Source organism: Leptodactylus fuscus, chromosome 1 (assembly GCF_031893055.1).
Source record: "Leptodactylus fuscus isolate aLepFus1 chromosome 1, aLepFus1.hap2, whole genome shotgun sequence".
NCBI lineage: Eukaryota > Metazoa > Chordata > Amphibia > Anura > Leptodactylidae > Leptodactylus > Leptodactylus fuscus.
The window spans coordinates 182,350,796-182,927,511 of NC_134265.1; the positions used below are offsets into that span (position 1 = coordinate 182,350,796).

At 42.4% G+C, this 576,716-nt stretch overlaps 6 protein-coding genes and 2 non-coding genes across 9 annotated transcripts; 4 read left to right on the forward strand and 4 right to left on the reverse strand.

The window, feature by feature from the left end:
* The first annotated feature begins 159,337 nt into the window (after positions 1–159,337).
* On the forward strand, positions 159,338–218,106 carry LOC142211209 (stimulated by retinoic acid gene 6 protein-like). The gene is made up of 18 exons (XM_075280361.1): positions 159,338–159,424; positions 166,294–166,369; positions 168,063–168,163; positions 169,796–169,926; positions 170,852–170,972; positions 172,602–172,647; positions 175,212–175,340; positions 175,510–175,577; positions 178,405–178,513; positions 181,888–182,038; positions 182,932–183,007; positions 191,134–191,215; positions 192,478–192,526; positions 203,129–203,246; positions 203,822–203,941; positions 209,997–210,160; positions 212,917–213,063; positions 217,880–218,106. The coding sequence occupies exons 2-18, from the start codon at positions 166,295–166,297 to the stop codon at positions 218,104–218,106; spliced, it is 1,914 nt and encodes a 637-aa protein (XP_075136462.1). The 5' UTR covers positions 159,338–159,424; position 166,294.
* Positions 160,657–438,738, forward strand: NCBP1 (nuclear cap binding protein subunit 1). Of its 2 annotated transcripts, XM_075280359.1 has the most exons (23): positions 412,356–412,497; positions 413,943–414,031; positions 414,948–415,048; positions 416,964–417,120; positions 417,934–418,041; positions 420,703–420,824; positions 422,549–422,618; positions 422,733–422,948; positions 423,317–423,414; positions 424,518–424,581; positions 424,698–424,808; positions 425,459–425,523; positions 425,797–425,859; positions 426,680–426,754; positions 427,102–427,205; positions 432,182–432,304; positions 432,426–432,528; positions 432,705–432,798; positions 433,429–433,532; positions 434,289–434,403; positions 437,725–437,847; positions 437,937–438,050; positions 438,149–438,738. In XM_075280359.1, the coding sequence occupies exons 1-23, from the start codon at positions 412,464–412,466 to the stop codon at positions 438,260–438,262; spliced, it is 2,367 nt and encodes a 788-aa protein (XP_075136460.1). In that variant the 5' UTR covers positions 412,356–412,463; the 3' UTR covers positions 438,263–438,738. The 2 variants fall into 2 exon arrangements, with proteins under 2 accessions (XP_075136461.1, XP_075136460.1); XM_075280360.1 differs by lacking the exons at positions 412,356–412,497; positions 413,943–414,031; positions 414,948–415,048; positions 416,964–417,120; positions 417,934–418,041 and adding an exon at positions 160,657–160,660.
* TDRD7 (tudor domain containing 7) lies at positions 231,031–285,160 on the forward strand. The gene is made up of 17 exons (XM_075280358.1): positions 231,031–231,242; positions 244,940–245,157; positions 247,528–247,669; positions 249,604–249,814; positions 252,439–252,524; positions 254,177–254,385; positions 259,744–260,318; positions 264,419–264,605; positions 266,152–266,263; positions 266,419–266,621; positions 271,747–271,881; positions 272,408–272,494; positions 272,895–273,029; positions 273,618–273,728; positions 275,807–276,288; positions 278,191–278,351; positions 284,910–285,160. Exons 2-17 carry the CDS (start codon positions 244,945–244,947, stop codon positions 285,128–285,130), a joined length of 3,270 nt encoding a protein of 1,089 aa, XP_075136459.1. The 5' UTR covers positions 231,031–231,242; positions 244,940–244,944; the 3' UTR covers positions 285,131–285,160.
* On the forward strand, positions 312,410–373,651 carry TMOD1 (tropomodulin 1). The gene is made up of 10 exons (XM_075280373.1): positions 312,410–312,520; positions 332,978–333,136; positions 335,646–335,802; positions 344,792–344,911; positions 352,001–352,090; positions 355,253–355,383; positions 359,827–359,934; positions 366,332–366,475; positions 369,377–369,521; positions 373,246–373,651. The coding sequence occupies exons 2-10, from the start codon at positions 333,017–333,019 to the stop codon at positions 373,308–373,310; spliced, it is 1,080 nt and encodes a 359-aa protein (XP_075136474.1). The 5' UTR covers positions 312,410–312,520; positions 332,978–333,016; the 3' UTR covers positions 373,311–373,651.
* On the reverse strand, positions 388,439–405,974 carry TSTD2 (thiosulfate sulfurtransferase like domain containing 2). The gene is made up of 9 exons (XM_075280363.1): positions 405,627–405,974; positions 403,543–403,862; positions 402,533–402,641; positions 400,180–400,302; positions 398,660–398,765; positions 397,456–397,571; positions 396,404–396,562; positions 392,673–392,811; positions 388,439–389,410 (listed from the first exon to the last, which is right to left on the reverse strand). Exons 1-9 carry the CDS (start codon positions 405,807–405,809, stop codon positions 389,184–389,186), a joined length of 1,482 nt encoding a protein of 493 aa, XP_075136464.1. The 5' UTR covers positions 405,810–405,974; the 3' UTR covers positions 388,439–389,183.
* Positions 438,739–449,432: 10,694 nt separating the features above from the next.
* On the reverse strand, positions 449,433–475,059 carry XPA (XPA, DNA damage recognition and repair factor). Its single transcript, XM_075263905.1, has 7 exons — positions 474,996–475,059; positions 455,158–455,367; positions 453,280–453,390; positions 451,531–451,636; positions 450,720–450,885; positions 449,964–450,081; positions 449,433–449,616 (listed from the first exon to the last, which is right to left on the reverse strand). The coding sequence occupies exons 2-7, from the start codon at positions 455,303–455,305 to the stop codon at positions 449,468–449,470; spliced, it is 798 nt and encodes a 265-aa protein (XP_075120006.1). The 5' UTR covers positions 455,306–455,367; positions 474,996–475,059; the 3' UTR covers positions 449,433–449,467.
* Positions 475,060–563,385: 88,326 nt separating this feature from the next.
* On the reverse strand, positions 563,386–563,458 carry TRNAK-CUU (transfer RNA lysine (anticodon CUU)). The gene has a single exon. It is a non-coding gene; the product is annotated as a tRNA-Lys (tRNA).
* A 3-nt stretch (positions 563,459–563,461) lies between these two features.
* On the reverse strand, positions 563,462–563,542 carry TRNAS-CGA (transfer RNA serine (anticodon CGA)). The gene has a single exon. It is a non-coding gene; the product is annotated as a tRNA-Ser (tRNA).
* Positions 563,543–576,716: the final 13,174 nt, after the last annotated feature.

A 576,716-nucleotide genomic window follows, 5' to 3' on the forward strand; every position in this document is an offset into this window, starting at 1 on the left:
TTGAGTTCTATCTTGCAAGAGGGTCCTTCCTAGGGGTTTACATACTAGATCTCCATTATTGGGCTGCTGGTAAAGTGTTAAGGAATCGTTGATGACATTATTTTCCTTTTGTCCTAACAGCCGCACAAGTTTCCTCCAAGGGATGACTTTATCTCCTTTATAATTTACAGTGTGGGGAGGTCTCTTTTACCCTTTTATAGGTTGGGTTAATGTCTAATTAATTCTTTAAATTTAATATTACAACGGTCCTACCAGCACAAAGGGGCAGAAGTACCCAATATTATGTAGTTGTTAGGACTATGGGAAAATAAATTAACAATGTGATCAACAAAAATACACTTACAAGCAAAAGGGTAACAAAGTTTTGACCTTTAGACTTTCAGGCTCCATATGTCACCATCCACTACAGCTTCGAACATGAGACTACCATCATGTTATAGACAATCATCTTGGCTATCTCATGCACAAATAGGTAGGAGAAGAATAGCCTCAAAGGAATCCTATCATTCAGATGGAATTTTTGTGACTAACACATCGGAATAGCCTTAAGAATGGCTATTCGTCTCCTACCTTTAGATGTCTTCTCTGCGCCACCGTTCCGTAGAAATTCCGGTTTTCGCTGGTATGCAAATGAGTTCTCTCGCAGCACTGGGGGTGGGCCCCAGCATTCAAACAGCACAGGGGGCGTCCCCAATGCTTTGAAAAATCTCTCCAGCAATGCCTCCAACTTCTTCAGGAACGTCCTCTTGTAGGCCTGAAGCGGAGCCTACTGTGCATGCCTGCCACCACAAAAAAAATTACCACTTACACAGTAAGTAAGCAGCCATTTTCTTGTGGCCTGTGGGCATGCTATCTCTTTACCTTCTTCTTCACAAAATGTCTCCTCACTGCGCATTCTCTTATATATGCCAAGGCATTATCAGTGAGAGATGGTGACCTCTGCTTTCACACAGCCCTTCATGTTTGGCTGAAATAGATTAGTGGAAAGCCTACATTGATCTGAATCTCTCACATGGCAATAGCCAATTTTGTTGGTTCATCTGAAATAAATGATAAAGGTTTCAGTATATTGGAAAATGAACTTTCAGTGAATTTTTGGTTGAATATGGTTCATTGTGAACCAGCTGATCCATCTCTAGCTACATTATTAAATTGTTTGAGCCAATTCTCTGAATTGTCCCTATTGTTGGATAAAATGAGCTATTCCCCTCCCCCCCCCCCCCAATCTCCAATTTACTCCATACGTATGCTCTTCTCAGCATGTGTTTTCAAGGGCGAGATGGCAATAAGCCTCTACCAGACTCATTTGGCTACATCATACCTCCTATAGGAAAAAAATATCAGGCATTGTAGAATCAACATCTGTGATCCTTCTTTTACCCAACAGTATACCCCCAACACAGATAGGTGGCCAATCAGTTTGACAACACAGTGTTGGTATACATCTTAACTCCGCTTCCCACAGTCACTGCACGACATAGACATCTGTATTGTTTGACTGTTACACTCCACATGTGCTTTGTCCATCTTGTAGTGACTGTGTAAGTTCCCCTCTGTTCTGACATGCTATGAATCAAACACTATGGATGTCAGTAATATTCATGTAGAAGTCTGTTTCACTGTATGGTATGGAGGGACATGTGAAAATAAAGGAGACTGAGACATATGTTTCTTCTCATTGTCTACACTTGAGACCCCTTGCTATCACTGTTATGTAGAGACTATATCAGTGCTCCGAGTTTCTGAATATATCATTTATTACTTCATACTGTAAATATAGTATGTGGGATGAAAAACTAGTGCATTATCATTTTTATTACATATTTCACTCGGGAAGAGAGTTTGCATGTGAAAGATGAATCCCTAGAATGTCATGCCTCCCAGTGCTGGAATATTCCGCAGGTCATACTTACCAATCAGTTCCTCTGCACAGAGATAACACTTCTGAAGGACACTTTATTGAAGTCAATAGTCTTTCATCTTGAAAATGCTGATTGAGAAAAAGCCTTTTCCGTTCTTAAAGGTGAAGGCTTATCTTGTATATGCATTATTCAGTTATTTCCATTGGATGAGTTGCTACATTTGATGCAACATGAAAATTTATTTTGCATTTCTAATCAGCAAGGTTGGGTAATAGGATGTAGGTCCTGCTACGTAACACCATCCAACTGATCCAACTGATGTATAGGCATAGGTTTAACTACGCTGTAGCAGCTGCTATAGGATCTACTGGATTTTTACTCTAGTAATTGTTTCAAATAAGAAATCAACAAAGCAGTTTGTAATTCATTATTAATTAAACCAAAACTTTTCTGATTCACCTTGGACGAACCTGTAAAATGACTTGTGCCATGTGTTAGAAGAGTATAAATGAAGAGGCTCATATGGTCTGGATTACCTAGGGGGCTTCTGGGATCATGACTAGAGATGAGTGAACAGTGAAATATTCAATATTCGTTTCAAGTAGAGCCTCAATATTCGACTACTCGATTGAATATCGAATCCCATTATAGTCTATGGGAAAAAATGCTAGTTTCAGAGGAAACCACTATTCGACTAAAGGAGAGTCACCAACTCCATGAGTAGCAGGAGGAGAGTGTTTAGGAGGAGCGCTGTGCAGTTAAAGCACACGGACCCCATTGTAGTCTATGGGGTCCGTGCGCTTTAACTGCACAGCGCTTTCAGTTGCACTAATAAAAGGTAAGCTCCCACGTAACTGCAAGTTGCCAGCTCTCCCGACTAGCAAAGACGAGCCTGCGGCAAATCAACGCTGGTTCTGCAGCAGGCTTGTCCTTGCTAGTCAGGAGAGCTGGCAGCTTGCTGTTACGAGGGAGCTTACTTTTTCTCATAGGAATGAATTGACCAGTGTACAGCATTCGGCCAGTCAATGCTGGTTCTGCCGGAGGCTCGTCTGTGAGGAGGCGGAGTCTAAAATCGGACCACATTGGAGACTGCTGTGGTCTGATCTTAGACTCCACCTCCTCACAGACGAGCCTCCGGCAGAACTAGAGTTATTGGCTGTACACTGGCCAATCAACACTGGTCAATTCATTCCTGTGCGAAAAAGTCAGCTCCCTCGTAACAGCAAGCTGCCAGCTCTCCCACTAGCAAGGACGAGCCTGCTGCAGATATTCTGAATCAAATATTTACTGCGAATATCTAGTAGTATTCGATCAAGTACGAATATTTCGAATATCGTAGTATTCGATCGAATACCTACTTGATCGATACTACTCACTCACCTCTAATCATCACCTGCTCAGGTACTGCAGCCAGTACTGTCGGCACAAGGACAGTGAAAAATAAAACACAACAGACAACTCTGGAGAATAGATTATTTAGATTCATTTAATTTTTTTTATTTTTTTTTTTAAATGTGGATTGTGAGCCCCACATAGAGCTCACAATGTACATTTTTTCCCTATCAGTATGTCTTTGGAATATGGGATGGAAATCCATGCAAACACGGGGAGAACATACAAACTCCTTTGCAGATGGTTTTTTGCCCTTGGCAGGATTTGAACACCAGGACTCCAGCACTGCAAGGCTCCAGTGCTAACCACTGAGCCACTGTGTGGCCCCCAGGTTCATTTAATTTAGACAGATAAATAGAGGCAAAGAGATCGTAGGAGTGGAGGGAAAAGCTCTGCATCGATCTGTGAATGTCAACTATCTTAGATACATTATTCAGGTCGTCCTTTGAGTGCTAAATTTAATTTTGTCAAGCATTTTTTTTTTTTTTTTGCAATACACTTAAAAAACAAGAAAAAAAACAGACCTGCCATCACTACTCCAGTTTAGTGTATGACTGTCTACTGTCGTGCATTAGTCTTACTGGCCAGGCCTTTGATTTCTGGTATTTCTCATTTTGTTAAGCATATTTTTACAATTGAGTTTTTAGCCATTTGTTAATTTTCATTTTTTATTCTCCACCTTCCAAAAGCCATGATTTTTACATTTTTCTTTTCACAGAGCCATATGGGGGCTTAATTTTTGTGTAACAAATTATACATCTCAATGGTACCATGTATTATTTCATACTGCAATGCTGGAAAAAAAAATCAGAAAAGGGTAAAAATAGAGAAAAACTGTGTTTGTGTGACTTTCTCGAAGGCTTCATTTTAACAGCTTTAACTGTGCAACCAAAATGATGTCACCTGTATTCTGTGGGTTGGTATGATTATGGTAATAGCAAAGTTATATAGTCTTGTAAAGTTTTAACCTCTTTAAAAAGTCCAAATAGTTATAGTATGATGACAAGCTTGAGAGTCTTCAACAGACTTCAAACTTTCATACTAAGGGATTGCTGGCCCCAGATGTCACTCTAGGACCCCACAATGGCAGCACTCATACGCCTCCAGGAAAATGATGCCCTAGTCAACCTTGACCACGGCTTTAGGTGGGTTAAAGCCAATGATCAGTGCTGTATAATGCCGGCCGCTCAACTCCTGAACAATTGCCATACTTAAATACCCAACATCCACCATAATAGTGTGGTGGATGTCAGGAAAGGGTTAAAAGCTGTTCCACTGTAGTCTATAACTGTACACTGTCTTACATTACGAAAAACATAGCACAGCTTGTGAATGTGACTAATACAAAAAAAATTTATCACTAGAGAGACGATATCCTGCACATAAAATCAAGCCTTGCATGTGTACAAGCACCAAACTCTAAATATACAGTGTTGGCCAAATGTATTGGCACCCCTGCAATTCTATCAGATAATCATTTTCTTCCAGAAAATGATTGCAATCACAAATTCTTTGGTATTATTATCTTCATTTAATTTGTCTTCAATGGAAAACCACAAAAAGAATTGTCAAAAAGCCAAATTGGATATAATTACACACCAAACATAAAAAAGGGGGTGGACAAAAGTATTGGCTCTGTTTGAAAAATCATGTGATGCTTCTCTAATTTGTGTAATTAACAGCACCTGTTACTTACCTGAGGCACCTAACAGGTGGTGGCAATAACTAAATCATACTTGCAGCCAGTTGAAATGGATTAAAGTTGACTCAACCTCTGTCCTGTGTCCTTGTGTGTACCACATTGAGCATGGAGAAAAGAAAGAAGACCAAAGAACTCTCTGAGGACTTGAGAAGCAAAATTGTGAGGAAGCATGAGCAATCTCAAGGCTACAAGTCCATCTCCAAAGACCTGAATGTTCCTGTGTCTACCATGCGTAGTGTCATCAAACAGTTTAAAGCCCATGGCACTGTGGCTAACCTCCCTAGATGTGGATGGAAAAGAAAAATTGACAAGAAATTTCAATGCAAGATTGTGCAGATGGTGGATAAAGAACCTCGACTAACATCCAAACAAGTTCAAGCTGCCCTGCAGTCCGAGGGTACAACAGTGTCAACCCGTACTATCCGTCGGCGTCTGAATGAAAAGGGACTGTATGGTAGGATACCCAGGAAGACCCCACTTCTTACCCAGAGACATAAAAAAGCCAGGCTGGAATTTGCCAAAACTTACCTGAGAAAGCCAAAAACGTTTTGTAAGAATGTTCTCTGGTCAGATGAGACAAAACTAGAGCTTTTTTGGGAAAAGACATCAACATAGAGTTTACAGGAAAAAAAGAGGCCTTCAAAGAAAAGAACACGGTCCCTACAGTCAAACATGGCGGAGGTTCCCTGATGTTTTGAGGTTGCTTTGCTGCCTCTGGCACTGGACTGCTTGACCGTGTGCATGGCATTATGAAGTCTGAAGACTACCAACAAATTTTGCAGCATAATATAGGGCCCAGTGTGAGAAAGCTGGGTCTCCCTCAGAGGTCATGGGTCTTCCAGCAGAACAATGACCCAAACACTTCAAAAAGCACTAGAAAATGGTTTGAGAGAAAGCACTGGAGACTTCTAAAGTGGCCAGCAATGAGTCCAGCCCAGAATCCCATAGAACACCTGTGGAGAGATCTCTTGATGGCAATTTGGAGAAGGCACCCTTCACATCTCAGGGACCTGGAGCAGTTTGCCAAAGAAGAATGGCCTAAAATTCCAGCAGAGCATTGCAAGAAACTCATTGATGGTTACCGGAAGCGGTTGTTCACAGTTATTTTGTCTAAAGGTTGTGCTACTAAGTATTAGGCTGTACTTTTGCCAATACTTTTGTCCGGCCCATTTTTGGAGTTTTGTGTAAAATGATCAATGACTTGACTTTTTTTTCATTCTCTTTTGCGTTTTTTCATTGCAAGCAAAATAAATGAAGATATTAATACCAAAGAGTTTGTGCTTGCAATCATTTTCTGGAAGAACATGAGTATTATCTGACAGAATTGCAGGGGTGCCAATACTTTTGGCCAACACTGTATATCCAACCAAAAAAAGGAAGAGCCATGTACAAAACCAAAAATTCTTAAAATCTACATTTTTATTGAACGAAAAATTCAACCTACTATGTAAAAGACTAAGATGAGGCATGTAGTGCAAAAAAAGTGATGTGAGACACTACAGACAGAGAAAAGATACAATATTATGGGGACATAATAATAAATACATTGTCTACCAGTAAGTATTTGGACACCCATACAAATGAAGATATCTTCGGTCATGATGTATGTCACGCCTTGTACTGTTAAATAGGAAACAGCATTGGCATTAGTGCAGTGGCATTAGTTGCATGGACTTTGGCTATGGGTGGGCTGTATTATAGAAATTATTATCAATCTTCAATAGTGGATATTATATTTTTTCATATATAAGTGACATGATTTCCTTCAGTCTTACATAAACCTGTTTTAGAGATTCTTTGATATTTCTGCTTTGTGGTTACATTTTATAAAAAATTAGGTATACTGGCCAGACTATGACGAGTAACCTTAACCAGGTTCTGCAAATCCGAACTTGTGATTTGAGGTATGCAAAAAAGGTACATGGGGAAATACTGAGATATATACATAGGCTTATTAACGCATCCAGCTGGCTAATAAAATCCTACATATACACCATATTCCAAATTATTATTCAAATTGTGTCTAAGTGCCATAAAGATGATAGTTTTTGTTTTTCAATGAAACTTATGGCTGGTATTGTGTCTCAGGACTTTTAGACCTAAGTTAAAAGTGGAGCATTGGATCATATAGGTAATCATGACCACAACATAATAAGTTTTCATGTACACTTTAAAAAGATGTTTAGTAGAGGGGGCACAAAAACACTAAAATTCAGGAAGGCCAAGCCAGCTGAGAGAAAAGCTTAGCAGTATAATTTGGGACAATGTTCTCAAAGTGAAGGCAACTGAAAGCAATTGGGACATTTTCAAAAACATCCAAAATAGTGAAAAACACAAACTTTCTGTGGCTAACTAAACTGTAAGGAGTGCAATGAGGGATAAAAAGAAAGCATTTAACCATATTTAAATATGGCAATCCTCAGCTACTGACCTAATACAGTGGAGTTAAAGGGGTTGTCCGAGATAAATGGAAAGTCCTATACTAATCTAAACACCCTCCCCCTCACTGCCACAAGATGTGATAATGGTGCATACATTGTGCAAGTTCTAAGAGTGTTTTGATGTCTATCTTGAATGCAAAAATATGGGTTATGGGTTTTACATTTTGGTAAAGACAAGTTGATCCAGGGATTTATACTGATTGCCTGATTTGGAGCCGGAAAGGAATGTTTTCTCCTTATATGGGGCAATTGGCATTGGCTTCATGGGATTTTTGGCCTTCCTCTGGATCAACGCTATATCATTAGAGGTTGGACTTGATGGTCCTGTGTCTTATCCAACCTCATCTCCTATGTAACCATGTTTGACAGCTCTTAAGAAACAGTCGTTAATGCTCATTTGTTGTAAAGAATTATTTAAGATGCCTTTCCTTTCACTATAATAACTGAATACTGACACCATAATAACTGAATACCTCAACAGTGTTCTATCCATGTAGGTTTCGTAACCAGTCATCCACCGCCTGATACGATGACCTTCGGCAAATAGAACAAATATCTAACAGCATTGTGTAATGTGTAAAAGATTCCAGCTCTAGAAATTCCACAGTCAGCTTGTCACTTCCCGCAATACACTCTCATCCATATTATAGGAAGGAAAACAGGAAGAATTGTTATAAACACTGCTAGAAGTTTTACTTTCTCTAGTTTCACTAAACACAGTGAATTTATAATATGTGCAGGAGAGGGAGCAACGTTTATGTACTGAATGGACTGTTCAAATGACAGCAGTGAAACACTGAGCCATATAAAGTGAACGTTAATACTTAGGATAGGTCATCTATATCAGTCTGGTGCATACTTCTGAACTTTCTAAGGACAGAAAGAGGGATAGAATCTGTATTGCGCTGTTCATTCTGTGGCAAATTTAGCCCACCCACTTACACTTCACCCTAACATGATTTGCCCTCACAGTATAATGCCCCCCTTCTGTCTGCCCTACAGTATACTGTCCCCTTCCAGCTACCTCCACAGTTTACTGTCCCCCTCCAGTTTCCCCACAGTTTAATGTTCCCTTCCAGTTGCCCACACACTATTAAGTCCTCCTCCAGTTGCCCCAGTTTGTCATCCTCCAGCTGCCCCAGTTTAATTTTCCCACACCAGTTGTCCCTTCAGTATAATGTACTCCTCCAACTGCCTCCTTAGTGTAATGTCCCCCTTCAGCTACCCCCAAAATTTAATGTCCACCCTCCAGCTCCTCCAGTTTAATGTCCATCTCCAACTACCTCCATAGTATAATGTCCCCCTCCAGTTGCCTCCAGTTTAATTTCCAAGTTTAATCCCCCACTCCAACTGCCCGCACAGTTTAGTGTCCCCCCTCCAGTTGTACACATAGTATAAGTCCCCCTCCAGTTGCCCCCAGTTCAATTTCTACCTCCAGCTGTTCCTAGTTTAATTTTCCCCCTCCAGGTGTTCCCTTGGTTTAATGCCCCCCAGCTACCTCCACAATTTAATGCCCCCCTCCAACTACCATCACAATATAATGTCCCTCCTCCAGTTGCCCCCACAGTTTAATGTCCCCTTGCAGTTGCCCCACAATATTAAATCCCTCTGCTTGTTGCAAAAAAACATAAACGTCCTAATACTCACTTTGTCCTGTTTCCCTGTTGTACTGTCTTCTGTCTCTGGTTCCGATGGCTTCAGGGAGCTGCAGGTGCAGAGGCGTCACTACATTGTGTCTGCTACTCCTGGATCAGAGACAAGAGCCGAATGGTGAAGCAGAGCCAGCTCCTTGCTTTACCATTGTATTCAATAATGGAAATGCAGATGAGTTGAAACCAGGACTTACCTCTTGCCAAACACCCGGAATTTGGAACTGTCTCGTTGAAACCAGGAGTTTTGGCAGGTATGATCTGGTGACTGTCTGACACTCTGTACCCTCACCATTCTCTGTGCAGTGACCAAGCCAAGTCATTGCAGCACAACTCACCTTTAAAGGGGTTCTCCATGGAGGTTTTTGGTACTTATTTCCCCTTGGTTCTATTGTGGACAAACTATTGGTTTCGACAATGTGTCATGTAATTGGAACCAGCATCCAGCCCCAGCCCAGACCTGCAGGGATAAGACCTTTTTCAGAGGTATGGATGTAGTGATAGTGTCCAGAGACATAAAAGACATCCCATGTGCGGCAGGGATGTTCAATGTGGGTGCTGTGGTGAAAACTGATCTTTATTTTGCATGTTATTTTATGTCAAGTCAGCATTTTTTTTTAAGAACGTAGACCACCCCTTTAAGTCTAAGTAAACTTTTATGTATTTATTCATAAATATACAGTGCAGGTGAAAGGAACAGACTTTGCAATATAGTTTACTTCTTCTTTATTACTTCTGTCTTCATGTCTTATATGCTAGATGTTGGTCTGTTCTCTGTACACAAGCAGATTCCTTTACAATACAGTTTATAGAGAGAGGGAGAAGGAGAAAGACAGAGCTATGTCTACAGCATTAAATGAGTAATTTCTATGAGGAGTAAACTGGATAGTAATTCCTGATAACCCAGCTCTGGAAGGAAATGGTCTCTCTAGATTCTGCAGATGTCTGATTATTTAGTAAAACTCATCTCTTCCTTTCCCAACCCTCTCCATAGACATCTATTATACATATTTGATAAGCGGCAGAAGGAGGGAAATAAGTGAAGAAACCAAATTTATCTTTAATAAATTATAGTATTGAATGTTATATTCACGTGCAGTATGTTCAATTTCAAAGAGTCATCAATACTTCCCAGAAAACTAAATCCTGATTTAAGTCAGTTTTTACGTATCTGTCCAAATTGTTTAAAGATGAAATACAGACACATTGATTTGGATGTAATTATTCATATGTCTGTTTTTATTTCTAGACTGTGAGGCCATAAAAATGCAGATATGTTCTATTTTGGTTGGTTTTATCGACCATGGAAGCCCATTAAAGGACTGTAAGTCAGTAATAAAAATGGACAGCACATAGATGTCATCCATGCTTTGCCTGTTTTCGCTGATCAGACTCAATACAAAAAATGGTTGATGGGCATCTGACCACCCCAGTAAAGCTATACGTTTGAGTACTGCCAGTATAAAATAGCACAAATACATGAAAAAAGGATATGTGAATACGGCCTAAGATAAGGCTTGGATGATTTTCCTATGGTCAATATTTGGTCAGTATTTCTAAGCCAAAACCAGAAGTGAAACCTACAGAGAAAAAGTGATTTGGACACTAATACTGGCTTTGGCTTACAAATACTGATTCAAAATACTGACCTAATACTGAGCAAGTGAAAGTGGCCAAAGAATTAAATCACTAATATCACCTTACTCCATTGCTATTTCTAGCAATTCTAGGAATTAAACACCTTTCCAATTGCCGCCATGTATAATGGAGACATGACAGCTATGTTGGATCAATTTCCAAACTGATACTGATCAATCCTGATGGAGATTAATTTAATTGGGGTTTGTAACAATACAGCTGTTCTAAGGCAGGTTTTTGTCGAAAAATGAGAATGTATTATGATGGAGTTGGTGTCTTTTATCCTCACTTTATTGTTAACATCTAGGTGAGGTCTGGTTCACATCTGCATCTGTAAGCTTTTCACGGAGTCCGCATGGGAACCCCCCCGAACGGATTACTGACGCAGATGTGAACCAGGCCTATAATGTTGAGTTGCTGTAGTGGGAAGAGAAGAGAAAGATCCATGTACTGGGGTATACAAGGGAGTTATAATTGTATAAGGGAAAGAAAGAACATGCAGCTTTGCATCGGTTTGTAATGCAGATTTTTTTCTTACCACAGTCACCTTCCCAAAAGCGCCATACAGGGGTGAACCTACCCCTTTCGCCGCCCAAGGCGAACTACAGAAAGCCCCCCCCCCCCCCGAGGAGGGGGCGGAGCATAGGGGCGTGGTGGAGTGAAGGGGGCATGACGGCGCGAAGAGGGCGGGGCTTAGTGCCGTTCGCAGGCAGAGAGCAGGCGCGGAGAAGACCTGCTCTCGGCGTGAGTGTGAGAGGAGGCTGCTGGAGCAGCGCTGCTTCAGTGGCCTCCCCAAACCACCGCTCGGTGCTAAGCCAGTCCAGGAAAGCTTGTCCTGGACTGGCTTAGATAATCAAAAATGCCGCCCTCCCTGGGGTCCTGACATAGCGCCGCCTGAAGCGCTCGCTTCAGGCCGCCTCATGGGAGCTGCAGCGCTGGTGCCATATGATACATAATTATTGTAGTCTAAAGTCGGTTGCACATGACGATGTGCTAACCGGCTGCCATGTATGAAAGGCAGGAACTCCCCCCCCCCCCCCCTTGCTCTTCTGTGGACCCTTTCATTCAATGAATAGGAGCAGATGAAGCAGGACCGCAAAATCGGACAGGTATAGGCCCAGATTGTCGGCCCGCACATGTGACCGTATCATTCACGGTCATGTGTACAGGTCCATAGAAATTAATTGGAAAGTGTGCTATCTTGGAAAAACTCTGATAGTACACTGACCAGTCATACGGTTGTCTGCAAGGGGGCTTCCTAATAAGTCTTCATAGGTGGCAATGAGAAGCGCTTTAGGCTGTGTTCACACTACTTTTGTCTTTTCTGTTGTTTTGATCTTTCAGGGGATCAACACACAGAAAAAATGTGTCCTGAATGCTTTCACACCACATTAAAAGGCAGTGTTAAAGCATGCAGACTTATGCAAAGTGATCAAATCAGTTTTAGAATTCCCTGTCTACATTAAAAGACGCGATGCAAAACCAGCGTAAGCCCCCTTGCAGACAACCGTTTGCTAGATTTATGTGCTGTCCAGATTTTTCCCCAAGAGCACACTGACACATTAATTTCTATGGGTCCATACACATGACAGAGTTTCCATAGGTATAATTGACATGCTGTGATTTCCAAAAATGTGACAGTTTTGGAAATTGCTGCGTTTCTGCTGCGGGTGTTTTTCTAGTGAATCCCGCAGCGCTTCAGCCTTTCAACACCTCTATTTTTTTATAATGTGTGGATGAGATCAATCAAAATCTCATTCAATTTGCTGGTAATGAAAAAAGTGGGCCTTAGCCTTACAAAGTATATTGTTTAAATTTTTTTGCCATCTCTTATTCTTCATTTGACTGCATTTCTTCAGGCATCCTTTTCATTTATTGACGGTCATATTTTTCTTTGTAGCACAATGACAAAATATATGCAAGAGTGACCGCGCTTCTCCAAGTCCCAGGTAGGTATTTAGGAAACAATAGCCATCATATATGCACCCCTGTGCATTTGGAGGACTGAGCAAAGGTGGCAGCGTCTACCGGTACACTACACAAGGTCGACTGAACATACACAGGTAAGTGTTGATCCAACACAGGTCCAGTTCCGCGCTCACGCAGTAGGTTGACGTAGATTCAACAAACCGTTTTATTGTAACAAGATAACGCATTTCAGGGCAATGGAGTTAGACAAAACACTCCACCCCTTCATCAGATCTTATTTCTTTCCGCCAAGTGGCAAGCAGTGTGTTATTTTTCTTTATAAATAAATAAATGGAAATCTAATGGGAGGTACCCATGTCTTTTGTTATTTTTAATATTGAAGTCAGTGAAGATGGATACAAAAGAAATGTGTTATATTTTTATCTGTTATGAGGGAAACTTTTCTTTCCATTTTACCGATCCTCTAACAACTCTTGCTCTCAGTTTGGAATACAAAAAGTGAAAATAAAGACCTGCAAAAATATGTTTTTTTCTGCAGTGTTTTTCACAAATGCCCATAGAGTTTCCCTCTGCGTACTTTCTGCCTCTATCATACCTATACGGAAAAGTTTACCATAGGTATAATGGACATGCTGAGGTTTTCAAAAATGCAGCTTTTTTCTGCAATGTGTGGATAGGATTTACCAGAATCTCATTTTTGGTACTGTAAAATGTAGTGTTTTTTTGCCGCAGCATGACATTATGACTAAGGAACAGACAGTTCCGAAACGCGTAGGCGTTTTTAATCTTCATTTTTTTCACTTCTTTTTGATATTTCTATATGTTTTATTTATATATGGAATAAAAGTTATTTTTTATATAAACATCGGAGAGTTGCCAACCCGTTTCTATGCTACAATTGGATGACATTATGGTGCTGGGCAGTAGGTCTTTCATTCTGATAGCTAGGAAACTTCTGGCAGACCGCTTAAAGTTTATTTCGCTATATACCTTGAAAACATTGATAATACTGAAAAGTTTGAGTACTCAGTTACTAGAGGACGGCGTTCATAAGTTTTATTAACTGACTGCTAAAAGAAAGTGAAACATCACTCACTTTTTGGTGTGAAATAATCTTCATCTACCTGATAAATAGATGTGACAGGTATTGGTTAAACAGCTTCTTTTTTGTTTGCTGTTTATCTGAACCCCATCACATCTGCCGGTATATTGATAACTCAGGATATGACAGCACTAGGTGCTGAATAAATCTCCAGAAGCCTTATTCACACATCCGAATTTCATGCGCATGTTGTCTGCATTTTTCATGGATAGCATACATACATATTAATGTCAATGTGTTCACTCAGACACCTGTCCTATATTTAATGCCCATAGGTCAGAAAAAGCAGTGGAAACACATTCTTCTTTTTATTCACTTGTGCTGGTGCATCACAACACTGAAAGACTATGACTAGCACAAACTTCACATGTCCATGGATTGCGGACATGTGAATAAGGTTTAACAGTACATCTCAACACCAATTTGCTGATCAGCGGGTAGTATCCCTGAAGACAGGGACAGACATACTATATGTGCAACCTGTGCTGTAGCACAAGGCTTCAATGGGTTAGAGGACTTACTGCCACCTTAAGGCTAAGACCCCACATTGCAAACACGCAGTTGTTATTTTTTTCAGATTTTTTTGGTGTTTTTTGAGCCAAAGCTAGGAGTTTATTGAGCACAAGGTAGAAGTAAAAGAACTTCCTATATACTGCCCATTGCTTTTGCAGCCATTCTTGGCTTTGGATCAAAAAACGCAGCAAAATCTGCAACAAAAAAAGCTGCATTTCTGCAACAAGGTGCCTCAGTCTAAAAGCAGAGAGAGAGAGGCTGAGTCAATAAATATCATGGTTTCCAAATACTGATGAATTAATAGAAAAACATAAGGTAGTGCATGTTGTTCTAATGCAAGGAGCCTATATCCTGTTCACATAGACCCACTGCTGTCTCTGTTTGAATAATCTTATATAAATAGCATGGCTATCTTAAGCATGTTATTTTGGTCTTATTAGAGAAGTCAATCTTATTTTTTTCATCCATGAAATATTAGTTATCCACAGAATATCCTATTTTATATTCTAATTGCATTAACCTTAACTTAATTAACTATTATAAAATAAGTAACTTGCATCAGTACATGAACTGAACCAATATTCATTCACCAGATAAAACTCCCATAACAAGAAGGCAAACTCCTTCAACAGCCAAAACTTATTGGCCCAGAATACCATTTGGTCAAAGTTATCGGCTGAAATATAAGTGCACCCTTTTGATATTTTCCCCTACTATGGTGTTTACATTATGGGATAGAGGACTCGAACCTAGGGGGTCTGATTGCCAGTACAATTTACTGCAATACTTATGTATTACATTATACTGGGAAATCCTTTTATTTCTGTATTAGAAGTTTAGCAATGGGAGCCTTTCATTGACTTGGAAACAGATTGTTGCCCCTTCTGATTGTGGACATTGCTGCCAGGATTCTGCTGTGTATTATAACAGAGACGTGGCGGCCATGGTTCTAAATTTAACCTCTGCCGTACTATTACGGTGGATATGGGGAAGGTGTAAAGCCATTTTCTTTGAACAACAGGTCCTGTTAGAGTATTGAACTGGTTGTCCACTTACAGCGTTTCTGCAGGTTAAATTGACAGGCTGCGATTTCCAAAATTGCAACGGTTTTGGAAGCCCCAGCATTTCTGCTGCACGTATTTTTCTGCAATGTGTCCCATCCACTTTGCAGGGACTGTACAATGCCGTGGTTTTGGCCATGGCGTTTACGCCATGAGGGGCCCTAGCCTTAGGAGGTTAACATATAAACCAGTACTACTGAATCGTACAAACATAAGGGGAGATCTGTAACAACTACAAACAAAAAGCTATAGTCTATAACAACCAATCCATATTTTCTGTACAGACAACCAAGTGATTTTTTTTATCTGGATTTGTTTTAACAAAATCTTTAAATTCTGCTGTTTCCATGGAGAAGAGTTTTTATCCCCATCATGTATCACACAGCCTCAGCATCACTCATAAATGTCTGCTTTTTTCTTGACCTTTCAGTCTGAACATCAGCTTTTTGTCTGCTTGATAACTTCATTTATGTTTTACCAAAACAATGCCAAACACATATTCTCCAATTAGAGAGCTGAGCGCAATGATCCAGAGCTCGGGATGATGGAGAATAATGGGCTAGTTAGGATTATGGCTGCTTATTAGTAGAGATGAGCGAACACTAAAATGTTCGAGGTTCGAAATTCGATTCGAACAGCCGCTCACTGTTCGAGTGTTCGAATGGGTTTCGAACCCCATTATAGTCTATGGGGAACATAAACTCGTTAAGGGGGAAACCCAAATTCGTGTCTGGAGGGTCACCAAGTCCACTATGACACCCCAGGAAATGATACCAACACCCTGGAATGACACTGGGACAGCAGGGGAAGCATGTCTGGGGGCATAAAAGTCACTTTATTTCATGGAAATCCCTGTCAGTTTGCGATTTTCGCAAGCTAACTTTTCCCCATAGAAATGCATTGGCCAGTGCTGATTGGCCAGAGTACGGAACTCGACCAATCAGCGCTGGCTCTGCTGGAGGAGGCGGAGTCTAAGATCGCTCCACACCAGTCTCCATTCAGGTCCGACCTTAGACTCCGCCTCCTCCGGCAGAGCCAGCGCTGATTGGCCGAAGGCTGGCCAATGCATTCCTATGCGAATGCAGAGACTTAGCAGTGCTGAGTCAGTTTTGCTCAACTACACATCTGATGCACACTCGGCACTGCTACATCAGATGTAGCAATCTGATGTAGCAGAGCCGAGGGTGCACTAGAACCCCTGTGCAAACTCAGTTCACGCTAATAGAATGCATTGGCCAGCGCTGATTGGCCAATGCATTCTATTAGCCCGATGAAGTAGAGCTGAATGTGTGTGTTAAGCACACACATTCAGCACTGCTTCATCACGCCAATACAATGCATTAGCCAGTGCTGATTGGCCAGAGTACGGAATTCGGCCAATCAGCGCTGGCTCTGCTGGAGGAGGCGGAGTCTAAGGTCGGACCTGAATGGAGACTGGTGTGGAGCGATCTTAGACTCCGCCTCCTCCAGCAGAGCCAGCGCTGATTGGCCGAATTCCGTACTCTGGCCAATCAGCGCTGGCCAATGCATTCTATTAGCCCGATGAAGTAGAGCTGAATGTGTGTGCTAAGCACACACATTCAGCACTGCTTCATCACGCCAATACAATGCATTAGCCAGTGCTGATTGGCCAGAGTACGGAATTCGGCCAATCAGCGCTGGCCAATGCATTCTATTAGCCCGATGAAGCAGAGCTGAATGTGTGTGCTAAGCACACACATTCAGCACTGCTTCATCACGCCAATACAATGCATTAGCCAGTGCTGATTGGCCAGAGTACGGAATTCGGCCAATCAGCGCTGGCTCTGCTGGAGGAGGCGGAGTCTAAGGTCGGACCTGAATGGAGACTGGTGTGGAGCGATCTTAGACTCCGCCTCCTCCAGCAGAGCCAGCGCTGATTGGCCGAATTCCGTACTCTGGCCAATCAGCGCTGGCCAATGCATTCTATTAGCCCGATGAAGCAGAGTGTGCACAAGGGTTCAAGCGCACCCTCGGCTCTGATGTAGCAGAGCCGAGGGTGCACAAGGGTTCAAGTGCACCCTCGGCTCTCCTACATCAGAGCCGAGGGTGCGCTTGAACCCTTGTGCAGCCTCAGCTCTGCTACATCAGAGCCGAGGGTGCGCTTGAACCCTTGTGCACACTCTGCTTCATCAAGCTAATAGAATGCATTGGCCAGCACTGATTGGCCAGAGTACGGAATTCGGCCAATCAGCGCTGGCCAATGCATCCCTATGGGAAAAAGTTTATCTCACAAAAATCACAATTACACATCCGATAGAGCCCCAAAAAGTTATTTTTAATAACATTCCCCCCTAAATAAAGGTTATCCCTAGCTATCCCTGCCTGTACAGCTATCCCTGTCTCATAGTCACAAAGTTCACATTCTCATATGACCCGGATTTGAAATCCACTATTCGTCTAAAATGGAGGTCACCTGATTTCGGCAGCCAATGACTTTTTCCAATTTTTTTCAATGCCCCCAGTGTCGTAGTTCCTGTCCCACCTCCCCTGCGCTGTTATTGGTGCAAAAAAGGCGCCAGGGAAGGTGGGAGGGGAATCGAATTTTGGCGCACTTTACCACGCGGTGTTCAATTCGATTCGAACATGGCGAACACCCTGATATCCGATCGAACATGTGTTCGATAGAACACTGTTCGCTCATTTCTACTTATTAGCACATATACTGAATACAGGATTTCCTTACTGTGATGCCCTTGTCTTACAATGCTACTGGTACAGTTCATGAGTATTGACAGGTGATCTGGCTTCTGGTGAAACTGACTCCTATCTTTGTGTATCTGTGATAGAGAAGCTATTGCTAAAGGGGAGTAGATGCCACTTCAGCATGTACTGGCATCATATAAATAACAGGAAACTGATATACAATTATCAGAACTACCACTAGACATTTCCCTGTTCACATAAGGCTTTTTTTCTTCTTTTTTTTTTTTTTTTTTTTACAATTTATCAGGCTAGGCAGATCTTAGCAATAACAAATCTGGTCTCAACTCGGACTCTAACTCTTACCTACTTGGCTCTGACAATAGCACAAGGTCAGAATGAATGTCTCCATTCATTGACATCAAGCAATGATAAGTCCAAATAGTAAGATAATTCATAACATTTCATTATGCCAAGAATAGGCTTTTTTTGGCATATGAATGCACACGACGAGGTCAAAAGTGGCCAAAAAGGACAGTCCACATCCAGAAATCTGAAGTATGAAGCAGCCCTACCTTCAATGACGAAACATGAAGCTTCTGGGTCCCTGACTATAAAGTGTATTGGAAGAGAGCCTATGGGGCTCCTTAAGACTCCAAGGCCTCTGCACCCCCTCGATTTACACCTCTGCCTATGTTCAGTTTTAGACTCATCTATCATAAATTTGGTTAGCTCATTTTCCTGCTCAGTTTTCCTACATTTACCGTCAGTTTCCAGCTCTAATATGTAAAGGCATTTGACAATGCTTAAAAAAGAACTACATATGTAAACTCGTGTCATGCAGTCTGCACAATAAAAACATTTAAAAAAGAAAAAAGGTAGACCAACATACACCAATATTTGTAGAATTTTGTGTGATATTGCAAATCATCCTACATGGACTTAGTATTTGTTCTGGATGAATGCTACTAGTCTAATGTAGACCTTTGGGACTGACTTCAGTTTGGTGGATCAGTAGATTGTTTGCCTGCACTCGTCCATGTGAGGGTACTGGTACCTTTGTCCTTTGTTGTACAATCAATGTATGGCCAAGTCTGTTTCTGTTGGCGCACCCTTTTCCTTCAACCTCAACCATCCAGAGAACCATGATGTTTATAGCTTCCTGCTCTACCTGTATCAGAACTGGATCTACTGGGCCATCAGAATCAGGAACAACAGACTGCATCCCACTCATGCAAATAGTTTTCTCTCTATTCCCATGCTACTCCCGATACATCGCTGCTTTGGTCTCCCGTTGATCTCTGCTTCCTGATTTGCCTCAATATACAAGAAAATACCCAATCACTGTTGCCAGTGTGTGTCAAGAGAGACAAGGAAACAGAGATGGGAAGGGTTCAAAGGCTGCAGTAAAATGGGAGAAGGACATTTTTATGTTTGTTTACCATTGTTTAGCTGATTTAACCACTTCAGTACCGGGCCAATTTGTGGTCCAGGACCAGACACATTTTAGGTTTATTATGTATGTGCGGTTTTGAGGTCTGTAAAATTTTTCTCATATGTCTTAGTCAACTAATTTTTGCGTCTTTTTTTCGGGGACACATAGGGCTTTATTTTTATGTTATTTTTATTTTCAAATGTGTTTTAATTTTTTTATATCCAGGAAAATATAAACAAAATAGGAGGGAAATTGTGTCTGGTTTTCAATTTATAATTTTTTTTTTAATTTAATAACACAAAGTGTCACTGAAAAACTTTATAAAATAGTTTTTCCTCTCCGTTACGGTAATTTTTATTTTGTATGGTGTCGTCGGGGGTGGGGCTATAACCTTTAATAACGGCGTTTTATTAGCGTATTATTTCTTTTTTATTATTATTTTATTTACATTTTTTAAAAACTTTTTTATTATATTTTTATTTTATTTTTTTTCCAGATTGTGTCCCCATAAGGTGATAAGAGACCTTTGGGGACATCTGATCACTTTTTTTTGTACTTGAGGCTGATTTCTCCTATAACTGAGGCTGATACATTTAACCTCAGTTACAGGAGGAATACAGACTCCTGCACACTGTATACACAGTATGCAGAGCTGATCTGAGTCCTGTAGGACCCAGCAGCTCTGGCAGGACACTGAGCCCGGTGGATCACATGTCTGCTGGGTCAGAGGGCAGCTGATTTATGGCTGCATCCATAGCTGTGTATACAGCGCTCATTGAGCACTGTATACACAGCAATCGAGAAGGCAGGGGAGGTAATAAATCTGCCCTGTCTTCTCTCTTGGAGCTCCGGCTGAAGTTACAGCCGGCTCCTATTGAAAGCAGCTACACGGTCTCCGTGCAGCTGCTGTGTTCTGATGGACGTACAGGTACGTCCTGGCAGAACTAGACAACCACTTCCCGGACGTTTATAGTCTATGGGCGGTCCGGAAGTGGTTAAGGCCAGGGGCCCCACATTGCGAAAACACACCACTTCGGCCTCCATGGAAACACTGCGGCAAAAATAGCCGTGTTTTACATTACCTGAAAAGTGGAAGGAATTCTGGCTAATCCCATCCCCACATTGCAGAAAAAATCCACATCGCAAAAGCTGCATTTTCAAAAATGCCTGTGTTTTTGAAATTTGCAACATGTCAATGATACCTGCAGAAATTCTGATGTTTTCCATGTAGGTATAATATAGAAAGTCTGCAGAGAAAAACTCTTCCAAATCCTAATCCGTTTCTGATGCATTTTTTTTCCAAAGAGTTTTTTTTCTGCGATTCGGATTATGGAGACACTTTCTTTTCACTAGACAACACACATTATAGTGAAAAATAAACTCTGTGTGACATATTGTGTACAAAAACAACAGTGGCATGCTGTATAATATGTTGGAGTAATATAATAAAGCATGATGATACATCATAGGAAGCCAGGACGATGTGTACAGTGTGTAGCTTACCCAATATAATGCATTACACTATATGATAAATTGATGTTTTGGATGTTCACAGCCTAGATGTCATGAGAGAAATATAGTAAGCATCTGCTGGCGGAATTAGTCAACAGCTGGGTATTCCACCGTAGAGTAAAAAAACATGCACACGTGTGCTACAATGTAACCTGCACCTGATATCAATAGTGTCTTATGATGATAAATTGCAGACTGCCCTAGACAACTATATCATGCCTAATGAGAGGCACAAACACAATCCACACCACTGCGAAAATCAATCTTATTGTTAAGGCAGCGGCTGCAAGGGCAGAATGCATCGAGCTTATTAATCAGCATTGATTGCTGGCAGAGTCGCCACCAATGTAATTAACACTCCTGCTAGAAGAAATCACTTTCACAGCATGGATGTGTCACTCATAAGCTGCTGCTGATGCATTACCAATACAATCCCTGCTCCGCTCCTTGTAATTAGGTTGATCGGCACAAACGAGGCTTTCGTCCAATCGCTGACATCCGCAGGGAATAACCACAGCTCGGTGTACACTGGTTGAGGCTGGCAGGGCAGACAAGAGCAGTGACTGGGAGATACACTTGGTATATAGGCTGATGTGGCAGTAAATCTGTGGTTTATTCCCTACACTGTCATCTGCTCTTGGTTTCACAACTAGGCAACATCCTCATACTGGCTGGAATATTGATCTACAGCAGAGCAAACAAAAACTACTACAGATTTGGACAGGAGAAAGGATATACTGTTTGTAATATTGTCACTGACATTTTGTAAAGGTCGTCCGTGCGTTAAATGCAGGATACAGGGTAAATGTATTAGGCCTTTTATCAGCGGCATATATATAATAACTTCCTCTATTATCTGCCTCTATTAATATGCACTCGGTAGGTTAAATGGTTTTAATGGCTTCACCATTAGACTTATTGTTCTAGTATAACCTTAGCAAGGCTCTTAAATATTCCTAGTTACATAGAGGGTGGAAGAAAGACCTAACGCCATACTTATAGACTCATGTTAATCCAAAGGAATGCAAATCCTTGATTATGTAGATGATCTGTTTTAGTCCTAACAGCACCACAAGCTTCCCCATATTGTGCTCTTGAAGGAGGAAAGGGAATCGTTGATTATGTATGTAATCTGTTTTCTCTTAGTCCTAACAGCAGCACAATATGGGAAAGCTTGTGCTGCTGTAGGACGAAAGGGAAAACTGTGTTAGGCTAAGGCCCAACGTTGTGGAAACGCAACTTTTTTGTTGTAGATTTTGCTGCATTTTTTTAAAACGAACCCAGGAGTGGATTGAGAAGAATTTAGAGGAATAAGTACTTGCTATATATTTACCATTTTTTATGTAGCCACTCTTGGATTTGGCTTAAAAAACTGCTGCAAAAACCTACAACAAAAAAGGTGCATTTCTGCAACGTGGGGCCTCAGCCTCAATGTCAGGGACCAAATTCACCATAAACTTGAACAAAATCTTTCTGGACAGATTAATGGACGGACATTCTGCATTGATATCTCTAACCCTGTATACTGTGACTTACAAGGTAGATATATGACTTAATTTTACAGTACAGAGAGTGAAGTAATGCTGCTTAAATTTTTGACTAAATTGTATTTCCTTTAACCACCAGTGGAAAGCTTATTTGTAAAGTTTACACAACTTGCATGGTACATAATACAGAGATTATATCAAATAGTAGGTTTTTGGTTTTAAAACTTGCAAAACTGTAATATAAATATTAAGTTACAGATGTACCATATATACTCGAGTATAAGCCGACCCGAATATAAGCCGAGGCCCTTAATTTTATCACAAAAAAACAGGGAAAACTTATTGACTCACGTATAAGCCTAGGGGGGGAAATGCAGCAGCTACCGGAAAATTTCAAAAATTAAAATGGTCGGAGTTTTTGGGTGCAGTAGTTGCTGGGTGCTTGGAAAGGGGAGGGGGTGTTTTGTTTGTCTGTCTTCCCCTTCCCTGAGCTTGAGGACTGGGTTTTTTCCCCCCATTTGGAATTCAGCCTGGCTGAATATAGGGTATCTGCTGTGCTCCTATTAACCCCTTCCCGACAGAATAGGAGCACTGCAGATACCCTATATTTAGCCAGGCTGAATTCCAAATGGGGGGAAAAAAAACCAGTCTCAGGGAAGGGGCAGTTAGACAACTTTCTTTTCCAGCTACGGCATTTACTGTACAGGAAAAATATTTTTATAGATTTGGACACAGGGCTACCTAATATGTGTTTCACAATATTAGTTTTATATGTGTTCCAGGGAAAGGGGGGGTGATTTGAATTTTTTATACTTTATTTATTTATTTTTACTTTTTTCTTTTAATTTTTTTTTTTTTTTTTTTTTTTTTGCATTTATTAGATCTCCTAGGGGTCTTGAACCCCAGGCGGTCTGATCACTAATGCAATGCATTACAATGCTAATGAATTGCAATATATTGAAAAAATCATAATTTCTTTTGTAGGCTGCATAGAGCAGCTTGCAAAAGAAAAGCACTGCAGCCGGGGAGCCTTTACAGAGACGCTGAGGGGAATCCCCGGCAGGAGCACTGAGGGGCGGACCTGAAGGAGAACCTGGGCCACCGGCAAAAGCACTGAGGGGAATCCGCCCCCCTGTCTGTATGCCGGGTCTGTAACTATGTTATTATTGTAATGACTCGATAATATAAGCCAAGGCAGACTTTTTCAGCACAAAAACTGTGCTGAAAAACTCGGCTTATACTCGAATATATACGGTATTGGAACTAAATAGTATCATTTTGTTTAGTTAAAAGAAACATTTTTTTCTACCGTTTTCTTTCTTATTGCATATTTTTGCATATTGCATGTCTCCCCGCCCTGTACCCACCCACACTCTCCTAAGCCAAAAGCCCTACCTACCTAGTGCTTTAAACACTAACCTGGGAGGCGGGGCAGCGAGGCAAGAAGAAGGAGGGCACCGGAGCAGCCATCTCTAGAGGTAAGTAGCTGCTAGAGATGTTTAGTTTAGCCTCCCATTCGAATGAATGGAGGCAGCCGGCGCACAGGGGGTTAAGGCTGTGTGCTGGCTGCTTCCATTCATTCCTATGGAACCACAGCAGAGCCTTCACACTGAGTATACAGCGTATACTCAGTGTGAAGGCTAAGCAAAGCATTGTGGGAAAAGATCACCGATCTCGATCCCACATAAAAAGATCATGTTCAGAATTCCGATGGCGATCGTGAAATTTTCTTGATCGCCGATCGGAATCTGATCTTTTCCGAACACTATCGCTCAACCCTACTCAGGAACCTTACTGTGGGAAAAGGTGCCCCACATAGACTGGCTGGGTACAGAGTCAACAGTGTATGCACTGAACATTAAAAACTGGACAGTACATATGTTCTATGGGAGTGTTGATCAAGAAGAACAGGAGAGAAAACCTATATGTAGGAATGGTGGCGATGTACGGGAGCACAGTGGGGAAATGTTATGTATATATAAATGTGTAATCCTTCCTGTGCCGATAATGCAAAAGGTAAATTCTACAGAAGACGGTCAGCTTGTTATTAAGCTCACTAGCCAGTGTGAAAATAATAAGATTTGAGGATTTGTGCAGTTCTGCATGGTTTATTTACACTCAGACTTCTTCAATAGTTGCTTATACACGTCCAGAGGATTGGGTGGATTATGGCACAGTATATATCTATTTATTCTCTGCTTCTACTATATATATGTGTGTGTGATATATATACAGTCCTATGAAAAAGTTTGGGCACCCCTATTAATCTTAATCATTTTTAGTTCTAAATATTTTGGTGTTTGCAACAGCCATTTCAGTTTGATATATCTAATAACTGATGGACACAGTAATATTTCAGGATTGAAATGAGGTTTATTGTACTAACAGAAAATGCGCAATATGCATTAAACCAAAATTTGACCGGTGCAAAAGTATGGGCACCCTTATCATTTTATTGATTTGAATACTCCTAACTACTTTTTACTGACTTACTGAAGCACAAAATTGGTTTTGTAACCTCAGTGAGCTTTGAACTTCATAGCCAGGTGTATCCAATCATGAGAAAAGGTATTTAAGGTGGCCAATTGCAAGTTGTTCTACTATTTGAATCTCCTCTGAAGAGTGGCATCATGGGCTACTCAAAACAACTCTCAAATGATCTGAAAACAAAGATTGTTCAACATAGTTTTTCAGCGGAAGGATACAAAAAGCTGTCTCAGAGATTTAACCTGTCAGTTTCCACTGTGAGGAACATAGTAAGGAAATGGAAGACCACAGGGACAGTTCTTGTTAAGCCCAGAAGTGGCAGGCCAAGAAAAATATCAGAAAGGCAGAGAAGAAGAATGGTGAGAACAGTCAAGGACAATCCACAGACCACCTCCAAAGAGCTGCAGCATCATCTTGCTGCAGATGGTGTCACTGTGCATCGGTCAACTATACAGCGCACCTTGCACAAATAGAAGCTGTATGGGAGAGTGATGAGAAAGAAGCCGTTTCTGCACGTACGCCACAAATAGAGTTGCCTGAGGTATGAAAAAGCACATTTGGACAAGGCAGCTTCATTTTGGAAACAAAAATTGAGTTGTTTGGTTATAAAAAAAGGCGTTATGCATGGCGTCCAAAAAGAAACAGCATTCCAAGAAAAACACATGCTACCCACTGTAAAATTTGGTGGAGGTTCCATCATGCTTTGGGGCTGTGTGGCCAATGCCGGCATCGGGAATCTTGTTAAAGTTGAGGGTCGCATGGATTCCACTCAGTATCAGCAGATTCTTGAGAATAATGTTCAAGAATCAGTGACGAAGTTGAAGTTACGCCGGGGATGGATATTTCAGCAAGACAATGATCCAAAACACCGCTCCAAATCCTCAGGCATTCATGCAGAGGAACAATTACAATGTTCTGGAATGGCCATCCCAGTCCCCAGACCTGAATATCATTGAACATCTATGGGATGATTTGAAGCGGGCTGTCCATGCTCGGCGACCATCTAACTTAACTGAACTTGAATTGTTTGTCCAAAATACCTTTATCCAGGATCCAGGAACTGATTAAAAGCTACAGGAAGCGACTAGAGGCTGTTATCTTTGCAAAAGGAGGATGTACTAAATATTAATGTCACTTTTCTGTTGAGGTGCCCATACTTTTGCACCGGTCAAATTTTGGTTTAATGCATATTGCGCATTTTCTGTTAGTACAATAAACCTCATTTCAATCCTGAAATATTACTGTGTCCATCAGTTATTAGATATATCAAACTGAAATGGCTGCTGCAAACACCAAAATATTTAGAACTAAAAATGATTAAGATTAATAGGGGTGCCCAAACTTTTTCATAGGACTGTATATATATACACTCACCGGCCACTTTATTAGGTACACCTGTCCAACTACTCGTTAACACTTAATTTCTAATCAGCCAATCACATGGCAGCAACTCAGTGCATTTAGGCATGTAGACATGGTCAAGACAATCTCCTGCAGTTCAAACCGAGCATCAGTATGGGGAAGAAAGGTGATTTGAGTGCCTTTGAACGTGGCATGGTTGTTGGTGCCAGAAGGGCTGGTCTGAGTATTTCAGAAACTGCTGATCTACTGGGATTTTCACGCACAACCATCTCTAGGGTTTACAGAGAATGGTCCGAAAAAGAAAAAACATCCAGTGAGCGGTAGTTCTGTGGGCGGAAATGCGTTGTTGATGCCAGAGGTCAGAGGAGAATGGCCAGACTGGTTCGAGCTGATAGAAAGGCAACAGTGACTCAAATAGCCACCCGTTACAACCAAGGTAGCCAGAAGAGCATCTCTGAATGCACAGTACGTCGAACTTTGAGGCAGATGGGCTACAGCAGCAGAAGACCACACCGGGTGCCACTCCTTTCAGCTAAGAACAGGAAACTGAGGCTACAATTTGCACAAGCTCATCGAAATTGGACAATTGAAGATTGGAAAAACGTTGCCTGGTCTGATGAGTCTCGATTTCTGCTGCGACATTCGGATGGTAGGGTCAGAATTTGGCGTCGACAACATGAAAGCATGGATCCATCCTGCCTTGTATCAACGGTTCAGGCTGGTGGTGGTGGTGTCATGGTGTGGGGAATATTTTCTTGGCACTCTTTGGGCCCCTTGGTACCAATTGAGCATCATTGCAACGCCAAAGCCTACCTGAGTATTGTTGCTGACCATGTCCATCCCTTTATGACCACAATGTACCCAACATCTGATGGCTACTTTCAGCAGGATAATGCAATGCCATGTCATAAAGCTGGAATCATCTCAGACTGGTTTCTTGAACATGACAATGAGTTCACTGTACTCCAATGGCCTCCACAGTCACCAGATCTCAATCCAATAGAGCATCTTTGGGATATGGTGGAACGGGAGATTCGCATCATGGATGTGCAGCCGACAAATCTGCGGCAACTGTGTGATGCCATCATGTCAATATGGACCAAAATCTCTGAGGAATGCTTCCAGCACCTTGTTGAATCTATGCCACAAAGAATTGAGGCAGTTCTGAAGGCAAAAGGGGGTCCAACCCGTTACTAGCATGGTGTACCTAATAAAGTGGCCGGTGAGTGTATATATATATATATATATATATATATATATATATATATATATATATATATATATATATTTATTTATTTATTTTGTGGGGATTCACTTAGGAAGATGCTTGTAGAAGTGCAGGAAACACAGACACTGGATTGCACACCTGTTCAGGCTTTATTCACTTGTAGTGCATATACTTCCTTTGCAAAGCACAAATAACAAAAAAACAAACACCTTCTCATCTGAGAACTGACTTAAACATAGGAACACTTTTCCCTGACTATAGAGGAGACTGGCTACCAGTCTCCCACCTTGGCAACAACAACGAGTGGCACAGTACCTGCTCTATTGGACAGGTCTTTTTCCCCATGGATAAATTACACTATTCCATCCCTTTCAAATAGAGTCATACTCTGCGTATAGCAACATATTGCAACTGAATGCCACTTTTAACATAGCCAGGCAGTCTACCCTCCAGGAGTGTTGAACCTAGTGAACCTCCTTCCCCCTTCCCCCCTTTTATCTCCATTCCTATAGCTTTCTCTTTACATCTATGTTCTTGCTACAATAGTCCCTAGTACACAGTTGTAAGTATTTATACTTCTATACTGGACTTTCCCATAACTGATCGACCCCAACAGAGAAAGACTCCAGCAATATAGGGTCATTGCTGTCATGTACAATTTCTCTTTGTTATTTTTTTCAAAAAATCATATTCTTGAAAATTGTTCTCCGATATAGTTCTGCAAGTTGTATTTTTAATTATTTTCTTTGTACACTGAAAAATTGATCTAAAAAATTATACAGTACAATACAGCAATGAAAAAACGCATCGTTCCAACTCCATAGATAGCTGCCAATTCGCTGGAGTTCCCTTCGATTCCTTTGCAGAAACACACTGGGGCAGATTTACCAATGCTGTCTAAGTTTTAAAACTTAGAGTAGACAGTCTTAGACTGAATGAGATTTATCAAACTATTTGATACTGTTTAATAGATCTAAGCATATTTTAACATTACAGGATTTGTTTGTTGAGTTGGGGTCCATTCACAAGGAGTAAACGCGCGGTCATTTTGGCAAAATACACGTGTAAAAAATACACGTGTAAAAATAAGACTCCCATTGACTTCAATGACATTTTTTTACACGTGTAAAAAAACACGTAAAAAAACCACATCAAAATACACGTGTAAAATGTCATTGAAGTCAATGGGAGTCTTATTTTTACACGTGTATTTTGCCAAAATGTGCATGCGTTTACTCCGTGTGAATGGACCCTCAAGTTAAAAAATTCACCAAAATTCTGGGCTTTTCACTCCAAAACTTCATTTATTCCCTTTTTCAGATAAACTACATGCCTACACGAAGTCGCGGATGAATCACGTATTGGGATGCATCATCCTGTTAGGTTGGATAGTATTGTTATTGTTTGCACTCCTGTATTATATGACGGCATTGGTTCTGATTATTAGTAAGGTTAGTCTGCAACTTATTTTGTTGACGTCATACTAATATGAAGTTATTGAAAGTAGGGGGTTGTCAACTGTAGCTAACTGCCCAGAATATGTGTTGTTTACTACAGCTCATCCACTCAGGAATTGTTTATACTCGGGTGTTCCTGTGTTTTGTGACTTATACACTGACAAGCAAAACTTTTGACTTTCATAATTCATAGCTCACCATCCACTACAGCTACGAACATGAGACTACCATCATTTTATAACTCCTCCTGATGAAGCCAGAGTCGTCGAAACGCGCGTCGGGGTGCGTTATCTGTACAACAAGGATATAGAGGTAATATATACACAATGCTTTATGGTCCATATATTCTTATAAATAGTTTTTTTTGGGTGCAAGATTATGCCTTTATCTTCCTTAAATGTAACACTTTGACTGCTAGAACACATGCTAATATTCAAACAATTGTTATTCAACAAAAACTCTTGCTTCATGCATTAGATTTATGCAGTCAGTAAATAACATGTGCATAGCTAAATCATCCCCCTGTATTATTTATACCTATGTATATAGGACCAATGTGAGAAATAACTAACTTACCATATACCTTGTATGACTTTTATTTAGATGTACTATTTTTCTCCCTTCTGAATTTTCTTTTGTATGTTATAATGCTTTTTAATGTAATTTAATAAATATACAATTATTACTCACATTCATGTGGTAGTTTGCCTCCTTTTGGCATCTAGTGTACTTGTTGTATTGGATCTACCCTATTTTGCCCTATATTTATGTATTGCTACATCATTTTATAGACAATCATCTTGGCTATCTCATATATAAATATGATTTGTAACTATTTATCATATGATTAGTTATATAGATTCTTGTCATGTAACTGCATTGTTACTGTTTTGCTCCTAACAATCTAATTTGTTATCATTTTGTTAGTATTTTGTAAATCCATCTTTTGCATTCAACATTGCCTGAATCCTTCTGGGCATGTTCTAGATCAGACTCACACATGTCTTGACCAAAATTTGATCCCAGGTCTCTTCTACACGTTCCCAATGCTGGTGCATACTGGCCGTCTTACTTGGGTTAAAATACAGCTTTTTCTTGAACTCTACCAACAAGTTTTCAATTAGGTTGAGGTCTGGGGACTGTGGGGGCCAATCCAGTACCTCTACTTTATTTTCATGACACCATTTCCTCGCTAAACTCAACTTATGCTTTGAGTCATTGCCATACTGGAACACTATGTCATCCTTTTCATGCATATAGTACTCGAGTGTACAAAGTAACTTTTCATGAAGGATACTCACATATAGTTCACCTTTGAGCTCACCATCAATCCTGATCAAGTATCCAACGCCTTTGGGGGTGAAACAACACCATATCATCAGGCTTCCTCCACCATACTTGACAGTTTCTTCAATTTCTAGATCTGTTTTCCCTTGTTTTTTGCAGACCCATTTGCACCCATCAGAGCCCAGTCTATTGACTTTTGCCTCACTGCTCCAAATCTCCTGTTTCTAATCTTCTAATCACTTTTCTTACTTTTTTGAAAACTCGAGCCAATGCTTTTTATGATATTGAAGTTGAGGCTTCTTCATCTTTTTTCAGGCAACCATTCAAGACTTGTGTAAGGTGCTTGCATGGATGTCTGTGATCTCCCTATTACAAAATATACAAGCCACCTCTGCTGCCATGTTTGTCACACCAGAACTGATAGACCTTGTTATAAGCTGACTTGTTGCCTTTGATATTTTGCCTGGATATCAACCTCTTGGCTTTTGAATGTATGGACGGACTTCATAGTATTGTTCTAACTGTCCTGGCACTCACATGATGCAGCTTAGCAATTTTCTTGGCTGAGACACTGATATATCAATGAGCTGGATGAGGTTGTTTCTCTTTTCTTAACCCTCACTTTGAACCAGTGACCTTTTGCTTGGAATCTGAGAGCAGGTTGTAATTTGTAGTATATTAGAAGAAAATATTTTTTTTCCAACACCAGGAGCAAAACAGTACCAATACAGTTACATGACAAGAATCTGGATAACTAAGGGGCTACACAGTGGCTCAGTGGTTAGCACTGCAGCTTTGCAGCGCTGGAGTCCTGGTGTTCAAATCCCACCAAGGGCATAAAACCATCTGCAAGGAGTTTGTATGTTCTCCCCGTGTTTCCATGGATTTCCATCCCATATTCCAAAGACATACTGATAGGGAAAAATGTACATTGAGAGCTCTATATGGGGCTCACAATCTACATTAAAAAAACTAATCATATGTTAGGATAACTAAGTCAAATTTATGTAAGAGATAGCCAAGATGATTGTTTATAAAATGATGGTAGTCTCATGTTCTAAGCTGTAGTGGGTTGTGAGCTATGGAGCCTGAAACTCATAAGTTCTATACATTGTTACTCTTTTACTTCTCCGTGTGTATGTGTATACATATATATATATAATTTTGTGATTTCTCAATAGAGTATTTATTTTATTATTCCTGTGTGTTGTTCGATCATCGGTGTTGGCCAAGTTTTATCTACAATAACAGATGCCATCGCCATCTTTTGAAAAAACATGTGCGCATTATGACAGTGTGACAAAGGATAAAACATCTGTACTTTTTGACCAAAGACTCCTGAAAATCAATTCTGACATTTCACATTAAATAAAATTGGAATATCTTTTTCTGGAACTGAGATGTATTGGATTTTAAGTACATAAAAAGAAGATCCTGAAACATGATATGCCTGCTGCATTTTTCACATTGTGAAATTTGATGATTTATTTTTGCACCATCTGTTATCCTTCTGTTATATTTTAACTTCCTGGTGATATCTTTACAGATCGTAATTCATTTCACTTTCTGGCAGTCAAGAATTGTAAACACAGGTCCTGAAATATCAAGTCAGCAAACAGCAACGTAAAAGATTGCTGAAATACAAAGGCAGTCTTCTAGAAATTGCTTGCAGACACTCTCTGAGCCGGAGTAAAAGAGATAAAGTACTTTCACACAACATTTCTGTATTCTTAGCAACAAAAGGGAAATTTACACAAATTCTCTTGTTTCTTTCATATGATATATTTTAAAGGACTGTTAAAGAATTATAACTTAGGTAGACCCCAAAACAGATACTAGAATGAAGGTCTCAAGTTCTCATAATTGAGAGGTGAATAAGACTATTAAGGGTCTGAAGAAATCCCAGAGTATAATAATGGTTCCTATGCGGAGAACCCCAACATCTTTGGAAAATTTGTAACAAACCTGGCTTGTTATGAACTGGTTCACTGATCCCTTATGAATATATTTTTTTCATTTTTATTAGCATAGGGGTCACTCTGGGACATTGTGCTGTATGGGGGCCACTATGGGATATTATACTCTGTGCATGGCACATTATGAAATATTATACTGTGTGGAGGGCTGCTATGGGGCTTTATACTGTATGGGGGGCCACCACGTGACATTATACCTTGTGGAGGCAACACTATTTGACATCATACTATATGGGGGCACTATTGGACATTATCCTGTGTGGAGGCACTAAGGAGACTATTCCAATATCTAGGCAACAGTACTAGGGAAATGTGAGGAACCTAAGACATTTGTGTGGCAAACTCTACAGAAAGGACTTGTGACTGGAAGAAACATCTTGGTGGTCAGCAGTGCATGGAGAAGATGAGGAAAGAGAGAGAATGAGAATGTCTACAATCCAAGAGAATACCACTGGATGTAATAGTTATGCATTTTCTCTTTGATCCCTGTGACTGGATATGATTATACAGTCACAGGGATCTTTAGCATGAATGGAGGAAGGAGGGCCAAACTTTCTGAACGGCCTGGAACCCACGTAGCTCTTAATCCGCCCCTGATTTATACAGTGTAATGCAGATATAGTATACTTATAGAAGACCTGTAAGCTATCCTGATATATCTTATTTGTCACATACTTTCATTTCCCAAATAACCATTCAGTTGAGCACAGTGTTTTCAAAGAAATATGTTTTGTCCTGTTCCTCTATTATTCCTCCTGGGAATCTATGAATACATTTTTTACTGGATGGTCTTTTTCCTTGTCAAAGAGTTGTGTCCCTACATACAATACTATACAATCAGTGTTGACAATGCTAGAGTGTGTAGGGAGACTGTTTACACTACAAGGAAAAAGTAATGCCTGTTTTCAATTTATTCACACATTTCCAAGAGGAATAAGTAACGGCACAATAAAACATTTACTAAAAACAGACAAGTAAAGAGAATGTCTGCAATCTCAACAAAAGAAGTGATTTCCTGTGCACCACTGGGTGAAGTGCCAGGCACAGATGAAAGCTTTTAAAATGGGATAGTTCTGTGTGTGTGAGCAGGGCCGCCATCAGGAATTTTGGGGCCCCATACAGCCTAAGTGTCTGCCCCCCCCCCCCCCGCCATTTTAAAACTACCTTATCTTGCGACATACCAATTCTGTATTACATTTCCCTTTATTTAGCAGCATTACAAGGCTTAATCAGATTCTATTTGCAGGTAATATCTGCTACGTGTGGAAGCACCTATAGAGAGCCAACACCATTTATAAGAGCCCTCTTAATAAATCCTAAGGGCTTTTTCACATTGCGTTTTTGGCCTCCTTTGCCGGGATATGTTGGTAACCAGTCAGAATCAGCTGTCAACTTATCCCTGCACGAAGAACTGGCCATTAAAAAAAAGGGGGGGCCTGCAGTTCTCCGTGCAGGGATAAGTGGGGAGCTGATTGTGACTGGTTACCAATGTATCCCAGCAAGGGAGGCCAAAAACGCAATGTGAACACTCCTTTAAAGTGAAAGTCCCACCCCCAAACAGGCTGCTATGCTAGTAGCATAGCAGCCTACATCATTATTAATACAAAGCACACATTCCTTTGGAGGTATTGTGTGCTTTGTAGTTCTCCAGCTAAAAACTTATATATTGCCCAAGTTACCTCTCCGCAATGCTGCACACCCGATGCCCCAACAATCCCCTCCCACCGTCCACCTTCTAACATCTTTCCATTGCCCCCTGTACCCATACCTCCCAACTTTTGAAGAACCAAAAGAGGGACAAAATGCAGCAAGTTTGGCCCCACCCACTGTTATGTTGACTCCGCCCATTCTCATTAATTTTTCATGTGCCCGCACACAGTATAATCCTCCTACAGTCACCCGTAAATTATATGTCCCCCCCTCTATCTCTCCCCCAGCTTCATATACACCCTTCATCTGCCCCCAGTTTCATGTCTCCCCCAGCTTCATATACACCCTTCATCTGCCCCCAGTTTCATGTCTCCCCCTCCATCTCTGCCCCCAGATTTATGTCCCCTCCATCTCTTCCCCCAGATTCATGTCCCTCCATCTCTGCCCCCATATTCATGTCCCCTCCATCACTGCCCCCAGATTCATGTCCCCTCCATCTCTGCCCCCAGATTCATGTCCCCTCCATCACTGCCCCCAGATTCATGTCCCCTCCATCACTGCCCCCAGATTCATGTCCCCTCCATCACTGCCCCCAGATTCATGTCCCCTCCATCTCTGCCCCCAGATTAATGTCCCCTCCATCTCTGCCCCCAGATTCATGTCCCCTCCATCTCTGCCCCCAGATTCATGTCCCCTCCTTCATCTGCCCCCAGTTTCACATTCCACCTCAGTGTACACGACCTTACACTTACCTTCTCCTCCGCTCCCTCGCCGCTCTCTGCGCGCCTCTCTCTCACTGGCGCACAGTTGTAGACGCGATGTGACGTCATCACATCGCGTCTACACAGCCAGTAGCAGGGGCGGTGGCGAAGCAAAGAGATGACCTGTGTCAGCTCCTTGCTTCAGCCGCCTATGTCTTCAACTCAGATCTGCGTCCTCTAGACGCAGATCTGAGTTGAAATAGGACATAAAATGACTGCTGCGGGCGCCAGGGGGCTGGCACATGGTGGAGGGCCAAAACCGCCCCCCCCCCCCATTTTTCAATTTGGCCAGGGCCCTGACGCCAGTAGCAGTAGTACTGGCCTATCGGCGGCCCTGTGTGTGAGCCTTGACTCTGTTGCAGGACCACTTGTGTTTGGTGCAGTGAGGAAACAGACATGTAGCTGTAGCTTTGAATTAAACTTTATTCCAATAGGGAGTGTGCAAAAGAGTGCAAATGGTGGTTAAAATCACAAAGGACTACAAGACTTAAGTGCTGCATAGTCTTTTAAAAGAGGCACAGAGCTTAGTAGTCATTAATAGCAATAAAACAGTCTTTCTTAGGGTCCGTTCGCACAGAGTCTTTTGGCGCTTAAAACCACGTAGAAAAATACCTCCCATTGACTTCAGTGAGTTCCTTTTCCTGCTGTCTGTGAATATCCTAACTGTAGCCAAACAAGCAGCCAGATACAAGTACATAAAAGGCTTTTATTACATTTTAAACTGTGAGATTTGCAGAATCCTCAGTCTTTTGCATATAGCAACAGTTTGCAGACATGTCTGTGCATGCTGTGAGGAGAATCAATCCTACCCCTTTCCATTCACTGTGCAAAGAGAGAAAAGAAGGGCCTCCTACATTCACTGTGATAAGCAAGACAGAACAGAATGTTTCTATGGACAGACTTCCTTAATAACATAAGACTGCACAACAAATTAGTTAGAAGGGAGACACACACCTGTATGTGATTAGAGAAATAGTGCCTAGTGATTCATTCTGCATTACAAGTGAAACTGAAGCTCACATTCCAAGCCTAATACAGCAACAGTGTCAACACAGACTATGAGAAAGCATTTCTGTGACAATGGCCTATGAGCTAGATGTCCAGCTACAGGTGTCACATTGACCTCACACCCTTCCCAAAGACTATCATAGTACAATTCAAGAAGTCAATGCCTGAAATGGAGGTCTAGCCTTTTCAATGATGGCATTAACAGTTTCAAAAAAGTATGAGACTGTACTATACTATGTTGTTTTGTTTTCTGGACATCTACTAGCAGGAGAGCACTGATATCAGAGGACAATAGCATAAGGCAGTCACATCAGCTGGAGATTACTTGTAGAAAAATAGAAAAAGATAAAGCGGCACTACTAGAAAGAAATTTTCTGTTCCTAAAGAAGTTCTGAAGCAACTGCAATACATGGAATATATAATGGGTAACCACGTTGTTGAATAAAAAAAAGCTAATCATGCTTCCTAGGTGGTGCTCTCTGTGTATAAAGTCAATACGAAAATAGCAAAAAAATAGAGCAAAAAACAGGGCACTCACCAGACAACGGGTCTAAAACCAGCAGACTTTATTTCATCGCTTTAAAAAATTCCAGTGCATGGGAAAAGAGTAGATGGAAAGACATATAATTCAAGCGACGATCGTTTCATGCGGTATGCATTTCATCAGGCTTGCTTCCTTTTGTAGCCATTCTTGGTTTTGGCTCAAAAAAACCTCAGCCAAATCTGCAACAGAAAAAGCTGCATTTCCGCAATGTGGGGCCTCGGCCTGAGGGTATGTTCACACAGTGGCTCTTGAAAAGGATTTTAAGGTTAAGGCCCCACAGAACAATACTAAAGTGCTGTGGGAAAACCGCGGCTTGAACGCATTGCGGTTCTTCCCACAGCACTTTGAACAGAAAGTTCACGGAGTTTTCCTCCACTGACTTTCTGTTACCATCATATCTATGGGAAAGCCGCCAGCGTTTCCGTAGATATAACTGACATGCTGCAAAAACCACACCGGTTTTCACCTATTGAGCTAGAATTTCATTGGGTCAGAGTTATCTGCTGGAATACAGGTGCACTCTAGATCTTGATTTTACTCCTCCTGTCACTTGGAATAGTGGCACTGGCAAAGGTGGAGCAATGCCTGAGTAAGGTGAACTGGGAGCGGGGAGAGGTCACCTGGTTACGCACATAACTGGCAATTGTAGTGGTCTACCTAAATTCTGCAATAAACTGGGTATATAGACTATCCTGATAATATTCTTCATCCATATTGTTTTTATAGTGATGGTCTAATACCAATGCCATCCAGTACGCATTCCTTTGCTTGATGCTACTAATATGTATACAATTTGCCATGTTTTCCAGAATGTGCACTGACTCAGGAGCCTGCCATAGTTGGTGTTCTTGGCCACCATGGTCATTGTCATCATCATCTTCTTGGAAGAAGTAAGGGTCAGCCTCCTCCCCTAGCTGTGCCTGTGAGATATCAAGGAAAAGTATTCCTCCTCCTTCTCTTCCAATGTAGGAGTCCTTGTTCTTTCAGAATGTCCCTGATCAAGATCCTCATCCTCCTATATCAACCCAGGACGATAATATTGTCTAAGAGGTGGAAACTGTTCCTCCTCTTTTATCTCTGGTTGCATGAGTGTATGGGTTTCTTGCAAGATATACAATAATGGGATCACATCGTTGATGATGCAGTTGTGCCTGCAAATTTGATGACCTCTTCAAAGGGCTTGAGAAGCCATCACACTTTCCTCATGAGCTTCCAATAATATATCTCGAAGTGACACATTGTTCCTGTGGTCAGCTGCATGCAGTAATTATTGATCACCTTCTGTTGCTCACACAGACACTCCATGTTTAAGGTGGAGTTCCACCACCCAAAACATATCTCCTCCACCTCATTACTGACATTGCAGCCTTAGCAAATCCCATCCACACATTGCAGAAAAATACGCACAGCAGAAGTGCTGTGGTTTTGGCAATCACAGCATGTCAATTATACCTACGGAAACTTTAGCAGTTTCTCTATAGGTATAAGTGAAGCTTTTTCACTACGGTCTCCTATGTGGGATTATAACCTAATAGATTTTAATTGAATAATTTGTTGGTGAATGTCCTACACTCAGAGTCATAAACAGGAAAAATGTGGAGGTGATTCTCATTGATAAGGCTCTAGTATTTACAGTTAAAACCTAGACCTCAGATGAAGAAGGTAGAACATTTCAGTTTACATTCCACACCTCTGCAGCAGAACTGAACATATATAATGTTTTTTTTAGGACTAAAGGATGTAGCTGGTGGTTTTTCAGAGGCTTCAGACTACTAGACTCACCATCTCAACATATCTTAAACAAGGTAGTGGAGTTGTAAGTCTCCACTCCCACTCTGCTCCCACTCCAAAAAGCATTGGACATCGGTCAACTGATCATTTCTGGTCATATTTCTATGGTAGTAGTTGCGCACACCGTAATGATTTTGTGTATCGATTTCCAACTTTTATTGATCAAGGCGAGGTTTCTTTGAGTTTTTAAGGTACTAGTGGATGGAATTTGATCATGAAAATAAATCTTATAAGGATTACTCAGCATTGTATTGAGAGACAGCCAAAGAGTTCCTATGAGGTAAACTGATATCCCACGTGGTTCATATTAAAAAAACACATGCACAATATTAGAAAAGTATCATGGACCTTTGGCAGGCATACCTGACTCATTCCTCCCCACAAAGCTTGAAAGATTGCAGTGTCCTATATTCAGTTTGAGTTATGTTTAGATTGTAAAGAATGGTTTCCCACAGACACTGAATTGTTTAGCCATGGAAATAAATTAGGAGGACTAGTAGCCAATCTTCTTAGACAAGCCCGAGTCCACTCAAACATGCTTTGTCTGGATGACATTCGGGGCAATGTCCAATCTGAACAATGTCAAAATCTGTACACTAAACAGAGTATCACCCCCCCCTTCCCGATGACTCATTTTTAGAACAAGGAGACACTGTAAATGCAGACATAACACCAGAAGAACAAAAAGATTGGCACAATTAAATACAACCAGGCGCTCTAATAACGTAAATCAAAAATGAAACCACCCCCCAAAAAATGTGTGGACATTCAGACAATATATGGAAGTAAGAGTACTAGATCAACGATTGTCATAAACCATTACAACCCCAGGTTTCCCTAAATTTCACCCTATAAGGGTAAAGCTCCTTGTAGTGAATCTGCAAAAAAAAAACAAACAAAAAAAATGCTGCAGAAAAGACTGTGGCAGAAACAAATTGTGTTTTTTTCCTTCAGTTTCTTTTTTTTACAAGTCTGCAAAGTTTTCCTCGGCTTCAGGTTTTCTAAGGCCGGATTCACACGTGAGTTTTTTGGACCGGAATTTGACACGGAGGACGCCTCAGATTCTGGTCCAAAAAGCAGCAGTCGCGGTGTTCTGCTCCAGATTAGGCCCAAATGAATGGGCCTAGTCGGGAGGGAGGTGTCGCGAGGCAGGCGTCCGCAGCTGAATCCGCCTGAGGAAAGGATAGCTCACTTCTATCTTCCGCGAGCGGGAACAAACCACTTGCAGAAAAAGGAAATGACCAGCTCCCATTTATTTCAATGGGAGGCGGTTTTTTGACATGGATTCTTCGTCAAAATCCAGCCCAAAAAACCCTGTGTGAACCCGACCTTAGGGATACTCAGGCGGGGTGTAGACAGCAACAACTACTTCTTGGTCCAACAGACATCCATAGGGATATACAGCCACAAATGCTCTTCCAGAGTCCCTCCTAGTCCCTCAGGACAGGGGATCTTCACTAACGTGAAGTGACAATGGCAGTTTTTCAGTATTTTTTGGTAAAAATACTCAACAAGGAGAATAGATTTATCAACAAAGGGGTGACTTGGCCAGTGAGTATAAGGTTAAGTTCACACAGAGTTTTTTGGACCAGAACCTGAGGCGGAGGCAGAAATCTGCCTCCAAACCCTGAACCAAAAAACTCCTTAAATTCAAAGTATACAAAACGCTTTTGAGTCTTTTCCACTAGCGTTTTTTCCACTAGCGGCAAAAAAGTAGCAAGATGTCTGTTCTTTTTTTAAGCCGGGGGCGTTTTCAGGCTCGCGGCTTCAATGCAAGTCAATGAGAGCCAGTTTTTCCAGCTTGCGGTTTTTGGGCAGAAACCTGAAGCGGAACCTGAAGCCGTTTTTGCAAAAACCTGATCAAGAAACGCTAGGCGTTTTTTAATAATATTCATGGCCACATCTCAAAAGGGAGGGTATGGGGTGGATCGGGGTGGTAACTAGAGATGAGCGAACACTGTTCGGATCAGCCGATCCGAATAGCACGCACCCATAGAAATGAATGGAAGCACCTGTGATGCTGACTTTGCCGGCAGCCGGCCGGCGTCACAGGTGCTTCCATTCATTTCTATGGGAGCGTGCTGTTCGGATCGGCTGATCCGAACAGTGTCCGCTCATCTCTAGTGGTAACTAGCATCCTGCAGCCATTTTTCAAATCAGCATCCTTTCTAGAACAAACCTGTATGTTTGTTGGGTTGGAAAGAGCAGCAGCCATTTGCAAACTAGGTAAGTATTGCCTCAATATATAGAATTTACACTTAAAGGGGTTGGCCACTTTCAGACTAATATTGACAAACAAATGTACAATAAAAAGATATACAATTTTCCAATATACTTTCTGTATCAATTCCTCACAGTTTTCTAGATCTCTGCTTGCTGTCATTCATTCTGTTACTTCTAGAGGATAAAAGTCTGACCATGGTCATGTGATTTACAGTCCATGGTCATGTGATGAGGACACAGGTACACAGCTGATTACCAGGCAGATGTCTGATTACTGTGCTGTGACTGTAACGAGCAAATGTAAATGTAAATCACATGACCATGGTCAGACTTTTATCCACTAGAAGTAACAGAATGAATGATAGCAAACAGAGATCTAGAAAACTGTGAGGAATTATTACAGAAAGTATATTGGAAAATTGTGTATCTTTTTATTGTTCATTTGTTTGTCAATATTGGTCTGAAAGTGGCCAACCCCTTAAAACAAAAAGCTTTTCATCAACTTTAATATGTTTTTTTAACTGTTCTAAAATCTTTTCTTTTGTGTTTTGTGTTTTAAACAGCTCCACTCTCCATATGTCAAACAGCAGCACAACGGATGGGGTATTCCTGCCCCTGCGTGCAGTTTAGGACAGGTGGACTTTTTAATTAGTCAATCAATCCTCCCCTATAAGAGGTCTATTTGGGGGAAAATCCCAGTAGGAAGTCCACCTCTGACACGGACTCTTGGCGTGTAAAGCCGTTGGGGAATCATGGGTCCAGGATCCATAGTCCTGGGTAAAGGACTATGTGGAGGAGTCGATGTGAGTAATTAAAGAATCCATTTCTCAACTCGCCAAAAGACCGCGGTTAGAACCATTTTTCCGCCGCTTGCCTCTGGAGGAGGATTTCAGGTGCTGGATGAGAATTCTTCAGATGAAGAATCTAGGACATAGGGGGACCTAATTTCTCCCTAGATAAGATGTCCAAACTCCTCATGCTAGTCAATGCTCCGGTCCATGATGATGAACTGGGAGGTTCTATACCTCCTCAAAGGGAGCCCAGGTCTTTTCATGTAGACCCCACCTTAGAAAGATCTATGAAGGCTGAGCGGAGTCATCCTGGGATGTCCTTACTCAGATCAAAGAGTCAGGACCTATTTCCTGTAATGAGCTTCAACTTGGTTTGTGGGCCACCCCCCAGAGTGGAAATGGCCATCGCCAAGTTATCAAAGCGCACTATGACCCTCAGAGGATGGGTTAAATTTTCAAGACGCCATGGACAGGCGTACAGGGGGCATATTACATCATCTGTATACGGCTGCCTCCGCTCAAGCCTCTGGGCACTGCCGCCAATAGGTGGCCCATTTTCTTCGGTCCAACTTGGCGATTCTGGAGAAAAAATATTGATTCTGGGATTTCCCGGGATGATTTGTTGTCTTTTTATCCTCTATTTCCTGGGCAGCTGATTTGTTTGGATATGTCATCTCTGTACCAGGTAAGAATTGCCTCAAAGGCCATGGTGTTGTCCATGACGGTTAGGCGTCCCCAGTGGTTTAATCCTTGGAGAGCCAATAATACATCCATATGTAATTGTTTCAGAGGCGCCCAGGAGGCTAGGGTAGAGGCTCCAGTCGCTGCTGCACCCATGAGGCTGATAATAATGAAGCATCCTTCTGATCCCCTCCTCTTCCTCACGCCCCCCCCCCCCATGGCGGTGGGAGGCCGTTCAATTGGGCAACAAAATAACTTTGTTTACCTTCCGCCTGACACCTTTGTAAGGACTTGTGTCCTCTCCAGCCTCAAGCAAAGGTGCTCTAGAGCCGATGCCTCTGGTTGGAGCAACAGACCGGCGTTTGCTCTCCAGTGTTCCTGGTACCAAAGGCATCAGGAGGCTGGAGAATGGTGATCGACTTAAGATTTCTCAATCGCTACATCCTCAAGGTCCATTTCCGGATGGAAACTATCAAGTCTGTACTTTCCTTCCTGCAGGCCGGCGACAGTTTTGTCACTTTGGATTTAAGGGATGCTCATCTCCACGTCCCAATTTTTTCCGCCTCACAGAAAATTCTTGAGGATAGCGATGATGTTAAACGGTACCCTGTGTCATCTGCAATTCACAGCTCTTCCGTTCAAAGTATCCTCTGCCCCCCACACCTTCACAAAGGTTGTGGCTTCGGTCAGCTCTACAGCTCCAAGGTATCTTCATTGTACCGTATCTAGATGATTGGCTGATAAAGGCCCAGTCAGCAGAGGTTCTCGCTGCCCACTTAAGGACCACTGTTGCCTTCCTAGAAGAATTAGGCTGGATAGTAAGCTGGCAGAAATCTGTGGTCGTCCCTTCTACCCGAGTCCAATTTCTGGAATTCATACTGGATTCCCGCAAGATGTCTGTTGACATCCGCACAAACGAGAAAAACTTCTCTGGAAATCTGTTTGAATACAAAATATTAAAAGGACCATAGTGTTTTAATCACAATTTTAAAAAATATTGTCCAGTTGCCCCTCCAGTCCATGTCCATAATGGACCATCAAAACAATATTTTTAAATGTAGCATAGTGGTCCCGTCACACACTATTTTAATCACTCGTATAGGCCTCAACAAATTTTTGACAATGTAGCACAGTGTCCCTTCATCTACATTAGTGTTCCCTTTAAAAATATGATACTACATTAAACCCTTGAATAAACTACATACATAGTGAACATTTCATTGAATTTCAAAACACACAAAATTACTTACAGTCGCAATTCATAATACAATTGTCCAAAATGCCCCCTTTGCAATCTGAGCATATTTATGGGGTGTACCCAATATCGGCGGCGACTAGAGATGAGCGAGTACTGTTCGGATCAGCCGATCTGAACAGCACGCTCCATAGAAATGAATGGATGCACCTGGTACTTCCGCTTTGACGGCGGCCGGCCGCTTAACCCCCTGCGTGCCTGCTACGTCCATTCATTTCTATGCGAGCGTGCTGTTCGGATCGGCTGATCTGAACAGTACTCGCTCATCTCTAGCGGCGACGCCTAGCCCGACGCTGTTGGCGTTGTTCAGCCTCCTCCTGCTAAAAAGAAAGAAGATGTTTTTTAAAAAGTTAGCTCAGCACTTCAGGAATTGATTTCAAACATGTATGTTTTAAAAAGGAACTTACCTGTTGTTGCAGTGTGGGTTGTGTGGCCACAATACCCAGCACCGAAAACCAAGATTGCCATGTGGCGACGCCTTACAGGGATGTGTCTTGGTGGATTGTGTGAAGTGGACGGTGCTTCAGGATACATTTTGATGTTGTTTTGCAGGTTGTGGATGCAGCTTTTTTGGTGATTGATGCAGGTATCTGCAAACAAAACTCTCCCCCCACACTAAATGGCTCCAGAATAAATAATGGGCTGTGGTCCTTGGCCCTGCCCAGTGAGCTTTACAGTCCAAAAAGGGGCTTGTTTGACAACTCCCCTTTAAAACGCCTCAGGAAACGCTTTTGAGGAAACTCCTGAAAAAATGCCTCAAAAAACGCTTCAGGAAATGCTTCAAATGGCAAAAAACGCCTCAGGAAACTCCTCACGTGTTTTCCGGTCCGGTTTTGACAATGGGAAAACCCTGACCCAAAAACTCTGTGTGAACTTAGCCTTAGAGCAGAATCCACTGCATCACAATCAAGTTGGATTTTTAGAGTGATAATAGCAGTTTTTTTTCTGTATTTTTAAATAAAAAAACAGTATCTCAAAAATACTTAACAAGAAGTGACAATGGCGGTTTTTCTTTTTTTTTTTTTATCAGATACTTTTTAATAAAAATTTTGTTATATATTAAGTACATTAAAATACATGTAGACAATTCTAAAAATACAGAACCCTGTAAAAGATATCAAAAATATACAGAGACAAAAATATAAAGTGATACATATAACACCCCATTCCTTCCCTTGACACCATAGGGTAGTCTCGTATACATAACATATTTGTATATATTCCTTTCATCGGGTAGTATTCAGTAGTTTAATCATGATGAAAGCTAAGTTGCTATACCCCAGAACTGAGGTAGATCGTGCCTAGTACGGTACTTATTAGATTAGCCCGACCTCAGTCATGTTTCATAAATGTTAAATTATCCAACTCTAATAAAGCAGAGCAGTAGGATATAGTAAGGGTACTGTAACACTGTTAATGTCATAGTACCCCAGACATGTGAGGCAGTACATCCCTCAGAAACAGAAGCACATCAAATGGAGACCTTTGGAGTTGTGCCGATGGCCAGCCAGGCGCATCTCTCCAGGGGCCCAACATTTTTTTTTTTTTTTTTTTAATAAACTTCCTTTTCTAGTCTAATTAACGCATATATTTAGATTTCGTGAATACTATTGTCTGGATACAATGCCTAGCAATTGGCTTCCTAGCCTGATTGACTTGACCAGCATATAATATATACAATACAATAATCTAAAACACTCTGTGTTCAGTCACAGACACAAATGGCAGATTTGACACTGTGTTAAAATAAACTATACTGTCAAAAAAACTTTAACAAAATAATATCTGGCACTCAAAGGGTGACCTGGCCAGTGTATATGACAGTAGGACAATGGGCACTACAGACAGTACAATGCACAGCTTCCCCCTATGATTTTTCTGCCTCTCTGTCTAAAATTGATTCAATCTAACTCCAGAGTCCTTGTCTCCTATATTTCAGTAGTACTATTCTTATGTAGGTTGGTGTTTTTTCAGTATTATTGGGTTAGAATTGCAATTCTTCTCACTAGAGTGATGTTTCACCAAATAGCTCTTTTTTTTTCTTGTGCAGTATTCGATATGTTGATATGATGTCTGCAATGAATCTCTCCAACCAACACTCATGACTGGCTGAGCAGCTGTCTGGTGATGCTAGAAGTCTGTCTAGGTCACAGACACCTTGTAATCCTCCTCCTCTGATCTTCAATCTTGTATTTAACTTGGTATATAACCTTTCATTGAAACTTTTAGAAATTTCAGGCCTGGTTCAATCATGTATAATTTCTTGTTCTCTGTGAGATATCGTCTCGAACGCAGTGGCACTCCATTTGATATCTTTTAAGAAGCTGCTACACACACTACCTGTTTCATCTCTTATGCAAGGTGGCATATCACCTCTTTTTATATGTTCTGCCCCATACAACATGGGTAGTGGGAAACAACTGACCGTTCACCACTATGATAATCTGAACCATCATCTCACACCACTACTACCTTAATGGTATCTTGGAACAAAACAAGACAGTGCCATACAAAAGGCACATACTATTAAAGAACCGCTACAGTAAAACAAACCTATTGTCTAGAAGGTAGACAGAAATGTAGGACCAGAGGTCCGTTGTGGAGGAACCGCACTCTCTGGTGTACAGAAGAGCGTGGTAGACCAAGATCCAAACTCACATAATTTATTGGATAACATACAGCACAGCAAACAGCACAACACGTTTCGGGCCTTACAATGGCCCTTTCTCAAGTGCAAAAAGAAAGCAGGTGCTCCGCTTTATGACTACTGTTTCGAGTAGTCGTGGAGGGAGATAGATCAGGGCGGACCTTTTAAGCTCATACGACGTATCGCTTTGCTTTCACGCTGGTTGCTAAGGAGAGAGCGCGGCTAGAGAAACAGAGCACCTGCTTTCTTTTTGCACTTGAGAAAGGGCCATTGTAAGGCCCGAAACACATTGTTCTATTTGCTGTGTTGTATGTTATCCAATAAATTATTTAAGTTTGGATCTTGGTCTACCACCCTCTTCTGCACACCAGAGAGCGCGGTTCCTCCACAACGGACCTCTGGTCCTACCTTTCTGTCTACTGCTTCCCAGGTCCTCCGATGACAGATTGAACTGCTGCCACTCTCACCTTAACACGCTCTCCAAGTGTTGTGACTGTTTACAACCTCATAAGGTGAGAGGCCATCTGGTTTATGTCAACATTTGTCTATTTTTTAATCTACTTACCACTCCTCATACTGCACTTAGTGCGCTCGGTGTCCCCTCTTTGTTTTTATTGTCTATAAGGCACAGTTACATACATTAACAGGTTCCCAACACGTGATGTACATGTATGGCAAGTGTTTAGTCTTAGGGACTGAGTGGCCACCATAGTGAGCAGTTCTTTGTTATTTTATATAACAGGTATCCACCAGCAGTGTTAGAGATCAGAGTTAACTGTGATCATGTACAATCAATCTCTCAGAAGCCATAGTCCAATGCAGCCATGGCATCGAAGAGTTATTTTGAGTGAGGGTCTCTATTCAACTTCTGAATGCCCTTACCCTTTAGCAAGACCATGGTAGCCATTTGGTTGCCATTACAGCCAGAAGTCTTGACAATCTGGGCTGATTAGTAACTCAATTTTATCGTAGACCGCAGTGCTATAATATTGCAGTCTATGGTATAAATAATCCAAGGAGGGGGCTGAAAATAATATTTAAAAAAACATATTTAAAAAACACAGGAATGAAAGATTACCCCATTCCTATTTAACAATTAAAAATAAACAAAAGAACTCAAACATATTAGGTATCGCTACATTTCGAAATGAGCAAACTATCAAATTCTAAATATATTTAGCCCTTGCAGTGAATTCTATGCTTCTATTGCTGCTTCACCTCCAAAAAAATGGAATCAAATGTTTCCAAAGTTTCATACAAATCCAAAAATGGGAAAGATGTCAATAAAATCTTTAATATAAAAACTTCATAGGTTTTATTGGTATTGCTGTAATTGTACTCACCAACAGAATAAAGGTAAAGTTTTATTTTATCTACACAGAGAACACCATAATACAAAAACCACATGAAAATGTGTCTATTGTGATTTTTGGTTTCCCATTTCCGCCCCATAATTTCCACCTTCTCAGTACATTACATGGAATATTATATGATGCCATTATGAAGTACAATTTGTCCTGCCTAAAACAAACCATCATATAGCAATGTGAATAAAAAGTTCTATCTATCTATCTATCTAACTACAAAGAAAAATAGTTGCAGCAGCACCAGCAAATCTGGGGATTATCCCACAAATTGCACGGCAGAAACCCCTCTCCAGGCAATAGGCAATAGGAAAAACAATCTGGTCTGTCAGCAACTTGTATGGATGGAAAATGTCCTTTTATTGGAAAAAGCAGTATACCACGTATCAGTCCACACTGGGACGTACTTGAGAAAGGTCCCAGTGTGGACTGATGCGTGGTGTACTGCTTTTTCCAATAAAAGGACATTTTCCATCCATACAAGTTGCTGACAGACCGGATTGTTTTATCTATCTAACTATCTATCTATTCTGTCCATCTTTGTATCTAGCAATCTATCGTTCTATCAGTGTATGATATAAGAAATCCTACAAATATTATAAATGTGAAAGTTTGGATGTTTTGATGTTTGTGTGTTTGTTCCTCGATCAAACAAAAAAGGCTGAACGGATTTGGATGAAATTTGGAACATAGATAGTTTGTAACCTCAATTAAAACATAGGCTACTTTTTATCCCCGTAAATGACATGGCTTCACGATTGTTATGCATTTATGTTCATATACTATATTAAACTGCATTTGCCAGCAGACTGATAAAGCCAGGTCTGTTATCTCTCTATGTAAACACTCAGCTAACCCTCAGTCCATTGTGTACACACATTTGCATATTATCTGATATATCAAATATATAAAATTTTAAAACAACAAGAGCTATGTAGGTAGCCAGAAGTCACAGACTTCTCCTCAAGTGGAGCTGAAGGGGATCAACAACTCACTCATTATATGGCATCACAGCGAGCTGCTGATATGGCAGAACAATCAATGGCATGGAAGGAACAAGTTCAGTGGCAGCCCAGCTTGACAGCTGCCGAAACGCCAGAGCAGGTGGATCATCGACGCCAACAACACGCTCGTTATATGGGGTCCCAGTGAGCTGCTGAGATGCCGGAACAATCACAGGCACAGCGTGAGGAACAAGTTGAGCAATAGGACAGCTTGAAAGCTGCCAAAACGCCAGAGCAGGCAAACCATCGACGGCAGCAATTTGCTGAATATAGGCGGAAGCTAGTATGATATAAGGCAAATCTGGTTACACCTTACTCTTTGAGATCTTCTAAGTTTCTTGAATATCTGTTGCAAAAAAAATTTGGATGTATCCTTGCATATTGAATGAAGTCAAGATTTCAGAGTTTCCCCCTACGCCCAACAGCAGCACAACTGGGGTATTCCTGCCCCTATGAGCTGTTAGGACAGGTGGAATTTTTAATTACCTAACAGCTTTTGACCTCTATAAGAGGCCGGAAGACCTGCTCCTCCCTTGTGTTTTTTTCTGTCCTGTGGGACAGGACAGGTGGTCAGGGGGGAGCAGATGTTCTGACCTCCTATAGGGGTCCACTACTCTCCCCCACCGGTACCTGACAGCAGAAGATCTTTTTCTGGACATCCTCTTTTTTCAGCAGAGGTCCCCTTCTCCCGGCGGGGACCCTGCCGGCTCGTGCACGCTCCTGTCCGGCTGGCGCGCCGGGTCGGGGCTTTCCCCTAGGAACGCTAGACCTAGGAACCTTTCTCAGGTTCCTCCGGTCCGCCGTCTAACAGGGTCCGCCGCACATGTGCAGTGACGGGAAGAGAACAACCCCTAGACACGAGCATTGCACGGTAGTTCGGGAGGGGGGTCCCCCGGTCCTGGGGACCATACCTGGGTCAGATCCCCCTCCCCCTGTCTTTTCCCCTCCCCTTTTTTTCATGAGATTCTGGCTCCGTTGTAGCCCCTACCCCTTGAGCGGGGCTCCGGGCAAAACCCCGCCCCCTGGCCTATTTAAGTCCCCTTAGAGCTTCAGTTAGTGCTTGTCGCTCCGGTTGCAAGCACATCAGTTGGTGAAGCTCCCTGGTCAATTTCTGTGCTGGAGAACTGTCTTCATTGACTAAGGTTTGGTGGACATGGCCGGGGGGGGGGGAGGTTGGAGAGCTGCATCTCTGAGTGCAGTAAGTAGTTAGTGTATCCTTTTTCTTCCTCCTCAGCATGTCTTCTTCCTCCACTGTTCCGCCTAGAAGGAAGGCTACTTCCAAAAGGAAGCATCTGGCGTGCGCTTCTTGTAGAGTGCCGCTGCCTGATGACTCCCAATATCGCTTCTGTCAGGGGTGCAGGGCCCCCTCTGTTGAAACAACTCCCATGCGAGAGATGGTGTCCTGGGTGAAGGGGTACGTCCAGGACTCCATGAAAAGAATGGAAGCCGTCTCCCTGGCCAAGAGGCCACGGCTGGATTGCGAATTGTCCCTGCCGCCTCTGGAAAAGCTGCGCCTCAGGGATGTGGAGTCATCTTCTAGTACGGAGGAGGAGAAGGAGATTTTTCCCCTGGACAAAATGTCCAGAGTATTCAAGACCCTAAGAATCAGAGACCGGGAAGGCGGGGAAGGCTCTAGCCGTAGGTCTCGTACCTTCAGGCCCTCTTCGGAGATGCTCCGCCTGATGGAGGGCGAATGGAGGCACCCGGAGAGATCCTTTGCGCCATCCACACGCTTCAAGGCACTTTTTCCCGTCTCTGAGAGTCAACTAAAGGCGTGGGGTCCCCCGCCAAAGGTGGACGTCGCCGTGGCCAAGTTATCAAGGCGCTCCATCCTTCCATCAGAGGACGGCTCGGGCCTCAGGGACCCCATGGATCGCCGAGTCGAAGGATCTTTGAGGCGTGTATATTCGTCCGCCTCTGCCCAGGCCTCTTTGGGCATGGTCGCGAATGAGGTAGCAACTGGCTTACGCGCAGAACTGTCATCCCTGGCCAAGGACATCGATTCCGGCATGGATCGTGATGATCTCCTCGCGGCAGTGTCCGACATCACGCTGTTGGTGGATCACCTGACAGAAGCTACCCATTTTCAGACCCGTCTGGCGGCTAGATCCATGGCACTGGCTACTGTGGCTCGCCGACCCCTATGGCTGAAGCCCTGGAAGGCTGACCTTACTTCCAAAAATAGCCTCTGTGGTCTCCCCTTTGAGCCCGGACGGCTGTTCGGAAGGGAGCTCGACCACATCATGGAAGGCTGGGCCGACTCTAAGAGCAAGAACCTGCCACAGCCCCTTGAAGGTCGGAGTACCTCCTTTCGAGGAAGAGGCACTCGAAGAGGCACCAGAGGCCAGCGGCGATCCGGGAAAGGAAGAGGTCGGGGCTCATCTCGTGGCCGTAAGAATGCCCCCTTCTAATTCCCTCTCAGTACACCCCCCCCTTCCTACTCCCCCCCCCCCCTCCCCTGGGGTGGGCGGTCGTCTTTCCCACTATGTGGAGGCCTGGCGGCAGAATATTCGGGACCCCTGGGTCATCCAGATGATCCAGGAAGGTTATAAAATTAATTTTGTTTCCCAGCCGCCAGAGAAGATGGTAAGAACCCGCCCTCTTCAGGGCTCCAAACAACTTCATCTGGAGAGATTGATTCAGGAGTACGTGGACAAGGCCGCGCTAGAGATGGTTCCTCGCGCAGAACAAGGCACAGGCGTCTACTCTCCAGTCTTCTTGGTCCCCAAGCCATCAGGCGAGTGGCGTATGATCATCGATCTCAGGTATCTGAATCACTTCATCCGCAGGCTGCGGTTTCGCATGGAAACCATAAGGTCAGTACTACCTTTCATGCACCCTGGAGATCACTTCGTTACTCTGGACCTGAAGGACGCCTACCTCCACGTACCCATCTTTCTGGCACACCGAAAGTTCCTAAGGAGTGCCATAGACATACAGGGGAAAGAGGCGCACTTCCAGTTCGCAGCCCTCCCGTTCGGCATATCCTCCGCCCCCCACACCTTCACAAAGGTCATAGCTCCGGTCGCTGCCGCCCTGCGCCTTCAAGGCATATTCATAGTCCCGTACCTGGACGACTGGCTTCTGAAGGCTCATTCAAAGGAGGTTCTTACCACGCAGGTGCAGACCGTCGTAGCTCTACTAGACAAGCTGGGGTGGCTGGTAAACTGGCAGAAGTCAGTGATGGTGCCATCAACACGAGTTCAGTTCCTGGGACTTATTCTAGACTCTCTCAACATGACGGTCTCTCTACCCTCTCCTCGCAAAAGGAAAATTGCTCGGGCGGCACATCATTTGTCTTCCACACGGAAGGTCACCATCAGGACGGCGATGAAGGTCCTCGGATTGATGTCCGCTGCCCTAGATGCAGTTCCTTGGGCCCTATGGCATATGCGCCCTCTACAGAACGAGATCTTGAGAGTCTGGAATCACAGTCCTTCAGGTTTACAGAAGCCAATCCAGTTAACCATCAGCACCCGGCAAACCTTGCCCTGGTGGACCCATCTGCGAGATGGGAAGTCCTCGGTCCAGCCCGTCTGGACCCTGTTGACTACAGATGCCTCCCTCACAGGCTGGGGAGCTCATCTGGGGGAGACCCCGGTTCAAGGTACATGGAATCAGCGGGAGAGGACGCACTCATCCAACTGGCGCGAGCTTACCGCAGTTCATCGAGCCCTTCTGTCATTTGCACCACTTCTACGAGGGAAAGCGGTCAAAGTAAGATCAGACAATCTGACGACAGTCCACTATATCAACAAGCAGGGAGGAACCAGGTCCCCCTCGCTCATGCAAGTCACCAACCTGATCTTCTCCTGGGCAGAACGAAACCTCTCCCAGCTGGCCGCGGTACATATCCAGGGCCGCCTGAACATCCTAGCGGATCAACTCAGCAGAGGCCGGCCGACCGCAGGCGAATGGTCCCTGAACCAGGACATCTTCCACTACCTGACCAGGAGGTGGGGTCTCCCCGAGGTGGATCTGATGGCCACACAACACAATGCCAAAGTAGAAAGGTTTTCCCTGTACCGGGAAGACAACCCTTTGGCTGTGGATGCCCTGTCAATACCATGGAGGTTCGAACTGGCATACGTGTTCCCTCCCATCCCGATGATACCGAAGGTATTGGCGAAACTCAGGCAGGACCAGACTTCGGCAATAGTGATCATGCCGTTCTGGCCAAAAAGGGCATGGTTCACCGACCTTATCCTTATGAGTCGGGGGAACTACTGGAGGCTTCCACCAGTCAGGAACCTGGTGTCACTGAACAGTCGGCCGTGCCTGGGCCTAGACAAATTCAACCTCACTGCCTGGAGGCTAACCGCGCCATACGCGTAGACAGAGGATTGTCCCAGGGAGTGCTAAGTACCTTAGCCCATTCAAGAGCAGAGGCAACCAATCAGAGCTACCAAAGGATCGCCCGGATATTCCGAGATTGGTGTACAGGCAGCCACCGCGATCCAGACAGAGATGCAGTCCTAGAGTTCTTACAGAACGGCTTGGAGAGAGGACTAGCACCTGCCACCCTCAAGGTTCAAGTGTCAGCTCTATCTGCTCTCCTGGAGACACGGTTATCACAAGATCCTCTTGTCAAACAGTTCCTTAGGGGGGCTGCCAGGCTCCGCCCCCAAGTACGGCCCCCTGTCCCCAGGTGGGACCTGGCCGCGGTTCTACAAGGGCTATGTGCGCCCCCCTTCGAACCATTATCTGAAGTGGACTGGAAGTACCTGTTATTTAAAGTGACCTTTCTGTTGGCAATAACCTCCGCCAAGAGGGTTGGCGAATTGCAGGCTCTAGCAGCCTCCGAACCTTTCATAACTTTCTTTCCTGACAGAGTACAGCTAAGGTTCATCCCAGGATTCTTGCCGAAGGTACCCACACTTCAGAACACCAATCAAGTGATCACCCTACCGGGGTTCTTTCCCTCCCTTGCCACTGAGCAGGAGGAGAAGCTACACACACTGGATCTGGTAAGAGCACTACGTATCTACCTGGATCGTACAGCACCGTTCCGAAGATCAGAGAATCTTCTGGTTAATGTGTTTGGCCACAATAGAGGCGCTAAAGCATCAAAGGTAACCCTGTCTAGATGGATCAGAGAAGCTATCAGCTGTTCCCTACGGGCTCAGAATCTTCCTGTTCCAGATTTCCTACGAGCCCATGCCACCCGATCAGTGGCGACATCATGGGCAGAGACACGGTTCCTCTCTCTAGAGCAGATATGTGCTGCAGCCTCTTGGAGCTCACAGCTGACTTTTGCCAAACACTACAGATTGGACTGGCGTACGGCCGATGCTACAGCATTTGGGCACTCCGTCTTGGCATCAGCCTGCCAGGAGGTCCCGCCCTAGGGGAGATAATACTTGCTAAATCCCCAGTTGTGCTGCTGTTGGGCGTAGGGGGAAAGAAAGATTATGAATGATAATCTGTTTTCCCTTAGCCCAAACAGCAGCACAAGGCTCCCTCCCTAAGAGGTGCTATTGTACAGATTTTGTGTATGTGTGTGTAGCTCTTGGCATAGATTGCTCTGTATATCATACTTGTTACTAACACAAGGGAGGAGCAGGTCTTCCGGCCTCTTATAGAGGTCAAAAGCTGTTAGGTAATTAAAAATTCCACCTGTCCTAACAGCTCATAGGGGCAGGAATACCCCAGTTGTGCTGCTGTTTGGGCTAAGGGAAAACAGATTATCATTCAGAATCTTTCTTTCTTTCCCTTAAATGATTAGATAATTTTTTTTTTGCTGTGTATTCATCATGACCTTCCTAACACTGTCTTTCGTGTATATGACACTAGTAATTAGAAGGGTATGATGAAGATTCACTGTTTGTGTTATGCATAGCCATAGACTGAAGTTCCATAAACCACATAACAGAGTATCCAATTTATACATTAATTTCATCTGACATGAGTAATTTAGTGAAAGGAAAGGATTTGACATGGTATTTGAAATTGGAGTTGCTTGGAGCGATTGCTGCAGTATGTTTGCACCCATATTCCAAAGGAAATGCCAATTATGTTATAGACGCTATTGCTAAATGAATGGATAAATATATAAGCAACCTGACTGGCTGCTCCTAATGAGATGGCTCACAGCTAAACTCTGCATATTCTGTGACTAATAAAGCTCAGACTTCTGCACTAATAGCATTTACCTTGAAGAATTTTAAGGCTTATAAATCTCTTCAGGCTGTTGTGTCTGCAAACTTCATGTGTATTTCTCCACCGAGCAAATGGTGTGTTGGCTAAGAACTTATATAAGAGGATTTCCACAACAAAAGAAGAAATTACCTTGTTCATTAATTTCGTACATGAATGTGAGTACATAAAGTATCCATTTATCTAAAAACTCCATATTAAATCTGTTGTAATAAGAAGTTGTCCTAGAAGAACACATTTACCACCGCCATACTGTCTTTATTACGTCTTCAGTTACCATGCTATGTCAGCGATTGTTGACCATAATCCAATTCGATACAGTAGCTTTCTGAAGTGGCTATAGCTGTTTTAGGCCTGGTTCACATCTGCATTTGGAATTCCGTTCAAGGAGTCCGCTTGGGGACCCCCAAAAAGAATACCGAACACATTGACAAGCAGTGAGCTTATGAAAGCAAATGGACTCCATAGACTATAATGGGGTCCATGTGTTTTCCGCGTGGTGTCCGTATGAGTCATGCGGAGAGGAAACTAGTTCATGAAGTACTTTTCTCTCTGCATGACTCGTGCGGACACTGTGTGGAAAACACACATCTATGGGGTCCATGTGCTTCCATAAGCTCACCGCTTGCAGTTGTGTTCGGTATTCCATTCGGGAGGTCCCCAAGTGGACTCCCCGAATGGAATACTGAACGCAGATGTGAACCAGACGTTACGGAAAAAAAAAAATGGAAAGGAAATTGCTCTTATGCCAATCTGGACACTTACTAGATGTTATCATTTTAAGGAATTTTCCAATACTTCACATTAATGGCATATAAAATATAAAAAACAAAAAAAAATTTGCAAGTCTTCAGTAGGTGATACCTTTTTTAATGGCTAACTGTAACATCTCTGCCTGTTCGGGCCTCTGCGCCACCCTCTGCTCGCATGCTGCGGCGCCGGAGGCGTGTGCAGTTTGACAATTTGCTTAAGGTTTTTAGTTGCACTGTGTGAACACGGCTCTGTCCTTATTGGATTTGCACCACACCCGTCTTCTGCCTAGGTTACCTCTGTTTATTAAGTGGTTAATCTGTATTGCCCTTGCTTTCTGGTATCGCTTGCTGTTATTTACTTGTATTCTTCCTTGACCTCTGGCTTCCTACTGACTATTCTCTTGACTCCGATTTGGCACTGCATCGCTCTCTTGTTACCGAACCCTGGCTAGCTTACCTCCCTTTGTTGTTGTGCGTCTTGTCTGCGTTTTGTGTTTCACGTATTCAGGGAGGGTTTGTCCTCGTGGTTGTCGCCTATCACCTAGGATAGGGTCGGGCAATAGGAAGGGAAAGTGGGGGGCTTCAGTTTAGGGTTCACTGTCCCTTGTGCCCCTCCCTTCAGGGTTCACCAGCAGCTTCTGGGGAATTATCATCTGCTATTCCCTAACACTAACTCATAATGATGACAGAATATGACGTTTCGAAGCTTCCTCTGAGCTTCTTCTTCAGATATAACTAAAAACACTTTCTAGAGGCTGCATATTTATGTACAACAGGACACATAGGGATAGGATTACAGGAGGGAGGGGGGAAGAGGCTTATTACTATATACTTATAACAACAAACAATCAATTGCCAGATCCCCAGTTCTTATCTTAATGGCTGTCTTAATGATGTGTATAAAAAGACATAAACCCACGTGAGATGTTCATCCCATTGTCCAACGTCTGGAATAGGGTCATGGCCTTGTACTCATAAATCAGTCGCTGTTTCCTTGATTTAAAGTTCCCTTTTAAGATCAAGATTTTCATGTCATTGATGATGTTGTGGTCTTCCTGGCAAAAATGATTTGGCACGGGAAGATCAGTTCTCTGTTGTTTGATTGTATGGCGATGTGAATTAATTCTCATTCTGAGTTTCTGACCAGTCTCTCCAACATACAGATTTTCAGTGGAACATTTGGTGCAAATGATCAAATACACCACATTAGGTGTGTTACAGGTGAACACACCTGGGATTTTATATTCCCTGTTAGAGTTTGGGATCTCTATCTTGTCAGTGGTCAGTATGTGCGGGCAGGTCTTGCACCTCTTCTGTCCACATGGGAATGTTCCTTTGTTAGTTGGAGGTGACAGTGAGCTGCTAATAATCATATTCCTGAGGTTTGGTGGCTGTCTGTAGCATAGGAGAGGGGGGTCAGAAAATATGGATTTTAGACGGTTGTCTTTTTGCAGTAGTGGATGTAATTTGCATGTGATTCCTCTCAGCGTCTCCAGGTGGGGGTTGTATGTGACAACCAGGGGCACGCGATTGTTCTCCTGTTTGGTATTGTATTTTAATAACTCCGATCTTGGTATCCTGGTGGCTCTGGTGATTTGGTTATCAACTGTTCTTGGATGGTAACCCTGCCTCAAGAATGTGTTTTTGAGGCCCCCAAGGTGTTCGTCCCTATCTGCAGGGTTTGAACATATGCGATGGTATCTGATGGCCTGGCTGTATACAATGGAGTTCTTTATGTGTTTAGGATGAAAACTATCCCATCTTAGGTACGTAGGGCGGTCAATTGGTTTCCGATACAGCGATGTCTCAATTTTGTTGTCCTGTATCTTGATGACTGCATCCAGGAAGTTTATTTCGGAGAAGGAGTGATTGAGCGTCAGGTTGATGGTGGGATGGAACTGGTTGAACTGTTCATGGAAGGTTTTCAGCTGTTCCTCAGACCCGGTCCAAATGATTAGGATATCATCAATGAAGCGATAGTAGGCCCGAGGCCTAATGGTGCAGGTGGATAGGAAGTCACTCTCAAGCTTGGCCATGAAGAGATTAGTGTACTGTGGCACCATTTTGCTCCCCATTGCAGTGCCAGTCCGTTGTAAATAGATGCAGTCACCAAAGGAGAAGTAATTGTGAGTGAGGATGAATTTTGTCAGTTTCACCACCGATTCAGCGTTCATACCTCGCTTTTCCATGAAAAACTGGCAGGCATTTATACCATCCTGGTGTGGGATGTTGGAGTACAGGGATTCTACATCCATGGTGGCCAGGATGGTTCCATCTGGAAGGGGACCTATAGTGGATAGTTTGTTTAATAGGTCTGTAGTATCCTGTAGGTAGCTGGCTGTATCCTTCACTAAAGGTTTGAGGATACCCTCCACCCATCCAGAGATTTGTTCAGTGAGAGTCCCAACACATGAGATGATCGGTCTCCCTGGGTTCCCAGGTTTGTGCAGTTTTGGAAGCATATAAAAAGTCCCTGTCCTAGGGCTTGCTGGTATGAGGCTGCTTAGGCTTATTGCTCCATCAGATAGGCCGGAGATAACCTTTTTTAGTTTTTTGGAGTACTCCACTGTGGGGTCTGAATCCAACTTGGAGTAGTAGTGTGTGTCATTCAGCTGTCTGTGTGCCTCCTGTATGTAGTCTGATGTGTTCAGCATGACTATAGCGCCACCCTTGTCCGCTGGTTTAATGATGATGTCGTTATTATTTCTCAGAGATTTTATGGCCCTTCTTTCCTGGGCAGTGATGTTAGATGGCAGTGCTTTATTTGTATCCAGTATAGTTGATTTGACCATGTGTCTGAAACAGTCTATGTAATTATCCAAATCAAAATTTCGTCCAGTTGGAGGTGTCCAATCAGATGTCTCCTTTTTTGCTAAGATTGGAATCTCTGAAGGGGTAGGTCGAGTCTCCTCTGTGTCATCTGTGTCATGAAAATATTCTCTCAGGCGCAGTCTCCTGAAAAAATCCTCCATTAATGGCATATGAAATCAGTGGAAGTACAACTGCCAGCAACCCCACTGATCAACTGGACTGACTGGACTCAAACAACCTGTAAACCTTAACAACTAGCTTCCCATACCTGAATAACGACAACACACTTGTTTTAAACTCAATTTAGTGGACGGGGTCGGCCACAGCTTTATTGATAACCAACAGGTAGAAAACTCTTTAAACGGAATTTCTTAACCGTAACACCACTGGTGGGCGTGGCGTGGTATGCCGGCCGCGAGACTCCCCGCGGGCATGTCACCTCCACTCCCTTTTCTGTATTCAAAAACCGCCACGGAGGAGACCAAACTTTAGACTGGGCTCCGACCCCCCCCCCCCCCAACAAGAAAAGGGCCTGCTCGACCCCGTCCTGAAGACCCGATAAGAAAATATCAAGACCTATCTCATTGAGGTGAACCCCATCAGGTCGCATTAAACGACGGTTGTCACCTTCTAGTTGCCTATGTCGGACAACCACCCCACCCTTAGCCCTGACAAAACGCGCTAGACGAGCATTAACGGATCTGCGCGCTTTCTCAACAGCCGCGGCATCCCTGGCGCCTTGCCAGGTAACCCGCGGAACAATTTCGGACCAGACAATTATGACCTCCGCAAAGTAACCAGTCATACGTTCCATATCTGCCTTCATAAGCGTAATTAACTCGGCAACACCCAAGAAGCACAAATCATTACCCCCCGCGTGGATCACTAAAATAACAGGAGGGGGAGCAAACTGTCCAACTGCGATAACTTCAGGAAGAACCTGGCACCACTTCAGGCCTCGAATGCCTCTCCAATCGACCTCGATGTCACGAAAGCCCAAGGACTTACCCCCGAGTCTATTCTGAGCTCTCTGAGCCGCCCAAAAAATATAACTGTGGCCAAGGAAACAGACAAATGGCCTCCGGTCACCTGCAAAAGAAACAAGATCACAATAGTTCAGGACGTACATAACTAGCATAACATGACGAACGCCATCTCCCAATCCGCTGCACCGACTCAACCGGCAAACCCGCTCTGGACGCCTCCGTCGCTGCCCCAATCCTGAATGAGTGAGTGCCATACTCACTCGGATCAAGCCCAAGGCTGAGAAGAACCCGACGGAAAATGGACCGAAACTGAAAAACAGTCAGGGGATCCCCAGATTCATGCACCAAAAAGGGGGCACCAGGGGAACGAACCTGAAGAAACAAACCCACCAGATGAACCACACACACCGCCCCCGAGACCGGCCGCAACAGGATCCATGAACCCCTACCCTGCTGATCCGTCTTGGAACGCCGGATACGAATCCGAACAATCCCGTTAGACAAGATCACATCTTCCAACAAAAGGCCACCGTGTTTAAGCTTTGTCGGAGGGACTAACTCCCCTACTCTAAGAGCGCCAAAAAATGCCAACGAGAAACCAGCCGAAAAAAGGGAAACCTCATACGAAGAGGAGCAGACCGACGCGAGGGACGAAACAATGCAGCATAACAGGTCATAAGACACTGGACGCCTGGTATCATGGGATACCACCTCCCTGCGCCACCCTTTAAGGGCCTGACGAAAAAGGAAGGAACTAAATAAGTTACCCCAACCCCGTAGCTGAAAGAAAAAATTTAAGCCCGAAAAACGCCGAGACACAACCGCGGCGGAAAACCCCTTATCACGCAACTGCAACAAATACCGGAAAACCACATCCCACCTATCACTCTCGCAATTGAGCACATCTTTGTCACCAATCAACTCACACCACTCCATCCACGCCTTACCATAACCAGCCCAAGTTGTCGGGGCTACCGACTGCTGAATCATAGACATCACCTGGTCATCGGCAGATCCCAGAGGTACAAGGGGCATGAGAGGCCCTCCAACGACGCTCCTGGAAGCAAACTCCTGAAAACCTGCCATTGAAAACGGGATAAGGCGTCAGCAACATTATTACGGCAGCCCGGTATATGGCGAGCCTTGAACCATATATTTAACTCCAGGCAGAGGAGAACCAAGTGACGGAGGAGAGATAAAACCGGGGGGGGGGGAAGACGATGACAGGTGGTTAATTGCATTAACCACGCTCTCGTTATCTGACCAGAAGACCACCCGGCAATTCCTCAATTGCCCACCCCATAGGACCACTGAAACGACTATGGGGAATAACTCTAAAAGAGTGAGGTTCTGACAAAACCCAGAACGCCGCCAGGCATCGGGCCAAGCAGAAGCACACCACTCCGTGCCAAAGATGGCACCAAAACCAAGGGACCCAGAGGCGTCTGTAAAAAGGGACAAATCCGCATTTGTAGCCTCCACGGACTGAACACAAGTATGTCCATTGTAGCTGTCCAAGAAGCTCAACCATACGGCTATGTCCGCCTTCAGTGGGCGAGTCAACCGGATCCTATGAGAAGGGGAAAGCACACCCCTAGTGGCAAGAGACAATCTGCGGGAGAAAACCCTGCCCATTGGCATAACGCGGCAAGCAAAAACCAGCAGGCCCAGTAGGGACTGCATCTGCCGCAACGTTACTTTGCTAACTGACAGGAAACCCCGAAGCAAGGAAGACAAACGCTCCAATTTATCCCGGGGGAGACGGAACACCATGTGGACCGAATCCAATTCGATACCGAGGAAGGAAAGCACCGTAGTTGGCCCTTCCGTCTTCTCCCGGGATAACGGAACACCAAAACGACACATCAGGGACCGAAAGGAATCCAACAGGAATTGACAGAGGGAATCCCCGGCGGGGGCCACAAAAAGGAAGTCGTCCAGGTAATGTATAATCGACCTGGATCGCGTCTCATACCTGACCACCCATTCCAAGAAAGAGCTAAATAGCTCAAAAAACTGGCAGGAAATGGAACATCCCATAGGCAAACAGGAGTCGAAGTAATACATGCCATCCAGGGAACAACCCAAAAGATGGTAACATTCCTGATGAACAGGAAGAAGGCGGAATGCCGACTCTATATCAGACTTTGCCATGAGAGCCCCAGGACCCGCCACTCGCAACAACGCTACCGCCCGGTCAAAGGAAACGTAAGAAACAGAAACATCCGACCGGGGATACCGTCATTAACCGAGGAACCCTTGGGATGGGATAGGTGGTGTATCAACCTAAACTTACCGGCTTCCTTCTTGGGGACAACACCAAACGGAGACACCCTGAGATTAGGAAAAGGAGGGGATGAAAAAGGACCAACTATTCTACCCAATTCTACCTCCTTCGAGATTTTCTCCCTAAGCACATCTGGGCGGTCCCTAGCAGATTTCAAATTATCGAAAAAATACGGGTAATCGGAATGAACAAAAGGAATAAAGAAACCGAAGGTGAACCCTTCCGACAAAGTCCTGGCAGCCTCACGGTTGGGGTAGAGGTCTAGCCACGGCCGCATCGCGACCGCACTCACCGGGGTCTTTCCCCTCAGCGGGACTTGCTGGCTTACCAGGCTTCGCCGGACGGGTGCATCGGACTGCGGAATGATTACCGCCGCAGTAGGAACATTCATGTTTATATTTGCACAGGCCGAAGAACCTGCAATGGCCCTCGTTAAAGAGCCAGCAGGCCCCCGATCTGCGCACGGCCGCCGATCCTGAAGGGGGAGCTGTGCCGGCGGCCCCTGAGGGAAAGGGCTGTTTCTGTGACATCATCAAGCGGAGCCACAGTTCGGTAGCTTTAACGCCCCAACCGATAGACGGCTGAAGTGCAAGGCGGCGGCGAAACTCCTCGTCATACCGCCACCAAGCATTCCCGCCATGGGATTTAAAGGCATTATAGACAGAGTCCATATACAGAAATAATTCCGAACAACGCTCCGGATGACGCTCGCCCATGACATGGCCCAACACAAAAAACGCCTGTAACCAGTTGTTCATCGTCTTGGCCACTTTGGGCTTGCGTTCAATAGGGCGATCCGAAAGAGTCCTCCTCTCCCTATCCACCGTGTGCTGATCAGTAGAGACGAGCGACCAGATATCCACGTACTGGTTATCCCAAATCTTCTGTTTGATCTCTTCATCTAAGTGTGCACCCAAAGGGGGGACACCACAGAAGAAGGATTCCTTATGCACACTGGCGGAAGGGGGAGGAGAAGCCCTAGGAGCATTAGCAGCCGAGGAAGCCAGAAAAGCCTTAAGGGCAGGGAGCAAGGCCGCTAAATCCTGACCCGTACCCCATGCCCCATTTAATATTCAGCAGCTCTGCAGTTCCAACCTTCTCGGTTTTTCTGCTGGCAATAGAATGCGGTTCTCTCTCCTCTGGCAATTACCTTGGAACTTCCTGGAACCATAGGGCTGGTTACCCTTGGTAGCCTGGGGAAGTGTGTGCAATGCTACACGTACTTGAGCCATAGTTTTCTCCTACTTGTATAAATCTGGTCTCAATATTTTGGAAATATATTACATAAGCATACAAGACAAATGTACATGTGATATAGAAAAAAATGAGAATATTACAAGGTTTGAGTCTACAAATTATGCTTGTAATTTTAAGATTATATTATATTGTAACTTTAATTCAGCCTTTGGCCACATATCATTTCATAGTATTTATTGTATTTTTTTATTGTTGCATTTTGGCTGATATCCTTAGTAAAATGCTTACAGAACATTATAATTTCAAAATTAGACCAGAATATTTAAGGTTTAATGAATCATTTCTGCTGTACCTGCAAATATGTAAATGTAATATAGTTTGTATAAGGCGAACAACCCTATCCTTTCCATGCTTCACTTATTTTCTATTTATTCACTTTTCCCTAAGCTGCTACAGCACTCAATATCCTAGTCTACAGATTTACAGAGTTGTATAAAACCAAGATAAAAGAAAATCCTACTAAAGCCAAAGACTTCCTACTGTAGGCATCCTGTATATATTTATTAAATGTTATATCAGTGATATATTCTATACTGTGCTATATTCAGAATGTATTCTAATATGAAATTGTTTTCAATAAAGAGGGATACCTCTATTGCCCATGCTCTCTAGTGTACATGCAGTGACCCAGAGCGGCCACTGATAGTGAGTTAGGGCCCTTGTGCGCCTGTGGCCAGTAGCTTACTCCTGGGCACTGCTCCCCAGCACCTCTGTGGCACCCCTGTCAGTATTTAGGCAGATGTATCTCTCTTTTATATAGGTCCTGATGTACTTTGCATTATAAATGTATTGTTATGTACTGTCACTTTAAGTTTCCTGTGTCTGCTAAACATGTGAGTTGTGAGCACCAATCCCTATCCAGTCCTCTCCCTGGGAGGAGCTTCCTTCCTCTCAGGTCCGCAGTCTAGACCTAGAGTCTAGGTAAGGTAGACATCCTTGCCAGCAGCTCTTAGCTCCTGTGTAGGCCTCAAGCCTGAGGTCTAGGCCTACTTGTTTTCTCTGAAGTTGCAGTGAGACTGCAGGTCTCAGCCGAGACCCCTGACAAGCTGAAATCCGGGTCTGGAAGATATAGCCCGCCGGTACAGCTGGGCTGAAGTGCCTGCACCCCTGAAATCAACTCCTGCACCTTCTACCTCTCCGGACAGAGCCCCGCGAACTGCGGAAACTCTTCAAGGTCTCCTATCTCCCTAAAGTATTGTGCATACTGTTTGCCAGGAGGGGCAACTACTTCAAGGACCCTCCTGCCTTGCTAGTGGCCTGTCATCGGTCCCCGAGCCACTGCACCCCGACATCACCAAACGTGAGTCTTTATCCGTAATGAGCCAAGTTACGAAGCCGCAGTTCTCGTTGTCTCCCACAAGGGCTGGCCTGTCCTATCATCTACCCTCCTACTGTATTTGAACACCTTCACATTGCTAATACCAACCGTCCTCCCAACTACTTCTAAGTTACATGAGGATTGGTGATCGGTGCCTCACTTAACTCTTCAGTGCCTGTACTGGACTTTGTCACATTGCACTGTGAACCTGCTGCTGCAAAGCACTGTAAGACTGTCGGTTTCTTCAGTAAAGTTAACCTGTTCACCCTAACCCTGTGTGGTCGACTGTTATCCTGCACATCGCACCTGGGTGAATGGAAGAGTGGAAGGGTTGTGGATAATCAGGGATACACCGGGACACCACTCTGCCCAAACGTGACAACACTACATTGCCCCTGGTTACCACATACATAAGACTAGAATATGTCTATTGAGAGTAATCTTAACTGTAGTTGGAGGAGTTAGCAGGCACATTACATATACCTGTGTCCATGTTCCCAACAGTCTAAGGACTGAGCTGTTTGCACTGATTTTAACCTCAAGGACTTGTATTTTTATTTGTATACCTGCTCCCATGATGTCTTTCTCCATCATGAGAAAGCATTTTCATCAGCAACCAAATTTTAACATTTTGACTATTAGAAAGTGGGAAATTAGAATTACAAGCAGAGCAGGATAATAAGTAGGGTTAGTGCCCAGAGTCTTCACCATCTTGGAGAATTTGGAGGCCCCCAGAGCTTGCAGTACTTGCCATAGCTAGTTCTTGGGATTCTTCCCTCCCAGGCCCTGAAAGTCCCTGTTTTTACGGGTAATGTAACACTGCTTACCTCTGGAACCTCATCTCTCAGGAAAAAGGCCTCCACCAACCTTATATTAGCCATGATTAGAATTACTACAGTATTATTCAAAATGTATTTGAATAGTGTATGAAAGGGGTCTTGCCACAGAAAACATTTAGCATCTTTCCAAAGGATAAGTAATAATAATAATATGTGATCAATGTGGGCTTCAACACAGAGACCCCCACTGATCATTAGAACGCTGATTTTGAGCCCCCATTTCATCCTGCATGACAACAGTGAGGAAGATTTTCAATTCGGTGGTTATGCATGTGTCCTGCAGCTACATTCAATAGGGAATACTTATAGCTATTAAAACTACTAATCCCATTCTGAGTTTTAGACATATTTATGATTCTGTCATATAAATCTTCACAAATTTGGTGCATTTTCCGAACAGTGCTCCTTATAAGGTGCACAACTGTGTTATTGCATATCTTCCACAATATCCCTGTTCACTCTAAATGAAAGCCATATTTTGCAGGTCTGTAACTGTCCACAATTGTGGATCTGCAAAGTATTAAGGTTAAATTGCCATGATGGCATTTTGCGATAAATTAGTGGCCCCTACACAGTATTATATGCTGTACAGTAGCCCCCACACAGTATTATATGGCCACAGTGGCCCCCATACAATAGTATATACCCACAGTAATCCCCACATAGTGTTATATGCTCACAGTAGTCCCCACACAGTATTATATGCTCAGAGTGGCCCACACACAATATTATATGCTCTGCAGTGGCTCCTACACAGTATTATATTCTCCCAAGACCCCCTCCTCTTAGAGCTAGTGCTATAATTATACTCTGCGGTCTCCTCAGACCCCAGAGTATAATAATCAGAGGCCCAGGGGAAGTGATTCAAAATATCAAACACTTATACTCACCTTACCTCAACTCTCCTGGGAATCCTCACTTCTCTTCTTCCTTCCATCGCCAGGCCCCCTCTCCATTAGAAGTATGTATAGCCGTCGGAGAACCAGGCTTTCCTTGACCATTATCATGGTGGTTCGGGGCCCTCAGCCATTCCCAGCTGGCCACGGGACCTGTACCCTACGCTACTGCCAAGTGGGGCCCCTCATGAGCTTGGATCCCCAGCACTTGCCCGGGTACGCTGGGTGCTGACACCGGCACTGTGTGCAACTACCCCAATACTTGGGTCTGTATCTTTATTTCTCTTCTCCTGCATCAAGAACAAGAGGGCTAGTACTGAGTTTGCATTAGAAAATGGTGAAAATAACTGTAGTTGAATATTTCCCTTCACATGGTATGCTTAGCTAAATGACTTCTCTATCAACATCACTTAAGCTTCTCACAAGCCATACTTAACACTTGTTTATCATGAAGAACAAAATTTGGGGCTGTATATAACCCAGAAAGCAGCTTGATAAAAAGGGATATGTGTATAATAGGTCATCACTGATGTGAAACTGTATTGCAGCCTTTCAGCTCAGTAAAAACTTAAAATATCTATAAATCATTGTGTGCTACTACTTAGCATTTTAGATGTGCCTTCTGAGCCTTCATTATCAATCCTTCCTTCCGGAAAAAAATAGCCTGGAAATTGCTATGAAGAATTTAAACCTATGGGATAAAGTGCTGCCATAAAATAGATCATTTGTCCATGTATCAGAGGGCTAACGTCTCTGGAGTTTGGAAGAGGATTTATCTATTCCTACAAACTTGTGTATCTGACACCCTTTCCATGTATTATCGACTATTGTGTATTTCTTACATTCTGTGGTTTAAGGGGATATCGTCACTCCTTAGGGAGAGACCACCATTTAGGTGTGTGGAGTCTTATTAAGCCAAGTGGAGCACAAAATGGCTTACAGTGTTGGCCAAAAGTATTAGCACCCCTGCAATTCTGTCAGATAATACTCAGTTTCTTCCAGAAAATGATTGCAAGCACAAACTCTTTCCTATTAATATCTTCATTTATTTTGCTTGCAATGAAAAAAACACAAAAGAGAATGAAAAAAAAGTCAAATCATTAATCATTTTACACAAAACTCCAAAAATGGGCCGGACAAAAGTATTGGCACCCTCAGCCTAATACTTGGTAGCACAACCTTTAGACAAAATATCTGCGAACAACCGCTTCTGGTAACCATCAATGAGTTTCTTACAATGCTCTGCTGGAATTTTAGACCATTTTTCTTTGGCAAACTGCTCCAGGTCCCTGAGATTTGAAGGTTGCCTTCTCCAAACTGCCATCAAGAGATCTCTCCACAGGTGTTCTATGGGATTCAGGTCTGGACTCATTGCTGGCCACTTTACAAGTCTCCAGTGCTTTCTCTCAAACCATTTTCTAGTGCTTTTTGAAGTGTGTTTTGGGTCATTGTCCTGCTGGAAGACCCATGACCTCTGAGGGAGACCCAGCTTTCTCACACTGGGCCCTACATTATTTTTGTTGGTAGTTGGTAGTAAAATTTGTTGGTAGTCTTCAGACTTCATAATGTCATGCACACGGCCAAGCAGTCCAGTGCCAGAGGCAGCAAAGCAACCCCAAAACATCATTGAACCTCCGCCATGTTTGACTGTAGGGACCGTGTTCTTTTCTTTGAAGGCCTCTTTTTCTTTCCTGTAAACTCTATGTTGATGCCTTTTCCCAAAAAGCTCTACTTTTGTCTCATCTGACCAGAGAACATTCTTCCAAAACATTTTTGGCTTTCTCAGGTAAGTTTTGGCAAACTCCAGCCTGGCTTTTTTGTCTCTAGGTAAGAAGTGGGGTCCTACCATACATTCCCTTTTTATTCAGACATCGACGGATAGTACAGGTTGACACTGTTGTACCCTCGGACTGCAGGGCAGCTTGAACTTGTTTGGATGTTAGTCGAGGTTCTTTATCCACCATCCGCACAATCTTTAATCTTTTTGATTACACTGCGCACGGTAGACACAGGAACATTCATGTCTTTTTGAGATGGACTTGTAGCCTTGAGATTGCTCATGCTTCCTCACAATTTTGCTTCTCAAGTCCTCAGACAGTTCTTTGGTCTTCTTTCTTTTCTCCATGCTCAATGTGGTACACACAAGGACACAGGACAGAGGATGAGTCAACTTTAATCCATTTCAACTGGCTGCAAGTGTGATTTAGTTATTGCCACCACCTGTTAGATGCCTCAGGTAAGTAACAGGTGCTCTTAATTACACAAATTAGAGAAGCATCACATGATATTTCAAACAGTGCCAATACTTTTGTCCACCCCTTTTTATGTTTGGTGTGGAATTATATCCAATTTGGCTTTTTGACAATTCTTTTTGTGGTTTTCCATTGAAGGCAAATTAAATGAAGATAATAATACCAAAGAATTTGTGATTGCAATCATTTTCTGGAAGAAAATTAGTATTATCTGACAGAATTGCAGGGGTGCCAAAACTTTTGGCCAACACTGTAATAAGACTCCACACACCTAAATAGTGGTCTCTCCCTAAGGAGTGATGATATCCCCTTAACCCTGTCTAGAAGCCTCTCACCTCTGCCAAGTTAGTCTTCTCTGCATCGGGCAGAAGAGATTCAATCAGATCGAAACAGCTGTCCTTGGCTGAGAGACTGTATTTGGTAAAATCCCACATCATTGCGTTGCAGCAAAGGCCTCTGGGAAGGTCGGGCATGATGTTAAAGGGAGCGCCCTCTATTGGGCTGCATGACTGAGGCACTGTCTTCCTAATTACATCATGGAAGACAGATTTGCATATCCTCAGGCAGCGCCCTCTTTTGGACTGCATGAATGAAGCACTGTCTTCCTAATTACATCATGGAAAACAGATTTGCATATTCTTCCCATATTCTGTGGTTTATCATACAAAATATGTCATAAATGCATCAGCAATCCCTCACTATTGCCATTCCAAAACTGCCTGAGTCTCTGCTGCTTTCAATCCCCAACTCAACACACTGCAGCAGTGACTTGCAACCAAATAGTGATAGGCAAACGGATTTGTTCCAAGTCAGTTTTGATGCGAATATTGTGCAGCTCAATATGTGGCGTCTTTTTGTCTTTATTGTTATGTTTTTGTGACTTTGTGCATTTTTTTTTTTCATGTGATTTTTGTTGCTTTCAGTAAATATGTTTTTTGATATTTTTGCTATGGATCATTAAAAGTTAAGTTTTATAAATTTCTTTGGATTCTTTTTTCAGTTGCTGGAACTTCTTTTGTTTTTTTCATGTCAGCAGTTTACTAATATATTCTCTCTACAAGTTGTCTTGTTGAATCTCATTGTGAAGTGTAACCCTTGGTAGCGTGAAAAAGGGTGATGTTATGCTGCAGCGCCCACCACCACATCCCATTTAAAGAGGACCTTTCATGTAATCAGAGATGGGTGGTATTACATACCACTAGAAAGCTAATAGTGCACTGCATTCAGTCGGCTTTCTAGCAGCATATAATACCGCACATGTCTGGGGACATGAAAGGTTCTCTTCAAATGCACTTCACCTGCATCAGTTTTCTGGTTGTCCAGGACCATTGTCCAACCTGCAGAGGTGCGGTGTATGTCATTGTAAGGTGCCAGGGGTCGGTTGTTCTCCATATGGGGAATGGAGGAATCTCTGATAGTAGTGAAGTGTTGAGGTGCTATGAGGGGAACATTATACTGTAAAAGCAGCTATTTGTGGATTATACTATGAGGTCAGGGGGGAATTTGGCAGTAGGTGGATGACGTGACAGTATTTAGACCTGGTATTGCGATCAGCAGGTGATGTAACAGTATTTAGTCCTGGTATAGCAGTAAGTAAATGATGTGACAGTATGTAGTCCTGGTATAGCAGTCAGCGGGTGACGTGACAGTATTTAGTCCTAATATAGCGTTTAGCGGGTGACATGACAGTAGTTAGTCCTGGTATAGCGTTCAGCAGGTGACATGACAGTATTTAGTCCTGGTATAGCAGTCAGTGGCTGACAAGACAGTATTTAGTCCTGGTATAGCAGTCAGCAGGTGACGTGACAGTATTTAGGGCCCCTTCACACGGAGTAAACGCGCGTGTATTTTGGCAAAATACACGTGTAAAAAATACACGTGTAAAAATCAGTCTCTCATTGACTTCAATGGCATTTCTTTTTACATGTGTAAAAAAAAACACATCAAAATACACGTGTAAAATGTCATTGAAGTCAATGGGAGTCTTATTTTTACATGTGTATTTTTACACGTGTATTTTACCAAAATACACGCGCATTTACTCCGTGTGAAAGGGGCCCTAAGTCCTAGTATAATGTTCAGCGGGTGACATGACAGTATTTAGTCCTGGTATAGCGGTCAGTGGCTGACATGACAGTATTTAGTCCTGGTGTAGCAGTCAGTAGGTGGTGTGACAGTATTTAGTTCTGGTATAGCTGTCAGTGGCTGACATGACAGTATTTAGTCCTGGTATAGAGGTCAGCAGGTGACGTGGCAGTATTTAATAGTAAAGGACAACCAATAGGATGGACCCAAGGGTACAGCCAAAAAATAGACAACTGCGCTGAACCGATAGCAAGACAACTCTATTTTTTGGCTGTACCCTCGGGTCCATCCTATTGGTTGTCTTTTACTATTGTATTTTCCCCCTTAGTGGGGTACTTAGAATAACTGCTGCTCCACAGAACCAATTTCCCCTAGTGGTAAAGACCACCTCAGACTTGATCAGCTCAGTGCATCCTACTATTCTTGAGTGGCAGTATTTAGTCCTGGTATAGCAATCAGCAGGGGACGTGACAGTCTTTGGTCCCGGGTATAGTGGTCAGTGACTGACATGACAGTGTTTAATCCTGGTATAGTGGTCAGCAGATGACATGACAGTAGTTATCACCATAACAGGACCAATCCAATCCACAAGAATATAGAAAAGACAAATGGATCCGCGCTTACCAAACGTAGTCTTGTCACAATTCTTTATTTAAAGCCTTTTACACAACTCGTTTCGAAACCTATAGCTGGTTTCTTCATCAGGTGTACATAGGAACAGCATAACAAATGTATCATGCATAGTGTATATATATAGATAAGTTCAGCGTAAGTAAAATACGACCCTGATGACATCATCACAGTTTCAAAAAGTATAAAAATCGATCAAATACAAAGAAAAATGTTTCTTTGGCATCATGTGCAATAAAATAATACAAATAGTTTGTCAAATGCATACAAGATTTTACATAACGTTCAGCAATCTCAGTATACCAACATAAGCGTCCATGAAATTCAAACTGCGCATGTGTCTGAGAAAAGCCGTCAGGAAACACGGCCTCATTCCATTAGTGGAACGCAAATGTGCTCAAACTACATATAAAAAATACTATTCTTACAGCGAGCCTTCCAATGCTGCAGTGAGCGCTCGGTCTCTGGGTGCTCCGCGCATGCGTGCACGGCACGACTCATAGATGGTTTACCCAGAATGCAGAGTCCGCTGGCATTACTAGTACGCATGTAACTGTAACTATGACAGTAGTTAGTCCTGATATAGTGGTCAGCATAGCGGTCAGTGGGTGATGTGACAGTATTTAGACCTGGTATAACGGTCAGCAGCTGACATGACAGTATTGGTACAGAGGTCAGCAGGTGACGTGACAGTATGTAATCCTGGTATAGCAGTCCTATTTGATAACTCTGCATGTATATAAATATTTTTTAGTGTGTGGAAGGGCATATGCCTTGTTGTTTGTGCATCTGATCTATAAAAATAAGGCTCACAAGTTTGACTAGGCAAAGAATATTTACAAACCACCCCTTAAAAGACATTAAAAACACCCCTGTAAGTACCAGTGATAGGTACTGAATTAACAGAATGGGACTATGTTGTAGTTACAATAATTCAGCATTTGGGGCCCCACTTTTAATTTTTCCCAGGGCCCCATTTTGTCTAAAACTGACCCTGGCTGCAGTCAGTATACAACTTACCTAAAAAAGACTCTGCAGACCAGTGTTCACACCAGAGGAAAAGGGCTGGAGTTTGAAGGGGGAGGGGGGCCAATGCATAGAGCCCCCGGCTCCAAAACGGACCTTTGGTCTGATGATCCGGATCAGGGGAGCCCTAGTTACAAGTATATTGGCGTGCAATGTACACCAATAGGGAGCTGTAGTTCCTGCTCTGACACAAATCACTGCACAGAAGCCTCTGGAGCAGGTCCTGCGCACAGGGTGCAATAAAGTGACATCATTATGCCCCATGTGCAGGACCTGCTGCGGAGATCACAAGCAGGGAGAGGCTTCAGTATCAGGACTCAGTGGGGGAGTGTGGTAAAATGAGTAAGTAAGTTTTATTATCTTTTGAGAAGTTAAAGGGCTTTATTACTGATAAGGGAGTCACATTGTTGGGAACCTAATGCAACAATAAACTCTGTAAGCCCTGGGCAACTAGAATCCCCAAGCACTGAGGCAAAAACAGTCCTGAGTGTGCTACGCTCTCCTAACCAGAGCGGAACCATGCACCGGAGTTCTTTGCCAGAGCTCCTGATGGTGGAGTTGGACTTGCAAAATGTTCAAGGCTCAGATCTGCAACTGCCCAGAGAGTGACGCCCACCCAGCGATCCCCAAGTAGGAGGACCCAGAAAAAACACAGACACTAACTTCAGTGGATGAAGTTCAGGAGAGCAGGTCGGCTTGGAGAAGCAGGAAGGCAATCCAGGGAAGTCAAGCAGATTCCAGAGGAAACCAAAACGTGGTCAAACAAGCCGAGTCGGTAACTGGAGGTCACGTGGTACCAAACGTAAAGGCAGAAGCCTAGTCAGGTGAGCTGGGTCATATACAGGAGGTTTGCGGAGTAGCCAAATCAGTATCCAGAAAAGGGAGATCAGGAGAAAGCCAAAGCGTCATACGCAGGAGATCAGGAAGATGCCAAATCAGGATCACGGAGAAGAGGTCTGTAAAGCAAGCCGGGTTATACACATGCACAGAATCCAGGTAACAGGGACAGGAGGTAGGAGACAGGAGACAGACAGGGAACACATCGCTAGGGGAGCTGATGCCACAGTGAAACGAATAACCAGTGGCGGGCCAGGGCCAGAATGAGGCCTAAATAGCCTCTGGCCCACTGCTGACCCCTCTGACCATGGAAGTGCTGTTTCCTGTGCCGGGGAGGAAATCTGGAACCTCTGAAACTCAAGCATAGGCCTCTGGCTCACCCCGCTCACCCTTCCGGCGTAGCACAGCTGAGGTCCTGGCCCATTCTAACACACATGTTTATTAACAGGGATTAGCTTTAAAAAGTCTATGGTAATTTATAAGGGGAGGGGGCTATTTATAAGGAGGACTTATTGCTAATAACCCTAGGGGTGCTACAGTGTTGGCCAAAAGTATTGCAAGCACAAATTCTTTGGTATTATTATCTTCATTTAATTTGCCTTCAATGGAAAACCACAAAAAGAATTGTCAAAAAGCCAAATTGGATATAATTCCACACCAAACATAACAAGGGGGTGGACAAAAGTATTGGCACTGTTTGAAAAATCATGTGATGCCTCTCTAATTTGTGTAATTGACAGCACCTGTTACTTACCTGAGGCACCTAACAGGTGCTGGCAATAACTAAATCACACTTGCAGCCAGTTGAAATGGCTTTAGATTGACTCAACCTCTGTCCTGTGTCCTTGTGTGTACCACATTGAGCATGGAGAAAAGAAAGAAGACCAAAGAACTGTCTGAGGACTTGAGAAGCAAAATTGTGAGGAAGCATGAGCAATCTCAAGGCTACAAGTCCATCTCCAAAGACCTGAATTTTCCTGTGTCTACCGTTCGCAGTGTCATCAAGAAGTGCCCATGACACTGTGGCTAACCTCCCTAGATGTGGACGGAAAAGAAAAATTGACGAGAGATTTCAACGCAAGATTGTGCTGATGGTAGATAAAGAACCTCGACTAACATCCAAACAAGTTCAAGCTGCCCTGCAGTCCGAGGGTACAACAGTGTCAACCTGTACTATCTGTCGGCGTCTGAATAAAAAGGGACTGTATGGTAGGATACCCAGGAAGACCCCACTTCTTACCCAGAGACATAAAAAAGCAAGGCTGGAGTTTGCCATAACTTACCTGAGAAAGCCAAAAACATTTTGGAAGAATGTTCTCTGGTCAGATGAGACAAAAGCAGAGCTTTTTGGGAAAAGGTATCAACCTAGAGTTTACAGGAGAAAAAAAAAGAGGCCTTCAAAGAAAAAAACACGGTCCCTACAGTCAAACATGGCAGAGGTTCCCTAGTGTTTTGGGGTTGCTTTGCTGCCTCTGGCACTGGACTGCTTGACCGTGTGCATGGCATTATGAAGTCTGAAGACTACCAACAAATTTTGCAGCATAATGTAGGGCCCAGTGTGAGAAAGCTGGGTCTCCCTCAGAGGTCATGGGTCTTCCAGCAGGACAATGACCCAAAACACACTTCAAAAAGCACTAGAAAATGGTTTGAGAGAAAGCACTGGAGACTTCTAAAGTGGCCAGCAGTGAGTCCAGAGCTGAATCCCATAGAACACCTGTGGAGAGATCTCAGATGGCAGTTTGGAGAAGGCCCCCTTCAAATCTCAGGGACTTGGAGCAGTTTGCCAAAGAAGAATGGCCTAAAATTCCAGCAGAGCATTGTAAGAAACTCATTGATGGTTATCGGAAGCGGATGTTCGCAGTTATTTTGTGTAAAGGTTGTGCTACCAAGTATTAGGTTGAGGGTGCCAATACTTTTGTCCGGCCCATTTTTGGAGTTTTGTGTAAAATGATCGATGATTTGACTTTTTTTTTCATCTTCTTTTGTGTTTTTTCATTGCAAACAAAATAAATGAAGATATTAATACCAAAGAGTTTGTGCTTGCAATCATTTTCTGGAAGAAAACGAGTATTATCTGACAGAATTGCAGGGGTGCCAATACTTTTGGCCAACACTGTACATTAGTAGCTGTGGCTGAGCAGCCATTCTACAGCTATTCCTCTCACATCTCTCATGTACATGAACACTTAACAATCATACATGTGTATAACTGGCAGCAACTTATAGATGTAGCAACCTGGAAACTAAAGATGGGACCGGACTGCAAACGGAGCTATGAGGGGAGGGACCGCATGACGTGGAACAGATAGACAGCAGCCATTGGGTAGTTTTAAATTAATACAGTGTGGCTGTGCTATAGTTAGGTTGAGAGGGAGGATTATAAAGGGAAAAGCCCGGAAGAAGTTGACAATTGCCCTGAGGCGGACATCCCATCCGGAAGCTCTGTGAGGTATCACTTGATACGTCAGCTACGGGAGGCATTTTCCTCTCACGGAGTGGAATGGCTGCAGCAACAAGTTTCCGCTGTGCTACAGGGGCCGGGAGAAGGTTCCACTCTACCTTCTCCTGCATCATCCAGACAGCTGCAGCAGACCAGGCCTCCAGAGCGCCTGAGCCTAGAGGAGGCCCCTTCTAGGATCCAGCGCCGACGCAGGAGCCCCTCACGGGACCCTCCTACCCTGGTTGCTGAGAGGACCGCTGATGCTCAGTGTCCCAGGGAAGGGAGGAATCCAGACTTGTAGCGGGATTCTAGGCGGAGGTGGCAATCTGCGCCTCCACCATTACCAGCACACAGCGAGGGATCAGGAGCAGGAGCGGTACCTCTCCCCCCAACAGACATTAATTACCAGGGGACTGCTCAGCAGGAATAGAGGTCATCTATGTGACGGGCATCAGGCTATTTGTGTTCCCCATCTGATGGCGTTGTGCTCCCAGAGGCCGGGCTTTAGGTGCATGTGGAAGCACACTCCCCTGCTCCATCGGCCTCCTCCTCATTGGGAGGGGGAGGGTCGGACCTTCCAGCTGCAAGTCTTCAGCCGGCAGTGCAGATTCCAGGAGTTCTGTCGGATGATCAGAGGCCTGGACCGGCAAGGCATGCAGGAGGACCGACTGTTGGGCCCACAGCACCCAGACAGTCTGGTGAGTTATACACTAATTTTTCTTTTCAGGTTCCCTTGTTACTGGCACTAGGTGTAGGGGGTTAGCCAGGGGAAGCTAGCAGGAAAATGTTTGACTTTTTTAGGGGTGTCAGGGACTGGAGAGGCTGGTGGGTATCAAAGGGGAACAAGTTTTTAGTGAGTCTATGCTTTGGGTTTAAAGCAAGGGTTTGGAGGACGTATCCAAGGTTTTTGTAGTAAAGCAAGCCATGAAAGGTTGGGGGGAACAATTTGGGGTCAAGGCCTTTTAGAGAGCTAATTAGAGACATAAAATTTGATATGCTATGATTGTGGGCCATTGAACCTAACTTAGTTTCCGTTTGGTCCGATATTGTTTATTATCATGCGTGAAAGGGGGATAAGTGTGTTGATAGTATTAACCGTGCCAGAGTAAAAGTGAATAGGGCAGTGGCACGCTTCTTTAAAAGGAATGGATATGTGGCCATTCACCACAAGGATTTGGAGTCAGGAGAGGGAGGTTTCTGGCGTAGAGATGGAGTACATCTGAATGCAGTGAGAACAGATCTTTGGTGTCTGGGACTGCAGGATGGAATCGAGGTGGCTTTAAAGGTGTGAAGGGACACAAGGACTTAAGGAGGTCAAATCTTTGTGTCGGTGGCGGGGGGTGGTGTCCTCGGTGTTGGGAAAATACATGGTGGTATGGTTGGTGGGGGGAAGTGGATATACAATTGGGCAAATTTTTCTTTTAAATTTTTCTGTTAAAACTTTTATGTGTATGTGTATAATGTGGGGGCTATTTCCTTTTCTTCTCTTTTGCATTTATTTGGGTACCTTATGTATACACAAATTATGGATGCAATTTAAAGTACCCCCTCCCTCTTGAAAGATGATCCATCTAGTATGGGTTTACATATTATTTGAATAAAGTGTATGCCCCTGATTGTATCTATGTAGGGACTTTGCATCTGTAAAACTGATCTGTTAAAGGGATGGTTAAAATGTGATGTCAATGGCCCCTTGTAATGCCTTTTCTAATGTTGAGACATCATGCTATAGGTGTTTATGGATAGGTCTTGTAGGTATGTGTAATCCAATCTTTTCGGACCCCCGAGTATAATAATTGTCGGACCGGGAGAGGTAAGAAACATAAAAAACATGTTACTTACCTCTCCATGATCCTGCCAGGTCTCCTTTCTGACGTCTCTGACGTCACATGAACCCGGCCTGCGTCCCGGGTCATGTGACGTCCGACGTCATTGAACAAGGACAGCAGCGGAGAAGGCAGCGGAGAAGACCGCGTAGGAGCCGGGGGACAGGTAAGAAACAGTAGTTTTTTATGTTTTTATTCCCTCAGGTCTCCGATTATTATACTCTGGGGTCTACAGTATATTATAATAATTATAATAATTAATAATAATTATAATAATTGTTTATGGGTGTCCACAGTGGGACATAATACTGGGTGCAGGAGCCACTATGGGGGATAATACTGTGTGCAGGGGCCACTATGGGGGATAATACTGTGAGCAGGGGCTGCTATGGGGGATAATACTGTTTGCAGGGGCCACTAAGGGACATAATACTGTGTGCAGGGGCCACTATGAGGGATAATACTGTGGTAAGGGGCCACTATGGGGTATAATAGAACGCGAGAGAAATGCGTAGGAGGGGGTTGGTCGAGGTCTTCGGCGTCGGTCGGGGAAGGGGGGAACATGTCAAAAGCTTGCCATTGGGCCCCGCCTTTCCTAGTTACGTCACTGCTCTATGTGTTCTGCAAAAACACTTCAAGGATCTTTTTGCATATCCTTTCAGAGCAGCACAAGTCGTGGAGCAACAGGTGCGGAGACCTGGCTGTCAGGGATAGTCGGACTCTGCAAAGAGAAGGAAAGGACAGTTTGTCGCTGAATATACAAAACTAAATAATGCAGCTTCCTTTTGTCCCAGCAGTCATCTGATCTGGCTGCCAAAGCTGCCCAGTCTTAGAAAACACAGATCTGCTATATGGTAAGTGCTAAGAGGCTGTATTCCTCTTGTAACTGCAGCTAATGCATTTTCTTTGTTGAATGGCCTGGAGGCAATTGAAGAAATTCTGAAGAATGGCCTGGAGACACTTTGATCACTCTAGGCCAATATCCTGCTCATGGAGCCGGGTGCAAGGTTTATTTATTGATTTATTTGCTTACTTGTATAGCACCAACATAGTTTGCAGCGCTTTACAGACATTGTCAATCACTATGATATACAGGGATCACAATCTATATTCCTTATCAGGATGTCCTTTGAGGACTCCTTTGCTGCCCTGTGTTGCAAAAAAGTGTTTAACAACCCCCTACTGCTGGGCAACAGTTCTGCAAACACATATCATGTGGCTAACATTAGACATTTTGGCTCACCTGGGATTCACCCAGTTTTCAGATCCCTTCACATGATGAATGGGTCTCTTTCACCCAGCTGCTGGCTCATTCGTATTCATCGGACAGTGACATCACCTCAATGTGGCGAATATTAAAGAAGAGGTTGCTGGTTGCTGGTATTAAAGTTTAAGTTTGTCCTTTAGGTTTTTGAACCCATGACACATAGCATGTACAATATTTAATCTAGTGAATGAGCCACAACTCTATCAGCTCTAATATGAGGTTTTTTTTCTTGCAGTAGTATTGTAATGTGCCTACATAATGTATTAGTATATAGAGAAATCTCGATATGCCATTTCCTTGAATACTTACAAATAGATTTTCTAAGCATGCAATGTACTGGAATATAGAGATATTTCTCTACATACAATATATATGCAGGAAAAGAGAGCCTTGCATGAGAAAAAAAAATACTTTTATTATTAAAGGGATTCTACCATTAAAAAACTTTTTTCTGTGGATAACACGTTGGAATAACCTTTAGAAAGGCTATTCGTCTCTTTAGATGGGATCTCCGCCGCACCGTTTCATAGTAATACCGTTTTTTACTGATATGTAAATTAGTTCTCTGGCAGCGATGGGGGCGGGCCCCAGCGCTGAAAATGCGATGAGGGCGTCCCCACCGCTGCCCGATAACAGGATCCTGCGCCGCCTCTATCTTCAGCTGGATCCTCCCCTTCTTTCTTCAGCAGCGTCACCTCTGTCGACTTTTACACTAGTGTACTAGTGTACTGACATAGGGTCAGTATATACATAGGTGTAAAGTGAAAACAATATTGCAGTATATTTTTTTTACAATGAGAGTCTATTAGTGATGCTGCACACTGTATGTCTATATTTTGCAATCTTCCTTGTATATTTGGCTTGGTTAAATTTATACGTGTTCTCAATGGGGAGAGAAAAGTAAGCAATTGCCAGAGACCTCTGATTTTGGCTTATCTCCTTGAGAACACAAGTATTAGACATGTATAATTCAACAAGCATGAATGTTCTTTAATTAAGCCTGTTGTAAGAGAGTCGGATGGCATGCATACACAAAGATAGTTGGCTAGTTTTATTCCATGTGTCTGGCTGTGTTAACACTGGATCCACTATTGGCAATAACTGGTAACAGCTCCGTTCCTCCGCTCTCCTTTTCTTCTTGCACAGTAACTCCTGCACTTATTACTATGTCAAGGTACCTGCAGTAATGCTAATCTCTAGATCTGCCACCATGAGCATGTACAAAATTGTAATAAAAAAAAAGTATTGTAAAAGCATATAGAGTTTAATATGCTAAAATGGATCATAATAAACATGATACATAGACTTGTATATTAGATATATTCTATATTGCTACTTGTCATTTGTGTATACTCATATATAAAAGACAAGAGCCATGTTTAAAAGTAATATTCTCCTTTTATGTGTGAGATCTGGAAGAGCTTATAGAACAGGTTTACAGTCTGAATTTGCACTAATGGATTTTCTATAACAGTAATAGCTCTGTCAAGAAAGGACTATTGACCAAGGGAACAAAAGGAGGGGGTATTAGCTTTATCACAGCAGTCTGGTTATGGAATCAGCCATTGAGATCTTGTAGCTGACAGTTATTGAATGTGTACTGCCAGCTTTGCCCTGCAGAATAGATGCATGCAGTAAGTATTACCTGGAGGGCATCGGTCCTTTTGACTGACAGGGACACTATCTTAACCACTCTTAAAGGCATTTTATTGAATGTTTTTTCAAGCAAATATATTAAAAGCATTGATTCTAACTAGAAATAGCAACACAATCTCCTGCAGGAGGGTGGAGGTTATGGTTCACAGTTTGTTACATGTGAAATGCAAAGCTACTTTAAGGCTAAGGCCCCACTTAGTGGCCGCAGCGAAAAAGCAATAGTGGAACAGACCCCCAAGTATAATAATAGTGGTAGTGGGATCGCGGCTTGGCCCGGGCCTACTCACTGCCGGCCTCCGCGGCCTATAGTAGAAGGGGAAGCAAGGGCGGCAGTGAGCAGGCCCGGAGAGATTGGTAAATAGACTGCTACCTGCTGGAGATACTCCAGCAGGTAGCGGTCTATTATAAATAATAAAAAAAAAGTTATTATACTTACCGACATGAGCGCTGCTCCTGTTGCTGCCGCTGCTGCCGCCTTTCTCCTGGCAGATGTCTACGTATCAGCGTATGTGGCATGATGACGCCGCCTACGCTGATACGTAGACCTCTGAACCAGCGCAAGGAGAGCGGGAGCTCTCCTTGCGCTGGTTCAAAGAAAAAAAAAGTTAAAAAAAAAATAAAAAATCGCCCGGGCTGCCGCCCCCTCCGTCCATCTCACCTCGCCTCATTAGAGGTGCGGCACTGTCCTGCATGCGTTCTTCAGTCTGATTTATGGTTCAGATTTTGTGGATTCTGAAGGGGTTGGGTGAACTTTGACAATTATTTTTCTAGATTTGAAAAACAATTTTATGATTACTGTACAGTACTGTGACCCACCACAGGGGTCGCAGGAATTGTGGTTTTAACCGCAGGCTTTGTTATTTTGTAATCTGCATACATGACTCTTCTGATGAGGGTGCAGCGAAATGCGTAGAGAGAGATAAAGTGACGGTCATATATTAGTTACAAACTGACAGGCAGTGGCAGCATCTACTGATCTAATGAATGTTTGCTTTGAGGGGGGAAGGGAGGTTACTGATAAGGACATGTTAACTCTTGTTGCACTAGCCGACCCATTGGTGCTATTAGACAGTTAACCCCTAACAATACTATTAGACAGTTAACCCCTAACAATGCTCCCATATTTACTCTAGCAACATTGTGAATGAATGCATGGTCATTGAATTTGCTACTTGCGCCACACTGGCCTGTCATGCCTGAGGTTGTTTATCAGGGGAATGGAATGTATGCCCCAATTGCTAGGACATTAGCCTAGGTGCTGCATATGTAGCGGAGGGCATCAATAGCAATTTGATTAGGGCTTTTTCCACCCTTTTGCATTTTTCCAAGTGGATTGGGTTCTACATTACTAGTTCACTTTAATTCTTTTTTTTTTTCTAAAGGGGATTTGGGTCTGTTTTTAATTAAGTTATTAAAAGTTATGTTTTAGCTTCTATTGCAATTAGTGGGGTATCTCCAACTGTATTTTGATAATAAACATAGAACTGAAGAAACCAATCATCCAGATAATAATATGTTATGTTTTGGTGGAATTTAAAGGACACCCAAGGCATTTGGCTCTGAGTCTCTGTTTTGTTATATCTATCTTCATACAGTCCTAAAATGAGGGTGTGGAGTAAGTACAGTGCTGAAGACTGAATCCTCTACAATAAATGTAGACATGAACCTCAGTAATTATTTTGCATTTGGAATCTTAAGAAAGCTTGCATCTTCCTCCGGTTTCAAATGACTGTGAAATGAAGTCTGCTGCCTCTCTGTATTTTAAGGAGCAAGAAAAAAAGCTTCGATCTTTGGTTCACAGACTGTAAGAAGTGTGTTGAACTCAAGGGAGATTATATTTAGAAGCAGTGAGAAATTCTCTTCTCACTTTTTAGATAGATTTTCTATCGAGTTCCCTTTATCATTATCTAAGTTGGCTTGTAAATCAGTAAAATATTGCGGCAGCATAAAGGCTGATATAACTGATGCCGAAAGACTTCGCATCAGTTTTAAAAGGATTATCCAATAGATTCAAAGTCAATCTCATCTTTTGGGCAATGAAACATAAAACAGAAGAATTTAGCTTTTTTCCTATTGACAATATACTTTTCAATATACAATCCTCACAACAAATACATTAGCATTCAGGTACATTTAGAGAAATAGAGACACAGATGCCCTTGGAATTGGTTATTACAATTCACAATGCCATGTGTTAGAATCAGATATACTTGGTCTCACTTAGGTTCTATTACAGGTTGAGACATACATATACGTTGATTCACAGGATGGTGCTTATGGTGGTTGCCAAGGGACTGGTGTGCATTGCAACTTGTTCACGCCACAATGTTATCTTTCTCTTCTGGAATCACCTGTGATGTGTCACCTCCATGACTAGTCGGCGTTATTGCCATTACTGCAATGATCCAGATGTGTTCCACTATGGTTCTCCTTTATTTAACCCTTGCAGTTGTAATTCTTTATCTCCTAACTAAGCTATACATAGTGAAACACATGTCGAGGTATGTGTGCACCTCCTGACTACCCTGAGGTATGTAATGTTTCTGTATGTTTGTGTTTAGTTATAAGATTAAAGGGGTTGTCCCATCACAAGGATCCTATCTATACTGCTAGTTTATGTGGATGTAAGACTTTTCCTAAATGCACTGCTTTATCAAAACTGCTTTGTTTGGCCGCTATCTTAATTTATTCACTTCATTGTTTACACTGGCCCTTGGGATTATCTGCTCATTTGTCAAGTGATGTAGCTTCCTGCTCTCAGAGGGGAAGGGAGGGGCTGGGAGCAGCTCTGAGCAGTTTTTGTCTTTTAAGTAGCGGAGCTTCTCAGAAAGGGGTGGTGAGAGCTCAGGGATTTCTGAGCTCTTATCAGTTGGTTTAATTGAATTTGGCTGATAAGGGCTGAGATAGGGAGTCCCTTACCTCTGTATGTAATGCAAACTGACTTAAATCCAGCTCTGCTACATCAGCTTCACACTGTGGTATTTCATTTACAACCAATCCCGTGCAAGTGAAACCCCGCCCACCTATATGCCGAGAGAAGCAGGAAGTGAAGAGAGCACAACAGCCTGCAGGTTAGTGAACAAGCGTCATGGGAATATCCCTTTAATGATTGATTCCATGGTTATTTGTACAGATAGTGATGGGGGTTATTTTGGGTGTATTCTATAGGAGTTATTTGCTCAGTTTATTTATTTTATACACTATATATTCATTGAAGTATTTTTTGTTGTGAATCGTTAATTGCCAGCATGAATAAATAGATATGAATTGTGGAATCAATTGCTATGGACTAGTTATTATGTATTTATTAGGGATGAGCGAGTAGTATTCGATCGAGTAGGTATTCGAACGAATACTACGGTATTCGAAATACTCGTACTCTATCGAATACTACTCCTATTCGCAGTAAAGATTCAATTCAGAACCAGAGTTGATTGGCTGAATGCTATACTGTGTATAGCATTCGGCCATTCAATGCTGGTTCTGCAGCAGGCTCTTCTTTGCTAGTCGGGAGAGCTGGCAGCTTGCGGTTATACGGGAGCTGACTTTTTCTCATAGGAATGCATTGACCAGCTTTGATTGGCTGAATGCTATACAGTGCACAGCATTCGGCCAATCATCGCTGGTTCTGCCGGAGGCTCGTCTGTGAGGAGGCGGAGTCCAAGATTGGACCACAATGGAGACTGCTGTGGTCCGATCTTAGACTCCGCTTTGTCATAGACGAGCCTCCGGCAGAACCAGCATTGATTGGCCGAATGCTGTACACTGTACAGCATTCAGCCAATCAATGCTGGTCAATGCATTCCTATGAGAAAAAGTCAGCTCCCGCATAACCGCAAGCTGCCAGCTTCCCGACTAGCAAAGAAGAGCCTGCTAGAGAACCAGCGTTGATTGGCTGAATGCTATACAGTGTACAGCATTCGGCCAATCGATACTGGTCCTGCAGGACGAGTAAGGGCCAGTTCACATTAGTGCTTGCCTCCTGTCCGGAAGGAGTCTGCAGGAGGAACCCCTGAATGGAATATCAGCGCAACTGCAAGCGCTGGATAGTTAAGCACACAGACCCCATAGCATATAATGGGCTCTGGGTGCTTGCCGCTCACTGCCCGCATGAATCATTCATGCGGGCAGTGCGCTGCAAGCACACGGAGCCCATTATATGCTATGGGGTCCGTGTGCTTAAAGGGATTCTACCACTAAATATGTATTTTTTGTGCTATAGACGTAGGAATAGCCTTTAGAAAGGTTATTCGTCTCTTACCTTTAGACGTGGTCTCCGCACCGCCCTTCCTTAGAAATAACGTTTTTTACCGGTATGCAAATGAGTTCTCTCACAGCAATGGAGGTGAGCCCCAGCGCTCAAACGGCTATGGGGGTGTCCCCACTGCTGCCAGAGAACTCTCTCCAGCGACGCCTCCATCTTCAGCTGCATCCTCCCCTTCTCTCGTAGTCTTCCGTGTGGGTCAGCTCCAACGCCTATGCAGTTGGCTCTGCCAGTGAGACACTAGTAGATCCGACTGCGCCACCGAAAATGGCCACCGGTCGGCATGCGCAGTCGGCTCTACTAGTGTCTTACTGGCAGAGCTAACTGCGCAGGCGTCGAAGCTGACCCACACGGAAGACGACGAGAGAAGGGGAGGATGCAGCTGAAGATGGAGGCTCGCCCCCATTGCTGCGAGAGCTCATTTGCATACCAATAAAAACCGGTATTTCTAAGGAACAGTGGCGCAGAGACCACGTCTAAATGTAAGAGACGAATAGCCTTTCTAAAGGCTATTCCAACGTCTAAAGCACAAAAAATACATATTTAGTGGTAGAATCCCTTTCACTGTCCAGCGCTTGCAGTTGCGCTGATATTCCGCTCGGGGGGGGGGGGGGGTGTCCTCCTGCAGACTCCTTCCAGACGGGAGGCAAGCGCTAATGTGAACCGGCCCATAGTCTATGGGGTCCGTGTGCTTTAACTGCACTTCGCTCCTCCTAAACACTCTCCTCCTGCTACTCGTGGACTTGGTCACTCTACTTAGTCGAATAGTGATTTCCCCTGAAACGAGCATTTTTTCCCATAGACTATAATGGGATTCAATATTCGATCAAGTAGTCAAATATTGTGGCTCTACTCGAAATGAATATCGAATCTCGAATATTTCACTACTCGCTCATCTCTAGTATTTATTATTGTAATCATTGCAGTATTTATTCATTTAATTCATTATTTTTTTATATATTTATATGCTGTGGACACTTCTAGTAGCATTCTGTGCTAGGGTTTCTTTCCATCTTACCCAGGCAGGTCTTTCCCCTTTTTTAATCAAATTTTTGTATTGCGCTATATAGTTTATATATTGATAAATATTTGGATATTTTTAATTAGACTTTTTTTTTGCATTTTTTGTTTTGGTTATTTTTTAGTATATTTTAGCACTCTTTTAGACAGCCATAAGTCTATGTTGTGGCTTCAAAAACCCCTGTAGTAAAAAGAAATAGAACTTGGATTACCATTGAGTTATATGGTAAACTAATTAGTTAATTAGAATCACAAGTGGGTTGGAATTTTGCACTAAGAATGCTAAAAGGTGCCTGAATTATTGGTGTCTGAATGAAGTCCTAGACTGGGAATGACAAGAGAAAATTGTCTAGTAATTTTCCTTTCTTTGAATCCGAGGCAGCATAACAGATGGTTATTGTTTCATCCTCCATCTACTAGTACAGAAGAACGCCAGTAATTAGCAGTAATTAATGTTGACCAAGGAGGAGGTATGCCAGCATACATGCACCCTTGAGACAAGAAACTACTCATGCAATAAGCAGCAATAAATGTATTTGGTCGAGGGGAAACGTGAGCTACCTTGGTTTCAAGGAAAGGAAAAAACTGGTAAGACATTTTATCTTTCCCTATCCTCAGCAGCATAATACATAGGACTAAAAAGCAATGACAAGAAGGATTACCAGTGCAATGCTTAAGGTACTTGTCTGCTGAATTCGGAGTCCAGGTTGTAGCTCTAAAAATTTGATGGAAGCAAACATTCTTGTCTGCCCAGAAGTTAGATATAAATATGGTAAAGTGGGCTCTTAGGAAAGATGGGAATGGAATAATTTACAGAGATTTGTATCTTTAATCCATATCACCAACATTAATTTGCTAACCTTTAGGCTGAGGCCCCACATTGCAGAAACACAGTATTTTTGTTGCAGATTTTGCTGCGTTTTTTTGAGCCAAAGCCAGGAGTGGATTGAGCGGAAGGTAGAAGTATAAGTACTTCCAATATATTTCCCATTCCTCTCGTAGATGTTCTTGACTTTGGCTCAAAAAATGCAGCAAAATCTGCAATAAATAAAGCTGTATATTTTCAAAGAGGGGCCTAAGCCTTAAGCTTTTTCTCCTGCCTTACAACTGGATGAACAGAACATCTGAGTTTCTAAAATCACTAGTGCTGTCAAGGTAAATTGAGGCAGTGCTTTTCAAATCCAAGTTTTGAAGTTTTTCTTGCTCTTCTTCTCGAGGGTGTGGAAAAAGGATGTTAAGGCTTCTTGCAGGATAAGGCTTGCAGCTCAGCCACCCTTTCTGATGAGATTATGGCAACCGGCAAGACCGTTTTCCTGCCAGATGTTTGAGGGCAGATACTTGGAGAAGCTCAAAGGGAGGTTCTGACAGGCATCTAAGAACTAGAGAGAAGACCCAAGCTGGGAGAAGAGAGTGAACAGATGGTGTGAGATTCCTGAAAGCTCTGAAAAATCTATAAATAAAAGGCTGATTGGAGAAGGATCCATCAGAGAGAGCATTAATGGTTAAAAAAATGAGTTCTTGGCCAAGGCATCTGTGATGAGGACTAGATAAGGTAAAGGCTATAGGGAGCTCCCTGCAATATTGTCCAGGTTGAGCTACCATGTGAGGTCTCTCTTCGTCAGAGGCCATTGATTGAATGGTGAATCCAGAGAAGAAGGGTGTCTATTCTAACTGGAGAGTATGTTTGACTTAAGGGTTCTGAAATAAAACTTGGCCTCAAGGGCTGAGGAGAAGATGTTTGCATAAGTTGGGGCCACATTGGACCCCATAGCGTTCCCCATCCAAAAATAAAATAATTTCTTCTGAGAACTATCTCCAGAATAATGAGGATGAACTTCACCCTCTCTGGATCGTGTTCAGCGGTATTACTTCCCTGCATACCTCAACAGATCATGATGTAAGATTGGAGGCAGTATCTTTGGACCTGGCCAGCGCCGGGTTGTGTTCGGTGCCAGTACAGGTAAATAGATGATATTTCTTTACTTATACAGTATATTTCTTATATATATAAGTATATATTTATATATACTTATATATTTACTTATATATTTCTTTACTTTGATTGAAACAAAGGAAAAATTAGTAGCTTTTTTGAGGAAATGAATGGGGTAGTACCAAATATTGGTTTTACAATGACTCGCAAAGGGACCTAGTCACTCTCATTTTTATGGAAAGTGCTAGTCTAAAATCAGACATTTTTGTAAAGCTAACAGACTGTAACAATCTTTTACAATTCCAGAGTAATCACCCCAGAAATATAAATGAGTCCCTCCAATGGAGTCAACTTTTGCAGGTAAGGTTAATTGTTAGCGATGAAAATAAATTGGATTTCAGAATTGGGGAAATGTGTGAAAAATTTCAAAAATAGGGATACCCAAAACACATTCTGAACAAATATATAAAACATAAACAGAGAACGGGTAGAACTAGCCTTTTTTTACCCAACGAGAGAAAACAGGACTTGAATATCCTGTTTGTCTTCACTTATTCTCACTTAAATGGCATGATTAGAAACATATTGTTTTTGCGGCCGCAAAATAACGCGGCGTATACGATCCAGGCTCCCATTGAAATCAATGGGAGCGTATACGGCGCTCAAAGTCTCATACGCCGTATACGTGCCACATCACACGGCACGTTACTCCGTGTGAATGCACACTTAATGTCTTACAGGAGAGATCATAATTTAAAAGATATGTTGGTGAAAGCAGACATTGGGCCATTTAAGAGATCGAGATAACTTTTATTGGGACTGTTGACACGGGACAATTTTCCCTGCCTCAACTGCTCCAATTTTACAAATATCATTAGAGATGAGAGTTTTGTACACCCACGGACAGGTGCGGAATATAACATAAAGGAACATTTGACATGTTCTTTGGACTTTATTATGCCCATGTAATTTGATTTATGTGGGTGAAACAACTTTGGAAATTAGGACTCGTTTCAATTTACATAAGGGTTCAATCCGAAAGAAAAGGATTAAATTAACAGTGTCCCAGATACTTCATAAAGTAAATGATCCTAAATTTAGAGTGTTGGATTGTATCCCACAGAGATACAGGGGTGGTGATCGAAATCCTGAATTAAAACGAAGATAGTTAGTAAACATGGATCTATACTTTGGATACCCTACAGCTGTTTGGTTTAAACGTGAGCTTTAAAGTGCAGGCTCATATGTAGAAGTTCTGAGAATGTGAGTTTCCCTAACCATTTAGTTAGATAATATGTGTTTTTTAGGTTTATTTGAAAGTTGTAATAATTTTTGTATTTTTGTATTACAGACATTGGTTGGATATATTGTGAGGTTGGAGATGTTTACAGTCAGTCCGGATACTATAGCATTATGATGATTAAATTATTGATGCACTAATATATAAAAAATCTCTTTGTTGTATGTAACTCCTACTTTCAATAAATATATTTTCGCTGGTATAATGACTGTGATTGAATTAGTGATGAGAATGGATAGACAGTATTATCTCTTAGTTTATAACGTGTGGGACGGGTGATAGTAAAAATCGTCCACTTTCCTTAGAATTGAAATTTTAAAAGGATATTATTATATTTTTGAATAGAGAATTGTATTATTATAGAGGTACTATATTACTCCCTATGAGATAAATATCATATATTGGTCCCTGGTAAATGAATATATTAAATAAATAATTGTCTCTATAAAATATTTGATGTGATCTTTATTGGTCCCTTACAAATAATTTAATAAAGAATAATAAATAAAAATCCTTTGAAAAAAGTTAATGGAGAACTGTTGGTTGGGGCTAAATATGTGGAACCCTTATTATTAATATTGGACGAATCTGGAAGAGTATGGTAGTAGTTTTATCATATAAGGGGGCGTGCTCAGTATGGCTTCGGTTCGCGCATGTGCAATGGGACATGAGCAGTAACACATTGCGATTGCACACTTGCGCCAAAGCTGGTTACACACACCGATACAATGTGTATTAAATAGACTGACTGTGGAAGGTGCTCTTAACAAAGGTGATGTTTTATTATATGTATCCAAAAAGAGAAGAAGACATGGCCCGCACATCCCAATCTTATACATTGATCTAGTGCTTCTCAGCAAATTCTACAATATTGAATATGAGGTTCTTAGTATACATATTGATCAAGGTGCATAATCCCACTAGCCACTTCACGGCGAGTGGGTCCCTCCTCTACTGGATGCGACGCTGCACAGCGACCACTACAACCGCAACATGGCGCCCACAGGGGGAGCCACCAAGTGGTCTGGGAACACTCCTGCCACAAGACCAAGCCCCCAGGCTCTGGGCCGCACCGCCCCACGGGCACAGCACCATAGGAGCAGCAGACACCATACAGCACCGCACCAACACAAACACTATATCACGATCCCATTTCAATAAAGCAATAGGAAATCCACAAGTAAAAAGTCACATAATACATCTTTATTAAACATCAGCTATATCACTGTATGGTACCATGAATCAGTCATAGATTTGGGCAGCTACTTGTAAGGATCCAGTGAGGGAGACTGTCTCTTGTTGCTCTGACACCCACTCTGTCATATCGCGAGATCCAGAGATAATATGCTCTAGTCCAGCCATCTTTGATTTTTTTTTCTGCACAGGGTAGGGTTAGATATAGAAACACCTGCTCCCCAGCCTAATCATTTCCCCTCAAACGAAGAATTGGTGAAACACGGATTGGGGTGCAGTACTATGGTTTCTATAATATGTTTATTTACTTATGATGTACTTTGATTAATTTTGTATATCCACATGTATCTTATTTTTCTATAATCCCTTTATATATCCTTCATAATATTCATGTATTTTAAATGTAATAGATGTTTAAAGCTGTAATATGTGACTTTTTACTTGTGGATTTCCTGCTACTTTACTGGGGTTCTTCCATTATAATTCAGAAAACTGGCATCAGCTATAATGAATCTGATGGAATAAGTCCTGGTCCACTCCAGCCCACCCACCCACATTTACTCATTGGTGAGGTACAGAAAGCGTGTTGTGATGCATGTATGGCTCAAATGCGTCAAATCTGTGCCACAATATCATCCCTCCATAAAACTGGCGAAGAGGGATTGACAAATCTGCCCCGGTGTAAATCTAAATCGTCTGTCAAACAATAGGACAAGTCCATTTTCTCAAGTCACTTAATAGACTCAAGTTTATGGGGGATCTTTGAAAACGGTTGTTGCACGGGTGCGAATTGGCAGTGAAAAACAGACCATTTTATCTGTTTTTCATTGGCGATTTACATCACGGTCCAGTCAATAAGCCCTAGGCTGTAGACACTCACACTGACTGCTTATTATTATCATATTATTATAATTGGAGAGAGATGCTTAGTTTAACCCATAGATGGCCTAGTTGAAAAAGGCACAATTCTATCACGTTTACTTGAATTACAAAGTCTCTTAGAGATATTTAATAATATATGTTCTTCTTTACTACTTGTCTTATTTGTCAGAAGTAAAGCCTGCATTGAAATGCTAATTTTGTTATTATTTTATTACTGTGCTTCTTAATGTTGTTTGCACTCCTACTGTTCAATTCTTGTCAGATGTTAGATTGAATTTTCCTGCAAAGAGTAAATACATTGTAAACATACAGATCAGAGGCTGATATCCTTGAAAATTATATTATTGCAGTATAAGACATGTGGTAGTTATTGCATTGCTTCTAATGGGTATATCTTTATTTTGGATTACGTCTGTAAGCCTTATGCCCACAGCCAAGTTAAAGCCTTCATTTAATAGGGTGTCCATAAACATCTTTGGGACCCTATTGAACCTTTATATACAGGGTCATAGCTATTGGAGTGTAGCGATAGTAGTTCCGGGCCCTAGATATTAAGGGGGCCAAAAAAATCCCTCAGCCAAAAAACACATACTACTAGTTTAAATGGCATAAGCGATGTATGGGCCTTATTAAAGATTTTGCTTTGGGGCACAGGAACTTCAGGTTACGCCTCTGCCCACAATTTCATTTGGAGAGGGTTTTTTTTTTTTTTCAATCATGGTCACAAGGAGCCACACTACAGCTGTATTCTTCTCTGGAAGCATTGCTTCTGATAGAAGAGAGCTCCATATTAAGGGATGTGTGGAGGCACATTATAGGCCCAAATGAAATGCATACAATTCTGTCTAGGTTTTAGTCTTACAATATGCCAGATTTATCAAAGTGTCTATTGTTACACTGTATATTCTAACAATTCACCACTTATACCACTTATTAGTTGGCTTAAAAATTCTTGGTGGCTTTTGGTGCACAGAGGCGTAACTTATACCATGTTCCCCTACGGTGAAATCTCGGCTCTTTCCCATTACTACACCCCTTTTTTTACGCTAGTTGGAAAATTGTCTAGAATGCTTGATAAATGTGGCGCACAGCATGTTATACAGTTTATGGTGCAATATAGGCCAGAATTCGGAGCCTTTTGCTTAATAAATCTCTCCATGTGTGTCTGTGTACAACTGCTGGTTTTTGTCTGTAATAATATGGTCCCTCTGCAGACTAAGGTTTTGGCATTGTTAGACATACAGTACATATAGCATTAATAGCGTGAATAAAAGGTTTTTTACTCCTAACTGCGTATTCAATGCTTTTTCTAATGGAAACACATAAACGAGTTTAGTATAATTTGGTAGGACTAGTCACAAATTTCATTATTTTACTTCCAGTTTTATGCAGATATGTGATACAGGTTGCTGGAACCGTCTACCAGGGATCAAGTCAGAGAATGTGAGCTAACTGTAAATAAATGCAATTGTTCCATTATAGATGCATTTACCAGGAAGCATGAAGAACTCCTGACTGGAAATTAGCAAGCACCAGTCACTTTGCATACATGAATTGGTAACCTTCCTTAAAGAGGACCTTTCACCACTTTTGGGCACATGCAGTGTTATATACTGCCAGAAAGCCGACAGTGCGCTGAGTTCAGCGCACTGTCGGCTTTCCCGATCCGTGCCCGGTGTAAAGAGCTTACGGTGCCGGTACCGTAGTGCTCTATGGTCAGAAGGGCGTTTCTGACCATTAGCCAGAGACGTCCTTTTGCCTCGCGGCGCCAATCGCGCTGTGCTGTGGAGCGGGGAGGAACCCTCCCTCCCTCTGCTCACACAGCTCGTCCATAGACGAGCATTATCAGGAGCGGGAGGGGGGAGTTCGTCCTCGCTCCACAGCACAGCGCGATTTGCGCCGCGAGGCAGAAGGACATCTCTGGCTAATGGTCAGAAACGCCCTTCTGACCATAGAGCACTACGGTACCGGCACCGTAAGCTCTGTACACCGGGCACAGATCGGGAAAGCCGACAGTGCGCTGAACTCAGCGCACTGTCGGCTTTCTGGCAGTATATAACACTGCATGTGCCCAAAAGTGGTGAAAGGTCCTCTTTAAAGTGTTAAAATATGGACTATTACAAGATTCCAGCCTTTCTGTCTTTGAAAAGCCAAAGGCACAGTAGGAAATGAAGGTTGACTAGGGGAACCATATCAAAGGAGAAGGAGCTAAGATGGCAGAGACATGGCACATTAACTAGAACAAATATACACAAGTGCCATTAGTTTATTCTTCAGTAGCAGCTTAGTAGAGATGAGCAAGTAGTAGTCGATCAAGTAGGTATTTGATCGAATACTACGGTATTCGAAATAGTTGTACTCGATCGAATACCATGCCGTAAACGCAGTAAAAATTCGATTCCCCTCCCACCTTCCCTGGTGCTTTTTTTTACACCAATAACTATGCAGGGGAGGTGGGACAGGAACTAGAACAACGTAGGCATAAAAAAAACGTATACAGTACAGATGAGCGAGCAGTGAAATATTCGAAAATTCGATTCGAGCAGATCTCAATATTCAACTACTCAATCGAATACTACTTGCTCATCTCTACAGCTTAGGCTAAACTATATAGGCAAAAAAATACATTAAACCAGAGTGCTTCTTTGAGGGTTACCAATTACCTACAGGAATAGAAGACTACTACTACACACACGATAAAGACATGGATACCTTTTCAGAAATAGTTAGCCCTAAATAACCAAATTTAATTTAACCTATTCAATAAATATGATCAATGTACAGATATTTTATACAAAATATAAATAGTACAATAAATACCATTAATGCAAATTACTGACTTGTTATAATTCACACTTCTTTATCTCTAAAGGAAACAGCATTGACAGATCGAAATATTGTTCACGTAACAGACGTCTGATCCTTTGCTATATTAACCAGTGGAGCTAAAGTATTCACTTATTCATTTAGCTTAAAGCAAGGATGAAAGAACACCTGACCTATATTTGAAGATTTTCCTTGCAATATATGCATTCATCCTAGTATTGCAGATTAGGAAATAATCCAAATATTTACCTAGATTCCCATTCCTTTCTGCAATTACTGTTTGCTCAGAACATAAAGAATGTCATTAAACTTCTTTAATATGAGTGGCTAGAAAACATAATCCCCATGCTAACAGAGGAGAGCTGTACAAATAGGATGTGTATGACATAGCTTCCAAGCTTTCTAACACATCAGTTGAAACCTCCTGGTTTATTTCATGACATAGTAATGATACAATACTGTAACCTGTGACCGGAAAGTAACACATCAATAACTGGACATCTGAAAGCAAACTGAATTCTAGTAATTTTCTATTGTGACCCAACCAGTGGACATCCAGGGGGTGGGTATTGAAATAGTCACTACCTATAAGTTCCTAGGTACACTCCTCAATAATAAGCTGGACTGGGCTGATCACCTGGATACGCTGCACAGAAAGAGTCAGAGCAAGCTCTACCTGCTCATGAGGCTGAGGGCCTTTGGAGTTCAGGGGCCACTTCTTAGGGCCTTCTTCAAATCTGTGGTAGCATCAGCTATCTTCTTCAGAGTGGCCTGCTGGGGTAGTAGCATACCTGTCAGGGATAGAAACACACTACACAGGCTGAGTAGGAAGGCCAGCACTGTCCTGTGGAGCCCCCTGGACTCAGTACAGGTGGTGGGTGACAGAAAGGTACTGTCCGTGGTGAGCTTCATGCTGGAGAACAACTTCCATCCCATGTAGGAGACCGTGACAGCACTGGGCAGTACTGTAAGTGACCAACTGCTTCACCCCAAGTGTAAGAAGGAGCGCTATCTGAGGTCCTTCATCCCAACCACGGTCAGGCTGTATAATCAAAATCAGGCAAAGTGGAGATCATCACTCCGCACAGAGAATTAAATCCTGAGGCTTTCTTTTCTTCTTAGTCGCTATGACCTCTAATATCTTTTTCTATCTGCTATGCGCTTGTATGTGTTCTTTCTTGAAATATATTACTGTATTATCCATGCTGTTGTAACACACTGAATTTCCCCATGGTGGAACTATTAAAGTCCTATCTATCCTGCTGTCCTAGCAATGCTCATGATCTACTTAGGTTCCTTTTACAACTTATCTGCAGATTTTCCCTGCAATGCAAAAATATCCTCAAATGTTATTCCCTCCACAATGAGTCAGTGAATTTATTGAAGGGCTCTTCCCCTATTTTTCCTCAGTATCAGAGCTGAAACACAAAACTGTACTGTGCATTCTGCCTTGAAACAGCCCTTTTTTATGGCCGTCTTATGGCCTGAGAAATGACATGCTCTTTTTTTCATGGGCACATGGACCCAATAGAAATCCATGGATCCATTTTTAACTGATGATAAACGGATTGATGTTTAGTTCATTTTTAGAGATGAGCGAACAGTGTTCTATCGAACACATGTTCGATCGGATATCAGGGTGTTCGCCATGTTCGAATCGAATCGGTGGTAAAGTGGTAAAGTGCGCCAAAATTCGATTCCCCTCCCACCTTCCCTGGCGCCTTTTTTGCACCAATAACAGCGCAGGGGAGGTGGGACAGGAACTACGACACCGGGGGCATTGAAAAAAATTGGAAAAAGTCATTGGCTGTCGAAATCAGGTGACCTCCATTTTAGACGAATAGTGGATTTCAAATCCGGGTCATATGAGAATGTGAACTTTGTGACTATGAGACAGGGATAGCTGTACAGGCAGGGATAGTTAGGGATAACCTTTATTTAGGGGGGAATGTTATTAAAAATAACTTTTTGGGGCTCTATCGGGTGTGTAATTGTGATTTTTGTGAGATAAACTTTTTCCCATAGGGATGCATTGGCCAGCGCTGATTGGCCAGAGTACGGAACTCGACCAATCAGCGCTGGCTCTGCTGGAGGAGGCGGAGACTAAGATCGCTCCACACCAGTCTCCATTCAGGTCCGACCTTAGACTCCGCCTCCTCCAGCAGAGCCAGCGCTGATTGGCCGAATTCCGTACTCTGGCCAATCAGCACTGGCTAATGCATTGTATTGGCGTGATGAAGCAGTGCTGAATGTGTGTGCTTAGCACACACATTCAGCTCTACTTCATCGGGCTAATAGAATACATTGGCCAATCAGCGCTGGCCAATGCATTCTATTAGCTTGATGAAGCAGAGTGTGCTACATCAGAGCCGAGGGTGCGCTTGAACCCTTGTGCAGCCTCGGCTCTGCTACATCAGAGCCGAGGGTGCGCTTGAACCCTTGTGCAGCCTCGGCTCTGCTACATCAGAGCCGAGGGTGCGCTTGAACCCTTGTGCACCCTCGGCTCTGCTACATCAGAGCCGAGGGTGCGCTTGAACCCTTGTGCACACTCTGCTTCATCAAGCTAATAGAATGCATTGGCCAGCGCTGATTGAAGCAGAGCTGAATCTGTGTGCTTAGCTCAACTACTCCACCGGTGTAGTTGAGCTAAACATACACATTCAGCACTGCTTCATCACGCCAATAGAATGCATTGGCCAGCACTGATTGGCCAGAGTACGGAATTCGGCCAATCAGCGCTGGCTCTGCTGGAGGAGGCGGAGTCTAAGGTCGGACCTGAATGGAGACTGGTGTGGAGCGATCTTAGACTCCGCCTCCTCCAGCAGAGCCAGCGCTGATTGGTCGAGTTCCGTACTCTGGCCAATCAGTGCTGGCCAATGCATTCTATTAGCCCGATGAAGTAGAGCTGAATGTGTGTGCTTAGCACACACATTCAGCTCTACTTCATCGGGCTAATAGAATGCATTGGCCAATCAGCGCTGGCCAATGCATTCTATTAGCGTGAACTGAGTTTGCACAGGGGTTCTAGTGCACTCTCGGCTCTGCTACATCAGATTGCTACATCTGATGTAGCAGTGCCGAGTGTGCATCAGATGTGTAGTTGAGCAAAACTGACTCAGCACTGCTAAGTCTCTGCATTCGCATAGGAATGCATTGGCCAGCCTTCGGCCAATCAGCGCTGGCTCTGCCGGAGGAGGCGGAGTCTAAGGTCGGACCTGAATGGAGACTGGTGTGGAGCGATCTTAGACTCCGCCTCCTCCAGCAGAGCCAGCGCTGATTGGTCGAGTTCCGTACTCTGGCCAATCAGCACTGGCCAATGCATTTCTATGGGGAAAAGTTAGCTTGCGAAAATCGCAAACTGACAGGGATTTCCATGAAATAAAGTGACTTTTATGCCCCCAGACATGCTTCCCCTGCTGTCCCAGTGTCATTCCAGGGTGTTGGTATCATTTCCTGGGGTGTCATAGTGGACTTGGTGACCCTCCAGACACGAATTTGAGTTTCCCCCTTAACGAGTTTATGTTCCCCATAGACTATAATGGGGTTCGAAACCCATTCGAACACTTGAACAGTGAGCAGCTGTTCGAATCGAATTTCGAACCTCGAACATTTTAGTGTTTGCTCATCTCTATTCATTTTAGATCTGTTAGAAACAGGTCAACAGGTTGGGTTGAAAAAGAAAGACCAATGAAATGAATCCGTTATTTTCACTGACAAATTAAAAAAACGGATGCACAACTGAAGACACTTGGTCATCAAAAACAGAACTTAACGGATGCAAAATGGATGCCAAAAACAGACATTATTGTCTATTTTTAGTAGATGTTTGTTCCATCAATAACTTCACTGCTGTGTGCAAGAGTTCTACAGGGCTGACAATTATAATATGTTTGTGTCTGTATCTTTTGTCATTGTTTTGGTAGTAACCGAATGTTTGTATAGGATACCACGTTTATTTTCAAAGTCAAAGGGGTTTTCCAGGGTTTTTTTTTTTTTTTTAAGAAAGTCTTTTAGTGCTATTAATGGGTTAATAAGTGCACCCAAATACCTTTAGCAGTGTTTCTATGGGAGCACCTGGCATCCTCCGTATTTGTTTACATGGTGTAGATTCCTGTTCTTTTATCCTACAACTACCATGATGCAATGCATGAGCTAACTCACACTATCTCCCTCTCACTAACTCCCCCCCCCCCTCACTCCCTCACACCCCCTCCCTATCTCCTTAGCTATTCCACCCACTACTAGCCCTTTACAACTAACTAACTCAGTATGATGGGTTGGGGGTTAGTATTGGTGACATTCTGTTTCCGAAAACAGGGAAATGGAACATCACTGGAAAATCAGAAAATGTGCCTGGGGCGGTAACATGACTGCCCTGGCAAGCTGGGCACAGGTGCTCATTTCTTTCTTTATAGTCCATCGGAAAAAATTGTGTAGCACGGTATTAGCCAGAAAAATCAATCGTACGATATTTGATACTTTTGTGTTAAAAAGACAGAAGTATTGTATGTATAATACCTTTATTGACTAACCAGAAAAATTACATTTGCAAGCTTTCAAAGCACAGAGGCTCCTTCTTCATGCTTCTCTAAATGAATGTCATTTGTAAAGACCTGAAGAAGGAGCCTCTGTGCTTTTACCTATCTGCATAGACCTGTGGATTAGTGTCCCAAATCACCCTATTACAGGGGTGAGCAATTCATTTCCCATGGGGCCACATGAGAAATTGTAACGGTTCTAGAGGGCCATGCGCACTGTGGCAAATTTAGCTCCACCCACTTCTCCGCTGACTCCGCCCATTTTCAATCATCTTTCCATGTGCCCCCACAAAGTATAATCCTCCTACAGTCACCCTAACAATACACATCCCCACATTATAAGGTTTCCCTCCAAATGTCCCACAGTATTAAGTCCCTTTCCTGGTGCCCCAGTATAAACTAGCAGAAACTAGGGGGGACATTAAACTGGGCAGCTGGAGGGGGACATTAAACTGTGGGAATAGTTGGAGGGGGACATTATACAGTGGGGATAGTTGGAGGGGGATATTAAACTGGGGGCAACTAGAGGCAGACAGGTCCCCCTCCAGCTACCCTCCCATGGTTTAATATACTCCTCTAGCTACCCCAGTCACCCTCCATCTGCCCCCTAGTTTAATGTCCCCCCTCCATGTGTATTCAGTTTAACTGCCCCCCTACAACTGCCCCTAGTTCCCCCATCTTGCTCACACATGCTGTCTCTTCTCTCTTCTTTATCATCCAGCAGCCTCCATTGCCAGCAGTTTTCAGAGAGCACACAGTCCCATGTGGCTCTGCCCACTGAGTCATAGCCTATCCTAGTGATAGGCTGTGATGACATCATCACAAGTCCTTGAACAAACTTCCAAAGCTATGCAGGCCGGACAGAAGCAGTCAGAGGGCTAGATGTGGCCCGCGGGCCATACATTGCCCAGGTCTGCCCTATTATAATGCACTCCACATTCGTATTAAAAATAATAAAGTTTTATACTTACCTAGAGATGAGTCCGATGAGTCTCACATCTGGGGCTCCTGGCGCCTGTGTTGTTTCCAGTAAGTGCTGGAGGTAAAGGGCATGCTCACTGATGCTGAGTGGTACTCCTCTGGCTTCAATAAAGAACTGTGCCAGTGTAGGGAATATAGGCATTAGGTGAGTCTAAAGCTTCTTTATTTTTATTGCAGGCACGGATGTCTTTATAATAGGGAGATTTTGGACACTAAACACCTATTCCACAAGGATTCCCTTTAAATCTTTTCTATTTAGCCAATAAAGATTTCATACCTACAAAGTTTTTTCACACAAAAGTATCAAATATTACATGTATGCTAGTCGTGCCAGTCGGTCACTGTTAGTATTATATCTACCTGTATATTTTGTGTATTGTATGTAAACCCCCAAATGTAAAGCACCATGGAATTAATGGTGCTATATAAATAAACAATAATACCGTAATAATAATAGTCCATGGAAGGCTGAGAGCCTTCCTCATCGCCTCTCCCGTTCAGCCCACAGGAAAATGGCCAACATACATGTGCAGTTGGCGCTTTTGGAACCAGAGAAGAAGAGAACGCGAGAGAAGAAGGTGGAGGTGGTGAAGAAGACAGGCCATCACTGGAGAGTTTCTAAGCAGCACAGACAACGCCCCCAGTGCTGCGAAAAAACTCATGTACATAAAGAAGAAAGAAGTTATTTCTCAGGAATGGCGGCATGGATCAGAACAATAAAGGGAAGAGAAGAATCGTTTTTCTTAAGGCTATACCTATGTGTATTTATTGTAATAAGAGTTTCTAGTGATAGAATCCCTTTAAAAGTATCACAGAGTCATTGGGCCCAGGCTATTGTCCCCCTGCTAGCTACATTTCTAAGGGATTCCCAAGCTAAACTTTAGCATTAGGACCCATGAACCTTTAGATATACCTGTGAACACAATATGCCAATGATCCCAATTATATATAATGGGGGTCCTTTTTTAAGTCAAAATTACTTAGAACTATAGGAAAGAGTAAAATGCAGATGTGAAAAGTATAACACTGAAAACATACCATGGTAGAATCCCACCTAATTTACACTTTTGGATAAGTTCTACTCTTCCACATAAACACCATGCATAAATATATTTATTGATGTATATGTTTATTTATATACAGACCGCATAGCTTTGTTTCACCTATTACAAAGCCTGTTTTTATCATTGTACACTGACAACTATACATTAGCACAGATGTCAGGAAATACATTACAGTTATGGCTATACCATCCTATCTATCCTTCAAACATACAGAATAAAACCCAGAGACCAGTACAAAGAAATTATTCTTGTGACAAAGCACAGAGCTTGTCTGGCGTTTTATGCGATTGCTCAAGACGAAAGATATGGGATGTATAAACTAATTCACAAAAGAAGCAAATGACAGCCTAATCCAAAAGAAAGAGGATTTAAGTATTGTAAGTGCAATCCATCTTTCCTAGAGATAGCAGAGAACTCAAAACTGACATTTGCAAATGAACTCCATGATTCTAGGCTTTCAGTTTCTTAAATCTAAAATACTTTTACTGTATTTTTTATCGTTTTACTCCGCTGTGCTTCATTTTTTGTTCTTATTCAAATGAATGCTTTTTAAAATGATTTATTACATTATCTTTTCAACTGTAAATTCACAACTCATCCAAGTAGCTACATTCTGATGTACTGTGAAATAAGCAGGATAGTCCGTGAATTGGTAAACTATAGTCATGCACGATAGCATTCTGTATTTTCTGCTTCACTATTTATAGGTCAATGGTAAAAGTGACCTAATAACCAATCAGTATTAAGATATTGCTGCCAGTAACCAACCAATAGAAAGTTAATAGCAGTGGTTTATCTTATTAGCAGCAGAGGCCAAACTGCTATGTCTTTGGTGCTAGAGTAGAATAAGGGCTCCAACTAAACTGCCCCTTTGCCTGCCATCACACTGATATTTTATGATACAGATTGTGTTGTACCCAAATAGGTATTGTGTGCACTATATAAGCTAACTTAGGCTGAGGCCCACGTTGTAGAAATGCAGCTTTTTTTGTTGCAGATTTTGCTGCGTTTTCTTTAGCCAAAGCCAGGAATGGGTTGAGCAGAAGGGAGAAGTATAAAAGCTTCCTATATAGTTCCCATTCCTTTTGTAGCCATTCCTGGCTTTGGCTCAAAAAACGCAATAAAACCTGCAACAAAAAAAGCTGCGTTTCAGCAATGTGGGGCCTCAGCCTTAAAGGGTTTTTCCGGGCAGAAAATCTTTTTTTTTTTTTTTTTTTTTAAGTCTGTTAGTGCTAGTAATGGGTTAATAATATTCCCATATACCTTTATTAGTGTTTGGAGTGATTTCTGGGTGTCTCTGGTTGCCACTGCAATCTCTGCATTTGTTTACATAGCTTCTACACTAGTTCCCGCTCACTCAGCCCCCCTCCTCTCTCACTCCATTACACACTGATTACTAGCACCTCCCACCCTCTTCCGTCTCCCTAGCCTAGCGATCCCGCCCATTACTAGCCCCTCCCACCCTCCTCTGTCTCGCTAGCCTAGCAATCCCGTCCATTACTAGCCCCTCTCCTTCTCCCCCATCTGCCTAGCTAACCCATTCCCCTCACTACCAGCAGACAGAAAGAAGCCGTTCCTGGACACAGAAAGGCTTGGTAAATATTGATGGGGATAGGGGGAGAGTAATGGTTAGATTCCATTTCGGAAGTAGTGAAACGGAACGTCATCAGATTATCAGAAAGTGTCCCTGGGTCAGTCACATAACTGCTCCAGGGATATGGATTGGGATATGCTCCAGGTATTTTTTTAATTGAAGCAAACTAGAAGAGGGAGGGGGTTTAGTTTAGGGGTTATTTCTTAGTTTATCCTGGACAACCCCTTAAAGGGTGGATTCCATCTTAATTCAATATGCAAGAAACTTCCAAGCCACACCAAATACATTTTTCAATGCTTTATCGTAGCGCACTAGAGCGCATAACAGCTCAAGAATAGAGATGAGCGAGTAGTGAAATATTCGATATTCGATATTCGTTTCGAGTAGAGCCTTAATATTCGACTACTTGATCGAATATCGAATCCCATTATAGTCTTTGGGAAAAAATGCTCATTTCAGGGGAAACCACTATTCGACTAAAGGAGAGTCACCAAGTCCACGAATAGCAGGAGGAGAGTGTTTAGGAGGAGCGTTGTGCAGTTAAAGGACACAGACCACATTATAGTTTATGGGGTCCGTGCGCTTTAACTGCACAGCGCTTGCAGTTGCACTGATATTCCGTTCGGGGGGTCCTCCTGCGGACTCCTTCCGGATGGGAGGGAAGCGCTAATGTGAACCTGCCCTTACTCGTCCTGCAGAACTAGCATTGATTGGCCGAATGCTATGCACTGTGTAGCATTCGGCAAATCAAGGCTCGTCTTTGCTAGTCGGGAGAGCTGGCAGCTTGCATTTATTTGGAAGCTGACTTTTTCTCATAGGAATGAATTGACCAGCATTGCAATACATGTATGCAATGAAGGCTTGAAAAAGCGCTCAGGTGAGCCTGAAACGGCTGTTGCCTTTTTCACGCCATATCTGTTGTCTTTTCCCTCCCTGATGGTTGTTTTTTACGCAATATTTTCCCTAATAAAGGATGCTTTTTAGAAGATGTTCTTCTATGGGTGAGTGCCCTTCCTTCTTTTTCTTCTACTTTGTTCATTGACCAGCATTGTTTGGCCAGTGTACAGCATTCAGCCAATCAACGTTGGTTCTGCCGGAGACTCATCTGTGAGGAGGCGGAGTCTAAGATCGGACCACAATGGAGACTGCTGTGGTCTGATCTTAGACTGCACCTCCTCACAGACGAGCCTCCGGCAGAACCAGCGTTGATTGGCCGAATGCTGTACACTGGCAAATCAACGCTGGTCAATGCATTCCTATGAGAAAAAGTCTGCGCCATTGTAACAGCAAGCTGCCAGCTCTCCCAACTAGTAAGGATAGCTAGTAGTATTCAATCGAGTACGAATATTTTGAATACTGTAGTATTCGATCGAATACTACTCGCTCATCTCTAGTTATGTGCTCATGTACTCTACAAGAATACATTGAACCATATATGTGGTGGTGTGGGATTGTTTAAATATAGGTTCATGTGACAGTGACTAACATGCAAAGATGTTCTCTTATGTATTATGTACCACTATCTCTGTCCAATGCACTATATTGCATTAAGTATTTAATAAAACAAATTTAAAAATATGTATGTGGTGGTGCCTTGGATGCTTCTTGCATAATACAGATACTGTGAAACCATGATACAAATGAATACAGTGACCACTGAGTGTAATGCTAACTGGATATGTCCATATGCACTTCGCCTCCAAAAAGCCAAATTGATACCATGATACCCATTTGTAGCTATCCTTTACAGAATTGTGTGATTTCTATGTGCACTGTTGATCAATAGATAAAGATATTACCCTCTGGCACACATCATTCCTGGATCAATGTAAGGAAAATGTGTTTTCCCAAGGTCACAAAAAATTAACCTATCTTTTTGTCTGACCAGATCTTTCTATCTTCTCAAGACTAGCCCTTAAAAATGTAACATTAATTAATGTAACTGTAACTGTAAATGTAACATTAATTAAAACATAAGGTGCCAACATAATGTCATCTATATACATGGAAATAGTAGTAGTAAAATAATTCTGATGCCTGACAATGAGCTAACTGATAGCCTTACCATTACCGATCCCATAGGAAATCACTTGTGCTATACTCAGATGAGCAATGATTTTATATCACTAACCAAAATCCTTTCACGTTTTGGATATTTTTTTCCACTGCTGAGTATAACATCTATCTGGGAGACCATTGCAGGCTCGTACCTCATATTGTCCCAGTTTCAGCTAAGGATTCCCAATTGACAAACTGTTGGTGAGAAAGGGAGGTAATCCCAGTGAAGAATGTCATCTCTATTCTAGACATGAGAGCAGAGCTTTCATACTAGTCTACAAGTCATTGATTTGTCTGTCTTTGGCCATAGTGATGCTAAAACAGAGATATAACAATTATAATATTCTTTTAGAAATGAACCATTTTAATTATTATTTAGCCTTGAAGTTCGAAGTCTCTGTGTCTCAGAAGAGATATTTGCACACTGTGTTTTTCATGCTAGTGACACAATAAAACACGGTTCTCACGGTCATATTTAGAGATGATTATAGGTGGTGGGAATTCCCATATTTCTAAAGCTAAATATAGTCCTTGACGGATGTAATTAAATACATGTAGTACCACTTATGTCCACAAGCTTGGACATGTTCTATTCAGATTGCATATTATTCTACAATGTACAGTAGTTATAGATGTATTTTTGTATTGTTTGGAAGCATTGTGGTAGAATACCATATACTGCATTATTATGTATATACTTTGTGATAGAAGTAGAGTTGTAACTTGTAATGTTACTAAATATCTGGGACTCTAAATCATCTCCATTAATTTTTTTAAATTTTTTTATGTTTTTATTTCAAGCATTGCACCCTTTTAGTCTTCTGTGGAAACATGCTTCACATATCAAATGTAAGTGTGAAATGCATCATGCAGCTATGTATAATGGCTATATTTCTAGAACACAGTAAGGCTGGGTTCACACTAACGCCGCTGTCCGCCCTGGGGTTTCCATCAGCTTTAAAACCCATTCATTTGAATGGGGACAAAAACAGAAAACTGCACCGAGCTGTATATGTTGACGTAATGTAAGGTAAGTGGATACAGGTATTAAATGAAAGCCTCTGACCTTACCAGGTTGTGATGACCACAACAACTATAGAGCCTGTGAACCACTTTGTAGGGGGGTTCCTCCCTAGGTGTTGGAGCTGCAGGACCTGTGCCACCCTAGGTGTCAATGGAATGCCAGTAGGACCAGAAGATATAGATCACCGCGCTTCACCTTATGTTATAGCAAAATTCTTTATTGATGTCCAATAAAACACAATGCGTTTCGGGCTATCTGCCCTTTCTCAAGTGTATGAACTTTCAAGCGTCGAGCTGGATGCTTCAAGGATTTGATTGGGTTTTTAAAGGTGACCGCCAGTGTCCGTATGTGACCTCTCCACCTGGGAACTGTTTTTTTTTTTGTACGGACGCAAAGTCCTACATGCAGTCAGTCTCTCTTATTTTTTCATTTTTATTACTTAAAGAAGAAATATCCTCACATTTCATTTCAAATCAGCGACGCCTTCACCAATTTCAGATGAGCATGTAATATGGATCCGTAATTGTAAATGTCTGTATTACAAATTATATAGCATCTTTATTACGGATTCATAATACTGACTGGTTCTATGGAAAATTTTGAATAAGGCATCATTCACACTTACATATTTTGGTAAGTAATTTGCATGGATCAAAATTAAGAGTGGAAAATAAACAGAAAAATTAGAATGAAAATCTCTTTAGATATTCTGTGATTTGGACACATTCCTTATTTTGATGCAAATACTGACTAAGAATATAACACGTGAAAGTGGCCTTACATAAACCAGCCCATTTCAGATTAGAATTTACACATAGAGAACATGAACATATGGAGGTCTCTATATTTCGAAAACTCTTCATAGACTTCAAAGGCTGTTTTAAATTAGCAAAATAAATTATAGTAGCTCATGCTGTGTTCTTAAAATACTCATATATTTTATGTGCTCATGTGAACAACTGCATAGATTAAAGGGGTATTTTGGTAACAATGAATTACCCTTATCCAAAGAATAGGAGGTAATTTTCTGATTGGCGGGGGCGTACTGCTGGGACCCTCAGTGATCACAAGAAGGTGGGTGTACACATCCCATTTTGAAGCAGCAGGTTGAGTAGTCCAACCATCACTCAATTCATTTCAATGGGAAACACCAGAGATAGCCTATAACTATGCTATTTTCAGCTTTGTATAAATTCTATTATTATGAGTTATAACAGTGCATGGAAGATTGCATATTGTTATCTGATCTCATAAATAACTCACTTAGGGTCCATTTACACTGAGTAAACGCGCGCTCATTTTGGCACAATACACGTGTAAAGAATGCACATGTAAAAATAAGACTCCCATTGACTTCAATGACATTTTTTACACGTGTAAAAAACGCACCAGAAAACGCGACACTTTTTTTATGCGTTTTTACACGTGTATTGTGCCAAAATGAGCGCGCGTTTACTCAGTGTGAATGGACCCTAACAGCTAAAGAAAATCTGAATTTACTTGTATACTTGCTCCAGCACTCTCCTTGCCTCCTCTGTTCTAATGAGTAGTTGCTTCTTGAATATTTTAGATAGGGCCACAAACATTGTGACAACATGCTGTTAAGGTTAAGGGATACAAAATATAGTGCAAAGAGTAAAAAAAAAAAAAAAAAAAAAAAAAAAAAAGGATTGTTTAGGGACATTTCTGGAAATGCTCAGAGCAGGCAACGTTCTTATTGTTCTCATATAGCTCCACTACTATTCTGGACCTGGAGATCTGTTCTAAGTGGACAGCCCTTGTTTTCTCCACAAAATGAGCAAAGGGTCACTTATCCCCAGGGTTGCCAAGCTTTTATCTTGACCACTTTGCAAAAAATTACAGACAACCAACATTTTGCAGACAAAGTTGAAAGAATGATAAAGATGATAAATTGTATGTGGTTGTCTCTTATATACTAATACTATATAAGTTTATGAATAACATTTAGGCCAGAGCCCCACTTAGCGTAAATGTTGTGATTTTGCTATGGCAGAAATGCCGTAGGTTTTTGGGGTTTTTTTACAGCCGTTGCTAAGTGGATGGGATTCTAGTAAATCCAATCCAAACGTAGAAAAGTATCTGCAGCAGACATGCTGTGATTTCCAAAACCATTTTTGGAAATCGCAGCATGTCAATTACACCTACGGAAACGCTGGTGGTTTCTGTATAAGTATAACTGAAGCAGAAAGTCCACACAGGAAAAATCTACAGACTTTCTGTGAAAAACTCTTTGGGGAGAAGCTGCAATGGTTACCAGTGGGGTTTTACCTGCAGCACTTATTAGCTGCGGTTCGCTACATGGAGTCTCAGCTAGTCCGGAGGAGGGAGTGTCTTCAGGCTGAATTGTCATGTGAAACGGCCTGAAGAATGAGCATCTCGCTTCTTTTTACAGGAGCCGGAACAAGCCAGCTCCCGGAAAAAACTCCTGAGCGGCTCCCATTGATTTCAATGGGAGCCGTCTTTTTGGTCAGGATTTTGAGGTGAATACGGCCTCAAAATCCTAACCAAAAAAATCTGTGTGAACTTACCCTGATTGTGCACCATCATTGAATTTACAGATGGTTGGCAACCCTGCTTGTTTCACTGACATAATACACACATGTTGTGCATATTGATTCAGAGTTCAGCAGAATGATCAGTTAGCAGATAGCTATAAATGAGTATAGTCAGCTTTTAGGATCATCTTACTATATTTTACAGCAATACATTGAGAAATCTACTCCAATATTCACATTATCAACTTCTGTGAATGATTTTGTTATCTTTTAATAATACATCAACATTGATATATGAAGACTGTAACCAAAATCATATTACAGGGGTTATCCAGTTTTTAATATTGATGGTCTATGCATAGCATAGGTCATCAATATTAAATCTATGGGGTTCTGGCACCCGGGACCCCTGCAGGTCACCAGTACCAAGACTGCACAGTTTGCGATATTGTTTACATACTGCTAGACACACTGCTCAATCAATGCACAAACTGAAATCTATGTAGAATTGCTGCAGTACTGGTGACCTGCATAAACAATACCGCAAACAGTGATGCTCGATACCGGTGACCTGCAGGAGTCCAACACCCAAGGATAGGCCATCAATGTTAGAAACTGGATAACTCCTTTAATCTTCTATGAAAAGTATAAACTGTCAAGTCATTTATAATGTACATGATATATTAGAGTCCCAGAATTCTCTTGCGAAGGAAGAATGCTTTTCTGCAATTTCCTTTTAAGTCTCTTTTACATGGTGTCAGGGTCTAGAGTTGCTAGTAGAGATGAGCGAACAGTGTTCTATCGAACTCATGTTCGATCGGATATTAGGCTGTTCGGCATGTTCGAATCGAATCGAACACCGCGTGGTAAAGTGCGCCATTACTCGATTCCCCTCCCACCTTCCCTGGCGCCTTTTTTGCTCCAATAACAGCGCAGGGTAGATGGGACAGGAACTACGACACCGGTGACGTTGAGAAAAGTAGGCAAAACCCATTGGCTGCCGAAAACATGTGACCTCTAATTTAAAAGAACAGCGCCGCCCAGGTTCGCGTCATTCTGAGCTTGCAATTCACCGAGGACGGAGGTTTCCGTCCAGCTAGCTAGGGCTTAGATTCTGGGTAGGCAGGGACAGGCTAGGATAGGAAGGAGAAGACAACCAACAGCTCTTGTAAGAGCTAAATTCCAGGGAGAAGCTTGTCAGTGTAACGTGGCACTGACGGGCTCAATCGCCGCAACCCAGCTTTCCCAGGATCCTGAATGGAATACACTGTCAGTGTATTCCCGTATACCCGATATATACCCCGATACCCATTCCAACGGTGTGCCCCCCCACCTTCACCCCAGAAATACCCTGCAAGTCCCCTAGCAATAGAATTGGGGCTATATACACCCACAATTTTTACTACTGGTATACAGTGCCATTGTCTGACTGGGAATTCAAAGAATATATTGGGAATACAAATACCCTCATTTCTTGCTACTGCCATATAGTGCCAGTTTCTGACTGGTAATTCAAAGAATATATTGTGGTTACGTGCACCCACAATTTTTACTACTGGTATACAGTGCCATTGTCTGACTGGGAATTCAAAGAATATATTGGGAATACAAATACCCTCATTTCTTGCTACTGCCATATAGTGCCAGTGTCTGACTGGGAATTCAAAGAATATATTGGGGTTACGTGCACCCACAATTTTTACTACTGGTATACAGTGCCATTGTCTGACTGGGAATTCAAAGAATATATTGGGGTTATAAATACCCTCATTTCTTGCTACTGCCATATAGTGCCAGTTTCTGACTGGTAATTCAAAGAATATATTGTGGTTACGTGCACCCACAATTTTTACTACTGGTATACAGTGCCATTGTCTGACTGGGAATTCAAAGAATATATTGGGAATACAAATACCCTCATTTCTTGCTACTGCCATATAGTGCCAGTGTCTGACTGGGAATTCAAAGAATATATTGGGGTTACGTGCACCCACAATTTTTACTACTGGTATACAGTGCCATTGTCTGACTGGGAATTCAAAGAATATATTGGGAATACAAATACCCTCATTTCTTGCTACTGCCATATAGTGCCAGTGTCTGACTGGGAATTCAAAGAATATATTGGGGTTACGTGCACCCACAATTTTTACTACTGGTATACAGTGCCATTGTCTGACTGGGAATTCAAAGAATATATTGGGGTTATAAATACCCTCATTTCTTGCTACTGCCATATAGTGCCAGTTTCTGACTGGTAATTCAAAGAATATATTGTGGTTACGTGCACCCACAATTTTTACTACTGGTATACAGTGCCATTGTCTGACTGGGAATTCAAAGAATATATTGGGAATACAAATACCCTCATTTCTTGCTACTGCCATATAGTGCCAGTTTCTGACTGGTAATTCAAAGAATATATTGGGGTTACGTGCACCCACAATTTTTACTACTGGTATACAGTGCCATTGTCTGACTGGGAATTCAAAGAATATATTGGGAATACAAATACCCTCATTTCTTGCTACTGCCATATAGTGCCAGTGTCTGACTGGGAATTCAAAGAATATATTGGGGTTACGTGCACCCACAATTTTTACTACTGGTATACAGTGCCATTGTCTGACTGGGAATTCAAAGAATATATTGGGGTTATAAATACCCTCATTTCTTGCTACTGCCATATAGTGCCAGTTTCTGACTGGTAATTCAAAGAATATATTGTGGTTACGTGCACCCACAATTTTTACTACTGGTATACAGTGCCATTGTCTGACTGGGAATTCAAAGAATATATTGGGAATACAAATACCCTCATTTCTTGCTACTGCCATATAGTGCCAGTTTCTGACTGGTAATTCAAAGAATATATTGTGGTTACGTGCACCCACAATTTTTACTACTGGTATACAGTGCCATTGTCTGACTGGGAATTCAAAGAATATATTGGGAATACAAATACCCTCATTTCTTGCTACTGCCATATAGTGCCAGTTTCTGACTGGTAATTCAAAGAATATATTGGGGTTACGTGCACCCACAATTTTTACTACTGGTATACAGTGCCATTGTCTGACTGGGAATTCAAAGAATATATTGGGAATACAAATACCCTCATTTCTTGCTACTGCCATATAGTGCCAGTGTCTGACTGGGAATTCAAAGAATATATTGGGGTTACGTGCACCCACAATTTTTACTACTGGTATACAGTGCCATTGTCTGACTGGGAATTCAAAGAATATATTGGGAATACAAATACCCTCATTTCTTGCTACTGCCATATAGTGCCAGTGTCTGACTGGGAATTCAAAGAATATATTGGGGTTACGTGCACCCACAATTTTTACTACTGGTATACAGTGCCATTGTCTGACTGGGAATTCAAAGAATATATTGGGAATACAAATACCCTCATTTCTTGCTACTGCCATATAGTGCCAGTTTCTGACTAGTAATTCAAAGAATATATTGGGGTTACGTGCACCCACAATTTTTACTACTGGTATACAGTGCCATTGTCTGACTGGGAATTCAAAGAATATATTGGGAATACAAATACCCTCATTTCTTGCTACTGCCATATAGTGCCAGTGTCTGACTGGGAATTCAAAGAATATATTGGGGTTACGTGCACCCACAATTTTTACTACTGGTATACAGTGCCAATTTCTAACTAGGAATTCAAAATGCGCAAGGCTCCCGGAAAGGGACGTGGACGAGGCCGTGGGCGAGGTCGGGGGAATGGTTCTGGGGAGCAAGGTAGCAGTGAAGCCACAGGGCGTCCCGTGCCTACTCCTGTGGGGCAGCAAGCATTGCGCCACTCCACAGTGCCAGGGTTGCTTGCCACATTAACTAAACTGCAGGGTACAAACCTTAGTAGGCCCGAGAACCAGGAACAGGTCTTGCAATGGCTGTCAGAGAACGCTTACAGCACATTGTCCAGCAGCCAGTCAGACTCTGCCTCCTCTCCTCCTATTACCCAACAGTCTTGTCTTCCTTCCTCCCAAAATTCCGAAGCTTTACAGAACAATAACCCAAACTGTCCCTGCTCCCCAGAGCTGTTCTCCGCTCCTTTCATTGTCCCTCAACCTGCCTCTCCACGTCACGATTCCACGAACCTAACAGAGGAGCATCTGTGTCCAGATGCTCAAACACTAGAGTCTCCTCCATCTCCGTTCGATTTGGTGGTGGATGACCAGCAACCCACCCTCATCGACGATGATGTGACGCAGTTGCCGTCAGGGCATCCAGTTGACCGGCGCATTGTGCGGGAGGAGGAGATGAGACAGGAGTTGGAAGAGGAAGTGGTGGATGATGAGGACACTGACCCGACCTGGACAGGGGGGATGTCAAGCGGGGAAAGTAGTGTGGATGTTGAGGCAGGTGCAGCACCAAAAAGGGTAGCTAGAGGCAGAGGCAGAGGTCAGCAGCTTAGGCGAAGCCAGGCCACACCCGGAATCTCCCAAGATGTTCCAGTTCGTACCCAGCCCCGAAAAACTCCCACCTCGAGGGCACGTTTCTCGAAGGTGTGGAGTTTTTTCAAGGAATGCGCCGAGGACAGATATAGTGTTGTCTGCACAATTTGCCTCTCGAAATTGATTAGGGGCTGTGAGAAGAGCAACCTGTCCACCACTTCAATGCGCCGTCATTTGGAATCCAAGCACTGGAATCAGTGGCAGGCAGCAACGGCAGGACAAAGGCCGCCTGCCGTTCACGCCACTGCCACTGCCTCTGCCACTGCCTCTGCCTCTGCCACTGCCACTGCTGACTGTGCTGGCGATGCACTCCAGAGGACGAGCCAGGACACCACTTCATCTGCCTCCGCCACTTTGTTGACTTCTACCTCATCCTCCCCTGGTCCTGTCTTATCTCCTTCTCCTGCACCATCAAAGGCACCATCAGGCGTTTCTTTACAACAACCCACCATCTCTCAGACATTGGAGCGGCGGCAGAAATACACTGCTAACCACCCACACGCGCAAGCCTTGAACGCCAACATCGCTAAACTGCTGGCCCAGGAGATGTTGGCGTTCCGGCTTGTTGAAACTCCCGCCTTCCTGGACCTGATGGCAACTGCGGCACCTCGCTATGCCGTCCCTAGCCGTCACTACTTCTCCCGGTGTGCCGTCCCCGCCTTGCACCAGCACGTGTCACTCAACATCAGGCGGGCCCTTAGTTCCGCGCTTTGCACAAAGGTCCACTTGACCACCGACGCGTGGACAAGTGCATGCGGACAGGGACGCTACATTTCACTGACGGCACACTGGGTGAATGTAGTTGAGGCTGGGACTGCTTCCCAAACTGGCCCGGTGTACCTCGTCTCCCCGCCTAACATTCCTGGCAGGGACACGAGAAGAACACCCCCCTCCTCCTCCTCCTCTACCGCCTCCTCCTCCGCCACCGCCTCCTCCTCCGCCACCGCCTCCTCCTCCGCTGTTAGATTGACCCCAGCTACGAGTTGGAAACGTTGCAGCACTGGCGTTGGTAGACGTCAGCAGGCTGTACTGAAGCTGATCAGCTTGGGGGACAGACAGCACACTGCCTCCGAGGTGAGGGATGCCCTCCTCGATGAGACGGCAATATGGTTTGAGCCGCTGCACCTGGGCCCAGGCATGGTCGTTTGTGATAACGGCCGGAACCTGGTAGCAGCTCTGGAGCTTGCCGGACTCCAACATGTTCCATGCCTGGCCCACGTCTTCAACCTAGTGGTGCAACGTTTCCTAAAGAGCTACCCCAATGTTCCAGAGCTACTGGTGAAAGTGCGGCGCATGTGCGCCCACTTTCGCAAGTCGACAGTAGCCGCTGCTAGCTTAAAATCTCTCCAGCAACGCCTGCATGTGCCACAACACCGGCTTTTGTGCGACGTCCCCACACGCTGGAACTCAACGTTTCAGATGTTGAATAGAGTGGTTGAGCAGCAGAGACCTTTGATGGAATACCAGCTACAAAACCCTAGGGTGCCACAAAGTCAGCTGCCTCAGTTTCACATCCATGAGTGGCCATGGATGAGAGACCTTTGTGACATCCTACGGGTCTTTGAGGAGTCCACAAGGAGGGTGAGCTCTGAGGATGCGATGGTGAGCCTTACAATCCCGCTCTTGTGTGTTCTGAGAGAATCCCTGATTGACATCAGGGATAACTCAGATCACACAGAGGAGTTAGGGATAGCATCCGATCCGTCACAGCTGGAGAGTAGGTCCACACATCTGTCCGCTTCACTGCGTTTAATGGAGGAGGAGGAGGAGGAGGAGGAGGAGGAGGAAGAAGAGTTGTCCGATGATGTGATGGTGATACAGGAGGCTTCCGGGCAACTTCGAATCGTCCCATTGTTGCAGCGCGGATGGGTAGACATGGAGGATGAGGAGGAAATGGAGATTGAACTTTCCGGTGGGGCCAGAGGAGTCATGCCAACTAACACTGTGGCAGACATGGCTGAGTTCATGTTGGGGTGCTTTACAACCGACAAGCGTATTGTCAAAATCATGGAGGACAACCAGTACTGGATCTTTGCTATCCTTGACCCCCGGTATAAAAACAACATCTCGTCTTTTATTCCGGTAGAGGGGAGGGCCAATCGCATCAATGCTTGCCACAGGCAATTGGTGCAGAATATGATGGAGATGTTTCCAGCATGTGACGTTGGCGGCAGGGAGGGCAGTTCCTCCAGTAGGCAACCAAGTTCTCACCGGTCCACACAAACGAGGGGCACACTGTCTAAGGTCTGGGACACCTTGATGGCACCCCCTCGCCAAAGTGCCGCCACGGAGGGTCCTAGTGTCACCAGGCGTGAGAAGTATAGGCGCATGTTGCGGGAATACCTTTCCGACCACAGCCCTGTCCTCTCCGACCCCTCTGCGCCCTACACGTATTGGGTGTCGAAGTTGGACCTGTGGCTTGAACTTGCCCTATATGCCTTGGAGGTGCTGTCCTGTCCTGCCGCCAGCGTCCTATCTGAGAGGGTGTTCAGTGCAGCCGGTGGCATCATCACTGACAAGCGCACCCGTCTGTCAGCTGAGAGTGCCGACCGGCTCACTTTGATAAAAATGAACCACCACTGGGTAGAGCCGTCATTTTTGTGCCCACCTGTGTAAAGCACCCCAACATGAAACTCCATGTCTGTACTCAACCTCTCCAATTCCTCCGCATCCTCATACTCATCCACCATAAGCGTTGCACAATTCTGCTAATACTAGGCTCCCTCCACCCTGATTTCCCCCAACTCTGCTGGTTAGAGGCTCCCTCCACCCTGATTTCCACCAACTCTGCTGGTTAGAGGCTCCCTCCACCATGAATTTGCCCAAACTGGGCTGTTTAGAGGCTCCCTCCACCATGAATTGGTCCAAACTGGGGTTTTTAGAGGCTCCCTCCACCATGAATTGGTCCAAACTGGGCTGTTTAGCGGCTCCCTCCACCATTAATTGGTCCAAACTGGGCTGGTTAGAGGCTCCCTCCACCATGAATTTGCCCAAACTGGGCTGTTTAGAGGCTCCCTCCACCATGAATTTGCCCAAACTGGGCTGGTTAGAGGCTCCCTCCACCATGAATTGGTCCAAACTGGGGTTTTTAGAGGCTCCCTCCACCATGAATTGGTCCAAACTGGGCTGTTTAGCGGCTCCCTCCACCATTAATTGGTCCAAACTGGGCTGTTTAGAGGCTCCCTCCATCATGAATTGGCCCAAACTGGGCTGTTTAGAGGCTCCCTCCACCATGAATTTGCCCAAACTGGGCTGGTTAGAGGCTCCCTCCACCATGAATTGGTCCAAACTGGGTTTTTTAGAGGCTCCCTCCACCATGAATTTGCCCAAACTGGGCTGGTTAGAGGCTCCCTCCACCATGAATTGGTCCAAACTGGGTTTTTTAGAGGCTCCCTCCACCATGAATTTGCCCACACTGGGCTGGTTAGAGGCTCCCTCCACCATGAATTGGTCCAAACTGGGGTTTTTAGAGGCTCCCTCCACCATGAATTTGCCCAAACTGGGGTGTTTAGAGGCTCCCTCCACCATGAATTTGCCCAAACTCTGCTGGTTAGAGGCTCAATCCACCCTGATTTTCAAAACAAATGTTGGTGCCAACCTCAACTTACTACAAGGGCCAAATTCACTGCTGGTGACAAGCTCTCCTCACTGCAAGTGCCAAATACACATGTTTCAAGGTGTTTTCCTACTGTCAGAGAGGTGGTATTGAGTGTGTAAAGTGTGTAGTTGTTAGGCTGTGATGTTGGGGTAATAGAGGGTCTTTGGTGTGTTAGATGCCCCCAGACATGCTTCCCCTGCTGTCCCAGTGTCATTCCAGAGGTGTTGGCATCATTTCCTGGGGTGTCATAGTGGACTTGGTGACCCTCCAGACACGGATTTGGGTTTCCCCCTTAACGAGTATCTGTTCCCCATAGACTATAATGGGGTTCGAAACCCATTCGAACACACGAACATTGAGCGGCTGTTCGAATCGAATTTCGAACCTCGAACATTTTAGTGTTCGCTCATCTCTAGTTGCTAGGTGGGGTGGCATAGATACACAAGTCCAGTTTCTTTAGTCCAAAACAAAGGTAGAGTTTTATTTTCACTCACAAAACGTAGTGCAGCAACAAAGGAAACAATACAAAAAATAAATCCCTGCCCGGCTAGGCTCTAACTAAACATAGAATAGGTTACCTCACCTAGAATAACAGAAATCCAAAAGCCAGTAGAATCATTCAGGACACAGCTCCAAAAATATGACCTCTCTGTCAGCTCTCCAGCCAAGCTTTGCCAAAGTGTTGCTGCTGGAGCAACTTCTTAAGCTCCCTTGATGAGCAGACTCTCTGCAGCTGAGTCGCTGCCGCAACATCCCCAAAGTGTGGACTGGAGGGGGGTGGAATGACAGGTCCCACTACCAACCTACCTGCCATTCCTAAAAATCCAGCCCAATACTGAGAATTTACCAAAATGCTCAGCAGACGAAAGTTGTCTGCTGTGAAAAAATATTCCTTCTGGAGTTTTCTCATTTCACCCACCTGAGTAGTCTGGGTGGGATGTACACCCCCTCCATTACCTGACCAGCCATCAGCTTACAATGGGCATAACTCAGCCCACAATATGCACCTATTGACTATGAGCAGCGAGTTGATCTGAGTTCTTTGGATTGCCTTTAAACAGGTTAATGATCTGTCATGACTGGCGGTACTAACAATCTTTCACAATTAATGACTGTTGCTTCACCCATTTACATTGTTGGCAGCACCTTCCCTGTTTACATGGGGAAATACACTGTCAACAATTGCTTATATTTATGTAGCAAATTTGCAAAATTCCATTGTCTGTTGATCTTTGCACTGACACTGGCAGTGTACAACAGTGTGCAGGGGACAGATGAGCATGTTTTTTTTTTTTTTATTTTAATCCTCATGCCTGCCACATCAGTTGCTCCTCTGCAGATCAGCTTTTCCAGGACAGAGCAGCTACAGGTAATGGTAACAATTCTAGGAGCCATGCTGTTCACTTGCCATCCAGGGTGTATCAGTAGGATTAGGTAGTACGTTGTTGCACATGGTATAATGAGTGAGCAGCATGGCTCCCAACATGTTATTACCTTTAGCTGCTCTCTCTCGGTATGCTGGTCTGCAGGGGTCCTGATGGTGGGCCCCTAGAAACAATTCCATAGGTGGGCCCTAGACATCCCAATCCGACATTGTGTGCATATGTGAGTGAGGCTTCTGCTGAGCCTGGTAAATCAGTGGTGTTGTCATTATGGGTGTATGGATAGTGTTGGGGTCTGATTTATGCTAAGTTTGCAGCCTAATTGAAGGGTGAGTACAAAATTGAGTGAGTGGAGTGAACTAGCCCCTGACAACTGGACCCACGCTACGAGTTATATGTAACGGACGGTCCATATGTGACAAGGGTAAACATTGATGGCCCTGCCCAGTATACAACTAGCACCAGATAGTGTGCCTCCATCTTTATGGTTCTAGCTAAGAAAAGCATATAAAGTGAAAATGAAATCTTACAGCACTAGTGCTAATGCATTGTATCACTCCTGATAAAATGATGGTACAAGTTCCAGCTTTTCCCAGAAACCAGTGCATCTCCTGAATCACACAATAAGCTGACTATAAATCACTAAAGCATTGTAAAGCTTCAAGCTCTGTTAATCATTTGAATAACATTGTAGATTTTGCAGACAGCCCATGAAAGATTAAATATTACATTTCTGGTTTGCATACTGATAAAGTTCCTCGACATGAGTAATTAGCTATTAAACAGAATGACACATTTCTCCAGCCTGATGAAAATAAGTAAATGGCTTCTACATCATTGTGGAATATTGCTTTCACTCTTACTTTTCTGATGCTTATGGCTCTTCAGATTTATTTATAATTTCACACTTCATTAATTAGACTAATTGGCAGAATCCTAAAATGATATGTTTTATGGTAAAACTAAAAAAGCCTGTATCAAGCTCATTGCAGAAACAGAATCATCTTCAATTAAACTTTGTTGCAGAGCTGATCTAAATCAAACAAATATGCAATGTAATGTAAGAATGGTCACAAATAAGAAGTCTGATACAGTCCAACACTCATTTAAGTAAGCTGTGGTACGAGTATAGAGACAAAGGCTCCCAGCAGTAAAGGAAAAATCCAAGATGCTTATAATGTTCACCCTCCTTGGATTGCCAATGAACTATGCATAAGAATTCCAAAAACAACAAAACCATGCAATTTAATAACCTTCACTTACTGCAGTCAAACCAATAGAAGTCTGATCTTACTGGTGCCAATACTTTTCTGTTGCCTCACTCACAATACTGTATGTGGCTAAAGTCCCACATTGCGGAAAAGCTGCTTTTTTGTTGCAGATTTGAAAGGAATAAATTTAGAAGACAGGAGAAGTATAAGGGCTTCCTATGTATTTACCATTTCTGTTCAAGTCACTCTTGGCTTAAAAATCCTAGCAAAATCAACAACAAAAAACAGCCTTACCACAATGTGGAGCCTCAGTCTTTCAGAGATTTATCACAACTAGTGCAGCCCTCGGACAAATAAAAGCTGAATCTTGACTGCTAAGGAAAATGGCTCCACTTTTTCTTTTCCCCAACATTGATGCATTGTATCACCCCATAGTTCTCAACATGCTGTTTACAAATGCAGATTATTGAGAAATCATACTTTGTTGCTGCAACGGTTTGGTCAGCTCGTGATACATGGGGATGGTGGACTTCATAATCTTGATACATGTTCAGAAGTATAAACTAGAATAGAATAGAAACACAATCATACTGTAACCAGAGCATAAAGATTATATTTGCTGGTTCTTTAGAAGCTGTGCACACCAGAGCAAAGGCTTACACAGCACATGAGCACATAACTGTTAGAGTGAGGCTCCAGACACAAAGCTGTCAAGGAGACAGAAGCCATAAGTATAGCAGGGTGCTTAAGGAATGGAACCTCTAGCTAATGCTCACACAATATTAACCCTCCTACAAATTCGGACGTATATTGTTGAGGGCATAATCTAAGTGTAGTACAGTTCATCCCTGGCAAGACACATCTTGGGAAACTGTAACTTTGAAGAGGACCATTCATCACTTGGGGCACATGCAGTTTTATATACTGCTAGAAAGTCGACAGATAGACATGATCTTTGTCTTGTTTTAAAAGTTCTGGCTCTGGAGATAGTGGCTTAAAGAGGACCTTTCATAATTTGGGGCACATGCGGTTTTACACCGCTGAATTCAGTGCACTGTCTGCTTTCACAATCTGTGCCCCAGGTGAAGATCTATCGGTGCCAGTACCGTAGCTATTCACTGTCAGAAGGGCGTGTCTGACAGTCAGTCAGGGACGCCCTTCTTCACAGCAGCACCTATAGTGCTGTACTGTGAGAGCGGGGAGAAATGTCCCCCCAGTACTTGTCTATGGACGAGCACTATCAGGATGGCGGAGGCGTTCTGACAGTGAAAAGCTATGATACCGGCACCAATAGCTCTTCACCTGGGGCACAGATCGTGAAAGCAGACAGTGCACCGAATTCAGCGCACTGTTGGCTTTCTAGCGGTATATAAAACCGCATGTGCCCCAAGTGATGAAAGGCCCTCTTTAAGCCACTATTTCCAGAGCCAGAACCTTTAAAACAAGACCAAGATCATGTCTATAGCCCTCATAGATTTAGTGATATCACTGGTTAAAGCAAAGCTGCATATAATTTTATTTACTCGCAGCTACACCAGTATACAGGAGAACACGTGCAGCTGACAGTACAAGGAGAGAAGAATTTTATTTTTATTCCCCTGCCACCGTCACTTCAGTTGATCCCAGTCAAAAGGTGCCATAGACTATTATTCATGATATCACCTCCCCCCATTATTAATTAGAAGCATATTTGCTATTTAGCCCCAGATCCCAAGTGATTTTACAGAAAAAGTAAAAATAGACTTTTTTTCTCCATGGTTAATGAAAAAATATAAAAAACACATAATTGCTCATCTGTAACAACACCCACAATACAATTCAAATGATTCAAACTTATTGAAAAATCTTATGTACCCACAAAATCCAAGGTCATGGTAATGCTACATTGAAATAAAATGTAAAAACTTATGAATGCGGGAATGCTATGAGGGATAAAATGTTACTAGCTTCTTTCCAAATCAGACAATGTGATTTTCAGATTTGTTTTCTCATTTTGTCTCTCATAGTTGAGGTATATCTATGATGTCAATTACAGGCGCCTCTCATCTTTTTAAGTGGGAGAACTTGTACAATTGGTGGCTGACTAAATATTTTTTCCCCCACTGTATTAGTGACAATTGGGGGTAGTTTAGCATCAAAGGTAGAGGTTTCCTGGATTTAACAGAGGTGTTGGTGGTGCTGGGTGCTAAATAAATAGCATAGCAGGTAATGGCAATCCAAAAGAAATGGCTTTATTCAGCTTGTAACAAAAACAACAAAACCCAGCCACCACCCCCCCCCCCCCTCTCACTTCTTGTACCCTCACTTCCTTCTGAGGTAAAGATTTACCAGAGTTTCTCCTCAGCAATCTGAGTCACACTGAGCTCATACTTGGAATCCAGTCCTCTTGGGACAGACCACCTTTCTGTCTCCCACTGGTCCACGGACCACTGAGGCGCAATTCCACTGATTCTAGTGTAGTTGGAATTTTTTTCTCTAGCCATGATGATTCCTAAGCAATAATTTCTGTTAGTTTCAGCCCAATTACACTCTCGGCCATCAGATGGGTGGTCCCTGTGTTTCTGCTCAAGCCTAAGGCCGCCCACCCAAGAGTGCCCAACTGTCTGAATGAATGGAGCAGCAACTATTGAAGGGTGCAAACATTGGAGATGGTGGAGATGAAAGGTCCTCTTTAAGAACGTTATCTCTCATGAAGGATAAGGAGTTAAATGGATAGAACTGTAGTGCTTTTGTACAGCTCATGCACATCTATGATAATGACGTCTACTAAGTGCATGACTACAATAAATGGTGAATGGCCACTCTGTCACATTAGGGAATACCAGTGTTTATTCTCTATACTGTGACATTAGTGAGGGAGATTTACTAAGCTAACTGTTGATGTGATTTAAGAGCTAAGGAGAGTGGCTTTCATAAAGGGGTACATTGTATGCCAAAACTGACACAAAATTCTGGTGGTAACAAAGTCAACTAATAGGTGATATAAAACTTAGACTAGACAGTCTAAAGATGCACACATTTATCATCTAGCATTAGCCATCTGACTCACTTTTAGACTAACTATCTAAATCTAAGACATGATTACTAGAGATGAGCGAGTAGTACTCGATCGAGTAGGTGTTCGATTGAATACTACGGCATTCGAAATATTTGTACTTGATCGAGTACCACTCGCTGTTCGAATGTAAAAGTTCGATGCAGAACCAGCATTGATTGGCCGAATGCTATACAGTCGGCCAATCAATGCTGGTTCTTCTCCTACCTTTAGAAGTCTTCTCTGTGCAGTTTCCCCGCGGCGTCTTCCGGCTCTTCATTCACTCTGCCAGGCATCGGGCCTGGGCAGAGCCGACTGCGCATGTCCGCTTGTAGTGCGGGTATGTGCAGTCGGCTCTGCCCAGGCCCGATGCCTGGCAGAGTGAATGAAGAGCCAGAAGACACCGCGGGTACACTGCAAGGAGAAGACTGCACGGAGGATCCAGCCCGACCCTCACTCGTGGACTTGGTAAGTATAATTTGATCGAACGTTGCCTACCCCTGAAAGGAGCATTTTCCCCCATAGACTATAATAGGGTTCGATATTCGATTCGAGTAGTCAAATATTGAGGGGCTACTCAAAACAAATATCGAATCTCAAACATTTTACTGTTCGCTCATCTCTAATGATTACTAAATCTCTCCACATTGTGTATTATTCTCGTACTGTGACATAACAACTTGCAGTTTGAAGGAAGTCTACCACCACTAAAATCACTTGTAAATCACTTTTGCTCTTTGGCAGAGGTTAGTGTCATAGTGTACATACCTTTTTTGTGTCATTTTGTTGCTGAGATATCAGTGTTTAAACAAATGAGCTGCTGGGTGAACCCAAGGTGTGTCCCTACCTGCCAGATCACCTGCCTGTGTCGGTGGCGTGTGATGTAACTACAGGCAAAAACAGATGTCCTGACAGACTTGACATCCCCTTGGATGTGCCTTGGCAGATGAACAGATGAAGATGAAGCCCTCAAAAAGTGAGCCGTAGCCAAAAAGTGTTGTAGGAAAAACACAGTGGAAATGCATTAAGGTTTTTCCCGCAGCACCTCTTCACAGAAAGTCCGCATAGATTTCCTCTGCAAACTTTCTTCTTCTATTACACCTATACGGAAAACGTCAGTGTACCCATAGGTACAACTGACATGCTGCAATTTACAAAAACACAAGCAATTTTGAAATTGTAGCATTTCCACTGCAATTTTTTTTCTGCAATGTGTGCATGGGATTAGCCAAAATTACATCCACTTTGCAGGTACTGTAAATTGTTGCATTTACACTACATGGAGCCCCAGTCTAAAAGTCAGAACTTCTCTATTTATATTCTGTATAATCCTAGGTCTGTTTCTGAGAGACAGGGAGCAGATTCTCATCTACTGACTGTAAGCAGTGTATGGTGGCTAGTCTGTACACACTAGCTCTGGGAGAACTGCAAACTACAGATGGAGCCTGCAGAGAAAAGCTCCTAAAAGTGCAGGAAATCAGTCATATAATGGCTAGAAACAGTGTTACTCATTATATGCACGCACACATAGCGGATGTGACAGGTATGCTTTGAATCTTTCTAACTGTGGGTCGATCTTAGTTATTATTCCAACCAGTACCTGACAACTAACACCTGTGTATGTAATGGTAACATACATTTCCTGGTGTGGGGAATGGGTGCGGAGAAAAATGGCTCTTGGAGATCAAAATTATTTCAATGTAGAAAGCATTTTATTTCTGACTGTTCTCCTTTAATAGATTAGAAGAATAGCCTCATACATTATATTATTTCTGGCTACATACAGAGCTTTCAATCTCTCACATATCAAGACTTCCCTCAATGACTGCTAGAAATAGTGGTGTTCTGCAATTTGCTACTTGAACAACTTGCACAAAGAGTGATTTCCTGCATCAGCCTCATGTCAGATCTGCTCTGATAAGCTGTCTAAAATACATGACATCAAAAGACCTCATCTTTAACCAAATCTCAAGGGCATGTGGAAGATTTTCTGCCTAGTCAGTATATTGAAAGTCACCTAACTCAAACTTTTACTTATTTAGTTAATAGTCAAAGCTATGTATTTGCAATACAAATAATAGAAGTATTGCAGCTGTATTTAAAGAAGAATGCATTCTGTATCCACAACTAGTGTTTGCTGATCAGATAAATGTAAATATTTTGGCTGTTTTGACTACATTAGACCAGGTCCATCTAAAGAAGCTTCAGTAGACCAAATGAAATTTTAGAATATATTCACAGTGCTGAATTTTCTGCTGATTTTGGGGCAGATTCCATCCCAAAATAGGTGGTAGATTGTTTTCTATGGAAAGAAATAGCACAGCAGGATGCTGAAAAAATAAGGTTCCTGTTTGATCTTGCCATACATTCCACCTCTGATTCAGTTGCAAAGTCTGTGGCTTGAGATTCCCCAATACCCTTCCTTCCTTCTGAAATACCCTTCCACCTCCATGCTGCAGGGAGCATCGAGGTGGAAAATGAAGACAATTCAAGGTGGATATCTGCGGGAAATTCCTCTTTATTTTCCACTGTATGAACATACCCTTACTGTGCATAAATGGGCCAATGATCTTTTGGTAAAATGATCATTCTGGATCACAGTGTAAGGGTAAGGACACGTTCAGATTTTGTATACTAGACCATTGATCAGTGAGATTCTATAAAACAGGAGTCTAAAAGAATTTGCATCCTGCTCAATGTTACCACAGATTTCACAGCTGATCCAGCCATAGAAACCTCATCACAAGACACTCTACTGATATATGAGCTTACTCAGCAAGAAAAAGGGAAGCTGGAGAGCCAGAACATGGAGAGGAATCCCTCTTCACTTTCTGCCTAAGTGTCAGCGATTCCACAACAAACAAGAATTTGTTCATTTGTAGCATACATTTATATGTAAACAGGAAAGTGCTGCTGGCAATATTGGAAACGCTAGTCTATAGAAAGGGAAATGAACCGTCACCTGACATATTGTTCATACAAAACCATCCCAATGATTGCAAGGAAAGGATATGAGTACTGTTTCACTTGCTATAGCATAGTGTGTACGTTGCAGGCATTTCTTCTGTTCAAGTCAGAGGACCCTACAATGTAGCTCAGTGGATCCGTGGTTAGCACAGTTGCCTTGTAGCACCAGGGTTCATACCTTAGGGTACTTTTATATAGTGAAATATCTGTCCATATTTTAGCCAATCAGCCTAATATCAATCTGAATTAATTATATAAACAGCTACAGTGGGGCAAAAAAGTATTTAGTCAGTCACCAATAGTGCAAGTTCCACCACTTAAAAAGATGAGAGGCGTCTGTAATTTACATCATCGGTAGACCTCAACTATGAGAGACAAAATGAGAAAACAAATCCAGAAAATCACATTGTCTGATTTTGTAAGATTTTTTTTTCAAATTATGGTGGAAAATAAGTATTTGGTCACCTACAAACAATCAAGATTTCTGGCTCTCACAGACCTGTAACTTCTTCTTTAAGAGTCTCCTCTTTCCTCCACTCATTACCTGTAGTAATGGCACCTGTTTAAACTTGTTATCAGTATAAAAAGACACCTGTGCACACCCTCAAACAGTCAGACTCCAAACTCCACTATGGTGAAGACCAAAGAGCTGTCAAAGGACACCAGAAACAAAATTGTAGCCCTGCACCAGGCTGGGAAGACTGAATCTGCAATAGGCAACCAGCTTGGATTGAAGAAATCAACTGTTGGAGCAATAATTAGAAAATGGAAGACATACAAGACCACTGATAATCTCCCTCGATCTGGGGCTCCACGCAAAATCTCACCCCGTGGGGTCAAAATGATCACAAGAACAGTGAGCAAAAATCCCAGAACCACGCGGAGGGACCTAGTGAATGAACTGCAGAGAGCTGGGACCAATGTAACAAAGCCTACCATCAGTAACACACTACGCCGCCAGGGACTCAGATCCTTCAGTGCCAGACGTGTCCCACTGCTTAAGCCAGTACATGTCCGGGCCCATCTGAAGTTTGCTAGAGAGCATTTGGATGATCCAGAAGAGTATTGGGAGAAAGTCCTATGGTCTGATGAAACCAAACTGGAACTGTTTGGTAGAAACACAACTTTTCGTGTTTGGAGGAAAAAGAATTCTGAGTTGCATCCATCAAACACCATACCTACTGTAAAGCATGGGGGTGGAAACATCATGGTTTGGGGCTGTTTCTCTGCAAAGGGGCCAGGACGACTGATCCGGGTACATGAAAGAATGAATGGGGCCATGTATCGTGAGATTTTGAGTGCAAACCTCCTTCCATCAGCAAGGGCATTGAAGATGAAACGTGGCTGGGTCTTTCAACATGACAATGATCCAAAGCACACCGCCAGGGCAACTAAGGAGTGGCTTTGTAAGAAGCATTTCAAGGTCCTGGAGTGACCTAGCCAGTCTCCAGATCTCAACCCTATAGAAAACCTTTGGAGGGAGTTGAAAGTCCGTGTTGCCAAGCGACAGCCCCAAAACATCACTGCTCTAGAGGAGATCTGCATGGAGGAATGGGCCAACATACCAACAACAGTGTGTGCCAGCCTTGTGAAGACTTACAGAAAGCGTTTGACCTCTGTCATTGCCAACAAAGGATATATAACAAAGTATTGAGACGAAATTTTGTTACTGACCAAATACTTATTTTCCACCATAATTTGCAAATAAATTCTTACAAAATTAGACAATGTGATTTTCTGGATTTGTTTTCTCATTTTGTCTCTCATAGTTGAGGTCTACCTATGATGTAAATTACAGACGGAACTTGCACTATTGGTGACTGACTAAATACTTTTTTGCCCCACTGTAAATTGAACTGATGTGTAGAAATGTAAAAAATAATATTCCATTCATTTTAAAATGACCATAAGAGCTAAGAAAAAATAGGTTCTGAACTGTAAAACTTCTCATAGATTCTGGATCATAACATTAGAGTCTTTGAGGGGATATGTACTAACTGTCTCTTTTTATGGGATTGTACAGTGAAGAAACAACTTAACAAACCAGTGGCGGTACAATTTTCAAATTATTAGTTAAGGTATATGGAAGGTCAGGTACATGTAAATAACTAAATCCGATTTGCAAAGACCACAGAAAGACTTTCTTAGGCCAAGGGCTCACGTTGTATAGACACTACAGCTATTGCAAAGTGCAATAGCAGTGTAGTGGTTGAGATTTAAAGGCAAACTGGAAAACCCAGAGAAGGCCAAGACTGGGCTGTAATAAAATTAAAGAAGCAATCTTCCATCCTAGCATTAGGTCTCCTATTTCATTCCATGCAAGCAATGGCTGGGCCGGAAGTGGAGCAGCTCAGGTAATTGTTATAACCAATCTCTGGCCTCAGTGATCACATGCTGGGTACTGCTGATGTCACTGCTAATATATCACTGGGACCCAACCGCAGTTGGTTGCAGCAGTCACCTAAGCCACTTCTCTACCGCCCACTGCAAGCACAAAATAGAATTGGGGATCACATGCCAGAACAGAGAATTTGAGGTAGGTGACTGTGACTTTTTATTTTATTTTAGCCTATCCCTGACTCCCATATTCCATGCTTGGAAAAGCCCTTTAAATAAATCCCATCCACACACTGGAAAAAAAAAAAAAAATACAAAGGGCAAAGTGTCTTCACCTGTGGTTTTTTACTTTTCCAATGGAAATCATGGCTGGAAACTACTGTGAAAAACAGCGGTTTTCAGCTTGTTTTTGCTGAGGAAGGCACTGCCAAAGGACTTTCAACTGCCCCGACACCTGTGGCCTTAGCTTTAGGGTTCATTCACATGGGCACAGAGCTGGCGGATTATGGCGCGGAATCCACCTCATAATCCGCCCCCTTGCAATGGTGGTCTATGGAGAACGATAGCGTTCTTTAAAAAAAGAATCGAGCTGCCCTTTCTTCAGGCGGATTCCGCGGTTGGATCAGCCGCAGCATCCGCCTCGCGGCGGCATTCTCTCGATTAGGCCGGAAAGCCGCGACGGGATGCTGTGGACTGCACCGGCATCCCATTGTGGCTGCCTCGACGGAATATGCACACGTGGATTTGCGTGTGAACTAAGCCTTAGTGTGTATTTGCACTACATTTTTCATATACTATCATTCTAGATACCCTATTGAATACAATAGCATTACTAGGGTGGATGCTATTCGTTGAGAAGCAGTATATATATTAGCCACCATGTAGATGAATTGTGCCAATTTATGGCATTAGTTGTTAAAGTGCAGGGGTTTATCTACTAACAATGTAAGTAATGGCTAAAGTACATTAGTACCTAGTACAGAGAATATTAAATTGGTAATCATGAGCTAAAACAATTGTATTTTAGGTCAATATTGGGCATCCTCTGAAACATAAGATGGTAGAAGTGAGAGTATATTGGGTAACCCTGTTATAAGCCAAGTATGGTCTGTGAAAAATTTGCACAGGTAAGTCTGCCAGAGCAATCTGATTTAAAAGTGCAGCAATTGCGCCACCTGGAAACAGACTTTTGTACAGTTACATTTCCTCCAATGGTAATAGTCTCAGGAACCACAACTCCCAGCATAATTGCTTTGCTCTTCTTTGAGCTTCACATAGAAGTAAATGGAACATACTTCAAGTTCTAATTTCACAGAATTAGGAGTGCTGAAGATTCCTGATTGTGTAGGGTTTATGGACCAAGTAAGAAGTGAGCAAACCTCAGGAGTTGATATAACTGTAGCCAGAACCACTGATGCTTGTCAATAAGTTCTCAGTATGTTAACATCTTTGTCCATAACAATAAATGACAACAGTAAGCTCTGCCAATAGGAATGGACAGGACGCATGACAAGACATTGCCAGAACAACTGTATGTTGTGTATGTTGCTCTTGAGAAAGAACATGCCCACTTCAGCACAAAGTATCGCCCATGGAATTGGACAAAACCGATGAAGAGATATTGCCAAACCAGCTGTGTCAAATGGGTTTCCATTAACTCATCAGAGGAAATAATTCTAAGGACCCCAGTCCATCTATACAGATCATGTCATGTCCTTTAAATGGCACATACACTTTTAATTCAGTAATTATTTTGCTTACTTATATAGTGCCAATATCTTCAGCAGTTGTTGTCAACACTGTCCTGAGTAGGGCTCAAACTCTAAATTCCCTATATGTTTGTCTTTAGAATATGCAATTAAACTGGAGTACCCAGAGGAAACCAATGCAAAAACTGTGAGAACATACAAACTCCTGCAGATATTGTCCCTGGCCAGATTCGAACCTATGATTACAACACTGCAAGGTTAAATCTGGACAGGATCCACAACTTGTGAACATGGCCTTACCTTACAGCCTAGTATTATATAGGTGGGTTTGATAGGATTCTGATACTAATGATCACTTATGTGAAGAGGCTGTGTTGATTCACACAATTATTTTGTCTTTGATAAGACATTTTATAGTCAAATTTCGGGGACAGAAATGGGTGCATGTTGTGGCCCCTTCTTTGCCAACCTCTACCCCTCAAGTGATTTTTACCAGTACATTTTGGGTGTTTATCAATTAATAGATGACATTTTGCTCTTCTGGACTGGCCCAAAGGACAAGTGCATAGCCTTTTTGGAAGAACTTAATCAGAATAACCTGAATTTTCATTTGACTTACTTCATTTCAGATGAAACTGTTGATTTTTTTGGACGTCAAAGTGACCAAGGATAGCGATAGAATAAATACATAGCTATATCGGACAGAAACAGCTGTTAATAGCTTTATGCGTTTCAGCAGTTTTTATGCAGCACATACCAGAGGAGGTATCCCAGTTGGCCAATTCTACCAAGTTAGGCACAACTGTTCGGACCTGGGTGGATTCAGACTATGCATTAGATTTGCAAAGATTTAAGGAGCAGGGTTATCCATGCAAATTACTCTCCCAAGCCTTTCAAAAATTCCAGAATGTGGACAGACAACAGCTTGATTAAGAACAGAGGACCAACAACTCTGCTGGGTAACAGGATATAACAACCAATTGAGAACCAATGTCAATGAACATTAGTGTGTTTTGATGGCTGATGCCAGGATTAAAGCCATCTTACCTGAAGAACCTTTCCTCACAGAAAGAAGAGCCCAAAATTTGAGGGAAAAACTCACTGGCAGTCATTTCACCAGACCTGCACAATTGTTGAATTGATGTGTCCATTTGAGAAGCTCATATCTCTGTGGTGAGTGTAATATATGTTATCATATGAAACCTACCTCTCACTTTATCAATCCAATCAATGGGGAAGAGTTCCCACTATCTCAATACATCAACTGCAAATTGGAAATGTGGACTATGGCATTGTCTGTCTTTGCCAGAAAATGTACATCGGACAGGAACTATGGAAACAGATCCAAAAACATATATATCTACATTTAGTTTAGCTAAATGGGACCAGGAACAAGACTGAGCTTTGACTTGTGTTGCAGCACATTTCCTGGAAAAACATTCAGGTAACCATAGGGGCATGTGAGTGATGGGTCTAGACTTCCTGAAGAATAACATCAGGGCAGGGAATTTGGGACCACCTTTACAGCAGTTGAAATCAAGATGGATTTATAATTCGAACATCTTGATTCCTTTTCGGAATAATAAAGACCTTCTCTTTATTGTTTTTTTTAACAGATAATATGTCATCCAATTGATTGACCCATTGCACATTCCTTGACAATATTGAACATTGACAACATGGAAACTTGATAATATGGAAGGGTAAGTTCTTTCAAATAATAATATATTTTTTGTTTCCTCACTTTTGGGTATTTTGGAATTTCACGTTTCATATACATTTAATTATTTTTAACACTATTTTGCACTTTTTTTATTTCGCACATCCTTTTTTTTTAATTTGGTTCTCTCTTCACTTCACTTTCCACATGTCCACACTCCTTAGTATTAATTTTATACTATGGGCTTTGTTGATATTTTACATGATCAGATTTACTATAAGATTTGTTCATATATCATATCACATTTATATTTACATATATTCATGTTATTTTACATTTATGTGCCCTTCCATTTCTAATGGTATTAGATTGAGTGTGTTAATTTGAGTTATTATTAATCTTTTTTTTCAGAATTGAATATTGTTATTATCATTTCGATCACCTAATATCCCACAAATATCTGTATTTGAGAAATAATGGAGTACTATTCTATATCCAGCACTCAAGAAAATTGTAAGAAAACTAAAACTTAACTTTTAATAAGCATCGCAAAAATTGAAAAAAATGAAACTTCAAGAAAAAATGTGATTGTCTACAGACAAAAAGACAGACACTACATGTCAAACCCGCTAATAGGTTTAGTGGGTTTGACATGTAGTGTCTGTTTTTTGTATAATCTTATACCTAGAGAACATAGGTGCCGAAGCTCTTCACGTTGTTGATGTCAAGCAGCAGAAGGGCGACCCAGAATTCATAGAGATCAGTAACCTGACCCTCATAAACTTTGTTCTGAAGATTATTGGGCCGACTCTAGCGGTTTGTATTCATAATTATTTATAGATGTATGATCTGTGTATGCATTAGAGTCTAGAACTGTTTTAATCTTTTTGTGTCCTCTATTCTTATCTTATTTTTTGGGAATTACTATACCTGTTGCTTTTTCATGTGTTCGATTTTGGACACTTCAAGTAACTGATCAGTTATTTGTTTTGCATATTACCTCATTCATGATCTGCATCCAAATTTTTTATACATGGTGGCCATGTTAATATATATTTTTGCCTAGATTAATTTATTATTACATGGATTTATTTTTTCTATTATTTGGTATTTCTATGTAATTTATGAGATTTAGAAACATTTTATATGCATATATAATTGATGATATTCATAAGTAATAATTCACAATTTCTGTGAATTTGATATTTATACACATTTGTTTAATGTAATTGGTATTTGTTACGTTCGTGTCTATGCCCAGACCCAGAATTTGGACTGCAGACTGCTGTTCCCAAGCTAGCCTTGGCCCCGACAACTCCTGACTCTCTAACATGAAGGCCTAGCCGACAAATAGGGCGAGAGCTACAAGAGAGCTAGGGACTGGGGATACTAAGGTGGTCACCCCTACAGAAACCAAGGTGCAGCTGCAGACAAAACAAACAGGATGGGAAGTGCTGGACAACAGACACGCAGCACAACACAATACGCAACAAGAGAATGAGGAGAGGGACAGTGGAGAGGTGAGGAAAGGGTTAACACAGGACTGGGGTAAAACAAACTGGAACCCAAACCTCACAAATAACCAAATAGTGCCAGGAAAACAGAACTGAAGGACAGGGTAGAGTGGAAGTGTGGAGGGGAAAAACCAAACTCACACACAAGGCAACACTCACACCACTTCCTAGTCTGTTGTAATTCCACAAAACACTCCCAGAGCCACGAATTCCAGTTGGTAACAACGAAAACCGGCAACAAGTGAAGCCAGCCCTCCTCCTAATAAAGACCCCAGAATCGTCCCATAGGATAATGGTAACAAGCAACACCTGAGGTTCGATTCAAAAAACCTCAAGTAAATTCTGAAGGTGGATACTAGATGTCCCAACGGCAAGGAAACCACCAAAAGACCCCAGACCACCGGATCAAAACCCCGACCAAACCCCACCAGAGAAACACACAATTTTTATACAGTATTCGTGACAGTGACAGTATTCTATTGGAGTTCATTCTGGACTTATTTAGGGGATTTTTTTGGGATAGATTATGATTAGAGATGAGCGAACACTAAAATGTTCGAGGTTCGAAATTCGATTCGAACAGCCGCTCAATGTTCGTGTGTTCGAACGGGTTTCGAACCCCATTATAGTCTATGGGGAACAGATACTCGTTAAGGGGGAAACCCAAATCCGTGTCTGGAGGGTCACCAAGTCCACTATGACACCCCAGGAAATGATGCCAACACCTCTGGAATGACACTGGGACAGCAGGGGAAGCATGTCTGGGGGCATCTAACACACCAAAGACCCTCTATTACCCCAACATCACAGCCTAACAACTACACACTTTACACACTCAATACCACCTCTCTGACAGTAGGAAAACACCTTGAAACATGTGTATTTGGCACTTGCAGTGAGGAGAGCTTGTCACCAGCAGTGAATTTGGCCCTTGTAGTAAGTTGAGGTTGGCACCAACATTTGTTTTGAAAATCAGGGTGGATTGAGCCTCTAACCAGCAGAGTTTGGGCAAATTCATGGTGGAGGGAGCCTCTAAACACCCCAGTTTGGGCAAATTCATGGTGGAGGGAGCCTCTAAAAACCCCAGTTTGGACCAATTCATGGTGGAGGGAGCCTCTAACCAGCCCAGTTTGGGCAAATTCATGGTGGAGGGAGCCTCTAAAAAACCCAGTTTGGACCAATTCATGGTGGAGGGAGCCTCTAACCAGCCCAGTTTGGGCAAATTCATGGTGGAGGGAGCCTCTAACCAGCCCAGTTTGGACCAATTAATGGTGGAGGGAGCCTCTAACCAGCCCAGTTTGGACCAATTAATGGTGGAGGGAGCCTCTAACCAGCCCAGTTTGAACCAATTCATGGTGGAGGGAGCCTCTAAACAGCCCAGTTTGGGCAAATTCATGGTGGAGGGAGCCTCTAAAAAACCCAGTTTGGACCAATTCATGGTGGAGGGAGCCTCTAACCAGCCCAGTTTGGACCAATTAATGGTGGAGGGAGCCTCTAACCAGCCCAGTTTGGACCAATTCATGGTGGAGGGAGCCTCTAAACAGCCAAGTTTTGGGAAATTCATGGTGGAGGGAGCCTCTAACCAGCCCAGTTTGGACCAATTCATGGTGGAGGGAGCCTCTAAACAGCCAAGTTTTGGGAAATTCATGGTGGAGGGAGCCTCTAACCAGCCCAGTTTGGACCAATTCATGGTGGAGGGAGCCTCTAAAAAACCCAGTTTGGACCAATTCATGGTGGAGGGAGCCTCTAAACAGCCCAGTTTGGGCAAATTCATGGTGGAGGGAGCCTCTAACCAGCCCAGTTTGGACCAATTAATGGTGGAGGGAGCCTCTAAACAGCCCAGTTTGGGCAAATTCATGGTGGAGGGAGCCTCTAACCAGCCCAGTTTGGACCAATTCATGGTGGAGGGAGCCTCTAACCAGCCCAGTTTGGGCAAATTCATGGTGGAGGGAGCCTCTAAAAAACCCAGTTTGGACCAATTCATGGTGGAGGGAGCCTCTAACCAGCCCAGTTTGGGCAAATTCATGGTGGAGGGAGCCTCTAACCAGCCCAGTTTGGACCAATTAATGGTGGAGGGAGCCTCTAACCAGCCCAGTTTGGACCAATTCATGGTGGAGGGAGCCTCTAACCAGCCCAGTTTGGACCAATTAATGGTGGAGGGAGCCTCTAAACAGCCAAGTTTTGGGAAATTCATGGTGGAGGGAGCCTCTAACCAGCCCAGTTTGGACCAATTCATGGTGGAGGGAGCCTCTAAACAGCCCAGTTTGGGCAAATTCATGGTGGAGGGAGCCTCTAAAAAACCCAGTTTGGACCAATTCATGGTGGAGGGAGCCTCTAATTAGCCCAGTTTGGACCAATTAATTGTGGAGGGAGCCTCTAACCAGCCCAGTTTGGACCAATTAATGGTGGAGGGAGCCTCTAAACAGCCCAGTTTGGGCAAATTCATGGTGGAGGGAGCCTCTAACCAGCCCAGTTTGGACCAATTAATGGTGGAGGGAGCCTCTAACCAGCCCAGTTTGGACCAATTAATGGTGGAGGGAGCCTCTAACCACCCCAGTTTGGACCAATTCATGGTGGAGGGAGCCTCTAACCAGCCCAGTTTGGACCAATTCATGGTGGAGGGAGCCTCTAAAAAACCCAGTTTGGACCAATTCATGGTGGAGGGAGCCTCTAAACAGCCCAGTTTGGGCAAATTCATGGTGGAGGGAGCCTCTAAAAAACCCAGTTTGGACCAATTCATGGTGGAGGGAGCCTCTAACCAGCCCAGTTTGGACCAATTAATGGTGGAGGGAGCCTCTAAACAGCCAAGTTTGGACCAATTCATGGTGGAGGGAGCCTCTAAAAACCCCAGTTTGGACCAATTCATGGTGGAGGGAGCCTCTAACCAGCCCAGTTTGGACCAATTAATGGTGGAGGGAGCCTCTAACCAGCCCAGTTTGGACCAATTAATGGTGGAGGGAGCCTCTAACCACCCCAGTTTGGACCAATTCATGGTGGAGGGAGCCTCTAAACAGCCAAGTTTGGACCAATTCATGGTGAAGGGAGCCTCTAAAAACCCGTTTGGACCAATTCATGGTGGAGGGAGCCTCTAACCAGCCCAGTTTGGGCAAATTCATGGTGGAGGGAGCCTCTAAACAGCCCAGTTTGGGCAAATTCATGGTGGAGGGAGCCTCTAACCAGCCCAGTTTGGACCAATTAATGGTGGAGGGAGCCTCTAACCAGCCCAGTTTGGACCAATTAATGGTGGAGGGAGCCTCTAACCACCCCAGTTTGGACCAATTCATGGTGGAGGGAGCCTCTAAACAGCCAAGTTTGGACCAATTCATGGTGGAGGGAGCCTCTAAAAACCCCAGTTTGGACCAATTCATGGTGGAGGGAGCCTCTAACCAGCCCAGTTTGGACCAATTAATGGTGGAGGGAGCCTCTAAACAGCCAAGTTTTGGGAAATTCATGGTGGAGGGAGCCTCTAACCAGCCCAGTTTGGACCAATTCATGGTGGAGGGAGCCTCTAAAAAACCCAGTTTGGACCAATTCATGGTGGAGGGAGCCTCTAACCAGCCCAGTTTGGACCAATTCATGGTGGAGGGAGCCTCTAAACAGCCCAGTTTGGGCAAATTCATGGTGGAGGGAGCCTCTAAAAAACCCAGTTTGGACCAATTCATGGTGGAGGGAGCCTCTAATTAGCCCAGTTTGGACCAATTAATGGTGGAGGGAGCCTCTAACCACCCCAGTTTGGACCAATTCATGGTGGAGGGAGCCTCTAAACAGCCAAGTTTGGACCAATTCATGGTGAAGGGAGCCTCTAAAAACCCGTTTGGACCAATTCATGGTGGAGGGAGCCTCTAACCAGCCCAGTTTGGGCAAATTCATGGTGGAGGGAGCCTCTAAACAGCCCAGTTTGGGCAAATTCATGGTGGAGGGAGCCTCTAACCAGCCCAGTTTGGACCAATTAATGGTGGAGGGAGCCTCTAACCAGCCCAGTTTGGACCAATTAATGGTGGAGGGAGCCTCTAACCACCCCAGTTTGGACCAATTCATGGTGGAGGGAGCCTCTAAACAGCCAAGTTTGGACCAATTCATGGTGGAGGGAGCCTCTAAAAACCCCAGTTTGGACCAATTCATGGTGGAGGGAGCCTCTAACCAGCCCAGTTTGGACCAATTAATGGTGGAGGGAGCCTCTAAACAGCCAAGTTTTGGGAAATTCATGGTGGAGGGAGCCTCTAACCAGCCCAGTTTGGACCAATTCATGGTGGAGGGAGCCTCTAAAAAACCCAGTTTGGACCAATTCATGGTGGAGGGAGCCTCTAACCAGCCCAGTTTGGACCAATTCATGGTGGAGGGAGCCTCTAAACAGCCCAGTTTGGGCAAATTCATGGTGGAGGGAGCCTCTAAAAAACCCAGTTTGGACCAATTCATGGTGGAGGGAGCCTCTAATTAGCCCAGTTTGGGCAAATTCATGGTGGAGGGAGCCTCTAACCAGCCCAGTTTGGACCAATTAATGGTGGAGGGAGCCTCTAACCAGCCCAGTTTGGACCAATTAATGGTGGAGGGAGCCTCTAACCACCCCAGTTTGGACCAATTCATGGTGGAGGGAGCCTCTAACCAGCCCAGTTTGGACCAATTCATGGTGGAGGGAGCCTCTAACCAGCCCAGTTTGGACCAATTAATGGTGGAGGGAGCCTCTAACCACCCCAGTTTGGACCAATTCATGGTGGAGGGAGCCTCTAAAAAACCCAGTTTGGACCAATTCATGGTGGAGGGAGCCTCTAAACAGCCCAGTTTGGGCAAATTCATGGTGGAGGGAGCCTCTAAACAGCCCAGTTTGGGCAAATTCATGGTGGAGGGAGCCTCTAACCAGCCCAGTTTGGACCAATTAATGGTGGAGGGAGCCTCTAACCAGCCCAGTTTGGACCAATTCATGGTGGAGGGAGCCTCTAAACAGCCCAGTTTGGGCAAATTCATGGTGGAAGGAGCCTCTAACCAGCAGAGTTGTGGGAAAGCAGGGTGGAGGGAGCCTCTAACCAGCAGAGTTGGTGGAAATCAGGGTGGAGGGAGCCTCTAACCAGCAGAGTTGGGGGAAATCATGTTGGAGGGAGCCTAGTATTAGCAGAATTGTGCAACGCTTATGGTGGATGAGTATGAGGATGCGGAGGAATTGGAGAGGTTGAGTACAGACATGGAGTTTCATGTTGGGGTGCTTTACACAGGTGGGCACAAAAATGAAGGCTCTATCCAGTGGTGGTTCATTTTTATCAAAGTGAGCCGGTCGGCACTCTCAGCTGACAGACGGGTGCGCTTGTCAGTGATGATGCCACCGGCTGCACTGAACACCCTCTCAGATAGGACGCTGGCGGCAGGACAGGACAGCACCTCCAAGGCATATAGGGCAAGTTCAAGCCACAGGTCCAACTTCGACACCCAATACGTGTAGGGCGCAGAGGGGTCGGAGAGGACAGGGCTGTGGTCGGAAAGGTATTCCCGCAACATGCGCCTATACTTCTCACGCCTGGTGACACTAGGACCCTCCGTGGCGGCACTTTGGCGAGGGGGTGCCATCAAGGTGTCCCAGACCTTAGACAGTGTGCCCCTCGTTTGTGTGGACCGGTGAGAACTTGGTTGCCTACTGGAGGAACTGCCCTCCCTGCCGCCACTGTCACATGCTGGAAACATCTCCATCATATTCTGCACCAATTGCCTGTGGCAAGCATTGATGCGATTGGCCCTCCCCTCTACCGGAATAAAAGACGAGATGTTGTTTTTATACCGGGGGTCAAGGATAGCAAAGATCCAGTACTGGTTGTCCTCCATGATTTTGACAATACGCTTGTCGGTTGTAAAGCACCCCAACATGAACTCAGCCATGTCTGCCACAGTGTTAGTTGGCATGACTCCTCTGGCCCCACCGGAAAGTTCAATCTCCATTTCCTCCTCATCCTCCATGTCTACCCATCCGCGCTGCAACAATGGGACGATTCGAAGTTGCCCGGAAGCCTCCTGTATCACCATCACATCATCGGACAACTCTTCTTCCTCCTCCTCCTCCTCCTCCTCCTCCTCCATTAAACGCAGTGAAGCGGACAGATGTGTGGACCTACTCTCCAGCTGTGACGGATCGGATGCTATCCCTAACTCCTCTGTGTGATCTGAGTTATCCCTGATGTCAATCAGGGATTCTCTCAGAACACACAAGAGCGGGATTGTAAGGCTCACCATCGCATCCTCAGAGCTCACCCTCCTTGTGGACTCCTCAAAGACCCGTAGGATGTCACAAAGGTCTCTCATCCATGGCCACTCATGGATGTGAAACTGAGGCAGCTGACTTTGTGGCACCCTAGGGTTTTGTAGCTGGTATTCCATCAAAGGTCTCTGCTGCTCAACCACTCTATTCAACATCTGAAACGTTGAGTTCCAGCGTGTGGGGACGTCGCACAAAAGCCGGTGTTGTGGCACATGCAGGCGTTGCTGGAGAGATTTTAAGCTAGCAGCGGCTACTGTCGACTTGCGAAAGTGGGCGCACATGCGCCGCACTTTCACCAGTAGCTCTGGAACATTGGGGTAGCTCTTTAGGAAACGTTGCACCACTAGGTTGAAGACGTGGGCCAGGCATGGAACATGTTGGAGTCCGGCAAGCTCCAGAGCTGCTACCAGGTTCCGGCCGTTATCACAAACGACCATGCCTGGGCCCAGGTGCAGCGGCTCAAACCATATTGCCGTCTCATCGAGGAGGGCATCCCTCACCTCGGAGGCAGTGTGCTGTCTGTCCCCCAAGCTGATCAGCTTCAGCACAGCCTGCTGACGTCTACCAACGCCAGTGCTGCAACGTTTCCAACTCGTAGCTGGGGTCAATCTAACAGCGGAGGAGGAGGCGGTGGCGGAGGAGGAGGCGGAGGAGGAGGCGGTAGAGGAGGAGGAGGAGGGGGGTGTTCTTCTCGTGTCCCTGCCAGGAATGTTAGGCGGGGAGACGAGGTACACCGGGCCAGTTTGGGAAGCAGTCCCAGCCTCAACTACATTTACCCAGTGTGCCGTCAGTGAAATGTAGCGTCCCTGTCCGCATGCACTTGTCCACGCGTCGGTGGTCAAGTGGACCTTTGTGCAAAGCGCGGAACTAAGGGCCCGCCTGATGTTGAGTGACACGTGCTGGTGCAAGGCGGGGACGGCACACCGGGAGAAGTAGTGACGGCTAGGGACGGCATAGCGAGGTGCCGCAGTTGCCATCAGGTCCAGGAAGGCGGGAGTTTCAACAAGCCGGAACGCCAACATCTCCTGGGCCAGCAGTTTAGCGATGTTGGCGTTCAAGGCTTGCGCGTGTGGGTGGTTAGCAGTGTATTTCTGCCGCCGCTCCAATGTCTGAGAGATGGTGGGTTGTTGTAAAGAAACGCCTGATGGTGCCTTTGATGGTGCAGGAGAAGGAGATAAGACAGGACCAGGGGAGGATGAGGTAGAAGTCAACAAAGTGGCGGAGGCAGATGAAGTGGTGTCCTGGCTCGTCCTCTGGAGTGCATCGCCAGCACAGTCAGCAGTGGCAGTGGCAGAGGCAGAGGCAGAGGCAGTGGCAGTGGCGTGAACGGCAGGCGGCCTTTGTCCTGCCGTTGCTGCCTGCCACTGATTCCAGTGCTTGGATTCCAAATGACGGCGCATTGAAGTGGTGGACAGGTTGCTCTTCTCAGAGCCCCTAATCAATTTCGAGAGGCAAATTGTGCAGACAACACTATATCTGTCCTCGGCGCATTCCTTGAAAAAACTCCACACCTTCGAGAAACGTGCCCTCGAGGTGGGAGTTTTTCGGGGCTGGGTACGAACTGGAACATCTTGGGAGATTCCGGGTGTGGCCTGGCTTCGCCTAAGCTGCTGACCTCTGCCTCTGCCTCTAGCTACCCTTTTTGGTGCTGCACCTGCCTCAACATCCACACTACTTTCCCCGCTTGACATCCCCCCTGTCCAGGTCGGGTCAGTGTCCTCATCATCCACCACTTCCTCTTCCAACTCCTGTCTCATCTCCTCCTCCCGCACAATGCGCCAGTCAACTGGATGCCCTGACGGCAACTGCGTCACATCATCGTCGATGAGGGTGGGTTGCTGGTCATCCACCACCAAATCGAACGGAGATGGAGGAGACTCTAGTGTTTGAGCATCTGGACACAGATGCTCCTCTGTTAGGTTCGTGGAATCGTGACGTGGAGAGGCAGGTTGAGGGACAATGAAAGGAGCGGAGAACAGCTCTGGGGAGCAGGGACAGTTTGGGTTATTGTTCTGTAAAGCTTCGGAATTTTGGGAGGAAGGAAGACAAGACTGTTGGGTAATAGGAGGAGAGGAGGCAGAGTCTGACTGGCTGCTGGACAATGTGCTGTAAGCGTTCTCTGACAGCCATTGCAAGACCTGTTCCTGGTTCTCGGGCCTACTAAGGTTTGTACCCTGCAGTTTAGTTAATGTGGCAAGCAACCCTGGCACTGTGGAGTGGCGCAATGCTTGCTGCCCCACAGGAGTAGGCACGGGACGCCCTGTGGCTTCACTGCTACCTTGCTCCCCAGAACCATTCCCCCGACCTCGCCCACGGCCTCGTCCACGTCCCTTTCCGGGAGCCTTGCGCATTTTGAATTCCTAGTTAGAAATTGGCACTGTATACCAGTAGTAAAAATTGTGGGTGCACGTAACCCCAATATATTCTTTGAATTCCCAGTCAGACACTGGCACTATATGGCAGTAGCAAGAAATGAGGGTATTTGTATTCCCAATATACTCTTTGAATTCCCAGTCAGACAATGGCACTGTATACCAGTAGTAAAAATTGTGGGTGCACGTAACCCCAATATATTCTTTGAATTCCCAGTCAGACACTGGCACTATATGGCAGTAGCAAGAAATGAGGGTATTTGTATTCCCAATATACTCTTTGAATTCCCAGTCAGACAATGGCACTGTATACCAGTAGTAAAAATTGTGGGTGCACGTAACCCCAATATATTCTTTGAATTACCAGTCAGAAACTGGCACTATATGGCAGTAGCAAGAAATGAGGGTATTTATAACCCCAATATATTCTTTGAATTCCCAGTCAGACAATGGCACTGTATACCAGTAGTAAAAATTGTGGGTGCACGTAACCCCAATATATTCTTTGAATTCCCAGTCAGAAACTGGCACTATATGGCAGTAGCAAGAAATGAGGGTATTTGTATTCCCAATATACTCTTTGAATTCCCAGTCAGACAATGGCACTGTATACCAGTAGTAAAAATTGTGGGTGCACGTAACCCCAATATATTCTTTGAATTACCAGTCAGAAACTGGCACTATATGGCAGTAGCAAGAAATGAGGGTATTTATAACCCCAATATATTCTTTGAATTCCCAGTCAGACAATGGCACTGTATACCAGTAGTAAAAATTGTGGGTGCACGTAACCCCAATATATTCTTTGAATTCCCAGTCAGAAACTGGCACTATATGGCAGTAGCAAGAAATGAGGGTATTTGTATTCCCAATATATTCTTTGAATTCCCAGTCAGACAATGGCACTGTATACCAGTAGTAAAAATTGTGGGTGCACGTAACCCCAATATATTCTTTGAATTACCAGTCAGAAACTGGCACTATATGGCAGTAGCAAGAAATGAGGGTATTTATAACCCCAATATATTCTTTGAATTCCCAGTCAGACAATGGCACTGTATACCAGTAGTAAAAATTGTGGGTGCACGTAACCCCAATATATTCTTTGAATTCCCAGTCAGACACTGGCACTATATGGCAGTAGCAAGAAATGAGGGTATTTGTATTCCCAATATACTCTTTGAATTCCCAGTCAGACAATGGCACTGTATACCAGTAGTAAAAATTGTGGGTGCACGTAACCCCAATATATTCTTTGAATTACCAGTCAGAAACTGGCACTATATGGCAGTAGCAAGAAATGAGGGTATTTATAACCCCAATATATTCTTTGAATTCCCAGTCAGACAATGGCACTGTATACCAGTAGTAAAAATTGTGGGTGCACGTAACCCCAATATATTCTTTGAATTACCAGTCAGAAACTGGCACTATATGGCAGTAGCAAGAAATGAGGGTATTTGTATTCCCAATATACTCTTTGAATTCCCAGTCAGACAATGGCACTGTATACCAGTAGTAAAAATTGTGGGTGCACGTAACCCCAATATATTCTTTGAATTACCAGTCAGAAACTGGCACTATATGGCAGTAGCAAGAAATGAGGGTATTTATAACCCCAATATATTCTTTGAATTCCCAGTCAGACAATGGCACTGTATACCAGTAGTAAAAATTGTGGGTGCACGTAACCCCAATATATTCTTTGAATTCCCAGTCAGAAACTGGCACTATATGGCAGTAGCAAGAAATGAGGGTATTTGTATTCCCAATATACTCTTTGAATTCCCAGTCAGACAATGGCACTGTATACCAGTAGTAAAAATTGTGGGTGCACGTAACCCCAATATATTCTTTGAATTACCAGTCAGAAACTGGCACTATATGGCAGTAGCAAGAAATGAGGGTATTTATAACCCCAATATATTCTTTGAATTCCCAGTCAGACAATGGCACTGTATACCAGTAGTAAAAATTGTGGGTGCACGTAACCCCAATATATTCTTTGAATTCCCAGTCAGACACTGGCACTATATGGCAGTAGCAAGAAATGAGGGTATTTGTATTCCCAATATACTCTTTGAATTCCCAGTCAGACAATGGCACTGTATACCAGTAGTAAAAATTGTGGGTGCACGTAACCCCAATATATTCTTTGAATTACCAGTCAGAAACTGGCACTATATGGCAGTAGCAAGAAATGAGGGTATTTATAACCCCAATATATTCTTTGAATTCCCAGTCAGACAATGGCACTGTATACCAGTAGTAAAAATTGTGGGTGCACGTAACCCCAATATATTCTTTGAATTACCAGTCAGAAACTGGCACTATATGGCAGTAGCAAGAAATGAGGGTATTTGTATTCCCAATATACTCTTTGAATTCCCAGTCAGACAATGGCACTGTATACCAGTAGTAAAAATTGTGGGTGCACGTAACCCCAATATATTCTTTGAATTACCAGTCAGAAACTGGCACTATATGGCAGTAGCAAGAAATGAGGGTATTTATAACCCCAATATATTCTTTGAATTCCCAGTCAGACAATGGCACTGTATACCAGTAGTAAAAATTGTGGGTGCACGTAACCCCAATATATTCTTTGAATTCCCAGTCAGAAACTGGCACTATATGGCAGTAGCAAGAAATGAGGGTATTTGTATTCCCAATATACTCTTTGAATTCCCAGTCAGACAATGGCACTGTATACCAGTAGTAAAAATTGTGGGTGCACGTAACCCCAATATATTCTTTGAATTACCAGTCAGAAACTGGCACTATATGGCAGTAGCAAGAAATGAGGGTATTTATAACCCCAATATATTCTTTGAATTCCCAGTCAGACAATGGCACTGTATACCAGTAGTAAAAATTGTGGGTGCACGTAACCCCAATATATTCTTTGAATTCCCAGTCAGAAACTGGCACTATATGGCAGTAGCAAGAAATGAGGGTATTTGTATTCCCAATATATTCTTTGAATTCCCAGTCAGACAATGGCACTGTATACCAGTAGTAAAAATTGTGGGTGCACGTAACCCCAATATATTCTTTGAATTACCAGTCAGAAACTGGCACTATATGGCAGTAGCAAGAAATGAGGGTATTTATAACCCCAATATATTCTTTGAATTCCCAGTCAGACAATGGCACTGTATACCAGTAGTAAAAATTGTGGGTGCACGTAACCCCAATATATTCTTTGAATTCCCAGTCAGAAACTGGCACTATATGGCAGTAGCAAGAAATGAGGGTATTTGTATTCCCAATATACTCTTTGAATTCCCAGTCAGACAATGGCACTGTATACCAGTAGTAAAAATTGTGGGTGCACGTAACCCCAATATATTCTTTGAATTACCAGTCAGAAACTGGCACTATATGGCAGTAGCAAGAAATGAGGGTATTTGTATTCCCAATATATTCTTTGAATTCCCAGTCAGACAATGGCACTGTATACCAGTAGTAAAAATTGTGGGTGTATATAGCCCCAATTCTATTGCTAGGGGACTTGCAGGGTATTTCTGGGGTGAAGGTGGGGGGGCACACCGTTGGAACGGGTATCGGGGTATATATCGGGTATACGGGAATACACTGACAGTGTATTCCATTCAGGATCCTGGGAAAGCTGGGTTGCGGCGATTGAGCCCGTCAGTGCCACGTTACACTGACAAGCTTCTCCCTGGAATTTAGCTCTTACAAGAGCTGTTGGTTGTCTTCTCCTTCCTATCCTAGCCTGTCCCTGCCTACCCAGAATCTAAGCCCTAGCTAGCTGGACGGAAACCTCCGTCCTCGGTGAATTGCAAGCTCAGAATGACGCGAAGCTGGGCGGCGCTGTTCTTTTAAATTAGAGGTCACATGTTTTCGGCAGCCAATGGGTTTTGCCTACTTTTTTCAACGTCACCGGTGTCGTAGTTCCTGTCCCACCTACCCTGCGCTGTTATTGGAGCAAAAAAGGCGCCAGGGAAGGTGGGAGGGGAATCGAGTAATGGCGCACTTTACCACGCGGTGTTCGATTCGATTCGAACATGCCGAACAGCCTAATATCCGATCGAACATGAGTTCGATAGAACACTGTTCGCTCATCTCTAATTATGATATTAAGGTTCTCTGTATTTTGACGCTGCAAAGAATGAATCTAATATTGTGGGCCTACTCTTAATTTGTTTTTTAATTGTTGTTATTCGTATTTTGTCCTTACCTTTGCTGAATACATTTACTATTTTTGTATAATTGAGGATGTGCGTTTTTTTTGCAGTTGCTTTTTCTTCTTTTGGTTTACAGGAGGATGCATTGTTCAGACAAGCACTGCTGCCTCTTTACTACTTACCAAGCACAGTACCATACGTTGTATCCAGAGGAAACCCACACAAACATAGGGACAGCATACAACCTCCTTGCAGATGTTGCTCTTGGTCAGATTCAAACCCAGGACTCAAGCACTGCAAGGCAACTGTGCTAATCACTGGGCAATACCTCCCAATCGTACCAGTGTCTGGGTGCTTTCCCACTGTCCTGATCGGCGGGAGGAATGTCCCAGTTTCAACTGATCTGCATCCAGAGGACACAGATGTGTTTAACACAATGGTGAAGCAGGGAGTTGTCTGCTCCCTGCTTCAACATTCTGCCCCTTTCTCTGCTTCGGGAGTAATAGGCATGATGTAGTGAAATAATTTACATTGCCCCTGCAACTCCCTGAAGCCTCTGGGACCATAAACAACAGACAGAATAGCAGGGAAATGAAACAAGTTGAATATTTTTTTTGGGGGGGGGGTTGTTTGTTTGGTACCAGGATAGGGACATAATTGTTGGGAAACATGAAGGTTGAAGATGGGGGAAACTGGAGGAGTACATTAAACTGTGGAACAGCTGGAGATGATCATTAAACTGTGGGGTTAGATGGAGCAGGACATTAATCTGTTGGGCAGCTGGAGGGTGATATTAAACTGTAGGGGGACATTAAACTTTTAATGCAGCTGGAGGGGGACATTATACTGTGGGTACAACAGAAGATGTACACTGTACACTGTGGGAGCAATTAGAGAGGAACATTAGAGAGGAACATTATAATGTTGGGGTATATCATGTTAGGGTGACTGTAGGGGCATTAAAATGTGTGGGAGCATAAAGAGAAATGGATGAGAATGCGTGGAATCAGTGGAAGTGGGTGGAGTTAAAATTGTCACATTCTATCCCTCTTTCTGTCCTTTGAAAGTTGGGAGACATGGTTATTGTCTCCTAATTTGTACCTATTACCAGGAGATCAATATTTGTCAAAGTTTGTAAAAAGTTTGCCTTAGATTTACATGAGTACGTATGGTGGGAAGAAAATAGTAATGTATCCATATAGTACATATAAATCATAAAGCTTTTCCAATTACTTTAGTCCAGATCTCATATTTGTGTTGTGCACTGTGCTATATTAAGCTGCCTAAGACCACACAAAGAGAAATATAGCTCCTAATTGAAAAAAGTGCAGTGGAAACAAAGCAAAAAAAACCATGCAACAAATACACTTAGGGTGCATTCACACTACGTATACGGCAGCTTATTCTGAAAGTAAAACACGTTCAGAATAAGCGGTGTATAGAGCAGCTCCATTCATTTCTATGGGAGCCAGCATACGAGCGCTCCCCATAGAAATGAATGGGCTGCTTTTTTCACTACGAGCAGTAGTGAATAAAAGTTCTAAATCACCTCCTGTCCCTAGAATATATATATAAAAGTAGAAAATCATATATCATAAACCACCGGTTTTTTTTTCAATACAAGGTGATCTAAGCAATAGATATTCCCCAAAATGGTATAACTAAAAAGTACTTCTGGCCCCGCAAAAAAAAACACTCTATGCGTCCCCGTACAGCTGCAGGGTCACCTGTCAATGTGGCCTTGCAGCTGTTGCAAAACTACAACTCCCATATATTAAATATTTTACCATTTTTTGCTTCAAAATTTTTTTTCCCTATTTTCCTCCTCTAAAACCTGTGCGTCTTATAGTCCGAAAAATACGGTAAATAAAATACCATTCACTGGCTTCTTTCACTTTGCTGGGACTGTACAACACATTATTTTTTGCAATGTGCCTCCATGCTGAGATATAAGCTTTTTCCTGATGTGCTAATGAACTATTTGGTGCAACAGGGGCATTACCATTGCTCTCATGGCACCATAATTGGTAGTGCCAGGCATAGAGGGACAGGGTCCTGGAAAGCTTAGGTCTTAGGTGCAATGAGACCAACAGTGGTACCCTGTGTACAAAAGATATCTGATCAGGGATACTTTAATTATAGTGCAAAAAGTGCAGCTGCAGTGGGCCCCATTCTGTCCACATCGCATGATCAGGGTTGAGAGTCTGCAAAAATCATGGTGATTTATAATACTTTTTATTTATTAGTGTGCACTGCAAACACACCATATCTCAGTAGGATGAGGGAGAAGAAGCCAAAAAAAGATGGTAGAGACGTAACTTGGACAAACACAAGCAGGAAACTCACAGTAAGGCTGCATTCACACTGAGTAACGCTGGCGTTTTTTGTGCTTATTTTTGCACATAGTGCCGCGTTAACGCCGCGTATACGCCGTTCAACGCGACCGCAAAATAGTGCAGCATATACGCGGCGTTAACGCGGCATTAACGCGGCGCTATTTGCAAAAATAAGCACAAAAAACGCCAGCGTTACTCAGTGTGAATGCAGCCTAAAAGAAGTGAACAGGAGCTAAAATTTTCAATGCTGCCAAGGACTCATGAGAGAGATATATAATATATGCATGGCCTGGCCGATTGCCCAGTTACCACAGAGCAGATACAAGGCACGCTTGGTTGAAAGCAGGACTTTATGTCTTATGGTGTCCCCTACATCCATGGCGGTGCTGTAATGTGTTGGTACCTGATGGTCTCTGTGTAAGCTGAAGCTACCTTTGTAAAGTAAATGATGTCTCCTTTGCCCTGTAAGCCACTGAGTGACAGCTCTATGGTCTTTTCCCATGAGCTGTAAGTAGAGTGTCCTCCATCTCTATATTTGCCAATAAAGGTTTCATACGATATCTTACACAGACACCCCCTCCCCTTGCTACCTGCCCTCTGTTTTCACAGTCTGAGTTAACTCTTTACAAGCCTTTGCTAGATTACATGTAGTCCATGGTTTTGTGTACAGTAGTAGTGGTCCAGTGCTGTGTAGCGTAGCATTCTGCCAGTTTACGGCCCTTTTATATGAACATAACCAGGCTAAGAAACATGACTGTGTCCAAGTCCAACTGCAGCTCATGCTATTGGAACAACCGCAGCTCTGCTAAACACTATTCACTATATGCTTTGGGTTCTATACACACAAGTCACAATGGGGCCAAGAAATATGGCCGACACAAGGCCTAATTACATTTATATGAAAGGCTCCTAACGTTATTGTAAGACAATTGATGTGCCAAACAGCTTTCACAACTATTTTCCATCCATGGAACACCCATTTTCACAAATCCCTTTTAGTCTATTTGGACATGAAAACAGGCAGAAATCAGTCATGTGAACGCCACATTCACATTAATCGATTTTAATACAGTCGTGTGGTGGCTGCTAAACATCAGCTATCACTAGTCCATGAATATCGTACACTGAATAGAGGCTGTTGCAGGGGTATAGGAGCCAGTACTGCAGACTCCATCAATAATTCTAAAGAAAATGACAGAACATACTGTTTCTTATTTCCATTTCTCATCACTTATAACAGAGCAACACAATGTAAATACTGGTGCACAAGTGAGCATGGCCTTAAAAACAACTTGAAACAGAATGTGTATGGGACTTCAGGCTCCATTTAGACTACAGTTGACTTTCTATTGCTCTGATCCTGTGAATAATTCACTTCACTTCATTAAGTTTGTCTTTGCTCTTTTTGTGAAGTGGTCATAGTGTTTTTATCTTTAATAGAGATGAGCGAGTAGTGAAATATTCGAGATTCGAGATTCGTTGCGAGTAGAGCCTCAATATTCGACTACTCGATCGAATATCGAATCCCATTACAGTCTATGGGAAAAAAATGGTCATTTCAGAGGAAACCGCTATTCGACTAAAGGAGAGTCACCAAGACCACGAATAGCAGGAGGAGAGTGTTTAGGAGGAGCGCTGTACAGTTAAAGCGCATGGACCCCATAGACTATAACCAGTCTGTGTGCTTTAACTGCACAGTGGTTGCGCTGATATTCCGTTCGGGGGGGTCCTCCTGCGGACTCCTTCCGGACGGGAGGCAAGCGCTAATGTGAACTTACTCGTCCTGCAAAACCAGCATTGATTGGCCGAATGCTATACAGTGTACAGCATTCGGCCAATCAACCCTGGTTCTGGAGGAGGCTCGTCTGTGAGGAGGTGGAGTCTAAGATTGGACCACAATGGAGACTGCTGTGGTCCGATCTTAGACTCCGCCTCCTCACAGACAAGCCTGCGGTAGAACCAGCGTTGATTGGCCGAATGCTGTACACTGTATAGCATTCGGTGAATCAACACTGGTCAATGCATCCCTATGAGAAAACGTCAGCTCCTGCATAACGCAAGCTGCCATCTCTCCCGACTAGCAAGGACGAGCCTGCTGCAGAACCAGCAATGATTTGCCGAACGCTATACACTGTATAGCATTCGGCCAATCAATACTGGTTCTGAATCGAATCTTTACTGCAAATAGGAGTAGTATTCGATCGAGTATGAATATTTTGAATACCGTAGTATTCTATCGAATACCTACCCGATCGAATACTACTCGCTCATCTCTAATCTTTAAATATTAATTGGCTGCCTCGGTCATGAGCCGACAACCTTACATCACTTTCGCGGCTAGCTAAAACAAAGCGCTGCCAGGATAACGGGTGTAAGATGGCGATTTTCTCACATGCTTCTACTGCCTCATTCCTTTAAAGGGATTGTCTGGGATAAATTGATATTTCTAATCTAAGCTAAACAAGATCACTCTGGCTCGCAGGTGTGGGCAGCAGACAGACATGAAGAAGAGGGGAATAGAAGAAGGGATAGTAGTGAGCAGGCTAGCTAGGGAAAAAGGGAGGGGGTGTGAATGAGAAAGAGAGTGGGAGGGATTGAGAGTGGGAGGTCGCATAAACCAGCTCTGAGTGAAGCACATGGCATCATGGTAGTTGTACGAAAACACAGAACAGGAAGATGCCTGTGTAAACAAATGCAGAAGATGTCAGGAGATCACAGGGAAACACAGAAATCACTCAAAACACTGCTAAAAGTATTTGGGTGCACTTATTAACCTATTAATAGCACTAACAGACCTTTTTATAAAAATGGGGGGGTGCCCGGAAAACCCCTTAAACTACTGTTTCACAAGGTTCTGCGGCAGCAGAGCTGTCTTAAATGAGATGCAGTAAGGGCCCCTTCACACGGAGTATACGCTGGCTGATTCTGAACATGTAAACGTTCCAAATCAGCAGCATTTAAAACAGATCCCATTGCTTTCTATGGGAGCCAGCATACGTGCACTCCCCATAGAGATGAATTGAAAAAAGCAGCCCATTCATTTCTATGGGGAGCGCACGTATGTCTGCTCCCATAGAAAGCAATGGGCTCTGTTTTAAACGCCGCTGATTCGGAACGTTTACACATTCAGAATCAGCCAGCGTATACTCCGTGTGAAGGGGCCCTAACAGTTGTGGTGTATATTATCAGGTTCTTCGGGTGTGCTTTAAGAGGTTCTCCACTAGGTGGGGCAGCTGAGGTTTGCATTATGAGGTTCTGCACTTATACTCACCTCTCCTTGCTCCCCTGCTGCTCTGTAGAGTCGCTGCACAATGGATATTGCAGAAGCACACATGGGCACAGTAGTGCAGCAGATAGCATCTGGAGATGAGTTGAAACCAGGATATACCACCCGCCAGCTAGGACAGTGGGATAAGTCCCAGAATCCAGGTCTGTCCAGCTAAATAATTTGGCAGGTATGTGTATGTCTTTGTCTTTGGTGTTGAAATTTTGATGTTGAGGATTGTATGATGCCTTTTTCCAAATTATTGCAGAATGAAGGCTGTATAAAAATATATACAATCTTACCTGATAAAAATATATATGTGTTGTTAATTAAATAAGAGGATGAACTAATAAATAAAGTATGAATTTGTGTGATATGCCTAACTGATATTATTTATTTTGTATGAAACAGAAAAATTTAGCAGCAGTAATTTTATATATATATATATATAAAAATATTATATATATATATATATATATATATATATATATATATATATATATATACAAACTTTTAGAAATATATACTATTTCACTTCTTCGTGTGTTTTCAGAAAGGCAAAAAAGCTAAAAAAAAAAGAATATAAAAAGATTTCCCTACTTCAATTTATACCTAGGGCATTTACATTTTGTCATCTCCTTTGGGCAAATTATATTATCTCTCTGTATAAAGGCAAAATAAAAATTCTGATAGTTCAGTGCTAAGGCTTTGTATCTCATTTTTCCTTGAAGGTAATACATGTAGGTTATATAATTCATATAACTTCAAGTTTCTACTGCCATCATGTGGTCACAAACTATAATGTATGATATTATTTGGCTGAAATCTATACTGTGCTATGATAGCAAAATGCCAATAAAGCACACTTATTCATTAATGTTTAGTTTAAAACCTGCCCTATAGCATATTAGCCAGTAGATATAAAAGACAAAGATTGAAAGTCTTCAGTAGTTGGAGCAGTTCAGTAGTTGCAAAGATGATGATAAATAGAAAGCTTTGGAGACTACTTAGGCCTGTTCATCAGGCATGGGATAACACAATATCTGAAGAATCACATATCTATACACAATAGATATAAACAATAGATATGTGATACACATATGTATACACATAGTAACAATGTGGTCAATTTAAAAAAGTGATATAAAACAGAGTTATTAATATAAGGAGTAAAAAAGTACAGAAGTAAATATTTGAGCATTTCTTAGATATAGAGTATGAATGTCCCTCAATTGAGATCGGGTCCATGGTTGTAATACCCTCACCAGTTCTCAGGGCACATTCTTTAAAAGGGTAATCCGCTTTCTAGTACTTGTGGTCTATCCTTCTCTTTGTATGACAATGTTAGTTCATTCTAGGTTTCTGCCTTGTTTCACACTAGTGCCCGGAGTCTGTTCTGAGCTTAAAGCTGTCAGACCGGGTCCGGCCGTGTGCGCCAGTGAGCGATTTATGCTCTCCGCCACGAATCCGTTTTTGTTTTTTGTTTTTTAACAGTACTCTGTGTCCGATTTAAAAAAAAAAAACAGTTTCGTGGCGGAGAGCATAAAACGCTCACCAGCGCTCACGGCCGGACATCTTTCAAACCCTGGGTATGAAAGAGTCCTGCAGGTTTTCGTCTCCTGCCTCTGTTATGTGCAAGAAACGGAAACCTGCATGAATGGAGACCGGGCACAGATGTGAACGAGCCCTTAGGCTTGGTTCACACATCAGTATGTCATCCGTCCGTTTGAATTCAGTTTGAAACTAAAAACGGACTGATGCACATACTGATTGTATACTGACACCTTTTTATGCTGACAGCAAACGCTGTCCATCCCCTAGAGGACAGATAAGGGGATTAAAAGTAGAAAATTGTAAACAGAGTACGGACAGATAAGGACATTTATTATATGAGATAAGGACATTTATTATATGTCCTTATCTCTACTCTGTTTACAATTTCTACTTTTAATCCCCTTCTCTGTCCTCTAGGGAATGGACAGCGTTTGCTATCAGCATAAAAAGGTGTAAGGGCTCATTCACATCTGCCCGATCTCCGTTCTGCAGGTTTCCGTTTCCTGCACAAAACAGAGGCAGGAGATGGAAACCTGCAGGAGTCTTCCTCACCCATTCATTTGAATGGGTTTGAAAGATGTCCGGCCGTGAGCGCTGGTGAGCGTTTTATGCTCTCCGCCACAAAACCAGTTTTTTTCAATCGGACACAGAGTCGGACATGCAGTACTCTGTGTCCGATTTTAAAAAAAACGGTTTCGCAGCGGAGAGCATAAAACGCTCACCGCCGCTCACAGCCGGACCCGGTCTGACAGGTTTCCGTCTTCTGCAGGAAGAAGACGGAAACCACAGAACAGAGACCTGAATGCTAGTGTGAACCTAGCGTCAGTATACAATCAGTATGTTCATCAGTCCGTTTTTAGTCTCAAACTGAATTCAAACGGAAGAATGGCATACTGGTGTGTGAACCAAGCATTACATATAGAATACTATTAGGACATACAAATTTTGTACATATAATAGGTAGATTTGGGATATACTGGTGAAGATACATATAATTTTGTAGTTCTGCAGTCTTAGATATGTAGAATTTTGTAGTCCTGCAGTTGGGGATCTTTATCTTGTCTGCTGTCATTAGATATGGGTAGGTTTTATATTTTCCCTGGTTTCTACAACCAGAAAAAATGGTCCATATCACAGGTGTCAAACAGTATACCCATGGCTTTGTGTTTTGTGGCCCACAGCCCAGGACCGCTTCTGCAATAATAGCCTTAGGCAGCGCCTCATTGCATGAAGTGGTCGCATTCAGGTAGCAGCTGATCAATTGCCCATCCATCCACACTACTGTCCAGGCTGGCCTCTGCTGCCTCTAGGTAGTGCTCAGGGCCGCCGATAGGCCAGTACTACTGCTACTGGCGCCAGGGGCCCGGCCAAATTTAAAAATGGGGGGGGGGCCCGGGCCCCCTGGCGCCGGCAGCAGTCATTGTATGTCCTGTTTGTTTCAACTCAGATCTGCGTCCAGAGGACGCAGATCTGAGTTGAACACATACGTGGCTGAAGCAAGGAGCTGACCTGTGTCAGCTCCTCGCTTCGCCACTGCGTGCCTCTCTCGCTGACACATATGCGGCTTAAGCGAGGAGCTGACACAGGTCAGCTCCTCGCTTCAGCCGCATATGTGTCAGCGAGAGAGGCGCTGTGTCAGCTCCTCACTTCGCCGCTGCCGCCGGCTACCCGGCAGTGTAGACGCAATGTGATGACGTCACATCGCGTCTACAACTGTGCGCCAGTAAGAGAGAGAGGCGCGCAGAGAGCAGCGGGGGAACGAGGAAAAGGTACGTGTAATGTGGATTATGTGGAACGTGAAACTGGGGGCAGATGAAGGAGAGAACGGCATGACACTGGGGGCAGAGATGGAGGGACATGAATCTGGGGGCAGAGATGGAGAGGACGGCATGACACTGGGGGGCAGAGATAGAGGGACATGAATCTGAGGGCAGAGATGGAGGGGACATGAATCTGGGGGCAGAGATGGAGAGGACATGAATCTGGGGGCAGAGATGGAGGGACATGAATCTGAGGGCAGAGATGGAGGGGACATGAATCTGGGGGCAGAGATGGAGGGGACATGAATCTGGGGGCAGAGATGGAGGGGACATGAATCTGGGGGCAGAGATGGGGGGCATGAATCTGGGGGCAGAGATGTGGAGACATGAATCTGGGGGCAGAGATGGAGAGGACATGAATCTGGGGGCAGAGATGGAGAGGACATGAATCTGGGGGCAGAGATGGGGGGCATGAATCTGGGGGCAGAGATGTGGAGACATGAATCTGGGGGCAGAGATGGAGAGGACATGAATCTGGGGGCAGAGATGGAGGGACATGAATCTGGGGGCAGAGATGGAGGGACATGAATCTGGGGGCAAAGATGGAGGGGACATGAATCTGGGGGCAGAGATGTGGGGACATGAATCTGGGTGCAGAAATGGAGGGGACATGAATCTGGGGGCAGAGATGGAGGGGACATGAATCTGGGGCAGAGATGGGGGGACATGAATCTGGGGGCAGAGATGGGGGACATGAAACTGGGGGCAGAAATGGAGGGGACATGGATCTGGGGGCAGAGATGGAGGGACATGAATCTGGGGGCGGAGATGGAGGGACATGAATCTGGGGGCAGAGATGGAGGGACATGAATCTGGGGGCAGAGATGGAGGGGACATGAATCTGGGCGCAGAAATGGAGGGGACATGGATCTGGGGGCAGAGATGGAGGGGACATGAATCTGGGGGCAGAGATGGGGGGACATGAATCTGGGGGCAGAGATGGAGAAGACATGAATCTGGGGGCAGATGAAGGGTGTATATGAAGCTGGGGGAGAGACGGAGGGGGGACATATAATTTACGGGTGACTGTAGGAGGATTATATAGTGTGCGGGCACATGAAAAATTAATGAGTGGGCGGGGTCAACATAACAGTGGGTGGGGCTAAATTTCCCGCGGCGCGCAAAGCTTGGTTCTTCAAAAGTTGGGAGGTATGGGTACAGGGGGCAATGGAAAGATGTTAGAGGGTGGACGGGGGGATTGTTGGGACATTGGGTGTGCGGCACTGCGGAGAGGGAACTGGGGCAATAATATATAATATATAAGTTTTTAGCTGGAGAATAATAATGATGTAGGCTATGTTACTAGCATAGCAGCCTGTTTGGGGGTGGGACTTTCACTTTAAAGGAGTATTCAAGTTGCGTTTTTGGCCTCCCTTGCCGGGATACGTTGGTAACCAGTCACAATTAGCTCCCCACTTATCCCTGCACGGAGAACTGCAGGCCCCCCTTTTTTTTAATGGCCAGTTCTTCGTGCAGGGATAAGTTGACAGCTGATTCTGACTGGTTACCAACGTATCCCGGCAAGAGAGGCCAAAAACGCAATGTGAAAAAGCCCTGAGGATTTATTAGGAGGGCTCTTATAGATGGTGTTGGCTCTCTATAGGCGCTGCCACATGTAGCAGATTATACCTGCAAATAGAATCTGATTAAGCCTTGTAATGCTGCTAAATAAAGGGAAATGTAATACATAATTGGTATGACGCAAAATAAGGTTGTTTTAAAATGGCGGGGGGGGGGGGGGGCAGACACTTAGGCTGTATGGGGCCCCAAAATTCCTGATGGCGGCCCTGGTAGTGCTACATGTTGTGTCATAATGTTAAAGAATTCCAGGATGTTACTTTATGTCCTGGTGCTCTTCAGCATCTGGTACAGTACGCCCTGCTGTTGGCAACAGAGGCCAGCCTGGACAGGAGCATGGATGTGTAAGTAAATTATTGGCCGCTAGTCATGTGCTGTGTGGGGGCAAAAAAGGGGGGTCATATACTGTGTGGGGGCAAAAAAGGGGGTCATATACTGTGTGGGGTCCAAAAAAATGAGGGCCATATTTTGTGTGGAGACTGAAAAGGGGGCCATATACTTTGTGGGGGCCATATACCATATTGGAGCAAAAATAAAGGGTCATATACTGTATGGTGGTCATATACTGTGTGTGTGGGGGGCGGGGGGGAAATAGGGCCATATAATGTGTTGGGGGCTAGTAAGCCACATCACTTTGTTCTATCTTCAGCCTTAAGGTTCCCAGTATGCTATAGCTGGGGAGTGCTGTGGACCTTTCAACCACAGACAAAGCAAATAGCTATAGAGTTCACAGCAACTGGGCCCCTACACCAGATGGCCTCATAGGCTAGGCCCCAGAGTATAATAATCGGAGGGGGTTGGGGGATACCAACGTAAAAAAACACTGTCACTTACCTATCCCTGGCCCGCTGCACTCCTCGGTGATGTCTGCCATCTTCGATGACATCCAGGACATCACATGACCTGGGACGCAGGCCCCGATCACGTGACATCAGGGACGTCACACAACTAGGCCTGAAGCCTGTCTGGAGTCCGGAGAGGTAAGTAACACAGTTTTTTATACTCATTTACCTCTCCTGGGCCTCCAATCATTATACACGGGGGTTTGCAAAGACCACCGAGTCTAATAATAGTGTTTGTGGGGCCCGCAGCATCACTTACTGATCCTTGCCCCAGGCCAGGATCAACTCTCCAGGTTGAACTCATTTTGAAAGGGCTGTTGTTCAACCCTTTAACATTCAGTGAAGATACATGTAGTACCATGGTAATAAATAAGAGAGGCTTAATGTATCAAATATATATCTCCGATGCCAACATAGTAGGGGTGGAGAACCTATACTGCAAATATCGCACATTGCAAAATATACAGTATGTCTAAGCATTGAACATAAAAATAAAACTTACAAACAAAATACAAGTTAGAGATTAGAACTAAAGCAACATTGTGGCAAAATGCATCGAATATTCATGTGGGGGAGGGGCATAAAAAAGGAAGTTAACACCAATGTAATTGCAATGTATCTACATTTATAACATGTAAACAACTTGCCAATAATATTGAAGGAAAAGGTCATTCCTGAGCTTACCTAACATAGAGAGTTGGGGAACCAACTTTATGCCAGTCCTTTGGGACTTGAGGAGATCGGGCAGACTTTCCCGAAGACATGGCCTTGTATTCTGGTGGTAAGCATCATCTTTGGAGTAGAGAGAGCCCCATTACTATGGAGGACACATAGCAGAATGTGCCATTCCGGAAGATCAAAAATTTAGTTAGTAATCCTAATAGATAGCGGATATCATTGTCTCTCAAGACCTTGGTGATGGTGGTAAGTCCTCTTCTCACCTGATAAATCCAGGTAAAGAGAGATGGAGGAACATGGCACGAGCAGGGAACCACATTTCACACAAGCCTCAGAAAGGAGAGTGTCCTTCATATGATAAAAATGGATGTGGACCAGTTTATCCCTGAAGACATCTTCAGGAGCAGATTGAGCCTTAGGGATTCTGTCAGCTCTATCTATGGTTAAGTCCAATTCCGGCAGACTTGGGAGGATTTTATTAAACATGCGTTTGATATAAACAGACAGTTTAATTGAAGCCATATCTTGATGATTTTAACGTTATTGCATCTTTACCTGTCTTCATCTTTTGTAGCTTTAATTTTTTTAAGCGCAGGACCATAATTAGCAAAAGAAGAGGCAGATGAGCAATTGGGGTCTCTCTTAAGTCCCTCTTTGTATTTAGTTGAAGCAGTGTCATGTGAGATATCTGCTTCGTCTAAGGTTATACTGTCCAGTGAAAGGCCAGGAGAACCAGATGGTGAGATCTCTTGAGAACATGTGTGTTTATTTTTTAAGAAGGACTCTTCGAGTGGAAGTATTTTCTTCTTAGTCATAAAGCATCAAGTATGGATACCTATATATGACCAAAATCGCAAATCATTAGAACAAAACTGGCTATGGCAGAAAAGGCATGTATACAATGTATTAGAATATATTATGGTATACCTCAAATCTAGAGCTTACAAGGGAAAGGAAACCAGTATTTACCCCTCCCCAATGTACTCTACACAGCTTACCTATTCACTTTTCACCATCCTCTGTGCATTCATGTCTGGGATACTACAGTCATGGCCAAAAGTTTTGAGAATGACACAAATCTTATATTTTAACATGATCTGCTGCCCTCTGGTTTTTATGTGTGTTTGTCAGATGTTTTTATCACATACAGAAATATAATTGCAATCATATTATGAGTAACCAAAGCTTATATTGACAGTTAGAATGAGTTAATGCAGTGTTGACCCTTCTTCTTCAGGACCTCTGCAATTCTCCCTGGCATGCTCTCAATCAACTTCTGGACCAAATCCTGACTGATAGCAGTCCATTCTTGCACAATCAATGCTTGCATTTTGTCAGAATTTGCAGGTTTTTGTTTGTCCATCCGTCTCTTGATGATTGACCACAAGTTCTCAATGGGATTAAGATCTGGGGAGTTTCCAGGCCATGGACCCAAAATCTCTATGTTTTGTTCCCTGAGCCATTTAGTTATCACCTTTGCTTTATGGCAAAGGTATTACTTGAAACATATTACTTGAAACCATTGGCCTGCTTAATAATGTGGAACATCCATCTAAGGCTGAGGTGCCATATTGCAGAAATGCAGTTTTTGTTGTTGCAGATTTTGCTGCATTTTTTTAACAAAAACCTACAAAAATAAGGGGACATATATAGGGAGTGTTTATACTTCTAACTTCTGATCAATCCACTTCTAGCTTTGGCTTAAAAAATGCAGCAAAATCTGCAACAAAAAAAAAGAAGAATTGTCGCAATTAGGGCCTCAGCCTTAAGAAGCATTTCCTTTAATTGGGCTCACCTGGTAAACTAATTATCACAAGTCTTTGAGATTGATTTCAGTGATCCAAAGATCCCTGAGACACAACACCAGCCATGAATTATATTGAAAAACATAAAATTGCTGTTTTGTGATATTGTATTACAAAGTGATGTCCTATGTTTGTCTTTGAGTAGCTTCTCATTGTTATGGAAATTGCAACCCTGAAGGATTTTGTGATATTGCACTGAAAATGGTTACTTGAGAAATTGGAATCATTCAGGCTTACTTAAGGGTGGACACATCTGTATCTTGTATTGACAGGCACCAGAAGGAAAGGCATTAATGGGACATTGGTCTCCATGCAAATGACTCCTTTGGAACAAAAAAATATATTTTGCAGACCAATTATAAATTTGCCAGGTAAGGTACCAAGTTAAACCTTATTTTAACTTTATGAAAGCCAGGGTTGTGTTAAATTGAAATATATTCCTACTTTAAACGCAAAAGAACATGTGCAGACTACATGTATTAGATTTCTATAGACTTCTTCCTAAAAAGCAGGACTTAGGGGCTGTTCACACTACCTTTGTTAAAAATCCATCGCAAAACACGAACTGATCCTTCAAAAATCCATTAAAAATCCCGTTAATCTCAAAGGGATTTGTTTCGACTTTTGTTAGCATCCGTTTTCGTATAAACTGCCACAGGTCCCATATTTTGGGTGTGCAGTACTTTTGGCTCTATTGAAAATAAAAGACGACAGATGATATGTGTCCGCTATTTTGTTTACATTAGTGTCTATGATTGGCGGATGTATGATGAATTGTAAATGACGGTTGTCCGTTATTCCATCTGTTACTTCTGGACGTTTTTTCTTTACATGTTCAGAAAGCAGATAAAAAGGACTGCATAATAATGGACATTAATGGACGTTAATGGATATATTTTCTTACATTTTTACAATATTTTTTTAATAGGTCCATTTAATGATACATTAATATTTGGTAGTGTCCCTATCATAATCGATTTTCAATGGTAGTGGGAGCCTAGACTGTTTTTAAATATCTCAGATACTTGAAAGGGGTACAGCTTTAGTACCTATAACTGCAGATATCAAGAATACGGTGAGAGAGCAATGTAAACCTCTGATCGGTTGTTATGGAAACCTGAAGTAAAGCTGTGCATATGTTACCTTGAGTAACAGGGTCACCCTACTGTGTTGATCCAGAGGAAGGCAAAAAAAAAACATGAGGCTTATGTCCATATCAGGGGAAAAATTCCTTCACGACTCCAATCTAGAAATCAGTATAAAATCCTGGATCAACTTTTCCTATACAAAATCTAGAACCCATAATCTGTAATATTATTCTGTTGGAGAAAGGCATTATACCCTTTCTGTAATACTGTACTGTGTCCTTGTAAGGACAGACCAGAGAGGTTTATCATGATCTGACAGCCAAAGAAAACAGAACAAGCAGCTGCAGGGAATTCTGTTTACTCATAGAGGAGGTGATTCGGGTAAGGGGGTTGCCACACATTGTAGTTGATATGTCTATAGCCATATTTAGTCATCAAGCCATTGGTTCTTTCACTTTTGTATAAGTGGAGCTTGGGACATATGAATTCCAAATCCCTGAGCACCCTCTAGTGGCAGCTGCAGTAAGGCAAAATTGTATCATTTTGTACAGTTGTGCGAAGGGAATGACGAAAGCTCTGTATCCGAAAAATAAATTAAATATAATTAAATTAGGGTTACATAGGGATGCCCTAGACCACCACTATGAAACCCTTTACCATATGGAATAAGATAACAATACAAGGACCTATATCTAGTTATGTTTCATGTATATTAATTGTGCGAAGGGAATGACGAAAGCTCTGTATCCGAAAAATAAATTAAATATAATTAAATTAGAGTTACATAGGGATGCCCTAGACCACCACTATGAAACCCTTTACCATATGGAATAAGATAACAATACAAGGACCTATATCTAGTTATGTTTCATGTATATTATAAAATGTGTTAAAAGCTTAATCTTCCAAGATATCCAGAAACAATAAAAATTAACCCATAACCATGCTAGAAAACCATGCACACTGTATATGAATAATAGCCTCTTCATTACCTCAGACCACCAAAATATTAGGTATTGAAAGGGATATGTCCCTTTAAGTTTTCCAATGACTTCAGCATTACACACACACAAAGTATGAGGAAGAGGCTTTATTGATATGAGTTAGTAAATATTTGACAGTATGTTTACTTAATCATCACAATGTCACTAAGAGCGGCCAGGAAGAATTCAGCCCTCAGTGTTATTAACTTTTGGAGACACAGATACCTTGCTCCATTGAGTACTTCGGACTTCAAAAAGATAGTTACCTCACCATGTGTAGTTTGGTTAATCTTTTGGAATAAGGGCTGTTTTGTACAAAATCTATTGACATACATCTTTATCTGTGGCCTATTTTTTATTACCAAGAACAGTTTTTGCCTCGCTAGACTATCACCGTTCATATAAGGTAAGTTTTATTGTAAATCATAAATGTATCTATTTTATAGTTTGTATATAACGTTGCTATATTACATGGCAGTCTGTGAATGGTGGTTACTGCACTAGCACCTCCAACAGCCAACCATTAAGGCTAAGAGATGGCGGTAAGAAAGAGCAGGCACAAGGCATAACAGGGATCAGTAGTCGGTAGCTAGTATGACAAAACCAAAGTGAAGGCCATTCAGACCTCCACAGGCTCCAGGTACTAGGTGTGACCGTAGACTCAGCACCCTTTATAGTAACACTGCTGTGTGTAGGAATGAAGAGTGGAAAGAGCAAGAAAACCTAGAAAATATTTAAGCCTAGAGGCAGGCACAGCTGCAAGGTATGTGATAAAAATTCTGGGTTTAAATATCCTCTAGGTAACATTATATGGAAACATCACTTCCCAGGGCAATACAAAGCAGCCTGCAGGACTCTATTATAGTCTGGCCATAGAAAGGACATATTTATTCCTGATTTTCTGGTAGCTAAAGGGACATACAAGGAGAGATATCTGCAACATTTAGAATAACATTTTCCATGCAATGTCTAGTGTTGCATACATATTTTATAAGCTGTATCTATATATTTATCTATATATTTCTCATCTGATAGCTAATTTAAGGCACCATGCCATCTGAAAACTACCTATTTTATAAAACAAGTTTTGTATATTAAACATATTTTTTAGGATTTGGGATCTAGTAAACATACCTGCATAAAGTATATCTACTTTCCCATAGACCTAAACAAGTGGTCTCCACTCTATTGCTACCTATTCCCATGAGACTGCTGTAAAGCACATCAATATATGCTGTGAAAAGAGAAGCTCAGAAAAGATGGCAGCCACAATACTCATGGGCAGAAAATGGAATAAAAATCTATATTCAGAAAATAAAAACAGTTTAGAAAAAATGTATATAAAAATCTGATTTTAATAAATAAATTAGCAAAAATGGTGATTCATTCCATTTAAACTTTATTACTATAATAGTCTATTACACAGTCCATTAACTAGGCCAACGATGTTCCATATAGTTACCACTAGCTATTGATCAGATGATAAACATGCAAGCATAAAAAGTCCAAGATGTAACCCAGCATGTAAAAAAGATGGAGATTATTGTCAGCACATCACCCTGTGTAAACAGAGATATTCTACTGATAATCAATAGAAATGAATGGGGAGGAACAATGGCACTAGTGATTGTTCATACCTCAGGTTCCTTTGCCATTTTCCATTAATCTATGCTCATCTGCCTGCATAACAGACTAACAAAAGATTTAGTACCGAAGCATGTTAGATGTGCAGTTAGAAATCATGGGGTCCCATAGCAAAAATCCCAATTGGGACTGCTCTTTAAAAACAAGTATGGTAAAGTACCTCAGTAGCTGTAGAAATAATGTTTATTTTTTATATTTTTAAGTAAGCGCGATTTGAGAACTTTAAAATAACTCTCAACAACAATTCACTCCCATGGGAGCACTGAGCAGCCTTATGTGGGCAGATTTAGACTCGCAACACATTGTGATTGGGTCACACCTGTGACCTATAGTGTTAGCACTGCTGGGGTCAGGATAGTGTTCTGCTCAATAACAGGGCAATGAAGAGCTGTATGTCCAATGGCCTCTCTGTGATGTATATAAAGCTAGTGTCTTTTTATCCTATCTTTTATCCTACCTTCTAAGATGATTTGACTCTGGAGCTTTTTATTCATTGCTGCCTGTTATGGAGAACTTTGTGGCCAGGCCGCAGAATAGGGCATTGGACTGTTGGACACCACTACTGGTGCCTGGCTGGAACACTGCTTCAGTCCCCTTGTGATGACTCCTGCCTGGAGGTATCTCAGATGTTACTAGTTATATGCTTATCAGTAATAGACAGTGGAGGATCCATTGCTGTTACAGTCCACATCCAGTAAGAGGAAGACAACATGTCATTTCTAGTGGGCACCCCAGAAGTTGGCAAGAACATCAAAGTAATGATTCCTTTCCCATCATGCTCCCTCCCAGCTTAGTGAAGTGGTAGAGACTTGTTAAAAGTAAATGTTTTCTTGCGATATTACCCCACTGGATTGCCACTGTCAAGAAGAATATTTGGAGAAAATAGTTAATTGTTTTCTTCTTTTTGCTTCCAAGGATTGTGTCACTAAACTGGATAAAACACGATAATAGGTCTGAGGAAGATAAAAATAGCTAAAAAAAATATTACACAAATAACCAGCATGTGGGCAGCACAGTAGCTCAGTGGTTAGCACTGCAGCCTTGCAGCGCTGGAGTCCTGGGTTCAAATCCCACCAAGGACAACATCTGCAAGGAGTTTGTATGTTCTCCCCGTGTTTGCGTGGGTTTACTCCGGTTTCCTCCAACACTCCATAGACATACTGACAGGGAATGTAGATTGTGAGCCCTATATGGGACAGAGACTGTCATTGTCTGTAAAGCGCTGCGGAATATGATGGCGCTATATAAGTAAGCATAATAAATAAATAAATAAAATAAATGAATAATAAACCATCACAAAAGTTAATAAATGATGGTTTATTAGTTTATCATATAAAACCCAAGTTGATACAATTAAAATTAATAATTCTTAAAATTGCTATGAAGGGAGTCTTCAACCAAAGAACAGTTGTAAGATTGGAAAAAGTGTCAATGGCTCAAATGTTATCCAAACTACCACATGATGAAGCTTCTCCTGAAGTTTCTTTTTATTCATCTTTTTTTTTTCTTTTTTTTTTTTGGGGGGGGGGGTTAACCAAGCATTGGTGCCCTTGTTTCATTTGATTGTGGGACAGAAGTTAATAGCTTTCTTTGGATAGAATTGCTGGATTTTGTATATCTTCCTTTTGCCCTTCTATTATACTACCATGCCACCCATTTGAGGCACTTAGCTTCTTGGTCTACACTTTGAGCCTGCTATAGTTGGACAGAGGTGAAGAAGCTGTGGTTGGCATCTATACATTAAATATTCTTATCTGGAGCCCCTAGAGAGTAATTCAACCCAAACAACTTTTAGGCCTTATGGCATTCTCTAAAGACATATGGTTGACGGGGTAGAGTGAGGTATCAGTTGGCTGGGTGACTTGGCAGGTCCCCTGACAGTTACATTCTCCCATTTAATACACTTCACATTCTACCTTCCACAACAGATCCTACAGTTTAGCTCTTCCATATTAGGTACATCTCCCCTAACAACCCCTACAGCTTTTGAACATCTTTGATTGATGAACCGGGTATTCCAGGATTCATCTATTAAAGCTAGTAAGACGTATCTCTTAAGCTCTCGATGCTCACAATATTGAGAGAACCATATTAAAGGGGTTGTTCCATAACAAGGATCCTATCTATACTGCTAGTTTATGTGGATTTAAGACTTTTTCTAAATACATTGCTTTATCAAAACTGGTTTGTTTGGCCGCTATCTTAATTTATTCACTTAATTGTTTACACTGGTTTCTATGACCACGGGCCCCGGACCATGGGCTTATCTGCTCAATCCCCTGATGACATAGCTGCCTGCTTTCAGGGGGGAGGAGGGGGGCTGAGTGCTGGGAGCAGCTCTGAGCTGTGTATGTCTCTGCCACAGACAAGCAACGGAGCTCCTCAGATAGGGGAGGGGGGAGGTGAGAGCTCCGGGATTTCTGAGCTCTCCTGCTTAAACCTCTCTTATCTCCTGCTTCAACCACTTATCAGTCGGTTTAATTGAATTTGGCTGATAAGGGCTGAGATAGTGAGTCCAGTACCTGTCAGGATACGGAGTCGCCGCGGTCTCCTTGCTGCGCGGCGTCTCCCTGGGAGACGTGTTAGGAGTTCTATTGGGTGTGCTTAGGTCATTAAGGGTTAATCTTTTCCTTGCCTTCAGTCTCCATGTCATTAGCCATCAGGTGTGTTCTCTGCTGCTATTTAAACTCCACCCAGGCATGGATCCTTGCCAGCCATTCACTTTGTGTTTCCTGGTCCCCCTGCTCAGTCTGATTCCCTGTCTGTTTGTATTCCATATGTTTCTTGGTTTTTAGACCTGGCTTGTATTTTTGACTATCCCTTGTCTCTTGATTTGGTACCTTTTATTATATCTCCTGGCTTGACCTCTTGCTCGTCTGACCTCGCCTTCTCTTCTGTATCTTGCTGGGACTTGTGGTCCTCCCTGGTTCCATGTTGTTTAGTCTTTTGTTTTGCATTGCATTTACACTGTGCTTTCTGTTTAGGTGTGACCCCGTTACTCCAGTCCCTAGGACTTTCAGGGCCTCCTCTCCCCTTATCCTAGCCGCCGGATAGAAGGTTAGGAGGCGTGGTAGGCGCACTTCAATTAGGAAGTGCATTGGTCTGCCTCATCTCAGATATTACAGCATAGTTATAGCTGCAGGGCCTGCGACCCCTTTTGTCATTAGTTGCACAGTGTTGCTTTCCCAGCTGTGTCACTTTGCACTGCCTGACCCTGACTCCAATCCTTACAGTACCTCTGTATGTATTACAAACTATTCAAATCCAGCTCTGCTACATCAGCCTCTACATCAGATTCATACTGTGGTAATTAATTTACAACCAATCCCTCATTACTGACTGCAAACATAGCAGATATCAGAGCAAGTGAAACCCCGCCCACCAATGTCCCTAATGCATTGGTATTTATTTTTTCTTTCTCTTTTTCTTGTTATTGATTTCTTTTTGTGAAAATACTTAATAAAAATAAAGATAAAAAGGTGCGCAAGCAGCAGGGAGGATTACTAATCCCTGCTGCCATTATAGTAAGGTATCAGGTTTTACAGGACAGCAGTCAGGAAATGAGTATTTCCCCAACCACTGTCATAATAAGAAGGGGCCAGGAGGCAGGGCTTCAGAATGGGATCTACCTGTTGAGTATCTCTGCTCTAAAGACTCTGATAATCTTCTGGAACACGGTTAGAGATCTGCAGTGTAAGGCAGTCCTCCTTTGGTTTTTGAAATACTCTCTTAACCCTGATCCTAATGTGATAATTTTCCATGCATGTGGTGATACTGTAAAAGTGGTTAGCATTGAGCTGGCATTTCATTTGAAGTGCATTATGCAGATGGTTAAGCTAGGTTCATATTTACGCAGAAGTCTCCTTTGGACTTTTCTCTCTGCTGGAGACCAAATGGACCTCGTTATAGTCTATGGGTCTTTGGGTAACTGCTATTTTAGCTGTTCAGCTCTCCCTCATTCGGGTTTCCCAGCAGGACCCAAACGACAGAGAGCGATGTGCAGATGTGAACCTAACCATAGGTGTTTGTTTCCAGAAACTCTCTTTTAGAAATGAATGTGCATTTATTATAGTTATCTTATTGTAATATTAAGTAGGATAAGATCAGAGTTTGTGTTAATACTGTAGGTTCATAATTAAATTTATGCTATTAGTGTGAGTTTTTCTTTTCGTCAAATGGACCTGGAGGATGGTATGCCGTCCGCTGTTTTTCAGATGGCATCCATCTTTCACATATAAGTTCAGGCATATTTAATTTGATTGAGCTAGTTGTTGGTGGGGATGAAACCAAGATACCTTTTTACTCAGTATGGCCCTATGGGGTAAATTGCTTCCTCTGGGCAAACAGACTAGCAGATCTTGAAATTTAATCTAAGTATATTACTAGATCATTATATTTATTAAGATGTTTTATGGTTTGAAGTTATGGTTAACAAAATATGTTCTTTAATAAAGATGCTTGTGGCTACACTTTGTCCATTTAAGATTCATGCACACACACATGTTCATTTATTTTATTTTTATTGTGAGTGATTTTTACATGTGTCATGGGAGAGGATACCGTGACTTATTGATGGAGAAATCCATGTGGGAACATTATTCACCCATAAATGTATTAAGTAGATGTTTGACATGATTTTAACCCAGTAACAGGATGTGAGACATATGTGTCCAATGGCCTCATGATGTATATAAAAATCAATGTTCCAAAACAATCTTTCTATTGTACCTGCTAAGAAGACCTCGCCCTCACCTTTCTCCCCACACACACTAACACAAATTTCCTTTGGAATTGTAAGTTTTTTATTATGGCTTCTTTAAGTCACTCACCAATGGTAAGTTTGTGACTAGGTCATTTTATGTATTGTATTATTTACAAATGCTAATTTTATTCATTTGATTTAATATGTTCTTTAATAAAAAATGGCCATGGCTAAATTTTATCTACATAGGATTCCTGTGTTGTTAAGAGTTTATATATCTTACGTTGATTGTGAGTTTTAGAGGATGTTTGCTTTACAATCCCAGCATTAGAAAACATGTCTGCTTTCTTGTTTTCAGGAAGTAACCTCACTTCAAAGAGTTACTAGAAATCTGTCTATAGTGGCTTAGCTCTATATTTGCAAGAGTCGAAAGGGATGGATGTGAATGAAATCAAATTGAGTAAAAGCTTGGATATGTTCACAATTATTCTAAGACCTCTAGATGTTCAAACAGTAAAGATCAGGTGGGGCATGTTCCATGTTGGAAGACTAGGTTTCTGCATTTGATATAATGAGAGGTAGGGTGATAGAGGCAACTTGCATCTGATTATATGAGCACCATATTGGAAAAGGATTAGTAGAGCACTGGGTATCCAGAAAGGGAGGAGTATATAAGAGTTCTGTTATGATTGACCCGTATTAAGGTGAATGGAGTTTTTAAACCAGTCCTGTATAGTTCTCAGATGGAAGGAATATTAATTACAACATTGAACCTGTGAAAGCCTATTCTAGGTTTTTCACTCCACCACTGAAATGATCTAGAGAGGCCTACTATCATCTTTTCATCCTTCAGTGTGAGTGTTCCATAGCAATATTTCATTAATTCTTTAGTAGTGAAGTTCATTTCTTGTATACCATTTCTTTCGTAGAATGATCCATGACAATAGTACCTGTGATAGTCTACTAGACCCGTATTTATTTCTACATTATTCACTCATTCCTTCGGTAAGTAGTAAGTTACAAAAAGAAGCTAAATTGTGAAATAAGAATCATTTTACTTGATTGTGCAGGACAGGTTTTTCCATAGAGAATAGCAGTAGTGACCAGTTTTTTACATTCATAACCCTAGAGGCAAAAGGATCTCCTGCATTTTATTAAGATGATGTCAAAATTTCTTTAGTTTCTCTTTTTACTAATTTCTGAAAAACCCTTTAGGATATGGTCCCACGTAGTGAGCCACAGCCAAAAGGTAAGGTGGTAAAAACCACAGCAAAAACGCATTGTGGTTTTTCCTGCAACGCTTTTCACAGAAATCCGCAAAACATTGGAAACCCCTTCAGATGGCACACTTGGTCATGGGCATGTGGCCTAATGTACATGACCGAGAAAGGCACTCAAGATCATACTCAGATAACATCCAAGTGCATTCTCTGCTACATTTATTTCCATGGGGTGAGGGGGGTTCATCCTATTCCAGTTCAATTTCACAGAGTAGGTTAGGACCTGTTCTATATTTATCAAAACAGAGTATTGGGCCCCCCTTTAAAATGGCTCATTTAGTTCTATGCAGGAGGCCTTAATCATCTGTTTTTCACTGAAAGCACACTAAATGTGTGAAAATAGGCGAATCTATGTACTAGCTTTCAGTTGTTTGACTGAACCATATGGAGACCATACAGTACAGTGAATCTTTTGGGATCTTTCACATGGTCCGTTGCTACTAGTACTGGGTTCATAGACTGGCTGCTGGATCACTCCTCTTGTGTTGAGCCTCTTGTGGCTCTGTGTTGTGATGGGGGTAGTTAATATGCAGGGCCACAACCAGTGGAGTAGTAACCCAAAGGTCACTATGTAGTGGCTACACCTTGATAAAAATGTATACTAAAACCTCATGTTCAATTTTGTATTTTGCATAGATCTTTGTATAATTTTGAATGTACTGTTTTTTATCTAAAATGTTGGTGTACTTGCATGTTCTGTCTTCTTTTTTTTTTTATTTGTTTTGCTTTAGTACTAGCACCCCTCACCTTCAGCCCAGGTGTCTTTACTGAGCAGAAGACTGCACATTGTTTTTTGTTGCAAATCTTAATACAATTTTTAGTAATAGTTGATTTAGCCTAAGGGAATATATGTGGTTTCTTTACATTTCTATAACTTTAAGGCTGAGGCCCCACGTTGCAGAAATGCAGCTTTTTTTGTTGCAGATTTTGTTGCGGTTTTTTGAGCCAAAGCTAGAAGTGCATTGAGCAGAAGGGAGAAGTATAAGAACTTCCTATATATTTCTCATTCCTTTTGTAGTCACTAGGTTTGACAAAAAAACGCAGCAAAATCTGCAATAAAAGAAGCTACGTTTCTGCAATGTGGGGCCTTCAGCCTAAAAGTCACTTCTGGCTTTGGCACAAAAAACACATATAAATGTTGCACCTCCTATAGCTATGTCCCTAATGGTGATCAGTCAACACACTCATTGCAGCTTCAGCCTTTAGACTTATTCAAACACTAGTTGACTATTCAGGTTCACTCCAAAGAATGTTACTGAAAAATAGCACATAAAAGACACCACAAAGTATCACTCACATGAATATGCACATAAATTATTAATGATTACACCAATGATTCAGGATACCAAAGTACTGATTTCATACCATAAAGTAGCCGGACAAAAGTTGTAATTCATGGTATTTGATTTCTTTTTAAGGTTTTTATAATTCTAGGTCTTTCTTTTCTTGAGAGACGTATCAATAGGACAAAATTTGATGATAAAATTGAGCTTCTTAATAGGCGATTTGGATTTATCATGTAAGTATCTCTTTGCTATTTTTCATATGTAATTTCTTATATTTGAATTAAAGAAAATAACTAATAAATTCTGACAACTTATTTTATATGTATACTGAGGATCAGAACAGAATGGAAATAAAATTTTCCTTGATTGATAGATACAAAACCAAAACTATGCAGGTTAATCTGTCGTAATTGACTTCTATTTTGAAATAAAAATTTGAACTCGTCAGTCAGAAAGTTTAAGGACCCATGTAGTGGGCCTCAGCCAAAAAGCTGCAGAGCAAACCAAGGCAAAAACGCATCTGTAAGGGAATTGTTAGAGGAGTAATTCCCAGTAGCTGCTGGTGAACACTGCAGGAGGGGCACAACAAGACAGTGAGCCCTAAGCTGACCCACCGCTGCCCCTTCCTGCCCTAGGTGGCAGAGAATAACTGTACGACAAGCCCTTCCTAGATATGTTAGATGACACAGAACGCAGACAAGACATACAACACAGAAGAGGAGTCAGCAAGCCAAGGGTCAAAAGCCAGAGAGACAAAGCATGCCAAAATTGTAATCCAAAGAGTAGTCACAAGGGAAGCCAGGGGACAGAGGTCAGTAATACAATAGTAGCAGAAAGAGGAGCTTAGCAGCAACAAAGTCTAAGGACAGAGTCACAATAGCCAGGAAGTCTGTGTGGACTGATGGCCTGTATATAGGATGCCCAGGACCTGCTCTAGACTTTATTGGTAGACAGGCTGTCAATCACAAAGGCAAGGCTAAGATTAACTATTTGATGAACAAAGGGAAACAAGGTGCAGGTGTTGAGTATGGTAGAAATTCAATTACAGAGGATAGATAATAGAGTAGTGTTCACACAGTGCAATGAAAAACTCTAAGCAAAGAATCAAACTGAACACGCTTCCTGCGCCCCAGCGTGCGCATAGAGGGTGGCACAGATACCCGAACAGGCAGAGACGTTACAACATTGTGGTTTATCCCATAGCGCTTTTCAAAGGAAAAAGAAAGTTTGTTCATATATTTTTGTTTACATTATATATTCTTGGAATATAAAGGTGGGTTTTTTTTCAACTTTTTATTATTTATTTATTTTTGCGAGTTTATTATGTGTTTTTGTGTTTTTTTCACTTTTTCTCAGTCCTACAGGGGGACTTCAAGCTGGGATCTCAGGTTCCCTGTGCAATGTCCTGTAATACAAATTATTGCAGAACATCACTTATTAATTACTGTAGGAATTACAAAAGGAAGACAGGAGGCTGTGGCCCAGCCTCCTGGCTGCCATGACAAGCCCTTGGAACCCGCGAGGGGAGATAGGGAGCGATCTTGTCCCTGGAACCCCTGGATGTCATGATTGCTTTTGATCATGTAATTCAGGTAGTTAATCCACTGGAGTCGGAGTATTTTATATTGTGTAACAGAACTACTGTAATGCCGAAGATTCAGCTTCTGTGTTTTACAGCACCGTACTATTACTGAGCTGAGTGTTAACTATACACTCAACATAACGTAATAGTATGGCATAGAGCAGGAAGGGGTAAAAACATAGCATGTGACACTGTCAGGGAACTTACAAGTCTATTTATCTCTATATTGCAAAACAGCCAAAGTAAATATTATAAATGTAACCTACTGCTTTTCTGTTAACAGCCCTTTAGATCTCATAGGAACCTTTAACAACAGATGGACATTTGGCTTTGCATTTGGAGCAATAGCTAATAAAGTCATGTCACTTTTTAATGAAGAGTATTTGCCACCTGGAGTACCATCATGGGCAAGAGGTACATATGTATAATTATTACATATAGATAGATAGATAGATAGATAGATAGATAGATAGATGATAGATAGATAGATAGATAGATAGATAGATAGATAGATAGATAGATAGATAGAATTACTTCCAAAGCTTTTTAAGTTTGAAAGCAAACTAACCCCTCATTCACATCTGCGTTGGTATTCCATTTGGGGGAGTCCCATGCAGACTCCCCCAAACGGAATACCAAACGCAATTGCAAGCTCTGTGCAGTAAAAGCACTCAGATCCCCATAGACTATAATGGAGTTCGTGTGCTTGCCGCGCGAATCTCCGCACTTCACATGCGAACAGGAAAGTAGATTGTAAACTACCTTCCTGTTTCTATGTTCCCTGCGGAGATCTGGTGGCAAGCACTTGGACCCCATTGTAGTCTAAAGGGTTGGTGTGCTTTTACTGCACAGCACTTGCAATTGCGTTTGATATTCCGTTCAGGGGTTGGTCTCCATGCGGACTCCCCCGAACAGAATACCAACGCAGATGTGAACCAACCCTGAGACTCCTATATGAAGTTATATGCTATTTATAGTTTGCACTAGATAAAATGACATTTGTTTGTCCTTGGTTAATAAAATTGCTTAGCTGGGGCCAGAAAGGGCGATCTCCCCTTGTATACACATAAAAGCCAATGAAGCAATATGAGCAGCAACATACACAAGATAGAACTAACAGGATTAGGTAATTTGTATACAGAACCACACATACCAAAAAAAAATACATAACTGGGGTTCTCTCATCATCACACCCACCAATACAATTGGATAGTAATTGAATACAATACTCTACAAATTTTGGGGGACACTGCATTAATATTAATTTGTCTGACATACCAGAATGAAGAAGTGATTTTTATACTTTACACGTGCATTTTGCTTTGTAATCCTTTTCTAGCACTTGGACTTTTAGTTGGAGCAATTGAAGTTGGCCTGTCCTATTATCCTATATTTGCCTGTCTCACTACAGAGAAACATTTAATAGGATCTGTGACAGGATTTTTATACACGATGACTTGGTGAGCATCACTATAAGCTATTTATATAATTCTCTCGCTTATGTAGCGCCAACATATTCTGCAACGTTTTACAGACATTGGGGAGATTTATTAAGCAAAATGCACCATAATTCTGGTGTAATTTGCACCAAAAAAATTGCATGCTGTGCGCCACATTTATCAAGTATTAATACATTTTAGAAACGTTTACCTGTGTGAAAAAAAGCAGAGGCATAACCTAACTTGAAACACCTTTTAGGCTAAGGCCCCAAGGCCAGAAACGCAGCACTAAAACCCTGCGGGAACAACCATTGCGGTTCTTCCCGCAGCGCTTTGAACAGAAAGTTCTCTAAGTTTTCCTCCGCGGACTTTCTGTTACAATTATATCTACGGGAAAGCCACCGGTGTTTCCGTAGATATAATTGACATGCTGCGATTTTCAAAAACATAACAGTTTTGGAAATCGCAGCGTGTCCACGCTGCGATTTTTTCCGCAAAGTGGGCATGGAATTTGCATGAATCCCATCCACTTTGCAAGTGCTGTAAGAAGGTGCGATTTTTCCCGCGGTATTTCTGCTGCAGGCAAATTGCAGCGTTTTCAGCCCGTGGGGCACTGGTCTTAGGCCCCATGTTGCAGAAACACAGCTTTTTTTGTTGCAGATTTTGTTGCATTTTTTGAGACAAAGCCAAGAGCGGCTATAAAAGGACTGGGAAAAATATAGGAGGCTCTTATACTTTTACCTTCTGGTCAATCCACTCCTGGCTTTGGCTCAAAAAAACGCACAAAATCTGCAACAAAAAAAGCTGTGTCTCCACAAAGTGGGGCTTTAGCCTCAAGCTACTGATAAGTGATGTCTAACACACTAGTGGTGGCTAGGAAGTCTAAGAGTATGTTCACGCTGAGTTTTTTGCAGGAGGATTTTGACACGGAATCCGCCTCAAAATCCGCCTGCAAAAACACCTCCCATTCATTTCATTGGGAGTCACTCACAGTTTCAGCTAGTGGGAAAAAAAACGCAACTTGCTCTATCTTCACACGGATTCCGCGGCTGAGTCAGCTCGAGACACCCTACTGTTTAGGCCGATTCATCCGGGCCTGCATCAGCATCTCGTATTGGCTAGCCACGCGACAAAGCCACACGGCGGAAAAGTTTTCCGCCATGTGAACTAACCCTTACAAACAGTATCCGACTTTGATAAATCTAGCACAGTTTAGGACTGTCTGGTCTGAAGTTGCACTATTTAAAACTTAGACACTATTAGTAAATCAGGCCCAGTGTCATCACTCCCTGTCACAGGTAGAGTTCACAATCTAAATCAGCACACCATTGTAGTGTGGAAACACAGGGAGAACATACCAACTCCATGCAGATGATGTCCTTGTTTGGATTGGATCCCCATGCTAGTATTTACTTGTCCAGAGTATTCCGAATAACTGACAGTTGTACTTAAAACTTAAACTGTAAAATAGCAATAGAACACTGGTTTACCCTTCTTTTATATTATATTATCTTTTGTATTCTTACAACATTGAGCTTTTTAGTATAACACAACTAGTATGAAAAGTGACTTGGTTTGCTTTCCTATATAATTGTTAATTATTGATTTTTGTTGTGATTTTATACATATGTATATATACATATATTCCAGGTTTATAGTAACAATTATTGACATCACATCCTGCCCCCATGGAAATGTAAGTCTTGCAAAAACTATTAACAATACAGTCCTTCAGTTACAGGCTAAGGCCCCACATTGCGGAATGCAGCTAAAAAACACTGCGGGAAAAAAACTTAGAGGAAACACTTCATGTTTTTTTTTCATTGAGCTGCATTTGTCATTTCGGTTATTTCTTCTCTTATTACATGTATAGGAAAAAGCAAGCATTTCCGCAGTTAAAATTGACATGGTGCGTTTTTGAAAACACAGCTTTTCCATGGTATTTTTTTTTTTTCCCCACAGTGTGTAGATGGGATTAGCCAGAATCTCATTCACTTTACTGGTACTGTAAAATGCAGCATTTTTTCTGCTGTATTTCTACAATGTGGAGCCTTAAACATAAGGAAACGCATCCATATTAAGAATTGATTAAAGAATGGCTGCATGCTCACAAATGTCTACAAGTAAACTGAAAATAATAACATGTATATTGGCATCTACAATGAAGATGCCTTTACACTTCACTTTTTTTTTTGTTGTCCAGCTGTGATTTTGTGAAAAACAGAGTTAAAATAGGTTTAAAACATAAAGGAAGTTATGAGCATCTCAGTGATTACTCACCACTCGCATTTCAATGCTTTAATTCCAAGACTGAGCGCATGCTATGTATGGACCCAGGGGAAGGTAGGGGCCCCACCCCACCCGGGATAAATAACCAATACCCACACCTTAGAAATAAAGGCACAGACACATTAGCTTTGGGTAAAGTGGGGGTCGGCCACAGCTTTATTAAATTAGACATGTCAGCAGAAACCTGTTGCCCCATGTTAGAAATAAGGGGCGCGCCACAAGGAATGCCCAGGCACCGCTAGCGGTGTGCATGTCTGATGTATCCAGTGGGTGACGCGCCTTCTCCTGCTCATAACCGGATCGAGGGAAGGGGAGGGGACAAGGTCCTGCCGATCATGCCAGCTGTGACACCTATGGAACCAAAAATAAATAAATAAATAAACACAAAAAAAACAACAAAAAAATATATGCATAACCACAATAAACAGAAGAAAAACAGAAAACATGAACCGAAAAACAAATGAAAAGAAAACCAAAATTAAACGCCCCAGAGGGAGGAAGTTAGGAGCGGGGAGGGTGGGTGGGCGACGAAACCTTCTTCGACGCTAGCGGGGATCCAAAAGGAAGTCCCCGCCCAGCGTTGAAGGTTAAAAGGCCCGGCGTGGCTCCGCCCCCCGGCCGCGTCACACGGCGATGTCAGACGCCGGGAGGGGAGCGGAGGGGGGGGGGGGGAGGGACGCAGGGCGCGCAATCGTGCACAGTCAGGGTCCGGGTCGCTTAGGCAACGGCCCGGACCTAACACATGCCGCATCCTCACTGCTCCCTACCTGTCTAAATTCACAGAAATATCACACCAGCTACTCAATGGTTGCAGCAGTTGTATATTTACATCAAGGTTGATCTCTAACCTTCAGAAGAAGGCTCCGATTGAAGAAGTTTGCCTGCAAACATTGGATTTCAGCTATATAAATAAGAACTATGATCCAGTGAAGGCAGTCCCCAAGAAACTGGATGGACAGTATAGTAGTCACTATAAATGAATAAGAGCAAAGAGTGAATAGAAGTGATTAGATAAGTTCTGCCCTACTTATCATTTAGGACAGGCAATACTCCTTATTGCACTCATTGTGGGAGTTTTTTATTTATTTCTGGGTGCAAGACATCATGAAATCTATTACCAAAGGATTTTGCATCTCAATGTAGGGCCCAGTGTTAGAAAGCTGAGTTTGCGTCCTAGGTCATGGGTCGATCAGCAGGACAATGACTTCAAACCTACTTCAAAAGCACCCAGAAATGTATGAGCAGGAGCAGTTTGCAAAAGAAGAGTGGTCCAATATTCGAGTTAAGAAGTGTAAGAAGCTTGTTATAGGAAGTGATTGATTTCGGTTATCTTTTCCAAAGGATTTGCAAACAAATATGAAGCCTGGCCCATTTTTGGAGATTTGCATGAAATTATATCATTTTTACTTTTTCTCTCTCTCTTTTTGTGCTTTTGCGATACACACAAAGGAAATAAAAATGTGTATAATAAAGCATGTGTAACTGCAATAATTTGTTCCAAAAGTGTTTGGTGGGTAGATAGCAGATTACTAGACAGAAAGGGATCTGTGCGATACAGATAATTCCATTTATAAGTGATAGGCCCTCCTCTATAATATTAACATTAGGTTGAGCAGTGGGGTCCTAGTGTCAGAGGGTGGTGACAAGCGTAAAAAGACGTCACCATGTACAAAATGATAAATGACAAACATTTGATTACCACTAAGCAATTTGCCATTTTTTTTGCCCATATGATCAAAACACATGGCCATGGAAGATTACAGTCCTATGAAAAAGTTTGGGCACCCCTATTAATCTTAATCATTTTTAGTTCTAAATATTTTGGTGTTTATAACAGCCATTTCAGTTTGATATATCTAATAACTGATGGACACAGTAATATTTCAGGATTGAAATGAGGTTTATTGTACTAACAGAAAACATTTATGACATAATAATTGTGATTGAGCTTTCATTTATACCATTTTACAGACGCTTGGTTATTATGAAAAGGTTATTTTTGAATGGCCGTCACTGTTCTGTTTAGTCTTCTTGATGGGGCGTTTTGTTCATATATTTATCAAATACACCAGAATTTACATGGGAGCTGATATTCGAAATGTAAGTACAAACTTCTTTTCAATACCATTAATTCTTCAATGTCACAGATTATTTGACAATAAATAATTATTTTCTCTTAATAATTATACTTGTTGATCAATTTTCTCATGTGTAAAATACATTTTACCAATGAGTATATGTTGATTCTTACTTGAATATGTGTCATTAGGATGAAAAATGTTTCCTACCAATACATCAAGCTGAGCATATCAAAAGACTATTTCGAAAACCCGTACTGTAAGTTTTATTTCTTTTAAAATATATATTATATATGAATGTCATAGATAGTTTATATATATACAGTCCTATGAAAAAATTTGGGCATCCCTATTAATCTTAATCATTTTTAGTTCTAAATATTTTGGTGTTTGCAACAGCCATTTCAGTTTGATATATCTAATAACTGATGGACACAGTAATATTTCAGGATTGAAATGAGGTTTATTGTACTAACAGAAAATGTGCAATATGCATCAAACCAAAATTTGACTGGTGCAAAAGTATGGGCACCTCAACAGAAAAGTGACATTAATATTTAGTAGATCCTCCTTTTGCAAAGATAACAGCCTCTAGTCGCTTCCTGTAGCTTTTAATCAGTTCCTGGATCCTGGATGAAGGTATTTTGGACCATTCCTCTTTACAAAACAATTCAAGTTCAGTTAAGTTCGATGTTCGCGGAGCATGGACAGCCCGCTTCAAATCATCCCACAGATGTTCAATGATATTCAGGTCTGAGGACTGGGATGGCCATTCCAGAACATTGTAATTGTTTCTCTGCATGAATGCCTGAGTCGATTTGGAGCGGTGTTTTGGATCATTGTCTTGCTGAAATATCCATCCCCGGCGTAACTTCAACTTCGTCACTGATTCTTGAACATTATTCTCAAGAATCTGCTGATACTGAGTGGAATCCATGCGACCCTCAACTTTAACAAGATTCCTGGTGCCGGCATTGGCCACACAGCCCCAAAGCATGATGGAACCTCCACCAAATTTTACAGTGGGTAGCAAGTGTTTTTCGTGTAATGCTGTTTTTTTTGGATGCCATGCATAACGCCTTTTTGTATGACCAAACAACTCAATCTTTGTTTCATCAGTCCACAGGACCTTCTTCCAAAATGAAGTTGGCTTGTCCAAATGTGCATTTGCATACCTCAGGTGACTCTGTTTGTGGCGTGCTTGCAGAAACAGCTTCTTTCTCATCACTCTCCCATACAGCTTCTCCTTATGCAAAGTGCGCTGTATTGCTGACTGATGCACAGTGACACCATCTGCAGCAAGATGATGCTGCAGCTCTTTGGAGGTGGTCTGTGGATTGTCCTTGACTGTTCTCACCATTCTTCTTCTCTGCCTTTCTGATATTTTTCTTGGCCTGCCACTTCTGGGCTTAACAAGAACTGTCCCTGTGGTCTTCCATTTCCTTACTATGTTCCTCACAGTGGAAACTGACAGATTAAATCTCTGAGACAACTTTTTGTATCCTTCCCCTGAATAACTATGTTGAACAATCTTTGTTTTCAGATCATTTGAGAGTTGTTTTGAGTAGCCCATGATGCCACTCTTCAGAGGAGATTCAAATAGGAGAACAACTTTCAATTGGCCACCTTAAATATCTTTTCTCATGATTGGATACACCTGGCTATGAAATTCAAAGCTCAGTGAGGTTACAAAACCAATTTTGTGCTTCAGTAAGTCAGTAAAAAGTAGTTAGGAGTATTCAAATCAATAAAATGATAAGGGTGCCCATACTTTTGCACTAGTCAAATTTTGGTTTAATGCATATTGCACATTTTCTGTTAGTACAATAAACCTCATTTCAATCCTGAAATATTACTGTGTCCTTCAGTTATTAGATATATCAAACTGAAATGGCTGTTGCAAACACCAAAATTTTTAGAACTAAAAATGATTAAGATTAATAGGGGTGCCCAAACTTTTTCATAGGACTGTATATATATATATATATATATATATATATATATATATATATATATATATATTAGCAGTGGTGCAACTAGAAATGGCTGTGCCTCTAGGTGAACATTTGACATGGAGCACCCCCCCTGACCCCAACCAACACCCCCCACTGCACAAAGCGCATTCCTGCACACACTATTATGCCCCATAGTGGCCCCTGAACACACTATTATGCGCCATAGGGGCCCTTGCACGCACTATTATGCCCCATAGTGGCCCCTGCACACAGTATTATGCCACATAGTGGACTCTGCACACAGTATTATGCCTCATAGTGGCCCTTTAACACAGTATTATGCCCCACAGTGGCCCCTGCACACAGTTTTATGCCCCTTAATAATACCAAATGACTGCAGCATCTGTGATGTGATCCCTCTATTGTAAATCTTACAAGAAACCCTTCATGTAATGAGGGATGGAAAAGGAAGAACAATTCCTACCTCTTAGTTAAAGTCAATGCCCTGTGTTGATGGAGAAGGATTAAGATTCAGGTCAGGGTCATTATGGTAGAGGAACTGGGACTCCTAGATTGGAATAGTAGGAAGACTCTCCCTTGGAAGAAGATGGGGTACTTGATATATCACAGGCACAGCCAGAGGAGGAGGCTAACTCTTATCTGTTTCAAGAAGAAGATGATGATGACGACAACCATTCTGGCCAAGAACACCAAACATGGCAGGCCTTGTATCCGCACACACACTGGCAAGCTGTATGCACCATAGCGTACACAGCAACAAGCATATCATTAGCATCATGTACAGGGATGAGTACTGGATTTGTATGAAATTTGTTTTGCTATACAAATTTAATGCATTTAACTGTAAGGGTGCATGCACACTGAGTAACGCCGGGCGTGTATGAGAGCCGTACACGCCGGCGTTACAGCAGGGCTGCCGAACACTTCCCATTCACTTCAATGGGAGCGCTCGTAAACGCCGCTGTTACGAGCGCTCCCATTGAAGTGAATGGGAAGTGTTCGGCAGCCCTGCTGTAACGCCGGCGTGTACGGCTCTCATACACGCCCGGCGTTACGTAGTGTGCATGCACACTAACATTGTTTTTATTTTAGATTATTTCTTTATTTCAGAGAGCAAAAAAGCTGGTTCCAAAGGAAGATATATACATGGGATCCGTGCTTTAAATTCCCCAGTAGGATGATTGGTACTACTGTCTTGTCACTGTTCTGCTTGTATATTGTAAGTCACAGAGTAATGTTAGACTTCGCTACCTCTTATATGTTCACATGTATACTGTATACATCTGTTATCATATAATTAAAGGAAGTGAAACATAAGACAGCTCCATTGCTCCAAACTGCCAAGTTCTACATTGCTCTATAATGCCCTGCTTCTCTCCTCTACCTTTTGAGTGATAGGCTAGGGAGCAGTGCTAAAATCTCACCTAGCCTTTTCCTCTCATAGTCACGCTGCCATATTTGAAGATGAGGAGCCTAGCAGTTTAGAGCAGGAGACCTCAGAGATCGCTACTCTGCATATTATAGAATAAATGAATATGTCAGCAATGGATACACTAATATTCATGCGGAAGAAGATGCTCCTTGAGATGAGTCTGATCTATCCAATGGTGTTGCTGGTTTCACCCTGGTAACAGACTTCCTTTAAGGCTCGAGCTACATTGCGATTTTGGCTGCAACTCCTTTTGTTCTACCAAAGATCACCATGTCACCAGTGGCGTAACTACCGAGGTAGCAGCAGTAGTGGCTGCCACAGGGCCTAGGACATTAAGCAACAGCCCAGCAACAGCCCGAAACAGCTGCTTTTTTTTTTTTTGTTTTGTGGTTTTTTTTTTAATAGACCATTACCAGCTGGACTAACTCCAGCTGGTAAGGGGCACCACTTACCGTATATACTCGAGTATAAGCTGAGTTTTACAGCACAGTTTTCATGCTGAAAAAGCCCCCCTCGGCTTATACTCGAGTCAAGCGCAGTGCAACAGGGGGGAATTGTTATATACACTCCAGAAACTCTGTATTGTTTGTACGGTGTAGATTTCCTTCAGGTTGGAGTCCCATTTTGCTGCAGTTGTTCCAGGGATAGACCTGTCCATAGGATAGGGAATAAATACTAGATTGATGTTGATGGGGGTTGGAGTTTGGGGTGCAGTAGGTGCTGGGGAAGGGGGGTGGCATTTTCGTTGTCTGTCTGCCCCTTCTCTGAGCTTGAAGACTGGGGTTTTTTCCCCCCACTGGAAAAACCCCAGTCCTGAAGCTCAGGGAATGGGCAGACAGACAACCAAAACACCCCTTCCCCAGCATCTACTGCACTCAAAAACCTCGGCCATTTTAATTTTTGAAATTTTCCAGTAGCTGCTGCATTTCACCCCCTCGGCTTATACTCAAGTCAATAAGTTTTCCCAGTTTTTTGTGGTAAAATTAAGGGCCTCAGCTTATATTCGGGTCGGCTTATACTCGAGTATATACAGTACTTACCTCTCTGGGATCTGGGCAGGCTTCAGGCCTACTAGTGTGACATCCCTGATGTCACATGACCAGGGCCTGCGCTCATATGCATCATGACGCAGGCTTGGGTCATGTGTCGTCCCATACGTCATTGAAGATGGCCGACATCAGCGTGTAGTGTAGTGTAGTGGAGCCAGGGATAGGTAAGTAACAGTGTTTTTTATGTTTGTACCCCCCTTGCGTCTCTGATTATTATACTCTGGGGTCTGAAAAGACCCCAGAGTATAATAATTGTTCATGGGTATCCACAGTGGGACATAATACTGTGTGCAGGGGACACTATGGGGGATAATACTGTGTGCAGGGGCCACTATGGGGCATAATCATGCGAGAAGGGGGGATGTCAGTAAGTTGGTGTTGGTCAGGGGGGTCCCCATGTAAAAGTTTGCCAGATACGCCACTGCATGTCTTTCTTTTCTGTTTCCCTTTTTTTTTCCCTCTTCCCTACTCTGCCTTAAAACCTACCAGTCCATCTCCCTCTTCCCATCCCCCATCCCCCTCTATGTTTAGCACTCTGAGAGAGTTCTGTAGTTATTTTATTGTGTTGTCCAAGGATGTTTTCCCATTATCTGTCCACACCGTGAGACAACTTGACTAACAAAATGAAGGAATAAGAAGGTTCTGGGAGAGGAATGTTTTTCCATTCTTGTCTGATTTAGGATTTTAGCTGGTCAACAGTCCTGGGTCTTTTTTACTGGGTCTTTTGTTTCATAATGTTTCAGATATTTTCTATTGGTAAAAGTTCTGGACTACAGGCAGCTCAGTTCAGCACCTGGACTCTTCTTCTGGGAAGCCGTGCTGTTGTAATGGATGTAGTATGTGGTTTGGTATTGTGCTAGGATTCTCAATCTGTGTTATCCTACTTATGGCCATCAAACTTTCGAGCACAGGACTGCTAACAGCTGTAAGATAGCTATGCCTATGAGTGACATATTTGCTGGATCTACGGCCTGAGATACTGAGCCAACCAGAGTGCTGCCACATTGTCCCTTCCTGAGTAGTGGCAAGCTATTTAAAGGGTTTGTCCCATCTCAAGGATCTTATCTATACTGGTAGCTTATGTAAATTGAAGCCTTTTCCTAAATATATTGCTTTAGAAATCTGCTTTCTTTGCCTGCTATGTCACATTATTCCTCCCATTGTTTACACAGCGTTGCTATAACTATGGACCTGGGAGATAGGACAAGTGACGTCGCTTACTCAGTGCCGACAGGACAATCCGTTCAGATAATTGCAGTTTGCTGATAAAGCCCAGTCTGTTATTTCTCTATGTAAACACACAGATAACACTGAGTCCATTCTGTGCAAGCATCTGTATATTATCTGATCTGCAGAAGTGAGGGAGTCAGCAGCAGCAGCCTCCCTGCTCTCACCTCCCCCTCTGTGTACACATAGTGATGAATTGGGGTAATTCAGACCCACTTCCCTGGACAACGGGACAGCAAATGCAGGACTGTCCTGCTGTCTAAAGGGGGCCCCTGCTACTATAGGGCCTGGTGCAAGTACACCATTGGCCCTATGGTTAAAGCGGCCCTGCATATGGGATAGAGTTTAGGTGTGTTATTCTAATGATTTGCAAATACATAACTAGAGATGAGCGAGTAATATTCGATCGAATACCTCCCCTGCATAGTTATTGGTGTAAAAAAGCATCAGGCAAGGTGGGAGGGGCATTGAATTTTTACTGCGTTTACCACGTGGTATTCGACCGATTACACCAATGCAGGGGAGGTATTCGATCGAATACTACTCGCTCATCTCTAAACATAACCTTTTACAATTATTATTATTATAATTATTATTGGCTGTAAGGCTGCATTCATACTGAGTAACGCTGGCGTTTTTTGTGCTTATTTTTGCACATAGCGCCGCGTTAACGCCGCGTATACGCCGCGTTTGCGCCGCGCTATTTTGCGGTCGCGTTGAACGGCGCAAACGCAGCGTATACGCGGCGTATACGCCGCGTTAATGTGGCGCTATGTGCAAAGATAAGCACAAAAAACGCCAGCGTTACTCAGTGTGAATGCAGCCTTATTCAGTTTTGTTTTTTTTTTGTTTTGTTTTTTTTTGCTGTGTCCCTTTCTTCCACAGTTTGTTTCTTTGGAATACAGTATCTACAGAAAAATTGCAAATTTGCTATACAAATGGGAAGAACAGATGGAGCAAGTAGCACCAGAAATGCCCTGGGAATATTACAACCAGTCTGTTGTTGCTATGAGAGAGTTCAATGAAGCATTAATAGGTAGGCAAAACTTTTTGTTTAACAAAATTAAAATCTTAAAATTTAGAAAAAGGAATGCAAGGTAATATAACATTCACTGCAATTGAGGATTGCGATAAGAGATTCAGATGACAAGAAAGAGATAGTGGAAATATTAGATCCTCACTGAAGATGTCTTCTGACATGCTTCAGTGACATAAACAACTGAAAAAAGGCCAATAAAGCAACAACGTATGGGACAAAAGCACCATGCATGATTAATACAGAAAAACTCTCACAATTGTGTATAAAATAATTATAAATTTATTCATGTTTAATTAAAAAAAACATATACAAAATACCTCTGAAACCAATATTAATGCTGTGCAGAGTCTTTAATAGGAGGAAAACCAAACCTTTGTGGAATTGCAGCCCATTGGTGACATTTTCAACCTCTGCCATCTTCACAGGATGATTTGCATATCCATAGAAAGATGATTATCTCTGCATTGCTTCATCGGTTTGTGGCAATAAAAATATGTTTCTACTCCTATAAAGGACCCTTCATTGCATTATAATTAGTTTGGGAGGCATTTGGCAACTGACAAATTCCCTTTAATCTTTTTTGTTGCAGATTTGGTTGTGTTTTTTTGAGTCAAAGTCAGGAGTTGGTTGAGCAGAAGGTAGAGGTATAACAGATTCCTATCTATTTTTCATTCCTTTTGTAGCCACTCCTAGGATTGGCTTTAAAAAAACGCAGCAAAATCTGCAGCAATAGAAGCTGCATTTCCGCAATGTGTGGCCTCAACCCCGCTCTCCTTCAGTGTACAACATTGTCGAGATGTAGGAAGGTGGTTAAAAGGGTGAACACATTTGCACATCTGAAAATATGCAATGTATTACAATAATTAGAATGATATGCTTGCTTTTTTCAGGTGTTTGGTTTTTCACTACTTTCCTAGCATGTGCAGTCACAGTCTCTTACATTTTCCACATATTAGTCTGCTACAGGTAAGATATTACTACATCAGTGTACATTCTAAAAATGAATCCAGTGATCATTTTTTATTGGTAAATGTTAAAAGCTAAACCGTTACATCTTATTCCTTTTACTTCATCAGGAATTTTCTCAAATTCCCCTAGGGTATAAAGCCTCATATGGGTGCCCATTTACTTAGGCTCTATTGACACAACAGTGAAATAATGTCATCACATGGCTGTCTTTAAATTGGTTGTCCCATGAAAAGCATCCTATCTATACTGCTAGTTTGTGTGGATTTCAGACTTTTCCTAAATACATTGCTTTTATCAAAACTGCTTTGTTTGGCCGCTATCTTAATTTATTCACTTCATTGTTGACACTGTGTTTCTTTGGCCACTGGGCTTATCTGCTCATTTCCCAAGTGAAGTGTGGCTGCCTGCTCTCAGGGGGGGAGGGAGGGGCTGACAAGCAATGGAGCTCCTCAGATAGGGGAGGAGGGAGGTGAGAGCACAGGGATTACTGTGTTGTCTATCTTCAGCTTTTCCACTTATCAGCTGGTTTAATTGAATTTGGCTGATAAGGGCTGAGATAAGGAGTCCTTTACCTCTGTACATAATGCAAGCTGACTCAAATCCAGCTCTGCTACATCACTTTCCACATCAGCTTTATACTGTGGTAATGCATTTACAACCAATCCCTCATTACAGACTGCAAACATAGCAAATAGCAGAGTAAGTGAAACCCCGCCCACCAATGTGCCAAGAAATCCAGGAAGTGAAGAGAGCACAGAGTCTGCAGGCTTAAGAACAAGAGTTATGGGAATACCCCATTAAATCTATAGAAGTCTATTTTATTTTTATTTTTTTATGATTAGTGTAAATGACCCCTCAAACACAATCCTTTTTCTGACTGTCTTTCACAGACCCGTCATAGTCTATTAGTGATCTGTAAAAAGCAGTGGCGGATCCAGGCTTTGCGGGGCCCTGGGCAATTGACTTTGGAGGGGCCCTACCTACTGGGGGGTATGGAATACTCCCCAGGATTTTTTGAAAAAATTAGCCCAAAAATGCGTTCTATATTGAATTCGAGCCACTTTAGGCTCAGGAGGGCTCTACAAAAAAAAAATTAAAAAATACCGGATTGTGGTTTTAAGTATTTCACATTGATTCACTCTTTGCTTGCTTATGGGGCTGGTTAAGGGGTCGCGCTTCTAACCGACCTGTGTTTTTCGGTTAGGTCCGGACCGCAGGGCCCTGCTGGCTCACCCGGCCAATGCTTTGTGGGCTTCTTTAAGTATTTCACACTGACGCAATAATTTCGGAGTGAGAAATTTCAATATAACAGATTTCTATGTCTCTTTTACTCTTTGCTTGCTTATGGGCTGGTTGAGCTTAAGGGCCTCGCGCTTCTAACCGACTGACCTGACCTGCGTTTTGTTAGGTCCAGGCTGCGGGGCCCCGCTGGGTGCGGGGCCCCGGGCGGTTGCCCGGCTCGCCCGACCCTGGATCCACCCCTGGTAAAAAGAGATGCCACACAGATGAAAAATGGACCATTTCACCTGTTTTTCATGGTCAGTTTTCATAACAGTCTTTTGAATAAAGCCTGAGTGGACTGGAGCTGAGAATTTTCCGTATGTATAATTGACATGCTGTGATTTTTCAAATCGCAGCATTTACACTGCTGATTACTTTCTGCAATGTTTGGATGGGATTAGCCAGAATCCCAGCACTTTTTCTTGAACAATTGTGCCAGTTTCTAAATTGCAGTACACAGTGCACTTTAATATACAGTACATTTCAGTTCTATGGTAATAGCCTGGTAGGTACTGCCTTAGCCTTGTAGTATGAAACTTCCAAAAACATATTTTGGTGTGGATGCCACTAATATTGAACTGTAATATTTTTAGTAGGTACCAAGACCTTATTAAAGCATAATTAATTAATTTATTTAGGGGCAGAAAAAAGGAGTTCTCCTTGCATAAGCCATAAGCATAGATCTGTGTAGAAACCTTTGTAAGGCTAAGGCCTCGTACACATCTGCATCGGTAATCCGTTCGGGGAGTCCGCATGGGGACCCCCGAACGGAATACCGAACGCATTTGCAAGCGGTGTGCAGTAAAAGCACACAGATCCCCACAGACTATAATGGGGTCCATGTGCTTGCCACCAGATCTCTGCAGAGAACATCTAGACACAATCTACTTACATGTCCGCATGATTTGTGTGGGCAGCCCGCCGCAAGCACACGGACCCCATTATAGTCTATGGGGTCCATGTGCTTTCACTGCACACTGCTTGCAAATGCGTTTAGTACTCCGTTTGGGGGTCTCCACATGGACTCCCCAAATGGATTACCAGACACAGATGTGAACCAAGCATAAGGCCCCAAGTTACCGAAATGCAGCTTTTTTTGTTACACCTTACTGCATTTTTTGAACCAAAGCCAGGAGTGGATTAGTCAGTAGGTAGAAGTATAAGTACTTGATATATCTTTCCCTTTCATCTTCTAGCCGTTCAGGCCTTTGGCTCAAAAAAAAAAACCACAGCAAAATCTGCAACAAAAAACATAGGGCCTTAGCCTATGGCTACATTCACACCTGCACCAGAGTCTCCATTGAAGACTCCGTCACTCGAGGCAGCGTGTTCAGACACTGACCTGGGAAAACCCTTTCATTCAAATTGTCAGTTTTCCAATTTTAAACATGCTGGGAAAATGAAAATAGAGTTTGTTGCAACATTTGCGGAAAAATAGAGCCATGAAAGTAGCCAGAAGTCGACAAAGTTCTCCTCAAGCGGAGCTGAAGAGGATTGAGCAAGCTAGGCATCAAGCGGCTCTTAGAGCTGATGAAATGCCGGAGCAGACTGATTATCGACGCCAACAAGACTCTCATTATATGGCGTCTCAGTGAACTGCTGAGATGATGGAACAATGAAAGGCACGGCGCGAGAAACAAGTTCAGCGTCAGGCCAGCTTGAGAGCTGCCAAAATGCCAGAGCAGATGGATCTTCGATGCCGACAACAGTCTCATTATATGGCATCCCAGCGAGCTGCCAAGATGCCAAAGCATTCACAGGCATGGCGCCAGGTACATGTTAGGTGGCAGGCCAGCTTCAGAGTGGCCGAAATGCCACAGCAGGCAGATCATCAACACTAACAACACATTCATTATATGGCATCCCAATGAGCTGCTGAGATGCCAGAACAATCACAGGCACGGCGCACCAACTGTCACACATAGCTATACTCCAGGTTTCCATAACAACCCCTCCATTTTTATACACTACACCCATAGCAGGGCCGTGTGAGTATGCAGAAATGCAGCAGAGGTGGGTATGCTGTGCCTATGCAGAGATGTAGCAGAGCTGGGTATGCAGAGATGGATTTCTAGTTTAATGCCTTGTGAGTGTGTAAATTTAATTTACATATAATGAATATATTATTATTAAAAACACATTATTAAAAAAATAATGAAATGTTTAAAGATCACCTTCAATTTGTGTAAATACTTAAAGGGTTAAAAACTCCACAAATGCTGTTTTGAATTATTTGAGGGGTGCAGTCTTGAGAATGGGGTGATTTATGGGCGGTTTCAAATATATAGACCTTTAAAATCTTGCACCAAAGATTTGCCACATTGCGCCTTGTTTTCTAGCACAGGGTTAGAAACCCGCACATTCAATATCTTGGCTTTTTTTCCCATGACATATTTCATCGATCCTGACTCTCAAGTAAAATCACATTAACTAAATATTCTACAAAAGAAGACACAAACACTTTAATCGGGTGATAAATTGAAAAAAGGAACTTTATTGAAAATGACATTACAATTATTTCAATCAGTGTCTCAAATTTATAATCAGGCCAATTGCTATGAAATAGACACTGAAAATGGCGTACCCCCGACTCACAAAGAGTCACCCTCCAGCACTCAGGAGAGGAAAACCCCCTGTGGAGGAAACCTCTAGGGAACCATGGCTGGAGGATTGCCCTTCCCTTGGGCTTAGAAGGTTATCGCCAACATGTAACAATGAGACCTCTCCAGGCCTCGCACAGCTTGTACCGGATGTGAGGAAGATCTGGCTGCAACATCTGTCACCCCATTGATCGCTAGGGTTAATCTGGGAATAGGAGTATAAGGCTGATCTGGCTGGCTAGGCGGATATGGCTGATCTGGCTGGCTAGGCGAATATGGCTGATCTGGATGCCTAGGCAGATGTCCCCTTTTCCCCTCATAGATTGTGGAGTGATGAAGCTCCAGGTCTCCACACATCGAGTCTGCTGCTGCTGCATATGGCTGTATGCCCTTCTGTTCTGGAACTTTCCCTAATAGGTTCTTTATGTCATAGGCATGTGTTTATGACATCAGCACAATTGCCATAGTTACTGCAGATGGTTACTGCCCATCAGTGTTCCTAAGCATTAACCCTTTAATGACTGGCATTTTGCTTTCCTACTGAATCTTCTAATCTGTACTTACCACTGGGCAGGTCCTCTACAAAAAGAAGCGATTAAGTGTATGTAGAGATTTGAGGTGTAATATACACATTAATGCCATGAAGGCTTATTAAGTATAGAAATGCATTGTCTGAGAATTAGTATGTAGTATGCCATTATCAGATATGCTGAGAGGGCATACGTAACACATGTGTCTATACTGTCAGGAGAAGCCGGCATGTGAGTCCATTTCGTGCATCTGATATGGAGGGACGACACCCTAAATTCAATATTACTTCCCAAATCTTGAGCTAAACTCACAAGTGCTTTAATATATATATATATATATATATATATATATATATATATATATAATTTTATTTATTTTTTAAGGACCATTTAAAACATTGAGGCAGGTGTGGCAACAATGCTGCCAATTAAAATGTTTTGAAAAATACAAATATTTTTGTCAATTAACAAATTGTAATGAGCGAACATCAGAGAAATCTATATGAAATCAATATTTGGTGTGATCACTCTTTGAAGGAGGAATCCTGAAATGGCTACCACACAACCCTGATCTCAACACCATCTAGTTTGTCTAGGATTATATGAAGAGATAGGAGGACACAGCCTCTGTGTTGATACAGGGGCAACCTACTTTCCCTTGGCTTTGGGATATAGAAAGCTGTTCGCCCCAAGACTCCCTGCTTCTGTGAACTATTTCTGTACTGCAGCCACGGGTTACCAGTCTTGTATATTAGACAGATTTGGGTTGCAGGACCACTTCAAATCTGCTATACTTGCTTTATATTCAGCACCATCTGCAAGGCTGTTACCCCCTTCCTGACATCCGCTGTACTAGTATGGTGGATGCCAGGTGTTTAAAGAGGACCTTTCATCATATTGGCACAGGCAGTTCTATATACTGCTGGAAAGTTGACAGTGCGCTGAATTCAGCGCATTATCGGCTTTCCCGATCTGTGCCCTTGGTAAAGCGCTATCGGTCCCGGTACCGTAGCACTTTAAAGTCAGAAAGGCGTTTCTGACAGTCTGTCAGGAACGGCCTTCTCCACAGCAGCGCCTATCACGCTGTACTGTGTGAGCGGGGAGGAATGCCTCCTCCCCTCCTGATAATACTCGTCTATGGACGAGCACTGTGAGCATAGGGAGGGGGTGTTCCTCTTCGCTCACACTGTACAGCGCGATAGGCACTGCTGTGGAGAAGGACGTTCCTGACAGACTGTAAAGCGCAACGGTACCGGGATCGATAGCGCTTTACCTGGGGCACAGATCGGGAAAACAGACAGTGCGTTGAATTCAGCGCACTGTCAGCTTTCCAGCAGTATATAGAACTGCCTGTGCCCAAATCGGTGAAAGGTCCTCTTTAACTATGCAGCAGACACCATGTGCTAATGCTAGTGCTAATGCGGGCACTGATCGTGGGCATTAACCCCTCTGACCTCAGGCACCATTTTACCGGCAGTGCCTGGGATGCTGCCATTTTCCCGGTGATTGCAGGCACCAGGAGCAAGCTCCGGGGCCTGTGTCCCGTATCTATGAGAACCAGGAGCCTTGTGAAGGCTCTCCGGCTTGTCATTCTATACTTTCTATTGCAGGCTATTCTATGTAGCAGTGGTTTGCAACCTGTAGGTCGAGACCTGGATTCTGGGTCGTGTCCTGCAGTCCCGGTCGGCAGAAGGTATGTCTCAGATTCAACTCATCTGTGTCTGTAAAGGACAACTAGAGTGGGACATGTGGCACCAATTCAAACATAAAAGTTTTGCTTGGGACCTGAGACCTGGTGCTTGGCACGAAAGTTCACCTTGGAACCCCACTCCAAACCCCTAGATTGCTAAGAAGTTATCGCCTGTGCTTATCAGTTTAGAAAACCTGATATCCATGGCTGAAATGAGCCCCACTTTCCCACAATAGTGGTTGAAACAAAGGATCAAGTCTAGGCATTGCTTAATACTGGTTATGGTGGAAATAGACTATAAAAAGGGGGTGAAGAGCAGACTTCATTCCAGAGAGTGGCCAGAGAGTTGATGCTGCTTGTTGAGAAAACTGTGCTTCCATGTAACTTCTGACTAGAAGAATTGCTTTAAGGGATATATGGGAAATTTGAGCAGTGGAAACTCTTCGATCTTCAAAACTGTCATGGTTTTGGAAATCGCATCATGTCAATTATACCCACGGAAATACAGGCAGTTTCCCTATAGTTATAATTGAAGCAGAAAGTCCACAGAGTAATCCTCTGTGAACTTTCTGTGCAAGTCACTATGGCCACATGGGGCCTTAGCCTTAAGGGGTATTCCCATCTCAAGGATCCTATCTATACTGATAGTGTTACAATTGCCAAAGGTAATTTCCAATAATAGCTGCTGGAGGAAGGGAAGACAGAGACAGTGAGCCCTAAACCTAGGCCCAACCCATGTCTCTACCTATTTTCCACATCTGTCCTAATGACAGGGACAACTGGACGACAAACCCTACTCTAGATAAGTGATAAACAGAACAGGACAAAACAACCGAAAACAGAAGAGGAGTCGGCCAGACAAAGGTCAAACCAGAGAGACAAAACAGTACCACATTGCAATCCAAAAGAGTAGTCACAAAACCCAAATTGCAGAAGTCAGAAAATACAATATAAAAGCAAGGTCAAAGGCTTAGCAAGGTCAGAGACACAATAGCCAGCAAGCATGTGTGGGCTGATGGACAATTTAAGGAAGTCCAGAACCTCGTCCCAGGCTTGATTGGCAGATAAGCTATCAATCACAAACGCACAAAGATTAACCCTAACAGTGCCAAAACAGAGTCACAAGAGTCTGGGAGCAGGTAATCATGCACCGTACAGTGAAGCCAGAGGATGACCCAGGAGTTCGAACGGGTGAGGACATAACAGCTAGCTTATGTAAATTGAAAAGTTTTCCTAAATACATTGCTGTAGCAATTCTGCTTTGTTTTCTTGCAATGTGAAATTATTCCTCCAATTGTTTACACATGATTTTCAATATACAATGTACAGCAATGTGCTCAGTATACAGTAAAGTGATTAGAGTGTTAGTCTGAACACCTCAACTACTTCAAACAGCTTATCAGCAGGGTGCGGGTTGTCGAACTCCAACTAGCTGATATTGACAAAGTATATGACATGAATATAATAATCTGGAAAACTCCTTTAGACTAAGGCCTCATGTAGTGAGCCACAGTGAAATAGATGGAAAAGACCACAGTGGAAGCGCATCATGGCTTTTCTCATATTGCTTTTCACAGAAAGTTCTTAAAATTTTCTTTTGTTTCCTTTCTGTTCCTATTATGCCTATACAGAAACTGCCAGCATGTCTGTAGGTATATTTGTCATGCTGCAATTTACAAAAACGCCAGTGTTTTTGAAATCGCAGCATTTCCACTATGGATATTTTTCTGCAATGTGTGGATGGGATTCTGTCTAATATCCTTCACTTTGCAGATACGTGGGGCCTCAGTCTAAGGTGGTCATCAAGTCCAAATGGATTTGGCCAGTCTAAAAAGCATTCATTGAGATTATGCGGTAAAACAAACAATGGGTTTTGGTGAATATTAAACAATATCACATGTAACAGCAATCAACTAAAATGTTTTTATATAAGGCAATAAAAGGTTAATTCTATTTTCATGAAGTGTTTTAAAGAAAACCATTGGTTAGGTTAGTAACCTTTTGCATCGCTTTTAACTGTAGAAAGCACATGAAGAGACTGTGGGTTGGAGAGAGAGGTTTTCTTCCCGTAAAATTCCAAAACCCTTCATCCAAACAAAGCGTGGTAAGTTGTTTATAAAGCACTAGATAATTCAGTGTCTTAAGAGTTCTTAAAGTGGCCATACACCTGAGACAGAGTCAGCTGAATGCTTGTTGGACCAATGGCTATTCCTGTGATAAAAACCTAATACCATGCCCACTTGGCTTTGCTAAGCAAGCATGTGTTTCAATGAGAGGGAATAGGCTACTGCCAGAGAAATGTGTCAGTCACATATTCTCCTATCTTCCTGAAAACCGTATGCATGGTCAGTGTGCTATTCGGGGTTTTCCCATTCATTTCTATGGGCCCATACACATGACTGTGAATTACACGGTCCTGCGTATGGGCCGACAATTCAGGCCACAAAATATGGAACAGGTCCTATTCATGTTCGATTTTGCAGCCCTGCTTCCGTGGTTCCTATTCATTGAATGAAAGGTGCCATGGAAGCATGGGAAGCACATGGATGACATCCATGTGACCTCCATGCACCGCCCTTTGCCATTCAGTCACGGCAAATGGTTAGCACTTGGTCGTTGGCAGCCGGCTTTAAGGCCATTTTACAGGTAATAATTGGGACTGAGTGTTCCTAGGAGCATTTATTACTGATCATTGCTGGGTTAAAACCGGATGATGTGCTGCCAATAATCTGGTAAACTACCACCTATTATGCTGCATAAAAGATGCGACCACCTGGAAAGCGACAATTTGCTCAGTTGTAAATTGTACATTTAAACCAGGCAATTATTGCAAACAGAAGTTTCTAGGAATACTTGTCTCTGACAATTCCCCTGACAATGGGCCTTAAACAGGTTGCACCCTACTGTATGCTAACTAGCTGCTGTGAGTGAATGGCACGGTTGGTGCATGGTGGACATACAGATGCCATCCATGTGCTGCCCGTGCTCCAGCCGTGCTTCCTCTGCCTTTTTCATTCAATAAATAGGAGCCGGCAAAGCAGAGCTGCAAAATCATACAGGAATAGGACCTGTTCCATATTTTGCTGCCCCAACTGTTGGCCTGTACATGGTACCATGTAATGTGTACGGGCCCATAGAAATAAATGGTTCAGTGTGCTATCTGGGAAAAAACCCAGCACATTCACCTTTCATACAGTTGTCTGCAAGAAGGCTTAAACAAAACAATACTTTATACTGCGATGCACCTTGATGTATAGAGACAATGTAAGCATAGCATGATTTTCAGACAGCAATATTCAGATGTGTATACTGAAATATGTAATTTTGTTTGCAATTAATATTCATCTCTTTCATTATCATTTCTAGGCTGCCATAGCAAGATATTCCGGTTGGCAAGTTGCATATATTTTATGGGGTATGTCAATCATTATGGCTTTGTGTAAAAAACCTTATCTACAGTTCTATGAAAAAGTTTGGGCACCCCATCAAACTTAACTGAACTTGAATTGTTTTGTAAAGAGGAATGGTCCAAAGTACCTTCATCCAGGATCCAGGAACTGATTAAAAGCTACAGGAAGTGACTAGAGGCAAAAGGAGGATCTACTAAATATTAATGTCACTTTTCTGTTGAGGTGCCCATACTTTTGCACCTGTCAAATTTTGGTTTAATGCATATTGCACATTTTCTATTAGTACAGTAAACCTCATTTCAATCCTGAAATATTACTGTGTCCATCAGTTATTAGATATATCAAACTGAAATGGCTGCTGCAAACACCAAAATATTTACAACTAAAAATGATTAAGATTAGAGATGAGCGAACAGTGTTCTATCGAACTCATGTTCGATCGGATATTAGGCTGTTCGGCATGTTCGAATCGAATCGAACACCGCGTGGTAAAGTGCGCCATTACTCGATTCCCCTCCCACCTTCCCTGGCGCCTTTTTTGCTCCAATAACAGCACAGGGTAGGTGGGACAGGAACTACGACACCGGTGACGTTGAAAAAAGTAGGCAAAACCCATTGGCTGCCGAAAACATGTGACCTCTAATTTAAAAGAACAGCGCCGCCCAGCTTCGCGTCATTCTGAGCTTGCAATTCACCGAGGACGGAGGTTTCCGTCCAGCTAGCTAGGGCTTAGATTCTGGGTAGGCAGGGACAGGCTAGGATAGGAAGGAGAAGACAACCAACAGCTCTTATAAGAGCTAAATTCCAGGGAGAAGCTTGTCAGTGTAACGTGGCACTGACGGGCTCAATCGCCGCAACCCAGCTTTCCCAGGATCCTGAATGGAATACACTGTCAGTGTATTCCCGTATACCCGATATATACCCCGATACCCGTTCCAACGGTGTGCCCCCCCACCTTCACCCCAGAAATACCCTGCAAGTCCCCTAGCAATAGAATTGGGGCTATATACACCCACAATTTTTACTACTGGTATACAGTGCCATTGTCTGACTGGGAATTCAAAGAATATATTGGGGTTATAAATACCCTCATTTCTTGCTACTGCCATATAGTGCCAGTTTCTGACTGGTAATTCAAAGAATATATTGGGGTTACGTGCACCCACAATTTTTACTACTGGTATACAGTGCCATTGTCTGACTGGGAATTCAAAGAATATATTGGGGTTATAAATACCCTCATTTCTTGCTACTGCCATATAGTGCCAGTTTCTGACTGGTAATTCAAAGAATATATTGGGGTTACGTGCACCCACAATTTTTACTACTGGTATACAGTGCCATTGTCTGACTGGGAATTCAAAGAGTATATTGGGAATACAAATACCCTCATTTCTTGCTACTGCCATATAGTGCCAGTTTCTGACTGGGAATTCAAAGAATATATTGTGGTTACGTGCACCCACAATTTTTACTACTGGTATACAGTGCCATTGTCTGACTGGGAATTCAAAGAATATATTGGGGTTATAAATACCCTCATTTCTTGCTACTGCCATATAGTGCCAGTTTCTGACTGGTAATTCAAAGAATATATTGGGGTTACGTGCACCCACAATTTTTACTACTGGTATACAGTGCCATTGTCTGACTGGGAATTCAAAGAGTATATTGGGAATACAAATACCCTCATTTCTTGCTACTGCCATATAGTGCCAGTTTCTGACTGGTAATTCAAAGAATATATTGGGGTTACGTGCACCCACAATTTTTACTACTGGTATACAGTGCCATTGTCTGACTGGGAATTCAAAGAGTATATTGGGAATACAAATACCCTCATTTCTTGCTACTGCCATATAGTGCCAGTTTCTGACTGGTAATTCAAAGAATATATTGGGGTTACGTGCACCCACAATTTTTACTACTGGTATACAGTGCCATTGTCTGACTGGGAATTCAAAGAGTATATTGGGAATACAAATACCCTCATTTCTTGCTACTGCCATATAGTGCCAGTTTCTGACTGGTAATTCAAAGAATATATTGGGGTTACGTGCACCCACAATTTTTACTACTGGTATACAGTGCCATTGTCTGACTGGGAATTCAAAGAGTATATTGGGAATACAAATACCCTCATTTCTTGCTACTGCCATATAGTGCCAGTTTCTGACTGGTAATTCAAAGAATATATTGGGGTTACGTGCACCCACAATTTTTACTACTGGTATACAGTGCCATTGTCTGACTGGGAATTCAAAGAATATATTGGGGTTATAAATACCCTCATTTCTTGCTACTGCCATATAGTGCCATTTTCTGACTGGTAATTCAAAGAATATATTGGGGTTACGTGCACCCACAATTTTTACTACTGGTATACAGTGCCATTGTCTGACTGGGAATTCAAAGAATATATTGGGGTTATAAATACCCTCATTTCTTGCTACTGCCATATAGTGCCAGTTTCTGACTGGTAATTCAAAGAATATATTGGGGTTACGTGCACCCACAATTTTTACTACTGGTATACAGTGCCATTGTCTGACTGGGAATTCAAAGAGTATATTGGGAATACAAATACCCTCATTTCTTGCTACTGCCATATAGTGCCAGTTTCTGACTGGTAATTCAAAGAATATATTGGGGTTACGTGCACCCACAATTTTTACTACTGGTATACAGTGCCATTGTCTGACTGGGAATTCAAAGAGTATATTGGGAATACAAATACCCTCATTTCTTGCTACTGCCATATAGTGCCAGTTTCTGACTGGTAATTCAAAGAATATATTGGGGTTACGTGCACCCACAATTTTTACTACTGGTATACAGTGCCATTGTCTGACTGGGAATTCAAAGAATATATTGGGGTTATAAATACCCTCATTTCTTGCTACTGCCATATAGTGCCAGTTTCTGACTGGTAATTCAAAGAATATATTGGGGTTACGTGCACCCACAATTTTTACTACTGGTATACAGTGCCATTGTCTGACTGGGAATTCAAAGAATATATTGGGGTTATAAATACCCTCATTTCTTGCTACTGCCATATAGTGCCAGTTTCTGACTGGTAATTCAAAGAATATATTGGGGTTACGTGCACCCACAATTTTTACTACTGGTATACAGTGCCATTGTCTGACTGGGAATTCAAAGAGTATATTGGGAATACAAATACCCTCATTTCTTGCTACTGCCATATAGTGCCAGTTTCTGACTGGGAATTCAAAGAATATATTGTGGTTACGTGCACCCACAATTTTTACTACTGGTATACAGTGCCATTGTCTGACTGGGAATTCAAAGAATATATTGGGGTTATAAATACCCTCATTTCTTGCTACTGCCATATAGTGCCAGTTTCTGACTGGTAATTCAAAGAATATATTGGGGTTACGTGCACCCACAATTTTTACTACTGGTATACAGTGCCAATTTCTAACTAGGAATTCAAAATGCGCAAGGCTCCCGGAAAGGGACGTGGACGAGGCCGTGGGCGAGGTCGGGGGAATGGTTCTGGGGAGCAAGGTAGCAGTGAAGCCACAGGGCGTCCCGTGCCTACTCCTGTGGGACAGCAAGCATTGCGCCACTCCACAGTGCCAGGGTTGCTTGCCACATTAACTAAACTGCAGGGTACAAACCTTAGTAGGCCCGAGAACCAGGAACAGGTCTTGCAATGGCTGTCAGAGAACGCTTACAGCACATTGTCCAGCAGCCAGTCAGACTCTGCCTCCTCTCCTCCTATTACCCAACAGTCTTGTCTTCCTTCCTCCCAAAATTCCGAAGCTTTACAGAACAATAACCCAAACTGTCCCTGCTCCCCAGAGCTGTTCTCCGCTCCTTTCATTGTCCCTCAACCTGCCTCTCCACGTCACGATTCCACGAACCTAACAGAGGAGCATCTGTGTCCAGATGCTCAAACACTAGAGTCTCCTCCATCTCCGTTCGATTTGGTGGTGGATGACCAGCAACCCACCCTCATCGACGATGATGTGACGCAGTTGCCGTCAGGGCATCCAGTTGACCGGCGCATTGTGCGGGAGGAGGAGATGAGACAGGAGTTGGAAGAGGAAGTGGTGGATGATGAGGACACTGACCCGACCTGGACAGGGGGGATGTCAAGCGGGGAAAGTAGTGTGGATGTTGAGGCAGGTGCAGCACCAAAAAGGGTAGCTAGAGGCAGAGGCAGAGGTCAGCAGCTTAGGCGAAGCCAGGCCACACCCGGAATCTCCCAAGATGTTCCAGTTCGTACCCAGCCCCGAAAAACTCCCACCTCGAGGGCACGTTTCTCGAAGGTGTGGAGTTTTTTCAAGGAATGCGCCGAGGACAGATATAGTGTTGTCTGCACAATTTGCCTCTCGAAATTGATTAGGGGCTCTGAGAAGAGCAACCTGTCCACCACTTCAATGCGCCGTCATTTGGAATCCAAGCACTGGAATCAGTGGCAGGCAGCAACGGCAGGACAAAGGCCGCCTGCCGTTCACGCCACTGCCACTGCCTCTGCCACTGCCTCTGCCTCTGCCACTGCCACTGCTGACTGTGCTGGCGATGCACTCCAGAGGACGAGCCAGGACACCACTTCATCTGCCTCCGCCACTTTGTTGACTTCTACCTCATCCTCCCCTGGTCCTGTCTTATCTCCTTCTCCTGCACCATCAAAGGCACCATCAGGCGTTTCTTTACAACAACCCACCATCTCTCAGACATTGGAGCGGCGGCAGAAATACACTGCTAACCACCCACACGCGCAAGCCTTGAACGCCAACATCGCTAAACTGCTGGCCCAGGAGATGTTGGCGTTCCGGCTTGTTGAAACTCCCGCCTTCCTGGACCTGATGGCAACTGCGGCACCTCGCTATGCCGTCCCTAGCCGTCACTACTTCTCCCGGTGTGCCGTCCCCGCCTTGCACCAGCACGTGTCACTCAACATCAGGCGGGCCCTTAGTTCCGCGCTTTGCACAAAGGTCCACTTGACCACCGACGCGTGGACAAGTGCATGCGGACAGGGACGCTACATTTCACTGACGGCACACTGGGTGAATGTAGTTGAGGCTGGGACTGCTTCCCAAACTGGCCCGGTGTACCTCGTCTCCCCGCCTAACATTCCTGGCAGGGACACGAGAAGAACACCCCCCTCCTCCTCCTCCTCTACCGCCTCCTCCTCCGCCACCGCCTCCTCCTCCGCCACCGCCTCCTCCTCCGCTGTTAGATTGACCCCAGCTACGAGTTGGAAACGTTGCAGCACTGGCGTTGGTAGACGTCAGCAGGCTGTGCTGAAGCTGATCAGCTTGGGGGACAGACAGCACACTGCCTCCGAGGTGAGGGATGCCCTCCTCGATGAGACGGCAATATGGTTTGAGCCGCTGCACCTGGGCCCAGGCATGGTCGTTTGTGATAACGGCCGGAACCTGGTAGCAGCTCTGGAGCTTGCCGGACTCCAACATGTTCCATGCCTGGCCCACGTCTTCAACCTAGTGGTGCAACGTTTCCTAAAGAGCTACCCCAATGTTCCAGAGCTACTGGTGAAAGTGCGGCGCATGTGCGCCCACTTTCGCAAGTCGACAGTAGCCGCTGCTAGCTTAAAATCTCTCCAGCAACGCCTGCATGTGCCACAACACCGGCTTTTGTGCGACGTCCCCACACGCTGGAACTCAACGTTTCAGATGTTGAATAGAGTGGTTGAGCAGCAGAGACCTTTGATGGAATACCAGCTACAAAACCCTAGGGTGCCACAAAGTCAGCTGCCTCAGTTTCACATCCATGAGTGGCCATGGATGAGAGACCTTTGTGACATCCTACGGGTCTTTGAGGAGTCCACAAGGAGGGTGAGCTCTGAGGATGCGATGGTGAGCCTTACAATCCCGCTCTTGTGTGTTCTGAGAGAATCCCTGATTGACATCAGGGATAACTCAGATCACACAGAGGAGTTAGGGATAGCATCCGATCCGTCACAGCTGGAGAGTAGGTCCACACATCTGTCCGCTTCACTGCGTTTAATGGAGGAGGAGGAGGAGGAGGAGGAGGAAGAAGAGTTGTCCGATGATGTGATGGTGATACAGGAGGCTTCCGGGCAACTTCGAATCGTCCCATTGTTGCAGCGCGGATGGGTAGACATGGAGGATGAGGAGGAAATGGAGATTGAACTTTCCGGTGGGGCCAGAGGAGTCATGCCAACTAACACTGTGGCAGACATGGCTGAGTTCATGTTGGGGTGCTTTACAACCGACAAGCGTATTGTCAAAATCATGGAGGACAACCAGTACTGGATCTTTGCTATCCTTGACCCCCGGTATAAAAACAACATCTCGTCTTTTATTCCGGTAGAGGGGAGGGCCAATCGCATCAATGCTTGCCACAGGCAATTGGTGCAGAATATGATGGAGATGTTTCCAGCATGTGACGTTGGCGGCAGGGAGGGCAGTTCCTCCAGTAGGCAACCAAGTTCTCACCGGTCCACACAAACGAGGGGCACACTGTCTAAGGTCTGGGACACCTTGATGGCACCCCCTCGCCAAAGTGCCGCCACGGAGGGTCCTAGTGTCACCAGGCGTGAGAAGTATAGGCGCATGTTGCGGGAATACCTTTCCGACCACAGCCCTGTCCTCTCCGACCCCTCTGCGCCCTACACGTATTGGGTGTCGAAGTTGGACCTGTGGCTTGAACTTGCCCTATATGCCTTGGAGGTGCTGTCCTGTCCTGCCGCCAGCGTCCTATCTGAGAGGGTGTTCAGTGCAGCCGGTGGCATCATCACTGACAAGCGCACCCGTCTGTCAGCTGAGAGTGCCGACCGGCTCACTTTGATAAAAATGAACCACCACTGGATAGAGCCTTCATTTTTGTGCCCACCTGTGTAAAGCACCCCAACATGAAACTCCATGTCTGTACTCAACCTCTCCAATTCCTCCGCATCCTCATACTCATCCACCATAAGCGTTGCACAATTCTGCTAATACTAGGCTCCCTCCAACATGATTTCCCCCAACTCTGCTGGTTAGAGGCTCCCTCCACCCTGATTTCCACCAACTCTGCTGGTTAGAGGCTCCCTCCACCCTGCCTTCCCACAACTCTGCTGGTTAGAGGCTCCCTCCACCATGAATTTGCCCAAACTGGGCTGTTTAGAGGCTCCCTCCACCATGAATTGGTCCAAACTGGGCTGGTTAGAGGCTCCCTCCACCATGAATTTCCCAAAACTTGGCTGTTTAGAGGCTCCCTCCACCATTAATTGGTCCAAACTGGGCTGGTTAGAGGCTCCCTCCACCATGAATTTGCCCAAACTGGGCTGTTTAGAGGCTCCCTCCACCATGAATTTGCCCAAACTGGGCTGTTTAGAGGCTCCCTCCACCATGAATTGGTCCAAACTGGGTTTTTTAGAGGCTCCCTCCACCATGAATTGGTCCAAACTGGGCTGTTTAGAGGCTCCCTCCACCATGAATTTGCCCAAACTGGGCTGTTTAGCGGCTCCCTCCACCATTAATTGGTCCAAACTGGGCTGGTTAGAGGCTCCCTCCACCATGAATTTGCCCAAACTGGGCTGGTTAGAGGCTCCCTCCACCATGAATTGGTCCAAACTGGGGTTTTTAGAGGCTCCCTCCACCATGAATTGGTCCAAACTTGGCTGTTTAGAGGCTCCCTCCACCATGAATTGGTCCAAACTGGGGTGGTTAGAGGCTCCCTCCACCATTAATTGGTCCAAACTGGGCTGGTTAGAGGCTCCCTCCACCATTAATTGGTCCAAACTGGGCTGGTTAGAGGCTCCCTCCACCATGAATTTGCCCAAACTGGGCTGGTTAGAGGCTCCCTCCACCATGAATTGGTCCAAACTGGGGTTTTTAGAGGCTCCCTCCACCATGAATTGGTCCAAACTTGGCTGTTTAGAGGCTCCCTCCACCATGAATTGGTCCAAACTGGGGTGGTTAGAGGCTCCCTCCACCATTAATTGGTCCAAACTGGGCTGGTTAGAGGCTCCCTCCACCATTAATTGGTCCAAACTGGGCTGGTTAGAGGCTCCCTCCACCATGAATTTGCCCAAACTGGGCTGTTTAGAGGCTCCCTCCACCATGAATTTGCCCAAACTGGGCTGGTTAGAGGCTCCCTCCACCATGAATTGGTCCAAACTGGGGTTTTTAGAGGCTCCCTCCACCATGAATTGGTCCAAACTTGGCTGTTTAGAGGCTCCCTCCACCATTAATTGGTCCAAACTGGGCTGGTTAGAGGCTCCCTCCACCATGAATTGGTCCAAACTGGGTTTTTTAGAGGCTCCCTCCACCATGAATTTGCCCAAACTGGGCTATTTAGAGGCTCCCTCCACCATGAATTGGTCCAAACTGGGCTGGTTAGAGGCTCCCTCCACCATGAATTTCCCAAAACTTGGCTGTTTAGAGGCTCCCTCCACCATTAATTGGTCCAAACTGGGCTGGTTAGAGGCTCCCTCCACCATGAATTTGCCCAAACTGGCCTGTTTAGAGGCTCCCTCCACCATGAATTTGCCCAAACTGGGCTGTTTAGAGGCTCCCTCCACCATGAATTGGTCCAAACTGGGTTTTTTAGAGGCTCCCTCCACCATGAATTGGTCCAAACTGGGCTGTTTAGAGGCTCCCTCCACCATGAATTTGCCCAAACTGGGCTGTTTAGCGGCTCCCTCCACCATTAATTGGTCCAAACTGGGCTGGTTAGAGGCTCCCTCCACCATGAATTTGCCCAAACTGGGCTGGTTAGAGGCTCCCTCCACCATGAATTGGTCCAAACTGGGGTTTTTAGAGGCTCCCTCCACCATGAATTGGTCCAAACTTGGCTGTTTAGAGGCTCCCTCCACCATGAATTGGTCCAAACTGGGGTGGTTAGAGGCTCCCTCCACCATTAATTGGTCCAAACTGGGCTGGTTAGAGGCTCCCTCCACCATTAATTGGTCCAAACTGGGCTGGTTAGAGGCTCCCTCCACCATTAATTGGTCCAAACTGGGCTGGTTAGAGGCTCCCTCCACCATTAATTGGTCCAAACTGGGCTGGTTAGAGGCTCCCTCCACCATGAATTGGTCCAAACTGGGCTGTTTAGAGGCTCCCTCCACCATGAATTTGCCCAAACTGGGCTGGTTAGAGGCTCCCTCCACCATGAATTGGTCCAAACTGGGGTTTTTAGAGGCTCCCTCCACCATGAATTGGTCCAAACTTGGCTGTTTAGAGGCTCCCTCCACCATGAATTGGTCCAAACTGGGGTGGTTAGAGGCTCCCTCCACCATTAATTGGTCCAAACTGGGCTGGTTAGAGGCTCCCTCCACCATTAATTGGTCCAAACTGGGCTGGTTAGAGGCTCCCTCCACCATGAATTGGTCCAAACTGGGGTTTTTAGAGGCTCCCTCCACCATGAATTGGTCCAAACTTGGCTGTTTAGCGGCTCCCTCCACCATTAATTGGTCCAAACTGGGCTGGTTAGAGGCTCCCTCCACCATGAATTTGCCCAAACTGGGCTGGTTAGAGGCTCCCTCCACCATGAATTGGTCCAAACTGGGGTTTTTAGAGGCTCCCTCCACCATGAATTGGTCCAAACTGGGCTGGTTAGAGGCTCCCTTCACCATTAATTGGTCCAAACTGGGCTGGTTAGAGGCTCCCTCCACCATGAATTGGTCCAAACTGGGGTTTTTAGAGGCTCCCTCCACCATGAATTGGTCCAAACTTGGCTGTTTAGAGGCTCCCTCCACCATGAATTGGTCCAAACTGGGGTGGTTAGAGGCTCCCTCCACCATTAATTGGTCCAAACTGGGCTGGTTAGAGGCTCCCTCCACCATTAATTGGTCCAAACTGGGCTGGTTAGAGGCTCCCTCCACCATGAATTTGCCCAAACTGGGCTGGTTAGAGGCTCCCTCCACCATGAATTGGTCCAAACTGGGTTTTTTAGAGGCTCCCTCCACCATGAATTTGCCCAAACTGGGCTGGTTAGAGGCTCCCTCCACCATGAATTGGTCCAAACTGGGGTTTTTAGAGGCTCCCTCCACCATGAATTTGCCCAAACTGGGGTGTTTAGAGGCTCCCTCCACCATGAATTTGCCCAAACTCTGCTGGTTAGAGGCTCAATCCACCCTGATTTTCAAAACAAATGTTGGTGCCAACCTCAACTTACTACAAGGGCCAAATTCACTGCTGGTGACAAGCTCTCCTCACTGCAAGTGCCAAATACACATGTTTCAAGGTGTTTTCCTACTGTCAGAGAGGTGGTATTGAGTGTGTAAAGTGTGTAGTTGTTAGGCTGTGATGTTGGGGTAATAGAGGGTCTTTGGTGTGTTAGATGCCCCCAGACATGCTTCCCCTGCTGTCCCAGTGTCATTCCAGAGGTGTTGGCATCATTTCCTGGGGTGTCATAGTGGACTTGGTGACCCTCCAGACACGGATTTGGGTTTCCCCCTTAACGAGTATCTGTTCCCCATAGACTATAATGGGGTTCGAAACCCGTTCGAACACACGAACATTGAGCGGCTGTTCGAATCGAATTTCGAACCTCGAACATTTTAGTGTTCGCTCATCTCTAATTAAGATTAATAGAGGTGCCCAAACTTTTTCATAGGACTGTATGTGTACATTTACTGAGGTTCTCTTTTTGTATTGCAGGTTACCTGATAATGCATGTAGTACAGTGCTTATTTGGCCTGGTTCTTGTGTATGCTTTTGTGTTTCCAATAATACATGGACAAGCTTTAGAATTGCTGAAAGGCTTAGGAATTTCCATGTAAGTCTGGTTTATAATTTTTACTTCTGATTAGTATTATAGTATCATGTGACATTTAATTTACCTGTATATACTTATATTTATAAATGTCAAGTTTAAATTATTTCTACAATCTTTAGACATAAATGATTTGCCACATAATCTACCAACAAATTAAGTCTAGGTTCACATCCATGCTTGTGTTTCCATTGAAGACTCTGCCGCAGAAACTGCCAAAACTCAGTGGAGAGAAAGGTCCTGTGTGTATAAAAATGGCAGACACTCTGCGGACTACAGTCTATGTGGTGCCCACGTGTAACCACTGTTTTAGCGGGCTCTCTGTTGTTTGGATTCCCTAGTGACCTATGCACAGATATGAACCTAGCCTAAAGTAGCCTTTACTAATTCATAAGAAATACATAAGGAATGAAATACCCCCTGTACATTGCATGGTAGCATACTAAAAAAATACAGTACGTTTTAAATCATGAAAAATTCTTTGTAGCACACAAACAGTGATGATAAACAGATTCTGAACAAGCTGCATTTTTTTTTTGTTTCGTTAATATTTTATTCTTTTTATCTTTTCTTTTAAGACTCACACTTGCAATTGCTATTTCTCTGATGATATTGCAAGTCCTGTTAGCAAGTAAGTTTTTTCTGCAAAAGAAAATAGCTCCTGAGGATAAGCAGAAACCATTAGCTCTAAATAACAGGTAAAACTTATTTTTTTTTTTGTTCTCTTGTTTCAACATTTTTTAAAGGGATCCTATCATTCGATGCCCTTTTTTTCTCGATAACACGTAGGACTAGCCTTAAGAAAGGCTATTCTTCTCCTACCTTTAGATGTCTTCTCTGCGCCACCGTTCGGTAGAAATCCCGATTTTCTTCGGTATGCAAATGAGTTCTGTCACAGCACGGGGGGCAGGCCCCAGCGTTCAAACAGCACTGGGGGCGTCCCCAATGCTGCGAGAGAACTCTCCAGTGCCGCCTCCATCTTCTTCAGGAATGCCCTCTCCCTGTGTCTTCTTCTGTCCTGGGTTTCAATCTTCTAGACCTCGGGCAGAGCTGACTGCGTATGCTAGCGGCCACAAGAAAATGGCCACTTACACAGTAAGCTGGTGTAGCCGCTTACACAGTAAGCTGGTGTAAGCAGCCATTTTCTTGTGGCCGCTTACACAGTAAGCTGGTGTAAGCAGCCATTTTCTTGTGGCCTGGGCATGCGCAGTCAGCTCGGGTAGAGGCCTAGAACATTGAAACCAAGACAGAAGAAGACACAGGGAGAGGGAGTTCCTGAAGAAGATGGAGGTGGCACTGGAGAGTTCTCTCACAGCATTGGGGACGTCCCCAATGCTGTTTGAGCGCTGGGGACCGCCTCCAGTGCTGCGAGAGAACTCATTTGCATACCAAAGAAAACTGGGATATCTACCGAACGGCAGCACGGAGAAGACATCTAAAGGTAGGAGAAGAATAGCCTTTCTTAAGGCTATTCCTACATGTTTTCAAGAAATAAAGGCTATCCAATAATAGGAGCCCCACGTTGCGGAAACGTAGCTTTTTTTGTTGTGGTTTTTTGAGTCAAAGCCAAGAATTGCTACAAATGGAAAGAGAGATATATAGGAAGATTTTATAGTTCTACCTATAGCTCAATCCATTCCTGACTTTGGCTCAAAAAAACGCAACAAAATCTGCAATAAAAAAAAGCTGTGTTTCTGCAACGTGGGGCTTTCGCCTAACACTGTATTAGAAAAGGGGACTTGCTTTTTTTTTTTTTTTTTTTTGCAAAAGCATAGCATATATTGAATTGCTTTGACAATTCCTAACACAGCCTGTACAGAAATTTGGAGCAGGTTCTGATAAAAACAAACTTTTTTTATGACCTGAAACAGCACACATAAGGTGAATCCAATATAAAACCTGGGGTCCTTGTTTTCGCTACAATATCGAAACCAATTAAACCAATTAAAAGAATAACAATAAAACAATCAGTGTGTGTTGTTTGCCTGCAGTATGTCACACCTGAAAAACAAGAAAAACAAAATATGGACATGTGCACAGGATCATCTTAGGGCAGTACTGACTCCAGTCAGTGGGTGGTATAAAAACTGGAGTAATGTATGTGTTAGATTTATAGATACATTTGATAAATTTGGCTCAAATTATGCTAGCAAAACAGACTTTAAAGTTTTTTCTAATGATAAATTCCACCCCCATCCAGTTGCTGTTGAAGGGTCTATTCAACATGGAGGAAAATGGTGAGGAATTTGGTATGGAATTTCAGCACTAAAAAAAAAAAGCCTCCCATCGAAATTCCACACCAAATTCCTCACCATTTTCCTCCATGTGAATGGACCCAAAATCTTGTGCATGCAGTTTTTAATTGCAGTTATGTGTAGCACCTTTCCGCTATACCAGCATAGAGCTTTTCTATGTAATTGCCGTTACAGAGAAATATATAGTAATATGTGCTGCTCAATATTGTAATTCTAAACTCCCGTCAGTTCTTCTACATAAAGGCACAGTGTAAGCCCAGTGCATCTGCTATTCCAGTAATGTAATATGACATAGGGATGGAAAACTGATATATTATGGTCTGGGAGTCTGTCAGCCTCTGTCCATGTCAGTTACTAAATGTGCGGCTGGGAAGGGGCTCCCAAAAAAATTCCAATATGGGGCTCAAAAATTCCTGTTAGCAGTTCTGCATGAATAGATGCAGTATGAAAACAGCATAGCAGAGCATGCAACTGGGTGCTTTAGAGTATCTGTAACTCCCATTCACTTATATGAGAGATACGTAAAGGGCATAGCACAGCCTGCTCATCAGTTTCCATAACTCCCAGTCAACATACAGCTCCATATTCCTATTTTAGCCATGACTGATTTATTTAAAGTGTAACTTTAATCATAAATCCATAGTGCATGTTAAGATAACAAACAGGGGTGAACCTGGGCTTTCTGCCGCCTGAAGCGGCGTCAGAAAGCCCCCCCCCCCCAAGGAGGGGCGGAGCTGCGGGGCGGGGTCACAAGAAAGGGGCAGGGTCGAGTAGAAGGGGCGGGGTCAAGTGGAAAGGGGGCGTGGCCGAGCGGAGCATTCGCAGGCAGAGAGCAAGCAGGGAGAATACCTGCTCTCTGCCTGAGTGTGAAGGGCGGCCGCTGGAGCAGCGCTGCGTCCAGCAGGGCCGCCCCAATACACCGCTCGCTTCCCGTGTCGGGCTGCAGACACGGTGATGCTAAGCCAGTCCAGGACAGCTTGTCCTGGACTGGCTTACGTCAGCAAAAATGCCACCCTCCCGAGGCCCTGGCATAGCGCCGCCTGAAGCGGTCGCTTCAGGTCGCCTCATGGGAGGTGCGGCGCTGATAACAAACTACGTAATCTAAAATAAAGATAGATAGATAGGAGATAGATAGATAGATAGATAGATAGATAGATAGATAGATAGGAGATAGATAGATAGATAGATAGATAGATAGATAGATAGATAGATATGTTTCAGTCTCCTGTCCTCTTGATCACTAGGAGCCCCAGCGTTCGGGTCCCCAGTGCTTGGACACTTATACCCTGTCCCATGGTTAAGGGAGAAGTGTCCAATACCTTTAATGTTAAAAAAAAGCCTCATATCTCTGTCTCTCCTTCCACTTACCTTTCTAGTGTCAAGGTGGGGTGTCTAGGACCCACCAGTAAAAGTCATTCTGGGGGCCCACTTTACAGCTACATGTCAATGTTATCTGACACTTGTCCAAGTCAGACACTTGTCCCAGGTATGTCCCGACTTCAACTCATCCATGTCTAGAGTGGATGGATTCATTACAATGGTGAAGCAGGGAGCCATCCATTCCTGCTTCACCATTCCCCCATCTCTGTTCCCAGGGTCTTGGAAGCAGGAGGCTCAATGTAGTGACATCATATACTGTAGCAGAAACTGGAGGGAGACTGCATAGTGTGGTACCAACTGGAGGGGGAGCAGTATGCTGTGGAGGCATATGGTTGGGGAGCTGTATACTGTGGAGGCAACTAGAGGGAAATGTACACTGTGGGAGAAACTGGAGAAGGATTGTATAGTTTGGGCACAACCTGAAGGTGACATTATAATGTGGGGCATACAGTGTTAGGGACACTATACAGGGGATATTCTGTGTGGGGCACAAAAAGACATTGATGGGAATTGGCACAGCCAAAAAGTGTTTGAGGCTTTAGGTGGGTCCTACTATACATAAATTTGTGGTCCTTTGAAAGTTAAGAGTATTGCACACAGTAGTACACCTCAAGCAACAGCAAGATGCTGCAAAACAATTGATGATTGCAGCCCCTGCAGTGTGATTTAGAAAATGGGGTGCAGGAAGGAAGGATACTGGTTGAGCTAGGATCATAATAGTGCCAGGCTCTCTCTCTTTTGGGAATATGAATGGCAGAGAATTGAACTGCTAAAACAGCGGTTACATGACAATGGCAGACCCCATTGACTATTGTGCAGGACTTTTCTCTCCGCTGATTTTCAGTGGTTTCTGAATCGGAGTCTCCTCCATCTGCACCTAGATGTCATCTCTGCCCACGATCCATAAAATAAACTTTGTAATTTCTTAATTAATCTACCTAGTATATTATACTGACACATAGCCTGGTTCAGAAGCTATATGTTGAGTATTTGTATCAAGTACAATAAGTGTAATGTGAAATGTTAGAGTGAGTTAGGGGACTCCTCAGTTGATTTACCTGTCTACATGTGGGTCAATCCATGCATGCACCGCTCCATAGAGTTGTTTGTAAAATGACAATGTTTGAGTACAGTGAACGGACAGGGGCCGTTAAGACTACCACGGTCTCTGATCTGTATGAAGATTATAGGCCCCTCACCAGTCTAAAATTTTTAACTACTCTGACATGTAATGCCTAGATATAGTACCAGAACCAAAGTTAATGCGTAGATTAAAATAAATGTAGGATCCCTTCAGTTGTCTCTCCAAGTTTTTACACAGATAAAAAAGTGCAACATGCTTTCCATGAGAAGAAAAAAAAAACAATTTGAAATACTGTATTCGATTGAACAAGCCTTGGCACAAACCAATTCACCCATTTCTAGTATTTATTCAGGGTAGAAGAAAAGGTACTGTGCAGGGCTATAGATGAAGTTGTACTGTGAAGGGAATGTGTTATTCACTTGAAAAGCAATGGTGCTGTGCAATGGTTATACATAAGATAAGACTTGAATTAGGCATTCACAGGCAAAAAGACACATATAACCATAGAACTACTGTTACCATTCACCATTCTCTATTTTCTGTCTGCAGTTCTACAGAGGTTTTAGGGTTGGTTCACACTAGCGCTTGTATTCCGTCCGCAAGGAGTCTGAATGGAGACACCCCCCCCCCCCGAACGGAATACCAACGCTAATGCAAGCACTATGCAGTTAAGCACATGGAGCCCATAGACTATAATGGGCTCTGTGTGCTTGCTGCGCACTGCCCGCACAATTCATTTGTGCGGGCAGTGCGCGGCAAGCACACGGAGCCCATTATAGTCTATGGGCTCCATGTGCTTAAAGAGGACCTTTCACCACTTTTGGGCACATGCAGTGTTATATACTGCCAGAAAGCTGACAGTGCGCTGAATTCAGCGCACTGTCGGCTTTCCCGATCTGTGCCCGCTGTAAAGAGCTTACGGTGCCGGTAGCGTAGTGCTCTATGGTCAGAAGGGCGTTTCTGACCATTAGCCAGAGACATCCTTCTGCCTCGCGGCGCCTATCGCGCTGTGCTGTGGAGCGGGGAGGAACGCCCCCTCCCTCTGCTCACACTGCTCGTCCATAGACGAGCATTATCAGGGCGGGGAGGGGGCGTTCCTCCCCGCTCCACAGCACAGCGCGATAGGCGCCGCGAGGCAGAAGGATGTCTCTGGCTAATGGTCAGAAACGCCCTTCTGACCATAGAGCACTACGCTACCGGCACCGTAAGCTCTTTACAGCGGGCACAGATCGGGAAAGCCGACAGTGCGCTGAATTCAGCGCACTGTCAGCTTTCTGGCAGTATATAACACTGCATGTGCCCAAAAGTGGTAAAAGGTCCTCTTTAACTGCATAGTGCTTGCATTAGCGTTGGTATTCCGCTTGCAATTGCGATTGCATTCCGTCCGGGGGGTCTCCATGCAGACTCCTTGTGGACAGAATACAAGCGCTAGTGTGAACCAACCCTTAGGATCTTTGGAGAACTTTTGAACTTTAAAGTCCGTGAATAGGAGAGGATACTTCTTGGTGGTTATTTGTCTACCCACGCAAATTGTCTATATTATAATCTACCATTAAGTATGAACCAAAATAACTCTGATAAGAAATAAAGAAAGTCTTAATAGTTAAAAGGCATAGGCACTTTTCTTTAGTGAAGTATATTGCAAAGTTTGTACTCTTCACCTGCACTATTGATTTATGAAAAACAATGTATAGACAGTGGAGCACAAACAATTCTGACACATTTTCAGTAAATCTGCCCCAATCCCCCAAGTGAATATTCTTTTTAGAAATTCTTGAGAAAAAAAATTGATTAAACCTTTAAAAGGGACTGATGAAGACAAATAATCTGTTCAAGCCTATGTAGGGTAAGATCACCAAGAAAGACTTGTATCATACACTGGTAGCAGCTCAGCTCCTTTCCTGGTACTGCACATGTCAAATACAAAATAACTTATTCCATTTATCAGAACAAATCAAAATGTCAATAAAATTATCGACTTTGTGTTTACTTAGTCTTGTGATCTCATGCTTCCACTATTTTTTTTCTTTTTAGGAAGGCTTTTCATAATTTTAATTACTTCTTTTTCTTCTACAATGTGATTCTTGGTTTGGGTGTCTGCCTTTTTCGGCTTTTTTCCAGTCTGATTTTGGGAAGTTGGTTAATTGCAAGGATTGATAGACCAATATTACAACGAGGCTATGAGTCATCAGACATGGGTAAGTCATTTACTGTGGCAAGTATGGAATACACCCTTTTATTGCTTAGGGTCCATTCACACGGAGGAAAATGGTGCGTTATTTGGCGCTGAATTTTCAGCGCTGAAAAAAAAGCCTCCCATTGATTTCAATGGGTTCTGCTAGCTTTTTTTTCCACTAGCAGAATTTTCTGGTAGCGGAAAATTCAGCTAGTGGGGAAAAAAAGCTAGTGGAACCCATTGAAATCAATGGAAGGCTTTTTTTTAGCGCTGAAAATTCAGCGCCAAATAACGCGCCGCTTTCCTCCGTGTGAATTAAGGCTAAGGTCCTATCTTGTGGAAAAGCAGCTTTTTTTCTTTCAGTTTTTGTTGCCTTTCTTTTTTAGCCGAACCCAGGAGTGGCTACAATAGAAATAGAAAATATAAAGGCAGCACATATTTTTCTCTCTTTTGCTCACTCCAATCCTAGCTTTGGCTCAAAAAACCACTGCAAAATCTGCTTTTCTGCAACTTGGGGCCTTAGCCTAAATTGAAGGTTATAGAATGTGTTCCCTCAGTTCCTTTTGTTAAGCATTATAGCTATCAGACAGACATTCTTTAATGTAATTGTCCTACTCCCCATCGCTTCGCAAGGGCCTTCTTGTTTATAATACCCAATCTCCATTACTTTAAACATGTACATCAAATGCTGGGCCTTTAGAATCCCTACTGCCTATCTGTGTGACGGGCACAATATACTTGCAACAGAAGCTATAGAAAGTGAGTATCATACCCTGGAACCTATAGAATAATCAGCCTTGTTGATACATTGCCCAATTGGCCATACATAGAAAGTTAAGGGCAGACTATTTTTTTATCAACTTGCTTTATTAACTCACAATGTAATACAGTGTATATATCAATGAATATAAGGAAACAATACAAATATACAGTTTTTAAATACAAAGAAAAGCAATACACATTGGGTAACTCAAAATGTGTTGGTAAAATATTATTTAGGTAAATTCACTAGGTTACATGTAGAGCGTAATGTAAAGCAGTATCAATGATCAAATAATGTAATAAAGTATACTGTGTACAACAATGAACTATAAACATATCTAACGAAAAACATCTAGATGAGAGCTTAGCCCTCAATAACCCAGGGGTATAAAGAGTAAATGGGGATTGACATCCTGCAACCCATCATTTTGAAAACTTTTGGGAACAGTCTCTGTGTTTCGATACAACCCTCTCAATTTGGAGGCTAACATTAATTTCTTCCATTGTCCCATGGTTTGGAGATTGCCTCCCATCAACCAAATCGCTATTCTATTTCCTAGCAAGGAAAACTGTTTTCCAAAGGAAAACACACATCTCCTGCAACCCAGCCAACTCCTAGAGAAGGCCCAATAAGTCCTCCAGTGTAGTTGGTATCCTGATCATAATAATGTTGGGTAATGTAAAAGCTACTTCTCTCCAAAATTAACTGATACTAGGGCATTGCCATGTGATGTGAAAGAAGTTAGTCTGTGGTCTGGCACATCTTTGACAACTGTCATCTGGCATATGCATCATTTTATATAGCTGCAACAGAGAGATAACATTGAGGTAAGAAATATTGTTGAATCATGCAATTATTGCTTGTAGGTAATATATATAAAGGGTATTCAATGGCTTCATCTCAATCGTCTGTTTCTAGGTTATGGTGTTGGGATTTCCATTTGTCCTCTATTACTGTTTGCAAGGAATCCAATTTAGTTCCCAGATGGTTAGTATATAGTGTGGTTAACCCTCTTGGACCCAGAGAAGTAAAATTTCCAATGAAGGATTAATCCGATATTGGGCATAGAATGTCAGGGAAGTGACTCCAGAGTGACAGTGGTAGCTGTAGGGATCTATAGAATGAGGTACATGGCATCTGGTAACTGAGAGAAGGATTTAAGAATCATGATATACATCACCCAAGACTAGCACATTATGTGAAATCCAGTAGGTGAGGATACATGGGTTTATGACATGTGGGATCTGTGGGGAGAAAGCATGATATTGAGCTCTCCATCCCACTGGCACCAGTTTGTCGAGCAATAACAGGTAACGAGAAAAGAGGGTTAGTTTTTTCAGCACAACCATAGTGTGCAAATGGAAAGGCAGTTAATAGTCTGTGTTAACCGAAGTGGGAGCCTAAATCCAGATGACCAGTCAAAAAGTATATGTGAAAATCAGGCAGAACCATACCTCCCTGAATTTTGGGTAAAAGCAGGGACTTTTTAAATTGCCCTGCTCCCCCTCCCCCCCCTTCACTGGTGTCCTAAGTTTGTTTATATAGTGGAAAATGGTTTCAACGTATGAACATACCACACTGCTAGCCGCGACAGAATGCTGATGCAGTGCACCAACATCCCATCGCGGCATTCTGCTCTGGATTAGGCCTGAATGAATGGGCCTAATCAGGAGGGAGTCTCATGCTGCAGATGCTGTAGTTGAGACAGCAACGGAATTCGCGGGAAGAAGGGGTATGACGCTTCTTTTTTCCGCTACTAGCTAGCGGAAAAAAGAAGCGAACGACTCCCATTGAAGTCAATGGGAGCCATTTTTGGCAGCGGATTTTGAGCCGGATTCCGCTTCAAAATCCGCTGACAAAAACTCTGTGTGAATGAGCACTAAGAATCTGGCTTCTGGAATCTTCCTGATCTCTAAAAAAGTATAGAAGCCTAAAGTTTGGCTAACTTGGAATAGGGGTTATTCAGCAATGTGTGAAAGAATGATAACTAACCAGCTTTTTGTATTTTATTTAAGGCTACAATACATGGATTGGAATGATATATGTGGACCACTATCACACTAACCCAATACTTCTGGGTTTTTGTAACATTCTACTCACAGTGAGAGCTGAAAAAAGACTAAAAGAGTTACCAGCATATTCTGTATTTAGTGATTCAGTAGGTAAGTAAGACAATTATGCACAAAATTATTTTCCATATCAATAAAAACAAAGTGGTGTTACATTTCTTTTAAGAAGTTCTTGTCACTTTAAACATGTCTCAGTGAATAGGGAACCAAATAGGTTCTGTGAAGAATTTTTAAGGAAGGCTCCATAATGGTGACTTATCAACCGCCTTTGCTAATGAATGTGCAACACTCGGTTCATTGGACTGGGGTTAGGGTGGTCTCTATGTCATGTCCTCAGACCGTCATATAGTCTAATTTGAGCTCAGGGGCTGGTGAATGAAATAGTCCTTGATGGAGACCTGCTGGTCACAGAGAAACTCATTGAGGAGCCTGAACCTAGTGTGTCTCCCCTGAGTGAACACCCTGGAGATAGGCCAGCAGGAAAGAGAGGATTATTTTGTAGACAGTGTAATGGTGAGATCAGACTTTGTAACCTAGAACTAAAACTGATCCTCTTCCATAGATGCAGCATATGGGTGGTTACTTCAGCACTTGCTGGGATCAGGTGGGAGGTCGATTGTGGGATCCATAGAAGAGCCTGTACTGACCAAGGATAACTCCAAGGTTACCTATTGTTGGCAATCTATCTCATTATATATAGCACTGACAAGCCACCAAGTCTTTTGTGATAATATACAGTACATCTCCGGATTTGAGGTTTATAGGCCCAAATAAAGTCCCTCTGTAGGCTTGCTAGGGAGGAGGAGGTTATCGGTATTGGAAGGGTAATAGAAACTACAGAAAAGTAAACCAACCCAAGAAAAGGTGGGGCAATGCCAGTCAACCAGATTTATTTGTAGCTTTGGGATCAATGTGGCATCATTAACAGGATTGCCAAGCATGTTCTGGGGGAATTTATTACCTCATTTGCAAGACATGTGGCTAAAGGAGTGATTTATTCTTTTTATAGTATAGGGATGAGAAGCCATCAGGTCCAGGCACTTTCTGATTCTTAAAGGGGTTGTCCCATCAAAAGGATCCTATCTATACTGCTTATTAATGTGAATGTAAGACGTTTCCTTAATACATTGCTTCAGCAAAACTGCTTTGTTTGTCCACTATCTTACTTTATTCAATTCATTGTTGACACAGCCCTTGACTTATCTGGTCAAAAGTCAAGTGATGTAGCTGCCTGCTCTCAGGGGGGAGCGAGGAGGGGCTAAGTGCACGGGAGCGAGCCTGTGTTTGTAGCTATTCCTGTGTCTACACCACGTGACCTAGGTTCCTGCTTTCAGATAAAGGAGGGGGGAAATGAGTGCTGGAGCCGCTTTCATTTCTGAACTCGTTCTGAACTCGTTTTCTGTTCTCCCAGGGAAAGGAGGTGATTTAGAACTTGTATTTATTTTATTTTTTTATTACATATTTTTAAAGCTTTTTTTTTTTCTTTTTAACTATTTTATTAGTTCCCCCCCCCCCCCAGGGGGCTTGAACCTGCAGTCATTTGATTGCAATTCCCATAGACGGCAATACAACTGTATTGCCGTCTATGGGACTTTCTATATATTACTATTGTGGCTGGTCATAGACCATAGTTTACACTTTGGGGGGAAGGGGCCGCCAATACAGACCCAACATCTGCTGTAATAGAGAGGCGGATGCCGGGGAGGGTTAGATGCCAGCACAGGTGCCGGGGCCTGCGACATCGCTACGCTCCTGCCCTGCATGAAGCCAGCAGCGGCAGGAGAGATGCTGCTATTCCAGAGGGGGGGAAGCCGGAGGAGCGGAATAGCAGCATTGCTCCTGCCGCTGCTGGCTTCATGCAGGGCAGGAGCGTAGCAATGTCGCAGGCCCCGACACCTGTGCCGGCGTCTAACCCTCCCCGGCATCCACCTTTCTATTACAGCGGATGCCGGGTCTGTACTGGCATTGTGAAGGCTGGGGAACTGACTGGTCTCACCATCTATTCGCTGTACGTCCGATGCCTAGCTGCATCGGGAGTGCGCACGCAGGGCCAGCGGCATAGGAGTGACATCATCTCGCCGCTGGCTTTGCATATGTAACCCACCAATGACACAATAAAGCGGGAAGAAAGAAGATTTTACAGCAGTGAAGACTGGTGAGTATGCGACGTGGGAATACCCCTTTAAGGGAATCAATGGCCACATCTAATTCCTCCTTTGCTATAGGTGTGTTTAAGGGTGTGGCTTGGGTAGCAGTTACAGTAGGGAGGTTGAAGGAGTGGAGGAGACCATCTCTGGATGGCAGGCAGAGGTTGGAGAGGAATACAATTTCTGATAAAACTGGTGAAATTGTAGATAAATAGAATTAGGGTTGGAAGTGAGTCCTCCACTTGACTCTTGTATTTGATATATTACGTTTAGCTTCTGATAAACCCTAAGTTTAGAGGTTAACAGTTTATCAGGCTTGTTTGACAGTTTATTAAATTTCGCTTTGGTTCATCATATAGCTTTTTCTGTCTTATGAGTTAGGGCAGAGTTAACTTTAAGTTTGACATCCCTGATACATTTAGTCAGGTAATCAGAAGGGTGAAGCTGATTAGCAGACTCCAATTTTAACAGTTTGTGTTCCAAGTCAGCCTGAACCCTCTCTGTGTCCCTTTCTACGTCTTAGAGACAGAAAAACACAGAAATGGAGACAGAGACACAGAAAGAGATAGAGAGAAACACACTGTCTCTGAGACGCAAACAGAGAGAGAGACAAGAGAGAGAGAGAGAGAGAGAGAGAGAGAGAGAGAGAGAGAGAGAGATGGAGACAGAAATACTGAGTGTTTCTTTTTCTCTCTCTCCATTATTTGATGTGAAAGGAAGGAATGGGTCGTTTGACCCAACGACATCCATAAGCAGCTCCCACAGTTTCCTTGTCTGCCAGACCCAGGAAAGGAGAGTAACACCGGTTTTTAATTTTGTCACCTTTTCAATCATTATACTCTGGGGTCTGAAAAGATTATAATTATAATTATATTTTATGGGTTGTGGACCCCAAAAATTCCAGGTTCTACTGAACCGGAAATTTTTGCAATGTGTGCAACGAACACTGTAGGGGTCACTATGGGACCTTGTTAGACTTCATACTGTATGGAGGGTCAACTATGGGACATTATACTGTGTAGAGGGGCCTCTATGGAACAAATGCCACTGTGGGACATTATACAGTGTGCAAGGGCTTCTATGGGGCCAGGAAAGGGGGCGCTATGCCGTGTGGGGAGCTGTGTGTGGGGAAAGGTAGCTCAGTAGCAACAATGGTATAGACCCAACCAGTCAGAGACAGGGACACAAAATCTGTAGCAAACAAGTTTATTTAGAAAAAAAAACAACAAAATAAATAAACCTTCACTTCATGCACTAAATGAGCAAAATAAAATACAGCTTTAACCTCTGGCAAAACAAAACTCCTGCTTGTACAAGCTCTAACTAATACAGAATAAGGCTAACTATATGTGTGGATTACTTCCGGTCACACGATCAAAACAAAACAAGTCCTAGTTTGGTCTCACCAAAACTCAGTTCTCCAGGACAGACCAGGCACCTCTTCTCACTCCCAGGATCTGCCCTGAAGTCCAGGCTTTGCATCCTTTTATGGGCCAGTAATGAGCCCAGGACCCACACCTGGGCTGCAGCTTATGGGTTACACGTATGTCAGAAATCTGGAGGAGATATCCAGGGACTCTAGCACTCTGCCTGTTACCTTCTCACAATAGATAGATAGATAGATAGATAGATAGATAGATAGATAGATAGATAGATAGATAGAGGTCAGTGATATGTACAGGACACACTGCCCCCTGCTGATGATGTGGGGGGGGGGATCATCCCATAGGACAGTCAGTCATCCCTAGTAGTTGTATGAGGTCAGTAACAGCTCAGGGATATGTATAAGACATCCCAACACTGCCACATGGGTTGTCTCTCATGGTAGGGTGGACAACTGGCATGGATAATGATCACCCACACACTCAAGGGTTCTTCAGTAATGTCTGTACCAGATTACACTTCCTAGGCCGCTAGGCTGACAGATTTGTCACCAGTTGAGCATTTGGGAAAACCAGAGACACTGCTTAACCAACCTATGAGTATACAGGATTTACAGGCCCAGCAGTAACATCTGTGGGTAAATGTGCCACAGAATACCATACTGAGCCTGCATCCCTCCATGGCCTGCTGTATCTCATCTTGTATCCAGGCTAGAGGTACCAATTGTCCATGTTCCCCAAAAACCTTCTCCTTTGGCTAGAATATTGTAATCACTTCCGTATGTCATCATTACAATCACAATGCGTATTTGCATTGTGGGGAAGGTAGCTCGGTAGTAGCAATGGTCTGGACTCAACTAGTCAGAGACAGGGACACAAAACTGTAGCAAAACATTTTTATTTAGAAAAAAACCTGCAAAACAAGTAAACCTTCACGTCAGGCACAAAAAGAGCAAAATACTTAACTTCATGCACAAGGAATGAAACAAAACCCTGCTCGTCTGAGCACTAACTAGACAATATGTACTAATTGTATGTGTGGCTGGTAGTAAGCCACCTGTACAGTTAGTACAGCCTTTTATTGCCCAGTAGTGAGCCTAGGACCTACTCCTAAGTCAGAAGTCTGGGGTAGATATACCTTGACTCCAGCACTCTGCCTGTCACCTTCTCACAGTATATATATTTGTGTATCTGTTGGTATAGATATACAGTGAATATGTATAGTATGTGATATATATAAGATACATACATTTCTAACAAATATATTGAGAGATATGTAGTTGTCCAAATATTCCTGTTTATGTGTGTATATATGCCAATTGCCAAAAAAGCAGGAGTAATTTACTAAATGTTTTTTGTTTTTGTTATTTTTTTCTAAAGGACCTCGTGCATCAACCAAATCCAGAACAAGATGGCTCCTATATTATACTCTTATGAACAATCCTAGACTTATAATACAAAGAAAACAGAAAAACATGGATGACCTGGATAACAGGAATATTGTTATGCAAACCAGACTTGTACAGGCTTCTGTTCTAGAGGCTGAAAACAGGAATATTCAGGAAAGACCACTGGATACCAACAGCGTGGAAATATGGGAAAGATGAGATCATATTTATCTCCATAAGTCTTGGACAATTTTCATACCAATTCTAATAAGTTTGCATGGTATATAGCTACAATTGAGATGTTGTTACTCATAGACACGTCCTATAAATAATAACAATTTACATTGACCGGACTAGATCTAGTAGATCTGAAATCTCATAAACATACAGTCCTTTTACATTCGCATTAATCCTCGTTCCCAACTGTTGATCTATAAAAACACCAATTTGTCGTCAAGTGAACAATCATTCATTTGGATCTTTTATGCCAGCCTAAAAATTACTGACAATAGGAAAACTGGGGATGAGTAATCAAATTAATTGTGAAGGATTAGAAAATTGGTCACATGAATGGGACTGCGCTCCAGCATTGCCATGTAACAAACAGATGTGATGTCACTTCTTGATAAGAAGAAATCTGCCATATTTTCTAATTCTACATAGTCCCCTTAATTCGAGTACAAAATACTTCCCATATCAATAAAAGTGCATGCAGGGGTCTTAATAGGAACAGAAACATACCTTTGTGGACAGGGTTGGACTGGCCCACTGGGGAAGCCGGTGAATCCCCTGGTGGGCCCTGAGCCCCGACTGAAAGTCCTTATTTTGCCAATGCAGATGCATTGGTCAGGGGGCCCAATCGGGATGGTCAGGGGCCCCAATCAGGCACCTGACCAATGCATTTGCCTTAACACACGGGGGCCCCCATTAGCTGACGCTGAAGCTGTACATGGTGTCCTGCCGATATATAGGGAAAGTATACACTCACCGGCCACTTTATTAGGTACACCATGCTAGTAACGGGTTGGACCCCCTTTTGCCTTCAGAACTGCCTCAATTCTTCGTGGCATAGATTCAACAAGGTGCTGGAAGAATTCCTCAGAGATTTTGGTCCATATTGACATGATGGCATCACACAGTTGCCACAGATTTGTCGACTGCACATCCATGATGCGAATCTCCCGTTCCACCACATCCCAAAGATGCTCTATTGGATTGAGATCTGGTGACTGTGGAGGCCATTGGAGTACAGTGAACTCATTGTCATGTTCAAGAAACCAGTCTGAGATGATTCCAGCTTTATGACATGGCGCATTATCCTGCTGAAAGTAGCCATCAGATGTTGGGTACATTGTGGTCATAAAGGGATGGACATGGTCAGCAACAATACTCAGGTAGGCTTTGGCGTTGCAACGATGCTCAATTGGTACCAAGGGGCCCAAAGAGTGCCAAGAAAATATTCCCCACACCATGACACCACCACCACCAGCCTGAACCGTTGATACAAGGCAGGATGGATCCATGCTTTCATGTTGTTGACGCCAAATTCTGACCCTACCATCCGAATGTCGCAGCAGAAATCGAGACTCATCAGACCAGGCAACGTTTTTCCAAACTTCAATTGTCCAATTTCGATGAGCTTGTGCAAATTGTAGCCTCAGTTTCCTGTTCTTAGCTGAAAGGAGTGGCACCCGGTGTGGTCTTCTGCTGCTGTAGCCCATCTGCCTCAAAGTTTGACATACTGTGCGTTCAGAGATGCTCTTCTGGCTACCTTGGTTGTAACGGGTGGCTATTTGAGTCACTGTTGCCTTTCTATCAGCTCGAACCAGTCTGGCCATTCTCCTCTGACCTCTGGCATCAACAACGCATTTCCGCCCACAGAACTGCCGCTCACTGGATGTTTTTTCTTTTTCGGACCATTCTCTGTAAACCCTAGAGATGGTTGTGCGTGAAAATCCCAGTAGATCAGCAGTTTCTGAAATACTCAGACCAGCCCTTCTGGCACCAACAACCATGCCACGTTCAAAGGCACTCAAATCACCTTTCTTCCCCATACTGATGCTCGGTTTGAACTGCAGGAGATTGTCTTGACCATGTCTACATGCCTAAATGCACTGAGTTGCCGCCATGTGATTGGCTGATTAGAAATTAAGTGTTAACAAGCAGTTGGACAGGTGTACCTAATAAAGTGGCCGGTGAGTGTATATTGGAGGACACCGTGTGCAGCTTCAGCATCAGCTAATGGCTGCTTGTAAGCCCTCACTTATCTGCACCAGCTATCACTTCTTTCTTATGAAGTCCTGTCCGTGCTGCCCGGACTTCCTCCCTCCCCTCCTCCTCTCACATCGTAGCATGTGGGGACAGGGAGCAGTCTGCTGCGATGCTTCAATTCTGGAGTATATTCTTTTGGTAAAATCTGTATATTTAATATGTATATGTGTGTACATTTGTTTAAAGTATGTGTCTTGTATATTGTGTGAGTACTGTATGTGTGTATACAGGTATGTGTGAGTATATACAGTATGCTATAATAATGTGTACTGTATATGTGAGTGTATATATATATGTGAGTATATATAGTATTCATATATTCATAAAAGTGTATATATGACTTATATATGGTATATGAATGTATATAAATACATATGTGTGAGTATATATGGTATATGTATAAGGCCTGGTTCACATCTGCGTTTGGTAATCCATTCAGGGAGTCCGCATGGGGGCACCCTTCCCCCCTGAATGGACTACCGAACGCATTAGCAAGCGGTGCTCAGTGAAAGCACATGGACCCCATAGACTATAATGGGGTCCATGTGCTTTCCGCGCGATGTCCACATTGGTCATGCGGACACGAAAGTAGATCTTGAAGTACTTTTCTGTCCACATGTTCCGTGCGGACACTGCGTGGAAAGCACACGGACCGCAATATAGTCTATGATGTCCATGTGCTTTCACTGCACACCGCTTTCTAACGCATTTGGTAGTTCACTCGGGGGGGTCCCCATGCGGACGCCCCCAACGGATTACCAAACGCAGATGTGAACCAGGTATGAGTGTGTAGGTATATAGTATGTGCTATCCCATACACACATTGCAGAAAAATAAACGCAGCGGACACACTGCAATTTCCAAAACTGTTGCGATTTTGAAAATCGCAGCATGTCACTTATACCTATACTGGCGGTTTCCCTATAGGTATAAAGGAAACAGAAAGTCCTCAGAGGAAACCTCTATGGAGTTTCTGCAATAAGCGCTGTGAGAAAAACTGATGTGTTAGGCCTTATCCTTATAGTGTGAAGTACAATATATTGAGATGATAAGGATTAGGCCCACCAGTGAGACGCAGCTAAAAAAAAAAACCTGTGGAAAAAAAAATAGCAGTGAATCTCAATGTATTTTTTCCACAGTGTTTTTCATTGAGCTTTTGATGCATTTTCCCCACACTTTTTCCCGATTGCGCAGCTGAAAGTAACCGGCCATGTTTTTTGAAGTGCACACATTTTAGAGTTTGCGGCTGTTCCACATTTTTTTTCCTGCAATGTGTGGATGAGGTAAATTTGATTAAATTTCATTCACTTTGCTGGTAATTTTTTTTCTCTGTAGTAGACAAAGATGTTGTGTTTCTGCAATGTGAGGTATTTTCAGGTATTTATGGCCTATCCTGAGCATAGGCAATAAAAAAAGATTATCCTTGGACAACCCCTTTAAAGAGGCTCTATCATTGGGAAAAGTCATTTTTAACTAATCACATGCTTGCACAGTCTTTAGAAAGTATGTAAATTGCATCAGTGGTTTTTGAATAAGTCCATTTTTATTCATATGCTAATTACGCTGGGTTCACACCAGCGTTCAGTTCTCCGTTCTGAGATTTCCGTCTTCTGCATGCAGAACACGGAAACCTGTCAGACCGAGTCCGGCCGTGAGCGCCAGTGAGCGTTTTGTGAGCTCTGCGGTGAAACCGTTTTTTTGAACTGGACACAAAGTCCTGCGTGTCCAACTCTGTGTCCGGTTAAAAAAAAAAAAACTGTTTCGCCGCAGAGCGCACAACATGCTCACCGGCACTCACTTCAAATGAATGGGTTTGAAAAATGCCTGCAGGTTTCCATCTCCTGCCCAGTTTCGGGCAGGAAACCGAAGCCTGCAAAATGGAGGCCGGAACGCAGATGTGAACAAGCCCTTAGACTGGTGCACGATGCACCATTGTTTCCTATGCACAGGCTGCTGCTGCTGCTGATGATGATGACTCAGCTTCCTGTTTGCACACATACATAGGAGATAATAGCAGGGACGATTGCTGCTGGGAACTTCCTGTGCTGGCTGGAAGCTCATTAGCATATGAATAATAATGGACTTATTCAGAAACCACTGAGGCAATGTACATACTAAAGGTAGGTGTGGAACAGCATTTCTAAAGGTTATGCAAGGATGTGATTAGTTAAAAATGACTTTTCCCAATTATAGAGCCCCTTTAATATGTCCCACACAGTGTAATGTCCCCCTTCCACACAGGATGTTATCCCCATCACTGCTTCCACACAATATAATGGCCCCATCACTGTTCCCCATACATTATGGGGCAGAAGTAAAGACCAATCCAAAGAAAACCTTCTATAGAAGTTACCAATGGACAAATAGATCCGCGCTTACCAACTGTATTCTTGTTTCATTCGTTTATTAATAGCCTCTCACACAACGCGTTTCGAAACCATACAAGTTTCTTCTTCAAGTGGACAAAGGACAATGTTACAAGCAATACTGAAGCAGGGTATAAATTGACATTTTAGGGACCACCCCCAGGATGACCTCATCATCTCCGTCATAGGTAGATATCCCATACTTAACCACCAATATACCAACTCAAAATAAGCTAAAATAAATGTGGTAGACAAACTTGTTTTAAGTCTAGCAGCATCCTCGGCGTCCCAACTACACAATTGGTGGATTTACTCCAAAAAGACCGCACGGAAGTCTCCAAATGCATCACTTCCAGTCGTCTTGGAACGCACATGCGCTCCAAACCTCGTACTGGCTAACGGAATGTATACATTCCGCAAAGATTAATCATAATAGAGGCCCGTATAAAAACTATGAGCCACCTAATAGTGGAATCTTCTCATATCCCAATACGAGCGGCTCCCATATGTATAACCCAGGGGGGAAGAGAAAAAGGGGGCCGCCCGAGAATGCCTCAATGTCTCACATCCGGTATCTCCCGGAACGCATATGCGCTCCAAAAAACCAACCACCGGAGCGCACATGCGGCCCAAAAGCCGTAAGTGGGGAGAAATCGTGTGTATAACCTTATCACCACTAGATTTCATATATTCCCATTAGCGTCTACTAGTTTATATGGCAAAAAATAGGTTACTAACAGCCACAATATTCAATAAATAGAACCACAGTATACATTTACATTCCCATAAAAAAATAACAAAATAACATTAAGCCCCAATGTTCCCATTGGATTTTCTTAAAAACATCCAATAAGCAAATAATAAAAGATATATAAATTACAAAAAATTATTTATACATACATAAAATTCATAAAACTAGCATAGAAATATATAGCACATATACAGAAGTTAGTTTAAGACTCACCATCCTTCCTAGCTTTCTTTCAAGATGTGATATCTTCAAGGGTCTCATTCAACCCAACTGGACTGTAAGGATTGGAGTCAGGGTCAGGCAGTGCAAAGTGACACAGCTGGGAAAGCAACACTGTGCAACTAATGACAAAAGGGGTCGCAGGTCCTGCAGCTATAACTATGCTGTAATATCTGAGATGAGGCAGACCAATGCACTTCCTAATTGAAGTGCGCCTACCACGGCTCCTAACCTTCTATCCGGCGGCTAGGATAAGGGGAGAGGAGGCCCTGAAAGTCCTAGGGACTGGAGTCACAGGGTCACACCTAAACCGAAAGCACAGTGTAACTGCAATGCAAAACAAAAGACTAAACAGCAAGCAAGGAGACCGCGGCGACTCCGTATCCTGACATGGACTTAATGTGTCAAGCTGATAAATCCAGTATATTTCACGTCGTTTTAATGTTGTAAATCTATTAGGGATATTTGGTGGAATGTGATCTATCGGAATAACATTAAAACCAGTAAAATTACTATTGTGTTTAGATAAAAAATGGCGTGAAACACTATGCTTTAAATACCCATTTACTATATTGGACCTATGTTTATTAATCCTAATATGTAGATTCATGATTGTCCTTCCTACATATTGGAGGCCACATGGGCATTCCACCAAATAAATAACATAGGAAGTAGAACAATCCATTTTATAATCCAGTTGGAACGTTCTCCCAGTAGACCTACTGGTAATCGTTTGAACCCCGTGACCTATACATTGGCAACATTTGCACCTACTGTTGCCACACCTATAACTTCCTTTTTTATTCCCCGTATTCTTTAATAAACGGGTGTCGGGTTTGGCAACTGTAGTTTTCAGTCTACTGGGGCTATAAAACTACAGTTGCCAAACCCGACACCCGTTGGAATGTAGGAAGGACAATCATGAATCTACATATTAGGATTAATAAACATAGGTCCAATATAGTAAATGGGTATTTAAAGCATAGTGTTTCACGCCATTTTTTATCTAAACACAATAGTAATTTTACTGGTTTTAATGTTATTCCGATAGATCACATTCCACCAAATATCCCTAATAGATTTACAACATTAAAACGACGTGAAATATACTGGATTTATCAGCTTGACACATTAAGTCCAGTTGGGTTGAATGAGACCCTTGAAGATATCACATCTTGAAAGAAAGCTAGGAAGGATGGTGAGTCTTAAACTAACTTCTGTATATGTGCTATATATTTCTATGCTAGTTTTATGAATTTTATGTATGTATAAATAATTTTTTTGTAATTTATATATCTTTTATTATTTGCTTATTGGATGTTTTTAAGAAAATCCAATGGGAACATTGGGGTTTAATGTTATTTTTTTATGGGAATGTAAATGTATATTGTGGTTCTATTTATTGAATATTGTGGCTGTTAGTAACCTATTTTTTGCCATATAAACTAGTAGACGCTAATGGGAATATATGAAATCTAGTGGTGATAAGGTTATACACACGATTTCTCCCCACTTCCGGCTTTTGGGCCACATGTGCGCTCCGGTGGTTGGTTTTTTAGAGTTGGTTACAAAAGTGCCCAACTCTAAATTATTTGTCCGTCACCACAAGAGAGGAGCAATGAATATAATTCCATGGTCTGTATTAACCACTTTTCACTGGTGCCATTTTTTGATTTTGACTCAACCCCCCCCCTTATAAACCGCATAAACCTTTTATTTTTTCATACACAGATCCAAATGAGAGCTTAATGTCAATGGGACTTGTTCTTCATAATGGTTCCATTTATTATTCTGTACAATGTAATGGAAGCTGAACAAATATTCAGAATGAGGTGGAGTTAGAGAAAAAGTGCATTTGTGCAACTTTCCTATGGGCATTTTTTTCACGGCGTTCACTCTGCAGTCAGAATGACATGTCACCTGTATTCTATGTTTTGGTAAGATTTCCCTGCTAGGAATTTTGGAAAATCTTTTTCCTTTTCTTATCCCTCTTTTTTCTTTTTACAAAACACTAAGTTCTACAATACATGAATGGGAAATCTTAGACTATTATCTTGCCAATTGAAAAGAAAGTGAAATTGTTGTATATGAGACACACCTGCCTATGGTGAATGGGTTATGAAGACTGTCGTTAAAGGGGTTGTCCCATCTCAAGGATCCTATCTATACTAGTAGCTTATGTAAACTGAAGACTTTTCCTAAATATATTGCTTTTGCAATGTAGCTTTGTTTTCCTGCTATGCAAAATTATTCCTCCCATTGTTTCCATAACCATGGATCTGTGTGATAAGACAAGCAAGGTCACTCACTGCTCTCACTGTTATCTACAGCTCTGCTAATTTGGCTGATAAAGGCCTGTCTGTTATCTCTCTATGTAAACACACAGATAACACTGAGTCCTTCTCTTCAAGCATGTGCATATTATGTGATCTGCATTTTTATCAGATTTGTAGTCCTATGTATTGTGATACTTCATAGTGTCCTATTCAACCTATTTAGCAAGCTGGGAGGGGAGGGATACAGGAAGGGAAAAGAAAAATAGACAGCAAGCAAAGCTGCTGAAACAGGGAGATGGGAAAACCTCCTTAGTTCCTTCCCGATGTTCGCCGTACTAGTATGCTGAGTGTTTAAAGATGGCGGCCACTTGGGAGCCGGGTGGCCGCTGGGTGTCTGCTGTTTTATACAGCAGACACTGGGAGTTAATGCCTGCAATCAGTGCCCGCAGCGATCGCGGGCATTAACCCCCTCCAACCAAGCGGACCAAGGTACCATTTTACCGGCGCCGCCATTTTCCTGTGGATTGCCGGCACCCGGAGCAAGCTCCGGAGCCGGCATCTAGTTGTCATGACAGCCATGAGTTCAAATCACCCTCCTTTCCCAAGAACACATATATAAGTACTTAAATACTGTGACACACATATACATTCAGTATCACTGTGTCCGAAAATGCCCGGTCTATAAAAATATTTTCCTGAAAAAATAAATAATCAAAAATGCCAAACCAACGTATTTTCACAGTTTTCCCTCTGATAAAAATTTGAATGAAAAATAATCAAAGCAATAGCAATTCCCCAAAATGGTATATCTTAAAAGTACACCTGGTTCTGCAAAAAATAAATAAATAAATAAATAACGCCGTATGCATCTTTGTACACAGAAGTATAAAAAAGTTACGGGTGTCAGAACATGGCGACTTTTAGAAAAAAAAAATTGGCAGCTTTGGATTTTGGTTAAGGGGTTAAAATGTAAATAAAACCATATAAATTTGGTATCCTCAGAATTGTACCAAAACATAGACAACAGATGACATGTCATTTTGGCTTCACAGTGAACGCCATAAAAACGAAACCCGTATGAAAGTCACACAAATGCACTTTTTCTTCAAATCCACCCCATTCTGATTTTTTTTCCAGCTTCCCAGTACAGTCATGGCCAAAAGTTTTGAGAATGACACAAATATTATATTTTCACATGATCTGCTGCCCTCTGGTTTTTATGTGTGTTTGTCAGATGTTTTTATCACATACAGAAATAGAATTGCAATCATATTATGAGTAACAAAAGCTTATATTGACAGTTAGAATGAGTTAATGCAGCAAGTCAATATTTGCAGTGTTGACCCTTCTTCTCCAGGACCTCTGCAATTCTCCCTGGCATGCTCTCAATCAACTTCTGGACCAAATCCTGACTGATAGCAGTCCATTCTTGCACAATCAATGCTTGCATTTTGTCAGAATTTGTAGGTTTTTGTTTGTCCACCCGTCTCTTGATGATTGACCACAAGTTCTCAATGGGATTAAGATCTGGGGAGTTTCCAGGCCATGGACCCAAAATCTCTCTGTTTTGTTCCCTGAGCCATTTAGTTATCACCTTTGCTTTATGGCAAGGTGCTCCATCATGCTGGAAAAGGCATTGTTGATCGCCAAACTGCTCTTGGACGGTTGGGAGAAGTTGATCTTGGAGGACATTCTGGTACCATTCTTTATTCATGGCTGTGTTTTTAGGCAAGACTGTGAGAGAGCCGATTCCCTTGGCTGAGAAGCAACCCCACACATGAATGGTTTCAGAATGCTTTACAGTTGGCATGAGACAAGACTGGTGGTAGCGCTCACCTCGTCTTCTCCGAATAAGCTGTTTTCCAGATGTCCCAAACAATCGAAAAGGGGATTCATCAGAGAAAATAACTTTACCCCAGTCCTCAGCAGTCCACTCCCTGTACATTTTGCAGAATATCAGTCTCTCCCTGATGTTTGTTCTGAAGAGAAGTGGCTTCTTTGCTGCCCTCCTTGAGACCAGGCCTTACTCCAAGAGTCTCCGCCTCACAGTGCATGCAGATGCACTCACACCTGCCTGCTGCCATTCCTCAGCAAGCTCTGCACTGCTGGTAGCCCGATCCCGCAGCTGAAACACTTTTAAGAGACGGTCCTGGTGCTTGCTGGTCTTTCTTGGGCGCCCTGGAGCCTTTTTGCCAACAATGGAACCTCTTTCCTTGAAGTTCTTGATGTGATAGATTGTTGACTGAGGTGCAATCTTTCTAGCTGCGATACTCTTCCCTGTTAGGCCATTTTTGTGCAGTGCAATGATGACTGCACGTGTTTCTTTAGAGATAACCATGGTTAACAGAAGAGAAACAATGATGGCAAGCACCAGCCTCCTTTTAAAGTGTCCAGTGGTGTCATTCTTACTTAATCATGACAGATTGATCTCCAGCCCTGTCCTCATCAACACCCACACCTGTGTTAATGGAGCACTATAGTACAAGGGGAAGCGGGGGCGGCAGTGATCAGGTCCAGGGAGGTTGGTAAATAAAACAAAAATTTTTTATACTTACCGACCGCGCTGCTGCTGCTCCCTCTGCCTCCGTATTCCTCTTCTCTTGAAAGACGTCTACGTATCACCGTAGGCGCCGCCTACGCTGATACGTAGACGTCTGAACCAGCGTGGAAAAAAATAGCAGTGAATCTCTATGTATTTTTTCCACAGTATTTTTCATTGAGCTTTTGTTCCCAGCACCCCATTGTCCCCGTCTGTGTCCGTTCAGTCTCATGGCCTCATTTCTGCAAATCCTGTACCAAATTGGTCTCAGCGATCACATGAATTGCAGGACTGCCAGAAAGGAGGCGCTGGCACGAGACTTAATGGACACTGGCGGCGGACAACGGAGTTACGGGGACAGGTGAATGCGCTTTTTATTTATTTTATTTTACACCTTCCACTGGGCACATGAGTTGCTCCAATTCCTGGACAAATCTTTAAAGGAGTTATCCATCTTTCTAATATTGATGGTCTGTCCTTAGGATAGGCCATCAATATTACATCTGTGATGACACAACAGCCAGGACCTCTGCAGATCAGCTCTTCCAGGACAGCGTGGCTACAGGTAATGGTAACATTTCTAGGGGCCACACTGCTCACTTTCCATACAATGTGTAGCAGTAGGTTTAGGTAGTGCAGTGGTGCACATTGTACGGCAGGTTATTACCTTTTACCGCCCTGTCTCGGTATCGTTGGTCTGCAGGGGTCCTGATGGTGGGCCCCTAGAAATAATTCCACTGGTGGGCCCTAGACACCCCAGTCTGACACTGCCAATATTTGCTGCTTTGGCTGGTTACACCTCTCCTTATATTTTTATCTCTGTTTTACATCATTTGTCTCATTTACCACGGTGTTTACAACTATGTCCTATAGTGTATAGATATGTGATTCTTCAGATATTGTGTTATTCCATGCCTCATGAAGAGACCTAGATAGTCTTGAAAACTTGTTATTTCTCACCATCTTCTCCATTATTAAAAAATATCAACTGCTGAAGACTCTTAATTTTTATCCTTTATAACTACTGGCTAATACAGAACAAAGATATTTTTCCAACATCCATCTGAAACAAATAAAACAACTGATAAGGGTCATCTGCTGTCAGTAAAAATTGAGAGTTTTCAGTAGTTGATATGTTTTAATAGGTAACTGAAAAAATGATGACATATTTCGAGACTAGTTCATCTCTTCATCAGACATGGTGTCCAGAGGCGTAACCTGAAGCTTATGGGCCCCAATATAGAATCTGTACCAGGACCCCCAATTACCATGTGTTATCTGTAATACTGGTGTCTTCTTCTATTGTAGAGAGGCCTTTGGGCCTTCTTAGACTCAAGGGCCTAGTAGCAATTGCTATAGTTATGCCCCTGGCTATAACACAATATCTGAAGAGTCATATATTTACACATAAAAAGACATAGGAATAGTGAGGTTAATGAAACAGATCATGTAAAACAGAAATATCAATATAAGGAGAGGACTAAACATCTAAGGGAGCGTTCACACTACCATCGGTGTCCGACAGCTAGTGTCCGCTGCTAATGTCCGTGCAAAATCTTGTGTGGACATTAGCAGCGGACACTAGCTGTGTCCGTGACATTTTGCATTGATTTAAATGGAGATCGGGTGTGTTCTTTTACTGTCCGTGTCTGTCCTTAAGTGTCCGTTCCCAAAGATGTCCGACTTTCAAGCGGACAGCAAAAACCTACATGTCGGGTTTTGCTGTCCGTTTGAAAAGACCCCATAGTATAATAATTGTTCATGGGTGTCCACGATAGGGCATACTACTGTGTGCAGGGGCCACATAACACTGTGTGCAAAGGCCACTTGGGGCATATAATACTTTGTGGAAGTGTCACTTCGGGGGCATATAATACTGTGTGTAAGGGCCGCTTGGGGGCATGTAATACTGTGTTCAAGGGGCCATTGGGCATATAATACTATGTGTAAGGGCCGCTTGGGGGCATATAATACTGTGTTTAAGGGGCCATTGGGCGTATAATACTAAGTGTAAGGGCCGCTTGGGGGCATATAATACTGTGTGCAAGGGCCACTTGGGCATATAATACTGTGTGCAAGGGCCACTTGGGCATATAATACTGTGTGCAAGGGCCACTTGGGCATATAATACTGTGTGCAAGGGCCACTTGGGCATATAATACTGTGTGCAAGGGCCACTTGGGGTCACATGATACTGTGTGCAAGGGCCACTTGGGCATATAATACTGCATGTGTCCGTGAGGGACATGGTTTTGCCAGGGGGGGAGTTGGGAGTCATTATTCCAGAGTTCCCCCTAAAAAAAATTTCAGTATAAGCACTGCTTGAGCCAATAAATTTCCATTCCATCAATTGATAATAATCGGCGCCATATAGCAGAGGTGTAACAAGAAGTCCAAAATCTTTGTGCTCTTTAGAATAGTGGTATATTACGTGTGGGCCCCTACCGCTGTTGCAAATGTTATAATGACCATTGGACAGAGCATCTTTGTATCTTGTCAATGAGTGAACTACAACTTGAGTGTTGGGGCCAGCTGATGCATCTTTCTTCTCTCTATTCCCGCTTTCCCTGTAGCGCACTGCCACTACCCAGTACCCGAGCAGTACACGAGCAGTGCACCCCCAGCCAGGAGAGCCAGCACCAGCACACAACACTGGGCCGGGTGACTGGCACACGTGTTAGAGGCGGGCAGTGGGCGGGCATTCGTCCAGGACGAGGCAGAGGGACCGGGAAGACGAAAGTGAAGAGAATCCGCAGTAGCTGGAAACGAAACTGACAGGGAGCGGTCGAGTCATTCCAGAGCCTCATTCAGTCCCAATTCAGAGACAGGCGCCCTAGCCGGGTATGTCAGCTGCTGGCCGGCCCTGAGGCAGCCTGGGAGAGACACGGAGGGGCCGTTACATCATCACTGGCGTGCGGCAGCGGGACACACTGGTAAGAGACGCCCGTATACACATACATGTTCTATATCTCTCTGTCAGGCGCTCCCTGTACTGTCAGCCCTGCAGCTGTAGTGTATGTGCCGGGGACCGCTGAGGAAACTCTCTCCAGCCAGGTCATTGATAACATAGCTGGACAGGACTGTGAGGAAAGTCGGCGAGAAGGGCGGGGTGGGCGCACAGGTGTATCGGCATGTGTGATGTATTACGTGAGGCTAGCTATGGGAGCCTCAGGCCTCCTGCTCCAAGAAGTGTCACCTAATCTGGCACTAGTACTCTGCTAATCCGGCTCTTAGTTACCACATAGACCTGCTGGTCTGTCCTGGCCACATGCACACTGCTGTGTAAAAAGTGTGAATGGAGCAATGGTTGGGTAGGGGGACGCTTTCATGGTGTCACAAGGGCCCACATGCACAATAATATATATATATATCCTGAAATTCTAACTATACACACCAATTTCTCTTAATAAAATGGCAGTGAGGCCTTTATTTATAGTTAAATTAAACAAATAACCATAATCAATAATGAACTGTAATTAGAAGTAAATAATGAATAATCACCAAACTCAATTGATTAAACACGGTGAGGGATAAATATGGTAAAATAGGGGAGGGGGTGCATGTGCTTCTCCATCAGGGATCCAGGTAAACTGCCACAAACACCTCAGGATGTCCTCCTTTTAAAGTTAACATTTCCCGCCGCAGTAGCCAACGGACCAATCAGCTGAAGACTCTGCTACTAGGCAGATTACCACAGAAGCTGCTCTTGTCTTGGGGACACAGCTGATACTCCCACCACAGTTGCCAGTTGACCAATCAGCTGATGATCCAGTTGCTGGGCAGACTCCAAGAAACTTCTAGAACCTGCTTGTGCCTAGACCTCCCTTAAGGTAAGACCACTGTGAATATAAAATAGGGAGGGAACACAAAAAAACCGACCATACCAAGTAATAATCATAAGAACCACCACTAAAATCAACGTGCCAGGGCCTGTGACACCATGGGGCCCCTTTGTCAGAGTTCCTGGGCCCTAACATTCTTCTGTTTGGTATTGCTGGGGAGAAGCAGTCTCCACAGTTCCTAAATCCAAAGGAGAGGCAGCATGTCTACCCAACTGTTCCTCCATTCATTTGGGGGTAACAGTTGCACTTTGTTCTGTGACCCCCACCCATTATGACACTTATCCATTTTAGGAACGGCACAACCCCTGTATGATTTGCTAATCCTGCGTGTAAATGTGATTATCTTGTATGATCATATAATAATCTGATGTGTGTGTGAACTTTTCTGAAAAGTTGGGGGTTGTCTTATATGCCGGGTATACGGTGGAGGAGCGGGATCGCAACCTTCCTGCCGCCGCTGGCTTCCTGCAGGAGTGGAGTGATGCTGCGGCTCCGGCCTCCACGGCATCCGCCGGGTATAGGGCCCCTTCACACGGAGGATACGTTGGCTGATTCTGAACGTTCTGAATCAGCGGCGTTTAAAACAGATCCCATTGCTTTGGGAGCCGGCATACGTGTGCTCCTCATAGAAATGAATGGGCTGCTTTTTTTCATTCATTTCTATGGGGAGCGCATGTGTGCTGGCTCCCATAGAAAGAAATGGGATCTGTTTTAAACGCCGCTGATTCGGAACGTTTACACGTTCAGAATCAGCCAGCGTATCCTCCGTGTGAAAGGGCCCTGATAAAGCTAATGGCGACCACTCTGCTGCAGAGTGGTCGCCATAGCAACCAGGTCTCCACTTAACCCCCCACCCCAAAAGTGCAAAAACAGGCATGTGGGCGGGGCCAGGCGATCGTGACAGCAGGAGACAGCGGCGTTCTGTGGTTGCCCAGGGATCCCCGCTGTCTGCTTTTTCACAGCGCAGGCTGACCGTTATCTCTGGACACTGGCAGGCTGCGGCAGCCCCTCCTGCCAGTGTCCGGAGATGACTCTCAGCCTGCGCTGTGAACAAGCAGACACCGAGGATCTCTGCATCCCGTGATCGACCCATACGTCCTTTGCGATCTACCACTAGATCGCGATCGACGTATTGGGCACCCCTGCTCTACACATTTACATAGAAATAGCAGAAATGACCACTCATGCCAGTATATAGTCACCACACTTGTTTTTGGTAGTACTCCTCCTGGCAGTATGTTTTGGGTCTTCTATCCACAAATTTGACTTGATAAAGGTCAAAATTGACAAAAAAATCGTATTATACTAATGATCTGTTGTTGATACACACTACTTGTGTAATTGCTATTGATGGATTGATCTCTGATAGATGGAGATATATGCTGTGATGCTTAATGTTCATTTATGTATATCTGAAGAACACTGTATGTGCCGTAGACACCTATGAGGAAAAGCATGTGTCATCCCCTGCAAAAGTGCCCAGTAAGCATTATGGACGGGCCCTTTCATTTGTTTTACTTATAAAATTAAAGGGATTCTATCATTAAAATGCTATTTTTTTTCTCACACTAACACATGCCCACGGCCATTTTTTTGTGGCTACTTACACAGTCAGCTGGGTTAAACGGTCACAAGAAAATGGCCTCGGGCATGCGCAGTCGGCTCTGCCCGAGGCCCAACGGCAGAGCTGACTGCACATGCCTAGAAGTTTGAATCCAACATCGGGAAAGGCTGTTCCAGAAGAAGATGGAGGCGTCGCTGGAGAGTTCTCTCGCAGCATTGGGGACAACCCAGTGCTGTTTGAGCGCTCATTTGCATACCGAAGAAAACCGGGATTTCTACTAAACCGCGGCGCGGAGAAGATGTCTAAAGGTAGGAGAAGAGTAGCCTTTCTTAAAGAGGTATTCCCATGAACATAATCATATCTATATTTGTAGATAATTAAAAGTTAAACATTTTTTAAATTTAAATAATTAAAAATTCTGCAGTTTAAGATTTTCTCTATCTTGGTGCTGACATTCTGTTGTCTTGATCGGTTGTCAATGGATACGACCACAAACGCAGAAACTTTCTATGGTCTGGGACTTTTCAGGAACCCAGCTATGGTTTTCTTATTGTAACTGGGATATCAGGCAGGGAAGATATCCCAACTACAATAAGGAAATCATGGCTGATTTTATGACGTTAGAAAGGTCCTGCATTCATGGTCGTATCCACAGGCAACCGATCAAGACCACAAGACTGTGACCACAAGATATTTAGAGAAAATCTTTAAAACTCTGCAAAATGTTTAATTACTTCTTATATTTGCAAACATGTTGAACTTTTAATTATCTACAAATTTAAAAATGGTTATGTACATGGGAATACCCCCGGAAAAATGTATGCAATCTAGCGGAGCAGAGTTAAGCTGAGTTCAACAGAGTTTTTTGGATAGCATTTTGGAGAGGAAAAAATCCACTTCAGGAATTAGGAAAGGTTTTTTGACGCTTTCTGAGGCATTCTTTTTTTTTTTTTCTCCAGCACAGTGTATGAACCTGGAAAAAGCACTAGCGTTTTTTTTAGGTGGAATCTGCCTGAAAATAGGTCACCTAAGGGCTAGTTCACACGGGGACATGGACGCTGATTTTGACAGCGGATTTCGCGGCCAAATCAGCGTCCATACAATGTATCCCTATGTGAACTGCTCGCTTTTTTTTTCTGCTAGCTCGCTAGCAGAAAAAGAAGCGACATGACCTATCTTTCGGGCGGAAGCCGCTCGCGATGAGCCGCGGCTTCCGCCCAGCTGCAGCGCCCTCCATGTCGGCTCATTCATTTGAGCCGACAGCGGAGGTGAAAGCCGCGACCGCGATGGTCGCGGCGGGAGCAGTTCACATAGTGTGGACATTGTATGGACGCTGATTTGGCCGCAAAATCTGCTGTCAAAATCAGCGTCCATGTCCCCGTGTGAACTAGCCCTAAGGCTGCGTTTACCTGGAGTTTTTTCGTCAGGAATCTGCCTCAAAATCCTGACCAAAAAACGCCTCACCATATGGTCCTATGTAATCTTTGTAAACCCCTCAAAAAACACCTCATGAATTTTCCTGAAGCGGATTTTTCCTGACCAAAAATTTCTGTGTGAACGCAGCCTAAGGGTAAGTCCTGGCCAAAAAGGTAAAATCCTAACCAAAAAAGTTCTCCCATTGAAATCAATGGGACTCAGTCAGTTGTCCCAGAAAAAGAAGCGAGATGCTCATTCTTCAGGCCATTTCTCTTCACAATTTGGCCTGAAGACACTCCCTTCTCCCGACTAGGCCCATTCATTGGGCCTAATCCAGAGCGAAGTGCGTGACTGGATGCCGGTGCAGTGCACTGGTATTCAGTTGCGGTTACCCATTTTTTGGTCCGGAACTTGAGGCGGCCTCCGCCTCAGGTTCTGGACTAAAAAACCCCATGTGAACTTACCCTAAGAGTGGACAGTTTCAGTCAGAGACAGACAGTATCAGAGGTCTGATTCACTCCTTGTATGCCCACTTGATACTACAGAGCCTAATTATTATATCAGGCAGCTAAAGTAAGGGTCCATTGAGGATGCGTTTACACGTAGTAACCCGCGCTCATTCTGACACGTAAACACGTGTCAGAGTGAGCGCAGTAAAACACAATCCCATTGACTTCAATGGGTTCGGCTACCCTTTGAACACAATGGGAGGCTTTTTTACCTATTGCTTTCAATATGATACGCACATTGACTTATTTTGTATACAGTCATGTGTTAGGCTCGAGAACTACTGTCCCCCAGCCACACGTAGGTGTGTGTAAGAAATTTGTACAACAAATATGCCACATGTAAATATACCTTTATCTGAATGTCCAGCTGAAGCTGAGCATGTATGTATATGGGAGAGCTAGGCAGAATAGCTGCTGGCCAAACAAACGCTGATGTGACAGGTATCTTAACCCATTCTTGACATTTGATATGCATGTAAATCATAACACTGTGTTAGAAGGGTGCCATACATGGTGGGTTCAGGCTTATATAGTAGAAAATTACCAGTAATTGAAAGCTGGGCCTGTAAATCCTGCACATACATAGGTTACTGAAAGTGGTGTCTCAGCTGGTCCCATAACATTTAAATTTGAGTTTAAGCAATTTTCCGGGATAAAATGTAATTCCTACACTAATCTGTACACCATACCCCTACCTAATTTCTAAATTACATAATTTATCAAAAATGTATATTTACCCATATCCGTGGGGTGGTCATGTGACAGAGCAGCACTGGGACTATTACGCGATCTAACAGAGCCAGAAAAGAAGGAAGAGCTGTCTCGCAGGAGGAAGTCTGAAAGGAAGAGAGGTAAGTATGATGGGGTAGGAGGGTGGGCTGATTTATTTGGGAAGGGCTAGTAGTGGATGAGATAGCTAGAGAGACAGGGAGGGGGTGTGAGAGGGTGTGCGAGTTAGTCTACAATTACCATGAGGCATTAGCCAAGACAGCAAGAAGCTACACCAGGTATCCGCAACCTTCGGCACTCCAGCTTCTGTGAAACTACAATTCCCAACACACTCCATTCACTTCCATGGGAGTTCCAAGAACAGCAGACCAAGTAAGCATGCTGGAAGTTGTAGTTTTACAACAGCTGGAGTGACGAAGGTTTCCTACCCCAGAGCTACACCGTGTAATCAAATGCAGAAGATGCCAGGAACTCCCAGAGAAACACAGAAATCACTCAAAACACTGCGAAAGGTATTTGGGTGTATTTATCAACCCTTTAATAACACTAACAGACTTTAAAAAAAATAAAAATAATAATCTAAGTGTGGCAGCTAGTCAGGCAGAAGTGCTGCAATCTGGGATACCTTGCTAAGTCTGCACGAGCTTTTGACTAATAAAAAATGACATTTGGAAGACCTGCCATGAGAGGCAACAAATGTGGCCACAGACCACTGACCTGCTAGTATTATTGACCAATTGTCTTTACGTGGTTGCTCCATATCAAGGGCAGGATTCAAGCATGCCTCACAAGGCCTCCATACTTGAACCCGACTATCAACAGATCCCAAACAGACCCTGGATTTGTTTATTAACACAGTAAAGCTCCTGTTTGTAGAAATTCCAGTTTCCCTTTCATGACACCACTGCAAAGAAAGGCGACACTGTCTGGCTGTCAATGGCAGGACATGTAATGGGGCAATGATACACCAAATTTCCTTCTAAGCGCTTGGGCCATTTCCAGGTGCTTAAGGACAGTTGTGTAATGAAGGTGCCACTTATGACTGCATGGTGGAAAAGGAAACTGGATGTTGCTTGTGCATGTCAGCAGATAATATGGTCCTTACTACTGGTGGTCTGTTGAGGTCATCTTGAGTCTGCTCACTTTGGGCTTGCCCTCTCAACCACTGCTGCTATTGGCTAGATCAGAACAGCCTAGATAGCAATGGATTCATTGGAACAATCGTTGGCTTCTTTTAGTCCAATGATTCACCCCCTCTGTCTGTCATCTGGGCAAAATGTCTTTAAAGGGTTTTTACCATTAAAAACTTTTTTTTTTCTTTTTTTTCTTGTTGACATGTCGGAATAGCCTTAACCACTTCAGTACCGGGCCAATTTTAGACACATTTTAGGTTTATTTTGTATGTGCGGTTTTGAGGTCTGTAACATTTTTCTCGTATGTCTCAGTCAACTAATTTTTGCCTCTTTTCTCGGGGACACATAGGGATTTATTTTTATGTTGTTTTTATTTTCAAATGTGTTTTCATTTTTTCTATATCCAGGAAAATATAAACAAAATAGGAGGGAAATTGTGTCTGTTTTTTCAATTTTTAATTTTTTTATTTAATAACACAAAGTTTCACTGAAAAACTTTATAATATAGTTTTTCCTCTCCGTTACGGTAATTTTTATTTTGTATAGTGTTGTCGGGGGTGGGGCTATAACCTTTAATAACGGTGTTTTATTAGCGTATAAAATGTGACCGCCAGGTCAGAGGGCGGCTGAATTATGGCAGCATCCATAGCTGTGTATACAGCACTCATTGAGGACACCTGAGGAAAGTGCGCAGATGTAGCAGAGCCGAGACACAGGCGCATCATTACCAGGAACAATTGCGGGCGTCACCAACAACGACACGCAGACGAAGTCGCGGGCAGATGCTAGTGGAGAAATAAGAAGAAAAGTTATGTCAGAATATGGTGACTCCAAGAAATATTTTTTGGGGGGATTTTTTTTTTTTTTTTTTTAATAACCCCCCTGCTCTGCACTGTATGATTTTATGTTGTCGTCGGCATACACCACTCCAATGCGGTGGCCCAGTAATATCTGGCGCGTATAGATTCTCCAGTGGATCAACCCCTGGATGCCATGATAACAATTGCAGCATCTATGGGGGTCCAGGGCAAGATCACCTCCACCCCTTGGATCTCCTTCAATAAGATTGAGGGCTTTCCATGGCAGCCAGGAAGCCAAGCAAAGACCTCCTGCCTTCCTATGCACATTCCCCATAGGGAACTACTGGCAGAGGACAGGTTAACATACTGTAATACTCCCCTTGCCAACACCTGCTATGAACGTTGATGCTTTAAATATTGTGCCGAGTCTATGCTGTGTAAAACCATGAAGGCCTGGCACTAATTCCGATTATCAGTTTCCTTACACACCTCCATACAGTTATGGGTGCCAGAATATGGTGACTAGAATAATATTTTGCAGATATTAGCCTAAAAATAATTTTTGCCAATCTTGTCTATTTTATAGTTATTTAATAAGTTCAGTGTCACTGTCCTCTCCCTCTTTTCCCTTTCCTGATTCTTATACTTAACCCCTTCCCGACATGCGCCGTAATAGTACGGCGCATGTTGGGTCTGTAACTATGGCGACCGCCATAGCCGCCGGGTGTCTACTGCTTTAAGCAGTAGACAACTGGCTCTAATGCCTCCAATCGGTCCGGGGACCGATCGGAGGCATTAACCCCTCCAGCGCCGCGGTCAAAGGTGCCGGAGGTGCCATTTTCCTGGTGGCGCATGGGCGCCGCCATTTTGCCCAGGATCGCCAGCTCCTGGAGCATGCTCCAGGGCCGACGTCACGTTGCCATGACAGCCGGGAGCCTTGTACAGGCTCCCAGGCTTGTCTGCAAATTCTCTCTTTTGCAGGCTGGTCCATGCAGCCTGCAAAAGAAAGAATGATTTTTTTGCAATGCATTAGCATTGTAATGCATTGCATTAGTGATCAGACCCCCTGGCGTTCAACACCCCTAGGGGGTCTAATAAATGCAAAAAAAAAAACATAAAAAAATATAAAAAGTATTAACAGTTCAAATCACCCCCCTTTCCCTAGAACACATATAAAAGTAGTTAAAAACTGTGAAACACATACATGTTAGGTATCCCCGCGTCCGAAATCGCCCGCTCTACAAATCTATAAAAATATTTTTCCTGTTCGGTAAACGCCGTAGCGGGAAAAATAGTCAAAAGTGCCAAACCGCCGTTTTTTCACTGTTTTGATTCTGATAAAAATTTGAATAAAAAGTGATCAAAGCAATAACATTTCCCGAAAATGGTAGAACTAAAAAGTACACCCGGCCCCGCACAAAAAGACGCCCTATGCATCCCCGTACACTTACGTATAAAAAAGTTACGGCCGTCGGAATATGGCGACTTTTAGAAAAAAAAAATTTAACACAGTTTTGGATTTTTTTTAAGGTGTCAAAATGTAAATAAAACCATATAAATTTGGTATCCCTGGAACTGTACCGAAACACAGAATACAGGGTACATGTCATTTTGGCTGCACAGTGAACGCCGTAAAACCAAAGCCCGTAAGAAAGTCGCAGAAATGCATTTTTTTTCTTCAAATCCACCCCATTCTGAATTTTTTTCCTGCTTCACAGTACATTATATAGAATAATTAATGGTGGCATCATGAAGAAAAATTTGTCCCACAAAAATTAAGACCTCATATGGCTCTGGGAGTGGAGAAATAAAAAAGTTATGGGGTTTAGAACGAGGGGAGTCAAAAACGAAAATCAAAAAATGCCATCGGCGGGAAGGGGTTAACGTACAAACTTTGGTAATGCATGCCAAGGTGGATTAAGTGTTCTACATAAATTTGGAGAGTCCATTTGGAGATATTTTTTGTGCATTAATGGTTGGCAACTTTTTTTCATATTTTTCTTCTCCGCCTCCCAAAACTAATTACTGGTACTTTTAATATATATTTTTATTTCTCCGTCTGTTGACATGTCACACAAAAGAATAAGTACTCACTTTGTCAAGTTGGTCTTTTATTGGGCGCTATTTTTTTTTTTTTTTTTTTAAATGTAGATTGTGAGCCCCATATAGAGCTCACAATGTACATTTTTCCCTATCAGTATGTCTTTTTTTTTTTTTTTTTTTTTTTTTTTTTTTTTGAATATGGGATGGAAATCCATGCAAACACGGGGAGAACGTACAAACTACTTGCAGATGTTTTTTTGCCCTTTGGCGGGATTTGAACACCAGGACTCCAGCGCTGCAAGGCTGCAGTGCTTCCAGCGCTGCAAGGCTGCAGTGCTAACCACTGAGCCACCGTGTGGCCCCCTATTGGGCGCTATTTTGAAGTACATACAATGTTTTGATTAACTTTTATTTTTGTGGGGATGGGGTTCCATGTGAAAAATCCACAATTCTTATATTTATTTATTTATTTTTTGTTCATAAATTAATAAAATGTCATTTTTAGAAAATAATCTTCCTGGTGTCACTGAATTTTTTTTTTTTTTTTTTTTGCCAGAATCCGTTTTGAAAAGTGTATAGCTGCTGCTTTAGCAGTCCGGCTCTCTGTTGTTTGGGATTCCCAGTGGACCCAAATGACAGAGAACACAACGGGAGGATAAGATATACTCCCGTGTATAAGGCTTCAATATCAAAACATAGTGTTTCATCTCATACAGTGAACACAGTTTTATGTTAAAAATAAATAAAAACTAGGCAAATAGTAGATTTGTGGATGGACGAAGAGAAATTTATATATACACAAAGACTTTTAATTGCTAAAGTTTTTGGGTATAAAAAGTTACAATTAAAGGGGACAATTCACGGCCGCATTAAAAAAAATCTGTGGCGCTGTTTTTGCCACAAAAGAATCAGCACTGAAAAACAGAATCCCATTGAGTTCAATGGGTTCCATTTTAGGTCTCGTTCACACGGGCAAGAGGGGGCAGATTCTGACGCCGGGTCCATCTCAGAATCTGCCCCCTCACAGTATGGGTCTATGTAGACCGCTAGCTTCCTTTTTTCCGTGAGCGCATGTTACGACTCACGGAAAAAAGAAACGAGCTACCCTTTCTTCAGGCGGATTCCGCGGCTGAGTCAGCCCCGGCGTCGCGACAGCACCCTCTGGACTAGGCCCATTTGGGCCTACTCCGGAGCAGGAAGCATCAGAATCGGGACCAAAATATACAGTCCCATGCCCCGTGTGAACAAGGCCATACGCGCGGTACACTCTGAAATCAATGGGTAAAAAAAAGCCTCCCATTGATTTCAATGTGTACCGCACGTAAAATGGAACCCATTGAACCCAGTGGGATTCTATTTTGCAGCACTGATTCTTTACACGAGTTATTGTGGCAAAAACAGCACCACAAAACTCTGTTTGAATGTACCCTTATACTTCCCTAGAGATGAGTTCTATGAGTCTCATTGAATTGATCTCTGGTGCTCCCTATGCTGTTGTTCAGTGTATTCAGAGATGTGCAGCCCACAATGGCTTCTCTGAAGTGCAGTTAATGAGTACAAAGCTTTTTCTTTTTCTGTATACTGCACCAACGAATTGTATAAAAATAGCGATCTAAATCGCTAAACCCCTAGTCCATAACAACTTTTGTGTGGTTTAATGTCTCAAAGTTTGTGACAGATTCCCTTTGAAGCGTAACTAAACCCTTAAACAACTTTTGGATTTCTGGCAGTAAGTGTGTCATTAATAAGTTTTGTAATCCACTTTTATTAATAAATTTTTTTAAAAAATTTTTTTGCTCCTTTGTCAGTCCTGCATTTTTCACTCTTTCCTTTGTTTCTGTATTGAGAACTGCTTCTACCTGACTGCATGTTGCTGTGTATGGAGTAGGGGGGCTGTGTAAAATGTAGAGAAAGTGAAGGGGGGTGGGGAGTTACTTCAAACAGTTATATCTAGACACTAGCCTCTTCCTGCGATTTCGTCTGTGGATTGTTGGAGTGGATGATCTGCCTGTATTCAGCAAATTGCTGCTGTCGATGGTTTGCCTGCTCTGATTTCGGCAGCTCTCAAGCTGTCCTGCTGCTGACCTTGTTCCTCACACCGTGCCTGTGATTGTTGCGGCATGTCAGCAGCTCACTGGTACGCCATGTAATGTTGATGATCCGCCTGCTTCGGTGTTTCGACAACTGTCAAGCTGTCCTCCTGCTGAACTCCTTCCTCATGCTGTGCCTGTGATTGTTCCAGTATCTCAGCAGCTCGCTGGGACGCCATATAATGAGTGTGGTGTTGGTGTTGTTGATCCCCCTCAGTTCCACTTGAGGAGAGCTCTGTGACTTCTGGGTCCTTCATAGCTCTCCTTATTTGCAACAAATTAGATTTTCTTTTTCCAGGCATGTTGAAAATTGACAAACTGCCAATTTGGATTGAAAGTGTTTGGCCTTGTCAGTTTGTCTACAATGCCTGGAGCAGATCAGATAATATGCAAATGCTTGAACACTGAGGGTTAGCATGTGTTTACACAGAGCGATAACAGCCCTGGCTTTCTCAGAAGCTGAGATAAGAGCAGTGTAATATAGTATATGAACCTAAACTCATAACAGTCGTGAAGCCATGTCATTTACTGAGATAAGAAGTATCCTATATTTTAATCGAGGTTACAATCTATCTATGTGCTGAATTTCATTCAAATCCGTTTAGCCGTTTTTGCTTGATTGAGGAACAAACTTTCAAACACACAAACATTCATCAAACTTTCACATTTAGAATATTAGTAGGATTATAAAACATTTTTGTTTCAAATGAAGAGGAGATTATTTTATATGACACTAAAGTTACAGTGCTATCAAAATTATCACGGAGATATCTGTGGTTGAAAACTAGTCAGAATTGGGTTTTTTATAACTTTATTTATAACTTTATTTATTAGAAAGCTGCATATATCGTAATCCTGACTGTTTTCAACCTGCGATCTCTCTAGAAATTAGATAGCACTGGTACTAGATTAGATAGTGGTACTAATGTTTTGGTTGTCTCTGGCAGGAGCTGATACTGTACACCTAGGGCTAGTTCACACGGGGGCAAAGAGGCTGATTTTGACAGCGGATATCGCTTCAAAATCTGCCCCTTTACAATAGTGGTCTATGTAGACTGCTAGCTTTTTTTTTTTTTCTGCTAGCAGAAAAAACAAAGCGACATGACTTTTTTTCCGCCTGAAGAAAGCAATAGAAGTGAATGGGAGGCGAAAAACGCGCGTCCATTACCTCTGTATGCAAGCTGACTCAAATCCAGCTCTGCTACGTCAGCTTCACACTGTGGTAATTCATTTACAATCAATCCCGTGCAAGTGAAACCCCGCCCATCTATGTGCCGAGAAAACCAGGAAGTGAAGAGAGCACAGAGCCCTGCAGGCTGCAGAACAAGAGTTATGGGAATACCCCTTTAAACTTTACTAGTAATTCTCAGTATATGCATTATAACTAGGATAGAGGTCATACAGAATAGTTTTTTTTATTAAAGGAATCCTACCATTGAAATGAATTTTTTTTGGCGATCACATGTCGGAATAGCCTGTAGAAAGGCTATTCGTCTCTTACCTTTAGAAGTGGTCTCCGCTGTGCCATTCCTTAGAAATACCGGTTTTTACTGGTATGCAAATTAGTTCTCTCGCAGCGATGGGGGCGTTCCCACTGCTGCTTGAAAACATGCTCCAGTGACAATTGTATTGCAGTCTATGGGAGATGCTCAATTTTACTGTTGAGGCTGGTCAGGGGAGGCTTCCGCGTGGCACAGTAACAGGTCGGCTAGTAGTAACACCAGTAGTAGTAATGCCTGATCGCGGGCATTAGCTCTTAAGACTTGTGGCCGCTCTTGCAGAGCGATTGCTATAGCTATCGGGTCTCCTTCACGTCTCCTCTCCCAGTCCCACACTCTCCTAAGCCCCGCCTTCTCTATAATACTAGTCTAAGGAGGCAGGGCGCTCTGAAGCCACATGAAGGACTGAGGACCGGACCAGCAGAGGGCAGCGGCAGTAGGTAAGTTGAGTGAAGTTCACGAGTAGATAGATATTACTGTACATAGATACTACTGTACATTGACTTGTCTATCTACTTGTGAACTTGTCTCGTTGTCCTCACAGCAGCGCAGCACACAGTGATTTACCTGCTGCATTCGGGCTATAAGACGCACCTCCATTTTCCTCCCATATTTGGAGGGAAAAAATGCGTCTTATAGTCCGAAAAATATGGTAAATTAAGATAGCGGCCAAACAAAGCAGTTTTGATAAAGCAATGTATTTCGGAAAAGTCTTAAATCCACATAAACTAGCAGTATAGATAGGATGCTTTTCATGGGACAACCCCTTTAATTCATTTTTAAGCGCCCACCCATGTCAGCAGCTGCTTGATCTATCAGGATCAGATGGAAGATGGCATGACTGTAGGGCCAGTCTACAAAGCGTATTTTTGTAGTCTGTTAATATGGTGACACTTAAATCTGCATAGGAGTTGTAGATACAAAACAGTAGTGAACTTATCTTGTTTCAGCTGTGCTTATGAGCTAGGCAACTTATCTTGCAGTTTTTTTTGTTTTTTATTTTAGAAAAAATGTTGGAGCCAGAGAAAGAACTTGTTGCAAAGATGCTGCAGGCAGTCTTGCAGTCTAACAAACATGGTGTAGCATTGCATCGTGTACAGAATGAATATAAAGGTCTAACTGGAGAATGGATACCTTTCAAGGAAATGGGCTTTCGCACACTTGAAGCATACCTGAAGGCTATTCCAACAGTTGTAAGGATGGATATGAGCCGAACTGGCGAGGTAATGTGCATTTACAGTTTGTTTTTTTGGGGGGTTTTTTGTTTTTTTTTTGGGGGGGGTGGTGGTGTTTTTTTTTATTATATTTATTTGCAAGTTAAATAATCTTTACAGAATATTTCTCATGAGTTGTTACTAATAAAGTGTCTAGGCCAGTGATGGCGAACCTTTTTGAGACCGCGTGCCCAAACTGCAACCCAAAACCCAATAAATTATTGCAGAGTGCCAACACGGCAATTTAACCTTAAAACTCTGTGTATCCACCATTGTGGGCCCACAAATTACACTGGTGTGAATGGGACTTTACAGAGCTTGTACTGAAATGTAAAGGTCTCTGCATTTGGTACTTTTGAACAATTAATGTTCACTATTTACATTGCACAGGATCCGTTTTATAGTGCACGTACAATGTTATTACAGCCTGTACTAATATCATGTCTGCTATAAAACAGATACTGTGTGATATAAATAGTGAAGGGACCCCACACACAGTACAATCTGCTCCGCAGTGACCCCCACAAAGGATTATACCTGTATACTCCACAGTAGTCCCCCTCCCCACACCACATGAAATGGTCCACAGTAGCCCCCTCCCAACCGCCGGGCATCCTCTCTTCTGTTCACTGTGGGTGCTGATGACGTCATCACGCTGATGCAGAGGTCACTCTCCGTAGTCAGTGTACCGCGCATTTGCACAACCAGCTGAAGGCTTCTTCACATGTGCCATAGGTTCTCCATCACTGGTCTAGAGGAATGATGTGGGCTACGTTTGGGGGGCAGTGGGGTGAATGACTGTGTGGTCTATTCATTAAAATAACTTTTATCAGTGGGATCTGCTTACTTCTGTATTTTTAGGCTTTGGGATGGAGTGTGTAGAATTCACACTAAGGTATAATGTATCAATTAAGTTCCTCAGCTACCTCATGGACAATGCATGTTATAACTATAATCTCTTATGCTTTATTGTATGGTTTTCTGTGCTGAGATTGACACATGCTTACCAGGAAGTCCGTGCCACACATGGCTAAATTGAGTTACATGGTCACTCATTGATACCAAGTAAGATTTTGTGTACCTGTCAGCACGATTTAGCACACTAAACCACCCACAGGCTCTTATGGACCAAGGGTTTAGTGTCGCAAATTGCCTGTTATAATGCAATCTCTAATTAAACTCTACTCTGACATTCGCGGTGCTTGTGGTGTTCTTCAGTAAAGCTGGAGTTGTACAACACAGCTTTACTGCACACTAAATCAGGAGGTGTACACCTCCAGGTTCATTGAAAAACTTTGCTTGCTTGTTGAGTAAAGGCCTTAGGCGAGTATAAAGCTTTTTATTTTTTAATGTGGATTGTATTATAACAGGGCGATTTGGGAGCCTAAACGTCAGGTCCATAAAACGACAGGCGGTTTTGCCCACCACCAAAGTGAATGAACTGTTAAAAAAAAAAAAAAAAGAATCCCATCCACTTTGCTCAGAATGTAAAATGCTGTGATTTTTTATTTTTTTTCTGCCGTGGACAAATTGCGACATTTGGGCCACGTGGGGCCTTGGTTTAATGGAGAAATGTACATAAGCCAGAAGCACATCTCCTGGCAAGGCTAATGGATACACTTGGTGTAGTTGCAGCTGCCTAGCCAGCAATTAACCTGTTGTAATATGCAGTACCTTTCTATACCAGTTGAAACCATTCCCATCCAGACAGTAGTGAAAACCCACAACTCTTCTACAGGCAAGTCCACTGTACGATGTCTGCGGTGGACATTCCACTATGTCCAGCCTTAGCATTTCTAGTATGTTTTTAAGCAAACAACCTGGAGCAGACACACTTATCATAGGCAGCGTCATCACCTGACAGTTTCCATAATGTAGTCCTGTCATACAAGTGACTACACAGAACAGATACTAAGAAGCTGTATTAATAGTTTGCTATATACTTTAGTATTATTTAGTCTACAAAAAGCATATTCTGTGTTGAAAAATCCCTGTAATGGTTTTGGGTGAATCTATCTATGTGTAATGGTAAAGCAGCAGGTTCAGTGTTAATAGTATGTGCATGCAGCGATCAGGAGTATAAGAGCGAAGGATTGTTAATGATATGATAGTTTGTCTCCTTACAGTTTGTATATTGTTGACTGCACATCTCCTTTAAATAGGAATATGTGCTGCTAACAGTCGTTTTGCATGCCAGCCTAAAAGATGAATTTTTGAGTCCCCTTTGTTCTATGTAAAAGATCCTTAAGACAGCGTTTGTGTCTACAGGTTCCTTAGGTACTACACATGTATCTGATCCTATGTCTCATAGTCGTAGATTGATAGCACAGTTTGACTTTTAAATTATTGTTCTGGATTTTTTTGTTTTTGAATTTCTAGGTAACATGTCATGCTGTTGTCTGTAAGGAAACCGCCCAGATAGCACAGCTTGTGGCACGCCAACGAAGCTCAAAGAAGAAATCTGGTGGTCAAGTAAACTGCCAGATGAGACTGAAATATTCTGCCCCAGTGACACATATTGGTAAATCGTACCACTTTCCATTATTACTCTCTTAGGAAAAAAATAATACTAATGTTCCAAACTTTATAGGTATTTATTTGGAGTAAGAGAAGCATTTAAAGGGAATCTATCAGCAGGACTAATGACCGAACCTGTAGCTGTGAGGAACGCCCCTCCCCCAAGTGCTAGTCTATGGACGAGTACAGTCAGGAGGGTGGAGCACGTTCCTCACAGCTCCTCATCATGGCTGAGTGGTAAAGAACTCCCCCTTCAGACACTAGAAAGCTACGGACAGTACTGTCAGGGGGGAGATGTTCCTCACAACTAGACTGTCAGGAACGCCCTTCTGACAGTGAAGAGCTATTGGTAACGGCATCAATAGCTCTTGCTCCGGGGCACATAATGGGAAAGCTGATGGTGCACTGAATTTCTAATGGTATATAAAACAGCATGTGTCCAAGTACATGAAAGGTCCTCTTTAAGGCTGGGGCCCCATGGGCTGGAAACTGCAATTTCCGCTGCGGGGAAAATCACGGCATTTTACAGTATCTGCAAAGTGGATGAGATTCATTCGAATCCCATGCCCACTTTGCATTTCAAACCGCAGCGTGAATATGTTGTGATTTTCAAAAAGAGTGCGGTTGGAAATCATAGTGTGTCAATTATATCTACGGAAACGCTGGTGGCTTTCCCAAAGATATAATGGTAACAGAAAGTCCGTGGAGGAATACTCTGTGAAATTTCCGTTCAAAGCGCTGCAGGAAGAACCACGATGCATTCCCGACTGGGGTGTTTCACGCAGTGCTTTAGTGCTGTGAACCATCCCGTGGGGCCTTAGCCTAGGAAAAGAAAGCGTCCCCCCCCCCACCACCACCATAAAACCCCCTTTTTCAGCAAGTTTGCATACAATTAAAATGTGAAAATAGAACTGCAATGCAGAATACAAGGCTTTCTTGGAAATTGTAGCCCAACAAGGTACTGTCATGGCTTTGATACTGATTTACCTGCTGACAGGCTCCATTTAATAGATATCTTATCTCTTTATGAGCAAGATTCTTTAGAAAGCAGGTAAAATTAATTCAATAATTTATGTAAAATTAAATGGAATGTAAGCAATGTGTAGCTTCACATAGAAGGGGGTCATTAAACCCAACAACCTTCCCCAACCTGAGCTTACCCAGTTGAACAAGAGTATGTCACCACCCTCTTTTTTTTTTTTCCCTCTTCCTGATGTTTGGGTTGTCTTAGGGTGCTAAGGAGAAGGAAGAATGAGTAATTATTGTATCTCAGTGGCCCAGTTAATACTTATACCCGACAGTAGCTTGGTACACATTGATTGTATCTTGGTAGCCAATAGAACGGAGTGCAGGAAATTTCTTGCCCAAAATGGTAGAATGGGATGTCTTTTCTCTAACTTTCTGAAGCCAGAGTTTCAACAGAAGCACATGTGTACTTCTTCACAACACTGGGATACAAAATCTGGTGGCATTCACTAGACCTTACACCAAAGAGGCTCCATGTTAACACACTCCCTGAAAATATGTAGGGTAGTGCCTGTTCCCAAGCAAAGTTTCCAGTACTCGGGAGGCCCTGAGGGAAACTTGGCTTGTGGACGAGAATGCATAACTGTCTGTGAAATGGATGTTTCCGTTGCCAAATCGAGTGAAAATAAAGAGGACAGCAGTGGAAGTGGAGTGTAAATGTAGTTCTCTTATAAAATATATTTAAAAAAATGTCTTCTGTTCACCTGTACTATTCATTTCTTTTAGAAAAAAATACTGTTATTTCATTGGTTTCATTTAAAATAATTTTACCAGTGTCTGTCTTGAATGTATTAGTTTAAAATAGAGTAATTTACTGCAAGTAAATAAAGACAGTGAGGTGTATCTGTGTCCTGAAACCTCTGAATTTATCTGGTAACCATTAAGTTTTTTCGATCAACCTTTTTCTTTTAGGAAAACCTAAGGCAATGCTTAGAAGACCAGATTTTACACCACAGCAAGACAGAGTTATAAGAAAACCCATACCCATGGTTACAAAAGGAAAGGGTAATGTTTGGAGTAGTCGATCATTGACAGACCCTACTCCTGTACATGCACCGCCTGTTTATGGATCTGGACTTGTTCGAGAAGTTCAGGTGTCGAGACCGTCAACCATTATTTACCGGTGAGGCCACATCTTTTTAAATAAACTGTGAATGACTTGGGTCTTATTTACACATTGTCACACTTCAGAAAATATTCAGGGATGGTTTTAAGAACTTTAAAGAATTTGAATTGTTGAGTTGACCAAGTTTTTGAACTCTCAGTCCAATCTGTCTCTCTTTAATCCAGCAAAATATCTGACAGCTGGTTGTTATCTTGCAGTACGTTTTAGGTTGTAGGGAAATTGTACACATCTTTCCTGGACTGCCCCATGGCATCCTACAGCATTCCATTATTCCTCCAGGGCTGTCCCCCATTTTTACTGACGTCCGGTTACCAATTTAGGGGGCATTCACACTACGTATACTGAAGCTTATTCTGAACGTAAATCACGTTCAGAATAAGCGGCGTATAAAGCAGCTCCATTCATTTCTATGGGAGCCGGCATACGAGCGCTCCCCATAGAAATGAAAGGGCTGCTTCTTTCACTGCGAGCATTCACTGAAGTGAATGGAAGTGCCGACGTATACGGCAAGCTCTGCTCATGCCGAGCCGTACACGCCGGCACTTCCCATTCACTTCAATGGGACTGCTCGCAGTGAAAAAGAAGCAAGCCCATTCATTTCTATGGAGAGCGCTCGTATGCCGGCTCCCATAGAAATGAATGGGAAGTGTTCGGCAGCCCTGCTGTAGCGCCAGCGTGTACGGCTGTGATACACGCTGGCGTTACGTAGTGTGAATGCACCCTAAGCCTTTTGGGCCGCAGCAGTCACTAGGGTTCTGTTGACATCATTACGCTTTAACTCTACAGCATCATCACATACAAAGGATGTGCAGTAGAGCACAGGGAATGAGTCAATGGGTGAGATTTATGAAGACTGGAATGATCAACACCAGTCTTTGTATCTCCCGTCCTGGTGGGTGGTTTGCCTCTGGGTTGTGCTTCTGGAGCGAAAATGATGCCATCTTTCTGGTTGTAATGCTGATGAATCTGGTGGGGCCCTGTCCATAACACACCCTCGCCATGCTATCTTTTCAGACATAGTGGGCAGTGCAAAAAACGTCAGTTGTTACCCTGCTCCAAACTCTGCTTGAAAAACAGACAAGGAAACATATTTCTTAAAAAGGATAAATTATAAAATTTCTTATTTAACTGCACCATTAATTTATGAAAAGTTGATTTAGAATTGGAGGTACACTTTACAGGGGTTATCCAGGGACTGAAAGTTATCGGTATCTGGCCTCAGATCTTTAAGTTTACAACCTCCGGTTGTGTCTTCTGCCTAAGAGATCATTTTAGTAGAGAGCGGAATGCTAAATTAACTACTGAGTAACATTATGGAACTTGTATTCTCGTGCTCATACTTATACCTTTTGAAGCTAAATGAAGCCAAAATTTTGGTTAAACCCAATACAAAGAATGTTTTTGTTTAATAATAAAAAATTATGCAAAGGTGTACATGCCTCTTAAATGATCTGAAGCTGTTGTCTTCATGCCAGATCTCACAGGACACATTGACTGTTGTTAAGGGAAGTGTGTGTGTTATGTGTATGTAAAATATTATATCTGTCTGTATATTGTTCTGAGGCATATAAGACTTAACCTTTAGATTTGATGTTTTGGTGGTACCGTTGATTGTGTCTTTGAAAACATTTATTTCAGGATCGGACACTTGGGGGAATTTATAAAGTCCTGCAATCCTAAATTCTTGCGACACAAAGTTGCAAAATAAGGATCTACATTTTTTTTTTCAACTTTTTTGAACAAACCGTACTCTGGCAAGTTCATAAATAATAGAACAGCTATGCACATTCTTGATCTGCAGCTGAATTTGGACATGTGAATGGACCCCCTGTTCTTGTGATTGGTGGGATTCCCATCCCTATCCTGTGGATAGGGCTTAACATTAAAATTAGGGCCAATCCCTTTAACAAAGTGACAAAATTATCTAACTTTATTCAACATTTGATAAATTTGTCACAGACTATGGCAAAGCAAACTCCAGCATAACTGACTTTAAAAATTCTCCCATGGTATTTTATCCTGAAGTTTGAGAGAATCCTGTCTGATCTAATGTAGAAGCAGGCTCATGTTCTGTCAGCTCTTTTGTTGTGGCATCCTGTATCCGGTGAGTTAAAGAATCCTCAGATGCTTCAGTAGCAGTTTTGTTAATGCTTGCTACAGACTCCTTTCGCTTTTAGCTGATGCATGCCTAACTATAGACGGGTTTGGCATGCATATTTGCTTAAATCATCTGTTTTTTCACTTTGTGTTTGTCACATCCGATAGCAACAATGACTATCATGTGCTTTTGTTGGCGATTTGCGAAGTAATCCCTATGGAAAAATTTGTGACTATCTGTCACTTATCATTGAAAGAAAGTGAATACAAAGTGATTGCACATCCAGTATATCACAAAGAGAGTGTTATGTTTTAGTGGGTCAATAGAACGTTACAAATAAAATGTAGGCTATTCATAATACAATTTGTGAGTCTAACTTCTGGAATGAAGTTTCTTCCCTTCATGGTGAATTGATAGTATGCCAATTGTAGTGTAAGCAGAATCATTAAGGCATATTAGATTGAATTAATTAAAATCGGGGATTTATCTGTTTTTTGGTTTTTGTTTTCTTTGTTGTGCACAGGCCTGAAAAAAGAGTAAGTCTTCCACCTCGATTCCAGAAAGAAATCAACCAATATACAGTACATTCCCTTTCTACAGATTCTAATGGTAGGAAAATAGCAGAGTTTTTCTTCTTATGGGTTTCACACTGTGTGCTTTTACATCACTTATATAATTTACATAAAAAAGTTATAGTCATAAATAAGTTGCTTAATTTATTTGACACTGATTACATAGGATTTACAGAGCTAAAGCCTGCTTTTTCTATAATGCAAATCTCAAGAAAAATTGAGTCAGCAAGGATTTCTAGAATATAGAAGAAGTAGAGCAATGTACTTAGAAAGTTAATTCCTTTTTATGTGCATAAAATAGTTAGTTAAGAGTCAAAAGTTATGACTAAAATCATTGTAACCACAGCCATTTTAAAGAGAGCAGTGTAAGAGTGTGACAGCAGTACCAGTACCTAAACATTTGGCTACAACTTGGCCATGACTTCAGTGAGCAGCAGGTCTGGCTACTGTAGGAAGCTGCAGGCAAATGAACATTAGCATATTATTGTATGCCTCCCATTTTCATACGCTGTCGCCTGTGTAATACATGTTTGCTGAGCTCTAATGGATGGAAACCATTTACCAGCAGCTCTTTTCTTTGGCAAATGGAGGTGATGACCCCTTTGCTCTTTGACATTCATATATCCTAACAAAGCATATGGATGGGAGCTTTCTTTGATAGAATAATCACTTTTCTTGCCTAACTCACTGAGGGACAAAGCAACATGGATATTAATCCAACCCCTAGGAGATTGAGACTAGGAGATGAAAAGAACTGATGGCTCCACCTCTGGGCTATACCCCTCTAACTGCTGCAACAGGTTAAACCTAGTCTCTTTAGGAGGCAGACACAACCTGACTCAGGTCTTTCTGTCTTACATTGTTTTTATTTTTCTTTCCAGTGCAGGGGTATCTTCAGTGTGTACACCACACTAGTTGTACCCTTCTGCGGGTGCAGCATGCTCCAAAAGAGAGCCCCGCTAGTCACCCAGTCCCCACTCCACTCACAACATCAGCGGCTGGAATCTGTTGACCCCATTACAATGTGCAAGTTTCAATGAGGGTGTGACTCTCCTCGCTTGAGCCTCCAAAGGAGTGCCAGAAGCCACGTGGTTTTGCTGTATCTTCCCACTCCCTACTTTGGACGTAGGGTCTTGTTCCAGCTTTGTTGGCAGTCCTCATTCCAGGTGTGGACCAGGAGGCAGTCTTCCCGAGTTGAAGATTGCTAGTGCAATCTTTTTGGGTTCAGGACATGTTGATGGTTCTCCTATTGCAGCTGTACAAACTGATTAAGCACAGTGTCTGTGAGAGGGGGTATAGACCGGAGGTGAAGCCAACAGTTCTTGTTCATCTTGTACAGTAGTTTCAGTCTCCTAGTGGTGGGGCTAAATACCTATGGTGCTGTGTCCTCCAGTGAAAACGTAAAAAAAAATTATATATATATGGCGAGTACAAAAAAAAATAAAATCTCTTTTAATGGCAATAAATGTAATGTTTTTCTTCATCCTGTGGAGTCACTGCTCTGTTGGGCACATTGACTTTGCTTTCTAAAAAAACGTTTGGGTGATCCTACATTACTACTCTGTAGAACTTAAATGTTATTCTACAACCATTTTTGTAAGCTTTTGATTTTTCTACTGTAATAATTGAGTTCTCAATATTTGCTAATTTAACCTCTTCTTTTTTTTTTTTTTTGTTTGTCTGTTTTAGCAAATGAGATTCAATCTGGCAAAGCTCCACTGCTTGGGAATCTTAGTCCAAACCTGTCCATAATTCAGAGCAACCTGCGCGAGCTGTTCAGCAAACATAACAATGGAATTCTTTTATCCAAGCTGCCAAATGTGTACAGAGAGAACTTCAGTCATGATCTTGGAGATGAGGTTTTAAAACAAGTTGTTAACTGGAGCCACATATGCACGGTATGAAACTGCAGTGTTTCCTATATCTTCAAGCATCTTTCTTTTTTTTTCTTTTTTTTTTTTTTTGCGCATTTATGGCATGTTTCATTGGCAGTGAAATACTGTAAAATTTCCACAGTGCATTTTCATGAAGAAAAGCTGTAGCATTTTACAGTCTCCATAAAGTGGGAAAGACTGGGATTGTTATATAAAAAAAAAAAAAAAAAAACCTGTCAGGATAGACTTTCAGAATTTTTGCTTATATTTGAAGCTGCCCACCGATGTATCCTTGTCTCTTATTTGGTTTGTTGTAAAGTTTGGAAACTGTTGCACAAAGGTAAAAAAAAGAAAAATACGTACAGAATTTCCAATTTACAGTCTGTTGGTAATCTATTTGTGTCTGCTTTCCATAGACCTTAATGTTTAAAGAGGACCTTTCACCACTTTTGGGCACATGCAGTGTTATATACTGCCGGAAAGCTGACAGTGCGCTGAATTCAGCGCACTGTAGGCTTTCCCGATCTGTGCCCGGTGTGAAGAGCTTACGGTCCGGTACCGTAGCTCTCCTATGGTCAGAAGGGCGTTTCTGACTATTAGCCAGGAACGTCCTTCTGCCTCGCGGCGCCTATCGCGCTGTACTGTGGAGCGGAGAGGAACGCCCCCTCCCTCTGCTCACACAGCTCGTCCATAGACGAGCATTATCAGGAGAGGAGGGGGCGTTCCTCCCCGCTCCACAGCACAGCGCGATAGGAAGGGCTTCCCGCAAACCGCCGTACTATTACTGCAGATGCATGGTGCGCACACAGAACCTGTGTGCGCACCATGCGCTGCGGGTGACAGCCGTATATTACTGCTGACAATGCCCCGTAACACCCGCGGTCGGAACCGGGTCCGATCGTGGGTGTTAACCCCTGAGATGCCGGCGGTCAACATGACCTCCGGGGTTTTGTTTTTCTATGGTGCCGATCGGCACCCCCAGCGCCGGTTTCAGGGGGTGCCGGTGTTCGTAGGGGGCAGCCCGGGGTCTGATCAGTGACCCCCGGGTCTGCCGCATGCTGTCCCCGTCCTCGTACCTGGTTAATCCTGCCGTAAAGGAAGCTGTCAGCCTGTGCGTCTACACAGGCTGACAGCTTCCTGTGTTCTGCAATACACGTGTAACACGTGTATTGCAGATACATATAGTGAAGCAGTGATCAGCCGATCACTGCTTCAATCCCCCATGGGGACAGAAAAAAAAAAAAGTGATTAAAGTAAAAATAAAAAAGTTTAAATAAGTTTAAAATAAATTAGAAATAAATAAAGCCCCAAAAATCCCTTTTTCCCCATATAAAATGTTTTACTATGTAAAATAAAGAAAAATAGAAAAAAAAATTACATATTTGGTATCGCCGCGTCCGTAATAACCTGAACAATCAAATTAAAACATTATTTAACCCGAACGGCGTAAAAAAAAAGAAAAACGCACAAAATAATGATTATTCACCACCTTTCCCTTACAAAATGTTCAATAAAAAGTAATCAAATGGTCAGATGAAAACCAAAATGGTACCAATAAAAAGCAGAGGTCATCCCACAAAAAATAAGCCCTCAACCAGCTCTGTCTACTGAAAAATAAAAATGCTACGCCTTTCAGAAGATGGCGATGCAAAAATAATTGATTTTTTTTTTTCCCTAAATTGAATTTTATTCTGCAGAATAGCAACGCATTAAAAAATCATATAAATGAGGTATCGCCGTAACCGTACCGACCCGCAGAATAAAGGTAACATGTTATTTATGCTGTACTCTGCACAGGGAAAAAAATAAATGCTAGAAGGCAATGCCAGAATTGATGTTTCCTTTTACATCCCACCCAGAAAGAGTTAATAAAATGTAGTCAATAAGTTACAGGCCCCAAAATGGTGGCATTGAAAAGTACATCTAATACCGCAAACACCAAGCCCTCATATGGCCACATTGCCAGAAAATAAAAATCTAGCTTGTACAATGTGAAGACAAAAACCCCAAAAGTCGCCAAATCATTAGAACGTAAGTGGATGCGACTAGAAGAAAATGTGTAATCGGTGCGAGCATTTTCAGGGGACACCCCATATTTACAGCTTATGAGAGAGAAGACACCAGCGCTGATCCCCCAGAATGCCCCTCTTCCCCATCCGTGTCATAGGAGCTAGTGGGAAAATAGAATGGGATTTGGTGTACCCAATTTACTCCGCACAGCTTACATATTCACTTCTGGGTTACTAATGCTACTACATCACTTGATAAATACTTTGAGGGGTGTGGTTTTCAAAATGGGGTCACTTTCTAGAGGTTTCCACTGTTTTGACACCTCAAGGGCTTTGTAAATGCGACATCGTTCCTGAAACTGATCACAGCCAGATCTGCCCTCTAAAAGCTCCTTGGCGCGCCTTCCCTTCTGCGTCTCGCTGTGCGTCCATATATTAGTTTACACCCACAAGTGGGGTACTATGGTAGTCGGGAGAACTTGCCTAACAAATTGTGGGATGCGTTTTCTCCTTTAACCCCTTGTGAATGTGCAAATTCTAGGGCTAAACGAAAATATTAGTAAAATAAAATCAAATTTGAAAATTTCACCTCCAATTTGTATTAATTCCTGCTAAGCACTTATAGGGTTAAAATAATATGTATATGTTGTTTTGGCTTATTTAAGGGGTGCAGTTTTGAAAATGGGGGGATTTATGGGGGGATTTAATACAAGGGTCTTTCAAAACCCCTTCATAACTCGATTAGTCCCTTTAAAAAATGGGTTTTGGAAATTTCTTGAAAATTTTGAATATTGTTGTTTCACTTGTAAATCTTATAATGTCCGTAAAAAATAAAAGGGTGACTAAAGTTTGATGCCGACATAAAGCAGAGATCTGGGACATGAGATTTATGATATAATTTTGGCGGTCTGACTATCTGTATGCAATGCACATCATTTCAAACCTTATAAAATGCATATTTTTCAAAATTTCCACCAAATTTCTTATTTTTTCATAACTAAACACAAAACCTATCTACCAAAATTTACCACTAACATGAAGTACAATGTGTTACGAAAAAACAATCTCAAAATCACTTTGGTAAGTTAAAGCATTCCAAAGTTATTGACACATGTCAGTTTTGAAAAATCGAGCTTGGTCAGGAAGTCAAAAAGTGCCATCGGCGGGAAGGGGTTAAAGTAGTCCGAACCAAGGTGGTAAAACTAACAATGAAATGGAGCAACTTAAAGCAAGTCTGTCACCATAGCCTTTCTATTAAACCCAACTCCACAAATATTTTTGAGTCACCTGAATCAGTGTTTTACTCCATTTAAATATGTGCCTCCATTGCTGAGATATTGCTGTTCTTGTCAGTATGTAAATCAGCTGTTTGAAGCAATAGCTTTCTCCAAAGAGCTGATTTGCATGTTGACAAAGACATGGTTTTCTCAGCAATTGAAGCACTGATTCACAAGGGGAAAAGAAAAAACATTTTAATCAGGAGACCCTAAGATGCCATATACAGGCATTACAGAACCCCTGTTATCGTGAATGGTGTGTGCTCCCTACAGTCAGACTCTCACCTATCAGCATGTTAATGTCTGTCCTGTAGAAATTGCTTTAAAAATGAGTCCAATTCTTTTAAAGTGTAAATGTCCTTACATTTCACTTTACGGGATAAGCTGTGTGTGTGTGGTGTGTATGCATGAGTAGTACCACTGTATCATGGCATTGAGTAATATTTTCCAATTTATAGCAGGTTGCCCCTCTGCAGGCTTGGTCTCTCTTTCATTCAGAATCTGCCCCAGAAACATGTAGGACATATATAAAAAAAAAACTATATAGCAATTTGATTGTGGTAGAATTTTGCTAAAGCTGAATATGAGTTTCCTAACAGGCTATGCACGTCATGTTTTCAGCATCTGTTTAACGGATTCAAAACAGTCATTTGTTTGCCTAGTGTCAGTGGTTATAAACGTTGTTTTTGTTGTTAGAGGGGTTTTCTGGACAAAATGTATTTATTTATTTTAAAAAAGGTCTGTTAGTGCTATTAATGGGTTAATAAGTGCAGGCAAATACCTTCAGTAGTGTTTTGAGTGATTTCTGTGTTTCTCTGGTAGCTCCTGGCATCTGCATTTGTTTACATGGTGAGCTTCTAGCCTACAACTTCCAAAATACCCTCTCTCACTCCCTCCTTCAAACCTCCTCCCTTTCTCCCTAGCTAGCCCATCCGCTACTAGCCCTTCCCATCTAATTAAAGGGGTATTCCCATCACGCTTGTTCGGCAGCCTGCAGGCTGTGTGCTCTCATCACTTCCTGGTTTTCTCAGCACATTGGTGGGCGGGGTTTCACTTGCTCTGATATCTATGTTTGCAGGCAGTAATGAAGGATTGGTTGTAAATGAATTACCACAGTATGAAGCTGATGTAGAGGCTGATGTAGCAGAGCTGGATTTGAGTCAGTTTGTAATACATACAGAGGTACCGGACTCCCTATCTCAGCCTTTATCAGCCAAATTCAATTAAACCAACTGATAAGTGGAAGAGCAAGGAGATAAGAGCTGAGAAATCCCGAAGCTCTCACTCCCCCCCCCCCCCCCCTCCCCTATCTGAGGAGCTCCGTTACTTGTCTGTGGCAGAGACATACACAGTTCGGAGCTGCTCCTAGCACTCAGCCCCTCCCTCCCCCCTGAGAGCAGGCAGCTATGTCACTGGGGGACTGAGGAGATAAGCCCGTGATCTGGGGCCTGTGGTCATAGAAACGCATGTAGCGGCCAAACAAAGCAGTTTTGGTAAAGCAATGTATTTAGAAAAAGTCTTACTTCCACAGAAGCTAGCAGTATAGATTGGATCCTTGTTATGGGACAACCCTTTTAACTAACTCAGCCCCCCCCCCCCCAGCTCCACATCATACTTGCCTGTTTTCATGTCTCCTCCTCTTCTTGATGCCTACTTGGAGCAGAGCCCGATGTCACTTCCTGAAGTGATGTCACAGCTCAGCCCTGGATCAGAAGAAAGAGAAGTTGGGTAAGTATTGTGAGCCGGATTCCCAGGCACTATTGCGTGTGTATGGGAAGCTGGTACACAAAGAAAGAAGAGGAAGCAGCCTCCCCTGGATGACGTGTCCATCTAGTTCCAGAGGAAATTGTAAGTATAATGGGGCTGGAGGGGGGCCTCTACACTGGTGTATTAATGACCCATTACATCAGCAGAGAGGTAAAAAAAAAAAAAAAAAAGTAACATGTAGGTCACTTGACTATAAAATACAGTAAAAAATGATATATTAGAGAGTTGGGGGGGAGCATGAGAACTTAGTTATAAATTGTTGATTTATCCTGGACAACCCCTTTAATTTTCTGAATGAAAGATTGTAGTAATGTCCTGTGTTCTTTCAGGTGCAGAAGCTCACAAGCAGTGGTCACAATGAAGTCATTTTATGTTCTCCCACAAAGAAGCCACAGATGCCTCAAAAGATTATGCAGCAACGAAACAATGATCAGGTTAAACCAAATCCCACACTTGCACAAACAAAACCAGCACCACCCCAAAAACCAACTGCAGATGCTGCACCTCATTCTGAAGTGAAGCAAAAGGTTTCTGAACTCCTGACCCATTATTGCAGCGGTCTCTGGTTACATGCCCTCCCCAAAGTGTTTGAGGACACATTTAAAATGAAATTTCCATCTGATGTTCTTAATGTGGATGCACTTTCTGAAATATCAAGTGTGGATGTTGTTTCTGAAGATCCATTTAAAGCAATCCTTTACCCAAAGAGCCCACCAAGCAGAGTACAGGATCAGAACCTTTTGGTTGGGAATGAAGAGCAGAAACTCAATGAGCCATCACTGATGAAACAGCCAGAGGAAGAGATGGATATAGATCTAGCTCCTCCGCCATTGGTTATTCCATCAGAAGACTCCCCATCTGTTCTCGTTGTTGAATTAAACAACACAGAGGAAGTCGTCATACGGTGAGCTCATTTTGTGTCCTTCTTGTAGTGGAACTGTTGTACGTGTATTTAAACCATGTAGTTAATATAGCAACAGGATTATTTACAAGGGGGAGGTGGGGGTTAAGAAATTTTTGTGTGTGTATGTATGTGGACAAAATTGTTGAAACAGGGAGCTAGCTGTAACTTCAGCCGGAGCTCCCAGAGAAAAGACAGGGAAGGTTTATTACCTCCCCTGCCTTCTCGATTGCTGTGTGTACAGTACCCGATGAGCAATGTATACACAGCTATGAGCGTTGCTATGATGCGGCCGCCCTCTAACCCGGCGGTCACGTGATCTGCCGGTGTCAGCGTCTTGCAAGAGCTGCTGGGTCTTACAGAACCCAGATCAGCTCTGTAAGGTGTATAGCAGGGGTCCTCAAACTTTTCAAACAGGGACCAGTTCACTGTCCCTCAAACCACTGGAGGGCTAAAATTATAGTTTAAAAAACTTTTAAGATTATATGCTCCAGAGTAGCGTGCCCCCCCCCCCCCCCCTTCACCAGTATTATATGCTCCTCAGTACGCCCCCCATCCCACAGTATTATATGCTCCTCAGTAACCCCCCACTGTATTATATGCTCCTCAGTACACCCCCCACTGTATATGTTCCTCAGTAAAAAAAAAAATATATATTTTTTTAAGGAGGGGTCTGGTCTATGACCAGCCACAATATTTTTATCTCCCATAAAATAGTGCAATGAAGAAAAAAGATTTAATAAAAAAATAAAAGTTCTAAAGTTCCCTCCTTTCCCTAGAATACATATAAAAGTAGAAAATGACTGTGAAACACATACACATTAGGTATCCCTGTGTCTGACAGTGCCCGGTCTACTGAATATAGGGGATCTGCAGTGCTCCTGTTCTGGGAAGGGGTTAATAGGAGCACTGCAGATACCCTATATTCAGCCAGACTGAATTCCAAGTGGGGGGGGGGGGGGACAGTCCTCAAGCTCAGGGAAGGGGCAGACAGACAACCAAAACACCAACTCCCCTCCTTCCCCAGCACCCATCACCTACTACACCCAAAAACTCCCACCATTTTAATTTTTGAAATTTTCCAGTAGCTGCTGCATTTCCCCCCTAGGCTTATACTCGAGTCAATAAGTTTTCCCAGTTTTTTGTGGTAAAATTAGAGGGGGTCGGCTTATACTCAAGTATATACGGTATATATATTTAATAACACAATTTCCCTCCTAATTTGTTTATATTTTCCCGGCTATAATAAAATTAAAACACGTGTCTTTTTCCTTGTGTTCCATCTGTCCATTGTTGTTCTCGGTTGTTCCTGAGTTTTTACTTTACATTTGCCTTGCTTGATGCAGATGTTTTTGTATTATGATATGTATGAATGATCTGGAGCTACTGTTTATCTCCTGTTACTGTGAGGCCTGCGAGCCTCAGCTGTTTCTGTGTTTTTCTTATATTCCTGTTTCCCCATTCCCTTGTATTTGAAAAATCCTTAATAAAATTTGATTAAACATAAAATTAAAACATATTCAAAAATAAAAACATAAAAATAAAGCCCTATGTGTCAACGAAAAAAAACGCAAAAATTAGTTGAATAAGACATGATAAAAAAAAGTTACAGCCCTCAAAACTGCACATACAAAAAACTAATAATACAAATACTAATAATACAAATACTAAAATGTGTCTGGTCCTGAACCAGAAATTGGCCAGGTACTGAAGTGGTTTAGAAAATCCCACAATCGTCATAGAAATAACTTGAATCTGACAAAAGTAATAATAAATTAAAATTCTATGAAAATGAACAAATGTCAGACATCGCTTTTCAACCATGCTTCATGGTTGAATTAACAGAATTAAAAAATAAATAAATAAAACTCATGAAACAGGCCTGGTGGAAGCAGTGAAAGGAAGTGTCGCCATTTCATATTCTGTACAGTGGAAAAAAAATTGTGGTGAAAATCGGGGGGAAAAAAAACATTGCTTATTTTCTTTCGGCTTTTTTTTTTTTTTTTTTTTGTTTGTTTTTTTTTTTTAAGTTCACTGCTCTGTAAAAATGGCACGTTGCCTATATTGCGGGTTAGTAACCTCACAGCCACACCATGTTTTATATAGGTTTTTATCTTTAAACAAATGAAAAGCTTTTTTTAAAAAAAAAAAGACTAAAGTTTCTTTGCATTGTCATATTGTGACACCTGTTTTTTTTTTTGTTTTTTTTCTCTTTTTGTTCTTCTTTTTATATTTCTTTGTATGGAGCTGAGTTAGGTGTCATTCCTGGTCAAGATGTAGTTATTTTGAACAATGTCTTCTGTCTTGATCAGTTTTGGGGGTCTTTTTCATTAAATCTTTTCCTTTTTTCTTTTTTTTTTTTTTTTTTTTTTTTTTTTTTTTGTATTCAAATGACAATTAATTAATCAATCATAATAGAGGTAAACTACATGATTAATCATGATTTTGATTTAGGTCATAATCTCCCAGCCCTACTACCACCTGTAGACCGCATTTTACTACCTGTGACCCTACTTCTGCACATTGTCAATCATGGCGAGTTGCCTACTTTGGCTAAATGAATTGGCACAATTCTGTCTGATTTCTTATCACTTTGGTCACAATAGATCATTGAGAAAGGATCTCTGCTTCTAAGACTTCTTGCTTTGCTATAGGCAGTAACCGTTATTTATGAAGGAACATGAGTTGGAGTCTGAGTAGAATATTCCAAACCCCCTAATGTTTTTTTTACTCATTTAAAGCTTTTATTAGTTTTTCAACTGTAAATACAGCTTGGGCCTTAGCCCAATAAAAAAAAATAAAAAATGTTGAAACCATGATGGGCAATGGGATGAAGAAAAATGGCAAGGAATAAGAGAGAAACAACATTGGAAAGAAGGGATGAAAAACAAGGCAAGGGAATATAATGCTCTAACGCTGAAGAGCTAAATATCGCGAGGCAACGTAGGTACAAAACACTTGTTAAACCATTAGGGGAGAGGATAACTTCTCAACGGAGCATGGTGTATGGGCAGAGAGTTAATGTGGTGAGGGGAGCAAGGTACAGTAATGCAGAAGGGGGGGAGGAAAAACAAGATCATCCAAGGGAAAAGACTAGTAGAGCCAAGGTAGGAGGATTAGGAGGAAGGGGTGAAGAAAGAAGATTGGAAGGCAGTAGAGTAGTAGATGTTCCTCAATAGTCACCCCTGCTGATGTGAGGAGTCATTCTGCTAAGGAGGTTTTACATGCACCATATGTTCATTATCTCCTGCAGCCAAGTCTCTAAAGGAGAGGATGGGGATTTCCACAACTTAGGTATAATAGACATGGCCACCACCAGCAGGAAATCAATCAATCAGTTTGCGAGTGTGTTTTTGAACTTTGCAAGGGGAAAAGGAAAGGAACTGGGTCGTCCTCCAGTACAAAGCCAGTAACCGTCCCTATCACGCTGTGGACCTTGTCTCAGAAGGCATATTTAGTGAGGGGCATTTCCAGCATGGTGCCCCAATCAGCATGGCATCTCCAGCAACAATCCAAGGAGATTGAGAAGATCATGTGCAGTACTGCGGGACCCTGTACCAGCAAGAGAGAATTTTGTGATTGCTCTCCTGGGCTTTGCGAGAAATGGAGCATGTATGGTACAGTTTAAAGGTGGATAGCCCCACATCCAGTGGAAAGCTGGTCCCCAGTTCCTGCTCCCAGTTGTCGTATATGCTAGAATAGCATCTTCAGTGGTGTCCAAGAATAGGCCATATATGAGCGGGGTGGAGTGAGTCTGTGAGGACCAGCTCGCAGTATGGACGTAGGGATGTTGGGTTAGAACCGGTGGAATCTAAGGGCAGGTTGGCCAGGTAAATGGGATAGGAAAGTGGAGTGCAGAGCAGCCAGGTAGTCTGGATTACCCGAGATAGGAGTCACAGGGCCGTCATTTGTAAACAGGCTTGTTGTTGTTCAGTGTGTCCTACAAGCATTAAGAACTTGACATGATATGTAAGGTAGGTCATATGCAGACTTTTCCGAGTAGGCCCGCTAGTCTTTTAATGGGATATGTACTGTTTTGTTTTTTAGTTTAAGGTTTGCAAGAAGACAAGGTTGTCAGTTGGAATTATTTTTTGTATGTTTAGGTATGTTGGCAAGGACTACTCTGCTGCGCAAGAACACATGGAAGATGAAATGAAGGATTTCTACAATGCAAACACTTCTCCTGTGAAATTGAGCTGCTTAAAAGTGGGGCAGCTTGTGGCTGTTAAAGCGGAAGAGGAGGCATGGTTGCGTGCTCAAATTCTGTCTGTTGAAGAAAATAAAATTAAGGTATTTTCGCATTGCTTCTCATATTTATTTACTTTAATAAGTTGTGTGTGGGGAGGAGGGGGATAGGAGAATAATAGTATAATAAGTTGTCCTTTATAGAAAAAGAAAAAAGTTCCTCCTCCCCCCATTTTCCGCCTGAAGAAAGCAATTGAAGTGGATGGGAGGTGAAAACCGCAGGTTTTTTTCGAGTGTTTTTTTGCAAAAATAAGCGCCGCCTTTTTCTTTTTGCAAAAAAACAGTGCGGAAAAAAATGCAACACGGTTTTTTCAGCCCATTCACTTTACAGGAGGGGAAAACAGCCTGGCTTTTTTATTTTTTTTTTTTTTAAAGCTGTTTTTACAAAAAAAAAAAAAAGCTCCAAAAAAAGCTTGGCAAGGTCCAAAAAAAAGCTTCATAATTTGGAAGCTTTTTTTCCGGTGCCAAAATAATCCACACGTTATTTACGTGTGAACGAACCCTAAAAATGGGTCATGGCTGGTCTTCCAGCAGGGCAATGACCCAAAACATACAGACAAGGCAACAAAGGAGTGGCTCAAAAAAGAAGCACATTAAGGTCATGGCGTGGCCTAGCCAGTCTCAAGACCTTAATTCCATAGAAGACTTATGGAGGGAGCTGAAGCTCTGAGTTGCCAAGCGACAGCCTCAAAATCTTAATGATTTAGAGATGATCTGCAAAGAGGAGCGGACCAGAATTCCTGACGTGTGCACAAACCTCATTGTCAACTACAAATACGTCGGACTACTGTGCTCGCCAACAAGCACTACCAAATATTAAGTCTTGTTTGTCAGAGGGATCAAATACTTATGAATTAGACTGTTCATGTCTTTGTCAGTGGGCAAACTTACAAAATCAGCAAGGGATCAAATACTTATTTCCTTCACTGTAGTGTGCTACATGGAGGGATAATGCATTATCCACCTCTGACACACTTTTCTACAGCTACTAAGCAATTAAATGTCCTCTTTGAGCCCCCAACTTCACAGTTAAACTAAAGGGATTTTGTCTGATTACCACTAACTCATCTGTCAGAGTAGGTTCAAGCACCCCTCCTTACCTTGCACATGTTACACCCCCAGTCTGGCTAGGTCTCTGTGGATGATCTCCCCTAATTGAAATTCCACAGGGCCCCCTCTGGCTGTTCTGCCCCCTGTAATTAGCTGCTCAGCTATCACTGACAGGATTAATGCAGTGGGAGTTGTGGCACGTGTCTGCTCATTTCCGCCACTAGCTCATGCCTCCTTCTATATAATTAAGGAACAAGCAGAACCTTGTACGTTTCATATAACTGGGGGCCATTGTGAATAGGAATTATTGACCACAACTCCCTGGATTTGTAAAAATTACTTAAAATAAAATTCAGTGCAGTGCTGTTGGAATATAGATCAATTTTGGGCATAGGCTGAATTGAAAATAAGTTGCCAACTCTAGCTTAAAAAAAAATACTATTTTGACATTTGTACATATATACATACATTTGTGTGTGTGTATATATATATATATATATATATATATATATATTTATTTAAATTAAAATTTATTTTACAGATATTATATGTAGACTATGGATTTAATGAAGTTGTGGATTGCACCAAAGTTTGTCGCCTCAGCCAAGAATTTTATTCTCTGCCATTCCAGGCTGCAAAATGCAGGCTAGCAGGTATCTCAATTGGTGGTGTGGTTTGTTTGTTTTTTTTTGTTTTTTTTTTTCAGAAAAAAAGATGCATTTTATAATCTAGTACATATGACTCATATTTGCATCATTTGACCTTTTAGCTAAATGTATAGTATTATTCTTTTTCATTAATTTAAAAGGTTTGGAAGCTTTCTGTGCTGACCCAGTTCTTGTGAAAGCAGTGGAGATGAAAGCTTGTGGTAAAATTCTTGCTGTTGAGATTCTTCAGAAGGCTGAGAAGCCACTTGTTATACTGTATGACACTTCAGGAGAAGACGATATAAACATAAATGCTGTCTGTCTTCGGGAGCTCTGTGATATTTCTTTGAGTGTACAGTTAAAGGTAAGAAACCCAATTTTGTAACAGGGTCAAAGTAAAAGTTTCTTTTGCCTGCTAGAATGATGACTTCCTTTTTAACCCCTTTCTGCACTGTACATGTATGAAGCTGGCAGACTGTGTATGCATAGGTCATGTTCAGGAATGGTTCCTGCACGAAAAGCAGGAGCCAGTTGTTTATTCTATGTAACATTCTTCTGCAGAGGCTTGGACCAGCAGTAACTCTACTCCTGAGCATTTGACTCCTAAATGTGAACACACAACGTAGCATGGGCTACATCCATATGGGAACAGTGTGTGGACAGTGGCCATGGGACAAGTGGGGGGAACTTTGAATGTGGCTTAGTAGTGGTGTTGGCCGTTTTAACACATTGTGAGCGCACCACAAAATGTCACTAATCTTCCATCTAAAAAGAGTGGGAGAAGTGTAGAGTTAAAACTGGAATTTGGGGTTGTAAACAAATGATTTTCAAGTGTTTATTATACAAAAGTAGTGTGTCAGGCCTGGTTCACATCTGCGTTCAGTATTCTGTTCGGGGAGTCTGCATGGGGACCCCCCCAAACGGAATACCGAACGCGTTGACAAGCGGTGTGCTTATGAAAGCACACGGACCCCATACACTGTAATGGGGATCGTGTTTTTTCCACAGCGTTTGCACGAGTCATGCTTTCATAAGCTCACCGCTTGTCAATGCGTTCAGTATTCCATTCGGGGGTCCCCATGCGGACTCCACGAACGGAATACCGAACACAGATGTGAACCAGACCTTAATAGTATAAATATAGCTTCACAAAACAGGCAGCACTCCAAAGTCCAAGTTAAAGACGACCTTTCGTGACTTTGGGCACAGGCATTTCTATATACTACTGGAAAGCCTTTCCCGATCAGTGCGCTGGGTAAAGAGCTAGTGGTGACGGTACCGTAGCTCTTCACAGTCAGAAGGACGTTCCTGACAGTCTGTCAGGAACATCCTTCTCCACAGCAGCGCCTATCGCGCTGTACAATGTGAGCGGGGAGGAACGGCCCCCTCCCCTCCCGATAATACTAGTCTATGGACGAGCACTGTGAGCAGAGGGAGGGGGCATTCCTCCCCGCTCACACTGTACAGCGTGATAGGCGCTGCTGTGGAGAATCTGTCAGGAACGCCCTTCTGACTGTAAAGAGCTACGGTACCGGGACGGATAGCTCTTTACCCGGTACACAGATCAGGAAAGCCAACAGTGAAGGAAAGGCTGTCCTTCTTTTTTTTTTTTCCCCCCTCAAGTAATGATTGTACTGTGTTGTAAGTGGGGATAGTAAAATACAAACTGATTCAATAAAAAGTAATTCAGTAGAGTATTCAAAATATTGGTATATAAACAGTCCATCCATGGGCATAAATGCTCGCTGCAACAATCCCATCATGCAACAAAGGGCAGTACATGCTCTTTAGTTGCGTGGCAAGTTGTAGTTTTTATTGGTACCAATTTTTTGTATGTTTGACTTTTTAATTACCGTATATACTCGAGTATAAGCAGTTTTTGGGCTGAAAAAGTCTGCCTCGGCTTATATTCAGGTCATTACGGTAATACCGTAGTTACAGACACGGAGGCGGGTGCCGGGCCGCAGCATCGCTCCACTCTCCTGGCAGAAGTATCGGGGCCTTCTAGCAGAAGTACTGTAAGTACCTCTGTAGTTTGAAATAACAGCATCGCCATGGCGATGCTGCGTGCCCGGCACCCGCCCCGGTGTCTGGATGCCGGGCTGTAACTATGGTAGCTGCGTAGTCTGTAGCTATAATGGCGACCGCTCTGTTCCAGAGCGGTCGCCATTAGAATCGGCACCGGAGCTGAAGGGGGGATCCCCGGCAGGAGCACGTACCTGAGGGAAGAATTCCGCCGCCGGAGCTGAAAGAGAGATCCCCGGCAGGAGCGCAGACCTGAAGACCTCGGCTGTTGGATTTGAAGGGAAACTAAGGCCAGCAGAAGCGCTGAGGGGAAATCCAGGCAGCCGAGTCTGCCGGGGATTCCCCTCATCGCTTTTGCAGGTGACCGAACACAGTTCCCCTTCAGCTCCGGCAGCCGGGGATTCCCCTCAGCTCCTCTGTAAAGGCTCCCCGGCTGCAGTGCTTTTCTTTTGCAGGCTACTCTATGGAGCCTGCAAAAGAAATGACGATTTTTGCAATGTATTGCAGTGCATTAGCATTGTAATGCATTGCATTAGTGATCAGACCCCCTGGGGTTCAAGACCCCTAGAGGGTCTAATAAATGCAAAAAAAAAAAAAAAAAATTAAGTAAAAAAATAAAGTATAAAAAATTCAGATCACCCCCCCCCCTTTCCCTAGAACACATATAAAAGTAATACTGTGAAACACATACATGTTAGGTATCCCTGTGTCCGAAACCGCCCGCTCTACCAATCTATAAAAATATTTTTCCTGTACGGTACACGCTGTAGCTAGAAAAAAAAGTTGTCTAACTGCCCCTTCCCTGAGACTGTTTTTTTCCCCCCACTTGGAATCCAGTCTGACTATAGCCAGGCTAAATATAGGGTATCTGCAGTGCTCCTGTTCCATCGGGAAGGGGTTAATAGGAGCACTGCAGATCCCCTATATTCAGCCAGGCTGAATTCCAAGTGGGGGAAAAAACCCAGTCCTCAAGCTCAGGGAAGGGGCAGACAGACAACCAAAACACCCCCTCCCCTTCCCCAGCATCTACTGCACCCAAAAACTCCGACCATTTTAATTTTTGAAATTTTCCAGTAGCTGCTGCATTTTCCCCCTAGGCTTATACTCGAGTCAATAAGTTTTCCCAGTTTTTTGTGGTAAAATTAGGGGGGTCGGCTTATACTCGGGTCGGCTTATACTCGAGTATATACGGTACTTTTTACTGCTAATTTTGGGAGAGGCAAGGTGACCAAAACTTTCATTAGCGCATTGCAGGATTTTTTTTTAATTATTTTTTTAAAAGAACTGCATTTGGTATTCTCCAAACTGGATAAATACAATTTCTGGATAGTGTAAACGTATATGCACATGGGTCTATCTAATATGTATGTACTTTGTTAAATTATGTTTTTTTAAACAAAAGGGTTTTTTTTATATATTTTTTTTTAAAAGTTTCTCTTATTTTTTCACAAGGAGACTGGAACAGGGATCTCTCAATGTACTGCAATTTAAAAAAATAAATAAAATTCCCTATCAGTATTTTTTTGGGTTTTTTTGGAGTGTGGGAGGAAACCCATGCAGGCAAAGGGAGAACATACAAATTTCTTGCAGAGTGGGCCACACGGTGGCTCAGTGGTTAGCACTACAGCCTTGCAGCGTCTGTGTTTGCGCTGATTTCCTCCCATTCTACAAGAAAAAAAAATGTACATTGTGATCCCTAAATGGGGCTCACAATCTACGTGAGAGAAAAAATAAATTCTTGCAGATGTTGCTCTAGGCAGGATTCGAACCCAGGACTCCAAGGCTGCAGTGCTAACCACTGAGCCACCATGCTGCCCATACTGCAATATTTCTGTATTGCAGTACATCTGACATAGAATCCCTATGTGCAGTAGTATGCCATGCCAAACCTCAATGACCCCATAATATGATCAGGAAAGATCTGAGGAATAAAAAAGGGTGGGAGAAGGAGCAATCTTGTCCCCTAAACCACCCAGATGTTGTGATCTAATGAGCACAGTACTTCTAGCAGTCTAGTATTTCTAACAGTCTCATGTAGTTAAATGGACCAGCTGTATGCATATGAAAAACTTACTTGTTTCAAACACGGTTGCAGAGAAACCCCCATGCTCAAGACTGGGAAGGGCCATCATTTTTCTATAACTAATTGCTGATGCGGTGTAGTTGATTGCGTTACATGATATATGTCACTGTGGTTTTACTGTAGAGCCTCTTTGCTATAATACACTAAGGCCCCAGGTAGCGAGCCGCAGTCATAAAACTCTGTTGGAAAAAACATGGTGGAAGCACATCAGGGTTTTTTTTTTCCTACAGCGCTTTTCACAGAAAGTTTGCAGAGTTTTCCTCTGCAGACTTTCTGCTTCAATTATATTTGTGCGGAAAATGCCTGCATTTCCAGAGGTATAATTGACTTTCTGCGATTTACAAAAACACAACTGTTTTTAAAATTGCAGCATGTCCTCTGCAGATATTTTTCTGCAATGTGTAGGTGGGATTCTGGCTAACTTGTGGCACTTGATGTAGAGAATTGACGCCAGCACAGTTGCAAGTCATCCACTTGTTGCAGGTTTACTATATCAGTTTAAAATGCTTTGAGATCTTGTGCCAAGTCTTCTTTAAATCTTTAGCAAGATCGTCCATTAACCGTTATCTGGAAAGAATAGCTAGTAGCACCCACAGTTCAGGTTGCCCCTGGAAGGTATGAACAGGTTTGTCCAGGGGTGGTAGGCAAGGGGCGAAAGAAGAGCTGGAGTTGGTACATTCAGAGCCTTGACAGGCCCCACATCTCCCCATCCGGCATGTGGCAGGCGGAGTGGCCTCTTCATCAGAAGAAAATTCTACCTCCTAAAGAGGTGTGGGGCGCCGAAAGGAGCTCCCCTTATTGTCTTGGGTCAGGAACAGGGACGACTTTGTTGGAGAGCTAGTAACCCAGTCAGGATCTTTATAAGAGAGGTGGCCATGTTGGTGTAAGGGGTCTTTATTGTGTGGGTTAACTGGTGGGCCGACAAAGAAACTTGTGGCCTCCACTGGGGGAGCGCCTTGAGATGCATAGGTAGCTGCAGGGGCCGGTGTGAGCACCATGGCGCATTCATGTGATGGTTGTGGATGTTGTTTTTACTGAAATGCTGCATGTAGTGTATATTTGCAGTAATAAGTAGCACGTTACTCTACATGTTAGCTGTATGCTAATGGCCAGTAAATTGTAATCCTCTGGTGTATTGCCATAGTAGTAATGTTCTTATCCTAACTGAAATTAAAAACCGCCTGCAGCCCTAGAATGTCCTTCAGATAAAGTGGACAGTATATTACTTTTAACTCCCTGTAGACATGCTATAACTTGCTGAAGGATTTCTTTACCCTATTGAATGTTTTCTTAACAGACTTTAAAACCTCATGTGAAAATGTATTTTATGCCTAGATACTACCTTTTAATAAACCAGTTTGTCCTAATCTTTTATTTTTAGGTAAATGCATCGTACTCAAATGTGATTGTGACCAATGTCTGCTCTGATGGTACGTTGTTTTGTCAGTTCCCATCAAAAGGTCTGACTAAACTAAGTGAGACACTACGTAAAATTGAAGCTGAATTTAATTCAAAGGTAAGTCTAAATGTTGTGCAAAGTTAAAGGGCATCTGAGTTTTCATCAAAAGTTGAAATATCTGGGTCTTCTGACTGAGAACCAATTCGCTAAAAAAGTGGTTACTAGTGGACCCCATAGATTTTAATGGGGTCCGTTGACCAGTATCTGTGGTGAAGACTCTGACGCATATGTGAGCACAGCCTAAGATTGCTATTTTTTTAGTTTTTCTATTCCTTCAACAGAAAATGGAAATAAATGTGCACGTATGAAAGTAGCTTTAGAGTGGCTTAAAATATAGAGAAAAAGTTTACCTCTTCAATATGCTAAATAAATATTGGATTATAAGCACAGTGATATATCTCGGTATCAGGTATGATGCTCTCTTATCTGTAATATGACAATTGTGCCTAACCATATCGACATATCACTGCAGTTCTGTTGCACAATTTCTCCTATAAATTCTTTGTGAATTATCTGTTAATGGCTATGTTACGTGCTTTTCATATTGTTAACAGTCTGTACACCCCCTTTTCCTGTTTTCTAGACTATTACTTCTGATCTATTTGTGTCCCTTCCATTCTGTGGAAAAATATGCTTGTGCCACTGCAAGGGGAAATGGGCACGTGTGGAGGTAAGGTCTTTAGTGATTATTCTGTGTATTTCACAAATGTATCATTTTGTTTAATCCAACTTCCAAAAGATGAATGTGTGTGCATAGGATCAGATGGCATATCTTTTTATTAAGAGGGTTGTATAGGATGTAGTGATAAATATTCTAACAGCCATTATGAGAGGATGGAATTGTAAAATGCAAAGGAAGAATAGAGTGGAGAATGGTCAGCTTAGCTAATGTGTATGTAGACACAGGGATGGAGGGGTGGAATGTATGTGCCTACATAAGTGTGGTCCTGCTAGAGTATCAATTTCATGTTTAATTTCGTCAGTATTGGTAGATGCAGGAAAGTATGTATTGTTGTATTTTATTATTTATTTACTTGTGGTGAATTTTATTTTATGTTTTATATATATAGATAACAAGTGTCCACAGTAGTCGCGCTCTAGATGTTCAGTTCTTAGATTCTGGAACAATTGCTTCAGTAAAGGTGTCAGAGCTGAGAGAAGTTCCGTCTCTTTTTTTACGAGAGATCATCTCAATACCACCTCAGGTAACCTTTTGGTGTTTTGTTTTTCAAAAATAGAAAAACATGAAAGGTGAACATATTTTCCTCCCATTTATTTTTATTTATTATTTTAAAGCACTTATCTGAAAATAAAAACAATATAACAATAACATAAATAATAAGGAAAATAAGATGTTATTTAAATAACCTAAACAAAAAATGTTAAAAAAAAAAATAAAAAAAAAAATGAAAGTGAATCCAGTTAAGAAATGGTTAAAAGAAATAAAATTTAATATAAGTAGTGCAAAGTTTTCATTAATATAAAGGTAGCATGAATACATTCCATAACATGGCACTTGCAAACATCAAAACTTAGAAAAGAAAGTTACTTCTGCATTTGTATTGAATAAAACAATAACAAGGTTATGCCAGCTAAAATGCAAAATCCAAATTTTTATCTTGCTCTTAAGGTCAATTTTGGTTGTCTAAAAGGGGTTCAGGATTATAATATTGATGGCGTTCAGTATACATTGAAGTATGATTTCCTCTGATAAGATCAATTGCCAACTGTCCTGTTATGTTGAAAAATATGTTGAAATGGAAGCAATTGAAATGCATATTTTTGGGCTTTAGGCTACAAGGTGCTGCCTTGCTGATCTTCCACTTAATATTGGCATGTGGACACCAGATGCAGTTTTGTGGCTCCGAAACACAGTTTTGAACTGTTCCGAATGTAGCATCAAGGTAATACTATTAATAGAAGGTATTGTTAGCACATATGTAATATACTTTCAGAGTTGTCTTTTTCTCTTAGCTTATATGAGCATTCTGTATATTGTCTTGGCTTATTCACAAATGGGCATAGTACAAAACTTATTATCCCTACTGAAGTGGTATTGTTGACCGGGTTTTCTAGAACCGCTTGTGGTATCATTTTTTATGAAAATGTGAAAGAGAGTCCCATCAGGAACTAGTAATTCCCCTTTACTTTTGCAATTTGGAGCTGGATGACCCTTTTATATATAAAAAAAAAAAAAAAAAATTAAAAAAATGAGTGTTTATCCCATATCAGGGCAGACCACTGGTATGAGTGCTGACACTTTTTGGACTTCCTTTTTATTGAAGGGAGATCCTTTTAGTCAGTTACTCAGAACTCTATTTGGCCCCACTCCTATTATGGATACTTCTGTGCTATGATAGACATGTAGTTGGAGGCATTGAAGAGTTTCATATATAGGGGTAATCCATTTTATGTTGCTGGTTCCTCTTTGAATCATAGTCCATTGTCTATATTTGCTCTTTCACTCACGGTTGGGCACAAATCTTGTTCACTCAGTTATGGGGCGTCTTTTTATCAGTATCAATAAATTTTAAGCTTTTATTTATACCATACAAGGGACTTTTATGTAAGATAAGATAATCCTTTAATAGTCCCACAATGGGGAAATTTCAGTGATACAGTTTCATAGATGGTACAGTAGTATATAACAAGAGAGAAAAACACATACAAGCTCATGGCAGATAGAGAAATCCTAGGAATCATAGCAACTAAAAAGAAAGAAACACAGACACACTGCAGGATCATTTAGTTCTCTGTGTGAAGTGATGTTAATAATACAGCCCGACCATGGTTGGAGGACATGAGGGAGGGGGGTCAGAGCATGTAGATATAACAGGCAAAAAACTTTTTTTTTTTTGCAGAGGTGGGGGACATATGCAGCTATCATGATAACATGTGGCAGTTCCTTTGGTAGGTGGTGAGATCTCATGCTCACAGCTGATAGTTCGGTATCTTGCATCAGCGCTGTTGTCCATTAAACACAAAAAAATGCCCCAAATATCCTTCATCACAAGCCCTCCTCTTCCTTTCTTCTTACCACTGTGTTCTACTTCCCAGAGAGGTCTGAAGCCATTCAGGTAGACAGGGTGCTGCTCTCTTGCCAAGCTTCCATAAACACATGGGTAGGTGGGTGATGGTAGGTACCCAGGTTGTAACAGAGTCCCACGTGTCCACAGTAAAAGAAAGAAATACCAGTCAGCTGTAGGCATCTTCACACATCAGCAATAGACTCCAAAAATTATCTCCTTGAAAAGAAGAAGTCCACACTTCCATGTAGGTTTCTCCTCCATGCCGCATGGTGTCCATGCTGTCCTGGGGGGATGGTAACAGGCACATGTGCACAGGAAAAACTCCTGGTCTTGAGTCATTGTCCATGCTTAACAATAGAAACAAAAGGAACAAAATACTCCACCGGATCTTCCATTCGATTTATAGTTGTTAATTCATAGTGCTAGTTTGCTTGGTTACAGGATTCTTGAAGATACAGAGAAAAAGAGTGAAAAAGGAAAGATAAAGGTTGCTCCCAGCTTGGAGCTCTGTATCAGGCAGCCACACACAAGGCGGCGCCAGGAAGTAAGAGGCCCGTTACCTTTATTCTACTTAGTTTACATGATAGGGTCTTTTCTCAATTTAAAGTTGTAAGTTGGTACAAATCCGGTCAACCATTTAAAAGATTAGAGACTCAATAGTGTTTTTGCAAATTGTTGTCTTTTAGCCAAGCAGCTGGTAACACCACATGACATACAGACCTCCACTCCCAGAAAAACACAATGTTACCACGCACTTGGCTAGTATATTTTAAATTTGCATCTACAATAAGCATTCTTAAATATTTGGAATGGCTGAAAAAATTTGGATAAACAAATCTCCAAAATATTCAGGGAGACCGCACCTGTCAGATGAGGTATGTCATCGAACTTTTCAGACCTGGCAACAAGTCCTCTTTAGTCATGTTGACTGTTGTCTATTTGTTTCTTCATAGGTAGTAAAAATAGTTGAAGCAAAAAGCATGGTTTATGTTTATCTCTTCACATCAAAGACCTCTCTTGATCCTGAACGTAGCATCAATCGACAGATCACTAGTGAAGAGTTGTGGAGGCAGCAGCGGAATGTATTGCCCAGTACTGCAGTCAACTTGTCAAAAGGCAGAGGAGATGCTGGAACACCAGCAGCAGTGTCCCGGAAAGATCAAAGCAACATAACAAAAAAACATGCTGTGGAGCAAAGTACCACAAGCTCTTCCTTGCATTTGCCACCACCTCTACCTCTACCAAGGTCTGGTGAGCACATTGATGTTTTTGTCTCTGTGGCTTGCCACCCAGGCCATTTTGTCTTCCAACCTTGGCAAGAACTGCACAAGTTAGAAGTACTTATGGACGAAATGCTTTTACACTACAGTACAATTGAAGAGAAACAGACTGATATGGAGAAGAATAAACTCTATGCTGCAAAGGTGGATAACAAGTAAGTACATTGTGAATGCATTTGTATATTTTAAGATAACATAATCCTTTAATAGTCCCACCATGGGGAAATTTATATAATAATATATTGTCAGGGTCTGGGGTTACTAGATGGGGTGGCATAGACACACAAGTCCAGTTTCTTTTAGTCCAAAACAAAGGTAGAGTTTATTTTCACTCAAAAAGGTAGTGAAGCAACAAAGGAAACAATACAAAAATAAATCCCTGCCCGGCTAGGCTCTAACTAAACATAGAATAGGTTACCTCACCTAGAATAACAGAAATCCAAAAGCCAGTAGAATCATTCAGGACACAGCTCCAAAAATATGACCTCTCTGTCAGCTCTCCAGCCAAGCTCTCTGCCCCCACTCTGCTGCTGGAGCTGACTTCTTAAGCTTCCTTGACGAGGAGACTCAACAGCTGAGTCGCTGCCGGAACATCCCCAAATTGTGGACTGGAGGGGGGTGGAATGACAGGTCCCACTACCAACCTACCTTCCATTCCTAAAAATCCAGCCCAATGCTGAGCATTTACCAAATTGCTCAGCAGACGAACGTTGTCTGCTGAGAACAAACCTTCCTGGAGTTTTCTTATCTCACCCACCTGATTAGTCTGGGTGAGATGTACACCCCCTCCATTACCTGACAAGCCATCAGCTTACAATATATAAAAATAAATATATATTCATACATATATACAGTGGTGGCCAAAAAAAACCGCACCATTTCACAAAATGTAATGATTGTACTGAAAATTATTTCTTGTCTTTTTCCATTTCTATCCTCTTCTCTCGTGGATGATGAGTATTTGGCAATTTTGTGTGTTCCATCACGGGGGAACCCATCATTAGCTTAGTAACTCCATGTGCCTCATAGTAATAGCAGTTAACCCCATTATGTCCCTCACATTAACCCCCTGTGTGCCTCACATAAGAGTTACTGATATGTGGGACATATGGAGGTAATAATTAGGTATCTTCATAATTAAGGTCCTTTATTAGTACCCCCATGTGTCTCACATATTAGTAACCTTTATATGGGGCGCACAGGGGTTAATATGAGGGACATGATGGGGTTAACTGCTATTAATGTGAGGCACATTGAGTTACTGAAACTAAATTAATAACCCCAAATGCCTGACATTACTAGGAATAGTAACCCCAGCAGGTACCTGTGTGTTTTACTTTCACTTTACTGTAACTTCCTCTCCTCCATATGACAGACCTCTTCTAAGACACAATGAATCCTGCACATAATGGCCACTGACTTGTCTGCAGATATTACATTCTAGTGTCTACAGGACCTTTCATGACATCATATTCATGTGACCTACATGACAAGCCAATCACAGAGCAGCAGCACTAAAGGACTTCCCCCTTCGTTTAATTTATGCAGGTCCTTACAAGTCTCTGTGCTCCGCGGACCCTGACTTGAGTATAAGCAGAGGGGGCTTTTTCAGCATAAAAACTGTGCTGAAAAAGTCGGCTTATACTCTAGTATATATGGTAATATCCTCAAGCAGTCCTCAGATATTGGCATTAGTAGTAAGGACGTATTAGATACATCCTCCGCTACAGAAGTGCCACTCTGGAAGGATGTAGAGCTACGTGGTTGGCAGGAAAAGGGTTAAAGGGAGTCTATCAAACGGCAGCGCCGATCAATGAATAAAAAGTGTGCCTGAAATAACATATATCTATAATAGCTATAGCCAATGATATATACTCCCTTTAATAAGAAGCTAATCACAAAAACTTTTCTCTTGGAGATCACAGCAATAAACGGTAATCTGAGGGGAACCTTGGAAGGAGTTCGGAATGTATCTGGAGCATAGAACAAAGTTAACCCTTTAATCTATTCCTTTTTATACTTGTCATTTTGTTTTGGTTTTTTTTCTTCTTCTTTAGGTGGTACAGGGTTCTTTTGAAAGGTATCCTGACAAACGGTCTTGTATCTGTGTATCAGCTTGACTACGGCCGTCATGAGCTTATTAATTCCCAGCAAGTTCAGCCTCTGATTGATAAATTCAGACAGTTACCATTCCAGGCTGTAACAAGTCAGCTAGCAGGTAAGTAGCTGCATATTGGAGCTCTGTTTCTGACTATAATTATTATAATAATAATAATAATAATTAATAAATTTTATTTATATAGCGCCAACATATTCCGCAACGCTGTACAATTTGTAGGGTTCAAATACAGACAGAAAGATACATTACAAAGAAAGTCATTTCACACAATGGGACTGAGGGCCCTGCTCGCAAGAGTTTACAATCGATGAGGTAGAGGGGGTAACACAAGAGGTAGCAGGGGTGGCATTGCTTATGCAGAGGTCAGACACTTTTGTAATAGAGGTGACTATCATTACATAAACATAAGACTTTATGAGCCATCAACAGTCATGTCCTTTAACATGTGGATGGAGCTTGGACCTATAAAGTTAGCATGAGATGACTATAAAGATTACATGAAGCTGCTAAACACCAAAGATCAGTAACCCTGGTTTTTGTGTACCGTATTTTGCGGACTATAAGGCGCACTGGACTATAAGGCGCATTACCCATGAGCGCCTTATAGTCCTGTCTAGGTTCATAAATAAGGCGCATCGGACTATAAGGCGCAGCGCTGTCCGGTGCGCCTTATATGTGATTGAAAGCGGCGACACGCAGACTTTGCCGGCGGCCGCTTAACCCTCCGCGTGCCAGCCGCTTCTATTCATTTCAATGGCACGCTTCCATTGAAATGAATGGAAGCACTCGGCACGCAAGGAGTTAAGCGGCGGCTGCCGGCAAAGTCTGCGTGCCGCTTCCATACATTGCAATGGGAGCATGCTATTCGAATAGTATTCGCTCATCTCTAACTTCAATTGTAAGAAGTTACAATTGAAGTTAGAGATGAGCGAATACTATTCGAATAGCACACTCCCATTGCAATGTATGGAAGCAGCACGCAGACTTTGCCGGCAGCCGCCGCTTAACTCCTCGCGTGCCGCCGCTTTCATCCATATATAAGGCGCACCGGACTATAAGGCACATTTTCGATTTCTGAGGAAATTGTAGGATTTTATGTGCGCCTTATAGTCTGGAAAATACAGTAATTCTGCAAGGTGTTACTGTAAAATATCAAACTAATAACTCAGTAAAGCCCAATTGACCATAATATAGGAGGAGATCCGAGGATACTGGACTCTCTGATACCGCTAAGATCCATGGTACAGAAAAAGAAAAATCTGAGCACAATCAGGAAAGCTGCATACGTTCTATGATTAATATCCTATCAGTGATAAATGATAAAACAAGCAGATGGTGAAAAAGTAAATAAAATTACTGTATTTTTCGGACTATAAGACACTTTTTTTTTTTTTCATCCAAATTTGCTAGGAAAATGAGGGTGTGTCTTATAGTCTGAATATGGACTATAGGGAGGGGGGGGCAGAGTAGTGGAATTGCAGCATCGCTAGGCTCCTGCCACCACTGGCTTCCTGCAGTGGCTGGAGTGTGGCGATGCGGGCCCCTGGCACCTGTGCCGCCGGCTAAAACCCTCCCCGGCATACGCCGTACTATTAAAGCAGATGCCGGGTCTGTAAGGATAATTGCAGAGCAGTCGCCATAACTCTTATAACGGAGACGCTGGAGCTAATGCCGGCGATCGGAGTCGCAGGAACCACCCTGTTCCTATGACATTCTCTATTAATGTAGAGAATCTCCCATAGACGGCAATACTCTTGTATTGCCTTCTATAGGACTTGCAGTCAAATGATTACAGAGTCAAGCCCCCTAGGGGGAGCTAATAACATAGTTTAAAAAAAAAAAGGAAAAGCTTTAAAAAAATAAAACAAATGAAAGTTCTAAATCGCCTCCTTGCCCTAGAATACATATAAAAGTAGAAAATAACTATGAAACACATACACTTTAGCTATCCGGGTCTCCGAAAATGCCCGGTCTACTAATATTTTTCCTGTACGGTGAACGTCAAAATCGGGGTTTTATCACCGTTTTGCCTCTGATTTAAATAAAAGGTGATCTAAGAAATATACATTTTCCAAAATGGTATAACTAAAAAGTACATCTGGCTCCGTAAAAAAAAAAACGCTCTATGCATTCCTGTACAGCTGCAGGGTCGCCTGTCAATGTGCCCTTGCAGCTGTAGCAAAATTACAACTCCCATCATTAAATATTTTACCATTTTTGCTTCAAATTTTTTTTCCCTTATTTTCCTTCTCTAAGATGCGTCTTATAGTCCAGTGCTTCTTAGGGTCCATTCACACAGAGGAAAATGGTGTGGAATTTCAGCGCTGAAAAAAAGCCTCCCATTGAATTCATTGGGTTCTTTTTTCTGCTAGCATATGCTTGAAGTCAAGGGGAGGCTTTTTTTTCAGCGCTGAAATTCCACACCAAATTCCTCATCATTTTCCTCTGTATGAATGGACCGTTATAGTCCAAAAAAATATGGTACATAGAATCTCCTGACACTCATTGTAATTTGTGGGAAGCTGAAGACTCATCTCTGTGCAGTGTACAGGCATAGAAAACTGTGTGTAAACATGCAAAGGCTGTGAAGACAGACCCTCTTCAATCCACTCACTGTCTTTAGCCTGCTAGTTTCTAAAGATGAAATTTCCCTGCTAAATGAGTAAACTGCAAATTGGCAAGAGAGGAGACACTTGGTAGCATGAATTTTAGAGGTTTTTCGGGGAGAAAGCACATGCTGCTGAATCACATGATCTATTAAATGAGACTACGTTGTCTGAAAAATTAGTAATCAATTAAGTGTCTAGTCTTAATCCTGTTTGTCAAAATACAGAACAATTCCAAAATTAGGAGGGAGCCTTGTGTAAACACAGTCATGAATATTGATGTAACGTATATACTCGCTTATAAGATGAGTTTTTCAGTACAGTTTTTGTGCTGAAAAAGTCCCCCTCAGCTTATACTCGAGTCAAGCGCTGCAGCAACACAGTCGGCAAGACACCTTTGGGCAGCCGCTGGAGCAGCGCTGCCTCCGATAGGTGAGTGGTGAAGCAGCACTGTTTCCAGGGTCTCCCCAATGTGTTTCCAGAACGTCTTTTCTGAAGACAGAGAAGACGCCCTGGAAACAGCGCTGCTTTACTACTCTCCTATCGGCGGCAGCGCTGCTCCAGCGGCCGCCCACAGTCAACAGCGCCCCCCCCCCACTGCTCCATCACACGCCAGGTGACGTGGGCACGTAAGCTCAGGCCTGCACGTGTGTCTGTTCCTGGCCTGCTAGCAGAAGTAAGTACACTTCTGTAGTTACCAGTGGGCTCTTGTCACCAGCGGGATTAAGGTGAGGCATTGCCAGGAGATGGTGCCTAGAGGGAGGTGCCATTGCTGAGTGGATGCAGAAAGAGAGGGCAGGAGATGAGGAGAGGGTAGTGCTGGTCTCCTCCGGTGTAGTGCTTGAGGTGGGACGTAGTTGGCGGTGTGTAGTCCGTGATAGTATAACAACACATGTACTGGAGCTACACAGAGGAGGTGGCAGGTAACGTTGTCCTGTGCTCTGCCAAGCAATAGTGATTTTTCCAGTATTTATCCCCCATCCATAGGGTAGGGGATAAATACTAGATTGATGTTGATGGGGGTTCAGGGTTTGGGGTGCAGTAGGTGCTGGGGAAGGGGGGGGGGGTGTTTTGGCTGTCTGTCTGCCCTTTCCCTGAGCTTGAAGACTGTTTGTTTGTTTTTTTTGTTGTTGTTTTTTTTTAATTCCCACTTGGAATCCAGCTTGCCTACAGCCAGGCTGAATATAGGGTATCTGCAGCGCTCCTATTCCATCGGGAAGGGTTTAATAGGAACACTGCAGATACCCTATATTCAGCAAGGCTGAATTCCAAGTAGGGGAAAAAAACATTCCTCAAGCTCAGGGAAGGGACAGACAGACAACCAAAACACCACCTCCCCTTCCCCAGCATCAGGTGTTACTGGTCCCAGATGACATCTCCTGATGATACTGTGCTTAGATCACCACTGCGAGCACGTACTGGTCTCAGCAGTGATATGAACGCAAATGTTATATGACTGCTAAGACCAACTGGACACAATCAATTTGTATATAGGACATTGATGAGGCCAGAGGTGATCTGAGCACAAACAGAATGCCATGCATTCTCCCCCCTTGGCTTATACTACAGGCAAACAGGGTTTTTTTTGTGGTAAAATTAGGGGCCTCTGCTTATATTCGGGTCGGCTTATACTCTAGTATATACAGTGTTGACCAAAATTATTGGCACCCCTGCAATTCTGTCAGTTAAAGGGGTATTCCCACCTCACATACTCAGCAGTCTTCACTCTTGTAAAATCTTCTTTCTTCCTGGTTTCTTGCATCATTTGGTGGGCGGGGTTTCACAGGCAACCTGCTGTTTAGCTCCGCCCCCAAATTCACGTGTAGCTCCGCCCACCCACATTGGACTATGACGTACAGGCAGCAGCAACTCCATTGTGTGTTACATACAGAGACTGCCTGTCTCTGCCATAATGAACACAATTGAATTAGCCTGATAACTGGGAGAACAGAAGAAATGAAAGCAGCTCCCCTATCTGAGTGCAGGACCTAGGTCACATGGTGTAGACACAGGATTAGCTAGATACACAGGCTCGCTCCAGTGCACTTAGCCCCTCCTCCCTCCCCCCTGAGAGCAGCAGATACATCATTTGACTCAGGAGCAGCTAGGTCAGGGCTGTGGCCACAAAAAATTGAATAAAGTAAGATAGTGGACAAACAAAGCAGTTTTGCTGAAGCATTGTATTTAGGAAAAGTCTTACATCCACATTAACAAGCAGTATAGATAGGATCCTTGTGATGGGACAACCCCTTTTAATACTAGTTTTCTTCCAGAAAATGATTTCAAGCACAAACTCTTTGGTATTAATATCTTCATTTATTTTGCTTGCAATGAAAAAACACAAAAGAGGATGAAAAAAAGTCAAATCATTGATCATTTTACACAAAACTTCAAAAGTGGGCCGGACAAAAATATTGGCACCCTCAGCCTAATACTTGGTAGCACAACCTTTAGACAAAATAACTGTGAACAACCGCTTCCGGTAACCATCAATGAGTTTCTTACAATGCTCTGCTGGAATTTTAGACCATTCTTCTTTGGCAGACTGCTCCAGGTCCCTGAGATTTGAAGGGGGCCTTCTCCAAACTGCCATTTTGAGATCTCTCCACAGGTGTTCTATGGGATTCAGGTCTGGACTCATTGCTGGCCACTTTACAAGTCTCCAGTGCTTTCTCTCAAACCATTTTCTAGTGCTTTTTGAAGTGTGTTATGGATCATTGTCTTGCTGGAAGACCCATGACCTCTGAGGGAGACCCAGCTTTCTCACACTGGGCCCTACATTATGCTGCAAAACTTGTTGGTAGTCTTCAGACTTCATAATGCCATGCACACGATCAAACAGTCCAGTGCCAGAGGCAGCAAAGCAACCCCAAAACATCAGGGAACCTCCGCCATGTTTGACTGTAGGGACCGTGTTCTTTTCTTTGAAGGCCTCTTTTTTTTCCTGTAAACTCTATGTTGACGCCTTTTCCCCAAAAGCTCTACTTTTGTCTCATCTGACCAGAGAACATTCTTCTAAAACATTTTTGGCTTTCTCAGGTAAGTTTTGGCAAACTCCAGCCTGGCTTTTTTATGTCTGTGGATAAGAAGTAGGGTCTTCCTGGGTATCCTACCATACAGTCCCTTTTCATTCAGATGCTGACGGATAGTACAGGTTGACACTGTTGTACCCTCGGACTGCAGGGCAGCTTGAACTTGTTTGGATGTTAGTCGAGGTTCTTTATCCACCATCCGCACAATCTTGCGTTGAAATCTCTCGTCAATTTTTCTTTTCCATCCACATCTAGGGAGGTTAGCGACAGTGCCATGGGCTTTAAACTTCTTGATGACACTGCGCACGGTAGACACAAGAACATTCAGGTCTTTGGAGATGGACTTGTAGCCTTGAGATTGCTCATGCTTCCTCACAATTTTGCTTCTCAAGTCCTCAGACAGTTCTTTGGTCTTCTTTCTTTTCTCCATGCTCAATGTGGTGGACAAAGGACAGAGGTTGAGTCAACTTTAATCTATTTCAACTGGCTGCAAGTGTGATTTAGTTATTGCCACCACCTGTTAGGTGCCTCAGGTAAGTAACAGGTGCTGTTAATTACAAAAATTAGGGTAGCATCACATGATTTTTCAAACAGTGCCAATACTTTTGTTCACCCCCTTTTTTTGTTTGGTGTGGAATTATATCCAATTTGGCTTTTTGACCATTCTTTTTGTGGTTTTTCCATTGAAGACAAATTAAATGAAGATAATAATACCAAAGAATTTGTGATTGCAATCATTTTCTGGAAGAAAATGAGTATTATCTGACAGAATTCGAGGGGTGCCAATACTTTTGGCCAACACTGTACGGTATTTTGTATGTGGCACTATGATGATTTTGCTAACCAATAAAATTTAACAGGATGAATTAGTAGCAATAGTAGACGCATAAGATCATTGAGAAAGAGCGCTAAAATGCATGTATTGATCTTCAGGCCTGCCCTTAGATCTTCAGATAATGTTTTGAACACTGTTAAGTAGATGTGGATATTGCTGTCAAATATCTAGATTTTCTCACTAGGTGTCAAGTGTGAACAGTGGTCTGAGGAAGCAGCAATTGTGTTCAGAAACCATGTCGAAAAGAAGCCTCTTGTGGCACTTATACAAGAAATTCAAGAAAGCACTAACGCCTGGGATAGGAAGGTTATGGCTTATGTTGTGGACACCACTTTACCAGACACAGACATCTGGATTCACGACCTCATGTCAGAATACCTCGTCGAGCTTTCCAAGTCTCACTAAAGTAGCAATAAAGTAGCAATAACTGATATCTAGAAACCTTTTTAAGAAGTTCACTACTGTTATGGTTTGATGAGTTACAAAGTTTGAATAACTTCCATTTTGTTTTCTGTGAAAGATATTTAACAGAATAAATTTGTTTACATTGTTTAAAAGAGTTGATTTTCTTGAAATTTGCACATTGTTTAATATAGCTGTATAAAGTTGGAATATAATGCAGATTGTCACATTTATTTAACAATAAAAAGCTCAAACTGTATGGCTTGATATTTCTTAACCTGTGCCCGGTACATATATAGATTTATCAAACGTTAACTTGACCCTTAATGCATTCCATAAATATTTGTAGCAGATTTTTTAAATTATCACTGGTTGAAAACACGAGGATTGTTATTTATATGTTTGTTTGTCCAATCCCAACTGTATTTTCAACCAGTAATATCTCTAAAAATAGAACTGCATCCTAAGACTTATAAGGGAGAAGGGAGCCTCTTCTTCTTTCGCACAACACCCAAAGCAAATTTCTACGTTATTTAATGCTCTGCTCAGCACTGTGGCTTTTCTCTGTCCTTCTGCATCTTTCTTACGCCATGGTTGCCACTCTCCTTCTGGGACCCCCACATCAGACCCCCAATTTTGTTACCATTCCATTGGCCGCGGCCTTCCTTCTGGATCCTCCCAGACCTCCCATTGGCCTAAGGGAGATGCTTCTCTCCTCTCCCTTTCACATGAGTAATTTTGTAGACTAACTTTTACTTCTGCCAGGAAGTACTCCAACAAGATCTTCATCTGTCCTCTGAACTTCCAGCCTTCCTTGGAGGGACACAGCCACTAAGGTACCTCTCTGTAAGCCTTCCTACAGCAGTTGAACACTCTCTCAGTGGTCTGGTAGGCTAACCCCTGGAATTACCCTTATTTTTCTTTGACCACTTCCACTATGTCCTGCTGTGAAGAGCCATATTCCCCTTTGTTTCCCCTAGTGCTACCACATTTTATGAGTTTCTGCTGCAATAGAAAATTGTCATGTGGCTAGCTTGAGCTCATCTGCTCCCATTGCCTTCTGCCTAAGCACTCCTGCTATATCATAGAGCATATCTGGGCCAAAGGCAACATTACCAGACTTAACCAATCTATGGTAAAGACCCTATAGTGGCTACCTTCCCAGTTGACCACTCAGTTAGGATCTTCAGGCCCCTTCTCAAGTCTCTAGTTCAATCCTGCTCCAGTTCCAGGAGACGCTTTCACAGGCAGACCAGGAAATTCTCCTACAAATCCTAGTCTCCCTCGCCTTCCTTTAGATTTTTCCCGGAACCTCTTCCTCTGCCCAGTCCGTTCCTTTTGGGAAGGCCTCGGATTCAGAGCCTCAGCTAGACACATCCTTATCTGCTGCTATGCAGAAGCTCATCCATGTGGTCAGAGATGCCTTCCATATTGCAGAAGATCCTGACCTGGCCTCCCAGGAGGACCTCTCTTTCCTCCACAATCACCGCTTTCCCTTGGTCTTCCCTGTCCCACGGGGCATTTTAACCATATCTTGAGGACTGTCCCTTGTCTTCTATGAAGAAGTCAAACCTCTAGTTTCCTTTTCCTGACTAGTGTATCTCCAAGTGCTCATAGCCTCCTGCAGTATTGCCTGCCATTGCTCTGCTATCCAAGGCTACTATTCTTCCCCTGGTAGTCTCTCAGCAATCCCTTGAAAAGAGAGGCTGGCTCCTCTCTGCAACCTTCCTTTGCTGTGTCTTGGGTTAGCAACGCCTGCATCTCCTGGGCCAAACAGCTTCAGAAGGGCTGCTTCACTGGAACTCCTCCTCCAGACCTGCCTGGAAGTCCCCTCCCAGAGTTGGCTTGCCAGTGTCAACGACGCTTGGTTCTGAGAGGTTGTGTTGACAGACTACACCATTGAGTTCTCCTACATGTGGTGGTGCAAAGCTAATGGAGTTTTCCAATATTTTAACCCCTTGTCTATATCGGCTGTGCTATTACAGCAGATTTTGTGTATTATACAGCAAATACCTGAAGCTAATGCTCGTGATCAGTGCCTGCTCTGATTGTGGGTATTAAGCCACCAGCACCTCAATCAAAGCTGTCCAAGGTGCCATTGTCCATTTTTGGGGAGGCTAGCTGGTGCTTGAAACGATTATTTGTTGTTATGAAACAACTATTTGTTGTTATGACAGTTGAGAGCCTATTGAATGCTTACAGACTAGTCTTGCATGTACTTCTATTACAGGCTGCTCTATGCAACCTGTAATAGAAGTGTGCATATTTTGCAGTGCTTTAGCTTTGCAGTACATTGCATTAGTGATCAGACCTACTGTGGGTCAGTACCCCTTGGAGGTCTAATAAATACAGTATAAAAAAAAAAAATTAAACACATACATGATCTATCCCTGCATCTGAAAATGACCGGTTCACAAATGTATAGAAATAATTTTACCACACAATAAATGCTGTACTAGAGAAAAAATAATAATAATCAGAAGTGTCGAACCGCTGTTTTTTGTTTTGTTTTTCTTTCCTTCTCTTCTTCTTCCTTCTGTTTTGCTTCTGATAAGTGATCAAAGCAATAGATGCAGACAAGATGACTAGTGGGTGCTTCCCTAACACCCAAAATGGCTATCTCTTAACTATTTCCTCTCACTAGGAGAATCCATCTACAGCTCTCCTGCTGTACAACACCACCAATGCGGCAAGCTCAGGAGAGTTCAGAGCAACAGAGATCCCACATCACATCATGACCTTCAAGGGACCCCCAAAAACCTTTTTGGGGAGACTCTGGATAGTGAACTCCCCTTTCAAAAGACAACCAGGCTCTAGCCACCAACACTCACCAGCTCCTGAATTAGACCCCTCTTCTTGACCCTCCTAGTATCTGCAACAGGCTTAGAACACCCTTCTTTGCTCCCAGAAAGACTATCTCACCCCTACACCTTCAGCTACCACCGACTAATGAGGTAGTGCATACTCTCTAGAGTCACCCTGTACTTAAAGCATTGCTTACTCTTCTTACCAGTAAAAGGGACATGATTTTAATCTCTGATTTGAAATGAGCCTGCCGCCAAGACCTTCAGGTCCTTAAAACTGATATAGCCCAATGAGTAAACACCTTAGAGAATTTCCGATCCTCAGCAGCGGACTCTCAACAATCTCTACAGTGATCCACATACTCCAATATCATAAACTTGTCTCTTATGTGGATATTGAAAATCATAAGGTTTTTGCAGTTGGTTTCCTGAGCGTGCAAAACCTCACTAGCTGGGACATGAGATGTTCGCTTCAGATTGCTGCTGGAGATGCACTGCTAACCACGCAATGATGCTGTACATTTGGAGGAACTCCCCCCCCCCCCCCCCCCCTTCTTCCCCGATTGGTTCCCTTCTGGAATGATTGCCATTCACTGCATGAGAGGGTCACTGGAATTGCATTTGAAGATGACCAGGCCCCCTCCTCCTTTCCATTTTTTGTCCTGTAAATTCAATAAACACACCTTGTAAGCTGCTAGTGTTTTGTTTTTTTTTTGTTTGTTTGTTTTTTTTTCTAATAGCGGCCAGATCCATCATACCTAAGCTATGGAAAACCACCTCCCCTCCTCCTATATCAGCATGATTACAGGAGATTATATATGCCACATGGAGTACCTCCTTGCAGAATTTATATTATTTTGGAAGACTGCAGAGTTGTTAAATTCGTTCCCCAACTATTTTCCCTGCACCTCTTCCCTAGAACATACATCTCCCTCTTTCACCTATTTAGTTTGAATCCCCTGTCTGACCTCCAAACCCTTGTTTAACTTATACCTTGTTTCTTAGTTTTCCTGGAGATTTACACTTTTTTTTCCCTATTTCTTCTCGGTTTCTGATTTGTTCTGCTGTGACCAAGCCTGTTATCTTCCTCCCTTACCCTCCTATTACTCCCAACCCATGTATGGCTCCCCAATTATACCTTCCTGTTGCTCCTGGTTGTAAGGAGGGGAAAACTAAATTTAAGATGAGCATGGATTAGAATCGAACAGAAGGCTGCAGAGCAAGTAAGTAAAGCAGGAATAAAAAGTCCAGTCTATGATGAACATTCAGGTGGTGGGTGCTGTGATGGAACTTTCTGTAACTGATGGAGTTTTCTGTAACTGCTTATATTGGCCTTAAAGGGGCTCTATCAGCAAAATTATGCTAATAGAGCCCCACATATGCGTGAATAGCCTTTAAAAAGGCTATTCAGGAGCCTTAAATGTTATATTAAACCCCCGTCCCGTTTTTAAATAAAAGCATTAAAACATATATACAAATCTTACCGAACGTGCACCATGGGCGGGGATGCACGATGCGACGTCAGCTTCGGGCACGCCTGCCTCTTCTGTCTTCTTGTAGTGATGCCCTCTGGTTCCGTGTCTTCTTCCAGCTTCTTCTCTTCAAATCCCACGCCTGCGTAGTAGCGCTTCCCTCCGGAGCGCTACTGCGCAGGCTCACTCGCGAACTGCCATTAAGTAAAATGGCGAGTGAGCCTGCGCAGTGGCGCTCCGGAGGGAAGCACTCCTATGCAGGCGCGGGATTTGAAGAGAAGAAGCCGGAAGACACGGAAAAACGGGACGGGGGTTTAATATAACATTTACGGTGCCTGAATAGCCTTTTTAAAGGGGGGGGAGATCTGAGTCCCTGGCAGTGTAGTGTGTTACTGATGGTAGCCTACGTTGCGTTACGTTACGTTGGTCCCAGCTCTCTGCAGGTCATTCACTAGGGCTAACCTTGTGGTTCTGGAATTTTACTCACCGTTCTTGTGATCATTTTGACAGCTTGGGATCTTGCGTGGAGCTCCAGATCAAGGGAGATTATCAGTGGTCTTGTATGTCTTCCATTTACTAATTATTGCTCCCACAGTTGATTTCTTCACACCAAGCTGCTTGCCTATTGCAGATTCAGTCTTCTCAGCCTGGTGCAGGGCTACAATTTTGTGTCTGATGTCCTTTGACAGCTCTTTGGTCTTCACCACAGTGGAGTTAGGAGTGTGACTGTTTGAGGGTGTGCACAGGTGTCTTTTATACTGATAAGTTCAAACAGCAGCCATTACTACAGGTAATGAGTGGAGGACACAAGATCCTCTTAAAGAAGAAGTTACAGGTCTGTGAGAGTCAGAAATCTTGATTGTTTGTAGGTGACCAAATACTTATTTTCCACCATAATTTGCAAATAAATTCTTTCCAAATCAGACAATGTGGTTTTCTGGATTTGTTTTCTCATTTTGTCTCCCATAGTTGAGGTCTATCTATGATGTCAATTACAGCCCTCTCTCATCTTTTTAAGTGGGAGAACTTACACAATTGGTGGCTGACTAAATACTTTTTTTTCCCCCACTGTAGGAATGAGAAACCACTTTAATAAAGACTTGTCCTCAAACTGCTAAATGTCGTTGACTAGTGGCTAGTAGTAGATAGACTGTTACTGTATGCTTAGAATAGAACAGAGAGGTAAATCATGCACTTTTCTTCTATAAGTAGCTTTACCGTAATACATTAACAAGATATACTACGCCTTAGTGATTCTTATGCAACTATTAATTCAGCGTTGCTTACAAGTTTGACATTCCTTGGCACAAGTAAAAGATTCTCAACGCAAGGCATTAAGGAAGATAACAATTAGCCTACCTAGAATCTATTTATAGTAAATGGGTTAGATAAACACAGCCACAATTCGATCAGGCATTGTTAGAGTAATGAGATACCATGAGTGCCTAGGTGAACAAAAGGTGAAACGCATCCAAGGCAACAAGCATATTTTTCAGTTTTTAACTTTTGTACCTAATGCGTCATCCAAAGATCATTAGATAAACCATATATTGCATAGTTTAGATGAGAGCAACATGTCTTCGGTCTTGTTTACACTTGGGAACTGAGGTGCCTATGGCCCACTATACAGCTACATGCAACACTGCCTGATACTTGTTTGCTCATGCCTGCATAGACGCAGAAAGACACTAGAAGAAAATTGGTGCCCATGCAGTGTGATTGAAGAAGGACTAGGTGCAGCTAGGTGTCATCTCAGCTGCCCAGTGTGTCTACAGTATATAGAAATAGACTGGCTAGTTATCTACCCAGTATGTTATACTGAAGCATAGCCTTGTTAAGATGCTGTACCATGACTATCTATATGAAATACAATGAGTGCACTGTACCATGCCAGGGTGAGTTGATAAGAGTCCCTTGTTTATTTGAGGGCCAGTCCTACCCTATTAAAATACCTATCTGTCCATCAGATCTTTATAATACAAGGGTTAGATAAAGCTAGGTTCACACATGCGCCTGATCTACGTTAGGAGTTTTCGTCCCTGAACGTTCTTAAAAAACTTTTAAAAAAATTAATTTTTCGGGCAGAAACCTGACAGACCCCATTTTAGTCTGTGGGGCCCTTGGGTTTTCTGCAGGTAATTGCTCTTTAGCTGAGTGGCTTTACATTCTTAGGGTCCCCTAGGATATCTGAAGAACAGAAACCCAAATGCAGGTGTGAACCTAGAGTAAGACACATTTAAATTTTTTTATTTAAAGAAATGCTTTTGAGGTATCTAAGGAACAAAAGCAACATAACTTGAGGCAGAAGAGACAAATGTAATGGTCTCCACCAGTTTAATTAATTGGGCACTCATAATGAACACGTCTGTATAGTTTCACTCATTATTCTAGTAATGTGAAAAAACTCTCCCTCCCAATGGCAACCTGGATGCCAAATACACAACAGCAGAGAAAAGAAAAGCAGACTGGTGTCATCTGTTTCTCAGTAATGAGATTCTCTATGTGGCAAAGAGATAACAAGAAATGGCCCAAAGCATTCAAAAATAGATATTGGATGGGAAAAGTCTACAAAATATTGTATGTATATATACAAAGGCTAGGATTACCAATGCAAACATTAAAGGCCAAAGTCACAAACTCTTTACTCCACTATGGCAGCTTCCTTCCTTGTCATGGTAAAACAGCAGTCCCTTATTGCCAATTTGTTAGGCTAAGAAGGGGTAATAGCAGTGAGGAAAGCTTTCTTGCGCAGGCTGCTGAATTAAAGTCATGAATTACCAGAAGAGGTTACCATGTTAGGCAGGTGATAGGATTTTAAGGCTAAGGCCCCATGTTACGGAAACAGCATTTTTTTTGTTGCCGATTTTTGCTTTTTTTTTTTTTTTTTTTTTTTTGAGCCAAAGCCAAGAAGGGCTACAGAAGAAATGTAGAATATATAGGGAACTCTTACACTTTTACCTTCGACTCAATGCTTGGCTCAAAATACCGCTTTAGAGCATGTCCCAGCTCTACAGCATGAAGGTGATGGGCACAGGTTCCTATTGCAGAAGTTGACTTGGTAGATCCTGACAACAGAAGCCCTAGGCCCTCTTGGTAAATCCTTTTGTTTCCAGGAGTTTTTAGACATTTTGCACTTGTAGGAGCCAAGACAATTTTTATACTTTTGATATACACAAATAAAAGCTAAATTATAGGTTGCAACACGGTGGCCTTGCAGCGCTGGAGTTTGAATCCCGCCAGGAACAACATCTGCAAGGAGTTTGAATGTTCTCCCTGTGTTTGCCTGGACTTCCTCCCATTCTACAATGACATACTGATCGGAAAAAAAAAATGTACATTGTGATCCCTTAATGGGGCTCACAATCTACATTTAAAAATAAAAGCTAAATTATAGCATTAACCACTTCTGGCCCACCCATTATATATATGTCTAGATAATGGTTCTTTTGTCCTGCAAGGATGTCCCGGTACAACCTGCATAGCCTGCTCCACTTTTCTCCATCCCCTTTGTCCAAAGACAGCAGAGACTTAAAAAATTTTCATGAAGACCAGCCTGTGTGGTTTCTGGTCATGTGATTGCTGTGACAGCCAGTCGTAGAGATGACGATATTTGGCACATAGGCAGATGCTCCACTGTGATCACAATAACTGGCTCATAGGCAGAATGGAGCAGAATATGCCCCACTGTGCCTGAACAACCCCCCACGTACTGAACTCCGAGGTCCCATGTGCTTTCTAGGCATGTGACGCTGTTACAGTAACCACAATGAAGTTTGATGAAGTTGGAAGGCATAGCCAGGCTATACAAACTAAGGCATCTCAATCATTTCAATAAATTTTTGCAGAGGTGTAAACCTCCATAAAAACATAGTAATTGATGAATCCCTGATTCATTTCACAGGCAGCCTTGTAACTCATTCAAGCAATATATTCCAAGCAAGAAGGCAAGATATGGAGTTAAGCTATACAAACTTTGGGGATTATAGTCCATGGGGAAAAATGTTTCGTTTCAGGGGATCCCACCATTCGATTCAGGAGGATCACCAAGTCGACTATGACACCCCAGGAAATGATGCCAACACCTCTGCAATGCAACTGGGACAGCAGGGGAAGCATGCCTGGGGGCATCTAAGGCTTGGTTCACACATCAGTATGCCATCCGTCAGTTTAAATTCAGTTTGACACTTTAGAACGGACTTTATGCACATACTGATTGTATACTGACACCTTTTTATGCTGATAGCAAATGCTGTCCATCCCCTAGAGGACAGATAAGGGGATTAAAAGTAGAAATTGTACAGATAAGGACATTTATTATATGTCCTTATCGCTACTCTGTTTACAATTGTATACAATCAGTATGTGCATCAGTCCATTTTAAAGTGTCAAACTGAATTCAAACGGACAGATGGCATACTGATGTGTGAACCAAGCATAACAAGCCCAAGTCAGTTTTACCCCACCATCACAGCCTAACAACTACACACTTTCCACATTCAAAAAAAATCACTATGAAAGTGGAAAAATACCTGGAAACCTTCTTTCCTTCCCAATTGGATGGACAGAAACCCAAATATAAAGCTAAAGAAACATTAACAAGTACCCCTTTAAATCACGTCCAAGACAACCACAGATGGAATAGGCAATGGGAAATCCAAAAGCCCCCACCCTTAACTGTCATTGTGGATGTGTGTGATGTGGTAAGACCTTCCAAAATTCACTTTTCTGGCCCTTAACCTGAGCACTTCCAAATTGAGGTAGAGGCCCTTAAGCTGAGCTACCAGCAGAGATTGAGGCCCTTTAGGTGACTTCAGTCTCTTACCAGCAGAGTTTTAGGCCCTTTAACTTAGTTCAGCCTTGCACCAGCAGAGTTTTTTTTTCTTCCCATTGGGTGAGTTGAGCCTTGCACCAGCAGAGTGTTAGCCCCTTTAAAATTGTTAGCCCCTAAAACGGTGGTTCCAGAACCATCACTCTCATTGTGTTGGATTGATGCAGTGGATTGGACTGAGGACCCAGACATTGACCTTGATTTTGATAACAAATAAAGATAAATTGATAACATTTTGGCATCAAGTCCTGGGGGTAACTTTTATTTAGAGGACCGCAAAGGTGGAGAATTGGCTGCAACCACTACTACCGGTAATGGTCCTTTAATATCGGACTCTACATTACCTCTACAGGGTTCTGATCAGGTTTTAATAGTCCAAACAAAATGCTCCAGTACTTTAGATGTAGATCAGAAACCACTTTCCCTTCCGACACCAGATTTAACCAAGCTTCACAATCATCATCCTGCTGAGATGGAGCCACTAAAGGAAACCTTGCCTTCAAAGGCATATTCTGGAGCTGCGACTGAGCCAAATCTAAACACGGAGAGTCCTTTGGAACTGAATAAAATTCACCAGCAGTGTTTTTGGCCCTTAGGGTGAGTTGAGCCTTGCACCAGCACGTGTCTCGTAACATCAGGCAGGCCCTAAGTTCTGCGCTTTGCACAAAGTTCCACTTGACCACCGATGCGTGGACAAGTGCATGCGGCCAGGGACGCTACATCTCAATCACGGCACACTGGCTGAATGTAGTTGAGGCTGGGACCGGGTCACAAACTGGCAGCCTGCCTTGTCTTCCCGCCCAATATTCCTTGCAGGAGTGGTGAAACACCACCCTCCTCCTCCGCCGCCGTTAAATCGACTCCAGCTACAAGCTGGAAACGCTGCAACACTGGCGCGGGGAGATGTCAGCAGGCCGTGCTGAAGCTCATCAGCTTGGAGGACAGACAGCACACTGCCTCCGAGGTCAGGGATGCTATCCTGGATGAGATGGCAATGTTTTTTGCCCCGCTGCACCTGGGCCCAGGCCACACCAACAGGAATCAATACCAAATGAGACTCATCAGAGGCTATTCTCATTTTCAAATAAACATGCAGCGTGACCGCAGTATGACCGCTCTGATATCGGCGGCCGATATCAGAGCGGTCATACTGAGGTCACGCTGCATGTTTATTTGAAAATGAGAATAGCCCCTGATGAGTCTCTGAACGGAGTTGAAACGCGTAGGGAAGTTACATTTGAAAGGCAGGGCAATTCAGCTTCATGTCTGTGTTAGCACCGCCATAAGGAGTACTATTGACCCAAGTCAGATTCCTGTTGGTGTGGCACTAGGCCAGTATCCTCAGGATAAATGCTTTAATGAGACATTCTGTTGTTAACCCTTGAGGTCTATTCATCTTATTACTCCTATGGAATGTGCTATGGCATGCATTTTTGTGGTATAGGGAGGCAGGGCCAGCTACTGACATTGTAGTTACGAATAATATACATATTCCTGGCCGAAGTCCTGCTCCTTACCACTACTGGGACTACCACTCACATTATTAGAAGGGGTGTGTAGATAGCATGCCGTTGTTGCTATATATCAGTCAGTCTTTCATTTGAAAGTGTGACTAAATAATTGACCACTCTTTGTTTATACACAAAAAAGACACTTTTATCCATTTATATTTATTAAAAGTTAAGTTTTATTATTTTATCAGAGTCCCCCTAGTTTTCATTCAGTGATATACAGTTTTCTGGTGGACAACTTATCTGTAATTGTCAGTGATTGGTTAAACCAAAATTTGACCGGTGCAAAAGTATGGGCACCTCAACAGAAAATCATCTTCCGGCCGCGGGGAAGCTGCATGGAGAAGACTTCTAAAGATAGGAGAAGAACCAGCGTTGATTGGCCGACTGTATAGCATTGTTTTGTAAAGCGTCTTCGGGCCTGGGCAGAGCCGACTGCGCATGCCCGCACTACAAGCGGACATGCGCAGGCGGCTCTGCCCAGGCGCAATGCCTGGCAGAGTGAATTCAGAGTCGGAAGATGCCGCGGGGAAGCTGCACGGAGAAGACTTCTAAAGGTAAGAGAAGAACCAGCGTTGATTGGCCAACTGTATAGCAATCGGCCAATCAATGCTGGTTCTGCATCGAACTTTTACATTCGAACAGCGAGTAGTACTCGATCGAGTACGAGTATTTCGAATACCGTAGTATTCGATCGAATACCTACTCGATCGAGTGCTACTCGCTCATCTCTACTTACTGCCCCTTTTTGATGACTAATTGCGAATACTGACTTTTCTGAGTGGCCTGTGCATCCATATGTATTTTGGCATTTCTTTTCTCTCTGCATACCCTGGAAAAATGCTTTAGCTTTTTGCATTTGCTACGTTTGTGCAATGGTCACTGCATACCTCCCAACTTTTGAAAAACAGAAAGAGGGACAAAATGTGCGATGAGCTGTGCGTACTTCAATAAATTTAGCTCTGCCCACTTTTACGTTCACTCTGCCCATTCTCATTCATTTTTCATGTGCCTCCACACAGTATAATCCTCCTACAGTCACCCTTACATTATATGCCCCCACATTATAATGTTCCTTTCCAACTGCCCAACAGTATTAAGTCCCTCTTCTGGTGCCCCAATTTAAACTGGCGGAAACTAGAGGGGGACATGAAACAGTGGGGATAGTTGAAGGGGGACAATAAATTAATGGCAGCTGGAGCTGGACATGAAACTGAGGGCAACTAGAGGCAAACAGATGCCCCTCCAGCTACTCCCATGGTTTAATCTCTCTCTCCAGTGACCCCCATTGTTTAGTGTCCCCTGCCAGTTGTCCCCATTTTAATGTACCTCTTAATCCCCCACCCAAGTTTAACACCTTCATCTGCCCCCAGTTACATGTCTCCCCTATGTCTGCCCTCAGTTTAATGTCCCCCCTTTGTCTGCCCCCAGTTTAATGGCCCCCTTCCTCTGCCCCCAGTTTCACGTCCCCCATCTCTGCCCCAGTATAATATATCCCCATCCATCTCTGCCCCCAGTATAATATCCCCCCTCCATCTTTGCCCCTAATATAATGTCCCCCCTCCATTTCTGCCCCCAGTTACATGCCCCCCCTCCATCTCTGCCCCTAGTTTCATGTCCCCATCTATCTCTGCCCCCTCTCCATCTCTACACCAGTATAATGTTCCCTTTCCATCTCTGCCCCCAGTAAAATGTCCCTCTCCATCTCTGCCCCTAGGTTACTATTCCTCCTCAATTTGTTGTCAAAGTTTATAACATAAAAACACTGATATTTACCTTTCCTTGATCACCTGCCGTTCTGTCTGCAGTCTCAGCTTCAGCACTGAGCTTCGGGTGCGATGTGATGTCGTCACTCACATCGCGCCCGGAGCCAGAGCTCAGCACTGAAGGAAGCATCCTCCAGACGCAGATTAGTTGAAGCCGGGACATACGTCCTGCCGACTGGGAATGACCCTGACCCTGAATCCAGGAATGTCCCGCAGAATGCGGGACGGTTGGGACGTATGGTCTCTGTCCTAGTGGTGGTGATTTCGATAGTATCTGCATGTGAGGTCCACATAGTGTGCTTTTGTTTTTACCTTGGCTTCATTACTGGGTTGTCTTTTAGCAGTATATTTTACAGATTAAGGGCTCGTTCACATCTGCGTTGTAGGGTCCTTATTGCAGGTTTCCGTTTCCTGCATAAAACAGATTCATTTGAATGGGTGAGAAAGCTGTCCGGCCGTGCGCGGCAGTGAGCGTTTTGCGCTCTCCGCCGCGAAACCGGGTTTTATAATCCGGACACAGAGTCGGACATGCAGTACTCTGTGTCCGGATAAAAAAATCCGGTTTCGCGGCGGAGAGCCTAAAACACTCACCACCGCGCACGGCCGGACCCGGTCTATGGTTTCCGTCTTCTGCCATGCAGAAGACGGAAACCATAGTACGGAGACCCTGAACACAGGTGTGAACCCAGCGTCAGTTTCACTACTATTTTGCATTGCATGTATTTGCATCTCTTTAAATTTATCTATTCTACATATCATTAGCTCTCTGTAAATTCAGGCCCAGTACATTGAGCAATCTCTTTTTTTATATTACTATCTCTTGATCCCAAGACTATTCTGTGTCTAAGACCCCATTTACTATACTTTACTATAGTTAATTACTCTATATTATCTGCAATTGCAAGGCTGTAATATAGAGACCCATTAATTACACACACGTTTACGGTTATGTGTTCAAGCCATATAAAAGAGCTGCAAAATATGGAGCAGGACAAATAGCTGTTTTTGCAGTTCAGTACATTCATTGAAGTGTACGTTTCAGTGAAAAAAAAAGGACGGCACACAAATGGCAATCCATGTGCCATTCATTCTATTTTCATGAACCTGTATACTGTTGTGTGCTCAAAGCCTCTTCAAGCTCAGTATGAAATACTTCTTGATGCTTTGTCATATACTGATCCATAGCCGGTGACGGACCTTGGATTTTGGTATTGAAGGTGCTTTGAAAGCAGTTTAGTTACACCTAGCATACAGTCCTATGAAAAAGTTTGGGCACCCCTATTAATCTTAATCATTTTTAGTTCTAAATATTTTGGTATTTGCAACAGCCATTTCAGTTTGATATATCTAATAACTGATGGACACAGTAATATTTCAGGATTGAAATGAGGTTTATTGTACTAACAGAAAATGCGCAATATGCATTAAACCAAAATTTGACCGGTGCAAAAGTATGGGCACCTCAACAGAAAAGTGACATTAATATTTAGTAGATCCTCCTTTTGCAAAGATAACAGCCTCTAGTCGCTTCCTGTAGCTTTTAATCAGTTCCTGGATCCTGGATAAAGGTATTTTGGACAAACAATTCAAGTTCAGTTAAGTTAGTTGGTCGCCGAGCATGGACAGCCCGCTTCAAATCATCCCACAGATGTTCAATGATATTCAGGTCTGGGGACTGGGATGGCCATTCCAGAACATTGTAATTGTTCCTCTGCATGAATGCCTGAGGATTTGGAGCGGTGTTTTGGATCATTGTCTTGCTGAAATATCCATCCCCGGCGTAACTTCAACTTCGTCACTGATTCTTGAACATTATTCTCAAGAATCTGCTGATACTGAGTGGAATCCATGCGACTCTCAACTTTAACAAGATTCCCGATGCCGGCATTGGCCACACAGCCCCAAAGCATGATGGAACCTCCACCAAATTTTACAGTGGGTAGCATGTGTTTTTCTTGGAATGCTGTTTCTTTTTGGACGCCATGCATAACGCCTTTTTTTATAACCAAACAACTCAATTTTTGTTTCCAAAATGAAGCTGCCTTGTCCAAATGTGCTTTTTCATACCTCAGGCAACTCTATTTGTGGCGTACGTGCAGAAACGGCTTCTTTCTCATCACTCTCCCATACAGCTTCTATTTGTGCAAAGTGCGCTGTATAGTTGACCGATGCACAGTGACACCATCTGCAGCAAGATGATAATGCAGCTCTTTGGAGGTGGTCTGTGGATTGTCCTTGACTGTTCTCACCATTCTTCTTCTCTGCCTTTCTGATATTTTTCTTGGCCTGCCACTTCTGGGCTTAACAAGAACTGTCCCTGTGGTCTTCCATTTCCTTACTATGTTCCTCACAGTGGAAACTGACAGGTTAAATCTCTGAGACAACGTTTTGTATCCTTCCCCTGAACAACTATGTTGAACAATCTTTGTTTTCAGATCATTTGAGAGCGGGCTGTCCATGTTCGGCGACCATCAAACTTAACTGAACTTGAATTGTTTTGTAGAAAGAAATGGTCCAAAATACCTTCATCCAGGATCCAGGAACTGATTAAAAGCTACAGGAAGCGACTAGAGGCTGTTATCTTTGCAAAAGGAGGATGTACTAAATATTAATGTCACTTTTCTGTTGAGGTGCCCATATTTTTGCACCGGTCAAATTTTGGTTTAATGCATATTGCGCATTTTCTGTTAGTACAATAAACCTCATTTCAATCCTGAAATATTACTGTGTCCATCAGTTATTAGATATATCAAACTGAAATGGCTGTTGCAAACACCAAAATATTTAGAACTAAAAATGATTAAGATTAATAGGGGTGCCCAAACTTTTTCATAGGACTGTATTTAGCAGAGTTGAAGAGCAACAGTGCTGGACCTCTGGATTAACAAAATAGTTATTTTATTAGAAAGACAATTGAGATCCATGAAGCTACATGCGCCAAGACTCTAGTTCACTCATAAGTTTTTCTATTTTGCTTTTTCAACATTAGGAACTATATATGTTATATACCTATATTTAGTGCTGGCATATAATAACTCTGTAATACATTCAGAACTTTCTGTATATCCTGCTTATTGGTATTAGAGAGTGTGAGGTGCTTACAAACATGCACTTGTGAGCGCAGTCTACTTTAGTACAATTTGTATATGACCCAGCTCAGAGAAACACACACAGTCACTTCTAGAATTGTGATAGAATCCCTTTAATGCAGCGGTTCTCAACCTGTGGGTCGCGACCCCGGCGGGGGTCAAACGACCAAAACACAGGGGTCGCCTGAAGCATACCTCCCAACCGTCCCGGTCGGTGGGAGTTATGTCCCGGTTTCAACTTATCGGCGCCAGGAGGCACTGGAGCCAGGTCCTGCTTTAACGTTGCGCAGCGGCTTCTGTATGTGTAGCCGCGATGTGATGACGTCACATCGCGCCTACAACTATATGAGTGAGCGAGTCTGCAGGGGAGCGTTGGTAGGTGAGTATAAGTGTTTTTATTTGTTTTAAACATTAAGGTGGAACATAATGAAGGGGCAGATGAAGGGGGGGACGGCATGACACTGGGGCAGATGAAAGGGGGGGAACGGCATGACACTGGGGGCAGAGATGGAGGGACATAAAACTCTGTGCAGATGAAGGGGGGGACGACATGACACTGGGAGCACAGATGGAGGGACATGAAGCTCTGGGCAGAGATGGGGGAATATGAAACTGGGGGCAGAGATGGAGGGGGGACATGAATCTGGGGGCAGAGATGGGTGGACATGAATCTGGGGGCAGATGAAGGGGTTATATGAAACTGGGGGAGAGATGGCGAGGGGACATATAATGTATGGGTGACTGTAGGAGGATTATATTGTGTGGGAGCACATGAAAAATGAATGAGAATGGGCGGAGTCAACATAAAAGTGGGCGGAGCTAAATTTGTCCCTCTTTCTGATCTTCAAAAGTTGGGAGGTATGCCTAAAGCCATCAGAAAATACATATTTCTGATGGCTTTAGCCACTCAAAAGCCACGCTACTGTCTGCAACAACACTATTCAGTTGGAACGCACGCCATTATGGACACACATTCCAAACTGAATTGGGTCACCGCAACATGAGGAACTGTATTGCGGGGTCATGGCATTAGAAAGGTTGAGAACCACTGCTTTAATACCTGCAGGTCCTGTGCTGGCTGCCATGCCACTGCCTAGTGACACTGCCTCACTGTTCACCCAAGTATTGTCATGAGACTAGCTACAAATGATCACAGAACAGCTCAGGCTGATTGATTGACATGAAAAGCGTCAAATCAGTGTTTTGGAGATGTTTAAAGGGGCTCTATCATTGGGAAAAGTTATTTTTAGATAAGCACATTCTTGCATAGCCTTTAGAAAGGCTACTTCACACCTACCTTTTGTATGTAAATCGCCTCAGTAGTGTTTGAAAAAGTCTGTTTTTTTCATATGCTAATGAACTTCTCATTGTGCACTGTCTGCTCTATGTGTATATACAGCAGAGACTGCTCATCTGGTGCACAGTTGAACTTCATTAGCATATGAATAAAACGGCCTTATTCAAACACTACTGAGGCAATTTACGTACAAAAGGTAGGTGTGAAATAGCCTTGCTAAAGGCTATGCAAGGATGTGCAAGGATGTGCTTATCTAAAAATGATTTTTCCCAGTGATAGAGCCCCTTTAACATGCCCCCCCCCCCCCCATGTCAAGGGAAAAAATTCCCAACTCCAACTTGACAATTAGTATAAATCCCTGGATTAACTTCTTCTTACCAAAATCTAGAACCCATAACCCGTAATATTTTTCTGTGTGAGAAAGGCATCCAGACCTTCTTTGGACTTGCTCAATGAATCCACCACCATCACCACTTCCTGGGGCAGAGAGTTCCAGAGCCTCGCTGTTCTTACTGTGAAGAATACCCTTCTATGTTACTGGTGAAACCTTCTCTCCTCCAGACATAGAGGATGTCCCCTTGTAGCTGTCACTGGCCTAGGAGTAAAAAGATCCTTAGAAAGTTCTGTCCCTTCACATATTTGTACATTGTTATTAGATCTCCCCGTAGACATTTTTATTTTAAAGTGAATAACCCCAAGTTTGTTAATCTATGATTGTACTCCAATCCACCCATTCCCCTAATCATTTTGGTCGTCCATCTCTGCAACCTCTCGAGTTCAAATATATCTTTATTGTATAGGCCCAAAAATTGTCCGCAATAGTCTATCTGTGGCTGTACCAGGGATTTAGGGGTATAACTATGTTCTTGTCATGAGAATCCAGACCAAAATCCCCAAGTTTCTTTCAGTGGCAGTCTTAACCAGTAATTTATTATTATGTACATACCGTAATCATATATTCTTCAACTAAAATGCATAACCTTACATTTGTCTACATTAAACTTCATTTGCCAAGTCCCCTCCCATGCTTTCAGCTTCTTTAGATCCCCCTGTAATATTCTACTGTCCTCCTCAGAGCTTAGTATCATCTGTAAATATGTAAACTCTCGCTGTAAACCCCATACCAGTACCCAATACTGAACCTCATGGCATTCCACTGGTGACTTTGACCCATTGTGAGTATTTACCATTAACAAGTACACTCTCTTTCCACAAATGCATATGTTTTCCCCCAGCCCCAACATTCTCACTTTGCATACCAACCTTTTACGTGGTAGAGTATCAAAAGCCTTTAGAAAGTTCAGATATATTACATCCACTGCATTACCATGTCCAGTTTATATATTACCTCCTCATAGAAGCTGATCAGATTAGTCTGACAGGACCATTCCTCATAAACCCATGATAACTGGGTGTTATAACATTATTTACATTGAAATACTCCAGGATAGCATCTCTTTAGAAAACCTTCAAATGTCTTACCCACCACAGAGGTCAAATGTACCATTCATTTCCGGATCACTTTTAGACCTTTTTTTGAATATTGGCACCACATTTACTGCATTCCAATCATTCAGTCATTACTGAATCCTTAAATATTAGATATAAGTGTCTATCTGTCTCCCAGCATAATTCCCTTAGAATTCGGGGGTGTATTCCATCTGTCACCCATATTCTATTGGTTGGTATGATTCCAGGGGAAATGTTATAGTTTTATTATTTAACCCCTTAAAAAAATCCAAAACTTTTCACCATATTCGTACACTTGTGCACAAGGATGCATAAGGCATCCTTGTGTTGTGGGTTCAGATTTGCATTTTGAGGAATGTTTGAGGTTCAGATTTGCATTTTGAGGAATGTCTTTTTCTTTGATCACTTTTTATTCAAATTTTTAAGAGAGGTGAAACAGCGTAAAAACTGAGGTTCAACTGTTTTGTTTTTTTTCTCACTATAGCGTTCGCCATATGAGAATTTTTTTAGTAAATGGGGCACATGGGAAGCTGAGGCATAAAAAGGTGCATACCAAAAGAACGCAAATGATAAATAATTGCCAATGTACCAACAAGATTTACTTTCTTTACAATAAACTACATTCTATTATTTTTCCACTAGGTGGCCTCATTCAACAATGAAGTTACGAAGCCCAGATCCTTCTTTGGATTCAAAAATTTTAGTTCAGAAGATGAAAGTTCATTCCCACTTATATTTGTTTCCATTCATTTCTTGTCCCATAAAGCTAGTGTTACAGGTTCAAATTGCTGGTTGTTGCTACTGCGACACAAAAGTGTCAAGAAATCCAGAAGGAATTAAATTTCTTGTGACTTGCATAGTCATTATAATAGCTTATTTTGTGTCCCAATTTCATGATGTTGCCATGTACATTACCATAGTAAAATGAGTGTGTTTTTCTTTTTGGTCAGTGTTATGGCTAAAATCACTGTTTAGTCCTAGCTTAAAAATATAGCTTTAGCTATTTCAGTCCACAAATTTGAACCCTTTCCTGACAGTGACATTTTTAGATTTCTGGGGTTGGGGTAAATCTACCAGATATCAGGTTTTATAATTTAGCAGGCATTTTTTGCCACTATATTAACTGCCTTTAACACTCTAATTATTACTATTAGAGAGACCCAACTGGAGACAACTTAGGACCCACTTGCTCTATTGTTTACAAAATATACCCCATGGGGGTATAAAAAATGGTCATAAAAAAATGCATTAAAGATACTATAGCTTCATGGCAGTCTGCACTCATTTTAAACGTCTCTATAGTATTTCTAATTTTATGACTCTGTGAAATCAACCAGAGTTTTTGCCAGGCATAGCAGGATGACTACATGGGAGATGGAAGGAGAATGGAATTTTAACAGTCGATCCATGACACTGAATATATTTAACTTTTGCAGAATGCCGATAGATTTGGAATTCAGGAGGGTCAATTTTTATCTTATGGTCAGATGTTTTATTGAAATCTATAGCACTGTACATTAGGTTGGAATGTACTACAGGGAGACATGGATCTCAGGATATTATCTTCGCAAAAAAAAATAAAATAAAAAAATTGCTTTTCCTGGCTGTATTTAAAGCTAAGAGAAGTTTCTAAAAAGAGTTTCAGAGTCAACTTTTTTGGTTGGTCTATATTTCTACAACATGATGATCTTCCCAGAAAGATCTTGGAAGGGGGAAAAATGGTGGCTCAGTGGTTAGCACTCTAGCCTTGCAGCGCTGGAGTCCTGGGTTCGAATCCTACCAGGAAAAACATCTGCAATGTTTGTATGTTCTCCCCGTGTTTGCGTGGATTTCCTCCCATACTACAAAGACATACTAATAGGAAAAAAATGTACATTGTGAGTCCTATATGGGGGCTCACAATCTACATAAAAAATAAAGTTCTTGGTAGGCTGGGTCTCGGTACAGTGGTGAATGAAAGATGGAAGGAGTTTCAAAATATTGAAACTTTTTGGACTGAAATCTCCCAACTTGTAAAGTTTCACAGGCACATCTCCACTGCTACGTCACCAAAGGAATTCTTGTTCAACGCGTTTCCTGAGACAATCAAGGTACCACTAGTAGTAAATTAATTTTTGTTGGCTGCTAAATGCAGTACAGTAACTCAATGGCTTCAACCAATAGGATCCTCCATTTCTGTGGTGATTACTCCACTTAAAGGGGCTCTATCAGCAAAATCATGCTGATAGAGCCCCACATATGCGTGAATAGCCTTTAAAAAGGCTATTCAGGCACCGTAAATGTTATATTAAACTACCCCCCCCATTTTAAAATAAAACCCTAAAAAAGAATATGATTTACTTACGCATCGTGCATGCTGGGCGGGCATTCGGGGTGTGTCTTCTTCTTCATCCATGCCTCTTCTTCCTCCGATGTAGCATGCGGCTTCTACTACGGCTACTGCGCATGCCCAGGCCATTTTTTTTCATCAATGTCAGTTCGCGAGCGCCGAAGTAGGACGGGACCCGAGGACATCGGAGGAAAAAGAGGCGTGGATGAAGAAGACGGCGCACCCTGAATGCCCGCCCAGCGTGCACGATGCGTAAGTAGATCACATTCTGTTTTAGGGTTTTATTTTAAAATGGGGGGGGGGTAGTTTAATATAACATTTACGGTGCCTGAATAGCCTTTTTAAAGGCTATTCACGCATATGTAGGGCTCTATCAGCATGATTTTGCTGATAGAGCCCCTTTAAACATTAGTTATACATGGATACACTAGAGCTGGAGAGAATGAGGAAGTCCCAAACATCATTTTTTTTTTGGGGGGGGGGGGAATGGGGAGATTAGCTTTGTTTGTGACCAAGAGATGAAGCAATTGATGATGCCTTTTCTTTCCACTTCTTGGTACCTTCTCTCAGGGCTAGCGGGAACATCGGGATGGTTAGAGGCTTGACAGGTTCTACCTGATCTTAACCTGGGTGGACTATTACAGTGAAATAAAAAGATGATAATTGTTATTGTGTCTGAGACTAGGAGACATTGTTCCCACGGGGAGAGACAAAAAGGGATATGGGAGGAACCAGTGTATCAATCTATGCATTAGGGGTCTGCCCGGTACTGAAGAGGTTAAATAAAGGTAGTTTGAACCTACTTTGGGTTTGTCATTTGCTGTTATAGATGAACTCAGAGGCAGACACTGAGAGCCAGGGGGCCCTTTGCAAGGTTTAGTTATGGACCTACTGGAACCTTGTGCACAGGTTAGGGCCCTGCTGCAAATTATTACCTGAAGCAGTGCTATAGTGTAGTTGGGCCCATTTCTGTTCTGGGCCCTGTGCAGTTGCACACGCTGAATAGGATATCTGTGTGGCCCTGCCCAGCTTTTTTTACATGCTGGGTGCTTACTCATTGTAAGCACCCAGCATTGTAATAATGGCAGTTGTGGGTACTACAGCTGTGTTTAAGGTACACTGTTGCAACATGCAAAATGGCTGCTATCAGAAATATTCTGTAGGGATGAGGTAGGGTTCCCCATTCAAAGTTTGAGGTAGGGTTCCCCATTCAAAGTTTGCAGCAGGGTCCACGGGCCTTTAGTTACACTGCTGACAACAGTTTCTGTTGCTTTACTAGAAAAATAATACAGCATGTTCTGGTTTTCTCCATCATAACGCGAGGGCTACATGCCACGTTTCACATTATAAAAAGTGGCACAGAAGGAACCCAACAGAAATTTCAATGTAGATTTATGGTATTACATTGCAACATCCTTTGACTATGATATGACAGAACCTTTATCCTGGACAACCTCTTTTACCCTTTCCCACTCTCTCTGCGTCGCACTATTATGTTAAGCATTAAGTTAACGCTCAGCGCTGTAAGGGCTAGTTCACACAGGGGCAATGAGGCAGATTTTGACAGCGGATTTCGCCTCAAAATCCGCCTCCATACAATAGTGGTGTATGGAGACCGCTAGTTTTCGTTTTTCTGCTAGCAAAAAAGAAGCGACATGACCTTTCTTCAGGTGGATTCTGCCTGAGGAAAGCAATAGAAGAGAATGGGAGGCAAAAAACGTGTCACGTTTTTGGCGCTTTTTTTTTGCTAAAAAACGCGACCAAAAACGTGACGCTTTTTTTACAGTCCATTCACTTTAGGGGAGGGGAAAAACCACCTGGCGTTTTCTGAAGCGGTTTTTACCAAAAACTGCTCCTGAAAACGCTCAAAAAAACGCCTCTAGGGCAAAAAACCGTTTCCTCATTAGGAAGCGTTCTTTTTTCCAGACCAAAATAAGCCAGGCGGTTTTTACGTGTGAACTAGCCCTAATACTACTGAGCTGACGTCCTCTATAGAATGGCATATAGGATTCGAAAATTGCATTTCTCCTTCTGTACCATCTGCTGTGCAGCATCATTTGGAAAAGTTTGTGGGGTCAAAATGCTCACTATACCCCTATTCACATGACCACTGAGGCCAATCAGCGGTCTTAACAGGTCACAGGAAGAGATCCGTAATGTCACAGGTACCTGTAACATCACATGCCATTCGCTGATTGGCCTCAGTGGTCACATGAGGCTTAAGTGGAACTCTGGAAGAGACCCGTTCAGCAGAAGGACCGGAATCCACAGGGGGGACACCGGAGCATCGGGTTCAGGTGAGTATGAATTTTTTACATTTTCAATGCCTCCAGCTGATTTAAAAGTTAAGAGGGTTATCCATTTTTGCCTGGACAATCCCTTTAACCACTTCCAGACCGCTCATTGGGTTTTTACTTCTGGAACGTGGTTGCTTTGTTCTGCAAGGTACTGGTATGTCCAAACAGATTTCAGCTGCCGAAACAGGGAGCTGTCTGTAGCTTCAGCTGAAGCTCCTAGAAAGAAGGCAGGGAAGGTTTATTACCTTCCCTGCCTTCCCAATTGCTGCGTATACCGCCATTATGTGGCTGCCCTCTGACTCGATGGTCAATTGATCCACCAGGATCAGCGTATGTTAGAACTGCTGGGTCCTACAGGATGCAGATCAGCGCTATAGTAACCTGCAGGAGGCTGTATTACTCCTGCAACTGGGGCTACATGTACCAGCCCCAGTTACAGGGAAAATCAGCCTCCCTCCCCATCCCCATCCCCCCCCCCCTCCAAAAAATAAAATTATCAGATGTCCCAAAAGGTCTATTATAACCTTATGGGGACACAATGTGAAAAAAAAGTAAATAGAATAAATAAAAAAGTAAATAAAATAATATGTCAATAACACGCCCTTATTAAAGGTTATAGCCCCACCCCTGATAACACCATGCATAATAAAAATGACCATAACGGAGAGGAAAAAACTATTTTATAAAGTTATTTAGTATCACTTTGTGTAATTAAATTTAAAGAAATGAAAAGTGAAAACCAGACATGATTTCCCTCCTATTTTGTCTATATTTTCCCGAATATAAAAAAAAAAATTAAAACACACGCAAAAATAAAAACAACATAAAAATAAAGCCCTATATGTCACCGAAAAAAGATGCAGAAATTAGTGGAATAACCCCAATGATAAAAATGATATATCCCTTAAAACCGCACATGTAAAAAACATGAAAATGTGTCTGGTCCTGAACCAAAAATTGGCCCAGTACTGAAGTGGTTAACCCCTTAAAGAGGACCTTTCACCATCTGGGGCACATGCGGTGTAATACACCGCTAGAAAGCCGACAGTGCGCTGAAATGAGCGCACTTTCGACTTTCCTGTTCTGTGCCCCTGCTGAAGAGCTATCGGTGCCGGTACCATAGCTCTTCACTGTCAGAAGGGCATTTCTGACAGTCAGTCAGGAACACCTTTCCTCACAGTAGCGTCTATAGTGCTGTACTATGAACGGGGGCGTTTCTTACTGCCCAGCGATGACACTTTTTGGTGAGGAATACCCCCCCCCCCCAAGCAATTGTCTATTGATCAGTACTATCAGGAAGGGAGGGGACGTTCCTCACCGTTCTCAAAGTACAGCGCTATAGGCTGTGAGGATGGGCGTTCCTAACTAACTCTCAGAAACGCCCTTCTGACAGTGAAAAGCTACGGTATCGGCACCAATAGCTCTTCACTGGGGGCACAGAACGTGAAAGCCGATAGTGTGCTGAATTCTAAACCACATGTACTAAACCACATATGCCCAAAATGGTGAAAGTTCCTCTTTAAGGACCCGGCCAATTTTCTGTTTCACATTTTCGTTTTTCCCTCCCCACATTTCAAGAGCCATAACTTTTTCATTTTTCAGTTCACATGATGGCTTATTATTTGCTAAACAAATTGTATTTTGTAATGGCACCATTCAATATGCTGTGCTGGGAAGCTGGAAAAAATTCAAAATGAGGTGCAATTGGAGAAAAAAAGCATCTGCGCCAATTTCATATGGGCTTAATTTTTACAGCATTCACTGTGTGGTAAAAATGACAGATTACCTGTATTCTGCGTGTCAGTACAAACACGGTGATACCACATTTTTATAGTATTTGTAATGTTTTGATACCTTTTAAAAAAATGAAAAAATTTGCAAATAAAAAAAAAATTGTGTCGACATGTTGTGACACCTGTAACTTTTTCGTATTTACTTATATGGAGCTGGGTGCGGTGTCTTTTTATGTGGGACAAGATGACATTTTTATTGATACCATTTGGGGAAAGATCTGATAGTTTGATCATGTTTTATTCAATTTTTTTATAGGATGAAAAGTGTTGAAAAAAAATGCTCTTTGGCTATTTTGATTTTTTTACCGCTACACTGTTCACCATATGGGAGATATATTATAATATTTTAATAGTTTGGGCATTTTGGAGCACTGGGATATTTAATGTGTTTATGTTTACTTTATTTACTTTTATATCTGATCTAGGGAAAGGGGGGTGATTTGAACTTTTATATCTAACTAACTATATATACCTGTATATATACCTTTTTTTTCTTCTTAATTTTATGATCGGACTCCCTAAGGACCTTGAAACTTAGGGGGTCTGTTTGCTCATGCTATTCACTGCAATATTACAGAATAGCAGTAAATAGCAAAATGCCATCAGTTCTATTAGACACTGCCTCTGGCTGCGTGTAATAGAGCTAAAGCATTGACAAGCCTGGAAGCCTTCAATAGGCTCCCGGCTGTCAAAGCAATCGATCACCGCCCTCCAGTGGCGTTCTGGAGGGCAGCAATCGTTGGAAAATGGCGGCGCTCGTGGCACTTGCGGTCCCATTTGACTGCAGTGTCTAAAGGGCTAACAGCCGCGATCGGTTCGAGCATCGTTTGCTACTGTTAGCGGCAGGTGCTGACCGTATTATACAACCAGCATCCGGCCTGTACAGAGAGAGCTCAGCTCCTATCCATACATTCCCATGCATACATTCCCATGCGACGCAGCGCTCTGGTTCGCTAAGGGGTTAAAGAAACAATGCCAATATAAAGCAGACATATGGTAAATGATAACTATTAAGAATTGTTTGTGATATGACTGTGTTTTCACCATAACAGAAACTTTCAGAATTGATAGTTTTATGTAATTTTCAGTAAATTGTCCTGTTTTTTAACAAACGAACACAAAATATAATGATGACCATAATTTACCACCAACATAAACTACAATGTGTCATAAAAAAACAATCTTGGAATCACCTGGATAGGTAAATACAATATGAAGCTATTCTCACGTAAAGGCTTCCATCTAATATCCCTCTTTACTACTGTACACAGGTAGAGGGAAAGGCTTCCATCTAATATCCCTCTTTACTACTGTACACAGGTAGAGGGAAAGGCTTCCATCTAATATCCCTCTTTACCTACTGTACACAGGTAGAGGGAAAGGCTTCCATCTAATATCCCTCTTTACTACTGTACACAGGTAGAGGGAAAGGCTTCCATCTAATATCCCTCTTTACTACTGTACACAGGATAAGAGGGAAAGGCTTCCATCTAATATCCCTCTTTACTACTGTACACAGGTAGAGGGAAAGGCTTCCATCTAATATCCCTCTTTACTACTGTACACAGGATAAGAGGGAAAGGCTTCCATCTAATATCCCTCTTTACTACTGTACACAGGATAAGAGGGAAAGGCTTCCATCTAATATCCCTCTTTACTACTGTACACAGGTAGAGGGAAAGGCTTCCATCTAATATCCCTCTTTACTACTGTACACAGGTAGAGGGAAAGGCTTCCATCTAATATCCCTCTTTACTACTGTACACAGGATAAGAGGGAAAGGCTTCCATCTAATATCCCTCTTTACTACTGTACACAGGTAGAGGGAAAGGCTTCCATCTAATATCCCTCTTTACTACTGTACACAGGATAAGAGGGAAAGGCTTCCATCTAATATCCCTCTTTACTACTGTACACAGGTAGAGGGAAAGGCTTCCATCTAATATCCCTCTTTACTACTGTACACAGGATAAGAGGGAAAGGCTTCCATCTAATATCCCTCTTTACTACTGTACACAGGTAGAGGGAAAGGCTTCCATCTAATATCCCTCTTTACTACTGTACACAGGATAAGAGGGAAAGGCTTCCATCTAATATCCCTCTTTACTACTGTACACAGGATAAGAGGGAAAGGCTTCCATCTAATATCCCTCTTTACTACTGTACACAGGTAGAGGGAAAGGCTTCCATCTAATATCCCTCTTTACTACTGTACACAGGTAGAGGGAAAGGCTTCCATCTAATATCCCTCTTTACTACTGTACACAGGATAAGAGGGAAAGGCTTCCATCTAATATCCCTCTTTACTACTGTACACAGGTAGAGGGAAAGGCTTCCATCTAATATCCCTCTTTACTACTGTACACAGGATAAGAGGGAAAGGCTTCCATCTAATATCCCTCTTTACTACTGTACACAGGTAGAGGGAAAGGCTTCCATCTAATATCCCTCTTTACTACTGTACACAGGATAAGGCAGCAGTGTGATGCCGCGGCTCCTCCTCACTCATTCACCTGAGAAGCCGCCCACAGCTCAGCGGCAGCACCAAGTGCACGGAGCCCGCCATGTGACGTCACGTGAGTGACAGCGGCAGTGCCCTCAGAAGCCTGGCTCCATACTCGGCGGCTGAGTTCTCTGCCTCCACCTCAGCTGGGCTGCAGCTTCGCACAAGACTCCGTCAAGGACACGTCCAGCCAGTGTCACACTGCCTGCTCCATCTCCACATCCCCTATACAGGGTAAGAAAAAGTTTCTTTTCTTAAAACTGTTGTTATGTGTTGTAAACTGGAATCCCTGCTCCGTGCCGAGCCAGGACCATATCTGGGCAAAATATTCGTTTGTCACCAAAGGGGGGACTGCTTCCTCTATAAATAGCACAAGACAGTAATCCATAGGGATGGAGACAATGCACACTTGTCCCGGGCTGCTGGGGACATGTTGCTGTCCTGCTAGCAATTCCTGTGACTGCTGCCTGTGCACCCAAACTGCGATTATTGTAGTAGCAGCAGCTGGCATGCTGCATCACCTGGGCACCTGGGCATCAAGAAAGTTCAGTTTGATGTCTTATTGTCGTACAGTGGGCTTTTTATATCAGTCTTATACATAGACTTAATATGGCAGGTGAAAGTGATGTATTTGCTATAGTGTGTCATTGTTCACTTTTGAGGAATAATGACCAGTCACGTGTTTCTCATTGCTGACCTATACCATCATAAAGACAAGCACCCAATGACTCTTGGTCCTCAAGATTTTATGATCTTTCCGCTCTGAATACATGAGTGGCAGTATGTAAAGATCTATGGTTATTACAGTGTTTTAGTATTTGTAGTATATGTTACGGCGCTTGTAGGATCGGGCACTGGGGCAAAACCTTAGCTTAGATTGGCCTAAGATTCCAGAGCACTGCAGCATATGTATCTGTAAGGAACTGTTCAGACATATCATGGAAAGAACTGGTTGTGCCAGAGCTGGAGAAGAGTCAGTGCTATAGAAATAGAAATGTTCTATTAGGGGGTGTTCACACTACCGTCGGTGTCCAACAGGTAGTGTCCGCTGCTAATGTCCGTGCAAGATTTTGAAAGGACATTAGCAGCGGACACTACCTGTCGGACACCGACGGTAGTGTGAACGCTCCCTAGATTTTCGGAACTGAAAATATTCAGACATATTTCTTGCATCCCCATTAGTAATCCTATTGATGGAAATTATGGTTAAAATTAATCTGTTGCAGGTATTGAGATATTAAAGCATCAGCATACCCAGCATTGCATAAGGACATGCTGGTGGTTTAGTGTTTCATAACCTGTTGACTGTGCCTGTTCCCTTAAGGGGTTTTCCGTAAACATAACCATATTTAACTTTGTAGAGAATCACAATATAAAAGGGTTATCCACTTTCTCCTATTCATGGCTCAATATTAGATCTAGTCCGACAGCTGGGACCGCTGCAGATCAGCTCCTCCCAGACAAAACAGCTCCTGGTTAGTGGTTAGTGTTTACATTGTGGGTGCCACTGCCAGGATGCTCTTTCACTGTATGATTTCTGGAAGTAGCTTTAGGTACTGCAGTGCTGTTCCTTAGATGTATGTGTATACAAACCTGGCACTATACTTTGTATGCCAAGTGGAAGCGCAGATCCTGGCATGCAGACATTACCGGAGCGCACTAACAGCTGTCAAACCCCTGCAGATCTAATATTGATGGCTTATCCTGGCTTGGGTTGTTTGTAAACCTGAAGTAAAACTGTGTGTAGGTGACCTTGTGTAATAGTGTCATCCACAGCACCCTGCACCTTTAAAACTGACCTTCAGCAGTGAAGACAAATGGCTGCATTGTTATGGAAACCTGGAGTAAAGCTGTGTGCATGTGGAGACTAAGAGCCTGCGAGGTTCTGTTGGCTGAAAGGGACATGTGACCATGTGTATGGCATTTGGAATATGAGCGAAAGACTTGCAGGCTTCTATTGGCTAATACAAGTCATTTTTTTGGAGTACTGTATCTCAGGAATGGTACTTCCTAGAGAGTTGAGACCCAGTCTAAAACCTTCCCGGATGCACAATGTATCTGTGCGTCAAATTTGGTGAAGTACGGTCTGATCGTTTGGTCGTGCATAAAGATATAGACAGACAGAAACTCATTTTTATGTGTATAAGAGACTAGTATTCCCTCTGAAACAACAGTTATGGAGCTTTTTTCTTATAACTTTTGCTGTATTTTACCTTTGTTATTTGACCTGAATACTTATTAAATAAATGACATTCCCGTTGCTAAAGGGGAGTGTTCCTACACTGATAATGTCAGCATGGATTGACATGGCACAACACAGTTGCATAGTTATTTCCTAAAGAAAACAATTATTTTCAAAAACAGACATGTCAGGAGAGGTGACAGACTCAGGGTTGGTTCACATCTGCGTTGGTATTCCATTCGGGGGGAGTCTGCATAGGGACCCCCCAAACGGAATACCAAACATAATTGCAAGTGCTGTGCAGTAAAAGCACACGGATCCCCATAGACTATAATGGGGTCCGTGTGCTTGCTGCCAGATCTCCGCACGAGTTATGCGGACAGTAGTTCACAATCTACTTTCCTCTCCGCATGTTAAGTGCGGAGATCACTCTTGTAACTGCAAGAGGTGTGCCAGTGAATGCACATGGACCGCATAGACTATAATGGGATCCGTGTGCTTGCCGCCAGATTTCCGCAGGGGTCATGCGGACAGGAAAGTAGTTCACAATCTACTTTCCTGTACGAATGATTTGTGCGGGCAGCACGCAGCAAGCACACAGACCCATTATAGTCTATGGGGTCTGTGTGCTTTCACTGAACAGCGCTTCCAGTTGCGTTCAGTATTCTGTTTGGGGGGTCCCCATGCGGACTCCCCAGACGGAATACCGAACGCAGATGTGAATGAAGGGTAAGGCTAAGGCCCATGCAGCGAATTGCCACAAAGAAACGCAGCGGAAACACATCACATTTTTTCTGCAGCGTTTTTAACATAATTCCACAGTTTTCCTCTGTGGACTTTCTGCCTCTATTATACTTATATGGAAAACAACAACATTTCTGTAGATATTATTGACATCCTGAGATTTGCATAAATGCTCGAGGTTTTGAAATTTCCGCAACATTTCCACTGCAGGTTTTTTTTCTGCAATGTATGGATGGGATTAGTTAAACTACCATACACTTGGCAGATAAAACAAAAATAGGAAAATTGTGTTACGTGCCTAATCACAATTAACAAAAAAGGAGGGGTAGGGTGAGTTACTCCTAACCAAAGGGACGAATAAAAGTGTCAATTCTTTATTAATACCATTAGAAAGAATACACTATAATTAGGGTCACTAGACCACATAGTTGTGACAGACACAGGTAGGGTCAGAAAATGTATAGTCAAAATAGGTATGATATAGGAGAGGCAGATGATTGTAAACCAACTCCAAACTACATGAAATGACCCAACTCCCCCTTGTCGGGGGAGAATGACCCGGGGTAGATACCATCAGTATCCGAATTTGGAAAAGTTGGGTACAGTCGCTCAGGAAATCACTGACACAGACATACTCAGATGCAGTATTCAAGTGATCGCATTTAATGGCGGGAAAAAGATAGTTTAAGTACAATTCAGACATAGAGCTGTCTTGGCTATTCTAATTAGAATAACATGATTGGTTATAGAGTTATAAGATAAGGCTGGCACATGACTATTGGCTGAGGCCTAATGTAACCTGCATCTCATTATAACTTTACAAATTGGGATGGACTTTCTCATGAAACAAAGAAGAATAAAGAGTGCTTAATGTGTGAGCTGACATTTTCGACACTATGTTCAGATGTATATATCATGGCAAGAGAGATAAAGATGACATGCTGGTGCCAGACAACTCCAGCCTTGCATATAACTGAACAATGGCCTACTGAAAGTCTGCTTGCATCGCTTCACACTCTCAGTGACCTCATCTCATAGTACATGTGTGAGGATACAAAGATGGATGACATTAATAATAGAGTTTATAGAGCAAAATGGCGGATAAGGGCTTGTTCACATCTGCGCCCGGGACTCCGTTCTGCAGGTTTCCGTTTCCTGCACAAAACAGAGGAGACGGAAACCTGCAGGCATCTTTCAAACCCATTCATTTGAATGCTCTCCGCGCCGAAACCGTTTTTTTTTTTAACCGGAAACAGAGTCGGACATGCAGTACTCTGTGTCTAGTTTAAAAAAAAAACGGTTTCGCCGCGGAGAGCTCAAAACGCTCACGGCTGGACTTGGCATGACAGATTTCCGTCTTCTGAATGCAGAAGATGGAAACCTGATAACGGAGACCCGAATGCTGGTGTGAACCCAGCGTAAGAGATACATGACTATACTTGCCCCTCACAACCTCATAGTCCTTTATCATAAAGGCTCTATTCCCCTAGGAGCAACAAAATAGTAAGCCCACTATTAATTGTGTAGATCAGGGCTACTAGGTTAACTCTTACTTGCAGTAGAATGCTACACTGCAGACATGGAAGCAGTATATTTTCTGTCTAGTGGCATTCTGCCTAGTAAAACAAAGCCCTATAAATTGAGGGAATTCTAAACTGAATATTAAAACAGCTGACGCGTTTCAAAATCTGACTACTTTATGTCAGGGTTGAGGGGATATCGTTACTCCATAGGGAGAGAACCACCATTTAGGTGTGTGGAGTCTTATTAAGCCATGAGCGCTCCACTGTGCAAAGGAACATGGGAAGAATATGTAAATCTGACTTCCATGATGTAATTAGGAAGCCAGTGCCTCAAACATGCACACCAATAGAGGGCGCTCACTGAGAATGTGCAAGTCTATCTTCCATTACATCATAGAAGATAGACTTGCACATTCTCAGTGAGCGCCCTCTATTGGTGTGCATTCTTGAGGCACTGGTTTCCTAATTACATCATGGAAGTCAGATTTGCATATTCTTCCCATGTACTTTATGTCAGTAATTTCATCAGAGGTGTTAGATATAGGAGAGAGAGATCTGACACTATAGGAGATAATTCTGAAGACCCACTGGTGCAGACCCTCCTCCTGCTCCCACCTCGGCTCTGATGTGTGTCTGCGAGAGGTTGCGGGTAGAGCGGTCTATTAAAGTAAAGGCCCCGCCCATCAAATGGACTTATCAACCAATGGCCAAATAGCCATTTTCACAGCGTGGGGCTCTCGCCTAATTCATCTCTCTTGGGCTCTGGTGCGACTTGTTCTCTTCTGGCCCACTGACTGACTGGTTACGCATACAATCTCATCTCAGGATTTGCGCTGTTTGTGGAGTCATGCCAGTGTCCAGGAGAAGTGAGTAACAATGTTTTTTTATGTTTGATGGCCTCCCCAGAACCTTTGCTTATTATTCTCTGGTGTCTGAAGAGAAAATCAGTTCCAATTTGGACGTGTTTGGTCCAAACGAAACTGCAAGTAGAACCTCATCAATATTGTAATAATGCAACCAAACTAACCAACATACAAGAAATCATATATTGTTGTCCAAAACTGATAGTCAGTTTCAGTTATTTTTTGACTAACTGCCAATCAAAATGAAATTAGATGGTCCAATCTAAGACTATGTCACAACTGCAGTAGGTATTTGCAGCGCTGTTGCCACTTTATGAGTTTGTTGAAAAAATAAGCGCCCTGCTCAATTGCTGCAGATTTCACAGCTGATTCACCTGCAGAGTACTATAAGGGGGCGTTCACACTACCGCCACCATCCGCACAGGGGTTTCCTCCTAAACCGTGGGAAAACTGGACAGGGGACAGATTGCCGGCGGTCAGCTTTAAAACCAATTCATTTGAGTGAGTTTTTAAAGGTAACCGCCGGTGTCTGTATGCGGCCTCTCTGCCTGGAAACAGTTTTTTTTGCACAGGCACAAAGTCGTACATGCAGTTGTACATGCCAGTTTTCTGAATTTTTGAGGGTTGCTTTCTAGGCAGTTCTATAACAATAATAGAGCCCTGAAAACTTCCTACATAACAGAGCCAGACACAGCTCCAATATGTGTGAAACGTACATTTCCTACATAAATGAACCAGACAGCTCCAATATAAAAAAGCTAAACACATCCCCAAGATAACAGTCAAGTACTATTCCCACATATCAGTCAGACAAGCTCAAGGTTCACACTAGCGTTTGGATTTCCATCCTTCAGGTTCACTTGGGGACACTAAAGACAGAAACCCTATCCAGTTTCGTAGATTATAATGGGGTCTGCTGGATTTCCTCTGATTTTATACTGAATCTCAATATTGAATCTGGGATGGAGTACCTGAACGCTAGTGCGAACTTAGCATTAGAAGAAACAGCAACAGGTAACACTGAAAAGAAACAGTCATGGCTCGCTCAGAGAAGAACTTATTACAGCTTCCAAGCATAGCTCCACTGAAAAACAAGCATACATAACTTGCGCAATAAGAAATCGGCTGCACGATGCCCCCATATCAGCCAGAGGAAGCTTTGTGCTACCATCTCAAAAAAATCATACCTCCCAACTTTTGAAAAACAGAAAGAGGGACAAAATGTGTGGCCGTGCCAAATTTAGCTCCGCCCACTTTTATATGGACTCCGCCCATTCTCATTAATTTTTCAGGTGCCCCCACACAGTATAATCCTCCTACAGTCACATGTAAATTATATGTTCCCACATTATAATGTTCCATTCCAACTGCCCCACAGTATTAAGTCCCTTTTCTTTTGCCCCAGTTTAAATTGGCGGAAACTAGAGGGGACATGAAACTGGAGCAGCTGGAGGTAGTTGGAGGCGGGAAATAAATCAATGGCAACTGGGGCGGGACATGAAACTGGGGGCAACTAGATCCCCCTCCAGCTACTACCACGGTTTAATGCCCTCCAGTGACCCCCATTGTTTATTATCCCACTCCAGTTGTCCCCATTTTAATGTCTCTCTTAATCCCCCCAGTTTAATTGCCACCTTCATCTGTTCCCAGTTTAATTTCCCCCTTTCATCTGCCCCTGTTTAATATCTCCGCTTCATCTGCCCCAGTTTAATGTCCCCCCATGTCTGCCCCCAGATTAATGTCTCCCCTTCGTCTGCCCTCAGTTTAATGTCCCCCCTTTGTTTGCCCCCAATATAATGTCTCCACTCCATCTCTACACCAGTATAATGTTCCTCTTCCATCTCTGCCCACAGTATAACGTTCCCCTTCCATCTCTGCCCCTAGGTTACTGTTCCTCCTCAATTTGTCGTCAAAGTTTATAACATAAAAACACTGATATTTGCCTTTCCTTGATCCCCTGCCTTTCTGTCTGCAGTCTCAGTGTCAGCGGTGAGCTCCGGGTGCGATGTGATGACATCACTCACATCGCTCCCAGAGCCGGAGCTCAGCACTGAAGGAAGCTCCTGCTTCCTTCAATACTGTATTCAACTCATCTGCATCCTCCAGACGCAGATGAGTTGAAACCGGGACATACCGTACATCCCACCAACCAGGACTGCAGGACATGACCCTGAATCTGGGAATGTCCCGCAGAATCCGGGACGGTTGGGACGTATGAAAAATGGTTAGCAGTGCTCTCATATAAAGCAATGAGTCTCAGTCTGACTAGAACATTTTCATCGAGTTTTCACATTAGTTATCTCATGAACTTGTCTATATATTACCTTGTGTAAAATGTTAGTATTATATTCCAAACAATTGGAAATAAAAGTGCAGTTTTACTATATTTTCAGTTGCACGGCCTCTCCATTCAGTATGTTCACTTGCAGCAAATATCCTATTCATATTAATGGAGCTTGCAGAATCCATTTGCAGGCCTCCAAAACAACCTTTTACATAGTACAGAAATTTATTTTGCAGAAATTCGTACTACAAAACATCTCATGTGTGAAAATACCCTAACAATGAATAGTATTTTAAAATTTTTAGTATATGTTTACAATCTTAGGCCTGGTTCACATCTGCGTTTGGTATTCCGTTCAGGAAGTCGGCTTTGGGATCCCACAAACTGAATACTGAACGCATTAAAAAGCGGTTAGCAAAGTGATTAGCAAAGAAACCACATGGACCCCATTGACTGTAACCGTGTTTACATAAGAGAGAATGCAAGCCCCCCCCCGAACAGAATACTGAACGCATTGAAGGTGATTAGCAAAGAAACCACATGGGCCCCATTGACTGTAATGCGGTCCGTGTGTTTTCCGCGCGGTGTCTGCACGAATAATGCTGAGAGGAAAGTACTGCAAGAAGTACTTTTCTCTCCACATGATTAACGCAGACATCGTGGGGAAAACACAGGAACCGCATTACAGTCAATGGGGTCCATGTGGTTTCTTTGCTAATCACCTTCAATGCGTTCAGTATTCTGTTTGGGGAGGGGGGGGGGTCCCCAAGTGGACTTCCCGAACAGAATACCGAACACAGATGTGAACCAGGCCAAATGTTTGCAGATAATATTGCAAGTGCCCCAGACAAAATGGAAAATGAGTGACCTGCATTCTCTCTTATGTAAACAAGGTTGTGACATTTTGGAATGCACACTCTTCTGACTGACCTCTTGTTTTTCACGTCAGCGTGACATCCTGTTGATGATGCGCGATCTTTAATGTATACACAACATGTCTACCTCCTGGGCAGAATCTTAATACATGGAATATAAACGCAATAGAAGAGTCTTATGACTAAGCGCTTTGCTTGTCACTTTGCAGGGATTACTTTTATAAGGTGAAGGTTGATTTAGCGGCATAGCTGAAAAGGCATTACTGTAGAGGACCTGCCAATGCTAAATACACGCCAAATTCATGTTCTAATAAATTACATTTTACAGACAATTACGTGAACGTAGGTCCATGGGTTGTTCTTTCTTGTCAGGTTCAGGTTTTGACAGAACAGGGATTAGACTAAATCATAGTTTACACCACACTCTCGGTGCTACGTTGTCCTATACTGTTTCTATTACTCCCATTCACTTCTATGAGAATTACAGAAATATCATGACTCAGTGAGCTGCACTGTTTCTGTGAAACCCCACTACCTCTCTCAATTTGGATTATACTGTCAGTGGAGATGGAATAGAGAAGAGTTGGGTGATGGAGCCTGGGGGGAGGTGATCGGTAGGTGTTGATGACATCTATCAGACATTTATGCCCTATCCTGTGGATATACTGTTAGTACAGAACTTGGCTATCTCCGGCATTTCCATTGAAATGAATGAAGCAGTGCGCACCACACTGGCGTTTCCGTAGGGTATAATTGACATGCTGCAAAGTTTTTAAAACCACACCAGTTATGGAAATCGCGGCGTGTCCACACGGAGGTTTTTACGGCAAAGTGGGTATGGAATTCGCTAGATCTCTTCCACTTTGCCCTTACTGTAAAATGCCGCGATTTTTTCCTCTGGCGGAAACGTAGCGAGCAAATCCCGGCGTTTCCGTCCCATGGAGCCCTGGTCTTAATTAGATAAATACAAACTTTGATTGATCCTTCGTAAGAAGTTGGCCATCTTCAACATTCAAAAGAAATAATTAGAAAGTTGTGTGCAGAAAAGGTAGTTAAATTTGATTCTTGCAAATTTCCATAACAGCAATCCTCATCATTAGTCCAATGTGATCAGAGTCCAAAATTATTCAGTTTTCTATTCCCTTGAAAGAAGCTGCAAGAGTCAAAAGAAAGATGTCTTGTTTAGCCTGATTGCTTTTATATGTTATTCTGGCATTTTAACTGATGTTTGTGAGTATAAATTAGGTTTCCGTTTACATCAGATTTTGATCATTGGTTTAACCCCTTCCCGCCAGTGACAATTTTCGATTTTTGCTTTAGACTCCCTGCCTCCCAAATCCCATAACTTTTTTTTTATTTTTCCATTCACAGAACCATAAGAGGGTTTGTGTTTGCAGGACAAATTCTTCTAACTAATGGTACCATTTATTATGCTGTACAATGTACCCCGGGGAATCTGAACATTAATGCATTATAATGCTAATGCATTGCAAAGTATCGGTACTTATATTGCAGGCTGCATAGTAATGCGACTCCCAGCAGAATGGCGCTTCAGTCAGGCACCCGGCAAAGGGGGGAGGGTTAATGCATATAATACAGCAGACACCCGGTGGCTACAAGGGCTGCTTAGCTCCTGAGCGGCTGCCATATTTAAATACCCAACATCCGCCATACTATTACTGAGAATATCAGCAAAGGGTTACCTGATCTGTTTTGCAAGTACAAAAAAACTTATGCTAAAAAGTGAGGAAAGGAAACTGATGGCCATCCGTTTACGTAGTCAAAATGTAACCATACTTAATTTCAAATAACTTTTCATTTTCTGGCAGCATTTTTGTCAGTAATTAAGTTTGTAATATACTTTATTGACAAATTTGACTGTAGTTATATCACAGGCATTATAGAACATTGACACTTGCTTCTGGTGTCATATGAAAAAGGAGCATATACATATCCTGAACCCTACTATATTTTCAACCAGTAATATGTTATAAACACAAACGAGGCTAGTTCATCACATAGTGTGGTATAAAGACTGAAAATCAAAAACAAAAACTCCCACACCAAACCAATAAAATATAATGAAATTTATTGATATTCACTAAAAACAAATAACATACATCTAACAATACAAAGGGGGATGAATCTATATCAAGTACTAGTGTACCATCACAGTGGGTAGGTGACTACAAATATACATAGTAGGTAAATAACAGTGTACCCATGTAGCAGATGTTAAATCAATGCTGGGAGACACCAAAGTGTATATAACATCTCAAAGGTATCAAAACCCCCTGCTAACATTATGAAGAATCACACATGATGTAGAAATCATAAACATATTAAGTAACGCCCATACGTATCACATACCACACTGTATGATGGACCCGACGCACGTTTCACTCACTGCCCGTGGGCTTCGTCAGTAATATGTGTGGAAATAGTACATTTAAAATATTTTATAAAGCCTGAGATATACCTGTTTGGAGTGACTGTCCTATACCCTTATTTTCTCTGCATTACACACAAGCCCGTACACCATATACATGAGAAGCAGGGTACAGTTCTCAATAGAGAAGCAAGATAAGGAATAAATAAGTACAGAATTTCACAGATCGGAGGCAACATTTGTTAAAGGGATCCTATCACTCAGACACAATTTTTTTCTAGCCACCAGGTCAGAATAGCCTCAAGAAAGGCTATTCTTCTCCTACCTTTCGCCGTCTTCTCTGCGCCGCCGTTCGCCTACAATCCCATTTTTTCTCGGTATGCAAATTAGCTCTCTTGCAGCAATGGGGGCGGGCCCCAGCGCTCAAACAGCTCTTGGGACGTCCCCAGTGCTGCGAGAGAGGTTTCTCCAGCGCCGCCTCCTTCTTTGTCAGCAGCGTCCTCTTCTTCCGGCGGTGGCTTGTAACTTCTAAGCCTTGGGAAGAGCAGACTGCGCATGCCCACAGGCCACGAGAAAATGACCGCTTACAATACTATGCAAGCAGCCATTTTCTCATAGCCTGTGGGCATACGCAGTCTGCTCTGCCCAAGGCCCGAGGCCTAGAAGTTACAAGCCACCGCCGAAAGAAGAGGCTGAAGAAGACGCTGCTGACGAAGATGGAGGCGGCGCTGGAGAGAGTTGTCTCGCAGCATTGGGACGGCCCCAGTGCTGTTTGAGTGCTGGGGCCCGCCCCCAGTGCTGCAGAGAGCTAATTTGCATACCGAGAGAAACCAGGATTGTAGGCGAACGGCGGCGCGGAGAAGATGATGAAGGGTAGGAGAATAGCCTCTCTTAAGGCTATTCCGACGTGGCAGCTAGAAAAAATTGTGTCTGAGTGATAGGATCCCTTTAGAAAATATGGAAAAATTGAAAAAATATTAGAAAATGTATTAGTAACATTAATACTGCCAGAAAATTAAAAGTTTTTGGAAAGGATCAGTTTCTGTCTGTGTTTTTTTTGGGGGGACACAAAAGTGTGTTCTACAGACACTGATTGTTTCATTGACTCTGCAAAAGTTCATATCAACATTGTGTAGTCCATTGTTCTGGTCTGTTGGAGGACCAGAATGGTGGACAGGCAGACCGCTAAAACAGCAGCCTGGAAGACCCCCTTGACTACAATGGGATCTGTTGGGTGTCTGTTCTTTTGGAGCCTTCACACGGAGTTTACGCTCCGCTCATTCTGAACGTAAACTCGTTCAGAATGAGCGGCATTAAAACAGATCCCATTGATTTCTATGGGAGCCGGCATATGCGCGTATCACATTGAAAGCAATAGGTAAAAAAAAACTCCCATTAATTTCAATGCGTAGCACGCATATGCCAGCACCCATAGAAATCAATGATCTGTTTTAACGCCGCTCATTCTGAACGAGTTTACGTTCAGAATGAGCGGAGGGTAAACTCCGTGTGAGGGCACTGAAACGACCTGAGTCTGATCACAATGGACTAATGCTGAGGACTGCTGTTACTGTGGACATGTGAGAGTATATATTTTCTGATTATTTATTTGGTAACTGTTATTAAACTTTTGTTATTTCCTGTGCATTTCACAACTGCAAAACCTTTATGAAGCTTTGGGAGGATTAAAGATATCAGATGTGTAATCTGGACTTGTATTTTTGGAAGCGTGTGCTCACCTTTCTTTAGTCCAGCTTCTATTACAAAGCCCAAGAATCAGTATAAAGGTTAAAAGTCATGAAACTGAGGAATCAAGCCAGGGAAATTGATGTTGTATGCATAGCTTTTCTAAGGCCCCACTTAGCGAAACGCAGTAAAAAAAAAAAAAAATGCTGCAGAGAAAACATTGCTTTCTTTTTCCACAACATTTTACATTGCGTTTTGAGAGTTTTCCTCTACAGACTTTCTGCTCTTATTATACCTATACGTAAATCTCCAGTTTTTTTCTGAAAGTATAATTGACATGCTGCAATTATCAGTACGTGAGCATTTTTGAAGGCACAGCTTTTCCACTGCAGATTTTTTTTTTTTTAATTTTAGTTTTTGACTCCCTGTCTTCCAAGAGTCATAACTTTTTTATTTTTCGGCTCACTGAGCCATACGAAAACTTAACTTTTGCAAGACAATTTGTGCTTCATAGTGGTACCATGTAATATTCTGTATGTACTGAGAAGCTGGAAAAAAATTCAGCATGGTATTGAATTGGAGAAAATAAAGCTAAAATAATAAAAAATTTGATATCCCCAACTTGAATGTCTTGCTCTCAAATTCTAGAGTACAACAGGGAACAACCGCATACATTTATCCAATTTCACCATCAACCACCTCCCACAAGCATATTCAACTGCTACCACAGTATAACAGAGCACATTACAGTGATAAACAGCATACTATTGTTACGTACGTCACTTTGTAGATTTGGAGAAAAACTGCGGCAAGAGCAGTGTTCCCAGGGCTGAAGGTCTGCCCCTAGTTCACCAACTGTCTCATTTGCATAAGACTTCAAAGTAAATCTTCTCCAAATCTGCAAATGTCACATACATAACAAAAGTATGCAGTTTATAATGTGCTCTGTTATACTGTGATAGCAGTCGAATATGCTTGGGGGAGGTGGTTGATGGTAAAATTGGATAAATGCATGTGGGCGTTCCTTGTTGTACCCTGGGGGCCAGAATTTGAGGGCAAGACGCTCAACTTGGGGATATAAAGTTTTCCATTATTTTTGTTTTATTTTCATATAAAAATCTGTTTAAATACTTCCAGAAGACCTGTATAGAATCCATTTAGAGAGTGATTCACAGCTCTCCCTGTATACAAACGCAAATATTTTTTTTGCATTGTTATGCTTTATTTACAAAAGTAAAACAATAAAAAATGTCACTGATGATCACTGCATCTGTAATTATTTGTATGATAAAATTAAAAAGTTTTTTGTACTAACATGTACATGCTGTGCACCACATTTATTATGCGTTTTATTTGACAAGGGAGCATGGCTGAGGGGGTGTTCATACTTGCACCTGAGTCTTGCATGTCTGATTTTGTGTCCATACTTGCATCAAAATTGTGGAATCAAACTGTGACACATAGTAAAGCTGAACAAGAGGTGATGTGAAGTTAGACAAAAGTGTTTAAAGAGGCACCAGATTTCTCATCCAGGTTGAACTACTTTGATAAAGTTAGCTTTTTTCATCTTTAGTTTGTGCGATTTATACTACGTATTATACAGTCGTATGAAAAAGTTTGGGCACCCCTATTAATCTTAGTCATTTTTAGTTTTAAATATTTTGGTGTTTGCAACAGCCATTTCGGTTTGATATATCTAATAACTGATGGACACAGTAATATTTCAGGATTGAAATGATGTTTATTCTACTAACAGAAAATGTGCAATATGCATTAAACCAAAATTTGACCGGTGCAAAAGTATGGACACCTCAACAGAAAAGTGACATTAATATTTAGTAGATCCTCCTTTCGCCAAGATAACAGCCTCTAGTCACCTCCTATAGATTTTAATCAGTTCCTGGATCCTGGATGAAGGTATTTTGGACCATTCCTCTTTACAAAACAATTCAAGTTCAGTTAAGTTTGATGGTCGCCGAGCATGAACAGCCCGCTCTCAAATGATCTGAAAACAAAGATTGTTCAACATAGTTGTTCAGGGGAAGGATACAAAAAGTTGTCTCAGAGATTTAACCTGTCAGTTTCCACTCTGAGGAACATAGTAAGGAAATGGAGAAGTACAGACCAAGAAAAATATCAGAAAGGCAGCAAAGAAGAATGGTGAGAACAGTCAAGGACAATCAACAGACCACCTCCAAAGAGCTGCAGCATCATCTTGCTGCAGATGGTGTCACTGTGCATCGGTCAACAATACAGCGCACTTTGCACAAGGAGAAGCTGTATGGGAGAGTGATGAGAAAGAAGCCGTTTCTGCAAGCACGCCACAAACAGAGTCGCCTGAGGTATGCAAAAGCACATTTGGACAAGCCAGCTTCACTTTGGAAGAAGGTCCTGTGGACTGATGAAACAAAGATTGAGTTGTTTGGTCATACAAAAAGGTGTTATGCATGGCGTCCAAAAAATAAAAAAACAGCATTCCAAGAAAAACACCTGCTACCAACTGTAAAATTTGGTGGAGGTTCCATCATGCTTTGGGGCTGTGTGGCCAATGCCAGCACCGGGAATCTTGTTAAAGTTGAGGGTCACATGGATTCCACTCAGTATCAGCAGATTCTTGAGAATAATGTTCAAGAATCAGTGACGAAGTTGAAGTTACGCCGGGGATGGATATTTCAGCAAGACAATGATCCAAAACACTGTTCTAAATCAACTCAGGCATTCATGCAGAGGAACAATTACAATGTTCTGGAATGGCCATCCCAGTCCCCAGACCTGAATATCATTGAACATCTGTGGGATGATTTGAAGCGGGCTGGCCATACTCGGCGACCATCTAACTTAACTGAACTTGAATTGTTTTGTAAAGAGGAATGGTCCAAAATACCTTCATCCAGGAACTGATTAAAAGCTACAGGAAGCGACTAGAGGCTGTTATCTTTGCAAAAGGAGGATCTACTAAATATTAATGTCACTTTTCTGTTGAGGTGCCCATACTTTTGCACCAGTCAAATTTTAGTTTTATGCATATCGCACATTTTCTGTTAGTACAATAAACCTCATTTCAATCCTGAAATATTACTGTGTCCATCAGTTATTAGATATATCAAACTGAAATGGCTGTTGTAAACACCAAAATATTTAGAACTAAAAATGATTAAAGGGGCTCTATCAGCAAAATCATGCTGCTAGAGCCCCACATATGCGTGCATAGCCTTTAAAAAGGCTATTCAGGCACTGTAAAAGTTAAATTAAACTACCCCCCCCGTTTTAAAATAATAACTTAGAAAAGAATCTTCTCTACTTACGGAACGTGCACCCTGGGCGGGCCCTGGGCGGGCATTCAGGGTGCGCCGTCTTCTTCTTCCCCCGCCTCTTCTTCCTCTGTCGTCTTCGGTCCCGTCCTTCTCCAGCGCTTGCTCGCGGACACTGATAAAAAAAAAACAGCCCGGGCGCATGCGCAGTAGCACGCGGCTTCTACTACGGCTACTGCGCATGCGCCCGGGCTATTTTTTTTATCAGTGTCCGCGAGCAAGCGCCGGAGGAGGACGGGACCGAAGACGACAGAGGAAGAAGAGGCGGGGGAAGAAGAAGACGGCGCACCCTGAATGCCCGCCCAGGGCCCGCCCAGGGTGCACGTTCCGTAAATAGAGAATATTCTTTTCTAAGTTATTATTTTAAAACGGGGGGGTAGTTTAATTTAACTTTTACAGTGCCTGAATAGCCTTTTTAAAGGCTATGCACGCATATGTGGGGCTCTAGCAGCATGATTTTGCTGATAGAGCCCCTTTAAGATTAATAGGGGTGCCCAAACTTTTTCATAGGACTGTACTCTCTAGGTATCAGATAGAATTATTAAATCTGATTCATTATTTATCATTCACTGTGTGAATGCTCTAAAAATAAATAAATAAAAAAAATACAGAATTTCCAGAAATGAGGTGTTGCCATGAGACCGAACAGACAGAGACGGAGGACAACAGGGTGCTGGGGACAGGCGAGTGTGTTTTTATATATTTTTTTTTTTTATTTTTTTTTTTTACACCTCCGTGGCTGAGGTGTAAAAATGAGGGATGAATCAGCTGTTTGAGTGAATCGTGGCATCTGTGCAAGCGCCGTGACCCCTCCTCTGTTTACACAGTGTCGTACATCTCATAGTGCCATGTCATGTAACTACAGCCTCGTCCTATAAGCATCTATGTGACAAAGCTGTAATTACACCACATGGTCACTATAAACAGACAGCGTGTGATATACACAGGCACCATGGCTTCTTCATACAGCTGATCAGTGGGTCACTTATCTCTTATTGATGATTTCTTCTGAGGATAGATCATCAATATAAATGAACTGGAAAACTCCTTGAAGAGGACCTTTCTTCAGATTGGGCACAGGCAGTTCTATATACTGCTGGAAAGCTGACAGTGCGCTGAATTCAGCACACTGTCGGCTTTCCCGATCTGTGCCCCGGATAACGCCCTTCTGACTGTAAAGCACTATGGTACCGGGACCGATAGCGCTTTACCCAGGGCACAGATCGGGAAAGCTGACAGTGCACTGAATTCAGCGCACTGTCAGCTTTCCAGCAGTATATAGAACTGCCTGTGCCAAATCTGATGAAAGATCCTCTTTAAGCTTAAGGCCCCACGTGGTGTCCTGCAGCAAAAAAGCGCTGCGGGAAAAACCGCAGCCATGACGCATCATGTTTCTTCCTGCAGCCCTTGGCACAGGAAACTTTGCAGAGCTTTACTCTGTATTTTCTGCTTCAATTATATTGAAACCGCCAGAATTTCCGTAGGCATGCTGCAAAGTCTATAACCGAGACTGTTTTGGAAATTACAGCATGTATCTTATTTTACCACAAAGTGTGGATGGGGCCTCATGTTGCGAAAACACCACGGGAAAACCCGACAGTTCCTGCAATGTGAATGGGATTCTAGCAAATCCCATCCACACATTGTGGAAAATTATGTGCAGTGAACATGCTGCGATTTCCAAAACCATTGGGGTTTTGTAAATCGCCAGAATATCAATTATACCTACGAAAACACTGATGGTTTCCCTATAAGATAAGATAAGATATTCCTTTAATAGTCCCACAATGGGGAAATTTCAGTGATACAGTTTCATAGATGGTACAGTAGTATATAACAAGAGAGAGACACATAGAAGCTCATGGCAGATAGAGAAATCCTAGGAATCATAGCAACTAAAAAAGAAAGAAACACAGACACACTGCAGGATCATTTAGTTCTCTGTGCAGATTGATGTTAATAATAATAATTATAATAATAATAATACAGCTGACTTGGTTGTAGGACACGAGGAGGGGGGTCACAGCATGTGGATATAACAAGCAGAAATTTTTGCAGAGGTGGGGGACATATCATGATAACATGTGGTAGTTCCTTTGGTAGGTGGTGAGATCTCCTGCTCACAGCTGATAGTTCGGTATCTTGCATCAGCACTATTGTCCTTTTAACCACAAAAAATGCCCCAAATGTCCTTCATCACAAGCCGTCCTCCTCCTCCTTACCACAGTGTTCTACTGCCCCAAGGAAGTCAGAGACCATCCAGGTATACATGGTGCTGCTCTCTTGCCAAGCTTCCATAACTCCTGGGGTAGGTGGGTGATGGTTCCCAGGCTGTAGCAGAGTCCCACGTGTCCACAGTAATAGAAAGAAATACCAGTCAGCTGTAGCATCTTCACACATCAGCAATTGACGCCAGAAATCATCTCCTTGAACGAAGAAGTCCGCATTTCCATGTAGGTTTCTCTTCCATGCCGCATGTTGAGCCATGCTGTCCTAGCTGGGGGGATGGTAACAGGCACATGTGGAAACCAGCTGAACCAGGTCTTGAGTCCATGCTTTACAATGGAAACAAAAGAAACAAAAAAAAAACTCCACAGGGTCTTCCATTCGATTTATAGTTGCTAAATTCATAGTGCTAGATTGCTTGGTTACCGGATTCTTGAAGATACAGAGAAAAAGAGTGAAAAAGGAAAGAAAAGTTTGCTCCCAGCTTGGAGCACTGCATCAAGGCAGCCAGCCTCTCAGGGGGCGGCGCCTAAAAAAAAAAAAAAAAAGGTGTAATGGAAGCAGAAAGTGAAAAGCGCTGCGGGAAAAAAACACAATGCGTTGCTGCTGCAGTTTTTCCTGCAGCGCTATTTTGTTGCAGTTTGCAACGTGAGGCCTTAGATTTAACCCAAGTGCTACATTCATTAAATTAATTGCCCCCTCATAGTATGCCCCTGATTCCCCCTGACAAATACTGCACCCCTAACGACCCCTAATATCAATGACCACCCCCTTATGTTTATAATGCCTCCTAATATAACCTGCCCTTGTATTCCTAATGTCCCTAATAACCCTTATATAAGTGACCCCCCCCTTATGTCCATAATGCCCCCTCCTTATAATTATAATTTCCTCCTCCAAACAACCCCTTGTACTATTAAAATACTCACACCTAAATTAAAAAAAAAAAAAAAAGTTATATTCACCTACCTGGGATCCCGATGAACGGAGTCGCCCACTTTACATCCAAGTGCAGGACATCTGTGTATCAGCACAGTCAATTTAGTTAAAAATAAGGTATATTAATGGTGGTGCCTGAGCCCAGAGCAGCCGCCATTGGTGTAACTAAAGTTTTGTGGGCCTGGGTACAAACTTTTGTCCGGGGCCCCCTATCCCCTTACTAGTGCGAATTCTTGATAGTGGTGGTTATGGGCACTAAAGCAATATCTCAGATACTTGAAAGGGATACAGCTTTAGTACCCACATCTGCAGTTATCAAGCATACGGTGAGAAAACAGCAAAGCGCCTCACATGTAAGCAATACTGGGACAGTACAACGTGCTCCACAGGGGCCCCCAAACAGTATTACGTGCTCCATAGTGACCCCCAAACAGTATTATGTGCTCACCAGTGACACCCCCATAGTATTATATGCTCACAGTGCCCATCCCCCCAGAGTCTGAACCCCCCATTCTCCCCTTCTTTCTCACACAGCCTGCACCCCCATGTCTCCCCTCTTACTCACACAGACTGCCCCCCCTCTTGCTCCCACAGCCTGCACCCCATGTCTCCCTCTTACTCACCACACATGCTGTCTCTTCTCTCCTCCTTCCATCAGACTGTTCCCGGCAGATTTATCTTACTATGTAAGACTGTTCTGTACGATCCGTGTAGATCTGCCCACATATGACATCATCACAGGTCCTTCAGCCCAAGCTCTGCAGCACGGAGTCTCTCTCCCTTCACTACTGCACAGTCACTTGCCTGGGTGCTGACTCCAGCCCTGGGCAGATGCCTTACTGAACCTCCACTGTTTATTAAAAAAAAAGGCAGTGGAGGACCGGTAGGGCCCCATAATGAGGCCTTAATAGTCCAGGCTTGGTGCCTACCGGGGGATTCCCCGGTCCCCCGGCGGGCCAGTCCGACCCTGACCGTATATCACAGTCATCTGCCAACTCAGAGGCGCTCAGGAGTTTTTCCCGGGAGCCAGGTGCTCATTCTTCAGGCCAAGTCGCCTCGCGATTTCCCTCAGTGCATCGGCTTTCAGTCGCAGCGATCCGGCTTCTCCTCAGGTTCCGGACTAAAAAACTACATGTGAACTTACCTCAAGCCAAGATGGATTTCAGTTTCATGAGTCCGGAGCAAATGTTCAGCAAATGCAAACACATTAGGTTGCAACAGCAGTCTGCTGGCACCAAGCGATTTACTGCTGTGCCTACTCTCTATATAAATGTATGTATATATATAAATTCCCCTGAATTCATTTCAAAGCCAAGGCCCAAATTATGTCAACGCCTAACTCTTTAAAGAGGGGGCATTTGATGATGATCCTCCTGATTCACATTACTGGGAGCTGAATGGTGTGCTTTATGTAAAGTACCATGCATCTCAGCCTAAGTGGCCAGAGGCAGTTACAGCAATGACCACAAGCTAATAGACACCTTCATTTGCATACAACTTGGGTTTCAGATTGGCACACAAATTGGATTTTGGCTCAGTAGTGTGATATTTTTGTGACAAACTGCAACACGTTTTTTTGTACATATTTCACAACTCTGTACACAAAAATATGTTCTCTTATATCAGTACTGTATTGCATAGAGAATGTTAAATAATGTTCTCTTTAAAGGTCCATCTTGGGAAAAAAAGTCTTGAAAAAGTCAAGAAAATGCTACGCAGGAAAGACTTGGAGAAATATCGGGATGTAGATGAGGATGAAATCTTAAACAAACTTACAGATGAGGAAATAAGAGCTCTAGAAGGAGAACTAGAAGAATTAGATCCAGATGTAAGTATCATTATTAGAATATATTATTACTGCCTGTTCTGCTAAATATTAGTATATTTAAAGAGGACCTTTCACCATTTTGCCCATAGGCAGTTCTATATACTGCCGGAAAGCTGACAGTGTGCTGAGTTCAGCGCACTGTCGGCTTTCCCGATCTGGGCCCGGTGTGAAGAGCTTACGGTCCCGGTACAGTAGCTCTTCTATGGTCAGAAGGGCGTTTCTGACAGTTAGCCAGAGATGTCCTTCACAGCACAGCCAATCGTGCTGTCCTGTGAGAGCCGGGAGGAACTCCCCCCTCCATCTGCTCGCAGTGCTCGTCCATAGTCGAGTATTATCAGGGAGGGAGGGAGGGAGGGGGGGGGGGGGGAGTTCCTCCCGGCTCTCACAGTACAGCGCGATTGGTTGTGCTGTGAAGAAGGACGTCTCTGACTAACTGTCAGAAATGCCCTTCTGACCATAGAAGAGCTACGGTACCAGGACCGTAAGCTCTTCACACCGGGCCCAGATCGGGAAAGCCGACAGTGCGTTGAACTCAGCACACTGTCAGCTTTCTGGCAGTATATAGAACTGCAGGCAAAATGGTGAAAGGTCATCTTTAATATAGTGCCTTTTCTGAAGTTACTTAAAATGACACACAAATGGCCAATACAGTCCAGAAAATAGATTCAAAATCTGCTATTGCTGATTCTGTCACCATGTCTAGTACTTGTAGCCATATTTTTTTCCTGTTTCTGCAAAACACTGCACGGCTAATATTAAAATGTACCTTTAGGGGGCATTCACATGGGGTAACGCGGCACTGATTCTTGCACAATAACTCGTGTAAGAATCAGCGCTGCAAAAAAGATTCCCATTGACTTCAATGGGTTCCGTTTAACGTACGTAACACATTGAAATCAATGGGAGGCTTTTTAACCCATTGATTTCAATGTGTTACGCGCAATAAACGGAACCCATTGAAGTCAATGGGATTCTGTTTTGCAGCGCTGATTCTTATGCGAGTTATCATGCCAAAATCAGTGCCGCATTATATTGTGTGAATGCCCCCTTAAGGACCTAGCAATGTGACGATGATGTCACAGGTCTTGACAGTTGTACAAAATGTTGCTGATAGCATAGTTGAGTCTAGAATGGTATGGTTTGAATCTGGTGTGTCTTTGATCTATGGAAAATTGTCAGCAGTTCAAAGTGAGCACCCTAGTCACCAAGTATGCACTATGGCCCAGTTCACATCTACGCATGGGTTTTCGCTCGGGAAGTCCACTTGGGGACCCCGAATGCAAACCTCATTCACATAAAAAGGTGGTTACCTTAGGAAACCAGCGTACCCCATAGACTATAATGTGGTCCGTGTGGTTTCCGCTCAGTTTCCACACGAAAAATGCGGAGAGAGAAGTGCTGTTGGTAGGACTTTTCTCTCCACATTTTTCATGCAGAGAGGGGAATGAAATGGCCTGAATGCAGATGTTAACCGGGCCTATAAAATAGAGTCAAAGTATGAAAATGTGGAAAATATATTTCTGAAAAATATAACTAACCCACTTACCTTCTCTTTCACTCTCTCCTACTTTGTTCATTCTTCCTTTTTTGTTTCTTTCTTCTATCCATCTCTTTTTCTTTGCGTGGTTTGTTGCTTAGACCATGATTGTCATTGTACATGTTTCTTGGAGTGATTGTATTGTGGTGTATATCCTACATTGTCAACGGCTAATTCAGATGCCTGGATCCTGTATATTTCTTATTATTTTATTATTTTGTTCACTCATAATATTGCTGTATTATACAGTTTAAAGTTCTTGTAAAATTAGTTTGAAAAACAAAATAAAATTTTTGAATTGAAAAAAAGAGGTCACACTGTGCTCATGTGACTTATTGATAAAGGTGAAAGCATGATGAATAAAAAAGCACTGTGAGTAGACAGCTACTACTACTATTAAGGTGATGGTCTTTCAACCAATACAATGAGTCAGAAAACCAAAGTCAACAGTGTCTTGAAAAGTAATGGAAAATATAAAGAAAGTTGTTTTGCTTCTTCCTTCTGTAAAAACCACTCTTAGCTTTGGCTTTGGCTCAGTAAAATCTGTAACAATAAAAGTAGCTTTTTGCAACACAAGGCCTTACCTAAGGATAGTATTACACAGTCCAAGTGTCAGGCTGATGAGCACCTTCTGATGATGTACTGTGGTAACTCAAAAGTTATAAAACTGTAAAATGATGCTGCTGAGGTTACCATTTCTTAGTCTGCAGGTTTAGGGGCCCCCAAGAACTTGAACATGCCCTATCTGATACCTCTTATCTCAGAGAAACAATGTAATCAGAAGTTGTGATTTGAGTAGAAACCTGGGAATTTTTCTTGAAACAATTCTTCAAGACACACAAAAAACATGCCACACAACTACTTCTACAGTATGTTTCAGTGTCTCTTACATCATAACCTATTTATCTAATATTTGCTACCAATTTGCTAATTTTAGCACAGAAGAAAATCTAGTGTTTTCTTTCTTTTTAGAATCAGTTATTGCCTGTTGGCTTAAGACAAAAGAACCAGACAACCAAGACACCGACAGGGCCCTTCCAGAGAGACGCCCTACTGGGCCACTTAGAAAAACAAGCTAAGGAAATAAAGGACAGAGACGATTTGGTTCCTTATACTGGAGAAAAACGAGGTATGTGTTGTGTCTACTGGCAGCCTTGGTGACAGCTATGTGAAGATGAAATGTAACCCAGCACTTCTATTAAAAGTCATTGTGTAGACACTGCTAGACTTTTTACTGGGCAGTACATTGGTTAAAGGAGTGACTTTGCCATGTTTTTAGTCCTGTTATAAAGCAAGGTCATGACAGCTAAAAGTCACATTTGTGAGTGGGGAACAAGCCTTCTCTGCAGCTGTTTAATCTTCGTAAGATTAACACCTTATTAAAATGGACATAGTTTTTAGTGGAACTGTGAAGCAGTTAATTTTCCCCCTGTTCACTGCAGGTTATATTTGGCCCTAGTGAATGTGTGCTAGTGACAGAATAGGAAAACAGGACTGTCCCTTTGTTGCCATGTCTGGCAATCAATCGTCTTCTTATAACTCCTCCTTAGAACAAGCCAAAAATAGACACTATGTAACATTCCAGCCTTTGTTCTATGCATGTGTGTCCTGGTAGCTATCTTTAATTCCAAACTTCTCTTATGATATGTGGCTCTTATCTGGCTAAGTGCATTTGAAATGTTTCTTTCATTTTTTAAAAAAAACTTTTTGAGGCTAAGCCTAATGCCCCACGTTTCAGAAAAGCTGCTATTTTGGTGCAGATTTTGATCCGTTTTTTGTGCCAAAGTCGAGAGTGGAAACAAATGAAATATAAAGGAAGCATTTATACTTCTCGCTTTGCTTAATCCACTCCTGTTTCACAAACCATAGCAAAATCTGCAACCAAAAAGCAGCTTTGCTGAAACGTGGGGCTTTAGCCTCATGCAGCCAAAGCCAGAGATAAAGCCATCAGGAAAGAATAGTGTAAATCCTTCCCTTATATTTCCCATTCCTTTTGAATTCACTTCTGACCTTGGCTCAAAGAACTGCATTAAAATATGACACAGGCATTCATTTTAGCGACCATTATTGGCAAAACAGTATTTACTATCAGTGGCCCCAGCCATCTATTTAGTTGATTTAAGAAGTCCTTACTGAAGCTAAAAATTTGCTAACAGTGGATAAGCTAGAAGCCGTGTTTTCAAAGGAATCACACACTGCAAAATGTGTTAGGAAGTAGAAAACTTTTGTGAACCTTAGGCTAGGTTCAATTCTGCGCTGGAGTCTCTGCTGTGGACTCTGTTACAGAAACTGCAAAAAATTGGATGGGAGAAAAGTCTTGTATGAGTCCTGGAAGAGTGATGAGATGCAAGATTTCACAGAAATGATCCAAAATTTGTTTTTATGGTGTTCAATTTGCAGCCAAAATAACATGTTATATTCTATGGGTCCTTACTGCAGTTACACATTTATATAGTTTTTGTTATGTTTTAACACCTTAATCCTTTTAAATATAGGTGGTGCTTGGGCGAGATTTGGGGCTGGTCATATGTGGCCAAAAAAATTAGCATTAGCATTGTAATACATTGCTTTAGTGATCAGACTCACCAGGATTCAAGACCCCTAGGAGGTCTAAAACTTAGAGTAGTAAATAAATACAAAAATATAAAAAAATCCCCAAGTATTAAAATTTCAATTACCACACTTTCCCTAAAATACATATACCGTACTCGAGTATAAGCCAACACAAATATAAGCCGAGACCCCTAATTTTACCACAAAAAACTGGGAAAACTTAGTGACTCGAGTATAAGCCGAGGGGGGGAAATCCACCATTGCAGATAAAAAGTCTGGTCATGTGCATTGCAGCTTAGTAACTCCATGGGGATCATAGTAATAGCAGTTAACCCCATCATGTCCCTCACATTAACCCTCTGTGTGCCTCAAGTAAGAGTTATTGATATGTGGGACATATGGAGGTAATAATTAGGTATCTTCATAATTAAGGCCCTTCATTTGTACCCTCCTGTGTCTCACATATTAGTAACTCTTATATGGGGCACACAGGGGTTAATATGAAGGACATGATGGGGTTAACTGTTATTAATGTGAGGCACATGGAGTTACTGAAACTAAATTAATAACCCCAAATGCCTGACATTACTAGGCAGAGTAACTAAAGGAAGGTCCCAGTGTGTGTCACTTTACTGTAGCTTCCCCTCCTCCATACAACAGCCATCTTCCATAAGACACAATGAATCCTGGCCACTCATCTGCAGGGTAGATGCTAAATCCTAGTGTGCTAAAGGACCTCTGATGGCGTCATGACCATGTGATCGTGTGGGCGGAGCTACTAGGATTTAGACTCAACCTTATCTGCAGATGTTATATACCATTGGCTACAGGATCTTTGATGACATCACAGACACGTGACCTCATGACAAGCCAATAACAGAGCAGTAGCACTAAAGGACCTCCCCCTTCCAGGTCCTTCCAGTTTTCTGTGCTCCGTGGACCCTGACTCGTGTATAAGCCGAGGAGAGCTTTTTCAGCATGAAAAATGTGTTTAAAAAGTCAGCTTATACTCGAGTATATATGGTGAAAGTTGAAAATTACAGTGAAACACACACATTAGGTATCCCTGTATTCTGAAATGGCTGATCAACAACCTTATAAAAATATTTTCTCGCAATATTTCACTGGGGGACACAGCACCTTGGGTATAGACCTGGTCACTAGAAGGCAGACACTACCGAAATGAAGACAGTTGGCTCCGTCCACACAGGCTATACCCTCTCACTGACAGTGCACTCAGGCAATTTTTAACCTATTGTCGTAGGAGGCAGTCACGACCTGAGTCAGGTCTTTCTGTCTTACACCGTTTTTATTTTTTATTTTCTTTCAGGGGCAGGGGGTTGTCAGTGTATATGCTACACTAGTCGTACCCCCTGAGGGCGCAAGCACTCTATTATAGAGCGCCTCGCAGTCACCCAGTCCCCCTCTTTACTTGCTGCATCGGTGGCTGGATATTCTGGCAACCCCACTATTACGTGTGAGGTATCACCGAAGGGATGAGTCTGTGGCGCCTGAAGACTTCGGACTGGTAAGTATGAGCAGGGGAACATAGGTGAGTATGTTGTCCCCTTTTTACCCCTCTTCCCCTCTCTGCTCTTCCCTTTCTCTCCTCTTACCCTGTTTTTTTTTTTTTGTCTGGCCTTCCTCCTGGCGCTTGGGGCGCCATCTGGTGGGGGAAGGTGGTTTTAGTAGGTGAGGGGGCTTCTGGCCTTTCTTCTCTTTTTTGGGCAGGCTGCGTGGTCCACGCGGCTGTCTCCATGCCTCAGGTAGAAGCCGCAGCTTTACCGGCGTGTAGGCCGCACTGGGCCCCGCCGCATCCTCAGATTTTCCAGGCTGTGCGGCCGGTGGCGGGTACCGCGCCGCGGCCTCTACTTAAGGCCGCGGCTTCGCTGGCAAGTAGACCGTACTAGGTCCCGCTGTGTTCCCAGGCGCAACAGCCGCGTCTTCTACTTGAGACCATGGCTTTGCCGGCATGTGTGCCGCACTAGGCCTGCCTCATCCCGGGGCTTTCCTGTATCCTGGAGGCCGCCCATGGGGGCGGACGGCGGGCTTGGGTGTTCCTCCCGCCTCTCTGTGCGGGAATCTTGCAAGGAGAACCTTGTTTGATGTGTCTCTTCCTATACTGAAGCCTGTTTTTTCCTTTGCAGTCTCAGCTTTTGTGCAGCCTTTGTCGACCTTCTTGTGCAGCTATCTGCAGCAGTTGGGAATGGTCTCCTTCCAGGATCTGGTAGGCTACCGTTTGGGGGTTGTAGTGTTTTCTTTTATTGTCGCCATGCTTTTTCATGAGGAGTCTCCCTGGGTCCTGGCGCTCCCCGTTGTTATAACTTTTGTGCAGCAAGCTAAAATGTCTTTGCGGACAGGTTGTATCTATATGTTTATTCTGTTGCTCCACTCAGCCTGCTCTGGAGTCCCCTGGCCCTTCTCCCCCTCACCAGTTTGGGCGTTTTTTTTTTCCCCAGGTTGGGTAACTTGGCCAGACTTTTGTCAGTTTATGGCGGTATTTGGAGCGGCTGTCCTCTCAGATTGGGGGATGCCTCTGTCTGCATAGTTATCAGCTGTGGTTAAGGCCCTAAGAGGGTTTTTCCTGTTTCAGTCCTAGGGGCTGCTCTTGCAAGCAGGCTAGGAAATCCTCCTTTAGGCAACACAGAGGATCTGCACACAGCTCCTCCAGGACAGGTGGATCTAGGTCTCCTCCTGCTTATGCTGGTTATTCTGGGGACGCCTTTGACTCCCAATCGGAGTTCCAGTCAGGCACATTGGTAGCAGCTGCTACACAGGAGCATGTCTGTGCAGTGTGTGATACTCTTCAAATAATGGAGGACTCTAGGGCTGTTGCTCTGGTTTTTTTTTCTGGGGTGCCTCTGACTCTGTACAGAGTTCCAGCCAGGCACATTGGTAGCATCTGCTGCGCAGGTGCTTGTTCATGCAATTTGTGATACTTTTCAGATACAGAGGGCTGTTGCTTAGAAGGATATCTCCTTCCGCATAGCCGTTGTTCGCCTAGCCTTGGGGCGTTTTGACCATATTCGGCAGGATCAGTGGCTTCATCCGGTCCAGCCCCTGTTTGTCTCCAGGAGGTCAGAGGTCCTGTTCCTCCCTGGAGTTATGCATTTCTAGGTGGACCGAGTCCTTTGCAGTTATTCAGCCATTGCCAGGTTTTCTAGGGCTACCTATTTTGCCTCCAGTAACTCTCCCTCTCTCAGTGTTGTCTCTGTTAGAAGGCTGGACTCTTTGGCTGGTCGGCCTTTTGTTTGTAGCTGTTCTGTGCATCTCTCTTTTTTGCTGATAAATCAGCTTTGCAGGACTACCAGTGTTCCTCTTTTTGCTGCGTCTTGGATAAATAGTATCTCCTGGGGCAAACAGCTGAGGGCTGATCTTGCTAATGTGTCAGCTCTGCTGGACTACCAGCTTCTGGTAGAGCAGATTCTATACACTTCTAATGTCTATGTGATGCTTCCCTTGAAGCGGCTCTCTGGTCTGCCAAGACCGCTGCTGATGTTGTGGCTATATGTCACATGGTTGTTCCATTCCTGGAATGTTGAGCCTGCTTCTAAGATGATTGGGGTTGCTCTACCCCCCTTTTTTTCTCATGTGAGCAGTGCCGTCCCTTGGAAAGGGCTTGGAGTAGCGACTGGGGTTGGAAGTTCCCTGCTTTCTCAGAGATGTTCAGAGTGTTAGCTCTTCTTCACTCTTCAGGGGGCAATCTCCTTTGGATTCATCCTCCAAGAAGCCCTCCAGCAAGACTAGTCCTGCTGGGCATCCCTGCTCTAGCCTCCAGCAAGCGGCCTCTCTTCTCGAGGCAGTCTCCATGCTTCAGCAGAGGGGGTGATTGTGCCCGTGCCTGCTTCTCAACATTTCCAGGGGTTCTATGCCAGCCTGTTTACTGTTCCAAAAAAAAAGACAGTTCTCTCTGTTCCATTATGGACACTTACTCCACATTCCTTTTGTGCATTGTGCTGGCCCTTCAGCAGTTTTCTATTTTTTGTGGTAGGGTCGCAGCTTCCAATTTGTCACGCTCCACTTGGGCCCATTGGGTTGACCTTCACCCCCCCCGGGTTTTTGTTAGGGTGCTGGCCTCTCTCATGGCTATTCTCTGCTCCAGAGGTGTGGCTGTTGTCCCGTACCTGGAAGATCTTCTGGTAAAGGCTCCCTCCAGGACGGACAGTCTCTCCAAGTTACAGATCACTCTGGATCTGTAACTGTTCCAACTGCAACCTGGCTGTATAATTTACATCAGTCCAAGCGAAGATCACTCCGCACAGAAAACTAATGATTATGATTATGAAGTTTTCCTTGTTTCTGCTTCTGTTCCTTAGCTGCTATGGACTCCTAGTATATCTTCTCTTCTCAGCATATGCGTGCCTATGTCTGTAATATATTACTGTGTATTATCCCTGTATCTGTATTACTATGCTGCTGTAACATGTTGAAATTTCCCCACTGTGGGACTATTAAAGGATTATCTTATCTTCTTTGGTGGTTCAGCTGGCTCTTCTACGAGGGGAAGTCCTGTCTTGTGCTTTTTAGCGCATGGAGGTTTCTGGATATATTTTTGGATACTCGTCTGGGCAAGATTCTTCCTCCAGAAACCAAGGTTTGAACTCTTCAGTCCAGTTCCAATTGCTGTCTTTCAGCTGGCAATCTTGGCACGTTGAGGCCAGTGCCAGTCCAGCCTGGATCGCCTAACTCCTCTGTTCCTCGAGTTCATCTCGAACTTCATGGATGGCACTCCTCCCTGGGGGTTTTTCTGGGGAAGTCTTGTCTTGTCTTGCCGATGCCAGCCTTTCGGGGGGATGCAGGGTTCCGAGTCCAGGATGTTCTGGAATGGTGATCCGAAAGGAATCCTCCCTCCAATTCAATCTGTTGGAACTGAGGGCCTTCTTTCGGGCTCTGCGTACTGGACCTCCCCCCCCCCCCCCACTTCTCCGGGGTCGGCCATCTTGCTCTACATCCAATAGTTCCATTGCCGTCGCCTTCTTGACTATCCAGGGCGGAACCAAGAGCCGGGAGTTTTTTCTGAGGCCTCCTGTTTTAACTACAAAGTTTTTCTGTAGTTGGCCAGGTGCAGGGATCCTCGAACATTGTGTCCGATGCTCTTGTAATTCCCTGGTGGGAGTTTTCAATTCTGTCTGTTCCCATCCTTACTCAGGTTTTCAAGGAACTCAAGGGGGTTCCTGCCATCCTGGTAGCTCCAGACTGGCCTCGTCTGGCAAGTACGCAGACCTCAGGGTTCTGTTGGCAGATGCCCTGACTTGCTCCTCTGCGGGAGGATCTGTTCTCTCAAAGACTTTTTCCACCCCACCTTACGTTAGCTTCGTTTAACGGTGAGGCTGTTGAAGCCTGTTTTTTAGTCTATGATCAAGGCCAGAGAGTCTCAGTCAGCTAAAATTTTCCATCGCACTTGGTAGCCTTATGTCCGCTGGTGCGGAACTGTAGATTGTTGTCTTTTTCCTTTTCTTTGCCCAGGATCCTGGCGTCCTTCAGTCTGAGTTGGATCAGGGTCTTGGACTCTCCCTGAAAGGTCTGATATCTGCGTTTCCTTTCTTTTCCAGTAGGCCCTGGTTTTCCTTGCTAAAGCAAAGAAGCTTTTTTCCATGGTATGGCTCATTGTGTCCCTCCTTCCGGCTTCCAGTTGATCCTTGATAACTTTATCTCGTTTTTTAGGTACTTCAGGCTCCTCCCTTGAGCCTCTAGAGCAAAGATCGCTCCATTTTCTTCTTGGAAGATGGTTTTTTACTTGTTGCAATCACTTCTATTTGTAGAGTTCTGAGCTGGCAGCTTGCGCGCCAGTCTTCCTTCTTGTTTCTTCACAGGACAGGGTGGTTCTTTGTTCTCCACTATCTTTTCTTTCTAAGGTGGCATCCTCTTTCTTATCAATGAGGACATTGTCTTGCCGTCTTTTTGTCTGGAGCCTAAGGATCCTCGTGAGCGCCATCCATTGCCTGGATGTTGTTCCAGGCAGCCGGGTTTTTTCTACCCCTGACGATACCTTTTTTGGCGCTGTGATGCTCTTTTTTTGATCTTCCAGAGAGCTCTAGGAAGGGCTAGCTGCTTCTAGGGTGTCCATCTCTAGATGGATTCAGTCTGTCATTAGGAAGCCTTACGGCTAAAAGGTAGTGATTCGCCCTGCCATATAGCAGCTCACGCTCCCAGTGCCACCGGGGCTTTTCGGCATCAGGCTTCTGTTTTGCTGGTCTGCAAAGCTGTTTCCTGGGCTTTGGTACACATTTTCTCTTAATTTTTACCAGATTTTTTTCTGTGTCTTCTGCCAATGTCAGTTGGTCGGAGGGTTCTGCAAGTGGCAATGTGCCGATTGTTCGCAGGACTGTCTGTTTTTTCCCTCCCTCAGGGACTACTTTTGGACGTCCCAAGATGCTGTGTCCTCCAGTGAAATATTTCGAGAAAAAGGGATTTTTGTGTACTTGCCTGTAAAATCCTTTTCTCATTGTTTCACTGGGGACACAGGTCCCTCCCATTGTTATTTTGTGTACGGGGTTTTATTTCTTCACAAATTTAGGTTTGTTCGTGGTTGTTGGTTCCATGTTTGTTTTTTCTTGTTTTTGGTCTGTCTCCTACTGCTGTGGTACAAAACTGCCTGAGTGCAGAGTGAGAGGGTATAGCCTGTGTGGGCGGAGCCAACTGCCTTCATTTCCCTAGTGTCCGCCTCCAAGTGACCAGGTCTATACTGAAAGTGCTGTGTCCCCCAGTGAAACAACGAGAAAAGGATTTTACAGGTGAGTACACAAAAATCCCTTTTTTCCAGTACAGTGAACACCATAGCAGGAAAAAAAAATCTAAAGTTTCAAGCTGCCATTTTATCCGCTGTTTCCCTTCTGAAAAAATTTGAATAAAAAGTGGTAAAAGGAATAGACATTTCCCAAAATTGTATAACTAAAAAGAACATTTGGCTCTGCTTGCACCCCGTACACGGAAATATAAAAAAAAGTTACTGTGGTGTATATTATACTGTGTGTGGGCCAATGTGGAGCATATTATATTGGGGGGGGGGGGGCACTGTGGAGCATATTATACTATATTGGGGCCAATGTTGAGTATATTATACTGTGTAGGGGGTCACTATGAAGTATATTATGCTGTGTGGGGGCTACTGTTGAGCATATTGTAGTCTGTGTAGACCACTGATGAGCTTATTGTACTGTGTGGGGGCCACTGTGGAACAGATTGTACTGTGTGGGCCACTGTAGATCATAATGTACTGTATGGGGGTCACTGTAGAGCATGTTGAACTGCATGGGGGCCACTGTGAATCAGATTGTACTGTGTAGGGGCCACTGTGAATCACTGTGGGGTATATTATACTGTGTAGTGGCCACTGTGGAGAAGATTGTACTATGTTGGGGCCCACTGTGGAGCAGATTCTACTGTGTGGGGGCCCTTCACTATTTATATCACACAGTATCTGTTTTATAGCAGACAAGTGATATTATTGCAGGCTGTAATAACATTGCATTGCCACTATAAATCCTGTGCAATATAAATAGTGAACATTAATTGTACAGAATTATGTCAAATGTAAACTTTTATTATTTTATAATTATTTTTAGGCAAACCATGGATTCCTAAGATTAAGCCAGTAGATCCTGTTTTAGAAAATGTGACTCTTGAGCCAGAACTGGAGGAAGCTTTGGCCAATGCCTCTGATGCAGAGCTTTGTGACATAGCAGGCAAGTATGAGCCTAGGAGCAAAGACTATAAAAAAACATTTCATCTACTTCAATTACTTTTGTGTTTGTGTATACGGTATAATAATCCTTGGCTAGGTGAAGAATAGCATAGATGATAATCTTCTTTCTAATCTACAGTAGTACTTAAGGCCCCTTAAATGGATGACAAGTGCTTTTCAAATTTGATGCTGGTATAAGGACTCACTGGCAGTATAACCAGGCTTTCATATAATTCATAATTCATACTCGTATATGTACCTCATCTTTGATTTTTGTAATTTAAATTGGCACACTGAACAAAAAAGGTTACCCTACCCCTGTTCTAGACCATTCGGACTTTCCTGTGTGGAAGAATACACATTGCCCATAAGTCATGTACCAGACACAACCTTACTCAGCATTGCTGGTGTTCCAGGCATATTTTGGCAAATTCAGAGTAGATTGGTACCTTATTAACTGTTGTAAGTTGTTACTGTTTTATCTGTATTTTTTTATCATATACCATGAATAAAAAATGGCAAGAGATGAAAAATAAAGTAGACAATGGAGAGGAATGACCTGAGAGGGAAATTCTCCAAGTAGTTTGTTCTCAGACTTGCAGAAGGTTCACCGTGTGCTTGCCAAAATCTTAATGGATCTTTGATATGATACTCACGTTTAATTACATTAGCAGAAATGTGACTATTATCTCATGCTAGAACATTGTGGCCTATGTTTACCAGGCTTTGCTGTATCTCATCAAGAGCCAAATGTCACATCATGAAATCTGGGTTTCCTTCTGGGGTTCAGTAATTCTTACCTTGTGTAACTATGTACTGTAAGGCTTAGTTCACACGGGGGGCAGAAGGGTGGATTTTGGCACTGAGAGTGACGCGGGGAGCCGTATCACTCTCGGGCCAAAATCCGCCTGCCACGACTGTCGCAGCTTCTTCCTCCGGAGTAGGCTCAAATGAATGGGCCGACTCCAGAGGTTGCTGCCACTAAGAAAGGGCAGCTTGTAACATGCCGCTAGTGGAAAAAAACCCGCTAGCGGTCTCCATAGACCACCATTGTGAGGGGGCGGATTATGATGTGGATTCCGCGCCATAGTCCACACCCTCTGTGCCCGTTTCAATGGGCCCAAACTGTGCCTTCATGTGTTGTTTGGAATTTCAGGAGACATCAATATACTATTTGATGGCATTAGATCAGATGTGGATTGTCATCTGGTCAAAAGAACATTACATGGTCAGACATATAAGATAATAAAACAGCTAGCACAGAGTATTCTGCACTCTGAACTGAGTTTGGGATTACTTCTTGCTCCTCCTACCCTACAGAAAAAGCATGTGAGCCACTCTAAAGTTGGCCATACACTTGAGAATTTAGACAAGCAGTGCTCAATCACGTCATCGTTTGTTGGATCATTTTGATTGTTCTTCTGATTGTCCTAAACACAGAAACAACAAAGGTTTTATGAATGGTTGTCTGAGGACCGGCAAAATGTACCAAATGTTTCCAGATGAAAGCTGGATGAAATCAAGGTAGTAGTAGGTGAAAGAAAATAATGTCAAGTATTTAGGTATGTACTGATGATTACACATACACACACCCTGTGAACACATAAAACAGAAATTATACTTAAATGTAAGTAATCAGTACTACCCCCTAGGACATATTTCTAGCCCACATGTGCCCTTGAGATCCATCACTTAGATGTCTTCTAGACAGTTACATACACATATGGTTACAGCTGACCAGCAAATTAAATCTAACAGGACCAATTTTATTTTAGGTAAACTTTAGGCACCAGTCAGTTGTATGTAACGATCAGTTTTGTGGCTGAAGTATGGTTGAAATCAGTTGTACTCCATGTGTGCATCTGATGTAGGGCTGAGCTTGCAGCTAAATGCAGTCAGATGACCCTTACAGTGATATCCAAGTGCCATCTGAGTGCATTCCATGATGTATTCACGTCTATGGGGGCTTCCAATCCTTTCCTATGACAGGGAGCAGGATAGGACCTGCTCTATAATCATTTGTGTCATCGGAACGGAACACTTTAGAAACCCCCATACACGTGAATGCACTCAGATGTCACTGAAAAGAGTCATGCAGGCTGCAAACTTGGCCCCACATTGGAAGCACACACAGTCTGTATGTCTAGGTTGTGATTGTGAAGGTAGGCAAGGCTGCAGCTGATATGCTTATATTTGCAGTTGCTCTCAGCCACACCATCTGACCTAGTGTGACTACGCCCCCTTCAGCAGTAAGAATGATCCAACATGGATTATCCCTATAATCTTTTGACACTTGTGATACATTTATAAATGTCTTGGCTCTGTGTCCGCTTTCGAAATACAAATCATATCACCTGGTATGAAAAATAGCAACTGATGTTATTACTGCTGTTTTTAGCTTCCCATTCTTAGTCATGAGTCACAGTTGTTACTTGAGCTGTATTGATTTGCTGCTATTTCTGCTAGTATTGAATTAGTTTTGTCTATTTCTGGTCAGAATAATAAGCTAGACAGTGGATATATGATTCTAGCTCATCATATAATTCTATATCATATCAAATCTTTTGTACATACTTTTTACAAAATAATACAGTATGAACAGAGCCTTATATACGTTGTTTTTTACAGTGACTTTAAATCTTCATACTCTGAGATAATTATTTGTGGTGTCATTGGTGTTTAGTAAAGTAAATTAGCAGTTTGCGTGAAAATTTTATTCCTCATATTCTCATATTTTCCAGTTCATTTCTTAACATTCTCCATCCTTGGAAGTCTCAGTGGGGATTGTAAGACAATGTTCATAATACATCATGTCTGTTTTCTTTGTTGTTCTGTGTTTTTCCAAAAATAAGATCACAGTCCTCTTAGTGGTTTCTGTTGCTATGATGAGACAACATTAGCCTAGCTGTGTGTATTGGAGTGCTATGCGGTAAATATTATATCCTGCAGTTGTTACAAAGCCTTATTACAATCCTCCTCCTCATGTTAACTAATAACTTACAAGTGCTAATAAACAAGTACACATGATTCTGGTATTAGTAATGTGAAGAGAAGAAGGTGACATTGCTGCATATTCATTATTCCTGCCATTACCTTTTCATACATATCAATTCAAGACAAAACAAACATTATGGATCCTGGCTGCTCCAGTTTTAGGCCTTATTCCTACATCTGCATCCACTACTCACAGACAGTTCTCCACCTGGTCATTTCTGGGTAACATGCTGTCCTTGGTTGATATACTTTTCACGTCTTTTTTGTTTCTTTCATTTTCTTTATTTTATATGTCTCTTGGAGTTAGTGGGGGAAACTTATTAAGATTACTGATTGTTAGACCAGTCTTAATTAATTTCCTGGCAAGCACATGACTCAGCAGTTTTGGCCTCTTAGTAACTCTAGCACATGTAGATCGCAAACAGGGCCGCTTTTAGGGCAAAATTAAAAGTTGGACCCAAATGTTGAAATAATGTACATATTGCATAGTCACATTCTGTTAATTCAATGTGCTGCTGTGCCTATCACTGGTATTTAGAGGGCTGTTCCTAAATTCTTTAAGGCCGGTGCCCCACGTTGTGAAAATGGAGTGTTTTGGCCGCAGCGGAAATGCTGCAGCAAAAATAATACATTTTATAGTACCTGCAAAGTAGATTGGATTCTGGCTAATCCCATCCACACATTGCAGAAAAAAAATCTGCAAAAATGTGTGAAAAGCTGCATTTTCAAAAACGTCTAGTCTTCTGTACAGATTGCAGATACTTCCACTTAGGATAAGTGTCCGCTGCTTATAATATCCCATTGCAGGAAACCAGCAGAGGATTTTCCTAATCTACTCCAAAACAATGCTCATAATGACCTGCGCCATAAGCGGACATGAAGCTGTTGCGAGATATTGTGCAGCTCAGTTCAGATTATGCTGCAGAGTTTTTAAGCAGAGTCTGGATGGGATTTATGTTGTTCCATTCAAAGTCTGTGGGACAGATGGCAACAGCTGACCTCTGCTACCTCCATCAAGCCCACACACTTTATACAGGCCACAGTGCGCTTACTCACCTACCAAACTATTGAAATGGGAGAATACAGGACACCTGACCTCATAACACAGCAGTTGGCCATTTATCACCTATTTTAGGTTATACATTTTGATTATAAGAGAAACCTTTTAGGTCGGGGCCCCACACGGTGTAAATGCTGCAGATGAAACATCTGCAAACTTTCTGTGAAAAGCATTGCGGGACGCCACATGGGGCCCTAGCCCTGAGGCTGAGGCCCCACTTTGTGGAAAAGCAGCTTTTTTTATTGCAGATTTAGCTGCAGTTTAATCATATAATCTCATCCACAGCATGTTACTTTTAGCTGCGGAATTACTAGCATTTCCACCAAAAGCTCAATGAAAAATGCTGTAGAAAAAAATGTATTTTCGCTGCTTTTTTCTTCAGTGTTTTTTAGCTGTGTTTTGATGTGTTGGGCCTAATTCTTAAAGGGGTGGTCCAGGAATTGCAGGTTTTTGCATGGAGAAAGTTAAAAATAAAACCCACACTAACCTGTCTCTTGTCCTCCCACCCCTGTCTGGTCCAGCAGCACCCTGGAGCTTGTTCCAGTATAAGTCCTTGCCACATGTAACCACTATAGTCAAACAACAGCCTTGGCAGCCTAAAGAAAGGAACCGGGATGTCATTCACATGCATCACGTATAATGTCCCAATTCCCTTCTTTATGCTGATGATTGGCCTCAGTGGTCACGTGCTACGAGGACTTCCGCCAGAACAAGCTCCCAGGCGTCGCTAGACCGGACAGCTGTGGGAGACACTGGAGCATCAGGGACAGGTGAGTATGGGTTTTATTTTTTTATTTTTCATTTTCCCCATCCTCCTTGCAGAAAACTGTAATTCCTAGACAACCCTTTAACATCTAGATATACTGTGCATAACACAAAAAAATACAGTTCTAGTATGCATAATGGTACACGTACATAAGAAAACACAGATAGAAATAGATTCATATGCTATATGTACTTACACATATACATTCATATACCATTTATACACACACATGCCTGTCTACAAACATACAATATTCACACAGTATATAGGACACATACTGTAAACAAATATACATATTAAATATACATATTTTACACACAAAAAAATACACTTACATTTGGCTGAATTGCTGGGTGCAATGGAAATGGAGGAAACTCATGTGCAGCTCTGGCAGTCACAGCAGACTTCTCCCCTCACACTCTGATCAGATGAATGAGTCACTACTTGTCAGGTAGGGGGCAGCACAGGGGGCTGCTAAGTGTTAGGAAGCTTTACAAACATCAGTAGATCTTGCACCTGCCAATGGTTTCTACTAACAATCATTAGTCCTAATAGTAGGGAAAGTTAGCCAAATTGAAGCACATTTTTTTGCCACTTTGGCGGTAGATCTGCCTTAGTAAATATGGGTCAGTGTATTAATCACTTTTTTGCATTGTTGTTACTAGATCATAACCAGTAGAAGGTTGAAAACACAAGATAGGTGCAAATCTTTCCATTATACCTTATCCCTATGCAGTCTCCAATCCTGGTTGAAAGTTTATAAACATTGATTACACCAGCTTACTGTGTAATCAGCCATTTTCTAGTGGCTGCCGGGCATGCGCAGTCGGCTCTGATTGAGGCCCGCTGGCAGAGCCGACTGCGCATGCCTAGAAGATTGAAACCCAGGAAGGCCGTTCCTGAAGAAGATGGAGGTGGCGCTGGAGATTTCTCTCGCAGCATTGGGGATACCCCCAGTGCTGTTTGAGCACTGGGAGGACGCCCTCAGTGTTGCGAGAGAACTCATTTGCATACAGATGAAAACCGGGATTTCTACCGAACGGCGGCGTGAAGAAGACATCTAAAGGTAGAAGAAGACATCTAAAGGTAGAAGAATAGCCTTTCTTAAGGCTATTCCTACGTGTGATCGAGAAAAATGTGATTTTAATGATAGAATCCCTTTAAAGGCACTTTCTGTTGCCATGTTGTTTTTGCAGGGCCCTGAAAGTGCCAATAAATTGCAACTCCCTAAGAAATGACCCCATTTTGTAGGGGCATTTTAGGGTCTCTGCAAATGTGGCATGGCGCCCAAAAACCAACAATTTAAATCTGTTCTCCAAAAGCACATAGCACTCCTTCATATCTATCCCCTTTTATGTTCCCAAATGGCAGTTTATGCGCACATATATGACAATGTTGTACCGAGCATAACGAATTTAACAATTTCATATGTGGGTATAAACTGCTGTTTAGATATAGCCAGGTACAGAAGGGAAGGAGCGCTATTTTGATTTTTGGAGCACAGTGGTTTTTGGATATCATGCCACTTTTGCAGAGCCAATGAGTTGCCAGTAAAGTGGAATCCCCGTGACCCCATTTTGGAAACTACACCACTGAAGGGATTTATCAAGCAGCGTAGCGAGAATTTTTACTCCTTATGCATTGCATTAATTTAATTTCCAGAAATTAATGTACAGATGATATTGAAAAATGAAAATTATTTTTCCAGAGGAACACCAATTCAGTGCTTGATAGCTTGTGTCTAGCTTGTATTAGCAGAGATAAATTCCAAAAACTGTTAAGGACGTATACTGGGCACAACACCTTTTGGAGTGTTCATCTCTGACAGAAGCTGGGTTCAACATATTACACACTGAAATGACATATTCCTGGGAAAATGGCCATTTTCACCTTTCATCATCACCTGAGTATTCATTTCTGGGGGGAAAAAAAACATGCTAAACTTGGGGATTAAAAAATGCTCACTGTACCTCTGGATTAATTCCTAAATTTCCAAAATGGGGTCATATGTCAGGGTTCCTCTTTACTGGCATTTTAGGGCTCTACAAAACTGTTTAGGAGCAGAACTCCTGTTAAGAACACAACGGATAATCCTTAAAAAAAAAAAAAAATGTGACAGGGGATTCAAGGTGAATTCCCATATTGCATTCTGAGGAAGTACTATAATTCATCTGTTGTTGTGCATACGGTTTTTAATTATACTGAAAAATGTATATTATATTTGAGCTGGTATATTTTTTAATTTTCAGACTTGTCTGTCTCCCTTTCAGCTATCCTTGGTATGCACACTCTGATGAGTAATCAGCAGTATTATGAAGCCCTCACAAGCAGCAATATAGTCAACAAAGAAGGACTAAACAGTAAGTTTGTAGAATTACACTAACTCTAACAGAATCACTTAGAATCATTTATGTGTGGTTCTATGAGGATTGTAAGGGGTTCAGCTCACACGGTTGGGAACGGCAATGACACCATGCAGACAGGTAGTACGATAAACAAGTCCAGTGTTTTATTTGGGTTTTCAGCATAAAACACTGTGCCAGCAAAGAAACAAAAACAACAAAACCTAAGCCTTGTCCGGCTCTACCTAAACAGCAGGTTACCTCTCTGACCTTCAGCAGGTTGAGTCACCATATTAGCCAGTCAAAGTCCACAAGGTACCTGTTTTCCTCAGGAGTGTTTTTCCTCACACACTCCTTGTGTGTACCAGGCTCCTAACTGAGCTTCCTTCCCCAGTAAAATAGCCCTAAGGCCGGGTTCACACGGAGTTACGTGCCGCGAGATTTGGCACATAGACGCCGCGTGACCCTTTGCGTGCCGTACACGCTCCCATTCATTTCAATGGGAGCGGGGAGCGTATGCGCCGCGCTAGTTTGCGGCCGTGAATAAATGCACGGGTTTCCATCCTATCCCCTGGAGAAACTGCATAGGGGAGGGCTACCCGGCAGTTAGTTTTAAAACCCATTAATTTGAATGGGTTTTAAAAGCAAACCACTGGTGTTTTGGCCGGACACAAAGCCGGATATGCAGGACTTTTTGTCTGGACGAAAAAACCTGTTTCCCCGTGGAGAGGCTGCATACGGACACTAGCGTTTTGCTTTTAAAACCCATTCAAATGAATGGGTTTTAAAATTGGATTTTAGCCGTCCCAATGGAAGCCCGGTGACTGAACACCCCCTAAGATAATTTAATAGGTGGGGCAGGATTAGGTTGTGTCATAAGGGTGTATGAGGGGAACGGCCAGAGTGTTCAAACATAGCATTCACTGCCAGCTACACTTGGACCATTGCCCTCAAGAAAAGCAAGGGTGGACAAGCTCTCATAAGAGCCAAGAAGAGTTCCAAACAGGACTTTATTAGCATTACTGAAGGCAATATTTAGCCACCAATTAACATAGACTTGCTGTGATTCATTGAATTAAAGTCTCACTGCAGAGTTACCAGACTAAATCTGGGTGGCCTCCCCTGTTAGTGTACAAGTATAATAAATTTTAAGCCAAATCCATCTTAAGGGACTCAACAAATCAGCAAGCAAAGGGTGTGTAGACCAGTCTGAAAGCCTGACCTTCGTACACTTAAAGAGGGGGGTCTCAGTTTAGGAATTTAAACTGTTCCATGTGTGAGACATCTGCACCCCCAAATATTTCAACTGTCTCACAGAGAGCAAACTGGGAGGAAGAGTTGGCATAACTGTATTAGGCCTTAGCCAAGGCAAAGGACCAACTTTGCCCAGTTAACTTGCAATCCACATGCAGAGCCAAACTGCTGAACAAGGTTGAGAAGGGAAGCCAGGGAAGGGCTAGTGTCCACCAGGTAAAACATGTTATTGATATACAGAAAGACTGTTTTCAATAATAGTGCACTTCCCTTATGGTTACTTTTAAAGGATTGGGATTGTTGGATCAAACTGTTCAGACGACTGGACATAAGCAGGGGGTACCCCTCGTTAAGGCAGAGGAGTGAGAGTTTTCCAAAGACATATGCTAACTTAAACTCCAGTTTAAGTTGCCAAAAGAGGCTATCACAACTTGGTTGGCCAGGGATGCACATGGCTACTCCTTGTGAGAGATGTTTCACAGCAATGACCTCTCATTGCTAGCAGTCCAAACAAAAGTTAAAGGAAGTCTATCTCTTTCCCCAGGCATATTCAACTGTCACCAATGTGCTATAGAGTACATAACAGCATATACCTTTGAATGTCAGTTTTTTTAGATTTGGTGAAAACCGCTTTGAAATCGTATGCAAATTAGGCAGTTGGTGCATCGGGGTGGCCTTCAGATACCCGGAGTACTGCTTTTGACACTCAGACCCCTTCCACCTTCTGTCTACCCAACCTGTGCAGTGAGAGTTGATCTTCCCATTGCTATGACAACACCCATCCTACTTGAGTAGCAAAAGCAATTCTCCAGTGAGCCGACATCCTGCCTCCAGTGCACCAACTGTCTAATTTGTATATGCCTTCAAATTAGTTTTTATGTAAATTTACAAAATTTACTTAACAGAAACTTGTCCTTTATCACTGTAAATGTGCTCTATAATATCTTTTTGATGACAGTTGAATATGCTTGGGGTGGTGGTAGACTTGTCAATATCCACTCAACATGCTGTTTAGGAATCATGTATAGATAGCCTGTTCTGGTGATAATGGATATATTTTCTGATTTACTTTGTTTTTTCACACTTATTACAAAAGGGTTACTACATTAACAGGATAAGGGTCCTTTTACTCACACGTAGTAGTGAAGTTCAGTAGTTACTAGAGATGAGCGAAAAGTAAAATGTTCGAGGTTCGATATTCGTTTCGAGTAGCCCCTCAATATTCAACTACTCAAATCGAATATTGAACCCTATTATAGTCTATGGGGGAAAAATGCTCGTTTCAGGGGCAGGCAACATTCGATCAAATTATACTTACCAAGTCCACGAGTGAGGGTCGGGCTGGATCCTCCGGGAAGTCTTCTCCGTGCAGCGTCCCCGCGGCATCTTCCGCCTCTGAATTCACTCTGCCAGACATCGCACTACAAGTGGACATGCACAGTCGGCTCTGCCCAGGCCCGATGCCTGGCAGAGTGAATGAAGAGCCGGAAGACGCCGCGGGGAAACTGCACGGAGAAGACTTCTAAAGGTAGGAGAAGAACCAGCGTTGATTGGCCGACTGTATAGCATTCGGCCAATCAATGCTGGTTCTGCATCGAACTTTTACATTCGAATAGCGAGTGGTACTCGATCGAGTACGAGTATTTCGAATACCGCAGTATTCGATCGACTACCTACTCGATCGAGTACTACTCGCTCATCTCTAGTAGTTACCTGTAGCAACATATCAAATCACTCCTGGAATTTCATTGATGTATTTAGGCAAAATTGCCACTTTCCATCTGCGCTAGTTCTGCAGTAAATGAAACAATTAGAGTTCTTTTCTTACTAACCCTCGGATGTGGAATACTAGTAATATGAGCTTGTGTAACAGAACTCTTATTAAAACTATTGCCAAAATGTTAAACTATTCTACCCTTTATTTAGGTGTGATTAAGCCAACGCAATATAAGCCAGTTCCTGATGAAGAACCTAATTCAACAGATGTGGATGAGACTTTGGAACAAATAAAAAACAATGATCCTGACCTGGAAGATGTTAATCTAAATAATATAAGGGTATGTAGTGCTAAGATAACATGTACGTCAGTGTACAATGACCTGCAGAAAACACCACCATATCAAATGTGAACTCCATTGTAATGCAATTAGTTTTGCTGCCTGATATTCTAATTAAGTGCATGATCTCAGACAGGAGCAGACAAAAGGGGGTGAGCTTTCTGCCACTATCCAATCAAAGGGAGACAGTGTGAGCTCAAAATCATGTCCATTGTGTTCTCTGACTCAAGACCATTATTAACAATAGAGACCCTAATTAACATAACAGGCATCAATACTAACTGCACTGATTGTTCAGGAACTGTGGGAGCTACTGAAAAATTCCAACTGCATTGGAATCGGTAGAGTGATGCAGGACACAAAGATCACGGGTTGGTGGAGGTGGTAAAAGGTCTTCCTTAAATACAGATGCAAAACTAATGTAATTGAAATTTGTCAGTCCAGAAGGGTTACAAAGCCATTGTTTGCTAAGAGTCTGGGGACTCTAGTGGAGAGCTATTATGCACTAAGGGAGAACTCTTGGAACTGTGCTGAACCACCCCAGGAGTGGCCAGACCACCAAAATTTTACTAAAAGGACACAGACAACTCATCCAGATGGTATTAAAACCTAACATCTACTACAAGAACATACTGCCAACAGTCAAACATACATAACATACATGGTGATGGTAGTGTGATTGGGCTGCCATAAAGCTTATGGGCAGTTGGATTGTACAACATAACAATAATCTAAAGCACACGAACAAGTCCACTGCTGAATGACTCAAAAAACCCACAAAATTAAGGTTTTTGAGTGGCTAAGTCAAAGTCCTGACTTCAGTTCACACAATGAGATTTTTGATCAGGATTTTGAGGCCGAATTCCCTCAAAATCCTAACCAAAAAGACGACTCCCATTGAAATCAATGGGAACCGGAACAAACGGCTCCTGGAAAAAAGAACGGACATGCTCATTCTTCAGGCCGATTTGCCTAGCAAATCTGCCTGAAGACACTTCCTCCTGACTAGGCCCATTCATTGGGCCTAATCCGGAGCGGAGTGCACGACTGGATGACGGTGCACTGCATTGGCATCCAGTTGCAGCTACCCGTATTTTGGACCGGAACCTGAAGCGGCCTCCGCCTCAGGTTCTGGACAAAAAACCTTGTGTGCACTCAGCCTTAGAGATGTTGTGGCAGTAACTTAAATGGGCGGTTCATGTATGAAAATACTTCTTTGTAACAAAATGAGAGTAATTGCAAAGAAGACTAGACCAACATTTTTCCAAGGCAATTTTCTGCACATTATCACATTCTGCACATAATTTTCTGCACATTATCACATTCTGCACGTAATTTTCTGCACAGAAATATTTTCTGCACATTATCTACATTATTGCAAATGTGTAAAGTGGTTAACCTGAGCACAGATACATGGTTGATTCTGCCTAAAAGGAAGGCTATCAGCCAGTGCACATAGCCTGTATTTATTGCAATACACATTTATTGCAATGTATACTATTGAACCTAGTGGGACAACCAATAAAATTTTAAAAAGTCAAAAACCACAGACAAAACTTCACTTCCCCTTTCCCATGTTAAATTAAGTAGTAGGTAAAAAAAAGTAAGCTATAGGGGCTCCAGAATGGTGTAATTAGAAAATGCATTGCATCATGCAGTAAAACGAGCCCTCATATGGCTACCTCGCAAGAAAAATTTAAAAAAAATTTAGTTTGTAGAGTGCAACAACAAAAAACATATTTGTGTTAAAACTGACTATGGAAGAAAGGGAAATATGTAAACTGTGCTATCTTACTTCAGGGTATACACTAGAATGCCCCCCTCCCCTAACCCTAGGGTCTACTGGGAAAATAGTAAGAATTTTGATATATCCTATGTCCTCTGTGCAGTTTACATATTCACTTTTCAACTTTTCGCCATTTGCTGTGTACGATGATCTCTGGGGCTCTGCACACAAATAGCGCTCCTTCATCTCTGCATCAGCAGTTTATGTCCATATGTATGACACTGTTGTACCCAGGATAACCCACTAAAGGTCATATGTGTAAAAACTGTTTTTTGTGCACAGAGCAGGTTGCAAAAGGGAAGCACAGATTTACAATGTTTAGTTTGTGGACACTATGCCACTTTAACAGAGCCCCTGAAATGCCAGTAAAGTAGAATTTCCCTGACAGATGACTCTATTTTGGAAACTACACTCTTCCAGAAATGTGAGCATTTGCCGCAACCCAGATGGACACCACTACCTGTATGGTGGTGGTAGTAGTTTCCCCCGGGGAGCTTCCAGTTCCAGTTCTCCTCTCTGAGTCGGTGTGATGGTGTTTGGAAGGGCCCCGATGTTACAGCAAATATGACTCAAGTAGCCAGTGGTTGAAGTTGAAAAGAATTACAGCTTTATCTAAGCAACTGGAAAGAGGTACAATAGCAGCTTCCAAAGGGGGGTAGTAGGCCCACAATATCCAATCCCTCAGCCTTAGTTCTAGGAAGGTGCCGAGGAATAATTCATGCTCTATATCAAAGTTCTCCAACTACTCCTCCTCTCATACCACTCCCAGGTAAGGACCTATTCACATCTAAGGTTTGGGTTTCCGTTCGGAGAGTCCATTTAGGGACCCACTGAATGGAAATCTATCAGCATAAAAGCAGTTACCTAAGGAAACCCGCGGACCCTATAGACTATAATGGGGCTGTGTGGTTTCTGCTCATTCTCCGCATGAAACATGCAGAGAGAAAAGTGCTGCTTGCAGGACTTTTCTCTTTACATGTTTTGTTCGGAAACCATACAAACTCCAATATAGTCTATAGGGCCCAGGGGTTTTCTTTAGATAACTGCTTTTTTATGTGGATAGGTTTCCATTCGGGGGGCCCCAAGTAGACTTCCCAAATGAAAACCCAATCGCAGATGTGAATAGGGTGTTAGAAACCTGACACAACAAAATAACTGTGAGTCTTGGGCAACTAGAATCCTCAGGCACCGAGGCAAAAACAGTGTACAACACATATTGGCAAAACCCCATGGTGTAAGATTACAATGGCATAATCACCTACCAGCTAACAAACGTGCCCCGACACGCGTTTCGCTGGGTAGCTTCGTCAGGGGGACACTCCTGAAGCTACATGGCAAAACGCGCGTCGGGGCGCGTTTGTTAGCTGGTAGGTGATGATTATGTCATTGTAATCTTACACCATGGGGTTTTGTTAATATGTGTTGTACACTGGTTGATTTAATCACCTCTGCTGTTGTCTTTACATGGTACTTACCATCTCTGGGTAATATATCAGCATTGGTGTTTTATTTATTCAAAATAATGGCATTTGACCCTGTATTCATACCTTGTTAAATTATCATTATCACCACCAGCAACAATTTGTAGAGTACTGGTCCCCCGTCTTATAAATCCGTCCTGTCATAAGTGTAACCAATTTTATATGGTTGTATAATAAAGATTCTCTATTTTATTATGATTTGTGCTTCTGTCTTTTTGACATAGTCATATATTGTATATTTTGAAGCAACTATTTTCTGCCTGTGTTTGCATGTGTGTATATCTTTCCAGTTTGTTATTGAGGAGCACCCCCAGGTACTTTTAGGTCTTGACTATTGCTATTGACACCATTGCAAACGAAGACAAAGGTGGCTGGCTGATGATTCTCTTAGCTTGGTTAGAATAGCCTAAATGGGGGGAATAGGTAAAAACGACCACCCTGCTTCTCTCAGTCCAATTATATGCCCTCAGTCAAAGTCTGTCTACTAGACAAAATATCTTAGATATGCCTTTAAGATGCACTCAATCAGTCAACAATCTCTCACCAAGAGGTACACTGTCCAGAAGTAGCCTCTGAAAGTCTTTTTATAAGGCAGGAAGGGAAGCACTTTTAGGCTGGGTTCTCAAGGGGTTTTTGGTCCTGATTTTGACGCGGAATCTGTTTCAAAATCCGGCTCAAAAACCGCCTCCCATTGACTTCAATGGGTTCCTTTTTCCACGAGTGGTTTGTTCTCGTTCGCGGAAAAAAGGGACCTGCCCTTTCTTGATGAATCAGTCGCGGAATTTGTGGCGCGACACTCCCAACTAGGCCCATTCATTTGTGCCTAATCCAGAGTGGTATGCCAGAAAAATCTGTGTGCACTGCACCAGCATCCAGTCGCGGCTAGCCGCCGGAGAGGTTTTTTGGAGCAGATTTTGCACGTCAAAATCCATTCCAAAAAACCCTGTGTGAATCCAGCCTTGTGCCGTCTTGTGACAAGACTAAGTGTCTACTCAGACCATACCTGAGTAAACTTTTATATATCTGCCTGGGACATAGCTGCAAAACTGAGCATGCAGTTATCTGATATTTCTATCTGGGTGCATTATTTTTTTTTTCTTTTGTCAATTACTACGTTTATGAGAAATATATAGTTATAAATAATCATCAGTCATTTTTTTCTCTATTCCATTTTAGAACATTCCTATTCTTACATTAAAAGAGTATGCTGAAGCAATGAAAAATAATACCTATGTCAAGAAGTTCAGCATTGTAGGAACAAGGAGCAATGATCCTGTTGCATTTGTAAGTAAGAGCACTGAGCCACCATTTTAGTAAAGTCTTTCCTTTATAAACCTGCATGTTTGTCCCCAATTGAGTATGCTTGTTGGATATTGTAATTTAAAAGGGTTTTCCCAAGAACATAACCATATTTAAATTTGTAGACACTTAAAAGTTAAACATTTTTGCAATCTGAGTGGTTACAAATTTTGCATATTTTTAAAGATTTTCTTTCATCTTCTTAGTGGCAACAGTCTTGTGGAATTGATAGGTAGCTTGTGAGAAGGTGACAGGCAGAGCGCTGGAGTTACAGTATATCTCCCCCAGTTTCCTGACATATGTGGATCTTGAATTAGCTGCAGCCCAGGTGTGGGTCATAGGGTTGTTACTGAGACATAAAAGGCTGCAGAGCTTGAACTTCAGGGCAGATCCTGGGGGAGAGGAAGTGGCTGGGTCTGTTCTGAAACACTGAGAGTCTGTTCAGATAATACTGTGCTACTTTGTTTTGTTCATCGGGTTGATAGTAAGCCACACTTATAGCTAGTTTTGTTACTGTTTAGTTAGTGCTCGGGCGAGCAGGGTTTTTGTTTTACTTGAAGTTAAGGCTGTATTTTATCTTGCTTATCCTGTCCCTAACGTAAAGGTTTATTTATTTTACTATTTTAAAATAAACCATTTTTTTCTGCAAGATTTGTATCCCTGTCTCTGACTGGTTGGGTCCACACCACTGCTTATACCGAGCTACCTTCCCCACATATGGTGTTTAGGATGCGGGCCAACCCAAGTTACACAGTCTTAAAGAGACATATACCTATTTTTTTCCCCTCTCCTATGTCCTGGGTGAAAGCTGCAGGAGACTAAAAAGGAGACTGCCAGCATGGAGGACTTTGTAAAACAGTTTGGGCAGGTCATTCTAAAGCACTAGCAGACTCAGGCACAGCAGCAAAAAGCCCTGATGGTAGCAGAGAGGCGACAGCAGCAGGTGCAAGCACAGCAGCAAGAGATGGACTTGTGGCGTATAGAGACACTAACTCAGCTCAGTAGGGCTCTGGTCGACCAGAGGACAGCATTAGGGTGCATTCACACTGAGTAAACGCTAGCTTATTCTGAACGTAAAACACGTTCAGAATAAGCGGCGTCTAAAGCAGCTCCATTCATTTCTATGGGAGCGGGGATACGAGCGCTCCCCATAGAAATGAATGGGCTGCTTCTTTCATTCCGTGCAGTCCCATTGAAGTGAATGGGGAGTGCCGGCGTGTACGCTCCGGCATGAGCAGAGCTTGCCGTATACGCCGGCACTCCCCATTCACTTCAATGGGACTGCACGGAGTGAAAGAAGCAGCCCATTCATTTCTATGGGGAGCGCTCGTATCCCCGCTCCCATAGAAATGAATGGAGCTGCTTTAGACGCCGCTTATTCTGAACGTGTTTTACGTTCAGAATAAGCTAGCGTTTACTCAGTGTGAATTCACCCTTAGAGTGTACAGACTGCTGTTTGAGCTGCTGTACAAAGTTCCCTGCAAAAGATGACGTGCATAGACAATGTAGAGGCATATCTTCAGCGAGTGGCCAAGCGAGAAAAATTGCTAAGAGTTCAGTTGGCCGATGTTGCGGCACTGTTACTCACTGGGGAACGTCAGAAGGCCTACTATGACCTGTGTGAACAGGAAGCTAAGGATTACCCTAAACTGAGAGGTGAGATCCTGGCATGTCTGGGTGTGAACATGCATGTACCTGCTGGGAGAGTGCACCACTGGACTTTTTCTGAGAGTCTCCCACCCCGATCCCAGATACATGCCTGGTGTATTTAGTAAAGAAGTGGTTTCAGCCTGAGGAGGGCACTCCGGCACACATGGTAGAGAGAGTGGTACTGGACAAGTACACCAGGTCGCTTCTACCTAAGGTTCAGTGCTGGGTGGGACAAGCGGGACTGGCAACGGCTGACTAGATACTGTGTTTGGTGGAAAGGTACCAAGCCACCGAGGAGCTTCTGCAGACTTCTTCCAGACCTGTTACCCCCAAGACGGGTAAGGTGTGATGGGAGGAAGCCCAGAGGGGGAACAGGTAGCAGGGACTGTGAAATTTAAATCGCTGGTCTGAAAATGGAGACCCATACCATCTCAGTTGTTGGTGGTGCCATGAACTGGGTCATGTTGCTGTCTACTGTCCCCTAACGACTAAGCCCTTGGGCTGCAGCAGTTCCAGGCAGGTGTCCCTGTTTGCACAACCCACTTGTTCAGCAGAAACTGCAACTGATCCACAGATGTGCACCGTGACTGTGGCTAGGCTTGCTGTACTGGCTCTCCTGAACTCTGGGAGCCTGATAAACCTGGTGCACCATGATCTGGTCGACCCTACACGGTACAATGGACAAACTATTGGGGTTTTGTGCAAACATGGTGAAACTAGAGAGTATCCTATTGCAGAGGTCACCATAAAAACTACCTCTGACCTCGCCTCTCGCAAGGTGGGTGTGGTTGTCCCTGTTCCATAGTGTGCTAATAGGGAGGGACTTTCCTCTGTTTTAGGATATGTGGAAAAAACAGAGGCTACCATGTCCTGCAAATGTTGATGTCTTGCCTAAGGTTAACCCTCAACCATTTTTACAGTTTCTTAACCCGTTAAGGATGCAACCAGTCAGGGCTGGCTCCAGGTTTTTATGGGCCCTTGGGCGACAGAGCCTCAGTGGGCCCCCTTGTAAAGGAGGCGGGGGAGTCAAGACACTGTGCGTCGCAGATGAAGCAAGTGACGTCACGCAGGAGTGTGGCGTCACCAACACCATACCTCCCAACTTCTGAAGAGCAGAAAGAGGGGCAAATTTAGCCCCACCCACTTTTGTTGACTCCGCCCATTCTCATTCATTTATCATGTGCTCCCACACAGTATAATCCTCCTACAGTCACCCATAAATTATATGCCCCCCCTCCATCTCTCCCCCAGTTTCATATACACCCTTCCTCTGTCCCCAGTTTCATGCCGTTCTCTCCTTCATCTGCCCACAGTTTCATGTCCCCCGTCTCTGCCCCATTGTCATTCTGTTCCACCCCCCCCATCTGCCCAGTGTCATGCCGTCCCCCCCCTCCCCTTCATTTGCCCCCCCCCCAGTTTCATTGGGCCCCCTCCATCTCTGTCCCCAGTTTCATGCCGTTCTCCCCCCCCTTCATCTGCCCAGTTTCATGTCCTCCCATCTCTGCCCCAGTGTCATGCCGTTCTCTCCCCACCCCCTTCATCTTCCCCAGTGTCATGCCATTCCCCCCTCCCCTTCATTTGCCCCCCAGTTTCATGGGCCCCCTTCATTATGTTCCACCTTAATATTTAATACAAAACAAACACTTACACTCTCCTTCCATCGCTCCCACGCCGTTCCTCTCTCCGCTCTCTCACTCCATTCACATAGTTGTAGGCGCGATGACATCATCACATCGCGCCTACACACGCAAGACAGGCCGCAGCGTTAAATCAGGAGCTGTCCGTCGGACGCCGATGAGCTGAAATCGGGACAGGCAAGTGCTGGGGCGGGCAAGTGCCGGGGGGCCCCCAGAGGCTCTGGTGGCCCCAGCACTTGCCCGACTATGCCGTGCGCTGACGCCGGCCCGGTCATTTTATGTGGCAATAACTTTGGAATGCTTTTACTTTTCCATGTTGTTTTTTTTTTGTTGTTGTTGCAAAACATACTTTATGTTAGTGGTACGACTGTATGAAAAAGTTTGGGCACCCCTATTAATCTTAATCATTTTTAGTTCTAAATATTTTGGTGTTTATAACAGCCATTTCAGTTTGATATATCTAATAACTGATGGACACAGTAATATTTCAGGATTGAAATGAGGTTTATTGTACTAACAGAAAATGTGCAATATGCATTAAATCAAAATTTGACCGGTGCAAAAGTATGGGCACCTCAACAGAAAAGTGACATTAATATTTAGTAGATCCTCCTTTTGCAAAGATAACAGCCTCTAGTCGCTTCCTGTAGCTTTTAATCAGTTCCTGGATCCTGGATAAAGGTATTTTGGACAAACAATTCAAGTTCAGTTAAGTTAGATGGTCGCCGAGCATGGACAGCCCGCTTCAAATCATCCCACAGATGTTCAATGATATTCAGGTCTGGGGACTGGGATGGCCATTCCAGAACATTGTAATTGTTCCTCTGCATGAATGCCTGAGGATTTGGAGCGGTGTTTTGGATCATTGTCTTGCTGAAATATCCATCCCCGGCGTAACTTCAACTTCGTCACTGATTCTTGAACATTATTCTCAAGAATCTGCTGATACTGAGTGGAATCCATGCGACTCTCAACTTTAACAAGATTCCCGGTGCTGGCATTGGCCACACAGCCCCAAAGCATGATGGAACCTCCACCAAATTTTACAGTGGGTAGCATGTGTTTTTCTTGGAATGCTGTTTCTTTTTGGACGCCATGCATAACGCCTTTTTTTTATAACCAAACAACTCAATTTTTGTTTCCAAAATGAAGCTGCCTTGTCCAAATGTGCTTTTTCATACCTCAGGCAACTCTATTTGTGGCGTACGTGCAGAAACGGCTTCTTTCTCATCACTCTCCCATACAGCTTCTATTTGTGCAAAGTGCGCTGTATAGTTGACCGATGCACAGTGACACCATCTGCAGCAAGATGATGCTGCAGCTCTTTGGAGGTGGTCTGTGGATTGTCCTTGACTGTTCTCACCATTCTTCTTCTCTGCCTTTCTGATATTTTTCTTGGCCTGCCACTTCTGGGCTTAACAAGAACTGTCCCTGTGGTCTTCCATTTCCTTACTATGTTCCTCACAGTGGAAACTGACAGGTTAAATCTCTGAGACAACTTTTTGTATCCTTCCCCTGAACAACTATGTTGAACAATCTTTGTTTTCAGATCATTTGAGAGTTGTTTTGAGTAGCCCATGATGCCACTCTTCAGAGGAGATTCAAATAGGAGATCAACTTGCAATTGGCTACCTTAAATACCTTTTCTTATGATTGGATACATCTGGCTATGAAGTTCAAAGCTCACTGAGGTTACAAAACCAATTTTGTGCTTCAGTAAGTCAGTAAAAAGTAGTTAGGGGAATTCAAATCAATAAAATGATAAGGGTGCCCATACTTTTGCACCGGTCAAATTTTGGTTTAATGCATATTGCACATTTTCTGTTAGTACAATAAACCTCATTTCAATCCTGAAATATTACTGTGTCCATCAGTTATTAGATATATCAAACTGAAATGGCTGTTGCAAACACCAAAATATTTAGAACAAAAAATGATTAAGATTAATAGGGGTGCCCAAACTTTTTCATAGGACTGTAAGTTTTGGCCAATATGTTTGGAATTTATTTATAAAATGTATTTATAAAAAGAATCAAAGTTTACAGAAAAGAATGGAAAAATTTGCATAATTCAAAATTTACATTGTTAAGCTTGTAAAACTGCTAGTCATACCACACAGAACAGGCAAAGATTAACATTTAACATACATCTGTTATATGCTGACATTATTTTTTGCACAATCTTTTAAGTTGTTTTTTTTTTAGGATATTAGAACTAGAGATGAGCGAACACTGTTCGGAACAGCCGTTCTGAACAGCACGCTCACAGCACGCTCCCATAGAAATGAATGGAAGCGGCTGGCACACGGGGGGTTAAGCAGCCGGCCGCCGGCAAAGTCTGCGTGCGTGGTGCTTCCATTCATTTCTATGTGAGCGTGCTGTTCGGAACAGTGTTCGCTCATCTCTAATTAGAACGCTTAGGCCGGGTTCACACGGAGTATTGTGGCTCGTCATTTGGTATGTACACGCGGCGGGATCTTTTGCGGGCCGTATACGCTCCCATTGTTTTCAATGGGAGCTGGTACCGTACACGCGGCGCTATTTTGCGGCCATGATTTTGCAGCGGCCGCAAAATACCGCCTCGTATACGGTACCGGCTCCCATTGAAAACAATGGGAGCGTATACGGCCCGCAAAAGATCCCGCCACGTGTACGTACCAAATGACGAGCCACAATACTCCGTGTGAACCCGGCCTTATAGGTTTTCCAGGAGTTTTTTTACATTTTCAAGAAAAATTCTAAAATCTGTTTTTTTGGGTTTTTTTTAAGGGGTCTGTGCGTTTTTACAGCACAGTTCTTTGCACTTGCATTTTGTATTCCGTTCGGGGAGTTCCCATGCAAACTCCCCTGGACAGAATCCAAACGCTGATGTGAACGAGGGCTAAGAGTTGCAGGGCAGAACAGGACGGAAATGTGCAGTTTTATGACAGCCGTTAGATTAACAGGCTGCAGGCACAAGAACCATCTCTGCCCCAAAATCATGCACCAATTTGTCACCATGAGTGGCTACTGTTTTGGTCGATGCTCCCTAACTGGGAGCAGCTGTGAGTATTATATATTATTATGTATTGATTCAAGACTTTTTCTTGGTTGAAGGCTTTTGCAGATATGTTGAAGGTCAATACTACACTAAAGAGCTTAAATGTGGAGTCTAATTTCATCAGCGGAACAGGAATCTTAGCCCTTGTCGAATCTCTGCAGCAAAACACATCTTTGATTGAGCTGAAGATAGACAATCAGGTATGGTGAGAATTGCTTCATAGACCTAGATAAAGATCCAAGGTGATATACCAGATGTACCGCATTGTGGAAATGCAGCTTTTTTTGTTGCTCATTTTGCTGCGGTTTTTTTTTTTTTTTTTTTGAGCCCTTCACAGAAAGTCCGCAAAGTTTTCCTCACACACGCCTTGTCATAACATTCTTCACTGGGGCTTGTGCCTGTACCGAAATCTATGTTAACTCCCTGCTTGTGTAGGTTTCAGGTTTCATCCCAAATGTAAAGCACCATGGAATTAATGGTGCTATATAAATAAATAATAATAATATTAGGGAGCGTTCACACTACCGTCGGTGTCCTACAACTAGTGTCCGCTGCTAATCTCTGTTCAAAATCTTGCGCGGACATTAGCAGCGGACACTAGTTGTGTCCGTGACATTTTGCATTGATTTAAATGGACATCGGGTGCGTTGTTTTACAGTCCGTGCCTGTCCTTAACTGGCCATTCCCAAAGATGTCCGACTTTTCAAGCGGACAGCAAAACCCGATATGTAGGTTTTTGCTGTCCGCTTGAAAAGTTGGTCATCTTTGGGAACGGACAGTTAAGGACAGGCACGGACTGTAAAACAACGCACCCGATGTCCATTTAAATCAATGCAAAATGTCACGGACACAGCTAGTGTCTGCTGCTAATGTCCGCGCAAGATTTTGAACGGACATTAGCAGCGGACACTACCTGTTGTACACCGACAGTAGTGAGAACGCCCCCTTAGGCTGCTTTCACTACACTTTTATTTTGTTTTAAATAAGGAATCAGGTTTGCAAACAAAACACTGATATATTCGCATCAGTTTGTATGCATTTATGTAAAAAAAAGTTTTCTTTGTTGCATCCAGCAAATAAAAAAAAACTCTTATTCTCTGTCTGAAACAAACACATGGCATGAAAGTAGCCTTTTAAAAACTCACAGAAAGTAATGGTAAGCAATAACTTCATAAGTTTATATTAATAGTAAACAAAGGAAACAGGTTGGGTTCTGTTAACCCAGGTCTGTATTAGGTGCTATATCCTCTTATATGCACTTGCACTATATTCTGGACGTTAGGCTTGGTTCACACATGCTTACGTGATCAGTGCGTTTGAATTCAGTTTGAGGCTGCTTTCACATGGAGTTAACACTCCACTCATTCTGACACGTAAACACATGTCAGAGTGAGCGGCGTAAAACAGAATCCCATTGAGTTCAATGGGTTCGGTCTTACGTGCGCTACCCATTGAAGTCAATGGGAGGCTTTTTTACCTATTGCTTTCAATGTGATACGCGTATCACATAAATAAATGTCCTTATCGCTACTCTTTTTACAATTTTCTACTTTTAAAGGGGTATTCCCATGACGCTTGTTCACCAACCTGCAGGCTGTTGTGCTCTATTCACTTCCTGCTTTTCTCGGCACATTGGTGGGTGGGGTTTCACTTGCACGGGATTGGTTGTAAATGAATTACCACAGTATAAAGCTGATGTGTAAACTGATGTATCAGAGCTGGATTTCAGTCAGTTTGCATTACATACAGAGGTAACGGACTCCTTATCTCAGCCCTTATCAGCCAAATTCAATTAAACCGACTAATAAGAGCTCAGAAATCCCAGAGCTCTCACCTCCCCTATCTGAGAAGCTCCGCTACTTATCAGACACAAACAGCTCAGAGCTGCTCCCGGCCCCCCCCCCCCCCCCCCCCCCCGTGTATTGGCACAATACACGTGTAAAAATAAGACTCCCATTGACTTCAATGACATTTTTTTACACGTATAAAAAATGTCATTGAAGTCAATGGGAATCTTATTTTTACACGTGTATTGTGCCAAAATGAGCGCGTGTTTACTCTGTGTGAATGGACCCTAAAAAGGTGTCAGTTTGCAATCAGTATGTGTATCAGTCTGTTTTTAGTCTCAAACTGAATTCAAATGGACTAATCACATAAGCATGTGTGAACCAAACCTCACCTGTATATGGGGCTAATAACAACCATTGTAGATATACAAATGTGATGGCTCATGGAACATAATGGTAACATTTTCTCAGTTTTGTCTGAGTGGACCTTGGCAGTAGTGTTATTATACATGAAATTGCAACATTCTGCAGTTTATTCATCAATGTTGTTATTGTTTTCAAAAATTCCAAATGATTTATAGCTTTAAATGATCCGTCAATCTTCTGTTACTCTAAAAAATGTCAAACACTAATGTATTTTCCCAAGCCATTTAATTGCTGTTAATTTATATTACAAATAGTAATGGTAATCAAAAATACTGTCCCCAATTTGTGGATAACTTCATCTGCATTTGTATTCCATAGTTATTCTGTATGTCATCCGAATCCATGGCGTATTGTCCAGAAATATGCTTTGTAGTACGTCCATAGTTTTCCGTATTTGGCTAATACTGAGGTCACTTGCTAGTTCCAGCCCTCTAGAATAGGTCACATGATAGTCCAGACTTTATTTCCCAAGTATCATTTAGCAACTGGTCCCCAATTTCAACCTGCCAATAAGCTTTAATGGGCTCGTCCACAACATAAATATGGCCAAGGATAAGACGTAATTGCTTCATAATTTGCGGTCCTTACATATAGCACAAACCTGGGTGGGGGGCACTATAACTGTAATAGTTCCCTAATAGCCCCCCACTTCCATCCAGGTAAGTTCCCTCCCCAAACACGTAATGGTATTATCTGTAGGGGGCACTATTACATCTTGCCTCACTGCTCAGGGTAATGGTACATCAGACTATCTAAAGATCTGATAGTGCTTGGCATATTCTCACTAGACTGTGGCAGGTTTGTTGCTAAGTTTTTTCTGACAGACTCTTTTTAAACCTCATTAATTTCCGAAAAAGTACTAATTATTTATTTTGATCATTTCTCTAGAGTCAACCACTTGGTAATAAAGTAGAAATGGAAATTGCAAGTATGTTAGAAAAGAATTCAACACTACTAAAATTTGGTTATCACTTTACTCAGCAAGGACCTAGACTGCGAGCATCTAATGCCATGATGAACAATAATGACCTTGGTAAGATGAAGAGCTAAAGTATATAGCCTCATGCAATGCTTACATTATGACTGGATAAAGTCATTTTAGTTAATATTCTTTTGGTTTTTATTTTGCTTTGAAATAGGGCTGTGCACTAGCCTTAAAAATGTAGATTTGAGGTCTTGAAGCCAGCTATAATGATTCTTAGAATAAGTCTTTACTGCATGTTTAGTGCTTACCACAAGTTAATAACTTCATGCTTCCAGCTTGCAGGTATGTAAAAGAGTAACTAAAAGGCTTCAACAAAATCTGGTTAAGAAAATGCTATTGTAATAACTGGAGCACAAATAAAATATAAATAACACTTAATAGTAATAGCAATACACTTTTTTATTATTCTTGTTGTTCCTGGTCCCAGTTAATTTGTCTTATGCAACATTTTAGACCATCATATTAAAAATCTGCACATATCTATATATTGTGACTGAGTAAAACCGGCACATAATATGTAGAGTAAACCTTCATATGAGTAGAGTGGGGATCCTCTCTTCCAGAGACTCCTGAAGAAAGCCTAGTTTTCAATAGAAAATTTTGCAGATCTGAATAGTAAAATAACCCTAAACATTGTGAAACAAGACTGTACACCCTACTTTCCTTATAATAGAGGAAGCAAAGCCCTACTGCCCCAGTATAGCACGTGGGACTGCTGGGGTATGGATACAGTCATGGTTAAAAGTGTATCTGTTTTTTCTACCTCCAGTTGCAATTTTATCTAAAACAGTGAATCCTACCTGGCTTTGGGATCCCTAGCAATCAGACACTTGTCCCCTTTCCTATGGATTCGGAATATGTGTCTATAACAGCAGAACCTCTTTAAAGGATTATTCCAGTTAATTTCTGTTCATGACCAATCCGTGGGATAGGTTATCATTAGAAGATTAATAGAGGTCCAACACCAGGGACCCCCACTGATCATCTGTTTGAAGGGGCTGCAGTGCTTGTGCAAGCGATGTGATGTGAATCTTATTCATAGCAACCGTGCATTGTAATTACAACCCAACAAAAATGAATGTGAGACTGCTCGTGAAGGATGCAGCTCCTTCAAACAGCCGATAAGCATTTCTCCTGAGTGTCAGACCCCCACTGATCCTTTATTGATAACCTGTCCTGGGGCTTTGAAAACGCACAATAATTATTATAGCGAGTGATGCTGGATGTTAAAACTGGTGCATTTAGACTGTCCAGTGAATGTTTACACTACATATTTACTGGCTCGTTTTGCACCAGAATTTTAGGTAAAAATTGTAGCGCAATTGTAGCAATTTAAAGGAGTTTATATGGGTAATAAAGATGAGACTACTTGGCGACTTTGGCTGCTACTCCTCTTTTATGAATAAAGATTGCTGTGTTGCACTGTGACTCTATCACCAATGTAAGTGAATGGAGTGGCATTGTGACCTTAAGGGTGATAAAACTGCTAGTCATTAAAAATCCAGCAGTGCTCAATCGTTTGGTGACTAGAAGTTGCAAACACAGCATTAATTTACATTGGTGGAGGATTCCCAGGGCGACACAACAGTCTTTGGTTGCATGATGCAAGTCACATCCAAAGCCTAAAACCTTTCAGCAGTGTACTCACTGCAGTGGATAAGTACACTTACTGTTATACATGATATTCCCCATTGCACTGCAGGGGTGGTAGAGATCTTTTAATCCAACTACCCTGTTAATGCTCTAACTCTTTGTCATGACAAATCCCACTGTACTTTGAGGACAAGCAGCAGGAGAGAAGGATTGGTCACTCACTGCAGTGCTATGAAAAGCTTGAAATTAAGGTGATGGGGCAATGTCATGTATATTAGTAAGTTTACTGACCTACTACAGTCTGTACGCTGCTAAAAGGTTTAATCCCCATATAAACCCTTTAAATCACAACCCTTTTCTACCCCATGTTAAGCTAGTCTGAGACTATAAACAGAATTCAGGTGCAGCCACGTAAGAGAATTCCTCCCATTATCTTTAGCTTCTATTAGACCTTTATTAAGAATGATATTAGATACTTAACTGTGCATTGTAATATTGTGTGTGCATAATGGAATTAAGAATCTCCTTTCATCATGTCTGTATATATATTACAAATAGATCAGCTTGATCTGCTTCTTGTTTACAGCTCGTATACATAGATCTGATGGGCCATGGCATAACATTTCAGCTCTGGAACTGGAGGATGTATAAGTATAGATACAATCTCTATACATTTCTCTTGGCAAAACTTATTATCTATGCCACAGGCAGTGCTCTGGTCTGCCACCTTCTGGCTCTTCACAGCATTACTATAACCTTGCTTTCTCCATTTCACCTCATTGCCTTTTCAGTCTGCTGAGAACTTTGACTTTTTTCTTTACTATATTCTTCATTTTTACATTATTTTCAGCCATTTCAATTGCCATTGTATTGTCACATTCAAAAAACAATCCTGTCTTCAAGCAGCATAGGGGAGAAGGAGCTGAGTTGACACATGGAGTTCCATTTCACGTGGGCTGTCCTATCAGTGATTGAAAGACATGTATGTACATTCATAGAGATAGCTGTCATTCACAGATAGGACTGCCCCCTTGACATTTCAGCATACCAAAAACTGAGAGTTAAATAAATAATACAAGTTATACCAAATCTTTCCCACAAGACTATACATTAATCTGTTCAGCTCCTCCTGCTTTATAAGATTGCGCTGCCATTTTATTATGAGAGGTTCACTTTAAATATGAGTTGGGACTAAAGGTCTTAAGATAAATCAACTTGAAGGCTTGGTGTTAAAGTCAATAGTACTTATAGCAAAATTCAATAGATAAGGACCAGGAAATAGATTTTCTGTTTCAAGTATAAAAATCATATATATACAAAAATATAAAATAAATCTGATTTTTTTTTTTTTTTTTATCTGCATGCCAAAATTAGAATCCTCCTCAATGGTTTTCTTGCCCACGGACTCTCTGAATTCTATAATCCGGCAGCCAGGGAGCTAATCCGCCGGAGTTGGAGTATCCATCGACTCTGATGGCTGGTGCACAGCCAAGTGCTGGTGATAATGCCACAGGCACAGCTCCCCACACGGCATTACAATGCCATATTATTATGGTGATGCGCACTAAGTATGTACTCAGTGACAGTACAGATTGGGATAGTCAGATCAGTGGGTTGGGTCAAAAGAGAAAGACCAATGAAATTCATCTGTTTTTTTTTTCCTCCATTACAAATGGAACAGATGCAAAACATCTGTTAAAAACTGACATGTACGTCGTAGCCGTTAGATCTGTCAAAAATATCATTGTTGTGTGCATAAGGCTTAAGCAGGCAGGCTAGCAGTACTTAGATGATCTCTGCCCTTTTTTCCTCCTGGAATGAGTGGACATTGGTAGGCACATAAAACAGACCAGTATGAGAACATAACTGTATATCAAAAATGCAGAGCTACATTGTTATCAGGTGTGGTAAGATCAATCAACAAACCTGAAACTTTATGGTTCTGATAGAAGCTGGTGGGGCAGAGTCACTGCACCCCCACACATTTCAGATAGTTGGCTGGTCTGATGAAATCAACAGGTTCTGCCAACTTTTCTTTTATGTAGGTAAAACATGTAAAGTTTTTCATATTTTGGCAATAAGTTACTAGAATTTATTTGCATCTACATGATGCAGATGCAGTAAAGGAGAGACTGTCACTGTCAAATCATTACTGAAATAAATATGTTTTCCTTAACAGTGAGGAAGAGGAGGCTGGCCGACCTGGATGGCCCAATTTATCCAAAATGCCGAAGCGGGGTGTAAAGCGACGGTGAAGAAAGCACCACACAACAGGATCCTTTCAATGAGAGTTTGTGGCAGGGTGTGGAATCTTTATACCAGAGTGAGAACCCAACAACTGTGTTTAATACCTCACAACTGCACAGTGCCAGACATTTTGCACCCAAGTAGTGCAATATGGAATTAAGGAGAAGAAATATACAAGAACCTTATTTTCTGGCCATTCTTAATTGCAGACCAACCAGATATTGTAAAACTTGTTTTGGTGTTGCTTGAGTATTTGGGGATCAACACATTGGTTATTTACATATATACAGTTTAATACTGATTATACAGATAAATAAAAATATATTGTACATTGCCAAAAGAAAACCACTGAAAATAAATGGCCTGAATCAATTACAACAAATCCTATTTCCAGATCGATGTGCCAGATTATTACTGAATGTTTTTCTTTAATTTGTACCACAAACATGTATTTCTTTTTATAATACTATCTCCCAATATAAGCTCCCTTTTCCACATTCCACATCTTCTAAAAGAGTTCAAACTGACACCTTATATATTGTATTTTTATATGGCATGAAATTCTAGAAATGTACATACTTGCACTCATATGTAAAATCTTTAGTAGAAGTATTATTACCGTGCCACTGACCATTAGGTCTGTAGTAACTATCCAACCATCATAGCTTCTAACAAGAATGCATCATTTTATTCATACATATAATCATATAGAATAAATAGCACACAAAATTTTCTTCAAGATAAATGCAGTCTTTAATAATAGTCATTTCTTTCTTTCTTTCTTTTTCTTTTCTCTATCTATCTATCTATCTATCTATCTATCTATCTATCTATCAACAAATCTTTACACATAAAAGCCAGAGAAGCTTGGATGTTTCATGTTGTATATCACATTCTATGATAGTGACAGAAGCTTTATCAGGGTCCTGTACAGTGAGTTGTTAAAACCTCCAACCAAGTATTGTATGATGAGTTTGGTTTCAAGTTACAGTGGTCCAGAAAAGACCAGTGTATGTTGAATATATTGTATCCTGTAGCCATTGTAATTTAATTGACATAAAATAAACAATGGACATATGCGTCCACTCACTTCCTGGATGCTCTAGTGACTTCTAAACTGAGTAGTATTAGCAGGCACTGGAATGATAAGCATTACTTCTATTGGCTTAAAGGGGTTGTCCCACAACAAGGATCCTATCTATACTGCTAGTTTATGTGGATATAAGACTTTTCTTATATCTTAATTTATTCACTTCATTGTTGACACTGGCCCTTGGAATTATCTGCTGATTTGTCAAGTGACTTAGCTGCCTGCTCTCAGGGGGGGAGGGAGGGGCTGAGAAGCAACAGAGCTCCTCATATAGGGGAGGGGGAGGTGAGCGCTCCGGGATTACTGTGCTGTCTATCTTCAGCTTTTCCACTTATCAGCCGGTTTAATTGAATTTGGCTGATAAGGGCGGAGATAAGGAGTCAGTTACCTCTGTATGTAATGCAAGCTGACTCAAATCCAGCTCTGCTATATCAGTTTCCACATCAGCGACATATTGTGGATCATAGCAGATAGCAGAGCAAGTGAAACCTCACCCACCAATGTGCAAAAAATCCAGGAAGTGAAGAGAGTACAGAGCCTTCAGACTGCAGTAAAAGAGTTATGGGAATACCCCTTTAAAGGGGTTTTCCCTTATTCTATTTCTTAGCAGTTTGCCAACTTTATCTTCTTCTCACGTCCTGTATCTTTCAGCAAGCTGGTAGGCGGCTTTGACTGTTTGATGAACAGGACACCATAATGAACCTTACTAGATATACACATTGCCTTTGCCATGAGAAATTATTTATTATCATTAACCCTTTCCCGACATCCGCTGGACTAGTACGGCGCATGTCAGGTGTTTAACTATGGCGGCCGCCCGTGAGTCCCCACACCGATTGGAGGCATTAGCCCCTCTGGCACCTCGGTCAAAGGCACTGGAGGTGCCATTTTCCCGGCGGTGCATGGGCACCGCCATTTTGCCAGTGATCGCTCCAGGGCCGACGACAAGTTTCCATGACAGCCAGGAGCCTTGTAAAGGCTCCCGACCGGTCTGCAGTCTCTTTCTTTTGCAGGCTGGCCTATGCAGCCTGCAAAAGAAATGATGATTTTTTAGCATTGTAATGCATTGCATTAGTGATCAGACCCCCTGGGGTTCAAGACCCCTAGGGGGTCTAATAAATGCAAAAAAAAAAAAAAGTAAAAAAAAAAAATATATATATAAATTTTTTTTAAAAAGTATTAAAAATTCAAATCGCCCCCTTTTCCCTAGAACACATATAAAAGTAGTTAAATACTGTGAAACACATACATGTTAGGTATCCCCGTGTCCGAAATCGCCCGCTCTACAAATCTCTAAAAATATTTTTCCTGTATGGTAAACGCCGTACCATAGTCAAAAGAGCCAAACCGCCGTTTTTTCACTGTTTTGATTGTGATAAAAATTAAAATAAAAAGTGATCAAAGCAATAGCATTTCCCGAAAATGGTAGAACTAAAAAGTACACCCGACCCCGCAAAAAAAGTCGACCTATACATCCCCATACACGGATGTATAAAAAAGTTACGGCTGTCAGAATATGGCGACTTTTAGAAAAAAAATTTTTTAACACAGTTTCAGATTTTTTTTAAGGGGTTAAAATGTAAATAAAACCATATAAATTTGGTATCCCTGGAATCGTACCGAAACACAGAATACAGGGGACATGTCATTTTGGCTGCACAGTGAACGCAGTAAAACCGAAGCCCGTAAGAAAGTCGCACAAATGTATTTTTTCTTCAAATCCACGCCATTCTGAATTTTTTTCCAGCTTCACAGTACATTATACAGAATAATTAATGGTGGCATCATGAAGAAAAATTTGTCCCGCAAAGAGTAAGACTTCATATGGCTCTGGGAGCGGAGAAATAAAAAAGTTATGGGGTATAGAAGGAGGGGAGTCAAAAACGAAAATCAAAAAATGCCATCGGCGGGAAAGGGTTAATAGAAATCTAATATAAATGTAGATCAAATAATATGCACAGTAAATGTTTATTACATTACACGGGTTTGTAGAGGAAAAACAAACTTACATGCTGCAGAAAAGAATGGACTTGCAGTAAACTTAATTGTATCTGTATTTACATTGAGAAATAAATGCACTGTCCAAGAAAACTACAATTAGCTGAACTGATTGTCCTGGCTGAAGAGCAGTGAGAGAACTCAGCCCACCAAGCAAGCAGTGAGTCATCAGATATAGGGAACTATATGTAAACAATGAGAGGAATAATCTCACATATTATTATTATGATCCGCGTCACCGATCCTGAGAAAATTATTCTTTCTTATATATGTAAATGAGTTTTCAGACAGCACAGGGGGCGTTCCCCTGCACTCAAACAGCACAGGGGGCATCCCCTGCGTTGTCTGAAAACTCTCCAGCGATGCCTCCTTCTTCTTCTCTGCCTCTTCTTCCTCGTCACTGCCACATCTTCATCCAAAAGCATCGACTGCGCATGTCCGTTAGCCATTTTCCTGTGGCCTCTCCGTTCGTTCACAGTAAAATGGCCAATGGACATGTGCAGTCGGCGCTTTTGTATGAAGATGCGACAGTGACGTGGAAGAAGAAGGGGAGAAGAAGCTGGAGGCGTCGCTGGAGAGAAACTCATCTACGTAAGGAAGAAAGAAGATATTTTTCAGGAACAGCGGTGCGGATCAGAATAATAAAGGTAAGAGAAGGATTTCAATGTGTACTTAGTTTAAAAAAAAAAAAAAAGATTCTATGATAGATTTGCTGATACCTAGGGTGCCACACATCAGTTCACCACAAGGTGGCATCTACTTCAAGCAGAGCAGTGAGACAGAGTGGTTTGGCCAACCAAAGAAAAATGTTTTTGAAAGAAAACTGAGCATGGTGTAAAAAAATAAATGAAGTCATACCTTACAGTTGATGATGTTTCTCGGGCCCCCTCTGATTTGTACTTTCTGCTCCCTCTTAACAGAGGAGAAATAACTGCTTAGCCAAGCAGAGACTGAAGCAGATCAAAGCTGTGGCTGAGTGTTCATTTCCAGTGTGTCAAGAGAAAGGAAGTAAAGATAGATCAGTGGGGACTGAGAACATTGAAACAGGTGCAGCATGGGGTTGCTAAGGTATAACAAATTTTAACCCAAGCAACAACTTTTATGGCTACGCACACATCACCATGGTTGGAAATCAAACTCCAAAGTTATAAGTCAGCAGTGCCAGCCACTATACTCATTTATTACATATTATTCTTGGGTTTTGCTTTTTGAGGTTTTCTATGTATGGGCCATCAATTTTGATGATATTTACTGAAGTAATTTCAAGTTCTACTGAATTTAACAAGTGTTGCATCCGAGAATGAAGATTATCATTGCTGAGCAATGCATTACAATGGCTATGTATCTTCATCTGCTATGCAATTATTGTTGTAAAGCTTCTATTCACATACACTGTCTATTTCAATGGCTGGTTTTAATGTACACTGTAATATATGAAATAGTAGTAGATAAAATGAACACTGAGTTTAATACCAAAATCTTAACAGCTACAAGATTGCTGACAAATGACAATATCCGTTTGGTTGGTGGATGTAAAAATTCTCACTCCTTAAAGGGGGTGATCTTAAGAATAGGTCATGAATATCAGATTGTTAGGATGCTGGAAGCCAGATCGCAACAAATCTTCTGACTAAAGAGCTCTTGAGTTTGACAAGGAGGCACAGCTTTATATTCTGGCCTCAAGCTCAGTTTACCCAGTAGTCTCTTACCACAGGAGAGGTTAATTTGGATACCATCTCTTTATTTTCAAGTCCCTAGGTCAGTTGAATATTGCATGACTTACACGTTCATCCAGGATATGTATAGAAGTTTTTTCCGGCTTTTGTGACTTCATTCATTTAATAGAAAAGCATACACGTTTCTTATGTACATGTATCACATTGAAAGCAATAGGAAAAAAAGCAGCCCATTCATTTCAATGGGAAGCGCACGTATGCCGGCTCCCATAGCAATGAATGGGATCTGCTTTGTACGCGCTCATTGTAAACGTGTTTTACGTTCAGAATGAGCTGAGCGTTTACTCAGTGTAAATGCACCCTTAGAGATATATTTTCTGTTTATTTGACTAAAGAACAGGATATTGTCCACTTCCCTAGTATAATTCCCTAGTATAATTCCCTAGTATAATTCCCTAGTATATGTATTTAAAATTCTGCTCACATGCATTTATTATATCAGCATAGTTAACCCATGTCTGCACTGTAGATTGGTATAACTCATGTATTACTGTATATACTCTAATATAAGCTGACTTTTTCAGTACAGTTTTTATGCTGAAAAAGCCCCCCTCAGCTCATACTCGAATTATGGAGCATAGCACTACAAGGACATACATAAATGAAGTGAAGGGGGAGTGTCCTTCAGTGGTTGCTACAGTAATGATATAGGACACTCCCCCTTTCACTAGCAAGAGTCGGGAGGCAGCAGGTCCCTGGCTCCTGTGTCTGCATCATAGTGAGCTGAAAGTGAAAGTAAAACACACAGGTACATACTGGGGTTACAATTCCTATTAATGTCAGGCATTTGGGGTTATTAATTTACTTTTAGTAACTCCATGTGCCTCACATTAATAGCAGTTAACCCCATCATGTCCCTCACATTAACCCCTGTGTGTCCCATATAAGGGTTACTAATATGTGAGACATATGGAGGTAATAATAAAGTGCCTTAATAATGTTTAATGTAAAAATTATTACCTTCATGTCTCTCACATATCAGTAACCGTTGTGTGAGGCACACAGGAGTTAATGTGAAGGACATGGTGGGGTTAACTGCTATTACTATGAAGCACCTGGAGTTACTAAGCTGTAATACACATGACCAGACTTTTTATCTGCAAAGGTGGATAATATTATGGACTATTATATTATATTTCAATGGGCCCCTACGCATAGATGCTGTTGCTTTTGCGGCTGTGTGTTCTGGCCAAATTGAAGAGCTGCAACTTATGGAGCAGGTCCTATATGTGTCCTATACCTGTCCTATATGTGTCTGCATTTGCAGCCCTATCAATTCATTTTTAATGTAAATATCGGTGATCAGTTAATGTAATTTTATTGGTATCTATTTAAATTTTTTTAAGTTTCCAGTAGCTGCTGCATTTCCCCCCTAGGCTTATACTTGAGTCAATAAGTTTTCTCATTTTTTGTGGTAAAATTAGGGGTCTCAGGTTATACTCGAGTATATATGGTAGTTTTGCAATGCATCCATAGAAGAACTGGAACAGGCTAAATATGGTGAACCTTACATCCAGTTAACTGTCCAGATATTTAAAAGCTGAATAGTAATTTATTGAGAAGCAGAACAAGTACAGTATTACTACAGCAGCAGCTTATCATGTCTGTTAGTGTCTGTGGAGAAGGAGCTTTTACATTTTTTTTTTAATTTTTTTTTTTTTACAGTTCGTTTTATAAACAGCATGACATCATCACCTAGAAGCAGACAGTCATGTGTATATAAACAAATACCTGTAAAGCTGTACTATGGATGTGTCCTATGTATAAACAAAACACATGTATGGATTGGCAGGGATCACATGGTGTGTCACATGACCATGTATAGTACTATTCAGGTAGGCCAGAAATGTATTACAGGTGCCAACTGCAATAGTAAATGTATGTGAGCAGAATTTGAAATATATATCAGAAAATTGTATGATATTTCATTCCATAGGTAAAAAAAAAAAAATGTAAATTGGAATACCACCTCCCTGAAGCATATTCATTTGCCTCCACCATGTTACAAAGTACAATTATAAACAACATAGACAACCTTTGTTATGTGTGTCACTTTTATAGATTTGAAGAAAAACAAGTTTGAAGTCAAATCAGGCAATTGGTGCACTGGGGGTGGGCCTATAGCTTCCTGGAATACTGCTCTTGCCACCCAGACACCTACAATTTCCTGCCTGTACCACCCAGTGCAATAACAGTTGATCCTTCCACTGCTATGAGATCACCCATCCTACCTGAGCAGCAAGATTAAAGTTCTAGGGCTGAATGCCCATCCCCAGTGCCCCAACTGCCTCAGCTGTATTAGGTTTCAAAGTTGTTTGTCTCCAAATCTACAAAAGTAACATACTGTACATAAGAGAGGTATGTTGTTCATAACTATCATGTGCTCTGTAACACTGGTGGCAGTTGAGTGCTCTCGGCGGAGGTGGTAGACTCCCTGTTAGTCTTTTTACTAGTTCCTTGCAGAGCATTAGTATTTGATATGTTGAGTGCATGCTATAAGTTTCACTATTAATAAGCATGAACTTGTAGGGAAAACTTTAAAATTAAAAGCACAAATTTTTCCTAAGATCACATTGTAGTTGCCCATAAAAGCAAGGAAAAGTACAGATGCCCATATCAATCAGCTTCCAGTTACCTTTTTTTTTTTTTTTTTATGTACATTGTGAGCACCACACAGAGCTCACAATGTACATTTTTTTCCCCTATCAGTATGTCTTTTGGAATATGAGATGGAAATCCATGCAAACACGGGGAGAGCATGCAAACTCCTTGCAGATGGTTTTATGCCCTTGGTGGGATTTGAACACCGGGGCTCCAGCGCTGCAATGCTAACCACTGAGCCACCGTGTGGTCCCCCAGTTACCATTTTTCACAGGTCCTATTTATCATTAAAGCAGGATCATTACCACTTTTCCTTTGTACCAGTAATAGTAAATGTTCTCAGTAAGGCTGTATTCACACTGAGTAACGCTGGCGGTTTTTGTGCTTATTTTTGCACATAGCGCCGTGTATACGCCGGGTAACGCCACCGCAAAAAGCGCGGCGTTAACGCGGCGTACATGCCGCGTCTTTTAATAAAAGATACTGAGCATGTTTTGCTATTTATAAAAACAAATAAATTGTCTGCTGTGTTTAACATGTATGAAAGCCTCAATCTCCTTTTATTATACAGTAAACTGTATAACTGTGTCTGTTTGTATCTTTCACATTACTGATTAGTTATTAGGAAAAATGTCTTTGGATTATTTATGACAACACATATTCCATAATCAGCACAAATCTTTAAGGGGTTATCCACTTTCTATTACTGATGGACTAGCCCAGCTGTCATCCCCTGCAGATCAGCTGTAACAGGACAGTCCGGTAATGTTTACATGTCGGGACTCATGCAGCTCATTTGTCGTTCAAAGTTTAAAGAGGTTGTCCAACTCTTAATTTTATTAGTTAATACTGCTGCCTGGAAACATAACAAACTAGCACTCAGCTGCCCCCAGACCCTGCTTCCAGTGATGGCAGATCCATTCATCTGTAAACTGATCCCTTAGCTGATGTCATCAGTGATGTGCCATTTGTGCAAGGTGATCGATGCAGCCAATGAAAACAAGCATGTATGAAGTCTTCTCAATGACCTCTCAGCAGTTCTTCCAATGTAAATGGTGCCTGTAGGGCATTGTTTACAATCAGAACCATAAACAGTATATGATTTATACCAACATTTTAAAAAGTAAACATATAGACCACATATCCCAATATTATACATTGATCTATGCTTCTCAGCAAAATCTACAGGTTCTTAGTATAGCTCAAGGTGTATTAGCCCACTATCCACTTCACAACAGCCTCTGTATAGTGGCTCCCTGTTCTACTGGGTGCAGCAAAATTGCAACGCACCACATACTCCCTGCTGTCAGACTAAACCCTCATCCACATCAGCGTTTGAATTCCGTCCAGGAGGCCCCCCCTGAACGGAATACCAAACGCAAGTGCAAAGCGCTGTGCTGTAAAACTGCATGGACCCCATAGACTATAATGAGGTCTGTGTGCTTGCCGCCAGATTTCCGCAGGGATCGTGCAGACGGGAAAGTAGTTCACCATCTACTTTCCTGTCCGCATGATTAGTGTGGGCAGCGTGCAGCAAGCACACGGACCCCATTATAGTGTATGGGGTCCGTGTGCTTTTACAGCACAGCATTTGCAATTGCGTTTGTATTCCATTCGGGGGGTCCCCATGTGGACTCTCCCCGGACGGAATACAAAAGCAGATGTGAACGAGGGGTAAGCCCCCAAAATGTCATGACAAGTCTGTCCTTTCATTTTTGTCTTTTCCCTTGGTGCCAACACTCCTCCCATTCAACCCAGCTGTTTTTGATTAGCAGCAAAATGCATAAGGGATCCACCTACTAGTTCTCAGTCCTCTGACGGAGACCATTTGGTAAGCAGAACTTTGTGGGATCTGTTCACGTGCTGCGGTTCTGCATGATCGGCTACTATTGATGTGCTGATGTGGCTCAGATCCTGGGGCCTTAGCCAGCACAGCAGCAGGTGCTCTTGGGGCTGCCTGGTTGCTCCTCTTGTGGGAGCTGAGCTGCGGTAGTTGTGATTGAGGGTGCTGCACCCAATAGAGTAGGGACCCACTATACAAAAATCACTGTGAAGTGGTCAGTAGGCTTATAAATTTAGATCAAAATGTATACTAAGAACCTTGTATTTAGTTTTAGCGATTTTTAGAAGCATAATATTAGTGTATACTATTGGGATGTTGGGTCCATGTCTTTCTTTTTTTTCTCTAAAACGTCAGTATATGATTTATGCATACAATAACATAACATTGTGTCTTCAGAGCTTTTGAAGAATCTTGATCTGTATGCACAAAAGATATCTGTCTAAGACCACACACAAAAGCATACCTGGAACAGATTACCAAAGTGAAATTATGTTTTCATTAGAGCTGCTGCCACTGAAACCTGTAAATGGTAGTTAGTGTAAATACCAAAAAAGATTAAAGAGGACCTTTCACCATATCTGGGCACAGGCAGTGTTATATACTGCCAGAAAGCTGACAGTGCGCTGAATTCAGCGCACTGTCGGCTTTCCCGATCCGTGCCCGGTGTAAAGCGCTATCGGTCCCGGTACCGTAGCGCTTTACAGTCAGAAGGGCGTTTCTGACCATTAGCCAGAGACGTCCTTCTGCCTCGCGGCGCCAATCGCGCTGTGCTGTGGAGCGGGGAGGAACGCCCCCTCCTCTCCTGATAATACTCGTCTACGGACAAGCTGTGTGAGCAGAGGGAGGGGGCGTTCCTCCCCGCTCCACAGCACAGCGCGATTGGCGCCGCGAGGCAGAAGGACGTCTCTGGCTAATGGTCAGAAACGCCCTTCTGACCATAGAAGAGCTACGGTACCGGGCCGTAAGCTCTTCACACCGGGCACAGATCGGGAAAGCCGACAGTGCGCTGAATTCAGTGCACTGTCAGCTTTCTGGCAGTATATAGAACTGCCTGTGCCCGGATATGGTGAAAAGTCCTCTTTAAGGACTCCGAGCAGTATGGTTGCATAAAAACGTAACTCCCGTCCTCTCCTTCACGAATTTGAGCACAAGTCTACATCTGCATGTGCGATGGGGAGGAAACTCCCGCTGAAAAAGCCCTTAGGCTCCTTACCACCTCTGCGGACAGGCACTGAAGCCATGCTTGCAACTCAGCTTCTAATCTGCCACGACTCCCGCTGCTCCTGAGTTCCAGCAGTCAGACACATGGCACCATCTTTGCAGGACCTTTCTAAGAAGTCTCAGATGAGCACTGTGGCCCCTCACTCTCATCTACTGACTTTCTCTCCTGGATCCCCTCCTGGCATTGTACCAGATAGGCTTTCCCCTCTCATGCAACATCCTCAGGCCTGTGCCTGCCCAACCTAGCCCCTGTCTTCACTCCAGCCCCAATTTGGAGCACTCTTCGCTTCCTCCATCTTCTTCACTAGCCCAGCCTTCAGCTTTACCTCCAATAACTGGAACTTCTGGACTGTTTGCTACCCTTTCCTCTGGTCCAGAGCTGCTGCTGGAGGTGGTGAAGAACCCAAGGCATACATTATCATCAGGTCCCACACCAGCTCCGGGCCTTCCATTTCCAACCTGCCTGACCCTTTCTTTCAGTGGTAACGCATTCTGTCTCAACTCCCTACTAAGCAGGACTATAAGGATCTGGTGGATGAGGTGAAACAGACCTGGAAAAATGAGATAGCTGCAGTGTGATTGGACCTATGCCAACTTTCTGAGCATGTGGATATTCTTGAAACCACTCACCACCACCAGGCATTTTATCACCCACTTGAAAGATGTTTCCTCCTATCACTCTATGGCTCTCATAGACACTGTTGCAGGCAGATGATCGCTCTCTATGGCATCTCCAGACTATGTCATGTCTGGAGACGCCGTGGAGAGCAATCTGCTGCCTGAAACATCCTTCAGCATGATCAGTTTGCCAGTAGGTCAGTAATGGTGTGGGGTGGCAATTCTTTGGAGGGCCGCACATTCCTCCATGTGCTCGCCAGAGGTAGCCTGACTGACATTAGGTACTAAGATGAGATCCTCAGAACCCTTGTGAGACCATATGCTGGTGCGGTTGGCCCTGGGTATCTCCTAATGCAGGACAATGCCAGACCTCATGTGGCTGGAGTGTGTCAGCAGTTCCTGCAAGATGAAGGCATTGAAGCTATAGACTGGCCCACCCGTTCCCCAGGCCTGAATCCGATTGAGCACATCTGGGGCATCATGTCTCACTACATCCACCGTCACATTGCACCACAGACTGTCCAGGAGTTGGCAGATGCTTTAGTCCAGGTCTGGGAGGAGACCATCTGCAACCTCATCAGGAACATGCCTAGAAGTTGTAGGGAGGTCATACAGGCACGTGGAGCCCACACACACTACTGAGCCTCATTTTGACATGTTTTATGGACATTACATCAAAGTTGGTTCAGCCTGTAGTGTGTTTTTTTACTTTAATTTTAGGGGGGGAGGGACTCCAAATCTAGGCCTCCATTGGTTAATAAATTTGATTTCCATTGATGATTTTTGTGTGATTTTGTTGTCATCACATTCAACTTTGTACAAAACAAAGTATTCAATGACAATATTTCATTCATTCAGATCTAGGATGTGTTATTTGAGTGTTCCCTTTATTTTTTTGAGCAGTGTATGTGACACTGACAACTATTCCAAAAATGAAGTATACAGGTGGCAAAATCAGGATTGGATCAGATTCTATTCTACACATACTAGTGCAACTCAAAAAAATTGAATATCTTGAAAAAGTTATGAACTGTTGCTCAGTGGTCAAAGGTGTTTTCAGATGAAAGTAAATTTTGCATTTCATTTGGAAATCAAGACCCCAGATTCTGGAGTAAGAGTGGAGAGGCTGTACACAAAATCCAAGCTGCTTGAGATCTAGTGTGAAGTTTCCACAATTAGTAATGGTTTGGGGAGCCATGTCATTTGCTGGTGTAGGTCCACTGTGTTTTATCAAGACCAAAGTCAGTGCAGCCGTCTACCAAAAAATTCTAGAGCACTTCATGCTTCCCTCTGCCGACAAGCTTTTTAGAGATTAAATTTTCATTTTCCAACAGGACTTGGCACCTGTCCACACTGCCAAAAGTACCAAGACCTGGTTTAAAAATCACAGTATCACTGAGCTTGATTGGCCAGCAAACTCGCCTGACCTTAACCCCATAGAGAATCTATGAGATATTGTCAAGAGGAAGATGAGACACCAGACCCAACAATGCAGACAAGCTGAAGGCTACTATCCTACAACCTGGGCTTCAATAACACCTCTGCAGTGCCACTTATTGAGATGCACTAGTAGATCCCTTCATGATCTATCAGCAGGATCTAGCAATGCCCTTTCCATCAGATCATGAGATCAATGTCACCAAGGATGGTCACATTAGATGAAAACCTACAGGGAAGGGAAGAAAAATGCACAGCAGCCACCAGACGAGTAACCACAAGATCCCAGGTATGTGCAATAGGGTAGATGCAGCCGGTTTCCGAATCTAGGAAAGATGTGTTATGAGCTCGGAGAACACAGGATACAGACCACTGAGATTCTGTATTGAAAGTGTTCTCCAAGCTTGTAACACATCCTGCTGCATCTACCCTGGGCATTCCCCCAACAGCAACCTGGTTATGAACATTTCCTCTGTCAATCTTACATCCACACAGATAAACTTACTCAGCAGAGGCCTCTACTTTTGCCCAACTTCTCACTTAGATACATTTAGCCTTGAGAAAGACTTAAAAAGGTTTTGCGGACAAATCAGACTTATGACTCATTTCTCTCAGTCATCTATTAACCTATTAGATACCACATTGCCTATTTTCTCTAGAACCTTGGCCTCCATACATGGAGCCACTGTAACCCCCTCAAGATACTATCATCCAGTCGAGAAATTCAAATCTCTTGTTGTTACATTGTCAAACTGAGAAAGCTAATACAAAGAGGGAAATTGAGGTATGATCAAATAAAATCTCACGCACACAGAGACTGGACATCCAATCTCTTTGTGAGGATAACAACTTAAATATTAATCCAGCTGTCAAAGGTGGAGCCATAGTGGTGATGAATAAGAGCAACTAGCTCAAAGAGATCAATTCACAACTAAAGTATACTATCACATATGTTCCCCTCCTTTCAGACTCAACCCCCCAGATTACATAAAAATTACAGGACATAAACTGATACAAGTCGATAGGTATTAGACACCAAAGCCTTCTTAACATCCAGGGAGACCAACTGTGGCTTCCACTGAATCCATCTTTTCTCCTGTGTCACAATTTCTTGAGAAAATCTACACTCCATTAGTTAAAAATCGCTAAGTCATTTCTCCAATTTTTAGGCATTATCCAGTCCTCATCCCCCATAGACCCTGATAGTATACTGGTATCTTGAGATGTTAACAGTCTTTACACCACATTTCAGAAAGGTTTAGGAGCAGTTGAGAAATTTCTACATAGCCAAAACTCTGACATTGAAGCTCCGGGAGGTGGTTCTCAGAGAATTCTTCACTCAGAGTTGATCCCCAGAGTGAACGAAGCCAATCTGCAAAATGTTGGCACAAATACATAGCTGATTTCATTTGCATACGAGAGGGATTCTGTGGGTCCCCGAACTCTTGAACACAATTTTTTCCAGAATTACATATTGCTATACATGCAGACTACAATATGAACTTTTTGGACACCTTGGTTATAACAAATTCTAATGATGATCTATCAGTGAAACTGTACTCTAAACACACAGATCTATCTTTATTCTAAGGATAGATCATCAATAAAAATAAGCTAGAAAACTCCTGAAGACTGTGGCCCCATGGGGCCAAACGCTGTAGAAAAGAAACAAAGTGTTTTACAGTTCCTAGTGAATCCCATCCACACCTTGCGAAAAAATACATGCAGAGACACACTGCGATTTCAAAAACCATTGCAGTTTTAGAAATGGCAGCGTGTCAATTATGCCTACAAAAATGTTGGCGGTTTCTCTATGGGTATAATGGAAGCAGAAAGTCTGCAGAGGAAACCTCTTCGGCACTCATGTGAAAATCACTGTAGGAAAAACTACGATGCTTTATCGCTTTATGGTTTTTTCTGCAGCAATTTTTTGCTGCGGCCCATTACTAGCCTTAATAAAGCCCAAGTGCCATCTTAATTTAATTAATTACCCCCTTATATTATGCTGATTCCTCCTGACTAGTGATGAGCGAGTAGTATTCCAAGAAGCAGATATCTTCTGTCTATGGTCTCGGGCTTGCGATTTACGAGACAGTTAGTTTGTGAATGTTTTTGAACTAGATCGGTGTCTTCAAACACCGATCTAGTTAGAAGTAAAGCATGTACTAATGGCGGCCCTGGGGTGGGCCCCACAAGGATACGCCACTGCCTAGAGAACTAAAACCGATTTGTGTTTTTGTTACCGTTAGGACATCCAGGAAACACAGTATATCTATATGGAAAATGTTTTTGGTTATGTATGCTACTGTTTTCTTAGTTAAAACAATGTTATGGTGGGAAAATTAAAAACTAAAAACAAGCATACATTTTGTTAGAATTAGATAGACACTTCACTTGCTTATGACAATAATTAACATATATCTAATAGTTTGTGGTCATAATTCTCTCACCTATTGTACCAACAATAATAAAACTCTTTCTAACCATAGTCCTTCCATATATGCACATTACAGCATTGTATATAGTAAAAATTAAGCGAATGTCCACACACATACACAATCCAGGCTTTATTGTTTGCATGGCATGGTTTCTTCAGTTACAGTTCAGATTACATAGAATGACCTATGTTATGAAGGAAGGTTGTGTGGTATGTCGCTGTCGCATATCTTTATGTAAAGTAAAGACAGGCATATTCCAGCTTCAGAACTTTTACCACCTCTAGTATTTGCTGGTGAAAGTAAAAGGCCATGTTTCAAGCTGTCATCGGTTTCACTCCGTAACTTTTCTTTTTTTGCCTGGTCTCATGGGATCCTATGAAGAATTGCAGGAATGACTTCCTTCCTTTTTTGGTAAAACTAAATAATAAACTGATGCTATCATTATATTCGTACATATTATATGCAGTCCTGAGAACAAGAGGCACCAATCTGTTATTATAGAACTAATCTGCCTACATATTTTATGGATTTCTACAGCTCTTCCGTTGTGTTTTATTTTAATCCTTACAGATGATTAGAAACCTGATCGTATTATCTGTTTATGGCTTATTAAACGTATTAAATAGGATAGCTTTGTATATTTTACATTGACAGAAATTGTGCAAACTTGTAAAAGCACTTATGTTTATTCTTCACGCCCACAGTGCTTACACCAACTATTTATCTCCATTTCCTTAGGTTTCAAAAAGGCATTTATGCAATAAAGAATCACTTACCAAAGCTGCAGCAGATTGAGAAATTTGCTCCTGCAGCTTTCTAACTTTGGCTGGCATTTCATTTTTGTACAAAACATTGCCCTGGAAATCTGGTAGTAAAATACGACTCTAGCTAAACCTTTTCAATTGGGATTCTGGGTCTCTTTTCTGTACATTCACATTCTTCTTTGTATTGTTGGCACAAGTCAGTCTGTGGCTGGAGCCCTTTCTGTTGACAGGTAGGACAGCATGCAGTAAGGCCTCCATTATGACACTTCAAGCAGGTCAGGACCAGCTGGCAGCACCGAGGGGTTGAACATAAATTGTACTTGTCCCATGCAGTGCCACAGTAGCGACAGGCTAAATAAACAATTGGACAAAAAAGATTCAATCTTAGTAACAAAGGCCATACAAATATAATACAAGCTTCAGCTCTGTTTTACGGGGATATTCCCAATTCCAAATGTCACAGACCCCAAGTACTGCACCAATTTGTAGAACAGGGTTTCAGAAACCCACGGGTCCTTCTCCACCCATTCTCCACATACATATGGTGACACAAAGGTGTAACATGCAGCTCCTCGGCCCAATGCAAAATCTCTCCCAGGCACCCCAAACTATAATGTATCAATTATAGTATTGGTCTCTTCACATTGGGAAAAGGCATCTTATGGGTTCCCAAAAGCTTTTGGGCCCAGGTGAAACTACACCCTCTGCACCCCCTCAAGTTATGCCCCTGGTTGTACAGGAGGAACAACATATATACAGACATCTATGCCATGTATAAATTGGAAATACCGCTTTATAAAATATGTTTAAAAAAATTGAGCAATGACTGAAATACCATCAATTTACTTAAAAGAAAATTATAATTTTAGGAAATTCTCTAGAACAATGATTCTCATTAAAAAAAAAATCAATATACAGTGCTTGCTGAAACTAGCCAGGACTGGGTCTTAGCATAGTTATGATTCCCCCCACCCCAACTCTTGTTAGAATTTACCACCTAACTTAAGTCTATGGCGTTTGTCTGCCAGTTCAGATTCACACTCAAAAAACACTCAATAGATTGTATTTTAACCTAACGGATCCTGAGAGATAAAATGGAATTAGATCTGACAGCCACCTATCTCCCACTGTCTACTGAATTACACTTGCCCAGTATATGTGAATGAATGACAGTGTTGCTTTTCCATTAAATATATGAACGGGGCATGGCTCAGCAACAGCACTATGAAGACATGCTGACCAAGAGCTCAGCTATCAGTGCCATACTACTAGAACCCTTAGTTTCCAGCTCTCAGGATATGCCCAAAAAGATCACTATAAGTGATAACTGCCCTCCCTGTACAACGGGAAGACCACCTCTCAGCCACTAAATATCGCCAGATATCTCAACTTCTGCATCCTCCTCAGACACAGAAGAAATGGCTTTGTCTTCACCATCCACAGCATCTTCACCCACTAACCTCTCTACATTGATGAACATGGCCCTTCTTCTACCAATGACCCCGAGACACCCTCTGCTCCTGTCTAAAAGACCTGCTACTCTGGAGGCCCAGTCCCACAAGTCGCCATGTTGAGAAGAACGCATGGCCTGATTCAAGATTCAGCTCCTAAGAGATTTTATACAAGTTCTCCATACAAAAGAAGACCTAGACACAGTAATTTCTCAACTGGAACAAGTCCATAATCAGGTCCTTAAGTCAGTTAGAGTGGAGAATACAAAACTTCCTGGCCTTGCAAATGATCAAACGGTCTCTTAATTGGAAAACAAAGTCTATTTACTAGAAATGGTGTTAACTTGTTTACTGTCCCAGCTACAGGCCCTTATACTCCAGCTAAATGTCCCCATGCCTTATGCCTTTCCCTCTAGTCTTTTCTTTGGACCAGAGGGAAGAGAGAATGACCAAACTGCACCCGTGGTACCAAATGCTTGACCTATTGTTTTTTGTGTCCCTTACCTCAAATATTATTGAGGTTAATTTAGCTCATGTTATTTCCTTTTGCTGTCTTCAGCCACTCCTTTCTTTTTCCCTTCCATCCTTCTCTAGACTACTATCTGTTGTTGTTGTCTGTATACTGAAGCAGTTGAAGACACTGTAATTAATCTCCTTAGGTTATAGAAACCATACAGAAGGAGCTGTTGATGGGTACGGGGGATTTATTTTGCTGAACATAATACTTTTGTGTTGTCACTATTGCAATTCATTCTTACTCACAATTTCTTCCTTTTTAATGGATGGTTAAGGGGGATAGCTACAAGGAGCCCTTGTGCTTCCACTTATGCCAATCTCTTCCTGGGCTGGTGGGAGGATCATATGTTTATTTCCATTTCAAGAAAATACATAGATTAGATGTACTCTATCCTGGTATTGGTATATAGATGACATCTTTATTCTATGTGCCATCTCTCAATTATAATAAGTTTTGCTTACGGTTCACATTGGAGGTTAAAGAGCAGTCCATCTCATTCCTTAACCCTAAACTGAAGAAACCTACCTCTCACCCCATCTATTGAAAACCTTTAACTCTATTATCTGTGACTTGACATTATGTTAAAGATTCCCTTAGCACCCACATCACAGTAATCCCCAAACCCAGCAAAGACCACACGCTTTGTCCTAAATATCATCCTATTTGAATTCTAAATATGGACATTAAGTTAATCGCCAAGATTCTTTTTACCTGCCTGACACCCATGATTTCTCCCTGTTGGAAACAGATGGAAACTCCTTCCCTGGCCTTCTAGATTCTCTAGGTCCATGAATGCAGATGGAAAATCTTACATCCTCAATTACTCATATAAGCAATTCTACAAAACTTGGTATTGTGGGATGGACTTCCAGGCCTCCAGTGACTACCTAATGCTTCTTGAGACTGCTACCTCATAATCAGTGTCCCCTCTGGTGAGTAGTCCCATAGACACAATTCCACTCCCTTTCCTCAGCCTGAATTGATTATACCCTCTTCCTTCCTTTGGTGGTCAGAACTGCATGTGGTTTGTATAGTTGTCTTTTTTATTAGCCTCTCTCTGCCTTCATTCCCCTTACCCAGCATCTTCGCTCCCTTCTTATAAGTATCCAATCACTACTTTCTTCCTTCTCTTCCCTTCCTTCCTATTGTATTGCCCTCCTCCTTCCTTACCGTCACTCTTCTCCCCATTCCCTCTATATAAGACCCATTTGGTCTTGGCTGATTTATGACTGTATACCACCTTATATGTTTTTTTTTAAATTTTGAATAAAGAATTAAAAAAAAAAATTCCAAAATCGATATAGCTGTATATCGACTACTTGAAAATAACATTTTAAAGAATGAACAATTTCATCTCCACTGACCAGATATTGAATTTTATCCATATGCCATAAATGTTTATCTTAAAAAAGGCTATTTTATTTACAGTTCTGTATCAATTCCATAAATGCTACGTGTGCTGTCCTTAAAGGGAACCTGTCAGCACGATACAACCCTCCAAACCACCATTAGTATCTCATGTGTTCCCTATAATGCCTGAATACTGCCTCCATCCTTTGAGATTTTAATTTGCTTGCTTGCTGGTTTAGTGTTCCCAAATCACCTCACAGATTCCCTTTAGAGTCTACCAGAAATCAGTACTTACTAGATATAATGTCATCATTAGAAGATATTGTAAAGCGTCCATCAAACACAAACAGCTTCCCTCTGAAAAATCCATCTGGGAATTGTTCTAGGTATTTATGAATACCTCCTTTAAGTTGGTATACTTCTTTGCACACAGCCTATTAAAGAAATAAAAAATAAAATGAAACCTGTCCATAAAACTAAGCCAGTTGTATATGGCACCATTATTAGAAAACAAAACAAAAAACTACAAGATCCACAGGCACCTCTTTATATTCCAAAACAGCATGGCAAACAAGTAATTGTAAAATTATAAGAGTACCATTATTAATGTTCAATATTCTCATCAGTCATAGGATGAGAGCAGTGGACATTTACTGAAAAATGCAGATAGCGCTCCTTTTCTGACATAAGGATGCATGCAGGACTTTTTCTTCCATTACAAAAGCAAACAAACGTGACAGAAGACAGCTTACATCATATTGTTTACATTATGTCAATGGGAATATCTTCTGTCTGCGTCCATTGCTCTTTCGCTGTGGTTAAAGTAGTTTGAACGTCCCCTTAGAATCACTGGTTTACCTGCAGCCATGATATCGCTTATAAAGGAAATTTCCCACCTACCTTCCTTAGAGCACCATCAGCAGGATACAGGTGCAGTTTTGATTCTATGACTAGAGTCTACATAAGGTTAGCCAACCAATGAAAGCCAACACTCAAGTGATACGGAGTAAAGAATCTCTAGTATGCCTCTCAACATACTCATAGGGTGCCTTTTTAACACATTAAGCACGCAGGGTAGCTTGTACGCTAATGTTCGGTGGCTTTTTTCATATTTTCCCTCTGTGAGGAACAGAATGTCTGTGTGCAGGCAGACATTGGTTCATTCAGCCATCTTGATCGTACACTCCATGTTTACCCTTTGTATAAACTTTCTTGGCACGTAGAGATAGGATTTTCTGAAAATATTGATGACTGCAGTTTCTCATCAGACTATCCTGTTATAAGTCCTTGAGAATGTTCTCTACATTCCCATACTGCCCACATATGGGAAGACAAGGTGATAAGAGCTATTAAAATGTTATGTGAAACATTCTCAAGGACTATTGGCTATAATAAGTAGAATGATGTAATGCGGTCAGGTGCTCAAGATGGCGGACACGGATATTCATGTGTTAAACCACCATGGGTGCATGTGCTCGTCATATGTAAACACCCATTTTATTCTCTGACCAAATATAATACATATTTTTTATGTGATGTATTTTGTGACGCTTAAGTTGGCATAAAGCCATTATTTTCCTTGATAATTTTCCTTGATAATCTTTATCCTTGCTTGCAATAAACTGAGATCTACGTTGGAACAGAACCGGGTGTCTATGTCTCTGTACATCTCCCGAGCGCTCAATACTTCACCACACCTTCCATTAATTTGGCACCTCACGGCATACCCTGAGATTGGAATAGTTGGGGTATTCACCCGACACCCTCCCTGTCTTCTAAAATTCATAACTTTTTAGTCGACATACCTATGTGAGGGCTTATCTTTTGCATAACAAATTGTACTTTTATTTACCGCCATGTTGAGGTACATGCAATGTTTTGATTACCGTAGCTTTTCTTAATGTTTTTGGGGCTTCATGTGAAATAACACACAATTCTATCATAATTGTTTGCATTTGTTTTTACAGGGTTCACTCTGCATTAAAAACGACATGGCAGCTTTGTCAGGTAGACCATTACAATTACGGCAATACCATATTTATATTGATTTTTATTAGTTTTACCACTTTTACAAATAAAATGCCCCTTTTTGAAAATGAAAGACTTTCCTGGGGTCACCATATTCTGACGCCTATAACTTTTTAAAAAAATTCTATTGGTGATGGGGATATGTCAGGGTTCTTTATTTGTAGGCAAGTTGTACTTTTTACATGTCCCACAAGATGACTTGAAGCTGGGATCTCAGATCACCAGTGCAATGTCCTGCAATACATAGTATTGCAAAACATCGCACATTAGTTTGTATAGGAACTGTGCATAATCAGTCAGGAGGCTGTGGCCCGGTCTTCTGGGTACAATGGCAACCCCTCAGAACCCACGATCTTATCATGACATCAGTGGGCTCAATGTGTTTTAGCCACACTGGTGAACCCAGGGCACATCACATCAGAAAAGAGGTTGGAAGAGTCTGCAGTGAAGACTGGACAAAGGGTATGTTCACACAGAGTTTTTTGCAGGCTGAAAAAATCTGCTTCAGATATTAGGTAAGTTTTTTGATGTGTTTTTTGTTGCAGATTTTTGCTCCAGCACAATGTATGGACCTGGAAACTTCCGTTTAAAAAAATAATTGCAGTTTTTGATGCGTTTTTCTTGCAGAACCCCAAAAGTACTGCTCCAAACCCCAAACTACATCCTTCAAGGAATTTCTCAAGGGGTATTATCATTTTGAGCCTATGATTGCTTCCCAAAAATTAACATACAAAGTGAAAAATGGCATTTTTAAAAGAAATATTCTATTTCAGTGGCAAATATGAAGTGCCCACTTTGTGTCATCAGAGACATGCATTCCTATTGCTATCAAGTGGGCTATCCCGGGTACAATAGAGTTATATATGTGGGTGTAAACTGCTGCTTGGGCACACATCAGGCCTTAGAAGGGAAGGAGAAATGAGCTTCTTATGCCTGGTTCATATCTGCGTTCGGTTTTCCGTTCGGGGAGTCCGCTTGGGGACCATTCGAACGGAACACTATGCGCATAGAAAAGTGGGTACCTGGAAAAACACGTGGACCCCATAAACCATAAAGGGGTCTGTGTGGTTTCCATTCGAATTCCAAACGAAACATGCAGAGAGAAAACTGCTACTTGCAGGATTCGCCAAACCCAAAATTATTAGAAAGTCTAGGTATGGGATTATTTTTTTATAGGGGCCAATCTCAGTCATTATAATGTGTGGAGGGCCCACTATGAGACCTTATACTGTGTGGAGGGATCACGAAGGGACAGTATACTGAATTTAGGGGTCGCTATAAGACATCATACTGTGTGGAGGATCCACTGTGGATCATTATACTGCGTGGAGGGGCTGCTCTGGGACATTATTTTGACACAGGGATCTTTGGCATGAATGTGGGTAGAAAGCAGGGAGGCTGCACTTTCTAAACAGTCCCATGGTACCATTAATCTACCCCTTTGGTAAGTAATGAATGTAGTTTACCCCTCACTCTTTATTTTAAAGGTGGAGATCATAATATAACATGTAGGGACACTATGGGATCCAATACATAATAGTTTACAAAGGCTCTAAATGAATCCTTATTTTATTAACATATATAAGTAATCACTGCTATGGGGTTACTCAGTTGGGATATTTTCTCACTAGGGGATACTTTGCTTGCTTGGGAAGGCTGAGAACCACTGTGCTAAACCTCAGTAAAATACTCTCCACTATGTGTGTACTTGTAGCAGGGGAGAGAGGAGAAGCCCCCTGTGGGCATTTACACTGCCTTTTCACATCCTATTCACATGTTCAATTACATGGAGCAAGTAATGGCCAATTTATTGCCAAAACGCCATCCATTATAGAAGGATGAACAATCATTTGTATAATAGACTACACATAGTTTACTAACAGTAGCTATCATACAAATATTTCAAAACAAAATCAGCTCGTTTTCACATGACTATGAAACATAAATAGTGGGATAAAAACTAAAATTAGGAAGAATTTAAGAAAATCATCACGTCACCTTTGACCTGAGATAAGCAGAACCACGTTCACAGCGAATTCCTCCCGTACAGTACATCAGCACAGTTTTATCCTTAAAAATGTCCAGATTTTGATCAACGTAATTTGGGAAGTAGCTAAATTTCCTGATGTCTGGGGCTAGGCAGTTCTGGAACTGTCCCTAAAGAAGAAGACGTAAGTAAATGTAGCATTTAGAATTATGATGGAAAGAGATGTTAAAAAGTTAAAAGAAATTTACATGTACACAGGATCTTAATTCAAATTCTTTTAATGGTTCTTCAAATAAAAGTACATTAATTCATTATTAATGATAAAAGTATTAATCTAATTTATAGGCTCTGCTTATACTGGGTCATAACTTTTTTTTTTTTTTTGTTAGGTTGGGTGGGTTGGGATACATGAAGTATATGTAATTGATAATGAAATAATTTACTGTTTAAGTTCAGGTCTAATGTACAGTTAGGAACCAGATTAATGGATACCTGGAGCAAATAGGGAAAGCTGGGGCTGTCCATCCAAACGAAGGACACTTGAAATGTGTGCAAGTTATGTTCAAGCCTTTTTTAGGCAGAATAAGTTAGTTGTGACTGGTAGTATTTATCCCTGATACCTTTGAACTAAAATTGTATAATTTAAGGGACCCTGCCAGGGCTATAAACCACCCACAAGTTCTTGAGGATCGGTGCTTAGTGTCCCAAATGGCTTACTTCTAACTCTGTCCATGGCTGCGTTTATAAAATACAAACCATTATACTTACCTACAGATAATTCTGATAAGCCTCATTGGACTTGCCCCTGGTCCTACAGGCTACTGAAGTTGGTAAAATACACCTCAGCTTTACTTCATATGCATCCAAACTTTGGCGCATGTGCACTGAAACTGAAGTGTACTACTCCGGCTTTACTAAGAAACTTGTGTAGGCCCCGGGGATAAAGGAGCTGGGTAAGTCTAAAAGTTTTTTCGTTTTTTTTAAATCCTAATCACAAAAAGCATTACCATAGGCATTGTTGGAGAGGGGTACACCAGTAACATTCTAGGGTATAAATACATACTATTTTGCTTTCATAAAAGTTTCGGCAGTCCAATAAAATGGTGTCCGTTTCTTCTTGTGAGGCAGACAAATACTGTTCCACCCTTTTATGGAAATCCTCAGGAGCAAGATGGAGAGCTAAAATAATCAAAAATAAAATGTGAGCAAAAATTTTACAGAAAGCATGCATAAAATATTTTGCAGCCATTACATTGCCATTACATTTTGGGTTATACTAAACAGTTTCTAAATGTCAGTTCATTATTAAATGAAAAAGCTCTAATTTTTAAAACCTTATTTTACAATATAAGTTTATGAGGGGTTTTCTAGCCAAAAAATGAAAAAATGTTTTGTGTTGTTTTTTTTTTTAAAGTCTGTTGGTACTATTTCTGGGTTAATAAATGCACCCATATACCTTTAGCAGTGTTTTGAGCGATTTCTGAGTGTCTGGGAGCTCTTGGCATCTTTCATTTGTTTACATCCAACAATCACACTTGTTCTGCTAGATGTGTACTAAAGATGTGTTCTAAATAATTCAAAACAGCATTTGGGAAGATTGTTAACCCTTTAAGCATTTCACGGTAATTAAAAAACAATATTGAGCTGAAATTTTTACGTTTCATTTTTCTTCAATAATATTTTCATTAAAGAGGTTGTCCAGGATATAATTTTTTTAACATTAGGCCAGGGAAAATGAAGAAAAAAAAACAAAACACCCCACAAACATACTGACCTGTCCCCAGTTTCTCCCAGCTCCGGTCCTGCTGCTCTGTGGTCTTCTTTTGCTGGCTGTGACGTTCTATGTCCCTTTTCTTAGCCCGCCAATTGGCCTCAGTCACATGACCGCTCAGGCCAATCATGGGCCTATGGAAAGGACATTGGATTTTTATGATGTCCCGCTAGGGAACATGACCTAGTATACACTGCAATACACATGCATTACAAAGTGTATTACAGTGGGAGGCTGATGGTGGGGTGTAGTACACTTACCCCATAGATGTCACAATCATGTTTGACCTCAGCTCAGTTTTGCCCAGGGGTCCTGTTGCAGGGTATTAGCTGTCAGTTACAGCCAAACACCCACACACTGAGCGGGCACCCGGTATTGGATGTAATAGTACGTTCAGTTGACTTAAGGCATTAACAGCTACGACGTAGTATTACATCCAATGTCATCGAGGGGTTAAATTTCATAAGAACAAAACAGACTTCTTATAGTCACATACCTGTTTCTTTATAACTAACTTTCTGTGGATCAACACCCATTGGCACAATTTCATGGAAAATCCCAACACGAAGATCAGGAAAACAGAAGGCTCCTCCATCACTTCTCTGCAAAATCCATATAGAAATTATTAATACAACCCCAATTCTAAAAATGTTGAGACCCTGTGTAAAGTTTAAAATAAAATATAGAACACAAATAAGAAATTGAAAGTTAAACAATTTTCTATTTCTTTTTTAAAAATTAATTCATTTAGTTGATGAGTACAAAATATCAAAAGCATTGGGACAGGGCCATGTCTACCTTTGTGTAGAATCCCCTATTCTTTTTACAAAAGTCTATAAATGCCTGGGAAGCGAGGAGACCAATTGGAGTTTTTGGGAGGGGAATATTGTCTCATTCTGGCTTGTGTAAAATTCTAATTGCTCAAAAGTCCTGGCTCTTTTTTTTACCGGATTTTTCGGTCCATGATGTGCCAAATGTTTTCTATTAATGAAAGGTCTAGACTTCAGGAAGGCCAGCTCAGCATCTAGACTATTCTACTACAAAGCTGTGCTGTTGGTATCACAGAAAGAGTAAATCTAAAATATAACTTTTAATGATATTTAAGATAAAAAACAAAAAGAAAAACCCCAAATGTGTAATAAAAAATGTGAGACAAAGTGTGTATCTATATATATGCACCCAGCCTGATGGTATCCGGGTGTACTGATTCACTTCTCTCACACAGTCACCAATGGTCAAAATTTAAATCACCCAATATTGGATGATATATCGTGTATGGGGAGGTGGGGTGTAACCCACTAGCAAACACTTAGTATATGCTTGGCGAGAGCACCAAAACGTCCTCCCCAATTTTGTCAATTCTGGAATATACAGTGTAAAGCACTGCAGTCAAGAGCACACATATGATGTCCAATTGTACAAGGACACACTGTCTATAGTTCTCCAATCAAGCTAGCAATGCTTTGTACTGACGGTGCTGTCTGTCTATTTAACAAACTGGCATTTAACAAACTGGCAAAGCCTAGTGTTTGATATCTGGCATGCCCGCAGACATTACATGCTAATCTATGTCCTCCGGTCCCGTCCTCCTCCGGCGCTTGCGAACGGACTTTGATAAAAAAAAAAAAGACCTGGGCGCATGCGCAGTAGCATGCTGCTTGTACTACGGCTACTGCGCATGCGCCCAGGTCATTTTTTTTTTATCAAAGTCTGTTCGCGAGCGCCGGAGGAAGACGGGACCGGAGGACATTGGAGGAAGAAGAGGCGTGAATGAAGATGAAGACACACCCTGAAAGCCTGCCCAGCGTGCACATTCGGTACTATATACACAAAAGCTGTGTGTGTGTGTGTGTTACTCTAAGCCGGCTTATATACTAATTGTATTAATTTAGACTTCAATATGATGATACTTAGAGCGGATTGCGCTCACAAATGCCAATTAAAACAATTATATGCAAGAGGTAAACTTTCCTTCACTGCCAACTATGACCTAGCAAACTAAATACTGAATCTTACCTTAAAATCTTCAAAGCACATTTGTTTAAACAAAGGGTGTGCGAGCATTGTGTCAATATAAATCTTAGTGGAAACTTTGCTTCCTCCCACTGTTCCATTTATTCCTTCTGAAGCTATGCGAATCTAAAACAGCAAAAAAATAAAACAAAAAAAAAATTAGACTTTGCAAAATAATTATGGTAAAGGATAACCAACCTGGATCTTGTATTGAGTTTTTACAAAAGAATGAAATAGTTATACAAATGTTGGGAGTATCAGACTGTGCGATTACAAAGGACAATTGAAGGCATAACCTAAAATAGTCAGTAGCTCTCCAACATAACAGCAGGACCATTTAGTGGTATTTGAAGGTGAAAGATAACCTGGATCTTCTTTGACGATACACACACAGAAGGGATCTCAACACACAAGACAAACGAGACACTTCTAAGTGATTCATGCACACGGGAAGAACTGTAACATGGTACCCAGAGAAGTTTAAAGTCTATTAGGCATGTGATGCTTTTCCATTGCATGAGCTTTCATAGAGACATACAGACTGTTTTCTGTTTGATTCCATAAGAAAATTGTGCCATGTTCCATCAAATGCAGTATGTATACAGATATTCTATCCTGCTCTCAACTTAGAATTGGATACAATTATATCTAGTCTAGGGCAATGGTCTTCAAGCTAATTAGTATGGACTCCAGACTTACACAGTATCATACTATTAATGAGATGTGTGCTACTGCTGCTGATAGCATTGCCTAGACTTGATACAACTGTATCCACTTAGCTGAGAGCAGGACTATAAACTGCTTCACACTTAGTGTAGTGCCGGTATACTATAATGATATAAGGCTGGATTAACACCAGCACTCAGTATCCATTCAGGAATTCCATCCTCTATTTCGCTTGAAATATGAGGAGAGTAAAGTCCTGCAATCAGGACTTTTCTCTCTGCATTTTTTGAGCAGTTACTGGGCAGACACAGTTATAGTCAATGGCTGTAATGGCGAACCTATGGCACACGTGCCAGAGGGGACACCCAGTGCCCTCTCAGTTGGCACGTGTACCATTACCCCATCCAGGCTCCCTGATCACTAACAGGGAATCCGGGACAGGATTCCCCATTAGCAAGTGAGCACCTCTTTCAGATGTATGTGAAAACGCATTCAACTTAAAACTGTCAGTGTAGATCACAGGTCTGTAGCTTACACAGCATATTATACTGTGTGGGGCCACTGTGGAGCATATTATACTGAGTGGAGCCCAGTATCGCGCATGTTATACTATGTGGGGGCCACTGTGGAGCACATTGTCCTGTCTGGTGGCTACTGTGGAGCATATCGAACTATCTGGGAGCCACTGTGGAACATATTATACTGTGTGGGGGCTCACTGTGGAGCATCTAATACTATGTAGGGGCCACTGTGGAGCAGACTGTACTGCATGAGGGCCACTGTAGAGCAGATTGTAATGTGTGGGGCTTCTGTAGAGCTAACTGTACAGTGTGGGGGCTACTGTGGAGCAGATTGTACTGTGTGGGGCCCCTTCACTATTTATATCACTATTTATATTCATTATCTGTTTTATAGCAGATGTAATATTGGTACAGGCAGAAATAACATTGCATGGCTACTATAAAACAGATCCTGTGCGATGTAAATAGTGAACAATAATTGTACAAAAGTTTACCAAATGCAAATTTCTACCTATCAGTACAAAGCAGTTTGTATTATCGAAAGCTCTATAAAACCCCATTTACACTACCGTATTTTGCGTGTCTATAACTGTCTACAATTGTGGATCTACACAGAATTAAGGTTAAATTGCCGTGTTTGCACTTTGTGATAAATTACTGAGTTTTGGGTTGCAGTTTGGGCACTTGTCTCTGAAGGGTTCGCCATCACTAGCCTATGGGGTCCACGGAAATCTTTTTTAAGCAGAAACCTAAGCACAGGTGTGAACCTAGCGTAAATAGAATTTTTTTAACCTGTGTGTGCAAGTAATCTAAGGCTGGATACACATCTATGCTTGTATTTCCATTTTTCTGTTCCATTATAAGAACAGAAAGAAAAACAATGGCAGTGTTAGATCCATCACAGGACAGACCCAATTGTTATTGGGGCCTAATACAGTTCAGTGACACCATTATTATATTATTCTCTGGCTGGAGCCTCTGCATGTGAAATAGGAGTGGCTTTAAAAGAACAAGGAGCATAAAGGAATTATTTATACTGGTCACTTCTGCTAAAATCACTCCTGGGATTGGCTTAAAAAAAACCTGCAAAATCAACAGCAAAAACAAACAAACAAACAAAAAAAACACATTCTACATGTGGCCTCAGCCTTAAGGTAGAAACTACTTACTTTTCCTGTGAGATGCAGGAGATCACACAAAGTCCTTTGCCAGCCAAGGATCCACTTTGGATCACCTACATCACAGTAGCAGTAATAAAGAAGAACTTCTCCTGGCTCGCTGAAAACAAATAAAGAAATAGCCAGACTTCATTCATTTGAATGGGTTTGTAAGATGTACGGTCGTGAGCGGCGGTGAGCATTTTATGCTCTCCGCCGCGAAACGTTTTTTTTTCAAACCGGACACAGAGTCGGACATGCAGTACTCTGTGTCCAATTTAAAAAACTGGTTTCGTGGCAGAGAGCATAAAACGCTCACCACCGCTCACGGCCGGACCGATCTGACAGGTTTCCGTCTTCTGCATGCAGAAGACGGAAACCACAGAACGGACTGCTGAACGCTAGTGTGAACCTAGCGTCAACTGTGAAATCTGCAGGTTTCTCATTCTTTCCAACACAACAACAGTTTGCAGACATGTCTGTGCAGGCTGTGAGCAGAATCACCCACTTTCTCCTCCATTCACTGTGTGAAGAGAGAAAAGTTTGGCCCCCTATACTCACTCACTCACTAAGCAAGACGGAATAAATTGTAAAAGAAAAAATATATATCCTTGTACCGTGTTAGCCAGTGGATATGAAATGAAAGAAATTTTTGAGAGAAGTCCTCAGTAGTTGATACCTAACACTCCATTTCTCTGTATATATATATGCCTACCTTCAGACATTGTGTTATACCATCCTGATGAAGGGACCTTTATAGTAGTCCCGAAAGCTCGATATGTCATCAAAAAACTTTTTGAGTTAGCCATTAAAAAAGGAATAGATTGTATCTAGGGACAGACTTGCATAGTAAAAAAAAAAATAAATAAATAAATAAATAAACATAAATTAGAAAGGGAGACCCCTAGTGGCAGGAACTTTTGTTTTTCAGACAGAAAATAAAGTGCATTACATTTTGGTTCAGAATCACATGCTCTATGAAATGAGACAGATGTTATCACACTTCCAAAATCTTGACCTACCTGGTTAGCTCTTCTGTCTTGTAACAGCTCATATCTGGCAACCAGTCAGAAATGTTATGACTGCTCCAGGACATTTCAGTTGAGGCATCAGTGTTATCATCAGTGCATGGTAAACTAGTAGTAGAAGCCGTTCCAAGTTCTTCTAAAATCTTTGCTGTTTTTTGTAAAACTTCGGTTGCATGTTGTGCAGCTACATGCTTATGAATAATCCTCAGGTCTTTAAACTCTAATCCGCAGCACTTCCAATTGATAAAACCATCTAGACCAGTCTGAGGTAATGCACTTGTTGATTGTAGTTCTTTAACAAAAAGAGCAAATGCCTGTAAATGAAGAATATTTACTGCAGGGCTAGTCATACACATTTTAGATGATGTTACTATTCAATTGATGGTGGGATAGATAGTATGAATGTTCCAATCATCAACATTAAAGCTGGCCTTACATGCTAGATTCTGGATAGTTTGTATTGGCATTTCATTATGGGATCGATTGCAAGGACTATCCCACCATCAGTATTAACAACTTAATTCTTCCATCACAGGGGCAGTTTAGTTAAAAAAAACGCATCTAGTTTGTGCAAAATTGACTGATGGTCAGCCAAAATCTCAGTCAGGCCCTTATCTTTGGCTGACCAAAATCAGCCATTTCAGTACACTAGAGTTTAACATGTAACATCAGCTTAAATATGGCTATATGTGTTAGATTATAGTCAGCGAAATACACAATTTTTGCCTATAATGACTTAGAAAAACATACATGAACAGTTGTTTGCAATGGATGACTTGTTGACCAAAAATAGATTGTCCATGTAGGAAATTTTCAGTCTAATCAGCCATTTTTACTCAATCAGTAGCCAAAATGCACTTACTACAATTATTTTTCCATTTAACTAAACTGCCCCCTCGTATGGCTAGCTTTATTCATTTCAGTCATCTTTGTATTATCTTCACAAAACAAAAACTGTGTTTTATCATCCTTGTGAATCACAGGTTTAGGGGATCATTCATTGAGAAGGAACATTATAGATCAGTCACTGCTTGACTAGAGAAGGCAGGGACAGTTTATTACTGCCCCTGCTGATCACCGAGTAAGGAGGTCATGTGATCTGTCAGTGTCAGAGTCCTAGAGAATAGAGATGAGCGAACACTATTCGAAACTGCCGTTTCAAATAGCACGCACCCATAGGAATGAATGGACGCAAAGGGTTAAGCGGCTGACCGCCGGCAAAGTCTGCGTGCCGGCCGCTTCCATTCATTCCTATGAGAGCGTGCTATTCGAAACAGCAGTTTCGAATAGTGTTCGCTCATCTCTACTAAAGAACCCAGATCAGCACTACAGTTATTAGGTGACTGCATTCCTCCTATAACTGAGGCTAAATTTATCAGCCAAAAAAGTACTGTTAAAGTGACCCCTAAACGTGTAGTATGACATTTTAGGGAGCAGAATATTACAAAAAAAATAAATTAAAAAAAATTAAAATAATAATAATAATAATAATAATTTAAAAAATACCATACCCGCATCACAGGTCCCAGCCCCATCCCTAGTGACACTGTCAGATACATAAAAACTACCATAATGCAGAGGGAAAACTATTTTAATTTTTTTTTTAGTTGCACATTATTCTATTAAAAACATGTGGAAAATATGTTTCCCTTTTTTTGATTAATATTTACCCAGATATAAAAAAAAAACATACAAAGAATAACACGAACTAGATAAATATTACAGCTCTCAAAATCACATGTACAAAAACACCTGAAAACATAGGCAACATGGTGGCTCAGTGGTTAGAAATGCAGCCTTGCAGCGCTAGAGTCCTGGGTTCAAATCCTGCCAAGGACAACATCTGCAAGGAGATTGTATGTTTGTGTGGGTTTCCTCTGGTTTCCTCCCACACTCCAAGACATACTGATAGGGAATGTAGCCTCGAGCCCTATATGGGACAGTGACTGTCAATGTCTATAAAGTGCTGCAGAATATGCTTATACAAATAAGCATAATTAATAAACGTGTCCAGTTCTGAACCAGGGAAATTGTTGCAGTCCTTACGTGGGTAAAGAAGTACAAATGCAGTCACATACCTTCTTTTTTGCACACACGTACTGCTTTCTTGTATGCACATCTAGTCCTGCCTTTAAGGTGCTCTCTGGTGTGGGTGTTATAGACACATTCAAGTCTACATCAGGAAAATCCAGGTCACAATAGTCCAGCTCCTGACAAGAGTACATCTCTGCTCCATTGCAGCACGAAGAAGAGAAGGACATTTTTCTCAGCAATCTCAAGTAAAAGGTCAATATAAAAATATCTTGTTAAGGCACAAACAGCTCTGAGGACAGAGGATTGGTAGCTTATTATAGTAAAAACTAAATATACAAATGTGTGGCTAGGATTGCACAATGTTAGTATACAAGTTTCAAGTAGTTTCCCTAGCTGCTACAAACACTGGGCTGGACTTTGCCGGTATCACAGCATAGGTGGATGTACCAGCTGCATGCCTACCCTGCCTGCACTAAACTGTGAATGAAAGCATGTTAGCGCCCTCCCCCCAGGAAGTCCAACAGCTTAGGGATCGGAGGCAATTCACATTATTTCTATAGGTTCAGTCTATTTGCACTCAGCATCTCCTTAGCTCATTACACATTGAGGTCTGTGTATCTTGTCACAGGAATAGGTCTCAGCAATGGAGATGGTCTAAGGCCTAGTTGTGCCTAGTAGTTTAATACCATTTCTAGGTAGACCTGTGTTAGGAATTCATTTATATTTCCACTGATAGAAATCATTTTATTTTTCTTTTCAGTATTCAGCTTAAGAGTGGGGCCATACAAGCCTGGACTGCAGGGGGTTAGCTACTGTAAACTCACTGGTAGCTGCTGCACTCTACAGTGACCTGGTCAGCGGGTGAAATGTGCAGCACCTCAATTATTGTTGCAGGTTCCACCCCTGGCTTTCATTCTTTGTAGTGAATGTTGTAGGGGGCTAGCACCAATTTCTGTAGCGAGCCACAGAAAAAAAACAACAACTTGATTTTGTATGTTTTGGGTTGTTTTTGCTGCACTTGTTTATGGTACATTGAAGTACTTCATGCAGAAATTTCCTGATGAAAATTGTAAAGGGTGTTTGCCAAAAGGGGTATTCTAGTAAATACAAGGTACCGTATATACTCGGGTATAAGCCAAATTTTTCAGCACAGTTTTTGTACTGAAAAAGCCCCCCTCAGCTTATCCTCGAGTCAGCAAAAAAAATATTTTTTTTTTAGGGGGGGGGTCTGCAGGGGGTTAGCTACTGTAAACTCACTGGTAGCTGCTGCACTCTACAGTGACCTGGTCAGCGGGTGAAATGTGCAGCACCTCAATTATTGTTGCAGGTTCCACCCCTGGCTTTCATTCTTTGTAGTGAATGTTGTAGGGGGCTAGCACCAATTTCTGCAGCGAGCCACAGAAAAAAAAAAAACAACTTGATTTTGTATGTTTTGGGTTGTTTTTGCTGCACTTGTTTATGGTACATTGAAGTACTTCATGCAGAAATTTCCTGATGAAAATTGTAAAGGGTGTTTGCCAAAAGGGGTATTCTAGTAAATATAAGGTACCGTATATACTCGGGTATAAGCCAAATTTTTCAGCACAGTTTTTGTACTGAAAAAGCCCCCCTCAGCTTATCCTCGAGTCAGCAAAAAAAATATTTTTTTTTTAGGGGGGGGGGTCTATGACCAGCCGCGATATAAATGTATAGAATCTCCCATAAAGTAGTGGGAATAAAAAAGAAGCTTTAAAAAAAAATTAAATAAAAGTTCTAAATCCCTCCTTTCCCTAGAATACATACAAAAGTAGAAAATGACTGTGACACACATACACATTAGGTATCCCTGTGCCTGAAAGTGCCCGGTCTACTGAATATAGGGTATCTGCAGTGCTCCTGTTCTGTCGGGAAGAGGTTAAAAGGAGCACTGCAGATACCGTATATTCAGCCAGACTGAATTCCAAGTGGAGGAAGAAAAAACAGTCCTCAAGCTCAGGGAAGGAGCAGACAGACAGACAACCAAAACACCCCCTCCCCTCCTTCCGCAGCACCCAGCATCTACTGCACCCAAAAACTCCGACCATTTTAATTTTTGAAATTTTCCACTAGCTGCTGCATTCCCCCCCCTCGGCTTATACTCGAGTCAATAAGTTTTGCCCGTTTTTTGGGGTAAAATTAGTGGGGTCGGTTTATAATCGAGTATATACAGTATCTCCTATCTACATGTTAGGCAATACCTTTCTGATCATTGGGTGTTCCAGCGGTTGAAACCCCACACCAGTCAGAAGAATAGGGGTCGTGTATGCCCCATATAAATGGAGAGACATGTCATACACACAATGTTGCTACTTCAATCATCTTTATGCAACTACTGAAGATAGTCGAATAAAGTGCTTGGCTATTTGTGACAGTTCCATTGAATAAAAATGGAGGGAAGCAACAGTGTGCACGTATGACTTAACACTGTGTTCATATGGGACACACAAAACTCCCATTCTCCTGCACAATGGAGGTCTGACCGCTGGCATTCCCACAGATCAGACAGTTATCCCATTATCTAACTGTTTACCGGAATATCACTTTAAGTAGAAAAATGTAAAATGTATTAGAGAACAATCCCAGGTCAAATTTGGCATTTTGCTTTTTATTTTAGGATGATTCATCAATAGGGTGTGAGCTGTTTTTATAAATCTTAGGCATGATGCATTGGAAGAGAGACTGGGGCACCTCTAGATCCATATGTCTGCATTCAGAAATCACACCCTTTGTTATCAGTGAATGGAGTCTTTCTTCCTTGCATCCAGAGGATGAAATTACTTACAACTCAACAAAATAAATTGAAAAGTTGCAGAGACCCTTCCCAAGATATTGATCAGCTATTAGCGTTCCCGTATAAGGTTGGGGCTCCATGATGTGAAAATGTAGTATTTTGGCTGTGGTGGAAACACTGCAGTAAAAAATGCTGTACTTTACAGTGCCTGCACAGTGGATGGGATTCTGGCTAATCTCATCCACACACTGCAGAAAAAATCCAATGCAAAAAAGCTATGTTTTAAAAAACGCTTGCATTTTTGAAAATAGCAGCATTACACTTATACCTACGGAAACGCTAGTGTTTTCTATATAGGTAAAATAGGGGAAGAAAATCCGCAGAGGAAAACTGTGAACTTTTAATGAAAAACACTGCAGGAAAAAATTGTATGCGTTGCTGCAGTGTTTTGTTGTTGTTTTTTTGCTGCAGCTGTTGCTAGCCTAAAATGTGTAATAAGACTGCTACTTATATTGTACCATTTAGAATAGTGGTATTTTTTTTTTGTGGCAGAGGGACTTCTGGGAACCCCTAAGGGTCCCCATACAGCTATGCCAATGTATACAGCCATTAACTTTTTTTCTTCTTTGCCTAGATGGGTCCTGTGGTACATTTCTCATCTCCAAAGGTTGTGTTGTGTATATGTGTTATATGTCTGTAGTCTTTGATTCCTCCATATATTTTTTTTTTTTTTTTTTTACCAAAAACAAGAACAGATCTTGCAAAATGTGTTTTATAAACTTTTAAGAATTCTACCAAGTGTGATTTTAATCCAAATTAAACATATTTGTAAAAATGTCCTTCATAAGTAAGGCTTTGTAAAAACTTCATATGTGTATGCTGTTCAACACAGACAAGGCTGAAAGTGATGTGTGGGTCTTTGATGGAGTCAAAGGCCAGCATGTAAAAGCCCCTGCATCAAATCAGGTGAAACAACAGTGGTTCTTGACCTGATTTGCTACAATATATCAAACAGGACTCTAGGCTGGTACAGACAGGACTTTAGATTGATGTAACTGTTCATGTTAGGAGTCCCTTTTTCTTTCTCTGTTCTGTATATAAATAATACTAGGTTCACACTAGCATTCAGGTTTCCATTCTTCGGACGCTGATTTCAGTTTAAAAAAAAATTGTCAGAGAGAAAAGTCCTGCTTGCATGACTTTTCCCTTCACCTATTGTAAATGGAATGGGAGACAAAGTCCCCCAACACTAGTGTAAAGCTTGTTTTATTTTACAAAAATAAAAAAAATCTTGAAAATTGTGACAAATTAATTGAAAGGGCATATTTATCAATCATGTGGATGTGTTTTCACCACTTGCTGACTTCTGTATATATTTAAACAACTAGAAGATGGGATATAACAGCAAAGTCTATTGTACCTAGAGACACCAGAGATGGAGAAACAGTTTATTACCATCTCTGCGTTCCTAGTAAGGGTCAGTTCACGGGCGCCCGTAACGAACTATTGAGATTAATGGGATCTGTTTTGAGCGCTCACATTCTGACGTGTATAAGTGCCAGAATGCACGCCCGTAAACTCCGTGTGAACTGGCCCTAACTGTATGAAAAATGTTCAATCAGTGTTATATATAGTGCAGGATGCAGCCATGACTTATGTGATCACCGTGTAGCTGTATCTTCTGGGGCGCTATTTCTGGAAAGCAGCAGTCATGTTTTTCTTGTAGAATGCCTTAGTTAGTTAAAGGGGTTGTCTGGGATAAAACAATACATTAACACTAAACTAAACACCCTCCTCGCCAGGCTAACTTCTAACTCACTTTATCAAAAATGTATATTTACCTACTAGCCTCTGCCAGCGACTTCGTCTGCGGGTTGTTGGAGTGGATGATCCACCTATATTCAGCAAATTGCTGCCATCGATGGTTTGCCTGCTCTGGCATTTTGGCAGCTGTTAAACTGTCCTACTGCTGAACTTGATCTTCGCACCGTGCCTGCGATTGTTCCGGCATCTCAGCAGCCCACTGGGACACCTTATAATGAGCGTATTGTTGGTGTTGATGATCCACCTGCTCCAGCGTTTTGACAGCTGTCGAACTGGCCTGTCGCTGAACGCGTTCCTCGTGCTATGCCAGTGATTGTTCCGGCAACTCGCTGGGAAGCCATATAATGAGCGTGTTGTTGGTGTTGATGATCCGAATGCTCCGGCATTTCGGCAACCCTGAAGCTGGCCTGCCGCTGAACTCGTGCCTCGCGCTGTGTCCGTAATTGTTGCGGCATCTCAGCAGCTCACTGGGACACCATATAATGAGAGTGTTGTTGGGGTTGATGATCCGCCTGCGCCGGCGTTTCGGCAGCTCTCAAGTTGGCCTGGCACTGAAGTTGTTCTTCACACCGTGCCTGTAATTGTTCCGGCATCTCAGCAGCTCGCTGCGACGCCATATAATGCATGTGTTGTTGGCATCAATGCATGACTTTTCCCTTCACCTATTGTAAATGGAATGGGAGACAAAGTCCCCCAACACTAGTGTGAAACTTGTTTTATTTTACAAAAATAATAAAATCTTGAAAATTGCGACAAATTAATTGAAAGGGCATATTTATCAATCATGTGGATGTGTTTTCACCACTTGCTGACTTCTGGATATATTTAAACTCCGGCGTTTCGGCAGCTCTCAAGTTGGCCTGGCACTGAAGTTGTTCTTCACAATGATGCCCCTCAGCTCCGCTTGAGGAGAGGTCTGTGACTTCTGGCTTCCTTCATAGCTCTCATTGTTTGCGACATATTAGATTCTCTTTTTTCAGGCATGTTTAAAATTGACAAACTGCCAATTTGGATGAAAGGTGTTTGTTCATGTCAGTTTCTCTGTACTGCCTGGAGCAGATCAGATAATATGCAAACGCAGGTAAACAATCCACAGACTCTTAGCGTCTGTTTACACAGAGAGATAACAGCCCTGCTGCAAGAGCAGTGTAATATAGTGTGTGAACATAAATTCATAACAGTCGGGAAGCCATGTTATTTACCGGGATAAAAAGTAGCCTATGTTTTAATCAAGTTTTAATTGAGGAACAAACACACAAACAACCAAACTTTCACATTTATAATATTAGTAGGAAAGGATATGGCTGGGGCACTCATGTGACCACCCCAGGCACATTTTCTGATTTTCAAGTGAAGTTTTGTTTCCTCATTTACGTAAACAGAATGTCACCAATACACTCTGGCTCTTTTGCGCAGGAAGACGTGAAGAGAAGGACAGAAGAAACTGATCTCCTATGCCCAGGATATCCAGACAGGAAGACATGTAAGTATGAGGAGGAGGGTGAGCGGCTGAGTTAGTTAGTTAGGGCAGGCTAGGTAGGGAAACAGGGAGGGGGATGTGAGGGGGGTCTGAGCGAAGAGTAATGCATTATGGTAGTTGTAGGATAAAAGAACAGGAAGCTACCCATAAAAACACATACATAGGGTGCCAGGAGCTCCTAGGTCAGTCCAGAAATCACTCAAACACTGCTAAAGGGATTTGGGTGATCTTATTAACCCATTAATAGCACTAAGACCTTTCTTTATTGAAAAAAAAAGTTTTTTTGCCTGAAAAACCCCTTTAATAATTGAGAATCCCATTCTTTATTGCATGAAAGTCCTAGTGTATCTAATATCTCTTTATGCTATATATAATAAAATAAATAGGTTCTGTCAGAAAGAAAGCTCCATGTTCTTTATCATATCCCGTCATTATTTGTTATACTCGACCATTTCTAATATAATAAACTCCCTCACTGCCAGTACTCTAAGCCTTCTAACACCACTGCCTCATTCCTGCACTTTTTATACACTCCCTAAGTTTCAAACCTTCCCGGAAGCTCGCGCTTCTCGACAACCATAGACACCAAATTCGATGGCTAGAGCGTCTCTCTGTAAGACCACTCTAGTACAGCAACCGGAAGCGACTGTAGCCCGGCCTAAAGTGTGTGAGCGCTTCTCTCTGGTTCCTGAGGAGTAAGTTCCAGAAGCCGGAGAGCCAATCACAGAGCCAGCGTCTATAGAAGCCTCGCGAGATTCGCGCTTTCACCGGGGAGTCCTCACTAGGCTGACCGTACCTCAGTGCGCGGGTGAAACGGTAGCTGCGGCCATGTCCCGGAGAAGGCATAGCGACGAGAATGATGGTAAGACTCACGCAGAGCTGCTTAGAGCTTCGAGACGTGTGGTGGTTGCAGCATGGCTGGTCTGTGTGACACCCGTGGTACTACAAGTACCAGCACGCCCTGCCTTATTTATGTTGTTGCTGTATCTAAGCAGCCCTATTATGTGGTCAATGCACCATTGATTGTATTTCTGCCTAATGTGCTTTTGGATTACTTATACTACATTACCTTAGGCTACATTCTATTGTTCTCTGTTAGCAGCCATTCTATGCCGGGGAGATTTTTTAGTGTTGCCTGATGCCTTGAATAAGAGGAAGATTAGAAAATATGAGCCCTCTTTGGTCATAAATTGATCCCGCAGTTTTACAGGCAATTCACATGTCTGAAATGGAAGAGGGTTTGAGGTGAGCAGCTAGGTGGTTGTGTTTCCGTTCTTTGGAGATCTGAGAAACAGGAACCCTGTCAGCTAAAAAACAAAACAAAGTGGTAACCCGCAAACCCCATAGACTGTAATGGGGTCTACTAGATTTTACCTGTAGTTGTCGGAAAGGACTTTTCTCTCCACTTTATTTTCTGTAAGAAAAACAAAAGGTTCCTACCACTTAGGGTATGTTCACACTGTGGGAAATGGCTTCTGCGTGTGAACATACTGCGCAGCTAGTCACGATGAAATGCCAATGCAGTGCACCGGCGTCCTGTTCCGGCATTCGACTCCGGATTAGGTCCAAATGAATGGGCCTGAATGGAGGAAGTTTTGTGCCACGGCTGATTCAGCTGCGGGAAGAAAGGGCGTTTTGATTCTTTTTTCCGGTTCTAGCTAGCGGAAAAAGAGGCGAGCGGCTCTCATTGAAGTCAATGGGAACTATTTTTTCCAATGGATTTTGAGGCAGATTCCGCTACTAAAAATACCCTGTGTGATCAGACCCTAAGGGCTAGTTCACACGTGTGGTGTCATGGCATATTTTGGTCCTGATTGTGACGCGGGAAGCCAAAATGTGCCTGCCATGACTATTGCGGCTTCCCGCTCTGGAGTAGGCCCAAATGAATGGGCCTAGACCGGACGGTGCTGTAGCGAGGCGGACGCCGGGGCTGTATCAGCCGCAGAATCCGCCTGAAGAAAGGGCAGCTCACTTCTTTTTTCTTTGAGCGGCATGTTCCCGCTCACGGAAAAAAAAGAGCACTAGCGGTCTACATACTAGACCTCTATTGTGAGGGACGAATTCTGACGTGGATTCAGCGCCAAAATCTACCCCCTCTTGACCTGAGTGAACAACAGCTAATTTACAAATATTTTGGCCATATATTTTGAAAAGGTGGATGGATTTAGAAAAATAACACCAATTTGTTCAGGGGCACAGCAATAATCAACTGATTTAGTATTTTGTAACAGATCCTCTCTGAATACTACTATGTCAAAATGTTCTTAGGACTGTATTACTGTGGTGTTGTTTTTTCTTTTAATACAGGAGGGCAACCTCATAAAAGGCGGAAAACTTCTGAACCCCTGGATATAGAAGATCGTCTTGAGTCACTCATTTGTAGAGTTGGGGAAAAGGTAAACCATTTTTTTCTTAATAGATGTGTGGTTAGAAGCAACTAACGGTAAGTTCACAGTTATTTTTTTTTTGTAGGCGGATTTTGAGGTGGAACTCTCATTTTCATTTCGATGGGAGCAGATGTTTTTTTTTTTCTTTCTCATCTCTCTGAATTTTATGCTAGAAAGAAAGGGGAAAAAAAAGCATCATGACCTATCTTCAGGTGGATTCCGCCTTGGAAACCCTGTTGAAATGAATTTGAGGCAGAAAAACACACATTTCTATACTAATGGCTGCACTGAGAGGGATTTATTCCCTAATGGACAGCTGTTGGTGCTGATTGTGGTACTGATGCTGGTCAGGTTGACTGGGAGGACTCTCTGGACCAAGTAAATACCAGATCTGTTTAGTCAGACTCTTGCTTTAGGCTCTAGCTTGTCCTAACTGATTCCTTTGCATTTTATCTGTACATGTTTTAAAAAAATAAATAAATAAAATTTTAGAAATCAGGAAGAGACCGGGGAGAAGCCGCCAGGTGTACTTTTTTTTTTTTTTTTTTTTTTTTTCCCCCACTGCCTCCGGCTGATATAAAAGTTAAATGGGTTGTCCAATTTTGCCTGGACAACTCCTTTAAGAACATTTTAAAATGTTAAAAATCATGTTGCAAAAAAATAAAATTGAAATAAAAATATTCATAAAATTTGGGTTGTCCAGGCAAAAATGGACAACCCTTATAACGTTTAAATCAACTGGGGGCAGTGAAAAAAAAAATAAAAAAATTGCGTACTCTTGTCCACATTGCTCCAGTGTCCTCCCGCGCAGCCTGGTTCTTTTGACGGCGTGTTCAGAGTTCTGCTGACTGGCCTCAGCAGAATGCCGGAAGAGACCCGGTAGATGAGTTTACTTTGTGTGTGATTTATTTGATTTCCTTTTTAGAGTACCTCATCGCTGGAAAGCAACCTTGAAGGACTGGCTGGTGTCTTGGAAGCTGACTTGCCAAACTACAAGAGCAAAATCTTGAGAATTCTTTGTGCAGTGTGAGTATACATTTATTCGTCATTAATATTTTCTCAAAAGTTCACAACCTGAGGTTAGGCAAAATAATGTAGACTTTTGGAGCCAGTGAGACCAGTCCATGGACCAGACTGTGAATTCTTCAGTAGACTGCAGTAGTGAATGTATATTGTTATAGGTGATTTTTGGTAGAACTTTCTGACCATCTAATGTGTATGGGGGATTCTTGGTTCTAAGAGAAGGAGTGTAGTAGATTGCATTGACTAACCTCAAGCCCATGGTCTATCAATCAAATGAGACGGTAATCAATAAGAAAACATAGTATTGTCAAAAGTGACAAAGCTTCCACTGTCTTCCCACAGCCCAAGCCCATCTCCTTCATACATGGTTGACAGCCATAGTCAGACAGCAGCAGTAAAGCTCCTCTAATTCATAAGAGTTAGATTGTTACATGAATACTTTTACTTGAATTCAAACTATGCATCCAATTCATTCTACAATATATCATAAACCATATTGCTCTTTCCATTGCTTCCCCTCTGTAATTATTTTGTTACAGTAAAGTTATATATTTTAGAAAGCATAAAAAGTAGTCACGGTGGATAGATAGCAGCTTCTGCTAATTACACTTTCCACATGCAAATTATGTCTCTTAAAGGGGTTGTCCAGGATAAACTAAGAATTAACCCCTAAACTAACCCCCCCACCTAACTTATAATTTACTTCAATTTAAAAAAAGAATCTTTAATAACCCATATCCCTGAAGCTGTCATGTGACCTCTCCAGGGATACTTTCTGATAATCTGGTGATGTTCTGTTTAACGGATTCCGAAATGGAACGCTACCAGTACTCTCTTCCCCTCCCCTATCCCCATAAATACCAAGCTTTCCTGTGTCTGGGATGACTTCTTCCCTCTTCTTCTCTGCTAGTAGTGGGTGGAATAGATTAGCTAGGGAGATGGGAGAGTGTGGGATCGCTAGGCTATGGAGATGTGGGAGGAGCTAGTAATGAGCGAGATCGCTAGGCTAGTGAGACGGCGTGAGGGAACTAGCTAGAAGCTACATGGTAAGCTGCACAGCAGAAAGCTAACTCCAGAGACACCCAGAAATCACTCCAAACACTGTGAAAGGTATATGAGTGTACTTATTAACCCATAACTAGCACTAAGGGAACTTTCTAAAAATAAATAAATACAATTCTGCTTGGGAAAACCCTTTTAAGCTGCTCTCACTCATGATTTAGGTTATTCTGCATAGGACTTTTTATGCTTTCTAACATTTATAAGTTTTCTGCATCAGATTAGAGGGGCACCAATGGAAAGAATAGAAAATAATTACTAATCTTATTTTAAAGTTGGTAAGGCTAGTCATCATAGTAGCGCTTGGTTTCTGCCCTTTTGGTTCTGAATGGGGACTTTATTCTGGAATTGGCAGAGAGAAAAGTCCTGCGTGCATTGGTGGGTGAACCTAGCTTAAGTTGTGTTATATAGAGCTGTTATGCCCACACACACACATTGAGGCTAGCAAGGGACGCCAGATCTGCTTAACTACGCAGTGATTAATTCCCAGCTTTCATGCATATTGTAGCATCGCCAGACAGATACGCCATTCAGGATTCTAGTGAAACTGGGTAAATGGTGCGACTGAATACTAACTCTATTTAAACCCCAGCGCAGAACAAGTATGTGCGTAATACACCATTTTTATCTTTTCTGGGTCCTATCTGTTCCTGGTAGGTTGCAGGCATTTTAAGCCGGTGCCATACATGTATGGCTCTCTGGCATAAAGCCTAGGACCAAGCACTGTACATGTACACCACTTCATCATTAAGTGGCTAAGCCAAGTGATTAAAATGTAATTTGTATGTCTTTACACTGTGTAGAAGTTACAACTTGTCATTTAGCTAATGGGATGTTTATTTTACTTCATCAAAAACAGTGCTCGCAACCTACCGGAGAAGATGACTGTTTACACTACACTAGTGGGCCTGCTGAATGCAAGGAATTACAATTTTGGTGGAGAATTTGTTGAAGCTATGATCCGTCACCTGAAAGAAACCATAAAATCTAATGCCTATGTGGAGGCCACATATCTTGTAAGATTTTCAGTCTTGCTTTATAGAAATGGAAATACCTTTTGTATGTGACTGGTGTAATACTACCTTTGTTTGCAGCTACATATATTCATAGTGTAATACAAATTGATAAGCTGCTGTGTTGCTGTTCAATCGTTATATACTATGAGGAATAGTAATAACTTGCCATCAGTTATAGGTAAAGAATATCTTTATTCACACCAGTGTGAAAACTGTCATGTGACAGCTTTTTTTAAACACCCATCACACGCCTGTTCTCAAAAAGATGTCTTTGAAGCTTTCGCATGTTGGTCTTTTTGGCGAACCGTGTGAGTCTGTTTAAAAAATTGGACTTGTCCTAGTTTTCAGTTTTGCAGACTACCGAATAGACTGAAGTCCAAAGGAACTATAAAAACAGGTGTGCGGAGTTCAGACTGCCATTATTTGAGTTTGTTCTGATCTATTATAGCTGACGGACTGATGTAGACAGAAATCCCACCATTTTAATCACTCTATGTTCACTGTAATGTTAACATGGCAAAAGCCTTTTTTTTATATATATATATATATATATATATATATATATATATATATATATATATATATATATATATATATATTTCTGTATGGATCAGTGGTTGAATATATTCACTGTTATTGCATTCAGTTCTTTGCACATGCACTGCCACTTCTTCATTCAGACGGAGGGGAGGGCACGGTTTTCTGGTTCCAAATGCTGGAATCCCCATTGATCCAATCTGGACAAACAGTTATCTCCTATGTATTCTGTCCTCTAACTCTTTTGTTTCTTTCTCCACTTTAACCAACATAAAGGTCCGCTTTTTGTCTGATCTTGTGAATTGCCATGTCATCGCAGCCCCCTCCATGGTAGCAATGTTTGAAAACTTTGTTGGTGTTGCGCAAGAAGAAGACATACCTCAGGTAAGAAATATTTTCAGTCTTTTGTGTACAAAATTAAGACCAAGTTGTTGTTTTTTTTGTTTTTTTTAAAGTTGTGTTCCGTTACTAAAAGGTGTAATGAAAAGGCCTGGTGTTTCCCATCAGAGACAATCCATATGGAAATTAGTTCATATTGTGGGCAATCGCACAAAGTAAAATCTTTGTCCATTGCCAGTTTATAAAAGAGCTTAACTGCAAAAAGGTATTGATTTGGGCTGAGTTAAACATCTAATAATATCATTTTTTTTTTTTTTTTTTTGTGAAGCCTGTGACCATTCATTTCCCTGTAGTAGGATAAGGGACTAGACTTACAGTTTCCCCAATTGCACTCCTCAGTGCTTATATATTGAAGCTTATCCAGAAGATGGAATTCTTTTAAAGGGGTATTCCCATGACACTTGTTCACCAACCTACAGGCTGTTGTGCTCTCTTCACTTCCTGCTTTTCTCGGTACATAGGTGGGCGGGGTTTCACTTGCGCGGGATTGGTTGTAAATGAATTACCACAGTGTGAAGCTGATGTAGCAGAGCTGGATTTAAGTCAGTTTGTATTACATACAGAGGTAATGGACTCCCTATCTCAGCCCTTATCAGCCAAATTCAATTAAATCGACTGATAAGAGCTCAGAAATTCCAGAGCTCTCACCTCCCCTATCTGTGTCATTTAAGTAGTGGAGCTTCTCAAACAGCTCAGAGCTGCTCCCAGCCCCTCCCTCCCCCCTGAGAGCAGGCAGCTACATCACTTGACAAATGAGCAGATAATCCCAAGGGCCATAGAAACGGATTGTCAACAATGAAGTGAATAAATTAAGATAGCGGCCAAACAAAGCAGTTTTGATAAAAGCAATGCATTTAGGAAAAGTCTTAAATCCACATAAACTAGCAGTATAGAGAGGATCCTTGTTATGGGACAACTCCTTTAAGGCCCCATGCATATGTCTGAGTGGATTTCCGGTGTGGAGCCGAGTTTGCAGCAGAATGCACTTGGATGACATGCGGAGTGACATCTGAGTGCATTCTATTATACACTCTCGACTACTTCTGCTCCGATGGGATTGAGCAGGTCGTATCTTGCTTCATGTCATCAGAACCACATTAATTGGAAGCCCCTATAGGCATGAATGCATAATAACGAAATGTAAAGTCTGGATAAAAGTAATAAGCATGTGATATATGTCCTAGGGGAAGTAAAGAAGAGTCTTTAGTGGAGAAGAAGCTTGTAGATTATAGGTTAAATTACAGTATATAGTATCAGCCAGCTGCTTCTAAGACCAGCAGGAAATTGTCATGTATTAAAAGGGCTGTGAACTCACTGGACAGGGATGTAATATTACCACTTTATACCGTATTTTACCAAATTTGGGGGGTAAAGAAGGGTGCGTCTTATAGTCCAAATGTGGCCGCAATACAGACCCGGCATCCGCCTCTCTATTACAGGGGAGGGTTAGACGTCGGCACATGTGCCAGGGCCTGCGACATCACTACGCTCCTGCCCTGCATGAAGCCAGCAGCGGCAGGAACGATGCTGCTGTTCCGCTCCTCTGTCCCTCCCCGCAATAGCAGCATCGCTTCTGCCACTGCTGGCTTCATGCAGGGCAGGAGCGTAGCGATGTCTCAGGCCCCGGCATCCGTAAGTGTAAACTAACCCCCCCACCTCCCACCGGGGTACCTGTAAAGTTGCAGGCCGGCTCCTGCGTGGCGATATACCTAGCGTAGCCTGCAATAGAAGAAATAGAATGACAGGCTGGGGAGCCTTCACAAGGCTCTAAGCTGTCATAGCAATGTGATGCCGGCCCCAGAGATTACTCTGGGTGCCAGCGATCACAGGGAAAATGGCAGCGCCCGTTCCAAAGCGTCTGCTATAGTTAAACACCCGGCATCTACCGTACTAGTACGGCAGATGTTGGGAAGGGGTTAAAAGAATAAAACAGCAATTCTGACTTTGCACTGTATGAGATTAAAGGGGCTCTATCAGCAAAATCATGCTGATGGAGACTCACATATGCGTGAATAGCCTTTAAAAAGGCTATTCAGGCACCGTAAATGTTATATTAAACTGGGCGGGCATTCAAGGTGCGCCGTCTTCTTCATCCACGCCTCCTCTTCCTCCGATGTCCTCGGGTCCCGTCCTCCTCCGGCGCTCACGAACTGACGTTGCTTTAAAAAAATGGCCTGGGCGCATGCGCAGTAGCATGCTGCTTCTACTACGGCTACTGCGCATGCGCCCAGGCCATTTTTTTAAAGCAGTGTCAGTTCGTGAGCACCGGAGGAGGACGGGACCCGAGGACATCGGAGGAAGAGGAGGCGTGGATGAAGAAGACGGCGCACCCTGAATGCCCGCCCACCGTGCACGTTCGGTAAGTTTATCTCATTCTGTTTTAGGGTTTTATTTTAAAACGGGGGGGGGGGGGGGGGTCGTTTAATATAACTTTTACGGTGCCTGAATAGCCTTTTTAAAGGCTATTCACGCATATGTGGGGCTCCATCAGCATGATTTTGCTGATAGAGCCCCTTTAATAACTCTCTGTTTTAATAGTCTGGGAATTTTTGCGCATGTTCTATCTAATGTGTGTGTTTGTCTTTTTGTATTAAAATGTAAATTAAACTTTTCTATTTTTAGTGTGTAATTATTTTTTCTTAATAGGTTCGTTCTGATTGGTATGTGTATGCGGTTCTTTCTTCCTTGCCTTGGGTTGGCAAAGAATTATATGAGAAGAAGGATGTAGAGATGGACCGTATTTTATCACAAATTGAAAATTACCTCAAGTAAGTGTAAAAAAATTTTTTTAAAATATAAAATAATAAATACCTAAATCAACCAACAAATGTAGTAATCAGCATTCTGTTCTTAACTTCTTTATCTACTGTACAGGTATGGCAGATGTCAGGAGTCAAATCCTCCAATTCTAGCTTTCCCCTTTTAATAAGTGCTGATTCTGGTGCACTTAGATTTTTTTTGTAGCCCACACACACACACTGTTTCTGAGCAATCAGTGCAGTTAGGTTTGATGTCTGATACTTTCTGCTGTCAAGTGGTTGATCTCAGACAAGAGAAGACAAGGGATGTGATATTGAACTCTGACACTGTCTGCCTGTAATTGGACAGTGTCATAGAGTTCTAAATTATGCCCATGTGGGGGGTGTTTCTGTAGGTATAATTTACTTGCTGTGATTTCGAAAACCAACTGTTTTGAAAATCACAGCATATCTGCTTGCAGGGACTGTAAAACGCTTTGCTTTTTTCTGCAGCGTTTACGCCACCTGGTGCCCCAGTCTTAGAGAGGTTTTTCAGGCAAAAAGCAGCAACATTTTTAAGTATAGTGCATTACATGACAGTCCAGAATCACATGTTCTATTAAGTGAGGCTAAGTTGTCTGAAAAGTTAGTGACCATTTAAAACTTACTAAAAATTCATGGGAAGAATATGCAAATCTGTCTTCCATGATGTAATTAGGAAGTCAGCTGCTGCCTCAGTGTTGCAAACCAATAGAGGGCGCTCACTGGAATGTGCAAGCCTGTCTTCCCTGGTGTAGTTAGGAAGACAGAATTCCAGTGAAATAACACAATAAAGGCTGCTCCCTTTCACATCATGCTCGACCTTCCAAGAGGCCTTTGTTTTGCAATGACGCTGGGATTATTACCAGGTATAGTCTCTCCTTTCTACATCGAGCTGATGAGATGCAAGTACATCGAAACGGCCGTCCTCGATTGAGAGACCATACCTGGTAATAATCCCAGCGTCATTGCAAAACAAAGGCCTCTTGGAAGGTCGAGCATGATGCGAAAGGGAGCAGCCTTTATTGGGTTATTTCACTGGAATTCTGTCTTCCTAACTACACCAGGGAAGACAGGCTTGCACATTCCAGTGAGCGCCCTCTATTGGTTTGCAACACTGAGGCAGCAGCTGACTTCCTAATTACATCATGGAAGACAGATTTGCTTATTCTTCCCATGGTCCTTTGCGAAGTGGAGTGCTAAAGGCTTAATAAGTCTCCACACACCTATATGGTGGTCTCTCCCCAAGGAGTGACAATATCCCCTTAAAAATTCATGCTAATAGAAAAGGAGTATCCCGCCTCCCATTGATTTCAATGGGCGTTCTAAGGTGGAATCCACCTGAAGAATGAGCAGGAAGCTTATTTTTTTTCAGTAGCTGAAAAAAATCAGCTACTGCCTCCGTTGAAAGAAACTGGAGACAGCTTTTGGGCAGATTTTAAAGCAGATCCCGCCTCATACTCTAACGTGTGAACACAACCTATATACTGTTTCTGCTGCAAATAATAAAGTGATCATTTGTGTGAAGGTAAATGAGTATTTCAATAAATAACTTTTTATGGCACTTGTTTGGGATTTTCATGTAACCTACCCTACATTGCATAAACTCTGGTACAAGTGGGTTATTATTATTATTATTATTATTATTATTATTATTATTATTGATTTATTTTAATCTTTGACTTTAAAGCTGATCTATTTATTGCCCTTTTTAGGCAGCGTCAAAAAATCCATTTGCCCGTGTTACAAATATGGTCGGCAGATAAGCCTCACCCACAAGAAGAGGTAATGTCACAGGGACAGGGTTTTATCGTGTTTTGAAAAGTAGCATTAGTTGATTGACACTGTACATGGGTTTTATTTTATATCCTCCTTCTCCCCTCCCCTTTCCTTCTGCAGTACTTGGATTGCCTTTGGGCCCAGATTCAAAAGTTGAAGAAGGATCGCTGGCAAGAAAGACACATATTGCGCCCATACCTCGCTTTTGATAGCATATTGTGTGAGGCTCTGCAACATAACTTGCCCCCTTTTACACCACCACCCCACACAAAGGATTCTGTCTATCCTATGCCAAGGGTGATCTTCAGGATGTTTGACTACACAGATGCTCCAGAGGTAACAAAGTTGTGTGGTGTGGGTTTTTTTGGGTTTTACATTCAAATTCCATTCAGAATGAAAACACTTTATGCCATTGCATTAGTTGTCAGTAATTGATAATGACAGTGAGGGCAAGATTTATAAGAGAAAAACCCATTTCTTAAGTATTTGTCTAAGATGATAGTGCCATAATGAACATAGTAGGTTAGTCTTGTCATTAGATACGGATTCACTTGAGTAATTTCATAGTCAATAAAATATGATGGTTCTATGTAATGTATGTGCAAAACGGATGTATACCACAATTGTCTACTTGGAATCTTGTGGGGGCATGGGAAATTTTATATTATGATTTTGTAAAATTATCCGTGTTTTGTTTTTATTAGGGGCCTGTAATGCCTGGAACTCATTCTGTAGAGAGATTTGTTATAGAGGAAAATCTGCACTGCATCATTAAATCACACTGGAGAGAGAGGAAAACATGGTAAATGATTTTCTTTTAGTGTTTAAATATAGTGGTCCGGTCACCTTATTTATTTCGTTCATGATTTTATACCGAAGTGTCCCAGCACCTTACAATTACAGTTTAAGATATATGGAGTAAGTGCAATAACCACTAGAAATGATTATCATCCAGCTTTAAACACTAATGGGTCTTCTAGATAGAATATAAATATCCACAAGCAAACCAGTTCTCTTTAGGTACTTTGCCGTTCATCTGTTTGTGCTCATTGAAAGGCTTCTGTTTGTTTAAAGGCAAGAGTGTCCTTGTAAAATTTGTAAACGTGCAACTTTACAGGTATACGAACATAAAAGTTCTCTTAGAATATAGTTTGCTACAATTTTCTATATGGTTATATTCACTAGAGACTAGAATATACTATAGAAAATAATCCTTTAAATATAAAGGTTCTTGACTGGCTATTTGCTTAGTAGTTGAGCTGCAGGCAAGCATCTCTAGGTATGACCACACAGAATTTTTAAGACCTAAGTCACATATCAAAATGGTCTCCTAGAAAAAGTTCATAAAAAGGGTAGGTTCACACCAGTGTAATTTGACATTGATTTTTGAGGCGGACTCCTTCTCAGAATTGGTGCTAAAGGGCCCCTTCACATGGAGTTTACGCTCCGTGTATTCTGTCCATTTTACTCGTGTGAAAATACACATGTAAAATGTAGTTAGCCATGGAGTTCAATGGCTTGTTCGTATACCGCGCGTCTTTTTGCACGCGCAAAAAGCTGTGCGTTACACGACCAAGCCATTGAACTTGATGGCTAACTACATTTTACACATGTATTTTTACACGTGTAAAATGGACAGAATACACTGAGCATAAACTCTGTGTGAAGGGGCCCAAATTCTTCCCTGATTGTCTAGAAAATTCTCAGTGAGCATCTCCAGGCTATTGAGGTCCATGTGGCTGCTATAAAGAAACCTCTAACTGCTGTAAACATCTATAATCAGAAAGTAAAACAACAGATGTCTCACTCTCTGGTTGATGTTGGCGATACAGTTTCTTTAATTGGAGTGTTCTGGGGAATGTTCTTTGTTGCTGCTTTTCTAACAAACTTCATGTGTTTGTTTAGTGCTGCACAGCTTCTTAGCTATCCTGGCAAGAATAAGATTCCATTGAACTATCATATTGTTGAGGTAAATATTTGTTAGTGCTTATAATCTACTGTTACATCAGTGATTTTTTTTTTTTTTTTTTTTTTTTTTTTTTTCTTTTGCATTGCTCTTATTTTCACTTTTATTTCTTTTTCTAGGTTATTTTTGGAGAGTTGTTTCAGATTCCAGTTCCACCACATATAGATGTCATGTACACAACATTGTTAATTGAGCTCTGCAAACTACAGCCAGGATCTTTGCCACAAGTGGTATCCTTTTTTTTTAAACTGGTTTCTCAGTTAGGTAGAACTTAAAATGGACCTGCCTCTTCAGATGACTTTTCAGGAGAGGTGCCAATAGTTTCATGATGACTTACACTGTTTATGGCCATTATTTGATTTGTATTCTACAATACTAAGCAGTTTTATCCTATGGGGACTATGACTCTAGTTTGAAGTTCTTTGAGAGCTGATGGATGGAGACTGCCATACTCTGCTCACAGCAAGTAGAGGAAAATATGCTTCCTAACTAGCTTTTTACACTCGGAAGCATTGGCAGGATCATAGAAGACTTGTGCAGAGAAGGTGTGACCTGTATTGATGTAAATATAGCATATATTCACTCTAGTTTCCATATCAAACTAAGCCTCTGTCTTTCTTGGCTCCTGCTCACTCCGTGAACTTCTTTAGACATGGTTGGAATGATGTGATGAAACTGTGGTGTGAAACATGTCTAGGTCTGAGTTGGAGGCAATTCTCAACTTTTTGCACCAAGGTTAAAAAAGTCTTTTTTAGGTTCATATATTTGGATGCTTCTGATTTTTACATTTAGTTCATATCTTATTTAGCAGTTTTTTTGTAATGTTGTTTGATGTTTGCTTTTAGCTTTTTATCTTTTAATTACTTAATGACCAAAACAGCTTGCTCAAGCCACTGAAATGCTGTACACTCGCTTGGACACAATGAATGTAACTTGCATTGACAGGTAATTTACCTTGTAGTATATTGTAGTGTTTTATTTATTTTTGTTTTTTCCTCCGGTGTCTTCATACAGTAGTACATTTTCCCTTTTGGGGAAAAAACTTTGTTTTAAACCCTTAGTAACATCAGAATAGATGCATATTCTTCTCTTTTAATTATAACTTTTGTTATCCAGTGTGTTACTGTGTGGCTCTAAACCTGTGTGTTTTAAATTTGTATTGACTTACTGTTTTGCTGTGTTTTACAAATGTAACTTTTTTTTTTTTTTTTTATTCAGGTTTATAAATTGGTTTTCTCACCACTTGAGTAACTTTCAGTTTAGATGGAATTGGGAAGACTGGTGAGTGCTTTATTAACAAAAACCTAGCCAATAATCCATCCTTCCAAGTTTCAATACATATTCACGTTATTTTTCTGTCCTCCATATACTGTACTGGCACAACAGTCTCTATAGTAAACGTTTCTTGTGAAGGGATGGTTCACATGAGATCAACATGCTTCTGAATTTCACACACGGAGATTCAGTAGTGTGATTTCCTAAAGTAGTGCCTCTGAAGGAATTGCCAAAGGTCTTCCACTGCTTGCAACCATTGCATTACCAAAGGGTAAGCCCGCAGCAAGTCACTTTGCACTACTGGTCACTTTTTTCAGCATATGAGTGACACTGGATGCTATACTGTTAGGGCTCGTTTATCCACCATGTGGTTTTATGACACGGCTAGCTGCGACAGGATGCTGATGTAATGCATCGGCATTCAGTTGCAGCATCCTGCTCCTGATTAGGCCTAAATGAATGGGACTAAACATGAGTGTGTCTCAAGCCATGGACACCGCAGCTGACTCAGCCGCGGAATCCGCGGCAAGATGGGTCATGTCGCTTCTTTTTTTCCGCTACTAGCTAGTGGAAAAAAAAAAAAATGAGCGGCTCCCATTGAAGTCAGTAGGAGCCATTTTTGGAGGTGGATTCCACGTCAAAACCCGCCTGCAAAAAACTCAGTGTGAACATACCCTTACTGTACATTGCAGTTGGTTAGCTGTCATTCAGTTTGCAGCAGCTAACTCAAGAGTATTCCCTGTGTGACCCCCAGCCACACACTGAAAATGATATTGTATTCTTTTGAAGATGTTGATCTGAAAAATATACTTTCTTTGTATTTCAGGGCAGACTGTCTTTCACAGGACTTGGATAGACCTAAACCCCAGTTTGTTCGGGAAGTTTTGGAAAAATGCATGAGGTATTTGATGGTTTTAGCAGCAAATTAAAACCTAATGCACACAACCAACTGTACTGGCTGATGCCACTTCGATGGGGCGTCCAAATGGTCTGTTCTGATGAAAGTTGAGCAGGTTGTATTGGAAGGCCCCAAGTGCATTTTGCTGAAAACTTGGCCCGACATCAAACAGTACACTCGGTTGTGGGGCATAAAACATATATTTCTTTAAAGGTTGTTTTTTTGTGTGTATGTGTGTTTTTGTTTTTTTTTTGTTTTTTTTGTTTGTTTTTGCATTTCTTTCAATGTCAAAAAAATTCCAAAGTAAAACCATTGATATGCATAGTTACCCACTTTTTATCTTATTTTAGACTTTCTTACTACCAACGGATATTAGATATTGTCCCTCCATCCTTTTCTGCACTGTACCCATCTGAGCCAAAATGTGTCTTCAAATATGGCGATGAGAGTAGCAGTAAGTTGCCATTGTTGTAAAGTTGTTTTTTTTTTTTTTTTGTGGCAGATTATGTTTGTTGTTTATATGTGATTCATATTGTGGGTATTAACCTGTGTGTATGTCCCCCAAAGCTGGGAGAGAGCATTTCCCTTGATCTCAATGTGAAACATAAATTATGTATCCCTGTGTCCTAATCCTCAGATTCAAACTGAAAAAAGAATATTTTGTGGGTATAGATCTGCCCTCTAGGAGGCTAACACTAGAAATAACAAAAGATGTCAACTCCACCTCTAGGCTATACCTTTTTCACAGACTCTGCCAGCCAGTTTTTAGCCTAGGGTAAGTTCTTCCAAAGTCTTCCCCACTTCCCCTCCCCTTCTTTTGATAAGATATGACTTCCTGGAAGGCCCTTTGCCCTCAGCACCCACTACTGCAAGGCAGACTACCGAAATGCCGGTGAGCCCACTAGCACAAGTGAGGTGCACTGAAGGGGTAACGTTTAGTGCCTGAAGACTGCAGGTCAGGAAAATACTTTGAGCCCCCAAAGCACAATTCTGTTGACCCTTTCATGAAGTTCTACCAAAGCCATTCTGTGGCCTCGGGCCGATGCCAAATTGGGGCGTAAGGTTTTGCAAGCTACTGTGCACTAGGTTGCTTCTGCATGGCTGTGTAATTGTCACCCTCTGTCTTGCTTACCGCCCAGCGATGATGCTGAGCGGTGAGGAACACTGCCCCAGTACTCGTCTGTGGACGGGTACTAATAGAAGAAGGGAGGGAGGCGTTCCTCACTGCTTTCACAGTACAGCGCTATAGGCGCTGCTGTGAGGCAGGATGTTCCTGACTGTCAGAAACGCCCTTCTGACATTGAAGAGCTACGGTACCGGCACCAATAGCTCTTCACCGGAGACACAGAACGTGAAAGCCGAATTCAGCGCACTGTCTGCTTTCTAGCGGTGTATTACACACCATGTGCCCCAGGAGGTGAAAGGTCCTCTTTAATGAATAAGGCATAGAAAAATCATCGGGTTAGCTCTTTGTGATTGAATAATATTACAGAATCGTCCACAACAATTCCCTAATTGAAGTAAAAGTGAGCCTGCCAGGTGTTTTTTTTTTCACCATAAACTGATCCAATGATGCACAGGATCAAGTAATTCCTTTCCCATTGCTGCAACAGAAAGATTAGAGGGAAACAAAATGGGAAGCTATAATAATGTTAACTTGCATGACTTACACTTTCTAAGTAGTCATGGTGGGTGGACACACTGTCTGCCTACTGATCACACTTCCTGATTGTGTTTGACATCTCCCTCACCCCAATTATGCCTTGGAGGTGTGATTAGCAAGAGAACAGTGTGTCTAGGCTGAAGCTGCTCCCTGCCCATTGTGACTACTTAGGTTAATTTGCATATCCTGCTTTCTAACATTTTATAACTTCATTTTGCTGCAACAAAAAGATTATGGGAACAATGGTAAGGTGTTAACTAAATTCTGCACATGACAGTGGCTTCAAGCTGTGAGAGCCTTTCACAGGATGATTTGATGCAAAGTAAGGGTGCATTCACACTGAGTAAACGCTAGCTTATTTTATAGAGTAAAATTACACTTGTAAATTTTGCTATCCCATTGACTTCAATGACGTTTTACAGGCGTATTTTTACAGGCGTATTTTTTACAGGCGTATTTTTACACTTGTAAAAAAATATCATTGAAGTCAATGGGATAGCAAAATTTACAAGTGTAATTTTACTCTACAAAATAAGCTAGCGTTTACTCAGTGTGAATGCACCCTTAGAGTGGACTTTTCAAGGCTAGTGGCATTTATAGAAGGACAAAGCTATGTATACTCCGACCTCACAATAATGTTAACCCCAGATTTACTGTTTAAATAAAGTACTTGCACCATATTTATTAACATCTTTTAATGATCACGTTTAGTATTGTTAATTTTATTGTGTAGTACGTAACTGCAACGGTGACACATAATCTGTTACTTCCTATGTGTTTGAAAGTTCAAAATGTATTATTTAAAGTGGGTTTCTTTCGATTTAGTTTCTTAACATAATATAATATTTTAGTAAATTCTCCTATGTATTCTGATTTAGGGGTCTATGAACCCTGGATCACACCTAATGATATGTAAATCTGCTCTACTGCTTGAGCCACAGCTTCCATTACTCTCAGGGTGCCTTTTCAGCGCATGAGCCTTGACTCGCACCAGGGCTGGATTCTCCTTCCGGAGTCCAAGATTCTGACTCCCTCGGTCCAGTGTATCCTGCCTTTGGCGCACCTTTCCCTGTTCCCTTTGGTTCTGCATGCAGGTCCTGGGTAAAATGGTCCCGACCTTCGAGCCTGTCCCCTTTGCACAGTTTCACTTGCATTCACGACAGTTGGCGATTCTGGCACCTTGGACAAGGTCTCTGTCCAGTCTCGACAGCCTGATTTTCCTGCCTCTTCAAGCCTGTCGAGCGCTTTTTTTGGTAACTCTCCTTCCCCTTCATTGGCAGGTGTTCATCACCAGCACATGCCTTTGTGGCTTGCTAGGGAGACAGGGAGGGGGGTTGTAACGGAATGAGAGAGCAAAGGGGGGAGTGAGGTAGCTACATATCAGGAAGCTATACTATGTAAACAAATGCAGAGGATGCCAAGAGCTCCCAGAGAAACCCAGAAATCACTCAAAACAGTTAAAAGTATATGGGTGTATTTAGTAACCCATTAACAGAACTAATAGACCATTTAAAAATAAAAAAATTGGCTTAGAAACGCCAGTCGAATTTCAAGTAATAGACTTGATAAATGTATAGAAAGAATTCTTTCTGATACTTTGACAAAGATCTCTTACTCTTAAAGATCTAAAACATTCCCTGAAACTTCATTTGTACGTTACCCAATATCTTCAGTATGGAGTAAAATGTGTATGGCAACATCTGTGAAATGAGTTTAGTGGATTGGATTGAACAATCTGCAATCTATTTCTTTTCTGTCTAATATACCGTATATACTAGAGTGTAGTTTTTCAGCACAGTTTTTTTTGCTGAAGAAGTCAGCCTCTGCTTATACTCGGGTCATTACGGTAATTCAGCAATATCATGGTTCCAGACCCGGCATACAGACATCGGGGCGGGTGCTGAGCCGCAGCATCGCCACACTCCTGGTAGAAGCGTGGCGATGGGGCGGGTGCTGAGCCGCAGCATCGCCACACTCCTGGTAGAAGCGTGGCGATGCTTTTCATTTCAAACTGCAGAAGTACTTACGGTACTTCTGCTAGCAGGCCCGGACCTGAAGGGGAACTGCGGCCGGCCACCGGCAGAAGTGCTGAGGGGAGTCCCTGGCAGCCGGGCAATCCCCTCAGCGCTCCTGCAGGTGGCCGACCGCAGTTCTTCTTGGGGTCCGGCAAGCCGAGGTTCTCATTCAGGTCCACCCCTCAGCGCTCCTGCCGAGGATTCCCCTCAGCGATTCTGTAAAGTCTCCCTGGCCTGCAGTGCTTTTCTTTTGCAGGTTGCTCTATGCAGCCTGCAAAAGAAATGACGATTTTTGCAATGCATTAGCTTTGCAATTCATTGCATTAGTGATCAGACCCCCTGGGGTACAAGACCCTTGGGAAGGGGGGGTCTAATAAATGCAAAAAAAAAAAAAAAAAAAAAGTAAAAAATAAAGTATTACAAATTCAAATCCTCCCCCTTTCCCTAAAACACATAATTAATATCTAATACTGTTAATACCGTGAAACACATACACGTTAGGTATCTGTGTCTGAAAACGTCCGCACTACAAATCTATAAAAATACTTTTCCTGTATGGTAAAACGTCATTTTCCTTGAGACTGTTTCTTCTTTTTTTTCTTTTTTTTTTTCCCTCCCCCCACTTGGAATTCAGCCTATGTGCAGTGCTTCTATTCCATCGGTAAGGGGTTAATAGGAGCACTGCAGATACCCTATATTCAGCCAGGCTGAATTCCAAGTGGGGGGGGGGGGGGGCAAAAATCCCAGTCCTCAAGCTCAGGGAAGGGGCAGACAGACAACCAAAACTCTGACCATTTTAATTTTTAAAATCTTCCAGTAGCTGCTGCATTCCCCCCCCCCCCCAGGCTTATACTCGAGTCAATAAGTTTTGCCAGTTTTTTGTGGTAAAATTAGGGGCCTCGGCTTATATTCGGTTCGACTTATACTCGAGTATATACGGTATATTAAAGCTTAAAGTGGTATTCCCATGTACATAAATATTTTTAAATTTGTAGATAATTAAAAGTTAAACATTTTTGCAAATATAAGTAATTAAAAATTCTGCAGAGTTTTAAAGATTTTCTCTAACTTTCTTAGTGGTGACAGTCTGTTATCTTGATCAGTTGCCATGGATACGACCACTAATGAAGAAACTTTCTAAGGTTAGAAAATCAGCCATGATGTCCTTATTGTGGCCGGGATATCTTCTAATACATGTAGTGTCCCTGTCTGATAACCCAGCTACAATAAGGACATCATAGCTGGGTTCCTGACAAGTCCCAGACCATAGAAAGTTCCTGCATTAGTGGTCGTGACCATTGGCAACCGATCAAGATAACAGACTGTCACCACTAAGAAAGTTAGAGAAAATCTTTAAAACTTTGCAGAATTACTTATATTTGCAAAAATGTTTCTTTTAATTATCTAATAATGTACATCGGAATACCCCTTTAAATTGTTACCAACGCCTGTTTTTAAAAGCAGTATACTTGATATTTTGTATTGTAACTTCAGAAATTGAAAGACTAGAGGATAATAACTAAGATTATTCCTAAAAGCACAAATTTTCTTGAGGATAGGTTTTTGGTGTAGGTGCATGTCATCAATGCTGCTCTATTTTGACAGATTTGTTACAATTTGCTTCCTCTTCATTGACTCTTCTATACATGTACCCTTTGGATCTGTGAGTGAGTGTACCTTTATGGTTCCATGTTGCCTTTACTGTTTTTGTATACATATCACAATAATGTCTATTCTGTGTGTCCACCTTAGGTGCTTTGCCTGGATATGCTGCTGCTATCAACTTGACCAATGCCATCAAAAATAAGGCAGTCAATGAAGATATTTTTACTCTTTTAAAAGATGTACAAAACCCTAACCAAGATGATGATGATGGTAATTGGTGTTTCCTACTTTTACATAGTTCTTTTTTAATAGTATGAACATAATTTGCCATTTTATTGGTTACACTTTTGATCTTCTTTGGTAAAACAAACTTACATGTGTTCTGTTTCAGATGAAGGTATAAGCTTTAACCCACTGAAAATTGAGGTGTTTGTTCAGTCCCTGCTTAATTTGGCCTCAAAATCCTTTAGCCATTCATTTAGCGCTCTTGCAAAGTAAGTACAATTTGCATTGCTCTACAAGCTAAGTGTAATAATTATCTGTGCACTTGTTAGAGATTTATAGAGCACTAGGTGTCAATATAATATAACAAAATAAAAAAAAAATTATATAATATTAGAAAATTAACAGAGACAAGATGTAATATTATAACTTTTTTTTGTTGTTGTAGGTTTCATGAGGTATTTAAAGCCTTGTCTGACAGTGAGGAGGGGAAGCTCCATATTCTAAGGGTGGCTTATGATGTCTGGAAAAATCATCCTCAGGTGGGGTTTAACGTAATGGTGATTTGTGTACACTAAAAGTTTTTGGACAAAATTTTAAGGTTTCTTTTTTTTTTTTCTTTTGAGACTGAGGCCACACACCAGCAAAGTGGATGAGATTTGATTTAATCTGTTCCACATATTGCAGAAAAGCTGTGTTTTTATAAATCAAAGCACTTTTATTTAAGCTCATAGTCGCAAGTGATTTCCCCATAGATTTAATAAGAAAATTAAAAACTAAGTTGAAAATGCTGCAAAAATGCTATGTTTTTCCTACTCCCTAAGCCACATACCCCACACAGTTAGATGAAACTCTCCTACATGTTGGGCTTTAGGATTAAAATAAATAAATAAATCACAATCCAAGTCTGTGCGTGTTTGTAGTGTATATTTATTTATTTTTAATAAAAAGAATCTTGCTCTGCATTCAGGAAAAAATTCCCATACAATCAGTGCAGGTATCAATATCATATTCGCTTGAAAAACAAACTGATTTTGGAGGCAATGACTAATTTTACTTAATTTCTAACTATGATGACCCTAATCCTCCGTCATGGAAACAGATTTTATAATAGAGTGTTAATATGTGAAAACAGCATTTTTATTTTTAATGTTCTGTTTGACCTCCTACAGATGATTGCAGTACTCGTTGATAAAATGATCCGCACACAAATTGTCGATTGTGCTGCTGTTGCTAACTGGATCTTCTCCCCAGAGTTATCACATGACTTTACTAGGTGAGAAAATTGTCGATCACCGCAGTCTTACAAATGTATTAAAATGCAGAAAACAGTCAAGATAGGTGTCAAAAGTATTATTTAAATTAAGTACATTTTACTCCAGTGGCCCTTCTACTAAGACTAGAAAATGGACCTTTGGTCTTAATAAATCTCCCACACCCACCCTCTGAGTCAAACCTACCAAGACTGGCGTTTCCTATGCCAGTCTTAATGTGTTCCTTGCTGCTGTGAGATATAAATGAATATTTTCACAAGTGAAATCTACACAAGTCAGGGACAAATGTAGATTTGTGGTATAACTAGTGTGAGTTATATTAAATTTGCTGTCATTTTTCAAGTGGAGAGTAATATATGGAACCAACAATGAGCATGTCAGATTAGTGAGCATTGATGTTGGCTAAGCAAAATTCCACAACACAGAGTTGAGGTTATGAAATTGCTTCTTAAAGGCTTATTAATTATAACATGGCGCATCCTTGAAACCAAATAGAGCAGTGATCTTTAGATGCACCAGATTTAGGCCCATCTATGCCATAAAAATGATATTATGTGGTTTAGTATATCCTCACCATAATAATTTTTTTCCCTTTTATAATTCTTTTGTTATGCCACATCATAAAGCATAGATGGCCAAAACCTGTACTATAATGACTGTATTGGTGTAGTCACTCTGCCTGTTCAAAACTGTATATAAATAACGTATGTCTTATGTTGTGTTATGGTGGGTTTTTGTTTTTTTTTTTTGTTTTTTAGGTTATACATTTGGGAAGTTTTGCACTCCACAATTAGAAAAATGAATAAACATGTCCAAAAAATTCAGAAAGAGTTAGAGGATTCTAAGCAACGGCTAGCCAAGCAGCACAAAAGGGTATGTAACAAACATGACCATCATAGCATTCCTGCACTTCAATTCAGTAGCTGAATGCTAAATTGACCCTTTCTACACTAAACAATAATAAAGTAATTGTTACTGAAGTAAAATGAGCTAGGAATTATATTTAATGTATGCCCATTTTTACCTGCAGCACACCCTATTTATATATCACAGCATTGCACTAACTTTTGGTTATCTCTTAAATGCCCAGTTCTATTACATGCTCTAAGGCAGGTGTTCTCAAACTTTTTAAGCAGGGGGCCAGTTTGCTGTCCCTTAGACCACTGGATAGCCAAAATATAGTTTAAAGAAAAAAATTTAAGATTATACGCTTCACAGTAGCTCCCCCACAGTATTATATGCTCCACAGCAGGCCCCACCCAGAGTATTATATGCTCCTCAGTACCCACACACACAAACGCACACACAGTATTATATGCTCCTGAGTACGCCCCCCCACACACACGGTGAAATATGCTCCTCAGTAAACACCCCCCCCCCCACACACACACACACACACACACACACACACACACACACACAGTATTATATGCTCCTGAGTACGCCCCCCCCCCCCCCCCCCACTTACACACACGGTGTAATAAGCTCCTCAGTACGCCCCCCCCCCCAGTATTATATGCTCCTTTACCGGATTCCCCGTTGTGAGCAATCTGGGTGACTGCGCAACCTTCCGGCAGGCCGGAAAAATGTCCTCGGTGGGCCGTAGTTGGAGGCCCTCTGCTCTAAGGTTTCATGCATTTGACCCCGTGTACAGGTCATTAAAAACTGCACTGATGACACATGGATTGATATCTGTGTGACATTTGTGGTATTCACTGACCCATATATTGAAATAAATGTGCATGAGGCCTAAATATCCATGCAATTGTGTAATCTCTGCTTTTATGCCATGTAATGGTTTGATCTGGACTGTGACAGCAGTGGTCTGCTCTGTATACAGACTATACTAAAAGGTATATAGCTAGTATTTACTAATAGATCAGCATTGTATGCAGTATACAGTGCTGATCTTATAGTAAATACCGTAAGTTCAGCCATGTGTACACCTGTATACAGTATATGCTAGAACGACAGCATTATATAGTAAGTACTAGTAGGAAAGGGCATGTGCATACAATACTGCATGAACCATTTGCTGAGTCTGCAAGGCAAATTGTTAAGGCTTCAGATACACGGTATAATATAAATAACCAGTATAGTACTATTTATGTATTTCTAAAGGCTCGTTCACATCTGCGCCCCGGGTCTCCATTTTGTAGATTTCAGTTTCCTGCCCAAACTGGGCAGGAGACGGAAACCTGCAGTCATTTTTCAAAACCATTCATTTGAATGGGTTTGGAAAGTGTCCGGCCGTGAGCCTCTGTGAGCGTTTTGTGCTCTCTGTGGCGAAATTTATTTATGTTTTTTAACTGGACACAAAGTCATGTAAATAAAGAACCGTCACTTGGTGGTTAGGCAGGTGCCCGGAAATGGCTTTTCACGGTCATCATAATGCAGTAAACAAGAATTTCCGGCACTCTATGATTGTGCTTCCAAAGTGAATTTTATTCCGACAAATAAACGTTTCGGTCTAAAAGACCTTCCTCAGTGTGTCAGTAGGAAGAAATAGGAAGCCAAATAGAATGGATAGGGAATCCTGGTGGGTGAGGATTCCCTATCCATTCTATTTGGCTTCCTATTTCTTCCTATCGACATACTGAGGAAGGTCTTTTAGACCGAAACGTTTTTGTCGGAATAAAATTCACTTTGGAAGCACAGTCATAGAGTGCCGGAAATTTTTATTTACTGGACACAAAGTCAGACATGCAGGACTTTGTGTCTGGTTAAAAAAAAAAAAAAAAAAAACTTTCGCCACGGAGAGCACAAAACGCTCACCAGTGCTCACGGCCGGACTTGGTCTGCCAGGTTTCCGGCTTCTGTTGGCAGAAGACGTTAACCTGGAAATTGAGACCGGGCGCAGATATGAACCCAGCGTAAGCCTGTATATATTACAGTAGGCATCCTTTTCATGTGTCATACATTTATACATAGCAGAGATACATGTGTACATAAAAGATTTACAAGAGCATGGTGTGGAATGTATTTTGTACAGACCAGCAGCTTATGCACTGTAATGTGGCCATTTAGTCTCTAGTTGTGAAAAGAAAAGCTGTTCCCTTGTCCCACATTGTTCCCACACTACTGGCGTCACCTTGTACTCTTAGCAGTATCCTGCCTCATATTGCTATCGGCAAAGGTATATATTACTTACTGTAACACTTTCTGCCAAATTAGAATCCCTGCTATGTGGGTCACATAGTGTACAATTAGTAACACACTTTAGCCAATGGCAATGTGAGACAGGATGGTATGAATGCAAAAGAACTAAACAGAAATAATTAATGTTAGCAAGTTCACATTGGTTAATTTAGCTGATATTTGGTTATGGTTATATTGTGATTTAATTGCCAAGAATTGTCTGTTGTGTAGCCTCTTGCTTTGCCATATTCGAAAATTAACCAGATACCATCATCCATTTATGAAGTATTCCGTCAGTGGTCTGGCCTATCTGCTTCATAACCTTTGTACATTCTGTGACTTCACAGAATTTAAAAGTTTCCCTGTTTTGCACTTTTGGCAATAATTATAAATTTTGCCTACAAGAATCATGAGCCCTATTGTCTAATCACTTTGGGTTAAGAGTTTTTTTTTTTTTTCCTCCCACCTTCTTTCCCTAAAAGTATTTTTAAACATGCCCCATTATTTAAATATTTTCCACGCTGACTTGTCTTTTCAGTCTCGCTGTTTAAGTTAAGTAATGTGAGAACTAGCACCAGAAAAATAGAAAAAAAAACAGCTCACCGTGATGTCAGTGTTAAATAACTGACCATTTCTTACATCATAGCTGGTGTATGGAAGCAGTTAATCCTGGACTTAAGGACCCAGTTGTGACAGAAATCTTGAGAAAAAAAAATGTTCAGCACCAATCTCTGTAAGCTTTCAGAAAATATAACTTTTAATCTTCCATTAAAAATCCATACATAGGTTCAGTGATCAAAGATCTGCCTACACGTTTCACGACATCCTGTCTTACTCGTGGCCATTACAAGTCTTATTATATGAAAACTTACTGAGATTGGTTCTGAACATTTTATACTCAAGACAGTGAGAACTGGTGAACTATGGATCCGATGTGGATTGGCATTCAAGAAAGGAACATCCTAATTTATAACCTGAAGTGTAGCTTGTGTTGACTCTGGATTAAATACATTACTCTAGAAGATGTGAAGGACCAATTTGTGCTCTCTTCCTTAGAGGGATAATGACGATGACAGTGGAAGGGAGGATGGACCACTGGAGGAGCAAATTGAGCGTTTGCAAGAAAAAGTGGAGTCTGCGCAAAGTGAACAGAAAAATCTTTTCCTTGTAATTTTCCAGGTAACATATATATAAAATTTATTTTTTAAATCATCCTTCTATTCCCTTCTTCTAGTAACAGCCTGAATTCAATATTCATTTTCTTTCAGCGTTTTATTATGATCCTCACAGAGCATTTAGTCCGCTGTGAAACTGGTGGCATTGATGTGATTACTCCATGGTATAAGAACTGCATAGAGAGACTTCAACAAATCTTTTTACTGGTTGGTATTTTACCACACTTTGGGTTTGAGTTGTATTCATGTAGTGACCAGCACAGATTTCTCATGCATCTTTCTTTTTTTGTTCTTTATTTGTTTAGCATCATCAGATAATCCAGCAGTACATGTTGACTTTGGAGAACCTGTTGTTCACAGGAGAACTGGACCATCACATTTTGACTGTCTTCCAGCAGTTCTGTGCATTGCAGGCCTAAATGGTAGCTCAGTTGGCAGGTTTGTCTGTGCACAGATCTGCAACACAAAGTCGGAGACTGAATAGGAATGAACTTTGGCAATGCTTTTATTGAAGACTCTCTATATATAACGAAAACACAAACTGGGTACAGACTTTTTTTTTTAGTATTTAAAATATCTGGCTTCAGATTGGATGAAACTATGAAATAGTTGTAAAACAGCCATGATGCTTTAGATGTCATTCTCCTCCATCTATTTGTAGTAATTACCTTACATTATTTTAATCTTTAATTTTTTTTTTTTTTTTTTTGCTAAGTCTCCTTATGATGTGAAGTAAGGTGTCGAAGCGGATGTTACTAGCCATTTGTCCTTGTTTTATTTCATTTTTTTTTCTCTACAAACTGCTTTTGTTGCCCTGCATTCTTTCTCTCCATCAAATGTATTTTTGTTGAATGTGTCAATTTAAATACAAAAGATAGTTGTTTTTATTTGCTTATCTTCTGTATTTTTTTTTTACTTTTAACTTGATCTCTGGGTCACTTTTTAGCAGCTGCTCAAGTGTGTGGGTTGTTTTTTTTTTTTTTTTTCGAAATATACCTTGTTCTCAGTGAGGGACCTCGCTGCCTCCATCTCCATGTGGAGCCGATCTGCTGGCAGGGAGGACTAAAGGGTTAAGGGTAGGATGCCACCTCGTCTGGTGACTGCTCACTACCAGATTTGTTAGAGCCTCCAGGGGAGTACACCTGTGCATTCTGTCCATACTTTTACTAAGTTCTGTCAGTTCCATACTGTATTTTTACTTTAATTTGTTTTCGGGGGAGTTTTTAGCTGCTACTAAAGCTTTCATTTACAACTGTAAGGCGCAGTAAAGTAAATTGAATTAAAGCTGGTGGTGGTCTGTAGAAAGTCTCTAGGTCCATTGAGGATCACGGAGTGTGTTTATTTTGAGTTATAGATGTAAATAGATTTCAAATTCTTCTGATGATGAATTTTACATTGTATCTTCATGAATGACTGTTTCCTTCTTACAATTATAAACACTCTGTCAGTTAAAGGGGTTTTCCGGGCAATTTTTTTTTTTTTTTTTAAATGTCTGTCAGTGCTAGTAATGGGTTGTTAATAAATGCACCCATATACCTTTTTTCCGTGTTTTGAGTGATTTCTGGGTGTCTCTGGGAGCAGCTATTTCCTGCTTTTGTTTACAGGTTTCAGCTTCCTGCTATGTAACTTCCTCACTAACCCCTCTTACCTCACTTCTCCCCATCACCCACTAACTGTCTCTCTAGCTATCCTGTCCTTCCCTACTTACTCAGCCCAACCCATATTAAATATTTACCTTCCTTGCTTCTTCCTGTGACAGTCCCTCCTCCTGTTCTGATTCAATTCGTGCTCTTATCCTCCAGCGATGATCCATCTCTACTGCGCATGTGTGCATGCGCAGTAGTGGTGAATTACCGGCAGCGGAGGAGAAGATCACACACCGTGCAGAATCATTCTGGAGAGGAGCTGCCTCGCCAGAAAAAGCCTGGAGGGTAAGTATAATGGGTTTGGGATGGGGGAGGGTGGGGGCTAGTAGTGATGATCAGTTTCGGGTAATAAGGAAACAGTCAATGGATAATCAAAAAATGTCCCTGGGATAGTCAGATGACTGCCCCAGGGATATGGGTAACTATCCGTTTTTGATAAATTGTTATTTAGAAAGTAGGAGGGGGGGTATGTTTAGATTAGTGTAGGGATTTCTATCCCGGATAACCCCTTTAACTTCAGCTACTCCAACTGTGTGTTCTCTCAGCATCCTAGTGCACAGTATTTCAGTGGCTTTGTAAGTGTATAGAAGGATGAGTAATAGCTAAACGTTTTAGTACTGTGGTGGCCCCCATTTTTGGTGAGTAGCAATGTGAAGATCATTCGTATGGCATCTGACTATACAACCACATGACAAGATTCCAGGATTTTTTTTTTTAGATTGTCCCAGTTTCTCAGCACGCTTTTAGCTTTCACTACAGATATGTAATTTTTTTTTTTTTTTTACTTTAGTAAGAAGGCTTTATGCATCATTCATTTCTGTGTGCCAACAATCCCGACAGCCACATAGCAGTGAATGGACTGATTGGACAAACAGCAATACTTAAGTTTCGTCACCTGGCATGCCACAGAAATAGCAATACAGCGTGGTCAAAAAATTGTATTTACCTAAAACCAATGGTGCCAGTCATTACTATAACTTGGCCCACAAATAAACAGTCCTTACATAGCTCTGTCAATAAAAAATAGTCGGAGCTGGCAGCCTTGTCACGGAATTCACAAGGACAAAGCTGTTCTCTATCTTTCCTTCCCATCCTGTTTCCTTCCATAACAATGAGAAAATGGTCTTACTATCCTTTTTGTCTGGACTACAAACACCCCTGTGAATGCTCTCTTCCTGCCTTGATGTGGTCCTGGCGATTCGGGTCTTTTTATCTCACAGATTCTATTCACCTTCAGGACTCCTTGTTTGTTCTCAGTGAGGGACCCTGCTGCCTCCATCTCCACGTGGATCTGATCTGCTGGCAGGGAGGAATTATAGGGTTAAGGGTAGGATGCCACCTCTTTAGGTGACTGCTCAATCTACCAGATTTGTTGGAACCTCGTGGGTAGTCCGACATCAGGCCCTGCCAGCCAGCTCTGCAAGGCTGCTACCTGTGCACTTTGTCCATACTTTTGCCAAGTTCTATGCGTTCCGTTTTGTGGCTTCTGCCAATGGCCATTTGGGGTGTAAGGTTCTACCAGCGCCTGTGAACTAAGTTTCTTTCATGGCTGCTGTTCTCCCCTTCATATGGGGCTGCTTTTGGACATTCCATGGTCCTGTCTATGGCCAGCACTTGTTTTGTTTTTTTGTTTTTTTTTATTACCTAGTGGTCGGGTCTAGGTCCATGGTGCTGTGTCCCATTGTGAATATGAGAGAAGAATTTTATGGTGAATACAAAAATACATATTTTTTTTCCCTCTCTCCACCAAATGGGTTTGCATAAATTGTAAAATTAAAAAAAAAACAAAACAGGAAGTCCAGCATAGAGGTCGTAAAATTTTTTTACCAAAAGATGATATATGTACACACAGCGTAAGACCTGTCTACTCTACTCTGATGTGTTTCTAGCTGGATTCTCCAGTTCTCAATTATAGAGTATGGAGTAAGAGCTGCTTTTAGGCGAATATATGCAGACTCACCTGACACACCTGTATGGGATGTAACACTTGAAAAATCAACAATGGTACTACAACCAAAGCTACCAGCATAAAAGTTCAGATATATGAAAATTGTGTTTTAGTTTTCTAGGTGAGGCTAATTAACGAAAACTTGTTGTGGAAGTGCAACGGTTTTTGTTTATTTTTTTGCAGATTTTGCTGCATTTTTTGACAAGAAGGTAGAAGTATAAGAACTTCTGAAATATTTCACTTTCCTTTAGTATCCATTCTTGGCTTTGGCTCAAACAAACGATAAAACAAAAGAAATGTTCCACATTTATTAACCGCTCACTGTATATAAATGTCAGCTCTTGTTGGGCTTTGTGCAGCTCTGATGTTTTATAAACAGTCCCTACTCAAGTGGGGATCTTTCGTGATAGGTTTATATCCCGATCATGTAGCTGTCAGAACATGGAAAGTTTGTTTGTTTTTTTTACATAAAAAAACCTCTCTCTGATACTAGCAGCTGCCCACCCATGGTTGGCATTGGGAGTGGGTGTTAGCTGTATCTTGCAGCTTACACCCTGCTTCATAACCCCAGGTTGAAGCTGGGATCCAATCATAGGTTTTAACCCTTTGGATGCCGGGGGTTAAACATGACCACAGCATTCAAGGGGTTCCGCGATGTCAAATGTGTGTCCCTTCCTCCAAGTGTATTGCAGTCTATAGTACTGAACCAGCGATCAGAGCATCGCTGGTTCAGGTGTCCTTAAGAGGGGGAAAGGTAAAACTCAATACCAGAATTGTTGGGGATTTTTTTTTATTTTTTTTTTATCCACTGAGAGAGTTAATAAAAGTTATAAGCACACAAAAATTTTATTACAAAATAAATCTAACTACATCACCATAAAAATAAAAAATATATATAGCTTGTACAATGTGAAGACAACCCCAAAAATCGCCAAATCACTAGAACAAAACTGGGTGCTCAGGAAGGGAATGTATAACCTGTGCGAGCGTATATGAGGGTACAAACCAGATCTAGAGCGTACGAGGGAAAATAAACCAGATCTGCCCCCCAGAGTGACCTCCTCAGTCATAGGAGCTACTGGGGATATTGTAGGAAATTTGGTGTTCCCAATGTACTCTGCATAGTTTACATATTCACTCTTCACCATCTGCTATGCAGCCGCGTCTTGGATACTAATGCCCAATACGCCCCTTAATGAATTTTTTGAGGGGTTCAGTTTTTAAAATGACAGGATAGCCAAGAAAAGAGTGGTACTATCACTATATTTCAAAGACTTACACTATTCGGTTGTGTTGATCATACATAAATGGTCACATGAGACTTCAGTAGTGGTGGTGCTCTTCATCCCAATACTAAATAGTAAGATGTTCAAAAAGAAATAAAGAAACGGGGGGCACTCACCCATCTGAAGTAATTTTCTTTAAAAACTCAGTCCTTTATTAGAAACCATGGATAAAACAAAGCGGGAGGGAGAGATAGCATACATAGAGAGATAGCCGTGTATGCTATCTCTCCCTCCCGATTTGTTTTATCCATGATTTCTAATAAAGGACTGAGTTTTTAAAGAAAATTACTTCAGATGGGTGAGTGCCCCCCGTTTATTTCTATTTTTGAAGTTTTTAAAATGGGATCATTCAATAAGGGATTCCATCTTACTGGTACTTTAGAGGTTCTGCAACATGACTTGGCGTCCAGAGACCAAACATCTGAATCTGCGCACCAAAAGCCACATAGCGCACCTTCCTTACTATGCTCTGCAGTGTACCCAAAATGGGAAGGGTTAAAAAGGTTATCCGGTTTGTAAGATTGATGGCCGAATCTTAGGATAGGCCTAGTATTAGATCTGTGGAGGTATGACACCTGGGACCCCTGTAAATCACCGATGCTGTGGGAGAGCTGTGCAAATTGTAGCGGTGAGTGTAGTTACTGTAGAATTGTCCCATAGACTTTAGTTTAACCGGTTAAGGACCGGGCCCAAAAGTATGTTAAAGACTAGGCCTTTTTTTTTTTCAAAACTGACATGTCACTTTAAATGGCAATAACTTTGAGGCGCTTTAACTTACACAATCGATTCTGCGATTGTTTTTTCGTAACACATTATACTTCATGTCAGTAGTAAATTTTGGTCGATATGCTTTCTTTGATTATGAAAAAATATGAAATTTGGTGAAAATTTTGAAAAAAAATGCAGTTTTCAAACTGCAAGCCTTTCAAATAAGTCATACTACCCAAATTTTTTCATAAATATAATTAACCATGTCTCTGATTTATGTAGCAATCAAATTTTAATCACACTTTCATTTTTTCAGATATTATAAGGCTAAGTCAAGCAGTAATTTTCCAAATTTTCAAGAATATTTCCAAAACACATTTTTCAAGGGACCAGTTCAATTCTGAAGGGAACTTGAAAGGCCTCTCTAATAAAACCCCCCGTAAGTCACCCCATTCTCAAAACTGCACTCCTCAAAGAATCCAAAACAGCAGTTTGAAAGTTTCTTAACCCTTTCAGCATTTCACAGCAATTAAAACAAAATGGAGGTCAAATTTCCATTTTTCAATTTCTATCACTGATATATTCATTTAGCCCTAGAATTTAGACATTTATTAAGGGTTAAAAGAGGAAATGCACCCACATTTTGTTACACAATTTCTCCTGAACACGACAATACCCCATATGTGCTGGTACCCTAATGTACGGGCACACGATCGCTCTCAGAACGGATGGAGCGCTAATTGGATTTTGTAGGCCAGATTTTGATCAAATAGTTTGCAGGTACCATGTCCCTTTTGCAGAGCCCCCAAGGTGCCAAAACAGTGAAAACCCCCAAAATGTGACCCCATTTTGGAAACTAGACCCCTTAAGGAATTTATCAAGGGGTATAGTGAGCCCTTTGACCCTACAGGAATGTAACAGAATTGGCCCAACAAAAGGAAAAGTGACATTTTTTGCTATAAAATGTTGCTTTAACCCCAAATTTTGCATTTCCACAAGGGGTTAAAGGAGAAAATGCAACCCAAATTTTGTTACCCAATTTCTCCCCAACGTGACAATACCCCATATGTGCTGGTAATCTAATGTATGAATGGATGGAGCGCTAATTAGATTTTGTAGGCCAGATTTTGCTAGAATAGTTTGCAGGCATTCAATAAGTGTTTTAGCATCTTCTTAGAGTATCCAGATTTTTTGTGAAATGTTGAAAAAGATGCAAAAAATGTAATTAGTATTTTTGTTCCCCAATGTATTCATCTAGGGGTATTATTTAGGGAATTTAGAGTTTATAACAATAGGAATTTGCAGGTTTATTTAAAAGATGGGGCTTGGTGGCAACCACAAAATTAGAAGTGGAATATACAAGAAGAGCTCTAATAATGAAGAACAGTGTGGTATTTCTCAAAACAAGAAATACACAGGCCTGGTTGTGAGGGGCATGAGGGACAAAAGTAACGGGTATCTCTGCGTCGCCCATTTTTGGAGCAGACACGGCATTTTTTTTGCACGGTAGCTCGTGTTGTTGTTGAGGGAATTAGACTGATAAAATTCCTTTGTTAGTCGTTTCACATTTTCAGACTGGGGGTTCTCTATGGGGTCCTGAGGGTCAAAAAGGAGGTTGTGAATTATTTCCTCCTGGAAATCCAGGTATTTGTCGGTGCCTCCCTTCTTTTTATAAAGTAGAAAGGCATTTTGGATTCCAATTTGAAAGAGGTAAATGGCCACTTTTTTTTGTACCAGGTTTTGGTTTTTCTTTTTACGAAATAGGGCTGTAAGATCTGATCACTTAAATCCACCCTCCCGTCCATGTGTTTGTTATACTCGGATACACTTATCGGCTTATGTTTGTCTGCTGTTGGCCCTCTTTCCCTCACTGCCACTGTTCCTGTGGGGTGTATTGTGCTCAACAAATAGACATCTCTCCGATCTCTGTATTTCACTGCCATCAACTCTTCACAAGAATAAGAACAGGACTCCCCCTTTTGTATGCCCTTCCCCACTAGCTGCTGCGGAAAACCAGCTCGGTTTTTGCGCATGGTTCCACATGCTCCTGTGCTTGCACAATGCAAGTGTCTAAATAGGGCCACACCTGAATAAAAGTTGTCACAATACAAGTGGTTCCCTTTGTGTAGCAGTGGCTGCATTATCTCCAACACAATTTTACTGCTGATGGGAAAATTAGGGGGGCATCCTGGGGAATTAATTCTTTTATCTCGTCATACAGAAGAGGGCGCTAGCTTTCCAGGCACACATCCAGGGGAGCAAGCCCGACTCCTACCACCACCAAGCTTGGCTAAGCCACCTGAGCAAACCAGACACTCACCAACCAAACAACAGCCAACCACCAAACCAAAAACACCAACAGATGATAACCAAGGCCGAAATAAAGGCGACCACAGAGGCAAACAGAGAGCGGTACATTGAAGAATGGAGAAACGAAATAAATAACTCCAAGAAACTCACCGTGTACCAATCCCTACAAAGGGACTACACCATGGCCACCTACCTGGAGAGAATACGCCACCCCAAGCACAGACAGATCCTGAGCCGGTACAGACTGAGCGCCCACAACCTAGAGATAGAGACGGGGCGATACAGGCAGACGTACAAGCCACAGGAGAACATACTGTGCCAGCACTGTGACTAGGGGGCCCTAGAAGACGAGACCCACTTCCTGCTACACTGCACCAAATACTCAGCTGTGAGGGCCGTCTACTACCAAAGACTCTGCCCACATCCCAGACTTCATATCTGCAGACGAGAAGAGGAAACTCTACATCCTACTGGGAGAAGAAGAGGCCACTGTGGAGATCGCTGCCCAATACGTGTCCAGCTGTCACCAAATAAGAGGAAGATGACTACACGGACTGTTATATTTATCCCAATACACCCGCCCCACCCCCACATATAGCGGTCACCAACGAAGAGGAAGATGAGACTCCACGGACTGTTATACCCCAAATCAACTGCCCCACCCCGCCTCCCCATATTGCGGTCACCAACTAAGAGGAAGACGAGACGCCATGGACCGTTATACCCCAAACCACCACCCCCATACCCACCCGAATCCAAGCCCCCCCCCCCACACAAACACACACACACCCGAATCCAACACACACACACACTTTACTAGCTTTGGCAATGCCAAATACCTATTCGGACGTGCCAATAAAGCTTGATTTGATTTATCTCATCCCTCATAGATTCTGAAGGCAGCGGTGTATCCGGAACTGCTTTCGCAAAGCTTATATAGCTTAATGCCATATCTTGCCCGTTTGGAAGGGAGATATTGGCGAAAGCTAAGTCTGCCGTGAAAACTAAGGAGGGATTCGTCCACACTGACGTTTTGCTCTGGGGTGTAATGTTGTAAAAAGGAGTGGTTCAAATTTATGAGGGGTCTTAGTTTGAATAACCGATCACAGTTTGGGGGGGCCTGTGAATTGTCACTGAAGTGAAGGAACCTCATTATTCGCTCATAGCGAAGCCTGGACATGACTACAGAATATATTGGGGTTGATTGTGCGGGACTTTTTGACCAATATGACCTGATTGAGGGCTTTTTTACAATACCCATATTTAGGGTGAAGCCCCAAAATTTTTTCATTTTCGCCAGCTCTGTGGGTGTCCAATCTTTGGTATGCGCAGATGAAGGTTTTTGTGTTATGTACTGGGTAGCGTATAAATTAGTTTGAAGGACAATTTCATTGAGGAGGTCGTCGCTTATAAATAAACGAAAGTAGTTAATGTGGGTAAATTGGGAATCATCCACTGTTATGCCAGGAGATGCAGTAAATGGGTGGACTCTAGGGGCAAAAGATGGAGCAGGCACTGGAGGGAACGCACATCAACTAGTGGGAAAGTGTCACTGTCTGCTGCCGCACTGCTAGTTCCTGCACCTTCACCATCTGAAGAGTCAATGTCATCAGGGAGAACGTCCACCGGAAGACATATCTGAAATGACACTTGTATTGTCATTTTCATTGTCTACAAATGTTTCAGTGTCAGACGCATCTGATGCATCTGACCAAAGAATGGCGTATGCCTCCTCACTGGTATAAAACCTCCTCGCCATAATGTCACTATAACACTGATTGCGAGCCCTCTTTGGTACAGTGGCTGACAATGTCTGTAAAGCGCCGCAGAATATGTTAGCGCTATACAAGTGACATATATACACCTATATGGCGGGTGTATATATATATATATATATATATATATATATACACACTCACCGGCCACTTTATTAGGTACACCAAGCTAGTAACGGGTTGGACCCCCTTTTGCCTTCAGAACTGCCTCAATTCTTCGTGGCATAGATTCAACAAGGTGCTGGAAGCATTCCTCAGAGATTTTGGTCCATATTGACATGATGGCATCACACAGTTGCCGCAGATTTGTCGGCTGCACATCCATGATGCGAATCTCCCGTTCCACCACATCCCAAAGATGCTCTATTGGATTGAGATCTGGTGACTGTGGAGGCCATTGGAGTACAGTGAACTCATTGTCATGTTCAAGAAACCAGTCTGAGATGATTCCAGCTTTATGACATGGCGCATTATCCTGCTGAAAGTAGCCATCAGATGTTGGGTACATTGTGGTCATAAAGGGATGGACATGGTCAGCAAGAATACTCAGGTAGGCTTTGGCGTTGCAACGATGCTCAATTGGTACCAAGGGGCCCAAAGAGTGCCAAGAAAATATTCCCCACACCATGACACCACCACCACCAGCCTGAACCGTTGATACAAGGCAGGATGGATCCATGCTTTCATGTTTTTGACGCAAAATTCTGACCCTACCATCCGAATGTCGCAGCAGAAATCGAGACTCATCAGACCAGGCAACATTTTTCCAATCTTCAATTGTCCAATTTCGATGAGCTTGTGCAAATTGTAGCCTCAGTTTCCTGTTCTTAGCTGAAAGGAGTGGCACCCGGTGTGGTCTTCTGCTGCTGTAGCCCATCTGCCTCAAAGTTCGACGTACTGTGCGTTCAGAGATGCTCTTCTGGCTACCTTGGTTGTAACGGGTGGCTATTTGAGTCACTGTTGCCTTTCTATCAGCTCGAACCAGTCTGGCCATTCTCCTCTGACCTCTGGCATCAACAACGCATTTCCGCCCACAGAACTGCCGCTCACTGGATGTTTTTTCTTTTTCGGACCATTCTCTGTAAACCCTAGAGATGGTTGTGCGTGAAAATCCCAGTAGATCAGCAGTTTCTGAAATACTCAGACCAGCCCTTCTGGCACCAACAACCATGACACGTTCAAAGGCACTCAAATCACCTTTCTTCCCCATACTGATGCTCGGTTTGAACTGCAGGAGATTATCTTGACCATGTCTACATGCCTAAATGCACTGAGTTGCCGCCATGTGATTGGCTGATTAGAAATTAAGTGTTAACGAGCAGTTGGACAGGTGTACCTAATAAAGTGGCCGGTGAGTGTATATAATCTATGTATAAGATGATATATGGGGTGGGAATTAGGGGTTTTGGGGCAGTGGATGGGGTAATCGATGGGTTTTTGGGCAGTTGAAACAATGTTTTAGTGTTTTCTGGCAGCTGCTGCTCTAAGATCTCTCTTCTTCTCTTCGCCTCACAAAGATACTAAGTGTGAGGAGAATAGGAGAAGGAGGAGACTTAAGACGCAGCCGTCATACAGTAAATAGAAGGGATCACTGTGACTTGCTGTCACAGCGATCACATGACCGGGGACCAATCAGATCGGTCCTCGGCATGTTCACTAAGTCCCGCGCGATCCCCTCTAAAATAGAGTCTAAAGACCGGCCGTATTTATACAATAGGCTGGTCTTTAGGTACCACGATCACTGGCCGTATATATACGGCCGGCGGTCGTTAACTGGTTAATAGATATTCTAAATGCAAGGTCTGAACCAAAGCCTGCAGAGCTTATGTACATATTTCAGCAAGAGCGTACTCATATTACATATTAGCCCAATAAGAATCACAGTAGAAAAACATTTAATGCAAGTTCATATTTTAATTCAAATATAAAAAGTAATTATATTTCATTAATTTCACATTTTTTCATAATTTAATTCATGACCGCATGTTGTGCATGTCTTCTTATACATATCCTCTTCTATGTGTTCCTCTGGTCCATACTCATGTTGATGGCCACTGGCATCTTTTCTCCATATACTGCTCCTTACAGCACGACGGAGTTCTGTGGTTATGTCAATGAATATCAAAAATAAATGAAGTATGTAAACCCTTAAGGTAAAAAAAAAAAAATCAATAACTCTTATTTTTAAACTCCCTTGAACACCAGGTGGTCTAAAAATAAAAGTTAAAAATTGTATTGAAAAAAAAAAAAATCATTCCACCTTTTCTTTAGATCAGATACATAAATAACCAATATAAAACACACACACTATACACATTCCTGTGTCCGAAAGTTTCCAAACTATAAACTTATAAAAATATTTTCCACCATATTCATATTAATACATATGTATAGAATTTTTGTAACGTAACACTATACATAACACAAGGGTTATCTTGATACTTAACCTTTTACTTTCTTATCAAATTTTTTCTGCTTCATTTTATCTCTGTTATCTTGCCGAACTTCTTTTGCCTCTTCTAGAGCATCTTCAGTACCCCATACTTCTAAGGAACGTTTAACTATCTGTAATGCAGTAAAAAGAACTGCAACATTAACTGCTTACTACAAAATAAATACATACGTACATGTATGTCATCTGCGGTGTGAAGACATATGTATATAACTGTGATCGCACAAACACTAAAGCTATGTGATCATCATCATGGATGTCTGACTGTGACTGATAGCTAGGTTTCCAAGTACAACAACCAGGATACCAGAAATACCTGGTTTAGACTCATAGATGCCATTGTGGAACGGTGATTGTTTGTTATGGAATCTGATCTCCACAACTGACTGAGATGTCACACATTGACTACTGTAATACATTATATGTAGCTCTTTCACAAAAATAAATGTATTGCCTTCAGTTATTCCAGAAAGCTGGAGCTAGATTTTTTTTTCATCATTTATGCTAGTTTTCTTGGTGTAAATGATGCCAGAATTCTGCACCAGAAAGGAGTTGGCAGAGATTTCTGTTTAGATACAAAATTCCAAGTGGATGCTTCTAACTTATGACAAGTCATGCGCCTCATCACAAACTCCAATAGGGCAGGGATTATCAAAATTGATGCGGAAAACCAGTCTTGATAAATTATCCCCCAACCCATCTCTATAGTATTCAGCATGACATAAACACTAAAAGCATTTGCTATATATACCTGCAATTTCAAGTAAAGTTTCATGTCACCCCAATGAGAATTGTGAGGATTCTTCTTTAAAATATACTTCAGCACAGGCTCCCTTTTATCTATATCGCAGTCTTTCAGTAAATACTCTTTCTTGGCTTCAGTCCTTGTTATGAGTTTATGTTTTTCTTCTGCATCTCTTCACACAAGAAAACAAAAGAAAAATCTTACAAATTTCATATAGAACTGTAAACAAGGGCACAGATAAAATGATTCAGAAATTTTTTTTTTGCCATGAAAATAAGCAAACAGATCTCAGCTTTTACTTTTAAGAACAAGCTGAACTGGAAACTGTATCATTTGGTAAGCTATTTAGGGCTCGTTCACATCTGCGCCCAGCACTCCGTACTTCAGGTTTCCGTTTCCTGCATAAAACAGAGGCAGGAGACGGAAACCTGCAGGAGTCTTTCTCACCCAATCATTTGAATGGGTGAGAAAACTGTCCGGCCGTGAGCGGCGGTGAGCGTTTTAGGCTCTCCGCCGCGAAACCGGGTTTTATAATCCGGACACAGAGTCGGACATGCAGTACTCTGTGTCCGGATTAAAAAAAAAAAACGGTTTCGCGGCGGAGAGCCTAAAACGCTCACCACCGCTCACGGCCGGACCCGGTCTGTGGTTTCCGTCTTCTGGCATGCAGAAGACGGAAACCATAGAACGGAGACCCTGAACGCAGGTGTGAACCTAGCGTTAGTAGTACAAGTTTATTAGCGCTGAAGGAATAAAAAGTGGAATAAATCAAACAATAAGTAAAAAAAAACAACAAACAAAGTGAATGTAAATTTACCTGCATCCGTCACAAACAGCTAAATCAAAGTGGTTGCTTAAGTAGGAATCCATGAAATCTTTGCCGCAATCCTCACAAATTAGGTAATCAAATTCTAGAACTGGTCCTGCAGAAACAAATCTTGTTTAGCCCAAAATGTTTCTGATTTCTACTTTTGGCTGGAAAAAGTGGAAATTTCTCTTACATTACATATAGAATATGTTACAATTTTGACCATGTTATTTTACTATTAGTGAGTAGTAAACACAAAAAGGTACTACAGGAACTCTGAGCTAAAATAATTTGTCTATACCCTCAATAATTCCTTTTTTTTTTCTTGACTAATTCCACTATTAATTACAAATCAATATAATAAGAGTAACGTTTCATTACCACTAAAAGTTTCCTTAGCATTAGACATAAAGAAGCAATAATAGAAAGCCCCGTGCTCCGAAAGGTCTCTTAAATAATCTCATGGGAAAAATATGCAAATCTGTTTTACAGGATGTAAATAGGGAAATCATTGCAGAAAAGGCTTGTGGGAAAGTCGGGCATGATGTTCAAGAGAGCTTCCCCTAGAGGGCAGCATACAGAGGCACTGTTACCCTATTTACATCTTGGGAAACAGATTTGCATATTCTTCCCATGATCCCCCACAGTGAAGCGAAAATGACTTTGAAAAGATTCCACACACCTGACAAGGTGGTCTCTCCTCAAGGAGTGACAATATCCCCATAAATCTCAAGAAGATTTAATTACCTTCATGATAAAAACATCACAGTGCACAATGTTGATGTTTCATCTGAATACAGTCTTAGGGCCCGTGCACACGGAGTAAATGTGTGCTCATTTTTGCATAATACACATGTAAAGAATACACTCACACATGGTTTTTGGCGCGTATAAAAAATACATGTAAAAAATGTCATTGAAGTCAATGGGAATCTGATTTTTGCAAGTGTTTTCTTTACACACGTATTATGCAAAAATGAGCGCGCGTTTACTCTGTGGGCACGGGTTCTTAGTCATAACATCACACAAGTGGGTGAGCACATAGATCTCAGAACTCCTTTACATACACGTTATGTCTCTGACCACTTAGGTAATTAACATAATCACTTCACGAGTGCATTAAAAACTAACATTGTGAATCCTCTACAGGATATAGGCTAACACAGTAAAATTAACAATGATATATCAAGGCCTCTATTATGGTTGAGACCTTTAGGAAACCGTGTGTCCTTTACAAAGATCTACTAAATCTAGAGTTTTCCTCAGCTTCCACAATACCTATACGGAAACTGCCATGCTGCGGTTTGCAAAAATGCAAGGGTTTTTTTTGCAAATCGCATTATTTCCTCCGTGGATTATTTTCTGCAATGTGTGGATGGGATTAGCCAGTCCCATGCAGGGAGTGTAAAACTCAGCGGTTTTTGTTGCATCAAGAATTTTTGGCCACCATGTTTAATATATATTTTTTTGAAGACATAAACCTGCCATCAGCGTATGAACAGTGCAAGAGGGGTTGGCCAGTGAAATTAAATTGACTTCCCTGGGCCAATCTCTATGTATTCGCTTGATCGCAATAGTGTTAGGGAAGGGTCAGCTTATGGAAAGAGGGGTTCTGCCTATGAACAAGCTGCTCTATACCACATTAACCCTTTCATTATTATGAATATACATCAGTTGTTGAAACTGTAATACAAGTATAATACTCAACTATTACTAATTTAGCAGGACGGAATAATCTGGAACATTGTATTCATTTACCAGGCTGATGTACAACAGTTTCCACAGTCTTCTCCTCTGTTTCTTCTTCCTCGATAAAGAATCCTCCACCTGAATCTACAATCTTTGGAGGGGCTTTCACAGCAGAAATCCCTACATAAAAAGCTAAAGTTAGATCTAGTTTAGGTAATTCAATATTTTGCAAAGAGAGGCAGTACCTCTAAGGATGCTATTACATGTGATGTTTGTACTCACATTAATGCATGGCTGTTTTTCTAATGACTAAGGGGGCGTTCACACTACCATTGGATGTCTGTTCTGATAGTGTCCGTTAAAAAAATAAAAAACAAACACACATAGCATAACGGACTTTAACTGACACTAAGGGCTCATTCACATCTGCACCCTGGTCTCCGTTTATACAGGTTTCCGTTTCCTGCCCAAAACTGGACTGGAGACGGAAACCTGCAGGCATTTTTCAATCCCATTCATTTGATTGGGTTTGAAAACTGTCCGTCCGTGAGCGTTTTATGCTCCCCGCGGTGAAACCGGCTTTTTTGAACCTGACACAAAGTTGGACATGCAGGACTTTGTGTCCAGTTTAAAAAAAAAACAAAACGGTTTCGCTGCGGAGAGAATAAAACGCCGGACCCGGTCTGACAGGTTTCCGTCTTCTGAAACCTGAGTACGGAGACCGAACGCTGGTGTGAACCCAGCCTCACTGATATTAATGTGTCTATCAGTTTAAAAAAAAAAAAAAAAAAAAAAAACGGAGACAATAGCATCAGTTAGTGTCTGTTTTTATAACGTGAGTTAATGGAGTAAATGGACACTAACGGACAACAGATCAAATCACTTTGAAATCAAAGGGATTTTTAACGGATTTATGATGGATCTGTTAGTGTTCATTGTTAACATTTTGTAATAGAAGCTAGCATCGAACACTACTAACGGCAGTGTGAACAAATTCTAGCGTTAAATGGATCCGTTAAAAAAACGAACACATCAACATCAGTTAGTGTCCGTTAAAGTCCATTATGATAGGCATGTTTTTTGTTCTTTAACGGACACTATCATAATGGACATCCAATGGTAGTGTAAACACCCCGTTATCAAAAATGCGCACATCAATATAAGTAAAAATGCAGATGTGTAATAGCATCCTAACAGTTTACATTTATTCCATGAATTATTACCAAGAAAGACAATTCTACAAACCAATAAAGCAGTGATAAACTAGTGTTACCCATGTAACGTAGCTTAAAGCTGGCACTAGATTTTTATTTAAACAATGATATTACAGGTCACAATTCATACAACAGTGTTACTTCCAGTATGTGCCTTCCTAGATTCCTCCATTCTCTTTCAACTGTGTCTTTTTGTAGGTGGGGTCTCCAGAACTGGACACAGTATTCCAGATATGGAGTCTGAGAAATAGGTCCCACATGTGACTGTAAGACATTGTTTCCGTTGGATTGATACTTTAAGTAGGTAAACATCTTACTTTGCAGGAACACCCAAGGGGTGGAATGGGTTAAAAATAATAATAAGCAAAACTCAATCCTTTGCCAGTGCTGTCACCAGATCTGTTCTGAACACACAGGAAACAGCTGGAAATGCCGGCTCAGCCTCCCTGAGGTTACCCGCCTTAGCCAGTGACTGGCTGAGTGTATAGTTCTAGTTTATTAAGAAAGGATCGGGAAGTACAGACCTGAAGGCATGCATGTATCAGAATGGCAGCAGCCGGGAGAGGATTGCCTATTTCAATCATTTCTTTTCCTTTCAGAAATATTTCTATAGTCTACATATTTTCTATGCCTTCAGAAAAACTTTGTATAAACCAAATCAAGAGGTAAAACACAGTAGAGGACCAATCCAAAGGATGAGAAAAGCCGATATAAGTATTCACATTAATTTCACCTTCACCGGTAGGGTACGGTCTGCTGGCAAGTCGGGCTTGTCTTAACATCAGTGCTCTTTGTCTATTTCGCTCTATTCTTGCCCGAACGGCAGCTGGCAATTTCTTCTCTTCACCAAGCTGAGGGTCTGTCACTGGCTCAGATTCCATCCTAATTGCCGCTGTATATTTCTTTAAGTCAATTCACGAGAGGGTGAAAAACCTGCAAGTGGCTACAAAAACGAGACACAATAAGAATGTTTTTATGGCACAGAAGGTCATCTATATAATATATTGTCAATTCTGTGGACAACACAATTCTTTAATACATACTGGAGATACAGCAATCACTTACCGAATCCACATCTTATATAGACTTAGAGTATTCACATATAGTCTACTCTAGGTATGTGAATAGGAACACAAAGACTAGGACTGAGCTACAATATCAGGCACTGTATACAGATAGAAGTGGCTCTGCTTCTGAAAAAAAGGCAGTCCACATTTTCTAACCTCATACAATCTAAGTAATAAAATGGATGTTCTTTGACATTGTCAGAACTCCTTTCTGACATATGTGGTACAGGACAGTATATGGGGTCCTCATATCAGACAGCTTCAAAATGAGTCAACAGTCTACTTTGTCATACTTTGCTAGGGGAGATTAGCTGGAGTAGACAGAATAGCCCTGGCAGGAGAAGAAATGCTCCAAAGCCCTTTTTTGGCTGTTTTTCACATGAATAAACACTGATTTTTATGAAAATGGAACTGCAAAATAAGAAAGACATTTAGAAAGTGTAGAAGTTACCCTATAAGGTACTGTCAATAGCATGACAATTATTTTCCTGGTGACAGACTCACTATAAACAATATCAATTTGTTATAGCTGTGATTGTAATGACCTTCAGTGAAAGGGACCAAGTGTGCAAGGTATACAGGACGTTATATCATGTAAACAAATACGATGGATGCCAGGAGATCCCCCAGACACCCAGAAATCGCTCAAAACACTGCTAAAGGTATATGGGTGTACTTATTAACCCATTACTAGCACTAACAGACCTTTTTTTAAAAATAAATAAAAGATTTTTTGCCTGGAAAACTTCTTTAAAAAGGTTTTCTGGAATATAAAAAAATTGTGTGTCAGTGCACTACAAATAGATTCAGCAAAAGTTAAAAAAAAAGCTTATAATCATCTCACCAATGCCTTGCCAACTGCCGTTCAGGTCCTTGATGTGCTCTAACCTGAGAAAGCAGGAAATGCTTGCCGATGTCTGTTAAACCAATCACTGCACTGGTGACCTGTCCCAACCATTGACTGGCTGAGCAAGCACTCCCAGCCATTTCTTTCTATGTTGAGTTGGTAACAGGAAGTGGAGCACAATGGCGACCCAGACACTACCAGAACAGCAGTGGCAGGAGAGTGTGAGCTGAATACAAGTCCTGGGCAAGCACCAGCCCAAGCAATTGCTACGTGTATAGGTAGCAGTACTACTCCAGACAGCACTACAGTACGTGTATAGGTAGCAGTACTACTCCAGACAGCACTACAGTACGTGTATAGGTAGGAGTACTACTCCAGACAGCACTACAGTACATGTATAGGTAGGAGTACTACTACAGACAGCACTACAGTACGTGTATAGGTAGCAGTACTAGTACAGACAGCACTACAGTACGTGTATAGGTAGGAGTACTACTCCAGACAGCACTACAGTACGTGTATAGGTAGCAGTACTAGTACAGACAGCACTACAGTACGTGTATAGGTAGCAGTACTACTCCAGACAGCACTACAGTACGTGTATAGGTAGCAGTACTAGTACAGACAGCACTACAGTACGTGTATAGGTAGCAGTACTAGTACAGACAGCACTACAGTACGTGTATAGGTAGCAGTACTAGTACAGACAGCACTACAGTACGTGTATAGGTAGCAGTACTACTCCAGACAGCACTACAGTACATGTATAGGTAGCAGTACTACTCCAGACAGCACTACAGTACATGTATAGGTAGGAGTACTACTACAGACAGCACTACAGTACGTGTATAGGTAGCAGTACTAGTACAGACAGCACTACAGTACGTGTATAGGTAGCAGTACTAGTACAGACAGCACTACAGTACGTGTATAGGTAGCAGTACTAGTACAGACAGCACTACAGTACGTGTATAGGTAGCAGTACTACTCCAGACAGCACTACAGTACATGTATAGGTAGCAGTACTACTCCAGACAGCACTACAGTACATGTATAGGTAGGAGTACTACTACAGACAGCACTACAGTACGTGTATAGGTAGCAGTACTAGTACAGACAGCACTACAGTACGTGTATAGGTAGGAGTACTACTCCAGACAGCACTACAGTACGTGTATAGGTAGCAGTACTAGTACAGACAGCACTACAGTACGTGTATAGGTAGCAGTACTACTCCAGACAGCACTACAGTACGTGTATAGGTAGCAGTACTAGTACAGACAGCACTACAGTACGTGTATAGGTAGCAGTACTAGTACAGACAGCACTACAGTACGTGTATAGGTAGCAGTACTAGTACAGACAGCACTACAGTACGTGTATAGGTAGCAGTACTACTCCAGACAGCACTACAGTACGTGTATAGGTAGCAGTACTACTCCAGACAGCACTACAGTACGTGTATAGGTAGCAGTACTACTCCAGACAGCACTACAGTACGTGTATAGGTAGCAGTACTAGTACAGACAGCACTACAGTACGTGTATAGGTAGCAGTACTAGTACAGACAGCACTACAGTACGTGTATAGGTAGGAGTACTACTACAGACAGCACTACAGTACGTGTATAGGTAGCAGTACTACTCCAGACAGCACTACAGTACGTGTATAGGTAGCAGTACTACTCCAGACAGCACTACAGTACGTGTATAGGTAGCAGTACTAGTACAGACAGCACTACAGTACGTGTATAGGTAGCAGTACTAGTACAGACAGCACTACAGTACGTGTATAGGTAGGAGTACTACTACAGACAGCACTACAGTACGTGTATAGGTAGCAGTACTACTCCAGACAGCACTACAGTACGTGTATAGGTAGCAGTACTACTCCAGACAGCACTACAGTACGTGTATAGGTAGCAGTACTAGTACAGACAGCACTACAGTACGTGTATAGGTAGCAGTACTAGTACAGACAGCACTACAGTACGTGTATAGGTAGGAGTACTACTACAGACAGCACTACAGTACGTGTATAGGTAGCAGTACTACTCCAGACAGCACTACAGTACGTGTATAGGTAGCAGTACTAGTACAGACAGCACTACAGTACGTGTATAGGTAGCAGTACTACTCCAGACAGCACTACAGTACGTGTATAGGTAGGAGTACTACTCCAGACAGCACTACAGTACGTGTATAGGTAGCAGTACTAGTGCAGACAGCACTACAGTACGTGTGTAGGTAGCAGTACTACTCCAGACAGCACTACAGTACGTGCATAGGTAGCAGTACTAGTACAGACAGCACTACAGTACGTGTGTAGGTAGCAGTACTAGTACAGACAGCACTACAGTACGTGTGTAGGTAGCAGTACTAGTACAGACAGCACTACAGTACGTGTATAGGTAGCAGTACTACTACAGACAGCACTACAGTACATGTATAGGTAGGAGTACTAGTACAGACAGCACTACAGTACGTGTATAGGTAGCAGTACTACTACAGACAGCACTACAGTACATGTATAGGTAGGAGTACTAGTACAGACAGAACTACAGTACGTGTGTAGGTAGCAGTACTAGTACAGACAGCACTACAGTACATGTATAGGTAGCAGTACTAGTACAGACAGCACTACAGTACGTGTATAGGTAGCAGTACTAGTACAGACAGCACTACAGTACGTGTATAGGTAGCAATACTACTACAGACAGCACTACAGTACGTGTATAGGTAGCAGTACTACTACAGACAGCACTACAGTACGTGTATAGGTAGCAGTACTAGTACAGACAGCACTACAGTACGTGTATAGGTAGCAGTACTAGTACAGACAGCACTACAGTACGTGTATAGGTAGCAGTACTACTCCAGACAGCACTACAGTACGTGTATAGGTAGGAGTACTACTCCAGACAGCACTACAGTACGTGTATAGGTAGCAGTACTAGTGCAGACAGCACTACAGTACGTGTGTAGGTAGCAGTACTAGTACAGACAGCACTACAGTACGTGTGTAGGTAGCAGTACTAGTACAGACAGCACTACAGTACGTGTGTAGGTAGCAGTACTAGTACAGACAGCACTACAGTACGTGTATAGGTAGCAGTACTACTACAGACAGCACTACAGTACGTGTATAGGTAGGAGTACTAGTACAGACAGCACTACAGTACGTGTATAGGTAGCAGTACTACTACAGACAGCACTACAGTACATGTATAGGTAGGAGTACTAGTACAGACAGAACTACAGTACGTGTGTAGGTAGCAGTACTAGTACAGACAGCACTACAGTACATGTATAGGTAGCAGTACTAGTACAGACAGCACTACAGTACGTGTATAGGTAGCAGTACTAGTACAGACAGCACTACAGTACGTGTATAGGTAGCAATACTACTACAGACAGCACTACAGTACATGTATAGGTAGCAGTACTACTACAGACAGCACTACAGTACGTGTATAGGTAGCAGTACTACTCCAGACAGCACTACAGTACGTGTATAGGTAGCAGTACTAGTACAGACAGCACTACAGTACGTGTATAGGTAGCAGTACTACTACAGACAGCACTACAGTACGTGTATAGGTAGCAGTACTAGTACAGACAGCACTACAGTACGTGTATAGGTAGCAGTACTACTCCAGACAGCACTACAGTACGTGTATAAGTAGCAGTACTATTACAGACAGCACTACAGTACGTGTATAGGTAGCAGTACTAGTACAGACAGCGCTACAGTACGTGTATAGGTAGCAGTACTACTACAGACAGCGCTACAGTACGTGTATAGGTAGCAGTACTACTCCAGACAGCACTACAGTACATGTATAGGTAGCAGTACTAGTACAGACAGCACTACAGTACGTGTATAGGTAGCAGTACTACTCCAGACAGCACTACAGTACGTGTATAGGTAGCAGTACTACTACAGACAGCACTACAGTACGTGTATAGGTAGCAGTACTACTACAGACAGCACTACAGTACGTGTATAGGTAGCAGTACTACTACAGACAGCACTACAGTACATGTATAGGTAGCAGTACTAGTACAGACAGCACTACAGTACGTGTATAGGTAGCAGTACTAGTACAGACAGCACTACAGTACGTGTATAGGTAGCAGTACTACTACAGACAGCACTACAGTACGTGTATAGGTAGCAGTACTACTACAGACAGCACTACAGTACGTGTATAGGTAGCAGTACTGGTACAGACAGCACTACAGTACGTGTATAGGTAGCAGTACTACTACAGACAGCACTACAGTACGTGTATAGGTAGCAGTACTACTACAGACAGCACTACAGTACGTGTATAGGTAGCAGTACTACTACAGACAGCACTACAGTACGTGTATAGGTAGCAGTACTACTACAGACAGCACTACAGTACATGTATAGGTAGCAGTACTAGTACAGACAGCACTACAGTACGTGTATAGGTAGCAGTACTACTACAGACAGCACTACAGTACGTGTGTAGGTAGCAGTACTACTACAGACAGTACTACAGTACGTGCGTAGGTAGCAGTACTACTACAGAGAGCACTACAGTACGTGTATAGGTAGCAGTACTAGTACAGACAGCACGTGTATAGGTAGCAGTACTACTCCAGACAGCACTACAGTACGTGTATAGGTAGCAGTACTAGTACAGACAGCACTACAGTACGTGTATAGGTAGCAGTACTAGTACAGACAGCACTACAGTACGTGTATAGGTAGCAATACTACTACAGACAGCACTACAGTACGTGTATAGGTAGCAGTACTGGTACAGACAGCACTACAGTACGTGTATAGGTAGCAGTACTAGTACAGACAGCACTACAGTACGTGTATAGGTAGCAGTACTAGTACAGACAGCACTACAGTACATGTATAGGTAGCAGTACTAGTACAGACAGCACTACAGTACGTGTATAGGTAGCAGTACTACTCCAGACAGCACTACAGTACATGTATAGGTAGCAGTACTAGTACAGACAGCACTACAGTACGTGTATAGGTAGCAGTACTAGTACAGACAGCACTACAGTACGTGTATAGGTAGCAGTACTAGTACAGACAGCACTACAGTACGTGTATAGGTAGCAGTACTACTACAGACAGCACTACAGTACGTGTGTAGGTAGCAGTACTACAGTACGTGTATAGGTAGCAGTACTACTCCAGACAGCACTACAGTACGTGTATAGGTAGCAGTACTAGTACAGACAGCACTACAGTACGTGTATAGGTAGCAGTACTGGTACAGACCGCACTACAGTACGTGTATAGGTAGCAGTACTACTCCAGACAGCACTACAGTACATGTATAGGTAGCAGTACTACTACAGACAGCACTACAGTACGTGCATAGGTAGCAGTACTACTACAGACAGCACTACAGTACGTGTATAGGTAGCAGTACTACTCCAGACAGCACTACAGTACGTGTATAGGTAGCAGTACTAGTACAGGCAGCACTACAGTACGTGTATAGGTAGCAGTACTACTACAGACAGCACTACAGTACGTGTATAGGTAGCAGTACTAGTACAGACAGCACTACAGTACGTGTATAGGTAGGAGTACTACTACAGACAGCACTACAGTACGTGTATAGGTAGGAGTACTACTACAGACAGCACTACAGTACGTGTATAGGTAGCAGTACTGGTACAGACAGCACTACAGTACGTGTATAGGTAGGAGTACTACTCCAGACAGCACTACAGTACGTGTATAGGTAGCAGTACTAGTACAGACAGCACTACAGTACGTGTATAGGTAGCAGTACTACTACAGACAGCACTACAGTACGTGTATAGGTAGCAGTACTAGTACAGACAGCACTACAGTACGTGTATAGGTAGCAGTACTACTACAGACAGCACTACAGTACGTGTATAGGTAGCAGTACTACTACAGACAGCACTACAGTACATGTATTGGTAGGAGTACTAGTACAGACAGCACTACAGTACGTGTATAGGTAGCAGTACTACTCCAGACAGCACTACAGTACGTGTATAGGTAGCAGTACTAGTACAGACAGCACTACAGTACGTGTATAGGTAGCAGTACTAGTACAGACAGCACTACAGTACGTGTATAGGTAGCAATACTACTACAGACAGCACTACAGTACGTGTATAGGTAGCAGTACTGGTACAGACAGCACTACAGTACGTGTATAGGTAGCAGTACTAGTACAGACAGCACTACAGTACGTGTATAGGTAGCAGTACTAGTACAGACAGCACTACAGTACATGTATAGGTAGCAGTACTAGTACAGACAGCACTACAGTACGTGTATAGGTAGCAGTACTACTACAGACAGCACTACAGTACGTGTGTAGGTAGCAGTACTACAGTACGTGTATAGGTAGCAGTACTAGTACAGACAGCACTACAGTACGTGTATAGGTAGCAGTACTGGTACAGACAGCACTACAGTACGTGTATAGGTAGCAGTACTACTCCAGACAGCACTACAGTACATGTATAGGTAGCAGTACTACTACAGACAGCACTACAGTACGTGCATAGGTAGCAGTACTACTACAGACAGCACTACAGTACGTGTATAGGTAGCAGTACTACTCCAGACAGCACTACAGTACGTGTATAGGTAGCAGTACTAGTACAAGCAGCACTACAGTACGTGTATAGGTAGCAGTACTACTACAGACAGCACTACAGTACGTGTATAGGTAGCAGTACTAGTACAGACAGCACTACAGTACGTGTATAGGTAGGAGTACTACTACAGACAGCACTACAGTACGTGTATAGGTAGGAGTACTACTACAGACAGCACTACAGTACGTGTATAGGTAGCAGTACTGGTACAGACAGCACTACAGTACGTGTATAGGTAGGAGTACTACTCCAGACAGCACTACAGTACGTGTATAGGTAGCAGTACTAGTACAGACAGCACTACAGTACGTGTATAGGTAGCAGTACTACTCCAGACAGCACTACAGTACGTGTATAGGTAGCAGTACTACTCCAGACAGCACTACAGTACGTGTATAGGTAGCAGTACTAGTACAGACAGCACTACAGTACGTGTATAGGTAGCAGTACTACTCCAGACAGCACTACAGTACGTGTATAGGTAGCAGTACTAGTACAGACAGCACTACAGTACGTGTATAGGTAGCAGTACTAGTACAGACAGCACTACAGTACGTGTATAGGTAGCAGTACTAGTACAGACAGCACTACAGTACGTGTATAGGTAGCAGTACTACTCCAGACAGCACTACAGTACATGTATAGGTAGCAGTACTACTCCAGACAGCACTACAGTACATGTATAGGTAGGAGTACTACTACAGACAGCACTACAGTACGTGTATAGGTAGCAGTACTAGTACAGACAGCACTACAGTACGTGTATAGGTAGCAGTACTAGTACAGACAGCACTACAGTACGTGTATAGGTAGCAGTACTAGTACAGACAGCACTACAGTACGTGTATAGGTAGCAGTACTACTCCAGACAGCACTACAGTACATGTATAGGTAGCAGTACTACTCCAGACAGCACTACAGTACATGTATAGGTAGGAGTACTACTACAGACAGCACTACAGTACGTGTATAGGTAGCAGTACTAGTACAGACAGCACTACAGTACGTGTATAGGTAGGAGTACTACTCCAGACAGCACTACAGTACGTGTATAGGTAGCAGTACTAGTACAGACAGCACTACAGTACGTGTATAGGTAGCAGTACTACTCCAGACAGCACTACAGTACGTGTATAGGTAGCAGTACTAGTACAGACAGCACTACAGTACGTGTATAGGTAGCAGTACTAGTACAGACAGCACTACAGTACGTGTATAGGTAGCAGTACTAGTACAGACAGCACTACAGTACGTGTATAGGTAGCAGTACTACTCCAGACAGCACTACAGTACGTGTATAGGTAGCAGTACTACTCCAGACAGCACTACAGTACGTGTATAGGTAGCAGTACTACTCCAGACAGCACTACAGTACGTGTATAGGTAGCAGTACTAGTACAGACAGCACTACAGTACGTGTATAGGTAGCAGTACTAGTACAGACAGCACTACAGTACGTGTATAGGTAGGAGTACTACTACAGACAGCACTACAGTACGTGTATAGGTAGCAGTACTACTCCAGACAGCACTACAGTACGTGTATAGGTAGCAGTACTACTCCAGACAGCACTACAGTACGTGTATAGGTAGCAGTACTAGTACAGACAGCACTACAGTACGTGTATAGGTAGCAGTACTAGTACAGACAGCACTACAGTACGTGTATAGGTAGGAGTACTACTACAGACAGCACTACAGTACGTGTATAGGTAGCAGTACTACTCCAGACAGCACTACAGTACGTGTATAGGTAGCAGTACTACTCCAGACAGCACTACAGTACGTGTATAGGTAGCAGTACTAGTACAGACAGCACTACAGTACGTGTATAGGTAGCAGTACTAGTACAGACAGCACTACAGTACGTGTATAGGTAGGAGTACTACTACAGACAGCACTACAGTACGTGTATAGGTAGCAGTACTACTCCAGACAGCACTACAGTACGTGTATAGGTAGCAGTACTAGTACAGACAGCACTACAGTACGTGTATAGGTAGCAGTACTACTCCAGACAGCACTACAGTACGTGTATAGGTAGGAGTACTACTCCAGACAGCACTACAGTACGTGTATAGGTAGCAGTACTAGTGCAGACAGCACTACAGTACGTGTGTAGGTAGCAGTACTACTCCAGACAGCACTACAGTACGTGCATAGGTAGCAGTACTAGTACAGACAGCACTACAGTACGTGTGTAGGTAGCAGTACTAGTACAGACAGCACTACAGTACGTGTGTAGGTAGCAGTACTAGTACAGACAGCACTACAGTACGTGTATAGGTAGCAGTACTACTACAGACAGCACTACAGTACATGTATAGGTAGGAGTACTAGTACAGACAGCACTACAGTACGTGTATAGGTAGCAGTACTACTACAGACAGCACTACAGTACATGTATAGGTAGGAGTACTAGTACAGACAGAACTACAGTACGTGTGTAGGTAGCAGTACTAGTACAGACAGCACTACAGTACATGTATAGGTAGCAGTACTAGTACAGACAGCACTACAGTACGTGTATAGGTAGCAGTACTAGTACAGACAGCACTACAGTACGTGTATAGGTAGCAATACTACTACAGACAGCACTACAGTACGTGTATAGGTAGCAGTACTACTACAGACAGCACTACAGTACGTGTATAGGTAGCAGTACTAGTACAGACAGCACTACAGTACGTGTATAGGTAGCAGTACTAGTACAGACAGCACTACAGTACGTGTATAGGTAGCAGTACTACTCCAGACAGCACTACAGTACGTGTATAGGTAGGAGTACTACTCCAGACAGCACTACAGTACGTGTATAGGTAGCAGTACTAGTGCAGACAGCACTACAGTACGTGTGTAGGTAGCAGTACTAGTACAGACAGCACTACAGTACGTGTGTAGGTAGCAGTACTAGTACAGACAGCACTACAGTACGTGTGTAGGTAGCAGTACTAGTACAGACAGCACTACAGTACGTGTATAGGTAGCAGTACTACTACAGACAGCACTACAGTACGTGTATAGGTAGGAGTACTAGTACAGACAGCACTACAGTACGTGTATAGGTAGCAGTACTACTACAGACAGCACTACAGTACATGTATAGGTAGGAGTACTAGTACAGACAGAACTACAGTACGTGTGTAGGTAGCAGTACTAGTACAGACAGCACTACAGTACATGTATAGGTAGCAGTACTAGTACAGACAGCACTACAGTACGTGTATAGGTAGCAGTACTAGTACAGACAGCACTACAGTACGTGTATAGGTAGCAATACTACTACAGACAGCACTACAGTACATGTATAGGTAGCAGTACTACTACAGACAGCACTACAGTACGTGTATAGGTAGCAGTACTACTCCAGACAGCACTACAGTACGTGTATAGGTAGCAGTACTAGTACAGACAGCACTACAGTACGTGTATAGGTAGCAGTACTACTACAGACAGCACTACAGTACGTGTATAGGTAGCAGTACTAGTACAGACAGCACTACAGTACGTGTATAGGTAGCAGTACTACTCCAGACAGCACTACAGTACGTGTATAAGTAGCAGTACTATTACAGACAGCACTACAGTACGTGTATAGGTAGCAGTACTAGTACAGACAGCGCTACAGTACGTGTATAGGTAGCAGTACTACTACAGACAGCGCTACAGTACGTGTATAGGTAGCAGTACTACTCCAGACAGCACTACAGTACATGTATAGGTAGCAGTACTAGTACAGACAGCACTACAGTACGTGTATAGGTAGCAGTACTACTCCAGACAGCACTACAGTACGTGTATAGGTAGCAGTACTACTACAGACAGCACTACAGTACGTGTATAGGTAGCAGTACTACTACAGACAGCACTACAGTACGTGTATAGGTAGCAGTACTACTACAGACAGCACTACAGTACATGTATAGGTAGCAGTACTAGTACAGACAGCACTACAGTACGTGTATAGGTAGCAGTACTAGTACAGACAGCACTACAGTACGTGTATAGGTAGCAGTACTACTACAGACAGCACTACAGTACGTGTATAGGTAGCAGTACTACTACAGACAGCACTACAGTACGTGTATAGGTAGCAGTACTGGTACAGACAGCACTACAGTACGTGTATAGGTAGCAGTACTACTACAGACAGCACTACAGTACGTGTATAGGTAGCAGTACTACTACAGACAGCACTACAGTACGTGTATAGGTAGCAGTACTACTACAGACAGCACTACAGTACGTGTATAGGTAGCAGTACTACTACAGACAGCACTACAGTACATGTATAGGTAGCAGTACTAGTACAGACAGCACTACAGTACGTGTATAGGTAGCAGTACTACTACAGACAGCACTACAGTACGTGTGTAGGTAGCAGTACTACTACAGACAGTACTACAGTACGTGCGTAGGTAGCAGTACTACTACAGAGAGCACTACAGTACGTGTATAGGTAGCAGTACTAGTACAGACAGCACGTGTATAGGTAGCAGTACTACTCCAGACAGCACTACAGTACGTGTATAGGTAGCAGTACTAGTACAGACAGCACTACAGTACGTGTATAGGTAGCAGTACTAGTACAGACAGCACTACAGTACGTGTATAGGTAGCAATACTACTACAGACAGCACTACAGTACGTGTATAGGTAGCAGTACTGGTACAGACAGCACTACAGTACGTGTATAGGTAGCAGTACTAGTACAGACAGCACTACAGTACGTGTATAGGTAGCAGTACTAGTACAGACAGCACTACAGTACATGTATAGGTAGCAGTACTAGTACAGACAGCACTACAGTACGTGTATAGGTAGCAGTACTACTCCAGACAGCACTACAGTACATGTATAGGTAGCAGTACTAGTACAGACAGCACTACAGTACGTGTATAGGTAGCAGTACTAGTACAGACAGCACTACAGTACGTGTATAGGTAGCAGTACTAGTACAGACAGCACTACAGTACGTGTATAGGTAGCAGTACTACTACAGACAGCACTACAGTACGTGTGTAGGTAGCAGTACTACAGTACGTGTATAGGTAGCAGTACTACTCCAGACAGCACTACAGTACGTGTATAGGTAGCAGTACTAGTACAGACAGCACTACAGTACGTGTATAGGTAGCAGTACTGGTACAGACCGCACTACAGTACGTGTATAGGTAGCAGTACTACTCCAGACAGCACTACAGTACATGTATAGGTAGCAGTACTACTACAGACAGCACTACAGTACGTGCATAGGTAGCAGTACTACTACAGACAGCACTACAGTACGTGTATAGGTAGCAGTACTACTCCAGACAGCACTACAGTACGTGTATAGGTAGCAGTACTAGTACAGGCAGCACTACAGTACGTGTATAGGTAGCAGTACTACTACAGACAGCACTACAGTACGTGTATAGGTAGCAGTACTAGTACAGACAGCACTACAGTACGTGTATAGGTAGGAGTACTACTACAGACAGCACTACAGTACGTGTATAGGTAGGAGTACTACTACAGACAGCACTACAGTACGTGTATAGGTAGCAGTACTGGTACAGACAGCACTACAGTACGTGTATAGGTAGGAGTACTACTCCAGACAGCACTACAGTACGTGTATAGGTAGCAGTACTAGTACAGACAGCACTACAGTACGTGTATAGGTAGCAGTACTACTACAGACAGCACTACAGTACGTGTATAGGTAGCAGTACTAGTACAGACAGCACTACAGTACGTGTATAGGTAGCAGTACTACTACAGACAGCACTACAGTACGTGTATAGGTAGCAGTACTACTACAGACAGCACTACAGTACATGTATTGGTAGGAGTACTAGTACAGACAGCACTACAGTACGTGTATAGGTAGCAGTACTACTCCAGACAGCACTACAGTACGTGTATAGGTAGCAGTACTAGTACAGACAGCACTACAGTACGTGTATAGGTAGCAGTACTAGTACAGACAGCACTACAGTACGTGTATAGGTAGCAATACTACTACAGACAGCACTACAGTACGTGTATAGGTAGCAGTACTGGTACAGACAGCACTACAGTACGTGTATAGGTAGCAGTACTAGTACAGACAGCACTACAGTACGTGTATAGGTAGCAGTACTAGTACAGACAGCACTACAGTACATGTATAGGTAGCAGTACTAGTACAGACAGCACTACAGTACGTGTATAGGTAGCAGTACTACTACAGACAGCACTACAGTACGTGTGTAGGTAGCAGTACTACAGTACGTGTATAGGTAGCAGTACTAGTACAGACAGCACTACAGTACGTGTATAGGTAGCAGTACTGGTACAGACAGCACTACAGTACGTGTATAGGTAGCAGTACTACTCCAGACAGCACTACAGTACATGTATAGGTAGCAGTACTACTACAGACAGCACTACAGTACGTGCATAGGTAGCAGTACTACTACAGACAGCACTACAGTACGTGTATAGGTAGCAGTACTACTCCAGACAGCACTACAGTACGTGTATAGGTAGCAGTACTAGTACAAGCAGCACTACAGTACGTGTATAGGTAGCAGTACTACTACAGACAGCACTACAGTACGTGTATAGGTAGCAGTACTAGTACAGACAGCACTACAGTACGTGTATAGGTAGGAGTACTACTACAGACAGCACTACAGTACGTGTATAGGTAGGAGTACTACTACAGACAGCACTACAGTACGTGTATAGGTAGCAGTACTGGTACAGACAGCACTACAGTACGTGTATAGGTAGGAGTACTACTCCAGACAGCACTACAGTACGTGTATAGGTAGCAGTACTAGTACAGACAGCACTACAGTACGTGTATAGGTAGCAGTACTACTCCAGACAGCACTACAGTACGTGTATAGGTAGCAGTACTAGTACAGACAGCACTACAGTACATGTATAGGTAGCAGTACTACTCCAGACAGCACTACAGTACGTGTATAGGTATCAGTACTAGTACAGACAGCACTACAGTACGTGTATAGGTAGCAGTACTACTACAGACAGCACTACAGTACGTGTATAGGTAGCAGTACTAGTACAGACAGCACTACAGTACGTGTATAGGTAGCAGTACTACTACAGACAGCACTACAGTACGTGTATAGGTAGCAGTACTACTACAGACAGCACTACAGTACATGTATAGGTAGGAGTACTAGTACAGACAGCACTACAGTACGTGTATAGGTAGCAGTACTAGTACAGACAGCACTACAGTACGTGTATAGGTAGCAGTACTAGTACAGTCAGCACTACAGTACGTGTATAGGTAGGAGTACTAGTACAGACAGCACTACAGTACGTGTATAGGTAGCAGTACTAGTACAGACAGCACTACAGTACGTGTATAGGTAGCAGTACTAGTACAGACAGCACTACAGTACGTGTATAGGTAGCAGTACTACTACAGACAGCACTACAGTACGTGTGTAGGTAGCAGTACTACTCCAGACAGCACTACAGTACGTGTATAGGTAGCAGTACTAGTACAGACAGCACTACAGTACGTGTGTAGGTAGCAGTACTAGTACAGACAGCACTACAGTACGTGTATAGGTAGCAGTACTACTACAGACAGCACTACAGTACGTGTGTAGGTAGCAGTACTAGTACAGACAGCACTACAGTACGTGTATAGGTAGCAGTACTACTCCAGACAGCACTACAGTACATGTATAGGTAGCAGTAATACAGACAGCACTACAGTACGTGTATAGGTAGCAGTACTAGTACAGACAGCACTACAGTACGTGTATAGGTAGCAGTACTACTACAGACAGCACTACAGTACGTGTGTAGGTAGCAGTACTAGTACAGACAGCACTACAGTACGTGTATAGGTAGCAGTACTAGTACAGACAGCACTACAGTACGTGTATAGGTAGCAGTACTAGTACAGACAGCACTACAGTACGTGTATAGGTAGCAGTATTACTACAGACAGCGCTACAGTACGTGTATAGGTAGCAGTACTAGTACAGACAGCGCTACAGTACGTGTATAGGTAGCAGTATTACTACAGACAGCGCTACAGTACGTGTATAGGTAGCAGTACTAGTACAGACAGCACTACAGTACGTGTATAGGTAGCAGTACTAGTACAGACAGCACTACAGTACGTGTATAGGTAGCAGTACTAGTACAGACAGCACTACAGTACGTGTATAGGTAGCAGTACTAGTACAGACAGCACTACAGTACGTGTATAGGTAGCAGTACTACTACAGACAGCACTACAGTACGTGTGTAGGTAGCAGTACTAGTACAGACAGCACTACAGTACGTGTATAGGTAGCAGTACTACTACAGACAGCACTACAGTACGTGTGTAGGTAGCAGTACTAGTACAGACAGCACTACAGTACGTGTATAGGTAGCAGTACTACTCCAGACAGCAGTACAGTACGTGTATAGGTAGCAGTACTAGTACAGACAGCACTACAGTACGTGTATAGGTAGCAGTACTACTACAGACAGCACTACAGTACGTGTATAGGTAGGAGTACTACTCCAGACAGCAGTACAGTACATGTATAGGTAGCAGTACTACTCCAGACAGCACTACAGTACGTGTATAGGTAGCAGTACTAGTACAGACAGCACTACAGTACATGTATAGGTAGCAGTACTACTCCAGACAGCACTACAGTACGTGTATAGGTAGCAGTACTAGTACAGACAGCACTACAGTACGTGTATAGGTAGCAGTACTACTACAGACAGCACTACAGTACGTGTATAGGTAGCAGTACTAGTACAGACAGCACTACAGTACGTGTATAGGTAGCAGTACTACTACAGACAGCACTACAGTACGTGTATAGGTAGCAGTACTACTACAGACAGCACTACAGTACGTGTATAGGTAGCAGTACTAGTACAGACAGCACTACAGTACGTGTATAGGTAGCAGTACTAGTACAGACAGCACTACAGTACGTGTATAGGTAGCAGTACTAGTACAGACAGCACTACAGTACGTGTATAGGTAGCAGTACTACTACAGACAGCACTACAGTACGTGTATAGGTAGGAGTACTACTCCAGACAGCAGTACAGTACATGTATAGGTAGCAGTACTACTCCAGACAGCACTACAGTACGTGTATAGGTAGCAGTACTAGTACAGACAGCACTACAGTACATGTATAGGTAGCAGTACTACTCCAGACAGCACTACAGTACGTGTATAGGTAGCAGTACTAGTACAGACAGCACTACAGTACGTGTATAGGTAGCAGTACTACTACAGACAGCACTACAGTACGTGTATAGGTAGCAGTACTAGTACAGACAGCACTACAGTACGTGTATAGGTAGCAGTACTACTACAGACAGCACTACAGTACGTGTATAGGTAGCAGTACTAGTACAGACAGCACTACAGTACATGTATAGGTAGCAGTACTAGTACAGACAGCACTACAGTACGTGTATAGGTAGCAGTACTAGTACAGACAGCACTACAGTACGTGTATAGGTAGCAGTACTAGTACAGACAGCACTACAGTACGTGTATAGGTAGCAGTACTAGTACAGACAGCACTACAGTACGTGTATAGGTAGCAGTACTAGTACAGACAGCACTACAGTACGTGTATAGGTAGCAGTACTACTCTAGACAGCACTACAGTACGTGTATAGGTAGCAGTACTAGTACAGACAGCACTACAGTACGTGTATAGGTAGCAGTACTACTACAGACAGCACTACAGTACGTGTGTAGGTAGCAGTACTAGTACAGACAGCACTACAGTACATGTATAGGTAGGAGTACTAGTACAGACAGCACTACAGTACGTGTATAGGTAGCAGTACTAGTACAGACAGCACTACAGTACGTGTATAGGTAGCAGTACTACTCCAGACAGCACTACAGTACGTGTATAGGTAGCAGTACTAGTACAGACAGCACTACAGTACGTGTATAGGTAGCAGTACTACTCTAGACAGCACTACAGTACGTGTATAGGTAGCAGTACTAGTACAGACAGCACTACAGTACGTGTATAGGTAGCAGTACTACTACAGACAGCACTACAGTACGTGTGTAGGTAGCAGTACTACTCCAGACAGCACTACAGTACGTGTATAGGTAGCAGTACTACTCTAGACAGCACTACAGTACGTGTATAGGTAGCAGTACTAGTACAGACAGCACTACAGTACGTGTATAGGTAGCAGTACTACTACAGACAGCACTACAGTACGTGTGTAGGTAGCAGTACTAGTATAGACAGCACTACAGTACATGTATAGGTAGCAGTACTAGTACAGACAGCACTACAGTACGTGTATAGGTAGCAGTACTAGTACAGACAGCACTACAGTACGTGTATAGGTAGGAGTACTACTCCAGACAGCACTACAGTACGTGTATAGGTAGCAGTACTACTACAGACAGCACTACAGTACGTGTATAGGTAGCAGTACTAGTACAGACAGCACTACAGTACGTGTGTAGGTAGCAGTACTACTACAGACAGCACTACAGTACGTGTATAGGTAGCAGTACTAGTACAGACAGCACTACAGTACGTGTATAGGTAGCAGTACTAGTACAGACAGCACTACAGTACGTGTATAGGTAGCAGTACAGTACTACTACAGACAGCACTACAGTACGTGTATAGGTAGCAGTACTACTACAGACAGCACTACAGTACGTGTGTAGGTAGCAGTACTAGTATAGACAGCACTACAGTACATGTATAGGTAGCAGTACTAGTACAGACAGCACTACAGTACGTGTATAGGTAGCAGTACTAGTACAGACAGCACTACAGTACGTGTATAGGTAGGAGTACTACTCCAGACAGCACTACAGTACGTGTATAGGTAGCAGTACTACTACAGACAGCACTACAGTACGTGTATAGGTAGCAGTACTAGTACAGACAGCACTACAGTACGTGTGTAGGTAGCAGTACTACTACAGACAGCACTACAGTACGTGTATAGGTAGCAGTACTAGTACAGACAGCACTACAGTACGTGTATAGGTAGCAGTACTAGTACAGACAGCACTACAGTACGTGTATAGGTAGCAGTACTAGTACAGACAGCACTACAGTACGTGTATAGGTAGGAGTACTACTCCAGACAGCACTACAGTACGTGTATAGGTAGCAGTACTACTACAGACAGCACTACAGTACGTGTATAGGTAGCAGTACTAGTACAGACAGCACTACAGTACGTGTGTAGGTAGCAGTACTACTACAGACAGCACTACAGTACGTGTATAGGTAGCAGTACTAGTACAGACAGCACTACAGTACGTGTATAGGTAGCAGTACTAGTACAGACAGCACTACAGTACGTGTATAGGTAGCAGTACAGTACTACTACAGACAGCACTACAGTACGTGTATAGGTAGCAGTACTAGTACAGACAGCACTACAGTACGTGTATAGGTAGCAGTACTAGTACAGACAGCACTACAGTACGTGTATAGGTAGGAGTACTACTCCAGACAGCACTACAGTACGTGTATAGGTAGCAGTACTACTACAGACAGCACTACAGTACGTGTATAGGTAGCAGTACTAGTACAGACAGCACTACAGTACGTGTGTAGGTAGCAGTACTACTACAGACAGCACTACAGTACGTGTATAGGTAGCAGTACTAGTACAGACAGCACTACAGTACGTGTATAGGTAGCAGTACTAGTACAGACAGCACTACAGTACGTGTATAGGTAGCAGTACAGTACTACTACAGACAGCACTATGGTACATATATACTGAATGGAATGAACGTCTCCCTGGACAGTAAGCACAGCACACCACACCACACGCCTCACTCTCCAGGAGATTCTTATTGTTGTGTACCACAGTGTAACCTGGGACTAGTTCGGTCCGATCACTTAGCCAAACGGCAGCATGACAGACCTCTAGTGACCACCATGAGAGGGCCCATTGACAGCTGTATCCTCCCCCCGCTACCGACTACACCCCCTGCCAACTATAGCGCAGTCACATACCGTCACGTCACGGCCCGTCTGGAGTAAGGCTGCTCCTGGTAAGTATGATGTCAGGGGAAGGGGTGGAGCCTGGCGGGAAGGCGTGCTCTCCTGGGTTATAGGGCTCTGCTCAGCACAGGAAGCGGTAGTAGTGTACGAGTGGTTGTGTGTAGATTCGTCGGTGTGATGTCACTGCTAGTTGTGATGTCAAGGGAAGGGGCGGGGTTTCCTGGATGTCAGTTCTGTGCTCAGTACAGGGGTAGCTGGTGAAGAGAGGGTTGAGGCTAGAATGGAGTGGGTAGGATCAGGTCCTTATTCAGAGATGTAACTTGAAGATACTGCTCCTACTTACCTTGTGTTACTTACTATAGAAGTGACATAAGGTAGGTATATTTTACATGGTAGAGAGAACTTTGGGGCCACCACCCCCTATAGCTATGCTGCCCTGTCTTGACCCTGGAGTCAGTATTCTACCCTTTTCCTTATATAGCAGATTAGAATTGGGTTGTTACAGGGTGACTTCTTGTTCTGAGTTTATCGTATTTGTGGAAAGTATTATTTGGGCGTTTTAACCCCTTAGGGCTAATTCACATGGAGTTTATTTGTAGGCAGATTTTGACGCGGAATCCATCTGCAAAAAAGGCTCCCATTCGTTTGATTGGGAGCCGCTTGCTTTTTTTTTTCCTCTCTAGCGATTTTCTCCGTCTAGCCAGAAAAAGAAGTGACTTGTCCTTTCTTCCCGTGGATTTTGCGACTAAGACAGCCATGGTGTCCGCCGCGTAAGACTCACTCCCGATTAGGCCCATAGGTCCTAATCAGGAATGGGATGCCGGTGCACTGCATTGGCATCCCGCCTTGGCTAACTGCACGGAGAATTCACACTGCGGAAAAGGTTTCTGCCGTGCGAACATACCCTAAATGTCAGTTAGTTTGGTCATTCAGGCTTGGGAACGGTTAACACTTTCTCCATCTCTATATTCCAAAATTCATAACGTTTAAACTTTTTTTTCTGTGTTTTTACATTCCATCGACATAACCCTGTAAAGGCTTATTCTTTTTTTGATGAGAAGACCACATGTAGCCATCACCAATCAAACTGGTGAGACCAATGGCATAACTACCGGGGTAGAAGCTGCCACAGAGTAACAGCCGCTACCGCTGTGTTTTTTTTTTTGTTTTTTTTTCTTAATAGGATTGTTCCCAGCTGGAGTTACTCCAGCTGGTAACAGGCCCTATTTACTTACTGATCCTGGCAGGGGCCAGGATCGGTAAGTAACGCCACAGGCCCCACAAACACTATTATTATACAGACCCCCGAGTATAATGATCGGAGGCCCGGGAGAGATAAGCAACATAAAAAACACAGTTACTTACCTCTCCGCACTCCATACAGGCATCGGGCCTAGTTGTGTGACGACGTCTCTCGACCAGGACTGCGTTCTCCCATCAGTCTCTGATTATTATACTCTGGGTGTTCATTGTGAGGCATACTACTGTGTGCAGGGGCCACAATGAGGCATAATAGTATGTGCAGGGGCCACTATGGAGCATAAAACTGTGTGCAGGGGCCACTATGGGGAATAATAGAGCGCACAGGAATGCGCGGGGGGGTCGGTCGGTCGAGGTTGTCGGTGTTAGGGGGGGCCTTGTCAAAACCTTCACCACGGGGCCCCGCCATTCCTAGTTACACCACTGGGTGAGACACACTCTTGCGGCTAGCAGTGTGCCTCGTCTATTTATTTATTTATTTAACTCCCCCCCCCCATCACTCATTGTACTCTATGAGAGCTACCCATGGTCATTACTTGAGTGTGGGTAAATCCCAGTGTAGGAGCTCCTCCAGAGCGAAAAGGGTCACTAGACTACAAGAGGGTTAAAGCAGTATTCACATCTCAAGGATCCTATCTATACTGGTAGCTTATGTAAATCGAAGAATTTTCCTAAATATATTCTTTTTGAAATGCTGCTTTGTTTTTCTGCCATGTCATATTATTCCTCTCATTGTTTACACATCGTTACTATAACCATGGACCTGTGAGATAGGACAAGTGATGTCACTTATTCAGTGCTGTCAGATTAATCAGTTCATATAATTGCAGTTTGCTGATAAAGTCCTGTCTTATATCTCTATGTAAACACACAGATAACACTGAGTCTTTCTCTACAAGCATGTGCATATAATCTTATCTACATAAGTATTGTATAGGACATTTTTATTTTTTCTATAAGGACACCTGAACCAGTGATCACAACATCACTGGTTCAGTACTATAGACTGCAATACATGTGTATTACAGTCGATAGAAGAAGTCAGCCTATGCAGACGCATAGGCTGACTTCCTCCATGGCAGGCAGGATCTTGCAGTCTTGAGAATGGGGTGATTTATGGGTGGTTTCAAATATATAGACCTTTAAAAACTTGCACCACATTGCTCCTTGTTTTCTAGCACAGGGTTAGAAACCCGCACACTCAATTTGTCTTTTTTCCCATGACATATTTCATCGATCCTGACTCTCAAGTAAAATCACATTAACTAAATATTCTAGAAAAGAAGACACAAACACTTTATTGGGTGTTAAACTGAAAAAAGGGACTTTATTGAAAATGACATTACAATTATTTCATTCAGTGTCTCAAATTTATAATCAGGCCAATTGCTATGAAAAAGACACTGAAAATGGCGTACCCCCGACTCACAAAGAGTCACCCTCCAGCACTCAGGAAAGGAAAACCCCCTGTGGAGGAAACCTCTAGGGAACCATGGCTGGAGGATTGCCCTTCCCTTGGGCTTAGAAGGTTATCGCCAACATGTAACAATGAGACCTCTCCAGGCCTCGCACAGCTTGTACCGGATGTGAGGAAGATCTGGCTGCAACATCTGTCACCCCATTGATCGCTAGGGTTAATCTGGGAATAGGAGTATAAGGCTGATCTGGCTGGCTAGGCGGATATGGCTGATCTGGCTGGCTAGGCGGATATGGCTGATCTGGCTGGCTAGGCGAATATGGCTGATCTGGCTGGTTAGGTGAACATGGCTGATCTGGCTGGCTAGGTGAATATGGCAGATCTGGCTGGCTAGGTGAATATGGCTGATCTGGCTGGCTAGGCAGATATGGCTGATCTGGCTGGCTAGGCGGATATGGCTGATCTGGCTGGCTAGGCAGATATGGCTGATCTGGCTGGCTAGGCGGATATGGCTGATCTGGCTGGCTAGGTGATTATGGCTGATCTGACTGGCTAGGCGAATATGGCTGATCTGGCTGGCTAGGTGAATATGGCTGATCTGGCTGGCTAGGCAGATATGGCTGATCTGGCTGGCTAGGCGGATATGGCTGATCTGGCTGGCTAGGCAGATATGGCTGATCTGGCTGGCTAGGCGGATATGGCTGATCTGGCTGGCTAGGTGATTATGGCTGATCTGACTGGCTAGGCGAATATGGCTGATCTGGCTGGCTAGGTGGATGTCCCCTTTTCCCCTCATAGATTGTGGAGTGATGAAGCTCCAGGTCTTCACACATCGAGTCTGCTGCTGCTGCATATGGCTGTATGCCCTTCTGTTCTGGAACTTTCCCTAATGGGTTCTTTATGTCATAGGCATGTGTTTATGACATCAGCACAATTGCCATAGTTACTGCAGATGGTTACTGCCCATCAGTGATCCTAAGCACTAACCCTTTAATGACTGGCATTTTGCTTTCCTACTGAATCTTCTAATCTGTACTTACCACTGGGCAGGTCCTCTACAAAAGGAAGCGATTAAGTGTATGTAGAGAACTGAGGTGTAATATACACATTAATGCCATCAAAGTGTAATATAAGTATAGAAATGCATTGTCTGAGAATTAGTATGTAGTATGCCATTATCAGATATGCTGAGAGGGCATAAGTAACACGTGTCTATACTGTCAGGAGAAGCATTGAGTCCATTTCGTGCATCTGATGATATGGCTGCCATACAGTCTCAACATCATGCAATCTGTCTAGGATTACATGAGGAAAATGTTTGTTCTCGTACCGTGTTAGCCAGTGGGTAGGAAATATAAAAAAAAAAAAAAACTTGATAGTCTTCAGTAGTTGATACCTTTTTAATGGCTAACTAATAATGATGACAGATTACAACGTTTCGGAACTCTAGGCTCCTTTCTCAAGTAAATTTAAAACCATTTCTGAAGGATGCATATTTATGTACAAAAAAGGGGGGGCACATAGGGGTAGAATTCCAGGAGGAAGGGGGGTAGAGGGTCATTAGTAATTGGTACAATCAATGTAAACATTCCAGATTTTTATCAGTTCTCAGGGTCTCAGGTCAGTGATTTTTGTAAGATGACATAAAACCATGTGACAGATTTAGCCCCTTCTCCAGTGTTTGAGGCAGGGTCATAAATTTACACTCATAAATACATGAAGAAGCAGAAGGATTTGAACAAGCCTACATCCACAGATGACCTTTGCTTAGTTCTGAAAGATGTTTGAAATAAATGTAATTTATTTTGTTCGTTACAAGGTTTAAGTGTAACAGCGATTTTCCAGATTTACCAGAAAATTTCCCAAACTAATTTTTTAGAGCCCAAATATACCCCATACGTGGGTGTAAACTGAATTTTGGGCACACAGCAGTGCATGAAAGGGAAGGAGCGACACTGGGAGTTTGAAAAACAGATTTTGCTGGAATAGTTTTCAGACACCATGTCTCATATGCAGAGCTCCTTGTGTGGTGTACCAAAACAATGGGAACCCCCCAAAAGTGAGCCCATTTTGGAAACTAAAATTGGAGATAGGTAGGTAACTATCAGGGACGTATTTAAAATTTCACTTTTATTGATATGTATTAAAAACTATACTTAGTACAAGACAACATAACAAAAATGTGGTATAAAATACCCCAAAATTCACAAAGGTAATGATTATGTGCAACCACCTAGCCTGTGGGGGAGTGGGACACACCGTCCTCCACAATCGTTTATTTACCCCACTAGTGTTACACTTCTTATCTTTGTTGTGGATAATGGGTTAAAGAGCAGGGCTGGAAAAACGTGTGCTATAGCCACCTTTGCTATCTATAGAGTACTGGCTGGCAAATAACTCCACTGCTATAGATTTTTCCTTCCCATAAGCTGGAGCTACAGTTAATAATTCATTTGTTAAAACACTGAAGCTCTCTGCTGTGCAATAAAATGCCTACAAAAGAGGACTTGTTAGCAGGCTGGTATACAGAGTAACCGGATAGTAACACCTATCTAAGGCTAAAGTAGTTATCCGGGTAGAGCTGCTCTGCTGCTGATAAAGCTGCTCTGCTGCTGATAAAGCTGCTCTGCTGCTGATAAATCACAGGCAGCTCAGACAGCTCAATTCCCCTTGCCTGCTTTAGGGCTAAAACAATAGCCGAGATTATCTTAATCTTTGCCTGACGCGCGTTTCAACATACTAACACTCTCCCTGTCAGCATGAATCATCAGAGGCTTTTGTTGTGCACAGGAGATTAACTGACCACTATCTAAATCACATTAGCGTCTTATGATATGACTCCCCCATGGCATTGATGTTTAGCCATTTGTTTAAATAAACGATTGTGGAGGACGGTGTGTCCCACTCCCCCACAGGCTAGGTGGTTGCACATAATCATTACCTTTGTGAATTTTGGGGTATTTTATACCACATTTTTGTTATGTTGTCTTGTACTAAGTATAGCTTTTAATACATATCAATAAAAGTGAAATTTTAAATACGTCCCTGATAGTTACCTACCTATCTCCAATATTTGTTTATTAACTGGGCACGTAGCATTGGTTATCTCTACTTTAATTTTTTCATTTTGGAAACTACACCACTCAGAATTCATCAAGGGATATACTGAGCATTTTGACCCTACAGCTGTTTCACAGGCTTTACTAACCTTGGGATGTGTAGGTTAAAAATTACTAAAATGTCACTTTATCTGCAGTTTTCATGTTCACAAAGGGTTAAAGGAGAAAAAGCACCCCACAGTTTGTCAAACAATTGCTCATGAATGTGGCAATACCCCATATGTGTTCCTAATCTGCTGTATGGACACATGGCAGGGCTTTCAAGAGCTCTATTTGTTTTTTGGGGGCCGGATTTTGGTACACACCCTGAAATGCAGCATAGGGACTGCTAGGTATTGTGAATTAGGTTCAGCTTGGGACTGCCCTTTTTAGGGCAGGAGTCATTATACGGGGAATTGAGGGACAGACGCCTAAGGACATCTAGGGTCTGTTAGTCCGTTTGTGCCATTTTGAATTATGCTGCATGATCATCAAACTGGGTAAGATTGAACCATTTTCTACCTATATATGGTCATGTGAATGTGTTTTAAGCATTGTTCCCGGCTTTATATATACATTTATATATACATTTTTGTATATATATCTACACAATGTCCCCCTTTGTCTGCCTCAGTTTAATGTGCCCCCTCCATCTGCCCCCTGTTTAATGTCTTCCCTTTCTCTGTCCCCAGTTTAATGTCCCCACTCTGTCATCCCCCAGTATAATGTCCCCCCTCTATCTCTGCCCCCAGTTTTATGCCCCTCCCTTCATCTCTGCCACTAGTTTCATGTCCCCCCTCCATCTCTGCCTCAGTACAACGTTCCCATTCCATCTCTGCCCCTAGGTTAATGTTCCCCCTCAATTTGTCATCAAAGTTTAACATAAAAACACTGATACTCACCTTTCCTCAATCCCCTGCCTTTCTGTCTGCAGACTCTTTCTGTTCTGGGAAGCTGCGGGCGCAATGTGAGTGACGTCATCATATCGCACCCGGAGTAGTAGTAGTGAAGCGGGAGGAGGAGTACTCTGGACGCAGAGGAGTTGAAACTGAGACATACCTCCCGCTGACCGAGACTGTGGGACATGACCCTGAATCCGGGAGTGTCCCGCAGAATCAGGACGGTTGGGATGTATGATTATTATACAAAAATTCGAATCACTAAATACCTTACATACTGTAGTCAGTGGCGTAACTACCGGGACACAGGGGGCCCGGCGACAACCGCTACCGCTGCGTTTTTTTTTTTTTTTTAATAGGCCGTTACTCTAGAAGGTAACGGGCCCTACTTACTTTCCGATCCTGGCAGGGGCTGGGATCGGTAAGTGACACCGCAGGCCCCGCAACATTATCATTATTAGTATAATGATCGGAGGCCCGGGAGAGGTAAGCGAACATAACAAACAGTGTTACTTACCTCTCCACGCTCTGCAAAGGCTTCATGGCCTACTTGTGTGACGTCTCAGACGTCACATGATCGGGGCCTGTGTCCTTATGTGTCGCGATGCAGGCCCCCTGTCACATGACGTCCCTGACCTCATTGAAGATGGCCGCCAGCGGGGAGTCGGGAGACAGGTAAGTTACAGTGTTTATGTTTGTATCCCCCTCTCGTTCTCTGATTATTATACTCTGGGGTCTGAGTCTTCTTCACTATATACCTATAAAAATGTAGTGATTTGCATAAGTTTGATGAATCTTATGTAAGCTACTTCTGTTACGAAATATGGATATTTTTTTTCAGAGTAACCAGTAGTATAACACAATGCACTACTGCCAACACTGTGCATAACATTTCAGTACTAATGGTACCGTGCAGCAGATGTCACTCTTTTCCTCGGTTTTGCAGACATTTTCTCTTTTGCTTCAGTTACAGCATAGACGTTGCGTAGCATAGCATTTATCATCATGTCAGTCTTTCCTTAATGCCTGTCAGTGACTGCTGTAATGAATGTCTTAACAACATCCTCTATTTACAGTGGAGCCGCAGGACTGACGTGTCTGCATACCAGTCATCCACTACCAAAACGTATGTTGCAACCAAACTTGCTTCATGATTTCATTTTTTTTAAATGGAGAAAAATATTGAATCCAGCTAATATACATTTATGGCTCCTCACCTTCCAAAGCCCATAACTTTTTGATTTTCACGTTCACGTTAATATTTATGGCACTACTTGTTCTTCATAATGGTACTATTTATTAATTTGTACAATGTATAATTGTTAAACTGTTTTAACCCCTTTGCGACATTGCCATACTCTTGAGGGGTTTTAGATATGGCGTGTGATAGCCAGTTGGCCATGATCTGAGCTCTCTCAGACTATAGGCATTTAACCACTCAAATGCAACCATGGCATCTGAATGGTTACTGCCACTTTCCTTTTGATGTTCAGTAATGGAGCTGAGAGCTATTTCATTATCATGGCACGCTTCCAGGACTGACATATTAATAAAACTATCAAGGCTTATCTGTTGGATTTTGTTATAGATTGTAACACAGCAAAAAAAAAAGTTTTAAAAAATGTAAAAGAGTACGTCAGTGGGGTGGGCAGGGTTTATTCTGTGTTGCCGATTTGGTTGACCCTTTGACATTGGAGCTCAGACCCTTTGAATATTTTACTTCAACCCTAAATATGCCGGTCACGGAGTGGCTACATTACCGACAGATAGCACATTTTGTTCATGCACAGTTGGGTTCCTCTCGGGTATCCCCCCCCCCCGGAATTTGAGAGATTGTGTAAGGCGGGTACCTCTACTAGGGGCCTCATTTCTGCCATCTATAGACTTCTTTCTCTGTCAGAACTGTCCTCCACTTTGCCGCATAAGTACGTCTAGGTGGGAAGAAACCCTGGGATTTCGGATCTCGTCAGATTATTGGTGGGTTATCTGGTCCCAGGCTGCTAAGTCGTCCTCATGTATTACTTACCGAGAAACCCAATATACAATTCTTATGTATTGGTATCACACGCCAACATTGCTGCATAAATTTAATCCTACCATATCTCCTCTTTGTTGGCGTTGTCAGTCCTCCTTGGGCACGGCTTATCGCTTATTTTGGGACTGCCCTCTCCTCCATCCTTTTTGGGAGGAGATACGGCTAATGACGGAGAGGCTTTTCATCCAATGTGTCCCGCTGAACCCAATGGTCTATTTGTTCAATCTGCCTCCTAAACAATTGGGCAAAAAGACCTCCAGACTGTTTTTGTACTTGTGTACAGCAGCTAAAACACTTATTGCCGTTATTGGAAGGATGTTCTTCCGCCTACTAGGTCTGACCTGATTGGCCGTCTCAAGGATGTGCGCACCCTTGAAAACATGACGGCTACACTGAACCACACAGTAGATGACTCTAATTCCATATGGTCGTCCTGGGATGCTTACTGTATCACTCATGGGTTTTGACTTACTGCTTACCTGTACACCCTGTATCCCCCCCCCTTCTTGTTTCCTCCCCCCCCCCCTTGTCTTTGTCTGTTTTTTTTTTGTTTTTTTTTCTGTGTGGTCATAGTTGATTTAGGAATCTATTTGTCTTGTTGCTGTTTTACTGGCATGTTTTTTACTTTCTGTAAACCTTTTTGAAAAATTTTATAAAATCTACAGTTAAACAAAAAAAAAAATGTAAAAGAGTTTTCTAAAAAAATATATATCTGAAAATATATAAATAGTTAAATCATCCCCATTTCCCTAAATTAAAGATAGACAAATTAGTTGTTACCAAGTGCAAAAATATTTTTTTTAAAATGTAGCCCATACAGAGAGAGCGCCATAGGAGGGGGGAAAAAATGAAAAGATTTGCCTACAAAAATGGAATAAAAAGTGCTCATAACATCATACATTTTCCAAAATGGTGTCAGTAAAAACTACATTTTGGGAAACAGAGAGGCGTGGGATTTTGTGTGGAGAGTATGGATTTTTTTTATTTTTATACCGCAGTCTAACCCTTAGTTCACAGGTAAAAAAAAACACAATGGTACTACACACTCAAAGTTCGTTCTGATGTGGTGCTTAGCAGATATAGGGTCCTTCAACCCCACATCAATTGCAAGAAAATTCTGCTGCACACACTTGCATGAAAAAGGTGCAATGATTTATTACAGAAGCAAGAAACATTACAGTTGTTACGCCATGAACATAAGGCAAAATTGGCATGTGAAAAAAAGTAGATCAGAGGAACGTTTCTGTCATACGACCTTCGTCATGGATCTAGTGAGAGGCAGCCTTGGGACTGGTGTCCATAGCATATGATGCATGCTTTAATAAATCATTGCACCTTTTTCATGCAAGTGTGTGCAGCAGAATTTTCTTGTAACCCTTAGTTCACATTTGCGTTTGGTAATTCGATCGGGGAGTCAGCATAGGGACCACACCGAATGGACTACCGAACGCACTGGCAAGCGGTGTGCAGTGAAAGCACATGGACCCCTTAGACTATAATTGGGTCCGTTTGCTCTCCACGCGTTGCCCGCATGAATCATGTGGACATGAAAGTAGATCACGATCATGTTCTGTACAAACACTGTGCTGAGAGCACACGGACCCCATTATAGTCTATGTGGTCCATGTGCTTTCACTGCACACCGCTTGCCAGTGTGTTTGATATTCCGTTCGGGGGGGGGGGGGGGGGGTCCCCATGCAGACTCCACAAACAGATTACCAAACGCAGATGTGAACTAGGCATAAGCCATTTTAAATATACTTTCATTGCACTGGAAAGCCCCTTGTCTGATTTAGAAAATCTTACAAATTTTATATTAGGACATTCTCAAATAACATAGCAGAAGTAGCTGGAGCAGAGAGAAGAAATGTGTCCATCTATTTCTGACTTTGCGGGACATAGTTGCACATTACAAGGACAGTCATTTCAGTTCAGTGTGCACGATGTAATACATCCTTCCACTATGGTAGCGCTACCAGGTAGTTAAACGCTTTCTGCCATCTTTCTCCACGGGTCACTGAAGTTCATTGGAGGTCCCAGCAGTCTCATAACCTGTGATTATTTTTTTTTTGTTTTATTCGAGTAACCATTCTAACGTAAATGGATTATAAAAAGTGGGTGACACCTGTAACATTGTGTATTTTTTGTGGCATTTTAATACCTTTTCCATCTGCTCAGAAATGTAGACTTATGTGACATTTTGTGAGCTATAATTACAGTGTTTATTTCTAGCACCATAATACACATTAGCACCACTTGCAATTCAGTAAAAAATGATGTGTTAAAAGATTAGACAGCTTTTGTACAATGGTGGATTGTAACATTCACTAGCACAGTCCATCACCCTTGTGGTATGTATCTTGTGTTAAGCTTTGACAGAAAGCTGTGAAATTTGATTTTTCTTTTCTACTTCTTGTGCAAATTCAAGCTAAACAATTTCTCAGTGTGTTGCAATAAAGCTTAAATATTCAGGTACGTATATTATATATTGATTATACTATTTGCTTACAATCAGCATATTAAACATTTCTATACAGATATTGTACTTATTCACACTAGTCTCTAGTCTAGTCTTTTTTTTAAGATTGTGAGCCCCATATAGAGATCACAATGTACATTTTTTTCCCCTATCAGTATGTCTTTGTAGAATGGGAGGAAATCCACGCAAACACGGGGAGAACATACAAACTCTTTGCACATGTTGTTCCTGGCAGGATTCAAGCCCAGGACTCCAGCGCTGCAAGGCTGCAGTGCTAACCACTGAGCCACTGTGTTGCCCCTATTCACACTAGTCTCTGTGCCCATAGTACTCATAATCTAAACCCTGTACATTTAAAGGTCAAGTAGGGTTTTGGATTTTGTGAAACAAATGACCAATGTGAACATATAACTCATGACCTTCGCTTAGCAGCCTTGCAGCCAGCATCTATATAGGCACAACAATAAATAGCTTAAAGAGAGTCTACCACTTCCCCCAATCATATTCAAATTTCACCAGCGTGTTGCAGAGCACATAACAGTGATAAAGAACGTACATTTTTTTCTGTAGGTTACTTTTGTAGATTTGGAGAAAACAACTTTGAAGTCTTATGCAAATGAGGCAGTTGGTGCACTGAGGGTGGGTCTTCAGCCCTGGCAGCACTGCTTTTGCAACTCAGACCTCGACAATCTTCAGCCTCTTCTGTCACCCCATACCGAAACAGTTGACCCTCCCACTGCTATTACATTACCCATCCTACTTGATTATCAAGAGCAGTGCTCAGAGAGCAGAAGGCCCACCCCCAGTGCACCAACTGCCTCATTTGCAAAAGACTTCAAAGCTGTTTTTCTTCAAATCTACAATAGCAACATACATATCTGGATACACCCAGATAAAATGGAAGTGGTTGCCAGGAAACTGTTCATCGAGGAACGTTCGGACCTGACATCCCTAATGTGGTGGTGCACCATCTTGCTAGAAGAACTCAGGGAATGTGCCAGCTTCAGTGCACAGAGATGGTAACATATCATCATGTAGAAATTGCAGATACCCAATGGAATTTAGGTTTCCATTAATTAAGTTGAATCCAAAGTAGCGGCTTTGCAGGTGACCGCCATGGGCATCACCCAACCCCAAATGTTTCCCCCCTCCCATGTACTAATATGCCATGGTAAGGTGATATCAGCAACCACTTACATTTTATCTGGGTGTATCCATACTTATGGCCCACCCTGTACATTAATAAATGACAAATCATTGGCATTGGCATGATCTGAAAGCAGAAAATTAGCCATGGCCATGCAGGCACACATGTAGAAACTAGATCTCTCCGAATTAACATGAAATGATGTCACCATCTCATTTGGCAAAATAAGATTGGCAGTGAGCAAGACCATCCTACTCCTTCACCCTGTGATCTTCTATGCAGACAGGGGACATCCACACCTAGCAAATGATCATCTTCACTATCGTCATCATCTCCATCTAAATCTCCATTTATTTTTTTTTTAATTTGTAGTGACTACTGCCACATTGTTGGTATAATAACAGTAAAAAAAATTGCTTCTTCCAACACCAGTGCCATGTTGGTGTGGCACTGTGCCCCATAAAAGGATAATTTTTTCATCACTTTTCAACCAGGCTTATTATCACAAATTTTTCTACAAAATAGCAAGTCTATTGCCCTTACTAGTCCCCAAAATGGGCTAATTTTTATATAAAAGCTTTTCTTTTTCCAACCTTGTGTGTATGAAGTAACCACAGGCAAGCATCTTCCTCAGAATGGTATAATTTTCAAAGTGTTTAAAATGTTAAAATAAGAAAGAAAAGTGTCAGCACATTGTATGGTTTTTATTCACTGCCTCTTATCTGTGTTTCCATACACATACATGTCAATTCAACATAACTTCAGCCATGTTTGCCTTAGAAAGCTAGAATTGGGCTAGATACAATCCTAGAAGCCCTGACACTGGAAGTTGGATGTCCTGAACCTTGGGCATATCTGAGGTCTTCTCCTAACACGAAGTCAAGGGCCTAAATGAAGTTGATGCAGATGTAAAATACTTACTGCCTGATTTCTAAGTGAAATAAAACATTGCCCTAAGCCAGAGAGATGAGTGGGACGGGGGTGTATTTTTAATCACTTAGGATAGGACATAAATATCATTTGCCTGAAAAAACCCTTAGGCCTGGCACTCACGTGCAGAAGAAACACTGCGATTTACAGTCACATCAAAGTGCTTGGGATTCTAGAGAATCCCATCCCCACTCTGCGGTAAAATACATGCAGTGGACATGCTGTGATCTCCAAAACTGTTTCAATTTTGGAAATTGCAATTTCTTAAGTATGCCTATGGAAATACTGGCAGTTTCCCTATAGGTATAATTGAAACAGAATTTCCGCAGAGGTTTGCCGCCACAGTTTTTCCCTGCGGGACGCTATGTGGGCAGATCAAACAGTAAAAACCCATTTGAGTTACAACTGGGTTTTTCTCTTCACCTATTAAATACACTCACCGGCCACTTTATTAGGTACACCATGCTAGTAACGGGTTGGACCCCCTTTTGCCTTCAGAACTGCCTCAATTCTTCGTGGCATAGATTCAACAAGGTGCTGGAAGCATTCCTCAGAGATTTTGGTCCATTTTGACATGATGGCATCACACAGTTGCCGCAGATTTGTCGGCTGCACATCCATGATGCGAATCTCCCGTTCCACCACATCCCAAAGATGCTCTATTGCAGGGGTAGGGAACCTTCGGCTCTCCCGCTGCTGTGAAACTACAACTCCCAACATGCTCCATTCGCTTCCATGGGAGTTCCAAGAACAGCAGAGCAAGTATGCATGCTGGGAGTTGTAGTTTTGCAACAGCTGGAGAGCCGTATGTTCCCTACCCCTGCTCTATTGGATTGAGATCTGGTGACTGTGGAGGCCATTGGAGTACAGTGAACTCATTGTCATGTTCAAGAAACCAGTCTGAGATGATTCCAGCTTTATGACATGGCGCATTATCCTGCTGAAAGTAGCCATCAGATGTTGGGTACATTGTTGTCATAAAGGGATGGACATGGTCAGCAACAATACTCAGGTAGGCTTTGGCGTTGCAACGATGCTCAATTGGTACCAAGGGGCCCAAAGAGTGCCAAGAAAATATTCCCCACACCATGACACCACCACCACCAGCCTGAACCGTTGATACAAGGCAGGATGGATCCATGCTTTCATGTTGTTGACGCCAAATTTTGACCCTACCATCCGAATGTCGCAGCAGAAATCGAGACTCATCAGACCAGGCAACGTTTTTCCAATCTTCAATTGTCCAATTTCGATGAGCTTGTGCAAATTGTAGCCTCAGTTTCCTGTTCTTAGCTGAAAGGAGTGGCACCCGGTGTGGTCTTCTGCTGCTGTAGCCCATCTGCCTCAAAGTTCGACGTACTGTGCGTTCAGAGATGCTCTTCTGGCTACCTTGGTTGTAACGGGTGGCTATTTGAGTCACTGTTGCCTTTCTATCAGCTCGAACCAGTCTGGCCATTCTCCTCTGACCTCTGGCATCAACAACGCATTTCCGCCCACAGAACTGCCACTCACTGGATGTTTTTTCTTTTTCGGACCATTCTCTGTAAACCCTAGAGATGGTTGTGCGTGAAAATCCCAGTAGATCAGCAGTTTCTGAAATACTCAGACCAGCCCTTCTGGCACCAACAACCATGCCACGTTCAAAGGCACTCAAATCACCTTTCTTCCCCATACTGATGTTTGGTTTGAACTGCAGGAGATTGTCTTGACCATGTCTACATGCCTAAATGCACTGAGTTGCCGCCATGTGATTGGCTGATTAGAAATTAAGTGTTAACGAGCAGTTGGACAGGTGTACCTAATAAAGTGGCCGGTGAGTGTATATAGGGAAACTACATGTGATTCCAGAGTTATAATTAACATGCTGCATTTTTCCAAAAACACAAAGCTCTATTTTTCTGCAGTGTGTATATGAGATTAACTAGAACCTCATTCAGTTTGCTGGTACTGTAAAAAGACAAAATGCTGCATTTCTGAAACGTGGGGCCTTAGCCTCAAGGAATTTTCCCATGAATTCAAGTTATCACCTATCCAATATAATCGAGCAGTGTGTGCACCGCTCCATTCATTGTAGTGGGAGCACCAGAGATGGCCGAGCGCTATACTTCAAATATCTCCAGCACTTTCCATTCTTCTGATCAGTGGGGTTCTGAGTGTTTGGATCCCCACCGATCTGCCAGTAATCCCCTATTTTTCCTTTCAGAGGAAAACCTCTGTAAGACTGAAGTCCCACTTGGCGTAAATGCCTCGGTTTGGTTGTGGCAGAAACGCTGCTGCAAAAACACAGCATTTTGAGGGGGCATGGCTAGCTGGCACATGAAGGAGACGCTTGGAGAGGAGCTCCTCAGCTTGCAGAACATCATCCATCGGCTAAACTAACAATCAATAGCTGAAGGCTCTCCAAGGCACCCCGAGGCGCTCCCCCACGCCTCGGTGATCACTTTGGGGGTGCTATCTCGCTGCTCAGTGGAGTACTTGGGACTGGGAAGATTTGGGCCTACTCTCCTATTTCTCCCGTCCGCCATCTTGGGCCTCCTACAGCATCTCACCGGTGAATGGAGTGCAATCTGGAGCTCTGTGAGTGTACCTAGACTGCTGGCATGTACCTACCTCCGGCATGGGGAGGAAATCCTTCCCCCTCCAGCAATAAGTGTAACGGGCCTGCTCTGAGTGGTGACGTCCCCACCTGCTGTGTCTGGCTCCAACAGCAGCCTGTGCCATGCATCTCGTTATCTGTGCAGTGCATCTCCTTAACAGAACAGACGGGACACAGGCAGGCTCTCTGTCTTGGAAGGTCGAACATGATGCAAAGGGAGCAACCTTTATTGGGTTATTTCACTGGAATTCTGTCTTCCTAACTACATCAGGGAAGACAGGCTTGTACATTCCAGTGAGCGCCCTCTATTGGTTTGCAATACTGAGGCAGCAGCTGACTTCCTAATTACATTATGGAAGACAGATTTGCATATTCTTCCCATGGTCCTTTGCGAAGTGGAGTGCTAAAGGCTTAATAAGTCTCCACACACCTATATGGTGGTCTCTCCCCAAGGAGTGATAATACCTGCTTCCAGGCCAGTGAGTCAGCTCCCTCCTGCTGCAGAGTGTTTGCTCATTACATCTTAATGCCTCCTGCTCTCATCTGCTTTCCTACACTCTGGGCCAAGGACTGATTACTCCAGCTGCACAGAGGACCAGTAGCTGTCCTGGATCAGCATATCAGTTGTGAGAACAGCACCCGTTTCCCTGTTTAAAGTAAAGCTCCACTAGCTCTTTTGCAGACATCATGGTCAAGATAGGCCGTGGCAGATCTGGTGACTCCCGAGTCGAGGGACCGGCAACAGCAGGTGGCGGGGATGCAGAAATTCCTCAAAAAGCAGCCTTCGGGCTCCCCCGCTCCCCCGAAGAAGATGGCGCCCAGTGACGCGACCCGACTGAGAGAGGTGACGCCTGACTCCGACGGGGATGGTTCCCTGTAAGACAGCTTCCATCTCCAAGGGATATCTGAAAAAGACTCTCTCTCAAGCCCTCTCGCACGTGCTTACCCCCGTGTTGAGTGAGTTAACTGCTCTCCGTGCTAACTTCAACAATATTACCCGGTGAGTGGATGTGCTGGAGTCCTGTCAGGGGGAGGTGCTACACTTGGCCTCCTCCATGTCTGAGCGCCTAGACACCCACGCTGCCCACTTTAACTATACCTACCTGGCAATGGAGGACTTGGACAACCGCTCCCTCCACCGCAATCTTTGTATTAGGGGCCTCCCAGAGATCTGATTTGGCCTATGATGGGAACCCGTTGAGGCTGTACCAAGACCTGGCACCTTCCACCCTCCAAAAACGCCGGGTGCTGAAGCCCCTTCTGGACTATATGCGGGCCAAAGGACTTAGATATGCCTGGTTGTTCCCCTTTGGCATCTCGATACTGCATGACGGCAGGAGATATGTTGTTCATTCGTCCCAGGACTTGGACCACCTCTGGGTAGCCCTGGACATTCCCCCGATTCCTATCCCTTCCTGGATGCCGGTTCAGGAGGAGTTGATAAAGGTTCCTGCTCTGCCAGCCGTCAACCCGGTCTCCCCCTGTGCCTCGGGGCAACACCAGACGCCGATTGTTCTGAAATCCCTGTTGAGTCAGCCGGTGCTCACAGCTGCTGCGTCTACCTCTACGGAGGTAGAGGTAGACAGTAGAGGTAGAGGATGACGCTACCTGCTTTGATCCTTGTCCAACAGTACAAAACTACCACACAATTGATTCATAAAACATAATAAATTTTTATTAATATGGTCCCCTGACAAAGCCTGCCTGTGTGCAGGTGAAACGCGCGTTGGGCGTTTCCTTTCTTGTTGGTAGGTAAGATGGCAACACTGTATTGTTATACCACCTAGGAGAGATACTGGGTTCCTGGCTTTGTCACACTGCTGTTAATGGTTAGGTGCATCTTGCACCATATATTATTATATATTGTTGTTCTTATCCAGGACCATTCCTACTTCATGTAACTGTTATTGGCCATCTGTTTTCTACCTATTACTGGCTAGTTGGTACTATGTAGTTTTGTCTACCCCCACTTGCTTATAGCAACAGAATTGTATTATGTAATTGTCTCTCATATATGTCATGTGATTCTACTGTTTTAGTAGGTATTAATAAAATTTATTATGTTTTATGAATCAATTGTGTGGTAGTTTTGTACTGTTGGACATGATTGTATACCCACACATAAGTTTACATTTTTGCCTCTTTTATGTGTTATAGTCTATTACTGCTTTGATCCTTGTTGGAGATGTGGACTGTTCCTGTCCCCACATGCCATTTCGACCTGGTGATCGGCTGCATTTCTCTCCCCCCCTCCCCCCTCAGTGTATTATGTTTGCCCTAACCCTCTGTTGCCACTCTCCCTTAGGGTACTTGCCACACTGTGCTCATCACCTTTTATGGTTATGCTTTTATGGAGTGTGCTGTCTGGATCTGTTGGAATCTGTAAAGCCCTGTTACTATTTCAGCGCTCTATCCTGATGCTATTGTACGCCTTTGTGTGCTTGGACTAGTCCCTATTAGCCTTGGTTTTTCTGGGAGTGTCCTGTTTATTGCCTTTATGACCTTTTGCTCAGCTGTTTCATTATTTTACCTTTTGTAATGTTGTTCTTTTTCAAATACTTGAAAAACTTAATAAAATTTTAATTAAAAAAAAAAAAAAAAACAGCGTTTTACAGTCCATGAAAATCTCATCTGCACATTGCAGAAATAATACCTGCAGCTGGAATGCTGCAATTTCCAAAAACGTTGCGTTTTTGGAAAGCGCAGCATGTCAGTTACACCTACAGAGATGCTGGCGGTTTCCCTATAAAAACTACTAACTTTCTGTGAAAAGTGCTGTGGGAAAACTGATGTGTTTCCACTGCAGTTTTTCCTTCAGTGGCTGTAGTCTGCTATATGGGACCTTAGCCTAAGGATAAGGCTGCATGTTGCAATAATACAGTGCTTTGGCTGCTGCCAAAATACAGCAGAAAAAAAAACCTGTTTTACAGAACCAGCAAAGCAAATGAGATTTAGCTGACTTCCTGATTACATCATGGAAGACAGATTTGCATATTCTTCCCATGATACTAGGATAAGGAACACTTGTGTACTCATGGCTAAAATGTTTCATACTGAAGAACATTGTTGAGCATGGGGTACTTTAATTACATTTGCTTATAGAATTTTTTAAAAAAGCTTACCTGACTATAGAATTTTTTCCATAATTGTTCTTCACTGTAAGAAAAGTTCAGCTGATCATGGAAACAACAAATTCAGTTTGCTTGCTCTTTATCCTATAAGTGCTCACTCTGAAAGCTCTTGTATACAGATGTTATGCACTTCATAGAATTCAATGAACCCAAACTATGGCGATGAATCAGCTCTTTTCACCAGTAGGACCTGCCAAGTATAAATAATAATATAACATTGTCCACTGGGGCAACATAATTTATGAAACAATACCAGAACTTTACATTCTACCACGCATTTCTGTTTTCTAATATTTCCCGCATTTGCCTACATCCCCCTAAAGGCTTTTATTCTTCCAACAAAATGTGTCCTCACTAAAATCTTTGTATAAGTAGACCTGTAGCACTGTCTCATAAAAAGTCTCCTGTTACTGTTACCAGATTTTGAGTGCATTTGGTCATTGCATAACTTTTCCCTGTCTGTGCAAACTACAAATAAATGCATTTTGATCAATTTATTATCTTACATTGCCAAAAAGAGTGTTACATACTCTGGATTTCTCCCTTAACTTCCTAATCTACCTCTAGACTAAAACTGACATAAAATATTCAAAAGTATACTTGACTGTGTACGGGTAAAATGACAAGACAGTGGATTAATCAGACAGTTGAGTATAAGTTAAAATTCTTCCACAAAAATCTCTTAATCCCATATGATAGGAGTTGACATGAAAAGAGAATAGGAAAAGGCTTGTAAAAAATGAAATGTCATGTTCAAGATCATGTAGTATCAAGCATGTGAACTAGTTCTTTATTTCCAGGTGCAAGATCACAACATTTCCTCAGGGCATACTGTAGTTCTTAAATTATCTAAATACACTCCGTAATCCAGCAGATAACACCTAAAATCAGCAAAAAATTAGATGGCATAAAGTCCACGCACAGTTTCTACACCATTCCCGGAAGCCCCATAGCAGTGAATGGGGCGCCCGTCATGCAAGCGGACTGGTGAGCCATTCACAAGCTGGCTTTAGAGGAACCTTGGCTCCTCCATTCTCCAGATGGTCAAGGGACCTGGCGACCGTGCCCACATTGTTCGACATTGGGATAAGTGTTTATAATGGTACAACCCCTTTGAATGAAATCAATGACAGACCCATCACTGAAAATCTGTGGTGTGGTCAAAACACTGAATGACAGCACCAGGGGCGGATCCAGAGCCGGGCAACCGCCCGGGGCCCCGCGGCCCGGCCCTAACAAAATGGTCCCGGTCAGCCTCGGAGTCGGCATAGTCGGGCAAGTGCCGGGGCCCACAGAGCCTCTGGGGGCCCCCCGGCACTTGCCTGTCACGATTTCAGCTCATCGGCGTACGTCCGCCGATGAGCTGGAATACATACGCGATGCAGGAGCTGTGAGATCAGCTCCTGCTTTAAAGCTCCGGCCCGGCTTGCGTGTGTAGGCGCGATGACATCATCACATCACGCTTACACACGCAAGCCGGGCCGGAGCTAAGCAGGAGCTGAGGTCACAGCTCCTGCATCGCGTATGTGACTGCACTGGAGTGAGAGAGAGGAGCGTCAGGGGAACGATGGAAGGTGAGTGATGGAAGGTGAGTGTAAGTGTTTGTTTTGTATTAAATATTAAGGTGGAACATAATGAAGGGGGCCCATGAAACTGGGGGGCAAATGAAGCAGAGGGGGGGAACGGCATGACACTGGGGAAGATGAAGGGGGTGGGGAGAGAACGGCATGAAACTGGGGACAGAGATGGAGGGGGCCCAAAGAAACTGGGGGGCAAATGAAGGGGAGGGGGGAACAGCATGACACTGGGGCAGATGGAGGGGGGGGGGACAGCATGACACTGGGGCAGATGGAGGGGGGAGAACGGCATGACACTGGGGCAGATGGAGGGGGAGAACGGCATGACACTGGGGCAGATGGAGGGGGGGAGAACGGCATGACACTGGGGCAGATGGATGGGGGGAGAACGGCATGACACTGGGGCAGATGGAGGGGGGGAGAACGGCATGACACTGGGGCAGATGGAGGGGGGAGAACGGCATGACACTGGGGCAGATGGAGTGGGGAGAACGGCATGACACTGGGGCAGATGGAGGGGGGAGAACGGCATGACACTGGGGCAGATGAAGGGGGGAGAACGGCATGACACTGGGGCAGATGGAGGGGGAGAACAGCATGACACTGGGGCAGATGAAGGGGGGGAGAACGGCATGACACTGGGGCAGATGTAGGGGGAGAGAACGGCATGACACTGTGGCAAATGAAGGGGGGGAGAACGGCATGACACTGAGGCAGATGAAGGGGGGAGAACGGCATGACACTGGGGCAGATGAAGGGGCGAGAACGGCATGACACTGGGGCAAATGAAGGGGAGAGAACGGCATGACACTGGGGCAAATGAAGGGGGGGAGAATGGCATGACACTGAGGCAGATGAAGGGGGGATGGCATGACACTGGGGCAGATGAAGGGGGGGATGGCATGACACTGGTGCAGATGAAGGGGGGGAGAATGGCATGACACAGGGGCAGATGAAGGGGGGGAGAATGGCATGACACTGGGGCAGATGAAGGGGGGGAGAATGGCATGACATTGGGGCAGATGAAGGGGGGAGAACGGCATGACACTGGGGCAGAGACGGGGGGGGACATGAAACTGTGGGCAGATAAAGGGGGAGAATGGCATGAAACTGGGGACAGAGATAGAGGGGGGGACATGAAACTAGGGGTAGATGAAGGGTGTATATGAAAATGGGGAGAGATGGAGGGGGAACATATAATTTACGGGTGACTGTAGGAGGATTATACTGTGTGGAATCACATGAAAAATGAATGAGAATGGGCGGAGTCAACATAAAAGTGGGTGGGGCCTAATTTGCTGCGGCACGCTGCGCGTAGGGCCCCGCCAAAGTCAATTGCCCAGGGCCCCGCAAACCCTGGATCCGCCACTGGACAGCACTTTAGTCTGGTGTCAGACACAATCTTTTTGTAGCCATTTTTGCTGCAGTTTTTTGCCCCAAAGTCAGAAGAGGTACAATTTTTTACATCATAAATTTTAAATATATAGGTTCTATTCTTGTTTTTGGCTTATAAAATTGATCAAATACTGACCACGTTAAAGTGGCCTTAGGCTGAGGTCCTACAGTGTTGGCCTAAAGTATTGGCACCCATGCAATTCTGTCAGATAATACTCATTTTCTTCCAGAAAATGATTGCAATCACAAATTCTTTGGTATTATTATCTTCATTTAATTTGTGTTCAATGGAAAACCACAAAAAGAATTGTCAAAAAGCCAAATTGGATATAATTCCACACCAAACATAAAAAAGGGGGTGGACAAAAGTATTGACACTGTTTGAAAAATCATGTGATGCTTCTCTAATTTGTGTAATTAACAGCACCTGTTACTTACCTGAAGCACCTAACAGGTGGTGGCAATAACTAAATCACACTTGCAGCCAGTTGAAATGGATTAAAGTTGACTCAACCTCTGTCCTGTGTCCTTGTGTGTACCACATTGAGCATGGAGAAAAGAAAGAAGACCAAAGAACTGTTTGAGGACTAGAGAAGCAAAATTGTGAGGAAGCATGAGCAATCTCAAGGCTACAAGTTCATCTCCAAAGACCTGAATGTTCCTGTATCATCAAGAAGTTTAAAGCCTATGGCACCGTGACTAACCTCCCTAGATGTGGACGGAAAAGAAAAATTGACGAGAGATTTCAACGCAAGATTGTGCGGATGGTGGATAAAGAACCTCGACTAACATCCAAACAAGTTCAAGCTGCCCTGCAGTCCGAGGGTACAACAGTGTCAACCCGTACTATCCGTCGGCGTCTGAATGAAAAGGGACTGTATGGTAGGATACCCGGGAAGACCCCACTTCTTACCAAGAGACATAAAAAAGCCAGGCTGGAGTTTGCCATAACTTACCTGAGAAAGCCAAAAACATTTTGGAAGAATGTTCTCTGGTCAGATTAGACAAAAGTAGAGCTTTTTGGGAAAAGGCATCAACATAGAGTTTACAGAAAAAAAAAGAGGCCTTCAAAGAAAAGAACCCGGTCCCTACAGTCAAACATGGCGGAGGTTCCCTGATGTTTTGGGGTTCCTTTGCTGCCTCTGGCACTGGACTGCTTGACCGTGTACATGGCATTATGAAGTCTGAAGACTACCAACAAATTTTGTAGCATAATGTAGGGCCCAGTGTGAGAAAACTAGGTCTCCCTCAGAGGTCATGGGTCTTCCAGCAGGACAATGACCCAAAACACACTTCAAAAAGCACTAGAAAATGGTTTGAGAGAAAGCACTGGACTTCTTAAGTGGCCAGCAATGAGTCCAGACCTGAATTCCATAGAACACCTGTGGAGAGATCTCTTGATGGCAGTTTGGAGAAGGCCCCCTTCACATCTCAGGGACCTGGAGCAGTTTGCCAAAGAAGAATGGTCTAAAATTCCAGCAGAGCATTGTAAGAAACTCATTGATGGTTATCGGAAGCAGTTGTTCGCAGTTATTTTGTCTAAAGGTTGTGCTGCCAAGTATTAGGCTGAGGGTGCCAATACTTTTGTGCGGCCCATTTTTGGAGTTTTGTGTAAAATGATCAATGATTTGACTTTTTTTTTCATTTTCTTTTGTGTTTTTTTTTTTCATTGGAAGCAAAATAAAGGAAGATATTAATACCAAAGAGTTTGTGCTTGCAATCATTTTCTGGAAGAAAATGAGTATTATCTGACAGAATTGCAGGGATGCCAATACTTTTGGCCAACACTGTATGTTGCGAAAATGCAGTGTTTTGGCCACAGCAGAAGTGCCACAGCAAAAAACACTGCATTATACACTACCTGCAAAGTGGATGGGATTCTGGATAATATCTGCATTGGGGAATCTTCCTTTTCCAAAATGCTTGCATTTTTGAAAATCACAGCATGTCAAGTATACCTAAGTTTTCCCCATAGGTATAATAGGGGCAGAAATTTCCCTCTGCAGACTTTCTGTGAAAAATGCTATGGAAAAAAAATGTGATGCATTTCCGCCATGTTCTACGGCGTTTTTTTGGCAGTGGATCTCTACATGTGGCCTTAGACTTAAGCTGAAATAACACATGGAATTTTCATTTAATTTTTACATGTATTTTTTTTTTCTTTAGCCCAGGAGTGTATATAAAAGAGGGGAGAAATCTACCTTGCCTTGGCTCCATAGACGCCTCTGGTTGGATAATTCTACCCAATCTTTACCATATGTCACTCGACATGTGCTTAGGGCCTGTCACATCTATAGCACCATTCGACGTATATTCAAGAATGATGGCTCTATGACTCCTATCTCAGGCAACCCAAACTTCCCCGCGGCCTTACGCTCTACCTTCCTCTCTCACACCCCAGGCTTGCCGCCTCTCCATTTCCATCAGCCACTTTCAACATCCTCTTTCCTTCCTCTTTCTGACCTGCTCCCTCTTTCGTCCATCACTGCTGCTTCCCGTTGGCAACATACTCAACTGTCCCACTTCTACAACTCCATTAGGCAATCACATGACCTACATAGGGCCTTGTTACCATTTGAACGTCTCTGTCTCTCCTCTGTAGCTCTGTCACATGCTATTTCTCTGGTCTATGGCTTGTTTTTGCAAGAGCCTTCCGACCAGCTACCAGATTATACGGGGGGTTGGGAATGGGAGCTGGGGGTTTCGTTCCCGCCAGATGTATGGTCATCTGCCTTCTGGGCGTGCCACAAATTCTTAATCTCTTGTAGGGTACAAAAAACTAATTTTAAGATTCTCTTGCGTTGGTACAGAGTCCCTTCTACCCTCCATAGAATCTTTCCCTCTGCCTCAGATAGATGTTGGAGATGCAATACTCACCGAGTTATTATGGTGCACATCTGGTGGGGGTCTTCCCTCTTGCGCCCGTTTTGGACGGAGGTGGGACGTATAATTCGGGTGGTGACTGGTATTGCCCTGGAGGATGACCTGGCCCCTCTTCTCCTTTCCATCTTCCCCAGGAAGTTTGAGTCATACTCGTAGATTTCTTGGTTTTATGCTGGTTGCTGCTCAATCAATTATTCCTAGATTGTGGAAATCTTCATCCCCTCCCTCACTAACATCCTGGCTGCAGGAACTTCTTCGCATCCACGGAATGGAAAGTCTGCCTGCTGAGCTGAAAAGTGATGATAGTACCCACTGGCAAACGTGACTCCTTTGGGACGTTTTCTATCATTCCGCTGACTTCCAATCGACCTTTACTCCCTCATCCACATGATTCCCTCAGTAATCTTTACTTCCCTCGCATGCCTTTTCCCTATCTCCTCTGCTCCTCAATCCCACTGTTTCTCCCCTGTTTCTTTGCTGTCCTCCTGGCTTTTGGAAGGGCGACTACGCCCTCTTCTCCTGTTTCCTTTATCCCTACTTGGGTTATGCACCCTTTACTCGCTCTTTGTTTTGACTGTTTGTTAATTATTTTTCTTGCCGTGTTGTTTGCTCTACTGCATCAGAGTTCTTATGTGCCCCCTTTCCCCCCTACCTCATTGTCTATATCCTCTCATGACCCCTGGTCCCCTCCCCCTCCCCTTCACATTCAGTTGTGATTTTTCTTTGTTGGTTTTATCTTTTTGTGAAAAATTTAATAAAGATTTAATGAAGAAAGAGGGGAGAAATAACAGTATTTTCTGTATAGTTCTTGTTCAATCTGCTTCTGGCTTTTGCCTCATTTCCAAAACTGCTTTTGTGATCCCAACTTGAATTCATGGAATTCCTCTCTCTTATGAGTGTTACATGTGTTGTGTAATACCTATGCCGAAGTCTTTAAAATTAGTAAAAGGCAGTTGGAGGATTTATCATGACCACTTATTATGTTCACCCCAATTTTATGATGAAATAATGGCTCATGATTGGCCTAAAAAAATGCCGCTTTGTCCATTTTCCAACCTTCGTAAAAGTTTTGAAAAAAAAATAAGAAAAAAAAAATGGATGGAGAGAGTGGATAATCAGGGTAGGCCAGGATGAGGACTCTTTTGCCTGTTAGATTTATTATAACTTGTGCCCAGAAAACTGGTGTGCGTTATAACTAAGGGTCCATTCACAAGGAGTAAACATGCGCTCACTTTGGCAGAATACACATGTAAAGAATATACGTGTAAAAATAAGACTCTCATTGATTTCAATGACATTTTTTACACGTGTAAAAAACGCGTCGAAAAATGTATGCCAGTCCATGGATGACACCGATTTTACTCCTGGTGCACTGGTTCTCCCAAGAAGTCAGAGTCTCTAGTAATTCTGAGGCAACACTTAAAGGGGTTGGCCACCCTTAAGCTGAAAAAACCACAGTGCCCCAGGCAACTCAGAAAGATGGTTATAGGACAAATGTGCGGTAAAAATGAAATTTATCTTACCTGTTCCCCATTAAAATGAGATATTGCAGTGTGAGCTCAGCCGGCCTGTGTGGGCGGGACATGAATAAACTGAAAGTAAAACTCCTGGCCTACATTCTAGGCTGAGGCGCATCACAGCGCTGCCCACACATAGGATGTGACCACACAGCTTCATTCACCTCAGCACCTCCGGCTAGCAGAATGCGCTCACAATGGCTGTCACTGTCACAACACTGGGCTGAATCCTAGGGGTCCTGCACAACTAATAGCCGCTGAGGGCCGCTATGATTCATCCAATATGAAAGGAGCCCCAAAACACCTTCTTTAGCGCTAAATTCAAATGGACTAATCAATAAAATGCCACTGGACACCATCGATTACAATAGGGTTGTGACTAAATACTATACTCAGTAAGGACCTTATCACTTATAGTATTAGCCGTCTCAGTGTGATCTATTTCACATTACTGGTCAGGACCTTTTTCCCCCCTAGTGGTCAGGATCTGAACTGAAGTAGTATTTAGCCAGCTCACAGTAAAATGGCTAAATCTCCTACTCCAGAAGGACCAGGTCCTCACCAGTGACTGTATGTATATATATATATATATATATATATATATATATATATATATATATATATATATATATATACACATACACACACACAGCCAGGTCCTCACCAATTCCTCAATTCCAGAGAAAAGTTCAAATTCTTATGACCCCCCTTGCAAGATACCCACAGGGGAGGGGATAACTTGTTGCAGATAGCCCCTGTAAGTCTACCCCCGCACTGCTAGCAGTTATTTCACCAATAGCTATATGTTTCCTGTGCAGCCCCAGACAAGCATTCTACATCTCTCTAGTGCACCCCCATAGTGTTAATAAGCACTCCACAGCTCAGAACACTCCAAACAAGTTTCACACAGCTCCCCATGTGTCTTTTATGGCCGAAGCCCAACGTTTGCCTCTCATGGAAACCTAAGGCTTAGATCACGCGTAAATTACGTGTGGCTTATTTTGGCACCGGAAAAAAACGCTTCCTAATTAGGAAGCGTCTTTTTGGACCTTGGCCTGTTTTCTGTTTTTCTGTTCTGCTTCCAACAAGGCCAGGCGGTTTTCCCATCCCTTAAAAGAGAACGGGCTGCAAAAACCGCGTTGCGTTTTTACCGCGTGGTTTTTTGTAGAAAAAAAAAACGCGACGCATTTGTATGCAAAAAAAAACGCGCAGTAAAAAAAAGCCTGAAGAAAGATCATGTAGCTTCTTTTTTCGTCTAGGGTAAAAAAAACGGTAGTGAAAAAAAAAAGAAGCCTCTACATAGACTATCATTGTATGGAGGAGGATTATGACGTGGATTCCGCTGTCAAAATCCGCCTCCATGTCCCTGTGTGAACTAGCCCTAACACAGATATGAAAGATTCCTCCATTCTTCATGAGCCTCTTGTGCATCGCCAAACCCCCCCTTCCTGAATGTATCTTCAGTGCAAGGAGCAAACACAACCACCCCCAGCTCTCCATGTGCCTCTCTACTATGCACCCCACATCTCTCCTCCATAGTACACCATGCACCCCACATCTCTCTCCCCACAGTACACACTACACTCCACATTATACAATCTCTCCACCTCCACACTACAACACGCACCCGACAACTCTTACCCCATAGTACACCATGCACTCAAGATCTTTACCCCCCCAGTACACTACACAATGCACCCCAAATCTGCCCCCCACAGTACACCCCACATCTCCCCCACATTAGACAATGCACCCCACATCTCTCCACCTCCACACTACAACATGCACCTTACAACTCTTACCCCATAGTACACCATGCACCTGAGATCTGCCCCACTACACAATGCAGCCCAGATCTCTCCCCCAGATTTGTCCTCCCCTCCACGCAACCCTACATCTCACCCACACTACACAATAAACTCCACATCTTTCACATCCCCACAGAACACCAGGCACCTCACATCTCTGCATGTTCCTCCACTGCAATGGGATACAACTTTTATACAGTACATGTTCAAGGACCTTCTTGCAAGCACAGACACGTGACATGGTCAAGCTGGGTCACATCCCCCTCCATGTCACGAGCTCAGGGGTCAGAGAAGGAGTGTCAGAGAGCCGGCAGAGCCAGGGAAGCGGGGGGGCGTGGCTTCAAAAATAAAGAGACAGAAGAAGAATTGAAAATGAATGTCTATGAGAAAGTTTATTAGTTATCTTTGGGCTACACATTACAGACTGTTAGTTATAAAGTGGACAACCCCTTTAAGCTTCCCATACAATTAGTCCAGCGCATAAGATTAATGAAACATATTTTGGAGAGTTTGGCTGGTCTTCTAATCTGTCTGGCATTACACCCACAAGGAATCAACTGCTTTCTCTCCGCTCCTGATTCTTCTCTCTGGTACGATGCTGCCATTTCTACTGGAGGGTTACTGTGCAGGAAATGCTTTGGTGACAGTGGATTCAAAAGGAACAGCGGCTAATCTGGAACTGTCTTGATTGATATTTTCACAGTTGCTTCCACCATTTTCGACCAATCTGTGAGCTCAAGTGCCATCCGACTGCAGAGCATCACATTTCATATGAACCGGCACTAGCTGTACCAATCTAGCCACTTGCTATTATCTAGCCACCTGGGGTACATCAGTGTCAATATAGGGATGTGAGTAGGGAGTGATCAAAAAGCACATAGTAGATCAAGCGATATATTCATGTTAACCAATGCAATCCTACCCAACCAAGACACTGTCAAGGTATCCCAATGGCATGGGTTGTCATAAAACTGAGGAGAGAAATGACAGAAAAGCCTCATAAAGGGTGGTCACTGATAGGGTCATATAGATGCCCAAATAGAGTAATCTCGACTGATTCCACTAAAAGTCAACATTCAGTTTCAACAGTTTGACCACCTGTGTAGGTTGAGTAAGAGCTTTAGATTATACAGCATTGAGCTCTAAGACAGATATTGGAGAGCTTTGATATCAGATAGAACAAGTTGGAAAACAAAGTTAAAGGGAACCTCAACAATAAATTGTTAGCAAACAGAGCACATTTATGTTTGTTCCTTCCCACTATAAAACCTTTAACATTATGGCTGCTACTAGTGGCTCCATTACCAACATGAGTAAAGCAGAGAACAGTAGGCATCCATGCCTGGTCCCTCTAGCTATGGGAATAATAAAATGTGGTCCAAAGCCCCATCTTCTCAGAATGTACCTCCACAGCATTGCATAGGGGCCTTCCCAGTTTAATGTCACCCTCCATCTGGCCCCCAGTTTAATGTCCCCCCCTTCATCTGCCTTCAGTTAATTTGCTCCCTACATCTGCCCCCAGTTCCATCCTTTTGCTCACACATACTCTCTTCTCTCGTCTTTATCTTCCATCAGTCTCCATTCCTGGCAGCTTGCTCTTTCTGTGTAACACCTACCACACTGTCCTGTACAATCAAGAATAGCTCCGCCCACTAAAGGGTACATCCTAGTGAGCTAAAGGACCTTTGATGACATCATCACAGGTCCTTTAGCTGACTTGCCATTCATCATCTACCTTTATCCTGCACTATATGTGGGCCAGTCAGAGGCAGTTAGAGGGCTGGATGTGGCCCGTGGGCCGTACAATGCCCAGGTCTGTTCTAAATTATACAGGATAGTGACCCTAACCAATTAGTATCTCCCTAACCAGGAAATTGGAATGGGAAACTTCTTTGTGAACTGATTTATCTGATTTATCTCCATTATGCAGGTTTCCGTTTCCTGCCCGAGAAACTCGGGAAACGGAAACCAGCAGGCAGCTTTCAAAGCCATTCATGGGTTTGAAAAGTGTCCGCCGATGTGCCTCTTCTACTCTCTGCAGCTAAACCATTTTCTTTTTTAACCAGACACAAAGCCGGACATGCAAAACTTTGTGTCCGGTAAAAAAAAAACAAAAAAAAACAACCGGTTTCTCCGCGGAGAGTAGAAGACGCTCATTGGCGTTCACCGGCGGACACTGAATGATGGTTTCTATTTTCTGCAGACAGAAAATGGAAACCTGCATAACGGAGATCGGGTGTTGATATGAACCCGCCCTTATATGTATTCTAGGGAAAGGAGTGATTTACAGCTTTTATTTATTTTAAAACTTTTTTTTTCACTATTTTAATAGCCCCCTCCCCCTCCCCCAGGGTACTTGAACATGCAATCATTTGATTAGAAGTCCCATTTTGTCCCACTTTGATTAGAAGTGTATTGCCGTCTATGGGAGATTCTATACATTACTATTGCGGCTGGTCATAGCCGAAATAGTAATATAGCAGTGACAGGCCTGGGAGCCTTCATTAGGCTCTCGGCTGTCATCGGAACAGGTCGGGTGGGGGGGAAGAGGACATCTCCTGAGGGCATCTCCGGTGTTAACTCTTACAGCGGAGATGCTAGGCTGAAGCTAGTGCCTGCGGCACTTACATTACACTTGCATACCCGGCATCCGGACCCGGCATACAGACACCGGGGCGGATGCCGGGGCCTGCAGAACGACAGCCAGGCATCAGCACAGAACGCTGCACCTGCGTTCTGTGCTGGGGCGGACAAGTGCTGGGGGGACGCCAGAGGCTCTGTGGGCCCCGGCACTTGCCCGACTATGCCGTGTGCTGATGCCGGCCCTGGGTCCGGGCCGCACCGCGGGGGCCCTGCTGGGCGCGGGGCCCCAGGCATTTGCCCGACCCTGTATCCGCCCCTGTATCTATCTATCTATAGTATCTATCTATCTCATATCTATCTATCTATCTATCTATCTATCTATCTATCTATCTATCTATCTATGAAGTGGAAAAAATGGCAGCACTCCAACATTTAGAAAAAGGGTGGGTTTATTCCAAGCAGCGACGTTTCGGTTCTTATTTGAACCTTTTTCAAGCAAAGAAGTGAGGAGAACCACCAGTTTAAATAACAACCACATCATATTAATTACAATTATTTACTCAGCATGTGGAAACAATGTATCACAACATCAAAACACACTTAGGTGGAGTGAAAGATGCAGTGTAACAAAGTGCTATAAATGTACGATGATCTAGTAACAATTTTTAGATCAATATAAGTACACATATATATAAAAAAAATCACACCATATAAAAATATTTATAAATATGAGGAGGAACATCCACTTACTTTCACTAGTATCATGGACGTTTATTCATACATCGCAGTGTCCACAAGTGACTACTGCGCAAAATCAGAAAAAAACATGCCTTCCCAGGCTGAATATATCAATCATAGTATATCCCTGCACGCACAGAGTAAACTAAAGTCATGTGCGGCATACCAAATGCTAGCATCCACCCAGACTACCCAGTGCGCATATGTAAACCTGCATGTTGATAAACAAGCAGCAGACACAGCGCATCTACATAGTCAGGTGTTACTATATCCACTAAATAAATAAATAAAATAAATAAATAAATGAATGAGTAAATCAAAAACATATATAGTTTAATCTAAACCATAAATTATAAATATAAATGATAATAACATTGCCCAAAATCAAAGAAATATTTTTTTAAAAAACATTTTTTTTAGCTATAGTCCAATTAAAAGGTATATTATGGCAGACCTACATCAGCGTTGCACAAACGACCCGAATATATTACTGCCCAAGATTTCATTGTACACCTCGATAGATCATTGTAGAGGTTTGGCGGCGGTGTGGAAAAAATTGGGTTCTTCCAATTATCCCCCAGAGATAAGTGACTTGATCTTGAGATTACTTGAATTGGTATTGACGCACAATTATTTTCTTTTTGGAGATGATTATTTTTTACAGTTAAAAGGGACAGCGATGGGCACCAATATGGCACCCACGTACGCTAACATTGTTATGTCCGTCCTGGAAGAGGATTTGCCTATGTGTCCCACCACTTCACACATGTGCTTGGGTGGTGGCAATACATAGACAACGTCTTCCTCCTTTGGACTGATACAGTATTACAACTTGATGCATTTCATCAATATCTTAATACTATTGATCCAGACATTAAATTTACGGTGACATATACAAGAGATCAGTTACAATTTTTGGTTGTGTTAATTGGCTATGATAATGGGAGTTTCTCTACCCATGTCAAAAACCTACAGATAGGAATAACTTATTGAGATACAAAAGTGGCCACCCTCGATCAATGGTCAGGAGCCTTCCCCTGTCACAATTTTTACGTGTGAAGAGGATTGATAGTCAGGTTGAACAACTGCAGGGTGATTTGGATAATATGGCAGTTAAATTCAACAATATCCCATTGATGTTATTTCTAGAAACAGATGTAGGGCTGAGCAATACAGTAGGGAACAATTACTAAGGGGATGAGCACTCAGATTTCAGACATTGTATGCAAACATTGGGGAGTCTTACGTATGTGTGCAGTCAATTTGCCAGAATTTCGTGCCCCTCTACTTTTTTCTTATAGGCGAGTGTTAGGATTGTGCAGAAGCTGCGGCCATGAGATGGGCGTCGCTGCCTGTTCTTCTGTACAGTCCAGGGTTGCAGGGGTTAACCTGCCTTGCAACAGCCGGGTGTGGTTGAGTCTTTGATGGACTTATGTGTCGACCAATGGACGCTCGGATTGGGCAGCTGGGCTATTTGCTGGTGATCGCCCCTTGTCTATATAAGGGGGTTGGTCTGGACGCCCGGCGCTCTATGATCACATTCTGAAACCTGAAATAATGTGTGTGTGTGAGTGTGTGTGTGTGTATGTATGGGTTCCAGCCTGTAAACCTTAGTTGCCCTAGCTAGTAATCTTCCCTGAGTCAGCAATGTCACTATTAGTCAGGCAGCATGCTGCCATGTATGTTGTGTGATAGTACTCAGTGGCTTTAGCTAGCATCCCTTCTCAGTCTGGGGCCACTGGAAGTGGGCTTGGCAGTAGTTGCCTTGGTGGTTGGGTGGAACGGCATCACACTGGGTTTAGTTGGTCTCTGGCAAGTCCAGGAGTTCTGGCTAGTCAGTTAGTTTATTTGGGCGGCTGCTCTGACTGCACAGGACTCTGTGAATTGTTAATAGAGCACATCTGGTCCTTTAATTTAGCTGGCAGTGACATCAACTGTCAGACAGTGTTCACACTAGGTGTTGGCAGTTCAGAAGCCCAGAGGGCTCCACAGGGTTTTCATTTGTTTAGTTTTTTTTTAATAATCCCTGCTGACCATAACAGCGAGCTAGAAATCTGAAAGACCAATTGGTCTGTTCAAATGTAGGCAGTTTTAAGAGCAGCAGACAAACAACTTTAACAGGAATAGTTAGGAAGGGTTGCTACCCTTGCTGTGGGTGTGTGAATTGTTCCCATATGATTAAGGGGAATAATTTTATACACAATGGAGTAGAGTATAAGATTAAGCATTACTTGACTTGTGATTCAGACCATGTCATATATATGCTTTCCTGCCCATGCGGGTTGGTATATATAGGCAAAACGACTATACTATTCGGAAACGAAAACAAGACCTGCCAGTTTCCAAACATTTCTCAGATCTTAAACATTCTGAATCTCAACTTAGATTTAGGATCATTGATTGTGTCTCCCCTCTCAGGAGAGGAGGTGATAGAGAAAAGATACTCAAAAGAAAAGAGAACGAGTGGATCTTCAAATTAAATACTTTAAAACCTCTGTGGAGTTTCTGCAAAAAGCGTTGCAAGAAAAACTGATGTGTTGATGCCAGGGGTTTTCCCACAGTGCTTTTTTGCTGCGGGACGCTGTGTTAGGCCTTATCCTTATAGTGTGATGTACAGTATATTGAGATGTTAAAGAGGACCTTTCACCTCCTGGGACACATGCGGTTTAATACACTGCTAGAGAGCTGACAGTGCGATGATTTCAGCGCACTTTCGGCTTTCCCATTCTGTGCCCCCATAAAGAGCTATCGGTGCCGATACTGTAGCTCTTCACTGTCAGAAAGGCGTTTCTGACAGTCAGTCCGGAATGCCCTTCCTCACAGCAGCGCCTATAGCACTGTACTGTGAGAGCGCTATAGGCGCTCAGCGTCATCGCTGGCTGATAAGCAACGACCCCTCTCACAGTACAGTGCTATAGACGCTACCGTGAGGAAGGGTGTTCCTGACTGACTGTCTGAAACGCCCTTCTGACGATGAAGATCTACAGTACCGGCACAGAACGTGAAAGCCAATAGTGCGCTGAATTCACTGCACTGTTGGCTTTCTAGCGGTGTATTAAACCACATGTGCCCCAGATGGTGAAAGGTTGTCTTTAAGGATTAGGCGCAACAGCGAGATGCAGCTAAAAAAACATTGTGGGAAAAAAAATTGCAGTGAATCTCAATATATTTTTTCCACAGTGTTTTTCATTGAGCTTTTGTCCCCAGCACTCCGTTGTCCCCTGCATGTGTCTGTTAGGTCTCATTTCTGGAAATCCTTTATCTAAGCCGTATAGTGATAAATGTACTGAAGTAAACAAAACATAAAGCAGAGTGACATGTGTAACTGCGCCCAACTATCATGTGCTATTTATAATATACGCTAATCACTTTAGCGTATCAATTTAGTATCAGAGCCTGGATGTGACTGCTACCCCTGAATACCCTATAGATAGAAATCTGCCATACAGTGCAGTATAGTTGTATTGTAGATATGAAAAGTTGTGCCCGACTGTAACTGCTCTATTAACTTTATTTGGGAGTCAGAACCTATAAAATGGGACTCCCGTTACACAACTCTCACTCACATCATCTACATTCTGGGTTTAGTTTGTAAATTAAATATTTTCACACACAAATTTTTCATAAACAAAAATAGAATGAGTAATGCAGACACAATAAAGAAAGTTAATGGGAAGTTTATTCTATGTATTTTATTCTATCTATTTTTATATGTGCTGGTTACCTCCCATCACTCACAAAGAGCGTACAGCAACACTCAGGGCAGGAAAAACCCCCAGTGGAGGAAACCTGCAGGGAAACCATGGCCACTGTATTGCCCCTCCTCTGGGCATACTAAGGGAGGCGACCGCTAGAGCATGTATCAGTGTATATGTGTATGCATGTGTGTGATGATTGTGTGTATGTGCAGTGACTGTGTATAGTGATGTAACGAGTATGTGTATGTGACCATGGAGGATACTTCTCTCCTTGGTTTAGGTCTTCATCCATCCTGTGCTGTTCTTCTCTTTGGACGTGTCCATCGTGTCTTCTTAGTTCTTCTTCTTCTTCTTCTTGGTCTGGTTGCTGTACATTTAAGTAGAAATGATAGAAAGAAAACTTTAGTAACACATTTATTATAGAATAGAAGCGGCGCAATGTTACCAAGATCTTCTACATCAACTTCTTATTGAAAAGGTATTTCAGGTCCTACAATATGCCATAACAATCCCATAGATGTGGTTCCTGACCTCCAGTATGAAGAATAAAGGGGTAGGGGTCTCTGCAACATTGCCACAGAACCTCATTCAACTGTTAAGGTTTGGCTTCTAAGATTTGTATGTTAGGATACATTTACATCACATTTTTTTCTTTCAGTTGTGCAGACACGTTTGAATCCAAAAAAAGTAAAAATGTGTTGTTCAACATCCCCATAGACTTCTGTTTTTAAAACAAATGTCGAAAGTGTATACTGTACTTCTGACTCAATTCTACCTCCAGTACGTCATATTCTGTTGCATTTAATGGACAGAGAAGTGCGGCATACCTCACTTTTCATCATCCTTCCAAATAAACAACGGATAGAAATATATACTTTGGGGACCTCTCAGACCCTAGAGTATAATATGTGGAGGCCCAGGGGAGGTGAATGAAAATGACAATCAGCTATTTCTCACTTCTCCAGCGGCCTCCTGACATCTTTTTTGGTCTCTTTTGGTCCCTGGATGATATTATGCACCTCCAGGTCACCACTGAGGCCTGTGATTGGCCCTCATCGGTCACATGGTGTGTGATGTCAGAATGCCCCATGTCAACACTGAGGCCAAAACACAAGTCTCATCTGGGACCCAGGGGCACGTAATGTCATCCAGCGACCGGATGAGGCCAGAATAAGATGCAAATGGACTGTTTGTTATTTTCATTCACCCCCTTGGTCTTATTATATTTTAGGGTCTGAGGTGACCCAAGAGTATAAAAATAGCACTTTTGGAAACCATGTGGGGGAGGGGTGACCCTCACGAATATTTGTCAAAAGAAATCTTTTGAGATTTGTCCATGACTACACACCAGTATTCATGGCTCTGTTCAATCAAACTGATATGTTTTTTAATGTAAAAACAGATGAATATTTGTATTTCTATCCATTTTTACTATTTAAAAATCATATTTGTTGAACAGATCTGCTTAACGGACAACAAAAACATCACGTGAATGGCCCCTTACTTGAAGTTCTCTATCACACAATGGATACACTTACCTGAGATGATTGTAACTGATGTTCCGGGTTCCTCCTCTGCGTCTGTCTGATGATGAGTGTCTTCTGCCTCTTCTTCCTTGCTCGAATCTAGAATGGGGTTACAAAGAGAGCAGGTTGGAAGGGTGGTCCATGGGCCTCTTATGCTAAATTCTGTAAAATCCCTCCTGAACCAGCGTATAGCCAGGCTGTGATGGTCTTCTCTCTGTCTCTTCCATGCCCAGTGGTCAGGGTCTTGTGCCATGATCTAGAATTTAACATAATATAGAATTATTATAATCATCACAAGCTTTAGTTCAAAGTTTATATCTTTCTGTTTTATGCTACACACCAGATCGCAGGTTTCCTTTTCTACCCAAGCTCTGAAGTCCATCTTGATGAGCATTAGGTTACGAAGGTGAAGCAGCTGGTTCCTCTTCATCTCCAATGTCCGTCCAGGGGTCCAGGCATAGATCTCCCGTTGAAATTCCAGATCCTCTTCAAACTGGTTAGCTAAAAACCTGGAAGAAATAAATAGTAGAGCAAAGAAATTATAGAACATGTGAAAAGAAGATAATGAGGAGAAGAAGGTGGCGATATCACTAATGTTAAAGGAGTTCCAAGGCAATTAAAATAATTTAAAAAACAACTCAGTTTTGTAACAAATAACACAAGACGTACTTACCTTATCGATCCCCTCCTGCTCCAGTTGCAATGCTGCTATGGACCCCACTGGTCTCTGCTGTGCTGCAGCAATGATGTCCTAACACAGGAAGATGTGACCACTGCAGCCAGTCACTGGCCAGAGATAGGGTGTGGTGACATGTTCTGGTGTCAGGATGTTATTGCTAATATACTGTTGTTATGTAGTAGTGTATGAATGTCATGCTATGTTATTAGCATACAGTGCTGTGGTGCACTACATTAACAGCGCGCTGATCTATGGTTGTACAATTAATGGCTGTTATAAGCCTATAAAGGGAATTTGTCAACTGTCTTCTCTGAAACGCATACCATAGGTACAGATTGGGTTAATAATAATAATAGATACTTACAGAGAAGGAAAGAAATATTGGCGATATTCCTCTACACGTAGTTTGGCTCTTCTGAAGTAGATCAGGACCATCGCCAGGAGATACTAGTGGGATAAAAGGAGAGTTAGTAGTTTGTCATAGATTTCCTAATACATAATAGTATGCAGTACAGATATATGAGCTCAGTATATTCTGGTGTATACTGATATCTAGTTACAACCTAACTGCCCCATAGATTAAGGTTCTATTTCTTTGTATAGCATCAGGTCATAGTTTGCAGAGCTCAGGAATATTTTCTATTCTTTCCCTCTATATAACAATACCTTGTCTGAGATCTTAAGACATCTGTCCCTGTCTAGAAATAAGTTGATGTCCTCGTCGTCTATCAAAGTAACAAAAATAAGATAATAGGTTAATGTATATCATCAATACCTTCTGATATGTTCAGAACACATTTATATCTACAGCAAAGGAACAAACTGCTTTATCATTGTGTATACTTTTACTGAAACATTGTATTCTATATACTATACAATATTCTGTATATAAGTATACTAAATCTCCATAATATAACACATTGTAATAATAATAATTGTAATAATAATAAACTTAATAAATAAACATAATAAACTCCACAGCAGTTCTGCAGGGTGAACAGTAACTTTCCTGAAGAACAGCGGGGGATTTGGCTTCAAATGATATTTATTACAATACGTCAATAAGAGAAATTGTAGAAAAAAGAACAACCTCAATATAATCCTCGGAAATACTCACATGTGCAAAATAAGATTTTTTAAAGAGAACCTTTCATGTCCTCAGAGATGTGCGGTAGTACATACCGCTAAAAAGCCGACAGCTGAATTCAGTACACTGTTGGCCTTCTGGGTATGTGCCAGGCACTGGAGATATTAGATATTAGTCATGAGTTTTGGCACGAATATCTCTTTACTGTCAGAAAGTTGGGCCTTACAGCCTATCATAGCTGGTCAGTGAGGAACGTCCACCCCCCCACCTCCCCGACAGTACAAGGCTACAAAAGAATACCTACCCCATGTCATTGTTTAAAAAATAAACAAATATTTAATTGAATTAATAATTAATATAAATGACATGGGGGTCCAAGCAGTTTTTCAGCCAGATATGACAAGTAGCAGAAGCCTGAAATTATCAGGGTGGGAAAGGTCATGGTTCAGTCCTTCCCAGCCTTATAATAGTAGCCTGCGGCCATCCCACTATTCATTAGTCTCTTTAGACCAGGGGTTGGCAGCTTTTTTTGTATGGTGTGTCATTTTAGATTAAAAATACAAAGATGAGGTACTTTGGGTGCCGCATAATAATTGTAAGGCTGACGACTAGAGATGAGCAAACAGTAAAATGTTTGAGGTTCGATATTCGTTTCGAGTAGCCCCTCAATATTCGACTACTCGAATCAAATATCGAACCCTATTATAGTCTATGGGGGGAAAATGCCCGTTTCAGGGGTAGGCAACGTTCGATCAAATTATACTTACCAAGTCCACGAGTGAGGGTCGGGCTGGATCCTCCGAGAAGTCTTCTCCTTGCAGGGGCCCCACGGCATCTTCCGGCTCTTCATTCACTCTGCCAGGCATCGGGCCTGGGCAGAGCCGACTGCGCATGCCCGCACTACAAGCAGACATGCGCAGTCGGCTCTGCCCAGGCCCGATGCCTAGCAGAGTGAATGAAGAGCCGGAAGACGCTGCGGGGAAGCTGCACGGAGAAGACTTCTGAAGGTAGGAGAAGAACCAGCATTGAATGGCCGACTGTATAGCATTTTGCCAATCAATGCTGGTTCTGCATCAAACGTTTACATTCGAACAGCGAGTGATACTCCATCGAGTACGAGTATTTAGAATAGTAGTAGTAGTACTCGATCGAGTACTACTCGCTCATCTCTACTGACAACCCCTATACTAAAGTCATATACCACAATCCGTAACACAGAAGTGCTGCCATGAGATGCTTCTGGACGCATGCGCTTACTGCTATTTCCCGGGATGCACCTGTACTATCCCATTATAAGCAATGAAAGTCCATGTATAGCCCCCAATTGGTGGTAAATGTATATGTCCAGGAGCACCGTGTGGCAGCATCCTTAGAGTGGTGAAATACTATGTATCTGAAAGTAGCCATAGCTGCATACAGTCTTAGGCCACTGGTACTTTCACTTCACTGTAAAGTTGCGTTCACATGATGCGGTTTTGCACAAAAAATGCATGCATTTTTTACTGGAAAACTGTCTGTGTTTTTATGAGAAAATAAACCGTCATACGGAATAATGTTCCATAGTGGCCCCTCCGCACAGAATAATGTGATATAGTGGCCTCTTCACACAGTATAATTTTCCATAGTGGCCTCCATACACATTATAATGAACCATAGTGGTCTCTTCACACAGTATAATGTCCCATAGTGGCCCCCCACATGGTATATTGTCCCATAGTGCTTCCCTATTTGGTATAATGTCTCATAGTGGCCCCTCCTCACAGTATAATGTCCCATAGTGACCCCACCACACACTATAATGTCCCATAGTGGCCCCTCCTCACAGTATAATGTCCCATAGCGGCCTCTCCACACAGTATAATGTCCCACAGTGACCTCACCACACACTATAATGTCCCATAGTCGCCTCACCCACATAGTATAATGTCCCATAGCGGCCCTTCCACGTGGTATAATGTACTATAGTAGCCCTTCCACACAGTATAATGTTAAAGAGTGGCCCCTTCACATAGTATAATATCCCATATTGGCCCCTCCACACAGTATAGAACCCCCTTTTGGCCCCAACAAATGTTCCAAAAATTTCAGGTTCAACTGAACTGGAAATTTTTGGGGTTCGCCACAGGCTGGAAGGAGTATCTTACCCAAGAGTTTGAAGAAAGCAGTCTGTTCTCTCTGTACGCTGTCATCCATCTTCCTCTTCTTGGATTCCTCCTCGGGGTCAGGCCGTGAACTGTGAGAGAAGAAACAGATATTAATACCCATGTGACCCATTACGGTTTATCCAAGTTGCATAATATGGTAAAAAATGTATGGGACTATAGTGGGCCACAACATGGCTATGAATTAATATTATGGCGTATAGAGGTTTTTACTATTTATTCTTATGATATCTGAGAGATTGTATACAGAGCCATGTGTCATCAGATGCCATTCTACGATTTTTTTTCTCTTAAATACACTGCATTCATCTAGGAGAATAATCTTCCATTGTATAAAGGGCCCATTCATAGGTACAAGGAGTGCATATGGCTCTGTAGTTTAGAACCCTACAAACCCCAAGTGACAAAATAGGTGAATCTGTACATAAGTCTGGTTTTTGCATTATAGTATGTGTAAGGTGCAGACATTTAATAACAAGGGGCAACATTCATCCTGGTCTCCTCATGGGTAAATCTCGTATTAAAGTGTATGTCCAAGATTAGATATTGATGTGCTATCCTTAGGTTAGGTCATTAATATTAAATCAGTAGCTCCAACATCTGACCACCCCCCTTCCCACATGGATCAGATGATATGGGTACAGAGTTGCAAGTAAATGGCTCCTTAAACTGTGTAAGAAAAAATGCTTTTGTACCGTGTTAGTCAGTGGATATGAAAAATTTCTTTGAGAGAAGTCCTCAGTAGTTGATGCCTTTATTAATGACTAACTTAAAAAAAGATGACAAATAGACAAAGCTCGCAATTTGTCATCTTTTTTTAAATGGTGTAGTGTCTGTGCTATAAGTGAATGGGAGCTGAGCTGCCATAGAACTACAAGGCCACTACATAGTGGATGAAGCCATCTTCTACTGGCTCTGTGTGGAAATTAGATGATAGGTGGTGGTGTCAGTTGGCGGACTCTTACTGATCTGATATTGATGACCTATTCTAAGGACAGGCCACCATTGACAGATCTTTGTAATAGAGTGATAAACACTATTGCACTTACGTCTCCTCTTCATACTGGGCAATACGTTCTCTCTTCCTTTTCCGCTTCATCTTCTCTTCATCCAGAGAAATGTAAAGAGAAAGAAAATTGTACAAAAATACTTGGTAATATGACTTAACAAGACCTTGCAGAGAAGTTTAAGCATAAACTTAGGAAAATCTAACACCACAACACCGGTCAGTTCACCAATATGGAGGTAGTAGCTTGGTGAGGGGGATGTGACCTACAAGGTCCTGTGGTAGCTTAACATTGATTATTCAGATGACAGACTCCCTTTAAAGATGTCTCATAAACAATATAAACTTTTATTAGTGACAGACATGAAATGTTAACCAAAAGGATCTGCATTTTTGGAAACAATATCAGCTAATGGTTTGTCTGTTATCTCAGCTCAGCTCCATGTACTGGATAGGGAGTAACAGTGTGTCTAATAAAAGAGACTTTTCCTAATTCCATACAATCTCTGTAACAGTTATTATGTCAGGAATGACTGGAATGATCCTCCATGTTTCTCTATATCATCAATAATCCTCCAATATTCCCCACATTACACTATGAGCACCCAATTCAGTTACGTTTTCCTTATAGTCTCCCAGGTTTATCCTTGTACATCCAAGCCATCTACTATATCTCACACTGTGTAAACCATTTCTATTATCTAGTTACAGGGGCCCCTCACTGTCACATTAAAGGGGACATAAATCCGGATTTCACAATAAAGTGATGCTATCTTACCTCTGGTGACTCGCTATTAGCGGTTCTCTTCTTAATCCGCAGGTATCGATCAGGAATCTGTAGTAAAAAAAACTGTCGCTTCTGTCGCTTTCTCGCAAGTGGGAGCAATAGGGAGCCGGTCTAATCTCTAAAAGAGCAATCGCTGACTGGCACCAACTGACGTTTCTTTTCCAGGTTTGTAGCCGCATGCTGTGATTCTATTGCGGCACATGCCAGGATAAGTCATGCGGCACATACCAGTGCCAGTTATACTGCAGTAAAATATATTACATGTATTCTGTATCATGAGATCTTTCTAATTAATAGAAAATTTAGGAAAAAACCTCAGCATTGAAAGTCACATATAAAAACAGATCAAAAACATTAACATTAAAGTCATGTCAGGAGAGAAATGTAAAGAGCCTAAAGTATAAATATGTTACACATGGCCTGGTGTATGGGGTCGCAAGTTGTGAGCAAAACTCAGGATAGGCCTTATTCCTGTCCATTTTGTGGACTGTGATCACTGGTGCCAATGAACGGAGCTGTGGAAGTATGGGTGGTGCACATGCACCGTCGTGTTTAAGTTGCCTAAAGCTCTGTTCACATTTCCAGCACATTGGGTGCGCCGACTAATACTGGTTGACGCAACGCTGTATAATTGATCCATCAATTTGTTCTTTTGGAGACTTTCATTTAGTATGCAGGCCTGGGAGGCTTGACACACCAAAGTATTTGTGACTCTATTTTTTCATTGTTAGATTATATTAATTTTTTTATTATTCTTTTTTAATTTTTTCATTATTTTTTTTTTCAATTTTTGTCCGGTCCCTTTATTCATCTAGCCTCCCTATATAGTTTCATTATATAGCTCTATACTAAGTGTTTTCCCTCTAACTAATAAACTATGGAGTTTTTTTAATCATATATAATATACCTTGTTATTTTTTTAGAGATACAATATCAATTTTAATTTAGCGCTAGTAACTGGCAGTCATCTGCCATTAGTTGGTCATCTATAATTAAAGCACTTACTCACTGCTCTGCCGGCAGGACAATCTGCTCAACTAATTGCAGTTTGCTGATAAACCTATCGCTCTATGTAAACACACAGATAACAGATTACAGTCAGAAGGGCGTTCCTGACAGTCAGTGAGGGACTTCCTTCTTCACAGCAGCGCCTATCTCGCTGTACAGTGTGAGGGGAAGGAATGCCTCCTCTCTCTGCTCACAGTGCTCGTCCATAGACGAGTATTATCAGCAGGGGAGGGCGCATTCCTCCCCGCTCACACAGCACAGTGCGAAAGGCGCTGCTGTGGAGAAGGACGTTCCTGACTGACTGTCAAGAGCACCATTCTGACTGTAAAGAGCTACGGTACCGGGACTGATAGCTCTTTACCCGGGGCACAGATCGGCAAAGCCGACAGTGCGCTGAATTCAGTACACTGTTGGCTTTCCAGGAGTATATACAGTCCTATGAAAAAGTTTGGGCACCACTATTAATCTTAATCATTTTTAGTTCTAAATATTTTGGTATTTGCAACAGCCATTTCAGTTTGATATATCTAATAACTGATGGACACAGTAATATTTCAGGATTGAAATGAGGTTTATTGTACTAACAGAAAATGTGCAATATGCATTAAACCAAAATTTGACCGGTGCAAAAGTATGGGCACCTCAACAGAACAGACCTCCGTCTCTGTTCCAAGATTAAAAAAAGAATAGAAAGATGATAATAAAGGGCTTGTACATGGACACATTATTTAGCTTTATCTATAGTTTTAGTTCTCTTTTGTGGAAAGGTTAGCACCATGTGAATTAGAATATATTGAGTTTGTACCCAAACCAGAAGTCCACCTTAAAAATGAGAAAATATCAGCATTCCAATGACTGTAATAAAAAAAATAAATCTGTTATCATTCAGCCCAAATCTGCCCTCCCACAGTACACCCCATGTCTCTCCCCATTAGACAATGCACCCCACATCTCTCCACCTCCACACTACACCATGCACCTTACAACTCTTACCCCATAGTACACCATGCACCTGAGATCTGCCCCACTACACAATGCACCCCAGATCTATCCCCCAGATTTGTCCTCCCCTCCACACCATGCAACCCTACATCTCACCCACACTACACAATAAACTCCACATCTTTCACATCCCCACAGTACACCAGGCACTTCACATCTCTGCATGTTCCTCCACTGCAATGGGATACAACTTTTATACAGTACATGTTCAAGGACCTTCTTGCAAGCACAGACACGCCTACCCAGTAACAAGACTAGAGAGTCATGTGACTGTGACGTCATAAGGTCCTTGCTGAATAGTGAAAGACCAGGCAGAAGAGCAGGGCAGGCACAGACACGTGACATGGTCAAGCTGTGTCACATGCCCCTCCATGTCACGAGCTCAGTGGTCAGAGGAGGAGTGTCAGGGAGCCGGCAGAGCCAGGTCAGCGGGGGGCGTGGCTTCAAAAATAAAGAGACAGAAGTAGAAATGAAAATGAATGTCTATGAGAAAGTTTATTAGTTATCTTTGGGCTACACATTACAGACTGTTAGTTAGAAAGTGAATCTTAACAAATTCCTCCATTATGTTAAAAATATTTAAAAAATTATTGTTAAAACCACATCTATTACATGTCTATATCCATTGTAAGGGACGAAATAGCTTTCAGCACCAAGTGATCATCATAATTACTAATCTTTCACTCTGTCCGGCAGACAATGAACTGTGAGATAAAAGAAGCAGAAACACATTCTAAGATAACAATAGTGTGATATACGACACATAGAATACTGGTGCAAAGTTTTTCACTATCTATGAAAAATGAAATAAATCATAAGCCATTGAAGTTATATATTTATTTTCCGGTTATTCAACACAGTGGCCCACATTTAGTAATGCTGTCTAATAGTCAGGGGCGGATCGTCATTTAAATAACCGATGGGACTGTAATATGGGCCAGCAAGCTACCTGCCCTGAGGCCATCCCTTACCCTGACTATTACTGCAGAGTGTAGTTCGACGGCCCCCACTCTATACCTTCAGATTGGAGGCATGAGAGTATGTGTTGGATGAGTCTTGCAAGATCCATCATGCAAGGCTTGTCCAGCGGTTTTGTTGAGACCACACACGGCCTAAACGAAACTGCCATTATACTCTAGGGACTCTTCAGACCATGAAATGGCATTATAGTGTGTGGAGGAGCCAATATGGCACAATATACTGTGTGGAAGGGACACTATGAGACATACTGTGTGCAGAGGCTAGTGTGATATACAGTATTAAATAGTGTGGATGGGCCACTATGGGAAATTATGTTATGTGAAGGGACCACTATTGTACATCATACTGTGGGGAGGGTCCATGATAGTGTATTGTAGTTTATGGAGGGGCCACTATGAGATATCATATTGTTTTAAGGGGCCACTATGGGACATTATACTGTGTGATGGCCAACGTGGGACATATTGTGTGCACTATGGGACATTATTCTTAAAGAGGAGTAACGTTAAGAAAAAAAAAACCTATCCCCGGCGTTTCAGTATCTCACATCGCAGTCCAGTTGCCACAAACCCCTGTATCCCACATGACTGCTCAAGCTAATTAGGTGGTCTTTGGAGAGGGACCAGTGATGTCACTCACATATGTCCCCAGTCCCTCTCCAGTGTCTGCATCATGTGGAGTGCTTGGGTTCACGGCACGCAACCAAACAGGCTACAGCAGTGGACATCAGAGCACCAGGGAATGTGGTTTTCTTTTTTATGCTACACCTGCATCGGAAATCCCTGGAATTTGTCCTGATCCGGAAAGCATTGTGGATTGTGAGTGTGATGGTGACTGCTGCTGCACCTACAGTTTAATGTCCACCTGGACTCCACTGTCTATAACTTTACTTATGTAGGTAAAAAAGCGCAATGTTTTTTTCCCGCAGTGCTTTTTTTGTTGTGGGACACTGCATGGGGCCTTAGCCTAATATGGAGTGAGAGGCAGAAGCCCTGTGTAAGTTGCAGTTACAACTTGACATGGTAACTTACAAAGGACTGCTGCCTATCCCTCCTTGTAAAACAGTCCTGTGCAAAATTTCTTTACTTCTGTACATGATGAAGCTACTTGTGCTAGCCCTGCCTACTTGTATTGACACCACCTACTTGCACTGAGCTGCTCATAAAATTGGGCCATTTTAAAATTTTTGTCCATGGCCATTTTCAGGTCCCAATTCGCCCCTGCTAATAGCTTAAACAGTGTAGACTTAGGGCCAGTTCACATTAGCGTTTGGCTTTCTACCCCCCCTCATGCGGGCTCCTTCCGGATGGAAGCGGAACACTAATGTTAACCGGGCATTAGACAGTTTGTAAATTTGACACATCTTGCAAGAAACTTGTCTCCTTTTATGCCAACTCATAGTTGACATTCTTCATACAATTACCTAAGTATCAAACTTTAAATGTTTGCCTATGTAAGCTTATACAATATCATAATTATAATTAGAGAAAGGCAAGCAGCTTCAGCTTGAGTTGGGTTTGACCCGAGTATCCCAAATTGTTCAGTTTTTAACAAAAAACATGATGGCTCATGGTACAAGATTGTCTCTTATACTCTGGGATTTTTAGGCCACAAAGCCACACCCACGTTTGGAACCCCCACAGTGCCTCCTGTCACGGAGAGTGTTCCCCGTCCCACAGAATAATATTCTCCTAATATAAATTATGTTCCTGTATAATAAATGGGTTATCCACCTTTCTAATATTGATGCCTTTCCTTAGAATTGGCCATTAGTGTTACATTTGTGGGGGTTCAACATCCAAGATCATAGATTTAACTTGCAGGTCCTGGAACCTGATGCAAAGTCTATAACAGGTCCCCTACCTACCTCATGCCATTTAGAATCATGTTTTCTTTGTTGGATTCCCTGGTTGTGGTCCCCTAAATAGTCATTGATTGATAAATGGTAGGTTGAGAGAACCAAAGTTATAAAGTAGTCAGAAATTCTGGTTGCGGAGAGTGACATATTAGGTGTGATAATTCCTGGTCACCTCTACATTTCCTACTATGATATAGGATTCTGGAGTTTACGTTGTGACCTTATCTAATGTATCTTGAGCCATAGGCTTCCTACAGATGAGTGTTTTTTATTTTTATCTCGCCAATATTAAGGTGTTAATGGAGAGGGCCCTCTCATATTTTAGCACTTTTTGTTATACAAGTGCTCCCACCGATTTTACCCTACACATTGTTCAAATAACTCACTGCTATATTTTAGTGGAGCATCAATAAAAGTTATTTTTTTAGTGTACTTTACCTTTTTTCTTAAATTGACCATCACACCCCTCCATTCTAAAGGAAAGTGCAGATGCAGATCCCTTTTTGCCCCATCACTCAAATTCGTTAGCTCTGCCAACAGGAGACCCCTATGTCCCCAGGGATATTCTTTACCCAACCTTGCAAAGGTTTTAAAATTGTTTAATAAATATAACATGGGTCCCTACTTAATGGGTTAAAGTTGAAGTAAACAAAGGCATGCCGCTAATATTCAGGGCCCACTCATTTGTTTTCATAAGCCAAAATACTTACATTTTGTCAATGTGAACTGTTCTTAAGGAATTACAATAAAAAGGTGTAAAGTATGTCAAAACATATAGAAGTATAGATCACAGTAGCTCATCCAAAGAAAACAACAGACAGAAAAATTGTTTATGCTACATTTTGCATATAGATTGTTTTTCTACACAAATACTATATGTTAGTTCTGCCTAGATGGCAGTGACTCTTTGTGTTAATTATTGTTCATATAGCGCTTGTATTGCTGTAATTGGACACCAGACTCTCTACACTTTCACAGTGACCCTTGTAGTGTGAAAGCAGGTGCAAGTCAGAAGCAGCAAAACAAGCCATTTTGCCTGACAACTTAAGCAAACAGACCACACTCGGAATGACAGAGAACTTGACAAGACAAAAGACATGACATGTGACCTTGCCACTAGCGGAAAAAAGAATGCTAGCTGTCTCCATAGACCACCATTGTGAGGGGGCATTATGACGGTGATTCCGCACCATAATCCGACCCATCTGTGCCCATGTGAATGGGCCCTTAGAATCCTACTGGTGTCTTTTCTATTTATTTTTTCCTATGGATCAATAATGTGAACAAACACAAAACAAAAACATTATACAACAAATTTTAAACAGATTAATTCAAGAAAGGTATTGATTTTTAGATTCAAAATAATTAATAATTATATATGAAAAAACAGTATTTTGTATTTATTATTCACATTTATCGTATGTATCAACATAGTTATAGGATGAGAACTTGATCACATTGATTATTTCAATTATTTTGCCCGCATGCCATGATGCGATTGGCTAAGGATATGTCACTAACTGTACATTATCCATTTGGGAGTGCTGATATGTTAATGACTTAAACTAGAATTCAGTAGCATGGTATGTCAGTAGGCGGCATGGTAATAAAAGGGGATTGTCCAAAAATAACTATTCATTACACGTAATCAAGGTAAAAAGTTCAATTATTTCTTATTTTAATTTAGGTCATAATTGCCTAATAAAACCCTATTTAGCCGTATAAGCAAAAGGATATTTCACAGATAAAACTACCCCCTCATACCGTGCACTACACACCACTTACAAGCTGTATCTGTCTCCAATAGGAAGCAAATGCAGTAGAATACTATGGCGGAGCAGGGAGCTGCAGGACTTCCATTCATTCATGAGTGTTTATTATATTTTGGGACCACTTTACCAAGGGAGCATTTTATTTTTGGGTGGTGTAGTACTAAGGGCACACTTTGACTGTATATTGGCATTGTATACTGTAAGGAATCCCTGTCTCCTTTCTCTTAATCAGTGGCAAACATCTCCTTAACTTGGAAAGGATATATAGAAAAACCGGGAACTGCCAGAGCGCTAAAGGCAGCAAAATCTGTAATAGACTTGAAAAATAAAAATGACGATATGCAAGGTTAAGATGAATTGGTTCTGTTTTATTGCTCCAAGGACATGAACAACAGCTTAAAACGGCTACGCGTTTCGACACCGGGCGGGTGTCTTCTTCAGGCCACTAAAATATACAGTAACAGACAAATACTACAATTAAAATCAATAATCAAAACATGATAAAACGTAATCATAAATAAATGAATAAATACATAGATAAATAGATAGAAAAAACTGTTGTAGTAATCATAATAAAAAGTCACATGGTACATATAAAATATCAGGTGTAGGAGATATGATTGTCTCAGCAGCTCTAAGCAAAAGTTTTTAGAAAAAGAAACAGAGCTGATTATCAAACCATTGATAACATTATTGTACAAACATATAAAAAGTTCTAATACTGAAACTATTTTGTATGGATGTGGGTATTTCAGCTGCCACACATAATGAAAGTGCAGCGAACCGGCGTATAATGATGAAGTTAAAAAAAAGTAACAGGATTACTCAGACATACAACTATGGCATGAAACTAAAACTTGATAGAAATTTTCATGCATTCTAACACCACTTTTTTTTTCTTTTTTTTTTTTTTTACGAGGGATTTGTGCTGAAGCATCAGTCACTGCTATTCAGACCACACACAGTGTGGAAGCTATACACTTATATAATCAATTCCAACATCAAAAAATGTTGATGTACTGTATTTTTTTTTTCTTGTCCGTTAATTAGGAAAATATCCTTGTAGCTAATAATGACAAATTTGGTTTTGCCGGTACTAAGATGAAGAAAAAAACCAGTGGAGTCTATAAGCATATAAATTATTAGGGGGAGTTCACACTACTGTTGCTAAGTCCATTGCTTCTGTCATAGGATGACAGTAACAGACATTAAACTGTCACAGAGAACAGTCAGAGAGTGATTCTGTGTCCATTCCCATTGATGCACATGACTTTATCTTCAGTTGTAAATTAAAACAAACATGCCAGAAGATAACTTCCTTTATGTTGTTTACATTAGTGTGAATGGGAACAAACACAGAATCAGTCTCTGACCGTTCTCTGTGACAGTTTAGTGTCTGTTGCTGTCATCCTATGACGGAAGACAGCAACAGACATTAGCAACAGTAGTGTAAATACCCACCTAATTAAATGAATTCAGATTTATCCCTTATATTTTGGGAACTGAGTCTTCAGTACTCAGTATTTGGTGAGAAAAAGACCTTTCCAAACTGTCCCCCTAAAGTGGAAAGCATACAATTGTTCAAAATGTTTTGATGTGCTGAAGGATTATGATTTCTCTTCATTGGAATTATCAAGGCTAGACCAACTCCTGAAGAACAACCCCATTATCATTAGCATTATTCCCCCTCCACCAAAATCCACAATTTCCACAATATATTCAGGCTGGTAAAGCTCTCCTGGCATTTGCCAATTCCACCATCAGACTGCTACAACACTCACACTACTATAGAGTCCAGTGGCGACATTGTGCATTACACCCCTTTGTCCTACTCTTGACATTGTGCTTGATGATGTAAGGATTGCTTGTAGATGCTCGCACATGGAAATCTATGCTATGAAACTCCTGCTAAAGGATTTCTGCCAGAGGAGGTTTGGAACTAAGTTATTGAGGAAGCAGAGCATTATCTTTGGCGGTATGAGTACATGGCAATTTTGCATGACCAAAGATTGCAACAAGTCAGTTAATGGAATTTCTTCCCTCCTAGATATTCCACAATCAACTGGTATTATGGAAAAGAGGAAGTTTTTTCGGAACCACAGCAACTCAGCCATGATGTGTCAAACCATGTATAGTTACATAGCCGGGCAAAGAGTACTGAAGCTCATAATGTATAACGCTAAGACTACACTGTGCCTCTGTCCAGAACTCTCATTATACCACCAAAGATTGCAGGGTCACCTTGCGATACCTTCATTCATTTTAGTGAATAATGTGTGTCACAACTGCAATTTCAAGTCAAAGATTGCTCAACTCTTTTGAGACTTCATTCTCTAACATGAGTGTAGCAGTTGAGAGGTGACTACTGGTATTGCCCCATCTGTCAGAAATGTAGATATTTTAAAGGTAAGACAAATTGATACTTCCTATAACAAGAATGTGGGTGGCTAAAAAATCGTAATAAATCCGTCCTGGTCAAAAAATATAAAATAATACTAGGTCACTTTGAAAAGACCGGATACAAGGAAGAGGAAATATCATGGAAATATTTGCATATAGATCTCTTGCCGGGAGCCACTGAGCAGCATATCAATTGGATTGTGTTGAAGGAAGCTGAAAACTTGCTATACTTGCACACAGTAAGTATTTGTTGATGGAGATTAGATTCTTTGGGTACAGAAAATGAGGGCTGTTATGCGGGTCTAAATAAACTGCATTCTTTACACAACTGCCCAGAAAGTATTTGCTGAATCAAGTACTGCAAAAAAACTCAACATAATCCTAAATGCAAATCTACCATGACCTACTTCATAGACTGTTCAGTTTCTTGAAAAGCCATGTTCAACTTGAGTTGGTATGGGAAATTCTGAAGGTGGTGTGCATTACCATGACTTGATGCTTGCATAGTGTGTCACATTCAAGAAGTTTAAGCCTATGGTTATGGTAATGCACTATTGACAATGCATGCAACTTTCATTCAAATGACATATTTTACATATCAGTACAACTGGTTCTTAAATGACTAGACATTTTAGGGGTTCTATGAAGTTAAATGTGTATATTAGGACTTTAACATTGATGACCAATTGTCGCCCCCCCTCCACCACTACCACTACCACTAATTATAGGGCTGCAGTGCTCAGGCTATCACTATGCAATAGACTATCACTCTTCATATAGCAGATTAGCTCTGTATGGTATTGCTGCTCATTTCCCTCTATAGGCAGTGTCCAATTTAACAATCCTTTTTAGATAGAAATTTTCCCTAAATCGCATGGTCTCTTGCTGTTCGCAACAAACAGTTGTGATGGAAATTAACACAAAGGGGGAATTTATTAACATTGATGTTTCTAAAATAGTAAATAGTAAATTCACCCAAAAGTGTTTCATTAATTTGGAGTGCTGCCACAAGGAAAAAGGAGTATTGCAGAGCTCTAATTGAATGTAGTGGATTGGCCTGCATAACATGGGATATTCTGGGATCCTCTAGCAGTGTTTCCCAAACTGTGCTCCGTGAACCATCTACAGGTCCTCCGCGATATGGTAATAATAAACAGTTAACAATAAAAATTTGATAAATGTGAAGGGTTTCAAAATTAAAATACTGGTTCACATGTACTCCTAATATTCTACCGATGCAGCACTATGGTCTGTTCAGCGAATATATGAGGCTGGTGGATTAACGTTTCACGGTCGGACAGAACTTCCAGACTGGTCTCAGACCCCCTTTTCAGCTTAATACGCCGGTCTTGTATATTCGCTGAACAAACTGTACCTACGGACGGAAGTGCTTTAGTCTTCTTTCATGCTCATATTGTGCAGACACTCGATCCTTGCTGTGTCAGTTTAGTTCGCGCAGTATTTGCAGTTATTTGCCACGTGTTATTCGAAAAACATTCCTAATTTGATTGTTCAGCAATGGATCGTTGGTTGAAGACTGGATCCTTCAGAAAAGCAGGTAATACCACTGACACAGACCCTCCAGTAGGAGCAGCGACTTCAACATCCAACAGGTATGTTCAAATATTATGTTAAAAAGTTAAAATATGGATGTTGTGATTATATCCAGAAGCAGATTTGGGCGATACGACTTTTCAATTGCAATGTTGAAGAGATTACTGATGCTGAAATACACTGCTCAAAAAAAAATAAAGGGAACACTGAAATAACACATCATAGATCTGAATGAATTAAATATTCTCATTGAATACTTTGTTCTGTACAAATGTGAATGTGATGACAACAAAATCACACAAAAATCATCAATGGAAATCAAAATTATTAACCAATGGAGGCCTGGATTTGGAGTCTTCCCCAAAATCAAAGTGGAAAAGCACACTACAGGCTGATCCAACTTTGTAATGTCCTTAAAACATGTCAAAATGAGGCTTAGTAGTGCTTGTGGCCTGCACGTGCCTGTATGACCTTCCTACAAGCGTGGTACAATTGCATTGTAGTCGCAAAAATTGACCCTTAGGGATCCCCCTTAGAGACAGCGGGTGGTGACTCTCCCACCTAAGTAGGGAATTTGTAGCAGTAGATTTTCGAAAGATAGTAGTATGTAGATCACCATCCGCCGCTCTGAAAATTCTCACATCCAAAAAGGGTAAACTGACAGGATCAATTTCATAGGTAAAATGGAGGCCAATACGATTGTTATTTAAGGAGTTGACAAACTGGTAAAAATCCAATTTTGACCCCTCCCAGATGACGAATATATCGTCAATGTAGCGGGCCCACACATGAATCCGCCCCATCCAGTCACCCTCACCTGAACCCAGCGAATGCTCCCACCTGCTCAGGAACAAATTTACATACGATGGCGCACAAGGACTGCCCATCGCACAGCCCCTGAGCTGGTCTAAGATCCGCTGGTCAAAGATGAAATAGTTACGGGTAAGGGAGAACTCGAGCAACCGCAGGACGAACTCAGTGTGGGCCCGCAAGTGACTACCACAGGTCTCCAAATAGGAGCGAACTGCTGTAATGCCAAAATTATGAGGGATTGACGAGCATAACGCCTCCACGTCAATAGAAGCTAATTGACATCTATCATAAATATGAGTTCCTTCCATCCTCTTCAAGAGGCCGGTGGTATCCTTCACAAAAGAAGGAAGTGCACAAACAAAGGGAGCCAAAATATGATCCAAATATATCCCCACATTTTCGCGTAGTGCTCCCACCCCCGAGACTATTGGTCGGCACTTCAGGTGAATTGTCCCCATGTTGATCTTCCATAAAGTTACTTTTCCATTCACAAAGCTGTAAAAGGGCTTATTTTTTGCATGTCAGATTGTTTTTCATCATAGCACCATTTTGTATTCTTTTTTATATTTTCATGTACTGCGTTGTGTAAGACACCTTTTTTGTGTGGCAAGAAGTAAATTATATTGATATCATATGTGATATTCACGCTCAGGCCCCACATAGCGAGCTGTAGCTAAAAAATGCTGCAGATAGGACCGTGAATGCATCCTGTTTTTTTATGCAGGGTTTTTCACAGAAAGTCTATTATACCTATACAGAAAACATCAGCATTTCCTTAGGTATACTTTACATGATGAAAATTACAAAAATTCAAGAATTTTTAAATTCACAGCATTTCCGCTGCAGATTTTTTTCTACAAGGTCTTGCTTGAAGTACCCAGAATTCCATCCACTTTGCAGGTAAAAAAAAAAATATGATTCTGACATTTATTTTTTTTTCCTGCTGTAACTTTCCCAGAGTCTCTGCATTTTGTGACATGGGAATGCTTAATGTGTGTTTTTTTTTTTTTTAATTTTTAACTTTTATATGTATTCTAGGTGAAGGGGGATTAATTTTGTACGTATATTTTTTTTACCTTTTAAACAACTTTTTAAAAAATGTCAGCAAAGCATGAGCTTGAACCTGTAATTATAAGACCCCTTGTACCAAAGACTGTAAGTCCTATTTATTCTACTTTCCCTAAAGCCCAACCAGCTGACACTCTTCCCATAAAGTTGAGGTCAGGTAAATAGCTGGGGCATGGAGACTAATGGGGGGTGGGCTAATTTTAGCGACATGGAAGTCAAAGTAAAAAAATATTGCTTTCAAAACATGATAGTGAAAAAATGTCTTATCCTGATGATCAAAATTGGCTGTGTCTTAAGTTGAATTGAAGAAAAGTAAGGATAAGTTCATGCGGGTTTTTTTGGCTGGAACCTGAGGTGGAGGCCGCCTCAGGTTTCGGACCAAAAACCGGGTAGCACTGTGCTCCGGATTAGGCCAAATGAATGGGTCTAGTCGGGAGGAGGGAGTGTCTTCAGGCAGAATCGCCCTTTCCATGTGAGATGTCATGAACATTACTTATTTGGACGATTATCATCAACTTTACAAAAGACGTTTCATGATAATCAGTCGTATCTGTTTTACTCCAGTTACACCCAAATAGGACGAACCTGTTTGATGACCTAGAGGTATTTCTAAAGAAGGTCATTGCCGTGTTACCCAGTCTTGATTATATATCATCTTCTTGCTAGACAGCTCATACATTGATTACGACACTTCACATTTATATTCACAATACATTACACAAATATGTTAAGTCCTTTATTCCTGCAAGTCTCCATTACTTTATGGGTACAGTATACGCTTCACTTAGAATGGTGTCAGGTTCCCAGAATATCTCCTAGCTGAGAGCTGTGACAGCAGTAGTTTTGATCATTATCAAAAAGAATGATGAGCAGAACCAGTTGGCTAACCTAACGTTAATCCGCCTCAAGTTTGTGTCAGAGATTGATGGCTATGTACTAATAGATGTTGTGCTACAAGATACTTTCCGGTGTAGGCACACTTTGCAGTCAATTGTGTTACAGGACAGTAGGGTGTCAGTAAGATGTCAGTTGCCCAAAATGTGAAAAAAAAAAAAACAGCCTAGGTAAATCCATGAATCTGATATATACAACTTATCAGACAATAAGTTGTCTATTACAACACTTTAGGCTGGATTCCCTTATAGGAACAGAAAAATAAAAATTGCAGTACCACATCTGTCACATGACAAACGTTAAAGTTTCCATAATGGTGTCTGTCATTTTGTAGGACAAAATAGCGCAGCTTCTGCTGATGTAATTCTAGCTTTATGTTTGAGAGATCAGATGGTTCTACAAGGAAGACAGCGGTATCTGCAAAAGTCTTCAAAATGGCAGATACTGTATTAGGCTAGTTTGAGGAAGTGTCCCATCTAAAGCTGCATTACTACTATCCATTTTTATGGTCATTCATTAGCTGGACACTATCACACTGACTTCTACAGATACAATAACCACATGTGCATTGCTATCACTATCTGTTATACTCATCCAGATTCTGCCATTTGATGTTTGATCCACAGGATGATGATTTTATTTTGACTTATATGTATTATGGAAGCTCCAAATGTCTTTATAAGTTACCAAAACCCATAGGCTGTTTTTACCACTTTGAGGGTAGATTCACATAGTGGAATCTGCGATGGATTTTGGAGCGGCTGATTCTATCACAAATCTACCTCCCAATGCTTTCAATTGGAGGCAGAGATCACAGCAGAACACAGAAAAAAGTCAGCGTCCTGCTCGATATTGCCGTGGGAATCCCTACCGATTAGGCCCAGTCATCCGGGACCTAATCATCAGAGGAAAGCTGCACTGGAATTCTGATGCCCCAGCGGCAGAAAATGAAGAGACATTTCTCTTCATTTTATATTGTGTGAACCTAGCCTTAGAAGGTAATGTAATAGAACGTAACCTAGTAGTAGAAGGTAATGGAGAATGCCACGCATTTATGATCACTTCTCAATTCGCAATAGCTGTGGTACCAGTGTCAAAGGACACCTATTCTGCTACTAGATGCAGGATTATGGCGTATCTTGTGGTACAATAAGGTTATGTACACCCAACAGGACTTGGAGTTGATTTTGAGGTGGATTCTCCACCCTGATTTTGCCTCCCTTCTGTTTTCAACAATCAGAGGGAAAACTATGGTGGAAATCTGAAGCTCTGCTTTGGTTTTCTGCTGCAGGGAGTTGGGAAGGGGGGCTTGAAAATGAAAATGAATCTGAGAAAAACATCCACCTTAAATTACTCTTCATTTTTGGGCATGTCAACAGGGCCATTTTAACACATTGGTCGGCCCAGTGCACAAGCTTCATAAGTGGGCGTGCGCCCATTACCACCACTTATACATACCTCCAAACTTTGAGAGGACATAGAGACAGCCTGGTCTGCCCCTAACTCTTTCCCCTTTGACCCCACTTGTTGCTATCATGTTACTTTGTGTGCTAACAGTTATAGTGCCTTTCAGTTTATAGCATTCAGTGATGATGCTTCCACCACCCGGTAAAATGTCCTCAAAGTGGCCCACTCAAATGCCCCCTTACTGGGCCTCACACAGTATAATGCGCCATCAGTGGCTTCCACATAGTATAATGCCCCTTAGTGTCACGGAGCAAAGGTATACGTCTTCCTCCGGAAGGTCTTTTGAATCAACACGGACGCAAGAGGTCGGGAGACAACAGCAATTTATTGTAATCCACAAAGTTAGTAGCCGGCGGCGGTCACATCAACCGTAATAACAATAAGTCCACAGAAGTCACAATCCAATGATAACTTTGGTTCCTTGGTCCTGTAACTAAATTCTGGCTCTCTGCAGAGCTGTGCACAGGCCGGCTAACCCATACTAACTGCTAGCTATATACTAAGACTGTTACACCTATATCTGTGGGTGGGAAGGGCTGAGTCACAGATCCTTCCCCCCTCACCTATACCAAGGAGAGCAGACTCCCTGTCTCCTGTGGACAATGCACCGTCCAACATCTTCTTGGAGACACTGATCAGATTATCTCCACCCATTGTCCTCACTGGTCCTCACTAGTTAGAGGTATTTGCATACAATGTGCTAACACACTAGACCCCAATCAGCCAACTACACATTGATGTATACAACAGGTTAGAGAATACATTCCACATGAAATATATATTACACATTGCCTATAGTATAGACTCTAACCATCCCGTGACAACCCCTCCCCCTCTCAAAACATGTGCATGACACAATTGGCCTACACAGGTAAATTGGGGAATGCACATCAGTCTCTATAGGTCATATGTCCTCCTGCCGGGATAACCCATCTGCGTTCTGGTGTTGGTTCCCTCGGCGGTACTGAATGGTAAAGTTGTAGGGTTGAAGGGCTGGCATCTGGCAGAAAATCCGGTGGATCCATGTTGGCGTCTCTCTGAGCTTGGCTTCGGGTCACTGCTCCCACAAAGTGGCACTGTAGATTTCCAACATCGTTGCCTAACAGAACATCGGCCGGCAGCCCGCTCATCACACCAATTGTGCATCGTTTTGGTCCATAACCATAGTCGAGTTCCACGGTAGCTTTAGGAATACGTTTCCGAGTACCTCCTGCCAACTCGATAGAAAGGCCAGGGCCCTCCTCTAGGGCCTCGGGTCGAACCACTCGGGGGTCCGCTACCGTTAGGAAAGCTCCCGAGTCCCGGAATCCAACAACTGTTCGGCCATCCAGTAGGACCTCCTGCAAGTGCTTCCTCTGAAGGTTTGCGGGATGTGTGGCGGAAGGCTGAATCCCATAGACCCCTGGAGGTGGAACAGATGGGTCATTCATGGAGTCATCTGGAAATGGGGCCAAACTTTCTGTCCTAGGGGTGGTTCCCAGGTAGTGAATAGGCCGGGATGCCACGGTGGCCCGTGCCCCCATGTTAACAGGGCAACTAGCTTGCAAATGTCCAGGCCGCCCGCACCCAAAACATCTGCGCTCTAGCATTCTTCCAGTAGGTCGTTGTCTAGGGACAGGGTTGTTCATAGCTGGAGGCCGATGGGCTGGGGCAGGGGTAGAGGGGGAATTGTAATCCTGAGGCCGGGCACGAAAGGTGGGTGGCTGGCTGAAGGGTGTCTGGCGGACTGTGGTAGTTTTCCGCTCCTCTGCAAACAACCTCTTCCACTGCGGCTTGATGGTCAGGCCCTCATCTGCAAGGGAAGCAGCTTGCTCAACTGTGGCTGGGTTCCGTTCCAGCACCCACTCACGGATCTCAGCGGGGCACTGGGAAAAGAACTGTTCCTTAAGTATGACTTGGAGGACCTTATCGACTGTGACAGCCTCCTCTCCTTCTAGCCAGCGCTTGCATGCTTGCTTCAACTTGTGGGCGAACATGTGGAAGGAGCTTCCCCCATTGTAAGACAAAGAGCGGAACTGAACTCGGTAGGACTCTGGAGTGACTGCATAATACTTCTGCACCGCTCTTTTAATGGCCTCATAGTCCCGCTGATCACTAGGGTCCATGGCTCTGAGAGCTTCCGCAGCCCCATCTCGTAGGTGCCCCACCAGATACCGGACCCAATTCTTCTCTGGGACTTCCATCAGGTGGCACTGGTGTTCGAAGTCCTGAAAATATCCATCAACATCCCCAGCCGCTTCATCAAAGGTCTTGAAGTGTTTATGGGAGACATATGGTGGTTCTCTCACTGTTGGGCTGGGGGTCGACGTTTGATTATAATTCCGCGTAGTTATCTCAGCCATTCGCATTTCATGCGCCATTCTTTCCTTTTCATGCGCCATTCTCTGTTCCTCCTTCTCCGTTTCCTGAGCCCTCTGTAATGCTCTACTCCTTTGCTCTGCAGTTGCTTCTAGCCCCAGCACTGCCAATTCCTCCTCATACAAAACAACCCATCTGCTCTTTTGGGTCTGTACCTGCCACTCCCGTATCTCTACTGTCTCCTGGGGGCAGCCCTCCTCATGGTCGCTTTGCAGGGTCATCTCCTCCAGTGCCTCGATCAGTTGCTCTTTCGTTCTTCCCTGGTAACTCAGGTTTAGTTCCCGGGCCCTTACTTGTAGACTTGCCATAGTCCAGTTCCTGTATTCTGAGGTTGTGGCTCCATTAATCGCTGGGCTGCTGTAGTCCATCTCGCTGTCCGCTGTTGATCCCACCGCTGCCACCAGTTGTCACGGAGCAAAGGTATACGTCTTCCTCCGGAAGGTCTTTTGAATCAACACGGACGCAAGAGGTCGGGAGACAACAGCAATTTATTGTAATCCACAAAGTTAGTAGCCGGCGGCGGTCACATCAACCGTAATAACAATAAGTCCACAGAAGTCACAATCCAATGATAACTTTGGTTCCTTGGTCCTGTAACTAAATTCTGGCTCTCTGCAGAGCTGTGCACAGGCCGGCTAACCCATACTAACTGCTAGCTATATACTAAGACTGTTACACCTATATCTGTGGGTGGGAAGGGCTGAGTCACAGATCCTTCCCCCCTCACCTATACCAAGGAGAGCAGACTCCCTGTCTCCTGTGGACAATGCACCGTCCAACATCTTCTTGGAGACACTGATCAGATTATCTCCACCCATTGTCCTCACTGGTCCTCACTAGTTAGAGGTATTTGCATACAATGTGCTAACACACTAGACCCCAATCAGCCAACTACACATTGATGTATACAACAGGTTAGAGAATACATTCCACATGAAATATATATTACACATTGCCTATAGTATAGACTCTAACCATCCCGTGACACTTAGTGATCCTCATACAGTATACTGGGGGGCCCCACAGAGCTGAATAGCTCTGGGGGACTCATGGTAGTATGGTTCCAGCATAAATGGTTAATGTTTTACAATAAAATCTCATATTTCTCCTCAGGGAAGTGATTTACAGTTGGACAGTTAAGGAAAGGGTTAATATTCCCGCCTAATTTTGAATTTACCTCAAGTTAGAAAGTAGGGTAAAGGTGAACTCCAGTCAGCTGACAAGACCCTCTAGAAGCTTTAAAATGGGCGTGGCTATGGATCAGCTGTTTCTGGTCTCGTCAGCTGATTGGATTTTGACAGTTTATTGGCGGGAATTTTGAACATAAATACCTGCTAAATCAGTTGTTCTGGTCATTCGTGAAGAAGATCTTCAATCAAGCCCCCGCCCTGCCTCCAAAGGAATGAGTTGTGTTCAAGATTACTGTCATGGTGTTTGTTGAAGGGGGTTAGTCGATCAGCTTTTGCTGATTGGACTTTGTTTTTATTGAGAAGTTGAATTTATGGATTTGGTTATTTTAAAATTATTATTTATTATTTATTTATTGAATTATTTATTTATTGAATTATTTATTGTTATTTGTTAACCTTAAATAAACACTTATTAGGACCATACAATATAATGCTCCTTAGTGGCCTATAACACCTTCAAATGCGTTTTCAGTGTCCTCATATATTATAAGGTCTCACAGTGGCTCATAACACATTAAAATATACCTCCCAAGAATCCCATCAAATATTAAGTTTCCTCCCAGTACCTTAACATACATTAAGCTGCTCACCCCCCCCCCCCCCCCCCCGAGAGTATGACAGATTAAATAAATAAATCATACTCATCTAGCCTCATTCCCTAGGTGTTGGTGCTGCTTGCAGGCTCCCATTCTAGTGCTGTCTGTGACTTTTCCTTCCTGAAGATGCAGAAAGAGCTGAATAGGGACCACCGCCCAGGACAGCACTTGAAATGCAGGACTGTCCCGTTGTCCCAAGGAGACCCCCGCTGCCATAGGGCCCTATGTAAGTGCACCATTTGCCCTATGGTTAAAATGTTCCTGTGTGTGAATGGCCCCTTAGCAATTATTAAAGAGGGTAAATCTTACTTGTTGTATTCCCTGAACTTTATCCATGACCAGAGGAATGATTATTGTTGTCTACAAACTGTGATCTTTTTAATAATTTACTGACTTCCTCATGTGTAAAAAAAAATGTGGAAAATCTTGTATTTGTGAAAAATTAGTATCCTGTATGAATGTGTTTTAGTCTTATGCTTCAATTCCAGTACCTGTTTCCCATACATAAGAAGACTTACTGTGTTCAAGTGTGATGACAGTTCTGACAAGATCTTCGTGATAAAGACCTGCTAAAGGACTGATAGCTGACAAGAAGGAAAAAAAAGTAATACCCAAAAGTGAGGAAATCACCAGTCTGTTTCTTGATACCTACCTAACTGGTTTATTTTACTTCCTTAGCTGGTTAGTCTACTACAGTTATGCTATGAATTTCTATGGTAGTTATAAGAATATTATTTCCTTACTAAACCCGTTACCACTCACATAATCTGCATCAAGATATAATGCAATAGTAGTGATAACAAAAACTTAAATAGGATAGAATTATTTTGGCCAAGATAACCCTGTCACCTGAGTAAGCTGTATATTTAAGACCTATTTAGCTTCATGATCCATCTTAGTCACCTGGTTATTGCAATCAGGGTTGAGCCAAGCCTTTTCTTGCCTGAAAGACAGAGTAAAACTATGCCCCTTAAGGGTGCATTCACACAGAGGAAAATGGTGAGCGTGGAATTTCAGCGCTGAAAAAACGCCTCCCATTGATTTCAATGGGTTCTTTAGCAGAAAAAGGAACCCATTGAGGTCAATGGGAGGCTTTTTTTCAACGCTGAAATTCCACACCAAATTCCTCACCATTTTCCTCTGTGTGAATGGACCTTGAGGGTATGTATAGTTTTTAGGAGCAGATTTTGACGTGGAATCCGTCTCAAAATCTGGCTCCAAAATCAGCTCCCATTGACTTTAATGGGAGCCACTCGCTTCTTTTTTCTGCTAGCTAGTAGTGGAAAAAAGAAGCGAGCTTGCCTATCTTACCGGGGATTCCGTGGCCGATTCAGCCACAGCGCCGCGGCGCAAGGCTCCCTCCCGATTAAGCCCATTCTTCGGGCCTAATCCGGAGCGGAATGCCGCGACTGGATGCCGGTGCACCATGAGAACATACCCTTACTCTACACCTAGGAGTTGACAAATAAGGACTAGGACATGTGATATACACAAAGATGTTACCTTTTGAGATGTATGATCCTCTTTATACAACCTGGCCCCTCCATATATCTCGGACCTAATCTCCCGCTACCTGCCCACACGTAACCTCAGATCCTCCAATGACCTCCTACTCTACTCCTCTCTCATCCACTCCTCACACAACCGCCTCCAAGATTTCTCCCGTGCATCCCCCATACTCTGGAACTCCCTACCAAGACACTTAAGACTGATCTCCACAATCACAGGATTCAAGAAGGCCCTGAAGACTCACCTATTCAGGAAGGTCTACAACCTCCAATAACACAATCACCACACCACCATCTATACAGTCTCCCCCTCTCCTTCTGTCTCTCCCCCCTTCCCCCAAAGATTGTAAGCCCTCACGGGCAGGGCCTTCTACCCCACTGTGCCAGTCGGTCACTGTTAGTATTATATCTACCTGCATATTTTGTGTATTGTATGTAACCCACAAATGTAAAGCACCATGGAATTAATGGTGCTATATAAATAAACAATAATAATAATAATAATAATAATTTATATATCAGTCTAGGTATCAAACAGTGCTTAAAAGTAAACTGTCAAAGAATATAGCTACATATTGCATATACAATAATGTCATCTTTATTCTAAAAGACTCTAGTACATAACATTCTTTTTCTGTGATGATCTTTGATGACAGAGTATTTTATAGGCGAAAAGATGATGAAAACGTGAGTTTGAACCAAAAAAAAAGGGTTTTAATATTGTAAAATTTAAAATTAAAAGATAAAAGAATTCAAAGTGTTCTATATTTCATACTGGCCGCTAAATCAAATTCATTGAAGACTTATTCCCATCTAAGCAGCTGAGGTAGGAATAACTGCTCCCCATCCCAAATACCAACCCATTTGACCAGAATTTATGGGAACAGGCAATCAATGCTACTCTAGGCTGTTCCATAACTCCCACAGAAGAGCATGGAAGCTAAGAAAATCACATAGCGCTGGTTCTGTGGCTTCACAATATCCTCTAGGGCGGTGGCCCCCAACCTTCTTTGCACCATGGACTGGATTCAACCAAGACCATTTTTCCATCGCCCAGCAGAGTGGGGGTGGATGTGGGGCAGGGGTGAGGCCTGTGTGGGCAGGGAGGCTCTCCGTCAGTTTGCTCTGTGGGGCAAGCGGGTGTGATACAAGCATATGAGTGGAGAATGGAGATGGACATGGAGAATCACAAGACACTGAGGCTGGATACTTCATGCTAGGCCACGTTGCTATGGTAACGTGTAAACTATTGGGCAGTATGGCGTCTTTAGCAGCTACAGGACGCCACAGTACCTAATAGTTTACATGTTATCATAGCAACATGGACTAGCAGAAAGTATCCAGCTAAGACTGAGGCCAGCCCGTTACCCTGAGGACCGACACAAAACCCTGAACTGCCCAGTTCTGATCCACGGTCCGGTGGTTGGAGACCTCTGCTCTAGGGGAGTTATGTGAACAACAAGTTCCAACCGAGGAGGGCAGGATATGGGAGCAATTAATCCCATATTAGCTGCTTTTTTCTTGCCATGTGTATCCACCTGACTTCTGCACAACACAACTGATGGTCCCAACGCCATTTATAAGGCAAGAAATCCCACTTATTAAACCTTATAGGGCACACCTGTGAAGTGAAAACCATTTCCGGTGACTACCTCATGAAGCTCATCAAGAGAATGCCAAGAGTGTGCAAAGCAGGAATCAAAGCAAAAGGAGGCTACTTTGAAGAACCTAGAATATGACATATTTTCTGTTGTTTCACACTTTTTTGTTAAGTATATAATTCCACGTGTTAATACATAGTTTTGATGCCTTCAGTGTGAATCTACAATTTTCATAGTCATGAAAATACATAAAACTCTTTGAATGAGAAGGTGTGTCCAAACTTTTGGTCTGTACTGTATGAGTGTACATAAGTGCATTTGTGCATCCCAATATGTGGTGACTGCACTGTATAGGGCATCTTGGCTAGCACAAAAAAGAACATTGGTGTTAAAATATTTGTGGGCATATCCGTAGCCCCTTCATTCTCTGGGTTAAAGGTATTTCAACATTTAGACCTTAATAAATCTAAGTCAAGGAGTATCCCAGTGAGACAACATCACTTTCTTTAATAGGAACAATGCTTTAAGGCAGCATATTATAATTGTGAATCTGAGAAACTGGTATGAAAAACACAATAGGACAATATTGAATTGTTTAATAGAAATAACACAGTTTATGAGGACGTTCTACCTCCACTCGGGACTGATGGTAGAATTTCCCTGCATACAGCACTGTGAGGGATGGCTGTCCTTATGGATAAAGACTCTCAAACTGGAGTCCACTGTATACTTTTTTACTTGCCAAACTGAATATTATTTTAGAGTATCTCCAATACCTCATTAATATACCGTTTCTTGGGATTGATACTTTTACTGAGTTTGTATTAAGACAACATATTTGAAATTTTCTTGTTGTTTTGCACCCCTTCCTATTTATGGTCATAGCTGGATATTTCTACTGTGCAGATTTGGGTTTACAATGCCAATCTGTCATGTCAAGTGACCATGGAATTGAATCATTCTAATGTGGACGCAGTTTCTTTTGAGACTCACCTGCAAAACTACCATATTTATACAGTAAGCTTAGCTCTCTGGTTTTCGTACTGTATCTATACAGGAGCTTTGGGTCTGTTACCAAAACTATGTTTTAAGCTTGAGTGTACTACTATATTTCTGTAGTGAGCTTGGTTCTTCTACAGTAACTACACAATAAACTTTCTTCTTGTACTGCATCTTATCAATAAGCTTATTTCCTATACCATATTTATGTAGTAAGCTGATTCTTATGCCATATCTATGCTTGGTTCTTCTACTATAACAGTAGGCTTAGGTCCTTTACTGTTTCTAAATAGTAATCTTGGTTCTGTTATTATGTCTATGATGAAGTAAGCTTGGTTCTGGTATAATATCTATAAAGTATATGTGGTTCTATCACTATCTCTATGCATAAGAAAAATTTATCTTTGTACCGTATTAGCCAGAGGATATGAAATATAAAGATTGAGAGTTCTCAGTAGTTAATACCTTTTAAATGGCTAACAAAAAATTATGAAATATTGCGAGCTTTCGGAATAACTTGATTCCTTCAGCAGGCTGGTATCCAGGCTAATACCAGCCTGATGAAGGAATCAAGTTATTCCGAAAGCTCGCAATATTTCATAATTTTTTGTTAGCCATTTAAAAGGTATTAACTACTGAGAACTCTCAATCTTTATATTTCATATCTCTATGTAGTAAGCTTGGCTCTGCTATCGTGTCTATGTAGTAGTAACAGTGATTCTGTTATAATAACTATGTAGTCACTTGAGTTCTGTTACTGTATCTATATAAACATCAGTTTTTAAAAACTTTATATTTGTGAAAGGCCCACAATCTTTATATTCCTACGACTCATGGTAACCTTAATGCTCCTCTTAATATTGTATCCACTGCCATGGCAGATACATGGTGGTTCCATTTATGTTTGTTATCTTGCTGTACTGTTCCATAGGGAAAAAATAATAATTCAGCTGCCAATCGCCTCATATAAGGGAAATCATTTATTCATACCAATATGACAATAAGAATTACTTCTTGGATCAATAACCGTTATCCAGATATCTAATACAGATATCTTAAAATAGTAGATATTGAGCAGTGTCCGGCAGTTCCTATATATATATATATATATATATATATATATACAGTCCTATGAAAAAGTTTGGGCACCCCTATTAATCTTAATCATTTTTAGTTCTAAATATTTTGGTGTTTGCAACAGCCATTTCAGTTTGATATATCTAATAACTGATGGACACAGTAATATTTCAGGATTGAAATGAGGTTTATTGTACTAACAGAAAATGTGCAATATGCATTAAACCAAAATTTGACCGGTGCAAAAGTATGGGCACCTCAACAGAAAAGTGACATTAATATTTAGTAGATCCTCCTTTTGCAAAGATAACAGCCTCTAGTCGCTTCCTGTAGCTTTTAATCAGTTCCTGGATCCTGGATGAAGGTATTTTGGACAAACAATTCAAGTTCAGTTAAGTTAGATGGTCGCCGAGCATGGACAGCCCGCTTCAAATCATCCCACAGATGTTCAATGATATTCAGGTCTGGGGACTGGGATGGCCATTCCAGAACATTGTAATTGTTCCTCTGCATGAATGCCTGAGGATTTGGAGCGGTGTTTTGGATCATTGTCTTGCTGAAATATCCATCCCCGGCGTAACTTCAACTTCGTCACTGATTCTTGAACATTATTCTCAAGAATCTGCTGATACTGAGTGGAATCCATGCGACTCTCAACTTTAACAAGATTCCCGATGCCGGCATTGGCCACACAGCCCCAAAGCATGATGGAACCTCCACCAAATTTTACAGTGGGTAGCATGTGTTTTTCTTGGAATGCTGTTTCTTTTTGGACGCCATGCATAACGCCTTTTTTTTATAACCAAACAACTCAATTTTTGTTTCCAAAATGAAGCTGCCTTGTCCAAATGTGCTTTTTCATACCTCAGGCAACTCTATTTGTGGCGTACGTGCAGAAATGGCTTCTTTCTCATCACTCTCCCATACAGCTTCTATTTGTGCAAAGTGCGCTGTATAGTTGACCGATGCACAGTGACACCATCTGCAGAAAGATGATGCTGCAGCTCTTTGGAGGTGGTCTGTGGATTGTCCTTGACTGTTCTCACCATTCTTCTTCTCTGTCTTTCTGATATTTTTCTTGGCCTGCCACTTCTGGGCTTAACAAGAACTGTCCCTGTGCTCTTCCATTTCCTTACTATGTTCCTCACAGTGGAAACTGACAGGTTAAATCTCTGAGACAACTTTTTGTATCCTTCCCCTGAACAACTATGTTGAACAATCTTTGTTTTCAGATCATTTGAGAGTTGTTTTGAGTAGCCCATGATGCCACTCTTCAGAGGAGATTCAAATAGGAGATCAACTTGCAATTGGCCACCTTAAATACCTTTTCTTATGATTGGATACATCTGGCTATGAAGTTCAAAGCTCACTGAGGTTACAAAACCAATTTTGTGCTTCAGTAAGTCAGTAAAAAGTAGTTAGGGGAATTCAAATCAATAAAATGATAAGGGTGCCCATACTTTTGCACCGGTCAAATTTTGGTTTAATGCATATTGCACATTTTCTGTTAGTACAATAAACCTCATTTCAATCCTGAAATATTACTGTGTCCATCAGTTATTAGATATATCAAACTGAAATGGCTGTTGCAAACACCAAAATATTTAGAACAAAAAATGATTAAGATTAATAGGGGTGCCCAAACTTTTTCATAGGACTGTATATATAGTGGTTGTGCATATTTCTTCATCAGAAATGGAATCCTGCATAATTGAATATTTCTATATTTTATATGATCTGTGTAAGACTATATTGTGCATTGTATGTTGCATAGTATTTATTATACACTGTGTTTATTTGGGCAATATGTTTAATAAGACAAATTTAAGAAATAATATTCTCAAACAATTTTTATTTGTAAAATCCCAATTAGAGAGCGAATATTTAAAAAAATTTGATTCGGCAGCTTCGTGGAATTTTCTGATACGATTCGATCTGAATTAATTTTGTTAAAAAACAGCTATTTCCTGGCTGCAGAGAGCCTGTATAGTGGTGTATAACACTGTGCCTTGTAGTAACACGCATAGGGAGTTTGCTGTGGTTTTTAGTGATGTCCCACTAGGGAACCTGAACCAGCGATACACTGATCGCTTTTTCAGCACTATAGACTCACCTGCAATACATGTGTATTGCAGACTTTAGAGGAAGTCAGCCTATGCAAACGTATAGGCTGACTTCCTCACTTCTGGGCAGGATCAACCAAGTACTGGGGACTACTAGCAGCACAAGGTCACTGGCCAGAACTAAGGCTGCAGAAGATGCATATCTGTACTCCCGATCTCGCCACGGGGAGTGTCAAGGGGAACATGTAGCAAGACGAAAACCCTTGGATGCTGTGATCATGTTTGACCACGGCATCCAAGGAGTTAAAACCCTTGATCCGAGCTGTGCTGCCGGCTGTGCTGCCGTGGGTGGTCACAAAGGGGTTAAAGGGCTGTGACATCACAGGGCTGTCTGGTTGCTGATTCGCTGTACGCATGGCATTGTGGGTGATCCCGCATCCCCAGAGTTCCTTGCCCCATGTCCTAAAATGTGCAGTTTCCACGAAGCGTGAGGAAATCAGGATTCAATGTGAATTGAATATTTTCTGAAATTCAGATTGAATTTCACTTTATCAGCTTTGATTTACTGATCTCTAGTCCCAATGTATACATGAAGGGTCCATGTATTGATAGTAATAACTAGAGCTCCACCTGAAGCTTCTGGACCCCAATACAAGTTCTGTCAGTGCTATAACACTGCTGTACTAATGGTACCAGGTTCTAGGTGTGACTGCTGCCTCTGTGCCCCCATACAGCTATAACAATAATAATATGCATAAACAGTTGAATTGTGTTTTATCTAAGATATAGAACAATAATAGAATTCTGTCATTCTTTTTTACAATTCTGGGTCTTGCAGATATAATGTTATCTAAAATACTAATTTTATTTTTATAGGGTCAACAATATTCCACCGCACTTTACAAACCCAAGGATACATGAGTAGACAATATCAGACAAAACAATATAACAAAATTCGAACGTAAACAATAGGAATGTGGGCCCTGTTTGCAAGAGCTTACAATATATGAGATCTAAAATCTACAATGTTATATATTCATCTAGTGTTTAGATGTGTTCTGAGAAATAGTTTTGCTACGGCCATATAAACAAGACAGTACTGTTTTGTCACGTGTTGGTCCGTTTTTTCACGTGTTGGTCTGTTTTCGGCCTGAAAAATGACTGCATGACAGATTTTTTTTGAATGACCATCATACAGCCAATTAAAAACCCATGAAAGTCTATGGGGATATTCACATGTCTGTTTTTGTATCTGTCAAAATATAGAGAATAGAGAATGTCCGTATATTTGACTGCTATGTAAATGTGTCCAAAAAATGTGAATGTAGATATCCACTCTCATTGTTTTAAAGCACTTGTGTGAATAAGAGTTAAACCTAAAGCTATATCTAAACCTTTAGGATTTTTTTTATGTTATGTAGCATGCAAAAGTAAATTATGACTTTACTATCTGAAGTAAAATACACTGTTCATAAGAGAAGATCAATCACTTATTGGCATCACTGTCTCTATCTGTCAAGGCCATGGAAAAATTGTTACAAAATGATCTTCTCAATTCAGGGTGGTCTTTATTCATTTCAGAGACAAATTGCTACAAACCTGATGGATGAGGAAGAAGAATTGGAACATTAACCGCACCCACATATTTCTGTTGCCCACTGACTTGTTATGCTGAAATATGGGATGCAAGTTCTTGTGTGCTTAGTAAAGTCTGACTGATTCTATAGAGACTCGTCGACATGGAACACTTCAAGTGACTTCATGCATAATATCCACCTTAGCTCTAGAATTAAATTTGGAATATTTCTCCTGTATAGATTGTACAATACATACCAGACAGATATAATATTTCAACTACTTACTTATTGCATAGTTTTGATTAAAGCTATGTAAAAACAATCAAATCACAATGCACGCCAGATATTGTAGTTGATTTAAAGGAATTTACCCATCTTAAACATATCACTGAAAAGGGACTTCATATGAAAACATATCACTGATAAAAGCCACATTTCCCAGATACTAGATGAAGCCATGGTTCTTTGCAGGATGCAGCCTGGCCCATGTACTATATGATTTCAAATGCTCTATCAACTTCCATTAAGGATTGTAGGCGTGTGAGTAGTTCCATTATCAGCGTTCTACGCCTGTGCTGTCTTCATCATATATTACATGGGCCTGCCTGCATCCTGCACACAATCATGGTTTCATTTGGCATCAGGAAATGCTGTCCTTTGTTTCGGTGATAGATTTTCAAATCTTAGGGTGGAATAAATTGCAGATAGGTGGGGGTCTGATCTCTGGAGCCCCCTCCAGCCAGGAGGACAGGGATGTTTTACCACCCATTCCGAATAGAGATTGGTAGATATCTGGAGATAGCCTAGTGCTGCAAACTCCATGGTCCCTTTGAAATAAATGGAGCTGGGACATGCTTACTTAGGGCTCCATTCAGAATCAAAACACCCCTGTCCTCCTGATTATTGGAGTCCTCATTGGTTATCTAGGCCCCATGTAGTTTTTCACTGCGTTTTGAAGCTAAGGCCTCATGTTGGTGAAACACGTTTTTTGGCTGCAATAGAAATGCAGTGGTAAAGACAATGAATCAGAAGGATGAATGAGATTTCATCAATCCCTACATTTTAAAAAAACACATGCATGTTAATGGTATTTTTAGCTCTGAAATCACAAACTTATTCTCTATATATTTATTAGGGCAAGAAAAAAACACAGGGAAAACTCAGCAAAAACTCAATGAATAATGCTTTGAAAAAAAACCCAATACATCATCACTGCTTTTTTACGTGGTGTTTTTTTAGCCTAAACTGGGAAAATCCCTCATTTAAAAACACGAATAAGCATTAGATGCCTGATTTCCTTTTGCCTATACTTCTGTTTGTGCGGCATTTGGCTGTATTCTGCTGCACAGAGTTATAAATAATGGTTAATGAACATAAATTATTTGCTAACAAATATGCAGAAATTTGAGAAACTGAGATATCTGTTCCATACATCTGAATGGGTGGTTTCTGCAGGATATTCATTCATTTTTACAAAGTGTTAAATATCTTGTATTTGCCGGTGAGACTTGTGTCCACTGTTAAATATCTGTACCTGGCCTTGAAATTGTGGGATAGACTTGTGTCACGTGTTGTAGGCCTTATCCACGATAGGAAGAAGTCAGCTTGTTATAAATCAGTGTAGAGGTTTATTAATATCTTGAAGGAAAACGCAGGAACAGGGAAAATGTCCAAATAACACAAATATCAGTCATTTGTCAATAGCTTACATCTTCAGATAAGTTAAATTATCTGGATATCTTGTAGTTACAGCTTGGTTCATGCTTGTCATCTGGTCTGGTCATCTGGGATATTCATGACATCTTGTCCAGGATGACAGAGAGGGATAGCAGACAGACCTGCCATAGATTCCCCATGGATCCCCCTAATGGATGACGATGACGACCCCGACGTGTGTGTCTGTCACTCATTTATGTTCATGAGAGTGGGTGTTACCTTCCATGTTACAGCTATGTAAGGAAATTTCTACTATGGTGTTCTCTAACCGCACCCATGTCCCCAGAATATAAGACTATGATGTCAGTAGAGTGTTAACCCCATGTCTGCTAGAGAATATTGTAAATATATAATATTTAACATTTCCCCCTTTTGAGAGTGAAATATGTTTGAACTCTCAAGATATACCATACGACAATATTCATACAATTAGATTATATCTTCTTTCTTCTTTGCTGAATACTGGAACTTAATTTTCATTAATTGTCCATATAACAATAATTTCAACAATTTGCAATACATTTTGTCATTAATAAATGTTATGTTATGGTATGTTATGGTAAACTGTGATCAAAGATGAAAACAATTTGATCCACTATCTACCCTACACCTGATGACGGCTCTTCTTTCATCGTCTGGTCTTCTGGGCATCTCTTCTTCCATCATAATAGAAGGCTTACCACAAATGTAGTTCTTGACTTAAAGTCCTTTATAGATTTCCTCCATTTTGTGCAGATATTATAACATTGTCCATTAAAGTTCATATTATGAAGATATTGATATAACAACAAAGTCCATATGTTTCACTTTACCAAGACACAGACTGTAGAGGAGTTTCCTTTGTCATTACCTTGACCACCTGTCACTGTAGAATCATGTGACACTTCTGGAGCAATACTGCAAAAGCAAGGCAAGTGTGAATTCTGACATCATCCCTGTCAGTAAGGTTCAGTCCTGGAATCTCAGTCTCTTGGATACACAATATCTGTGTTAGGGTTTTATCATTCATAACCCTTTTGCTCAACAAACAACTTGAAGTCTTGAAATAGAGAGGATTCCACCAAACATTGATGAGGACGTCTAGAGAATATTGTAAATATATAATATTTAACACAAAGCCCATTCAGATATATGATATATGAGTATGATTTTCAAATGATGAATTTGCTGATTTAAAGAGGACCTTTCACCACTTTCGGGCACAGGCAGTTCTATATACTGCCAGAAAGCTGACAGTGCGCTGAATTCAGCGCACTGTCGGCTTTCCCGATCCGTGCCCGGTGTAAAGCGCTATCGGTCCCGGTACCGTAGCACTTTACAGTCAGAAGGGCGTTTCTGACCATTAGCCAGAGACGTCCTTCTGCCTCGCGGCGCCTATCGCGCTGTGCTGTGGAGCCGGTTCCTCCCGGCTCCACAGCACAGCGCGATTGGCGCCGCGAGGCAGAAGGACGTCTCTGGCCAATGGTCAGAAACGCCCTTCTGACCATAGAAGAGCTACGGTACCGGGCCGTAAGCTCTTCACACCGGGCACAGATCGGGAAAGCCGACAGTGCGCTGAATTCAGCGCACTGTCAGCTTTCTGGCAGTATATAGAACTGCCTGTGCCCGGACATGGTGAAAGGTCCTCTTTAAGTAAAACTGGGGAACAAGAATGTGAAAATTAAAGGGCTTTTCCTATGAATAGAACAATCTGTAAATTTTTAAAAAATTAAAAGTTAAACAATTTTTGCAAATATAAATAAGATTCTTTGGTCTGATGAGATGAAGATTGAACTTTATGGTGTTAATTCTAAGCGGTATGTGTGGAGAAAACCAGGCACTGCTCATCACCTGCCCAATACAATCCCAACAGTGAAACCTGGTGGTGGCGGCATCATGCTATGGGGGTGTTTTTTAGCTGCAGGGACAGGACGACTGGTTGCAATTGAAGGAAAGATGAATGCGGCCAAGTACAGTGATATCCTGGAAGAAAACCTCTTCCAGAGTGCTCTGGACCTCAGACTGGACAGAAGGTTCACCTTCTAACAAAACAATGATCCTAAGCACACAGCTAAAATAACAAAGGAGTGGCTTCGTAACAACTCTGTGACCATTCTTGACTGGCCTAGCCAGAGCCCTGACCTAAACCCAATGAGCATCTCTGGAGAAACCTGAAAATGTCTGTCCACCAACGTTCACCATCCAACCTGATGGAACTGGAGAAGATCTGCAAGGAGGAATGGCAGAGGGAGGATCCCCAAATCCATTTGTGAAAAAGTTGCATCATTCCCAAGAAGACTCATGGCTGTACTAGCTAAAAAGGGCGCTTCTACTCAATACTGAGCAAATGGTCTGAATACCTATGACCATGTGATATTTCCATTTTTCTTTTTTAATAAATTTGCAAAAATATCTACATTTCTGGTTATTTTTTGTCAAGATAGGGGTGCTGAGGGTACATTAATGAGAAATAAAATGAGCTTTTTTGATTTTAGCAAATGGCTGCAATGAAAAACGTAAAGGGGTCCTAATACTTTCTGTACCCACTGTAGAATGGCTATTGCAGCAATTAGGATGTGCACAGAGTAAGGGGCATCAAACAAAATGTAGATTTCATATAGTCACATGCTTCATATTGATGGGGCACTCCCACTGGATTTGCTTCAGGCTTGCATAGAGTCAATCATCTCTAAACAAACCAAGGACCATTTTTAATGTTCTAATTACTGACCCATCTCCTCCAGTAGCTGATCCACAAACATCAAATGATCTTTATGTCTACTAGAAGAGCATGGGATAATACCATTTAGTCTATCAATATTCTCCATATCTCCCTTTTGCCTCTCCATTCCACTGATGTGAAAAGGCCTTACAGCCATACTAGGGTTTTATGATGATTTGCTGTTCCTTTTCTCCAAAGCTCAGAATTTTCTCCTAGTTTCCTGTTTAAGTTTTTCTTTTATACCTCCTCTTTCCAATCTGCAAATGCTAATTTTCTCTAATTGAACCCTATTCTGAATCTTTTTTCAGCCTCCCAGTACACTGTATGGAATATTAAATGGTACCCATTAGGAAGTACAATTTGTCCTGCAAAAAGTAAGCTCTTATATAGCAATGTGAGGAAAATAAAGAAGTTATGGCAGGAAGGGATCATACTTAGTATTGGTGACGGGCTGTCAGTAGGAGCAAGAAGAGCCAAAATTGCTAAAATGATCAGTCTGGATGTCATTCAATCCAACTTTTTTTTGGAACTAAATACAGTAACAAAGGGGAATCTTCTAGGCCTAAGGGAAAGGAGGTTTCACAATCATCATAGATGTTGATTCTATACTATAAGAGCATTGAAATTATGGAACTTTCTGCCAAATAATTTTCTATTGATTAATTTATTGAACAATTTCAAGAAGGGCCTGGATGCTTTTATTGAAAGTAGAAATACCATGGGTTATATGCCCTATGTGTAAGGGAATTGCTAAGACAGCAATTCCCAGAACTGTTAAACCCTGGAAGGGGCACAAGAGACAGTGAGCCCTAAGCTGAAGCCCCCCGCTTTCCCTTCCTATTGCCAGGCCCTATCCTAGGTAATAGGCAACAACCACGAGGACAGTCCCTCCCTGAGTATGTGACACACAAAACGCAGACAAGACGAACAACAACAATGGGAAGTCAACTTAGCCAAGGGTCAGTAACAGTCGGGCAATACAGTACCAAATCGGAGTCCAAAAAGAGAAGTCAGTGAGGAAAGCCAAAGGTCAGGTATAATAGAGTAAACAAAACAGAGACAGTAAGAGCAGGTATGCGCACGGCAATAACAAGCACTGGTGTGAATGGGAACCAAGGCTAAATAGGGAGGAAGAACCCGCCCATGGAGTTCACAGAAAGGCAGCTGTCAATCACAGGGCAAAGCCAGATTAACCACTTAATGGACAGAGGCAACATAGGCAGAAGACGGGTGTGGTTCAAATGCAATCACAGAACTAGAGCTGAGTTCACACAGTGCGACTAAAAACTTTAAGCAGATTATCAAACTGCACACGCCTCCTGCGCCGCAGCACACGAGCAGAGGGTGGCGCAGAGGCCCGAACAGGCAGAGATGTTACACTATGTTTCTGCAAATATGGCTTTGATTAATTCCAATTGTCATACTTGGATTCTAGAGGAATTTTCCATATATGAGGACATTGGTATCAACCTCATGGGATTTTTTTTTGCCTTTCTCTGTAGAATTTTACTTTGGACATGATGAACCCACAGTTATACAATCTTCATGATTTGGGCTCTGCATGCCACCACATTGGTTTTTCAAATAAAACAATGGAGATGTAATTGAAGTGTATACTTTCAGGTATAATGCAAGAGGTTGAACAAAATCATCATGTAAAAAGTTTAGAAATCGCAACTATTTTTCTACAAATCCTCTTTATTTCAGGGGCTCAAAAGTAATGAGACAAATTAACATTAGCATAAATTCAATGTCATTTTTAATAACACACGCCATAAAATTCAGCTCCAACCAGAGAAGGTAAAATATATCCAGGGTCCAAAGGTGAATATAAAACTTTAACTTTTATTCATAGAATAAAATTAAAGTTTTATATTCACCTTTGGACCCTGGATATATTTTACCTTCTCTGGTTGGAGCTGAATTTTATGGCGTGTGTTGATATACTTACCAGTGGAAGACTACCCAGTTTTCTGGTCTCCCAGTGAAGGTCTATGGATATGGTGAGCGGAAAGTAAAATTTTCCTTTTGTTGCTTGTCATCTTTAATACTTTGTACAGAAACCTTTGCAGGCAATGACTCCCTGAAATCTAGAAACCACATCACCAAACACTGGGTTTCCTCCTTTGTAATACTTTGCTAGGTCTTTACTCCAGCGGTCATCAATTGTTGCTTGTTTATAGGTCTTACTGCCTTAAGTTTTGTCTTAAGCCAGTGAAAGGCATGCTCAATCGGGTTGAGATCTAGTGATTGACATGACCATTGCAGAATATTCCACTCCTTTGCCTTAAAAAAAAAAACTCCTTGGTTGCATTTACAGTATGTTTTGGGTCATTGCTCATCAATACTGTGAAGTAAAGTCTAATCAACCTTGCTAAAATTAGATGAGTCTTGGCAGAAAATATATCCCTGTACACTTCAGAATTAATATGGCTGTTTCTATCTGTCTTTCACATCATCAATAAATACTAGTGACCCAGGGCCATTGGAAACCATGAATGTCCACACCATCACACTGTCTGCCCCATGTTTTGAGGATGTGATGTACTTATGATTAGAGATGAGCGAACAGTAAAATATTCGATATTCGTTATTCGTTTCGTACAGCCGCTCAATATTCGACTATTCAAACTAATATCGAACCCTATTATAGTCTATGGAGAAAAATGCTTCGTTTCAGGGGAACCCACCATTCGACTCAGGAGGGTCACTAAGTCCACTATGACACCCCAGGAAATGATGCCAACACCCTGGAATGCAACTGGGACAGCAGAGGAAGCATGCCTGGGGGCATCTAATAAGCCCAAGTCACAGTTTTACCCCACCATCACAGCCTATCAACTACACACTTTCCACATTAAAAAAAAAACACTATGAAATTGGAAAAATACCTGTAAACCTTCTTTCCTCCCCAACTGGATGGACAGAAACCCAAATATAAAGCTAAAGAAACATTAACAAGCACCCCTTTAAATCATGTTGCCCATGACAACCACAGATGGAATAGGCAATGGGAAATCCAAAAGCCCCCACCCTTAACTGTCATTGTTTATGTGTATGTGATGTGGTGAGACCTTCAAAAATTCACTTTTCTGGCCCTTAACGTGAGCCCTTCCAAATTAAGTTAGAGTCCCTTAAGCTGAGTTACCAGCAGAGATTGAGGCCCTTGAGGTGACTTAAGCCTTTTACCTGCAGAGTTTTAGGCCCTTTAACTTACTTCAGCCTTGCACCAGCAGAGCCTTTAAAGAGCAGAGATTTAGTTTTTGGCCCTTAGAGTGAGTAGAGCCTTTAAACAGCAGTGTTTTTGGCCCTTGGAGTGAGTAGAGCCTTGCACCAGCAGTGTTTTTGGCCCTTGGAGTGAGTAGATCCTTGCACCGGCAGTGTTTTTGGCCCTTGGAGTGAGTAGAACCTTTAAAAAGCATTGTTTTTGGCCCTTGTAGTGAGTAGAGCCTTGCACCGGCAGTGTTTTTGGCCCTTGGAGTGAGTAGAGCCTTGCACCGGCATTGTTTTTGGCCCTTGGAGTGAGTAGAGCCTTGCACCGGCAGTGTTTTTGGCCCTTGGAGTGAGTAGAGCCTTTAAAAAGCATTGATTTTGGCCCTTGGAGTGAGTACAGCCTTGCACCGGCAGTGTTTTTGGCCCTTGGAGTGAATAGAGCCTTGCACCGGCAGTGTTTTTGGCCCTTGGAGTGAGTAGACCCTTGCACCGGCATTGATTTTGGCGCTTGAAGTGAGTAGAGCCTTGCACCGACAGTGTTTTTGGCCCTTGGAGTGAGTAAAGCCTTTAAAGAGGACCTTTCACCACTTTTGGGCACATGCAGTGTTATATACTGCTGGAAAGCTGGCAGTGCGCTGAATTCTTGGGTTTTGGAGATGGTACTCCATCAAGGGTCTCTGCTGCTCACACACTCTACTCAACATGTGGTATATCAAGTTCCAGCGTGTGGGGACGTCGCACGTCAGCCGGTGTTCTGGCAGATGGAGGCATTGCTGGAGGCTTCGGAGGCTAGCAGCGGCTACTGTAGACTTGCGAAAGTGGGCGCACATGCGCTGCACTTTCACCAGTAGCTCGGGTAAATTGGGGTACGTTTTTAAAAACCGTTGCACCACTAAATTGAACATGTGGGCCAGGCATAGAACGTGTTGGAGGTTGGCAAGCTCCAGAGCTGCTACCAGGTTCTGGCTGTTATCACACATGACCATGCCTGGTCCCAGGTGCAGCGGTCAAAACCATGTCGACATCTCATCGAGGAGGGCATCCTTCACCTCGGAGGCAGTGTGCTGTCTGTCCCCCAAGTTGATGAGCTTCAGCACGGCCTGCTGACGTCTCCCCACGCCAGTGCTGCAGCGTTTCCAGCAGGTAGCTGGGGTCGATGTGATGGTGGAGGCGGAGGAGGAGGGTGGTGGTTCAGAGCCCCTGCCAAGAATGTTGGGCGGGGAAATGAGGTAGACGGCCCCACTTTGTGACCCAGTCCCAGCCTCAACTACATTCATCCAGTGTTCCATCAGTGAAATGTAGCGTCCCTGTCCTTATGCACTTGTCCACGCGTCGGTGGTCAAGTGGACCTTTGTGCAAATTGCGTAACTTAGGGCCCACCTGACGTTGTGTGATACGTGCTGGTGCAAGGCGGGGACGGCACAGCGGGAAAAGTAGTGACGGCTAGGGACTGCATAGCAAGGTGCCGCACTTGTCATCAGGTCACGGAAGGCCTGAGTTTCCACAAGCTGGGACGGCAACATCTTCTGGGCCAGGAGTTTGGAGATGTGTGCGTTTAAGGCTTGTGCATGGGGGTGGGTAGCGCTGAATTTTTGCCTGCGTTCAAAAGTCTGGGAAATGGTGGGTTGCTGTGAAGAGGCGCATGATGGTGCAGGAGAAGGAGCTAAGGCAGGAGAAAGCTGAGCTAAGGCAGGAGAAGGAGCTGAGGCAGGAAAAGGGGAGGATGAGGGAGAAGTCTCCAAAATGGTGGAGGCAGATTTGGAGGTTTCCTGGCTGCTGGTCTGGACTGCAGCTCCATCACTGGCAACAGTGGGAGAGGCAGTGACATGCCTCTGCCTCTAGCCACCCTCTTTGGTGCTGCACTTCCCTCCACATCCACACTGCTCTCCCCGCTTGACATCCACCCTGTCCAGGTCGGGTCAGTGTCCTCGTTGTCCACCACCTCCTCTTCCAATTCCTCTGATGGCTCCTCCTCCTCTTGCACACCGATGATGGCAACAGACTGCCCTGATGGCAACTGTGTCTCGTCATCGTCATAACTGAGGGCCGATTGCTTGTCAACAAGAACAACAGGAGATAACGGATGCTCCAGTGTTTGGGCATCAGGACACAGCAACTCATTTGTTACCTCCGGTGATTCAGGACGTGGTGGGACAGAGAGAGGGACAGTGGATGGACCCGAAAACAGCTCCTGGGAGGTGGGAAAGGTAGGATTACTTTGCTGGGAACATTGGGCATGTTGTGAGGAAGAAGGACCAGACTGTTGGGTAGGAGGATTTGAGGTAGAGGCTGACTGGTTGGTGGAGAATGTGCTGGAAACATTGTCCGCCAGCCATTTTAACACCTCTTCCTGGTGCTCGGGCCTGGTTAGTCTTGTACCCTGCACCCTACTTAATGTGGCCATCAAGCCAGGGACTTTGGGGAAGTGCAATACTTGCTGCCGCAGAGCAGTAGGAAAGGTAGACGCTGTTGGTTGAGCGCAACCTTGCTCCACATCCGCGTCCTCGTCTCTGTCCTCAACCCCGTCCCCTTGCGCTAGCCTCATGCATTTTTTGATGTATACTAATGCCCTTTTTATGGTCTATACACCGAGAAAAGCTGGGTTGAGCGTATCTGGCTGGACTGAATTGCTCGGTATCCCTGTTAGGTGTTTGGGGGGACACTGCCTGCAAAGCTGGGTTCAGCATATCTGGCTAGACTGATTTAGTCTGTATCCCTGTTAGGTGTTTGGGGGGGACACTGCCTGCAAAGCTGGGTTCAGCATATCTGGCTGGACTGATTTGGTCTGTATCCCTGTTAGGTGTTTGGGGGGACACTGCCTGCAAAGCCTGGTTCAGCGTATGTGGCTGGACTGAATTGCTCCGTATCCCTGATTTGGGGAGACACCCTGTTGAAATCTCGACTCCTCTCCCTGCAGTGTATAGCTCTGAAAAGAGCTGTTGTTATTCTTCAGTTTTTCCCTAACTACTAGAAGCTATCTAGCCCTCAGCAGATCTCTCTCTCTCCCTATTTCTCATGGCAAATTACACGAAGATGGCGCTGGGTATTCTTATAAATGGGAGGTCACATGTTTTCGGCAGCCAATGGGTTTTTTCAATTTTTTTCAATGCCTCCATTGTCGTAGTTCCTGTCCCAGCTCCCCTACACAGTTATTGGTGCAAAAAAGCACCAGGGAAGATGGGAGGGGATACGAATTTTTAGTGCATTTGCCTCGTGGTATTCGATTGGAATCGAATACCTCGAACGGCCTGATATTCCATCGAATATCTATTCGATCAAACAGTGTTCGCTCATCTCTACTTATGATCATGAGTCGTTCCAAGGCTTCTCTATACTTTACTCTTTCTATCATTCTGGTACAAATTGTTCTTACTTTCCTCTATCCAAACATTGCTGTTCCAGGTTATTCTTTAGATGTTTTTTCTAAGTCTAATCTGGCCTTTCTATTTTTAAGGCTGATTAATGTTTTATACGTATCTTGTGGTGATCCCTCTGCATTTTCTCTTATGAAGTCTTTGCTTTTTGATAGACTTAGATACTGATACACCTACTCTCTGGAGAGTAATCTTCACTTAGGTGAATGCTGTGAAGAGTTTTTCTTCACCACGTAAAGTATTATGCAATCATCCACCACTATTGTCTTCCATGGATGGCCAGGCCTTTTTGAGTTCCAGAGCTCACCAAGCATGCTCTTTTATATATCAAAATGTACCAAATGTTCATTTGGTCACTCCTAACATTTCCTTTATCTCTCTGATGGATTTCTTCCTTTTCTTTCAGCCTAATGATGGTCTATTTCAATTCAATTGAAAACTCTTTGGACTGCATGTTGTGGGTTCACAGCAACAGCTTCAAATACAAATACCTCAACTGGAATCAAGTCCAGACCTTTTACCTACTTAATTGATGCTGGATTAATAAGGAATGGCCCATGCCTCCATTAAATAGCTTTTGAGATAATTGTCCAATTACCTTTGCTCCCTTGAAAAATTGTCAGCTACATATTACGAAGCTGTAATTCATAAACCCTTCCGCCAATTATGATGTGAATGCCCTCAAGTTAAAGCTGAGAGTCTGCACATTAAACCCATATTATATAGCAGTATCTTGAATTTGTTTTGCTAAAAAGGTAAAATTCCAAAACTTGTGTGAGTGTCCAAATATTTCTGGACCTAACTTTGCCTTTTTTAACTTTAGAGCTATGCTGTTTATACAATAGTATAATATTATATTAGTATATTTATTTTCATTATCTATTCTAAGAATCCTTCATAGTAACTTATCTATGTAATATATGTGTTCCAGCTTCTATTTCTGCATTATTGCTACTTCTGTTTTATATACATGTACGGTTAGGTCCTGAAATATTTGGACAGTGACACAAGTTTTGACACTTTAGCAGTTTACCAAAACATATGCAAGATACAGTTATATAGTCAATGTCTCATATTTTAGATATAGACATGGATGGCATGTCAGGTGTTGTTTAAGTGTTTTACTTAGTATGCAAAATTGGTAATGCCATTTATCTTTGGCATTTTACTAAAAATGAGATGTCAATGTAAATGCAGATAGAGAAGATCCTTACCCCTGTCACCTGTTAAATATTGCAAAAAGTTTAATATGAAATCCTTGGAGATGTTTGGGTGATCCAGTGCCCAGCCAGATCTGATTCTTCATTCTCTGTAACGTTAATGTGTTTAGTTGCATTTTCACTGGCCTTTATTTCTGCCACCTTTAATACTTGCCTGTGGGTTGTGCTGCTATTGTTCACCCTTTGATCACCCCTTTAATTTGTAACTAGTGTAAGATTATTGTTTTGTGCAATGTTCAAATATTTGTCTTCATGTCTAGAAATGAGTGGCAGGTAAGGATTGTCCAGACAGTGGAATGAAGAGAAGCTAAAGCACAAAACAGTGTAATTGTCAAGTGAGCTTAAAATATCTCAGAGGCAAAGCACCTGCACTGAAGCATAGCACCTGCATTGTGTGCAAAACTGCACACCAAATATCAGCTCCATCTCTTTATGACAGGATGCATAGACTTTCTGGTCTAAGAACCATGTCAGGTACTGCTCAGTTCACTGGGATCAAAATCTAACCTTTTTCAATCCTTCTGATCATCTGTACCCATCAGTAGTAGTAGTAGTAGTAGTGGTAGTAGTAATAGTAGGGAAATGACTTACTGTTGTGTTTGTAATAAGTGGAAGCATTGGCTATGTGTTACTCATGTACTATTTTTTCCCTTAGCTTCCCAACATCACATTTACAGATCCTGGCACTACAGTTGCTTTGTTCTAGGGACAAATCATACTGGGAAAATCTAGCAGATTGTAGTAGAATATTAATGTCATACTGTACCATTACAATTATATTTTCATAGACACATGCTTTATTATATTGGCACAATCCATGCATTGGCTGGATTTACTGACCTGAATAGTATTCTGAGACAGCGACTTCTAACACTGTAGTTATCTATGCTGCTAGAAATACCTGCCTCCCAGCGACATACTGTGCTATACTATAATCAGTGTGGGAGAGTATGTCCCTGAAATGTCGGTACTCCTGGCAGCATAAATAACTATTATAAATATTTCCCACAGAAACTTATTCCAATTACACATGTTTTGTTATAAACATTATTGTGTATTGGAACAATGCAAAAAAAACTGTAAAATAGGCAAATTGGACATGATTTCACAAAAAGCTCTAAAAATGGGCTGGACAAACTTGTTTGCACCTTTTCAAAATAGTGGATAAATAACTTTGTTTCCAGCTTGTGATGCTTGTGGCAAATAACAGGTGTGGGCAATGAAACCAGATTAAATGGAGAGAAGTTGACTCAATGTGCCACACTAAACATGGGGAACAGAAAGAGAAGAAACGAGTGATTATGAAGATAATCTTGTTTCCCTTAGTCCTAACAGCGGCACAATGTGGGGTATTTCTGCCCCTGTGTGCTGGTAGGACAGGCGGATATTTAATTAGCCAATCAAATGCGTGGCAGGCACTATAAGAGGGCACAAGAACCTCCCCTCTGCGTGTAAATACAAAAGTACCTCCATTACATTTATATACAGTTTTATACATAAGATATGATTCCCAGGGTGGGAAATCTTGTGCCGCTGTTAGGACTAAGGGAAACAAGATTATCTTCATAATCACTCGTTCCCTGTCGTCCTCAACAGCGGCACAATGTGGGGATATAGCAAGCAGGTCCCCAAGATGGGTGGGACAAACCCATGACCGAACTTAAACTGGTCTGGGCAAAGGCAGTGGAATCTGCCACTTGGTCCTTCAGGCGGTAATGCCGAATGAAGGTGGATTCAGATGCCCAAGAGGCAGCTGCATATATTTGGTCCACAGACAAAGCACTTCTTTCTGCCCGTGAAGTGGACACTGCCCTGGTTGAATGGGCATGAAGGAAAGATGGAGCCGACAGCCCTTGGGCGGTATAGGCGACTCTAATAGTCTCGGTAACCCACCGGGATATTGTAGCTTTGGCGGCTTTGGCGCCCTTGTTTTTCCCCGTGTAGCTGACCAACAGGTTTTCAGTCCACCTAAAGGGGCGAGTGCGCTGCAAGTAGATCTGCAGGCATCTAACCACATCCAGCTTGTGCCATCTTTCTTCTTCAGCAGAAGAAGGGAACGGAAAAAATACTGGAAGGGAAATCAGTTGGTTCCTGTTTACAGCAGATGGCACCTTGGGACGAAACCCAGGGAGGAACCTAAGCTGTACATGGTCAGAGAAAAAGGTGGTATATGGCTCCTCAGCGGACAAAGCTTGTAGTTCACTAACGCGTTTGGCAGGTGTGACTGCCAATAGCAGCGCCATTTTGCCGGTTAGCGACTTGAGGGAGACCTCTTCCAGAGGTTCAAATGGCTGGCCACATAGGGCGTTCAGGACCGGAATAAGGTCCCATTGGTGGACAGGGGTGTTTACCACCGGTCTCAGCCTATTTGCCCCTTTAATAAAGGTGCTCACTAAAGGATCCTGAGACAAACGCCTCCCCAGATAGGCGGACAGGGCCGCTACGTGTACCTTGAGTGTGGCCGCAGCAAGACCTCTGTCTAGTCCGTCTTGAAGGAAGTCCAGGATCGCCTCCGTAGGGGGATCGGTGGAGTCCACTTGATGCTGCAGACACCAGGCATTAAAGATGTTACCTATTCGACGGTAGTTCCTGTTAGTCGAATCTGCTCTGGCGCTGGATAGGGTCTTCAAGACGGCTTGTGACAGTCCTCTATTTCTCAATAGGGACTGGTCAACCTCCAGGCTGTCAGGTTGAGTCTCCTCAGATCCTGGCATCTCAGCTCTCCTTGGGTTACCAGGTCTGGGAGTGGGGGAAGCCTCCAATATATGCCCTGACTCATTTGTATGAGCTGAGCAAACCAAGCCCTTTTTGGCCAGAACGGGATTATGGCTATTCCCGAGGCTTGGTCCTGTCTTATTTTTATCAATACCTTCGGTATGATTGGAATTGGAGGGAATATGTAAAACAGCCTGAACCTCCATGGGATGGACAGGGCATCCACCGCCAAGGGATTGTCCTCCTGGTACAGAGAGCAGAAGGTCCCCACCTTGGCGTTGAGTCGGGTAGCCATAAGATCGACCTCCGGGAGACCCCATCTCTGGACGATCTGTTGAAATACGTCTGGATTGAGAGACCATTCTCCTGATACGGTAATACCCTGACTCAGCTGATCCACTACTATGTTCAGGGAGCCCTTTATGTGAACAGCGGATAACTGGACCAGATTCTTCTCCGCCTAGGCAAATATGAGATTCGTCTCTTTCAGCAAGGTTGGTGACCTGGTGCCCCCTTGTTTGTTTATATAGACTACCACCGTCATATTGTCTGACCGGTTTTTGACAGACTTGCCTTTCAATTCTGGGGCAAAGTGTACTAGGGCCAGGTACACTGCTCTGAGTTCCTTGAGATTGGATGACCCTAGCTCCGGACATCTCCATCGTCCTTGTACAGTTTTGTCTTGACAATGGGCTCCCCATCCCCACTGGGATGCATCTGTTGTCAACAGGGTCCACACTGTCGGGACCGTGGACCTTCCGTCTTTCAGGTGTATCCACCATCTGAGGGAAAGACGGGTAGCGGGAGAAAGGCAGATCTTCTTGTGCAATCCCCGTGGAGACCTGTTCCAGGTTCTCAACACTTCCATCTGCAGGGGACGCAAATGCCATAAAGTCCAAGGCACCGCCCTGGCCGAGGATGACATCAGGCCCAGGACTCTCATGGCGGTCCGGATGGTTACCTGCCGAGTGCGCAATAGGAATCGTGCACTGGCTTGGATTCTTTCCTTCCTTGGACTGGAGAGGAAGATCTGCATCGCTTCTGAATCCACTATAAATCCGAGGAATTTTCTTCAGGTGGATGGAACGATTTCGGACTTCTCCCAATTGATAATCCTAACTCCTGTAGGAAGTTGATGGCAAGGTTGAGCTGCTGGAGGAGGGCAGCAGGAGACTGAGCTTTCAGTAGCCAGTCGTCTAGATAAGGGACGATGAAAAGACCCTGAAGTCTGAGGGTCGCAGCGACCGGAGAAATCACCTTGGTGAATACCAGTGGGGCGGATGTGATGCCGAATGGCAGAGCTGTGAATTGATAGTGCTCCCTGTGGCCGGCCATAGCGACGGCAATCCTGAGGAACTTCCTGTGGAAATGAGCAATGGGGACATGTAGATAGGCGTCCTTCAAATCGAGGGTAACCATCACCTCTCCTGGCTGAAGAAACACAGCCACGGAATCCACGGTTTCCATTCGAAATGACCTCTTCCTGATAAACCGATTGAGGTACCTCAGATCTATTATCATCCTCCAGCCCCCGGTGAACTTGGGGACCAGAAAGACGGGGGAGTAGACTCCCAGACCGAGGTCTGAGGCTGGTACCTTCTCCAGGGCGCCCTTGGTAACATATTCGGCAACCAAGGCTTCTAGACTGGCCTGCTGAGAAGGTGGAAGAGTTTGGGTGGAAACGAACCGATCTGGAGGTGGAAGATGAAAGTCGATGTGATACCCGTGTTGTATGATCTTCAACACCCATGGGTCTTGGATATGGGTGAACCATGCTCTGGAAAAGGAGGAAAGAAGTCCTCCCAGGAAGGGGGGCCACAGGGAGCTGCCCCACGTCAAAACTCAGGCTTCCTCTTGGTGTCCTCCTTGGAAGCGCCACGACCAGCTCCCCTAGGGCGATATCTAAAACGCCGTTGTTGGGAAGGGCGTCTATAATTAGAGGAAGAACCTCTGCCTCTAGAGGGAGCACGTCTGCCCCTGGATGCTTGAGGTAGGGACCTTCCCCTACCTTCAGCTAATCCCTCCATAATGGCGTCTAAGCTTTGGCCAGACACCCTTCCCGGCTCAAAGGGGAGAGCACAGAGTGCTGCTTTAGACGCAAAATCTGCCCGCCAAGGCTTTAGCCAAAGGGGTCTATGGGCCGCAGTAGACAACGCCATAGATTTGGCGGAGATTTTTAATTGATGGCAGGAGGATTCCGCCAAATAATCTGCAGCCCTATGAACTCTTTTCATAGAGGCCAGAATCTCATCTCTGTCTACGCCCAAGTCTATATCCCGCTCCAAGGCGGCTAAGCGGTTGCGCAAAAAGTCACCAACCATAGAGGAGGCTATGGCCACAGAGGCTTGCGCGGAGGAAGCTGAGTAGACCTTCTTCAGAACGGAGTCCGCCCTACGATCCAGAGGGTCCTGAAGATTTGAACCATCTTCCAAGGGCACCAGGGTTCTGCGGGACAGCTTTGCTACGGCCAAATCCACCTTCGGGGGAGGCCCCCAGGAATCCCACTGGGTAGTGTTTATAGGAAACAAACTCTTGAAGATCCTGGAAAGCGAATGTCCTTTCTCTGGCTGTTTCCACTGCTGCGCCACAAGGTCGGTCAGCGTGGCGTCCGCATGGAAGGCAATATGTCCCCCAGAGGCAGACGTGGAGGCTTCCCCGTCAACATCTCGGCCCACTGTAGACCGGATGGACTTCAGCAGCCTGCCCGTTTGTTCATAATGGAACGCAGTTCTGCTGGAATAACTGAGTCGTCCTCGGAGGAATCATCCTCTGCCACCCGCAGGTGTTACAAGGGGGGGGGGAGAGACGAGGAACGGAGCTCAGAGCATGGTCTCCTGGTGAGCTGAGACAAGGTGCAATGGATCCCTTTGAGGGAATCATCCTGCAAAACAAAAAGGAGAGTACAAGCAAGGGAAAAACTATTTACCCAAGCGATGCCCAACTCACCATCTCCTTGACCCATGCCATCATATCTCTGGGAGAGGGCTCCACAGGTGGAGGACCTCTGCACCCGCGACAACAGGCCCACTCATAGCCTGAAAATAGGCAAGTTATAGGACCAGTAGTACCCCGCAGGGCACAACCTTTCAAGCCGCTACCTACCATCAGGGAGCGGTGTGTCGCAATCGAAGCAGGAAAGATGTTTCCTCTTGGAAGAGGTTTTCCTCCTACCATCCCCAGGAGGGGTAGTAGAGGATGACATATCCAGGTCCTGTAGACCGGACAGAGAGGTGACTTGGTGCCCAACGTGCGACTCGAACCCACGACCTTGAGATTAAGAGTCTCATGCTCTACCGACTGAGCTAGCCGGGCTGGCGCTGTGAACAGGATCTGAACCTGTGGGGGAGACCCCATTGGATTTCGAGTCCAAAACCTTAACCACTCGGCCATCACAGCCGGTTCCCAATAAAGTTTGCAAACTGGAAAAGAGTTCAAGATCAATGAACACCACAATCGCACGCCTTCAGCAGATACTGCAGGAAGGTCTCTGACACCAGGCCAGCCAGCCTCTTAATTCTGGCCGGCTGGAAGTGGGCGGAGCCACAATCAAAGCAGGTGAGGCAACCTGCCCAGACAACTAACCCTGTAATCAGGGGTCTGCAAAGATATACATTCCCCCCCACCAAGAGGCCCTTAACACGGGCACTTACCCCCACATCTCCCCGTCTTTTCCGGCCTTTAATAAGGCCTGAATCTTCCCTGAGTGAGCGGCCGCCAGCGCCAGGCCGTTGCCATGGCGCTATGATACTTCCGGCGAAACCGGAAGTGCGCGCTTACAGCGGCCGGCGGGGAACAGGATACACAACAGTGTGGTTCCACCCGCCGGCAGTCCGCGCGGCCACCAGAGGCGGCATGCGGAGTCCCCGGACTCTCACCAAAATGTCAGGTAAGTCACAAGGAGCAGGGGAAGCGGAGGAGAGGGGGGGCAGGGGGGATAGAGGGGGGTAGCCACACATGGCTAACAAGCACCTTCTCCCCGCAGGGCACAGAAGGTGACAAGAAGAAAACAACCGCTCAGGAGGTGAGTGATCCTGCTGAGCTTCTCAAAGAGGACACAAGTCCTCCCACCTGTCCTCTGTCCACACAGGACAGAAAAAAACACGCAGAGGGGAGGTTCTTGTGCCCTCTTATAGGGCCTGCCACGCATTTGATTGGCTAATTAAATATCCGCCTGTCCTACCAGCACACAGGGGCAGAAATACCCCACATTGTGCCGCTGTTGAGGACGACAGGGAAACTGTCTGAGGGCTCGAGAACCAATGTGGTAGAAAAATATCAACAATCTCAAGGTGACAAGTCCATCACCAGAGATCTTGATGTTCCTTTGTCCATGGTGCGCAACATTATCAAGAAGTTTGCAACCCATGGCACTGTAGCTAATCTCCCTAGATGTGGACGAAGAGAAAAATTGATGAAAGATTGCCATACAGGATAACCCAGATGGTGGATAAGCAGCCCTGATCAATTTCCATAGAAATTCAATCTGTCCTACAGGGTTCATCAGTGTCAGTGTAAACTATCTATTGCCATATGAATTAAATGGTACACTATGGCAGGAGACCCAGGAGGACCCCACTGCTGACACAGACACATACAAAAAATAGATTGCAGTTAACTAAAATGTATGTGAGTAAGCCAAAATCCTTCTGGGAAGGTGTCTTGTGGACAGATGAGACCAAGATAGAACTTTTTGGTAAAGTACATCATTCTACTGTTTACCGAAAACAGAATGAGACTTAAAGTTTTGGGGGTTATTTTGCTGCCTCTGGCACTGGGTGCCTTGACTATGTGAAAGGAATCTTGAAATCTGAAGATTACAAAAAGATTCTGGGTTGCAGTGTACAGCCCAGTGTCAGAAAGCTGCATTTACATTCTAGGTCATGGGTCTTCCAGCAGGACAATGACCCCAAACATACTTCAAAAAGAGCCCAGAAATGGATAGAAACAAAGTGCTGGAGAATTCTGAAGTGGTCAGCAATGAGTCCGGATCTAAATCCCATTGAACACCTATGGAGATATTTTAAAATTGCTGTTGGGAGAGACCAAAGGCAGCTTGCAAAAGAAGAATGGTCCAAAATTCCAGTTGTGAGGTGTAATAAGCGTTTTGATGGTTAAGGGTGAACTGGATTGTTCTACTCTTTATCATACTAATCACACTGCCTGGTTTAAAGCTGTGCTGTATCAGTAAAAAGCAGACAGATCCATGGCCCCCTTAGAACCGAATGACTGTGCATTCGATGTGGGGCCAAGTTTGCAAGGAGGTGAAGCCGAGTGACAATTATAGCAGCATCCAGCTGCCATCTGAGTGCATTCTATGACACATTCATGTTTGTGGGGGCTTCCAATTTGTTCTATTCTGATGACACAGAGCATTATAAGACCTGCTCTATATTCATTGGAACGAAATGCACCATTGGACGCTCACTCAGATTGCACACTCATGTGCGTGGAGCCTTAGTATTACTGAATAATGTGACAATTACAGCAAACGACATCCATAGATCAGACCTTGTTGGGGTATTGAAACTGGATGACATAAGCGTTAAACTAATGACAGTACCTTGTAGGGTTACTTCTACATTTTAAAAAGGTGCCTTTCTCATTCTAAGGGCCCATTCACACTACGTAAACGCCACGTAAAACACGTTCAGAATCAGCGGCATATAAAGCAGTTCCCATTCATTTCTATGGGAGCCGGCATATGAGCGCTCCCCATAGAAATGAATGGGCTGCTTTTTTCACTACGAGCACTCCCATTGAAGTGAATGGGGAGTGCTTGCGTGTACGGCTTTGAAGGAGCAGTGCTAGCTAGAGCTAGATTTCAAAAACCGTGTAATGTCCTGCAGTGAGTGGATGGGATTACGCCATTTTCCAAACTAGAAAACCCCTTTAGGCCAGGGCCCCATATGGTGTAAATGCGGCGTTTTACAGTCACAGCGAAGTGCGTTTTTTGGAAATCACAGCATGTCAATTTATAACTATGGAAATACCACCAGTTATAACTGAAGCAGAAAATCCAAAATGACCTTTCTGTGCAAAGCTGCCACAGTTTTTCCCGCAGCGCTTTTTTGCTGCAGGACGCCACGAGATGCCATAGCCTTAGTTTTCCTCTGTAGAATTTCTGCCCCTATTATAACTGTAAGGAAAATGCTGGGATTTCTGTAGGTATAATTGACATGCTGCCTTTTTTTGCTTCACGTTTTTTTCTGCAATGTGTGAATGGAATTAGCCAGAATCCCATCGACTTTGAAGATACTGTAAAATATAGAGTTTTATGTGGTGTATTTCTGATGCAGAATTTCTACTGCAGCCAAAACTCTGTGTTAAAAATAGGAAATATATAAATATATATATATATATATATATATATATATATATATATATATATATATATATATATATAATAAAATGAGAAACATTTGTAGTGCACTTTTCTAACACTAGGGACCCCAAGCACAGGCAGTGTTGTGGAGTTAGTGGCTACCATACAGGTTGGATTCAAACCCTGGATCCCAGCACTGTAATGCATCAGTGCTAACCACTGAGCATGTGTGTGTGCGTGTGTGTATGTGTGTTTGTAAAATATAGTACAAATATGCCAGATTTGGGGTATATTTATACACATTATGTATTTGTATATTTGTTATTGACTTACTTATTGGTGACATCTTGATATACATGTATATCTCATACTTTAAAAAATAAATATAATTTTAGTAAACAGATGAAACGATTTTCTAAACATTTTTTTTTTAAAGTCGGTACAGAATGAGGCTGAAGTAGCGTGAATTATGTTACCTGTTTCCTCATTTTTATTTTCTGAAAATGACAGATAAAGGGCAGCATACTTTTAATTTTAATTCTTCCATTGTTCCAGATAGCAAAAAGAAATGAGCAGGTGTGAAATATCTTGGCAGAAACCGCAGTCCCACTCTGCAACATTCTTTACATATGTGACTTAGCCGCTCAATCAGTAAAGCTGAACTTTGCATTTTCAATAATACAATTGGTATGAATACCATAGTCATATGTCTGCAAACAACGACTGCATATTACATAATTCAGACAGGCAGCATGTATTTGTTAAATATAGGAGTTGACAAATGCTGGTTATATAGGTTTGGGAACATGACTTTTTAATCTCACTAGTATTCATAAAAATATTTCTATAGCATCAACATATTCTCCAGCACTTTAAAATTCAAGTGTACATGTACAAAGTCACAAGAGAGAAATTCAGACAATAGTAAAGAGGGTCCTTCTTACAGAGCTTACACCTGATAAAGAAATAAGGTGACACAAAAGTATCCCCAGCAGGCAGTGGCCTATTTACCTACTACCACGCGCCTGCTCATGGCCGTCCCCTGCTTCCCCTTCTGCTGTAGGAAGCAGGGGGCAGCTGTGAACAGGCCCGGGCCCAGGCCATGATCCCACTACCGCTATTATTATACTCGGGGAGTCTTTTCAGATCACCAAGTATAATAATCGGAGCCCCAGGGGAGGTGAGGGAACATAATAAACAGTTTTACTCACCTCTCTGGGATTCGATGTTACTCCTAGCAGGCTTCAGGCCTGTATTGTAATGTCCCATGTGGTTTGGGACATTAACATACAGGTCCGAAGCCTGTGCTAGCAGTACTTTACAGCCCTGAAGTCTATGCTAGCAGTATCAGCCTGTTACTGCTAGCATTGTGTTGTCTGGGACATTACCATACAGCCCTGAAGTCTGTGCTAGCAGTAACAGCCTGTTACTGCTAGCATCGTGACGTCTGGGACATTACCATACAGGCTCGAAGCCTGTGCTAGCAGGATTGATCAGAAGAGAAAAGTATAAATACTCTGTTTATATTTCCCATTCCTTTCATAGCCACTACTGAGATATCCTGTCCTAATAATAATAATAATAATAACTTTATTTATATAGCACCAACGCATTCCGCAGCACTTTACATTTCAGAAGACACATGAACAAACAATATGAGACATTACAATGTGACAAAGAAATAAACATATCAAACAGTAGAAGTGAGGGCCCTGATCACAAGAACTTACATTCCATGAGGCGATAGGAGGCACAAGAGGTCAGAGGGCTTGTTTGCTACAACTTTTAGTAAATAAGGTCAAATAACTGATGCTGTATGAGCCTGTCACCAGCCAATATATGTGAATATACATATACTAAGTACATGGAGTGCAGGGTAACTTAACTTCTAGAAATGTTAGCGCAGTGTGCGAAGATGTAGAACAATGTGTGTCCTATGATGTTTCCTATCCACTTGTTAATATTGATCTACTAGATCTTCAAAACAAATCAAGTACAGGAAAATAAGATTATGTGGGAAAAAATACGAATGAATACTTTTTTTATTCGGTCCATTGTTGATCTTCTGATGTTCCTGCATTTCACTCTGTAGCAATAGTAAATTCCAGTGAATAATGTGATCTTGCGCAAATAAAATTATGTTTTGTTGTTCATTGTCCTGACATATCATATTCTGCCCAACGTTTCCTCAGCAGCATAGTTCTTTCTCGGTAAGTGTCCTTAAAAGTTTATTAACTTCCAATATGGTTTTGAACATAGCAAAGTGATATGTTGGAGCAAAACTTCCTTTTATAATAAATAAGTAAATAAATAAATGTAAACATAATCGCATTAGACATTCCTAAGTCTGAAAATGCTCAAACTATTAAAATATTAAAACAACTGTCCCATGTGGTAAACATCATAGCAGGAAAAAAAAATTGAAAGGCTGAATTGGTGTTTTTTGACACTTTGCATCCTAAATAAAAAGTGATCAAAACATCCCCTAACATGGTATCAATAAAAACTACTTATTGTGTCGCAAAAAAAGACTGACGGTGCCGATGGTCACACATATTTTTGGGTAATACCTTAGTTTACCCCATATTCATGCGGTCAAAGGTCAGTGGTGAACCTAGTCAATCAAAAGACACCCCAACTTCCCATCTCCCCTGACTGAATACAAAGGGGGTCAGTATCGTCTTTTGATCATCCGCCTCAGGCGGCAGAGGAGGTGGGGGGTCTAGTGGTAACATTACAGCGAATACAGTGTAGTAATATTTTGTTACTTACAGGAGACATCTTCACACATTTCCCTCAGTGGGGGGGATACTCTTGCAGTGATGGTCGGATGTTAATAAGCAGCAGTAACCTACACTTTCCACTGGGAGATGAGTGCAACCAGATACGTCCTAAATGACACAGTGAGCCCTTCCCGATGGGTGGGGTTTCACAAAAAAGGCACCGTGCTAAATCTGACTTAAAAAGCAAAAAACTTTATTGGAACACACCAAGTAGCTTTAACACATGATGCTTGTCAGAGTGTTTCGGGAATCGCACTCCTTTCTTAAGTGATACATGTGAGAAACAACTGAAGAATTCTGTTCCAGGGACAGTGTGTATGTGCTGTACAGTAGGGTTACTCCGGCAGGTAGCAGCCTATTTAAAAAAAAAAAAATGTTAGTTACCTACCTTGCTGCCATTGCTCCTGCCGCCGCTGCCTCCTCTTTACTGGCCAAAAGACGTCTACGTCTCAGTGCAGGAGGCATCATCATGCAGAGGTCTAAACTGGCTCAGGATAGGGCTGCTCAGTTTGTTTTCAGAGCAGCCCTGTCCTGGGCTAGTTTAGGGAAAAAAAAAGTACAATAAAAAAAATAATAATAAAAAGGGCCGCCGCCCCCTCCAAAAGTGCCGCCTAAGGAGGCCGCCTCACCTCGCATCAATAGAGGTGTGGCCCTGCCAATGGCCATCAGACATGTGCAGGTGATGTGCCATAGAAATCTAGCCACCATCATTCTTACAGTTTATTTGTATATGATTTTTCTGGTGAAATGCTGTTTTGTTTTTTTGTTTTTAACAAAACCTGTATTATTCTGGTAGTCTTTTTTTTGTATAGTCTAGTTGTGCCATTTTGCTTCTTCTTTTTACATTTTCAATGTTTTCTTTTTCCCTTTTTCTAATAGTAAACATACACTTTGACATGAATAGTAGAGTACCCATGATGAAATATTGCTGTTCTTTTAGATGGTTGGCGATGACTTTCCTTGGCGAAATCAGCTGTTTTCTGGGGGTACCAGGAATAGAACCCACAGACATCAGTTCCCAGGGCTGCATTCATGGGCTGTCTCTATCAAGTTCAGTTGTCTGTGTTCTCCGTAATAAAATGATGGTATTAGATTTGTCTGACTTTGAAGCCCAGGTAAAAGTGACACTTGAGGAAAACAGTAAGGGATAAAGAATCTATATATTCTTAGTACCCTAACCCCTATACATAGTTATCTATATCTATTTTGTGTATGTTCATATTCTTTCATCATCACTTAGGTCTGTTAAGCACAAGTGTTTCCAGTCAAATCAGGACAAGTTGATGGCAGTCTACCGGCTGCTACTGATATCTCCCTCACTGCCAATATCTGTTTTCCTTTGGAAACATTTATAAAAACAAGTTTACAATGTCTTCCCGCATTTGCTTTACATATGGTAATAATCCGCTTTAGTACCCATGCAGTGTTTATCCAAAGTGGTTCAATGTGTCAGATGATAAATACACAAAGAAGCTCTTTTCATAACAGTTTTTTGTTTCTAGGCTTTGTTTATTCTGTTTAACATGGCCACTCTTACTACAGCTATATAATGTTTCTCAGCTATGTGATGGCTGCTCTAGGTTCATAGGCATTGTTATTATCTTGCATTTGGGCTAGAATTTAAGGCATCATGCATGTAACGGTCTGGGTTGGATATCTATATTGCGGTAGGTACTGTTTTCTATTGGGGCACAAAAAACTTTACTACTTCAAATGGAATCTTTTTTCTCTAGTTTAGCCTAAGAAGCATATCAGGGCCCAAAACTAACTGTACTGATTGCCCAGGAATGGGGGAACTAGAGAAAAAATTCCAACTGTGCTGGAATCAGTCAAGCTGTGCCCATTAACAGAGGTGGAGCTGATGAAAGGTTCTGTTTAAAGGGGCTCTATCATTAGATTTTAGGGTTTTGAGCTAAAGATATGCCTGGATAGCCTTTAAAAAGGCTATTCAGGTGCTGCCAGTCATTCTTAAAAAGACCCCGTTTTTGTTAATTACTAGAGTTGAGCGAGTACTGTTCGGATCAGCCGATCCGAACAGAACACACGCATTGAAATCAATGCACGCAGCCGGCACGTGGGGGGGTTAAGCGGCCGGCTGCCGTCAAACCGGAAGCACCAGGTGCTTCCATTCATTTCAATGCGTGCGTGCTGTTCGGATCGGCTGATCCGAACAGTACTCGCTCAACTCTATTAATCACCTATGAAATGGTTATGCAAATCAGTCTCTCCGTGCATGGTGGATGTTCTGTGCACCCTCTTGCTTGTGCTGCAAAACTCCTCCTCCTTCTTCTTCACCGCCTCCATCGTTGTCCTTCCTGGCGGTTTCTATTGAAATTTCGCACTCCGGAGAGAGAGCTACTGCGCACGCTCCAGCGCCAGTTCGCAATATTTTCTACAGGAAAATGGTGCTGGAGCATGCACAGTAGCACTCCGGAAGGAGCGCTACTGCGCACGCACAAAATTTCAATAGAAACCGCCGGGAAGGACAACGCTGGAGGTGGTGAAGAAGAAGGAGGAGGATTTTTGCAGCACAAGCAAGAGGGTGCACAGAACATCCACCGTGCATGGAGAGACTGATTTGCATAACCATTTCAAAGGTAATTAACAAAAACTGGGGGGGGGGGTCTTTTTAAAAATGACTAGCAGCACCTGAATAGCCCTTTTAAAGGCTATTCAGGCATATATTTATCTCAAAACCCTAAATTCTAATGATAGAGCCCCTTTAAACTGTAAAAGGGAGCTTTAAGTAAGTGGTTTAAGAAAAAACATTGAAAAAGTTGTCTTTTACATGAAAACAACAGAATAATGTAACTTTTTAGGAAACACTCATTGAAAAGAAATTATTGGAATGATTATTGGCTATTGCATTGTTATTATTTGCTTCCGTAGTCAAATATATTTCCACCTAACCTAATATACCACCCACTTAGTTTCAATTATAGTAACTGCTTGTGTCCTCTAAGTAGCAGATGAGGCATCATAACAACTCTAGTATAGCCTACAGCAACAGAAAAAAGTCTATTCAGAAACTGAAGGTACACATCTCTAAAATGAAGCAGTAATACCAGACTTGAACTTTTGTCCTTTTAGCCTATATCTAACCAAGTTTTCTCTTCAATAGGTCTTATATATAAGAGAATAATTCAGATTCCTTTGGATGGATGTACTCCACCCATAAAGTTGACATGTAGAAGTGTCTCATTCCAAGTCACATCAACGTTTTTACAAAGTATCCATTGGATTAACAGCAGGTACTGAGATTTCTCAGCTGCATACAGGCAACCATGGGAAGCAAAAGCTCTTTGACTTTGGATCACCATTTAGTATTGCAGAGGATTACTCTGAGTATTGTATTCTTAGAAATGTCACACAAAGGAAAAACTCATCCAACTGGGAAAGTCAGCTTTGAGTTCATGTGGGTAACTTGTCCTCCTTCCACAGCCGCCATTGTTCACAAGCAAAGAAAGAGTACGTCCCTTTATATACTTTAAATAAACCTAATATAATAATTGTGGTATGTTGTAAAAATATTTCCTGCAAGCGATTTATTGCTTTTATCCTATCAACAATCAGTGAACTTTATAACTCTCTCCGGCACAAAGGACAGGTTTTACTAAGGAAGCTCTCAGAAACTACTTTGTATACAAATGTATGATTAGTCGACATAAAAGGATGTTTAGAAAAGTCAAGTATAGCACATGGAGACAAGTGAAGACAAGCTTATATAGGACACTTCTCAATCTAAAGCAGAATAGATGAAATGGAGATCAATCCAAAATATTTTACATACAGGGACGCAGACTCATTTTAATGTCTTACTCCAGTAGAAAATGCTGCTTCATTCTGAAGCTCCCAATAATCTACCAACTTCAATAACTTCTTGTAATATGGTAAAGAAAATGGTGACAATCCACTATTTAGTGACCTAAAGAATCATATTTTTCTTTTTTTCTCAACTATATTTTTATTGGTTTTCTAAAAGTCGTAGCAATATAAATCCCAGTATTCTGTTACATATATAATAAACAAAAAACAAACAATAAAAACTACACTGTCTACCAATAAGTATTTGGACACCCATGCAAATGAAGATATCTGAGTCATGATGTACGTCACGCCTTCCGCCATTAAATAGGAAACAGCATTGGCATTAGTGCATTGGCATTAGTCACCTGCAAGATGCCATGAAGTGCAGATTTGTCCGATTTCGAGGGGTAATTGTGGGGTACCATATAAATGGTCGATCCTTAAGGGACAGAGCTAGCGAACTGAACTACCCAAAATCGACAGTGGCCTATGTGATTACGAAGCGGAAGGTGAACAGTGATTGGTGGAATGTGCCCTGAGTCAGCAGACCCCCAGATAGAGACCGACGAGTGCTGGCCAGAGAAACCACACCCAACCGATGGCTCACATAAACCAGGAGTTTCAACAGGCATCTAGGAGTATTGTGTCGATCAATACCATCTGTAAGGAAGCATCTGCTGGGTTCTACCGACTATTGAATATGAATTGAGTTGTTTTTCTATTCTACCACTGGTGGCCAAATACTTATTGGTAGACAGTGTAATGAAATGTCCCATAAAGCATGATGGGAGTTGGAGTGTTCATGATGATGAAGATGGAATAAGACTCAGGAGACTCAAAGTGGCATGAAAATGGATACCCCACAACTTTACTTGGAAGAGGTAGCAAGGCAATATCAATTGGTAATAATACCTAATAATAATAATACCTTCCAGTGATGGAGGTACAATCATTGCAAAACTTTACCACTGTGAGCTGGCAGGCGGTACTTCCTCATGGCTTGTGCACCAGAAAATGAGGCATAAACCCCCTTTACCTCAACATGGGTGTGGTGTTGGTGAGGCAGTCTATTGGCCCCCATCAGATTTATCAGAATTTACATCAGTTTTCTGGCTTAAGACTCCAACAGGGCAAGGATTACCAAGAATTACCTGGAAAAACAACAGTCTTAATGAATCAGCCCCATAGTGTCTATAGCTATGTAGTCATAGGGTCTCCATGTTCCTGACATGTGCACAAAGCCTAAACTGGGCAGAGACATAACAATTACCACTAACTATCCAAAATATTTTATATATATGATATGATATGTCATAACATCAAGAAGGTCAGTTCTAACACAAAGAAATTTGCTCCATCAGTACGTTAGTGGTAAGCACTAGAGATGAGTGAACAGTGAAATATTCGAGATTCGATATTCGTTTTTAATAGCCCCTCAATATTCGACTATTCGAACAAATACCGAACCCCATTATAGTCTATGGGGAAAAATGCTTTGTTTCAGAGGAAGCCACACTTTGACTCAGGAGAGTCACCAAGTCCACTATGACACCCCAGGAAATGATGCCAACACCCTTGAATGAAACTGGGACAGCAGGGGAAGCATGTCTGGGGGCATCTAACATGCCCAAGTACCTGTATTATGCCACTATCTCATCGGGATCCCTGTCAGCTTGCGATATGCGGGAAATGACTTTTTCCCATAGGAATGCATTAACCAGCGTTGAATGGCCGAATGCCATACAGAGTACAGCATTCGGCCAATCAACACTGGTTCTGCTGGAGAAGGTGGAGTCTAAGATTGGTCCACAGCCAGGGAAGGTGGGAGGGGATACAAATTTTTAGTGCGTTTGCCTCGTGGTATTCGATTGTAATCGAATACCTCGAACGGCCTGATATTCCATCGAATATGTATTCGATCGAACGGTGTTCGCTCATCTCTAGTAAGCACCATGATACGAGACAGCATAAAAACTTGCAGAAAGTTTTTTGTATATGCCTCCCACCTGCAGGAATTCTGATTTTAAAAAAACCCCACCAGGGCACTCATTGCATAATGTGTATGACCAACTTTAGTTTTGTTAGAGAAAGAAGGAAATAGGGTAAACTGTAAGTATTCAAATAGGAACTAATACATTTTTTGTAATCTTACTTTGATAAACTTTGGTAAAATGAATGCAATAAAAATCTATTCTGCTGAATTAAGTCCGATATTACTCAGCTTATTTCCCCTTGTTCACTTCTTCTGTAACAATAGTTTGATGGAATGCTGCCTTTTGCTTTGTTACACTGCAGTAAGTCCTGGAGACTCCATTGTCTTCATGCAGCCAGAACTTTTCAAAGTTGGCTCCAGACTTCAGAGTATTTAAGTAGCTGAGTGTGTAACCAAGTGCAACACTTGTTGTTGTAACTTCTTCATAATGAAGCCTCTAAGTGCATTTTGCCTTTTAATGGCACATGAAAGGAACATTTGGAGAAGGCCATGCCATGGTACAGTGATTATTTTACCAGGGCATATTAACTCATCCTATAGCTATTTTTTGTACCTATTTGGTGAAAATCAGAATATGGAGAAAGAATCTGCTGGTTCTGTGTTACATCTTTGTCTTGGTTTACATTTGTAGCTGTATATGTATAAATAAATGGAAGTTGTTTTTTTTTCTTATGTAGATTGTGAGCCCCACATAGAGCTCACAATGTACATTTTTCCCTATCAGTATGTCTTTTTTTGGACTATGGGATGGAAATCCATGCAAACACGGGGAGAACATACAAACTCCTTGCAGATAGTTTTTTACCCTTGGTGGGATTTGAACACCAGGACTCCAGTGCTGCAAGGCTGCAGTACTAACCACTGAGCCACCGTGTGGCCCCAAATAAATGGAAGTTTCAATAGATATATATGTAGATAGATAGATACAGTAGATAGAGAGATAGACAGATAGTTGATAGATAGATAGATAGATAGATAGATAGATAGATAGATAGATGATAGATAGATAGATAGATAGATAGATAGATAGATGATAGATAGATAGATAGATAGATAGATAGATAGATAGGAGATAGATAGATAGATAGATAGATAGATAGATAGATAGATAGAGTAGATGAGAGATAGATATATAGATAGATAGATAGATAGTAGATAGATAGATAGATAGATAGATAGATAGATAGATAGATAGATAGATAGATAGGAGACAGATAGGAGATAGATAGACAGATAGATAGATAGATAGATAGATAGATAGAGTAGATGATAGATAGATAGATAGATAGATAGATAGATAGATAGATGATAGATAGATAGATAGATAGATAGATAGGAGATAGATAGATAGATAGATAGATAGATAGATAGATAGAGTAGATGAGAGATAGATATATAGATAGATAGATAGATAGTAGATAGATAGATAGATAGATAGATAGATAGATAGATAGTAGATAGATAGATAGATAGATAGATAGATAGATAGGAGACAGATAGGAGATAGATAGACAGATAGATAGATAGATAGATAGATAGATAGATAGAGTAGATGATAGATAGATAGATAGATAGATAGATAGATAGATAGATGATAGATAGATAGATAGATAGATAGATAGGAGATAGATAGATAGATAGATAGATAGAGTAGATGAGAGATAG

What these genes read in the sequence shown, in the direction of transcription:
- TMOD1 (XM_075280373.1), top strand. Translation starts at nt 333,017, where the DNA reads ATGCTACGCAGGAAAGACTTGGAGAAATATCGGGATGTAGATGAGGAT. An exon ending in TAGAAGAATTAGATCCAGAT is followed by an intron (nt 333,137 to 335,645) that starts GTAAGTATCATT and finishes CTTTCTTTTTAG; the next exon opens with AATCAGTTATTGCCTGTTGG. An exon ending in GATGAACAATAATGACCTTG is followed by an intron (nt 369,522 to 373,245) that starts GTAAGATGAAGA and finishes TTTCCTTAACAG; the next exon opens with TGAGGAAGAGGAGGCTGGCC.
- TDRD7 (XM_075280358.1), top strand. Translation starts at nt 244,945, where the DNA reads ATGTTGGAGCCAGAGAAAGAACTTGTTGCAAAGATGCTGCAGGCAGTC. An exon ending in TTGAAGAAAATAAAATTAAG is followed by an intron (nt 264,606 to 266,151) that starts GTATTTTCGCAT and finishes TTTATTTTACAG; the next exon opens with ATATTATATGTAGACTATGG. An exon ending in TCATCTCAATACCACCTCAG is followed by an intron (nt 273,030 to 273,617) that starts GTAACCTTTTGG and finishes TTTGGGCTTTAG; the next exon opens with GCTACAAGGTGCTGCCTTGC.
- TSTD2 (XM_075280363.1), bottom strand. Translation starts at nt 405,809, where the DNA reads ATGTCCTTCTCTTCTTCGTGCTGCAATGGAGCAGAGATGTACTCTTGT. An exon ending in TGTGCTTTGAAGATTTTAAG is followed by an intron (nt 398,766 to 400,179) that starts GTAAGATTCAGT and finishes TGGATTTTGCAG; the next exon opens with AGAAGTGATGGAGGAGCCTT. An exon ending in CTGCTTATCTCAGGTCAAAG is followed by an intron (nt 392,812 to 396,403) that starts GTGACGTGATGA and finishes TTTCTTTAATAG; the next exon opens with GCTGTGTGCAAAGAAGTATA.
- LOC142211209 (XM_075280361.1), top strand. Translation starts at nt 166,295, where the DNA reads ATGATCCATGACAATAGTACCTGTGATAGTCTACTAGACCCGTATTTA. An exon ending in AGGCGATTTGGATTTATCAT is followed by an intron (nt 168,164 to 169,795) that starts GTAAGTATCTCT and finishes TTCTGTTAACAG; the next exon opens with CCCTTTAGATCTCATAGGAA. An exon ending in TGTATTTAGTGATTCAGTAG is followed by an intron (nt 213,064 to 217,879) that starts GTAAGTAAGACA and finishes TTTTTTCTAAAG; the next exon opens with GACCTCGTGCATCAACCAAA.
- XPA (XM_075263905.1), bottom strand. Translation starts at nt 455,305, where the DNA reads ATGGAATCTGAGCCAGTGACAGACCCTCAGCTTGGTGAAGAGAAGAAA. An exon ending in ACCGTACCCTACCGGTGAAG is followed by an intron (nt 453,391 to 455,157) that starts GTGAAATTAATG and finishes CTTTTTATGTAG; the next exon opens with GGATTTCTGCTGTGAAAGCC. An exon ending in AACTTTACTTGAAATTGCAG is followed by an intron (nt 450,082 to 450,719) that starts GTATATATAGCA and finishes ACTGCATTACAG; the next exon opens with ATAGTTAAACGTTCCTTAGA.
- NCBP1 (XM_075280359.1), top strand. Translation starts at nt 412,464, where the DNA reads ATGTCCCGGAGAAGGCATAGCGACGAGAATGATG. An exon ending in AATGTAACTTGCATTGACAG is followed by an intron (nt 425,524 to 425,796) that starts GTAATTTACCTT and finishes TTTTTTATTCAG; the next exon opens with GTTTATAAATTGGTTTTCTC. An exon ending in TTTTCCTTGTAATTTTCCAG is followed by an intron (nt 437,848 to 437,936) that starts GTAACATATATA and finishes ATTTTCTTTCAG; the next exon opens with CGTTTTATTATGATCCTCAC.